The 542,052-nt window shown below is 40.4% G+C and overlaps 3 protein-coding genes, 2 non-coding genes and 1 pseudogene across 24 annotated transcripts; 2 read left to right on the top strand and 4 right to left on the bottom strand.

Moving 5' to 3' along the window:
• Positions 1-30,339: 30,339 nt before the first annotated feature.
• DAPL1 (death associated protein like 1) lies at positions 30,340-53,697 on the bottom strand. The gene is made up of 4 exons (XM_057746201.1): positions 53,593-53,697; positions 44,930-45,017; positions 41,358-41,418; positions 30,340-30,616 (listed from the first exon to the last, which is right to left on the bottom strand). Exons 1-4 carry the CDS (start codon positions 53,648-53,650, stop codon positions 30,500-30,502), a joined length of 324 nt encoding a protein of 107 aa, XP_057602184.1. The 5' UTR covers positions 53,651-53,697; the 3' UTR covers positions 30,340-30,499.
• LOC130858995 (protein lin-28 homolog A-like) lies at positions 35,631-41,346 on the bottom strand (annotated as a pseudogene).
• A 21,044-nt stretch (positions 53,698-74,741) lies between the features above and the next one.
• LOC130859698 (U6 spliceosomal RNA) lies at positions 74,742-74,848 on the bottom strand. The gene has a single exon (XR_009055261.1). It is a non-coding gene; the product is annotated as a U6 spliceosomal RNA (small nuclear RNA).
• An 87,349-nt stretch (positions 74,849-162,197) lies between these two features.
• On the bottom strand, positions 162,198-398,457 carry PKP4 (plakophilin 4). Of its 20 annotated transcripts, XR_009055218.1 has the most exons (25): positions 398,309-398,448; positions 336,017-336,070; positions 323,928-324,064; positions 270,620-270,732; positions 246,207-246,241; positions 220,659-220,790; positions 220,358-220,548; positions 217,091-217,643; positions 211,829-211,846; positions 211,050-211,238; positions 208,721-208,944; positions 202,178-202,306; positions 200,848-201,061; positions 185,550-185,733; positions 182,198-182,315; positions 180,483-180,674; positions 180,110-180,283; positions 177,182-177,332; positions 173,799-173,994; positions 169,685-169,769; positions 169,443-169,560; positions 166,790-166,918; positions 165,376-165,545; positions 164,994-165,067; positions 163,191-163,209 (listed from the first exon to the last, which is right to left on the bottom strand). XR_009055218.1 is itself a non-coding variant. In XM_057747064.1 (24 exons), the coding sequence occupies exons 3-24, from the start codon at positions 324,057-324,059 to the stop codon at positions 162,961-162,963; spliced, it is 3,600 nt and encodes a 1,199-aa protein (XP_057603047.1). In that variant the 5' UTR covers positions 324,060-324,064; positions 336,017-336,070; positions 398,309-398,447; the 3' UTR covers positions 162,207-162,960. The 20 variants fall into 20 exon arrangements, 19 of the variants coding, with proteins under 19 accessions (XP_057603056.1, XP_057603047.1, XP_057603053.1 ...); XM_057747064.1 differs by lacking the exon at positions 165,376-165,545 and having other exon boundaries at positions 162,207-163,209; positions 398,309-398,447; XM_057747070.1 differs by lacking the exon at positions 165,376-165,545 and having other exon boundaries at positions 162,207-163,209; positions 208,721-208,941; positions 398,309-398,447.
• Positions 397,240-490,499, top strand: LOC130859552 (coiled-coil domain-containing protein 148-like). Its single transcript, XM_057747085.1, has 8 exons — positions 397,240-397,652; positions 472,552-472,614; positions 473,532-473,653; positions 481,659-481,762; positions 487,141-487,223; positions 487,432-487,583; positions 490,144-490,239; positions 490,314-490,499. Exons 1-8 carry the CDS (start codon positions 397,256-397,258, stop codon positions 490,497-490,499), a joined length of 1,203 nt encoding a protein of 400 aa, XP_057603068.1. The 5' UTR covers positions 397,240-397,255.
• Positions 490,500-513,663: 23,164 nt separating this feature from the next.
• Positions 513,664-513,812, top strand: LOC130859765 (U12 minor spliceosomal RNA). Its single transcript, XR_009055309.1, has one exon. It is a non-coding gene; the product is annotated as a U12 minor spliceosomal RNA (small nuclear RNA).
• The last annotated feature ends 28,240 nt before the right edge of the window (positions 513,813-542,052 follow it).

The raw sequence follows: 542,052 nt of genomic DNA, 5'->3' as shown, positions 1-542,052 counted from the left end.
TGATTTTGGAGTCTCCTCTTCTTCCATCTCACCTCTGCCCTGAGAAAATGGCAGGCCCTGAAATTTATGGGAATTCTGACCTAAAGGGCCAGGAAGTGCAGGAGACTGGAGAAGGTAGGCAGAAAGGAGACTGGCCCTCAGCGGGGCACATTTCCCAGGAAAGAAAACAATATTACCCACAGCTCTAGATTTTTTTTAACTTGCAGAGATTTGTTACTCCTCTTAAAATATCCGCAGGCATGTGGAAGACACTAGATGTCATTTAATAGATTTCCCTTCCCTTCCAAGTTTGAAGGCTGATAACCTGTCATTTTATCTGGGGGAAAAGAAATCTTGAAGCAATTAGAAAATCCCTAGCCCTAAAATTGTAGACACAAACTGCACATATATAGCCCAAACACAGTTTTAGGGGAAATGATCAATTTTAATTTGAAATTTACTGTGAAAAAAATTTGTTTCAAGAGATCAATGTTTGCCAGTTCTATTACGCTAACAGGGACAAGGCTAAAGGCTGAAAGAAGCCTTAGAGTAAGTCATGAAAGCTCCAGATTAAAAAATATTTTTTAAATGGTCTCATTGAGAAAATTTTCAAATGAGAGTCACACTTGAATGAATGAATGCTGTATCAAATTATCTGGAGACAAAGAAGAGAAGCCATTCTACCAGAACAAATGCAGCCTGCTTTGTCTAGAGGACAAATCATTCTTGCAGGCCGTTTAGAAATGTCACTTTTAAGTCAATGAGAGTTGTGTTCAAATAAGAGGGGGATGCAAGACCCTATTATATTCACTAGGATGTGATGTTTTGCCTCTGAATGGTTTCTACAGTGCATGAAAATTCCTTTTTTTGGGGAGGGGAGGCGTCTATCTTTTTAATGTCTTAAACTGTTTTCAGGTTTTACAAAGTGCTTTGGTTTTTACATTGAAAGGGTAGACATGATCACACTGGAACACCAGTTGTCTGGCTACAGAAGTTCTGACTTTGGGGGCAAGTCTTTTGAACTTTTAACTTGGTGAAAACAGATTCCTTGGCTCGCATGGGGAAGTTGTCTTCTGGAAGTGATCCAGGCCTTAGAGGAATCCAATCAGGCCATTTTTTCTGTCTTTCCCAGATACCACCACTAGCGTGCTGTCCATAACAGGGCTTATTTGAGCAGTGACAGTGTCCAGTGAAATAGGAAGTTCAGAGCTGAGACTGAGCGAAACTGACAGGGAAGTCAATTCACTGCCCCACATTGACCAGATGCTTCAGGATTTATAAGCTGGCCAAAGCAGTTTGGCCTTCTTGGTTTATTATTTTTTTTCTTCTTGGTTTACTTTGACAAAATATAAATCCTCCAATACTATTGGTAAGCTAATGAAATCAATTCATTTTCATTGCCGGTATTAACACTATTTGCTTCTTTTTCTTTCTTCTTTCTTTCTTTTCTTTCTTTCTTCTTTCTTTCTTCTTTCTTTCTTTCTTTCTTTCTTTCTTTCTTTCTTTCTTTCTTTCTTTCTTTCTTTCTTTCTTTCTTCTTTCCTTCCTTCCTTCCTTCCTTCCTTCCTTCCTTCCTTTCTTTCTTCTTTCTTTCTTTTTCTTTCTTTCTTTCTTCTTTCTCCTTCCTTCCTTCTTTCTTTTGATTACTAAAAGAGACTATATGCTAAGCAACAGTTCAACACCATCAAATTCTTCTGGCAGATATAATAAAATGCTTAAAACGACTGATGATGTTTTTGTATCATTGTGAGGTATGATTTTTTAAAAGGCAAGTTTCGCCACGGAGGTAGGATGTGAGCTGGGCTGTCAATGCCGAACCATCCTTGCTCAACGACAAGAAAGATACCGGCAGACACAACCTTGGGGAGAAAGCAGGGGCTCACTTTGATCTGTAAAAGTTTCTCCAGAAATACACAAGAGCTGACACCTTGTGCAGAAACTCCGAGTTTTTGAATGATCCAAAGAAATTATCTCCTTCCAAAAAAGAAAGCAGGTTTTAAAGGGGAACCTACCGTACACATCATCTGTTTGCTTATTATCTATTTATTTATTTATTGGCTGTGTCAGGTCTTAGTTGCAGCATGCAGGCTCTTTGCGGTAGCATGCGGGCTTCTCTCTAGTTGTGGTGTGTGGGCTTCTCGCTAATTGAGGCACACGGGCTCTGTAGTTGTGGCACACGGGCTCTCTAGTTTTGGCGTGTGGGCTCAGTAGTTGCGGTGTGTGAGTTTAGTTGCCCCGCAGCATGTGGGATCTTAGTTCCCTGACCAGGGATGGAACCAGCATCCCCTGCATTGCAAGATGGATTCTTAAACACTGGACCACCAGGGAGGTGCCCACAGAGTCTGTTGACAAAGTTCAAATTCTCCACTTAATTGAGTGACTTTCCATTTGGTTTGCTGGTGGAGGCAAAGGTTGAGAACAGTAGTGTGTAGTCTGTGGTCAGGAGCCTGCCTAACTTCAGCAAGAATCAGAAAATATGCTCCACGTTGCTCTCTCTCAAATATGCACAAAGATGAGTGCCAACATTTTCATCACAAGTCTGATAATAATATTGTTAATAATCATAAAAAGAATATTAAATGTAATACTAACAATAAACATATATTACACTTTACTATATGCCAGGCACTATACCAAGTGCTGATGTACATTTGGTCCTCAAGCAGTTATTCTGGGGTTGAGGTTATTAGCATTATTTTACAGATGAAGACGCTGAGGTTAAGAAAAATAATTTGCCCAAAGTTACCAGGTTATCTGTTTAGCTTGGTTGTTCCAGTATTTGAATCCAGGAAGTGTAACTCCAGAACCTGAGAGCTTAAATCCTGATTAGAACTAAAACTTACAGAGCCTGCTCACTGCACACTAGGCAGGCATGGCTCTAACTAAGTTATTACTGTCATTTTACAGACAAGGAAATAAAGAGGTAAAAAAACTTTCCCAAGGTCACACTGCTATTAAGGGTGGAGGTCAAATTTAAACCCAGTTCCTCTGACCGTAGACTCAGAGCACTTTGTGTCTAAGGTTGTATAACTGGTTAGAATTTACGTATTCCTTATAGGAATTAGCAAAAGTATTTTCACTTTAGACTGTTAAAAAATGGGACCTGAATTGTTTTGTTTAAATTGGTTATTCTAATAAAATGGCTGTTTATTCCTGCTTAGGTAGTCTTCAGGACTATTCTGCAGCAGGCTGGATGGTTGGACTTTTTATTGGTTTATACTACCCTCTAGTGGTTGGTAGAAAATTCTGATGATGTGGCTATTTGATGACAAAGGAATAAAATGTAATGTCGTCCATTAAGAGGACTCCTCTGAAACATAAAAAAGTCGTGAATCTGAATTGATAGTATTTGTGCTTTTAGTATCTTTTGACTGGGGCAGGGAGAATACATAAAGACAAAAAGCTACTATGAATTCAGTACCTCTTTCATGTGGATATATTTTTATTAATGTCAAGTGTATACATACACATTGCAAACAAGATATGTATATATACATGTGTGTATAATCATCTTGTTTCCCAATGTACATATATATACACACACATATGCATTCACGTACATACATATACATGTATGTGCTTTATTTATAATTTATGTGTAAGTCTTAGCTATAGACAATGCTTGGGGTACATCAATGGATTTGAAAGCCTCCTAATAGACTTCCCTTCAATGCTCTTCAGCTATAATTTCAACAAATATCCATACTTACAACAGTCACAGGCAAGAGGAGGGAACCGAATAAACACAAAATCTTAGGTTAATCAGTATATCCTCCTGAATTGGGCATACGGTCCCCTTCCCTGGTGTTCTGTTTAGGAGGAAGAAGTCCTGCTACATGAGTACATCACAGTTTTATTAATTCTCTCTTGTCCCCCAATCTCCATCCCTGGCTAACTTTAGGAGGTGGTGGCCTACAGACAGGAGGGTAGCGAGAACCATCTTTCTCTTGCAGTCATAAGAGGAGCGTTGTCTAAAGGGAATTTAAAAACAATAATAAAACCAACCTAAAAAGGGTCTGCTTTTATTACGGCCATCAGTGGGCAACTCTAAACCAGGACAATGATAACATAATTGTCCCTGAAACATTTTTTTTCTGGCCTAAATTCTAAACAACTATGGTTTCTGTTTAGTTTTAATAACACACATATGTTTCCAATTAGCACATTTGTGTTGCTTATCCTTTCATAAACATCATGTTCTGTATCACAGAAGTTAATGTGGAGAATTTCTGGTTATACAGTTGGCATATGACACATGCAGACCCAGCTTCAAGCATTTTTTTCAGGAGTAAGTTCATCATAAGTTGGAATCCTTAGACCTCAATTTGGGCACAGTTGGACTACATATTCCTGAGTCTAAACTATAGATTTGAAAGAATCAATGATAACATAGTGATTATAAAGACGAACAGAATTTGAGTAATTTTCATTCTCTCATTCCCTGTAACCATACAAACATATTTGAAAACAGCCAGAATCGACCTAGCACGTCATACTGGGAAATGCTAAGCTTTAGAGTTGTTTGTTGAAGACTGGCACGTAGAAATTGTGGAGAATACCATTAACTCAGCAAAAAGAAAACAAGGAAAATGGACATTTCGAAGAAGAATGTCAGGAGAAGCAGCAAAAGGTGTTGGTCTTACGCTATCGGTAGTCGTCAAGAGGACCATGTTTGAATGCGTCAATCATTTTCACCAAGAACAGGACCCTCATTTTAAAGTAAACATCAAATACAGTCAGTGTATACTATCACTCAGCCACTTTCCCTGATTTTTGAAAAAGAAAAATTCAGGACGTTTAAACCAAATATAGTAGAAATTTATGATGAATTTTTTGATGAAGACATTTTAGGGGATTTTTGAAAACTGCTACTATTCATCCTGAGAAAACAAAGACATAAACAATATTGAAGTCTCTGAGATTTGTTGTGAAATAGGATTATTATAATCTCTACCAATCTCATCCTTATGGTTAAGTTTTTTGCTATCTCTTTGGATATGTATTGCTTCATTTGAAAGAGGATTGTCAAAATTAAAATAATTAAAAGTGTTCTTTGTTTAATATAAGTGGAGACAGCTATGCCGTCTATAAACATGTGAAGAAGGTTGATTTTGACAATCATTGACAAATGTGCAGAAGTGAAAGCTCAAAAATAAAAACTAATGTTATTCATTTCTCCAACACACCAAATGTAGGTATAAGTTTTAGCCCCCTTTTCAAAAATCCATTACATGTTTTCTTTTGTATCCTGCAATACTTATTTTGTTCTTTATTAAAATTTTTTTATTGGCTTGATTATATTGATGACTGCTGATGCCCTGAGGAGGTTACTACCTTGACAAAGTCTTGATAGTGTCTTCGAAGAGGGAGGTCAGACATGGAATATTTATAAAGTGTCTCTGGTCTGGTTTCAGGTGGGTCGTTCAATGTTAGTCTTGATTGGGATTGGGCAAAGTTCATGATATAATAATTTAGTATAATTTAGTATCAAGTTAGGATTTTAAAGTGAGTCTTTAAAAACTAAACAATCAATCGCTAAGTACGGCTGTGTAAACTATTGCTTTGAGAAGTAGCTCTGTAGCTATTTACCCAGTGTCATGGATCGAGTGGGTCCTCCCAAGATTCATATGTTGAAGTCCTAATCACCAATGTGATGTTTGGGGGAAGTAATTTGGTTTAAATGAGGTCATGAGAGTGGAGCCCCCATAATGGGATTTGTGTCCTTATAAGAGGAGGAAGAGACACCAGATCTTTCTCTTTCTCATGTGCACGCACCGAGGAAAGGCCACACGTGCACACAGCGAGAAGGTGGCTGTCTGCAGGCCAAGAAGAGCACCCTCACTGAGAACCTAATCTGTCAGCACCTTTATCTTGGACTTCCCATCCTCCAGAACTGGGAGAAAAGAAATGTCTTCTGTTTCAGCCTCCCAGTCTACAGTATTTTTTTTTACAGCAGCCCAAACTAAGACACCCCACTAAAGGCAAATTGATGGTCTGTTGTTTGGATAAATTGATTTTTCAGGAAATTCAACTTGACCTTCCTGATCAAGAATTTTCTGGTAAATTAACAAGAGTAAAGTTGTGTTAATGCAGACAGTAAACTATGCGGCTGTAGACGATTTCAGTTCTCAATATATGCAAAGTTCAATAAAGTAAAATGAATACTGTCTGCATTTCTTTTATGGCTTTCAGTATTATTTATTTTATGTCATAATTATTTCCAAAAAATAATTTTGTTGTTTAGAGGAGGGGTGTTAGAAATGTTCTGTTCTGGTTGCCAGTTAGGCTAGGGAGGCTTGCTAGAGGGCTTATATAAAAAGACCCTGCAGTGGGGACTTCCCTGGTGATGCAGTGGTTGAAAATCCACCTGCCAATGCAGGGGACACCAGTTTGATCCCTGGTCCAGGAGGATCCCACATGCCACGGAGCAACTAAGCCTGTGTGCCACAGCTCGTGAAGCCCATGTACCTAGAGCCTGTGCTCCACAACGAGAGAAGCCACTGCAAAGAGAAGCCTGTGCACCACAACAAAGAGTAGCCTTTGCTCTTTGCAACTAGAGAAAGCCAGAGCAGCAACGAAGACCCAACACAGCCAATTAGTTAATTAATTAATTGGGAAAAAAAGACCCTGCAGTATGTGAGGTGGGAGCAGCAGGTCCTTGGCCTCATACCCACAAAAGGAAATGAGGTTTATATAAGTAATCCTAGAGGCACTCTCAAAGGCCCAAGAGAGTTACTTACCATGCAACACTTTTGGTGTGTTAAAAATGTTAATTTGTATACTTATGTTCACACCAACATTTTTCACAGTAGTCAAAAGGTGGAGGCAACCCAAGTGTCTGCCAACTTATAAATGGATAAACAAAATCTGGTCTACACATACAAGGAAATATTAGTCAACCTTAAAAAGGAAGGAAATCCTGGGTTTCCTTCATGCTACGACATGGAGGAACCTTGAGGACATTATACTAAGTGAAACGGGTCAGTCACAAAAAGACAAATGCTGTATGATTCCACTTATATGAGGTTCCTAGAGTAGTCAGATTCACAGGGACAGGAAGTAGAATGGTGGTTGCCAGAGGCTGGGGGAGGCAGAAGTGGAGATGCTGCTTAATGGGTATAGATAGAGAACTTCAGTTTTGAAAGATGAAGAGAGTTCTGGAGGTTGATTGTACAATAGTGTGAATGCATTTAACACTACTGACCTTAAATGACTACTGAATATAACACTTAAAAATGGTTAGGAAGGTACATTTTATATTTTATATTTTACCACAATTTAAAAAATATTAATTTGTTGCATGGAAACATTGATGATCTATTACAATTTGCACAACCCTATTTTGGCAAAGCTTCCTTTAAAAAAAGAAAAAAGGTAGCAAACCCCCAAAGCACCTTTGTGCAAGTAACAAAAGTCACCTTTCCCTCAGACACCTTGCTGCCATCTGCCAGAAAGTGATTCTCATGCAGGTACAAGTCTGCAAGGATCTTGGCATGAAGGGTGCCCCCCTGGAATTGTACAATGTGCTACCTGCAGAGTCGTTCAAGGAACCCCTGACTGTGAGTTCTGCAAAATGCAAGGGCCCCAATGATGTGAGTGGTGGCTTTTTTAAACGTCGGGGGAGATGGGAAAACACAGAAATGTTTGAAATGGAGACTCTGGACTGTACAGGTTGCAGCAGTTGAAAATGCTGTCACATCAACGTGAATGAGCCAAAAATGAAGACTCCCAAGGGGCCTAGCTGGCAACTCCAGAGGCAGCTTTGAGTCAGAAGCAGTGGCAGCGATGCACCAGGAAAGGAAGGTGCCACCAGACTTGGCCTCATTCAAAGATAAACACATAGATGGATGCTACACGGAACATGGAAAGGCTCTCTGCGCAGAAATAGTCGTCCTATTAGCTGGGAAAGGCTAGAATCCTCATCACTTTCTTTATGACTTATAGATTGTCAGAACTACAGATGACCTTAGGCAGCGCCTGTTCAAACCTCCCATGTCTCAGATGAGGACTTGCTGTCTAGAATATCAAATGACTCACTCATGGCCACACACTAACAGGGTTTGGCTTTGGTCCCTCTGGGCATCTGGAGGAGGAGAGAGTTCTCAAAGGGGGCATTGCGAAAGAGCAGGTAGAAGGTTCCAGAGACGTGGGTTTCCCACTTGACAGTCATCATAATTTCCCTTTTCCTAGAACCCCTAAGCCTCAGGAAGGGTGAATGAGGAGGGAAAATGCGGAGGCACAAGGATACTGATAATATTGAGAAGCCTCTTAAAGCTTGAGAAGAAACTGTAAGTACATAGTGTGAATTAGACTTTTCATAATTTATTCATTAAATATACTGAACATCAACTTATGACAGGGATTCTGTACTTGAGGAAGTTACTGCCTAGTGGGGGAGAGAAAGATGTAAACAGATAAATTATAACAAAACCTGTAACATGGGGTATTAGATGTGTGAACCCAGTGCTAAGGGGACTCTGAAGAGGCAACAATTATCTTCCCACAGAGGCCTTTGGGAAAGCTTTCCAGAGGAAGGGAAATTAGAGAGGGTACTGAGGGTGAATAGGAGTTTGGCAGGTGGGACAAATGTGAGAGAAGGTTCTAGGAATTCTGGGTGGAAGAAATCACCTGTGCCCTGGGGCAGAGTCTAGAGAGTGGCTGCAGGTATTATAATAACTTTAGGAATGTGAGGAGAGCCATGTGACAGGAGCACTCTGTGGTTAGCGGAGAATGGGCCCAGCTAAGACGCTGGCATTCTGTTCTGGCGCCTACAAAATCAGCAAAGGCTGTGGAGCAGCGGGTGACAGGACCCCATGCTGAAGAGAAGAACACTGGCTTCAGTGGAGGATGAGAGGCAGTGCGAGAGGCGGAGGTGGCCGGCGCGATACCCAGGCAGTGCCAGTCAGTGAACTTGCCGGGACCAGCCAGGCCGGGCGTGGGGAGCTGCTGGGCCCCTGCCCCCCTGCAGCCCTCTGTTCCTTCACACACAGGCTGGACCTCCTCCCGCTCCTGAGGCAGCAGAACTTCTGCTGCTGACGTTTGAAACAGTGGGAAAGGGTCCCCCACGCCAACTCCCACCTCGGGGTAGGGTCTGCACGTGCACGCCGTGTGATGTCTGTGGCTTCCACATGCAGTACAGGACTTGAGCAGTAAGTAGGTAAACAAGGAATGTCTCTTTAGCTCTTCCAGGGAAACCAAGAGCCTCTAATCCCGAGAAAAGCAGGAGGGACCAGGCCTTTGGGTGCAAAGCAAAGAAGACTGCCCGAGGAAGAGAACTGTTTTAATCTGGTAGTGGCCAGATACGAGAACACATCAGAGCCGGCCCCAAGGTTGCCGCCAACTGCTGCAGGAACAGGCAGAGGGCCAGGGAGGTGGCTGAACCCAGAGGCCTAGATTACCTATTGGGCCCTCAGCCTTTGGACTCACGTAGCATTAGTTTTACTAGCCGAGGATACTTTCTGGCTGAGCATTTGAGAAGAGTTCCTTATTTGGGAGCCCCCGGCTCAGCATAATACTGGCTCTGGTAAATGATTGCTAAATGGAATTAAACTCAAGTGATTCACTTAATGAGATTCTTTCCTTATAACTGTGTACATCTGAATATAGCCCTATGGCTTGTAACGACATTTTTTGAAAAGCTGCACATTATTAATGTCGGGAGAGGAAGGAGCGAAAGGGTGCGTGGGCTGAACCCAAGAGCAGAGGCAGGAAGCAGAGGGAGAGAGAGCTGGGCTGAGCAGGGTCTGGAGCCCTTTCTGGAAGCCCAGTGAAGGGGTTTACCCTTTGGCTGTTTGACAGAGGAAATTAAGTGTCCCGGGGAGAGGTGGTGGCGGTGGCGGGGGGGACGCAGTAGAGGCTCACGTACGCTTGGATGGAAGTTTCTCAATATTTTAGATAGTTATTATGGCCATCCTGGTGCACCTGGTTACTGAGGGTGAGAGGTGAGGGGCAGGAGACCTGGGGTAGGTGCCAGGTAGAAGGACGTGCCAGGGTATGTTTGTGGCATAACCGATGGCGGCGGGGTATGGCTGGAGAAAAGAGGAGTTTGCGATGATGATAATTTTCAAGCTCTTCACACGTATGTAACTCTTTTTAATTCTCGCAGCAGTTCCATGGGGTAGATATGTGTGTTGTCCCTGTTTTCCAAATGAGAAAATCAAGGAGTGCACTGGATCATAAACTTAATAACAGAAAAGCAATGAATGGAATGTAACAAGCATCCTCCTGTCTCACAGGAGTTTCAGAAACGTTAGCCACCCCATTGCAACCTGCTGTCATGGCCCAGGGTCTGCAGCAGCTACGACTTGTACCAAAACTTTGTTTCGTGATTGACGGATCTGAAGGCAGAAGATTAAAGTAGAATATGTGAGAAAGTGCTTTAAAAGTTTACAAGTCGATCAGTGAGAACTGAAAACGAGAGTTCTCTGTCCCTGGGTTAACCCACGCAGGGATCAGAAACTCGATTGTTCTAGGAAACTCTTTCTCTTAGAAGATAAGAGTATGAACCAACTAGCAGAGATTAACACAACATTGTAAATCAACTACACTTCAATAAAATAAATTTTAAAAAAAAGTATAAACCAACTAGATATCTTCCCAATCAAGAATAACAACTTGGGACTTCTCTCATGGCGCAGTGGTTAAGAATCTGCCTGCCAATGCAGGGGACACGGGTTCAAGACCTGGTCTGGGAAGATCCCACATGCCTTGGAGCAACTAAACCCATGTGCCACAACTACTGAGCCCATGTGCTGCAGTTACTGAAGCCTGTGTGCCTAGAGTCCGTGCTCCGCGACAAGAGAAGCCACCTCACTGAGAAGCCTGCACACCACAACGTAGTCCCTGCTCTCTACAACTAGGGAAAGCCTGCATGCAGCAATAAAGACTCAGTGCAGAAAAAAAACAAAAAACCCCCCAACTTGCTCATAAAGATGCCTCTCAAGACCCTTGCCTCACTGACTCCAAAGCTATTGTGTCATAAACTCTGCCTAATTCTGACAGTTCCTTACTTTGCATGAGTTGTCTAAAAAAATCACTCAGCTCAGGTCCAAAAAACTTAAAAATATCCTGCCCTATAAGGTGATGTTTATCAACAGGTTTTTCTGATGGTCTTTGGGGACTTAACAGTTGACATCAAGCATCTATTTAACTATGTATGGTGGTAAGATGACCAAGTCTTAGAGCAGTCTTATGGGTGTAAAGCACATGCATTTGGATCCTTCTGCTGCAGTGATATGTGCTCCAAGGCTAGAGCCAGAGACTTATAAACTGGAGGGCCCAGTGACACTGCATGTGGTAGAAGGTGGTCATTACAATGATTTGCTCAGGTACCTCCAAGTGCCCACCATCCACAGTCTCTTGAGTTCCTGCCTTCTACCCAAGGTGCCATGAAGTATGTCATAAGACCCTGACAAACTGGTCATACAGATTGGACCAGAAATAAAAAACACTATGTCAAAGAGATACCTTCACTCCCATGTTCACAAAAGTATTATTTACAACAGCTAAGACATGGGAACAGCCTAAGTGGCCATCAACAGATGAATGGATAAAGAAGTTGTGTGTGTGTGTGTGTGGGGGGGGAGTGCATATATATATATATATATATATATATATATATATATATATATATAAAAACAAACAGTGTATGATCTAACTTATATGTGGAATCTAAAAAAAATGATCTTGTAAAATTAGAGAATAGGATGGTGGTTACCAGGGGCTGGGGATGGAGGAATTGAGGAGATGTTGTTTAAGGGTAAAAACATTTATACGTAGAATTAAAACAACAATGACAACAAATTCCACCCAAAACTCATAGAAAAGGAGATCAGATTTGTGGTTACCAGAGGCAGGCGATGGGGAATTGAATGGTGGTCAAAAGGTACAAACTTCCAGTTACAAGCTAGATAAGTACTGGGGATATACTATACAACCTAGTGACTATAGTTAGCGCTGCTGTACGGTATATTTGAAAGTTGTCAAGAGAGTAAATCTAAGATTTCTCATCGCAAGGAAAAACACAAAAACACAATTTTCTTTTTCTTTTCATGTCTATATGAGGTGATGGCTGTGAATTAAACTGATTGTGGTAATCATTCCACAATATATGTAAGTCAAGCCATTGTGCTATATACCTTAACCTTACGCAGCGCTCTACGTCAATTACATCTCAAGAAAAGTGCGAAAAGGAAAGAAAGAGCGTTCTGACAAAGGCAACTCTATGTTTTACATAAGGAAAGCAGAGGCTTCCGAGGTGGCCAAATGTGAGGAATCAGACCGATAGGGGTGCCAAACAGGACGCTAACGCGCTCATCCAATCTTACTCATTCTGGGGGTAAGAGAGGGAAGTGGGAAAAATTAGAAGCCAAGAGAAGCAAAGACAGAGGCAGCAGGAGAAACCGCTGGAGACTTGAGAGAGAGTCCAAGTCATGAGGGTGCAGACTCAGCAGGGAACAGCAGACGCTCAGCTGGGATGGACCACAGAGTGCCGGAGTCGTCGAGCTGCTGGCGCATCCTGGGCAGCTGGGAATCGGGTTCCAGGTCTCCACGAGGCCTGTGGTGTTGCTGGTGAGGTGATTGGTTGTAATAATGAGAAAGTAATAAGTAACATTTATTTATCTTTTGCGGATGCACAATGTAACACCATTTTACCCACAGATCTTAAATGTTCAGTTCCATGAACCTTGAAAACTGTATACACCCATGTCACCACCAACCAAAACTTGATGGGACATTTTCATGACCCCAGGAGGTTCTCTTACGCCCTTTCCAGTCGATTCTTCTTGCACAAGCGTACTATAGACTAATGTGCCTGTTCTTGTGTCCCCCTTTGTGTCCAACTTCCTTCACTCATTTGGAGAGTAAGCCACATGGTTGCAAGTATCAATAGTTGGTTTCACATATATATGGAATCTAAAAAAATGGTCCTGATGAACTCAGTGGCGGAGGAAGAATAAAGACGCAGATGTAGAGAACAGACTTGAGGACACGGGGTGGGGGGAGGGGTGGGAGGAGAAGTCGGGACAAAGTGAAAGAGTAGTATTGGCATTTATACACTACCAAATGTAACATACATAGCTAGTGGGAAGCAACTTCATAACACAGGGAGATCAGCTCGATGATGGGTGATGAGCTAGAGGGGTGGGATAGGGAGGGTGGGAGGGAGGCTCAAGATGAAGAGGATATGGGGACATGTGTATAGATACAGCTGATTCGCTTTGTTGTACAGCGCAAACTGGCACAACAATGTAAAGCTATTATATTCCAATAAAGATCAAAAGAAAAATTACATTTATGACAAACTGCGAGTCTGTTTCCCAAAGTGATGGTACCATTTTACACTGCTAGCAGCCACAGATGAGAATTCTAGTTGCTTTGTATCATTGTCAGCATGTAGTGTCAGCAGCCTTTTTGGTTTTAGTCATTCTGTTGGGTAGAAAGGGTCACTGTAGCTTTAATATGCATTTCTCTGAGGATTAATGGTGTTGAGCGCTTTTTCATGTGTTAATGTCCATTGGTATTTCATCTTTTGTGACGTATCTGTCCAAGTTTTTTGCCCATTAAAAAAACTTATTGGTTCATCTATTTTTGACTTGTGGCGGTTCTTTATATATTCTGGATATGAATGCTTTTTCAGATAAATATGCTCTATGTATTTTTCCAATCTGTAGCTTGCCTATTCATTTTCTTAATGATTTTTTTTGACGCAAGAGCTTACACTGTTTTGAGTATCAGCCACAGTATTAAATGGTTTAACCAGCAGTGTTTTATTTAATTTCAAGCTTTTATAAGTTAGATATTCATCTTCCCATTTTACAGATGACAAAATGAATGCTGAGAAAAGTTAAATAATTTATACACAATTCAGGGATGAGAGAGCCCGTATTTGAATTAGTTAGCGTGACTTCAGAACCTGAGGTTCTAGCTACACACCAGGCTTTGGGTTTTTACGCTTGTGTTTTAATCACAAACCCCCATCATTACAGAGAACAGAGTAGTGGCTCGGGGAAGGAAAGGGATGGGAGGGAGGGCAAAATGGGTAAAAAGGATCAACTGTACGTGATGAATGGAAAATAAATTTTTGGTGGTAAGCATGTTGTAGGGAATACAGAAGTAGAAATATAATGTTGTACACATCAAACTTACCTAATAAAAAATGCAATAAAATAATAAAGTTAAGAAGCAAAATCTAAAATAAGAGGATGCAAAGCAACATTGGACGTTGTGAACATCCAAAGCTTGTAGAATTGACGTGGGTGTAATGATATGGGAAGTAGGTTTAGATCCAAGAGAGTTATCAGTAAAGAGACTGTTATGAGTTCAAAAAAAACCCCAAACCAAAATCCTATCATTGAAGGCAGGACATCTGAGCCTTTTTTCCTGACAATCTGAAAAAACCTCACTTGGGCAGTAGTGAACTCCATTCCCGGACAGCGCAGACCTGCTTCTGTAAACCCACAATCTGCTTTAAACACTTTGATGCTAAATAACCACAGACGAGTTGTTACCTTGATCCCAGGTGCTTTACTCCATCCTCGATTGTTCTAAAGGCAAGCTGTTCATTATGCTCATACTGACCAGTCTCAGAATTATTGGCACCATAAAGTTGCTTTGAAGTGAGGCTATAGAATTCAGAGAAGAGAGGTTTCCTTTTGGGGAGCCATTCAGTTTTGAGGCTTGCCTTATTCTTTTCTTCATTCTCCCCCACTATTTACATATAATAGCCACCTCATCCTCTTAGATAGGGTCCTCTGCACAGTGAGACCAGCCAGACTCTCCCACATAGGGTGCTATTGTATGAGTAGCCACACCACTGCTGCTAAATATTTATGTTCTTTCTTTATTTTTTTTAGAATCTCCTGTGTCCAGGAAAACATCATCATCTGAACTTGCATTACACAGTTCTTTGCCACAGCTCAATCAATGATTTATAAAGGCTCGACTGTAGCAATACTTGAAAGTACATAGCAGCAAGGAATACCACTCGTTAAGAAGTGCTATACTGAGTAGAAGAGTCAGCAAGAGATATAAAACTTCAGGGGACAAAGGGCTCAGGAAAGCCTGAGTACTCAGGGCAGAACAGAACTCTGCAACAGAGGGAGGGGACAGGGCTTTCCCCAAATGACAGGTAAAGAGAGAAATCATGGGTGGAAACCATGCCCAGCAGGAGGTCTAAGAAAGAAGGGGCCCCGTGGGCTGAGGAAGCTGTTTAATGTATAGTTGACAAAGGGCAAAGAAGGTCCTGGAAGTGTTTACAGGGTGCTCCGGAATGTAAACATCTACCACCAGTCCCATGAGCTCTGTGCTCTGGGCTCCTAATGCCAAAGTAGAGACAGGATTGGGTTTGTCTCACTTGAAATGATTCAGTGTTTATCTTGGCTTGATTGGTCTCAAAGTAATCGTTTTCCAAAGTGTGATGCCTTGCGCTGCTATTTCCTCAAATTCATGTTCCTTTTCGTTCACTCTTGAATGCCAAAATTGGGAACCATAAAAGTCTACTCTTTTTGGCCATCTGGCTTTCTGCTGGCGTTAGAATCCAGTAAAACAGACAGACAAAAACACCCCTAGATCTTTGTTTTTTTTTTTTTTTTCTGGTTTAGGGTGAATATCAAGGCATTTTTATGGGTAACTGATCAGGTTCTAGTTCAAGAGAGCAGATTAAATACATGGTACAGCAAAAAAGGCATAGGTACTGGCTGTGTGACTTTGGGTAACTTAATCTTTCTGAGGCTCGGTCCTGGGGGCGATGATAATATCTATCCCCTATGTTCACTAGGGACACTACATGAGCTGATAAATGTTCCAAAAAACCACCTAGTACACAACAGTACTCACTAAACGTTAGTTCCCTTTCCTTTTCTGCTTGGGCTTCACTTATTTCATCTGTAAAATGGGACCTGCCTCATCCTTGCTTCAAAGGGATCAAAGGAGAAAACCTACATAAAGACACTTTTTTAAGCTAGGAAGTGCTACATGCATTAGTTACTATGAAACAAGTCATTCTATTTTCATCATATTTGAGTCAGTCACTCTATGTTCCATATATTCCTTAAAGAAAAACAAACAAACAAAAGACAAACCAAGAAGGAGAAGTTATCTGTGGGTCCCAAACCTCCATTTTGAAGGGACTGGAATATAAAGCAGCAGGAATAGAGCTTTAAGATTTAGTAGAAAAGAAAAAAACAGCATTTTAACGAGATGAAAAAAAAAAAACAAAACAAAACCTTCCTAAACAGTCTTCCAGATAAAGGGCATTTTAAATATCATCTTCAAAATTCCGCCTGAAAAGGTATTGGATTATAAAAATGAATCATATGTACTTTACAATGTTGTAGAAACTCTGAGACCCAGAGGTTCTCTAGTCATTGAAGAATCAGCTCTATTGATTTGTTCTGAAATAATTATCTTCATTCCTTCCCACAATAGGATGTTACAATGTGACTAGGTACCAATATGCCATAGATGTGACCTTCCAAGTGGAGACTCCATCATGATCACCATTTGCAGAATGGAAAAGCAGTTCGCTGACTCACAACCCTCTCCCCCAGAGGGAGGAGAGCCCTGGGGGTGTGGTGGGAGGTGGGGGTGGCGGAGGGTGCCAGGGCAGGGCTGGAGGAGCAATGGCATTGAGAATGGAATGCGTCCTGTACCTCCTTAGAGTTGTACCAGAAATTCCCAGTGATGGGATGCTCCAAAAAACCCACAAAAGGAAAAGTCAGCTGTGATCAAGCCATTAGAGAGAAACTTCTCTCACCCCCCTTTTCCCCATCATTCCCCAATCAAGTTCGCAACCTGGGGCCCTGGGGGGATAAGGGGGAAGGTGCCTCTACAGCAGATTTCTCCAGCAGCAGCCTTAAATCCACCAGAATTTTAATTTTTGTATGGATCAGGCATCCTAATTACTGAATAGAGACTGTGTGTGACCTAAAGGGACCGTAAAACAATTGCTCCCTGAGACCCTGAGAAGGAACAGAGGACTGGCAGGGCCTGAGTTTTCAGCTAACCCCACCTCCCTAGGGATCAGGAGGAACTGCATGGGAGTGTGTTTTGATTGTAGCAATGCTTGGTGGGGAGGGTGCTACAGGCATGTAGAGGGTAAGGACCTGGAATGCTAAATATTCCAAAAATTGTCCTGCTTGAAATGCTAACAGTGCCCTCATTGAGACACACGCACAGAGGCAGGATCAGCCTTCCTCGAACAAATCTTGAAAAGACCGTGGAAGGCAAAAATAAAAGTACATTTTGATTGTATCATCATTCATGCTCGTTCACCGTATCCGTTTCATTTATGTTGACATGCTTTTGTGGGTTTTTTGCGCTGACTGGAGAGCTCTTCTCCATGGCTGTTCGACTACGTCCCAGTTGCTCTCGGATGAATTAGAAAAGGGTTGTGCAGTGGGGGAAGGAGCTACAGAAAGTGCACTGACTGTGGGGTGTGAGCTACAGAGCCCCGGCCCACGTTCAGTCTGCTGTGGTGACTGAAGACCAGGCTCAGTCCCAGGTCTGAGGAGGTGTGGGCCAGCCTGGGGTGGCAGGCTGAACCGTGTCCTCTTCCTAATCCCTGAAATCCGGGAGCACGCTACCTTACAAGGCAAAAGGCATTGTGCTGATACGATTATTTTAAGATTTCAAGATGCGAAGATTAACCTGGATTATCCAGGTGGGCCCAATGTATTGGGTTCTTATAAGAGGGAGGCAAGAGGATCAAAGTCAGAAAAAGGAGATGTGACGACAGAAGCGGAAGGTGGAGTGATACGTTTTGAAGGTAGAGGACGCAAGCGACCTCTAGAAGCTGGAAAAGGTAAGAAAACAGTTTCCTCTATAGCCTCCAAAAGGAACACAGCCCTGTCGACATCTTAATTTGACCCATGAAACTGACTTTGGACATCTGATCTCCAGGACTTAAGATAATGAATCTGTGTTTTTTTTCCAAAGCCACTATGTTTATGGTAATTTGTTATAGCATAACAGGAAAATAATCCACCCAGTTTAAAGTGTAACAGAAACCTTCCTACTCAGGAGACCCTAGCAGTTCTCAGAATTTTTCCTGAAGCGTTTCCATACCACCAAAGACCCCTCTCTACCAGTTCTGAGGATTCTAAGGAGTTAGGAGAGGAAGTCTGGCAATATCTCCCTCCAGACCCTGTGAACAATTTGCAATAATGGCACATTGCTGTCTGATATGTACGGACAAGAGTCCACATTAAATAAAAAGGATTTTTATATCATATAGTATAGTATGTTTTCCTAAATATCCCCTCTCTATCTATATGGATAATTGAGCACTTACTCTATCACATCAAGGATATAAACAGTTTGCTTTCATTTTCAAAGGACTCCCTGCACCCCACAAATTCCTAGATTAGATCTAATGCAGCCTCAGATCTTAGAGAAGTCTTGATTAGCAAAGTAATATAAAAATTAAAGAAAGGTAAGTGAACATTGTTGGGAACACAGAAAGAACCTCTTTTACTTGGCAGACCTGAGCATTTAAAATGGCAGTAATTGTGTCACCATCTTGCACAGTTTCTGAGGGTGTGTACAGAAATGCATTCTACTACGACCAACTAGACTTTTCACTTTTTCTTCAGACCAGAGATAAATATTTAGCTACAAACTTCAAGACAGAATAAAGCCAGACTTTTTGTTTATTTGACAAGAAAGCTTAGTATCAGATACTTAAATCATTAAGGAGAAAAGACAGCCTAATGCTATTGTAAAACTAAAGATTAACTAGGAATCAACAGGTTCTCTTATAGTCTGTTTTCTGCTCATCTCAGTGGGAAAAAATGTTAATTCACTCAAAATTGGATATCATGGCAGTGAGTCTGGATTCCTTGAAAAGGTCTGTTTTCTCTCAGGAATACTAAGTCTGGCACAAGGAAAATGAAAACAAGTTAAAAAAAAATCATTCCTGGGTAGTAATTTTTCTCTGGAGAGTAAAAAAAAAAAAAAAGAAGAAGAAGAAGCATTTATGTTGAGTAAAATACTTTCTCTGCAACCTCATTTTGAATGTCAAGTAAAAATGCACAGAGCAGTCTCTCCTGGCAGCTTGGGTCCAACTTTAACTACTTAAAAACAAAAATTTCAGAAGGTAACATATTTCCTTTTGTCAACTGAAAAATTAGGAAGGAGAAGTTTATATGTGGATTTAATAGGAACAAAGTAAGCGGTATAAAGAGTTAATATTACATATGCAGATCCTGATTTTGCTAAAATCTGACAAATGTGAGAAACATAATCAGTTATTAATCAATGTGTAATTATATCAGTATTCCGTGTAAACCCATTATTCAATGTACCTTGCCTACGCGGCTGAGTTAGATGAAGGGCCAGTTACAGAAATATGTGGCTGACAGGTTATAGTTAGCAAACTGACTGTATCTGGCATCCACTCAGCGTTGGGATGCCCTCTGGCTTTCACTGAGACTGGCCCCTGACTCATGGTCCTCTTCTCCATCTTACAACCCTTTTTATCCTGGTGACTTTTTCAGTAATCTTGTTCCCTTCTCCACCTCCACTTAACCACCTACCTCTAGGGCCACAGACCAGAGCCTGCCCTCAAGGGGCTCTGACCACACCCTTCCTTACAGACTCCCTTCCACCATGCCAGGTCACAGACCCCACGGAGACCCCAACTCTTGAGCCTTTTATTGTCTTCCTGTTGTCAGCACCTTTTGTTCCTTAGCTTATCCAGACAGGATCACAGTTACTCATCTGAAAATCAGGGCCAGATTAGATGCCCTAGGCGCTGAAAAAACTATGGTGCCCTTGTCCTAGCTGTAATTCAAAGAGTATAAAGAAATCCAGTTGCTGGTTTGGTTCTCATGGTGACTAATTTTTTCGTTGTTTCTTTTGCAGAGGCAGTAGGGAGAAAGTGGAGGGAGAATAAAATATTCTTACACTTTTCTTGTTTTCATTTTTGTGCACCCCTGCATAGCTAGTAACTCAAGTATGCATTTGTCTGTTCATTGGGCAATTGAACTCATTCTTTTACAAATACCCTCATCTCCACTGCACACTTGTTCCTCCAGTGACCAGCCAGGTGAAATCCAACATTAGTTCAATTGTGCTCCAACTTCAGTGTGCCTGAGAGTCACAGGAATGTTTGTTCTTAATGTTTGTGACACATGAGGTGGGGTCACAGCCTATCTCAGCTCCCACTGGCCATGCAGACCTCCCTGAGGTCTGCTGTGACTTGGACAGTCCACCATTTCAGCCCTCACCATGGTGACCCCTTGGCTTACAGGCCAGCCCTCTCAGCTCATCTTCTCCATCTCCTCTGAGGCCTGTGGGAAATTCTGGTACCATCCAGCCCTCCTGAGGGTCAGAGAGGCTTGTCAAAGGAAAGGATAACTCAGTCCTTCTTTCTGTCTAAATTCATCCTAGTGAGGCTGCTACTCAAATACAGCTGCCCAGTGCTGGCAAGGGGCTTCGAAGGGGACTCCTCCTCCCAGGTGTTCAGGAGGGAAACTGGTCATAAGTGCCCCTCCCCTCCTCCCAGACCTATCTGGGGGATTTAGGAGTCATCTCCTGCCTAATATTCTTCTCCTTGCCTCCTTTTGCTCCTGCCAACCAAGTAGTCGAACTCTTCCCTTGAGGGAAAATTGCTCCTATATTTTGTACAATTCCTTCTCCTGTGGGCTCTGAGAGAGCCAAGCTCCTGTTCTTGATATTTAAGAAGTTTCTAGAAGATAGAAAGCCCTTTTCACCCTCAGGAACCTGGCTCTTGGCCCTAATATCTTGAATTTTGAAATTATTGTTTCTGCTTTGTTTTGTTTTTAATGTCTGTTTTGAACATCACAACTGAGCAATGATTTTTTTGTTATTGTTCTGAATTGTATCTTACCTTCCCCGAAACAAACTGAGTTAAAAGATGTTCAGCTATAAAAAATAAAGGAACAACAACAACAAAAAAACAACACACACATACAAGCACCCCTGCCACGGGCTGTCAGGTTTTGTTTGCCCTGGATAGCATCTCAAGCAACGTGTAAATAGTTGCCAATATTTCCAGTTGGATAATTTCATCTAAAAAGTTATATTTCTGCCTTCTCTTGGGGTCTCCGTGATACTGGGCTGTGACAGTCACCAGGACCCACCCATTTTGGATAATCTTGACCACCCAGTTGGCTGAAGCCCCCTCCCACATTCTTGGCTCCCCTCCCACATTCACCTCACGGCCCAACTCCTAAGGGCATTTGTAACAGCCTATTTTGGGACCTCATTCTACCATGTATTCCCTCTCCTGCAAAATATTTAGTCTCTCCCATCTCTGGGCTCTTTCTGTTCAGCCCACAAGCATACGCTAGGCTCACATCTTTTTAGCAACAAAGCAGAATAAAACAAAATAACTTCCACTGAGTCTGCATTGCTTTCTAGCTGCCATCACTTTTTTCTTCTCTTTTTGGCCAACTTGTTGAAGGGGGTCCAGCCTTCCTCAACTGCCCATTACTGCTATTCACTGCCATCTGTTTTCTATCCCTGTACTCCACTGATGGAGAAGATGCCCAGGGACCTCCAGATGGTTTATCCAACTTCACCTGCAGCTCTTGACTACTCCCTCCTCCCTGTTACTCTAGGCTCTCCATCTCCCTGACACTAGCTCTTTCCTGGTACTCCCCTTCCTGGTCAGACTTCCTTCTCCATCTCCCTTGGGTTCCTTCTTCCAGTGCCCACTGACTTAACTTTGATGTTCCCAGTGCTCTGTTCTTGATCTAAGTCTCTTCTCTCCATACACAACCATCTCATTGACTGTGCGTACTCTCATTAAGTTAATGCCAAGAATACATATAGTAGGCTGAATAATGGCCCCCAACTATATCCAGGTTCTAACTTTTGGAACCTGTGAATGTTACCTTTTTTGGCAAAAGGTAACATTTTGCAGATGTGATTAAATTAAGGATCTTGCAATGCAAAGATTATCCTGGATTATTTGTGTGGACCCAGTGTAATCACAAGTGTCTGTATAAAATGGAGGCAGAGGGAGACTTGACTATAGCGGAAGAAAGCAATATGATGACAGAATAAAGATGCTACACTGGTGGCTTTGAAGATGGAGGAAGGGCCACCAGCCAAGAAATGTAGGCGGCCTCTAGAAGCAGGAAAAGGCAAGGCAAGGAGTCTCTCCTAGAGCCCCCAGGAGGGACCAGCGCTGCTGACACCTTGACTTTAGCCCCGTTTCATTTAATTGAACCACCATGCCCTGAGTCACAAAAGTCAGAGCCCATGGGTCTTCCTGGCCTCCTCCCACCCACAACCAATAATCATCAAACCCTACAGAGTTCGTTGTCCAAACTGTTTCCAAATATGCGTTCTCCTCTCCATTCCTATGTCTCTCTTCCTGTGGATTGATTCCCTCCTCCAAACCATCCTCCACATCAAAGCCAAGGGGAAGATGAGCCTTCTAAAAGGCAAACATTCCAAAGCTCCTTCCTTTAACAACCACCCAGAGTCAAGTTCCAGCTCCTTGGCAGACTGTGCAAGAATCTCCCCTTTTCAGCCACATCTTCTGCTATTCCCGGCCTTGAACTCTGGTGACACTGAGCTGTTTGCCATTTCCCCACCTATACTAGGTACTCTCATGTCTTCATGGACACAGACCCAGCTTGGTCTTTTTATGAAGGATGGTTGTTAGGTAATTATAATAGCTGTGGCCTGAGGGTCAGGCTTCAAATTAAACTTGCATTTAAGGGCTGGCCATAATCCTCTCCAGAGACCTTAGAGGCAGGTGCTATCTTTGCACTCTCCCTCTGTCATGCTCCAGAGTGCCAGTGTCCCCTAAAGGGGAACTCTGCATGCATCTGGCACCCTAGTTTTTATGCCTGGTACCCCAGGCGTTGTGGCTGTTGCCCAGGGAATTCCCCTTGATTGCCTGGCTCTGATGGTCCAGGGGGCTTGCATTCCTGGGTCCTGTGGGCAATTGGGGTGATGATTCTTGGCAGGCCACCACCCCCATGATACTGTGCAGACAGCAGACTGGGGCATCCCCTACTGTCTTTCTATGAGCAGTGCCTCTTTTCTTGTCCTGGAGCTCTGGCCTGAGGGGCAAGCTTTGTGTTGGGCACACATCTAGTTGTCTACAGGGCTGCTCTCAAGGAATGTAGGCTGTAGATGTGATCTTGGCCTTACTCAAGCTTGCCTGTATCTCCCAGAGAACTTATATACTTGTCTGGAACCCCTATATTTGTGACGGCTGCTCAGAGGACTCCAGATTGCCTGGCTGTGGTGGCCAGCAGGGCTTATGCTTGTGGTCCTATAGGATTGCATATTTTTGCATACATTTAACAGCTGTCACTGAAGGTCTGGCTTTCAATCAGCCTAAATCTAGGCGCTGAGAGCCTCCCCTTTTGAACACTGAAGGCTTGGCACATCCTCAATTACTGGGAGCTATTGAAAGTGTAATAGGCTGCTTAAATAATCACAAAAGTCTGAGAGACAACTATGACCTAGGGCAGGGTTGAATGACAAACTTCATCTCCTACAGGAGGCCATTCCTTCAAGACCGGAAGAGGTGGTTTTTTATCTACTGCATAGAAACCAAAACAGAGAGTCAAGAAAAATGAAGGAACAGAAGAATATTTTCCAAATGAAAGAACAAGTTAAATCCTGAGAAAAAAACCTTAATGAAACAGATTTCATTTACCTGATAAAGGAGTTCAAAATAACGGTCATAAAATTGCTCCCTGAACTGGGGAGAAGAACAGTGCTGGAACAAAGAGATGGAAAATATAGGAAAGTATCAACTGAAGTCACAGAGCTGGAAAAGATAGTGATAGAACTGAAAAATACACTAGAGGGGTTCAAAATCAGATTAGATGAAGAGGAAAGAATCAGTGAACTTGAAGACAAGGCATGGAAATCACCCAATCAGAGTAGCAAATAGAAAAGATAATTTAAAAAATTGAAGATAGCTTAGGGAACTTATGGGACAACATCAAATAGACTAACATTTGCATTATAGGGCTCCCAGGAGAAGAGAGAAAAGGGAATAAAATTTATTTGTAGAAATCATGGCTGAATTTTGTTTGTTTTACTTTGTTGAGCATTCTGCTATGCTATGGAAAATTTCCTACAAAAGTCCCCTATTCTGTCTTTATAAAGATAGTGGTGTCTAGTTCCCAACACCTGCCCTCTTTCCTTTTCAAATGATCAATAGCTCCTTGTTTCACTATACAGGTCACTTAACCTTCCTCTCAAGTGTCCACTGTGGAAAAGTGCAGTTGGCTTGGTTTTTAAAAGCCTGGAGAACTAAGCGGCATGTGGGCCAGACCTGGAAGTGCGTTCTTGCTTCAAAATCTGGCTCCCTTAGAACCACTCGACTCATGATGTCCGCTGTCAGATGGCTTGTTTCTTCATCAGCCCACAGCCAAGCTCATCGCTTGATCCTTCCTTGCACTTGATGCGTTTGATTAAACCCTTCCATTATCTCTAGGCTCTCTTTTGGTGCCTTATTCTGCCCATTTTAATCGTGTAGCAATCCTCTCTCTTCTTTAGCTTTCAGAGGGAGTATTTTTGTTCTTCTGTGACCTTTTTCTGCTCTCATTGTCTTCATTCTGTTTCATCTGTTCTTTGATTTCACTATTTCTGCCCTAGTGTCTTCACCTTGGTCTTATCTGTCTGTGCTCTCCCTTAAATGCTTTTGTGACAATATCTATTTTATTCTTGAAAGCCTTTGGCTCTATTTCTTTGGAGAGCTCCCTTTATGTCATTTAAAAAAGTGTTTCATTTTCCTGAAATCTTTAAAGGGAGCACGACTTTGGTTCTTCACTTCTCTACCCAATTCCCTATGTTTTAAGAAATTAATTTCAACCTCTATCATTGTATGAATAGAAGTGATAAAATCTTTCACTTTACATTTTATGACCTCTAGCATTTTTGCTTGTGATCCTCTCAATTCTACTGTACTCAAATGGCTAGCTAGCGTGGACAGCTAAATAAATCTCTCTCTTTCCAATCTAGTGATTTTTAAACTTGAATAATTGATGGACCCTTTCTTTTAAGAATGGAACAAAAATTCTTCTGGACCCACAGTATTGACCTACATTATTTTATTTGTGATAAATTGCTGTTTTAATAAAGATATGGTTCTGGCTAATAGGGGCAGTTTCCTGACTTTAGCAAACCTATGAAGACTCAATTCTCTCATATTCTTTTCTTTTCAAACTATCCTGAAACTTTTGTTCACAGGAAATGTTTATGTGTTAAGGCTTCCTTTTTTCTTTTCTCATAGGTCTTTGATAATTACAGTAGTGGAATGATTGACCTCAGTGAGACTGGGGTTGAGAACACCAGGGCAAACTTGGGCCTGGAGTCTTGTTTCATACCTGCTGATAAAGTGGGCATACAGGTCATCCAACTATGCTTTTGCAATTATTCAGATTGGTTTGGAAAAGCTCTTGCAGAAAATGTTCACATCTGTGTGTCTGCATCTTACAGGCTGATAACAAATGCTTCACTGAAGTTTATCCACTGCCCCAGCTCCTTTCTCAACATGCACTCGACATCTCCCCCAGCCTCATGCCTTTTCTGTACACAGGAGAGGCATGCTGTACACATTTTCCTTTTTAGCTTTCATTCTTTCTTTTAAGGGTTCAGATCTAAAAATTGTATGTTTCCTCCCAACCTGGTTGACTTCCATGACCTTTCCAGACTTTACAACAAACATCCAGAAATCTGAATTTAGGTGGCTCCTCTTCCATCGAGGAACTTGATTAGTCCCAAAGCAGTCCTTGCATATACTGATTTCTCTCTTCAAAGTCAGCTCTATTTCTTAAGCCCAAGTTGCATTCAGATCCTCTCTTTGGGGAGATATCTAAGCTTTAGCTCCAGCCTGTGCTCTTATGGGATGATGGACACAGCTCTAGATTTGAGATTAAAAGATTCCCAGAGAAGTTCCACCACTTAACAAGCTATAAAACCTTGGGGAATCTCTCAGCTTCTGTGAGACTTATTTTTCTCATCTGTAAAATGGGATGACAGCTAACTGTCTCTCACGATTGTTGTGAGGATTTCATGAAATACTGTATGCAAATCATTTAGTTAAATCTCTGATTACCTTAATTTTATGTGTGTGTGTGTTTCTTTTAGTTTTCTCATGTTTCCTTTCCAAGTTTTCCTCTCTTCCTTTGGCTCTTCATTTCTCTTGGCTCAGGTTCTCTGTCACTTTGCTTTTTCTAATTAACTAATTAATTGATTGATCATTCATCCATTCTATCATATTTGGATGAAAATGCTGACATCCTGAGAGCTGGCGTCTGACTTGCTAGAGTTAGGGAAGCTATTTTGGTGTTAAGGCGACTCCCTAAGGACATGGTTTTTCAGGAGTGGAGACAACTACAGAAATACTAACTGTTGATTTGGAATGGAATAGAAATTAGGAGGGGGAGAGGAGAGAAGTGAGGAAAGGGAGGGTGGGAGAGATGAAAGCACCCAGGAAGATGGTGTGAGGAATCCGGGACTGCCAGGGGCGCAATGCGCAGTGAACAAAATCCAGGCTGCGGGGGACAGCGGGAAGTGAGTAGGGCTATGTAATACTCTATCGGAAGTTGTCTGGTTCCTGTGATGTAAATCTCTTCCAAATCTTTGGTAAACCTTATTACCCTCTAGAGTAGGCTTTGGAAAACTCATGGAAAAGGGCTAAGTCCCAAGCCCAGAGCAGGGTGGTGAGACACAGGGACAGCAAGTAATGAACAAATCCATTGGAAATCAGAGGTGACCATGACAATATAACGCCCTGGAGGCTCACAGATACCATGGGGATGTCTCTGAACATCCAGTACGGGAAGGATGGGCGCCTGAGCTAATCTTATGTACTTGAAGGGAGTAGCAGCTCCTACTGACATCTAGACATTCATTTTAAAACATAATATGTACAAATGCCCTATGCTCTTTGGACTTGGGTTCCATCTAAAGAAAGCCTATTGCACAAGAGGAATTTGATAAATGTTCACTGAATAAATCAATTTTAATTTTTACTGCCATTAATTTACCCTCCTTTATTCCTATCTTACCTTATTTTTTTTAACTTGAGTGACCTCAGAACTAGCTTTTTTTGGCTGTGTTGGGGTCTCTGTGGCTGTGTGCAGGCTTTCTCTAGCTGCTGCGAACAGGGGCTACTCTTTGTTGTGGTGTGCAGGCTTCTCATTGTGGTGGCTTCTCTTGTTGCAGAGCATGGGCTTCAATAGTTGTGGCTCACAGGCTCTAGAGCACAGGCTCAGGAGTTGCAGTGCATGGGTTTAGTTGCTCTGCAGCATGTGGGATCTTCCCAGACCACGGATCGAACCCATGTCCCCTGCATTGGCAGGCGGATTCTTAACCACTATGCCACCAGGGAAGTCCCAGACTAGCTATTTTTAAGTTTTCTCTTTATTTTTTTCTTCAACAAGAACGAATTTCCCTAGTGTTTTCTTCCTGTACCTCTTGTTTACCCCTGACAACTGCATGTTTACCTTTTTCTCTTTCCACCTGAAAGTCATCTTCATTTTCTACTTTCCCTCCAGAAGTTCCACTTACTGTTTTCTCAAATTCCACAGCAGTCATTTTTGCGGCTGTTACTGCCTCAGCACTCTCTCTCTCTCTCTCCTCCCTGTGTTTGTGTGTGTGTGTGTGTGTGTGTGTGTGTGTGTGTGAGTTTTTGGTTTTGTTTTGTTTTTGGTTTCTGGCTCTTGTGGCTAGCCAGTCTCCCTTTTATGGTGAAAGAGTCTTGGATGGTTTATATAAATACTCCCTTTTGCTCTACAGTATTTGTAAAATTCAGTTTAGAGAGAGACAGAGAGAGAGAGACTGTGTGCACACACGCCTACATGAGCACTCATCTCTTGGGATAACATACGGAAGTGTTTCCAGATGAAATTATTTATGGTTTGGGATTTGCTCTAAAATAATCCAGAAAAAGAGAGGGAAGCAGGAGGGAAAGTGGCAGTGAGGGGTGGGTGGTGAGTGTTTTGGATCAAACAAGATTGGCTGCATTGTTGAAGTTCTATGATGGGTACCTGACTGAGTATAATATTCACTCACCGTTTTTGTAAGTTTGGAATTTCTGTAATAAACAGCTCAGTCTGTTTATTAAAGGTCTGCATGCGAGTCATTGATCTGCACAGCCAACACAATTTTTTTTAACTGTACATGACCTCAGCCCCAGTATGTCTCTCGCACCCCACCGAACCGTTTCTAAACTTTCCATGTTGGTTTGTTGGCTTGCCAGTTTCCCTTCGGCCTAAGAGCTCCTGGTGGGCCGGGCTAGTGTCTTACTCATCTTGGTAGTGCCTAGCATAGAGCCTGCTGAACTGAGATGAAATAAACTAGATTATCCATCAGTAACCCCCCAGTCCTGCACCTACTGACACCCCCTCCCCCCTCATCGTGACTTTTGCTGGGCCTGCGACCAAATGTAGGGACTTCTAACTGCATGGGGCCACAGCCCATTGGTGCAGGGTTCATTCTTCAGGAGCAAGAGGGAACAGCCCCTGTGGCTTTCTACATGTGCGGCCCTATCATCACATAGTTCTCTTAACAGCCTGGTTCTTCAAGATATTTCCAGTCATTCCAAGACAGTCTCCAAGATAATTCCAATTTCCTTGCAGATCTGGAGTTCACATCAAGCTCCTTACTTCCCATGATTCGGTGATTCGAGTGACTGCATGTGTGGGGCTGGGTTAAGGCAGGGGGTCCAGCCTCTCTTCCCCTGCAATTCACCTTCTGTCTCGGGACAGAGAGAATGGTGCCCTCTTCTCTTTGCACTTCCTTTGAGTGCTTGGCCCTCAGATCACCCTCAGGAAAGGCAAATGTAGCACTGCTGCCACCTTTGCTTCCCATGAATCTTATCCTCCGCAGTTTCCTCCCTGCTGTCATCTAGCTGAGATCTTCAGCTTTCCTATTCTAGGCTCATCTTACACCACCTCTCATAGTTCTCTCCACCTACTGCAGTTCTGGTGGCTCCTAGAACAATCATCCTGGTGTCACCTTGCTCTCAATCCCCTTTAAATGGCTTCTTACAAATCCCAGGGTGCATTTTGTCTGCTTTCCAGTATGCCACTGGGAAGGGTCAACTGAAGGGTCAGAGGGTCTCACGCTTGTGACAAGGATCAGAAAGGTTGAGTGGCTTGCTTGAGGTTTACAACCTAGTGAGGGTCAGAAGTAGAACCCCGGTCTCCTAACTGCAGTCCAATGCGACACCTAGCATCCACCATCTGGCTTACCCTTTGCTGTTGTCCCCAGGGAAGTGGTGGCTGACCTTGAACGTCCGTGCATTTGCCCTGCAACACTTCCCTTTCTGGAATATTTCTGAAAAGAGTCCCAGAAGACTGGGAACTGAGCTAAACCAGCATGGGGCGGTTAGGACTGTCTTACAGATTCATGCTGGCGCTGACTAGAAGCTTGATACTGTCTCAAGCAGCTCTCTTCATCCTGAAAAAGAGCCAAATAAGGCAGCGAGGAGGTAGGGTGCGTCGTCATGACTGCTGGGCCTTCCACAGGCGCCTTCGGATTTCCAGGAATCAGAGACAGTCTTGGCATCAGGTCATACTCCAAGGGTGGTCAACAGTGATGGACTGCAGTGCTGACCCCTTCCTTGGGTAAAGGGAAGTGCTGATTGTTGGATAGCATTGTTAGTTAGAGGTGCAAAATGGTGGAACTATGAGTGACAGCTAACTTCCATGGGGAAAAAATGTGGTTGTCCCCTACGGTCCCCTGAGGATACCTTTGGCTATTCACCTGTGAGTATATGAAGTGTGTGTGTGTGTGTGTTGGAGGGTAGGAGAGCTAGAGCAGGTTTAGCTACACCAACACTTTCCCTCTCATCTCCACCTCCAGTTAAAACCACCTTCTGTACCCCAACCACAATGTCCTGTAGCATCAGGACCCCCCAGTTCTAGAGCATGAACTTTGTGGGAGGCCCTGAGCAAATCTCTCCTTGAAACTAGAATTCTATCAATACTTTTCGACCTTGATTGCTTTGTAGATGAGAATACGTCGGAAATAAATCTATTACTTTCATTTTCCCTCACCAAACCTTCAAAACAAACTACTTACTTTTGCGGGAAACTAGAAAAGACATTTCACCTCAAGTGAAAACTTGAGCATTTTATACAAACACACTGAGAAGAATCACTCCTTACGTTTGCACAAAATGTTGGCCTTTGCAAAGGTCAGTGTACTGCTCTCTAACCTCTGCCTTCTAGGAGAACTCACCATGGGCGGAATCACTCGGTCTGCATCAAGGAGAAAACAGCCTATTCAGGGAGGTGGAGTGGAATAGTCCGGTATTCTAGATTCTCCCCTTATTCAACAGAATTACACATGTCAATATCAATGGGATGCTGACTAGGACCAAAATGAGGCCCAAGAATGCATTGGATGTCCAGGTTTGGATGCTTTATTATCTAAAGTCAAAAGAGAAGATACAAAAGCTTGGTATTCACCAAGCAAGGGCACTAGACCTATGGACAGTTTGGCCCTTTTGGCTAAGCCCTCAGACCTTCGAGGCAGTTGGCTAGATGGCTGTGTTTTATGTCCCAGCTTAACATTTTCGAGGCTGCTGAATAACGTAGATCCTTTTCAGTGGAGTGACCTTCTCCAGAGCAGGTCTGGGTTTTTGATGTGCCATGTGCACTATTGCTGGAAATTTATGGCTGAGCTAAAGGTGAGAAGGAAAGAAAAAAATCAGCATATTGGATCTTTTTGGTCATAAAGCATTAAAGTCACAGAAAGCAAAACAGCTGGTCAGAGGAATGTCACAGTTTTGTTTACTTCTTTGATAATATCTCATTTTTCCATACCACCGCTAGCTCTGTACCCATAGGTACACGTGTTAACCTGGATTTTCCCTCATTAGTGTGTTTCTATTTTTTTTTAATTATAAAGTATGAAATATGTAATTATGGAAATAACATATATATGCATTTATATATATGTTTTGAAGTGACATTTATAAAGGTAGAAACGGTTAATTATATTTTCATCAGTCCTCCAATAGTAACAATTATTCTGGCACTACTATGCATATACAGAATACTATATGCTAAGAAGGCTACAGGGACATTGAAGAAGGTCCTGGGGTGTGGAGGAGGAACCCCTCAGATGTCAAAAGATGAGAAATAAAGAACCTCTGAAAGAAGTTAGGAAGAGTTAGGTGTTATTTTTTAAGTTGAAGCATGTGAAATTGGCCATTTTATAGGGTTCAACCTAAACAGTCTGGTAAAGAGAAGGCTGAGGAATGATTTATTAGCTTCAGGTAACAAAAGTTTTCACTAGCCATCTCTGCAGAAAACATCTATGAGGAAATGTGCTTAAATAGATTCAAATTAACACAGACTGACACTTTGACAATAAGACGAATTCATATGGAACCAAGAGACCTTATGGAATTCACATTAAGGACAGCTTAAGATGGAAAGGATGCCCAATGTTGCATGTCTTTCAGACATAGTTTTCTTAGGAGGAGAATTTGGACCCCATGGCCTTTTGGGTCCATTCCAGTTCTTGGTTTTCAAGCCCACTGATTCAATATAAAGGTATCTAAGGACATCTTCCTTAGCCAGCAAGGAAGGGATGCCTCAGCTCACTAGGAATTTACCACTATTGAACTTAGATGCCCTTGCCTTGACACTCAAATCAAATAAAAGGGGAGATAAACTGTTCATGACCCCAAACATCACATTGTTTATGGTTTGTTTGGGCTCTTCTAAGCCAGGGAAAACATATGTGTCTTACATCACTTCTCAAATGTCCCTGAGCTCTGAGCACACATCATTCCCTTTCATGTGAAACTTGACTCCAGAAAGTTCTTTCTTCTTGGTCTTAAAAAATTAAACATACTGGAAGAATATACACTCAACTGTTAACAATGATTATCTCTGAGGGATAGAATTATGGGCAATTCCTAGTCTTTTTCTTTACTTTGTGTTTGTTTCTCTAAAAGTTTTCTTTTACAATGAGAAGGTAAAAGTTATATAATAATTAAAACCAAGCATGATCTATGCTGGCACTCTAGTAGAAAGGAAGAAACATAATTGAGGTACTGGTTACAAATATTGCTTTAGAATCTAAAAAAAAAAGAGCTGCTGTTTTTTTTTGTCAGATCAATTACCATTGGGCCACATGAAACGCATTTTATAGTGTGGTAAGGGCAGAGTGTTTTATTTTGTTTTTCTTTTAACATTAGAACCAGAAGAAAACTTAAGAGGTCATTGACTTCAACAGTTTTCTTCCAGACTAGGTGTCTTTAGTGTCAACTAAAACAGATGGATTATTTCAGGTTAGTTCTAAATCACATTCGAGAGATTACAGGTAGGAAGACCTACTTGGCAAGTTACTTAAAGTCAAATGTAAGGCAAAGGGGGTTGAGAAAGGAAACGAACAAGTAATTCATAACAGAACTCTGGGCAATTAGCCAAGGTGAGATGGGGCAAGATGACAAGTTGAGACAGAAGAGAGAAAACCACAACGTTGATTGTTGTTCTTAGTGTGTCAGAGTGATGATGGGTGGAGGTGGGAAAGAAAAGGGGGAGAACAGAGTATGAAAACACACTTAAACACGCTTATTGCTTAATTTGGCACTAACCCATTATTTGATCATTTTCACGGTTATCTCCACAATTCAGGGGCTACATTTTTTGATCACTTAAAAAATTGTGATAAAACACATATAACATAAAATCTACCATTTCAACCATTCTTAAGTACACAGTTTAGCAGCAATACATACACTTTCATTGTTGTATATCCATCACTACTATCCATCTTCAGAACCTTTTCATCATACCAAACTGAAACTCTATACCCATTAAAGAATAATTCCTCATTACTTCCTTGCCCAGCCTCCGGCAACCACCATTCAACCTTCTGTCTCCATGAATTTGACTACTGCAGGCATCTTATGTATGTGGAATCATGCAATACTTGTCCTCTTGTGGCTGGCTTATTTCATTTAGCATAATGTCCTCAAGGCTTATCCATGTTGTAGTATGTGTCAGAATTTCCTTCCCTTGTTGAATAATATTCTGTTGTATGCATATAGACCACATTTTTTTTTTTTTTCAGTACCAATAGGTCTTTATTCATTGTATTTTCCCAAGGAAAAGGAAGGGAGGGGAAAAGGGTCAGCATGTGTGTTACAAAACGACAGCAAATGGGAAAGGAAGTACCTGGCACAACAAAATCAACCATCAAACACTGCCCAGATGGGGTCGCCAAAGCCCAAGGGGGGCTCAGTCTCCTGCAGGTCAGGAATGAGGGGAAGGGATGAGGGAAAGAATAGACAGGTACATGCTTTTCTACCCTCCCTCCCTCCCCATAAATTCAAGATTTCACACAAAGCTTTGGTTTCTAGCAGTAAACATGGAGTTACATTCGTCCGTCTCCTATTAAACAATCTTGTGGCCACTTTGACATAAGTTTCTTGCACCTGCATAAAAGTTCCTGAGTGACTTGGATATACATTCATCTTTCCTTTCATGGTCTCCCATCCCCACTTTCTACATGGAAGGCCCCCTCATTGTTTCTCTCGACCCTAGGACTAGAGATTAAAGTAGGTTTTAATCCATCCAAAGACAGCAGTCTGTTCGGCATGAATCACATCAAGGAATGGTCATGACTCAGGAAACTGGGAACAAGGGATGGAGCTCTTAGCTTCTTCAGGATTTTTGCACAAATCATTTACTCGCAGACACCCCACAAATTAAATGTATAGGTGTATGGGCTATTTTGGGGGTGGAGGTGGGGGGATGGCACAAAGGGGGAAAGAGGAGGGGGTAGGAATCCAGTTTTTAGGACAGAAGATCTTGTTCAAAATAGGAAAGAGGGGAAAGGGAACACAAAAGAAAGTGTGGTTCAAGACCCCCCCACCTCAAGAAGAGGGGCTCCCGAGCTTATGTTTCAGATCTTTTTGCCTGGTGCAGAACCTTTTGTCAAAGATGCTTTGGCTATTTTTCTCAATATAAAGAGAAGTTTGTAAACAATAAAGCCCCAAAAGAACATGGAGAAGACCAACACATTATATTTACACAAACTAGGCCACCTAGCAATCACCAAATCAGCTACTTGTGAAGTCCTACAAAGCCTGGACAAATACAATAACTAGAGGTGGGCAGCAATTGGGGGAGACAAGAACCCAGGATCAGACACACATCACCCAATGCGTTCTATTGCATTTGCCCCGTTACAACACAGTGAGGTAGGTTTGCAGTGATCTCACAGCATGTAAACGAAACCCCCTTTTCTCCTTTAGTTACCATGACACTAATCACTGCTGCAGCAGGGCAGGACACTGGCTCTGGGAACCACAAGGAAGCCATCGCTGATGGTCTCTCTGGAAGCCAAGGAGGAAAAGCCCAGAATTGTTAAAGGTTAAGCATCTTGGCCTTGCTTCATATGTCCATCCCTGGGCAGCTCAAGATGGGTACAGAGGCATCGTTCTTAAAACCAAGCCTTACCGACTCACGTTTTTACAAACACACACACAATACACCCTCTTGTGCATGGTAGGCCTAGCCCAATCTAGTGAACGATGGATCTGGTATGTAAAATGAGTCCTGTGCCCTGTGATCAGAGGTCTGGAACAGGAATCCTTTATCACACATACAGATGACCTTTGCCTAATTCTGGCTTCCCTTCTTGGCATCTTTTACTTGGCCCAGGCTCTCCTAACCTCTCTGCACCACCTTTTCCTGTGCAGACCAATTTCCAATCTTTCAGTAGAAGGAGACCAAGTCATGGGGCAACCCAGTTAAAACCTAGTCTTCCATGAAACATTGAAGATGGAGGGGTTTCAAGAGGACACTATGGCAGAAAAGCCAGCTCTAATTGGCAAAAATGAGGTAGTTCAATAGGCTATAGACTCTAAATAGTTGTTCTCCTTGGTGATACAGCAACAAAAAGTATTCCTGCTGTGCAGACCCGGAGCTGCTGCCGACTTATCCCTGAGATTGCTCACATACCTGAGAACACAGTGCAGGAATGAGGGCCTTAGATTAAAATACACACAAGTACAAAACCAGAATATTTATATTACGAAAAAAAAGTTAAAGTGCACAAGATACGTCATTCGCACACAGCTAGTGCAGTTGGCCTCCTGGAGAAAGTGGGACCCAAGGTACAGTCTTCCAAGGGAGCAAATAAATAAAATTGTATTGGCCCAGAGTGGGGTGGGAGTGAGCTCAGAAGCAGCAGGTCTGCAGCTGTTCCCTTAACCCCTTTTGCCTGTCATCACAACCCACTGCTTGGGACAGTTCTCAGCACTCTCTCCCAAGAAGGGGTTATAAGGAGACAAGACGTGGAAAACCCTGCCTTACCCCTGAGGTATTTCTTCCCACAGAATGCAGTGGCTTGTGGGTTGGGTCCATCAATCTGGTCTCATACTTAATCTTTTCATTCTGGCATGGGAAATATTATTCCATATCCTTCTTTGAGAGTAAAGCAACTTCCCTATTCAGGCCACTTTTAAAAGCTGGAGATTCTCGGGGTGAAGACTCAGATGAAGTAGGCAGGGAGGGGTGCCCCCCAAAGCCCTCACGTGCACTTGGATAGAGCATGATTGGAGTTCCTTAGCCTCACGCCTTCCCCCCACCAAGAGGGAAGAGGGGATGATGCTGTGGACCCCGGCCTGAGATATACGGCAGTGCCAGCTGCCCCCCACCCACCCTGTCCCCACTTTCTCCACTCTGCAGATGGATGCCTGTTCCTCAAAACTTTCCGATCACAAAAGGCCAGCCCCCACCCACTGCAGCTCAATTCTGGGCCTCTGGGAGCACGGCAGGGCTGTGGATCTCTTCCTCCTCCTCCTGAAAGTAGGCTGGCTTTCCCTGGGAGCTGGGAGCTTGCTGGGCCTTCAGTGGACACGAGGCTACCATATGGTTGATGCTCTGGCAGAAGGGGCACTTCTTGGGCTGGGGTGGCCGTTTGCATTCCTTGGCATGATGCTCTAGACCTCCACAGTTGTAGCACCTATCTCCCTTTGATCTGCGTTTCTGCATGTTCTTCCCTTTGGGCCGCCTCTCACTCCCAATAAGAACACCCCACCGGGGCCAGTGACTCGGATAGATTCCAGGCCCTTGGCCGACTTCTTAAAGGTGAACTCCACGGCCTCACCCTCCTTCAGGCTCCGGAAGCCCTCCATGTGCAGCTTACTCTGGTGCACAAAGACATCCACCGGGGGGTCGAGTGCGACCCCGGCACGGGCGGTCATGGACAGGAAGCCGAATCCCATGCGCATGTTGAACTACTTACAGATGCCGGCACCGTGGAGCAGCTGCCGGCACCGTGGAGCAGCTGCGGCTCCTCGGCCGCCCGGGCCGCGTCCTCCTGCGCCTCCTCCGGCGCCTTGGCGCAGCCACCTGCAAACTGCTGGTTTGACACAGAGCCCATGGTAGTCGGCTGAGCCCGCGGCCCCGGGCCTCTGGTCGGGCGGCTGCTGGCCCCAGAGAAGTCCGGAGGCAAAGGGGTGGCTCGGAGAAGAGGCTGCTACATCTCCCCCAGCACAATAGACCACATTTTGTTTAACCATTCCTATGCTGATGGACACAGGTGGCTTCCACCTTTTAACTATCGGGGATAATGCTGCCATGAACACTGTTGCACAAATACCTCTTCAAATCTCTGCTTTCCGTTCTTTTGGGTATATATTCAGAAGTGAAATTGTTAGATCACACGGTAATTCTAGATTTAATTTTTTGAGGAACTGCCATGTTGTTTCCCATAGTGGCCGCACCATTAGACAGTCCCACCAGTAATGCGCAAAGGTTAGGGGTTACCTTTTAACTAAGGCGTTTAACTGAGGTTCTAAAAGCTCTGCTCAACTGCTTCTCAAAAGAGGAATGCTACAGATCAGAATGAATGGAAGACGGCTCCTGGGGGCTGTTGGCCATCTGTGAACTGCTCTGGCAAAGTTTAGGGGGAAGAAATCAACAGGATTGAGAAAAGAGTGGAAATAATTCTGGCAAGGATAACAGCCTTAGATAAACTGCCCATAAGTATTAAAATACGAGTTGTGGACAGCAAGGGCTTTATAGCAACATGTGAAAATACAGCAAGAGAGTCAAGTTCTCTTTCTCATATACCCCACCACCTCAGTCAGGAGCACCCTAATGTAGAAAGACTTGGTGGTTGTGGGTGGACAGTCTATAAAGGGTCTACCTTCAGATGATGAAACTGTAAATAAAATAGTCAGCCCTTAAATGCCCTAATTCTTTGTTGTAGACTTTATATCAGTGGAGATAGGAACATTTTATTTTCAAGTCTGAACTAAAAATAAGTAGGAATAGCTTTCCAACCTACAACCTGTGCTTTAGTCTGGCATCTTAACTTTGGGGACCTTTGGATTTTTCATCATTAGTCTTTGTAAAATGATAGGGTTTGTAGAATGAAAGGTGTTTGTCTGACTCATTAGGGTAAAAGAATCTTGTGTAACACCACAAGAGAAAGAATTCAAGGCCAGTATATGTGTACGGATTCTGCCAGGCTGCAGCTCCATCCCATAAGGGGAAAAATACTGAACTTGAAAAGCAGATCATTAGAAACTTCCACATTGAGAATTTACCTTCATCTTGGGTAGTTGTGACCTCAGAACCTACATTTTTTGTTTCAGAGAAAAAGTCAAAGAAGGATGATAAAAGTTTTTATGATTAGAGCTGTGAAAGAAATTCTAGAAGCAAGAAACTCAGTGGCAGGTTTTGCTTTAGAGCCTGAAGTCAGGTAGGATTAGCAGACTGGTAGCTCTTCCATTCATCTTTCCAGGGTGTTAACTCCCAACTTGTGTGTTGGCACTTAGATTTCCACACCCCGTTAAACAAAGTGCTTAAAACAAAACAGCCAGCTTGAGTCAATGAAATTCAAGGCTCCTCCTAGGGTGATGGTAATCTACAGAACAAGAGAAACCTTTTTAGATTTGCAGATGCCTTTGATAGCTTCCTCTCCCCCCAGGATCCCATTTCTCATACATCTCACTAACTTTGGCCCTGGTAACACAGCTGGTAGCTTGAAAAGTGGCCCCAATTTAAGTAGGCTTCAACATTCCACTGCTGTTCACACTATAACCCAACCCTGTTACTAATGGTTTAACCGGATGCTTTCATGTTGGGAGAAGTTTCACAACTATTGCCAAACTTAACTTCTGTAACTATCCAGAAAATTAATGTATTTGGCAGTGTCATTCTCTCTCACCCCTTGCCTTAAAATAATTAAGTAAATGAGGGATCATAAATCTCAGAGGAGCTACGTGACTTCTAAAAGCTCACACAACCTCTAAGGAGTAGGTGGAATTTGGCCTAAGACCGGGTGTCCCAGATTTTTAGCTTAGAGAGCTTAGGGGTTACGTAACCCTCTTCTGCAGGAATAAACACGTTATGTGGCCCGTCACTGGGCTATGTAAATTCTCTCATTATTTAGGGCTGGAAGAGGCAGGAAGGACTGACTAGAGAGGAAGGGAGGGTCCTACCTACTTAGAAAGGTGGTGGGGAGTGAGGTTTGTGTGGGAATGAGTGGGAGGGAAAATTTTAGGCTTGCTTCCCCTTACAGTTGTACAGTTCCAACCTTTTGGGAATTGTTTTCCAATCTCCCAAATCTTAAACCCTAGGTTGGCTTTAAAGTAGGGTATGCAGACATGAATAACATATGGATGGAAATTTCTTGCCGTGGTTGAATGGTTGATGAGCTCCTATGAAAAGGGCTGTAACTCTCACTGTTTTGGACTCTTAAGTTTTTAAACTGGTATGAGAACTAACATGGGTTCTAGGAACTAGACATAATTCTAGCTGAGGGCATGAATGAATATTAATAAACACAGAGGCTATGACCCTCGTTTCTATATTTCTATATTTCTTCTGGTCGATTGTATATTGTTAGATCTTCACAACAATATATATTGTTGGGGGAATCATTGTACTGCAGATGAAAATTTATCAGCAGGTATCTATATCTCTATATTTTATATGTCTTTTATTTTTTATATTAGGCTGTATAGTTATGCATTTTTTTCATTAAAAAATTAAGGTATAATTTATCTACAGTAAAATATATATCCTCTTTAGTATTCAGTTCTATGCGTTTTCACAAGTGCACACAGTCTGTGACCACCACCACAATCAAGGTATAGAACCGTTCCATCACCTCCCCAAATTCCCTCCTGTCACTTTGTGGTCAACGCCTCCTCCCACCCTCTGGCAACCACCGATCTCAGCAGATCTATTTTTTAAAAGGCATTGGTCTTTCCACCCCAGGTTGACCTTTTTTTATTATGAAGTCCTATTACGCTTCAGGTTGAATTATGGATTCAGGAAAGATTTTTCTTAGCTGTAAGGGAACGCGTGGGTCCCACCAACTTCCATATTTAAGACAGTGACTTATGGTAATCTTGGGACTTGATTTTACTGCGGGTCTCTTCTCCTTTGCCTGGATTCCAAGTGACTCTCTGTAGGATATCTCCCTGGGAATGGAAGCTGACACTTACTGAGGGCTAACTGTGTCTGGCTTTGTGCTCAGTCCTTTGCACCTTATATAATTTCATTTTATTCTTGCAACATCTCCGTGAAGTGGATACTATTAATCACATTCCCATTTACATATGAGGAAACAGAAGCACAGAAAAGTGAAGCAACCTGCCCAAAGACACACAGCTAGTGAGGGACAGAGCCAGCATAGGACCCAGGCACCTGATATCTGATACCAGAACCTGTTCTCACCAGTAATCTATGCAGTCTTGGCCACAGTCCTACACTAGCGCACACTGAGCTAAGCATTAAAAGGTTTTTTAAATATAGTTGCTATTAAAAATATTTGTAACAACACACCATCTCAATGTTTTCTTATGATTTCTAAATACAACTTATTATTGTTGTTGTTATTTGATTCTTCTTTTGTCTTTGAAATACAGAAGTGATATTTTTAACTGAAAAGGAAAGAACCCTTTCTGTCATAGATGTATGCACGTGTCTATAAAAAAACAATAAAGACTCCGGCATCATACCTACAGTACAGCATAATCAACCTTTACTGACCACTCTCTCTAAACATCTTGGGTTAACATATATTCTAGAGGAATTGTATCTATTCCACTTAGTTCTAGTTACTGTGGACATTCTCTTGCCCCTGAGAAAGAGGCGCTTAGTGGACAGGAGCTGGAAAATGTGCGTGGCAGGTCATCATTCGTCCCTGCCCTCCTTCTAAAGTCAGGAAGGCAAAGAGTCACTTGTGACCCCCACCTCCGATCTATGTGATGGGAGAACCAAGCCCCCTATGTGAGAAGGATCTATAGCTATCATCCTATCATCAAGATCTTGCCTGGTAGTACCTGCCTCATGGGCTTCAGATGTACCTTTTCATTTCACTGCCATAAAACCGATGCTACTAATCAGAATAGAGGGTGCAGACAGGTTACTGTATGTCAGGCGCTGTTCTAAGAGCTTCCTGTGTGTGAACCTCATTGATTCCACACAACCATCTGAAGCACCTCCTCTTCCTTATCTTCATTTTACAAACAATGAATCACAGGCACAGGATCAATAACTTGCTCTAGGCCATAGAGGCAGTAAGTGGAGAAGCCAGTGCCAAATAGGGGTCCCAGTAGTCTAGCCGCACAGTTTCTGCTCTAAACTTTTTCATATCCCTAATTTTGGTAATAACAGCAAGTCTTCCTTCAAAAAAGGGCGCCCAGTCCTGTCCCTTCAATACATGTAGGGGAAGCAGAAAGAGTAGTTCTTCAGTGCCTGAATTCAATGCATCCACCCCCTAGAAGTAGAATAAGGACCCTCACCCAGCTCACTTAAAACATTTAAAAACAAACGATTAAATCCAAAACTAAACCATTGTCTATGCTGGAAGAATTTTCTGAGTTTCCTGAGCTACTTAGAAACAATTTAAGATACAGAAATAAAAATAGCAACAGTCAACCACCTGTATAAATAGACTTTACTAGATAAAGCCAGCCAGTGCCCAGACTTCCTCCAGTCCTAAACCGGGCAACCCTCCACCATCCCTCCTGGCCTCAAAGCAAACATTTCCTTTTGGAAATACAGTGGTAGGGAGGCAGGTCAAAAAGGGCTGAATTCCCAATACACAGGCTACCTTTTTTTTTTATAACAGCAGGCCAACGTTTCCAAGAAATATTTGGGATGGCAATGTAAAGTTCTGCCAATGTGGCATCATGGTTCTTGCTTATTTTCTATCTTATTTTTGAAATGATTTATTAAATAGACACTAGGAATTTGGGAGCATCAGCTTTTCTCATCAAAACCATGTCGTGCTCCTTGAACTGAGAGCAGATTCTTTCACAAGGACATCAAACCTCTGAGTTGGAAGAAACCCCAGTGGTCATCAGCTCATTCAGCCGTGCAGCCCGATCAGCCGGGTGACTACTGGCTGGGAGCATCGCCTCATCCACAGCTCACCTTCTCCAGTGTGTCATTCAGGGCATCCATCGTCTGTATTTTGGTAACATTTGCAATGGCACTGTGAAAATGAAAAGGAACTTCATATAGAAACTGAAACTTTCCCACTGAAGAGGCTAAATGATTTGCACAGGCAGTTTTCTACTTGGCCTTTAACCTTTCACTCTGTTCGGCTACTTCTGGAAGACAAAAAAAAAAAAAAATATCCTGCTCTGTGTGCCCGTGTGCTACAACAAGCTTTGTAGGCCAAGTTATTATGATTAATATTTTTAAACTTTTCATCGAAATACACTATACCTATAGAAAGGTGCATATATTATCAACGTATAGGTTGGTGAACATTCACAAACTTGTAACACTAGTCAAACCAGTTGCCCCTAAGGATAATCACTACCCTGATTTATGGCCCCATATATTACGTTTGACTTTATTTGCACACCATAAAATGCACCATACCGCAGGGACCCTTTTGTGTCTGGCTTCTTTTCTCAGGCCAAGTTACTTGGTTAGGAGAGCTGCAATCAGGGCCGAGCCTACAGTGCAGTTTCTTGAAGGAACTCTGCACTTGGCATACCTTTTTCTGGATGGCTTAGGTTGGTTAGTAGAAGTTATCAGGAAATGGAAGCAGATTGATGATGCTTAGAAATTTATTTTCTACGATATGTTTTTTCAAAAGCTATTCTCCTAGAAGATATAAGGAGCGATGTTTGTCCATGAAAAGGAGGCAATCATATCCATGCAAACACTCACGAAGCAGATACAAAGAGAAGAGGTAACCTCATGGGGCAGCTAAGGAAGCTTCAGGGCCTCTCACTGCAGAGTCTCCTTCCAAGGCCCTGGGCGGGGCCCTGGCCATCTCATATTTGCAATTTTGTATTATTTTTCCTTAAAAGGCCCCCCAATTCTATAAGATTCAGGTCCTACATACCCATATCGATCCCAGGTAAATAGGGCAAGAGAACTATTTTTTACTAAGTTCTGTAATAGTTCAATTCCCATCTTTTAATGACTATTGGAAAACAACTGAATTTTTTAACAGGGTTCCAATTGCCACTTTATGACCCTCTAAGCAACTCCTCTTCCCGAAGTGTTCACTTGATGTTAGAATTACCAGTAAGTCCCTTTGCTGAGGTGCAGAGAAATGAATGACTTGTCCACTGGCTGCCAACTAGAAGGTCATTTCCAAGCTATGACTCTAGTTCCTGAGCCCCTGGCCCAGGTATGTTAATTGGTGTCACACTAAACAGGGTTTACACTTGAGTCAGGTTTTAGTAGCAGGATAGGCCTTCAAAGTTAACCAGCTGGCAATTCAATGACAGTGTGATGTCATTTACAGAGTGCTTTCTCTATTCTAGGAACTGTCCTAGATGCCGGGTCAGGAGATAAATAGTCTGTGACTCCCACTCTTGAGGACTTATATCTTTGCTTTAATTATGTGATGATTATTTTCAGATTCAGAAGAAAAAAAGCTTAATGCCAAAGGGGCAATTTTTTAAAAATTAAGGCATAATTGACATATAATATTACATTAGCTTCAGGTTTATGACTTAATGATCTGACATTTGTATATACTGCAAAATGAACACTGTAATAAGTCTAGTTAACATCCCTCACTGTACATAGTCAAACATTTTCTCTTGAGAGAAGTTTCTAAGGAGAAGTTTTAAGATTTATTCTCTTAGCAACTTACAGATATACAATACAGTGTCATTAACTATAGTCATCATGCTGTAATTACATCCCCAAGACTTATTTATTTTAAAACCGGAAGTCTGTACCTCTTGATTCCTTTCACCCATTTTCTATCTGAGCCACCAATCCCCGCCCCCCCCATCAGCTTTGGCAACCACTAATCTGCTCTCTTCATCTATGAGCTTGAATTTTTGTTTTTGTTGTTGTCCTGTTTTTTTTTTTCCCCTTAGATTCTGCATACAAGAGAAATCATATAGTATTTATCTTTCTCTGTCTGACATTTCATTTAGCATAATGTCCTCAAGGTCCATCCATGTAGTTACAAACGGCAGGATTTCCTTCTTTTTTATGGCTGAACAATATTCTTCATGTGTGTGTGTGTGTGTGTAACACATTTTTTTATCCATTCATCCATTGATGAACACTTGGGTACTTGGGTTTCTTCCACATCTTGGCTACTATAATAATGCTGCAATAAATGTCAGGGTGCATATATCTTTTCAAGTTAGTGTTTTCATTTGCTTCAGAAAAATACTCAGAAGTGGAATTGCTGGATCATATGGTAGTTCTAGTTTTAATTTTTTGAGGAGACTCCATACTGCTTTCCATGGTGGCTGAACCAATTTATATTAGAGACTAACAGTACACAAAGTTTCCCTTTTCCTCACATCCTTGCCACAATTTGCCATTTCTTGACTTTTTGTTAATAGCCTTTCTGACAGATGGAAGGTGATGTTTCATTGTAGTTTTGATTTGCATTTTCCTGAGGATTAATTACGTTGAGCATCTTTTCATGTGCCTGTTGGCTATCTGTATGTCTTCTTTGGAAAAATGTCTCTTCAAATCTTCTGCCCCACTTTTAAACTGGCTTGTTTGCCTTTTTGCTACTGAGTTGTATGAGTTCTTTATATATTTTGGATACAGTATTTCATTTTAAAGGAGAAAAATCCTCAAAAAATTTCCTTCCCAGAAATTGAGAAGAGAACTTTTAAAGTGATCTAAAAAGTAATTTTACACGGAAACAAACAAAAAAACCAACTCTGAAAAATTCCATGGCCTATTTCCCTCCACATTTTCTTTCTGAGACTGTTACCATTTTAACTCTTAAAGATGTATCTGAGCATCCTCTAAGTCATTCTTTTTGAGTCACTCGTGAACTCACCTATGAAAACCATCCTGAAATTAATAGTCTCTGAAGCACCCCAACTTGGAGGAGCTAGTTTTGCATATTTACTTCTTTTTAAAGGTGCTATTTTCCTCACCCAAGGCATAGAGGGGCTGGGCCATTTGTACTCATGATCCAGCCCAAGGCTCACTGCTTAGTTCTGGGAAAAGCGCAGTGTGTCAAGGTTACCGCAAAAGGAGCAGGGAGAAAACAACTTCAGTATCCAAATGTCTTCCGGCTGTGCCAAATATAGTGGCCATTATTTTCTAAATAATTGAGTGAGGAATTTAAAACAAACAGGAAAGCATTTATTTTTAATTCAGGAGATTTTCTTCAGCAGACACATATTACAAAAACAGGGCCAGCTTAGGGACAGTACTTTCCAGGCTAAGGTGAAAATAAGATACAGGGACATAAGTCCAGTTTAGATGCAATAAGGACAGTACTTTTTAAGTAGGAGGCAGTTGGGCTGGCTGCAGAGAGAAGGAGGATGGGCAGAGAGAGTCCTCCAGAGGGTAGTTACTTAGCTTCCCCCCCCACAACTGGACTCTCACACCCCACCCCACCCCACTGGCCAGCTGCCTCCCTAATTCCGGTTCGTAAGTGCCTAGAGAGCCTTAGTTTGTCCTAAGATACAGAAAAGCCTCTGCCTTCTGGCAGTAGAGTCACTTAAAACGCGAGATGAAGAAGGAAAAGAAATTAAACATTCCCCTACCTTGTTTTCTCTAATCCTGTTTTCTTGGTGTGTCTCTCCAAGATGCCAATTTCTTGTTTTTTGGAAATTCGCTTTCCTCCAGCTTTTACTAGAAGCAAATAAGCATCAACATGGGAATAGTGGTTAAGGCAGCAAGAGAAAGTTTGCTTTGTGATTCGAGGTAGGAATTTAGATTTGAGGAATTTCAGAACTTTTTGAAGAGCTAAACTTTTATCTAAAACAACATAGTAAAAAGTTACCCTGAGCCACCGTAACAGAAGAAAAAAATATTTGGGGCAAACAAGGTGGGAAAGAGAGAAGGGCTGAGGTTTCTGCTAGTTTGTGTTCGGAGAAGGGAAACTGAGGCTAAAAAAAGCAGAGGTGTTTACACCTTCGATTTGGGGAGGAGATAAAAACGTACTGCCTTAGGCATTTCACTGAAAAATATTTTTTTCTTGTTATCAAAGCAATTACATTCTTCATGATAGCAACCACAATTACCATATGACCTTCTGTTTTCCCACAAGATTAAAGTGCAAGGCTTGCAATTTTTTTTTTTTTTCCAACCAAAGCTTTCAAAAGCTAGATTGGAGAATGAGCCAGAAGTCAGGGCACGCAGTGATAACAGGCATTTAATTCAAGAGAGATGCTTCTGATCCCACCAGATACCCACCTTCCGTCCCAGACCCCAAACTTCTGATGCTGGAGGAGCTCAGATGTTTTAATGAGTAATTAAGCTGTATTAATAATCCTGCCACTCAAGAGATCAATTAGTGTTAATTAGGCTACAGATGACCTAACAGCAATTCAAGTGTTTAACCATGTCAGATGAAATCAACTTTTGAAAAGGAACAACCCATTTCAGATTGCAAGTCAAAGCAAATACTTTTTTCTGTTCCCAGGAAATTTGCACATCTGAAATCTGACAAGCTCAAATGAGAAAAAGCTAAATGGACATTGATTTGTTTGAACTTGTTAACTCTTTTTATGGAAATGTCAGATTGGCAATTTTCTCAAACTGGCTCCAATAAGGTGAAAAATAAGAAAACCTATTCTATTTCTCAATGCCCTCGTGAATTGACTTCATCACTTTGCTTTTAAAATTATTATTTAATTAATTTTTTGAGTATGTAATAGTACATTCATAAAGCACACAATTCAAAAATCATGGACAGGTCTGAAGTCTTCCTTCTACCATTATTTTTAGGCCTCCAGCTCATCTCCCTAGATATACGAATGTTAACAAATTTCCTATGTATTCATCCATAGACATTCTATACGCATACCTCTATATTTTTTTAAATGGCACCATACATTGTTCTACATCTTGTTTGTTTATATTTTTCATTCAGTCATGTACTTTGGAGTAAGTTCCTTATCAGTATATATATACATACATGTATGTATGTAGAGAGAGAGAGAAAATGTCTTTCTAACATCTGCTTTAAAATTTCATTCTATGAACATTCTGTGTTTACTTAACCAATTTCCAAATGTTGGACATTTTAGATGTTTCTTATCCATTGCTATCACAAACAGTGCTGCAATGAATATCTTTTTCATATACATACCTCATAATTTTGCACAAGTGCAAGTACATCCATGGGTTAAATTCCTAGAAGTGATCTTGTTAATTCTTAAGAGTATGTGTATTTGAAATGTTGTTAAATCTTGCCAAAATATCCTTCACAGAGGTTGCACTAGTTTACAATCTCACCAGCTACGACAGTGATTGCTTCCTTGTATCTCAAGCAACAACGCGAACTAGAAAATGTTTGGTTTTGTCAACAAATAAGAAAAAGAGAGGTAATTTGCATTTCTTATATTAAAAGTTGAGCTTATTTCTGTGTTTCAGAAGCCAGTTGTATTTTTTTTTATAAACTGTTCAAATTTTTGGTCTCTTTGTCCTGTTGGACTTCTGTTCCATTAATCTTTCTGTTTATATGCCATTACAACTTTATTTTAATGACTGTATCTTTATAATATATTTAATTTTTTTTTTAAAGGGAAAATTCATATCTTTATATTCCTGGTTGCTCTCTATTCAAGAACATGGTATGCTTTTCCATTTTTTACGTCTTCTTTTGGGTCCCTCAGTAACTTATTCACTTAAATCTTACACATTTATTATTAGGATTATTCCATAAGCATTTTCTCTTTGCAGTTGCTGTTGTAATTATAAAGAGGTCTCTTCTTCCATCATAGCTCTCACAGATTGTTGGTCTTATATTAATATCATTGATTTTATACCCAGATCTTATTGAATTTGCATGTTGTTTATAATATGTTTTTTATTCCCTTAGGTTTTCCAGGTAAAAAAATTATATAATCTGCAAATAATTATAATATTACTTCCTCTATAATAATATTAGATAGTGATGATGATGGACATCTTTGTCATCCTAATTTTTAAGGGATTGTTTTTAGTGTTTTCCCATTTAGTATGATGGGTACTTAGTTGGGTATATGCACACACATATATTTGTAATATATTTATTGTATATATTCAAATATATTTCTTTCATAATATTAAGGAAATATCCCTCTATTACTATTTCATTAGGCTTAAAAATTACAAGCACATCTCGAATTTTAACAAATGCTTTTTTATCATCATATGATCGTATGGTTCTCCTTAATGTGGTTAATTATATGAAGATAAATATTTTATAAGTATATATTAATGAATATTTTACTATCAAACCATTCTTGTGTTCATGGAATAAACTCTACTTGGTCATTTTGAGTCACCAAGTTGATTTTTCATTGGTTATAAAAGCATCTCACTAGAATTTTGTAATACTACAGTCCAGGAAAAAAAAATCCTATTTTCATACATGATCTGTTTAAATTCACACACACACACACACGAAAAAAAGGCATACAAAATAATCAGCAAGAGAAATGCAAATGATGTGGAAACATCTTCTGAAGAGCCAAAGCATACAGAGATGAAATAAACCACGGGGTGGCTTTTTCCAGAAGACTGGCTGAGGAGGGTGTGCCTCTGCGTGGGGGCAGCACCGCTCCTCTCCTAGCGCGAGGAATCAGATCACAATGGCTCTAGACCTAGAGCTTGGGCCCGCGGTGCCCTCCCAACAGTATCTTTCATTCTCCTTATGACGAATGCTTGTAAAATATGGACTACTGTAATTATTGTCTTCTTAGCGTTCCTTTTGTTTTCTCTGATGCTATTGTTCTTACAGGTTTTCTTCAAATGATTATTCTCACCAACTGTAGACGCACACGTGTTATAGTTAAAATAAGCAACAGTTAAAAGTGAGAAGAGCTTTGGAACGTAGAGTTCTGTGCCACTCATTTGAAAGGACACGGACAATCTAGAGAATGTCCAGAGGAGAGCGACCAGAGTGGAGAAGGAGCTGCATCACATGAGGAACTGGGCAAATGGGAAAGATCACTTCTCCGGAGGCAAAGACTCCAGGGAAGCTTATGGTGCCATCCTGAAGGGTTTTAGGGGCTGTCTTGTGGAAGAGGAACGGTTTCCTGGTGAGGAGATGTTATTTAGGGTCAGAGAGCTCTCCCCGCCCCAAGCTCTGTGACCTTGAGCCAGATACTTCAACTCCTCTGAGGCATAGTTTCTGCATCCTTCAGAAGGGAATAACACTGATTGCTCAGGTTGTCCTAGAGAATAGAGGTGACCTAAGCACCTGGTACACAGTAGGCACTTAATAATTAGTAGTTATTTTTATATTTATGTTTTTCCAGAGGAGAGAATGAAAACCAAAGAATGAAAGTTCCAGAAAGGCAGAGTCTGGCTACATATAGCTGTGTTATTCGAAGTGTAGTAGATCGCGTAGTATAACAGTATACCTCTGGCCCCTTAGTGTGTTAAAGCAAAGAAAACAAATGTATCTGCCATGAATATTTTAGAAGGATTTTGGGGAATTTCGTAGAAGTTGAACTAGGTGATTTTTATCATAAGGTCATTACTGTGACTCTAACTCTTCCCATATACCTACAAAAAGAAAATCTATCATGTTCCTCCCTTCTGAAAGAATATAGTTCACTTAGAGAAACAAATGCCACGAGAAATGTAAAGAGAATGTAACCATGGGAGTTCTTCATTCGTAAGAACAATAAAACAGAGATATTTGAGAGGAAATTAAAAACCCTCCCATAAGATTCCTACTTCCATCCGGGAGTCTTTGAATGCATCCAGGGCTGTGGGCTCTAACTGAGTGATTTAGGAAGAAAAGTCAACCACGCTTTGGATTTGCAGAGTACAGTTCTCATACCAGACTTGCTCTGGTAGGTAATCTCGCTTGGTTAGCCATGTACAGTACAAAGCAGCAGAAAAGAATCTCTCCATACTGTAGATGAATACACTGAGATACAGAGTAAGATTCTTACTACATTGGGGTGATTGAACCAGATGGAACCAGTATTAGGGAGGGTCATCTTCAAAGCTCTGACACTGGTCACATTTATCTCCCTGTATCTAGACCAGCCATTTGTTTGTTTGTTTTGTTTCTTTTTGGCTGTGCTGTGTGGCTTGCAGGATCTTAATTCCCCAACCAGGGATTGAACCCACGTCCTTGGCAGTGAAAGCGCAGAGTCCTAACCACTGGACTACCAGGGAATTCCCCAGAGAAGCCATTTTAAATAAACATTTGCAACCCAATGCGATCAGATTCTTGCCCGTTTTGCTTATACTAGATGGTCTGACTCACGGGACCTCAAAGTCTCACTGTAACTAAATTAGTTCAGTTAAATTTGCAATCATTTACATAATTCCATGTTTGGGACTATATTGCCTTTTGAACTATATTGCCTTTTGTAGAAGAACCAACTGGAACTGAGCAAAGTACAAAATGAATTGATATAACGTTTTAACAGGGCTTCAAATACAAATACACAAGGTAAGACTTTAGGTCCTTTCAATAAGGAAGTGAACCAGAGATTGAAAAATGTAAGAGAGAGGGCTTCCTAGGTGGTGCAATGGTTAAGAATCCACCTGCCAATGCAGGGGACACGGATTCGATCCCTGCTCCAGGAAGATGCCACGTGCCACAGAGCAACTAAGCCCGTGCGCCACAACTATTGAGCCCATGTGTCACAACTACTGAAGCCCATGCTCCTAGAGCCTGTGCTCCACAGCAAGAGAAGCCACGGCAATGAGGAGCCCGCTCACCACAATGAAGAGTAAACCCTGCTCGCCGCAGCTAGAGAAAGCCCATGTGCATCAAAGAAGACCCAACACAGCCAATAAATAAATAAGTAAATAAATTTATAAAAAAAAACGTAAGAGAGAGATGCTTTCTTTGGATAGTTTCATTAGAAAACCTACACTGATGTGGAGAAAATGAAACTTTGCTTCCCTACCTCTGAGTAAGAGTTATACTGTTGTGGCCACTTTTTTGTAGTTTATAACTTTTCCGAAGTAAACCCTTGAGTTAAGAATGCTATAGAGTAATTTTCCAGTTAAGATTTTCCAGGCACGTTGCACAGTGTTTGGTAGAGGGTAGTCAGGATAAAGATGAGCCTGCAAGAAAAGCTGAGCTTCTTTCCTTCATGAATCAGTGGAGAATGTGTGTGAAAAAGCTGACCACCACAAAGGTTTGTGCAAACTCTGCCTTGTGACTTTGAACTTCCATTGGAAGATTTTAATTGAAAGGTTAGAGGTCTGCAAAACGCCTACTTGACATTCACAGTTGATTTTTTGGCAAATTCTAAGCTGCCAATCAAGAGAAAAAACCCTCATCAGGAAAAGCTTGTGAAGCAAGGAGAGAGGGCTTGGCGTGCACCCTGTCACATCTCTGCCCCTTCTCACCAGCGATGTGGTGTTGGGCACGTCTCTCAACCTTGCTGACTTTCAGTTTGCTCCTCTGAGAAACAAGGATGATGGTACATCATTGGTCTGCAGGGCTGGGGCCGTGTCTAGAAGGCTCTGTGCAGCGCCAGGCACCCGGGGTTGAGTGCACAGCGGCTGTTCTTGTCATCAAACCCCTGTCCCCGTGACGTGTGGGGACACATGTGGGTCTTGCAACTTCTCTGCCGAACCTCACAGGTCAACTCCCACAAGTTGACAAGAGCAGACTGGAGTTGAGAGAATGAAGCCTTTGGTGTTTGCTTTTTAAGAAAACCACACTGGCCCTTCTGCAGCTGTGGCTTCGTTCCCTTTTTCTGCATTAGTTTCACCCTTGGGGATACACGCCCCAAACGTCCCTCTCTCTTTAATGAGCCAGAAAAATGGATTCTCTCTGGGGGTCCAGTGGTGACCCCTTTGATGCCTCTGACTCATTTGCCTTAAAACAAATTAAAAAGTGTAAGGAGAGTGGAAAAACTCACGCACTGCTGCTCTTTCTAGTGCATCACAAACGTACTTGGCTTCCTTGGATTACCGTCAATGCACACATTTTTGACTGTTCAGGTAATGGAGTTCTCACAAAACTGAGAGCAAGGCAAATCAAAACAGCAGAAAATCCAAAGCTAAGCTCCTTGGAGCCCAGGCCATCTCATGTTTAATGTAGTCTTATTTCACAGCATAAATTTATAACTAGGGCTCACAGAAGTACCATATATTATATTAATATACATGAAAGAAAAACCACTAAGCACTCCCTGCGTAGGTGGGAAAGAGTTACAGCTGGCTGACTTTTGAGTGGTTTCATATTTAACTGCAATGGGGCAGGCACATGTATCTTTCACACTGCAATTTTCTTCTGTTCTGACATCTGCAGTAGTCCTAATGCAGCCTGCAAACATCAGGAGGTCTTGCAATTGAAGAGAATCATTTCTTCTGACAGCAGTGTGTTTCACTGGGCCTGCATTTTACAGGGATTAACATTCATGTGCTGGGTACCTTACACAGGTTATCTCCTTTTAATAGTCGTAACAACCTTACAATGTCCATGTTATTTATTACTGTCTGTTTTAGAGATGAGAAAACTGAGGCTCAGAGACATGGAAGGGAAGCAGGGTTTAAATCTGGGACTGTCTGATCCCAAAGCCCATGTCAGACCTTTCCCACCATATCATGTTTGTGTCCCCCTTCCAGGGACCTCTCTGTCGCCTATAAAAATCGGGTGAAATTTAACGGAATTCTGGCAATGAATTATTTTTGTTCTATAAATAAAATTTTGTACAGTAGCAATCTGGTTCTGACTTAAAATATGTAGCAAGACAAGCGGAAGGATGGGCCTTCTTTGTTCCCTTGTTCTCAGTGGGGAGGCAAAAGTCTGCCTTCATCTGCATTCTAATTATCCCAAACCTCTTATCTGTAGTGTCACAGTTCATAATAATTAATTGTCATGCCAGAGGCATTGTGACATGCTTGGTGGCATCATGGTGTGCTACGTACACAGAGTAATTAGCAATCATTAGTGACGGGGACAGAAAGTTCCTGGTGGTTTCATTCAAAGTTTCATTTGGTTAAGTTTGTCTCTGTGTTCTTTGTGTATAAATGTCATTTAGCAGATCAAATGGCAGCTGAACTGTTTTATGAAGGATTGGGGTGGAAGTGGCGGGAAGAGAATGGTGTTTCTTTTGTCCTTATGTGGAAACTTCTGATAATTTCCATCAATAGTTTTGGATCATTAGTTAGCATCATTAACTTTAAATAGATAACGTTAAATATTCCTGCACCCAATTACAAACATGAAAAGGCAGGAGTCTGCCACAGGAGACCAGGACAGGGTGCTGAGAAGTGGGAACTCAGAATCAGTAGTAAAACTTTTGACTCTTTTCGACAGGCTGCCCACCAGAAAGCCGCTGAAACTTGTGTCAGTGTTTGATGCTTTGTGAAGGTTACACCTGCCATCATCCTTTGCAGCAAAGATGACTGAAATAACCTTGCCTTAGAGGAGCCAAAGAATGATACCAATAAATAAATTTTGTTAATAGAGAAAGGCAAGAACAAAGCGGTCGAGTTTTTGAGAACTTTCTTAAGGAAAAAAGAAGAAAGGCAGTTAAAAGAACATCAAACTGGCTAAAAATAGGCCTGCATGCCTCAGCCCATCCATATGAACATATGGTTAAGTACAGTAAAACTAATTTCCATATTCCAGGGAGTTGATATAAATAGCATACATTTTTTTACAAAAAGAAAGAACTGCGGACGCTTTGCAAAATACCTTGATAGCTACTTTTTCCAGTCAGCCCTGCCATGCTTGTGTCCTTATCAAAAAGTGCTCCTCAGTTTGGGGACAGACAAAAGACAATACTGATCACACGCCCAACCCCAAAGCCTGAGGAGGGAGAGAACCATTGGGTTGGAAGCTGGTTTGGCTGGGTACGAAGTCAGATGATGTACAGGCATCTTGGGGAGACTGAGTCTGAAAGCTGGAACCTCTAGGGAGGAATATTTCCGTGGCAGTAAATCACCTTCCAGGTGAGGATGGGTCGCTGCTCACCTATGGCCAGGGAAGGAAGGCCCCAGCTCACCGCCTGTGCCTTTCCACCAGCGCCCAATCCCTTGTACTCCCATATAGAATGAGGTTTTAATTCAGACAAGGCCTGACAAATCCCCAGGTGGTTTTTACACACGAGCCTGAAAGGATCAAAGACAGAGGAGGAAACCAGGTCGAGGAAGTTAAAGTCACAAGGGGAGGTTGAGAGCCTCTGCTCTGTTGGGGCGCCTCTGTTGAAGGCACTGATGGAAGGAGAGGCGGCAGCAGCCATGGGGCCTTGCTGTCTGCAGGGCAGAGGGCAGGTGGGCAGCCTACCTGCAGGAGGATGCCCCCCTTTCAACGGGGAGAGCTGGGCTTGCACTTCCTTTGCCATAGTGGGTGCCAGGGCCGGTGCTCTAGAGGCGGAGTGCCAGCTGTGGCTGCCTCACTGCACCCTGGCTTTATATGGGCTGGGGGCGGGGCCCCTTCAGGGCTTTGCTGAGCAGCAACAAGTCTTGTCGCCTAGCTTTTCTGGGAACCTACATTTTTGGGGCACGTGTTCTCTTAGAAGAAAACTTTCTTCTTATTCCGTTCATCTAAGAAGTCAAAGTAGACAGCTAAGGGGACTCTTACTTTCTTTCACAGGAGGAAGGGGAAAGGATGAAGCTTGGTGGAATTCTTTTCTCTCCAACTATTTATCCATCAAGTTTGTATGGTGCATCTGCAATGTGACAGGCTCTGTCATATGCTAGCATGACAAGGAGGGCAAGACAAGATCTTTGCTTCAAGACAGCCGTCGTTTTTCTGAAGAAGCAATTCTAAAAGTGTTATGCCTTTGTCTCCGTCTTTGCAGTTGTAAGCATTTATGCTAAGAAAATAATTGGGGGTGTGCACAGAAATGTTCTATCTTGATTGTAGTGGTGATTACATTTATCATACATCATACATACATCACATGAAATTGGTGAATGTTACTCTACGCAAATTATATCTCAGTACATAAAAACATCTATTTGTTAAATAAACGAATGGGACTACTCCAAAATGTTGAGTGGTTGTCTGTAGGTGAAAGTATTACCTGCTGATTTTTATTATCTTTTCTTAGTTTTTCTGTATTGCTTTTGAAGTCAATAAAAACCAATAAAATTACCCGGGGACGGGGAAGCATGCTGTAGTGTTGACCACGGTGGGTACACGCTACGGGAGCAGAGAGCAGGGATCACTCACATCACTGGCAGATATTCTGTGAGTGGCCTTCCCAGCAGCATCCTGGGCGAGGAGCGGGGTTTCAGAGGTAACACAACCCCTTCCTTGTTTTCAGAGAATCTCACAGTCCCATGCGGGATGTAGAAGATGAGGTGAGAAGAAGGCTAAGAGGACTCCTTCCATGACTGACAAAGGTTATCGCAGCAAGGTTCAATAGAAATTTCTATATCTGCTCAGACCAAAATGGCAGTCACAAGCCACATGCGATGTGAGCACGTGAAATGTGGCTGATGCAACTGAGGAACTGAATTTTTAATTTTAATTAAAATAATTGCAATATAACTATAAATATAAATAGCTACATGCGGCTTGCGGCTACTGTTTAGAATGGCACAGGGCTCTAGCGTAAAAGCTGGACATGCGATTGTCGCCCGGATCTCACTGATTACCCTCTGTAGCTACAGGTTGCAGGAGGCAAGGAGGACATCAAAGGGCAACCACCCCTTAGGAGAGTCTATACTGAGGACAGCCCAACTGATGGGGCTAGAACACAATGCATGCCCAAGCGAGGAAGATGTCTTCTGGGCACATGCTGCTTTATTTAACCATGATGTCATATCAAATAACTTTCCCTTTCACTTCATTCACATGCAAAGCCTTTAAGCGTGGATGTATGTAATGTCAATTATATCTCAATAAAAGTTCTTAAAAAAAAAAGGAAAACTAAAAAAAAAAAAGCGTGGATGTATGTAGAGACACAGATGTAGAGAACAAATGTATGGACACCAAGGGGGGAAACGGGGCTGGGGGGGGTTGGGGTGGTGGGATGAACTGGGAGATTGAGATTGACATATATACACTAATATGTATAAAACAGATAACTAATAAGAACCTGCTGTACAGCACAGGGAACTGCCTCTTGCTGTACAGTAGAAACTAAAACATCACTGTAAAACAACTGTACCTAAGTAAGTAAGTAAGTAAGTAAATAAATAAATAAATAAATAAATAAGACAAAAAAGAGTGGATGTAGGCTGTGAACCTCCATAGGGGGAGTTAGTAGGCAAGATTTTCAGAGCTGTTTTCATTATGAAACCTTTGTTCTCACGGCTCTGAATAAAAACACTTAGAGTTTGTGCTCTTGAAACCCAAGTAGGAAAACTCTGATCTGAGGTGATGGGAGTGATGGTGTTCAGGAGGTGATGGTGAAAGAGAAATAACCAAGGAGAGAGGAAGAACTGATTAGAATCCACAGGACATCCTCTATTCTCCTCCCAACCTTGTGCATTGAACGCGAGCCTTGTAGAGTAATAGGTAGTAGGCTAAATTTTGATATTCCTTTTATCCCAACATGGAAAATATGTGTAAGTTAACGACAGAACGGTAAATGAGGATGTATAAAAGAGCAGCATGACCTCAAATGAGACAAACAACCTTTCTGTAGAACCGTCCGTAGAGGAGGGGGAGGTGGAAAAATGAGGCCACCATGGTTTTCCTCCTGGGTGGCCCCTTCTAGCACATTCCTCCCCACTCTGCCACCATCTGCTTCCATAGGAATATTCCAGACTCCCAATTCTGACTCCCTTGGTGCACGTGTACCACCACGGGGCAGCCCTCTCAGGGGGTGGTGGCTTCCCTGCTTTGTCTTATATTAGTCACTAAAAGTCCAGGTCTGTTTTGCACGCAGTGAGGTGAGTCGAGCCTGGATTATTTACTTTAGGCATACAGTAGAGCCTCCATCAGGATGCAAGTCTCATCCAAGGAAAGCAATATGTTATTACCCTTTAAATGGGCTTGTAAGCCTCATTTTAAGAGAGGCATTAGTCTAGTTAACTACAGGGAGAGAGTAGATCATGCTAGGACCAAAGTATTTGGGATTGTGCTTCGTAATGCTAAAAGCCTAGTAAAATGGCTTCTTAGGATGCTGAGGTTGCCAGAGAGCTTTTTGTCTTTTTAAATGAAAGGGCAATATAACTTTAAAGACATTAATAATATTTTAAGATTATGCAACACTTTCGTCGCAGTACTTTCTTCTTTTAATTTGTGTGTGGGCAGCCATTATTACCTTTTTCATGCACTTACAGCTTTGTAGTCTGCATCTCATGTTTGTATTTTACTTTTTTTTTCTTTCAGTATTAGCTATGTGCTGCTTCTGATCCCCAGGCATGATCAGCAAGAAAGCTAACCAGGAGGGTGGTGATTTTCACATGAGAGGGTGTCTTAGAGGGAAGCTGCCTGCAAGGGGCCCTGGCCCCTGTTTTGGAAGATGTCTGTGAGCTTCCAGTGCCTACCTGGGTTCACCGGCTGCCTTTGTCTGTTTTGAAGACATAGTTTGCTTTCTTCTCCTCTCCCTCTCCAAAACACTGGGCTTTTCCTCTCCTCCAGGCATATTTTTAATTCCTCGTATTCTTTAGCAGCAAGCTTGCGCTGTTTTCTCTCTCCACTTGCGGTATCGAAACAAAGAATCCATGAATAATTCAGAGATGTATATAGGGATCTTTCTTCTGAGCTGTCACACAGATATACACCTTTGCAGATGGGGGATTTCCCAGCAACGAAACAAGTCTTGGCTCTGTGTGCAGGATGACAGAGAGGTGTAGTTCTGAAGTGAGTCGACCTCGATCACAAGGTAAACAGTGAAGAGTACACTTTCTCTTGCCTTGGGCCTTGAGGTGTTAGTGGTGGGTGTTACAGCAAAGAGGGGGATAGTCTTCATTAGAAGATAATAATCCTCACTTGTTTACAGAAGCACACTTGAGAAGATAAGTGAAAACACCAATTTCTACAATTCCCAAACTTCCTCAACTCCAAAAAGGTAAAAAAGCAGTCAGCCTATTTTATAGGTGGGAAAAGTCCATAAAAATATATAAAGAGAGGCAAATTAGCCATTAAATATTATTAAATGGCAGAGAAATGATTGGAAGCTGCTATTGATCTGCTGTTGGCCTAATCCTTATTGTCCCAGTGTTTGACAGGACCATCAAGCCTCTGTAAAGTCCTACTGCGAACCTGTATCACACACTGATAAGAAAATAGCCCAAGGGCAGCCGTATTCTCTGAGCAGCAGATGCTAATGAAAGGTTATAGTCACAGGGATGAGTGGCCCTTCCATGTGTTAGAAAGTTCTAGGTACCAAAGGTTCTGAAAGAAGTTCTAACTGTGGCCAGGCTGGCCATGGAAAGAGAGGCCTGGCAGCGTTGCCCGCCACCAGGCTTTTGTGGGCCAGGGTTTGACTGTATCTGCTCTGCTGATGGCTTCCCACCTCATCTGCCCAAAGCCCTCCCTGCCTTTCCTGTTAGAGGGAAAACTAGAGCTGGAAATCCATAGACATCGCTGTCATTGTTTTCCTTCGTCTGGATTAGTTTTAGTGCTTTGCTTTCTCTTTTGATTTCATTTAGTATTTTTGCTGCTATTTCCCCATTAAATGTGCTCTAGGTGGGATGTGGGGTATGGGGGTGACTCTATGGAAAAAAGGTTCCCTTGGTCCTTTGGCTTAAAGGGCTATGACATACTTGCCTGTGGGGTCTTCTCTTGGTGCCACACAGGGTAGGGAGTGGATTTCTGAGCCTGAGGATCCCTTCACATGAATTCTGAGACCCTGCAGTCATGTGATGGCCCCTTCTGCTCTGTAAGTCCCGTCTGACTCTTTGGAAAAAACCCACCCATTCAAGTATTTACTGTGTCTCTTTATTGACAAAGCCCTGTCTTTGATCTCCTACAAATTAGTCATCTGATTTAACATCTCCAAAGACTTTTACATTTTTACTTATTGAACAAATAACACATTCCTACAATTCAAAACTCAAAAGACACAAAAGGGTATATAGTGAATCTATATGCCCTTCTTCCCCTGATCTCTGCCCATCCCCCAACTTCCAGGTCCCCTCTCTGGGGGCAACCAAGGTTATCAATTTTCCTAAGGCATTTTATACATTTAGAAGAAATCATATATATATATTTCTTTTTTATAACACGTGGTAATATGTACATACATTATCTACCTAACATTTTTCACTTACAATATATTTTGAAGGTAGTTTCCTAATTAGACATAAAATCTTTGCTGTTATTTAGTGATTTTATAGTCTTCCACTTTTTGGATGGATCAGAATTTATTTTATTAGTACCTTTCTGACGAAGATTTACATTATTTCTAACCATTATTCCAAATGTTACAGTGAATAATCTTGTACAAGTGTAACTTTGCCTGTGTGTGCCAATTTATCTGTGAGATAAATTTCTAGAAGTAGATTGCTGTATCAAAAGGTATGCGCATTTGTAATATTGATATTGCCAAATTGCCCTCCATAAAAATTGGAGGGTAATTCCCACCAGAAATATATGAGTGCCTTTTCCCCCGCAGTCTTGCCAATACACCAACTTTTGATCTTTGTCAAGCTGAGAGGTGAAATGTAGTGTTTGATTTTATTTTTATCTGCATTTCTCTTAGAATGAGCGAGGATGAACATCTTTTAATATGTAAGATTGATTGGCACTTTTTATGTTGTGCATTGTTTATTCATAAATTATGTTGACTCTTCTGTTGGTTTGTTGATATTTTGGTCATTTTTCTTGTTCCTTTTTAGAAGCTTTTATATGCTGTTATGAGTATAGCAAGCAACACTGATAATTTTCTTGTGTAAATTAGAAAATACACATAGATTATTGATGTATGTGTCAAAAGTCTCCTCTAGAGAAAATTATTTTTTTAGTCATTAAAGGGAAACTTTATCACTGATATTTTCAAACATATACAGAAGAAAAGAAAACAGCACAACAAATGATCATGCATCCATTACCCAGCTTCAGCAATTATCAACACACGGCCAATCTTACTTCAACTGTAACTACCCCCAGCCACCCCGCCCTGTGCTCAACCCCCATCTCCCACAAATTCCCCTGCACCTTGGACTATTTAGATGCAAAATCCCTGGTGTTTTATAATTTCATCATAATGATTTCTATTATTTTAAAATATTACTATTAGGTCTCCCAAACAAAATCAATAGTCATTCTTTAATTTCATCAGCTATTTAGTCAGTATTCAAATTTGCCTGACTCTCATAAATTTTTTTTTTTTTAAATTTCACTTATTTTAATTAGGTTTCTAGGGGTTTTCTTCATTATTCTTTTTTTTTTTTAATTTTATTTATTTATTTATTATTTTTTTGGGGGTACACCAAGTTCAGTCATCTGTTTTTATACACATATCCCCGTATTCCCTTAAATTTTTTTTTTAAAGGTAAACTTTTCAGTCTTTTTTTTTTTAATAAATTTATTTATTTAATTTATTTATTGGCTGTGCTGGGTCTTCGTTGCTGCACACGGGTTTTCTCTAGTTGCTGAGAGCGGAGGCTACTCTTCATTGTGGTGCACAGGCTCCTCATTGTAGTGGCTTCTCTTGTTGTGGAGCACGGGCCCTAGGCATGTGGGCTTCAATAGTTGCGGCACATGGGCTCAGTAGTTGTGGCTCATGGGTTCTAGAGCACAGGCTCAATAGTTGTGGCACATGGGCTTAGTTACTCCGTGGCATGTGGACTCTTCCCAGGGCAGGGCTTGAACCCATGTCCCCTGCATTGGCAGGCGGATTCTTTACTACTGTGCCACCTAGGAAGTCCTCATAAATTTTTTCTTATAGATGATTTGTTCAAACCACTGCACACATTACATTTGGTTGATGTGTTTCTCTTGTCTTTTTTAAATCTACAGGTTCCCCTCCCTTGAATTTTTTCTTGCACTTATTTGTTGAAGAAGTTGGATCTGTAGTCCTGTAGAACTTGCCATGTTCTGGATTTTGTTGTATTTGTCATATTGCTGTTTACCATGTTTTCCTGCTGACTGTATTTCCTACATACTGGTGTTTAGATCTAGAGGCTTGATCTGATTCAGGTTTATTATTATGATTTTTTTGCCAAGTATACTTCACGGGGTTATTGTGCACGTCCTCCTGAATCATGTCAAAATGCACACAAAGTCTGGTTGTTTCTCTTTGTGTGATGTTGAGGTTGGTCTGTCAGTTTTGCTGACATTCTGCTTTTAAAGAATGCTATTAGATCCTGAAAACAAAACTTGTATCTCTCTGGAAAATGAAGTACCAAAGGAGAAAGAAACCCACATCTTCATTTTGAGAGGAGAGAATAGGTGACGTGGGGAGCTTTCATGTTTAACACGGTGAAAGGCTTAGAACGAAACTGTGTTCTTTTGGTTCAAGTTCCCTTTAGTCCTACGTTCAAGTATTTGTGGGACCTATCAGCTGGCTCACTGTGTCGAACGAAATACGTTTGTGTTTCAGGCATTTTTCTATCTTCTTTTCCTTTTCATTTGACCTGAAATAAAAATGTCTTCATCTTGTTTGTTACATCTCACTTTTAAAAATGTTACTGCCAGCTGCCTCTAAAATGTTAGTAAAAGTTTAGGGGGCTTGGAAAATGTCTTCCTAGGAGGACTTGCTGTCCAAGGTCTCAGCTGTGATCACAATGGCTTTCAGTTTCTAAGTGCCTATTGCTCACACTGCCCTGTCTTCCTTGCCTCTGAGCTTTCACTTTCCTTTCTCTTTATAGCCCCCTGTTCTGGTCAACCCCCAGCCTTCCAGTCAGTGAGATGTGCCTGCAATCATCCCATTACCCCCTTTCATAATGCTCTGTGGGGGTCGATGAATGAAATTTCATTGTATCTTGGATTTGAATCAACCTGTAGGTCTTAAAGAAATACTTATTTAAAGGCAATCAAATTTCTCCGTTTTATGCTACTTTTAAAATTGCATTTCTCCAAAGACAATTAGCCTATGTGGTTTCTCAATGGAAAATGACTTTTCCCAAAGCCATTCTACAATATCTGTTTCTAAGTGCTTACATGTTTAGGTGAAGTGAATATTAACTTCTTGTTCATCTTGGGTAAAAGATAATTCTCTATTATTTCAATAAAGTAATAGAGTATGGAGACACAAAAGACCCCAAGTAGCCAAAGCAATCTTGAGAAAGAAAAATGGAGCTGGAGGAATCAGGTTCCCTGACTTTGGACTATACTACAAAGCCACTGTCATCAAAACAGTATGGTACTGGCACAAAAACAGAAATATAGACCAATGGAACAGGATAGAAAGCCCAGAAATAATGCCACACACCTATGGTAGATTAATCTATGAAAAAGGAGGCAAGAATATACAATGGAGGAAAGACAGTCTCTTCAATAAACAGTACGGGGAAACTGGAGAACTACATTTAAAAAAATGAATCTTTAACACCAGACACAAAAACAAACTCAAAATGGATTAAAGATATAAATATAAGACTGGATATTATAAAACTCTTAGAGGAAAACATAGGCAGAACATTCTTTGACATAAATTGCAGTAATATCTTTTCTAAGCCATTTCCCAGGGTAATGGAAATAAAAACAAAAATAAACAAATGGGGCCTAATTAAACTCAAAAGCTTTTGCACTGCAAAGGAAACTTTAAACAAGATGAAAAGACAACCCACAGAATGGGAGAAGATATTTGCAAATGGTGTGACTGACAAGGAATTAGTCTCAAAAATTTACAAGCTCATGTGGCTCAACAGCCAAAAAACAAACAACCCAATCAAAAAAATGGGCAGGAGACCTAAATAGACAGTTCTCCAAAGAAGACATACAGATGGCCAAGAGGCACATGAAAAGATGCTCAACAATGCTAATTATTGGAGAAATGCAAATCAAAACTACAATGAAGTATCACCTCACACCAGTAAGAAGGGCCATCATCAAAAAATCTGCAAACAATAAATGCTGGAGAGGGTATGGAAAAAAGGGAACCCTCTATACTGTTGGTGGGAATGCAAGTTGGTGCAGCCACTATGAGAACAGTATGGAGGTTCTGCATGCACTCCAATGTTCATTGCAGTGCTGTTTATAATAGCCAAGGCATGGAAGGAACCTAAATGTCCATTGATAGATGAATGGATAAAGAAGATGTGGTACATATATACAGTGGAATATTACTCAGCCATTAAAAAGATTGAAATAATGCCATTTGCAGCAACATGGATGGACCTGGAGATCATCATACTAAATGAAGCAAGTCAGACAGAGAAAGACAAATATCATATTGCTTATATGGGGAATCCAAAAAAATGATGCAAATGAATTTATTTACAAGACAGAAACAGACTCACAGAGTTACAGAATGATCTTATGGTTATGGGTGCAGGGAAGGGTGGAGGGGAGGGATAGATTGGGAGTTTGGGATTGATATGTACATACTGTTATATTTAAAATAGATAAGCATACAAATTGTAAAATTTCTTGCTCTAGATCTGTGAAACATGCCATTGGTAATTTGATAGGGATTGCACTGAATCTGTAGATTGCTTTGGGTAGTATAATCATTTTCACAATGTTGATTCTTCCAATACAAGAACATGGTATATCTCTCCATCTGCTTGTATTGTCTTTGATTTCTTTCATCAGTGTCATAGTTTTCTGCATACAGGTCTTTTGCCTCCTTAGGTAGGTTTATTATTCTTAGGTATTTCATTCTTTTTTGTTGCAATGGTAAATGAGTAAATAGCCAGGACATGGAAGCAACCTAAATGTCCATCAACAGATGAATGGATAAAGAAGATGTGGCATATATATACAATGGAATATTACTCAGCCATAAAAAGGAACAAAATTGAGTTATTTTTATTGATGTAGATGGGCCTAGAGGCTGTCATACAGAGTGAAATAAGCCAGAAAGAGAAAAACAAATCTCATATGCTACTGCATATATGTGGAATCTAAAAAAATGGTACTGATGAACCTAGTGGCAGGGCAAGAATAAAGACGCAGACGTAGAGAACAGACTTGAGGACATGGGGGGGAAGGGGAAGCTGGGATGAAGTGAGAGAGTAACACTGACATATATACACCACCAAATGTAAAATAGATGGCTAGTGGGAAGCTGTTGCATAGCACAGGGAAATCAACTCAATTCTTGGTGATGACCTAGAGGGGTGGGATAGGGAGGGTGGGAAGAAGGCTTAAGAGGGAGGGGATATGGGGATATATGTGTAAATACAGCTGATTCACTTTGTTGTATAGCTGAAACTGGCACAGCAATGCAAAGCAATTATACTCCAATAAAGATCTAAAAAATAAATAAATAAAATTTAAAAAATTACTTGGAAATCAAAAAATAAAATAGATAACAAACCAGGACCTACTGTATAGCACAGAAATGCTGCTCAAAATTCTGTAATAACCTAAATGGGAAAAGAATTTGAAAAAGAATAGATACAGGTATATGTATAACAGAATCACTTTCTGTACACCTGAAACTAACACAACACTGTTAATCAACTATTCTCCAACATAAAATAAAAATTAAAAAAAATAAAGTCAGAAACACAACTATGAATAATCTTGTTTTATGAATGGTTTTCACAATTCTCTCAATCCTATTAGTTAATCCCATTTTAACCATAAAAAATGACTTTTCTAAACAGATCTTATGCTAATCCTGTTATGAAACATGATGAACTGATGAAATTACAAGCAAAGTGTCTTCTTTGTAAGGTTTCCCCAGATGCCCTTGTAGGCATGAAAGAAACTGCAATAATCTGCCTTCAGTAAAAGATGTGTGCTTTTGTGTGTTGAGGTGTGGGCAGGCTTGGAAAGGAGGCACATGTGTTCTATTCTCTCTTGGACATTGTGCTGTGGGTGTATGTGGCGACTGACATGCTTTAGAAATTGAAAAATTGATGAAAATCTGAAGACACTGATAGGCCTTATAGAATTTTGATTTCAGCTGTTCCTGAAGAACAGTTGTGAGAGACTACCTACTTTCCAAAAAAATCTGCTCTTTTGATAGCTTTGGCTGGAGGTTAAAAAAATAAGACACGTGTATATACTAAAGTTTTTTTTATAGTATATCATTAATAAATGTAGTGGATTATATCACCCCATAATCTGATTTCTGAATAAAATACCTTTTCAAGGTAGGTAATGATAAAATAATTCCCTTTTTCTCATATGACCACAACAAAACAGAGATTTAAAAAAACAGTCCTTTCAGTTTCTTTGCTTTGCTTGGGTTATATACTATTCAAAATTCCATGTCAGTGTGTGGGTGTGGATAATACAAAGTCATGGATTTTAAGATGCAGAACAATCAGGACAAGAATGACTCTGGATTCTGGGTCTCTTCAGCCCCTGCCTGGCTGGATTTTAAACCAGGCTAAGTTGCAACATCAGCATTTTTATCTTTGCGTGTGTTTGGAAGGCAGTGGGATAGGGATTAGGAGAGTGGAATCTGTTTGTTATTCAGATCTCATGGCATGTGGTTGGCACCAAGTAAAGGCAGGTTATTGATACTGAGAAAACAGTTGTGCCCCCTTGTCTGCAGTTTCACTTTCTATGATTACAGTTACCTGCAGTCAACCGTGGTCAGAAATATTAAATGGAAAATTCCAGAAATAAACAATTCGTAGATGGTGTGATGGAATCTCATGCTGTCTTGCTCTATTCCTCCCAGGACCTCCAACACTGACAGTGTCATGGCTCAGTGATCCAAGATCATCAGAGGCAGATGATCCTCCTCCTGGGGTGTGCTCAGAAGGTCACTAGCAGCCTAACGCTACGTCACAGTGCCTATGTCATTCACCTCACTTCATTTCATCACGTAGGCACTTGATCATCTCACATCGCCATGACAAGCGTGAGCACAGTACAGTAAGATATTTTGAGAGAGACAGAGAGGTCACATTCACATAACATATTACAGTACATTGTTATAATTGTTCTTTTTTATTATTGTTCTTAATCTCTTACCGTGCCCAATTTATAAATTAAACTTTATCGTAGGTACGTGTGTACAGGAAAAAACAGGGCTTCCTTGGTGGTGCAGTGGTTAAGAATCCGCCTGCCAATGCAGGGGACACGGGTTCGATCCCTGGTCCGGGAAGATCCCACAGGCTGTGGAGCAACTAAGCCCGTGAGCCACAACTATTGAGCCTGCTCATTAGAGCCCGCGAGCCTCAACTACTGAAGCCTGCGCATCCAAAGCCTGTGCTCCACAACAAGAGAAGCTACTGCAATAAGAAGTCCGCGCACTTAAATGAAGAGTAGCCCCCACTCTCTGCAACTACAGAAAGACCGCATGCAGCAACAAAGACCCAAGGCAGCCAATAAATAAAAATAATAAATAAATAAAAATTTAAAAAACCAACAAAACCAACATAGTACGTAGAGGGATCAGTACTACCCTCGGTTTCAGGCTTCCACTGGGGGTCCTGAAACACATCCCTCGTGGATAAGGGGGGACAACTGCACCGGGAAGGACAATGGCGAGATGTTTCCATCTTAATTGTGTGGTACTACTAACAGTCAGTAGAAAAGCTGGCTGCTCCAACCTCTAGAATTCCACTTCAGAAGGGGAGGGCCACCAAAGAATCTTACTGATGCACTTGGAAGACAATATGACAAACAATTGTGATAAATGGAAATTCTAAGCGTTCTCCTCTGCAACCAGCGTGTATTCCATGAAAACAGAAATGACAAGAAAGGAGTCTTAATTCTGTGAACGGTGGAAAAGGTCAGAAAATTGGTAGCAGGTAAAGAATGGAAATGCCAAAAATTGGCAGAAGGGAGAGGAGAAAGTAAAAAAGAAGATGCAAAGAATACCTTGTATAAAATGGCAGTTGTGTGGCGAAGTGTTGGAGTCAGGAAGGGGAGGGGAGCTGGTTTTAGGAGCAAAGCCATGTAGGTAACTGGGCCCTACTTAAATGCCAGTATTCGGTGTTTGTAAACCAGCAGGAAATGCTTCAGAAAAGCAGCAATATCCTTTGCTGACCCCCATTCAGATTAACAGTGGCAATATCAATAAGGCCGTGTGCATGTACTTCCCAAGCAGGGATGTCTTCATGCTTGTGTTGGGGAGTAGAAAACAGAGCCCTTAAGTCTCAAAAGAATATTTCTTCTAAAAATAAGTCCACTGAAGAAATCCTAGAAATGATCACACAGTGTATAGACAGCTCTCCTGATAATAAAGCTGTTAATAATTGGGAGGTGGGAAAACATAGTGGCTCAGAGTGCTGTGGGCTCTGGAACCACATTTCCAGCGTTTGACGGCTAGCTCTACCTCTCACTAGCTGTGTGGCTTTGGGAATCTTTCATAACCTCTCTGTTCTCATAGTCCTCATCCGTGAAATGGAAATAACAGTATCTCCTAGTTCTGCTGAGGATTAAATGACTTGACACATGTAAAGTTTAAAAGAGTGCCTTGGCAGTAATTTCTTGCTTCTGAATTTGCACCACTAAAGTCAGGAGTATGAAGCATCATTTAAATGGAAAATAGTATTTTTTCCCTTTAAAAATATTGTACTTTTGTTTCAAGTCATGAGACCATTAAGAAATGTTGGCCAACTATCACTAACATGTATTAGGGTGATATTTTAAGCTATTAACTTAAAATTTGGAAACACTTGGGAATTTTCCTCAACATTTTTTTAAATTACAGTAAACTGTGTGTCAGATAAAACTTACCATTTTTTAAGTTCTGTAGCATTAAGTACATTTATACTATTGGGCAATCATCACCACAATCTACTCCAGAACTTTTTCATCATCCCAAAATGACCCTCTGTATCCACTAAACAGTAACTCCCCACTTCCCCCTCCCTCCAACCTCTAGCAATCACCACTCTACTTTCTGTCTCTAAGAATTTGGCTACTCTAGATACTGCAAATAAATGGAATCCTACAGTAAAAAAAAAAAAAAAAAAAAAAAAAAAAAAAAAAAAGCCTACTGAAAACAAATTTTATTAAATTTCCTTGCACAATCCAAATGCATTCTGGTTTCTTTCCTAGCATGCCAGATTCTGCTTCATTTGGAGAGAAAACCAACCCCATTCCACGCACCACTTTCATTATTTTCTATCTCATGGACTCCGTGTTTTGAAAGATTTCATCAGCCAGATTGCATTTTATAAGCAAGTCCTATTTCTACTTCATCAAATGTATGGACCAAAGTTTTTAATGGGCATTTTCTCACTGCTGCTGAAATTCCAGCAAATTGTGTCTGAGCTAGCCTAGGAGGCAGAGTTGTAATTTGGCCCTCAGACTGCCCAAAATAACTCAGAGTCTATTTGGGAAGTTTTGTTAAAATTGAATTTGAGCATTTTCAGGTGGTACAAGTGCTCTCTAGTCTGCCAAAGGCTACACCATTCCCTAAGGTGTTGCTTCTGCTTCATGCATTTGGATGGATGGACTGGCTCTTGAAAATCCCTGCTGGGAGAGTATATGATTTTCCTTCACTGAATACACCTCTTGATCCTGACTGCTAATCTTTACAGACCCTGAGTAGCCCTGAGGTCCCAGAATGGGGACCATAACTGTTCCTACAAGCGAATCTGTGTGGTTTCTGTGTGGCGTGATCATGTCCTGAGGGTACCTTAATTACCAGCTACCTCTTAGAAGGATGAGTTGTTTCCATCAACTTTTTCATACTTTGTTTAACTTTTCTGCAAACTATCACTCAGGCAATATAGAAACACTCTTATCACAGGTTGTTTGTTCTCTGTTGCTTACTTGTTTCTTTTCATCTTTCTTTGATCTTTAGAGGGCAATAGAGAGAAGAACCAGATCTACCCAGAAAGGAAATCAAAATAACCTTTTAAGACATCCAGTAATATCCTCCCCTGCTAGCACCTTGGGTTAAAAAAAGAAAAAGGAAATTTGATCTGAATATTAGAGAAAAAATATACTTTAAACTCTGTCTGCCTAAAAAAACTCACATCTATTTAATGCTGTGGTTACCATTGTACAATTGAGGAAAACTTGTTTAAAAAATAGTGAGCTCCTATGTTATAATCTTATTTGCTTTTCTTTTTATAATGGAATTTGCTTTTTAATTACTATGGTATCAGAACATACACCCCAGCTTTGTTGCTGAAATTCTGCTTGAATTCAAAATGAGGCAGAAGAATATAATTTCATGTAAAGCATTCATCAAACAAGAGTAAAGAAAATGGCAAGTAGTAGTAATATGGAAGGAGAATCATAGCCTCTCGGGGCAGGAAGAGCCCTTAGAAGTCAAGTAACTTAACCAACTCATTTAATTTTATTTTGGATTACAGTTAGCATTTCTGCAATACCTTCAAACTTCTATTCCATAAGTTCACTCAGGGTGGAAAATACCATGAATTTTTTTTTAATATAACTGAAACCAAGCAGGACCCTGGTCATGGAAGTCTTTCTGTGTCCCCCGGTTCCTGTTTGTAGGAAATAGACTTCAGCCTCCGTGACCTTCCCTGAGTTCCAAAGGGCAAGTTCAAGCAGTTGCTCATCAGGGAAGGGAGGGGATGCAGAGGCAAGGGAGGAGCGGCCAAGAAACAATAGTGCAGCCTCGAGACAGGATCCTGGTTCTGCCTCAAGGGATACACATAAGAATATCTTTGAGCACTTCTGTAGAACTAAAACCCCCAACAGATAGAAGATGTTAACTACTTGATGAAGCTTTCTTCATTTCAGAGAAGGTCATAGTTTGATAACCTTGAGAACCAGAGAAGCTCATCAGGAGACCACTTTTGTGAGGCCAGATTAAAGGAGTGCAGGCCCTGCACACATCCTGATCCTTATCAGCAGCCCTGCCCTTGAACCACTGCTATAAAACTCCTCACCAAATCCTCTGGGTTGGGACACAGTTTTTGAGGGCACAAGCCCACAGTGTCCTCCCTTTGCCTGGCAAAGCAATAAAGCTATTCTTTTCTTCTTCACCCAAAACTCCACCTCCAGGATTGGATTCGGCACTGATACTCAGTGGCTGAGTTTTTGGCATCATAACTAAGAGTTCAAAGCTTCAACTGAAAGAAAAGCTCACCCTCTTTTGACCTTAACTCTGTAGATCTGAGCATAATAATTTTTTAAAATAAATTTATTTATTTATTTATTGGTTGTGTTGGGTCTTCGTTGCTGCACACGGGCTTTCTCTAGTTGCAGCGAGCGGGGGCTACTCTGTTGTGGTGTGCAGGCTTCTCATTGCTGTGGCCTCTCGTTGCGGAGCATGGGCTCTAGGCGCATGGGCTTCAGTAGTTGCGGCACATCGGCTCAATAGTTGTGGCTCATGGGCTTAGTTGCTCCGCAGCATGTGGGATCTTCACGGATCAGGGATCAAACCCATGTCCCCTGCATTGGCAGGCATATTCTTAACCACTGCGCCACCTAGGAAGCCCCTGAGCATAATAATTTAAGGGGCAGGATAGCATGTGGGTTTTGACGGCTGAAGAATCTGGATTTGATTAGCTATAGGAGTTGGGAGATAGTTAGCTATAGGAGTTGGGAGATAGTTCTCTATGAATGTCTTGAATTTCTGCACTTGTTACAGCTTTCGTATCATATAATCTTTTCAAGGATGTTCCTGTAGTGAATAGTCTTAGAAGATACAGTGTCTCCCTCTGGGGCACTAGGCAGCGTTGTCTGCTATCCAAGATAATAAAGATAATGTGACTTGTGGGAGCAAAAGTTGGGCAAGTTTCCTACCAGCTTCCTTATAAGATTGGGGGTTTCCTACACTTGGGGTTCCTTAGCTGAGAGTCATCACAACCAGGCTGCTCCCCAGTCCCTTCCTTGAACCTGGGGGACAAAGGGAACTAGAGTAACCAATGGTCCTGGTTTGCCCAGGACTTTCAATGCTAAACCTGAGAGCGTCCTGGGCAAACTGGGATGGTTGGTCACGCTAGTGAACTAGGACACTGATGTGTATAGGAAGCTGTCTGCTGTGCCAGGAAAATAAAGTCCTTTGTCTCTGACCCAGGAGTTTCGTGTCTTCTGCCCGCATGCGTGAACATGGGCAGGCTAAGTCATTAGCTGGCAGGTAGGATAAAATCTCAAACCCTTTCTAGTTCTTGACAGTGAGACGTTTGGCAAGTACTTCTGACGCCTCAGTTTTCTTTCCTATAAAATGGAGATAATAACATCTGCCTCCAAGAGTTGTGAGGATAAAGGAAATGGTGCACTCCACCCAGGACGTAATGGGTCTCAAGAGAGAGTGACAGCTGCCACTGTATTGCAGTAATTCCCAGTAGATAGAGCGATTCTAGTGTGATCATTTCACTGGTCAGGTTGTGTGTATGGTTTGCATGTGTGTATCCCTCTCAGTGTCTTCACATAGTAGAGCACAGCAGATTAAAAAATGCTCAATTAAGTATTTCTGACCATTTTTATCACTAAGATTAAACTGATTCATGGTTGAGTCTAGTTACTGATTAAAATGTTCCCCAGCTGGATGAATTTAGTGGCCTCATATATAGTTATTGCACTTTTTGTAAAGCTCTTTTTTTTTTGGTGGCCACGCTGTGCAGCTCTCAGGATCTCAGTTCCCCAATCAGGGACTGAACCTGGGCTATAGCACTGAAAGCCCAGAATCTTAACTACCAGGTCGACAGGGAACTACCTGTAAAGCTCTTTTTAATCTGGTGAAACAATATCTAATGGTATTTAACAAATGACTTTTGACTTCCTCCCCTTTTTCAAAAATTATTTTATTTATTGGCTGTGCTGGGTCTTCATTGCTGCACGAGGGCTTTCTCTAGCTGTGGTGAGAGGGGTCTACTCTTCATTGCGGTGCACGGACTTATCGTGGTGGCTTCTCTTGTTGCGGAGCACGGGCTCTAGGTGCACAGGCTTCAGTAGTTGTGGCACGTGGGCTCAGTAGTTGTGGCACATGGGCTTAGCTGCTCCACAGCATGTGGGATCTTCCTGGACCAGGAATCAAACCCATGTCTTCTGCACTGGCAGGTGGATTCTTAACCACTGAACCACCAGGGAAGCTCCTGACCTCCTCCCTTAAAGATCTCCAGGAGGCTGTAAAATTAAGTTCCAGGTAATGCTCTTCAGAGATTATTTGCTTGGTGTCATATGGAAGCATTCCACTGCTATCATATAATATAAAGTAAATGCCACATCCACGTATTGATCTCAGCTGCTATGGCAAACAAGGCTGAAAAAATAGCATTCCCATCATTATTTGTATTTCCAAAGATTTTATAGGTATTTTTGTTGTGAATATGTGATATATTTATGGTCCTTCTTCTAAGAATTGAAGACAGTTTTCTTTAGAAGAAAAAAGACCCCCAGGTTTTCTTAGAATTGGAGGATTCAGAATAACAAACATCTGGGCAGTCTTCTGCTCATTGGGAAAAGCGGTCAATGTTCATATTTTGCGTGGTGGAGGATGTACCATCCCTTTTATGGGTTATGAGGAAAGTGTATTTAAACTGACTGTGGTTATGAGACGATTTGAAACTGTCTAGGAAAATGGATCCGTTTGGGACACTGTGATTATACCTCACTTAGCTAGTTCATTTGTGTGCGGGTAAGACAAGAATGACAAACAGAAAGGAAAATCCAGTGCCTCTGCCTCTGCTCAGATGTGATCAAGGGCGGGTTGAGTTCATGTATTATTCTATTTTTGTTCTGAACCACTGACTTGCCTTTCACTTGCAGGCTCAATTTGGCTCTGGATGTTTTGCAAATGTAACACGAGACTCAGTTAATTCCCTCCCAAGCCATCAAATTTTATTTTTTCTGAACTGGCAACTGCTTTGGTATTTCCCTTGGATCAAATATGCGATATGGCTTGATATTTATCTGTAGGAAACAGAAAACATTCAGCAATGCTGCCTAAAGGAGCCAATTACGGGCTTGGTGTGATGTAATCATTCAGACATAGGGTATCCCTCTCTGGCCAGAGCTGAAAATCCTCCAACAACCTCATGTTCTCTTGGTTTCTGTTCATAGTAAGGAAAACAGACCCACCAGTAATGAATAATAAACATTTTTATTTTGTATCTGGTTTATTTTTATGAAGGTAAAATCAACATATCATAAACACATTTTTATTTTTGGAGAACGGTTTGTTCCTGTTTTCTTTCAGCTCAGTTGCTTTCACTGTGATCAGGAACTTCTTTCTTCATTTCTGCATGGCTCAAGCCTCTTGCGTCTGAATGTGCTTTTTTTTTTTTTTTGAATGTGCTTTTAAACCCCAAAGCTCTGTCTTTAGGCCTCGTCACTTTTATTCTGTAGGACTGGGGTCCGGCACTTTTGTCTTATTCCTGTGCTATAAGGGCGGTATTTGCTGCAAGTTCTCCCCACAGGCCTAGGGCAGCAGCCCTATGACCCTGACCAGACTTTCACGCACCCTGCAACTCTCTCCAGAGATGGTCTCCATCGTCCCCTGTAGGGCTGCAGTTCTACAACGCTTTCTGAGGCTCACTTTTGGCCTCAGCTACATGGTTTCCACGGCCCCGGAGACAATTTTGGGTGAGTTGTGGCCTCTGTTAAATCTGGGCCTCCTGGTCCAGGCCATGCTCAGAGGCTTTGCTTTCTGCTGCAGCCCTACTGTTGGTCCCTGACTGAGTTCCTAGGACTGCGGTAACAAAATGCCACAAACTTTGTGGCTTAAACAATTCTGGTGGGCAGAAGTCCAAAGTCAAGCTGTCAGTAGGGCCAGGCTCTGTCTCTCTGAAGGTCAGAGGGAATGACCTGCTCTGGGCCTCTCTCCTAGCTGCTGGTGGCCTAGGATGTTCTTGGCTTGTAGATGACATTCTTTTCCCTTTGTCTTCACATTGACTTCCCTCTGTGTGTCTCTCTCTGTGTCCATACATCCCCTTTTAATAAGGATACAGTCATATTGAATAAGAGCCCACCCTAATGACCTCATGTTAACTCGATTTTTGGTAAAGACCCTGTTTTCTTTTTGTTGTTATTGTTTTTGTTTTAAGTCTTTATTGAATTTGTTACAACAGTGCTTCTGTTTTATGTTTTGGTTTTTTGGCTGCAAGGCATGTGGGATCTTAGCTCCCTGACCAGGAATCGAACCCACATGCCCTGCACTGGAAGGAGAAGTCTTAACCACTGGACCACCAGGGAAGTCCCAGGCCCTCTTTTCAAATTCATAGGTACTGTGGGTTAGACTGTCTACATCTTTTGGAGGAGACGTAATTCAACGCATTATAGCCGCATTGCCTTATACCTCTACACTGTGCTTGTAGTGAAGACCAGAAGAGCCACTCAAGAAACTGAGCTGAGGCTCAGGCCTTGGGATGACCCTCACCAAGTCCAACCAGGACCCTCACCCTGGCACACACCCTGGGGCGTGTCTTCTTTTGCCTCAATGCACAGACATGTTCCCCAAGGTTTGAGGCCCCCAAAAGGGGCTGCCCTTTTCTAGATTGCACAAGTTGCTCTACAAGCTAGCTGAAGTCCCATGAGGTCGACTTCTGATTTATTCACGGACATTAGCTATACTGAACATAGATTTTTTTTTTTCCATTTCAGTCATTCTGTACTCATATTCATGTATAAACCATGTAGTCAGTTTCGATTTTCTTTTAGCAGAAACAGCCTCACTGTCATCATTTTTTTCCTGCAAAATGTCGAGGTTCAGAGGAAGGAACCTGGCATACCAAGCCTGACAAGGAACCTAGCACGACAAGCCTATGCTACGTCTCAGATGAATTAGGACGCAGATAGGTGACTGCGCCTGGCTTCCTGCCTTCCCTTCCTTGCTGGTTTCACAAGCACCGCAGAGGCTCAGCGTGTGGAAATCTGAAACGATTGCCCTATTTTCTCACAGCATCAGACTGTGGAATGAAAATTGAGATCTGGCCTCGCTTATTATCTGAGAAATTTCAAACATCGTTTACTAGTGGTTTATAATTAAAACAGAAAATCCCATCTACCACAATGGGCACGTCCTCTCCCAAGAGTATGACTGAGTGCTGAACACATTTGAATCACCTTCAAATCTTGTCACCGTCCATTAAATTCATTGGACAACAGTAGCCCAGGCTCAGATCTCTAATTCTGGGCTTTGGCGAGCAGGGACCGTATTTCGGTTGCGCACTGGGGACGGGAACGCCAGCTTTGGAGAGACCAACGTGAACAGCTTCTGCCTCTCCATTTAATGCTGACTCTGTGCTCCGTGTTCCCATAGATTTATCTGCCTGGGCACCTCTGCCAAACCAGTAGGGTAAATCTGAATGGGACTGGAGAATGTTTCCCTGCCCGTGACCTCTCCAAAGAGCTCAAAGGCATAGGACTCGGAGATAACGACCTGCTGATTTAGCAAGGTCAGTGGCGAATGTGTAAGTCCCAGGCTGTGCACTGTCCTGAGGAGCAGGACAGTGTCTGTAAAACATTGCTCAGTGTGAGCCACAAGAAAGCCAAGGTATATCAGAGTCTACTGTGGGGATAGATTTAGAGGTAGATGAATGATTTTTTTGGTCAGTACGTCCCGCCTTTAAAAAACAAACAAACAAACAAACATGTAACGCTTCACGAATCTGTGTGTTGTCCTTGTGCAGGGGCCATACTAATCTCATGCTTCTTGTTCTAATTTTAGTATATGTGCTGCCGAAGTGAGCACATACTGTTTTTCTAAATAAAGTCTGAGCATGTGCCTCTAATATTTCTAGATTAAGCATTACCCTTGTCTTCTTTATCTATCGTGATGCTTTGAGGCTTTACAGAACAGCCTGTTCTGTGCTCATTAACTTAGATGTTCATGCAAATATTGGAACAGAATAATCCCAGGTGGTAAAATGAGAGACTCAGGAGCTCCCATGTAGATGAGACTCCACAGAAGCAAAGTAAAAGTGAATACTCAAGACGTGTGTGCAGATGACCTAAAGAAAGGGTGACCTGGAGCTCCACTGTGTGACTGTCCTGCCACCTGAAGAAGCAGGGCTGTGGGGAGCCCTATCAGGGCAGTGCTGGCTGCAGCCGGGTCACTTCCTGGGGCTTGCAGTGCTGCCAGCTGGAGGCAAGGGGAGGCACCACCGTGCTCGTGGGTGCAGCAGTAGCTTCCACCGCCTGCCCACTTCTGCACTGTGATTTTGGGTCTTGCCCCAGATGCCTAGCTTTGAAGCATGGTTCCCCAGCTTTCCTGAGCCACCCCCAATCCTAATAAATTCATTTTCTGCCTAAATCAGCCAGCGTTGGTTTCTGCACTCTTAGCTAAGAACCCTAACTGATTTGGGCACTCTGGTGGGGAAGCCAGAACTTGATTCTGGCAGTTGGACCCCAGAACCCACATTCTTTTTTTTTTTTTTTAACATTGGATGACAAAATAGCTTTATTTATAATTTCTGAATCAAGAGCTAATTATAGGAATTTTTTAAAAATTCAAAGTGAAACTGCAAACATTTTTTTTCTCTAAGGAAAAGCATCATATATTCTTTTTTTAATTTTATTTTTTTATTGGAATATAATTGCTTTACACTCTTGTACCAGCTTTTGAGGTACACCAAAGTCAATCAGCTGTATTTATACACATATCCCCATATTCCCTCCTTCCCTTGACTCCCCCCCACTTTCCCTGTCCTGGCCCTCTAAGGCAACATCCAGCATCGAGTTGATCTCCCTTTGTTATACAGCAACTTCCCACTGGCTATCTATTTTACAGTTGGTAGTATATATAAGTCTATGCTACTCTCTCACTTCATCCCAGCTTCCCCTTCGCCCCCCACCCCCTACCCCCGTGTCCTCCAGTCCATTCTCTGCATCTGCATCCTTATTCTTTCTTGTCACTGGGTTCATCAGTACCATTTTTTTTTTATATTCTGTATATATGAGTTAGCATACAATATTTGTTTTTCTCTTTCTGGCTTACTTCACTCTGTATGACAGACTCTAGTTCCGTCCATCTCATTACATATAGTTCCAACTCATTCCTTTTTATAGCTGAGTAATATTCCATTGTATATATATGCCACATCTTCTTTATCCATTCACCTGTTGATGGGCATTTAGGTTGCTTCCATGTCCTGGCTATTGTAAATAGGGCTGCAATGAACATTAGGGTACATGTTTCTTTTTGGATTATGGTTTTCTCTGGCTATATGCCCAGGAGTGGGATTGCTGGGTCATATGGTAGTTCCATATTTAGCTTTTGAAGGAAACTCCAAACTGTTTTCCATAGTGGCTCTACCAACTTACATTCCCACCAACAGTGCAGGAGAGTACCTTTTCTCCACATCCTCTCCAACATTTGTTGTTTCTAGATGTTTTGATGATGGCCATTCTGACTGGAGTGAGGTGATATCTCATTGTGGCTTTGACTTGCATTTCTCTGATGATGAGTGATGTTGAGCATCTTTTCATGTGTTTGTTGGCCATCTGTATGTCTTCTTTGGAGAAATGTCTATTTAGGTCTTCTGCCCATTTGTGGATTGGGTTGTTTGCTTTTTTGGTATTAAGCTGCATGAGCTGCTTGTATATTTTGGAGATTAATCCTGTGTCCATTGCTTCGCTGGCAAATATTTTCTCCCATTATGAGGGTTGCCTTCTTGTCTTGTTTATGGTTTCTTTTGCTCTGCAAAAGTTTAAGTTTCATTAGGCCCCATTTGTTTATTCTTAATTTTATTTCCATTATTCTAGGAGGTGGGTTCAAAAGGATCTTGCTTTGATGTATGTCATAGAGTGTTCTGCCTATGTTTTCCTCTAGGAATTTTATAGTGTCTGGCCTTACATTTAGGTCTTTAATCCAGAACCCACATTCTTAAGCCCTACAGGCACCACCTCTACTGCAGGCAGTCACTGAACTGGGCTCCAGACTGTGGGTGCCTCACCCAGGTGGACCACACGGATTATTGTCCAAAAGAGGACCTTTTTGAGAATGAAAAGGGCTTCTATTTATAATTATGCCAGGGCTGTGCTTGGCAAGTGAAATGGGCATATGCCTTACTAAGGAATTGTGCTTTTTCCTTATATTATAGAGGTGAATCCATCTGGCAGAAATTATACATGCAGTTTAAGGCCCAGCGTTAAGGGTCAGACTCACTTGATCCTATTTTGAATTTCCCAAGATAAAGGCAGTATTGTCCATTCTGCTAAATGTCCATTTAGACTCTTTATTCTTTCGCAAATATTAAAACCTAAGAGGAAGTGCCCTTCTAGAAGGATAATGCATTCCTGACTTTAAGTGCATATGCAGAACTGCTGTAGACCGTGCTCGTGAAGAGTAATTTTAAGAAAAAATAAAGCAAAAGGCAAAGAACTGTCTTCTTTGCAATGTGTCCATGAAATTAACAAATTATAAAATGCATTGGTAATTGAGGATATACCAAGGCTAGATTAGTAGTTCCATGGGAATCCATAAGGCAGAAGCATATGGAGATATTTTATTCTCTTAGGTGCTCATAAATGTCCCCTTGAGAAGGGCATTCTACTTCTTTGGAAGAAATACTTGTGATAAGCTTGAGAGAATGGTGAGGTCCCAAGGGGCAAAGTCAGGTGACAAGAGGAAATGGGTCAACTGCCTTCCAAAGAGGGTTTCTGTCAATTCACAGGTATTTGTTTAAGCACCTTGGTGAGTTTGAGTCTGCAGAGACAGGCTATGGAAAATGGGCTCAAATGCTCTTCACAGGAAAAGGAGTAAGGAGTGGGGAGGGAGAATCACAGAGGGAGAAGCCAGAGGGGTGGGAGCTGTATGGGGAAACTTTGAAGAGGAGACTGCTCCGATGACAGTGCTACTGGAGATGAGAAATATCTAATGTGCCGCTTGATTTGACCTTTCTCTGTGACCCACAGAGCTTCAGTAAAGACCAGAAAAACAAAGTAAAAGTGCTTGGAGTATTGGGGTACCTGTGATAATCAGTGAAGGGTCTGTGTTCTATCTCCAAGTTGACATGGTATCAAAGTGTAGTTAATACACCTGGACGAAGGGATGGCCAACCAGTGGATGTTCTTTTCTAATAAAAATGTGCATATTTCACATCTTAGCAGAGAGGCAGGAGAGGTGAGGGTAGAAGGAGACCATAACTCTGGGAGAGTGAAATTGATAACATGAACACAACAGAGGAGAAGATAGAAATGGTTAGAATTCTAGAGAGAATTTGGGCAGGGAGTTCTGTCAAGATTCTAGCTCAAGTGCAGACATGGAGTGACAGAGTATGGTGAGGAAAGGGACGAGTGAAACAGCTATCCCCACATCACTGAAGAACTGTGTAGCTCACACCATGAGTGCTAGACAAACATGGTTAAGAGGCACAGCTAAGCTTGGGCCATCTAGGGACAAATCCCAGCCATATTGTCCATCACCCCACCGAGTTTAGGGAAGCCATAGGCTATTTCTCTCCATCTGTTTCTATGTTTCTTTCTCCAATTACGTCAAGTAGGTTAACCAGGTAGATTTGCAAAGTAGAAAAAGGCAGCTCGTGACTTGTCTCCTACTCCTGCCCCTTCCTCTCTTCATTTCTAACTTCTTCCCAATTTCCAGAGCAAAGCACCCCAATGTTTTTGAGCATAAAGATTTTTTAACGTCAAAAGTCTCTAGAAAAAATGAAATAGCAGTGGCTTCTACTGATTAAAAAATACACACTATCAAAAATATGGGTTTGGGATTGACATGTCCACACAGCTGTATTTAGAATGGGTGGCCCATGGGGACCTGCTGTGTAGTGCAGGGACCTCTACTCGATGGTCTGTGGTGACCTAGATGGGAAAGGAATTTGACAGGGAATGGATGTGTATATGTGTGTGGCTAGTCCCTTTGCTGTGCACCTGAGGCCGGCACGCTGCTGTTAGTCAACTATACTCCAATATAAAATAAAAAGTTAGGGGCTTCCTAGGTGGCGCAGTGGTTAAGAATCCGCCTGACAATGCAGAGGTCACAGGTTCGATCCCAGCTCCAGGAAGATCCCACATGCAATGGAGCAACTAAGCCCGTGTGCCAAAAAATAAAAAATAAATAAATAAAAAATAAAATAAAAAGTTAAAAAAAACATTAAAAAAAAATTGCTGAAGACCGAAATAGACATTTCCCCAAAGAAGACATGCAGGTGGCCAATAGGCACATGAAAGATGCTCAACATCATAATGATCAGAGAAATGCAAAGCAAAACTATAATGAGGTATCACCTCACACCGGTCAGAATGGCCACCATCAAAATGTCTACAAGTAACAAGTGCTGGAGAGGGTGTGGAGGAAAGGGAACCCTCCTACACTGCTGGTGGGAATGTAAGTTGGTGCAGCCGCTGTGGAAAACAGTATGGAGGTTCCTCACAAAACTAAAAACAGAATTACCATATGACCCAGCAATCCCACTTCTGAGCATATATCCAGACAAAACTATCATTCAAAAAGATACATGCACCCCTATGTTCATAGCAGCACCATTCACAATAGCCAAGACATGGAAGCAACCTAACTGCGCATCGACAGATGAATGGATAAAGAAGATGTGGTACATATATACAATGGAATATTAATTCAGCCATAAAAAAGAATGAAATAATGCCATTTGCAGCACCATGGATGGACCTAGAGATGATCACACTAACTAAAGTAAATCAGACAGAGAAAGACAAATACCATATGATATCACTTATATGGGTCTAAAATATGACACAAATGAACCTATCTATGAAGCAGAGGTATAATCACAGACATGGAGAGCAGACTGGTGGTTGCCAGAGGGGAGGAGGTTGCGGGAGGGATGGGGTGGGAGGCTGGGGTTAGCAGATGTAAGCTTTTATACATTTAGAATGGATGGAAAATGGGGTCCCAGTGTATAGCACAGAGAGCTATACTTGGTGTCCTGTGACAAATCCTAATAGAAAAGACTATTTTTAAAAAAGGGACCATATATGTGTGTATAGCTGAGTCACTTTGCTGTACAGCAGAAGTTAACACAACATTGTAAATCAATTATATGTCAATTAAAAAAGATATTGATCAAAAAACATTGCTAATGCAGTAATGGTTCAATTGGACATTTATTAATTTTAACAGCATCTAAATACAATTGAAAAAATAACATATATTTGTTGGGATTAGCTGTAACTGTAACAGAGATTTGAAAAATAGTGGCTTAAACAACATAGAAATTAATTTTTCTATCACATGAAAGTCTGGTGTAGGGGCTCCCCAGTCATTGGCAACCCAGGCTACTTCTCCATTTGGCTTCATTTAGTCACTAGAGTATGTCTCCTGTCATCATGTTCCAAGATAGAATTCTTTCCAACATCTCTACATCCAAAGAAGTAGGGTGGAAGAAGGAGGGCACAAGGTGAAAGCAGGGTGAAAAAGCCAAGGGCACAAGTCTCGGCTTTCTCTTATGTAAATTTCTGGAAACTTCCATGTATGTGTTCCTCTTACATCCCATTGGCCAGAACTTAGTCATTTGGCTACAACTAGCTGCAAAGAAGGCTGGAAAATGGACTCTCTGTTTCTGGCTGTCATGTGCTCAGATAAACCGTGGATATTCTAAAGGGGAAAATTAGTACTTTCTCCCCAACAGATGTGTGTGATTTGCCCACAGCCGCACAGCAAGCCAGCATAGAGTCAGGACTAGGTAGAAGCCAGCTCTCCCAGGTTTCCTGTTTGGCTCCTTAACTTGCCCGCTGAACAGCGTACATATCTCTACCAGGGAGAGTCCTCCCTGGTGACTTACCAGGCTTTCTTAAATTGCCATTTTCCTCTGTGTGTGTGTGACATCCTGGTAACATATGTGATACTGTGTGTGGGTCCTCTCATCATAGTTCATCCCACATGGCAGAATATTCTCAAGTCACAACAGATAAAGGATTGGGGGCTTGGGTGTTCTCTTGGGCACCTAAGAAAGTGCAGAGAAAGCAAGGAGGCAGATGAGAATTGTTTGCAGCTCATGGAGGAGCTCACAAGAAAATCAAGAGAAGTTGCCTTTGGCGGAGACTGAAACGAGACCCTTGGGGGTATGTAAGAGGGTGAAATATCTGAATCAGAAAGGAAGTCTCAGTGCTTGGGCCATCTCTTGTGTAATATACTTTCAGAAGGTGGAAAAATATTTGTGATTACTGTGTTCTTGCTGTACCCAGCTCAAGGCTAAAGATGGGAGGAGCCTTGCCATTTAAACAGCATAAAAACCACGGCTTCCAATTCCCTTTTTGCTTGTGCACTGTTGTGCACTAGCCGGTAAAACTGGGGCCTCGAGATTTGCAGAAAGCTGATGCTTACCCTACTTACACTATCGTTGGAATCCACAAAGGACAATTTAAAACTGCTAACTTCTTAGCTCCCTTAAAGGCCAGGTCTACATTTTAGATCACAGGAAAGAGGATTTACGTAGAATATCACCTAATCTAGTTCATGTTGCTTTCTGCTGAGAATTATCAAGGGATATGGAGGTTGGCTTTGGACACCTTTCTGCAGGATGAGTGTGGAGGCAACTCTTAACTCTGTGCAAAATCTCTTTGGCTGGTTGACTGCCTCCAACATGGTGAGGCAAGGGACTCAGGCAGGGCTTCATCAGGGAAGCAGAATTACTAGGTATATTAGGGAGGAAGGGATTCATTGAAGAACTGTGAGAAATGCTGGGGAAGTGAGGGCCTGAAAGGAAGAGTTGGAGGACCAGAGAAAAGTCATTAATCTGCCCGTCGAAGGGCTAGTATGGTGGGCAGAGTGGAACTTGCAGGGGAATCTATCTGGGACACCAGATACACCCAGTTGCCAGGGTAGGATCAGGAAGGGGACCTGGTGAAATGTGTGATTTCTGCATAACTCTTGCTTCTGAAAGTCTCCAGCCGAGCTTCAGGTCGAGGCAGGGTGCGCTCTTGTGAGTTGTGCTGGCATTTGGGAAGAGCTGGACCCAGAGCAGGAGAGAATGAGGAAAATCTGGAACTAGCCTGCACCTCTGTGTCTGTCACCTTTCGAGAATAATGGCCATGCTTTCCTCCTGCCTTCCAAACCTTACACAAATTCTTCTTTTGGCCAACTCTAGCTCAGAACCGTAAGGGGATTCTGGGGAATGTAGTTCTAGCTAACCCAAGTTCACACAGCACACACCCCCACTATAACAGCCAAAGGGGGGAAATCATGGTTTGTACATTTTAAGAAAATTATTGAAATTCTAATATTAAATTATAACATTAATGAGTCCCCAGTTGACTGGTTCATATATTTACAAGCACAAAGAAAGAGAGAGTCATGGAAAATTAACCAGTTATAAATGATCATGTTATACTTACACTTTAAGTGTGGAACAGCTATGAAATTTTGTCCTTAAAATTCCCGTTATAGATACAGTTTTGGTTTCCAGTAGCTACAGGGGAAGAATGTCCAGGAGAACAGATTGAAACACTGAATGCTTTCTTGGGTTTGATAGAGTATCAAGAGCAGAGGGCTGGGGACTTCCTTGGTGGCGCAGTGGTCAAGAATCCACCTGCCAATGCAGGGGACACCGGTTTGAGCCCTGGTCCAAGAAGATCCCACACACCGTGGAGCAACTAAGCCTGTGCACCGCAACTACTGAACCTGCGCTCTAGAGCCTGAGAGCCACAACTAATGAGCCCACGCACCACAACTACTGAAGCCCACATGCCTAGAGCCCATGCTCCGCAAGGAACGAAGCCACTGCAATAAGCCCACGTACCACAACGAAGAGTAGCTCCCGCTCCCTGCAACTAGAGAGAGCCCGTGTGCAGCAATGAAGACCCAATGCAGCCATAAATAAATAAATAAATAAATAAATAATAAAACATATCTTAAAAAAAAAAAAGAACAGAGGGCTAGACTCTGAGGACTACAGAGTATCCCATGCCATTTAATACAGTGATTTCTCCCAGTAACATTCCCACTAATAGTTTCACACTGAGTGCTTATTAATGCTCATTACAGAATATTGCCCTCAGCTCCACTAAGCTTTAATCTCAGCTGTTTTCTGGCACATCAACAATACGGCAGGTCACCCAAGGGAGACGGGTCACACACTTACTGTTTTGCACAAAATAACTTGGCTAGTGAAATTGACGGATTGGAAAACTAGAGCAGGGCCCCATTCTACTCAGAAGATTCCAAGGGGCTGCGGCATCTCAAAGTCTGACAGCGTTGTCTGCTTGACAGAGTCGCTGCCTCAGAGAAACATTAGGTTGAGAGCCTCCAAAGAAGAGGCCTCTCCAGTCTAGGGAGTCTGCATAGCGTGGGAGAGCACACAGGCATCGCAGCCTCGGCCTGTGCTCTCTGTTCTCTCCCAGGCGGAGGCTAGGTTGGGAGGCACTGAGAGGCAGCGTCCCTTTTTCCACAGGCTTCCATGAGTGAGGCTCAGGGCTGGCCCAGGTCCAAACCATGGAGGAGGCCGCTCCCTCTCTGGTGCCTCTCCTTCCACTCTTTTGCCTTTTAGATACCTCTTTCCCTGATGCTTGGTGTCCTCAGCAAACCTTGGCTGTCCAGGGCCACTCAGGGTTGTTTATTCCCTTCAGCCAGTCTTGATTGGCCAGAGCTTTATGCTTCAGACTTTGTTTTCTCTGAGCCGGTAAAATGCATCATTCCATTGTCCCTCTGAGACCTTCTTTCAGCTCATATCACAATACTGCTAATGGGTCCAGAAAGAATCGTCAAGAGTCCCTTTAGTGGTAGCAACGCGGTGTGCCAGGCTTCCCAGATTTCCCTGCAAGTTCCAAATTCGGCAGTCTGACAGAAAGATAATTTGGGTGAACCTTTGGCAATTTCCACTGGCCACCTACTCCACCCACACGTCCGGTAAATCACAGACATAAATGTTTGGTTAATTATTAATGTGATTGATGGTTACTGATTGCTCAAATTCAAGGTCATAAATGGTTTGCATCTCTTAGGTGCTAAATAGATGCTTGTTGGCCGAAGTAGTCTTTGATTAGACTTTGTCCAAGGATTTTGCTCTCTTAAATTGCAGGGACAGGTAGGGCGCCAATATTCCAGGAGAGACTGGGCAGCGATTCCAGAGGGGGAGGGGCAGTTATGGATGCATGTATGACCTGGAGGGCACATTGACAGCAAGGACATCTGAGGCTCTAGGCTGGGTTTGTCAGCACAACTGAGCTTGTGGCAAGATTTGGAAAAGGAGGTGAGTCACTGTTGGGGGTCTACCATGGAAAAGTGTGGGAAAGGCCCAGGTACAGCCATGCCAGACAAAACAGCTGGATGAGACCAACCTCTGTCAGTGCCTAGAAGGGGTTCAGACCATTCATGGGAGCTCATCCTTTTCTAGAGGGTCTTGGATGTCCCAGCCTCCTTTCACAGGCCCTGCTAGGGTGTCAGAACTATACCATATGTAGATCCTGCCTGCTCATGTGCTAGAAGATGTAGGAGGCCTGGCCTGTTGCATTTACTGCCACAGGGCACATTTGGTGATTGTCACATGCCACTTCTTATTTACTAAATTCTGCCTTTCTCACTGAACTATCCGTTGAGGGCAAGGCCTAAGTTTTGGTACTCTGGGGTCAGCTCCAGATCCCACACGCAGTAGGAAGCCCAAGTGGTGGCTGTAGATGGTGTTTGGCTAATTGCTTTGATGACAAAAGGTAGCAGACTTGGAATGAATCTTGGATTTCTTGATTGGTTACCTCTAACTTTGGGCCACGCACAAGCTCTCTGGGCCTCAGTTTCCTCTTTTATAACACGGAGGCTTGACAATCCTGTCTACCTCCCAGGGCTCTTGGCAAGATCAAATCAGGTCATGCTTATTAAAGTACTTGGCCAACTCCAAAACACCATACAAATGTAAGATGATATATGCATATTTATAACTAGATGTAAATTTTTATTTTTTTTTTTACCAAAATGTATTTAGAGTGAGCACTTGTTTGAAAAGAACTTTCTGATAAGTCTTCTTAGGGAAGAAGTTGAGGTTCCAGAGACTCCAGGATTTCAGAGAAGTTAGTGAAAACTCATATGCTACATGAGATGAGCTGTGTTGTTTGTTTGCACAGGGAGGGAGAAAATAAAGCGAAGAGGAGAGAGAGGATATAAAAACATGAGAAATTAACATCTCTAGGCTAAATGTCTGAATCCATATGGGCCAGAGGCCTTCCACTAAGAATTTTAAAAACACAACACGTGAAAGGATTTCTGCCCTCTTAAGCTCATGGTCATACTTAGGATGCTATCTGCCAGGACGAGGAAATAGGCCTTTCCTTTGCTGTGTATAAACCACGTTGGCAACGTTTGAGGAGTTTTAGATGATGATAAGAGTGAGGCTGGTAAAACCAGAAGTCAGGACGGACCTGTAGGGTTAAAACATGGAAGGATGAGGTCAGCCAAAGATGGCCGTGCCTGGGAGAGCTAAGCAGAGGGTGCTGTGGGTGCTGGGTGTGGCAGAGGGACCAGGGAGGGGCCAGCTCTAAGAGAAGGGGAGCATAAGGCTCAAGATGGAAAGTCATCAGCCAGGTGATCCCATCGGGGAAAGCTTAACGCCTTGTGATATCATAACCAGAAACATGAACCAAGCTCCCGGAGGTGGAGATGGAACTACTTGAACACGGGTCAACATGCCTTGGACTTAATGCTATTCCCTGTGGCCTAAGAACAGTCTTTTCAAAATTATTGTAAATCATAATTATTTTATGATAATTCTTAAAAAATTAAAAATTTGGCATTTTAGCCATTTTACGGTTCATCTGCCTTAAGCACATCTGCGTTGTTTGTGCAACTGTCACCACCATCCACCTCCGGAACTTTTTCATCTTCTCAGACTAAAACTCTGCACCCATTAAACACTAACTCCCCATTCCCTCCCTCCCCCAGGCTCTGGCAACCCCCCTTCTGCTTTCTGCCAGTATAAATTTGACTACATTACTGACCTCATATAAGTGGAATCATACAATATTTATCCTTTTGTGACTGGCGTATTTCACTTAGCATAATGTCCTGAAGGTTCCTGCATGCGGTAGCATGTGTCAGAATTTCCTTTCTTCTTAAGCTGGTTAATACTGCATTGTGTGTACATAACACATTTTAAAAAAATCTAATTGACAACTTGGATTATTTCTGCCTTTTGGTTATTGTGAATAATGCAGCTGTACAAATATCTGTTTGAGTCCTACTTTTACTTCTTTGGGGTATAAACCCAGAAGTGGCATTGTTGGATCACATGATAATTCTATGTTAAGTTTTTTGAGGAATCACCTACCGTTATCCCCAGTGAGTACATCATTTTACATTTGCACCAGCAATGCACAAGGGTTCTAATTTCTCCACATCCTCATAAAAGTCTTTTAATGTACCTTAAGTACAGCATAGGTTAGAATAGCTGCCAAGTTACCAATGGCAGCGATCTCATTTTGGACAGTGCTTGTATCTTACAAAGATTTTGTCAGTTTACCTTTGAGTGCAGGTGATCTGAATTGTGGTCACTGTGCTGTAACATGGTCTATCCCATGGTGGATCGTGGTTTTTGGTGATCTGCTCCCTCTTTTCTTGGTTATACCTTTGAATGGTGGCTTTGTGGCCAGATATAACTCAGCCCTGTTCCCAGAGGAAGAAGCAGCTTAACTCACTGGATTAGAATTTCTAACCTCTCTTTAGAAAGATGTTATTTTCACTTCACTCCAGAGTGTGTTTGCAGCAGAACTTGGGTCTAAACAACATAAACGATTCAGAAAGCCCTTCTGTTACCTAAACTTGGCGTAGAAATCTGCTGATTTTAAGCAAATAGGTACACAAAGATAAAATAGTAAAGAGAGAGAGAGAGAGAAAGCAGACAATGAGGACACTGTAGGTGGCAGTGGTGGGACTAGTCAGGCAAGCCCTTTGATGGGAGCAGTAGAGGGTGGAGGTGATGGGGAGGTGAGTGGGAGAGAAGAATCTTCTCAGGCTTTCTTCCTGTCTCCCCCTGCCTTGGGCAGGTGGGGCTCTTGCAACAGAGCTGCTGGCAATGTGATAGGATATAAAGGAAGCCCGTTTCCTATTTGGGCTGCCTATCACTGATGTTGACATTTTCAATTTCCTAATCGTTAAAGAGCATCAAACATTAAGAGAGTTTAGGCATACTTCAATTTATAGTGCTTTGCAAACAATGCGTTTTTTACAAATGGAAGCTTTGTGGCAAACCCACATCGAGCAAGTCTATATCGGTGCCATTTTTCCAACAGCGATTGCTCACTTTGTGTCTCTGTGTCACATTTTCGTAATTCCTGCAATATCTCAAACTTTCTCATTATTATTCTATCTGTCATAGGGATCTGAGAGCAGTGATTTTTGATGTTACCATAGTAACTATTTTCTTTGTGTTTGTATATTTAAATTAAGGTATGTACATTTTTTTTTGACATAATGCTATTGCACACTTAGTAGACTACATATAGTATAAACATAACTTTTATACACACTGGGAAACCAAAAAAATCGTGTAACTTGCTTTATTGCAACCTTTGCTTTGCTGTGGTGGTCTGGAACCCAACCTACAATACCTCTGAGGTATGCCTGTATATTGTTTTCCAAGTTGATTTTTAAGTTTCTTTAATTTTGCATAATTTCTTAAATTCCCCAAATGAGAATTTTTTTGAAAACCTCTGCCCTTATGAAGTGTTTTCTGAGCTAATTAGTCCTGATTCCTCATGGTCTCTTCGGACTTTTCTGAGGAGGCTCTCAGCATTTATGCTCCAAATGGCCTTTCCCCCGGTCGGTGGGGAGTGTACCTCAACCAGTCAGGAATCTGGCTCTTGCCAAGGGCAAAAAGTCAGCCCGGAACATGCATCCATCTGCCTTCAAGTCAGGGACAAGCCAGTTTTAGACTTGATCATTGACCTGATTATGAATTTCATGTTAGCTTAGATTTGGGATGATAAAGCTGGGTTAGTCTGGACAAAGAGTGTCAAATTCCCCATGAATTTGCACTAGGTCATCCAGCGCCTGGGCTTGTTTCACGGGAGTCCTTGCAGCCAGTGACTCCCACACTTACCATCATGGTAACTCCCTTCTCTTACAAACGTTCTCCAGACAAGTTCTTACCTGACCTGGGTGAGATGAAGGGAGACTGACAGGGAGGGATTCCAGGGACAGGAGGCAGCCTCTCCTTCAGTCAGTCACCTGAAACTTGTACTGACTTGCTAAGAGCATCGCTGTGAAACCACGGTGTTCAGCGATGCATGCTTGCACATGGAAATCTATTAAATGCTGGGCTGTCCTCCTATGATTAAATGTTCAATGCTTTTTGAAAAATGTTTTATTTGAAAATTAACTTTTTTGAAAAAAAGCAAACTACATGGAAGGGTAAAAAAGTAAAAGCTCTGCATTCCCTCTTTCTCATCCTAGCTTCCAGTGTTGGGTGTATATTCCTTCAGGTATATTCTACACACACACACATACACACACAGGCACAGATTTATACATCCTTAAACAACTCCAGGTCATATTATAATACAGCTGTACAATGTGCTTTATAGCAGGGATATCCTTTGAGGTCAATTCATTTTCTTAAAGGAAAAGGGTATAACATGGGACTTCCCTGGTGGTGCAGTGGTTAAAAATCCACCTGCCAATGCAGGGGACATGGGTTTGATCCCTGGTCCGGAAAGATCTCACACGCTGTGGAGCAACTAAGCCTGTGAGGCACAACTACTGAGCCCGCATGCTGCAACTACTGAAGCCCAGTGTACCTAGAGTCCATGTTCTGCAACAAGAGAAGCCACCATGATGAGAAGCCCACACACTGCAACAAAGAGTAGCCCCTGCTCGCTGCAACTAGAGAAAAGCCTGTGCAGAGCAACAAAGACCCAACACAGCCAAAAATAAATAAATAAATAAATCTTAAAAAAAAGGAAAACAGATATAACAATAAGTAATCTACTTTCTGATAGGTTCGTATGCTAATCAGGTTCTGAACCTCAGCTCGACCAGAGTGTTTAGCTAAGAATCACTGGTACAACTGGCCCTGGGCTGTTGGCTCCAGCCACTGCCTGCCCCTGAGCTCCTGCGTGCCCACCACAAGGACCGTGGCATCTTATCAAGTGCCCATGGAGGTGCAGGCAGGGACTCCTGGCGAGGGAGAGTGAGCGTGTGGCCAGTTTGGCAGGAAAATGAGAAGACCAGACGGCCTCCGGGCTCTGTGGTTATCCAAGGGCTGGCGGGAGGACCTCAAATGTTGTCTGGTTCAGTGGCTGCTGGTGCTGTTTCTCATGAATGGTCCAACCTCAGCTGCCAGCCAGAGTCTCCAGAAACTTACAGTTGGTTTGTTTGTGACCCAAACATGCCAAGGGCGTCAAATTTCTGGAGCCTTCCTCATTCTATCCTCTGTGTAGTGCAGAGACACGTGCCACTGTTGTTCAGGGGTATGGAACCTAGGGTACCTTTGCTGTTCTTGAGCATGACACATCCTTTTGGAGGATCAGAATTTGAACACTTTCTGGCATTTCAGAGGCTAATTCTCTCGACTAACACCCTCTCTTCTCAACTGCATCTTTGTGATGATGACTTCTAGGCCCTCCCGTCTTTTGCCCTGACTGCTTTCTTGAGTTGGTCCGTTAGGCCAACTTCCTTCCAAAAAAGTTCACACTGGATTCCCAGGCCCACATCTAATTTGTTCAAAGTGAGGCTAATATCTTCACCTGAAAACCTGTACCTGTTTCTTATTTCCACCCATCTGATCACCCCAGAGAAAAACCACTTAAATCATTCTTTTTTTTTTTTTTTTTTTTAATTTACTTTTTGGTTGCATTGGGCCTTCGTTGCTGCACGTGGGCTTTCTCTAGTTTTGGCAAGCAGGGGCTACTCTGTTGCAGTGTGTGGGCTTCTCATCATGGTGGCTTCTCTTGTTGCAGAGCACAGGCTCTAGGTACATGGGCTTCAGTAGTTTCGGCATGTGGGCTCAGTAGTTGTGTCTCACGGGCTTAGCTGCTCACAGCATGTGGGATCTTCCCAGACGAGGGATCAAACCCGTGTGCCCTGCATTGGCAGGCAGATTCTTAACCACTGTGCCACCAGGGAAGTCCCCTGCTTAAATCATTCTTAATTCTTTCCTTTTTTTCCCCCATAATTGTTGATAAGTCCTATTGATTATGACTCAAAAAATGTCTTTCAGAATTGCTCCCTTTTTTTCTAGTCCCACTGCTACTGCTTCCATGGAGTCTGTCACTGTCTCCTGATTCAATACATATTTATTAACTACTAACATGTACTGGAGACATTTCTGCCATCCAGGGGTTCATAGTTTAATGAACCCATTTAACCTGCAGAGGGATCTTACTGAATTACAAATCGGCTCACAACTCTTCTCTGCTCAAAAACCCATGTTAGCTCCTTGCTGCCTAAGGATTAGATCCGATTCCAGGGCTGGACAAGGTCTTTTCACATCATTGAACCCATCTCCACAGTCTCACCTCTGACCATCCTCCCCAACCACACCCTCTGTGGGCAGTCCCAGGGGACCAGGAGGTGTTTCACAGATCCTTGTTTTTACACATGCTAATTCCTCATTCTCCATATCAAACTCCTGGGACATGCCTACTTTTTGAGACTGTGCTCCAAATGCTAATTCCTTTGTGAAGCCTTAGCTTATTCTTGGTTCTCTTGCAAAGTCTCTCTCTCCCTCCTCTATATTAACCTGAAACTTTGCCCATAGTCCATGACAGCACTTATCACCTCTAGTGCATGACTTTCTCACATCTTTGAATCACCACTAGCCCACATCCCAGACTGTCAGCAACTTGAAGGCGGAGACCATGCCTTCCTTACATTGGTATCCCTTGCCCTCCACTTGATACCTGGCATGTAATATTAGAATGTGTGGGTACTAGATTGGCCAACCTCTGGACTCAATATCGCTTTACAGTAATCAGGGTTTGTGAGGGGACCTGTGCTAATAGCTGAATCTATTGGTTGCCTGTGACAGAAATCCATCTCTACCAAGTGCAAGCACAAATTTGCTTACAGAACTGATAACTCCAACGGTGCAGCTTCACTTGGGAGGGGGGATCCAAACAATGCTGTCAGGGGTCTCTCTGAACCATCTCATCTCTGGTTTTCTTTGCAGGTTGGTCTCTTTTTCCCCCTGAGGTCTGGCAGCTCTAAGCCTATGTCCTTACGGTTTATGATCCCAAAGAGGAAGACCGTCTCTCTCTCAGCATCCACATATCAAATCTCAAGGGAGTTTGCCTGGACCTGTTTGGTCATATGCATTGACAAATCATATGAGGTACCAGGATTGGCCAGCCCTGCATCAGGTGTCCCTACCTGTGGACAGGTGGCTGATGGAACTCTGTGGATGAATAGAACTGTGGGAAACACAGGGGATGGACTAGTTCTCCAACAGAAAAAGGAGTACTGGACAAAAGCATCAGACGTCCACTCCAGTTGTGTGATTTTGTCATAAAAAACATTTCATCCAATTTGTTTGTCTGTTAGCTCTCAGTGTAGCTGAGGTTCTTGAGTGGCCCATTTTATTGTATCAAAAGCAGAATAGAGTTTTGGACAGTAAGTTCTCCAGGGCAGTGCTTCTCAAATTGCAATGTGCTCATGAATGAACCTGTTAAAATGCGGGTTCTCAGAATAGAGAGCCCAGAGGGAAACCCACGCACATATGGGCACCTTATCTTTGACATAGGAGGCGAGAATATACAATGGGAAAAAAAGACAGCCTCTTCAATAAGTGGTGCTGGGAAAATTGGACAGCAACATGTAAAAGAATGAAATTAGAACACTTCCTAACACCATACACAAAAATAAACTCAAAATGGATTAAAGACCTAAATGTAAGGCCAGACACTATAAAACTCCTAGAGGAAAACATAGGCAGAACACTCTATGACATACATCAAAGCAAAATCCTTTGTGACCCACCTCCTAGAATAATGGAAATAAAATCAAGAATAAACAAATGGGACCTAATGAAACTTAAAAGCTTTTGCACAGCAAAAGAAACCATAAATAAGACAAGAAGACAACACTCAGAATGGGAGAAAATATTTGCCAACGAAGTAACTGACAAAGGATTAATCTCCAAAATATACAAGCAGCTCATGCAGCTTAATATCAAAAAAGCAAATAACCCAATCCACAAATGAGCAGGAGACCTAAATAGACATTTCTCCAAAGAAGACATACAGATGGCCAACAAACACATGAAAAGATGCTCAACATCACTCATCATCAGAGAAATGCAAGTCAAAGCCACAATGAGATATCACCTCACTCCAGTCAGAATGGCCATCATCAAAAAATCTAGAAACAATAAATGCTGGAGAGGGTGCAGAGAAAAGGGAACTCTCTCCTGCACTGTTGGTGGGAATGTAAGTTGGTACAGTCACTATGGAAAACAGTATGGAGGTTCCTCAAAAAACTAAAAATAGAACTACCGTATGACCCAACAATCCCACTCCTGGGCATATAGCCAGAGAAAACCATAATCCAAAAAGAAACATGTACCATAATTTTCATTGCAGCAGTATTTACAATAGCCAGGACATGGAAGCAACCTAAATGCCCATCAACAGATGAATGGATAAAGAAGATATGGCACATATATACAATGGAATATTAACCATAAAAAGGAATGAAATTGAGTTATTTGTAGTGAGGTGGGTGGACCTAGAGTCTGCCATACAGTGCAAAGTAAGCCAGAAAGAGAAAAACAAATACCATATGCTAACACACATATATGGAATCTAAGAAAATGGTACTGATGAACTCAGTGACAGGGCAAGAATAAAAATGCAGATGTAGAGAATGGACTTGAGGACATGGGGTGGGGTTGGGGGTGGGGAAACGGGGAAGCTGGGAAGAAGTGAGAGTAGCATTGACATATACACACTACCAAAAGTAAAATAGCTAGTGGGAAGCTGCTGCATAACATAGGGAGATCACCTCAATGATGGGTGATGACTTGGCTGGGATAGGGAGGGTGGGAGGGAGACGTGGGAGGGAGGAGATGTGGGGATATATGTATAAATACAGATGATTCCCTTCGTTGTCCAGCAAAAAACCATCACAACAGTGTAAAGCAATTATATCCCAATAGAGAGTTTTAAAATGTGAAAAAAAAAAATGCATGTTCTCGGTCAGCGGGTCTGGGTTGAGTCCTGTATTCTCCATGTCTTACAAGGTTATGCTAGTCTGTTTGGGCTGCCATAAAAATGCCACAGACTGGGTGACTTAAACTACAGAAATTTATTTTCTCACAGGTCTGGAGGCTGGAAGCCCATGATCAAGTTTTGTTCCTGGTGAAGACGCTCTCCCTAGCTTGCATACGGCTCCTTCTTGCTGTTCCTCTGTGCATGCGTGGAGAGTGAGCGCTGGGGTCTTTTCCTCTTTTTATAAGGACACCTGTGCTATTGGATTAGAGCCCTACCCTCCTGACCTCATTTAACCTTCACGACCTCCTTAAAGGCCCTGTCTCCAAATATAGCCACACTGGGGGTTAGGGCTTCAATGTATGAATGTGAGGGGACACGATTCAGTCCATCACAAAACTTCAAGCTGAATCTGTCTTCTGCGGCATCAGCCCCACCTGCCTGGCCAGCAGTACCAAAGAAGCCAGTCAGAGGAGGGCCTAGAGCTGCAGGGCAGCAAGAACCAGTGGAGGTGAGGAGCCCGCACTCTGGGCATCTGGAAGGACCAAAGGCTGTGCTTGACTCTCCCAAGGGCCTCTGGGGTTTGCTTTCTGAGTAGGTCTCCAGTGAACATGAAGACGGAAAGTATCTCCGGTTTGGGGGTTAGTGCCTCTTTGGTTATTTTCACATTGGTTTGAAAGTTTTATGAGAGCCTTTCTTTGATTTTGAGAAAGTGTGATTGTGGAAGGTTCTCTAAGCACCCTGACAGCTCCAGCCCCACTAGGGAGAAGCCTGCTAAGGACGCCACTGCCCTGGAAAGACAAGGGCTGGGGCTCAAGATTCTGCGTCTCAGTTTTCTGGGCTTTATATTTATGAGGATATTTCGATGGCGGCATAGGGAATGGGGGCAGAAGACGGGTGCAAACCCATTACATTGCCTCAGGGCAACCTACCCTGCTCCACACACTGCTCCCGGCTTGGTACGGGATGAATTATGTCCCCTCCCCCTTCCCCCCAATTCACATATTGAAGCCCCAAGCCTCAGTACTGCAGAAGGTGACTGTATTTGGAGATAGGATCTCTAAAGAGGTAATTCATTTAAAATGAGGTGAGCCCTAATCTCATAGGACTGGTGTCTTTATGAGAAGAGGGAGGGGGATCAGGGAGGTGCACCCCCAGAGAGAAGGCCGGTGAGGACACAGCAAGAGGGTGGCTGTCTGCAAGCCAAGGAGAGAGGCCTCAGGAGAAACCAGACCTGCCCACACCTTGACCTTGGACTTCCAGCCTCCAGAACTGTGAGAAAATAACTTTCTGTGTGTTGAAGCCACTAAATCGGTGGTATTTTCTTATGGCAGCTCAGGCTGACTAATACAAGACCCAAGCAGTTACATTCTGTTATGAAATTTAGTGAGTATTAATTTGTCACTCAAATGTTAATTCACTCAACAAATATGCACCCACTCTCTCCTGGCACTGAGGCTAAATTCATAGAAACGAGACACAGTCCCCGTCCTCACCTGCTGGTGGAGTCAGACCTGTCAGGGGCCAGAGAAGTAGAGAAGGGTCTGGAGGTGAGAGAGCCTGGCGGCCCAGTCCTGCTGGGTGGTCCAGTGAGGGTGGTGGGAATGACTAAGGATGAGGCTGGGGGAGGTCATCGGACCCGGTGCACATCAGGCTTTGCAGGCTAAGTTGAAGAATGATGCCATTTAGGCAGAGCACGGAGGGTCCGAGGGGAGAACAGGGGGCTGGGGTTGCTCTGAGGAGGCAGCTGCAGTGATCCTGGGAGGGACAGAGGGCCAGGATGGAGGGCAAGGCACACATTTAATAGCCATTCGTTCCAGGTGCCCCATGAGGCCACTACAAGGGAACGAGGGTCTTTAAAATAGGGGGCGGGCTTGCATTTTGGTTGTTAGGGTAGGAGAGGCACACCACACTGCGTTGGGTTTCTCCCTCTTCTACCGTTTTCCTGATAAGAGCAATTCCAGGACAATTTTTCCTATATGTGTCCCACCCCTATACACACACACACACACACGAGCACACACACACACACAGCTGCTTGAGCCAAGATGTCATTTCTTCGCCCTGCTCAGTAGGTGGTACACAGACCTTGTGGAGCGGAACTCGCTTGACCCGTTCTACAGGAAGGAAACCGCAGACACCGCCACATTCCCAGCCACAAGAACAGGTGGGAACCCTAAGGGCCCTCGCGCTGACCATGCTCTTTGAAATCTCTCCCTCCCCAGCACCGTCCTCCGCATCCCTCCCGCCTTCAGCTCATCGCATCTCCCCTTGCCTGCTGTCCGACCTTGATGAGAGCAGACCCAAGCCAACCCAGCCATGCACGATGCCTCGATTCTTTTTGTTAGACACCAGTGACAACCAACCAGTTTGGGGGAGGAGAGTTTTAGCTGCTGCCCCACACCCTCCTTTCCGGGTTGTAACGCAGGGTGTCTTAAGCCGGGATCCGTGAAACACACCTTTATTTTTTGTCAGCCTCCCACTGAGATTCAGCATCTACTTCAGTCATGAGTAGAGACAGCAAACCACCACTGTAGTAAACCCTGTGACTTTTTAGCGGGAGAAATCATGGGCAGTTTGGTGTCGCCTTATAGATGTTGTGGCTGTCTCAGAATATCACGGATCCTTGTCACTACAGCGTAATTATTAGAACCGTCACTGGACTATGTTATTGCACAGTTTCTGTTAATGAGGAGGCTCCCGGAGGTCCGTGGCACGGTGAAGCTTAAGAACCCCTGCCCTGGGTTGTAACGTAAAGGTCTGAGAAGGTTCCCCAGCAGAGACGGCTGCAGCCCTGCCCTGTGGGTTCCAAGTCTGGGGCCTTGATCCCCTCATTTGTTCCAGTGGTGGTTTGAGACAGACCTAGAGCTGATAGTTTCTGAGCAAGATCTTGTCCTGGCCTCAGCTGAGGCTTGGTCTGCTCTGCGCAGGGCTGGGGTACCTCCCCACCCCCCGGGCGGGGCCAGCTCCTACCCGCCTCAGTCATTTGTCTAAGCATTTGGAAACGCCTGTGACAAGACACAGAGACTTCATGCAAACACAGCTGTGAGTGATATGCCATCTAACTCTCTACTCCTGGGTAGAACCCTCGCTAAGCCTACCTCCCCTGGGAACCCCCACCCAGCACACAGGACTGCTTCCACCGCCCAGACACACCACCCGTGTCCTGTGTTCTGTGCTGCTCCTCTCTTACACTTGACACTCTGACTCAAGTGCCCTCCTCCCAGCCATCTGTCCAGATCCTCCTGTGCTCCTGTTCCCGGTCGCCTCTTGGCTCAAGCTTTACTTAAAAAACAAAATTAAGGTTGAAATTCATATAACACAAAACGAACCATTCTAGAGTGAACGATTTCACGGCATCCAATACACTCACAATGTTATGCAACCACCATCCCCATCTAGTTCCAAAACATTCCCAGCATTCCAAAGTAAAACTTTATACTCATTAAACGCCCCTTTCCACATCCTCCCAGCCCCTGGCAAGCACCAATCTGCATTCTGTCTTTACGAATTTGCATATCTTGGATATTTCATATGAATGGAATCACAGAAGACGTGACCTTTTGTGTCTGGCTTCTTTCACTCAGCATAATGTTTTCCAGGCTCACCTAAGTTGTAGTACAAAGTACATCAGGCTAATGCACTTCAGTCCTTTTTATGGCTGAGTAACATTTCACCATACAGATGTACCAGAATTTGTTTATCTTTTCATCCATTGATGGACACTTGGGTTTTTCCCACTACGGTGGATGGTGCTATGAACATGCGTATACAGAGATTTGTTTGAGTACTGGTGTTCAGCTCTTTTGCATGTATATCTAAGAGGGGATTTACTGGGTCATGTGGTAATTCTATGTTTAACTTCTTGAGGAACTGCCAAACTGTTTTCCACAACAGCTTAACCATTTTGCATTCAAACCAGCAATGCACAAGGGTTCCAATTTCTCCACACCCTCATTAACACTTGCTATCTGAAGCTTTACTTTTTTTTGCAGGGGAATTTTTTTCTATTTACTTTATGATTATTCAATGAAGCATCGTTTAGTCCTTTCAGCCAAATTTGCCAATCAAGCGTAAAAAACATATAAGGCAATCATTTCGGACAGTGGAGTCTAATTTAATTAATTTAACTAATTAGAAGGAATTGAATACCATCTTTCCAGTTATTTCACTTACTATGATTTATGCTGAAGGTTTACTTTTTAAACTCTTCAATAACTCCTTCCCTTTTATGCCCACTCCTGACTCTCCATAACCACACCTGATCCATTTCTGCAGCACTGCCCTCAGTCACACTATATTGTAATTCTATACTGTAATTCTCTGTTCGCGTGTCTCCCTCCATTATTAGACTTTGCAGGCTGGGGTTACTGGTACCTACAGAGCAGCCCTGGTCACTCATGGACAATAGGTGTCTGTTGCCTGAATGGGTGCCTGAAGGGCTCACGGGCTCCCCCCTGTGGTGAGCAGAAATAAACCTACATACTCTCTCACCTGCCCTGGTCTAAACACTTTATTGATGTCACAAGAAGTCTTCAAATGAAGACAAATGAGGCACCAGATGGGCAAGCGTGCTGAGCTCTTTGGAGAAGAGAGGGTGTGTAAATCCACATCTTTCTTTTATTGGAGAAACAAAGTAAATGACTCCAAATTGTCTTTGCTTTATCGTGCCTGCACAAGTCAGTCTGGAGGATGAAAAGAGCTCTTAGAGGCATCTGAATGAATCATCATGCAATAAATATAAGCCTTCTGGGGAAACTGTGACTCTGGCATACAATGCTCTCGCCTGGTGACGAGGCGAATGCGGGCCCCTGCATGACTTAGCCCTTTCTTTTCACCTGTTGTCTCTCGCTGTAAAATTGGAAGAGCTTTTGCATACTTCCTCCTGTTGCCCACTTCAGAGCATTTGTCCACTCTCCATTCACCAAAAGGTGTCACAAATGTGCTAGGCCCCGAGAAGGCAAAAATACATAAGAGCCATCCTGTTCTCAATGTGTCCATGTGTAAGATGATGCATGTTAAGAAGCCACACACCTGGATTATTTTGGAGGAAAGAAATCTCTGTGGAAAGGAATATAAAATTTGTTTCCGGCCACACATGAAAGATGTGGGCAAGAGCAGTTATAGGTGCTTCATTTTGGTTTTATTTGGTCAGTTGGGTCCCATCCTTCAATGAAGAGCGAAATATTTTTCAGGTATGTTGGCAGGTTTAGGGCTGTTATAACTGATTTTTGTAGTACCAATAGAAAGGCAGTCGATCAGATCAGAGAGAAGGATTTGACTATTGAACTCTTCTTTATGGTGAAGTTATTTCACCATAAAAAATAAAGAAATAAAAATGGGCTTTCTGTATGGGAGAGGCAATGTAGGATAGGAGAAGAATGTGAGATGTGCAATTAAAGATCTGGGTTTGCGTCCTAGATCTGCTACTCATTTGTCATGCTACAATAGACATGTCTCTGGATCTGGGGTACTCATCTGGGTCTATCTTCCCTGTTAGCAGCTCCCCCCCCGCCACACCCACCTTGGGACATTTAAAAAACTAAATCTGAAGGCATTTCCGCAGCTTTTTACGTCATTCTGAGCTCACAGGCTCTGTTCTTGAACCCTAATGTCACATTCTTCATTTCAGAGTTGAGACAGACTGTCATCAAGGTATCTTGCTGTTGCTATTATCATGTGAATTTCAGGCTGGAGTTGCTGTTTAGGTGGATAGCTGTCTCTGGACACCCAAGCCTGAACTTCTGCTTTAACCAGGTTTATGCCTGTGCAACTTTACCTGCTAGGGTTCCGCTCACCCATGACTTAATTATCCAAGTTTAAATCTGGTTAAACTTGGATAATTATGGTCTAGCCCCTTCCCCTGATACCTGTGAGCTCGTGGGGCTTACTCCCTCGTGCTTCTCCAGGCCACCCCACTCCTGGTGCCCACGTGCTATTTTCACTTTTGCACTGACTCCGATGCAGAGCTCAGCTCCCCTTCTGAGATGCCCCAAAGGACCCTCTGACTCATTAGTGGGCCTTAGAGACTAATCTGAAGGCTTGGTGGGGTTGTGGTGGGCCTGGCACTGGGAGGGCTCACATGAGGAGGGGTGGGTGGCCTTCCCTCACCTGGCTTCCCCACTTTGTGATTCACTCTTTTTATCTTACCTTTCTTAGGCTGCAATAAAACCACAAACAAAAAATAGATCCTCCCCCAGGGCCTAGCCAGAACCATTCTGTCCACTCAGGTCTCAGCTTCTTATCAAATATTTTCCCATCAGAAACAGCCTTCCCTCTCCAGGAGGAATTCTGGCACGTGGATTTCCTCCAGCTCAGCACCCTTGCTTTGGGAACCTATCCAAGCCTGAGGGGCTCAGGCTGCGAGGCCAGTGCCAGGGCAACTTCAGTGAAACCTGCTGGGATTTGTGGATGGCTTGAATGTCCCTTTTAACACCCATGACCTGTACTTGGTATTTTAAGTAAAACTCTAAGACAAGTGGCTTTCCACCATTAAAGTCTATTATTAAAGTGTTTTGAAGCATTCTGTGTTTTTGAATCCTACGCTTCCTGCAGATGTTCTGCAGAAATAACCATATGGTGGGACTTCCTCCAGATGACCACTAGAGGGCACATGATTGCCAGCTCATAAGGCCCTCCATACAGCCAATTCCTGGGGCTTTGCTGCAGAAAGGACAGTTTCTGTTTGTTTGTTTGTTTGTTTGTTTGTTTGTTTCCCCTCAGAAACAGGAGGAAAGCACTTGAAATTCCCTGGATGCAGCTAAGGCATTTTCTATGGCATTCATCTGTGAAATGTTGGCTGTGAGAAGCAGACATTCTGGCGGGTGAAGGAAAGACTGTATTCTCTGTTCCTGTTGCTTAGTCCTACCGCAGGGAGAAGAAAAGGGCTGCAGAAAGCTGAGCGAATGAGTTTTGTTGTTTCTAAGATTACGAGTAGAACATACTTGTAGGCTACATGTGTCTACACAGGCCTCATAGTATAGTGCAAATAATGTTTTGGAATTAGATCTATATGGGATTCATTTCCTATCCCCAGGCTTCCTGCCAAGAAGGCAAACTAGTGTGGGCTGCTGGCAGCCCTGGAGAAACTCCAATAGTAACTTGATGTGAGGTAGGAGAGAAGTTAGGATTGTCCTTGGACCGGGTCCCTTGGGCCCTGCTTTCAGAAGAGGGGTGATACACCCTACTCTGGAGGGAAACACAGAGGTAGTGATGGGATGGAGAAGTTAATTGGAGTAAATAAACATGAGTGTGGGTCAAAATTCAGAAGTGACCTGGATAAGATCAAAATCAGACTGCTTAACTTCTAATCTAGCAGGCAAAAATTCAATGGTAAATGGAAATGAAAGAAGAAGAAGAAAAAAAGGAGTAAAAAACATTCCCTGTACTATCAGTGAGAACGCTCAGCTTGGATGTTGAACTAAGTCCTCATAAAACAGTAAGGAAATGTTTCCCAGCTCCAGTTCTTACCAATTCTGTGACCTTGGGTAGGATACACAATTTTCACTGAGCTTCAGTTTCCTCGTCTCTAATATGGGGGAAACTACTGTGGTTATTAGTTTGCTGTAGAGTAAATAACGTGATGTGCGTGAGAGTCCTCTCCTACCTGGCTCTAGACGGTGAACGTTCTAGTTCTCTCCTCTCTTTTCCCTCTTTAGCCTGTTTAGCTTATAAACACTTATTTATTCAAGAATATTTCCTGAGTACCAGTATCAGTTAAGTTGCTTTCAGATGCAAGTGACAGAAAACCTCACCTAAATGGCAGTAAACGGTAAGGCAAAGATATTATTTCATTACGAGAAGTCCAGAGGCAGAGCAGTTCGAGAGCAGGTTACTGCGGAGTCTCAGCAAAATTACCAGGGACTTGAGTCCTTCCCTACTTTGGCTCTGCCATCCTCCGCAAGTTCGCGTCTGTCCCGGTGCCTCTCTCACCAAGGCTGGAGGATGGCCACTGCTCCACTCACCTGGGGGCAGGCCCAGGCTCTTTCCTCTCACACAACTCTTTAGAATTCTCCTGAAACTGTTTTCCAGAAGCTGCCCCAGCAGACCTCCCCTCATGTCTCACGGACCATGTCTCATGTCTCATGTCTTCACACCATCCCTAAATCAGTACCTGGTGAGATGAATGGGTTTCTGTGGTTGGAACAGACGTGTCGTCTTTCACCCTAAGATGTCCCTTAGTCTTCCAGAGTTGTTGATACCAGAACAAAATCGATTAGTAAAGACAGAAGGCAAGAGATGGCCTTTGGTAGGCAACCAAGAGTACTTTCTGGGCACTGTAGTTGGTGTCGAGCATACAGCAGTTTTTAAGAAAGATGCCATTCCTGGGGAGCTTGTAGGGGATGTTACAGGCAAGTAAACTGGCATTAACAGTATAGTGTGCAGGTGCTATGCAGGGAGAACTATAGGGCAGTGACCCTACAGTGTAGGTCACGGAAGACTTCCTGGAAGAGGTGCTCTTTGAGAGATAAAGTAGGAATTTTCCAGATGATTAGGGGTAGGAGTAGAATGAGGGCTTCCATGAAAGCCCTGGGAACAAGAGTGATTATGACATATTTGGGTAACTGAGAGAAGTTCACCCTGGGACAGGAGACTAGGATAGAGGCAGCTGGGTGGTTAGCAGGGGCCCATCCTGAAGATGGGTGGGAGTTGAAATTCTATTCCAACAGCCATGGGTCAGGTACATTTAGAGCAATGATCTTTAACATGTGGGTCTGAAATCAATACAGTGCTTCATAACCAGCATATAAAAATAAAATAATAATGGTGAATTCATAAATAGTAATTACTACGGTCAGTTATGGCACTTTTCTCAGAGTTTTGTGTATTCACTATTAACTCATTGATCCTCAGATGTTGGCACCACTGTTACCTCCATTTTGCAGAAGAGGAAACTGAAGCACGTGCCTAAGCCCTGTTAGGGGTTAAATTGTGTTCCCCTCAAAACAGATTTGCTAACCCTCACTACCTCAGAATGTATCCTTATTTGGAAATAAGGTGTTGCAAATGTCATTAGTTAAGATGAGGTCATACTGGAGTAGGGTGGCCCCTAATCCAACACGGCTGGTATCCTTTTAAGAAGACGGCCATGTGAAGACAGGGATGCAGGGAGAACACCGTGTAAAGATGGAGGCAGAGAGCAGAGTGATGCCCCTATAAGCCAAGGATGCCCAGGAAGCTGGGAGGGAGGCATGAACAGATTCTTCCTCATAGCTCTCAAGAGGAGCCTATCCTTCCAATACCTGGTTTGGGGACTTCTAGCCTCCAGAGGTATAATAGAATAAAATATCTGCTGTTTTAAGCCACCCAGTTGTGGTACTTTGTTAACACGGCTAGTAACTCAGGAACTGAGATGGAAACCTACAACCCGGCTATTCTCAACCACTGTACTTTCCGCAATAGGAAAGAGAACAATGTAAGTAGCTGAAGGGAAGGTTCTAGTTGTATTTTACGCATGCATGTATATGCACGCTAGGTCAAAACGTACGATGCATTTCACTGAAGTTTGAAAGCCACTGACTTAAAGAGGTTTGAATAGAGTAATAAGATCAATTTGCATTTTAGAAGGAACAAGGACAGGTCAAGATTTCAGAACTAGAAGTCAAGTAGGGTAAACTCATCTTTAGGGATGAATTCAAAGGCCTCATCCCTTGGCAGGATTAGGTGATAAGGTTTCTGCATTAGGTAGATGGTGGTGGGCAGGAGTATCACCTAAGGTTGTGCAGGTCAAGGCGGACCTGTTATAATTTAAGTGTATGGTGTCCTATGACATTGTGCAGTGCACAACCTGTACAACTGTTCTTAGAGCTCCTAAGATTGGATTAGAGATGTTCATTGGGGAAGTGGAGAGCAGCTGTACCAGTCCCTCTTCCCAAGCATGTTCCTCATAAACTGGTACGTTTGCAACAGATCCTTAAAGGTAACAGTTGACATTCTATGTAAAAAATCTACAACGAACAGGCATCAAAGCAGCAACACTGCGAGACCCAGGCATAAGAATAGAGGGTCCTCCAGAAGGTTGGCTCCCCCACCAGAATACAATGGCAGGAAGACATGGACTTCATCTATGGTACTCACTGCCCATTCCCAATGCCTAGAATAAATACTCAGCAGGTGCTTAACGAACAGTGGTGAATGAATGTTAAAGGCAATATAGTGAGGCATATGCATGAAAATAAGTCACAGAGTGGTCATTTTTAATGTCCTTGCTTCCCCACCAGCCCCCACGACCCACTGCAGCACTGCCCCCCCGCCCCCACAGGCCCCAGCAACCCATCTCCTCCCATGTCCCTTCCTCCCGGCGACTCTACCTCTCCTACCCATTACATGACCAGAGGAAAAGCATGCTGGTGGCAAGTGGTGTGGCCTCTGCCGAACCACATCCCCTCTGACAACGAGCCCATCACCTAACAGCTGCAGAGACGACGGTGACATTTGCGGACGCCCCGAGCCCTGTTCCACAGCGAGGGATTACAGCAGCAGGCACACATCCTTGTCTGCTAAGACCACAGCGCCGGCCGAGAGTGACTGACAGAATGAAACACGGTCCAGACTGATGGGAAGTCCAAGAGGGATTTATGGCCCAATATAAAGAAATGTAAATCTGGCTCTCCTTCAGACCATTCCTATGCTACCATCGATTCTTTTCCTTCTCTAGGTGTCGGGATTAATTCAGCCTTCTGCATTAGGAAGTTGACTCAATCCCAGGCAGGACCCCCAGCCAGACGACGGGCTGCTAGATCTCCTCCTTACTTGGTGTGCTCTCTGATGTGGGTTTGCGGCTCACGGAGGCATCATAATGTCCCAGCTGTCACCTGAGCTTTGTTCTGGGGAGATTGTCCCTGTGTCCCTCTGATGCAGGGGCCCTTTAGGGTAAGCAACTCTCCCAGGCTGCCTGGGACTTTCCCAGTTTTAGCAGCAAGAGTCCTGTGTGTGAGGACACCTCTCAGACCTGGGCACACGGGGATGGTTGGTCCGGGAGCGTGTCACACCGGGAAGGGAGCGGGAGCTTGGGCCTGCTTGTTGGCACAACCAAACTGGCTCATGCTAGCTGCGCCAACATTAGGGATGTCTTCTCTCTCTGGCAAGACCACATTTTATTTTCATTGCAATGAAATGAAAAGGCAAGACACCCAGAGATAGAGAGTAGCCACAATGATTTTACCCCACCCCCCACAGCTGGTCAAATGGGTGGTAAGGGAAACCCAGACTGCCTGCATTTGGGCTCTGACCCGGGCACGTCCTAACTAGAAGTTACTCAACCACTCAGTGCCTCGGACTCCTCCTCTGTAAGACAGGTATTAAGAAAAAAAGCATGTCATTTGATTTCCAAAAAAAATACAATGAGGTATCACCTCACACAGGTCAGAATGGCCATCACCAAAAAGTCTACACACAAGAAATGTTGGAGACGGTGTGGAGAAAATAGAATCCTCCTACACTGTTGGTGGGAATGTAAACTGGTGCAGCCACTATGGAAAATAGTATGGAGGTTCCTTAAAAAACTAAAAATAGAACTACCACATGATCCAGCAATCCCACTCCCGGGCACATACCCAGAGAAAGACATAATTCGAAACGATATACGCCCCAATGTTCATTGCAGCACTATTCACAATCGCCAAGTCATGGAAGCAACCTAAATGTCCATCGACAGAGGAATGGATAAAGAAGATGTGGTACATAAACACAATGGAATATTACTCAGCCATAAAAAAGAATGAAATAATGCCATTTGCAAAAACATGGATGGACCTAGAGATTACCATACTAAGTGAGGTAAGTCAGAGAGAGACAAATATCATATGCTATCACTTACATACAGAAACTAAAAAAAGAAATGATACAAATGAACTTATTTACAAAATAGAAACAGACTCACAGACTTCGAAAAAAAAAAAACAAACTATGGTCACCAAAGGGGAAATATGGGGTGTAGAGAGGGATAAATTAGGAGTTTAGGGTTAACATATACACACTATTATATATAAAATAGATAATAAACAAGGACCTACTGTATAGCACAGGGAACTCTACTCAATATTCTGTAATAACCTATATGGGAAAAGAATCTGAAAAAGAATAGATATAGGTATATGTATAATGGAATCGCTTTGCCGTACACCTGAAACTAACACAACATTGTAAATCAACTATACTCCAATATAAAATTTAAAAAAAATTTTAAAGTATATCTTATGGGGTCACAGTAGCAATTAGAAGAGAAAAAAATATATACTACTCTTCCAACTGTAACTAGCTGGCCAGTGATCATTGTCACATCTCCCTCTGCAAAAATGGGGTGCTTCCATTTTCTAGAGCCTGCATTGCTTCTTTGGCAATGGGGCGGGGGTTTAAGAATCTTGCTGCTGTTTACAGATGAATGTGACTAGGAGACAGTGCTAATGGGAAAATGTGATCCATCATCTTTCCCCCCCTTTTTTCCATCTTTTATGTTAAATATAATACAGAAGTGGCATAAAACAAATGTATCGCTTCATAAACGACTATAGAGTGAAAACTCTCAGAATGAGTACTTGTGTTAGAAGGTAGAATTTTTTTTTAAATTTTTATTGGAGTATAATTGATTTACAATGTTGTGTTAGTTTCAGGTGTACAGCAAAGTGAATCAGTTATACGTATACATATATCCACTCTTTTTGTTTTTTAAAGGATTCTTTTTCCATATAGGCCATGACAGAGTATTGAGCAGAGTTCCCTATGGTATACAGCAGGTTCTTATTAGTTGTCTGTTTTATACATAGTAGTGTGTATATGTCAATCCCAGTCTCCCAGTTTATCCCTCCTCCCTCCTGCCCCCAGTTCCCTGGTGACCATAGGTTTGTTTTCTACATCTGTGACAGAAGGTAGAATTTTGCCAGCCATCCCAGGAGCCCTCTCCACTGCTCTGTCCAAACTCCACCCTGCTTTTCCCCTGCTAAGAGTATCCTAATATTTATTGTATCAAGAAATGATCCATTTTTTGTTTGTTTTCTTCAGGGTAAAAGAAAGTGGCGCTGTGGTACTGCCCAATCACAACTCTCTTACTTCATCTGCAAAACAGAGGGCTGGGGTCTCCTCTTATTTGGGGGGAATAAAAAAGCAAAGTGGCGTGATTTTTTAAAGGAAAGGGTTTAAGTAGGAACTTGCAAACATTGCCTTCTTTTTTGTGACTACACAACCGATTGCCTGGAAGGGGCACAGGGATCCCGGTATATGTTGCTTAAAGAAAATAGACAATAGTCACAGTCCATTAAAATCCCATCTGCTTCCCATAAAATGGAAAAGTCATTACTGGCTGAGTCAGGGGGTCTCAGGCTCATGTAGAGGAAGCGATCACCTACTGGTTCTCCCCTTACAACCTTATTTTTCTACCAGGTCAGTGCTTTTTACACTAAACCGTGCTTCTCCCCAAACAGTCGTTGTTATAAAACATTCCTAATACTATTTTGAATGGTGTTGAAAAGTATGCAGGGCCAGATGTGTGGGTATGGTATTAATTGCTGAATTTAGAAAGGGAGAGGCTGGGTGGGTGTGGAAAAAGGTCACTGGGACTTCGGACTTGAGTCAGACAGGGAGGGAACGTGCTTCCCTGGAGCATGGGGTGTGGAAGGGAAACAGCTTAATGGAGGAAATTATTCACTAATGGGCAGGCAGTTAGAAATTCAGACCAGGAAGCACAATTTGAAATATGGCTTGGTGTACCTGTGAGGATTTGTTTCATTTCATAGCACTGAAAGAAAATCCAAATAACAGTGGTTTAAACACAATAAAGGCTGATTTATCTCTGGTGGTATGTAGTCCATAGAGGGTGTGTTGATTCCATGATTGGCAGCGACTTCTACCTTCCTGTTTTGTCATCCTTTGCAAAAGGATGTCCATCCTCAAGGACATCTCATGGTCCAAGATGGCTGCTGAAACTCTTGCCACCACCTCCAAGCTTTAGGCAGGTGGAATAAGGAAAAAGTCAACAGGGTGTGTCTTAGCATGTAACCTTCCCAGAAGCTACACCCAGAAGCTACTTCTGCTCATATGGCAGTGAATAAGCTGAAAGGGAAGCCAGGAAATACAGTCTTGGCTTATGGGAAGAAAACAGACCCTTCTGGAAAGTTAGATGGGGAGAAAGAACAGGCAGATGGGGCAACTAGTCATCTTCTCTACATGTGATGAGGAAGCAGAGTCTCATGGTTAAGCATGGGGCCTCCAAGGTTAAGCTCTATCACCTCCTAGCTGCGTGATCAACAATGAGACATGTAACATCTCTAAGACGCAGTTTCCTCATCTGTAAAATGAAGAGAGTAATTAAACCTCTCCCAAAGGTTTGTTGTGAGAGTCGGGAAAAATGCTGACATAGGGACTTTGCCGATGGCACAGTGGTTAAGAATCCACCCATCAATATAGGGGACACGGGTTCAATCCCTGGTCCGGAATGATCCCCCATGCCACGGAGCAACTAAGCCCGTGCGCCACAACTATTGAGCCTGTGCTCTAGAGCCTGTGAGCCACAACGACTGAGCCCCCGTGCCACAACTACTGATGCCCGTGCACCTAGAACCTGTGCGCCACAACAAGAGAAGCCACCACAATGAGAAGCCCATGCACCTCAACGAAAAGTGGCCTTCGCTCGCCGCAACTAGAGAAAGCCCCTGCGCAGCAACCAAGACCCAATGCAGCCAATAAATAAAGTCATTAATTTTTTAAAATGTTGACATGGAACGCTCAGGACAGTGCGTGGCACAGTGAAAACCCTCCAAGGTGGCAGCTATTACAGTGACTCTGATTTAAGAGGCTAGGAAAGCAAAATTTCTCAACTTTTATGCTTACCCACGATAACAATTAAATCCTGTTCAAATGAATGTGTCATCTAAAAAACACGACTGAGGGGTTTCCCAGCCTGCGTTGATGGCTCCCCTTAAGTGTGATCCCCACAGGCTAAATGACTTTAGGTGTCCTTGAATTCCTGTGTGAGAGGGTTTGACCGGTGTGATGGATTCCCCATGACCCTGAGGGGATGTGGGTTCTTCCTGGTCTCACTGCCATCAGCCTGGTAGAGATGGAAGGGCAGATGCTGCACTGACCACACTCGAATGAGCTGGACTGCCGCGGGCGGGTCTGTAGAGAACATTCTGCCCTCACACTTGTTCTATCCTCACCCCAGGAGTGAGCCCCTTGCCATCTGCTCCCCTTCTCTGGGCTTCAGACCATTCTGCTCAGATCTCAACGTCCTTTACCACTCTGCAGAGCTCTCTGGTTCCACTGCTTGGTGGTCCTGGTCTCTCCCTGGGCCAAGGGACCCGCCCTCTTTAGTTGGTACTTCCCCAAAGTGTGTCCTGAGGAACATTAGTCTGTTCCATTATAAAATATGTGTGAGAAACACTGTATACTCTAGCTCCTCTTGGGGCAGTCGCAATGCACGCTAACATGTTAGAGGCTCTGAGAAGTCCTGCAAAGGAATAAGTTACTATTTAACTCAACATTTCCCACTTATTAGCTAAAAGACCTTGGCCTAGAGGTCCAGTTTCCTTGTTCCTGGGGGAACCTCCCACTGAGTCCTTCTTTTCAGTCAAGGAGACACCTCAGGGTTGAGGCCCATGGGCAGATCCAGGGTGATCACCACTTAATTGACACCAATAAAGGACACACCCTTCCTTGGCACCATTTATAAACCCTTCTTACCTCCTTCTGTTCTCTGAGGTGAAAAGTGAGATCATGTCAATGACAAGTGCTTTATAAGCCATTTAAACGCTGTGTAAATGTTGGTTGTTACCAGTACAATGACTCACTCGGTGCTGCAATCCCCTTCTCCCTGGGAAGTGGCATTTTCAGAATTACAGTTCCATAACATAAAAAGAGCTGACACCCACACATAATAATAGCCGTTTCTACCAGAGGGTCCTTTCTGTTAGTGCAATAAGGTGACCTAAAGAACGCAATCAATTCTCTGTAGAATGAGGAAGAAAGAAGCACAGACACCAATCCCCTTGAATCCTCAGGTTATCTCCAGACCCACAAAAGCCAAAACCACTCTACCAGCAAGTGCAGACACTCAGAGTTGCCTCTTGCCTGTCTGGCCCCAAACCTCCAGTATCAGACCCTCTAGTGCCCCACAGACTCTGCAGTGGCAGCCCCTGGCGTCCGATGTCACCGTGTCTGCCTGCTCAGGAGCCCCGTAAACCTGAGCCAGGAAATGCCAGCCTAAGCCCCTAAACAATGGACCCTTCCTTGTTTGTTTAGAGAGATCAGAGCTGTGGCTCCTCCTTTCCTCAACACCACAGCAGTTTTCAGAGGCACGCCCAGCCCGAGAGCACGACCAGGGCTGGCGGGGGCTCAAAGACAAGGTTTAAGTTCATTTTGCTGACTTCTTTCCCATCTCTCCTCCAGAGAAAACAGAAAAGAAAGCCAGATCTCTATAGCCCAAGTATAACAGCCACAGCTAAAAATATTTGACGAAGCTAGACTCAGGATGACGAAAATTATATGATTCCACTTATAAAGGTATCTAGACAAGGCAAATTCATAGAGACAGAAAGTAGAATTGAGGTAATGGGGGGCTGGCAGGAGGGCGCAAGCAGGAGTTTTTTGGTTGGGAATGACAAAAAAGCTCTGCAGTGGTGATGGTTGCACAGCGCTGTGCGTGTACTCAATGCCCCTGAACCGTACACTTAAAAATGGTTAAAATGGTAATTTTTTGGTTATATATATTTTGCCACAATAAAACAAAATAAATAGCAGTGACACCAGTAAAATATTTGATATCGTTTCCCCTCACGTGGTGCCCATCCCTGGGGACAGCTCCTAATCCGGGTTGTGTGGCACTGCTGTGGTCCCAGGAGAGGTGATAAGAGGCCTGGACCTTCAGTCCTGGGTGACTGAGTCCCAGGCAGAGGAACCCAGCCAGAGTGCGGCTCAGATTGTAGCCAGCAATGAGGGAGCTTGTGTGGGTCTGGGACACAAGCAGGAAGGATGCTCTCATCTTTCTTAAGCACCTTAAGACAGCCTGAAAAGTACTTTTGACAGAAGCCGGAAAGTCCTGGGAAGACTTCCAGGTCTCCCTTAGGCCGAGAGCTCCGTGAGAGAAGAGTGTGGGATCACAGAGAGTCAGCATTGAGGAGGCAGAAGCAAAATGGAGTTTACTCAGCAAAGCTAGGTTTTCTGAGGTCTTTTGTTGGACATGGAAAAATAAGACAGAGAACAGGTTGGTGGCTGAACTGTCTGAATTTCAGACAGCGGCCTCTAGGTGGCGCACACGCCGTAAGAAATACCCGGAGGAGAGGCGGTTTCATCCCTAAATTGAGCTTCAAGGCTTATTTCAGAAGAGGGGGAGCGTTGACAAATAAGCTACCCCCCACATCTAAACCCTCCTGGATGCGATGTAAAGATGACATGTGATCCATCCTGATCATCTTGATGACAGTGGGGGAGAAGGCACCGCATCTACCCGAGGACCACGGAACCCTTCGTGGCGGCTTTTTCCTGGAGGAGAGAGAGGTAACGGGCGCCCATGGAGACGTGCAGCTCCCAAGAAAGGGCCCCGCTCACAGGGCTATTGTTACTCCCGAGACAGTGTCAGTGGCAGCGTTTCCAGAACACAATGGTAGAAGGAGTGATTCTCTCAGCTGTCAAGCGAGCATGTATTCAGTCTGCTCAACTCCCGGAGTGGGTTTTTTCCCTCCCCTTTCGAAGCCTGCATCATCTCAGCAAGTGCCCAAATGAGCAGGAGACCAGGACAAAGGCCATCAACTTGGGAGGCAGGACCAGGCGCCAGGAAGAAGAGGAGGGGGCAGCTGCTCTCACCGTCCAGGGCCACTGTTATTTACACCATTAACAGGCACACATGCAAACCCAGCCAGGAACAGACTTGATAATGACCTAGATAATAAAGCAATTCACCGAGGCAGAGAATGGAGCAAGCAGCCCATCACTCTTGCGCCCAAGTTCATTCCATGTTTCTCCACGTTATCACACAGCTGCGTGGGGGGCAGGTCTATTCGTGATTGGGTGCAAAGTGGCATCACTTAGTTGATTGGTCAGTCGCACGGCTGGAGGGCCCTCCGAGGGCGGGACTCAGTTGGGGTGAGAAACGAAGGAAGCAGAAACTTCTGCCTCAGCATTCAGGAAGCTCCAGTCAGGTGCTATGGTAGCCATTAGCCACATCTGGCTATTTATATTAAAATGGAAAGTAAAGAAAATTGAAAATTGAACTCCTAAGTCATACTAGCCACATTTCAAGGGCTCGATCGTCACATGTGGCCAGTGGCTACTATGTTGGACAGCACCAAAACCATTTCCATCATTTCAGAAAGTTCTATTAAACAGTACTGTTTGGGGTGCCTATGGGAACAACGCGAGACCACTTACAACAATGACAGACAACTGACCACTTACAACGATGACAGACAATTAACTAAGAGCAAATTAACGGGAGGAAATGAAGGCTCAGACATGTTGTGTCTTTCAGCCAGGAAATGGTCTTCTGATTTCCTGCTCCAGAATTTAGAAGCATCCTGAGGATGGTTTTAACTCTAACACACTAAATGTTGGTGTTTAAGGGGTGGTGGGTGCTGGGTAGTTACTGGAATAGAATTTCAAGCATGTTTAGAAACATGTTCTCTAACCTGTAGCCTCCAGATATGTAATTCATTTCTGGTTTCACTTCATCTATGATATTCTTCCCCACCTTCTGCCTTGAGAAACTCTGTCACTGAGATTTACTCTGTGCCAGGGGCTGGGCTGAGTACTTTCACACATCTTATTTAATTCTCACAATCTTCTGTGAACTGGGTAACTGATGCCTACCTAAGCATCATCCATCCATCCATCCCTCAGCCTTCCCAGGAAACAGATCCCACTCCCAGCTCCAGCTCTAGCTCTAGAAGTGGGCCTATTTAATCCAAGAGGAATCATTTGCCATGGATAGAGGCTGAGGAACTCTGCTCTCAGCCAATCAGGGTATGGCATCCTTGTTGCCGCAGCAATTAGTTAAGAAAGATCTTGTGACTTCTTTGGGCCAATAGGAAACAAGGGGAAGTTAGCTAAGTGCTTCTGGGAGAGAAATTTGCTTTCTGCTAAGGGAGAGTTGCTGGAGGAGTCTCTTTCTGCTGAACTTGTCTGTGCATATAAGGCCTGCAACTGCTACAGTCGTTTCTCTATTGCTGACATGTGGCAGGGCAGAGAGCCCAGATACAGAGAAAGGGAGCAGGCCCAGAATGAGCTGCTGCTGTCCCTCTGGTCCTCAGTGAGGTCAGCCACTCAGCTCCTCCGCTGTTTGAGCATTAAGAGTTAAACTTTCTGTGGCTTGCTGCCCAGGAACCTCAATTGATAACCCCATTCTGCAGATAATGAAACTTGGGCTAATGGAACTTTACTAATTTGACCAGTCTGCTAGCTAGTAAAAAGGAAAGCCAGGACACAAATATATTATAGATGCTCTTGATGCCAAAACACATGCTCTCTTGTTTTTTATCATACTGTTTCTTCCCTACATGAACTGTGTCTATATTTCAAAGGATCTCAGGGAGAAACTGACAAGATAACCAAGAAATGACATCTTTAAGGGCATAAGAAAAATATTTTACCTTGGATTTTACCTGAGTTTGCTCTGATTGTCTCGGTTCTGTAGGCACATGAAAACCACATGCAGACTTTAAAAACTCACCGGCAGCTACACTTTGTGGTCTTTTCTCTGTATCGATCTTCCTGAGGGCCCTTAGGAAACACTTTGGGATTTTGGCTTTCTTTTTCTAGAATGGGTGGGCAGCTTCTGAACAGAACTGCTGAAGTTTATATCTTTCACATCAGCTAAATTAAATTAAATACCTTAGCTTCTCCCAAGGGCACACCAAAGTGAGCTCTGAGGCAGCCAGACTTCACTTTACCCTTGGCTTTTATTTATCGAGTGAGTATACGGGGAGCTTGCTGGTGAGCCCTTGGAGCTTGACTCAGCAACCTTCGATGTTGGAAAGCTGTAGTCATTGCTCTAGAGACCTTTTTCAATATTTCTGGATTCATTCAACACCCTAGGGAGGGGGGCAGTGGTTCCTTTTTCTGTCTTCTTGTCACGCTCATGGTGTCTCTTGGCTCCCTCCTCCGATGGTGTGCTTGACCTTACCACTTAATGAAGGTCATTCTCCCTGCAAATATCACCTTAAACATATTGGGAACTGATCAACTGAGAGATTTCCTAGCAGAAAGGTCACAGCTGAAAGACATCATTTTTCCCTGATCCCCTTGGCAATAGCGCTGGAAGAGGGGCCTCGGGAAAGGCAGAAGTTACCCACTCATAAAGATGCCTCGTAACATGTGGGATTAGCATCCGAGGTGTGCCTGGTATTGCACTAACCAGGGGCCCTAACTTAAACCATGCTGCCATTGAGAGTTTTTGTCTGTGCCCTGGCAGAGGGCACCGTTCCCATCAAGAGCCAATGACCTGAAAAAATGGCTTCTTTTGATGCTCAGGCCTAATGACCAAGTTGTTAGACATCTCAGGTTGCAAGTTTGCCTTCCTCATCCCTACTCTCCTTGAATTTGCTGTCCCAGAAACATTTACTGATTGTGAAAGAACCACATGGGTTTGATTTTTCTCCAAAAAAAGACCAGGGACTACCAACCATGTCCTGAGTGTGTGACGAGCCACTGGGATGGTTCTGAACAGGAGGAATTGTCCCCAAAAGCATGAGGTGGATTCTTGGTCCTCCTGCTTCCCCTCTTGGCACTTCTTTACGCTCCAGCTTCATGCATCTGGTCCCACCCTTATTCTCAGCAGAGGTCCCTACTTTCAACACGAGCCTTTCCCCTGTGGTTGGAACCCCGTGTTTGGTCCAAGTGGGGGATAAGCCTCATGCCAAAGATACACAAAGAGGGGCTGGCCTGACCCCTGGCCGGTGTGGGTAGAGAGCACCTGCTACGTGGCAGCAGGGCACCTGGCCCCATGGAGACAGGGCACAAGCGAGGTCCCTTGGATGTGTTCAAGTTGAACTGGGGTACCTGGATGGGACAAGAGTAGTGATAGAGCGGAGGAAGTGAGGGGAGTGTCTACAAGCAGGCATACTGGAGTCAGACAGACCTGGGTTTAAAAACTGGCTCAGCCCCTTACTACATGTGGGGCTTGGTCAAGATCTTGAACTTCTCAAAGACTTAGTTTTCTCATCCTTCACAAAGATGTTGTTTAGGATGATCTGAAAGAATGCAAGTATCCATAGAGACAAAGTAGATTAGGAGCTGGGGGCAGGGTGGGGTGCGGGATGCAGAGCGATTGCTAAAGGGCATGGGGTGATGCACGGAGCATTTCTTTTTGGGAAGATGAAAATATTCTGAAGTTAGATTGTGATGATCGTTGCACAACCTTGTGAATATACTAAAACCCACAGAATTATACACTTTTAAAGGTTGAAATTTATGGTATGTGGATTATATCTCAATTTTTGAAAAAGGGAATACATAGAAAACAGCACAGTATCCTGTCCAGAATCCCATGGTCAAGAATGGGTAGTGAAAGTTGTATTACTATTCCAAGTACAGTAGTAACAGATAGAATAGGCCCACTCTTAATACATTAAGTCCTATCGCAAGGAATACAAATAAAAAGCAGGCATTTTCCTAGAGAGTCCATTTAATTTGAAGACTTACGGGGGAAAGTTATAATTTAGCTTGTGAATAACTAAAATATTTTATATTAAACAAATAAACATAGAATAGAATGCAAAATTTGCAAGACATAGGAAAACCTATGTCTTTAAATAACTTCCTAGCTTGAGGAGAACCCCAGTGTCCACATTTACACTTGTCTGCCATTAGCCATACTTCTTTGAACAATTTTGGGTGGAACTTGCACGGTCAGATCTTTCCCGGGGGTTTTGCATTAACTGCTGAGAATCTGAGGCTCTGGAGAAACTTGGCCCCAAGCATTGTGACATCTGTCTGTCTCCTACAGTCTCAACAGGGACTTCCCAGACCATGCACTTTGGTGAGGTTGGTCTGCCCTCCGAAGCTACTGCAGCCCTCTCCTTCCTCACCTCAGGACTCTGAAGATTGAACAGAGGATCTGAATGGAGAGACTGACAAACCTAAGGGCCTCCAAGCTTTGTGCAACACCAACTCAGGGATCCAGAAGTTGGGTGCTCGGGAGGACAAGGTCTGTCATGAGGACTGGGTTCCTCCACCCCCAACAACCACAGACAAAAGGTGAGCAGGGTACAAGATGGAATCGGCTGGCCACAGAGCCCTCCAGTTTTTCATTTCCTCTCCACAAACACCCAAGTGCCTGCCCCCTCCCCGCAGTAGAGATTCCACCCTGCAGATACACCCCTGACAGCCTCATGGTCTCCTACTCTAAAGCAACTGTGATGTGGATAGGGGAGAGAATCTGAAAGAGGAACTGTACTGAATCTAAAATGAAGGGAGTCCGACAAAAAGTGATGCTTTAAGTAATGCTAAATAAATCCTGAGGGGTGGCTTATGAGTCTGGTTCCAAACCATGACACTTGTGCCATGATAATTAGAGATATTCTACCTCAGAAGAATTTATTGACTCTGGCATTGAGATTGAGCCATGTCTCCTTTCCAGAAAGGATTATGAAAAGGCAACTGCGGTTATAGGGGGAGGTGTGGGGGGTGTCCTGTCTGTTCCCTTAGGCCCTGAGTGATCCTCTGAGATATTGTTCGGCTTTGTGGTTCCACTTGTCAGCTGGAAACTCATGGTGCCAGCATTCCCTGGAGAACAGAATTTAGAATAAGACAGTCTCGTTGGACTTCATCCTTGGGGATTTAGTCACCGCCATCCTAAAGTTCCTGTAAGGCTGTGGCACTGTTCCAGAACATGGCCGCAAGGCTGGAGCTCCAAGCTGGGGTCATAGCCTGATGCTCTTGGGGGTGTGTGTGTGCATGGTTGGGTGTGTGAATGGGGGGGGTTGTCGCTGTGGAGCAGGTGTTTGTGGTGGGGTGTGTTTGTGATGGGGTGAGTGTGTTTGCAGTGGGGTGTGTTTGTGGTGGGATGAGTGTGTTTGCGGTGGGGTGTGTTTATGGTGGGGTGAGTGTGTTTGTGGTGAGTGTGTTTATGAGGAGTGAGAGAGAGAAGAGAGAAAATGCTCAGCTGGTTTCAGGTACACTCTCACTGTATAAGTTGTATTGAGACTGGGGGCCTCTCCTTGAAGCCTCCACCTGGGGCTGGGCCTCAGAACTGTTGCCTTCCACTTTCCTCTCCTCCTCCTCCTCCTCCTCCTCAGTACATGCTGGTTCGGGTGTCTGCTTACCTCAGAGGACCCGGCCCCATGCAGATGTGCATGTCCAGCCCCAGAGTGACTGGGACTGAGGCTCTGTCAGCCTAAGACATAGCTCCTCCTGGGAGTTCTGTCCTTGAGTTCTGGATTCCTTATTCACGTGGCCATGTCCACCTGTTTCCAGCTCAGGTCCTTCTTGCCCTGGTTCCCAAGACATCTCCGATTCTCCTACGTCCACTTTGCAGCAGCCACTGGCCAGGAAGCTTCCTTGCCTCCGGCCCCTCCAGCCACACAAGGGAGCAGCTGCTCCCACTCTGTGGACATGCTCAGCTCTGCCTCCTGCCCGGTCTGCTCCACTCACAAGCCTTTGCCCTTTGGCTCCAGCAGAACCCATCAGCGTCTCCCACTCACGCCTGCCCGGTGCAGGAGCAGTGATGCTTCACGGTGCGGTCCGCAGATGCCCCGTCCTACGGTCTGCAGGGGAGGGATCGCCTGGGCAGACACACAGGAAGAGGGCAGGTGGCCTTTCCTTCACACCCGAGCGTGCTTATGAATTACAAAGAGACAATGCCAGCTACAGTCACATGAGGCAGGCACTGTTTGGTTCTATTCTGCGCCTCCAAAGCCCGGCACAGAGAAGGGCCGCCTGCAGGTGGGCGCCTGGCTGAGGGGAGAGGAGGGAGGGAGCCAAGGGCCTTCTAGGACCACGACAGCTGCCTGGGATGGGATCGGAAGCTGGCTCTTTGGAGGTTGGTTCTGGTTTCTCTTTCCTGAAATTGGAACTGGTGTCTGGGGAAGGCAGAAGCTCAAGTTCACCCAGTCCTTTAGGTTTCCATGGCTAGTGTCTGGTGCCACCTGTCTGCCTCACCAGCCACATCTGGCTAGAACAGTCTGATGGTGCTTTTATGTCACCCAATTGCATATATATGACATTAAGCATAAAAACCATGACCCCAAGTGCCCAGACTACATCAGCTGTAGCCATCCTGTTAGGCAGATGGTGCCTTTGCCACCACTTCCCTCTGATCCATCGGGTCCCTGAACATTGACCTGACACAACTGCAGACCCACCTGGTGCCCCGTCCTCATACCCAAGCTATGGAGAACTCTGGAGGCAGAACGCCTGGGTTCTCTTTCCATCTCCTCCACTCACTTGCCATGTGATCTTGGACAGGTGACTCAACCTCTCTGTGCCACAGTTATCTACAAAGTGGCATAAGTTTAGTACCTACCTGATAATGTCGTAATGGGGATTCGTCAGTTAATAACACGATGTGTTTAGAACCGTACTTAGGACGTGCCAGCTCTTTCTGTTGACAGTAGAAACGGCACCGTGGCCACACACATCCCAGTCCAGCTGCGGAGAAAGCCTACCCTACGCAACCTTCTAGAGCAGAGATTATCACTGCTTGCTTGGAGCTGGCTAACCAAGGGTGAAATGGAATCCTCGCCACCAACAAATGCATGACTTGCTTCCTGCTGCCAGGTTTTCCCCAAGGACATCCACCTGCCCCTGTCCCTACTGGGATGAGAGTGGTGTCCCCTTAGGAGGGTGGAGCCTCCCACTGAGGTCCTGGCTCGGCGGGGAGCCAAGCACAAATTGCTGGGTGTGTGTAGACTGTCTCTACGGCCTGGCCATGGGTTGCCCCTGATGGTCACCAGGGGTTGTCTTTGTTCCCCAGGTAGTAAGAGCTTGGCTGTCCTAGAGACAAGTTATGAAGAGATTCCTGCCAGTTCCAGTGAAGCGGGGAATGAAGAAGGTGGGAAAAGTACTGGCCGCTTGCTCCGTTCAGCTCTGCAGCACGTGGCACCTACTGCTCTTTAGCTGCAACCCGCGAGCGGATGGTCTGCTGTCGCATGAGCCTGTCCCCCTGTCAGCTGAGATCACCTCTCAACTCTCCTTGTTTCTGCAGAGCTTTCCTTTCTGTCTATGGAATTCAAGGCTTTGGGGTGTGAGGGTGGGGAAACGTGTGTAGCGATCCTGTCCCAGATCATTGAACTGAAGTGTCTGCAGGCAGAGCCCAGTTTCCCCTGCCTGATCCTGACGCACCTTCCTGCTGGAAGACCACGCATTTGCGGGAATTATCCAACCTTAGGGGTCGGAAACCAGATGGTCATTTAGTACAGGCCTAGTGGGCTCTGTCCAAAGGCACAGAAAATGGGCATTTTTCAAAATTCCTCTCCCATCTTTAGTAGTTGAATTCAGACTCCATGCTGGGTAGTTTCCAGCCCCTCTTCTGTAGGGCCACGTGCCGAGATGGGTGCCCACACCCAGGTGGCATATGGTGGAGGGTCTTTGAGTATCTGGCTTGCGGTATGTCCTCGTCCGAGTGGCAGAGCAGGCTGGCACTAGAAAGAAACCCAACAGGCTGGGAGGCAGAGTGGGAGCCACAGCGGGTGATTACCCCAGACCCAGGGGAGGGTCCTGATGAGCTGCGGCGCATGGCGCCATGCACGGAGAGAGCCAGCTCCCGAGGATGAAGGGGGCCTGCCCCTCACTAAGAGCCTGGGGCTTGGCAGGGGAGCCTGGGCATTGCCTCCAGCGCAGAGCTCACAGGACGCTGTTTGGCAGCCTGGGGCGTATGTGAGAATGTGTGGCTGCGATGCTGCCCTGCAGCCTCCCTCCTGAGAATGGCCCCTGGGCTGTCAGCAGGAAGCTGCTGGAGAGACCTTAAGCCCCAGAGGTGGGCTCAGGATTCACACAGTGTGAGCCTGGCGTCCAGAAATGAAGCTCATCCCGGGGCAGGTGGGCTGGGCCTGTAGGACAGCCCAGCAAAGCCATCCTCAGGGGCTCTGATGGGAAAGGAGCCTGTGAGGGCCGAGGGCCACGGTTTAAAATGTAAGGAATTGCACGTCTCACACTGCGGGCGAGGCTGATGGACAATGAGGGTTGAACGCCTGCGAGGCGCCGCATTGCTTCAGCAGCCAAATCACAGAGGTCTGCATTGTTAATCTGGCCTCTGTCAGCTGGACACTCATTGTTTTCTAAGGCCGGAGAACATCTGTTGCCATCGTTTGACCTGTCCCCTCTAACGTAGCTGTAGAGCATATGTGTAATAGTTATGTGCAGAGGCAGGTGGGGTGCTTTGAAGAAAAGCCCCATATAAATAGAAACACAAACAGCAGGTGGCTCTGCCTTGAGGCGAAGACAACCCCATGGCTATCTTGCTCTGTCGTGTCAGCAAGGCTGCTGCCTTTCCCAGAGCAGGGCCCTTTAAGGCCGTGCAGAGGAGAACACTAAGCATCGCACTGTGGTCAGAAGACCTGAACCTGAGCCCAAATCTGACCGTGGGACCTTGGCTAAGTCACTCAACATTTTTTCCCTCGAATCTTATTCTATCCTCTGGGAGATGTGGGGAAGCAGAGCTCCTTTGCTTAAGAAATGTATTGGCTCATGTTGGTTGAAAAGTTATAGCTTCAGGCATGGCTTCATTCAGGGTCCTAAGGATGATGTCAGGTTTTGCCCCTTGGTCTTGCTTCCCCTGTGTTGCCCATGGTTCTGGATCCATCTGGCAGTTCTGGCCTTAGCCTCACACCATGACAACAAGTAGGGCAGCAAAGGAAAATGTGCACCCGCAGCTCGCCACCCTGGCAAAGTGTGGGGATTCGCTCTGCCTGACCAGGTTAAGTCACAGGCCCACCCTGAACCAAGCAGTGTGGCCAGGACACTGAATGCATGGATCGACCACACTCCCTCACTCACCTAGTGTTTACTGAGCACCAACTATGTGCCAGGCACTTATTGTATATGCTGGGGACCCAGTAGGGACAAGACAGATCCGATCCCTACCGTTTAGGGGCTTACTTACTAGTAGGAAAGAAAACAAGCAAGTATATCATGTAAAATGATACAAAATTAAGAAACGACAAGAGCTATTGAAAACAAAATAAAACAAAACCAAAGCAGATTAAGAAGGTAGAGAGTGATGTGGGGAGGGGGTGGAGTGCTGTTTTAAATAAGATGGTCAGGGAAGGCCCCTCTTAGGAGGTAGCATTTGAGTAGAGGCCTGAATGAAAGGAGAATAGAGGCCACATAAAGACCTGGGCAGAGGTGAGTGCAAAGACTCTGAGGCAGAACAAACCAGGCTTATTAAGGAAGAGCCATGGAGGCCAGTGTGGCCCCAGCAGTGTGAACTGAGCAGAGTGATGGGAGAGGAAGTGCAGGAGGAACCACAAGATGCCGGCCCTGTAAGCCAAGAGAAGGAGACAGAATTTTATTCTGACCATGGTGGAGAGACTAGAGGCTTTTCAAAAGGAAAGAGACATGACATGAGTTATATTTGAAAAAGATCACCACATACAAATGGCCAACATGCACATGAAAAGTTGTTGAACATCTCTAATCATCAGTGAAATGCACATCAAATCCATAATGAGATACTACCTTACTCCTGCTGGGATGGCTTTTATCAAAGACTAGAGATAACAAATGGTGGTGAGGATGTGGAGAAAAGGGAATCCTCATTTATTTATTTATTTTTTTGGCCACACCTTGTGGCTTGCAGGATCTTAGTTCCCCGACTAGGGATCAAACCCGGGCCCTCGGCAGTGAAAGCGAGGAGTCCTAGCCACTGGACCACAAGGGAATATCTGAAAGGGAACCCTTATATGCTATTGGTGAGGATGTAAATTGCTGCAGCCCTTACAGAAAAATTAAAAAACTGAACTAACATATAATGCAGCAATCCCACCCCTGGGTTTATATCTGAAGGCATTGAAATCAGTGTCTAGAAGGGGTATCTGCCCTCCCTTGTTTACTGCAGTATTATTCATAATAGCTAAGATATGGAAACCACCTGTGTCCACCAATGGATGAAAGAATAAAGACAATGCAGTGTACATATACAATGGAATATTATTCGGCCAAGAAAAAGAAGGAAATCTGAACATTTGTGACAACATGGACAGACCTTGAATGCTTTATGCTAAATGAACTAGGTCAGACAGAGAAAGACAAAAACTGTATGATCTCACTTATACATGAAACCTAAAAAATGGAACTTGTAAAAACAGGGAGTAGAATGGTGGTTACTGGGGGCTGGGGGTGGAGAAACTGGGGAGTTGTTGTTTAAGGGTATAAACATCCAACTGGTAGATAAATAAGTTCTGGAGGTTGAATATACAACCTAGTGATTTTGGTCAATAATACTATATTATAAACTTCAAAGTTGCTTAGAGACGAAATCGTAACTATTCTCAACACAAAAAAGAAATGATAAATATGTGACAGGACAAAGTGTTAGTCAGGCTACTGTAGTAATTACAGTACAATATATCAATGTATCAAACCAGCATGGATGCCTTAAAAGTATACAATGTTATATGTCAATTATATCTGAGTTTTAAAAATTAAAAAAAAAAAAAGAAAAAAAAAGACATATATACAGTAGGTAACAACGACAACAAAAGATCCCATTGCTCCTGTGTGGAGAAGGCGGGGGGAAAGCAGGCACAGACAACAGTGGCTGGAACAAGAGGGGCAGAGCTGGGGAGAAGTGGCTAGACTCAGGATGGATTTTAAGTTATGGGTTCCATCCCTGGAAGATGCTCACAGCCTTCCTAAATGGAAATTAGGGGCTGCTGTCAGAAGTGGTGGTGATAGATGCTGGTGGACAAAAAGCCGTAACTTTCCATTACGTCCCCGATTTGTAGTTTCATGCAATGTTTCCTTTGTAGATATATTTTCACCATCAACGTCTTCTGGGTTGGGGACCATATCTCCAATCTCATTTCCTTCCTCCAAGGCCTAGAATCACTGCAAAGGATTTTAGAGATGATGTGGTCCAGCCCCAGTCTATTTACAGATGAGAATCCCAAGTCTGAAAAATTCTGGGGTTGTACAAAGTGTCATGTCCCCCCCTGCCGCCAGCTAATCAGAGCTGGAACTGGGCCGCAGCTCTGAGTCCCAGTGCTGGCTTCATTCATGGAACAAATGCTCCATTTGGGATGCTGCCAAGGACCGGTGGGGGCGATGGGAGAGGGTTTAACCCTCCCACAGTCTCCATCAGCATCCCCCAAATAACCAGGGAGCTCAATAAACAAGGACCCCACCACTGACCACAAAGCTACCCCCGAGGCCCCTCATACCGGAATCCTGAAGCCACTCCTATGCTCAGTCACCAGCTCCTCGCCAGCAACTCTAATGAGAGTCAAAAGTCCAGGCCATAAATGGCAGGCACACAGATGGGAAACACCCGGGTAGTGCCTTATTTTTATTATATTTTTTAGAGGAAACTGTATTTGAAGTACAGGCTTTCTATTCCTGCTGGGAAAGCTGCCAGTGGACAGGTCATTGCTTCTGAGCCAGAGGGACACACGTTAGCTTTTGAGGCAGAGCTGCAGTTCTGCAGTCTATAAGGCAAGATGCACGGGCAGCTTCGTAGAATGAAAGAGCTCGGGAGGAAAGACGGTCTGAAATCCTCCCCCCGATGCTCAGAGTGTGCTGGCCGGTCTCCCTGTGGGAGAGGGAGTCTGGGGACAACTTGCTTTGCACTCAGGACCCAGCACGGCGCCTGACACTCAGGGGGAATCAATATGTGCTCAGTGAGGGCAGGCCCAGAGAGGCTGCACCCCCAAAACATGCACACCTACTGGGCAATCGCCTGCATCCTCTGGGATGTCTGCTGGGTGACCGGGGGAACGCCGGAGGTCATGAGAGTGGAGACGGGCTCAGCAATCTGTGGCTCTCACCAAAAGCACTGCAGTGGAGGGCCCTCTCTCTCTGTGGTTTTAATTTTCTTCTAAGAAAAATAATCCAGCTTCTCTTTAATCAGGAACCACGATGGTCAGGAGAGGCTGTCACAGAGCCAATGGGAGTGGTTCCTGTGTTTAATCATGAGAATGACCGGGCTGTCCTCTCCGAGGAGGGCAGGGAAGTGACGCCTTGGATGGCTTTCTGTCCTCACCCAGCGCCCACCCTCATTTCAGTGGGGAGCCAGCTGGCCATGCAGGGCTGCGGGCTCTGCGTCTGTGCTCTGTGCAGTGCTGAGGGGATGGATACGGGAGCATAAATACTCCACGGGAGTGCAGCGGGTTTTGACCGAACCTCTTCCAAGATGATACAAGCAAGAAGAGCAGTGTCTCTGGCAGAGGCCTGAGGAGGGAGAGGGAGGGGGTGCAGGCCTGATCCAAGGACATTCTTTCCTGTGGGCCAGCTGGTGCCAGCCAGCAAAACAAAACAAATGTAGCACTGGCGCAGGGGTGCTCATGGTCAGGGTGTGGCAGGGGGAGGGGTGAGAAGAGGTAGTTGCAGCGCAATTTTAGGCAGATGGTGAGTGAGGGGTACCTGGGGTCCTGACTCCCTATTCTGACTTCAGCAAAGGGATGGCATCCCCCCACGCACACCTATTTCCTGCTTCTGACCTTAAACGGGGACATGGGGTGCGCCTGCGGGCTGGCACGGTCAGTGGGCTTCAGGATAATGCTCTCCATGGCCCCTGGCAACCAGGAGAGTGCCCTTGCCAACAAGGAGGGGCATGGTGTAGGCAAGTCACTGAGAGAGCCCAGGAAGCTTTAGCCAATGCTTCCTCTGAAGGTGGCCGCCAGAAAGGGGCGCAGTCCTGCTCGAACCTTTCTCCCCTGTCATTGCTCCTCAACCCAGCCCCTCCAAGGTGCACAGCCATCTGCCCAGCCGGTGATGACCGGGCTCCTAGTCCTCCTCCCGGCGTCTCAGCCTCCCTCCAGCAAGGTGTGGAGCCTCTGAGGCTACTGAGGACATCCTCCAGCGCTTCTCGTATGTGTCCCTATGTTCATTGAAAAACGTCCCCTCTTTTTCTCTAGGTGGTAAGTAGGTCCAGGTGAAGGGCTGGCTTACATCTCCTCCGCTTCCACCGCCTTTCCCCTGCACCCAGGGAAATCTCTGGAGCAACATACCTCTGGCTCCCGAGCCCCCTGTGTTCTGGAAGAAGCTGTCCATCTCTCCTCTTACACACACTGCACACACACACGGAAACCAGGCATATTTTTCCAACCATGCTGTATTCAGCATTCTCCTTCCCTCCCAAAATTTCAGCTCCCAGAATATATATGTGTGTGTATGTGTGTGTTGGCCACTTTTTGCCCACCTTAAAACAAATCATCTCTAGTAACTCTGCTCACATCACTGTGAAACCCCACGGGCACTGCAGTGAAGTCTCACCCTAAAAAGATGTTAAGTTGACCAAAGACGTTTTGGGGCGTAGACTGAAATGTCTAGAGCTAAAAGCACCCCAGACCCAGAGCACAAAGGCCATCTCTCCTGAAGGAAGCCAGTTACTATCTTTTTAGTCTCACGTGCACAACATAAAAAACGCTAGCTGTCCTTCTCTGGTAACCACTCACATCAGAGGTATTTCTGTGGCCCTCCCTTCGCAGATCACTTTAATTACAAGCCTGAATGCCCACTGGGGGTGCGGTGCAAACTGGGAACCTTGGATTTCAGTAAAGTCCAAACTGCTTTGAAATCCAAATACAGCCAACCCTCAATTATCCACGCTGAGGAAAGGGAGCGTGGATAATCCTGAACAGCAGATGATTAAAAAACCATTTCTTTTGGCTTTTGGGAGGTGCCATATGCTATTTGCAACAGAGCAGCAAAATTTCCTCTCTAGTTGCGTTTTGCTCAGATAAATATTGCATTGTGCTTGCATTTCTCCTCACGCGCCAAGCTGACAGCAGAGGGGGTGAGACACAGGAGTCTGTGCAGAAGCAGGTTGAGTGGCAGGGGAAGCCAGAGCCGAGGGAGGGGGGCTAAGGCTCGAGGTACTGCTGAAGAACCCAAGGCTCCGGGTGCCCTCTCTCACCTTGAAAAGAGATTATAATGGAAGAGGAGGAAGAAAAAGAAGAAAAGGAAATAAACAAATTAAAAAACTCTAAGTGGAGAGACCAGATACAAGAGAGCAGTCTCTCCTGGGGCATCACTTTACGTCCGGCAAGCTTTCCAGACGCGCACTTTATGATTTTGTGACGTGAACCATCTTCTTAGAACACCTGGTCTGCTCTCTGTCTACGGATCATGGCTAGTGCTCTTGCCTCCTAGGTGCTTATGCTGTACCACCTGCCTGAAAGGCCCTTTTCCTCTCGTGTCCTATCCACATTTCACCCGCCTTTCAAGACCCAGCAAATTCCCCACATCTCCATAAAGCCTCTTCCAATCATATCCATCAGAAGCGACCCTCTCCTTCCTCTCTTCCCACCCCCTTTCTGAATGCCCACGACACAGCCTTCTCGCTCTCAACCTACTTGGAGTGTAAGCTCCGTGAGGATGGGGAGAAATGGTGTGTCAGGTTTTGTGGTGTTCCCTTTAACACCTGGCAGTATTTGGTACATGGTAGGTTCCCCTACCTGGAGACCGACAGACTAAATTCTGCAGAAGGTGTGAAGATACTAAACCAATGGTTCTCGAACTTGAGCTGAGTTAGGCTTTCCTGGGGGACTTGGTGAAAGAGTCTCCCAGGATCCTCTCCCAAAGATGCTGCTTCAGTAGGCTGGAAGAACACAGAGTCAGGCATTTTCTACAAGCACTCAGGTGATTTTGACCACTGAGAAGTCAGTTGTAAAACACAAATCACCCAACGCTCACACACAGCAACATCCTTTTGTATCATTCATGTAGGTGAAGCCAAAAGGTTAAAAAACAGAGACGCTGAGCAACACGCTGGGGCTATTACTGTTCTCTCTCATGCTTCCTAAGGCTGATTTCAGCATTTTCTTAGGCAGAAAAATACTGAAGGGTAAAGGTGAAGATAGCACAGAGGTTTGCAACAGATTCTCCATATTTCCTTGAGCTGAAGCTGCACATTGTTGTACTTTTTAGCATCTTTGAAGTCAGAGTGCAGCTTATGGTCGGCTTTGGAGTGCAGCACTGACGGTCCACACACTAACTTGGTCCTAGCTCTTTACTCCACCATCATGCCAATGAATTATGTGCATTGCTGGTGCTACACAAGTTGAGTTTCACTGCCATTTAAATAATTTCAAGGAGATTATACTATAATTTGGCATTGAAATGAAAAATTGTTGCATACACAGAAGGCCATGAAAACAGAGCCGCAGGGCATACGTTTGATATTAGCAAAACAAATATTTACTGGAGGAATCACCATACTTCCCCATTTTCTTGCAAAGAAGCAACAAACTGAACAAATTGCTTTATAGCTTTGCTTCTCAAACTGTGGTATCAACCACGCTGGCCTCACCCGGGGCCGTGTGAAAACGGCAGAATCTCAGGCCTATCTCAGATCTACTTTATATCTGCTTTTGACAAGATCCCCAGGTGACTTGTCTGAACATGAAAGTTTGAGAAGCATAGCGTTGTAGAACTTAAGGGAAGATATCCACAGATAGATAAAGCTGAGTTATGTTGAGTTACCGAGATTCGCACAGGAAGATTACCTATCACATGCTAGGCAAGAAAGCTTGCAAAAAGATGTTAATGGCTTAGAAGAAGATATGGGATGTTATGAGAGAGCATATCGCCAATTCACTTGAAAGCCCAGAGGACACTGTTGTTTGGAAAAATATGTGCATCGGTGACCAAAAGTGATTCAGAGGAGTTAGGTGAATGTGAACAAGTTTTGCAAAACACCTTCATCAACTTTTCCACTGTTTTCCTTCTTAGAGGTGTGTTAGAGTGATACATGGTAACAACAGATGTTTAAATTAACCTCAAAGGGCTCTTTCGATGCGGAAAAAAATTATATGAGGAAAGAAAGCACTTTTGTCATAGTTTAATAGGGAACATTCCTTTTCCTTCATAATACATAAAATGATGTATCTTACAACCAAAGGCATCTCAGATTTCATGAAATATTAGTGAAAGTCCCACACACTTTACTACAATTGCCTTTTCTCTTAGAGTTTAAATTTCAATAATCATTGTTTCCCTCTGATGCTTCCTAAAGACATTTTTTACATAGAAAATAAAGTTTTGACTTTAATTCTGCTTTTTAAGTTTTACTTTTTTTAGGTCCACCAACTCCACGATTTCAATCTCCTACTAAGAAAAACAGAGCTTGTCTGCTCTAGCCACCATACTTTAGAATTCAGAAAGTTAAATAAGAATGGAGAAAATACCAGGGAAGCGATGGAGATGAGGCAGAAAGGCATGGTCCCAGACTACCTCTAACAGCTATCCTATCTCCTTTCCCATTTCAAACACTGGCTAACATAAAACATTTTTAAAACCTATTAACTGCTTTCACAATATTATTGTATTGAATCCAGAGAAACCTGTCAGACAGGTATTATTATCCTCTTTTTTTCACACGTGAAGAGAGTGAGGTCAGAGAAGTGAAATGACTCACCCAAGATGAACGTGGGATCTTCATTGGTGGGACCAGAATTCAAAAGAGGTGTCCCCGCAACCCCGCCAAGCCGGCGTCTCCGGAAGCGCGGCTCCACCGCCGCCTGCGTGTGTTGCAACACGTAGCGCCGCAGTCATTCCTCAGCGTTCGTGAATAATACATACCCTGCTGTCCGTGGACCTGAAGGCCTTCAGCTGAGTTGCTGTCCTGACATTGCATTTTACTGAACAACCCCTTGGCAGCCCAGAGCCCCTTGCCCTTGACACGGTACCAGCCTCCCCACGTGTTCTTGTCTGCGCCGAGGCTTCCCAAACTACAGAATGTCTTTGCATGTACAATGCCCCCATTTCTTGCAGAGTTTCTTAGAGCTCTTTTTTTTTTTTAATTAGATTGCATTAAGCTCACTTCACTTCTATCATTTAAAAGCATCCTGCGTGACTGGCCCAAGCCCAGCCCAGCGGGTGCCTTCTCCTCGCTGACCTTTGGGCCTGCCTCAAGGCCTCACCACGATCACTTTCTCCTGGAGGTTCTTACTCTTTTCTCATTAACTCAGAATGCTGCTCTCAAGTGAACCCTCTCACTTCTCATTAATTACATGAGTGGTTCTCCATCTTTGCGGACATTAGAATCACCTGGGAGCATTAAAAAAAAAAAAAATCTCCAGGGCTCAGGCCATGCTGCCTGCCAATTCAACCAGAATCTCTGGAGGTGGGATCCAGGACTGGTATTTTTTTAGTTTTGCAGGTTATCCCAATATGAAAGCACGTTCGTGAGGTGGTCAATCACGTTACTTATCTCCTTCAGCTGTCCACTAGCGTGCTTGTTGCTACCCTTTCCAATTCAGCTCTTCACTTTAAGTTAAAAGCCCTTTAATAATCACCCTTCTTTTTAGCCACTTTTCAAAAATAACTTTTGTTTTTCTTACCAAAAAAAAAATTTATTGTACAACATTTAGCTTTGCAAATACAGCCAAGCTAGGAGAAGGAAACACAGATCACCAGTAATCTCACCACTGCCAACCTATTCATGAAGATAGCACCAGTCTTCCCTTTGTATATATTTTGCGTGTGTATTTTATTGTACACATGGTTTTGTAGCCTTCTTTTCTCATCTGAACAGCTCTCCACTTGGACTTGTCAGCCTCTTGCCTTTTCCTCCTCTGTCCTGGCCTCCATAACTTTCATAAGTCAGTCTTTCCTAGGTCTTTCAACCTGGCTTTCTGTTGTGAATCCTGAAGCCTCCTTTTATCTTAATGGGTGATACAGTTCAGAAGCACTACACATGCGCCTTCTGGAGTCACTGCCTTTCCAAATGGCTCTGCCATCTGGCTGCCCACCTGCTCAAGCCAGACGTACCTGAAGTCATCCTTGGACACTTGGACACTTCACACTTCATTTCTAACCAATTATCAAAGCACATCCATTGTGCCCCTTAATATTTTTTGAATCCGTACAAATCTCTCCAACCCAGAAACACACAACTGTTTCCCTCTTTGTTTTGCCTAAAACATGCTTCTCATTCCTTCTGGCCAACGGCTGGTCACCTTGCAGGTCTCAGATGGTTCCTCACTCCTCTGGAGAAGTCTCCGTTGACTCCCTAAATCTGGATTAGATGCCCTCTATGCTCGCCTAATACCCTGTACCTCCTCCATCAAAGCACGTCTCACAGCGCATTGCAGTCATCTCTGCCTGTCTGTACTCTTCCCCAGACTGGAGCAAGGGAACACGTCTGTTTTGCTTGACATTATGTGCCCAGCATCTAGGAACAAATACTTAAACCACTTGTTGAATGAAAAATGAAGGCTCGAGTCCCTTCATAACACAACATGGAATCAATCTTTCAGCACAGAAGAGGGTTTTTGCTGCATGTAATCTCAGTTGCTACTTAGAATATTAGCAGGGCCGGCATGATGTTTCTCTCCGTGCTGTAAGGGGGCCCTGTGCTAAGGGGAAGGCTTTTTCCTGTCCTTAGACCAGTCTCCCAATCTTTCTCTGCTTTGTAGCCTTTCCTGCCTCATTTTTCTCCTCTTCCTCTGGCTTCACAAACTTCGAATTAGCCAAGTTGAATTTTGTATGAACTTAGTTTTATTTTACATAGTGGAAGCTTCTCATCTCCTCATTAATAAGAGACACCATTGTAACCCAGAGCTCTGTGGATTTTCAAATAAAATCATGTTCATGAATGTCTGATGTTAGCTTGCTGTTGATACCAACATTACTGACAGTTTAGTGGTGAAAAAAAAAAAGGAATTGGTGAAAGTCAGAGATAAGATTATATGGTTTCTAGTCTTTCTCTCAAGGAGTTTGGGGTCTTCAAAATGTTGTGAATCTTTAGTGCCTCTGCATTAGCTACAAGACACCATCTGGGGTTAGATGAGGTTATACAGAGTCTTAGGTGCATGTAATTTGGAGGCCTTTTCAAAGAAAAGGAATGCAAATGACATATATACTACTTATAAGCCTTGAAAAGTGCTTGTGCAAGTTGGGGGCTCCTGAAAATCAACCCTCATGAGGTAAATCTGTTCTCCATCTTCTATTTTCATTTTTATAATTGGAGAAACTGAGGTCCAGCGTAACAGGTCCACCTGTGAGCTGCCTTGAGGGCTGATGGCCGACCTACCTGTCCCCACTGTAGGACCTGCTGCTTGTGGTGGCGCTAGATGGATTTTAAAAATTATCTAAAGCCTCAGTTCCTTCTCATTCACACAGGCCAAGTCAGAAGGGTAAACACATAGATAGGTAAGAAGTCAGTGTTCCTTCAACAACTTGCGGCTCTGTTTGAGCCGTGAGCTTCTCGGTCTGGTGGGAAGAGCACTAGGCTGGTTGTCGGGAGGGGCCGTGGTGTAGGATCTTGTTTGTATTATTAAGCACCTACCAAAACTGACCTGCTCATGCTGGTTTTGAAGTTGATTGTGAATTTGGTAGAGCTGACAGTTTAGACAGCCACCCAGTTTATAAGAACAGGGAGGAAGGAGCTGCCACACCACTTAACCATCTGATTCCTGCAGCCCTGCAGGGGCAGAAGGTCAATTTTCTGCCCCACCTCCCGACCTAGGAGCCATCCTGAGGCCGTGTACCTGGATTCCCTTTGTCTGCCTCACTTTTCTGAAGACTCCTTCCAAAAGCTCAGTCTGTGCCTATTTATGACTCGCTTGTGCCCCCGAACCCTCTCCGAGGCTCACACTCGCCCATCCGGTCCCCCGGGGTCCGTCCCACAAGCTCCCTCCTGTCCAGGGCAGAGGCTCAGATCCTCTCCTTACCAGGAGAGTCCTGGTGAGACTCCAGTTTCCAACCTTGTCCTCCAGGTTGTCATCCTGAGAGGAGGAATATTAATGTACCGGGGGTCACAAAATTCACACCTCCGGTCCAGCTGCGTACCTTGGAGGATGTCCTTGCTCCAGGTTCCTCACCTATAAAACGAAGGGCTGGACTTCGTACCCCTGGAGGCCATTTGCAGCGCCATGGTCTGCAGATGCAAAATAAAGTTGTAATAAAAACAAAGGAAATTTGCTCCTGTGTCAGAAGTGCTTTGTTTGTTGCTGTTAGTGACGTCATAGATAAGCACACCAAGGACTTCCCTGGCCATCCAGCCGTTAGGACCCTGTGCTTCCGCTGCAGGGGACACGAGTTTGATCCCCGGTCCAGGAACTAAGATCCTGCCTGCTGCACGGCGTGGCCACCCCCTCGCCCTGCCCCCCCGAAAAAAGCATATATAGATAAGCACACTCGGTCCACATGGGTCACGTTGTTTTGCCTGCAGCACTTTTAATGTTAAAAGAGGGACTCTGAGATGTCAAATTTCGATGCAAAGATAAGGCAGGCTGCATGAGGCCGAGTGCGAGCCCTGGTGCCACTGTCACTGGCTGTTTACACTTGGGCAAAGGCCGTGGCAAACAGGACTGTGCTTGACCGGGAACCAGCATGGCTCAGAGTGAGCTCCCTGGGGGGATGTGTCACACCACCCTCTCTGAGGGGCGGGGGCAGAGGCCACTGTGGGGATTCAGGGCAGGAACCAGAGATACCAGGTCAGAGCAGGTAGGTCTGGAACTGAGGGCACGAGGTTCATTTGGGAAAAACTCACTGAGGCCTTGGGCAGAGCCTGGGCCTTTATATAGAACACCAGCCCCCCTCCTGTGATGGGGAGGACAGGGCTTCGCATACAGTGGTGCTCCATTAAGGGCAGATTCCCTTCTTTCCAAGGGGGTGTGAGGTGTGCCCAGAGCACAGCCCATAGGAGTCGCCTCCCCACCTCCGACCCCACACACACACCAGGCCTTGGGCACCTGGGGCGGCTTAGGCAGGGCCTCTGTGATTTCCCAGTGGGTGCCCCGGGCTTGGTGACCTCCAGAGTCAATGTTAGTCAGGCTATTGTCAGGCCAGTGATGTTTGCTAAAACTCTTTAAAACAACTCGTACAATTGCAGGCCTGTCCCGCAACTGTAATGGCTCTGAAAGGGGTTCCTGTGCAGGCAGAGCCCCCAGAAGGCCCAGGGCAGGGCATGGGGTCACCCCTGCGTTTCCCAGCCTGGCTGCCAGCCCTGTGGTTGCAGCTGGCACCGGCGCTGAGGCTGGGCCTGCTGACGCCCGTGGAGACCCATGTCGCAGCGGTGCGGGAGAGCCCTCGGAAAATTATCTTGACGCTTCCCTGCGCCCTGCCCTGCTGAGGGTTGATGCTGGACTCGCTGGGGAGGCAGATGGGCAGGGACTAGAAGAGTCCAGCTGCTGCACACCCAGGTGCTCCTTGCACAGGAACCCCCTCCTACCCAGGCCAGCTCCGCGGGCGCAAGCCTGCCTCAGGCCCTCCCGCAGGGCAGGGGAGGGAGAAGCCTGGGCCGGGCCGGGCTGGGAATGTTAATACTGGTTATCTGGGCATTTTTGTGCCAAACATCGTGCTCAGCGCTCTGCTTATGTTCACCGCAGTGGACCCCATGAGGTACCTGCTTCCTGCAGCAGCGCCCCGGGGTTAGAGATGAGGGAGCAGGGGCAGACAGGCTGTGTTCAAGGCCCCGTGGCCAGTGTGTACAGGGCCAGGATGTGTCCAACTTGAATTCAAGCCCTTCACCTCGATGGGACTCAGATCTGCTGTGTAACTGGATGCAAATGCTTCACCTCTCTGAGCTGCACATGCTTTATCTGTAGAGTGGGCCTAATACAGCCCCCTCCTAGGGCTAAAGAAGGGATTAGATGAGATTGAGTAGGAAGAGAGCCTGGCTCTAGTCCTGGTACACGGTTGGGCTCTTTGTCCTTCCCTGAGACCTGGGATGCTCTCATTGGGGTCCAAGGTGGGCATGAGGGACGTGTGGTCACTTTTTGCTTCCCTTTCAGCTCCAGAGCACGTGACACTAGGAGCCCCTAGGCACCCAGCAACCATGGAAGATCTGTGAGGCTAGGGAGTAACTTGGCTCCTGGCTGCATCCCGGCCACCCCTTCCCTGACAAGTGCATCCATCTTGAGCTGGCCCTTTCTGCTAGGTTGGGGCAGCATCCCTGACAGTAGGAAGCTACAGAGCGGTGCCCCTGTCTACCCAAGATTCCCATCCTTCCCCTGGACCTGCTCTCCCTGAGATCAAAACCCCCAGCTCTCCTCCTCCCATCCCGGTCCCACTCCCAGGAACCCTGACAGACTGTGTGGCAGGCTGAAAAAGGCCCCCAAAGATACCCACATCCTGATCTGGAAGCTGTGAATGTTATTTTGTGTGGTAAAAAAGGACTTTACAGCTGTGATTAAGTTAAGCACCTGGAGATGGGGAGATTATCTGAGAAGGTCCTAAATATCATCACAAGAGTCTTTATGAGAGAGATGCAGAGGGAGATCTCACAGAGAGGAACTAGAGAAGAAGGCAATGTGAAGATGGAGGCAGACTGAAGTGATGTGGCCACAAGCCGAGAATGCTGGCAACCTCCAGCAGCTGGAAGAATCGATGGACAGATCCTTCCCAGAGACTCTGGAGAGAGTGTGGCCCATTTCAACTTCTGGCCTCCAGATTTTGAAAGTATAAATATCTGGGTTTTGGTTTTTTTGCTTCTTAAAATTCTGTTAAAATACACATAATATTTATTATTTTAACCACTTTTTTTTTTGGCTGCACAGCATGTGGGATCTTAAGTTCCCTGACCAGGGACTGAACCCACAACCCCTGCATTGGAAGCACGAGTCTCAACCACTGGACCACCAGGGAAGTCCCCTATTTTAACCACTTTTAAGTATACATTCTGGCATTAAGTACATTCACTTTGTTGTGCAACCATCACCTCTTTCCATCTCCAGACTTTTATCATTCTAAACTGAAACTCCATACCAGTTAAACAATAATTCTTCCTCTCTCCTTTCCACAACCCCTAGCAAACAACCTCCTACTTTCTGCTTCTATGAATTTACCTCATATAAGTGGAATCACACAATATTTATCCTGTGGGTCTGGCTTCTTTTACTCAGTATAATGTCTTCAAGGTTGATCTATTGTCATAGCATGTATCAGAATTTCCTTCCTTTTTAAGGCTAATATTTCATTGTATGTACATATCACATTTTGTTTACCCATTTATCCATCGATGGACACTGGGCTGTTTTCACCTTTTGACTATTGTGAATAATGCCGCAAATTAATGTGACGGTAACCTGGTGTCATTTGTTACAGCGGCCATGGGAAACGCATACAGATGGCAATTTGATCCTTGATGTTTCCACTTTCCTCTCCATAGGTCAAACAGAAAAGATGTGGTTAGCTGATTCCCCACCTCTGAATCACCTGAGGGAGAGGGAGAGGTGGGACACTTTTAAAAATTCAGATTCCTAGGTTCTACCTCAGCTCTTCAGAATCAGACTCTGACCAGATAGGTCTAGGGAAGCTGTATTTTTAACCTATGCACCAGAAGATTTTCATATACACTAAAGTGTGAGAACTTCTAGCTTAATGAGTTACTTCTTCCAAATACAAAGCTGATTATATGTGTCTTTTGGATATAACCCGTTGACCTGAAGGAATGACCTGTCTGGTGGAGGTTTCAGGCATGGAGGTGAGATACAGCTCTCTGAGCTTTTGAATCACATGGCGGATAGAGTGGATAGATGGCAGAAAGCACCTGTTTTTTCTTTTTTTGCACCTGTTATTTTAGAAGTTGAGAGCTATTTTTCTTTGTTGGTCTGAGAGGAAGAATTGTTCTTAAGTAGGAGAAGTGCACTTTTGTTTGAGCAACAACTATAGGAGCCTCTCAAGTGCTAAGAAAGGAGGTCCATGGGCCTGAGCTGGATGGGGAAGGGTGAAACAGAAGAAGGCTAAACAGCTCTTGGGATCAAGAATTGGTAAAGTTTTGTCGGCATTTAGGAGGAGGAGGAGACGAGAGGCTAGAAGACCAGACCAGCGGGAGACGGCACTGAGGTCTAGAAGGAGCTCTGAGAGAGCACAGAGCACAGGGATTCGGCACAAGGTTGGAGCACGTGGAGGACAGAGCCGGAGGAAAAGCCTCATTGGTGAGCAGAGGCGATCAAAATTAGGAACGGTGATGTCTGCCTGACAGTGAATTTATTTTCTGCTCTGTGCTGTAATTATCCCCCTTTAGCCACAGAACCTTCAGTAAAATCTGTTACATGAGGCTGTGTACAAAGAACTTTGCAGGAAAAGAGACAAGAGCTTAAGATTCCAGGACATCTTAAGAAAGGACAGAGATGGGCACTGCAGGAATTGGGGTGACAGTGAGGAAGTAGCTGGTAGCAAGGAATGACAAGATGAATGTGAGCCCCTGCCCTTGGAAGTCCACAGATATGTTGGGAGATGATAGACTTCCTGCAGTAGGTGGCATGGGGACTTTCCTGATCCATTTTATTTGGTGTTGGTGAGTCTCTCTGATAGAAGTTGTGTGTGTGTGTAAAACAGAAAGTTTATCAAATTATTGAAAGGCTAATAAAAGATGTTCTAGAGTTGGACATTAATAAAAAACACAAACTTCTCTTTTCAATATTTTCCCTTCTTTCTCCTAAGCTAAATGCTCAAGTATTTGGAGTTTAAATAATTGTTTTTAAGTCAAATCAATTTTAGAACAGAGAGAGTTAGTGGTTTATAGACTACCTCGATCGTCCGTGGTTGCAGATTAATGATGCTGGAGTCTGTAATTATACTGCTGTCAGGAGGCTGAGTGTCCTCAATAAATCCAGGCTTGTCTGCCTTTCTAAGACACCAGGAGAGGAGTGTCTTGATTTATCCCCCAATTGGCACATATTCTCTTCACTGTACCTTAGAGAACGCTCAACTACTTCATGGTTTGAGAGGTCAATTTTCATCTTGCTTGTATTGCATAACCTAGAGTTTAAGTGTCCTTGCCCATGACTTAAATTGGACCTTTCTTCTTATTGCCTTTTTGGTTCATTTTTCTCTCCCTAACTAACCTCATTTATTCAAAAAAAACTGGGTGTGGCAAATTACAAAAAGAACTCCCCACTCCTCTCTGAATCCATGCCCTTTAAAATGTGACTTTGCCACTCTTCCCATTAAGAGATGGAATGATGGAGTCTATTTTGCTCTCCTTTGAACCTGAGCTGGTCTTGTGACTTGCCTTGGCCAACAGAATGTGGTGGAAGTGACAATGGAAGTTTCCAGTCTGGTTCTCAAGAGGCTTTTCACTCTTGCACTCTGAGGACCCTGCCAGCTGCCATGCGAACTGGCCCAGGCTCAGCTGCTTCCTGACGAGAGACATGGACACTAGCTTCCCCCACCCTCCTCCACCCTCTGGTCAAAGCCTACATGACCTATAGCTGAGCCCAGCCCATAACAGAAGAACCAGCCAGCTGAGCCTGGCTTAAACAGACGAACTGCTGAACCATGAGTTAAACAACGGTGGTTTTAATTTTGCCTCACTGAGTAGCATTATTGTGGCACTAGATAACCAATACTGTGGGTACCTGCTATATACTACCACTGTTCTGGAGTCTGGAGCCACAGCGAGTGAGAGGTACCAATGACAGTAGCGCCAAGACATCATTCTTACCCTTGAGGAGCTCATAGTCTAGTGGGACAGATAGGCTGACAAACATATAATTGTTATAGGAAGTGACAAATAGATTACTTTTTATTGAACACCATCTATATGCCAGGCATAATGCTAAGCATTTTATCTACATTCTCATCTCACTTAATCTTTGCTGCAAGCCTATGAGGCTGACACTATTATTAGCCCATTTTGGAGAATAGGATACTGAGACCTATGGAAGTTAAGTCCTGAATCCAAAGCCCGTGCTTTTCCTGCTAGCTCCTGATGTCCCTCTGTAACCTGTATAAGTCTTCAAGAATCGGAGGAAGGGGCAGCTGGCACTCAGGGTAGGAGGGAAAGCTTCCGTGGGGCCTGGCTAAGGGCAGGGACTGGGAGCCTGAGGTCATCAGTTCAGGGGTGAGTTGTGGTAATAACAAGCTGGAGTGGCCAGATAACATGCGTTTGGGCTGGGGGCTTGCTGGGGAGCCTGGAAATGTCTTCAACTCATTTTTGGGTGGAGGCTGAAGAAGGCAGGACATCACTTGGGGGAGGCAGGGGTACATGGGGACGGGAGGGATTTTGTTCGTTCTCTGTGTCAAGAAGCATTTCTGCCTTTCTCTGGGGCGGAGTATTCAGTGGCAGACAATGCCTGATTGGGAATTTCTGCATGGAATGGATTTTTAAAAAACATATCACTGTTAATAGGAAATTCAGGTTTTCCCTCTGTTGCTTTCTTGGTAGTGCCATTTTCAGAGGCTTGCTTTAAAATGGATTGCCCAGCTTACTTCTGAGGACTTGAAATTGTGCAACTCAGATTGGGACTCGAACCCATGATCTTTTAACTGAGATCACACACCTGGTCTCAGGACTTAATGAAGCTCAGCTTCTTGATGTCTCATTGCAGAAAGAATTCAGTGAGAGATAAAGTGATAGATAAGAAGGGGATTTATTTAGAAACACACTCCACAGACAGGGCGTGGGCCATCTCCAAAGGCAAGAGCTGCACCAGGGTATGGGGCTGTCCGTTTTCATGTGGGTGGATAATTCCATACGCTAATGAGGGGGAGGAGTATTCCAGCTATTGTGGGGAAGGGGTGGGGATTTCCAGGAACGGGGCCACGCCCACTTTTTGACATTTATGTTTGGCTTTGGAACTGTCATGGCGCCTGCGGGTGTATCATTTAGCGTGCTGATGTGTTACAATCAGCCTATACGGAGGCTCAAGGTCCGGTAGAAGTCAACTCTTCTGCCATCTTGGATCTATTTGATTGTTTATGTCGTGTCCTCGGGCTATGTTATTCTTTTAAAAGTTGTGCCCTGCCCCCTTCCCTCCTGTTTCAGGCTCTTTTGGCTGAAGGGATTGGTTCTGTGATGTCCTGGGGTGTGACGTGCCTGTCCTGGGCAGCTTCTTACCCACTTTCTGCTCTAACCAGCATTTCCGTCTGTCTAGGGTGTCCATACAGAGGGGTATGGAACAGACACAGTGTGGGTCCTCGCTGATGCCTGGGCTGACTTTAGACTGTGAGCTCCTTGCAGGTAGCACCCAGATCTGCTCTATCTATTGTTCCCTTATTATAGGCGAGGTCTACTTCATGGAAAGCAGCTAACAGGCAGGGAACCAGGTACCAGGCCAAGGTACCAAGCATTGTTGTGTTTATACGTGTCAATTCATAGTAACACACACACTCTCATTTCTGAGTTTTACAGAGCAGGACAAAAGCAGGAGAAGACAACTGTGTTCAAGGCCCCAGAGCTGGGAAGGATCAGGGAATGGATTTTAACTAGGCCATGTGGTTCTGAAGCCCACAGTCTTAAACTTTCTGCTTTCATTGCATAGAAATGAAATTCCTTCCCCCCAGGGGCAACCACCTGGGGGGAAGTGGGGCTGGGGAGGTGAGTGGGGTCCTTTGGTCTTTCTGTATAGAGTTTGGCTGAGGTGAATATTAATAAAAATGCAAATCTGGGAAAAGAATAGAAAAATTTTAAATGCCCCATAATATATTTTTTTAATCATGGAATGTTAGTACTGAAAGTGACCTTAGAGATGATCTAGACCAAGGAGAAAATTGTGTTGAAGGTGAAGCAATTGCCCCAGGCCCATAGCAAGGTGGTGATGACAGAACCTGGAGGAGAACCTGGAGGTCCTGACTGTCCTTGTCACTTCCTCTCAGCTCCTCCCACAGGACAGTATTTATGCTCCCCCTGAGAGTGGAGGCATGGCCTGGGGTGGGTTTGCTGGCTCCCTCACCTGACTTTCTACTTTCCTCCCTGAGCATAATAGCCTCGAGGTCCATCTAAGTGTGGCCGATGGCAGGATTTCCTTCTTTCTTACGACTGAATAATATTTCATTGTATATGTACACCTCATCTTCTCTATCCACTTATCCACTGGTGGACCCTTAGGTTGTTTCCCTATCTTGGCTATTGCGAATAAAGCTGCAATGAACACAGGAGTGCAGATCTCTCTTCAAGATCCTGTTTTCATTTCCTTCAAATATATACCCAGATGTGGCATTGCTGGATCACAAGGTAGTTCTATTTTTAACTTTTTGAGGAATCTCCACACTGTTTTACACAGACTGCACCAATTTACATTCCCATCAACAGTGTGTAAGGGTTCCCTTTTCTCCACATCCTCACCAACAATTGTTATCTTGTCTTCTTGATGATAGCCTTTCTAACAGGTGTAAGTCAGACAGACAAATACTCTGTGATATTACTTATATGTTGAATCTAAACAAAGCCAAACTCATAAAAACAGAGTAAAATTGTGGTTACCAGGAGCTGGGGTAGGGGGTGGAAATAGGAGAGATGTCGTTTAAGTGTACAAAGTTGCACCTAATAAACTAAGTCCTGGAGATCTAATGCACAGTATAGCGAATATAGGCAACATTGCATTATAATCTTCCAACTTGCTCAGAGACTAGATCTTAATTACTCCCACCACAGTAAAGAAATGATAATTATGTGATGTGATAGGTCCCGTGGCAATCATATTACAATGTATAAATGTATCAAATCAACATGTTGTACACCTTAAACGTACACATTATATGTCAAACCTATTTCAATAAAAGAAAAATAAATGAAGTACATCTCTCCCATCCTCTCACCATCTCTGGGCCTGCCTCAGGTGCAGAGGTCTCTCATGCCGGCACCAGGCTGATTGTGGTGACTTTTCTGGGTCCCTCTTGGGCCCATCATTTGGACATGCTCCATGTTTTTCTGACCTCCCTCGCAATCAAATCTGCCTTGTGTCCATGTCTGATTCCTTGAACTGATCTGGTCAAGCTGGAGAAACTAGCCCAAGCGAGCAAGTGAACGTGGGACAATATTTTTCCCCTTACAGGTTATAGCTTTTTTTTTTGGCACACGGGCTTAGTTGCTCCGCGGCATGTGGGATCTTCCTGGAGCAGGGATCAAACCCGTGTCCTCTGCATTGGCAGGCAGATTCCCAACCACTGCACCACCTAGGAAGCCCTATAGCTGGATTGTAACAGACATCATCTGTGACTTACAGGACTCCTGTACCCATTGCAGCAGCCAGGCCTGGCCAGTGGGGAGACTCTTTAAGAATTTAATGCCTCAGTTAATGTTCTTTGTGGCAAGAAGAATTGCTAAGCAGGAAGGAAGAACTAATTGCAGGCAACACTAAATTCCCTCCTCTGGCGAGGCCAGTCAGACAAGCGATGTCAACCACAAAACCCCTTGTTCTCGCTCATGTCTCCCCCACGACAGAACTGCTCCCCTCTCTGACCATTTGCTGAGGAAAGGAGGGCTATGACATCCCCAGAAAGGAAGATAAACATCGAGGCCTTCAGACAGGGGCTCTTTTCTGGGACAAATGTTGAGTTTTTACAGCATCACGCAGGGTCTCGTTTTATTCAGTGATTTTTGCCCTCATGCTGGGCCTCCTTAAAATAAGCGTGGCCATTTCCTCCTCCTGATTCCCTGAAGGCGGCATGGCAGACACGTCACTATTGTGTGGTTCTGGGAGCAGGGGCATGCCCCTTGGACGTCATGTTTACTGGGAACGTTTCTTCTCGGTCAGTCTGCTTTCTGCCGTCCCGGGCACTTCCTCTCTCGAGTCGCACAGTGGGCTGTGGTGGCTGAAGAGGAAGTGAGGGCCAGGCAGCAGCTCTGACCCTCATTCTGTATTTAGGATGCTAGCTTCCCCTCACTGCCCCAGAGCTTTTGTTCTGGAAAACAGCACTTGTTTTCCATGGAACAAAGGTTTCTGGAAAGCAGGAAGGCCATCCTGGCAGAGCCCCGTGTGGAGCAGGGAGCAAGGTTCTAGAAGCCCCGAGGGTGTGCTTCTGCTGGGGAGGCCCAACGAAGCCCAGCGAAGATTCAGGGCACAGGATCCTGATGAGCAGGCCCGGGAAGCCGGACCGCACCCGTGTCTGGCAGGACAGGGCCCCAGTCAGGAACTGCAGGGACTCAGGAATTATGCACAATCTTTGTAGTCCAAAGGCTACACACCCACACCTGGATCTTCTAGGCACACACATCTCTTTGGGCCTCTGTTCATCATTTGCAACACGGAAATAGTAATACTTTCCCCTCTTGCCTTGTAGCGGTAGTGTACAGATGATAAATCAGTAACTAAAAGTAAAAGCGCAGGTTGCTAGAGTTGGGAAGATGCAGAAGACGACTAGGCCCCCTCCACCCGTCTACGGTGCACGCGCCACCAAGACAGAACGTGCATTCTCTGCAGACCTGGGAGGACAGCTCACACGGTGAGAGGCTGGTCTCCTCCCTCATGGAGCCGGGGTCCTGAGATGACCCGCTGCATTATGTGTGTGGACACTATCACAGGATATGATCAGATATTCCGGGAAAATATGTTTCATGCTCACGTTAATTTGGGAAACACTGGATTAAAAAACTAAGCACATTCTTTACGGCAGATCTTCTCAGGGCTTTTAATATGCTAATTACATTGAAAATCCCAAAGGGAGGGACATAAAATGCAGCCTTTCTTAGATAGTTTTGATCTCAGAGAAATATTTTTCTCATGGTACAACTGTTAATGTATCTGAGAACAGGATGGTACATGCCAATGTTCATTCTTGTGCCTTGGGCGATACAAAGTATCTATCGTTTTTATTGACTTTAGACTAAACAAGATTATGCTCTTCTTTTTTTTTTTGATTGTTTTCATCGTCTTTTTATTCTGTATTTTTTTAAGCTCTTTACTGGAATATAATTGCTTTACACTGTTGTGCCAGTTTTTGCTGTGCAACAACGTGAATCAGCTGTATTTATACATATATCCCCATATCCCCTCCCTCCCGTGACTCCCTCCCACCCTCCCTATCCCAGCCCTCTAAGGCATCATCCAACATTGAGTTGATCTCCCTATGTTAGGCAGCAGCTTCCCACTAGCTATTCTACTTTTGGTAGTGTATATGTCTATGCTACTCTCACTTCGTCCCCGCTTCCCCTTTGCCCCCCACCCCCACCCTATGTCCTCAAGTCCGTTCTCTACATCTGCCTCTATTCTTGACCTGTCACTGGGTTCATCAGTACCATTTTTTTAGATTCCATATATATGAGTTAGCATACGGTATTTGCTTTTCTCTTTCTGGCTTACTTTGCTCTGTATGACAGTCTCTAGGTCCGTCCACCTCACTACAAATAACTCAATTTTGTTCCTTTTTATGAGTGATTAGTGATGTTGAGCATCTTTTCATGTGTTTGTTAGCTATCTGCATGTCTTCTTTGCAGAAATGTCTATTTAGGTCTTCTGCCCATTTTTGGATTGGGTTATTTGCTTTTTTGGTATTAAGCTGCATGAGCTGCTTGTGTACTTTGTAGATTAATTCTTTGTCCGTTACTTCGTTGGCAAATATTTTCTCCCATTCTGAGGGTTGTCTTCTTGTCTTATTTATGGCTTCTTTTGCTGTGCAAAAGCTTCTGTTTCATTAGGTCCCATTTTTTATTTTTGATTTTATTTCCATTATTCTAGGAGATGGGTCAAAAAGGATCTTGCTTTGATTTATGTCATAGAGTGTTCTGCCTATGTTTTCCTCTAAGAATTTTATGATTATGCTGTTCTTGATGTCAGATTCAAAAAAAGAAATCTACTGCTAAACATCATTCTTTCAGACTTATGCTTCTGGGATGGTAGAGTAGACATAATTTTCCCTATTCCTCCTGCTAATCACCACTGGAAACCATTGGACATTACATATAATTTTCCTCCCAGACTTAAGAGCCCAGGTTTTTTTTTTTTTTTAATTAATTAATTAATTTATTTATTGGCTGCGTTGGGTCTTTGTTGCTGCACACGGGCTTTTTCTAGTTGCTGTGAGCGGGGGCTACTCTCCATTGTGGTGCGCAGGCTCCTCATTGTAGTGGCTTCTCATTGTGGAGCACGGACCCTAGGTGCGTGGGCTTCAATAGTTGCGGCACACGGACTCAACAGTTATGGCGCACGGGCTTAGTTGCCCTGCGGCATGTGGAATCCTCCCGGAGCAGGGCTTGAACCTGTGTCCCCGGCATTGGCAGGCAGATTCTTAACCACTGCGCCACCTAGGAAGTCCCGGACATTACATACAAAACAAACATAGAAGAATGTGAAATGTGGAGAAAAGAAGGCAGCCTGACTAGGGAACTTGACCCCAGGAATGACACAGTGATGAGTTCTCTGGGTTTTCTTCTTGCCTCATATATCAAGATTTGAAGCTAAAGAAGCTGGAAACAGAGAACAGGGAACACTTGTACACTGTTGGTAGGAATGTAAATTGGTGCAGCCACTGTGGAAAACAGTATTGAAGGTTCGCAAAAAACTAAAAATAGAACTACCATATGACCTAGCAATGCCACTCTGAAATAAAACAAAAACACTAATTTGAAAGGATACATGTACCCCAATGTTCATTGCAGCATTATTTACAGTTGCCAAGATATGGAAGCAACCTAAATGCCCATCAACAGATGAATGGATAAAGAAGTGTGGTATAAACATACAATGGAATACTACCCAGACAAAAAAAAAAATAACATTTTGCCATTTGCAACAACATGGATGGACTTAAAGGGTATTATGCTAAGTGAAATAAGTCAGAGAAAGACCAATACTGTATGATATCACTTACATGTGGAATCTAAAAAACACAACAAACTAGTGAACAACAACAACAACAACAAAAGAAACAGATTCGCAGATATAGAAGACAAACTAGTGGTCACCAGTGGGGAGAGGGAAGGGGGAGGGGCAAGATAGGGGCAGGGGATTAAGAGGTACAAACTATTATGTATAAAATGAACTACGCACAGGGCGTACAGCCAACATTTTATAATGACTATCAATGGAGTACAGCCTTTAAAAAGTGTGAATCACTACATTGCACACCTGTAACATATAATATTGTATATCAACTATACTTCAATTTAAAAAATAATTTAAAAAAAAGAAGCTGGAAACAGCAACAAGCACAGACAAAATTAAGTTCCCACAAAAGCCTGTTCTCTCTTGCCAAAGGACCAGGAAAGGGGCCTTCTAACCAGTGAGAACACTTTTAGACAATAACAGCTTCTCTCCAGCCAGACACCACAGGAAATACTGTGGCCTCTGCCTCCCCTTTACTAGCAAAGGCCAAGTAGGGAGGTTGCACTTGTATCCCTGCTGGCTGGTAATGATGCAACCCCTCCCCTGCAGTGTTAGTGGAAACCACCCGGGGAGCCGAAACTTCCACGCCAGCCAAGCACGTCTCACTACCTCTTCCCCCATCCCTGCCGTGTGGTGTCCCAGGAGATCTCATGGAGAGTTAGGATGTTCAGCATTGCCATCTCCACAATGGTGTCAGTGGGGACCACGTTGGGAGCCAGAACTCCAACCCAGCAGTAAAAAGGTGCCCCCTCAGCCCTGTGTGTCAGTGGAGGCTGAATGGGAACAGAATTCCACCTCCACATGGTAATAATGAGGCAGCACAACCCTTCCCCTGGTTGAGCAATGTCAAAGAAAGGCAGCTAAGACAGAATATTATATGAACATGTCCACATTTCAATCAGAAGTCATTCATCATACCAAAAACCAAGAACATCTCAAATAGAACGCAAAGACAGTTGACAGAAGCTAACAATGAAATGACAGAAATGTTGTAATTATCTAATGTGATTTTAATGTAGTCATGGTAAAAATGCTTCAACAAGCCATTATGAACATACTTGAAACCAATGAAAAAATAGAAAGCTTCAGCAAAGAAATAGGAAAATATCAGCAACAGTATAAACGATATAGAGAAGAATCAAATGGAATTTCAGGATTGAAAAACACAATAACCAAAATAAAAAACCCCAGTGGATGGGTTCAGCAGCAGAACAGAGGGGACAAAGGAAAGAATCAGCAAGCTAGAAGACTGAACACTAGCGATTACCCCATCCAAACAACAGAGAGAAAATAGGCTGAAACAAACAGAGCTACAGGTACCTGTGGGACTATAACAAAAGATGCAACATTCATATCGTTGGAGGTCCAGAAAGAAAGAGAAAGAGGGAAGGAATGAAAAAGTATTGGAAGAAATAATCACTGACAGCTTCCAAAATTTAGCAAGAGATATAAAGCTACAGATTCTAGAAACTGGGTAAAATCTAGATAGGATAAACTCCAATAAATCTACATCAAGACACATAATAATTAAATTACTAAAAACCAAAGATATAAAAAATATTGAAAGCAACCAGAGAAAAATAATACCATACTTACTGGGGAAAACTAATTTGAAGGACAGTAGATTTCTCATTAGAAACCATGGGGACAAGAAGGAATCAGCATAATAAAGAGCTAAAAGAAAATGGTCAGCATCCTATAGGCAGTGAAAATATTCTTCAGAAACGAGAGGAAGTCAATATATTCTGAGATGAAGGAAAACTAACAGAATTTGTTACAAGGAGGCCTATCCTAAAAGAATAGCTAAAGGAAATTCTCTAAACAGAAAGGAAATGAAGAAAGAAGGAACTTTCGAATATCAGAAAGGAAGAAAGGACATGGTAAGTAAAAATATGGGTAATTATATATACTTCACTTGTCTTAAATTTTCTAAATTATGTTTGATGGTTGGAGCAAAAATTACAACACTGTCTGATATGGTTATAAATGTACGTAGAGGAAATATTTAAGGCAGTCATAAATAGAGGAGGGTAAAGGGATATAAAGGGAGGTAAGCTTTCTGTATTTCACTGAAACTGATAAAATGATACCACTAGTAAACTGTAGTAAATTATGTATACATAATATAAAGCCTAGAGTAACCACCAAAAAGCTATACAAAGAGATACACTAAAAAATTATAGATAAATCCAAATGGAATTCTGAAAAACGTTGAAGTAACCGAATGGGAGGCAGGAAAAAGAAAAAAAGAGAAATTAAAAACAGAGAAGAAATATAAAACAAAAATTAAATGGCAGACTTGAGCCTTAAGATGTTAATAATTACTTTAACTGTAAATGGTCTAAAAACACCAATTAAAAGGGATTGGCCAAGTGGATCAAAAAACATGACCTAACTATATGCTGTCTATGAGAAACTCACTTCAAGTACAATATAGTGATAGAGGCAAGTTAAAAGTAAAAGGATAAAACCACTTCACACCATTAGTATGGCTATCATTTAAAAAATAAAACAGAAAATAACAAGCATTGGTGAGCATGTAGAAAAAATAACAAGCATTGCTGACAGGACTATAAAATGGTACAGTCACATGGAAAACAGTATGGTGGTTCCTCAAAAAATTTAACATAGAATTACTATTACCACTTCTGGGCATATTCCTAAAGGAAACGAAAGTGGAGATTTGAACAGCTATTTGTACATCCATGTTTACAGCAGCATTATTCACAATAGCCAAAAGGTGGAAGCCACCCAAGTGTTCACCAATGGATGAATGTATAAACAAAATGTAGTATACACAGACAATATTATTTGGCCTTAAAAAATAAGGAAATTCTGACACTTGCTGATTGGGTGAATTGTAAACACATTATGCCAAGTGAAATAAGCCAGTCACAAAAAAACATGTGACTGGCTTATTTTGCAGTCACATAAGGTACCTAAAGTAGTCAAATTCATAGAGGTGGAAAGTAGAATGGTGGTTTCCAGGGGAGAGAAGAATGGGGAGCTGGTTTAATGGGTATGAAATTTTAGTTTGGGAACATGAAAAAGTTCTGGATATGGGTAGTGGTGATGGTTGTACAACATTGCAAATGGTCTTAATGCCACTGAAATGTATACTTAAAAGTGGATAAAAAAAAGGTGGAAGAATAAAAAAGGATATATTATGCAAAGGAAAGCAGGAGTGGCTATATTAATATTAAAGCAGATGTCAGAGCAAAGGAAAATACCAGAGGCATTCTATCATGATAAAAGTGTCAATTCACCAAGAAAACAATTTAGCAATGCTCAAGGTATATCCACCCAACAGAGAGTTGCAAAATATGTGAAGTAAATGAAACCCAACAGAACAGGAAGGAGAAACAGACAAATCCATAATTACAGTTGGAGACCTTAACTCCCCTCTCTCAACACTTGATATAAACAACATTCCTGCCGTATCTGAATCTGGTTCTAATATTGATACTTGCTCTCTCTTCAAATTGTATTTTCTGCCTTGTCATACATCCTTTAAATTTTGTTGAAAGCTAGACACGATACACTGGGTAAAATAAACTGAGGTCAATGGCCTGTAGTGTAGTGGTAAGGCATACAGGGGGAGGAAGTATTCTATGATCCTGTGATTAGGTCTCAGACTTTTACTGAGCTCCTGCTCCCTGCCCCCACCCTTGCCTTAGGTGGGACAGGAAGTTGAAGGGGTGGAGTTGGGTACTCCTCTTCCCCCAGGCTCCAGTTAGGTTCTGTTAAAACCTCAATAGGAAAGGTTCTGGTAAGATAGTTTCTCTTGAGGGCAGGCCTTGTTAAGAAGAACAGAATGTTCCGGCATTATTTCAAAATGATTATCTTTCCCCTCCTGCTGGAAGCATGAGGGGATTTTTCTCCCGTCTTCCTCGTGAGAACCTGGTAGGGCTCTGGAGGTAGAACTGACAAGTGTGCCCTGCCCCCACCCAAGACGGGGGCCCGGTGGAGTTTTTAACTCTCAGAGTTGAGACTGATGAAACTATTGAGCCTCCACCAATTTGTTAATTACAGCTTAGGTTTTCCTACCCTAGCACTTCTTCCCATAGAGTTTTCTGCTCTAAGTTGTGATTCTCTGAATCTACCTCTGTTTCTCCAGCTCTAAGGGGAGTGGTATTCTCTGTGACCTCAATTCTCTGGTGGATCTAAGAAGCGTTGTTGATTTTCAGCATTTTATTTGTTGTTAGAATGGAGTGATGACTTCCAAGCTCTTTACTTGCTAGACCCAAAAACTGAAAGTCTAAAGGGTTGTTTAAAATAAATTAATATAAAGTTGTTTCTTCAACTCTCTACAAGTTACATGGTAAACAAGTTACTTTTATTTTCATTTTGGACAAACTATTCTTAGGGGATATGAGGAGAAAACCCCAGGGCTTATACTTGGAAAACATGACCCCTCCCCTTGCAAAGTCTCTCATTGTCGAGAATATCTGCTGTGAACTTAAAAAGAAAACACCCACACAAAGAAGCCAAATGAACACTGGTTGTGCCATCTTGGGGCAAAACATCCCCAGGGATGTTTTGATTCCATTAATCCTTCCTGAGATGCCGTACCATTTTCAACAGTGCTCTAATTTAGTTTTCTCAAGAACACAAACTTCCAGAAAATTTTATTTGCCTAAAGAGTGTGTAGGTAACCACTCCAGATATGCTGTGATCCAAGGAAGACAGCGTAGAGGCTAGGAGCAAGGGACATAGATTCAGACTGGACTGGCTCCCAGGTCAGGCTTCACTAGCTGTGCCGTTTAACTTTTCGCCCTGCTCTATTGGATGAAGCTGACACAAACTCACCCAGATTCAAGGGAAGGGGACTGCTTCAGACTGAATGTTTGTTTCCCCCCCGAATTCATATGTTGAAACCTTATCCCCAATATGCTGACATTTGGAGATGGGGCCTTTGGGAGGTGATCAGGTTATGAGGGCAGAATTCTCACGAATGGGATTAGTGTCCTTATAAAAGAGACCCCAGAGAACTCCCTTGCCGCTTCTGCCATGTGAGGACACAGCAAAAAGACAGCCATTCATAAACCAGGAAAGGGGCCCTCGTCAGTCACCAAGTCTGCTGGTGCCTGGATCTTGGACTTCTTAGCTAGAACTATAAGAAATATATTTCTTTTAAGTCACCCAGTCTATGCTATTTTGTGATAGCAGCCCGAATGGCCCAAGACAAGGACCTTTCAAAGGGAGGAATGCCGAAGAATTTGTGACCACGCTTGAAAACTGCCACCAAAGCCACGGACTCCATACAGTTCCTATGGACTTCATTTTTTTCTGTGCTATTTTCTGTTCATTTTTATGTAGGGGAAAAAAGCAAGGCTTTGGGCAGGAGGAACACACAGAAGAGGACGGACTTACCTTTTCAATGTCTAAAATTTGTAATAGATGGCTGGGTATTGCCAGATTTGCCTGCTTTATTTTCACTTCTCTGCAGCTGCAGCTTGGATATTTAGGAGGTAAGGATGAGTATCCATGGCTTTCTGTTTTCTAAAACATCAACTGCCGCTACTCTCAGCTAAAAAGTCATTCCTTTTTAGGGTGTATTGGATTGAATAGCATCCCCCCATCTCAAATTCACATCTCAGAATGTGAATTTGTAAATGGGGTTTTTGCAGATGCAATTAGCTGAGGATCTGGAGATAAAAATCATCCTGGATTTAGGGTTTGTCTTAAATCCAGTGACAGGGGTCCTTATAAAAAGTGGACAAAACACAAAGGGACACACTAGGAAGCAGACAATGTGAAGATGGAGATAGAGATTGAGTTCCGTTGCCACAAGGCAAGAAACACCCGGGGCCACGAGAAGCTGGAAGAGACAAGAAAGGACCCTCCCCTAGAGGCTTTGGAGGGAGCACGGCCCTGCCAACATCTTCATTTTGGACTTCTAGCCTCTCGAACGGAGAGAATAAATTTTTGTTGTTTAAAGCTACCCAGTTTGTGGTTATTTTGTTACGGCAGTCCTAGGACGCTAACACATACGGTAAACGAGGAAAACCCACTGACAAGACCTTTGCCAAAGGTGAAGGCAAGAAAGTATTTTGTGAAAAAAACATAATAATGAATTATGTTTGTATTTATTATTCATCCAAATAATACTGGTCCCCAGATATCTGTGTGCAATAATAATTAAACTCAGTCATCTTTGATATGCTGCAAACTTTTAATCATGTAAAAACCATACCTTTAGACATGCTTTAAAAATTTTGTTATGAAGAAACACGAGATAAATATATGAAATATTTTATATAACCATATTAACAGATTTTTATCTTTTAAATCTCTCTCTCTATAAATTTACATATCTACTGTGCTCTGCAGATGTTTAAGGGTGGGCCTGCACTTCCCGTTCCTCTAATCCTGTTAGAAAGTGAGCTAGAATATAAACTAACAGCTAGCATTTACTGAGCACTTTTTGTAGGCCAGATACTGTGCTCAGTGCTTACATGCACTAACTCAGCAAATCCTACAATAACTCATTTTACAGATGATAAAACTGAGACTTGGGCTTTGCTGGAGGTCACCCTGCCAGTGAGTGGGTGAGCTGAGACTATGTTCTATCCACCCAACTCCAAAATCAGAACTTCTAACCTGAGCCTCCTAACCACAGGTTCTTGCTCAGGGAAGAGGGGTGTAGCTATTGCCCTGGTACCAAGCAGGATCCTTAGGATTTCATCTCCTCTCCTTTTGGCCCAAGGCAGAAAAGTGGTTAGCTGTTTCTAAGTATTCACCTGGGGACACTACAGAACAAGGAGGCACCCAGGTCCTCTTCATCTAGAGCCATGTCTCACTCAATCTTAAGGAGCTGGCCCAAGGGAGGGGCTCCACGTGGGCGCAGCATGTGGTCTTTATGCTCAGATCTACCAAAGCTGGGATCTGTCCTTCCCTCTGTTCTCCTTTGTGTCTGGGCTTCCAATCTCCCAGGGCCAAGATGAAACACTGTTTCATGCTCCTCCCATGCGTGAAGAAGAAGAAAAGATAGCTCTTCTTGGCTCACTTACATCACAGACCCACTCAAACCCTGCAGGAGAACAGGGCATGGGTTATAGATAAAGCTTAACTCCATTCTTGCAGGAATTGGGTGGCTTACGAATGAAGGCAGGATCTGTTTGGACAATGGCTACCTTGGGGTCCTTATGGTTTTAATGAAATTCTATACATCAAAACTCTTTAAAAACCTCTGTCAAGAACATGCAAAACGACCCTTCCTCTACTGGGCTCCCCGTGAAAAGCAACCCTGGTGAAAAATAGTGGGAAGGGGAGAGGAAGGAGCATCAGTGAGCCCAGAGCACTGGAGTCCCCTGAGAGGTGGATGCCTTGGCAATGGATGTACTCATCTTAGGAGCAAGGAGATGCGTCCAGCCCCCCACCCGTCTCAGGTATGTGTAGAGAAGGAACTGGGCTGAGCATCTGAAGCAGCAGTTCTCCAAGTGTGGTCCAGGGACCCTGGGGTCCTAAAGACCCTTTCAGGGGGTCCACAAGGTCAAAACAATGACCTACATAGTACTAATATGTCATTTTCCCTTTTCACCCGTATGCTATCACCAGTGTACAGTGGCACATTATGAAGACCACATGATGTGTGACGTCAGAACAGACTGTATGTAGAAGCAGGTAAAACACAGCCGTCTTCTCTTAAGCCAGACATTAAAGAGATTTGCAAAAATGTGTCATTCTTCTTACTGATTTGTTGTTGTTGTTCTGAAGAATGATAGTCATGTTTTCTAAAATGTGTAATTTATGTTAGCATGTCATCGATTTATTTTTTAATGAAATGTTAAAATATTTTAAACACTTCTGAATTTTAGTTTCTAATATCATAAATATTAATAGACACAACCCACATAAATGAAAGTTATCTGGGGTTATCAATATTTTTTAATGATGTAAAGGGGTCTTGAGACCAAAACGTTTGAGAACTACTGATATTATCGAGGAAACAGAAGACCCTCATGTTACTTAGTATCAGTACCTCTGGGCCATGTTATATGCCTACTCCCTATCTCCACATAAATAGGTTCAGATCTTAATTAGGCTATCTTGAATTTAAGGGGAACTTATAGCCTTTGAAGATATATTTTAATTATAAAAGTATAGACTATGTAAGGAAAAAAAAAAAACCCGTCAACTATTGAGGCAGGAGGCAGATGGGCCCCCTGGCTGAGCAGCTGGAGCTTGTCTCCTGCTGGCACTTAAAGGCAGGAGCAGGGAGGACCTGAGCTCTGCTTGAGTAAAAAGATAGATGCCCACACTTTTCATTCTTGAGGTCAAGGAGTCCTTCCCGACTACATATATGCAAAAAGGTTCCTCAGGGGTTAAAAAAGGGAGGGGGCACCAGCCCATAACATGTCCTGCCACCCTCCCAGAGACCCTCATGCTGGAATCCATCCTGGCTAAGAGATGCGTGTGCACATCAGGCAGGGCCCCGAGTCAGACCGAACATGGGCCTGAAGCCAAATGAAGCAAGATGACTGGCCAGAGGGAACCCCAAACCTGCCCCCCAACAAGCAATTTAAGCCACCCCCAAAAGCGCGACTGTCCCTCTGAGCCCACCCATGTGTTTTCTGCACGTAGTTTTCTTCTAATAAATGCTTTACCTGCTTCACTACCTTTTGTTTCTTTGCTGAATTCTTTCTCCAAAGACGATGAGGACCGAGGTCCTGTTTCAAGCCTGCTGGCCCTTGTGCTGTAGCGGCTAGGATTCGGCACTTTCACCACTGAGGCCCGGCTTTGATTCCTAGCCAGGGAACTAACATCCCCCTTCAGGCGACATCACCTTGCAGCCCCTGAGATCACTATGGTTGAAGAAAAATAATTTTATCTATTCTCATATTGCATGAAGTGTGTTCCACTGAACACTGTTTTCTAAAAAAGGGGCCCACTACCCAAAACAAAATGTTCTTGGGTCAAATAAATTTAACTACTGGACTTCTGAATTCAGTATTTACTGCAAGTTTTCTCAGAGCCCCCAAAATGAACATTAACAGTGTTGTGAATCTCTACAGGAGGGATACGATGCTCCATCTTCCAGACTAACCTGAGCATCAACCTCTTCTTAGGCACAGCTTGTGGAACTAATCTCCCAAGGAACATGGGAAACTCCTTTACTCAGCAAAAGGATGAAGTTGTGTCTCGAGTGCTGAGAGCTGCATAGTATCCCACGCGCTTGGTCCCGTGAGGGAGGTTAAGGCTGTCTGCACGCTCACTCCAGGTGAGCAGGTGTGGGTCTGGTTGGGGATGGCGTGGGCTGGAAAACATTTACTGCATTGGGTTGGATAGAGAGGTGCTTGGAAACCCAGGGCAGGCCTAGGGGGAGACGCAGAAAGGGAGGCTTTCTAGAGCTCGTGGGGAATATGGAATACTGGGGATGGGCGAGCAGAAACCCCAGGGGGTACAGTGACACAGTGAGAGATGGGAAGAGAGGGCAGGTCTGACTCGCCTTACCCGCCCAGTCACTGAACAGGAAGGGGGAATGGAGTTTCCACCCAGGCCCACAAAGGATGAGAGAGCCATGGCTGCTGGGAGAGCTCCTGTCCCCTCTTCCTTTCTCTCCCAGCAGAGGGGCAGTCACTCATCTGATAGGTGAGAGCCTGACGTTCCTTTAGGGAGGTGGTTTTGGAGGCAAACAGTCTGCTCCTGTCACTTGGCATGTGTTTCTTAACCTCCTTAGGCAGGGCTTCTTCATCTGTAACATGTGGTCACAGTGGCCCTTTCCTCACAACCTCCCAGCGAGACAATCCAGGCAAAGCGCTTTGCTCAGTGCCTGAGACACAGCACGGCTACGGTGCCTGCGGTGGGACTGGGGGTAGGGGTGCAGGCACCAGACTGAGGGGACGGCCCTCCCTGGTGTTGAGAGGAAGCACAGGGCCTCCACTCCTGTTTCTTTAGCCTCCTTTCGGCCTCTGAAAGAGGAAGCACAGGGCCTCCACTCCTATTTCTTTAGCCTCCTTTCGGCCTCTGACTGGGGTGGGTAGGTCAGCTCAGACCGGCACCATGAACTTGACTGTCTTAAATTCCACGTGGGGACGTGAGGGGAGAGGTGGCAAATCCAGCTTCAACCTCAGCCGTGTTCTCCAAAAGGACAGCCGTGTTCCCAGGGTCAGCAAGGCGGGCTCCCGCCCTCGGCGTATGGTGTCTGTTCCCCAGGCACCCAAGACAAACTCCTTATCTTTTCCCAGGGAGGCGGCCCTGGCTCCCATCTCGAAATTCAGTTTGGTCTCTGTGTGATAAAGCCGCACTCCTCCCCTCTCTGCGGTCAGAACCATGGAGGGACACACACAGGTGTCACGTGTTTTCAAATGGCGGTCAGTGTTCTCATTTGGGAAGTGGATTTAGGACCTATAGCCTGAACCAGAGTGAAAAGCAGGCTTGTACAGCAATCTGGGTGAACGGAACTCATCCAACCAGGACTTTGGGGGGGTTCCTGAGCGCAGAGCTGCCGGGTGGTCCCACCCACAGAGCGGGGAGGCTGGACGCTCTGGCCAAAGTTCATCCCAGGCCGCTGAGCCCCTGAGCTTACCTTGGATTTTCCTAGGCGCATCAGGTGGTCCCTCCACTGCCCTTGAAGAAGGGTGAAGAGTACAGAATGAGAGAAGAGCGAAGAAAGAGAGGAAAGGTTTCTTTCAGCATCTTCCAGAATGGCCATAGTTCCCTTTTTAGACTTGCAGAGCTGTGAGTCAGCCGTCAGGGTGTGGTCTTTCTCCACAAAAGCCAGGGGAGGGGGTAGGGCCCTTCTCAGGCTGAGCGGCCCCAAGCCCCTTTCCCAGGCTGCACAGCAGGGCCCCCTGCCCCCTCCCCCTGCCCAGGCCTCAAACATTCCCAGCTGAGTTGCCCCTGCAGGCTGGGCTGGTGGCAGTAGGCTGGCGGAGCTGGTAAGGTGCCCTCTTGCATTTGTTTTATTTCTTGAGGTCTTTTGCTGCAGATCTGCCAAAACTCAGAGCATAGTTTGTGAACAGGCCACTTTGTAGTTTCCTATAGTTTTCAAAACATCCACTTTGATTTGAGCCAATAAAGTATTTTCCTAGCTATCTTTGCTAAGGCAAACATTAAAACTAGCTTGCATTCTTTGAGCCTAATTGAGCGGATTAGGAAGCTGGAGGGGATTCCTGGCTGGGAGAGGGGCTGCCTCATGGGTTTACTTTAGCATAAACCTAGATTATGTGAAGGCTGGAGGTGACTGCCCTTCTGCTTCCTGGGGCAGACCCAAAAGGACTGGTGAGGGTCTAGAATTCAACAGATCTCTGATTGATGTGACCTCGAGCTACTCATGTTTCTTGTTTGAGCACAGTTTTCTCTTGCACATTATTTTAGGGCTTTTGTAAGATTAACTGGGCTAATGCGGGTGAAGCACTTAGCACAGCCCTTGACACCCAATATCCTAGTAAACACTCAGGGAAGGGTTTATTTGGAGGTTTGTTCTCACCCAAACCAGTGAGAGAAACTCTGTTGCTTCTTTTTGCCTTTTCCACTTGAACTTCTCCCTGTCCCGGGGTTCAGCTGGTCTTCTCCTTAGCCCATGCCATTCTCATCTGTTTTCTGGTGCCTTTGCTTAGAATTAACTTGAAGTTCATTAACCTGGAGTTGAGCTCCTCTTGCTCTATGAGGTTTACCTTGACAGCTGACTTAATGGCCGCTGTCTGTTCTCATGGGCTCAGGGGCTGCAAGTGCTTGGGGTGACGGCAGCCTCCGCAGCTTCTGTGTTTCCCACTGTGCCTAGGACACTGTAGGGGATGCGTGGTGAGTTGAAGTGAGTGGGTGGCTGTGGGAGGCTGCCGCTGCTGTGACTCCACCAGCCTTGCCCGTCAGGAGCACACACAGGTCTTCAGGGAGCTGCTCGCGAGGTCAGATGTTGGCTGTACAATGGCTGGCATTACTTTTGCTTCCAGCTGTAGAAATTTTGCTAAAAAAAAAAAAATCTTACATGGACATGAGATAGAAAACTGCGCATGGTGGGCTGCTTTTGATGCAATGAGGAGAGGGGCCCAGAGTCCCTTCCCTTGACTCCCGAGGCTCTTCTGAGGACTCTTGTGGCTCTGCCCTTCAGAGATTTGAAGTCACCAGAGGGTGGGCTTTCTGACCATAGATTACTGATGGAAACTGGCTTTCTATGGTTAACATCTAAGCTGTGAGATGGGGCAGTAAATTAAAACTGACCTGCTGGGGAGTCTTGCTTCTAGGACAGCCCGAGCTTGAGAAATTTTATCCAGCTTTATCTTTCATGTCTAGGGAGGGATGAGTACTGCGGCTTCTGCTCAAGCACAGAATTAATACAGCATGGATCCCTTGCTTGCAGCCTACATTCATACGAACCCAAGTACTGTAATGGAGGTATACAGATCACCTCATAACATCATCTGTATCTTGGGCAGAGACTTACAGAGCCTTTGCCTTATCCATACCCTCATTTTCCTTTCTAACTGAACCCCTATGTGAGCAGAGGCAGCAATGAGTCCAGGTTAAACTACTCTTCCAATGAGATATATGAGGTGGAGTCTAGAAAAGCTCTTTTAAGAGGCTGACTCAATTGGCAGGTTCTACATTCCCTGACAATTGAGTTGAGGAATGAGGGCCTCTCTTTGTTGAGGAATGAGGATGTGATGACTGGAGCTCCAGCAGCCAGATGGGAAGCCATGAGGATGAGAGCCATAACCAGAGATTAGGATGGAGCCTGTCTGAGGACATTGTAGAACCACCATAGCAGCACTGGTCTGCCTTTCTTCGTTAATTTCAGCATGTGAGGGAGAAAAAAATCCAAGACCTTCTATAACTCATCTTGCTGAAGCCACAACTTTGGAGGATTTTGTTATTATCAGCCAAATATAATTCCTCTGTGATGATATGTCACTACCACAACCTAGTGATATGGCATCAAAGGATAATATTAGTAGTTCCAGGTGGTGTTAGGCCAGCTTTTCTCTAATTAAGATGTTATAAAGTGACAGGCTTGATGATTTTCAGTACCACCTCACCTTTCCTGATAGCTTTTCTCCACAGAAGTGTTAATTATCAAAGAAGCGATTCAAAAGTAGGACACATGCAATAAAAGTGAAAAAAGGCACCTAATTATTTGCAAACTGATTATTGCAAAATAAACACACCGTTATCTTTAGATCACAGTTTAGAGACAAAAAGGAGACTTCTGGTCACCGAGGCCAGCCATGATTGCAGCGATGTCGGTAGATATGTAAATATTTTTGTCATTCAGCTATAGATGGTGCTTTCTGGTTTGTCTTCACAAAACAGTTTGTAAAGGCTTGAAATGCATTCCTCATTGCACAACCATTTCAATAGTGGCCACCAGATCCCCTCCTGTTATGGTCATCTCCAACCTGGAGCCCATCTGGGTTGAATCCTTTCCTCTAGTCCCCCAGGAAGCTGGGCACACCAGTACTTATTCTCACACCTGAAAAGGAAAAGAGAGTTCCTTAGGATTAGGATGGGACGGCAACTGACTCTGCAGAACCTTGAAGAGAGACCCTGGAAGTCATTTAATCAGGTTAGTACTCAGCAGACGGCAGCTCATCAAGGAATTGGAGCCAAACATGTTGTATTTCATCACCAGCAAATAAAGGCAAATTTGAGGGGTGTTGCCTTTTGGGAAGCAAATGAACAGTTACAGGAGCTTTCTGAAGGAAGAACTGGATATTTTCCCACTGATCTCAGAATTACACCTCTGACCCAGGACAAGTTGTGTTTGATTTACTTTACAAGATTATGCAGCTCTGGTCAGCTCTGGGATCACTGGGGCATGAATGGAGGGTGAAATAGCCCCTTGTGTCATGAAGTCTTTATCAAAATTCTCCCAACCATTGGATGGGGCTTTAGTCATGAAAGAGCTAGTGACTGCTCATGCAAACGATTAGGAACGCACAGAATGCTTTTTAGTGATTTCAAGTTAGAATTAGGCAATGGCATTGGGCAAAAACAGCCACTTAGGGGACATGCCAGCTGCTTCCAGTGAAGCTGCTGACATAAAAACAGGGAAAGGCACTAACACAGACACAATTAAAGCCATAATTTGGTTGCTAATAATTTCCTTTTTTGTGTCTGCAGCCTTGAAAGATCGTCCTGAATAAGTGCATTCATTAAGATGGCGAGCCAAGTCAAGCCACCGCACAGATGACTAACAGCGAACTGCTCTCATAAGGGTGAGTAAGGCTGGAGTCAAAGTCGGGATCTCTACAGGCGAGGCAGAACTGACAAGCACTGGCTGAGAAGCTTTTCTGTATGGGTGGCAGCCCGGGGCTGCACACGGTCTCTGAGGCCCAGTCCAGCTCCTGGATAGGTCAGCAGAGGGCAGCTCTCTATCAGGATGGAAGCTCCCTATGGAATCCCCCAACATGCTTTGCATCCTTTGTTCTCCTTCAACTCCCTCCCCAGTTGCACACTAATTAAGACTGTTTGCTTCCTCTCCAGCAAGGATTTCCTTGACCTACAGCAAAGATCCTCTTTGAATTCAGTCCGCCCTACATTTGTAGAGTTAAAAAAAAAAAAATCCCATTAGCGGCTCTACCTCTGATTTCATTGACCTGTTTGTTTTTCTGCTAACACCTCTCTGGTACTTTGCTGAAAGGGCTTCCTTCCCACACTCCTTCCCGGTAGCTCGGGTAGCACCCAGGTGGGTGAGGTGTTTGTTTACACATCTCTTTGGATCATTAGATAAAAGGGGTGACACGCTTCTCTCTCTTGGCAACATGTTTAAACATGAGCCTGAGTTTTACTTTTTAACTTACTTTCTTGTCAACACACACATAAATCTGTCCAGTCATAGCTCATTCAAAAGGACTCTCCCATACAGTGCTTTTCAAATACAAATTTTCTAGAATTCTGTTTAACTTTAGTAAGCTGTCAGCTTTTAAACAGACTGGTGTATATAACGACAAAGAATTTTGTGCTAAAATCTTTTGTGTGAGAACCACTGTTAAGTGGATTTTTTTAAATAAGGTTTGAAATTTATAAACTGGATTTTTCTCAACTTGGGAGACTAGTAATAATAACTTTGATTCCAGGTTATAAAACTAGGTCTCAGACAATGTCAACACTCATTTCTTCAGTGACTTTTGCAGTGCTAATTTTTTTTATTGGAGTAAATTTTACATATGATGAAATGTAAAATCTCATGTCTACATTTTGACAAGTTTTGCTAAAGGTATACACCTGTGTAAGAGCCACCCCCAAGCAAGACATAGAGCCTTTACATCATCTCCTAAAGTTCTCTAGTCAATACCCCTTTAGGTATTGGTACCTCAATAGGCAACAATGGTTCTGATTTCTATCAACATAGATGAGTTTTGCCTGTTCTTAAAACAGAACCATTCAGTATGTATACTCTTTTGTGTCTGGTTCCTTTTGAGCATGTTTTTGAGATTCACCCATGTTATTCTGAGTATCTGTGGCTCATTCTTTCTTATTGCTGACTAGTATTCCATTACATGAGTGTACTCCAATTTGTTTATCTACTTTCCTGTTGGCAATTTGGGTTGTTTCCAGTTTTTGGCTATTATGAATAATGCTGTTATAAAATTTTTTTTTGAAAATCACAGTGAGCAGCAACGACCAAATTTGCAAACATTTTTTTCCTTATAATCTGCTCTGATTATGGAAGTAAAACCACCATGCAGTGGATTTAGACATGTGTTCCTCCAAAGGTATTCCTGAGGCTCCAAAATGAGAGGGTTGCCCAGTGGCAGATTTTAACAGGCCTTTGTTCACAGACGTGGTTTACAAGGTTCTTTTAAGGGGAATTAGCCCAATCTAAATCATCATGTCAGAACAATCAGGACCCACATTTCCAAAACTGAGGTTCATGTAACACCAGTGGTGGTAGACAGTGAATTTTGGTGGTACGCAGATGTTTGTATGTTTAATAGTTAAATGTTCATTTCTATGGTTGCCTTTTATTTATGGCAAGTGATGATAGTTTTTCCTTTATCTTTGGCAGATTTAAGACTGATGAAAAATTTTCAGGAAAACAGTTCAGTTGAAACTTAAATCACTGAATTTTAAAAACACTGGCATTATAGTTAAGGTAGATGTGGTGCTAACTGACCTTGCCTTGGCCACTCACTGTGTCACCTTTAGCAAGTTACTCTCCAAGTTTGCTTCAGGATCTGCTGTTGGGCTATTAGTACAGGTTTCGTACGTTTGCTGTGAGGGTTGAATGATGTCTGTGATACTAGTAGCACATCTTGGGTGCTAGATAAAGTGAACTAGTGGTATTTTGCTGCAAGAATCAGCAATAGTGTGGATAACCAAACACTGGCCAGGGATTGATGACTGGAAGAGTTATGTGAGGTCATCATTTCTGACACCCATGAAACACCCATGGGCTTTCATAACTTTTTAAAAAGTATGTATGGGCAAAAGATATATACTCTGGCAAGAAGAAAAACCGCACTTCTGACATCCTAAGTTTAAGATCTCAATTTTAACACTACAAATCTTTATCACTCTCTTCCAGGCAAACAACTCCACACCCCAAACTCCCATCACTACATTTTCAGGTCACAGGGCAGGAAGGTGGTGAGGGGAAGGAATGGCGTGCAGGCCAAGTGGCCTCTCACCTTGACTGCACGTTGCCATCGGCCAGGGAGCGTCTCAAAAACACTGATGCCTGGACCCCTACCTCCTGGGGTTTCCACTGGTCAGGGTGGGGCCCTCCTAGTTGTGAAAGCTGCCCAGGTGGTTCCGATGTGCGGTCAGGGTGGAGACACACTGGTCTAGCTGACCAACACTGGCTCAGTTCAGCCTTGACTCTCCAGGATGGGATGGAAGTACGATGACCCTGGCTGAGTGGGAGCACAGTCCTCTTCGTGAGGGCTGAATTCTGCAGGCTACTTGGTGACATTTTCGGGTAGCAACAGAAAGTCAACTTTGCTTTAGTAGAGTTTCATTCCTATGCCTTGGAGGGCGAGTGGGCTCAGCTCCTTGATCCATGATGCGGTTTTGTGTCTTTCAGGCCCCATCTGCAGGTTTTCACCAGTTGCAAGGGAGGAGCCTGAGAGGCCATCTGATCTTCTGCCCAGTCCTCACCCACAGGCTTCTTTCTGGCCCCATGACGAGGTCTGCCTGGAGGCCTGAGTTCTTTGCAATCTAAATTTGCATCCGTTTTTGAAATGCTGCCTGTCAGATAGGGTCCTGGGTCCACTAAGTTACCCCAAAAGGCTAATGAGGTCACTAAAAGCAACAGTCACTGTCAACTAGCTCAGGCCATCTGCAGATTCCCTTGTATTCCTGACTCCCCGGGGGGGGCCTTTAACCCAGATGCACAAAAATCAGACTCAGGGAAGTCAGGGATTCAGAACTCAAAGGGGTAACAGACATCTCCAAAGTCCTGATGCCAATTCCTTGGGGGAAATCTGGCAGCCTCTACCATCTAGAGGGCTGTTTCTAGGGCTTGTGAGGCCGGGGCAGCAGGGCAATCTGGTTGTGGGAACTGGCTCAGGTGTCATTTTCGAAAGCCTGCACATCCGAAAGGTTCCCTATTGGCAGACCGCACGGATCGTCCTCTTATACTTGTATTTCCATTTCACTTTGGAGCCTAATCTTGGGCTGCAGTCCATTCAGCAAGGGAAAGCTCTTTTCCCTTGGGACTGTTTCTGTGTACTCACACATGTAAGCACACACATTTTTGTCTAGGGTTTGTATCACATTTGCAGGATATACTGAGCTAAGTGGACACCTCTGGGTTTGACTTGACATATGGGTGGTTTCCCATGTAAGGTCCAGGGTGGAAACCACATGACCTGGGGATACCTGACTTTGGGCCTCCCGGGGCGGGTGGCTCTTCTCTCCAAGGAGGGAGAAAAGCTCAGAAGTGACACAGCTTGGTATTACCAGGACCCCTGCCTGCCATGCACGTTGGGGCTTCCGCAGCCTGTCTCGAAGCCAGGAATTATTCTGTCTCATGGAATTACTCAGCAAGATAACTGTTTAGAATTTGTTTTGGTTTATTCCATTGGTGCCAACCAATAAGTGCCCAATCACTGTTCTTAGGTCGTTATGGAGTCCTTAAAATGGTGCCAAAAGGAGTCTGTCAATTTCGTTAGGGCCAGGCTGCCAGATATAATTTCTCTTCAGTGAAAAGTGGTGTTAAATATATATAGCAGTCTGGAAAAAACACGATAAAATGGTAATGGCCATTAGATTCAAAACAGATTCCAAGAAATAAAAATACTAAGGTAAAGAGGAGGAAAGTTCACAGCTTCATTCTTTGGTATAGTTCATCTCACAAAGTGTATTAACTGTATAGAACTAAGAAAAGTCCAAAATAGTTGGATATATTTAAGCTGTTTCCTACATGCAATGAGATTCGCATTTATTAATCTGCTTTTCTGTGTCATGCACAGAAAAAAAAAAACAAACGCAAAAAAAAACGCAAAAAAACAGGGAACAAATTTCCAAGGATGAAATTTCCACATTTATTTTTCTTTCATGTGCATAGAAAATGGCAGTGAAGTGTCCTATGAAAGAGGCAGGGAATGGGCACGGCGCTGCTATACCAGACTGGACTTTGTGCTTCAAAGGTACACTATTCATTTTGAAAACAAAGGATGTTGTAGTTTGTTTTTAACTGCTAACAATTCCTTGGGTTTCCCATTTGTTTTTTAAGCTGTCAGTTTCTTCAGATCTCTTTTCAAATGACACACTGTGTTACAAATGATGGCACTTAACCAATGTGGCATTTGCATATTTACACCAACAAAAGAAATTTACAAGACATAATAGCATACAATCTTGACATTTAGTAATAGCAATAAAACATGAAGGGCATCCATTTTATTATTTTTTTTCTGTACAAACTATCAGAACATAACTTATTCACATTAAAAAAATCATCTTTAATTTGATTTGACCTACACATCCCCCATCTCATTTCACCCATTTCTCAAACCTCTCATCACATCCACCCACACCTTCACCAGACTATAGAATCTACAAGTAATTAGATCTAACACCTAAGTAGAGCTTAGAAAGTCCTCTCTCCCGAAGGCTGCCTCACTTCCCTGATAATTCCTCAAAAAAGAAAAAAAAAATGCTCTTCACTCGTTCCTTCCATGTCACTTTCACTTTTCATCAGCAAATCAGCAAGATGGACTTCTCATCTCAATCCAAACAAGGTTAGAAAGAAAGAGTTCCTCTCCAGAGCATCACGGTGCTACACCCACGAGTCTGGAGACCCTGGGTACTGTTCTGCTCTGTAAGAAGGTCGTTTGGTGGAATAAAAGTCTACGTAATTCGTGGTTGATTTCAGTCCATACTGTGTTGAATAATCAGTAGAAGCTGGAAAGTGAACTCGGTCATCAAAATAAGGATCTTCATAGCTATGAGGAGACTGCAAATACAATCTGTATGCATCAAAGTTCTTTCTGTTGGAGTCATCTTGACTATAATATAGCTGTTGATGCTGTTGACAAAATGAAAAAGCAAATAAATCAAGGCAATTTTGGGAAGTACATGTTTAGGGAAAATTAACGTGGGCTTCCTGCTTCATATTTTTAAAGCAATATTCAGTGTTTGTGAATTTATGGTTGGAAGTTGCTTCTGGTGCACACTGCACGTTTACTAGTGGACTGTAAGGATTTTATACTGTGTTCACCGGTGGGCTGGCAGTTTGCTCAAGTCCTGTCCTATGGCCTCTAGAAGTCAGCGCCTCGGGAGAATCCAAGATAGCCCCTGGCTACCTCCCTCCTTACCAGAGGCCGAGTTCTGTGCTCTGTTGTGGAGGAGCCTGTGACTTGGGGGAGCCCCATGAAAGGATGGCCTTGATTTTTGCTTTGACACAGGGGAACCCTTAGCACATCATGTACTTAGTTAAAGGTTGGATTTTCGGGCTTGTTGCATAATTGCAGAACCATCTTGTAAAACATTTACCTCAGACATGAAGATTGAGTCCATCCCTTAATTTTAAAAGAAACATGCAGTTTGGTGAACAGCAGTCACACTTTGGAAACTGTGCTGTGCTTTTAAAGGAATACGCAATCTCCAGGCAGGAGAGTAGTAACATTAGAAGAGAGACGTGAGCAAATACAATTCTAAAGGAAAAGACTTCCCCAAGCTGGGACTGCTAATGTCTCCATCTGTAAGGAAGCAAGGTGAGACACAGGTGGGCATCCACACCCTGCCCTCACTTCCTTTTGTGTTGTCTTATACCTGACCTCACATTAATTGCTTCAGATATGTTTGGAGAAAAACTCTAATGGCGCTCACGTCTACCTGTCCTTCTGATCATGCCCAAATCCCCCTCTGAGCAAGATGGAACAAATTTATCACGTAGGTATCAGCACCATGTTCTGGAACTAAATGCGTTCTAATATTATAAGGATTTCAGAGCTAAATTTGCTTTTTAACTTAGCCTCAGAATCATAACTCCTATTTCTCCTAACAGAGATTATGAGTAACTTGGGAGGTTCTTCTTCTTCCATCTACAGAGAAAAGATGATGTGGAGGGAGGTCTAAGAGCATCCTTATCTGCAGGGCAGGATACAGGCATGTGTGGGAAACCCCCCATTGCTCACGTGTTGATGGGAGATAAGAGGAGAGATCAGATGGCCCAGGTGGACATGGCATCAGGAAGGACCAAAATGAATTTTAGGCCCCTCATGAAAGCAGAGATTGTATGTTACAATCACTAGTCCCCATTCTGATGGAGAGTGGAGTTCACCCCTGAGAGTGGAGTTCACCCCTGCAGGGGCCTGAGCTCTGCGGCTAGTAGAGATCTGTCTGTGGACCCAAAGTGTTTTCAAACCATGGAGTCTTGGCGGGGAGGGAGTCATGAAGATGGAGAAGGAGGTGTATGTACAAAAAAAGAGAACAATGAGATGAGAGAATGAAGTGTGCTTAGCAACCTTGCCCCACCCACAGGATGGAAGAGATTTTAGAGATTAACAGGGGAAAAAAAAAAAAGAGTGGGAAAAGGAAATTGTTGGGCAAAGAACAGGAGTTAAAGACTTCTCAGCTGGTTCCCACCCGGGGCATGGTGGTACCAATTCAGATACGCAAAGACATAAGGCTACTGGGGAACTGATTTGCTTAAATCACGGATGTGCTTCCGAGGAGCCGAGGTCCCCAGGGAAAGCTGCACAGCCCCTGCTGTGTGCGCCCAGCCTCAGGGAAGTCAACCGGCGCAGACCCCTTACTGTGTTGATCCCTGCTAATCGGCCTTCTGTAAAAATGATATTGCAAATTCACCTGTAGCCGTCTATTTTGTTCTCTTGCTGGTGAGGAATAGGAACTGATGTAAATTGGTGAAGGTTTGCTGGAGCCTGTAAGAAAATATTGTACGAAATTAAAACGAGTGCTCATCACTCTGGCCCACTAGGTTGTGTGGACTCCCTGCTCTAGGGCTGGTGGCGTCCCCGACAGGCCCTGCCTTCCCCGGTGCCAGTGTAGCCCCGGACAGCCAGCAGCCGGGGTGCCCTGGCTCAAGCCTGCCTGCTGCTTCCCCAGGGCTCTTAGGGCTCGTGAACATGGCAGAAAGAGGCTGTGTTTCACCAAAAAGCAATGCCAATGCACAGCTCATCCAAAGAGGGTTCCTTCTCAACCTCTGGTCACTGCGGGGAGCTCTCCCCACCTGTGACGATCTCCCTGGCTGGCTCTGAACAGCAGACGTGCTCCCTGAGCCGAGGAACATTGGCTTTTCCGGGGCTCTGAGCTAGAGCATTGGGTCCGGTGGTGGGGGAGGGAAACACAGTAGAACAAGCTCCATGCCCTCAGGACCGCTTCGATTCAAAATCCCAGGTCCTGGAAAGAGCAGGCACAGGTGTGTTCTAACAGGCCGGCCCCCTGGAGGCACAGTCTTGTGTCCGCCACAGCTAAGTACGTTTTAAAACAGAAAGAACTGGTAATCAGAGAGCTGTAGACTCCCGATGAGGTCATTGGTTACGCTTCTCGTATTGTTAAGGCTAGCACAGATTTTTATTTTTTTTTAATGAGGAAAATGAAACATATTTGAGGCAAATTAGTTTATTGAAGCAAGCAAAGAAGGTACAGAAGGGCGCGCATGCTAAGGAGGCGATTTTAAAATAAAGCAGGCTGCTGCAAACCTGAAGCAACAATGCACTTCAGCTGGTGTGTGCATTTCCTCTGCAAAGAGCTTGGTGTTTGAAATGTAGCATCTGCAATTTTCTGAGCTATTAATTGCCATAGTAACAATAGTCGATTAGTAAACAGTCCTTTGAAATCACAATTTTAAAGACAACAGCACAACTGAGATTGCTCCCCCAGCAGTTGTTAAATTGCTACCAGCTTTTATTTATTTATTTTTAATGAATAGTTTTTTGGTTTTTTTTTTGAGAAAGGGTTTTTTCCCCCCCGCTTTCTTTGGTAGCTCACACTGCCTTATTTGAAACCTCTAGAGTAGTTCTAATTTGCAAGATAGTTGAGAATGGAGACAATATGAAATCTTGGTAACCCTTCAGGTTGGCACTCTTTAAAGAAATTATATGCACGGCTTTCTGAATAGGACATAAAAATAGTAATACTGTGCAACATCCTTTCTGTTATTCTTAAAAAATAATCACTCTGAGGAGAATCACATTATATATTTTGTTATGCATTCAAACTCTTTTCCCACGAAAATGTAAATGGAATTGATCTGCATCTGCAGGTTTGAATTTATGAGTCAGTCCAGGAGACGTGGCCCTGCCCCAGTGTCGCGGAGCTCAGGGTCCTGGAACCCTGGAACACACAGGGAAGTGGGAAGGAGGCAGGACAAGGGGCCTGCGATGCAGGGCAGCCGGAGATGCTTTCTCTTTTGGATACAGTGCTCTTTTTATTGTGGTCACTAGACCACTACCTTCGCTTGTTTTACTTAAAACAAGTGGAAAAGGCAACAGCCCCTGAAGCAGGAGGAGAGACTGGACCATGGTTTGCTGCTGGGGGACCATCTCAATGCAGGCAGAGGTTACCTCCCAGGCCACTGGCCAAGTGCCTGGGGACACGCGGCTTTTCGAGATACTCTATCACACACCCGACTGGCGTCTTACCAGGGTACAGGCCTCTATGTGTGGCATCCCCTTGGCTACTGTAATACTGCATAGGTGGCTGGGTCCTATCGTATTCAGAGCGAGGGTCTCTGATTCCTAACAGTGCTGGTGAGGAAGAGGTGCTGCCGACTGAAGGGAGAGGCAAGAGGAGGAGGGAGAGAGAGAGGAGAAGAAAGAGAAATCAGACTGTCAGTGTCTCTAGAAAGTTCTCTCTGGAAAAACAAAGGTCAGTAATTAGAAGCAGCACCTGGCTGGCACTGAAGTCAGCTCTCAGAGGTGCTGTGCGTTGTAGGGCAGCCAGCCCTGGGTCCCTGGAAGGTGACCTGCAGGCGGGCCACTGGGAGGACCAGCGCTGTCCACCCCCGAGCTTGCTGGAGAGCCAGTGTGCTGCAGGGATCGTGCAGTTTCTCCACTGAGAGGGTGCATGTCAATGCCCTGCTCGGGCCTTCGAAGCTGAGTGAGTGGTGATAACTTCCCAGTCATCCAAGAGTTACATTCGCTGCTTGATGATTTCAGTTGTTGCTTGTAACACACCCACCTATTATCCTTTATGTATAGCTCTTCAGTAAATAGATGTTTTATGGCATGTTTTGATTTCTGATGATTTCAAAAATATCTGCATCTCTAAATGTGCCTGAGTAAGAGTGCCCAGCCCATAAAATTTGTAATTCTTTTTATGGTGATCAGCTCTCAGGGAAATTTATAAACTCAGTAAGCCCTGTTGATCAAGAAGCTCATGGTGCTGAGAAGCTCAGCTTTACAAAGGCCCGGTTTTTTTTATCCCAGCTGGAGCCAAGCATTCCGTAATGACGTATCTACCCGTGGGTCTCCTATTGGACATTTTTGCACAGAAGGAAAACAGTGCACATCTTTTTCTTATTAAAAAAATCATCTTGCTTGCACTGAAGTATCTTATAATTAAGAGTGGTCACTTATTCATTGGATCCACTTGAAAGCAGCAGCCCCGGCCACCAGTGGTTTTGCATGCATTGATGCTTTCAGAGGAAAACTGACATCAAAATTTTTTCCCTAGAAAGTCACTTCACGGACACACAGTGAGCGTGCATGGGCAGTGTCTGTGTGCTCATCCTGCCTACTCTCTCCTGTCCCTTCTAGAGAGAGGACATCCCCGCCTGCCTCCCATAATTACATCAGCAAGACATGAGATGTGCCCAAAGGCAGATAACCATACTAGCGCCGAGGGATGGATGATCAGCCCTCGGGACAACTGGAGAAACAAGTGTGAATTATATCCTACCTTCAAATGGAATCCAGAGAGGGACCTAGGAACTTGGACAAGGCTCGTCAGCACTGTCCAGTGTGTATATTTAAGAGGCCCTCAAAACAAGTTCACTGCTTAGTGACTATGTCCTAATTTGTCTGAAATTATTCTTTCGCCTGTACATGTGCCTTTTGTTAAGCAGCCAGCTCTCCTGCTTCCCCTGGCACCCCTCTTCCTGAGTTCCCTAAAGAACCTCGAGCATCTTTATAAAACAAGAGGGCCTCAGGCTACACCTGGGAACCCAGCAAGACTGTGTCAAAAACCAAGCAGAGGTCTCTTTGAAGAAAACAACTCATAGTTTAAAAACTAAGATATAAATATATACCATATGCAGTAGGCAGAGATAATTTTAAAAAATTCCTGGTGCAAGTGGAGACATCCAATTATGTGACAAGAACCACCAGTTGTATATTAGCCTTTTGGGTCACATTTGTCTGCATGAGAAATAAGACTGCCAGCAGGAGCACAGTTGAACATAACAGACAATATTTATATGTCAGAATGGGAGATTTAAAGCCAGATTAAAAAAAGATATCTGTTACTTTTCCTGGTTCATTTAGTTAAGAATTAAATTTATAGGACTGAATCAACTTGGTAGTAATATTCTGTTCTTAAAAAAAAAAAAAAAAAAAGCCAAAACTAGCCTGAGTTTCAAAACTCTTTCTACCAAATTAAACACCACCAATAAGTAGGCAGTGTGGCTGCCAACAAGACTCCCAACTTACAAATCAAAGGGAATTCCTGTAAAGCCACCCACAGGGCCTGTTTCCATCAGCCGTGGATGCATCTGGGATGCAGCCAGAGATGGGGGTGTAACTGGTGAGGAGTAAGGTGCACGTGGAGATCATGGCTCTCCCAGGCTGTGAGTTTAAAATTCGTGTCTAAAGGACTCTTTCTAAGCGCTTTCACTAAGGAAACAAAAAAATCAGTTTGAAGAGATTTCAGACTTACGGGCTGCAGGCAGACAAGGGCAGCCATTTTCAGGCACAACCCGGGGTTCTCAAAGTGTGTTCCTCGCTCTCCTGTATCCGCATCACCGGGCTAGCTTATTAAATGCAGGGTTCCAGGGCCCTTTGCAAACCCAGTGAAGCAGAATCTTAGGGGAACAGATGCTATCGAGGACCCTGGGATACTTTTATGCACCGTAGTTGGTGTAAACTTGCAAAACTTTTAAATTGGAAGGAGAGTGGTTCTGCTGTTGAGAATAGCATGTAATTCGCAAAGAAGGCTTTCAGCTTGAAGAGCAAACTCTCCTTTCCTCCGTGTTTGGAGGTGACAGGCTTAATCAGCGTATGCTCCATCTTCTCCGAATGAGAAACAGTGTCCTGTCACACAAATGCTCTCACCAAGGAGGGGAGTGTACCCACTGACCTGACTGAATGACGGGTGACATCTGTTGGTTGGTGGTAGACAAGGAAGGATGTGATTTGAATCGGTCTCGCTCTAACGTTGACACAGGTGTGAGAAAATGATTCTGATTCCACCCATCCTGTGGAGTTAAAAAAGAAAAAGAAACCTCTCAAAATGAATAATGACATTTCATTATAATAAATGATTATGACGGTATGCTCTGAGGAATGCTCATTAGGCCAGAGCTATTCCTGTGAAGTTACCTTTTTATAAATGCTCCGGAGGTCCCGATACTGCCACAATGTATTCAAGACCTGGGCTGCTGCCTTCACCACTTTCAGAGATGATCTAGGGAGAGAGGGGGGTTATTTATAAATGTGGGCGGCACAGCCTCAGGCTCCACTCGAGAGCCGGCAGCCACGCAATGGCCAAGAGGCCGTCTCTCCCAGGACCAGGGGGCAAGGAGGCTGCTGCTAGAAACCGCCGCCAAGGTAGGAGGTGCACCTGGGACTCCATCAAGTTCAGGGCTGGCCAGAGGTGGCAAGGACCAAACAGAGGCTCACAGGTGCTCGGCTCTGCGGTCGGAATTAGCCCGTAACTCCTGACCACGACCACACGTCAAGTGTCTGAGGACCCTCCCAAATTAACCTATGCACCCACCCCCCGTTATCGGGCCTTCATATAAAACACCTTCATTGCCTTCTCATTTATACCTCTTCATCAACAAATGTGCCTGTGTGCACTAGTGTTTGATTTGGAAGATAAGGTTGGTTATTACGTCTCCTCTCTGAAGACATTTTGCTGAATGTCGGCACTCCGTGTGAGCACTGCTGACCACGAGTCCCTGCAGTTCACCTTGGGAGCCGGTCCTCTACACCAGCGGCCTCACCGTGAAGTGAAGAGCGAATGCAGCTTCCTGCCGCAGCAAAGGCCTTTGGATCGCCACGTGACGGTGGATCAGAGCCCTGAGGATAACTGAACACCTCTGTCCTCAGACTTCATTTTGACATTGCAAATTTGACTTTGAATGTATATTACAGGATCTAAGATCTGATTTCCTCTTCTGTTCCTTATCTTCCCAACTAAACTCGCAGGAAGTGCGGAAAGAAGAGAGGTGAGCAGGCTGGAGGCGACTTCTCCGCCCGTAACAACAGAATCTGGGCTGTGATGATTCTGAGGCCTCAGCGAGGGTGGAGCACAGGGCGCGCAGGGGCCTCACAATCTCTGTTCCTGCAGGCGAAGCATTTCTGCATCCCTCCTCCCCACTCCCTTCTCAGTGATCCCGCAAGTCAAGGGCAGAATGGGGTCTGACCAACCCACCCAAAGCCTTTTTAAATTTAAAATTTCCAAAATAGATTACAGAGCAAGGAGATACCCCAAAGAAGAGAACACAGAGGAAATTCCAGGCACCGGTGATGGTCCTACAGGGACTTCACACCTCCCAGCCAGTCATGCTAGCCGGGCTCCCACATTCTTGCTGTTGCTGGTGTTCTGTCTTTAAGAGCTGGGCAGCTGGGACTGAGGCATGAAAGGCAGACCTCAGGCCTGGCTCCAAGGACTACTCTGCATCCCTGACAAAGCAGGGGCGTGCTAGGTATATACCTCGACACCAACAGCTGGGCTACATTTTTTGTTGTTGTTTTTTAGAGCTACATATTTTTAAAGACAAATTCTCTGAGCAGAAACCTGATTCCTGGGAAAGCAAGGAAGTTTCTCTGCTCCCCATCTGCAGCACAACTCCTGGAAGCAGTTACGTATTCTTGCCTCTAATTTCTCTCATCTCATCTTCTCTTAAAACTATGACCTCAATATTGTTCAACTGGACACGTCTCAGTCCTGGTTTTACCTGGCTGAGCCGCATGGGATGTGAGCTCACCTCTGAAACACTTGCTACACGTGGCTTCCAAGGCGCCAGGTGCTGCTGCTTCTCTTCTGAATGCTCTGGCTGCCCTTTCTTGGGCTCACTGCTGCCTCCTCATCTCCTTGACCTTGAAGCACGAGGGATACTAGCTCTCAAGCCTCTTTTCTTCTCTATCTACATCTCTTGCTGATCTCATTCCATTTCACTTCTCTAAATATGCCATTTACACCCTATGACTCCCAAATCGATGCTCCAGCCTGGACCTCTACCTTGAACTTGACTCAAGTATATTCCACTCCTAACCAGACATTCCATGTGGACGTCTAATAGCCATCTCAAGTGTGTCATGTCCCAAAGAGACTCCTGCTCTTCCCTGCAAACCTGCTCCTGCTGCAGGTGCCCCATGTTGGTACGTGGCAATGCCATCCCGTGGAATTGCCAAAGACCTTGGAGTCATCCTTGACATCTTCCTCCTCTCCTGCCACTCATCCAATCCTTTAGCAAATTCTATGCACTGACTCTATCTTCCCAACGTGCCAGAATCAACCACTTCCTCACCACCTCATGCCCTGCCACCGGTAGTCTCATTGGGAGCCGGGGGAGAAGAGTGTGTCAAGTCACTCTGATTCCTTTAAGGGAAGTCATGTCTCTCCTCTGCTCTACGCACTCCAGTAGTTTCCAGTTTTGCTCAGAGTAAAGTCAAAGAGTCCTGTACAGATTCTGGTTACCGTCCCTCCTCCTCCTTCCCCCTCGACTCGCTCTGTTCTGGCCCTGCTGGCTCCCCACTCTTCATCACATACACAAGCACTCTTCCATCTCGGGGCACTTCCGCTCATTGTTCCTTTTCCCCCCAAGATGCTCTTCCCTCCCTCCTCCAGGTCTGTGCTCAAAAGGCACCATCTCCCTGAGGCCTTCCCAACCATCGTGTCTAAAGCTGTGACACCGCCCATCCCCCCATGCCCTATCACTGCCCCCGATTTTACTATTTGCCGGCTCCCCACCCCGCACCATCCGCAGGCTCAGGGTGCTGCTCCCTCCACTGGTACCTCGTCCGCTCCGCCCATGGAACGTAAGCTACCTGCAGGCAGGTGTGACCTGTTCACTGCTATAACCTGGGGCAGGTGGGCAAGAGACAGATGCCTGGTGAGTGAATCAAAAGGAAAGTGAGTGTATGTTCAAAAGACAACTCGATCTGATCCAGGACTTTCTGAATCTCTTGTTTTGAAAAAAGAAAAAAAAAAAAAAAAAAAAAGATTAGACTGGGTAATAATTTTTTTTTTTTAATATACAAAGATTTTGGCACTGGTCCTGCATTTCTCCAGCCTCTCATGCCTTTCATGAAGGAAGGCTACCTCACAAAACTTTAAGAGCACAAAAAGTGATTTCAGTTCCTCTTAGCGGAGAGGGGCGGGGGATGGGAGGGGAAGTTAGTGGAACAGGACATTTATCTGTAATGTTTCATTTCCTTTGAAATAAAAGGGAGTGTGTGTGCACTTATTACTAAGGAGATAAAAAAGATACATAAGAAAAAAAGGATTGAGAGGAAATACGGATAATGTTGGTAGCTGTGGTTTCTGCGGGGTGATGCTTCGCTACATTATTCTTATATTTTAGGAATTTCTTCAAAAGTATACATAGTGCAAGTTCTAGCAGTGACCTCAGCCAACTAATACACGTGAACTGGTGTGGGCCAGGCTTTGCTCTAGACACTGAGGATGCAGCCATGAAAACACAAAGCGCCTGCTCCTGGGGGTGTCTGATGCCAGAGAGGGCCATAAATAACCCTGTGGTAGCCACTGCCGTGCTGGAGGACGAGCGCGGGGAGACAAGGGCAGGCCGTTTTCCTACCGACGGGGAGGCTACTGTCCTGTTGTGTCCCAAAGGTGACAAGCAGCCCTATACGTTCCACTTCCTTGAAGGATTCTCTGATCTGATACGAAGGCAACTTCACAGTCGCCACTGTAGCTCCGTGACATGAAACCTTCTACTTTTGCTACCAGTCTTTGTGCTGCTTTATCACTTGGGTGTCACTGTATAATCCAAGCCCAGGGCACATCCTGAGGCCACACAGGTGCCCTGCTGCACGTGGTGATTTTAGTACTTTCTGGGAGGAAATAACCCCAGATTTAAGGGATTTAAGAAGATGTTCTTGCAGAACAGGTCCTAGAGCCTGGAGCAGAGCCAAAGGTCCAGGGTCGATGGGGTCCCAGGTTTTCCCCCTCATGACACGTCTGATTCTTCCAGGAGTCAGAACGACCAAATGTGACTTTAGGGCCAGGAACGACAGGAGGGGTGAGAGGTGCTCCAAGAAAATACAGAGCAGAAAAGGGGCCACGTGACCACACATACCTCTCCCAGCGAGACAGGTTTTAGCTGCGGGAAACTGCTTAGCTATTGGCACCTAAGTGCAGAAATAAATCCTTCCCAACGGGAAATGTATCCTCGACCAGGGCCCTTGTCATAGGACGATCCCAGGAACGAGGGCTGGGGCTAGCGTATCCTTGTAGCAGACTTGCCTGTCTCCTCTGCCTTTGGTTATGTTCACCAGCTTCTCTATGCCGCCCGAGTCGGCCAGGGCCTTGGCGTTCTCCATGTTCTTGCTGGTGACCTCGTGCAGGGCGCAGCAGATGGCCGCCACGGTCTCATCCGACAGCACGCTGGGGCCGGCGCCGCCCGGGAGCCGGTTGACCAGGTCGCGCATGGCGTATTTACCTGCTCAAGGCAAGAGAGTTCATTCCACTTTCCGAAGGGAACTGGTTTTTGTTATCGTTGTCATTGAAAGACTGTGACTGTGCCGTCTCTTGAAAACAAAACCTCAAAAGAGACAATAACAGGAAAGAAAAAATCCACCATAAAGAAGGAAAGTGAAAACATTTTAACCCTAAGGGGCAGGTTAGCATCTACGGCCCTGCCCCTCGTGGAAATGACTGGTTTATAAAACCTTACTGCAAGTTGCTGAAAGAAAATGTAAATCAGGGTACAAAACTGGGTATACCAACCAAGCGGTTGTAGTTCCACTATTTTCATTAACAGTGAGAATAAAGGAATTATGATGTTACATTTCACTCTCCATTCAATTCCTGTGCATCACATAGGAATTACGACGTCCTCTTAAAGCTTTTAAAAACTTTTCTTTGAATAAGTTTTAAGCCGGATCAAGTAAGGCTGCCAAACAATACTTTTCATGAAATCTTTCTGGATCTCAGCATGTGAACTGGGTACAGTTACCCATTTTTATCAAGTTGAAGGTTTGTATCAGTTGGTCTGACATCAGTAACAATATGTTTATTTCTTTTAAAGAAGACACAAGTACAATTCTGGTATGAAGATTACAGTATGTTATGTCCCGGGAATAATGCAGTCATTAAGTTGCCCACGGGACAAGCCTGGGGAGTCCCCTCGCTACTGAAACATTTCCTTGCAGATCCTCGATTTCACTTACTCTTCTCCAAAAAGAGATTATCTCGAGCTTTTTCCATTTCAATTACCGACTGACAAACTGGAATAATTGCACTGCAGACAAAAGAAATTAACTAAAGCTCAAGTAAATATTTTCTCAGTTTTTTCCCCTAAGCTAATAATTGAGTGGATGCTAAATGGGGTTTTTATTGAAGACCTATTCATATACAATGGTAAGCAGGAGAAGACAGGGCCTGAGTACATGCTGCATAATTTACAGCACATCAAAGGGAAGACCTGGGCTTACTCACAGAGAGCACTGCTACGAAGAGGGAAAAACACTGATGACCTCGTGAGCCAGAAGATAAATGTGGTTTTTAAGCACGGATGATAAGTTAGCACTGGTGATTCTGAATACTCACGAATGACCAAAAGGTCCATGACGTGTAATTTGTCATTTTGCTGCGGCACAATTTTAAATTACACTCCGGAGGCTTGGGAGAAGGCCGCTCACTCGGTCTGTGAGTGACCCTTGTGGTTCCCTCAGAGCCTGCAGCGCAGACAGCTGGCTTGGCTGGACTCGGCTGAGTACGCAGCAACTTTCGTGAACTGACAAAAGTTTGTTCCCTTGTGAAAAACGGCTCTGGAGAGACAGCCCGTTGCTAGTGCTGGTGCTGGACGTGAGGAGAGAGTGAAGGGGTCAGAGAAGGGCGTGGTTCTTAGGAACGGAAGTGCTGGGTACATCAGAGTCAAACACTGATCTGGGAGGGGCTCGGACTGCATAGGAAGGAAGGGGTGTTCATGGGGAAACACGAAAAAGGTTACTTCTGAAAAAGCTCAAGAGTGCTTCAGCTGGGTAAAATAACGCTCATCAGCGGAGAAAGAAAATGCTCATGAAAGTTTCAAAGACGGTGAGGACATTCACAGAAAACACAGGGATGCACTCAGAGCCCCCTGAATCCACATTCGTTCTTCCCAAAGGTCTTGGCACTCACGGAGCTGGCCGTGCACCCTCTCCTCTCCCATCTCTCTCCTCCCATTTGTGGAATGATAGGCCTCAAGGTGTGGGTGGCCGACCCATTAGCATTAAGAACTCCCAAACTATACAGGCTTCTTATAAGACATTCATATAATACAGACGCAACAGAAATAACTTAAAAAATATCTCTTTAGGGACCTAAAAGGATTTCTCCCAAGGAAATGTGGGAACCAAGAGCAATAACACACATATTGGAATCAGTCACGAGCTGGACTATGAGCAGGGCATGGAAGAAGCTCCTTTCCTCTCTGTGGGGTACAATTTGGCCCAAAGGAATGGTGTTTTAAGAGTAGATTAATCCAGGCAACAATGTAAAGCAGCACGTCTGCCAGGTACAGTGTGACCCCTCACAGCCAGTCTCTAAGGTAAACACTGTGGCCCTTGTTCCTTTTCTCTCTCCATCTCTGTCTTGCTCTCTGTCACGGCAGGTGTCTACTTGAATATGAGTTCAATACATATTCACTAGTCCACATAAGATCTTCTCAAATTTCCCCTCCGTCTCTCCCGACCCCTCCTCCTCCCAGTCTCCATCAGCTGTGGGACTGGCGTGGAGCGGGGAGGTTTATAAGGGGCATTTTCACAGCAAGCCCACAGTGAGGAGAGCGGCACAGGCAGCTCCCTTTCAGAGATGGGAACCAAGGAAGAGTTTCCAGTTTAGATGAAGGCACGGAGCCCGCGTGGGCTCCATGCAGGACAGCCCAGGTTACACAACCAGGGAGCAGCAGACCCAGGGTTTCAGCCAAGGTCCACTGGAGGGTCTCTGATCTTTTCTTTACCCCACACTCTGCTGGGGACATGGCCACGCCCTGGAGGCCAGCAAGCTAAGCGGCCGAGGTGGTGCACAACTTTGAAGAGGCTCTCATTCTCGAGTTCATGCACGCGCCAGCCCGACATCTGGATGGACCAAGGTGAACGCCTCCTAAAACTTTCCACCCTATGTGTCTCACTTGCCCTACCCTCGTCCTGACCCTGCCCTGGGCTCAGGCCTTGCATCAGTGACTCTGTTTTAAGGTGAGCATCTACACAGGTCTGAGGGGAAAAGCTATAAAACATTCATGTGATTTCTTTTTTCTTAAGATTCAGAACATGGTAATATTGCAGAATTAGCAGATGTAAGTCTCAAAAATCGAAAAGGGAGAATTAAACCTTTTTTGTTATTCAAGAAATGACTCTCTCGGGAAACAGACACACCAAATCTATCAAGTAGTTCTGAAATGTGTGACTAAAATTGCTAGCTTTTCTGAAAATGTACCTTCCTGATCGTGTTTAATTAATAAGGCTGCCTCCTGCTGAAAAGGAATGGTCAGAAAGGACTGATACACAGGTACCAAATAGGCCAAGAAACCTGGGACTAGCACTCAGCTGCTACTCATTTTAAATGTAATATTTTTATCAATCAAAAGAAAAGTTTTATAAACGTTGTCATTTCTCTTTCTAGCTCATCTGGGCATCAGAACATACCTATGAGCTCCTTGTTGCGAACATCTAGGGCCATATTCCTCAAGGCAGTTGCCACAGAAGAAACCACTCTGTCATTATCCATCCTCAGAAGTTCTACGAGGATGGGAAGCCCTTTTTCTTTGCGGACGGCGGCTCGGATGTACGCTGCAAACTAGGAAACAAAACAAGGTAATAAGCAATAGAAAAGAGTTCAACTCTCAGATGTTACTGTTGCCTCAGAAAGATGTTCTAAAAGATGAATTAATAGATTAAATGTTTTCTTTCCAACTGGAGATTAAATCTGTGATGGCAGTCAAGAGAAAACCAGGTTTGGAGAAAGATAAGCTAGGATGACTGATTTAAAAAGAAATCCCAAAGCCTGAAAGCCTCAAACCACCATCTGGCAGATATTTTTGTGCAGAAAAGAGAGGGCAGCGATTACTTTCTACTTCAGCTACATAAACATGATTAAGGACGGATGCTCTGCAGTTGGCCCCATGCCAGGTCCAGAGGCTATATATAAATAGGAGGGCAGAGATGGTAACTGATCAGTGCACATTAAAGGAGAACCTGTCTCCATCAAGTCATTTTTTTCCCCAGTATTCTCTGCAAGAATATTTACAGTTTAGCAACCTTTCAAAGAAATTGCGTGGAAAAAATCCCTTGCCTCAGAAGAAAAGGAATTCTCCAGGAACACTGAGCATCGTAATTCATACACACTGGTGGAAAAGTAAGTATATTTGTGCACGAAATGCTCTATCATTCAAGATTAGTTAGCTGCTGCTGTGGTTTTTTTTAAATCCACAGTCAAGAACTTCTATCATGATTAACAGTCAAGTCTGTATGGTGAGTCAGTTTGGGCACCATATGAATTGGAAATGATCAGTAACTCATCAAGGAAACAAACAAACAAAGTAACATTTGAAAACAGGTCTTTAGTCTTGTTTTGAGTTGTCACTGACATTTTTACCAATGCAAACTGTCTTTCAAAATTTAGGATAATTGAAACATGTTGCTCATAAAACGTCTAATGCTTTCCTGCTGTGGTCAAGACACGAGGACAAAGATCTGCCGGTGCTTTGTATTATTTTGAATATGAAAATACGTGACTGACTACTCAGTTTCCTTAATATCAACAGAATAGATTATTGTAATAATACAAATCAAAGGAAAAGACATGTCTCAAAGATCCTATTAGCTTTCAGATGAAATCAATGCTCCTATTTTCCAAATCAAATGAAATCTGCAGGAGAAACAGAATACACGACTTGCTATCAGGTAAAGGACTTGGGCAACTTCTCGCTCCGAAACCTTCAAGGACAGAACTAATGCTTGTCTCACTTGCAGACCAAACGGCTCAGCCCAGCCCTGAGCACCTCCCTTCCGGAGCACTGTAGCCATCACCACTCCCAAGATAGCTTCTGACCTGATAACATCTGTGGTCACGATTATCCTGTTTTCTTAATGAGGGTCCAATATTTTGATTTACTATTTTAGATGCTTTTGAAGTCACTTCCATGTAATGTTTATATTTTAAATGACCTTGCCATTTGACGTTTATTCACTAAGTATCCCAGAAAATAAAATTCTACAACTCAAATCATATCTATTTTAATCACGGTCTTTTTTTAATTATTATTATCATCAAATGATTCTCAGGTCATAAGAAGCTGGAGGTAAACACTGAGTCACCAACATAAATATTTATGCTACTAACGTGCTGAGCACTCTCCCAGGTCCTCCACATTTATCTCATTTAATCCTTAAAACCACCGAGTGAGGTAGGTATTATTTCCATTTTGCAGATGATGAAACTGAGCACAGAGAGACCTGAGGCCCCCAGCTATATTGGTGGTGGCGGTGGCGGTGGCGGCGGGCGGCAGGATTCAGAGCCAAGGGGTCTGGCTCCAGAGCCAGCACTTAGATGCTACGCTATTAGCACTTTAATTTTTAAAAAATTTATTTCTTTACTTTTCTTGAAATATAGTTGTTTACAATGTTGTGCCAATCTCTACTGTACAGCAAAGTGAGTCAGTTACAGGCGGCTTAGCACCAGGCCGTAATTATCTGTGTATATGCATCACCCAGGCCTAGCAATGCTTTTCACTCTCATGGAAAAGACAATGGCCAGACAATTTCCATTTTGGGACGTGGTGATGGAGGAAGTAGCCAAGAACAAGCATTATTAATAATTCTACTAAAATATACTTGTTAGGAAATTTCTAGAGGTTAAAATGTTTGAAACAAGGATTGTCTGGGAAGTTGTTAGATGACATTTAAAAAGTTTTGACAACTTGCTTATAGGGGTAGCATTAGGAAATCACTTTCAATTTTCATAAAGAAAATTTCATACACCTATTAGTGGAGGCAGAAACTTTGCCATATGTATGTTCTGCAAGAGTCTGAGAGGAACGGTGGCCTGACCTCAGCTCTAATCCAGGCCCTTGACATCTCTCACCAGGTGCCCCAAAAGAATCCCAGCCTCAACTGCCCTCTACTTCAAATTCACTTTCTGTGCTGCTGCAGACGGGATCCGACAGTGTCCACATCAGCCTGTCTGTCACTTGTCTGCGGCCCCTCTGGTCTGAAGGTCAGGTTCCAGCTCCTGAAGCTTGGCCCTGCAGAAACCCTTCCCTACCTCCTGGCTCTTCTCTTTTCTGCCTTTCCCTCACCTGCCAGGCTGGGTTAGATGTCCTCTTTCAAGACGCCACTGCACACATAGCCTATGGGATCTACACTGTACTGACTCCATCTGTCTGTTTTTCTCGCTAGCTTTCAGTTTCTCATGGGGAAGGGCTATGGCATAATCATCCTTGGATCCCCAGAGCCGAATGCTGTCTCCCTGCTCTTTTCCTCCCACCCTTCACCAAACTCTAAACAACTGTGTCACTCTCCATGATCACTGCTGATCTGACTGCAAAAAGCGTGGATGAGTGGAAGACATCCTACCTTCCAGTTTCCAGCAGAGAGGTTCTGGAGAGATCCGGCAGAACCTTCCAAGGTGGCTGGGTTGGAACTTTCTGCTAGAAGAGTCAGATATGGTTTTACCACTGACGGATGCCACAGCATCTCAACCCCTTTGGGGGACTTCGACAGTCCTGGGATAGGACCAACTCCATCCCACTGAAAGACAAAGAGCGTGCATTAGTGGAAGCAAAGCGAACACAGTATCCGACCCTTGAAAACATTCCTTTCTGCTGGACTCAGCTAGAGCTATGCAGAAAAACTGCATCATGAGAAAAAATTTTTTCTTGCCAAGTGTGTGATTTCTTACTCCCAGAGAAATGAGACTTTAGAGTTTCATGTCAAATAAAATGCTAACTTGATCCTCTTGTGGCGTTCTCTTTTTCTTCTTCTTCTTCTTCCCCCAGCAGCTTGGCTCTGAGTCTTTGCTGGGAGACTCTTTTCCGAGTAAGTCATCCAATTCGTTCAGCCCCAGCAGCCGGGCCTGAGGCACCTCCAGCTCCAGACGATAGGACAGGTTCCTCAGGGTGCACACGCAGTTCTCCACGGTCTGAAACCCAACATGGTGCAGGATTAAAACCATCACAGCACATTGGTGCAAAATGCTTCTGTACTGAGCACGAGTGATATTAAATAAATGTAGAATACGAAAGAACTGCCTTTCACTTATGGGAAGCTGCAATAGTCTAAAGTCAGAACTGTGATTTCGGACTGTTGGTGGGACACCCAACTGACAGAGTGCAAAGCCATCCGCAGGACAGCTGATGATCCGATTTCATGCTGAGTGAAACGCGCCAGGCGCTGGAGGAGAACATGCCCAGTGTTTCCGCTTTAGGGCTGCTGCAGTGGCAGAGATGCACCCAAGGTACCAGACGTCCACCCCTCACCACCGGGAACCCTCATCATGAGGACTGGTCGACCAACCCCTCCCTCGGCACAGCCTCTCCCTCCACGTGCCATCTTCGTCGTCTCCTTCCATCTCCCAACGCTCCCCTCCCTCTGCGGGAAGTTCCATGATCTCTTTCTCTGCTGACATTTTGCCTTCTATACATGGTCTTTTGTTCCTCAGAGTCTATACTATACCTCTGATTGGGAGGCCAACCATCACTTCAGCTAAGTGCGTCTAAAACCAAGTTCAGTTTCACCTAGTGAGCTCCCCTTCTAACGTCTCTCAGTTTCATCTACAGACCTTTCGTTCAACTGAAGCTCAAATAACAACTTGGCTGTCATTTTGAACTGCTCCTCCAGCTCCTCCCAGGTGTACAGCTCAACATTCTCCTCTTCCCTCCCAGGCCCTTACTTACGACCCTAGGTCTACGTATGGCCTCTCTTTATCCAGCCCATCCTGGACAACAAGTGCCTGGCCTGCCCTGGGACTCCTGACACTTTCAGTCCCTCCTTCCTGCCTCCCTCCACCTGCCCCCGCCCCTGATGCCGGGGCAGACCTGGACGGCATGACAGCCGCAACATGATGAGCAGCGTGCCTTGTGTGAGGGCCGGATGGAGGAAAAAGAAGCGGAGGGTAAGGGGGACGTGCTGGGAACAGAGGGAGGGGGTGAAAGGCTGCAACCCGGATGTAGAAAGGGGCAACCAGAGTTGGCACCAAGGCATAAAGGGCAGAGAGGTTGGGGGGATTCCAGCGGCTAGACTAGGAGCTTTTATTCATTAGATACTTAGTTACAGATGGACCTGCTTGGAGCAGCAGGGGATAGGAAATGGAGAAAATAGCAGCAGGGCTATCCCCTTGACAATGAACCCAGGAGAAACCACAGAGAAGGTCTGGACCCTGGTGGGTCCTTCTCCACGTGGAGTCACTCAGTTTTCATGGTTCTAAGGCTGTTTTCTTAAGTTCTCATGTCCCTGTTCACTTGTAATTTTTAGAGACAGTCTCTCTTTATTTTTTTAAAATTTTATTTATTTATTTTTTGAGACCGTCCTCCTTTAATCTGGAGCGTAGATTAACGAGGAGGAGAGGGTCAAGAATTCCAGAAAGAGGCAACGGCACGGGGACAGCTGTGGTCGGCAGCTGCTGTCCTCTGACACTGCGGCGTTCACGGCCGGGCAGGCACTGACCTTGCTGTCGTAATCGGATGTGTTCACACACGTGTGGATCACGTACAACAGCGAGTCCACCAGCCCCTCACAGGATCGCATCTGCTTCCGCGCTTCCTCCCCCGCGGAGCTGAGATTCCTAAACAGGCAGAGACACGGGAGAGCTCGTGAGCCGCGGAGCCTTACCTTGATGACCTGAGGACCAAGGACAGAGCAGCACACAGATCTGGTGCGAGGAGGCGCCTGGAGATACAGAACTCCTGCAAAGTGCCTGTAAAACGCTCTGCATTTTAATATCGTGAGGGCTCACGAGAGTAGCCAGCCCCTCCGCTAGCCATGCAAATTGAAGGGAGCAGGGGCATTTGACCTTTCTATCTCTCTTGTGACAGGCCACCTTCTGACCATCTAAAATAATTATTTTGGGGCTTATCCTCCGTTTTCTCGCATGTAAAAATGGGGGGATACAAGTAACTGCCTCATAAGGTTGCCGTAAGGAAGAGATGAGTCGCTGCACACGAAGCAATGAGAAGGTGCCCATTGTAAACGGATGTTTATCAGCCACGCACAGCTGCTACTTCCACACATCCTTCACCTCCCTTGTTAGGCCATAAGGTCTTTGTCGTCCCTGCACCTATGACAATGTTTTGCATGTCGCAGGTGGTCATACATGCTTCTTGAATGAACAGAGGAAACATTTCTTGTATAAGCATGTCAAGGCAGATAGGAACACTTGCTCATGCTACAATTTCTCTCATCCTTCTAATTCTTAAAAACCCTGAAAAGTGTTTTTAGGTCTCATCCATATTGAAATTTGTGCTATCAATTCAACTTCATGAATTGATAACCAAATGATAAGACTCTATTTCATGTGCCATTAACCAGGGTTCTAGGCTCACTCTGAGATTTTGAAAACTTAGACTAGGTAAGGGGGCTCGGGAATGACTGTTCTTTTCACCTCTGTTTTCCCGAGGCCAGAGAGACACTATCACCCGTGACCCCCCCACTGCTCTTCTCTGGGCTAACCTCTCAGCAGCACCCAACGGCTGCCCTCTTCTGTCCCTCTGGTCTTCCTCTCGTCTTGCTGTCTTCCCTTCTCAGCCTCTTCTGCCTGTGGGTCCCTATGGTGTGCCCAGGGCTACTTTGGTCCCTTCCTGTCTTATCTTTGCACTCTCCTGGGTGGCCTGGCCCCCTTCTGCTACGTGGATTTAATGTAACCTATGGACCCATGACGCCCAAACACCTATCTTTAGTCCAACCCCTCTCTAGAACTCCAGGCTCATTTATCCTGACATTACCATACAGGCAGCTAATCAGACATCTCGAAGGGCACCAGCCCAAACCCTCAGCGGCTCCTCTCTCCACCCCTCCTCCTCCCCTCTGCTGACCTCATCAACAGCACTTCCGTGCTCCCGGCCGATCCAGCCAAAGATCTAGGCACTGTCCTTACTTCCTCCCCTTTCCTCACCCTTCACATTCAGTCCATCAGCAAACCTCGTCAGCCTCTCCCTCCACCACGTACCCCACTCTGCCCGCCTCTCTGTGGCGCCCGGCCTTTGCCACGCTCATCATTTACCTTCCTCCCCCGACTGTCGCCCACATCACAGCCAGAAACCATCCCCACTCCTGTGATTAAACCCCCTGATGGTTTCTCATGCCACTTGGCATGCACTGCACTCTTTCCTCTGATTTAAAAAATCCAACATGACTGGTCTCACTCTGCACCTTGCCCATGAAGCTCCAGCCAAGCCCATTCCTGCCCCAGAGCCTTCACATTCCCTGTTCCCTTTGTCTAGACTGTGCGTCCTCCTCCCCTCTCCCACCGCCACCCTCACAGGAGCAGCTCCTTGGGGTATTTCAGATCTAGCTTAAACTTCACCTCCTGTGAGATCACCTGACCATCAACGTAACCACCTAATAACTCTTACGTCACCTCATTTTTTTAAAATGGCATCTGTTCTTTTCTTGTTTATTTATTTACCTATCTTCATCAATAGAATTTGGTCCTATCAGAGCAGCGACCTCGTCTTTTCGTTCATCACTGAGTTTACACAGAAAGGCATTCACTGACTGTTAACAGGCCTGCAACACAGCGGGGACCCCGAGCATGTGTCCTGTTCCTGGGCCCCCCCCGGAAGCCTGGCAGGCTAGCTGAGCGATCACAGCCTCCCCTGATCCAGGTACGGGGAGAGGATGAGATGCTTCTCCACGAATCGGCAGTAGAGGCCATGGGACCTGCTCTGCGATGCAGGAATCTGAGTCAGGGAACTGGCCTGTCTTCTAGAAGCCCGGGCCCCTTCCTCCCCCTCTCTTGAGCTCTGGAGTAGAGATGCTCAGACACCTTAGCTTAAGTGGTAAACAGCGCTCACCGTGTATTAGACACTACACGAAGCATTTTATACAAGCTGAGTCTTCACAACTCTGAGACAGTAGTATTACCCCTATCCTAAAGATGAGGAAACAGGCTCAGAATGGGACAGCAAACCAGCCTATCTGAAGCCAGAGACCACTCCTGTCACCAGGCCACTCTGCCCCCAAGGTTTCTGTTTCAAGTTCCTAGTAAGCCCGGGAAACTGGGTGGAAATTGGGCTGATGAGTTAATGGCAAATAATGAGCAATCCTATGTACAGTTAAACGGGGCTCTATGGACTTTAAATGCTAAAAATAATGACTGAAAGTAGTATTTGGGCTCACTTTATTTATAAAGCTCAAACCCAATGACTGCTTAAACCACACATTTTTTGCACCCTTTTACAAGCAAAAAAGTTTCAACCACTACATTTAAAAAGACTCATGTCTAATTAACAGACAGCGTTATACTAGCTCCAGGTGTACAGCACAACGATTTGCCATTTGCGTACATTGTGAAATGATCACCACAATACGTCTAGTTACTGTCTGTCACCACAGTTACCAAGCTTTTTTCTTGTGATGAGAACTTTTAAGGTTTATTTTCTTAGCCTCTTTCAACTTTATGACACAGTATCAGTGACAATAGTTACCATGCTGTACGTTACATCACTGTGACTTATTTTATAACTCAAAGTTTGTCCTTCTGCATTTTGAATTTAAACAAAAACCAGGCTGCTGCCACATTAGCAATCAGAATGTGATAGCCAGAAAAATGCTGTTCAAGTGGAAAACACTGGAATCAGACCGAAAGGGCTTTTTTGACTAGTCATTTTCAAGCCACTGCTCTGTGTGCACAATGTCTTCCCCATAGTTTGACAAAGTCCAGCAGTCTAAATTTTAAAACAAGACTTGGAAACTTAGAGAGAGATTACTAAAAATGAAGTATCAAATCCTCCTAAGATCAGCATAGCTACGATTATTATTTAATCACAGACTTAATCAGAAAGAAGAAATAAAAACTTGCCGCAGGCAGCCTGTCGTGTTGCGCAGGACAAGTGAAGTCTGAAATTTAATTTTATGGTCATCATCGAAAGAAGAGCTATTCCATCCAGAATGCGGGACGATCACAGTGCTTGTCAAGGTTGAGAGCGCATCCCGGATGACCGTCATCTTCACGGCATCACACGAGGATAAATTCCAAAGAACCCCTAAAGAAGGAGATTTTAAAAACCAAATCATCAATTAGAAATCCCGCAGTTTTAGTGATGAAATAAACATATTAGCTTCGACTGATGGGAACTCAGTGTGTTCCAAACCTAATCTATGGCCTGAATTTACAACCAGGCTGGGGACGGCCCTCTAATAAACGTTGAGTGAACATACGTTAGCTTCTGGCAGTATGTTACCAAGCTGTCCTTGTCTTAAGTTTCAGAGCGTATGTATCCATCGGGCAAGATGACTGTGGTTTTGCCAAGCAAATTAGAGTTGCTCCGCGAGGGGGAAGGGCGCAATCCGATCCAGGGGCATAAATGTGATGCATCTGTGAAGGCTGTAGAAAGGTGGTTCATCGTACCATCCCTCACATTCAGTGTTCTGTGTGACAAGCCATTTTTAGAATTTAGTACTTGAAAAAGAACTTCTCTTTCTCAAAAGACTGAAACTTTCTCTTCATCACACTTCCTTGTCTTACTTTTGCTACCGGGAAGCTCAAGCTTAAATATTACCCTTGCAGTAACTTACGGGCACAAAGGGTGCTTCCCTTTGCTTTCTCTCCCTTATTTAGATAAGGTGTAAACATTTGCATTTCCATGTGAAGACTTTTAGTAGCATGCGCAAGTCACTACCATTGCTTTTTGGATACAGATGAGACTAACAATAAACTAAACTAGAAGCTCACGGTGTTGATGTTGTAATCCACATCAATACTGCTGGGAAACAGACCCTAAATGCAGCTTATTAGAGTGTTATTTCAATTATAAGTGTATTAAAGGGTCCTCATATCTGTGTCAACAATAAGAGGGTTAAACTACTGTGACAGCATGCATATGTTCTAATACTCACTCTTCTAGAAATTAGACCAAATTCAAGATTATACCTACTCTAATGTCATTTCCACATCAGTGCATTTTCCTAAGTAAGAGGGGATGGGGTGGAGGAGAGACACCTCAGAGCCCTACACCCCTGATGTGTCCTTGGCAAGTTGCTTCAGCCAGTACAGTGCTTTTAGAATTATCAACATGCAGAAACACTTGAGGCCTGTGGAGGGGAAGGAGGTGGTAAAATCTGTCCATGTCCATGGAAGCATGTCAGGCTTGTGAACATGAATGATCCAGAGTGTTGAGCCAGAGACAAGACTGAAAACTGCTGCTCTGGGTCTGGTGACCAAGAAGCCAGCCTGGAAACTGTCTCTGCAGCCTTCTTGGGGCCTGGAGAAATCACAGGGCCCTTTATGAAGGAGGGAGGCAGGAGAGAGCAGACAGGAGTTTTATTTCTTTATGGAGGGAGGAGGGGTACAAGCAAAGGGCTAGAACTGAAGAGAGGAAAACAATACTCTGACTATAAACGGATAGGACCATCCACTCCCCGCACGTCTGCCCTGACCCACCCACACCGTGGAGGGATGCTCCATGAGGAGGGCAGAGCTCGGGCTCTGTCCTGGGAAACACCTTGGGGCCTGACGTCTCTCCTCTGTCACTTGGCTTTAACTTCTGGGCCTCGCTGATTGGGTTTCCCTTGTTCCCCCAGGACGTTCACCCCTTCCCTGCTCCTACCCTTTGGGGTGGGACAACCCCCCACGAGCACAGCTTTTCAGGACACCACCCTCAGCGGTGACCCATCTAGTTAGGTCGGGCTCGAGGGGGATTTGGACAGTTTAGAATCGGGAAAAGGAAAGACCCTGCTTTGTCTCTGAAGGCGTGTTCTGCCCACCACGACAGACCTTCGTTTCCATAATTATCTCGTGGCTGATGGTCCTGGTGGGAGGGCAGTGTGCACTGTAGCTGCTCAAGAAGTGAACTTCAACTCCACACACAGAGCTGTTCTCCGTGGATTCGGATGGAATTGGCTACGTCTGTGTGAATGGGTTTAAACTAGGCTCTCTGGGTTCTGGGGGTTCTGCTGGGCTCTCAGGGGCAGTCACGTGAAGAGGGGGGAGAGCTGGCGGCAGGGCTCCAGACCCCAGCCCGTTCACCCAGAGCAGCTCCATCCCTATCTGCTCTCAGTACTGGGCTTCACTGCGTGTTTCCGTTTGAAAAAAGGGTTTTGTGTCTAAGACGTTTGAAAAGCACTGTGTTGGGGGAAAGCATCCGAGGACGGACGACTGCAGAAGGGACCTTGGGAGCTAAGGATGAAAAACGAGTCTCTGAAAGTTGCTTCTGACTCAAAGGGGAGAAAAGACAGAAGGAGAGCGGGTTGAGGCACAGAAGGGTGGGTGACGGCGGCCGCCATGCATAGGGCTTTAACATTTCTTGCCAACGAGGCTAACCTCACCCCACCCATGGCTCCAAAGGGGCCTGCCCTGGGCTTGAGCCACAGAGGCAGCATGTGGCAGAGGCCAGTGGTGGGGAAGGGTCATTCCCTGACCACCCCTGCTGACAATTTTATAACATGTGATTCCTAAGGCCACTGGAGCAATTTCTCTTTCTGTGAGAGCGTTTCAAAGTTTTCACTCTGCAAAATTCTACACATGGGGGACAGCTGCATTTTCCAATAAGCTATGAGCTACTTCACAGAATAAATGCATTCCAGAAAAGTTAACTTAAGGCAAGGTTTATGGAAAGTAAAGCTTGTCATATTGCAGGCTATAGGTATAAAATTAGACACATCTCTACAGAAAATTAAACAGGGCTGAGTCACAAACTTCAGGTGAAAACATGACTAAGAAGAGGGCTGGTTCTTAGGCACGTTGGATCTTGGAGCTGATGCCTAGAAGTTCTCTGATCGCTGGCAGAAAAGCTTGTTTTTTTTTGGTTCCTGCCTCCACTCCTGGCTACTTCTAAGATCTACTCGGGCGAAAGGATAGTTCCGAGGTTTGTGCATTGGTCGGATTTTCTGTGCTGGAACGACAATTTTTGTCTGGCTCTTTCATTTCCTTGTCAGGCATTTTAGAATGACCAGTGGAGTTACATGTCACTCTACAGTTTACCATTAGCCATTATATCTGCAGGGGATTGGAGAGCAGAAACGTTCATAAATCAACATACGCAATAGTAACTTGGCCTTTACTGTGGTTTTACTCTATGCCAGGCACTGTCTGCTTTACCCATGATACCTTAAAGAGTCAAGATGCACCAAATGAAGTAACTTCCCATTTCATTATTTGGTAGGCTTGACATTCTACATGTTGACTTTTTACAGGATGATGAGCACTTATTTTTCTAAATTTAATATTAATTTAAATTTCATTTGGCAAGACTAATGAGTAAGAAATACTCTATCATCCATTCTTTTGTATGTCTGATTACAGATATGCAGGGCACGTAATAGGTGCTCAGAAATATATGTTGATGGATCCAATTTAATATCCTGTATTTGTTTTTAGATTTTCCTCTTACTTTTTGCCTGTCAGATTTAACTTCTAAGTATTCCCTCCCCTTCACGCCTTTTCTTAAAACGGAGTGTCCTGAGACTGTCCTTTAAGGTCTGTAACTATGGGGAAAGGGTCAGAACAATGGCCTGGATCTTAAAGGGAATTTGCCAACATAGTTTTGCCTGCTTTTCACGCGAAGAGTGAAATGGATGGTTGCTGAAACTATCACCCTGGCTATGGGGTTAGGAGAATCACGTTGCTGCATCATCTCCCAGAACCAGAGGTTAAGTTACAGCAAAATGCCTGAACCCCCATCCCTCAAACTGCACAATATAAAGGACCACTCTTGCTCAATTATCAAACATTAAATTATTTAAAAACATGTAATCCTTCAGTAGACTTATAGACCAGCTGACTAGGCTATCTTTGGTCAACTCAGATGACTTATAAAACCAGTCTGCTACAGACATTAAGGCTTCCTTTTCTGCAACTTCAAAAACTGTTCAAAGTTATTCTTTGTCAGAAAAAAGGAAAGATTCTAATTTTGCTAAATTTGGCATCCACACAAAGGCAGCTTTCTGATCCCGCACTAAGAGTTACATTATCCCTCTAATCCTGCACTTTGCCATGTAACACAAAAAACTACATTTAGTGTGGATTTAACTTGCCATTTTGAACATCAAAGCAAGTTCCAACACACTGATTTTTCTTCCGCACTTTCTATTTCAAAAATAAGGGTTATGGAAAGCCAAAACAACCAGTTAGTGTGAACCAATATTGGATGAAGAAGGTTCAATTAAACTTAAAAGCCTTAGCTACGGAATGATTAATTTGGCTTTTCTACTCACAGGAAAAAGCACCATTCTTAAGACCAACTAATAATACCTGTGCGCACTAGTCTCACTAAAGTAGTAATAAAACAATGTTCTCTCCACTTAGTCTGTCTAGGGCTTCACTTAATGGGTCAGGAAGAATGTTCCTAGCACAGTAAGTAATGAACGGAAAATATACCAACTCTCACACGTAGCGAGACTGATGAGAAAGGGAAATAGACAGCTGCAGGATTAGCATTCTCCATCAACGTGATAAACATGCAGCTCTGACCCCCCAGTGCAAACTCTGCTTCACAAAATATTTAGCGGCACACTCCACTGTCTCTTGGTGCCTTAAAAGAAAGTTAAAAATGAACTACAACTCAGTTTAGGAAACTTGAGATTTTTATTTAAAGCAGTTAGCTATGTGTTGTGAGAACTAAGAATAGAGGTAAACAAACTAATTTAGAAAATATTAGGGTATCTCACGCATACTATTGTAGAAAACACTGCTTACTCTCTACCACAGGAGAAAGTACACATGATTATGAGTAACCAGTAACCACAATGAAATACTGCCGTAAGAGATGAAAGTTTATTTTTCCCACAAAGAATGAATAAAATAATTAAAATACCATTTCACATAAATCCCAGGCTGCAGAATTTTGAAAGAGCTTATGTTCAAAACTAGCTTTATAGCTATTCTAACAGCAAAATGATAATTTTATAGTTAAATTATAAAGTGATTTTACTTGATTAATTAAAATAATAGCACCATTTGAAAAATGCATTTCTTAAAGGGCACTGGAAAACAAACCAAACAACATTCAGAAAATGCTATTTCTCTGGTAACATAAATACATAACAGCCTATGCGATTTTTTTTCCTGATATGAAAGAAATCTAAACCCATTAATTTTTACATAGTATTCAATTTATGCTGTTTCCTAATTATCAAAAACTAAAAAAACCCCAACAAACAACCCCTCCCCCCAAAACTGAACAACGCAAGGGTTCATGGGCATTGCAAAAAAAACCCAGAACAGCCAAAAAAGCACTATGGCACTTCAAAGATCACCACTGGACATGCCCCTGCATTTTCTTTCATGAGACGGCCTCATGCTGTGTCTGCTGCTGACATGCTTGTTTTAGTCACGCTCTTTCACGAGATGTCCACGAGGGACCCAGCCCTTAGGGGTGTGACGGGTATTAAATCTGAGAGATGACGAGGTCTTGGCCCCCCTGTTCCCAGCGCAGAGCAAGCATCACAAGTCACTGCTGTGCTTCAGTCCTCTGGGGGCTCACCCCCTCCCGGCTACGCTGCTTCCACACGCTCCTGGGAACAGGTTGGTGTCGTGTATACCCACCCTGCAAGCATTCTTGAAAAATGCAAGCACTATTAGACTAAAAGTGAAACTATAAAACATCAAGGCTGCAGGTTGCATATGAGGGTCCAAGCGTGTGTGCTTCTCCGAAACCCACAGCCTGTGGATGACAAGGCAGGAACGTGGGCCTCTGAACCCGCGGCCCCTGTCTGCCCCGAGCACACACCTCCATCGTGATTCCTGAGACAGTCTCTGGCTGAAACACTCATGATCTAGCAAGAACACAACTCCATTTCTTCTCTCTGCAGCTGCCCAGAAGCTCTCCCCTAACCGCAGCAGGGTTTTTATAAATCTCTGTGACTGCTGGGCAGAGAGTAATGTCAAGATGCTACAGCTACTATATCCTGTCATCATGTGGCCACCTGCATCCCTGTCCCCCGCTGGCGTTAAAGCTCTATACCTCATGCCTTTTAGACACGTTACATACACCCAAGTACAGCCTAGACATGCACTGTCCAATGTAGCTGTCGCCAGCCGCATGTGGCTATCGAGCACGTGCAGTATGGCTGGTCCAAACTGAAATGTACTGTAAGTGTAAAAGACACACTGGGTTAGGAAGACCTGGTATGAAAGAAATGGAGCGTAAAACACCTCATTAATAGTTTTTATATTGCTTACAAATTGAAGTGATGTTTAGAACTATTGGGTTAAACAAATTATACTATTAAAATAAACACGTGTTTCTTCTTCCTGTTTAATCTGGCTACTAGGCAGTTCAGAATGACATATGCTCTGCGTCTACATGTCTACTGGAAAGCGAGGGTAGGGGTGCTTTCATGCCAGACTCTAAGGGATACAAGTAGGTGAGCGCTCTGCCCCTAGGCCCTGCCACAGACAGTTACAGCACCAGGCAGCTGGGACAAAGCATCCACCAGTAGGAAGAGCAACCAGGCAGCTCGCATGTGGTTTGTGCCAGGCACGCCACAGAAATGCCAAGCGGCAGGTACTGGGGAGCTGGTGCTGGGTGAGGGGATTCGCTGGGGGTCACAGAGCTGGAAGGAAACAAGTGGATCTGACTCCGGAGCCCACACTCACGCCTGACCCCAGGCTGCCTCTCCCTGGGTGTTTTTCTGAGCAGGCGAACCTCTGGCCTTGGTGTGGAACTGGAAACCACTGCAACCGAACTTGAGCATGAAGGGCAGAGACCTGGGAGGAGCAGGAGTCAGGGAACCTTTAGACTGGGGTTGGCCCAGAAGGCGAGGTGAGGCAGGGGCCACAGATGGGGAAGTGTGGACGGCAGGGACAGATGTCATCCCAGGGATGACAGTGAGGCTGATGGACCAGGAGGGGCAGAGCCTGTGATGAGGGATGAGGGAGCACATGATGAGGACCTGAAGCAGTGCCGAGGGGATGGGAGGGCAAAGAGGAAGGGAGAGTGAGTACTTGTGATGAGAATCTGGAGCCTGAGGCAAGCTGCGGTGACATCAAAGACGAGCCAACAGTTCGGCTCCTGTGTGAGAATACGGTGCAGTTAACAGAAAGGAGGAAATCCAGGCGGAGGGGGAAACAGGGGTGTGAGACGTGCCTGCCATTTGTGGCTTCAGGTAAATGACTCAAACTTTCCACCAGGACTGGAAAGCTGTGAATAAATTATGAAACAGAACTGAAATAATGGGAAAGCGATTATTATAAGAGTGGGACCAAAGTCCTGTCTTCAATTATAGAAATGCCTTTCTCTGGATAAACTCCCAGGAAGACAAGTCATGGTGGTGGATAATCATTTCCAGGGTTCCCAAGACGAGGCCATCTCAGCAGAGGTTCCTGAAACGCGTGCAGTGACCCCCCAGAGCAGCTGAATGTGCAGTCCTGGACCTGGCTCACAGGCCCGGCTTTGCTACACTCCTTGCTGGCTGGCACAGGTGGCATCCTAGGTGGTGGGCAGTGCAGCCGCCCCAAGAGCTGGGTCCGCAGGGAGGCCTGGCCCAGCCAGCCTGGTGGGCGTGCCCTGTGCCCCTGGCTGCTCCCTGGGATTTCCTGCACAGAGGGGCATCCTGCATGCAAGGCATGGGAAGGCTAACTCAGGCCCAGCTGCAGGCCCGGTGGTCAGGACCTCGGGTTCCCACCGCGGTGAGTGAGGGAGGGCTCCGGTGGCGTGAGAGAAGGAAGCTGGTCGGGAGGGGGGCTGTGTGGAACTGAAGACCTGAGCCGGCCGCAGACACGGCACACGGTGGGGCCCCAGCCTACATACTCAACTGAAACAGCTCCCACTGTTTAAATTCTTCCCCAGCTCAAGGACCTGCATGATAGATCTTTGTCTTTAGAGTCTTTAAAGAACATAAGGGTTAGCCTTTGTTTCTGTGATTTTTCAGGTACAAAGGTGGATCACAGCATTTCTGAAAAGATCTATCAATTTCTAAAGCCCCTTTTACAGACCCACATTTGCATTTCACCGTATTCTTTCTTACCTAGGTAATTTCCCAACTTCAGGGGTAGGTTGAGAGGATTAATGACATCATAGAGGCACACAGTCCTATGTACCCTGCAAAAGCATTTCCTCTGAAAATAAATCAGCTTACAATTCAGAACTGCTGACTAAGAACTGCCCGTGAGGCACGTTTAAAGGATGATTCTTTCTGTTAGGGGGAGTCTATAAAAGCGAACAGATCACATAAAGGGAAATGCCCCTAAGAGAATTGCTCTGATGCAGAGGTGGCAGTAGGCAGTGACCTGGTCACCCTGGCTGATCTTCAGGTCACTTCACGCTCTGACAGAGAATTAGGTCACTGACACTATCATAGAGATTTCCCTGGGAAAAAGTCCCTGCAGCTGTAGGTTCCACAGCTGACTTTTCTGTGTTCTAGGAATGTGCGTATTCATTTGCAACGGCACTAAGGCTTCCACCTGGTGAACTGGTCCAAGCAGAATAAGCTTAGAGACAAAAGTGCCTCCAGTCCTAAGCCACGGGAAATCAGACAGACTCAGAAGTTGCAAAGTACCTGAGGGACGTGGGCGGGGTCTCTTGGGCATCTTTTTTGGGGGATTTCGGTCATGTGCTCTCATCCTTCTAACACTGACGTGCTGTCTAGCTTACTGAGGGACTGTTATTATGGGGCCTCTCTTGTGCTGAGGGACCCCACCCTGACCAACAGCTGACCACCTGAGTTCTAATGGAATCTGAGTCTCCCCACCAGACCGCTTCATCCAGCTCAGCGTTCAGAAGCCTACACACAAAACAGAATGTCCTATTCCACTTCCAAGGTCAAATCTTTTCATACTGAGACTATAAATCTTGAAATAGTCACAAGACTCAAATCACATTTCACGTGTTTTCTCAGCAACCTGAAGCGTTAGGATTATACCTGATCACTAGTTTGGTGTGGCTGTGCTAGTGACCAAGTTCAAAAATATTTATACATTTGGGTGAAATTCAGAAAGTAAAGGAGGTATTATGGGATTTTTTTTTCCTTTTTCCTTTTTGGTGGTAATTTGAAAGAATAAGGGAAATGACATGTAAAAATGGGCCTTTATACCCCTCCCCCCGTCCCGATTTTGGGGATGGGCCATGGTGGGCAGAGGCAGGGAAGGAAGAGCGCCAGCCTGCGTGTCAGGAGCCCAACCTTGGGACGCACTCTCCCTGCATCCTGGTTTCTCATCTTGTAATGTAGGGGGAAAAGTAGAAGATTTCTTTAGGGCCCTTTCCAGCTCAAAGTTCTGTGACTCTGAATAAGAGTTGTTGCGTTTATTAAACTATTTTTGTTTTGTTACCAATGGAACGTTTGTCACTTTATTTCTCATTACTAACTTTTATGGTTTGAAACGTTCAGTAAATAAGAGTGCACGTTTCTGTTGTTATTATTTTATAAAGTGGGCCAAGTGGTAAGAATCCTACTGACTTGGGCTAGGAATTGGGAGGCGATGTTGGCTGGATTTCTGAAAAGTACCCACGTGGCTCCTGACAGCTCTAGGAGCCCACAAAAAACAGGACAGAAAGTAATAGGCCAACTCCTCTCTGGACCAGAGAATAAACGACTGTTTTGAAGGCACATTAATTAGGCTAAGGGGACATGTTTAGCAATTCTTTTATCCTGTAATAGCATGTAATCATCCAAAAGGCTGAATACATGTCCATTAAGCTCTGGCTCTTTATAGGGCGTCCTGCTGTTTGCTAAACTTGAGCCTGGCCCATCTACCCTTCCTTGGTGCACAACTCTCATTTTCTTATTAATTTACTGTCCAATTAGAAATATGGAGCTAATGATCAGGAAGGGAATATGCCTAATTTCACGTTCTTCACAGCGTCTGCAATCCATTGCTGGCATCCAAAAATTTTAAAATAAACAGTGTGGAAATATTTTACTTAGCCATATGGATGAATAATCACTTGCTAAACTGGAAGGAATGTGAATACAACAGTCATTTAAACAAAGTCCACTATTATTCAAAGGCGACTTTTTGGTGTTTAACACCAGCGTTAATGCAGGAAAGAGAAGCATGATCATTTGGGGACATCTGGTGCATTGAAAGGTAGGCCTCCAGATTCCATGCAATATCTTCAATGTCTATAGTTTTAAAAAATGATGCTTTCAGGATGCTCAATAACTTGAAGCTCATAAATCCCCCTAGCTTAGAAACACTATTTAATTATCTTGAACAAATGAATTCAACATATCTTTTCTAGTGACAAGATGTTCCCACTTTCCATCCATAGTCTGTGGCCTAGCAGACGTTCATTTTATAACCCAACTGGGGAACAACCATACTTCATCCAGCTTTCAGGTTAAAGCACAATAAAGGCAAAGAGTATCTTTGTAATAAAAGCCTCACCATAAGCACCGACACATATCAGCAATTACTGGAAGAAAAGCTTATTGGGTTCCAACCTGGAAAACATTCAACACAATGAAGAAAACACAAGAATCATGTTACACGCTAGAGCACCATTTTAATTAACAACGACAGCCACACTGTCCTGGGAAAATACACTTGGCCAAAAGTATTCTTCCTTTTTGCCCCTGCAAATAAAGATGTGGCCAAAAATGCAGTCCTTGGGCAGTTATCACATTTAAAGCAAAGGCGAGGCATTTGTGAAAACAGCAGCTAAAATTTCTTCATTGAAGTGTGTTAAAAATGCCAAACTGAAACAAAGGTAACTAGAAGGAAAGGTTTGGGATTAATAACTAGGTTGAATTACTTAACATTAAGGACAACAGAATACCTGATTTCAAGGGGATAGTAATTTCTTCAAATAATACAATATCTTGAACACAATAGTTCACTGCACTTTGACATTTCATGATCCTCAGCTGACTATAATTTACACTGAAGAAAACTTAGGCCATACCTACAAAGGCTAAGCATCGTGCAAGGTTGTCCAGGGCCAGAGAATTCCGTGGAGACCCTGGCAGCAGAACATTAAGATCTGGAAGGATATCTTCTAGGAGGCGGGCAGCTGATAGGGAATGCTGGGTGATGTAGTCACATAACACCCTGCTACCTGTGTTTGGAGCAGACATGTTTTGATGACAGTGGTTCAGACTGGGACATGCTTTCCAGGTTGAGGTCTGGAGGGCTGGGTTTGGGGCTAATCAGTCTTCTCTTATAGGGCTACTCCTAGGCAAAATGAGCTCCTGAGGTCTTATCTTCCTTGCCTCTCAAGTCATACTTACTGTCTTCTTGTTGCTTTCTGGACAACTGTGCTGCCCAGTCTTAACCCCATGAATTAACGAGCTCCCTGTCCCTGCGGGCTCAAGCACACGGTGGGCGGCTGCTCTGTGTGGAAGCTGTACAGAGGCGCCACGTGTTGGATGGCTGATTGGGCAAAAAGAATTTTGAGGTCCCCTCCAACCTTGTAATTCTATGATTTAGAGACAGCTTATGAGTATTTGACTTGAGGAATAGCTCAAGTCAAATGAAAGAGCTCAGGAATCTCTTGATGTTGTCATTCTTTAAAACATAGCAGGGATTAGTTGCTCTTAAAGCATCACTGATCATCAGTTCAAGCTGGTACCACTAAATTCTGGAACTGAGAAATGTGAATAAACAGTTTTTCTTGTCTCCATAAATCTTAACCTACAAATGTATGTATACATGTAATACACGCACACACCCAAGCAACGATGCTTGATTTATATTATGACTCGGTAGTTCCATATTAGAGAGATAATGTTTATATACAAATCAAACTCAGGCTGACATTTAGTATTCTGAAACTGGAAACTCACTTCAGAAGTTCTCCGGTCCAACTCCTTTATCCAGCTCCTTTATATATTGCCATTTGAATGAACTGTTTACATACTCACTATTCCCGTTCCAAAGCAAAGACTACTTTTGAAGAAAACATTTCATAAGCAATCCGTCCACATATCAATATAAATTGTTACAGGTAAAAGTACAGAGTTATAAAACAGTTTTTAATATTCCCTAGCCTGTAACTATGGCCAAAAAGTACTTCTAAAAAAAAGCCTAAAAGCTATTGGCAGCTGTTTCCAAAAAAGAAATATCTGTGGTTGTTGCTAGCTTTATACTGGAACTGATACAATCTATTAGGGAAATAGCTTTTTGAATTAGTAAAACTCATATCCTCCTTTCAAGGTCAAGGTCCAAGTCTTAAAACATCTTGTGTTCTCAGCAACTGAGTATTGTTCCTAAACAGAAATGATGAAATATGTAGTAAAGCATCTAAATTAGCACTCACACCCAGAGTAGGCACCAGGTAAATTAGCACATAAAAGCCCTTCGTAGTAAAGTCTGGTTCTACTTCAAATAAATTTGATTTATTCTAAAATGAAAAAGCAATCACCAAACTTTCACGCACTTTACTTCTTGTTTATCACCAACTCATACAAATTCCTTCAGCTCAGTTCATGAAAGACACTGTAACAGTTTCTCCCAAGGATAAAACCTCAGAAACAAAAATGCAGCCAAGACTTCTTCCTCGTGTGAGAAATTATGACAGAAGAAGAGAAAAAAGCTGCACACTAAGGATGTAAGGACCAAGTCATGATAAATCTCCTTAGTTAACCAAAAGAGAGCCAAATCGAGTGGAAGCTGTGCTTCCGAGGTCAGGTTGAGCCTGCATGGCCGCGGCTCGCCCCAGAGCCCACACACATCACTCTGCAGCCCTGCTGGCTGCACTGGTGTGTTACTGGGAGAAAATACTTGAACGTTCACAGAAAAATTCAGTGATGGGAAAGAAACATCAAAGGAGGAAAGAAAGCACTCGTACACTGCAAATAACACAGTCTCCTTAACAGGGAGCTTAGGGCAAATTTTTGGGTGCAATCACAGTGACTGTGCTAATTTCTAGAATGAATATGTCTACATTTTTTTCCCCTTAATTTTATTTAGCTTGCTCTAATTTTCATTTCATACACACACACAGTACACAGTATGTAAATATAAATAATTTATTCTTTGGTGTGAGAGGGTTTGATGCTTCCAAAGCATTTTATAAAGAGGGAGTACCTACTAATAAGTCAATATGTAATTTAGATGTGTTAAAGCATTAATATTCAAACTACCTGAGGGCAGGCAGTCCATTCTGGAATTTAAGATTATACATAAAGTGTATTCTACTTTTAATTCGTAATCTTCATACCTTATTTGAAGTACAGGGTACTTATTTTGAACATTAATATATTACGAGAAAGTTGATTGCCCTTAATTAAATACTAGATTCAAGATGGTTTGCTGCATTCCTAAGTGTTACTGAATAATGGCTGAGAGAACCTAAAGCTCTGATTTCATAGTGGAAGCCAGTGGAGAATGGGATTAATTTTGAAAAATGTTGTTAAAAAATTTTAAAGTAACTACTTCAAGCATGAAAAATAGCATAGCAAATATAAAACAAACACCCAGATGTCCACCACCCCTGGCTTTGTTAAATACAGTTGACTTTTTGAACAATATGGGTTTGAACTGCACGGGTCTACTTATATGCAGATTTTTTTCAATAGTAAAGACTACAGTATTGCACAATTGGTGGCTGGTTAAATCCACGGATGTGGAACCGTGGATACTGAGGAACTATGTGTACCAGGGCCAACTATAAATTACTTGCAGATTTTGGACTGCACAGAGGGTCAGCGCCCCCAACTCCCATGTTGTTCAAGGATCAACTGTGTTAACATTTTGTCTTGTTTCAGATTTCTCTTTCCTTTTAAAGAGACAGAGCTAGATTATGCTCCCCAATCCCTTTTTCTCCACCTGCATCCTGTAGAGGTAACTGCTATCCTGAATCTGACTTTCATATTCCAATGAAAACTTTTACCTTTATTGCATGTACCTATATCACAAAATAAATTAGAGCCTCAACCTGCATATTTTAGAACTTATAGTATCATGCTGTGCTTATCATTCTGCAAGTGTTTCTAGAGATGTATCTATGTTGCTGGAGACAGCGCTGAGAACTTATTTTAACCCTTCTACGTGGTTTCGCTGTGTGAACGTACTGCCATTTATTTAATCATTTTCCTACCAATGAATACTCAGTATTTCCCCCAATACTCTATTATAAATAGTAGTGTCATTAATTCTCCCTCCTGCAGGATTGTTCTTTCAGCTCCACCTCAAGACTAAGCATCACTCAGTTCCTCTGGGCCTCTCACTCCCCACACTGGACCATCATGCCCCGGCCAGGAAAGATTTCTCTCACTGTGCCTTCTTCTCCACTGCCCACCCCTTCTTTCTATCGTTCACACAGTTCAAGCTATTGATTCTAGATGACTGACCTCCTCGTATTCCTCCAAGGTGCCAGGCTTGTCTACTTCAAATCAATCCCCCACTCTGCTGCCTGCTGGAAGAACGCATTTAAAAGCCCAAACTAGCCATGCCATGCCCTGCAATCACTCCCACCGCATGTGGGACACAAGCTCCCCAAACCAGGCCTGTGTTTCTCTCTGGCCTTCTCTCCTTTCTGCATCCCCCTCCAGCTGGCAGTTCCACCCCTATAACCCATGCTGTCTCTGAGCCTCTGCCTGTGACTGGAAATATTTCCCCTGTATACCCAGGCAATGCCTCCTCCACCTTTAGGACAGCTTTGGTCTCACATTGACCAGGGGACCTCCCTACCCATCTGCTGTGCCTCCAATGCAGCTTTTACTGAGTCCGGCACTTGCACTTTTCACTGGCATTCACAGAACATCACTTGTGTTCCTCTGGACTCGAAGTGCTACCTGAGGTCAGGGGCTGTGTTTTTTTCATCTTTACATCTCCAGTACCTAGAGGATCGTGTGAGCCACTAACAGGCATTCAGACACTGGCTGAACTGAAGTGGAAGGTAGCCAATCCATTACGCACAGTTTACTTTCATAATGAAGGAGAGCCAGTCTATGTAAAACAAGTAATTACGATGGAATACCTAATGAAAAATGACGTACTCAGCTCTCTGTGAACAGGACATCTGTTAGCTGATACTTATGCACTAACAAGTACAATAAATGATGTACAATAAATGATACTAGTAGGGACGACTCTGTAGCACTGCAAGTGCCTTCTGAATCATCAGATTAACTTACACGCAGCCTTTGTCACAGTTGTGAGCACTGTATTGTCACCTCCTACCTAGAACCTCCAAGTCCTTCACAATGTCACCACACACGGGCAGAGTCTAGATGGTTTTCAACGTCTCCTCTAAGACAAGATCACTTTCTTTACCCACCTGTGACCAGCTCCCTTACTTCTGCATCAACAGATTTTCTCAACAGTCGCAACAAGGCAGGTATTCCACCAACATTCTTCATCGCTATTTTATTTTCATCTGTAGACTTGCCAAAAACAAGGTTTCGGAGGGCACCACAAGCATTCTTCTGAACTTCCACAACTCTGTGGTCCAAAAGGTCAACCAGATGCTTGATTCCCCCTAACCTACACACCTAGAATGAAAAATATGAGGTACCAGGCCTAAGTGACATGTGGTCAATCAAAGATCAAACAAAAGTCTGTTATGGAAAGATCAAGGAAACCAGACAACTCCAGATCACTTCAAAATGTTACTTTTTATCCTAAAAAATACATGTTTTATAAACTTTAAGGACACTCTTTAGGATGAAGCTCTTTCCATGGGTTCATGGTTTAAAGAAGGGAAGGGAGACACGGGTGGACTAACAGCCACGTGCAGGTAGCGTGGTCATTTGCCAACCCTCTGAATGTACACAGGGACTGTGCTATCGCTTCCGCATGACACGCACAAATACACAAGCGCAGCCAAGCTGCGTGCAGGGTCGAAGACAACACAGGAAGGGATTTTTGACTGAAGTCATTTGGTTTCTAGACTTGTTTCTCTAGGCAATGCTCTCTCAATTTTCTTCAATTTGTCACTTCATTAATATATTAGGTGCATATTTTTGGGCTTTATTTACTGCACCCACCTTTAGGTCTGTAACTGTGTGTTGTTCTAAATTTTAAGGGGTGAAAGACACTTAAGCTCTGTATGACATTTCAGGAGGAAAAAAGGCCTAAAATGTTAAATCTAGCCAACACCAATGACTCACTCTGTTTCTATAAAAGCCCCAAAAGCTTAAAATCTGAAATAAAATATTCATATATGTTCAGTATTAGTAATGGTTATAAATCCTTTACTTAATTGTGTGTTGGCACCAATTTTGACCGGAATCTCTAAAATACATGAGCTCACAAGTACATACTGTAATTTGTATCTAATAGATTTATGGAAAATACTTTTAAACTGCAGGTTAAATTGATTTTGGTTCATGTTTTATAAATAAGCTGATGAGCGAACACATGATTTGAAAATGCTAAGAGTACTCCAAGAAATGTACTCATCCCAGTTATTCCCGAGAAATACTGAAATGCATAGTCGAGAAGTAAAAGAGGAACTGGTACCAAAACACCCCTTTAAAAGGGCCTCTAGATTGTATCTGGTCATTTCTTACACACGCAAGCGTGCAGCTGCTAAACAGAAAGGCACTGCTCTGCCTTCCCCATCCCCCGCCCCACCAACTCTGGCACCCCAGGCACTGGTCCTGTACCTCCATCTTCACTTTGTTGTCACCAAAGCACAGGTGCTGCAGGTAGGCTGCTGCGTTTGCCTGAACTGACGGGAACTGGTGCTGCAGCATGTGAATGACTTCAGGCAACTCAGGATCACGCCAGGCAAACTCCCTGCATGAGAAAAACACGGCTTCAGAAAGGAAGGCCCGTGTTCTACCAAAACACTGAATGAAACATTTGTCAGAAGAAGAGAGCTCAGCTGAGACCACAATTGGAAGTTACAAAAGTCCTAAAAATATACACCCATCTTTATATATATATTTTTAAGGATGTTCTTCATATGGGTAGCTTTCCCATTCTCGCCTTCCTCCTCCTGATTCTAATTTTATGCCTTTCTACCCATGTAAGAAATTTGCAGGCATGAGGCTCAGGTAAACAAGCGCACCTCAGCTAGGGGAGAGATCACGCCTGAGGAGGAAGAGGTGCTAGTGGAAATACTCTGTGCCCGATGATTTTTAAGCAATTTAATATATATGGTTGCTCTTGATTATAGGAAACATAAAACATGATAAAAAAATATTTTTTTCAGGAATCCCATCTCCAGAGAAAACCACTGTAGACATGGATCTTGCTGGTCTTTTTTCAACATATGCAGGCACGTGTGCGCATGTGCATGTACAGAATTGTTTTTTTCAAATTACTGGATTACTATGAAATAGCACGTACTATTTCCTGAGCACCTATTCTGCGCCAGGCACTATTCTAGGCATTTTATGTATATTAATTCATGTATTGTCAAAGCAACCGTACAGATTTGGAGATTGAGGCAGAAGGGCTAAGCGACGTGCCTAAAAAGCCTCCCAGCTGGTCAACAGCAGGGCAACGTCTGAACCCAGGCAACTGCTTTCAGAGTCTGTGCCCCACCCCCTGTGCTATCCCACTTCTTGTATAATGAGTATACAGCCATACTAAATATACATACATACTTTTATACTGTGTTTTTTTTGTAAGGTAACATCACATTGTCAGAATTTTCTGATGTCATTTAATTAGCTCACTGTTTGGGATTCTTGTTAAATGTGATTTTACGCTTATGTTGCACAAAGATCAGCTTCTTACAAATGGTTCACAGCACAACAAATTTGCAGACTTTGATAACAGAATGAAGTAAACTGTTAATCAAAAGTGAATGAATCCTCGATAAACTTAAAAAAAAAAAAATCTTTAAATTAATGACCTAGTGATACTTCTATTGCTCCGTTTTTAAAGGCCCAGAGTCCCTCTGGGAAGGCTCTGGGGCAGGTCACTTCATACCTGCAAACACACACATTCATATCATCCACTAGTGAATTCTCACGACGCTATAGGTGCCACAGCAGGGGCTGGACATACAAACATAGAATAAGACATGATTTTATGTACAGGGTCATATATGCCAAACTAAAAAAGTTTAGTCCTAATACCAATAACATGAACTATTATTTGCTGAGTTTATCTGTGTCAGGTATCATGTCAAGAGCTTTACAGACATTATCTCACTCACCTTGACTATTGCCCCATAAGGTAGGCACTATAAAGAACATTAGATACAGATAGACAAGGAACCCGGGATTAACAATTAAGAGGTGGAGGTTAACGGTCTATATGTTGTTCCCGCACACCAGGAACAGAAAGCTGGTGGAGGTTTCAAAGCAGAAGAGTGAGAGAATGCAACGTGGTCACATTTATAAGGAAGATAACTCTGGTGGCCAAGTAGAGAATATACTAGAATCAGAAAAGACTGATGACAAGGAGACTATCCACTATTCCCACACCTGCTCAAAATAAAATAGGACCATCCTTGATTTATCCCCTTCCCTTATCCTTCTCATCCAATCCATCAGCATATTTTGTTGACCACCTCCATAATATTTAATATAAACTAAATCCATCCACTCTTTCTATCTTGGCTGGACCCTCTCACACCTCTTACATGTTCTCTCTGCTTCAAATATCACCTGCTCCCCCACCTATTCTTTGCATGGCAGCCAGATGATCTACTAAAAACTGAAGTCAAGATGAGATGGAGATTTCCGGCTTGGGGGACAGACTGGATGATGAAGTCATTAACAGGCGTTAAGAAAACCACAAATGCCAAGAGAGGCAGGATAACACAGCAGAAAAAGCACAGAATTTGGAGTTAGATTGCCTATGTTTAAGTCCCAGGTCCTTCCATTGCGATGTAATTTTAAAAACCATTTATTTAGAGCTTCAGTTTTCCCATCTATAAAATAGGAACAATGAAACTATCATTTCTAACTTCTTAAGCTGGCTGTGATGATTAAATTGTGGTGACGTACATTAAAGTATTTTACATACTTTGAATTATGAAAGATGTTTTACTAATATTCACCATCCCTGAAAAATGAAATATACGAAGTACAGGCATTCTCTTTAATAAACAGATTCCCCTTTATGCACTGAAACTACATTAACTATTTCTGATGAAAATCTGTCTAAAGTCTATTATGTAAATCTATAAGGTAATTAACAGAGTGCAAGCAGTGTGATTTAATCTTTCTTTCGTGATTCAATCATTACAAGTACACATTTCTGTCCTCTTTAAATGGCACAGGGATGGTCAAGATTTCCTAGCATCCTTGGGTACCACCTGAGCCAGACAACACAAAGGGTGGGCTCCAGCTGGAGATGGGCAGTTGGGCTCAGCTGGCATCTACTCCAACCTTGACTTTCAGCAGAAATTTACCCTGGAAAGACTGCTATCCATTCATGGGCTGGCTGGGTGGCATCAATGCTTGCCAAGATTTGCTTCATTAAAACTTAAGCCCAGACTTCTGTTTTTAGCCATGATAGAATAACCAGTACTCGACTTTGCCTTCCCACCATAAACAATCATTAAACTGGACTAAATGTGTGGGGAAGCTCTTTCCAGGCCCTAGACAACAAGTAACACAAGAATGTAGTCCTTGAAAGGCTGGGGTGGGGGTGGGGGGTTCACCCCATAATCACATGCCTGGCTTTCTGCCTGAGGGCGCTTTTAGGATCACGGCAAAGGAAGTGAGTCCAAATGGGCATGATGGACTTGGGGGAAAGATTGGACTTTGGAGATGCTAAAGAGGTTAAAGTTTGCAGGGTAGGACATGGAGAGGACAGAGCTATGCAGAGGAGATTCTGCAAGTCTGTGTAGGGATTATGCACAAGTCATTAGCTGAGCACTGGGCTGCACATGTACAGGTCTGGTGGAGAGCAGCTGCTGCTGGAATGAGAATTGAACCAGGTGATGTTGCACTTCCAGCCCAGTCACAGTGCAGACCTTACTGACCACTTCAGCATTTGGTCTCCACAAAGGCCATGTTTAGGAGTAAGAAGAATGCCACAGAGTAAGGGTCATGTGCTAGGAGTAAAATAAATCTAAAATAGACCTGTCCTAACAAAGAAGAGAACCAATTGTGACAGGATCAAAAGCACTTGTCAGTAATTTAGTCAAAGCTTAGAACCCTAGGAGGAGACGACATAATACAGAGCCTCTACAACGTTTTATCATCCACAACAATCTGCATATAATTTAAAACTGCTGGTCATAAGAAGAAAAAGAAAAATGTGACTCTCAAAGATATAAACAAACAAATAGTAGAAACAGAGCCAGAGAAAACACAGATGTTGGAATGATCAGAGGACTTTAAAATGGTTTTTAATAAATGTGCTCAAAGACTTAAAGCAAAAGATGTATGTAAGGAGTGAAGAGATGGGAGATAGGAAACGTCATCAGAGATGTGAAAACTATAAAAAAGCCACATTAAAGTGTCTGGAGAAAAAAAATTCACTGGATGGGCTTAACAACAGCCTGGAGACCACAGAAGAAAAAAACAGCAAATGTAAAGGCAGGTTAATAAAAAAAATCCTATATGAAGAATACAGAGAAAAAAGATTTTCTAAAAAATGAACAGAACTTCAGTAACCTGTGAGACGATAATGTCAAGTTATCCTAGGACAGGAGAGTGAATTTTGGGCCAGAAAAAGTATTTACAGAAATAATGACTGAATATGTTCCAATTTTGGTAAAATCATCAACCAACATTTAAAGAATCTCAGTGAATCCCAAGCAGGTCAATTGTAAAGAAAAGTATACCTAGGCTTATTAGAGTAAAACTGCTGAAGGTCAACAATAAAGAAAAATATCCGAAAGGCAACCAGAGAGAAGATACATTATATAATGAGAAGAATAATGCAAATGTTGGCTGATTTCTCATCAGAAACAATGGAGACAATAATGAACAACACCCTTTAAAGCACTGAAAAAAACTGCTGTTAATCCTGAATTTTATATCTAGCAAAGATATCCTTTAGAAAGAGTAAATAAAAACCCTTTCAGATAAATTAAAGCTGAGAGCATGTGTTGCCAGCAGACATGAAACATAAGGAAGGGTAAAGAAAGTTCTTCAAGGCTAAAGGGACATGAGTTGAGACGGAAACTAGTATTTATAGGAAGATGTGACGAGAACTATAAATAAGTATCTAGGTGAATATAAAGACAGTCTTTTTAACTCAGCTTAATTTCTTTAAAAGACAACTGACTATTTACAGTATAAATAACATATGGGTTTTATAATGGATTTTATAATGTATGTAGAAGTAAAATATTTGACAACAACATAAAGGCCAAGGAGATGGTAAATGCGATTATTCTGTTGAATGTCACAGCTGAAGCCCTCCTCACAAAGAACACCATAAATGAGGTCATTCTTTCAGTCACTGTCACTTTCCATAACAAGTACTATTATTCTTGCAGATGAGCTATTTGTACCATTAATAAATTTTGCTTCCAACGTAGACAACTATTTAAAGAAACTCATACATTTCCTTTTATGTAGAAAACACCAATAAATTCTCTAGTCTTATAGGGAAAATTTCAGGCTAACTTTAATGTAGCATTAATGACAAAGAAAGTAGGTTTACAAGTGAATAAAAATATTAAAGATGCTATTTTTAAAACTAAAAATTAATAATTGTCATGAGTTTTTATTTTGGTTTGAATATTCAAACTTTAAACTCACTTGGATTCCAGTTTCAACTAGAATAAATGCACCTATTATTATAAGATACTCATTTATTCATCTTACAAAAGGCATGATCAGTAAAGTTTCACATAATCAAAGCTAGCCATAACAGTTTTATGCATTAGACTATGAAATTACCATACCATGAATATCAGACATGAAATTCTTGTTTATAATGAATCAGCTCATAACAGAGGTCAAAATTGAAGTCTTCAGGAATGCATATTAAACTCAAAGCTCTAATCATACTTCACTGCTTTGCTGGGTAGCTATTCTTTTCTCTGCAGGTTCAGCTGAGGTATGGTCTAAATTACCTACTATTCAAAACCCCTTTGAGAATTTCTGTGTCTATTAGGGTGCCCTAGTCTGTTCTTGTGAGAACTTCAAAAAACAAAATCATGTAAAATTTCTTTGATTTAATTATATTGGATGTGCTATTAGACAAATTATTTTTAAAAATTCTTAAAATGACAGAAAGGTGGCAAACAGGACTAGCAGAACCAAATATATGTATACACTGTAAAAAATTTTAGGCAAAAGAGTGAACGGGTGGAGTGGTTTTAGTGAAGCAGTTGGCTTCCCGCTCAACTCAAAGGTACCTTAGGTTATTTTGTTTTAATAACCAAACCTCACTCATGCTTTTAATTCACATTCATTAGAATAAGCTGGTAGGCTGCTATAAATGAATTCAGAATTATAACAATCTTTCAGTGAAACAACTATTTGTGGGTGAAGAATGAATAAAATCTTGCCTATATATGCCTTAAAATAACACTCAAGCGGCTTAAAATTTAGAAACAATTTCGCTCTTTCAGAAGTTAAAATTCTCTTTTAGTTAATATTTTAAGTAACTTGCATTAAAGAGATGGGGCTAGTTTTTCAAAATCAATCAAGCACTAAATGAATCATACTTATCTTAATAAAACACGTTTTCTACATGGCCAAATAAAATTAAAAGCAGGAAACATTTATTATTTGCCAAATATTTTTTTTGCTTATGAGATATGAGAATTTCTTGTAAATTATTTTCCCCTAAATGAGAAAGCTTTTCAAAGGACGTAGTTAATAAAAGCACAGTGCAGCTCTGACCAATATGAGTCAAATGTACATGACACTGGTCTTTCCCAGTTTAAAACAACCATTTGCATTTTCTGAAGCCATCATTTAAGAAGTTAGCGAAGATAAAGGAAAGGGCAGAAAATGATCCTTTAAAATCTTTTGTGTAATTCAGACTAAGAGGGTTTCCCAGGTAGTTGCCTTGATGAAGTATTTCAATGATGGGTGCTGCAGATACTCACACAGACCTGTGCATTCTCTAACTTATTAGTAAAGCACTGAAAGAAGGAATCTATCTTTAAAATGAAATCAACCTCAATGACCTACAGCGCTGGAAAACAACTGGAGATATTAGAGGTAAGGAGTTACGGATATTATAATACACATGGCAACTCTGAAAAAAGTCAGAATGAAGGAACTTGCTGACTGCTGAGATATGGCGGCATTCTGGAGATCCACAACTAGTACTTGCCTGGGGTCTTTCTGAATGCTGTCTATTGATGGGGATCTCGTGGTGCCATCGTCAGCCGGGGCTACGTGCTGAAGCCTGCTGTAATTGCACTCTTGCATTCGGTATTGTATTGGCCTGTACGGCTCCGCATAGGTAGCTGTTGTGTTCAGAGCATAATTATTTCTTTGGTATGTAAGGGTACTTCGTTGGCTGGATGTTCTTTGCAAATTCCCAACACCTACTAGAAAGTCAACATTTTAAAAAAGATTAGTATGTTCTCCACAAAGTGATACTTTTCAAAGTCAAAATATTTTTAATTTTAAAAAGGGTTAAGTTTTTAACAATTACATAAATTGCTGACTTTTAGATTTTACCAATCTAGCTCATTAGTGCTAACAAAGGCATTGAAGTTTTTAAAATAATACCAACAATATTTATGTCAATTTTACTAGCAGGAAAGAGCAAAAATGAAACCATAAATCTGTTTACATAGTAGGTCTTAATATGTTTAAGTTTCAGTAACAAAACTGCAAGTGAAATAAAAGAAAATAAATTAATCTTAGAAATAAATAGCAGGGACTTCCCTGGTGGCGCAGTGGTTAAGAATCTGCCTGCCAATGGAGGGGACACGGGTTTGATCCCTGGGCTGGGAAGATCCCACATGCCGCAGAGCAACTAAGCCTGTGCGCCACAACTACTGAGCCTGTGCTCTAGAGCCTGTGAGCCACAACTACCGAAGCCCCTGTGCCTAGAGCCCTTGCTCTGCAACAGGAGACGCCACCGCAGCGAGAAGCCGGTGCACCACAATGAAGAGTAGCCTCTGCGCTCATCACAATTAGAGAAAGCCTGCACGCAGCAACCAAGACCCAACACAGCAGCCCCCCCCAAAAGCTAAATTTCATAGCTTCATTTTAGCAATAAAAGACAAGTAAGATACTCAAACTTATAATTAAAACCATCAAACTTTGGACATTTAGTGCATACAGGTTACTTCTTTTAATATCTATTTTATTTGTAGACCTATGGATTTTGATAACATTGGAAAATATACTTCACAGGAAAGACATATCAAATTTTTCTAAAGCTACGCCCTAAAATTATTGCATGACGCTATGTATAAAGTACTATACACTGTATTTAACATTTCTTTTCATGCTATTGCAGTAGGTATCTCTCCCATAATTGTGTTCATATTCTTCCTGCAATGAACATATTTAAACATTATTTTTTCTTAATCCTAGTAAAGAAATTAAATTTATAGAACATAATGAGCGAACAAATTCTCCACTAACATCTATTAAAAATTGGGTACATTCTATTAGAAGAAAAATTCCACAGTGGACCAAAGTGTCAGTTTTTGGCAAAGAACCATTTCAGATACAGTCTTCTCCCTCGTGCTGTTCTGTGAGGTATGGCTCCCAGAGCCGTGCCTTTAGGGCATTATCATTGCTACCTGAAAATCATTTCCGGGCATGTTAATAAATCTGTACTCTTCTTTTTTTTTTTTTTTTTTTTTTTCAGGGGTCTTTTGAGGCTCTGTAAGTCAGATCCATAGCACAACCTGGCAGCTCCTGTGGCCACAGGCTGTAGCTCCTGCTCTATCAGCTGCTATGGTGCGGCACAGATGGGAGGCTGGGGGTGCAAGGGTGTGATGCACTAGCTGCTGCTGCTGCTGCTTCTGCTTTTTTGGCCACGCCATGTGGCGTGTGGGATCTTAGTTCCCCAACCAGCGATTGAATCCGGGCCCCTGCAGTGGAAGCTCAGAGTCCTAACCACTGGACCGCCAGGGAATTCCCACTCCCTATTTTTATAACCATCATCACTGCATTCTATTCCAGATTGAGTCTATCATAAGGAATCTTTATGTGACTCCTATCATGTAAGCATTCAAAAGAGATTCAGAATCTAAAAAAGTCATATCAAATACACTTGGGCTATGTATATGCTAAACCAAAGATAAGCCAACAGCTAGCGCAGGGATTATTTTCTCTAAATATGTGTTCCAGGCAACAAAAATTACAAAGAAATATCCCCCCAAAGGCTTTTCTTTCTATATCTGATAGGCTTCCAACCTGAGGAGTCAGATTTATAGCTCTACAAACTTATTTGTGAATTAAAGTACAATCACTATGTTCATTGATTAGATTGAATTAAGGTAAAAATATATCACCTGTAAATAGGTACTAAATGAACTTCTGTTTTACTGTTTATTGATCAACTTTCACAACTTATCTGATAACCAAACAGGCAATATGAATTCATTCTAACAGGAAACCCATCTCAATAAAATCCTCTACTCTTGGGCCTGTGAAATTGGGACAGTAGCTGAACAGAGCTGATGCCCACCTGAGCCGGTGCGGTACAGTGCTGTCTGTGATCCTTGGAGCTCCACGGTTCCGTGGTTTGGGCTGCGGTACACTGGGCTGTAATAGGTCCTCCCCTCATATATAGGAGTGATGTGCAAGTCGGGAGACACAGCTGAACGAAGGTCTTGTCCAAGCTGGCTGTGTTGACTAGCATAGGAACTCCGTAAGCCTACAGGCAGGAAAATTACACCATTAAGAAACGTGGAAAACTATGGTGATGTTAAAAGTTAACTACTCATCTATAGGACCAGATACTGAGTCTAAACACCAAATCTAGTGAGTTTTATAAAAGACGGATGCCAGATATAAACGGGATACCATATACATCCTAAAAATAAAACTTTCTCTTGGCAGCAGGATAAAAAATAAATTTTCTAAAAAAAAAAAAAAAAAAAAGAGAGAGAGAGAGAGAAATTATTAAATGCTTTGATATTCTGAAATTCATCCCCCAACTCTAAGTTATTTTATGATGGTGACCAAAAAGAAAGCACCACCATGTCCCACCTCTTTAAATCCCAACAGTTATAACACCTACATAATAGTACTTAGAAAGGCTGATGTTCAAGAACTGTTCCGAACCGTCTCGATTCATTCACCCATGGTTTTTACAGAAAAATGTGAAACTTTATCTTACAAAATTTAAAATACCATCAGTGAACTAATAAGATTTATAAAGCATTATGAAATATCTGTTATCACAATTAAAAAACAAAAAACCCCAAAAATCCAAAACAGGTGTTTTTCCAGGAACACACATACCAGATTCTTGTTTACCTTCTTTCTAGTATAAAGGAAAAGTACAGAGTTAGTGTATTAAGTCATTTCAAATACGCTTTCATTCCAACTGTTAATAATTAATGCAGATTTCAAACCCAAACATTTTATTTTCTTTATAAAATTGAATTAGTATATTCTACATTATGATGCTCAGAAATTTGTTATTTGCCATCATTGTGAGTAAAATGTTGTCACTTGGTAAGAATATCAACTAAGGTTACATTCCAAATATGAGCAAGAAAAACCACAAACATATCTAAGTCAGCATATATTTGCTTTTAAAAAGATTACAAATAATCAACACAGTAACTAATTACAAAAAGGTATGGTCATTCACATCTTGTTAGCTCAGTTAATCATATCACAACTAAAAGCAAATGGGCCTGAATGTGAGTGATAATTACATGTTGCTTAGTGAGGAGTGGCAAGAAAGTTAATGCACAAAGCTTCCAAAATGAGTGATTATTACCTACCCTGGACAGCAATGTGACATGGGGAGAAATTAAAAGAACAAATGTGGTTCTGGCTACTGGCTCCCCACTTGCTAAAAGGAAGATCACAGGTTTATACTGGGAGATTATTCAGCCAAATCTTCCCACTTCAAAATTGAGGAAACAGAGCCGAAAAGGAAATGTAATTCACCCAATTCAGAGAGCGACTTCCTGGTACGGCTGAGAGAAAGCCCCCTCCGTGCTCTGTCACTGTGCACCTAACACCGGACAAAGCTATTTCCCAAGGATCAATAAGACATGGTGTGAGAAACCTTGAACTGGACAGAGCCCTCCACAAACATAAGGTTAAAGAGGGAGGTTAGCTCACCGGGGGTCCATGGAAACCCCAGTAACTCTAAAGATGATATTATGACTGCTATTGTAAAGTTCTCATCTGAGGATTTCAGCTTCTTATTCGCTGGCAGAATTCTCATTCTTAGCATAGTATAAACTCCATTTCTTTATAGAGCCCATGAGTATCTTGAACAAAAGTGCAGGCATTGTTTTTGTTAATGGTGACATAAAGCAGGCAGGAAAATGTACCTAGTCCTTGGAAATCTTATCAGTTTGAGGTGTTATTTTAATATTCAGTAAAGCACCTGATTTACTGTGAGACTCTAAAGATCACTTGGGCAGAGGCAAGCTGAGCCCTGGGTACTCTTGAAGTCCTTGGCCCATCCCTACTGTGGTGTGAAATGAGACCAAGGCATTATGTTCTATTCAGAATGTGACAGTCTCACTGTGCAAGGATCTGGCTGGAGTCTTCACTGGAATCCATGTAATATGAAAATTTTTGTAAATACTCACTTTGATTTCACAAGAAAGGTAACCAAATGAGCTTGTTACCACTTAGAATTATAAAAAGTATCCAGTAAACATTCCCTTGTTATAGGATTATTAGAGAGATGAAATTACTATACATGATAGACTCTAACGGGAAATACAAAACTTAAGAATTACAGTGTGATGTAGCAATTTCTTGATATTAGAAATCTTTGTGAATAATATTATAATGGTTAATATTTTTGTTTACCCACTTATGCATTAAAATAAAAACACAGTCCTACAGATTAACATTTAAAAAATTACAAAATTATACAGCCCCAACAAATTAAGTAAAGTGATTGTGTAGAAAGGCTACAATAACTTAGTATCTTTGAAACTGGAAGACAGGTAATTTGTTGCAATTCCACAAATACATATTAGTTTACCTACTCCAATGATATATTCCTTGTGATTTAAAACCTTTATATTTTAAGTCAGTGAAAACAAACGTAAACTTATCTTTCAAATACGAATTCTTTTTATTTTCAAAACTTGTCTTGATATGCTATGATTATATTGAAATGAATATTTTAGGACAGACATATTTTTTGTTGTTGTTGTAGGAAGTAATTTATACATATCATTTAAATTATGATCACCAAATATCCAAGTGTCTGAATCTATTACAAAATATTGCTTTAGGCTTATCAATTAGTAGGTTATTAAGCTTTTGAAATCAAGAACCATCGTAAATAAAATGACAAGCACATCACTTTCTGAAATAAGAAAAAAAGAAAGGAATTTGGGATCTACATTCAGAATAACGGGGCAGGTAGATATATGATGGGAACCAAAACGTCCCTAAGACATTTTAAGAAATCCTTTGCTTCTTTTGAAAACTGTCATATTCTAGGGGAAAAAAAATCCATAATAGGCTACGTATAATTTTTTTCCCCTGAAACATAAAGTCTAACTTCACCTGCATTGTCAGAGAAGCAGGTATTTTAAACCAAAGGAGATCAGCCCTCAGGGTTAAACATGGAGACATTTCTTTAAGTGCTCATTTTCTTTATTGGGCTTACTCTTCACTCTACTGCAATCATAGATTTCTGCACAGCTGTTGTTCACATACATGGGGGTGGGGAAGTGGTGGGGGACAGAAATCCTCAGGACTATTTATCTCTTAAGGTTTCCTTCAGAGACAGAATGTCATAAATGATTCCTACCTCACTCTGCTGCATACTTTTCAGAGGCATGCCAGAAAACATCTAAGCCTAGGACACTCCTCTGATAGCTGAATGAAAAAGAATGAATTTCTCCACTAGGAATTTCCTTGAGCTCAAAATCAAGTTCAATATTAATTCTTTGTGCAAGATTATTCAATTAGAAAATCTCAAAGATGAGAGAGTAGCACTGACACACATACACTACCAAATGTAAAACAGATGGCTAGTGAGAAGTTGCTTCATAACACAGGGAGATCACCTCGATGATCAGTGAAGACCTAAAGAGGTGGGATAGAGAGGGTGGGCGGGAGGCTCAGAAGGGAGGGGATATGGGGATATATGTATAAATACAGCTGATTCACTCTGTTGTACAGCAGAAACTGGCACAACAGTGTAAAGCAATTACACTCCAATAAAGATCTAAAAATAATAATAATAATAATAAAATAAAAATAAAAATTAAAAAAGTAAAAGTAACATGTACATAATGGTAAAAAATTTCAAACTATGTAGGAAAATATGAATTGAGAAGTGAAAGTCTCAGCCTCTTCTTTACCCTCACCCAGTCCCACTCACCAGTTTATGTATTTTCCAGAATGTTTGATCACACATACGAATATATACATTACATACAAATGTGCACACATCGCATTTCTTTTTTCTTTTTTAATGCTGTTGGAATTCTATTATGTATATCTTCTATACCTTGTTCTGTTTCTTAATATGTCTGAGAGTTCTGCTTCATTCTCTCAAGGGATGCCTAGGACCCTATTTTATAGATGTATTATACTTTGTTTAATCACTTCTATTAATGGACATTTAGGTTTTCTCATTTTTAGCTGTTAGAGACTGATGCAATATATATTACTCTTCCTGAATATTTGCACACAGGTACTAAGATAACTATGGGATCTGTTTCTTGAAATAGAATTGTGGGATCATGTGTGTATATTTTCTTAATGAAATACTGTCAAATTGCCCCCAGGAAGTTTTACAGATTTCTATTTACACCAGTAGTTTGAGCTCCTGTTCCCTACACCTTCACCAGCACTGCATATTGTCAAAGCTTTTCATTTTTGCCAGTCTGGCAGTTACAAAGCTGTACCTCATTGTTTTAAGTGGCCTGTGTTGAGTAATGACTGAGATTGATGAATTAATATGTTTATCAGCTGTTTGACCGCTTTTCTGCAGGCCACAAGTTCAGATCTTTTGCCTGTTTTTTTAATTTGTAAATGCTTTATATACTTGAAATAAATTGGCCCTCAGTAATATACTTCTTAAGTATTTTTCTCATTTTGTAATTTGTCTTTTTACTTTGTGTTTGGTATTTCTTATTTACAGAACTTTTTAATGTTTTCTGTAGTAAAATTAATATCCTTTCTTTATGGCTTCTGGGAAAGGTAAAGCCTTTTTGAGAAAAGGAATAAACCTAGGAATAAACCTACCTAAGGAGGCAAAAGATCTGTATACAGAAAATTATAAGACACTGATGAAAGAAATCAAAGACGATACAAACAGATGGAGAGATATACCATGGTCTTATATTGGAAGAATCAATATGGTAAAAATGACTATACTACCCAAAACAATCTACAGATTCAATGCAATCCCTATCAAATTATCAATGGCATTTTTCACAGAACTAGAACAAGAAACCTTACGATATGTATGGAAATGCAAAAGACCCTGAATGGACAAAGCAATCTTGAGAAGGAGAAGTGGAGCTGGAGGAATCAGGCTCCCTGACTTCAGACTATACTACAAAGCTACAGTAATCAAGACAGTATGGCACCGGCACAAAAACAGAAATATAGATCAATGCAACAGGATAGAAAGCCCAGAGATAAACCCACGTACATATGTTCGCCTTATCGTTGACAAAGGAGGCAAGAATATACAATGGAGAAAAGACAGCCACTTCAATAAGTGGTGCTGGGAAAACTGGACAGCTACACGTAAAAGAACGAAACTGGAACACTCCCTAACACCATACACAAAAATAAAATCAAAATGGATTAAAGACCTAAAGGTAAGGCCAGATACTATAAAACGCTTAGAGGAAAACATAGGCAGAACATTCTAAGACATGTTACTTTTAAAATATAATTTAAAACACTAAAGTTGAATTTCATTTTAATCAAAAGAACAAAGTCTATACATCATGCGGGAAACCTGCTACGAAAAAACCCTGAAGGAAACAGCTGTACTATCAGTGACCTGGTCAGTGTCTTTCTGATGTAATGCAAATGGCATTTGAAGGTAATTCATAGGAACTTTGTGCATTTCCCATCAGGATGCTAAAAATCAAGGCAGTGAGGAAATCCATATTCTAGTCTATACTATTAAGGCATTTCTTTAAACAAATTTTTAAATATTTGAACAGATATTCTGATACCACCTTTTAACATAACTTAGGGTTTTGAGTATGGGTAGGCCTAGCTGACGAAAAATATTTCACCGTGAAAAACCTCAGCAAACAGTTTAAAATTCCAATCAATTCCTCTAAAATGCAAAAAAGTACGTTTTATAACCTAATATTGTGAGGGATGGGGGAAATACATTCATTGCAAAAGTGATAAAAATGTATCTAATTTGATGCATTAAAAATTATAGAGCCTGAATGACAAGTCAGCCTGAAGTGTGCAGTATAAATTTTAAGATAAAAACATAAGCTTTTCCAACATTACATGCTCTGTTTCAGCGATGGTTGCATGGAAGACTTCCCCTCGGGGCTTTGTGTAGGGCTGTCACCTTGTACTCACCTGTCAGGCTGTCTGGCCGAGGTGGAACCATCCTCTCGTAAATGTCATACTGCTGCTGTCCGAATTGTTCCATGTCGTGAACAGTCCTTTGCAGTGAAGGTCCCAGATGCTGTGGTACGGCAGTCATCCCTGAGCGTTTGGGGGATGATGACCCCACCTGGCCTTGGGATGGAGAAGCTACTCGAGTCTGTGCATCCGTCAGGGTCAGTGGGGACCCCACTCTGGTGGTGGTTTGGTACTGAGGGGTTGGTCCGTTGGGATTGGAGGTCTGCCGGGAGGTGACTGACCCAATCCGACGTACAGCTGATGGGGAGGCGGGTCTCTGTGCAGAGTATGGCGAGGCTGCTCGCTGAGCAGGTAATGTGGTGGAGGAGTATGCACTGGGGTGCAGTGGTCGGGAGTCAGTCACTGATGGAGAGCCAAATCCACTACCCAGAGAAGTTCTCAGTGACCCCCTTGAAGGAGACACGCCTGTGCTGATAACATAAGAAGGAGACTGTGCTCTAGATGGAACTGAACTAACTCTTCTCATGGCCCGATTGGCTACTGATGGCTGATGAAAGGGGGAGAAAAGAGAATGGTTTATCCAGGGTTGTGTGTCCACTGTCATTACAGAAAATAAATCACTACAGAATGTGAATTCACTATTTATTTTAGGCATCTAAGTTTGTTTTCCTTTTTTTGCTGTAGAGCTGGATCTTAATTTTTCCTTATTCTGTTTTTCTTTTTCTACTTTTTTTTTTTTGGTGGTGGTTTAATCTCCACCTTTCCCTTTAAAATAGTAAAACAAACCAGTAAGGAGATATAGAAAGACATTTAATGTTCCTTTTTGTTTTGCTTTACATTATTTTACCTCTGCCTACACATTTTCCACAACACAGAATATGTTGTGTTGCAAGTGTGAAGGATCACTGGAGCAGTGTATTTATTTTGTACCCTGTGAGTCAGTTTGGCGAAGGTAACCCATTTGTGTAAAACAAAAAAAAACCTTTTTCAATATATTAATCTAGATAAAGTTGAAGCAGTATCTGTAACTGTCTTTATGGGTTGGTCCCATTAGAAAAAGGAAGGTATTCTTTCAAAGTGGAGTAACTGAACGTCTGGATAGGGCCTGGGGTCTAACGCTGTCCTTTGTGAGTGCTGCACAAGTGCTCTATCTAGCCAGATCTGTCTTTTCCTTTAGCTTAAGTGTGGCTGCTAGTGATTTCAGCCATTTCTTTCTACCCCCTTTGACTTATAAGCTCTTGTCTTTAGCTGGTGGATTGAAAGAGATGCAAATAAAGGTACCCTCAAATCTGTTCCAGCAGGATGAATGCTCAAAATCTCTGCTGGGCTCTGGCCAGCTTGAAAAGACCAGACTGGGAAATGAAGAACATTTCTGCCATGGCCAGTCCTTCTATGAATCCAAAGACTGCTGCAAACATTGAGTCTCATGTCCCTTTCTTGATGCAGGACGACAAGAAAGAAGAATGGTGGCTGGACTGGGGCACTGCATACCCAAGCTCAGGACCAAGCTTTCCTGCATCTCCTTAGTGACTACTGGAGTCCAGTTGTCATCATCTCCCTTTCACTTTTAGTGGGGGCAATGAAGGAAGAAAAAGGGATGATTCGAGGACTTTGTATACTCTTAGATGCCATAAGAGGAGACATGCTTTGTCTCCGTGTGTCATAAGCAACTGGCCGGCTGAAACACCTGCTCTGAGACCACTCAGGTGCTCCAACTCAACAATTCTGGAAGGCAACAGCCGTGGAAAGGAGAAGATCAGGGGAGGGAAGGGGACTGCAAATAACCAACATGGCAAGAAAGAGGGAGTTTAAAGATTAGTAGGCAGTTGGAAAATTAAAATCTGTGCTTGGGGTTTAAAAAATCCCATATATAAGCTGTTCATTATCAAAACGGGATGACACTTGGCCCAGATATCGAGAAACTGTGTTCCCCAGGATGCACGCAAGTTTTAAAGGCCCTCTTGCAACCTCCAGGAACAAAATCAACTTACCATAAGTTAAAAAAAACAAATTAAACAAAAAGGTAACATGATCACTCTTAGAGGCAAAACAATCTCTGTAATTAATTGTTATTCATAAGTATGACTTTAGACTTGCCAACTTAGAAATTCACCTAAGCAGGTGAACTCCTGTAAGCATTTAGTTCAAAGCTTCCCAAACTGTTCCATCAGACCATCCCTGACAGCAGAGGAGTACATGTATCATCTGAGGAATGCGGCGGGGGTAGGGGCGGGTGTGCAGCTGGAAGTAGCTTGCTACGGGCACAAGACTTCCTGTCTTAGCTTAAAAATTCATGCACCATCTTTGTGTTTGTTTTAATACAGAAATGTTTCTTAATTCTTAAAAGTTTCCCTTAACTTGTTGAGCCAAAGTCATACTGTGTTTCTTCTTTGGCATAGGGAACGTTGGCCCACTGCTTTGTGCACCTTCAGGGCTTCCCGTGTTGCATTAAGAGAAGCTGAGTGTTTCCCTAACTTCTTTGATCCTCTTGCCATTTTTCGGCTCCGGAGAAATCACTGTGGTACTTGGACAGATAGTCATCCTCACTGGTTACTGCCACTGGGGCCTCCTATTACTTCCATTAATTCTGGCATATGCTGGTGGACTGCTGTGAGTAAAGTGGCAATGACCGAGAAGCTAAGGAGTTTTTGTAGATACATACGCATTATTATTATTATTATTTTTGACTAGCAAGTAAGAAAACCCCAACCACAGAACAGTTATGCTTCTACACAGTAGCTTTCTATAGGCAGGAATATCTATATTCTAGCAAAGGAAAAAAACATGTTTTCAGAGAACAACTTCAATGATGAGGGTAACAGCTCTGGTTAGAGTGGCCAGTCCCATTTTGTGCAGGTGTGGGAACAGTGCTTTGCCCTCTAGAACTCTCTACAACATATTTTAGCTCTAGTATTTTTAGGAACTCATAACCCCGTAGGGACTGGAACATTCCACCCAGTTCTCTCACACTCTCCCTGGACTACTCCCCACATGCCAAACTTGCTGCTTACAGAAAAATTACTCTCCTGTGTCTAGAATTTATCAGAATTCAATAGGAACTAATACTTTTAGTTTTCAAGCCTAAAATTTCATTAACATCACGGACTCATAGTGTAAAATGATTTTGCTATTTCATCCATTCTATAACTTCAAAATTGTATGTATTGGTTTTACTGTTAAGAAAGAATACTTATAGCAGATATTCACTTGGGAGGGCAGTTTTTTTTTTTTAACACAAGGGTCTTGATGTATTCGGCTTACCTGAACCAGCGTTTGTCCTTCAGCTCTTGAATTCCTCACCAGGTGGTTATTAGTCGATCCTATGAATGAATGTTGCGGTCTATTATCTGCCTTACTCAAGTTCTGGCTGTTGTGGAAACTCCCTGCTTCCTGGTATCCACTGTCGGAATAAGAATTCATTTGTGTTGAACTTCTTGAGTTACCCAGTGACCCTGCAGGAATGAAGCCAGCAGAAAACATCTTTATTTTACACTTCTGATGCTCATTTTCAAAACGGAAATATTGAAAGCAAACCTAATACTTAGAAGATAGTACAACAGACCCTCACTTTCATGGAGGGACGTCTGCTCCGGTGAGTAGAGGGTCCCTTGTTCCGGCTCTGTCCTGATGAGATAGTTGTTGGCATGGACAGCGTCAGAAACTCTAGCTTTGTTTCCACCAGTATTTGGCACATCTGAAAGGAGATAAGTTTAATCAGCCCCATTCAATACTACATAAAAACCTGCTAAAAAAGGGGTTCAGGTATTTGTCAGTAATGTCTTATACTCTTAATAAAGACTATTAACTCAAGACTTCACGCAAGTTAACACATGACTATTTTCACCTTAAACTGCACAGTCATTTTGACTGTGTTCCATATTCTCAGTTTATTATTATATTTTGCTAAATTTCATGAATGTTTTTCATCCTGATTACCAGCCACAAATTAACTTACACGCGACATTAAATTAAAATCTGAAAACTGACCTTGCTTCCCTTGGAAAACTCACCTCTCAGGTGACCTCCTCCAGAGGATTAACAGACTGAGTGAGAATGGTGACTATTTAAAAAAAGATCCTCCATATCTCAAACTTCTGAAATGAAAACCTGCATGATGTTCGTTTTACTGAGCTTGGTAATGAAACCCCTGAAGGGAAGGCTAGCTTTTTATGTCATATTTCATATCATCTAAAATCAACGGAACTCTGCACAGAGTTTTCAGAACTGCCAATAATGGAAGTTTTAATTTCTCATGCATTTGCTTATTTTATTCCTTTTGTTTGTTTCCAAATGAATACAGACAAATCTAACCTCATGATTGTTTTCTCTAGTCGAATGTCTCACCCATTATCTTTTTTTATTTTCAACTGTATCACTTTGCCATCTTGAACTTAAAAAGCAAAACAAAACAAAGCAATTTATCTTCTTCTTCCCAATTCCAACTTCTTTTTCATGCTGTAAATTTGGGTGCTGTAGCTTATAGTGCCTTTTCCCAGTTCCACTCAAATATGTTCTCTTTTCTCTAGTGTCTTCAAAATATATTTGCCCATGTTCAAATTATCTTCATGACAAGTCTTTCTTTCCTCAAATTTAACCCCCATGTTGCTAACAAACATTTTTCCAGGAATGCCACGGCACCCTCACTTTATAGGTTGAAATTGAGTCTATATCACGTTCTGAGTTTAACACACAACCCTAAGGATTAAAATCTGTCTTTCCTTTCTGACTCTCTTTCTTTAATTATTTATTAGGGCCCTACTCTATGCCAGGTTCTAAGAATGAAGCTGAGAAAACATACAGAGTCTGCATGTGTGCGTGTGTCCATGTTTGTGTTACTGTCTGGGGGAAAGGAGCTTAGGAAAAGTTTCCTAAAGGAAGTAATATCTAAGCAGTATCCACTTACCACAAGCAGCCAGCTTGTCCTTTCTTTATAGCACTTAGCACCATCTCTCTCCACTAGAACATAAGCTCAAAGCAGGCAGGGACTTTTGTCTGGTTTGCTTACTGTTGTATCCTCAGTGCCTAGGATAGGTGCATAGCACTCGGTCGGTGCTCAGTAAATATTTAATGAACAAACAAATTCCCAGTAAAAATAGCAGCTTCTCTTTACTGAGTGCTGATTCATGCCTGGCATTGTGCTGTGGCTTTACTTTATTGTGTTCAATAAGGGTTGTCTATGTAAAGCAAAGTAAAACTTTTAGGCATTGCTGATCAAGCTAGTTTGGAAAGTGAATACAGGGTTTACAGGAGAACTGGGAATGCCACATTCTAAACCTTTAACTTGATGTCAGATTCAATCCAAGGTTTTGCCTCCTAGCCTCCAGAAAGATTTGCTGACATTCTTAATATAGGTTTTTGATACATCTGCCTCCAGATTTATCATTTGACATTACACTTCTAGGTAGCAGAACTCTGTGACAGTTCTGAATTCTTAAGTTTGGAATTTCAATACAGATTTCAGATTGTATGTGGTTTCCCTGGTACACATTGAAACATGATCTAAGTCTCTATCAGGCTGATAATACTGGAGAGTGATCTGCTTCATTTGGAAGTCTTCTGTCTTTCCACAGTTCTAAACATTCTTACACAGCAACTCTTTAAGGACTTTTATTAGGGACTAAGTAAACTACATAGTTTGCTAGGTTATAAGAGTTTTACAGGGAATAGAATGCCTGGGAGAAGCTAAACAACAGATGATCTGAAATCAGAGCTAGGAAGCAGTCCACCTTTATTGCATCCAGGAATGGAACACTGGAAAATCACATATGAAATGGCAACAAATTATAGAATGGAAGTACCACTGTGTTAGCTTTAAGACTTTGCATACACGGAAAAATGTTCCATTTTAAAAAAGAAAAAGATGTTTGGATAGTTCCTAGCTTCAGCTTTAGTACAAGATAAAACCTGGGATACCAGTACATCAAAGCTTTTGGCTTGGAAACACTAGGTGGCATGCAGTGTCAGAATCTGAAAAATCATCACCATGGAAACCAAAACCATTAGAGTTCTGTGTATGTCTCTCTCTCTCTTTTTAACCATTAGGATATATTATTTAAATAAGAAAAGAGAAAGAGACTCGAAATTCTGTATTTCAGCAATCTTGTCTCTTTATCCAATGGAACATTTTCTCACAAACCAGGTGAGAAGCAATCGTGCTCATTTACACTCTTTTCTAAAAGAAGCTATTTAGTATAATCTTGGGGGGACCAAGATGGCAGAATAGGAAGATTCTGAGCTCATTTCCTCCTAAGGATACACAAAACTGCAACTACGGATAGAATAACCATGTCTGAGAATGACCTGAGGGCTAGCAGAACAGATTTTCTACAACTGAGGATATAAAAAAAGGCCATATTGAGATGAGCACGAAGGGAAGAGACGTGATCTAGTCAGAACACACACCCTCAGTGCAGCAACCCACAAATGGGAAAGATGTTATAACCGTGGAGGATCCCGAGGAGCAAGGGACCCAAATCCCACATCAGGCTCCCCAGCCCAGAGGACCTGCACCAGGAAGACAAGCCCCCATAACATCTGACTGTGAAAATCAGCGAGGCTTAAGTCTGGGAGAGCCAGAGGGCTGTGGGAAACCAAGGAGCTGCCCATAAAGAGCTCACACACAAACTCACTTGCTACAAGTCGCTTGAAGCAATCGCTTGAAAAGCATTGAGGTCATATGAGAAGGAGATTCACTGACTAACTTGCGGGCATGTGTGAGAGGGCAGGGATCTGGTGGAACCTTCTCTGAGAATGGAAACACTGGCAGGTGGCATTTTTTTTCTTTTCACTTTCCTTGCCCCTGGCTGACCTGTCGTTGGCAGGTGCCGTTTCTGTTACTCTTTAACCTAACTAACAGCGTGCACCTTCCCCAAGTGCTCCTGAGGTCCAGCCCTGCCCAACCCACCTGCCCCAGCTGGCCCCTTTAGAGCGGTTCTCTCTCTGCTCCACCCAGTGGGTAGCTTCAGCCAGCACTGGAACCCCTCCAACATGGCTCCCACTCCAGGGAGCTAGCCCAGCATATCAGCGTGTCTGCAACAGCTCTGGCTGGGCCTTGCAGCCAGTTGAACTGGGGACCAGCCCCACATATCAGTGTGCTTGCAGCAGCTGAGGAAAAACCTATCAGCTACCTGCACCAAGGGGTCAGCCCAGCCTTCCAGAGTGCCTGTAGCAGTAGCGGTTGAACCACAACAAGAGGGCACATGCAGCCCACATGGGGTAGCCCTGGGAATCCTGGCTCTTGTGACCTGGGGAAATTGGGCCACTGGACCTCACAGGAGACTTTCTATATAAGACCACTTTTTTAGGACCAAGAGAAATAGCTGATATGCCTAATGCATAGAAACAAACACAGAGAGTTAGACAAAGTAAGGAGACAAAAGAAATAGCTTTGAAATGTAAAAACAACACAAAAACTCAGAAAAAGAACTAAACAAAATGGAGATAAACCATTTACCAGATAGGGTTCAAAATAATGGTCATAAAGATGTTCACCAAACTAGGATGAAGAGTGGATGAACTCAGGGAGAACTTTAAAAAAGAAGTTATAAAAAAGAGAAATTATAAAAGAGAGTTATAAAAGAGAAATTATAAAAAAGAACCAATCAGAACTGAAGAATAAAATAACTGAAGTAAAAAACACACTAGAGGAAATCAACAACAGATTAGAGCATGGGTCCCTAACCCCCAGGGTGTGGACTGGTACTGGTCTGTGGCCTGTTAGGAACTGGGCTGCACAGCAGGAGGTCAGCAGCTGGCGAGCGAGTGAAGCTTCATCTGCTGCTCCCCATCCCTTGCTCGCACTACTGCCTGAACCATACCCTGCTCCCCTGTCTGCAGAAAACTCGTCTTTCACTAAACCAGTCCCTGGTGCCAAAAAGGTTGGGACCACTACATTAGAGGATGCAGAAGAACATATTACTGATCTGGAAGACAGGATGGTGAAAATCACTGAATAAGAAGGGCAAAAAGAAAAAAGAATTAAAAAAATGAGGATAGTTTAAGGGACCTCTGCAACAACATCAAATATACCAACATTCACATTACAGGGGCTGTAGAAGGAGAAGAGAGAGAGAAAAGGACAGAAAAACTATCTGAAGAAATAATGAATGAAACTTCCCTAACCTAGGGAAGGAAACAGATATCCAAGTGCAGAAAGCACATAGTTCCAAATAAGATAAACTTAAAGATTCACACCAAGACATATCATAATTAAATGGCAAAAGTCAAAGAGAGAAAAACAAAAAGTCACATAGAAGGGTTAATAAGCCATAAAGTTATTAGCTGATTTTTCAGCAGAAGCTTTACAGGCCATAAAGGAGTGTCATGATATAGCCAAAGTACTGAAAGGAAAAACTTACAACCAAGAACACTCTACCTGGCAAGATTATTATTCAGAATTGAGAGAGAAAGCTTCCCAAATAAGCAAAAGCTAAAGAAGTTCATCATCATTAAACTGGCATTAAAAATGTTAAAAGGACTTTTTTTAAATGGAAAAGAAAAGGCTATAACTAGAAACAAAAAATTAATGAAAGAAAAAAATTGTACTGGTAAAGGTAGCAGATCAACCACCTAAAAAAATTGGTATGTAGGTTAAAGGACAAAAGTAGTAAAATCATTTATATCTAAAATAATGAGTTAACTGATACATAAAATAAAAATAAAATATACCTTCAAAAATATTAAATGTTCAGGGAGAGGGGAAAAAAATAGTGCTTTTAGAATGTACATGAACTTAAGTGACCATCAATTTAAAATAGACTGCTATATTCACAGGTTGTTATATATAAAACTCATGGGAACCACAAACCAAAAACCTGTAACAGATACATAAAAAATAAAGAGAAAGAAACATAAACATTACACTAATGAAAGCCATCAAATCATAAGGGAAGAGAACAAGAGAAGGAAGGAACAGAGAAGAACTACAAAAACAACCAGAAAACAATTAACAAAATGGCCATAAGTATGTACCTATCAATAATTTCTTTTAATGGGAATGGACAGGATGCTCCAATCAAAAGATACAGGATGGCAGAATGGATAAAAAAATAAGACCAATATATATACTGCCTACAAGAGACTTACTTCAGATCCAAAGACACATAAGTGAAGGAATGGAAAAAGATATTCCATGCAAAGAGAAATGAAAGGAAAGCTGGGGTAGCAATACTTATATCAGGCAAAGTAAACTTTAAAATACAGACTGTAACAAGAGACAAAGAAAGGCATTACATAATGATAAAGGGATCAATCCAACTAGAGGATGTAACACTTGTTAGTGTCTGTGCACCCAACACAGGGGCACCTAAATACATAAAGGGAGAGATTGACAGCAATACAATAATTAGGGGACTTTAACACCTACTTACATCAATGGACAAATCAATTATACTGAAAATCACTTTAAACAATACATTAGACCAGACAGATGTTAGATTCTCTCTCTCTCTCTCTCTCTCTCTCTCTCTCTCTCTCTCTCTCTCTAACACTCACCACTCCTAAATAGCAGAACACACACTCTTTTCTAAGGCACATGGAACATTCTTCAGGATGGATCACAAGTCAGGCCACAAAGCAAGTATCAGTAAATTTAAGAAGACTGAAATCACATCAAGCATCTTTTCTGACCGTAATAGTATGAACCTAGAAATCAACTACAGGAAGAAAACTGGCAAAACACAAAACACCTCAAGTTTAAACAACATGCAACTAAACAACCAATGTGTCAATGAAGAAATCAAAGAAAAACAAAAAAATACTTTGAGACAAATCAAAGTGGAAACACAATATTCCAAAATCTATGGGCTTAGGTAAAATCAGTTCTAAGGAAGTTTATAGTGATACAGGACTATCTCAGGAAACAAGCAAATTCTTACATAAACAATCTGACCTTACACCTAAAGGAACTGGAAAAAGAACAAAGTCCAAAGTTAGCAGAAGGATGGAAATAAGAAAGATTAGAGCAGAAATTAATGAAATAGAGATAAAAAAACAACAACAACACACCAATAGAAAAGATCAATGAAACTAAGAGCTGGTTCTTTGAAAAGATAAACAAAACTGATAAACTTCTGTCTAGACTCATCAAGAAAAATACAGAGATGACTTAAAATCAGAAATGAAAAAACAGAAGTTACAACTGACACCACAGAAATGCAGAGGATTTAAGAGATTACTACAATTACACACCAACAAATCAGACAACCTAGAAGAAATGGATAAATTCCTAGAAACACAAATCTTCCAAGACTGAATCAGGAAGAAACAGAAAATCTGGACAGATCACTAGTAATGAAATTAAATCAGTAAGCAGAAAACTCCCAGCAAACAAAAGCCCAGGTCCAGACTGGCTTCCCAGGTAAATTCTACCAAACAGACCTATCCTACTCAAACTAGTCCATAAGCCCCATGCTTATATGGTCAATTAATCTACTACAAAGGAACCAAGAATATGCAGTGGAGAAAAGGCAGTCACTTCAATAAAGGGTGTTAGGAAAACTGGACAACTACATGCAAAAGAATGAAACTGAGTCACTTTTTTTTTTTTTTTTTTACAAAACATACAAAAATAAAATCAAAATGGATTAGACTTAAATGTAAGATCTAAAACCATAAAGCCCTAGAAGAAGACACAGGCAGTATGCTCTTTGACACCAGTCTCGGCAATATTTTTTTGGATCTGTCTCCCCAGGCAAGGACAACAAAAGCAAAAATAAACAAATGAGACTACATCAAACTAAACTAAAAAGCTTTTGTATATCAACAAAACAAAAAGGCAGCCTACTGAATGGGAGAGGATATCTGCAAATGATATATCTGTTAAGGGGTCAATATTCAAAATACATAAAGAACTCACACAAATGAACATCAAAAAAACCAAAACCAAAACCAAAATCAAAATAATTCAATTTAAAAATGGGCAGAGGACCTGAATAGACATTTTTATAAGGCCCATACAGATGCCCAACAGACACATGAAAAGATGCTCAACATCACTAATCATATGGAAATATAAATCAAAAACATGAGATATCACCTCACACCTGTCAGAAAGATGAAATCAAGTGTTGGCGATGATGTGGAGAAAAGGAAACCCTCGTGTGCTGTTGGTGGGATTGTAAATTGGTGCCGCCATAATGGAAAACAGTATGGAGTTTCCTCAAGATACTAAAAATAGAACTACCACATGATGCAGAAATTCCACTTCTGGATATTTCTCTGAAGAAAATGAAAACATTAATTTGAAAAGATATATGCACTGCACTATTATTTACAATAGCCAAGATATGGAAGCAGCCTAAGTGTCCATCAGTGGATGAATGGCTAGAGATGTGGTATTCTATTGTGTGAATATTACTCATCCACGAAAAAAAAATGAAATTTTGCCATGTGCCACAACATGGATAGACCTAGAGGGTATCATGCTAAGTGAAATAAGTTAGAGAACAACAAATACCATATGATTTCACTTATATGTAGAATCTAAAAGTCAAAACAGAAACTGACTCACAGATATAGAGAAAAACCTTGTTGTCAAGGATTGGGGGTGGGGGGATGATTGGCAAAACTGGTAAAGGGGCTGAAGAGGTACAAACTTTCAGTTATAAAACAAATAAGTCATGGGGATGTAATGCACAGCATGGATAATATAATCAACAACATTCCAATAACTCTCTACAGTGACAGTTGGTTACTAGACTTATTATGATCAATTTGTAATGTATATAAATTTTGAATCACTGTCATATACCCAAAACTAATATAATACTGTATATCAACTAAGCTTTAATTTAAAAAAGAAAAGAAAAGAAAATAATCTTACACAGATTAAATACAAACTGTAAGATACATTATTCCATACTGGTCACCCTAACAATAAAACTTAACAGAATTAGTATCTCCAAAAAAAAAAAAAATCAACAAAATCAACAAAATTACCTCTAAGTAATATAATCATCTACCCTCTAAATGTTAGTGTCTGTTTCTTATATTTTTATTTATTTATATTTTTGGCTGTGCTGTGAGCCATATGGGATCTTAGTGCCCTGCCTAAGGATCAAACCCATGCTCCCTGCAGTGGAAGCACAGGGTCTTAACCACCGGACTGCCAGGCAAGTCCATGTTTCTTATATTTTTAAATGCAATGCCTCAGAAAATAGAATATAGAAAAGGACACTGAAATGTTAATTAGAACACTAAAATATTAAATTTCCATGTGCCCCCAAATCTAATTTGAATATCTAAATAACTGGTTTAGAGTACAGGGTACATATTCTATGCTTTACATTTTGGAGACTATAAAAGTTTTACAAAGTTAGTAAAAGAAATTTATTTAATATGAACTGTAAAATAAAAAACAAATTCTATACTATGAATAAGGTCTTCAGTCATTTTTCTACTTCTATAATGAAGTCCAATGATAATGTGTATCTGCAAAGACAAAAAGATACTGAAATCTCTTTTGAATCGTTAAAAGGAAATTGTTTTCAAAAGTTTTGCTATTATTTACTGTTCCTTTGAAAACTTGTAATTCACAAATTACATACACACACATAAATGTATACACACACAGCCACTATACCCCTGATAAACAAAAGGGTCATTTCCTAATTGCTGAAAAAAGCACACCTTATTGTAGTATAGTATGTCACAATTACTCATTATGCATTATTTATGCAATCTTTCAAATGAATGTCTTTTAAAAACATCTGCTATGTGGAATGGAAGCACATACTAGTCAAATTTACCAGAGAAATCCACAGAGACTTACAGGATGGGGCTAATCATTTCATGATCAATGCTATAAACTATAATTAAATAGTTGGCATGTTGTGATTTAGCACAATCAGAACACGAAATTTTTATGAGTAAAAATGGCAAACAGAATATATATGCTACTTCTTTAATCTGTGTGCTGAACAACATGTGTTATCTTTTTAAAAAAATCACAAACATGTTTTCTGGGACCCCAGAAATATAACTATGGGACATTTTCAAACATCAAATTAGTATCTTCCAAGAAAATGAATATCTACAAATATAGAACTTGAACAGGCTTCAAGGTAGAATGAAATAATCTCCATCTGTGATTAAGACTGGGAGATTTGTGGAAGCATGGTCCTTCTTGCTTGTTACATTTCATCTGAGTGCCTGAACATTACCAGAAAAAAAAGGGCAATTAATTAGAAAAAGTAGAAGGTTGTAGCTAAGAAAAATATTAGTGTGTAAGGGACAATAATGTTGTAGGGCTATGAAAATCTGTTATATTATCCATCCCATTAAGCTCATAGTAAAAGATGAAATACAAAGTGAATTATTTTGTCTTTTCTGTGATTAACCTCCCAAAACACACACCAAGTATACATAAGTACGCTCAGTAAAAAGTCTAAGGCTTCTTTAAAGAACTTGAAATTCTTAAAATGCCTCTGCTTTGTTCATCTATGTCTGTTTGTTAATATGAAGTGATGAGGTCTATACTGTCTGTAAAATCACCATGGAAACAGGAACTTAGAGATCAGTAAGGAGAGTTTTAGTATGTACAACCCTGTAACTAGTCTTTCACAGACGAGCATGCTGTAACCTTATGCTAGATTCTCCATGTCAGGAGTTGCTGTAGTGCTTAGCCCTCACGTGAAAGGTAGTGTAGTGTGAGTTTTGGCAGGACTCTTGGTGCTTAGCCCTTACGTGAAAGGTAGTGTAGTGTGAGTTTTGGCAGGACTCTTGGTATGTTAAGGCAGTTGATACTTTCTTTGACAGTTAAGGGAATTGGGTGTGTAAGACACACCCCAAATGTAAGACATTTCTTCCAACTCTGGCCTATGAGTTGAGGTTAGGCTATCACACTTAGGGGCAACACTGAAAAATATGAGTAGAGAGTTTAGTCTTACGAGGACTCACTTCCTATAGGACTGTAGGCTCAGGAGGGAGTCTACTTTCCATAAAGCTGCTGTAGAAATATTCCAGTGCTTTCAATGGCTAAGAAGTAAAGCTCTCAGCCAAATTCTGGAAGGGGAAAATGGTCCCGAAGACTTCCCCTCTTCTTGTAGCTTCTCTGATGTACAAGACTCATTTCTACAGCAGGTAACCTTATTATTGGAGGCAACGAGAACATTGGGAAATCCTGTTTTAGAGTGAAAATGTGAATAGGGTGATGGAAGCATGAGGCATAAGAACATTCTTTAATTCACATAAGATACAGATGGATATTGACTGATACCTTAAGAATATTATAGATACTTAAGAGTTTGTTGCCTCAACTACAAACTACTACATACATATGATATTCTTTCAAAGTTGGATTTTAATGGAAGTAAAGGCTTAGAAGAAAGAGCAGAAGGCCATGTTTCTTGAAACTATCTCTAGTCTGGTTCTCTTGAGTACATCTAGATTCTTGAGTCTTATGCATGCTTACACTATCTTTTAAATATTAATAAGAAGATGGCTCTAAAATTTTTACTCATCCAGAAAACACTGTGTGAAAAGCCCTGGAAGATAGAAACCATTATTAATGAAGTATCTTCTAGCTAACTTGAAACCTTGCTCTAAAAACCAACTAGTCTGCCTTGAAATCCACTGTAAAAGCTCATCTACCTGAATTCAATCTCATAGTTTAAGCAACTTCATATCTGTATAAACTGATATAAAGTGCTTTATTTGATTTCTACAATGACAAATCTGAAAAATATTTTAGGTTTGTACATCACCAGAGATCTCCCGTTCAAAAACATTTTAAAATTCCTGAATTCTGTTCAGGGATTCAAAAGGATTAAAACTAATTTTTAGGGAAAAAATAGGAATTTCCACAAGTAATCATATTAAGATGAGTGTTTATTAAGTATTTTTAGCCTAGGTACTAATTAAAATACAGGTGTTTTGGGGGTACCTGTGAGCTTAGTATGACTTTAGGTACTCTGTGTGCTGATGGGTGGGTTTGTGTTCCTATCTTATCTGTAGCTTGGTGTGAGGCATCCAGCATTGGCAGTTGCAGGCAGTTGGGCAGAGCTGGGTCTTAGACTGATAGAGGCCTCTGTGAGAGCTCTCTGCAATTAATATTCCCTGTGCCTAGGGATTCTCTAGTGGGTCCAAAGCTCCCACCCCAGAGCCTCAGGCCTGCCTTCTGGTCAAGGAATCAAGGCCCTGCAAGTCCCGGCAATAAAGGGGGTTAAAAAAGACTAACCAAGCCCCAGACTAATGGTAAAAAGTTAAATCAAGCAAATACTGAAACAAGGAAACACGTACACACGCAAGAAAAACAAAAACAGAACCCAATAAAATATAAAGCACTAGAAAAACCAGAGAAAATAACCCCAGAATGAAATCAATTAAAAAGAAAACCAACAAAACCTCAAAACCAAAAAAACAAAGCCAAAGCAGAGTGCCAACTAAAGACCAATGCAAACAAACAAAACAAACCAAGAGTGACTAAAACAAAACAAAACAAAACAAAACAAACAAAAAAAATGACAGAAAGGGGAAAGAAGACAGAACAACAGAAGGGCGAGGTAGAAATAGAAATATATTTTAAAAAATTTAAAAAGGAATAGAAAAGAAAAAGAAAAAACAAAGAAAATAATAATAATAAAAAAAAGACAAGCAAAACCCTAGAGAAATGGTGAGAACAAGGACCAAATATAACAAGGACCAAACAGAAACAAAGAGCAAGAGAACAAGAACTTTTACAATTTGTATGGACATGCAAAAGACCCCAAATAGCCAAAGCAAACTTGAGAAGGAAAAAATGCAGCTGGAGGAGTCAGGCTCACTGACTTCGGACTATACTACAAGGCTACAGTGATCAAGACAGTATGGTACTGGCACAAAAACAAATATAGATCAATGGAACAGGATAGAGCCCAGAGATAAACCCATGCACATATGGGCACCTTATCTTTGACAAAAGAGGCAAGAATATACAATGGAGAAAACACAGCCTCTTCAATAAGTGGTGTTGGGAAAATTGGACAGCTACATGTAAAAGAATGAAATTAGAACACTTCCTAACACCATACACAAAAATAAACTCAAAATGGATTAAAGATTGGGACTTTCCTGGTGGTACAGTGGTTAAGAATCTGCCTGCCAATGCAGGGGACACAGGTTTGAGCCAGGGTCCAGAAAGATCCCACATGCCACAGAGCAACTAAGCTTGTGTGCCACAACTACTGAGCCTGAGATCCAGTGTCCATGAGTCACAACTACTGAGCCTGTGTGCCATAGCTACTGAAACCTGTGCTCTGCAACAAGAGAAGGTACTGCACCACAACAAAGAGTAGCACTGGCTCTCTGCAACTAGAGAAAGCCTGTGTGCAGCAATGAAGACCCAATGCAGCCAAAAAAAGAGAAAGGATTAAAGATCTAAATGGAAGGCCAGACACTATAAAATTCTTAGAGGAAAACATAGGCAGAACACTCTGTGACATAAATCGAAGCAAGATCCTTTTTGGCCCATCTCCTAGAATAATGGAAATAAAATTAAAAATAAACAAATGGGACCTAAGGAAAGAAAAGCTTTTGTACAGCAAAAGAAACCATAAACAAGACAAGAAGACAACCCTCAGAATGGGAGAAAATATTCGCCAACAAAGTGACTGACAAAGGATTAATCTCCAAAATATACAAGGAGCTCATGCAGCTCAATATCAAAAAAAACAAACAACCCAATCCAAAAATGGGTGGAAGACCTAAATAGACATTTCTCCAAAGAAGACATACAGATGGGTAACAAACACATAAAAGAGATGCTCAACATCACTAATCATTAGAAAAATGCAAATCAAAGCCAAAATGAGGTATCACCTCACACTGGTCAGAATGGCCATCATCAAAAAATCTAGAAACGATAAATGCTGGAGAGGGTGTGGAGAAAAGGGAACCCTCCTGCACTGTTGGTGGGAATGCAAATTGGTACAGCCACTATGTAAAACAGTATGGAAGTTGCTTTAAAAACAAAAAATGGAACTACCATAAGACCCAACAATCCCTCTCCTGGGCATATACCCTGAAAAACCATAATTCAAAAAGATACATGTACTACAATGTTCATTGCAGTCCTATCTACAATAGCCAGGACATGGAAGCAACATAGATGCTCATCAACAGATGACTGGATAAAGATGTGGCACATATATACAATGGAATATTACTCAGCCATGAAAAGGAGTGAAATTGAGCTATTTGTAGTCAGGTGGATGGACCCAGAATCTGTCATAGAGAGTGAAGTCAAGTCAGAAAGAGAAAAACAAATACTGTATGCTAATGCATATATATGAAATCTAAAAAAATGGTTGTGATGAACCCTTTGGCAGGGCAAGAATAAAGATGCAGATGTAGAGAATGAACTGGAGGACACGGGGCATGGGGGGAGGGGAGGGAAAGCTGGAATGAAGTGAGAGAGTAGCACTGACATACATACACTACCAAATGTAAAACAGATAGCTAGTGGGAAGCTGTTGCATAACACAGGGAGATCAACTCGATGATGGGTGATGACCTAGAGGGGTGGGACAGGGAGGGTGGAGGGAGGCTCAAGAAGGAGGGGATATGGGGAGATATGTATACATATAGCTGATTCACTTTGTTGCAGAGCAGAAGCTGGCACAACAGCGTAAGGCAATTATATTCCAATAAAGATCTTAAAAAAAAAAAACCCAAACCCCCTAGATTTTAATGAAAAAACAGATGTTACACCTATCGTAAAAAATGTATAGTCTATTCTATCGTTAAAAGGAAAACTATAAAAACAAAAAGTTTAGAAATATAAAGATGAAAAGAAATGGATTACATCTGTAAAGTGTCCGAGTTTAACAGGTGGTGTTCATAAAAGGCCAAGGGGTTCTCACTTCCTAACGAGTAAAGCTGAGCAATGAATAAGGGATTTGCTGTGATGTAAGAAGTGTGGTCTATGGAAAATAAGTGCTCAAAAATCACTCAAATATTTTCAAAGACAAATTTCATTCCTTCTGGGGAAAAGATGTTAACAAATATATAAATGGAAGCATTTGACCGCGGGAGACACAAGACAGATTTCTTCCGTTAAAAAACAAACAGAAAACTCTTTTTAAAAAAATCCATACATACCAACGGGGAAAGGGGTGGGGAGGGAGGAATTAGGAGGCTGGATTGACACATACACATTATTGACACTATGTATACAATAGACAACTGATGGGAACATACTGTATAGCACAGGGGACTCTACCTAATGCACTGTGGTCACCTACAGGGGAGGGAAGCCCAAAAGCGAGGGGATATCTCCATGTGTGTGGCTGATTCATTCTGTTGTGCAGTGGAGGCTAACACAACATAGTAAAGCAACCATACTCCAATAAAAAATAAAAAAAACCCATACATATTCACCATTAAAAGAAATGAATGGGTCTTGTGAAACTAGGCTTCTCTGTCCTTTTCTGCTGGACTATCTATTTTGGTAAAGGTTATCAAGATAAAGCAAAAAATGAAATGTGGAGTTATAGATGGTAGCCTTTTTAATGCTTCGCCAAGTAACCATTGTACACTGACAAAGTGAGGCTCTGTGTGTTGAGGAGGTAGTAATGGAAAAAAAGAAAAGGAGCTTTCTGACTTGACAATTTCTATTTTATTTTAGCTAGTTAATAGATTATTTCTTCACATATCACTAAAAGCATGAGAAAATTTAAATATTTGACATGTTTGAATTAAACATAAAATGTTAACGGCTAAAACTGGATATTTGACTTTTACACCAAGTGCTCACTCACAGTATTTAACCTTCTGGGGGATGTGCTCACACTTCATGGGTAACTGGCTCAGCAGTATTCAGATGCACATGGGTGAAAGCAAAACGCTAATACTCTTATCCGGTGGCACAAACAGAGTGATACATGTGGAGCTCGAAGCTGATGCCCAGCACCTACAGGTGATTTTGCTTAATAAGAATTTTAACAAAATCCCATCTATGTGGAAACAAAGTGAGTACTACCGTTGGGTGGGAAGTGCATGTCACTGTCTCATAGTTGGTTTCATTTATGTTTGGACCAGGCTTCAGAGTATGGGCAACAGCTTGCTGGCTTTAACACGTCGCTCTGATGTACAATTTAAACCCCAATGTTCTGAACCTTTTGTTTAAAGAATGTGTATTTAAATTTTTTAAATTAAACTTTTCAAACATATATAAAAATAGAGAAAAGTATAATTAACCACCCCCCAGATTTAATAATTACAACATTATGCCACACTTTTCACACTCCATTTATCTTTTTCCTTTCTTCTGTTAGAGAATTTTAAACAGATCTCTCGCATCAGACCATTAGGACTCTAAATACTTCCATGTGTAGCTCTATAAAATAAGGACATCACAAAACTGCAGTTATTCCACAATGCTGTATAATGAGTTCATGTTCAAAATTTTCCTGAAGTCTCAGAAATGTCTTTCTTCAGCAGCTTGTACTAGTCAGGCTGAAATAAGTTTCACTGACTGTGTTTGTGATTGTTACTTAAGTTCTTTAAATCTAAAACGGATTTCCCATCCCTTCACTTTCATTTTCTTGGTTCCCTGCTAGAACCATAGCAATAAACTCACAGCATGAACCACGTTCTGAATTTGTTTGATGGGTTTCTCACGGTGGCTTTTCAATGTTTCTTGTAAGCAGAAATTTAGAGTAGCTTTCAGGTCAAGCTTTCGTGGTTAGAATGCTTGATGAACAGTGCCGTGTGCTTCACATCACGCCGCATCATGCCTTTTACATTTGCTCAGATCAACCAGCCAGTTCAAGGGGTGGCAGCCTGATCTTCGTATTTTCCAGTTCACCATCTTTCTGTCTACTAATGCAAGGATTCTCAACCTTGGTTGCACACTGCACAACTTGGAGGCCTGAGGTAGAAATGAAGGGCGTAGAATTTAGAAACTACTGCTAACTGAATCCCATGCCCAATGATTCTAATTCAATCAGCCTAAGTTGTGGTTTGAATATTGAAAAAAAGAACCCCAGGTGATTCTAATGTGCAGAATATAGAGAATATAGAGGTTCTTGCATACATTGACAATCTTTGCTTGAATCAATGATTTCATTAGGGGCTGTAAATTGGTGACTTCTAATTTTATTGTTTTTTTCTACATTTATCAGCATATTTTAGAAATCTTTAGATAGCTAATAATGACTAGCGTTATTTGGTGATCCTGAAATAAAATCTGTACAGGACAAGCAGGATAAAATTTTAAGTTCTTCAATGACTAATAACTAAATTGATTTAATTATGAGTAAGGCAGTGGTACTCAAACTGCAGAGTGGAATCACTTGGGGATTGTTAAAGACTACTGATTTCTGGTTTGGGCCCCAGACTTTTGGATTCAATTGTGTGTGGGCAGGCCTGGAAATAATATTTTAACAGCTCCACAGACAACTTTAATATGCAGCAAAGTCTGGGAATCTCTGGAGTGAGGTGTTGGTACCCAAATTACCTCCAATAGCGATAGTGGGTTTTTCTGCTTGTTTTGGAAGTGGCTGTTGCATTTTTGTTGACAGAAAAATGTATCATCATTTTGAGCCAGATATGAAAAGAGGAGAAACCAAAGCTGATAGGTAACGTGACAAATTTATTAAATTCCAAGATCAGGCTCATCTCCAATTTCCATAAGAATTAATCAAATAATAGAATGGTCAGTAGTATGCTGAAGTCTCCTTGCAATATTCTAATTTAATGAATATTTAATGATTATTTCTTTAAATGATTTTACTCTTTTTAATCTGTAGATAAAGCTTACAATATAGGGAAATTTGAAACAATCTTTTTTTAAAGCCTAATAACTTACTAAAATTTAAAATACTCATGAGGATTTACACTTCATATGTTACTATCCTCTGGTAACATGGGAAGCACAGCTAGGCATAGCAGTTGGTATAGGTAGGAATATATGCTTGTGGGGACCAACTTGGACCCCGAGAGTTGGCATGAAGATTATTCTAAACTAAAGATATTTGAGATTCAATCGATGCAGAAAGAAGCCTTTTTGGAGTTTCCCTTACTTCACTAAAAGCAGTTCTGGGAGTGAGGCTGCCATGAATCCCTTCTGGGGCAGTTTTATGGAATAAAAAGAAAAAGATCCGAACGACCACTTGCACCTGTGTAAATAAACATCACCACAAACTGTCTTATCTCCTGTTTGTTCCCTTAAACATCTATTTGTTCTTCCCATAGAAGCCTCTTCTGCCGGCTTCCTCTCCCCTAAGTGAGGTACACAAGCCCCCAACCCTAGCCATTTAGGGAGCTACTTCTTTGCTGAGCTCCCATATGTACATGAATACTTAGGGTTTTAAAAAAATTATCATTAATCTGTCTATTGTCAGTTAAATTCACAGGCCCCCAGTTACTGAACCTAAGAGGGTAGAGGAAAAGTCTCCCCACCTCCCACAAATTGCTAAGCATTTTCGGTGGGCAATTTGACACTATTGGCCAAAATAAAAATGTATACACCCTTGCCCAGGCAGTTCCCCTAAAAATGTAATTGAGACATTCAGATGTGCAGTGAAAATTTTTACCTTTGTTTGTCAAAGTGCAAAATTGGAAAAAACAAATGTTCACTAATAAGGGACTGGTTACATAAATTTTCTAAACAATTGATAGTCATTAAAAAGGAGGCAGATCTTTATATACTGACATAGAAACACATGCATGGTTTTACTATGTTGTTAAAGAAAAAAAAAACTAAGTTATAGAACAATGTATAATATATACTCATTGTACGAAAAACAAAACAAAACAAATGTAAATGCGTGGATATTTACACACACACAAACATACCAACACACACACCAGATTTTGTGTGTGGGGGGCAATGGCCACAGTATGGGTAGATGTGGGAATGAAGGAAATTTTTAAGTTTTACTCCAAATTCTTCCAGACAATTTATTTTAAATAACAAGCATGCCTTAGACAAACAAACAAAAAACACTAAAAAAAAAAAAAAAGAAAAGAAAAGAAAAGCATGCATTACTTTTGTAACAAAACATGAAAAGGTTAAGTGAACCTTTATAGTGATGATTAGGAAGCTATAGCACTGCAATTGTGGTAAGGAGACCATAATGACTATGTTACTAAAAAAGCCCTGAAAAAACAAGGGAGGAAAAACTTGGGACTCTAAGGCTGATATGAACAGAAATTCATACTCCTCTTGGTATTTGGAAGAGAAGCAGAAATAAAATTTTGTCATTTATACAATTTATAGTCATAATAAATCATAACATTCAAAATCTGCAGTAAAGTAATAGTCCTTTATACATGATTGCTAATCTAATATTCTATTTATGAATATGTATAACATAACTTCCTACTGTATCCCCCTTATAAATTCAGTACATTTCTACTGAGGCATAAAGTGTTCCCATTTAACTTTCCGTCTTGTCTCATGATGTGCTGATGCTTTTTTTGTATTATAAATTACTTGCTCCATCCAGATGGAGGAAAAAAGAAAAATAAATTGGCACAGGGCTAGTCTCTAAATTATCTTTTATCTTCAGTATTTATGTTTTTTTAAACCAATCCCAGTGAGAGAGAAACTTGTGTCCATTTTAGAAACAAAATTTAAATATATAAAGAAAACGCAAAACCTAACTTTCATAAAGCCTTAAATTTATTAGTATATATCAACTACCACTGTCAGTATATACCACACAATAATGATTTAAATGGATAATGTTAAAATTATGGCACTTCAATACACATTTCATAATAAATAAATGTGGCACTGCTAAGTTAAATAATCTGATCAGCTTAAAATTTCTATCACCATCTTTTCCCTTCACTCTCATATTTATTGTCAAACATCAAATACCTGAATTGCATGGAATCATTAATATTTTCTTTTCTTATTGTGAAAGACCCATCCAAGTCTATTAATTCCTCAATGTCTTCCGGGTCAACCAAAAATTTCCCCTACTTTTATGTTCCTGTGTTTTTTCTCCCCCACTTCATACTTCAGCAAATTTAAAAAAAAAATTTTATTGAAGTATAGTTGACTTTCAATGTTAATATCTGCTGTACAGCAAAATGACTCAGATATACATACATATATATATGTATATATATTCTTTTTCATATTCTTTTCCATTCTAGTTTATCACAGGAAATTGAATATAGTTCCCTGTGCTACACAGTAGGACCTTGTTTATCCATCCTATATATACAGTAAAACCTTGGACTGTAACTTGTTCTGCGAGTGTTCCACAAGACGAGCAAACATCTCTAATAGATTTTAACTTGATAAACGAGCAATGTCTTGCAATACGACTAGTACGTGATGCCAAATGTCACATAATCACAACTGAGCCAACGGAGCTGACCACCGACAAACTGATGGATCTGCATTGTGAGCAACAGCAAGAGGTAATGGAGGAGATCCTGTCTGCAGGAGGAGAAGAAAAAGGCAAAGGAATCCCTCACTTCAAATGAGATTAGGGAGATGTGTAAAATGTGGGAAACTGCAAAATTTTGTAGAAAAGCACCACCCGAATAAGGCTGTAGCAGTGCGAGCGATGAATCTGTTTAACGACAATGCAATGTCACATTTCCGCGAAATCCTCAAAAGGAGGCAAAAGTAAGTGTCATTGGGTAGGTTCCTTGTTAAAGTTGCACGAACAGAAAAAGATTCCATTGAGCCAATAGATAGCAGTGATTCCATTAGTGATAGTGAAAGTCGTCCTACACAATAACCCTCCTCTCTCTTGTCTCCCTCACACCAGCCACGAAGGTTTTAAAAGGTAAGTGCAGGTTAATTTTTCTTTATATTTTGTATTTTCTTTATTATTTTGTATTATATTACTGTATTGTAATCATTTTTATATGAATATTTTTGGGTTGTGGAACGAATTATCTGAGTTTCCATTATTTCTTATGGGGAAATTTGCTTTGATATACAGGTGCTTTGGATTACAAGCATGTTTTCGGAATGAATTATGCTCGCAAACCAAGGTTTTACTGTACTAGTTTGCATCTGCTAACCCGAAACTCCCAATCCTTTGGCAACAGTCTGTTGTCTATGTCTACAAGTCTGTTTCTGTTTTGTATATATGTTCATTTGTGTTGATTTTAGATTCCACATATGAGTGATATCATATGGTACTGTTGGTCTCTTTCTGATTTACTTCGCTTAGTATGATAATCTCTAGGTCCATCCATGTTGCTTTAAATGGCACTATTTCATTTTTTTTATGACTAAGTAATAGTCCATTGTTTATATGTACCACATCTTTATCCATCCCTCTGTCAATGGACATTTAGGTTGTTTCCATGTCTTGTATGCTCCTATGTCTTTTGTTAACTTGTTCGTTACTAGAGACTCCAACCTTTTGGCCTCTTAATTTCTTATCCATGAGTAGTAATTCCCAATCACCTACTTAATATACATTAACATCTGCTCCTGCATCTATTTATTGAACAGTTCTTCAAGTGCAAATGAGCCTGCTTCCCTGGCCTGGTGGGGACAGACAGCACACTCCAGCTCTGCAGGCTGCTCCTAGTCCTAATTTGCAGGGAAGAGGAGAGGAGGGATAGATTCTCAGGCTGATGCCACGCCCCCCCTTCATTTTACACACAAGTGCTAAAATTGGCAACTGCCTAGACTCTAGTAATTCCCCCCCGGAACAGAAAAATTGTGAAATTGTGATTTGTGGTAAAATTCACTTTTCAGGATGTGGCTGGGGGATTTAAGCAACAACCCATGATCACTTTGACAAAAGGACTCAATTTATGGCTTCAATTGCTTCTTTCTGGTAGGGAAGATACACGGTGTACGGTTATTTTTATGACTGCATTGGTGTGCTTTTTCTTAAAAGAGAGATAAGTCCAAGGTTTTTTTCTTTAAAAGATATCTTCCAAAATATAATAATTTCCATCATGAGGAAGTATAATTACTTGTGCATAAATTTGTATTCTCACTTTCTTCAGCTCTTTACCTATTATTCTAATATATAGTTTTTGTGATTCTGGAGTTTTTCTATTTTATTATATGAGTTCTTAAAAGCTACCTCAAATTTTGGTGGAACATAAGAGACTGTACAAATACATATATTGGTAAGAGATATGAAGACATAAATAGTGAAAAAATGGCACACTAACAAAAGAGGAAATGAGAACACTAAGACAACATTCCCTCTTCACTCCTTTTCAGCAGAATATACATGAACACACCCACAAAATCCAAGGTCATAAGAAATGTAAGGCTAAGGAAAAGACAAAGCCAAAACAGAAAATGATAAACTCTCCTCTTCATAAAAGACAAGAGGAGGTCCGTTTATGTTTTTAGAGAGAAGATATGTAATGCTGGTAAGCTAGAAAATACAGAATAATGAAGAGAGAAAGGAACAGAAAGGTGAGAAAACAATAAAGCATACATGCTTAAAACAACTTCATTATGTCCAGGGGAGCTTCTCCTTAAGACTCCTTCCCAATCAGCCTAGAAAAATAAAAATGTTTTGTAGAACGGATAATTCTTCCCCACACCTTGGGAAGTTATCTCGTTGAGCATCCAAGGCCTTGGCTTTTTGCTTTTCAACAGCCTTAGGCCTTAGTACAAGTTAAAAATCAACCAACCAATCAACCAGAAAAAAACAAGTAAGCTGATTCTACTGAACTGAATCATAAATGGAAATCTTTTCTGCTTAGGGCATCTCGAGCTTTTCCTTAGAAAATGATTCTGCAGTAAGTTAGCTATTTAAAGACAAATTCAGCAGTTGGCCTCAATTTCTGGCATTTCAACGGACTATTACTGAAAACACCTGAGTAGGCAGGGATCTCTCCCAGGTAGTGATCAAACTATTGCCTTGCTAACAATTCACCTTACTGCTGAAAACCTTTTCAAATCAAATTTGTAATAAACACACACACACACGTAGAGAAATTGTCTTCAAATAAATGTTCAAAATATTAAAGAAAAATGAGGAACAATAACATTCCTAAATCCTTTCTTATTTAGGAAACCAAGATAATTGAATAAAGATGTTTCTTTTGTCAAGACCTAGCCAAAGACAAAATAGACCAAAGACCTTTGAGATATTTTTTATTTTAAGCCACCCCTACCTCATTTTGGGGTGGGACTGCCAAGTTCTAGAAACAAGATTATTTTCATATTACATTCAGTATCTCTGCATGCAAACTGGCAAAGAGAAGATAACAGTTAAACTTTACAGGAAAAGTAGCAGGAAAACTGTCATTTCATCCCATTTACTTACAATCAAACTTCTAAAGAGCATTTATAACTGCTTAGAAAAAGGAATAAGAAACAAATCACATTTTTCTTTTATTCACACAATCAAATTTCAAATTTCTACCCTTAGATTATAGCTTATTGCCATGGTTACAACTTAAATGCCTTAAGTATGGCTGAAAAGTAGGCAAATTTAAAGAAAACACACAAGTAACATTAATGTAGTTAAAATAACAGAGAGTGGAGTAAATATCAGTTGTGTTTGCTTTGTTTGAAGGTTAATATACTTCCCCCTCCCTGCAAAAGGGGAAGCAAATGTAGTATCTCCCAGGTTGGAATATGTGTTTGGGCAGGAGTGTACTCTGACCAAAGTAAGGGATGAAGTATAGTTATCAGGTATGAATTATGAATGTAGTTGTGGTGAGGACAGATGAATGACGGGAGTTATATTTCCCTAACACTAAAGTATTTGGGGAGCTGTTTGGCATATATAAAAAATACAAATATATAATATTTATATATTAAATGAAATATACTAGTTTGTTTATAATATTTTATCTATCTATATTTTATGCATTAGTAAATCATGAAGATGGTGGTCAAATGTGTGAAGCTGAGTAAATGCACTGGAGGGGAGGAGAGGCAGAAAGGGTGCCAAGGGCTCAGATACTCACTCTCTATCATGTGTCTTCATAATCGAAGCTCATACTCTCCATGTGTAAATCAATGGAATTACACACTGTGCCTGCCTGGCTTTCGGTAGTTAAGAAATCTACAACTGCCCCCTCCAGCTCAGTTCAGCCAGGATGTTTCTCCAGCTCTACTTCAGGCAGCACTGCCCGCATGGCTGTATCTCCTTTGTGGTTCCAGCTAATGCTGGAACCCCCCCCGCCCCCCACTACTGCTCCAGTTTGGTGGCAAAACCACCCAGCCCTTCGTCCCTGCAGATCTAGACACAGCAGCAGCTTCCAGGAATGACTGCACCTTTGGGTGACTGGACCCTGACTGATACGGCTATTCTCCTTGGGCTACAAAGAACTCTCCCCTATCAAACACTAGCCCTCCAAGAGAAAAGGGCAATGACAGGATATTGAAATGTTTTGTAGATAGAAATATCAACAATGACCCCGATGAGGGCGTATGAGAGGACCGGCCTCATATACCTAAAGGGGAGGAGAATGAGTACAGTCTTTTTGGGAAGGCAGCTTGGTTATGCACATAAAGAGAAGCCTTACAAATGCCCATATACTTTGAATAATTTTATTCCTAAAAAAACCTAGCCTAAGGTAACAATCAAAGCTGCAAATATAATTGTATACACAAGGATGTTTACCATAATGTTACGTAAAATAGTGAAAAATCAGAAACCACCTGAACGTCGAAAAATAGAGCCACGGGTAAACATGGTATACACTAGTAGTTTTCCTTTCCAGAATCCCAACCCCCCTCCAATTTTAAGTGTATAGAGTTATACACCTCTACTAGACCTGAAACACTTACTGAGGGCAAAGATATTTGTTTTACACATTGACAACTACGGGCTAGCCAACTAGGCTCTCAAGAAATATTTTTGGAATAAATTAATAAGGATGCAGTATTAAACATGAACTTACAGGACAATTTTATATTAAATGGTACATTTTTGCCATAGCCAAGCAGCAAATACACTGTGTATTTTTCTTTAAACTGAATTTTTCAAATCCCTTTTTAACAGTTCATAGCACTGCTCTTTCTCCTGAGGAATGTTTAAATCAGGTGACTTTTTGCTCAAAGGATTTCCAGTGGCTCTCCATGACCTGCAGGAAGTTCAAAGTCCCTGGTGTTTACAGATCTCTATAATTTGGCCCAGTGTGATTGTCTAACCTTTGCGCATCTTATCATCTCCCAAACCAGTTTTAAATGTTCCCAGGAGACATTTCTGTCGTCTCTTCTGCTGCCCAATGACAATACCCTCTCTCGGCTAGGCTGCTGGTCAAGCCCCAGGGCTCCAGGCTCATCTTCTCTGCAAAGCCCTCTCGAAAGTGGTCTGTCCATTTAATGACAGTGTTTCCCACTTAATACTCACTTGGGAGTTAACCACATATTATTTCATGCCAGTATTAAACTGCTGTTTCTAAGTTTTCTTGCTTAGTAGCTTTTCACGTCTCTTCCTAATCTATGGTTTCAGTAAAACACTACATTTCTTGCTTCTTTATAAAATAGCAAAGCACCTTGTATACACTATAAATAACACCAGAATTCTGGTGCCAGGTTCAGGTAAATGCAGATACCAGGCATTTGGTGATCTGAATTTTACTCAATTCAAAGCTTGTTTAAACACCACCGAAGTCTTTAAATATCAAGGCCTATTCTAGCATTCACAAGTTGCTGGCGTTGTCCTCTACGTCATAAGCTTCCTGGGAGCTGAGGGGCGTGTGTGCGGAGCCCACCACTGTCTGCCCAGCAGTGTGTATAGCACTTGCTTCATGATGTGAATGCTCAGGAAACATTAATGAGTGAAGATTGAGGATGAAGACATCAAACATCTGTGAAAGTGGCAGACACTCTCCTCAATGTAATTCATCCTTTATATGAGGTGAATTTAGGGTAAAAATGAGAGATAAAGAGACTACACTAGAATCTTCCAGACTATTTTAGAAGCTGTCAGGTAGTCTACATCTGGATACCTAAAGAAAATGCACATTTCAGGCGACTCTTCCTTTGAGTATGAGAAACACTGTGAAAGGAAAGACCCTGACATATATAAATCTACTTTAATCAAGTATGTTAAAAAAAATTAAGTACATTAATATGTACTTCTTCAAAGCAAAGTAGCTCAGTATCGTCACTATTAAAGGCCTTGCTGGCTGATTTCACCATAAGGTAGTAAATTAAGAGAGCAGGCTTTGTCTGTGCAAAACAGAAGGAAGATTTTTTAATATGATTAAAAACTCATACCTGTTGATCTCCAAGGAAATGACTTCTCAGTTGAGCTGGAGAAAAAGAAGGAAAAAAATGAAACATTTATTTCCTCTGTTACAAAATTTAACTGCCTATCTGTTTTGCATACAAACATTTAATTTTCACATTTAATTACATAAAAGTATAAAAACCTCAAATGAAATTTAAAATGATGGTTCTAAGTTAATTTTTAGACAGTATTTAACCCTCCACAACAATTTGGGACAAAACTGTATTTCTTGGGAATTAAGGCAAGTTATAAAACGACTTATGAAGTTATAAAACGACTTATAAAATGACATAAAAAGTATGATTCTCCTTGGATAAGACAAATCAATAGCACAACTAACTGTGAACTTCATAGTACTTATATGAATTACTATACTGCTTTATGTGGAATAATTAATATGAAAACTACATACAAATTAAAACAACATATATATTACACTGCCCAACATATACATTAAAAAGAACCAAAATGGCTGTTGAGAAGTTCATTCAATTTACTTACTTTCAAAAGAAGCCCCAGTGCTATAATAGACACATTAATGGGGTCAGTTTGAACTGAATGTTGCCTTATAAAATTTAAATATCCTAAACCTTTATATCAAAACATAAGGTTTTTTACAAGCTAGGAGAAAATTTTAACTATATATTTTTCTTGGTTTACAAAGTACCAGTTTAAAAAAATTGTGCATAAAAACACATCTGCACCTCCCTGGTCCACCTACCCCCCTTAAAATAATCAATATAGGAAAGCATGGTGCTCAGGGGACAGTGCGGTAGAACAAAGGAACAAGAGGCTGGATTATTAGGCTAGAGTAAGTATCTCACATATGTTATCTCCTTTATATTATTCACAACAACCTAATGAATAGGTACATTATTATGTTTATTTTACAGATAAACTGGCCAAAGTCTTATGCTAGTAACTGGAGGAGCTGGGCTTCAAACCCAGGATGGTTTGATTTTAAAGTCAGGGCTTCTCAGCACTATGCTATATAGTAGATAGCTTGTGATTCCATTTTTGCATTAAGCACACACACACACACACACACACACACAATATGCCTAGGAAAAAGTCTAGAAAAATAAAAACCACAGTGCTAGAAGTTATTTGTGTGGGGTACAACTAAAATGATTTCTTTTTAAACACATGCTTTTTTTTTTTTTTTTAAATCAGAAACAAACACATAGTGTAGTATTTTGGGAATGTTTATTAAGTCTGTGGAAAAGGTATGTGACTTTGGGCTTAAGGAAACTCTGTAAGTTTAAGAAAGGGACATCCTTTCAGTGCTGTAGTTGTTAGATTTTAAGTCCTTGTTGGTCCCTTGATTTTTCCCCCAAGTCATTAAGTGGCTAATGAAACTCCTGCTGGTTAAAAACTCTAGATTCAGTAAGAACTCCCTGAACTTCAATTTTGTCTGTGATTTGCCTTTTCATCTCCACGGACAGAGTAGCTCACATTCCAGGACCCTGAACTAGCTACAAGCAGGGGGGCATGCTCTCAATGAATGGAGTCAATCAGTTAATGCTAATCTTCAGCACTCTGGTCATGTTCCTGTACCTGACGCACTCCTAACTGATTTCAAAAGGGACTGACGGGGCAGAAAAAAAAGATGAAAATTTGTCAGATATCAAGAAGGGCACATTTGTCTTGCTCCTGAAGATAGGTTATCACATCCTTGTGACTTCAAAAGTGGTTCCCTAGGCTGAATTTCAATTTCTCTTGAATATGTTTTTATCGTTTAATTCTACTATCTAAATTAGTTTTCTAATCACCGAGGTTGCGATTACCCAACTGTGTTCCTATCAACATGCTCATATTTTTTTGTCAATATTGAAATACATGGTAAATCAATTGTTTAATACACCTCCCGTTTCTGGGGAGTGTTAAAATCTATTATCTTCTGGTTGAAATTTACATAAACTTCAGTGAAATATCTTTACAAGATTTTTTATTCTTGAAATTACAGATCATAGAATTCTTCTTAACGGCTCAAATTCGGCAAGGATTGCGGTTGCTTTGTTCACCTCTTCAGGTCAACTGCCCAGCGTACTGCCTGGTATATAGAAGATACTTAACATTTACTGTTGTTGTAGTACAAACTGTAAACAAGTAATACCAGGTTCTTCATTGTTCTGAAAGATCAGGTATATGTAAATTAATACTTACTACTTTGTTCAAATAGGTCAAATTAGTCTCCCCCACTCTAGGTAGGAAATTCCAGTAGCCTCATTGTATAACAATCAGGCAAACAGCATTTCTGCTGCTGAAAAGGCCTTTGGTCATCAAAATACAATAAGGCATCCCTAGGTGAAGGCACGGGGAAGTCTCAGTTAAAACTATTTTTCCCTACTCTATTCTAGGCAAATGATAAAAATCACTAAGAAAATAAGTTAAGATTGACGATTAAAAATAATCAAAAAGTTCCATGGTATATCTTGAAGGCTGTATATTCAGCTCAATTATCTTCACACTAATTCCACAATTCTGTGTAATAGCTGGTCATTACATGTTATTCAGAGCAGTCTATTTCTTTCTGAACCACTTAATGTATATGATTCTCAAACTGTTCACCACTCTGGGATTCAGGGATCAGGTAGTAAATATGTGCAGTTTTGAAATGCTGTTTTATGTCACTGTATGTTTTAAGTCACTTTTATTGGAACAATAAAATGAGAGGCAGCTCCACATTAGACATGGGTGTGTTTCTTCTTCCGTCTCTTCCTCCAGCCACCTATTCCTAGAAACACTTCCCCAACTTTTACTGAATGTCTACAATGTGTCCACAGGCACTGTGGCCATGAATGACTCCTTCCCATTCCCTTTCACTTCTCATCTGAAGATGCCAAGCAGTTTATGTTCTAGGAGCTTCCAGTGGAATGTGAAACATTTTAAAATACAAAAATGGGATCATCTGTGATAACTGTTTCAGTGGGAAGACGCATTCACAATTTCCAATAACATAATTATCAACAGCCTTCTAGAACGAAATCGATTCATAAGTTTGGGACTGTTTGGTTAGACTGAACAACAGTTAAAAGCAAGTTCATCAGCAAATGAATAAATCAAGGCAATTCATTTTAAGATGAAAAAAAAAGGTTTGTTTTAAGGAAGACACCATGTCTTCATCACGGTATTACATGAGAAAATACAATAAATCACTATAAAATTCTATACACTTAAGAAATTATACACATTTTTATTCACAGACGTAAACGGAGGCAAAAATACCTTTGTTGAATATTTATGGCTGGCTTTGAACCCCCCCCTTATTTTGGTACTTCCCCATGTTATGAGTGAGAAAACTACCCTGCTCACATCCCTCTGCCGTCAGAGAGCCGGCCAGTGATGGGGCTCTAGAGGCGGCGCCCCCACCGTGAGGAGCAGGAGCCGGGGGACCAGCAATGGCGGTGGGCACTGTTCCTGGATCCCCCGACTCAACGTCTGGCTCTCTGGGCTTCCTGGAGATTCTTAAAGTTGACACCTAACAGCTTCTGATACGTTCCTTTCCTGCTTCCACAAGCCAGAGAGGATTCTGCTGTTTGTAGCTGAAAGTTCTGACTCATGTTTTATGACTGAAAAGAAACATAAACGGGCCCTCTGAAAAGAGCTTAAAACCGCACTCCTTAACGGTTGACCTGTGTTTATTTCCAAGTGCACACTGGATACGGTACATTTTGTACTCAACACACTGAAACCTGTTTCCACCAAACAAATTCCCGTTTAATCACTACCACCTAGTCACTCACACTGAAGAATATAGAGTCATTTGATTCACACCCCCAGCGTGTGAGCTCCATGAGGGCGGGCAGGTCGGCCTTGCTCACAGATATACCTCCAGAACCTACGACAGTATCTGGCATATGGCAGTCACTCGAAACATACACCTTCTGAAACCATCCCTACTACCAAGGACATGGTCCAGGCCTTCATCCTCATCGTCTTTTGGCTGGATCATTCTTTCAGTCTCTCTCCTAACCTGTCTGTTTGGCTTTCATTTCCCATCCTTTCAGGCTCTCTTCCAGGCTGCTGCTACAGGGATTTTTCAAACACTCAAATCTGAAATTCTCCCGATGCTAACACACAACAGATCCTTACAGGATGAATCTCAAACCTCTTAGTCAGTATGGCAGAGAGTCAAACATCTTCGTACCGCACAGAAGGCCCTCCACCACCTGGTTCCTTCTCGTTTGCCCTTTCCCACACAAACCTACATTCTAGGCACTTCTAATTACTTGCAGTTTCCTCACATACCAGGCTGCTTCACACTTCCAATGCTATTTTGGAGGTAGAATGTGTAGGAACACAGTCTGGAAACTCAGAATTACACACATTCCAGAATGGTATATGTGGTACAATGTAGCAATATGTGTCATACACCCATGAAATGGGACACTCTAAGTTTACCTTCACTTTGTAAACTTACAAAGCGAGTTTAATGATAGCTGACCTTAACTTTTTGGGTTGTTCTTTATTAAGGCTAATCCTATGTTATTTTAGAAATTGTTTCAATCATTCTCTGAAGGAGTTTTTGGCTCTTTCTACATCTTACAGAAAAGATGTCTATTGTAAATATTACAGGAATCCATTCAACAAATATTTGTTGGTCATCTACTGAGTGCCAGACATTATTAGCTGGGATATAATGGTGAAAACAGGCATAGTCTTTGCCTTCTGTATGCTCACAACTGTCTTGTGATTTTACAGCGTGTGTGTGACTCCTCCATTGGATCATGTGCCCCTCAAAGGCAAGGTGTCAAGAGACTTTTGAAAGGCTGATCTTATAGGCAAAAACCTGTAAGAGAGAACTCTGATGAGTCCAGCAGTGTTGTGATTGGAGAAACAGTCACTTATTCATAACAACACAAAGTGTGAAACATTTGTCTTTTAAAACAAGACCTAGCTCTCCTCCCACTTATCTATGAAAATAAGGTAAATTACTATTAGGATTACCCAGGTAGGAATTTGAACATGAAGCCTCCAAGGGAAGAGGTATGCAGCAAATGTGAAATGTATTGTTATATTTGAGAATTTGCTTCAGTTCCCACAGCTCAAAAATCATAAAGTGCTAGATATTAGCCAATTTGGGAGACCATCAATATAAACCTGACATATCACGTTCCCCTCTGTATTATGACAGCCTCTCCAAATGACTGTTTAAACCACCCCAATTTAGTAGCATGACATCATCTATGTATTTCACTATTACAAGATATTCTTTCACAATATAGTTTTTAAATGATTCTTAGGTGATCTTCCTTTAATTACAGATGAATTCTCATTGATCATATGTTTACTAATCTTACTATAAATATTTTCAAAAATGTGTGCACATTGCTGGCCTGGCTTTTTACTCTTGACTTTCCTGTTAGTTTTACTACTTTGAGGTGTGACCGTAAGTGTTGAGTTCCACACAAATGGTCTGTATTTCTGGACATTCAGATTGCCGACAGGCACGTGAAAAGATGCACAACATCATTAATCATCAGAGAAATGCAAATTAAAACCTCAATAAGATATCACCTCACACCTGTCAGAATGGCTATTATCCAAAAGAACACAAATAACAAATGTTGGCGAGGATGTGGAGAAAAAGGAATGCTGTACCCTGTTGGTGCGAATGTAAATTGGTGCAGTCACTATGGAAAACAGTGTGAAGGTTTCTCAAAAAAACTAAAAACAGAACTACCATATGAGCCAGCAATTTACTCCTGGGTATATATCCCAAAAAACCCAAAAAACACTAATTCGAAAAGAAACATGCATCCCCCAATGTTCGTAGCAGCGTTCTTTACTATTGCCGAGATATGGAAGCAACCCAAGTGTCCATCAACAGATCAACGGATAAAGATGTGGTGTATACATACACCACTCAGCCATAAAGGGGAACGAAAATTTGCCATTTTCAGTAACATGGATGGACTTGGAGAGTATTATGGTAAGTGAAATGAGTCAGACAGAGAAAGCAAACACTGTATGATAGCATTTATATGTGGAACCTAAAAAATACAACAAACTGGTGAATATAACAAAACAGAAACAGACACAACAGATATAGACAACAAACTAGTGGCTATCAGTGGGGAAAGGGATTATGGGAGGGCCAAAATGTGGCTGGGGGATAAAGAGGTACAAGCTACCATGTATAAAATAAATAAGCTAAGACGATATACTGTACAACACAGGGAATACAGCCAATATTTTATAATGACCATAAACGGAGTATAACCTCTAAAACTTGCGAATCACTACATCGTACACTCATAACTAACATAATATTGTACACCAACTACACTTCAGCTGAAAAAAAGGTCTACATTTCTTCTGCACATGTTAACTCTTGAATTCAAGAGCTACCACATGTTTACAGATGAAATCTCAGTAGCTGGAATAAATTCTAAAATGCATTTTTCTCCTTCTCTACCAATTCATTACTAACTGAAGTTATCCCATTAGCAAATGTGTAGGTGTCCTGGATTCTAAATCCATTATGAGAAAAATTCTGGCAACTCATTACTGGTTTGTCATAATTGCCTTTGTAATCCATCACTCTAATATTTATAAGTCTACCCTTTACTTGATTCCATGGTCCATTTCTCAGTTAAAAAAGAAAAAGTTGGTTTGTTTGGGCTTTTATTTTGGGCAATTAATTCATATTGAAATTACTTAATACCTTGCTATCCTCTAGGCATTACAAATTGCTTTTTAATGAAGTGCTTAGCTATGAAAGAATCTTCTCAGCTATGAAAGCTGGGCTCCATAGTTCTCAGGTCACTCCTATTTTCTCAGCCTATTTTCTCAGCCAGAATCTGGCAAAATAACTAGCACTGATTCTCAATTTGGAGTGTCACCAGGTAAAATTTAAAATAAATTCCCTTAACTGAGTAACCCATTCTATCCAGCACTTAAATTTCTATATCTTCATTAATTATAATTAAATCTTTAATTATGATACGGCAATAATATCATACCATACTTTGTCTTTTAAAATTTCTATCTAGTATTGCTTTGACTCGTCTTTTAATTAATACATTTAAAACTTTGTTCAGTTTCTGTTAATGTATTTGTAAACTATTCCCTTAGTTTTTTGTGAGTTCTTAGCTGGGTAAAGCTCATTCTGTGCTTTAGCTTTCTTGAGCGCTCTTGAATTTATGCTTGAGAACGCCACTTTTTGAAGACAATGCTTGTGGAAGTCCCAGGTTTTAAAGCATTCATCATGTAAACAGGTCAAATTTTTTCTCACCTTGACCTCAACAAGAATGTCCTTGAATTCATTTTAGACTCATAATTAGCATGGTGAGAAGCGGGGTCTAAAAGCCTAAGATGGAATCAAGGCTCTGTCATGCCATGAACCATCTTCTGACGTTCTAAGAACTCACACCACCTACCAATAGGTAACTGATAGGTTTACTAGCTTTGTTTCTCTTATGTTTGTGAAACGAGGACCTCATTTCTCACTTTGAGTTAGATAAGAATGAACTAGGAAATAAATGCTTTATGTTAAACAGAGACCTACTCTCTATGTCTTACTGCCAGAACCAGAGCAATTAGGCAAAATTAAATAATACATCACGATTATTCTTCCCAAGGCAGGTGTGCATAGCTATTCTTCCACTAGGCTATTTCAGTAAGTCAAAGACGGAAAGGCCAATATGTAGAACAGATGATGAAGGTGAACTGCTTTGCCTGGCCGAAGCAGTGAAAGGGAGCTGCGAGGCAGACAGCTATCCTTACCCATCACATTACTGTCCATAAGAGGCTCTGAGGATCCTAGTGTGACAAACCACTAGCCCATAGATAATAAGGATATTCTAGCAGCAATATTTAGAAAGCAATCCTTTGTAGTATTTTACTACATTTTGGGGAGCCTCTTCCAAATTTACTCATTGTCTATTTATAATCAATCTCAACAAAAACAAAACCAAAAACTCTTTGTCCAAATTCATGATTTCTCAGGGCCGAGGCTCCTTTCTGTCTTTTCTTTATTGTGCTATCAGACCCTAGAAAATTTTCTATTGGATGGAGACAGATTTCCTTCTTTCTACCAAAGGATCCCTTGATACCAGCAGTCAGAAAAAGTGAAACCATGACAACAGGCTCACAATTGTAGTTTATTATTATTTTTGTGTGTTATGGTTTTAAATTGCCCCTGAAAATGGCATATGCTTATAATTTGAATTTATCAAGGCACAGAAAATGAGACAGGTCAGAGGCTCTCTTTTCATTATTATTTATATGTCTGAGGGTGACACTGAGGTTAAAGAAAAGAAAAGGCACTTGAATTAAAAATGATGTCCTTCAAGTAGGATACAGCTGCTCCTGACCCATCAGCAACAGGACTTGAGCCCTGAGTTCCCTTCCATGCATGGTGATGGGTTTGTGCCCATTCACCTGCACTCACTGGTCACAATCACCTGGGTGACCAACAGAAGCAGCAAGCAAGACAGCTGCAGGAAGGCAGGCCTGATGCTTCATGGAACTCGGGAAAGGTCAAAGGCTTACAGTTTGACCCACGTACTCCCAACTCAGTGACACTTCATCTGAAAAAACTGGCTACGCTCTCAGAATGTGCTTTTACAATTTCAGTCTTTAACAAATCATGAGGAACAGCAAAGCCTGATATAAAGGTGCAGTCTTGGTTTCCACTGGCTGCTAGCAAGTTTAGAGTAAAATGTGTAACTGAATACTGTGGTGAACATTTTTGGTCTCATTACTGGCTCTATTTTGTTCTCACTCTTGTTTACTCAATTCTTCATTCCACTCCTCCCTCATGCCACTTTACCATATTTTTGGACCCTTATAGACATCTGTCTAAAATGGATTCCAGGAAAAGATAAGATAAAAATAAATAATATTACAGCCAGCCTCTGAAAGAGAAAGTTATGTACTCGATGTACAGCAAAAATATTAAAGGAACAGGAAATATCTGATTAGCCCTTTAAACAATTCAAGTGACTTTCACAGGGACCAGAGGTGAACATACATTTTAGAAGATGTTAAATATTCTTTGACAAAAGCATTTTGTGTTGGTGCTTTGACTCTATGAATAAAAGATCCAGAGGACCACATGGGAAGGGGAAGATCAAAAAGAATGTAGTACTAGACAAAAATGAGACAAACAGTTCCCTCTGGTATCTCCATAAATTATACAGGAAGCATGACTTCTGTTTAAGCCCATCCCACAACAGGTGTTCCAACCAGTAAAAGTAGAAATCAGAATAGAAGCATTTTCTAAAATTTCAGTTGACATTTGAAACAGTGAAAGCAACTGAGATGAAAATAGTAAAATGACTAAATACAACATTAAACTCTCTTTCCTAAGTATTCTGCCATCACTAAAGATGCTATTTAGGCAAAGGGTCAAGCCTCAGAATAGATGGGCTACTGTGAATTATTTGTATTGAGGTCTACAAAATGCTACTGTCTCCCCCATTTCTGTTCTTTCAAATTCCTCCAAAGGCAAAGACACAGAAAGAGAAAACACTTACTAAAATTTTTAAAAAAGAAAGAGCACACACAAATATACTCCTTTTTGAAATATGTAAAACAATTCAGATCTTACATTTTTAAATAAATCTGACTCTGGTAAGGAGCAGGGCAAGGGTCCTGTTTTTCTATCTGCTCTACAGGAGATGGAGCAGAGTTAACATGAGACTAAGCTGTAGAGATGGGTAGTAAGAGATATATTGGCTGGCTTCCCAAACCCTTAAAATTCCTCATTAAAAACAGTTCTGTTTATGATGCATACAATTTCATTTTGAATATTATTTAAAATATATATAAAATGCTTTGAAAAGACTATATAAAAATTCACTTCAAAGCAACTTTAAGGTATCATAAACCTAAATGTTTTGTTAAACATGTACCACCCTGAGTATTTGTCCTGTTTAGGCATTTAAAAGCAAATGATATAGTCACATACAAGTCTTTGATGCTCATGTATAAAGACATTATCAAATTTGCTGTGTGCCTAAAGAATGATATTCACCTTCTGTCTACTGATTACCCAGAAGATTTTATTGAAAATTTTTTATAGAGAATAAAGTTTCTTTAATTTCTGAGGAAACTTTTATTTTCATTACGAGTGTAAAAAGGAAGAACATGATAGATTTCTTAAATCTCTGCTTGGCTTTTTGGAAAAAATAATGCTTCTCACTGTCACAGCATTTTCAGTTCTCGATTCACGTGCAAGCACCATAAATAGCTGTTTTAGTGCTGAAGGAGGAACGAATTCACATGTGGGGCAGAGTACGGACCCCACATCATCGATAACTGTCCAGGAAGAAGAATGGACACATAAGGACACAGCCAACATTTGGCAGAGCATATGCTAGGCTTCTAGGTAGTAAGACATACGAACCTAGCAAAGCGGTTCTAAAATGCTTTAAATCCTCCCCTGAAAGCTCTCATGGATCCCTAATTTGTCCCACATCCCCGTACCGACCCTGTTTCCTTATCTGCTCTACTATCCCCACACATACGTGTGCAGGGTTTCCAAACGACTGAAGAGGCGGAGCAAACAGGAAAAGGCCTGTTAGAATGAATGAGAAGGAATGACAGCAATGACAATGGAAAGTCAAGTCTCTTCCAACAGAATTCCTGATGTGTAACGGGTGCGCCATCAACACGGGTCAGGCACCCTCCACAGCAAATGGACAAGTGGCCGGACAAGGCTGTTACGTTCCTAGCTCTAACACCCAGCATTCTTCTTTTACGAAATATGAATGGAAAGGGGAACAATGGTTCACAACGTGACAGAAGGAGTCGTTGGTCAGCTTTATCTTTCTTTCCCCTTTCTGCTCCCTCTCTCACTCATCGCCACAGTGAGCCGACATCACTGATGGAAAAGGCATTACCAAGTACATGGAGCACACTGCGTGGAGTCATAATCTAATTTAAATAAATACTCTTCATTTAAACTGCTGAAGAAAACATCCATCACTCAGATTTTAAGAAACATGACCTTCCTAACTTTACAAAAATGAAAAGAATAAGTTTTAACCATAATTTCATTCAGAAAATTAACAGCTGGATCACTTAACATTTAAACTTTTTGTTACGCAACATTTAAAACACACACACTCAGGTGTATACAAAACACTGTAACGAACCCCCTATGGAGTCATCATCCAGCTTCAACAAGTAAAAGGGAACATGTGGTCAACAATTATTTCATCTGTACCTTTACCCACTATTGTCTGTGCATCACTAGATTATTTTGAACCAAGTCTCAGACATCTTATTACTTTAGATGTATCTCTAAATATAGAGCCTTTTAAAAGACCATAACCACAATAACATTATCACACCTAAAAATATTACCAGTGAAATTCTTCAGATCAACAAACATCTAGTCAGTATTCAAAGTCCCTGTTTGAATTCTTAAAAACAGTTGTTTGAATCAAGAACCAAAACAAGGTCCACACATTGTATTTGGTTGCTATGTCTCTAAAAATTTCTTTTCATGCAAAGTTTCACCCTCTCTCTTACTTTTTTTTTTTTCCTGTTTGAAATGATTTCAATTGCCCTGCAACATTTCCTACAGACTGGGTCTAGCTAATGCATCAGCACCATGTCATTTAGCCTGTTACTCTGTCTCAGATTTCTTATGAATTGGTGCTTATATCTATTTGGGGGAAAGAATACATCATAGGCGATGGCATGCACTTCCCATTGCATCACTTCAGAAGGTCAAAATTTATGCCTGTCTTCTGTTTTGTGGAACAGAAGACAGCTCAGTGAGCTCAGGTGCCGTCAGCCTGACCCATTTATTGTGAAGTTTCTCATCAATTTTTTGGCTGATGATTTTAGCAGCCACTGAGGATCCGTGATGAAGATACACTATTTTGTTAGTGGTTGCAAAAAAAGACAAAAAAAAAAAAAACCTCATCCAAGATTTTAACTTGTAAATTTATTCTTAATGTATCAATACTACTCTAGTCAATAGTAGTTTCTACCTTTGCATTTATGTTTATAAGGAATACTATACTGCTTCACTTACTATTTACAAATAATTCTTTACTGAAAAGTATTTTGCTAGTGCTGCTCTGGAAATAGATATAAACCTGTATTTCGTATTTCCTAAGCACTAGTTCTTAGGTGATGGTTGATAATTTTGCTTGAATTTTCTTTGTGGCTCAAATAGCCTCATTACTGATAATGTAACTAAAGGTGGGGGTAGATCAACCATTAATTGACATGTTCTGAAGCAGAAACAACAGATCTTAGGACTCTAGAATAATTGGCTGTTATTTGTTCTTTTCCAATTAAAAAAAAAAGGCTAGAAGAAATAAACACACACTTATACCCTAAAGACGTTCCTCTTTGGCTTATAAGCAGTCCAATAATGCAAACTAAATGTTGTATCTAAACTGACAGTGGTTAAAATGTATAATTGTTTAATATAAGATGTTTTAGCTATGAAAATCCGTAGCCTATAGGCTTTCTTCCTCTTCAGTTTTAGAGTGGTTTTCTCCCTATTTAATTGGGGAGTAACACAATAGCAAAGCAGAAAAATCTATGCAAAAAAACAGATTAGAGTGATTTGTTATTAAATAGATAGTGAAGCCTCAGGGAGGACAGCTATAATAACAATTTAGTCACTACAAAGTCTGGCAAACTTGTCAGCTGTTTTTCCCCGCCCCTGGCAGACATGCCGTGTTCGGCAAGCTGATTAACTGCTGAAAACGCACTAATGGACGACTCTCACTTTTAGATGGATAATCACATTTCCAATTTCCTTCTCTATACATCAGTGGCTTACAGTGTATACAGTAGTAGGTCTCTGAAGGGCTGAGGAAACATTTCATCACACACATCAGTCCTTCCCCTCTGCGTCCTTAACCTTCCAAATGGTAATGAGAATGTGAGCTTAACACCAGTCTTCCTTTATTTCATCATGGAGAGTAAAGGGATGAGATGAAGGAAAGGCAAACTGTCCCCCGCCCCCCGCCCCAAATAATGAACTACAGAGAACACATCAGTGGCAGTGTTTTTTCAGATTGTTTTCTAGAATCTTTGAATTAATATCTACATGACTTCTTACAACATGTCTATGATCAACCAAGAACAGAAACAGCAGCCACTCCAAAGTTTCTATTGATACGAAGGAGAGATGAAACAGTGGTAGTGGAAACGGGGCTGGGGGCTAAGGGTTTTGTATTTATCTTTGTATAGCAAGCAGTTTTTATATAGACTGTGCCTATTCGGGGTGGTGGAGTGGAGGTAAGGGGGGTGCCTAAACCTTCTCAAACTAATGCTCGACACCCCAGTGGAAAACCAATAAAATAACCCTATCTTTAGGAGACAATATCATCTTAATGTTAAAATCAGATGTATGATAATATTAAAAACTAAAGCAAACTAAACCACAAAAACAAGCCAAAAAGGAAACCCTGGAACAATAAGCAGATAATGGGTACAAAACACCAACTAGCACAAATGTTTATTATATGATAGGTGCTCAATGGCTGTTGTTCTCTTTCCTCTAATATAATTACAAAGAAGTATTTTCACCTAAGGATATGAGAATCAGACACCAAAGTAAGGCCTCCCTGGATAGAGCCAGGACAGTGTAATCTGATCAACACAGCGCTCTTCAAAAATTAAAAATAATAAAATATGGGCATATATCTTATGCTGCAACTAAGGTGCTTTGTCATGTGGCTAATTACACACAATGGTCCCTCCTACTAGACTGGAAATTCTAGGCTTCTGTATCTTTGTATCTCTACAATAAAGCAAAGGCATAACTATTTATTGAGTGAATTTAGAGAAGACATCATAAACATTTGCAGAAGAAAATAAATGCAGTCACTAAAGGAAATGTGGAAATAGAAAGAGAAAGAAATATTAGTATTATCTGTTTGGGTAGATTTGGAGAATTTGGGATCCATTATTATACATCACATATAGAGTGTTTTCTCACCTACATACTTTGTCATAATAGTAAAGGTTTATATTCTAAAAACAAATTAATATGGTATACTTTGTGTTGTGATGTATCAAGGCCTATACTATTTTAGATGTATATCCCAGAGTTATTTCAGCTCAATAAAACTAATGATAGAACCAAAAAGAATAAACCAAAATTACTTGTTAGAAAAATGGGCAAAGGATATGAATAAAAGAGGAAATGCAAATGGATCATAAGGATATGAAAAGAAACTTAACCCTACCAGTCATCGAGAAAATGCAAAGTAAAATGAGAAAACATTAGAGTGGTAAAATTTAAAGAGCCTGCCTAATATTAAATGCTGGCCGAAAAAAGAAAAAAAGAGAGAGAAGAGAGAGGAACTGGAACTTTTTCACGCACTGCTTGAGAGGGTACAATTGTGGAGGTACCTCAGAAAGCAATTTGGCAAGATCTAGAAAAACTGAAAACATGCATTCATTATGCCCCAAGTATCCCACTTCTAATGATACCTCTTCTAGAACCTCACACATGTAAATCAGGAGATATGTCTCCAAATGTTCACTACTGCATTACTTCAAATATTTAAAAGTGGAACTGAAATGTTCTTCAATAGGGGAATGGACAAAAAGTTTAATACTCTACGACATAAATATATAACAGCAGTTAAAAAATAAACTAGATCTACACATATCAATATGAACAGATCTCAAACACTGAGTAGAGACATCAAGATGCATAATGACACAGATTATACCATTTGCGTATGTTTAAAAAAAAGCACACAAAACATAGGCCATGGATGTATATGATGTATCTATATTATATAAAAGTACGCAAAGTAAGACTATATGCTAGTTAATACTGATTGGGAAGGGAGAATGCGGCAAAGAGGTCTTGAATTTTACGTTTAATATATTTTTTATATAAAAAAGCCAAAATGATAAATTATCAATGCTTTTCAATTCTGCAATGTACTTAAATTTTTGCTGTATCATTCTCTGTACTTTTTAGTATTGTTTACATTTCTCAAGGTAAAGATGAAAAAAATACAAAATAAGTAATAAAATATAGGATTAAAGTAATTATTAATTCCTATAAAGCAGTAAAGGTAAATTTTTCCAAAAAGCATCTTGATATATACTATATGGCCTATTTAAATTACTTTACAATTTATCAATATATACACATGGTTAAAAAAAAAAACCTAATGACTAAGAGTGGGGACTAGTAATATAATTCTTGTATTGATTCAATAATTCATCACTTACATATTTTAGGAATATTAATTATAGAATATGAACTATGAAAAATTACAGAAAATGAAATGTTACTTTAATTAAAACAGTTCTTTAGTAGACAATTAAGTAATGGCATGGTACATTTATTTTAGATGCATTGGCTTCTGAATTTTAAAAAGTATTTTCCTCTTCATTAATTAGGAAAATTAATACAGCCGGGTTGCCTCCATATTTAACCAAACGTATTAAAAGAGTCTTAACCTGGAACTTGGAGGCTAACTATCAACTTGATCTCTTCTTGTGGTTCCTCCTAATCATATTTCCAACTTGACATTTTAAAATGCCCAGTTTAAGAAGCAGGTAATTCATTTTGAAATATTTCCTCACTGTGATTAAAACATTTTATTGTAAATGTTCTAGGTCCGTAAGACACCTTATGAACCCTAGTTGGCTTACAATCCAAAATTCTACATGGTCACATTCTTAGGTTAAAATAAGTTAGCTTAATGGAGTGCTGGTTGAATTACCTTGGGCTCATGCCCTACAGAAGACTTAGTTTGTGCAAGTTTAATTCAAATGTGTAGAGGCAGTTGCCACTTGGATTTGTATGTCCCAGATGAAACTGGCTTGTGGCTGCAACGGCAATGAGAAGTAGCAATTAAAATGCCTTCTGGAAGAACTGTGCTTGAGCAAACTGCTCCAGAAAATGACTTCTGCAGAGCCGCAGGTCAGCCGCAGGCACATTTCTATCTTTCGGATGTGTTACTCTTCACCCTGTTAACACAGGAGAGCTGCATCATAAACATTCGGTGTTCCTAAATTTGCTCAGAAGAGCATCCATGTAATAAATATTCACTGTAGAGATCTCACAGAGGCTTCCTGATAATTACATCCCAATATCAAACACTTTATCCTTCACTTAGCTTGAATTCCAAATGGACATAGAGAACTTTTAGCTGTTTGACCATGAAGAGTCATCAGTGACTAAAACACCACACTAAGAAAGGAAATCTGCTGAACTATATTCTGATGAACCTCAGAGGACTCCCAAATAGCTTATCTACTATGCACTTAAAACTAACTCAGCTAGCTCAGCAATATACAGGCAGTTATCACAACAGAGAGCAAAGGGGAAGCAAAGGAAGGTAAGCCCTTGTGAGGGAGGAGGAAGATGGACAGAGAGGCTGAGGGGAATCCCGACTACTCTCAGTGCCTCTCCCCAGCCCCAAACTAAGGCTGCCTGGGGCAGAACCCTTGGGATTTTCCCCTCTTAAAACCTGAGACAGCATTATTCTCAATTGCCAAAAAGTGGAAACAATCCAAACATCCATTAGGTGATACAAGAATAAATGAAACGTGGTATATGCCACACACTGGAATATTATTTGGAAATAAAAAGGGATGAAGAACTGATACATAACATGGACGAACCTTGAAATTATGCTAAGTGAAAGAAGCCAATGACAAAAGGCTACATATTGTATGATGCCACATATAGGAAATGTCCAGAATAGTCAAGCCCATAGAGACAGAAAACAGATTACTGGTTCCTGGGGGCTGAGGGGAAGGAAGAATGGGGAAGGAAGAATTGGGAAGGAGTGGAGGGTTTTTTCTTGGGATGGTGAAAATCTGAAATTAGATGGTGGTGACGATTACCAGCTCTATGAATATATTAAAATATTTTGAATTACATCCTTTAAAAGCATGAATTTTATGGTAGATGAAATATATCTCGATAAAACTATTATTTAAAAAACTCAGGTTTTGGCCAGTGAGAGCACTGAGGTCAAAGGGACAGAACTTTATCAAGCACCTTCCTGAAGTGGTATATTAAATAAGTAATAATCTGTCAAAGCACAAACATTCAATCTTTTCAAAGACTCTTCATTTTTAAAGAATGTTTCATTTGAGGAAATTTATTTTATAACGACTTAAAAATATTTGCTGAAGACTTGACCCATGAAAAAGCTTTTTCTGCCACTGTCAGCCCTAAGGCATTTTTAGAATGTTTAATAGTATCAATGGAAGCCTGATGGGCACTAGCAGACGATCCTATAAACTGTTAAAAAAAAATGTCTGAACAGCAGTGGGGAATCAAATCTTTTCACTAAAAAATAACAGAGTTCTTTTCTTAAATGGTGATAAGAAGACTACTTGTCAAGACTGATTGTATGACTTTTTGAAACCATAAAGAATTCTGTTTTAGCAGAGCTTTAACTGAAAAGGGAGAGAGACTCTTAGGAAGAGTGTGAAGTTATTTAATTTCAAGACTGCCACCCATTTCCCCCCATGGACAGGAGTTTTCTCAGGGTGTAGAGTAACTTCCTAACACCAATGGCAGCCAGCTAAAGGACACACAACACAAAGGGATCAACTGCTTCCAAACGGCATAAACAAATTTTAAAACAGTGTGCAAAAAAATCAAAACAAAAATTTAAAACTATGCTTTAACTCCAAAAGTTGTCTTTAGTGTTTTCTACAATTAATAAAAAGGTCCATTTTTTAAGTATCTCTTTTTGACTTCAATATAAATGAAAATTTAGTGCTTCATCTTAAGGAGCAGACAAGCTATGATTTACTTATAAGAGAAAATATGTGGAACCAATTTATGTGTCCCAAAGAAATAAACTTTCTCCTTTACCATCTATAACTTATCTAGAAGTAAATGAGAAGTGAAGTTTCTGTTTCTGGGCAATGGTAAGATTCTAAGCCTACTATCAGAAACAGTTTTGAAATTGTGTACTCTAAAATTTCAGAGATAATTCCTTGAATTCTGAGATGATCATATTTATATTTAATGACTTTACAATTTGAACGATATTTTCTTCTCCTTCTACGGTTTTGTTACCCAACAAGCTGAACCACTAGTGTAATTTCTCTGCTTGGATGAAATACACAACACAGGCCACACCTTGTACCCTCGAAAGACTGAATGTGCCTTGCAGAAGTTCCCCTGGCCAAGTCCTCCACCCACCGAGTGCAGCTTGCCACGGGAAGGCTGTAGTGATCTCTAACCATGGCTAAATTAGCAGCCCTTGGGTTCGGCTCCAAGCTACCTGTCTCCCCGAGAATTCCTCAAGCAGGTGGGAGCCATTAAAACAGAACTGGCATATCAGAGTGAGACTTTAGGAACAAGATAAAAAATTGGCTGGAGGGAATTATCTCAAACTTAATTTTTTTTTTGGCGGGGGGTGGGGGGAAAGAGAATGAAATGTAGCAAACTTTAAAAAGTGGTTGCCTCTTTTTGGGGTTACTGGAAATATTCTATATGTCAATCAGGATGGTGGTTATACAACTACCTGCCAAACTGCCAGAAATCACAAAACTGTATGCTACAAAGGGTGAATTTTACTGTAAGTAAATTACATTTCAATAAATCTGACCTAAAAATAAAGTGGTTATCTCTGAATGGTAGAATTATGGAATTTTCTCTTTATACTTTCTTGAACTTTACAAACTGGCTAATGAGCATTATATAACTCCACAGTCCATTAAAAAGTTAGAATACTGCTTTGGCCACCCTTGTCCCCTTCTGTGCCCTTGGGAGTGTAGGAAGGCAGGGCAAGTCCCCTTGCTGTCACCCCATCCAGCGAAATCTAAAGCAGGCTAAGGTGAGAGCAACAGCCCATCGATGCTACTGCAAAGAGAAAAAGCATAAATCCTACATTCATCAAAATCTGGATTTTGAAGGTTATTGCTTAGTCCAGGGGAGGCAAGAAGTTTTAAAGGCATTATTTTCCTTTGAGGTGCCTGTGCTATGAGATTCTCCTGAGGTGAGCTGTACATATCTCAGCATTCCCTGAGGACCATCTCTGTTGCTAAGGCATGCACCGTGCACCTGCACAGTGACCTGTGACACAGGAGCTCTCACATCTCGGTACCCACTGCCACCCATGACTCTAAAAGGCTCTGTAGGCAGAAGTCATCATGGCTTGCTGCTTGCTTGGAGGACCTGAAATTGACCCGTCCATCTACATATGCTAAATACCATCCTCCAGCCAAACTGCAGCAACAGAACTGGCCTCCTGGAGAATTACTTTTAGCTAAGCTGCTTTTCCATCCATTTATATTGTATTTAGCAACCAAAGAAAGAACCCTATGAGCCTGATTCTGTAATTTAGAGAGAAACTACTGAGGACGCTGTTTGCCTCACTGTACAGTGCTCTCAACAGCAACTCACAAGAGACCACTCAAGTTTCAGGCCCAGGAATGGTAAATCCTCCTGAGCACCCTGGTTTGTTTTTATCTTCCGGACACTTTGAATTATGTAATTCATTTGTGTTTCTTTCTTTAGCCTGGCTACCAGGACACTCAGAGCCAAAGTGGCTTTCTACTTTTAGCCAATGCATGGACTATTAACAACATATATTTTGTGTATTATTTGAACCTTGGCTTCATCCTATTTTTCTAGTCTTTATCTTAACTTTGCCCTAATTTTCTCACTCTATTGTTGGTTTTTGTACTCTCTAAAGATGTTTCAAATACATGTGGAGAGGTAAAATGTTAAATGGTAGATAGATAACTATAGTGTACTCAGTACAAGTGCAGAAATGCTGTAACTTTTCAATAAACTGATTCCACACCCTACTTTCTATGAGGTGAAATACTAAATATGTAAGTAACTATAGTATACTCAAAACAAATGCAGAAATTTGGTATTTTCTTTATTAATGGATCCCAAGGCCCACTTTAAATGAGGTAAAAAATTAAATATATAAATATCTATACTCAGTATAAATGCAGAAAAGATATAATTTTTTGACTATATAGCCTGTCTTTAATCAGGTGAAATATTACAATAGATGACTATTAAATGCACAGGTAACTATAGTGTACTTGGTACAGAGGCAGAAAGTCTGTAGCTTTTCTATTAACTAATCCCATAGCTCCCCTTCAGGGTTTCTCAATCCTCAGTGATTATTTTTGGTCTGATATATCACCTTTGGATACAAGAACCATCAATTCCAGATTAAGGATCATTATATATTGATACTGCTGGTGTTTTTACTCGTAATATTAATGCTTTTTTGCAATAAATAAAACAAATGAAAAATCATATTAGAAATGGGGTTTTTATTACTACCTTGTTTAGAAGACTACTATTTCCAAAGAGTCATTAATAGAAAACCTAGCAATCATTTTAATCATTAAGATTTTTTAACGTTCTCAGCAAGACATATTGCAAGTGAACTGCCAAAGGCAGCTGTGCAGCTCACTTTTTAGGACACTTCCTAAATAAAAACATGCCAGTGCCCAGTTTCCCTACTATAAAATAGGAACATCTCATGGCAGGGTTAAAAATTCATCTTTGGTACTGCAAGTGTGAGGAAACTGAATTGCTGGGCTTTAGAGCCTGCTGGGAGACAGCTCAACAGTATATTATTTAGTACAATATTAGAGTCATTAACTAAATAGGACCTCATGCCACTGTCTCCTCCCTCCTCACAGGTTGAGGCCGATACGGCAAGAACTTTGGACAACTGAAAAAGTAAATCGAGGTATGTTTTTCATTACCCTTTGAGATCATATCTGGACTAGGAAAAAGAAAATCTTACAGATCACCTTACCAACTCTGACACAGGATCTAAATCAAACAATACGAAAGATAACCAGTTCTCAAATCCCCCATCTTGCTGACTAAACTTACTTCCATGTAGGAAGGACCTGAACCCAAAGGGAACTTCTGGGCCGGAAGCAGTGACGGTACTTTTAATTTTCTTTCAGCAAATCAGAAATGGCTGACGGGAAAGAGGGCTTGGGCCTGAGAGCTACTTTCTGTATCTTTAGATTCTGGTTCAGAGACTGATGGTGGGGACTGACAGGCACAAGGAGGATCTCTGAAGTGACACAATAAAAATGTACGCTCCCTTCACGAATGCTGTTTCCTAATGGGCTCGTGCCAGTGTGACTGTGTCAACAGTCTTCTTAAAGTCCAGCGAAAAGCACACTGAAGGGTGTCAAGAAGGCAGATATGAGAAAGGGTAAATGCCAAGTAGCTGATCTAATGGTAAAGCATCCTTACCTGAGGAACTTAAATCACACTGGGCTTCGTTACGTTTCACTATTCTATTCGTTCAATGAACACTTAGCAGGGTGCCTGCCAGCTGAGCACCAAGGCTGTGCCAGGGCTGTGGTGGGCCTTACCACCTCATAGGTGGCTAATACAGGTACAGAGGAACACTTATGAGAGTCTGGATGAAGAGAGGTGACTTTCCTGGAGAAATCTGGGAAAGGCTGTAGGAACGGGTTAGCGCTTAGTTCGGGGGCATCAAGAACACATGAAAACCTAACATGAGATGGGAGTAGGGCAATCAAAGTGCATCAATTATCATTCCAACCAGAGTTCACTGAATAAAGAAACCGCCTTACTCATAACCCTTAAGACTCCATAACAGACTCTTGTCCTGCTGCCTGACCTCTCTTCATTCTGACTTACACCCTATGCTATCAGGGCAACCACCTCCAACTACAACGTGTTTCAAGCTGTCTCCTTTACAGACGTAATGAAAGTGACACTCATCATCACCTGGTTCTCAGTTCTCCACAGTCGACCTCCACCCTTCCAACCTCATAAGCCATTAGGTCCTTTGAGGATACACCCTAGATACTATCAAGTTTCTTGGGTTTCCAGTGCTGCAGTGTGAGATCACACGCATTTCTGCACATACTTTCCCTCTTTCTCAGGTCAGCCTGGCTCCTATTTCTGCAGGATCACCCAACATTCTCTGCCTCAGTCCCAGTGTCATGCCAGGCACCAAGCTGGGCACTGAGATCCAGACACAAAGCCCCAAATCACTGAAACTAAGTATTACTCACAATATGTATTTTGCTAACAGATTTTTAACAAACCTATGGAATTAGCTAATTCAAACCATATAATCCTAAAATTATTTAATATTTTAAAACTTTTAGTAGAGAAAAATCTAATAGCCATGCCTATATCAACAACCCCCTCATTTAACAGTTATTAATGTTTTTTGTTATGTTTGCTCCAGATGACAAGCTTAAATAAAATATAGGTGTGGCTAAAGCCGAATTCCTGATAGCTTCCTCTTCCCCTTCTTCCCTAGAGGTACCACTGTCTTAAATTGGTGTCATCCCGAAATATCTGTTATACTTCTACTAGAGATGTACTGATTCATAAACAATAGCAAACATTATTTAAATTCAGTATTATGTATATTTTAAAATATTCATAAGGATAAACTCCTTTATCTACTCCTTTGCAATTTGTAGTTTTCCCTCAAAAGTCTGTTTTGCAAAGATGTCCATGTTGATACATGTAGTTATTTCATTTTAATGGCTCTTGAGTTTACTTATCCACAGTTTATTTCTCATTTCTAATCTGATTCTAGTTTTTTACTTCTGCAAATAATGTTACAGTACGTATCCTTGTACCTGTCTTCCTGTGCATACCTGTCAGGCTTTCTCCAATGGTATCCAGTTCTTAAAGTTTTAAATCCTGCTCTCCTGCCTGCTGATTCTTACTTGTTGAGTTTTTCTGACTTGAGTTTTTTATTATTTGATTGTGAGCTCATCTTTGGTGATGTCAGTTCCTCAGCTGGGGATTCCTGAACAGTGCATGCAGTTACATTTGGGCTCCAAACTCACATGTGGTACAAACCTGGGGCTGTCCAGGGGTGCAGCCTTTGCGGGTCATGGCTCAATGCAGTGCTCCCAAATCCAAGCGCACCACCATGGGCACACCAGGCCTCACTCTTTGGTCCCTGCAGGGCTATTAACCTACGACTCTAGTGCTTTGTGGGGGTTTCACTGTGCCCAGGCCTCCTGCACTGGCAGCTCCAATGCTCACGGCTCTGGCTTGTGGGTCTCTGTTTCTACTATCTGAGGATTTTCCTTTCTTCTTTGCCATTTCCTCTAGGTACTGACTTGTATTATTCACATATCAAGTATTTCTAGTTTATCGAAAAAAGTTTTAGGTTTGTTTAATTGGCTACATTGTCAGACTAAACGTCTTACCTGAATTCTTTAAATACTGATTTATTTTTTCTAATAGTGTAAAATTTGAAAAAATCTGTTGGTTCATATTTTTTGGAAATATGTAACACTACATTACTTAGCTTATGAACTGCTCTTTTCAGTGCTCAAGATGTAGATAACGTTTTAAAAAGACTGGGTGAGATTAAAAGCAATTTTTGTTTTGACAATTTTAACTTTCTTGATAAATTATCTAATTGAGTAGTACAAAGCTAGAGTTAGGTATTTTTGATTTATAATTTTACAGCTTGCTTATAATTTCTCTTCCTACAAAAAAAAACTGCCTGGATGTTTTAAAAATGACAAATTTGATACCTGTGTTTTAAAAATTTTCCTGATCTTATTTCCATGCTTTATGCTGTACTTAACATACTAATGTAAATAACTGTTAAGAGTCAAAGATGAAAAAACTGATAAGAATACAATTTATCTGCCTAATAATTTTAAATTCATAGCACTCATCTGGGAAAGACTATAGACAGCATTCTAATCACCAAGAAGGATTTTTTGGCTACGAATAATGGAAGACACTGAGAAGTACAATTATAATGTTAGAAATAACTGAGAGAGAAGTTACTATGGGCACACACCTACCTAGGAGTAAACAAACTACGCTCAGAAATGCAAGCAACAGAAGTATTTTATGGTAGGCTTTACTGGAATATGTAAATACTAAGAAAGAAACCCACAGATTGGATAAGCTGTGATTTCACCATTTGGAGTTGTGGCAGTAACTTTTACTCTAATGATGTTTTTAAATAGCATAGGAGGCTATTTAAATTATTTTATATAATACTTTTATAGAGTTCTAGAAAACTCAAGGTAAATTGAAGGCATTTTTCAAAGCTAGGTAAATGGTATCACTTAGAAATATTTCTTAGTTAAAAAAAAAAATCATTGTCAGGTTTTCAAAGCCAATTAACTTTACCAAGTAATTAGTGATTAATTGTTGAAAACATTCATTCACTTTGTCTACATATAAGAAATCAAATTTCTAAAGGTAGCATGCATAGTAGCTTTTGCTAGAGAAGCATACCAGTGCTGTATAAAACACTTCAAGCACAGGACTGAAGGGTAATCAATATTGCAAAAGGTTTCTCAAAATTAGAATAAATTGACATTTTTGGTGTCAATTTCAGGAAGGCAAGTTAACAGCGACAACACTGAAAGCATCATTTGCTGCATGTAGGACAACTTAATAAGGCCTGTGACTTGAACGCGTGTTAAGAAGATAGAGCCATCGGCCCTGTACCTGGTGCTGGCGATGCTTGGTGACTCTGCTCCAAGCCTACATCTTTCTAGCTGACTGGCAACAATCTGCCTTTCCACCTCCAGTTCTCGGGTGAGTCGCTGAAACTGAAGCTCCTGTGATTCAAGGAAATAAAAGGCATATAAGGGACCAGGTTTGCTCAGGCAGATACCAGATTTCATGTACGTCACAGGAAACACAGGAACATGCCCATAACATAACACTATAGTGTGGCCTTATGAGATCAGGGTTTTGGATGGAACTGTGGGCCTAAATAATCTACTGATTTGTAGCTTTCACAAACTTAAAGGCACTAGAATAACAGTCTTCGCTTTAAACTTAAAAGATATGGATCTTTATTTGGCCTTTTTTTGGGTTCTAATTGGGGTCTTCAAACAGTATTTCTGCTACAGTGATGTATTACATGTAAGGTCCGCAGAGTCCTTACTCGATGTGTCTATATTAGAGACACACCAACCAATATAAGTTCTTCATCCTCAACAGCTAATTTTTCCATCCCTCATACTGTATGTTAGCATAGCATTAAAAAAGAAAAAGGTAAATTCCTGTGATGAGAATCACTTGACCATATTTGATACAAAGCCTTTCAGTTGTTAAGAAAAAAATCATTACAATCCCACAGAAAAGTCTTGCTATATTTAAGAGAAAAAAATAACGAAAAAGTCTGAGCCATAATACAGAATTTAAAATTTTGTATGAAAAAGCTGGAAAGATTGTCTCAAGAAATTATATTCTTCATTCTATGATGCATCGTGAAGGTTAAGTATTCTATTCTAGGAGAAATGTTTTAGCATTATTTGTACTTATCTCATTGTTATCTTGACAGGATTTTAATAAATGGAAAGCATGCCATGCTATAAAATATCTATAAATCAAATCAAGTATACCCTAAAGGCTCAAAGCCACAAATAACATCTCCAATAATACCTCGAGCTCCCTTGTGCCGTATTAATTCCTTCTAGGAACTAATTAGAAATAAAACTACCTTAGTTTTGTTTATAATAATAAAATTATTATGGACAACATATTGTTTATGACAATGTGTATTTGTTTGCCATGCAAACAATTTAACATGCAAACAATTTAACTGAAAAGTGTTTTAACTCCCTGTGGAATTGGGCAGATGTGCAATTACTTGACAGCACTGGCTGTACAAATTCTATAAACTATTCTTACAATAATTCTTAAGAAGCAGTCCGAGAACGCCTTATTGCTTTCTGATAGTGAGTCCTTTTTTAATGAGCCCAGTTGGTGTGGGTGTGTAGAGCAGTGCCTGAATGAATAGCTGGCCCAATAACGTTGCGCAACAGGATCACAATGGGTAAGTGGGGCGCTGCCTACCTCTGCTCAGCAATTCCTAGACCACAGGCTTTTGATAAATGTTTGGCAACAAAAGACTAGATAGATAATAATTGCACAACATTCAGTACCAGGCTAAGATCATTGATTTTAAGGACAAACAGTATTATGTTTACTTTACACTTAGTCTTCCTTTGTCCTTGAACAGCACCATAGTTTTTGGGATACACTTCCATTCTTTCCATTCTTTTGCTCAATTGTCTTGTCATGCACCTCTTTTCCTGGAAGACTGGCTGCTTGGATCAAGCAGGGCCAGGAAAGGACCATCTGTGAATCTCAAAATATTCCCCAAGCCATCACGTAGCTTTTGTGTTCTCAGTTCAGCGGCTACTAGGGATTGAGGGCTGGAGGATTTTCTTCATTTTGGGATGGCCAAAAGTTACCAGGGTAGGATTAAGACATGTTTCAAATCAGAACATTAAAAAAATTTCCATTCATAGAAAAAAAATCCATTTAAGTGGAATTTTTTATCATGTCTGTAGCTGCCTATGGCCTTTTGAGCATCCTTTCAAGGAAATGGCTGGGAAATTTCCTGCTTGAAGGTAGAAGTTGGAACTTAATGTCCCGTAATTCCTTCCCTCAGAAGCAGTGACAGGTGACTCTTGGCTCTGCCGAGAAGATGCCAGACTTGGATGCTGAAACCAAGATGCTGACATCAGGAAACATGAAGCTCGTTTTTTCTTTTTTTCACTTTCTTGCTGTACTCCCTGCGGTAGGACTCAAGGTCAAGTTTCTAACATGGAAATGACCTCCACACAAACTATGTTTACACTTGGTGGCAGTGGCAGTGTTTACTTGATTTGGACACTGTTCCTTTGAGCTTAGTCTCAAAGTCTGTTCTCCAGTCCTGGCAACAAATGTGGTTAATTCACTAATAACCACCTAATAAGCACCTTTTTTCCTGCATAATTAGCTATGTCAGTCTCTTTTTCTTGCAACTAGAAACTCTGACTGATGCAGCTCTAGAAACCACTTACAGTTGTCAAGTTGCCAGAACAGCCTCTGTACCCACAATGCAGCTACATTTCTTTTAGAGGTTGGGTGATTCCTTTAACACTCATATGAAGTGAGTAAAGTCCACACCGTATCCCTCCTGGCTGTGGAGCCCATAGTATTGAACACCACCGGCTACTTTTATTAAAACCATTTTACCCATTATTTGCCCACACTTCTCACAAGTAGGACATCATTAAAGCCCAAAGCAGACTCTCAGAAAGCCGTAAAGCGTGGAATATGTAAAGGTTACCTAATACCTCTGGATATTTACAAGTAAAATATATGCATGCTGTGTTATAAAATTATTAATACTACTTCTACAGAATATAAACTGAACTCCCACATGTGACTGGCACCAAGATGAACGAGCAGGATGTAAATATTTGACAATTCTGTTTCTACTGGCTTCTTAGATTGACTGATGAGGAAGACAGTATTACACAGTCATATAAAAACACATCTAATGATTTCCAAAATAACACTCATTAAGATGGTTATGCTGTGATACCATCTATAAATTTTATATTTTAATATTTTATCCTCTAAACATTGCATGTGAAGGTTGAACCTTATAGTAACATCCAAAACTGGGCATCTAAATTATAGGGGGATCCTTTGAGAAGAACAAGGAAATAATGTTAAAAGCATTTGCCAGTGATTTAGTACATGATAATTTCCTCTTAAATTCTGTCAAACAAGACTATAATCAAGCTTAGAAAGAAAGTCAAGGCTACTAACATGCTATAAAGACGGAGTCAGTTCACATGTGTTTGGAAGCTTTTGTTTATATTTACCTCATCTCTTTCAGGTAGGTATATTGATAAATATTCTCTGAGAGTCAAGGGAATAGAAGAAAACAAAGATTCACTTTCGTGATCTTGTATGGCAGACAGAAATGCATGGCCTGAGGAGGCCAGAGGAAGGACTTGCTGCCCCAGTGGTCAGTGCCTTCCGGGGGGCCTCAGCTGCAGAGAACCTCCTTGACCAAGGAAGTTGAACCCTTCTGGGCAGACTGCATGCAGCCACTGACTGAAATGAGAATATAAAAGCCGGGCCCGGATTTGCTTCAGAGCTTTCCGTGGGCTTGACTGCCGGGTATAGTATTTGGACCTCTTCCCTGCCCAAGCTTGCTTCTCCCTGCCCTCTCCACAAGCGCTGATCTATAATAAATACTCGGCATGCAAAACTCCACTTCAGTGAGAACCCAACACACGGCAGTATTGTTTTTGGATTCCTTTTATATAATGACAGACGTTTTCTCTACTAAATTTTCAATACTGTGAGATTCTTTAAATGTACTCAAAAAGTATACACAATAACACCATGAGCTTTGGCAAACCTGACCCAGCTCTAGCAGATCTTACAATTTCGCTACATTTGCTTCCGGGTTTTTGAGAAATAAAATATTACAGATACAATGAAATCTCCTGGTTTCTCTCTCCTGGATCTCATTTTTCTCTCTCCCTCCCTCTCCAAAAGAAACCATTATCTTGAATTTGGTGTTTAATAGTCACATGAATATTTTATATGATTCCTGCTCCATGTACCCAGGTCCATACCTAATATATAGTACTGCTTTGCATATTCATACAATTTATATCAATGGTATACTACACCCAGTACTCTGCAGATTGCTTTTACTATAATATGATTTTGAGATTTATCAGTATCAGTACACATAGATCTAGTTCATTTATTTCCACTGATGAACAGTATTCTATTGTATGACTACAGCACAATATATTCACATGTTCTCATAATGATGAACCCTTGGGCTGTTTCCAGTTTTGTGCAATTATAAGCATGCTGCAAAATAAGCATCCCTGTATAAATCATCTTGTGCACATGTGCCAGACCTCTCCAGTAGAGACTTGGATGTGGAATTGCTGGGTTGAAGGCTATGCACATCTTCAAGTTTACTTAATAATGATTACCAAATTACCTTCTAAAGTAGTTATACCAATTTACATTCCAGTCAGCAGTGTCTGAGAGTTCCAGTTTCCGTACATTTTCACTGATACCGATTTGCATTTTGGGGCTTATATTTCTTTCTTTTCTTCTTCCTTTTTTTTTGTAATCTGAGAGGCATCGGATGCTATCTTGCATTTATTTTGCTCTGTATTTCCCTGCTAATGACATCTTTTCATATGCTTATTGGCCATTTAGATACCTTCATCTCACAGGTATCATAAACTCTCGGTGGGGGTGGGGGAGAGACTTTTCCCCTACTTCTGGGGGACAGGTTTCTCAACACCCTTGCACTAATGCTGTAGCTTTGTAAAGTTTTATGTTTGGGCAAGGGGTATCTCATTAGACTGCCCACCTTGGACAGCCCTCAAAGGGCACATGGCATGTAACATTGAATGGCATGCTCAAGGTCACCTTAGTTTGACACATACCTTCAGGTGGAAGCCAGGTTTACTACTTACTTAGCTTAGGAATCCTACTTACATTTTGTTTCTTGTTTCTGTGAGTTCTTCACTTTCTTGGCAGCTTAGCCTTGCTTTTAAAAAGAATTTAAATATTTTATTCAGTGTACATATTTAGGCTCTTTTGGGGGAAGACTGGTTAGGGTTTTGAATATGCCGGAAATGGGAGTCTCCATAGCTTTTTCATATTTTCTCTTAATTTCTCTGAGCTATATTCAGGAGGAATTTTTCAGTATTTCTTTCAATTCGCTATTTCTCTGTTTGCCTTGTTAAGGGTTTATCTCATCTTTTATACTTTTTTCCAACGACAATATTTTCCATTTCTGAGATTGGGTCTTTTTCATACCCACCTGTTCCTGCTGCTCACTTGGAGTGAAACTTCTGTCTTCTCCGTTCCTATTTAGGTTTATCTTTACCTAAACTCCAAGTACCTGGACCCTAAAAGAGACCTTAAATTGGTGATTCAGTGTTTCTTTCAGACAGAAATAATACTGCATACCTAGTTATGTCTCCTGCTACTGGTTTCCAGAAGCCCAGGAAGCTTTCAGCATCAGGTCCTTCCACTGCCATCTCTTTCAACAAGAGGGAAAAGCTCCATCCCAGACTGCAACTTCAAGCACTCTGGCACTGGCACTGAAAACAGGGCAAACTTCACCCTCCTGTGGCCTCCTAGCCCCTCTCACCCTCATTGAATCCTCACTGATGGCCAGTAGGGACACATCTCCTGACCTTTTCCAACTGTGCCCTATGGAAGCCTCATTCCAGTTTGCAAATTCTGTTTATAAACTCTTCATCTGTTACTCAGAATATTCTCCATCTCAGGGTTACTAAGAAGACTCTCCGCCTACAGGCTTTAACTGAAATGTAGCTCTTCCCTGAAAACACTGCTTCTGACCTCTCTCTGGTGAGGACTACGCATTCCTCACACAGCACAGCTGCGGTGCCCACAGCAGGGAGCTGGCCTTCCCCTGGCTCCTCACGACCTCTACCTACAGCACGAAGTTGTATGTCATGCTCCTGCCTGTCCTCCTGCCAGTAGAACCTGTAATCGTACTCCCTCTTACAGTCTTACATGAGTACGCTGTGTTCTCTTTTTCCTTAATTGCTACAGACCATTATTCTTCCAAATGCGTGCAAAAGCTCCCTGGGGGTCATGCCGTCCAACTACAGTTGCCCATTTGTATCACTAGCATCTATTTACTTCAGGTTGTTCTAACCCATTCACTAATTCAGGAGTGGCCGCAATAGTCACCACCACTATGATGATAATTAAGAAACAGCAGTAGGCTCTCCTATCAGGCATTAGTGATGATACCTTCATCTTCCTTCCCCATGTTTACACTAAGCCTCAGCCCTCTTCCAGGCCTGGTGGGGGCGTGTCCCCTTCATGCATAAGGCCAGCCGCTCCACGCCCTCTTGCCTCTTCCGGGATCTTGCTTCTCTGTCCTGAATCGTTCCTCTTAGTTTAATGCTTAAATCCTTCTCATCAGAAAACATCTTGATCTCAGGACTCCTCAATCTCTCTTTGACCTATACTACCTTTTATTAAATATTTCTCTTTAAATTGACTCCTTTTTAAGACAGTATCATCTCAATATTAAAATCACTGAAATCCTTGTTTCTAAAGCTTTTATGTAATTTTCTTAATATAAGTTAAAATGCATAACTTTTAAAAAATAAATTTATTTACTTATTCATTTATTTATTCATTGGCTGAGTTGGGTCTTTGTTGCTGCACGTGAGTTTTCTCTAGTTGCGGCAAGCGGGGACCACTCTTCGTTGTGGTGTGCAGGTTTCTCATTGCTGTGGTTTCTCTTGTTGTGGAGCACGGGCTCCAGGTGTGCAGGCTTCAGTAGTTGCAGCACATGGGCTCAACAGTTGTGGCTCGAGGGCTCTAGAGTGCAGGCTCGGTAGTTGTGGTGCACGGGCTTAGTTGCTCTGCAGCATTAAAATGCATAACTTTTTAAGGTGTTCATCTGTGTATTAAAAACCCACTCACATCAGCAGTACATGTACAGCACACCAGGCAGACAACATACCTTTCCATGCCTATACATCTCAGCAGGAAAGTACTGAGTACTGGTTAGAATGAAAGAAGTAAACTGACATGGTCATTATTTGATGCAATTGGTGCTTAAGTCAAGAAAGTATTTTTTATTTCAATCACTGTTGCTTAAAAATCTTCCAATAATAAATAATTTACTTTTAAAAAGTTTTATATCACTTAAAGATCAATTACCACTGAATACTAATATGTTAGATTTTTAAGGACCAGGGGATTTCACAGGATATGTCCTATCTCAGGACCTACTATTCCATTTTTTTCTCTCTTTTACATGTTAAAAAATGAGTAACTTATGGTCATGATCATATCTTTGAGGCTCTTGAGTCAGGCCTAGGGAACTACTTTAAAAATGAATATTTTAAGAGCTAGTAAGAGGGGCTGCCTTGGTAGCACAGTGGTTAAGAATCCGCCTGACAATGCAGGGGACACAGGTTCGATCCCCGGTCCAGGAAGATCCCACATGCCATGGAGCAAATAAGCCTGTGTGCCACAACTAATGAGCCCATGTGCCACAACTACTGAAGCCCGCGTGCTTAGAGCCTATGCTCTGCAACAAGAGAAGCCACTGCAATGAGAAGCCTGCTTACCACACTGGAAAGTAGCCCCCGCTAGCTGCAACTAGAGAAAGCCCACATGCTGTAATGAAGACCCAACACAGCCAATAAATATAAATAAAAAATTTTATTTATTTAAAAAATAAATAAAAGAGCTAGTAAGAAGTCCTCAAAACATCCCAGAGACCATTCCCTAATCTAGGCTGATACCAAAACCAAAGCAGTCATATTTTCACAGGGTCCCTGAACTTCTCAACCTTGAAATAACCATCTAGTAGCACAGAGGTGATCATATGTCCTGACCTTCTATCATAGTTTACTTAATAATTGACAAGTTATTATTAATTCTACTTGGTAGTTCCTAAAAATCATACATAATCAATTATAAAAATGCTAAGTATATGATGTTTAACCCCTTTGTATTGACCAGATCCTTTTGTTAAATAGAAACCCTGCCTTTCTCAAACTGTGTACTCAGAAACCAGTGTCCCACTGTCCCACAGGTTTGTCATTAAAGAAAGTGGTTTAAACCTTTAAGTAGGTTTAAAAAAAGCTGCCCAGAAGATTTCAGATCTTGGACGTTCACATGACAATAGCATATTAAAAGTTCTCAGACATCTACCAGTAGGAAATCGGCTTACCTTTGTAAACCTGACGATTCTTTGATTTACTGAAACTAACCATACTTTTTCTTTTTCAAGGAATAACTATTAACATCTCAAGAAACAATATTGCCTTGCAGAACACAATTTAGGCAACAAGAAAACTTCAGCTCATTTTTATTGTATTTCAGGATGGTTGAACTAAGGGGTAGTATCCTGTATTCTACGTTAAAAAATAACTGACACACTGAAAAACAAAATTTTAATTACTTTGGTCCAAGCTGAATATTTACAAAGGGCAGATCACCACAAAGGGTTAAGCTTCAGATGGAAACTCCTGACCTCACACCACTCTGAAGACAAGAAAGGAACACATTATTAGGATGCTTCTGCGGGATTAGCTATCCTCATCTATGCCCACTGCTTCTTACATTGAGATCTTTACGATAACAGAAAAATACGAGATACAACCACCAATCTAGATAATATTCTAATAGGAGATGATCAACATTCAGATCTTTATTGTTTTATCCTACTATCAAACCACAGAGGATTACACCAGGTTTTAACTTTGATATCTATCAGTTTTAATGAAGAAGAGAGAAAATAGCAAAGCTTACCACATGCTCTAAATTTATATTCTAAAGCACAAGCTCTTATCTGTAACTGTGTCACCAAAGCTCCTTTATTCGGAAATTAAAATAAAGAAAGAGAGGTTTACATTAAAACACACTAATGAAAGCTTTGCTTAGAGTCATGTGTGGATGAGAAGGTTGAGGCAAACAGGTAAAAGCTCAAGTTTTTCCTACAGCATCACTGACGGCTTTATAAAAACTTGTCTATCCACCAGTAGCTCACTGCCACTGGCTCTTTAATCTCTTACCTTGTGATCTCTGACCTTGAACGGGCCTGTGTACAACAGTGATGTCCAAATCCACTGTCTCTAATCAAATTCAAACCAGTGTTTTACCTGAAGGATGAGCCAGGGCCCACACCTAGCCATACCACCCCCTGCCTCTTGGGTTGCCTATTTCTCTGCTGCAGTGGTCCTCCACATACAGGCCCCGAACCAGCAGCTTCAGCATCACCTGGAAACGTCTTTGTATCACAAGGAGTCAGGTCCAGCCACCGGTGCTTGAACAGGTCCTCCAGGAGATTCTCATGCACACAAAAGTTCCAGAACCACTGACTTGATAGACCCACCATTCCTCTTTTACTCAGGCTCAAAATGCAAGTGTTTTCATCTTTTCATCATTTTCCCCCTTCTCTTATTCCCCACTCCTCACACATAAAATGCTTTCCCAAATCATGCCACTCAACCTCTCTACCACTATTGAGTCCACTCCCTTCCTTGCCATTCCTGCCATTACTACCCTAATTCGGGCTCACATTAACTTTTGAGCCTTCTCCCCACCATGGTGGTAAGTGGCCTCGCCTCTGCTTTTCACATTTCTTCCAGATAAATCTGTTGAGGGCACAATACTACTCATCAATAATCTCTGTTCTTTTCTGAGTGTTTCCTGGACTCCAGGTTCTCTGCTGAGCTTTAATATGCATTACTTTGTTAACTGCCTACTCAGCCTCCAAGGTAGTGAAGGTCACCCTCGTTCACAGAGGGCTGACTTGCCTGAAGTCATTCAAATCCAAGATCTGAATCACATCAGTCTGACTTCTAACCCCATGGTGTTAACCACTGTGCACCATGGCCTTCACATCCAACCTCTAGTACAACAGATAAACAGTCAACTCAGCCTTATTTTAAGAACCTGTGCAGTCTACCTCCAATTTTTTTTGGGGGGGCAGGGGTCTCCTGGCACTCCCTCCCCTTCATGCACCTGGGCAGAACTATTCATAATTTCCTGTACATTACCACTCAGAGCTTTTTCTCACATTGCTCCATCCACCTGAAATATCACCCTCCTGTGTGTCTGGAGTCCTTTACCCAGCCCTTGGGTAAAGCACTTGGCCATTAATGTGCTCGATTTACTAAGCTGAATTCTCCTTAAAGAACAAGGAAATCTATATTTCATCCATCTAGCTCACTGCAAACCCAGACAAGAAAACCCTGCTAATTCATTCAGGGTGAATTTCACATAGTATAGTTTATTTAGCATGTTATAATTGATCACATAAATTTTTAAATTGATTGATTCTTGAGTATTTTTATATAAAGACAGGCATAATATATTATGGTTGATCCTTTATGAGGCTCTTAAGGCATTTCAAATGTAATAATAATCATATGCTTACAACGTAGGTAAGGGAAATTAGAAAAATCAGTGATAAAAAAGGATTTTCTACTTTTATTTAAAGTCACAGAGATATGAAGGCAGAACTGGAACTAGAACCTGGGTTTTCCCACATTCTGTTGACTGCTCTTTCAATAAATCAGCTCTATCAGAGATTTCGTATTATTCATGGTGGCATGGACAAATAGGTTTTTAAAAAAAAATAATAATAACATGCATAGTTTCCATGGCATAGTAGCTTAATGTTGTTACTATGACTTACTCCATGCTACTGCTTCTCCTCCCCTCACTTGCTTATACCTGTTTCCATCTGCCAAGTTCCCTGATCTCTCAGGTATCATATCCTGCCTCTCAGAAAATCAGGAGTTTCCCAGCCTTGGCATGTCATTTTTGAAAACCTGTCCACCAGTCCACTGACACTTTAAATTTTTAAACTAGAAATGCCTTCCTTTATTTCCATTTACCTTCTCTCCTAAAAGTGGAATGTGTGTTTGTATGAATATACATGTACATAAATATAAATGCTGGATAAGTCTTCTACTAGTTGAGGTTTTACTAACGTATGTTTACTAGTCGTCAAACAAATGTTCAGTAAAAGAGCTACAACGTGAAAAATGGATGCCTGGAGTCAGTGTCAGTGGCAGTTGTCAGCGACAACTCCTGTGGTCATTTTCCAACAAGGTAGGTATTTGGAAGAATTAACGTCAAAAACACAAAGGAGATTTTCTTTAAAATGTAATGCCTTGAATATCTGATTAGACGTTACTTTAAAATTCATTAAGAAATTATGAAAAACAATAAATGACAACATTAACAATTTATCTGGTTTTCTAGTACATTAATATTTCAAAATTAGTAAGACCAGTGATGCATATCACCTAATGTTTGATGCTTGTTTGAGAGCTAATTGACTTCTCAGATGATCATAATGGATATAAATCATTATTTGCTGAAACGGAAAAGTGAGAGGAATGAATGACCAACCTCCCACTTCTTCTGTGCGGACTAGTTGTTGCAAACACAGCAAAGAATATGAAAATGATAAGAGAAACACAAACAAGGCTAAATTTAATCTTCTTTTCTTCAGTAGGTCTAATAAATAGCACTAGGGAATAAGAGGCTAATTTTCAAAATGATTAATTTAAGGTTTGGTTAGTAACTTAATGAAATGTAATGGGGAAAGAAAACAAATACCGTCTAGTGCAGGTAGCTCCTGTCTTATGGTTATATTTTTAAAATTACTAGGCTACTTCTACAGTTGTTCCTTCTGCTTTGCAGATATTTAAAGACCAAAGTGTGGGGGAGTGGGGAGGTAACTGGAATAAGAATATACATGTATTAGCTGTGCTCTAGTCAAAGGGTTCCCTGAGAAGTCTTGTTACCCAGCTCAAGAGATACAAGAGGTATTCAATTGTTTTGTCTTTTTCACTTTTTGATTTTACATTTGATTTGTACGGTTTCACTAACATCATTTGTTTCTAAACCTCCAGAAATCGTCCTGGGGTTCTTGAGAAACAAGGTTAAGAAAAATCAATGTATTATTGATAGCCACAGGACATCTCTCAACTCCAGAAAACATTAAAGCCTTGAGACAGAACTGGGGCATGGCAACGCGTCTGCATCCAGACTCATGCCCATCCTTATTTTCAGGTCCACAAGTGTTTTCATACTCAGTGTCCCTGTTTTTCTCTTTGACTCTCCTGCTTTCTCCCCTAACATCCAGCTCCTTCACAGCTTAGCTAAATAGAAAAGCAATTAAAATTTGTTTTATTTTTAAAATTTGTCATCAGTAGCTGTATTTTCCTTACTTAGCTGAAAAAGCAGACAAGTTAAATAAGGTTACTTTTTACTTGTGTTAGGTCTGTACGGCTTTAAGTAGAAAACTAGGAAAAAGAAAGAAGAAAAACTTCTAAGAAAAAAGTGCCACATTTCACTATATTCCTTTTATTGTTCATACTAATTTACTTCCCTGAAAGAATCTTTAAATTACCATATTTAGAATTTTTTCTCTTGCACACGATATATGCTCATGAAATATCACAATCTGCTTATGTTTAGAACAGATACAACTTGATATCAAATGTCTTACTTTCTTATTTTTTGGTAAGTCCTAACACTAGGTACCACTGAATGAAGGCCAGCTATGAGCCAGGCACTCTACATATTTTTTTCTCTAATCCTTACAAAAGTGCAGGCCACTATTGAGTTGAGCAATCACAGGGTGGAAGAGGCAAAATAAATGACTCGCTCAAGGTCACATAATTAGTAAGTGAAGAACTGGGAACTGAATTCTAAGTGTTTGCTCTTTCTGTTAACAGGAAGCTGAAAAAACTGAGGTTGTCTCATTTTCTATTCCTGAAGGTTATATTTAGAACTATAATTGACTTCATTGCTTCAAAACTTTTTTTCCCAAATCAAATAAAGCCCTGGAATGTAATAAGAATTAAAGAACCAGATGCTAGTATATATGGGAAGTTACTAATTATGACAAAGGTTGAATTTCATTCAATGGGAAAAGAACTGCTGGTATAAGCAGAGAAAACAAAGCTAGATTACCACCTCAGACCACACATACATACATTCTATAATAAATGTAGAGGAAAAAACCCAGTATATAAAAAGATGACCTAGGAGAATTTTTTTTTTAATTAATTTTTTTTTTGGGGGGGGTACACCAGGTTCAATCATCTAGGAGAATATTTTTTTTCAGTTATCTTTTTTAAAAAATTGAAGTATAGTTGATTTACAATGTTAATTTCTGTTGTATATAGCAAAGTGATTTAGTTATACATACATATATATATATATATATATACACATTCTTTTTTAAAATACTCTTTTTCCATTATGGTTTATCATAGGATTTTGAATATAGTTTTCTGTGCTATACAGTAGGGCCTTGTTGTTTATGCACCTTAAATGTAATAGTTTGCATCTACTAACCCCAGATTCCCAGTTCATCCCTCTCCCTCTCCCCTCTCCCTTGGCAACCACAAGTCTGTTCTCTATGTCTGTGAGTCTGTTTCTGTTTCATAGGTAGGTTCATTTCTGTCACATTTTAGATTCCACATATAAGTGGTATCATATGGTATTTGTCTTTCTCTGTCTGACTTACTTCGCTTAGTATGATCATCTCTAGCTGCACACATGTTGCTGCAAATGGCATTCTTTCACTCTTTTTTATGGCTGACAGTATTCCACGTGTATATATGTACCACATCTTCTTTATCCATTCATCTCTCGATGGACATTTAACTTGTTTCCAAGTTTGGCTACTGTGAACAGTGCTGATATGAACACAGGAGTGCATGTATCTTTTTGAATTAGAGTTTTGTCTGGGTATATGCCCAGGAGTGGGACTGATGGATCATGTGGCAACTCTATTTTTAGTTTTGTAAGGAACCGCCATACAGTTTTCCATAGTGGCTGTACCAACTTACATTCCCACCAACAGTGTAGAAGGGTTAGGAGAATATTTTCATATACTTGGGATGATAGAAATCTCCTTAAAGGAGACAACAAATCCCAAAATCATAAGGGATAAAATAAGCATATTTAACTACATAAAAATAAAACTTCGTGCTCCAAAAGATCATGCAAAGTCAAATGTGAGAGAGAGGAATATTTATAACATCTAACACATAACAGACATTTAAATTCTCATATAAACAAATTTACACAAACAGTAAAAACAGGAAAAGAGTTATCAATAAGCAGTCCATCTAAGATGAAATGTAAATGCTAATTAAAATATCAGGAAAAAAAAGTTCACTTTCATTCATGAGGAGAAAGAAAATCAAATAACAAGATGCCGGTTTTCAACATATTGGCAAATAATTGAAGAGCGTCCCATCCAGGGCTGGGGAGGAACACTTGGAGAAAAGGGCACAGACACATATTGTTCATGCTACTGTGATTTCTTATTCTAATCTGGTAACCTCTTTTAAAATTACAAATATATATACCCCATGACCTTGCAATTCCACTTTTGGATATCTACTCTGCAGAAATAAAAGCAACCATATACATAAAATATTAATTGCAGCGTTGTTGAAACAATTTGAAAATCTATCTATATGGCCATATTTTAACAAACTATGGAATCTTCACACTACAGGTAATAACTACTATATATATGGTTGTTAAAAAGAATGAGCTGGACCTTTACCTGTTGCCTCAGAAGGACCATTACACGCAATTAAGTGAAAAAGCCAGTGGAAAAGCTGAGTGAAACACAACGAAATAATAAAATGAAAAACCTCTATATGGGTTAGTTTGAGCACGGAGAAAACTAAGATAGGAATATAGCAGATCAGGAAGACTGGTTACTTCAGGAGGGTGGGAATGAAAAAGGGATCAAGATATTATTTATATTTATCTTCTTTATTTATTTAATCTTCTTTATATTGTTTCACTTTTTGCAGCTAGCAAATGACTTCTTTAAGTAAAATCTAACCCCAAGAACTAAGAAGAAAGAAAAAAATAAGAGGGCTAAAAAAATACAGTTTAACTAGTCCCAGGACAGATCCTGCTTAGGACACAATCCAGTTCCTGGAAATGGTATTCTAATTGAGAGAAGAATAGATGTTTTTACCTTTTTGAAGTTATAAAAGTACTTTAAAGGGGTTCAATAATATTCTAATGATCTATTCAAATAAAGAGCAACAGCACTTAGATTTTCAAGTTCTTGGCATTGGTAAGGGGGTAGAGAAAAGGTGCTACAGGGATGTAAATTGGTGCAAACTCTTGGGAGGGCAATTTAATAACACCTAAAAAAAAAAAAGTGTACCAACCTATTGGCCCATCAGTTCTAATGCTAAGACTTTGAATATACTTGGAAAGGTACACAAAACCAGCCAATCAAATAAAACTGGAAACAACCTAATACCCATCAACGAGGGACTGGTAAAATATATTACATACATCTATACGATGGGACTCCATGCAATTGCTAGGAAGGGTTGAAGTAAATACACATGTGCTGGTGTGGAATAACCTATAAGAAAGATTATCCAGGAAAATAAAGTTATGCAGTTGTTTTTGTTAAAAAAAGACACATGCTGGAGTAAGCAGAAAAATTTTTTCTTGATGTATACTCAAGAAACTTAACCAGGTAAAGTTTTAACCATTGGGAAAAAGGACTGGACATCTGTAGAGCAGATTTCTTTTTATTTTATACTTTTTAGGTGAATATTTAATTTCTTTTAACATGTGTATTTATTTGTTACTAACTTTTACAAACACAATAGTATAAGAATTGTTTTTTCATTTAAAATCACACTAAGAACCTAATTTTTGCTATTAGCTAAGAGCTGCAATTCTGACCTATTAAAAAAGAAAATGTTTTAAGAATTAGTTTTCATAAAGGGCATGAAATACATAACAGCCGTAATAAATACTTTACTTGAAAATAAATGCTATATAATGAACTGATTAATAATGAATTCTACTGCATATATTTCTCTTAAAACTCTGCAGGACCCTTTATTAAAGAATTGGTATCTTTAGAAAGGTGCTTATCAGCTAGTTCTATAGTTTTAATGATTTTTCTTCCATAAACTGCTAACAAGTAGGGAAGGAAAGAACAACTTCTGCTCAGTGTAATCATAAAAATCAAATCCATATAATCTTTCTTACCAATTCTATATCTCAACATATCTTTTGGAAATAAATTATGGAAGAGGACCCTAACACTTAACTTTAAATTTTAAATCATGTTAGGGTAAAATATACATAACACAAAATTTACCATTTTAACAATTTTTAAGTGTATAATTCAGTGGCATTAAGTACATTCACACCGTCGTGCAACCATCAGCACTATGCATCTCTGGAACTTTTTCAGCTTCCTAAATTGCAACACCATACTCAATAACTCCCAATTCCTCCTTCCATCCAGCCGATGGCAACCACCATTTTATTTTCCGTCTCTATGAATTTAACTATTCTAAATAGCGCATATAAGTGGAATCATACGATGTTTGTCACTGGTGACTAGCGTTTGTCACTTAGCATAATGTTAGCTTCATCAATGCTGTAGCTTGTGTCTGAATTTCCTTCATTTTTAAAGCTGAATAATATTCCATTGTTTGTATACACCACACTTTTTTATACAGTCATCCATCAGTGGATACCTGGGTTGCTTCTGTATTTTTTTAAAAAATCCAAATTTTGTATCAAATTTAAGCAAACATAAGATTGTGTTTATAAATGCTGAAATTTGAACTTCACCTAATTTTCAGGTGTCATGAAATCTTCTAATTATTTTTAAACCATTAAAAAAGGTAAAAAAAAAAAATTTAGCTTGCAGGCTACAACAAAAACAGGTGGGAGCCAGATTTAGACCGTGAGCCAGAGTTTTGCTCACCCAGTCCTCGTGTTTAAAAACTTCTAAGTCTCTTTAGGAGCATGTGGTTTGAGGCATATTACAACGAAGATGGAAGGATTTTAAAACTTGCACTTCCACCTGAACCAGGCCAAGTTGTCACTTACTAGCTAAATAATACTGAAAAGTCACTTTAACATCTATAACCTCCAGTTTAACTGCCTGTAAAATGGGGATAACACCCACATCACAGAGGAATTGGTTTGAGTATATGAACAAGATGCTAAATGTTACATAAACCATAAAGCTATTTTTAGAGAGTTGGGCATTATAAGGCAACAAATACACATTTAAAAAAAGCACCATGTTCATCCCTAAGAGGTTCATTTGCCAAAAATTTGGGGATATACTGTATTTTCAATTTCTAAGTGGAGAAAAAAACCCGAGGTAATTTGGACTATAAGGAGATGCCTTGAATTCCATTTTTATTAAGCTTTTAGTACTGGACAATACTATTATATCATTCAGTTAATAATTTGCTTCTTTCGCCTTCTGATCATATTCTGTTCTCAACATCTCCTTTGTCATTTTTTGTTTTCTTTTCTGAATCCTCAAGAAGAGGATCCAATTTTATATATCAAATCACAAGAAAGTGGTGGCTGAAGCACCACTTGTGACAAATGACTAAGAAAAGAGCAGTTGCTTCTTGCTAGTATCATATGCTCTATTTTCTATTCATTAAATTTTAAAGCAAGTAATTTCAGCAAATTTAGGGATCCTCACAAAATTAAAGTGTATGATTTCTATAGTCAGTGTGACAATATCAAAATCTGAATGCCAATGAACAATGTGGGGATGCTGGATAAATATGTTAAGTTGTCCTTTAATACGCAGATACTGATTCAGTGAAACCCAAAATCTTTATTCAATATTTCCCATCATCTTACTCTATTACGAAATTTCTTAACTAGACCTATTGTGGTGATCATTCCACAATATATACATATATTGAATCATTATGTTGTACATATGAAACTAATATAATATTATAAGTCAATCACGTCTCAATTAAAAAGAAATTCCTTCCTGGAAATTCCCTGACAGTCCAGTGGCTGGACTCTGCGCTTTCACTTCCACAGCCGCAGGTTCAGTCCCTGGTTGGGAAACTGGGATCCCACAAGCTGTGAGGTGCAGCCAAAAAAAAAAAAAAAACTCTCCTTGTATCTATTTTATGAAAATAACTGAAAAACAGGTTTCTCCTCTTGTTTTTTGAAGATATTCTGATCAGTAATTTTCACGCCAACAACTCATACACCTCCACTTAACAGCCATGAAAAAGACAGAGCTGAATTCTGCAACTGTCTTCTCTTCTAAAAGCAGGAAGTTGATGTGGCGAGAGGATGCTACCTGAGCCAAATGCTTGGTGCAGACGGTCAGCAGAGCATCAGGTTCTGTCTGCGTGCCTGTCCGGGCCCGAGGCTCAAGTAAGCAGAGGCCAGTCCACTGGTCTACACCTGTCTCAGAAGTACACCAGCCTTAGTGCCTGCCTGCACACATAAGAATGAGAAGGCTGGTCCCTTTAGGAAGGATGACACAGTCTCAGTGGAGACCTTCTGAGTCCATTAGCAGAGTGAAGGGAATGGCGTGGAAAGACCACCATGTGGCAGGCTGGGGCTCTCTCTCACTCTCCTTGAAACTAAACCAAAATGATCACTACAAATCTAGGACACTTATCTTTCAAAATAAACTACAGTAAAACATTTTAACAGTATTGTGTCACAATAGTCAAGAATACTAAATGGTAAGTAAAAATACCTAATTTGGCAAATCTTAGCATTTTCTCACAGCACACAGTAAGTTGGTTTGAACAGCACAGAGTTTTAGAACAGCACATACTTCGCTGGGCTTAATTTAAGAACGATCACATGCTCATTGTAAAAGCTGCTGGGCCGATGACTCTAGCCTGGCACCTTGCACTCTAGGACACTATATGAGAATGGCTTGGATGGTTTCTGGCTCTCCACCCCATTTCATTCATGACTACAATTTTTTTTTATGATTGAATACATCAAATTTTAAGCATTGTCTTATACTTCCTCCTATGTTTAATAAGACTAGCATAGATTCACTTAAGGAATTATAATGATACTAGCATTACTATTATTTATTAGGTGCTTACTATGAGTGAACGTTTTCCATGCATATCGTGCATGGAGAGTACAACCAATAACCAATGAATGACTTCTACGTGTTAAGCACCTCTTATTTAATTTTTATAAGCACCCATGATTTATGTGTCATTACTCTCATTTTTGAGATGTAGATCGTGGGTGCCTAAGGGCACACACCTGGTAGATGGCAGAGCAGGGAGATGAGGCTACGAGGTGTGACTCCAGAGCTGGTGTTCTCTATCACTGTGTCTCAGCCTCATGCTGTGACCTACAGAGGGTAGCGATGCAATTGATTTCCAGGTGAAGAGAGGAAGACAATAGCCTCTTAAAAACAATACCAGCCTAAGGAATCCATCAAAGGTCTCCCTGCCTGGCTTGTTATTGTACTCTGATGTGATCATCTCCTTCAGTTTAATACCTGTGACTCCTCAGTCCCTCTCTGGCATCATCTAAATAAGATAGCACTGTGAAGTGGAACCATGATGGTCTCAAGTCCCAGAGAAGCAGCCGTGAATGAAGAAAATCTAGTTTGCAGCTTTTTAGAGGGGATCTTCTCCACGGTTTCCCATCTGATAAACAGGGCCTTCTGTGACGTCCAGCTCATCTTACAGAGAGAGAGAGCAATGCCTTCGGTGGACCTTAAAACTCTGGGGATCACAAATAAGAGCTCCTAAGTGCAAGCAGAAAAAGAAGTGCCACACTGCTTCACTTATCTATCTGGACTTCTCCATTCTGGATTTTCCATGTGGAGTTCTGTTTTTCAGCTCATTATTGTCAATATATCGGATTGAGAAAGAAGCTAAGCAAGTCCCAGGTGAGACTGCACCATAGCAACAGGCCTGCCACGAGTTCTCTGGGGAGCAGAATGTCACAGAAGTATTTGATTGCCTATTCACACCCTTGATTATAACACTCCGAGCTGTTAAACTAAATTGTATGCCATTAGTACATCGAAGAACTTTAAAAAATAAACTACCCCATGTGAAGATATTTTTCACACTTACGTTTGCACTGTGTGACGTGTTTAATTGTATGTAGCTCATTTCTCTTTTATTTAGAAAACAAGAGAAGCATTTCTAAACTATTTCAGCACTTGCCAATGTCACAGTGTGGTAATGTGATAAACAGGGCATCACTACCTTTAATCACAGGTAAATACTGAATCCTTATTCTGGTTCATAAATATTTGTTTCATTCTCCATTGTGATTATGACAGAATATAAATGTACTGCCCTTAGAATCTGATCAGGAGTATTAAAGTATCGTACCTTGAGCTAAATAAGCAGTGGCCAGGATAACTACAGGAAAAAAATCTGAGGTTAAAGCCACCTTGGTTTCATAGTAGATTATACCTAGACTTGGTCTATTGCTCAGTTGGGACAGCATATTAATAACAAAAAACAGGTTACTGAGAAATAAAGTAATTTATGCCTGTGGATTATCACAAAATGGCAGCCATCCTACAAGTTATGCCACGACCGAAAGTAAAGTCAGGTGAGAATGCAGACGGCATGTGTAAAATCCATCCCAGCCATCAGAAAATCAACTCAAAGCAAATCCAAATTATTACCATCTATCCTCATGTTCAAATACAACACATTTCACCAGCCCTTCCCACATTTTGGCTGTAAAGGGTGCTAGAGACAGAGTAAATACACTTCACAAATATTCAAAGCAAAGGACAGAGGAATGTTCACGAAGACTTATTTTTGCACAACCAATTCTGTTGTTTGTGCTATTAGAAACACCCAGTGATGTGGCTCTAATCCAAATTATTTACATTCGGTTTTGTAATGCAAGGTATGGTGTTTCTGTAGCAGATCTGCCTTTCTAATTACGTTCTGCTCTATTATTAAAATCAGTTTCCGTGCCCTTAACATCTACCTGCTGTAAAGGAAAGGTGGTGTCCCAGAAGCCTGCTGGCCAGGACAGATGGCTCACAATTACAAACACACCAATAGGCTCCGGAGAAGAAAGGACCGGCTGAACAATCTCAAACCGTAATTACTCTAGAAGCACTGAAAGTTTATATAAGGTTGGTAAAAGTCCCCTGTTTCCTTTCATTTTTGATGATGTTGCATTTGGCCTTCCTCATAAAAGACTGGGGAACTCCTTGAACTACCTAAAGCACAATTAGAAATTATCCTTTCACTAAATAAGCACATGCTTCTATTTAATTGACTAAGCAATGACTTTTAAGAGACGAATTCCTTAGAATCCATTCATACAGTTAGGATATTCAAGACTATTTCAAGCAAGCAAATAGAAAATAATCATAATACAATGGAAATACTCAATGTTGCAAGTATTATGTAATGAACACCTGTCGCTTGTGCCAGATAGCATCTTGTTACCTTTCTTTCAGATATGGCATTCTGAGTTTTCCGTGGGGAATCCTACCTGCCCTATTCTCGGACCATGTGAATTTAGTATATCAACAGTAGGGTTGCTCAAGGTATAGAGAAAATCGCAAGACCAACAAACAGATTTGATAAAGATGAAGAATTATTTTGGAGTCAGTACAAAGGAAGTGAGCTAAAGGACAGGGTTTTTCGGTCTAAGGATACAATGTTTAAAGGAAAAGGTCACTCCAGATGACTGCATGGGCTATCCAGGTGGGTACTGAGGTCATCTAGAGACTCGCGGTGGAGGAGCTGCAGGAGTGGCCATGAACTGGGAGTGGAGTCTTCAGTGAATGAGGCTGAGTAACCAGAAGGTGGTCAAATGATAGCCCCCAGGAGAAGGAGGGGGTGGTGTAGCCAGGCCTGGGAGTCTCAAAGGAGCAGGACTAGTGCAGGCAGTGCACATGTAAATGACTGGGGAGCAAGGAGAATAAAGACTCTTCCCTGAGCTCAAGAAACCCACAGCAACCAGATACTCCTAGAGTGAGTTTCACTGGATGCGAGGTCCCCTCAGGGGACGACCAGACTGCTATTAAGGAGAGAAGCAGGGAAGGAACCATACAGGAAGGCTGAGGATGTGGGGTTAGTGGCTGACCACAGAGCAGCAGTCCCAGAGGACATGGGAGAAGAGTTTGGGAGGCAGCATGGGGTGAATGGGGTTGGACTGGACAAGAGGCTAAAGAGAAGGATGGGGATGAGAGACTGGCAGCTAACAGGATACCCACCCAGGCATGCACTTCTTGTGATGAAATGAAGACAGCGTGAGGTGTGAGAGATTGAGTACTTAGGTCTCAGGAAGTAGGACAAAAACTTGTGATTGTCAGAGGGAAAGGGATGTGGACAGCTGAGCACCGCTATCCTGTTGGGCTTCAGGCGCGGGTATGGTGGGTCCTTTAGCTTGTGGAGAGTCTTAGGCCTCAGGGGGTGAGTTGTCAGTCACCTGTCCCTTGGGGTGACAGATCTTATGCCCAGTGTGCAGACGGTCACAACCTGGCAGGTAGTGGGGGCCTGACCCACAGCGTGATCAGGTAATGTCTGCAAATTACTGGCCTCTACAGCCAAAAGAAAACCCTACTCTTAATATTCCTATATGGCAGTACTTTGCTTGGAAATCTTTTCAATTCATCTAAGTTTTCTCCCACTAAATGACAAGGATCAATTTTCCTCTAGTTTCCAGTGACGTACTCTTCATTTCCTCTGAGCTCTCACTGGGAGCACCTTTAACGTCCATATTTCCACCAATGGTCAGCTTAAGGCAACCTAGGCCTTTTCTAACATATGCCTCAAAATTCTTCCAGTCTTCACCTGTTACCCAATTCCAAAGATACTTCCACATTCTAGGCATTTGTTACATCAGCACCTCACCTCCTGATATCAAAACCTGTATTAGTGTCCTATACCTGCTGTAACAAATCACCACAAACCTAGTGGTTCTTAGAACAACAGAAATTTATACTCTCATAGTTCTGGAGTCCAGAAATTTGAAATTAGTTTCACTTGACTAAAATCAAGGTTGTAAGCTGGGATATATTCATCCCAGAGGTTGAAGGGAAGAATCTGTTCTTTGCCTCTTATGGCTTCTGGTGGTTGCTGGCATACTTAGGCTTGTGGCCACAACACTGCTACTTCTGCTTCCACCTTCACCCTGCCTTCTCTTCTGAACATGTGTCAAATCTCCCTCTGCCTCTCTTCTATGGACATTTGTGAAGGCATTTAAAGCTGACCTAGATAAACCAGGAGAATCTCCCACACTCAAAGCCCTTAATTTAATTACACCCATAAAGATCTTTTTCAAATAAAGTAACATTTACAAGCTTCAGGTATCAAGAGCTCATATCTTTGGAGAGAGGAGCATTATTCTGTCTACTACAATCACAATAAAGAAGCACAGCATATTAATTTACTACAAGTCTATTACATCTATTAAAAGAAAAAGGCACTGAAATTGAATTTGGCTCTTTCAAAGTGACCATTTGTTACTTAATATGGCAATAAAAGGCTGCAAAATTACTTTTCTCAAGCTATTATGCTAATATGAAATACTTATTCTGATTTTTCCATTTACAGATAAGTGTAATTAACTTTGCAAACATATTTTAAAAATGCGGTTGATAGTGCAGCTAAGTAGAGTAAGCACTGGCAAATTAGCAAATATAAATAGTTGCAAAGACTTAAAAAAATTTTCTGCAGCAAGTCAAAAGATTTTAGGAACAGATATGCCTATATTTTAGGAAACTACTCTTTAGGAAAATACTTTTTTCCCTTAGGAGCTAGGGTAAATAAGTGGCTGACATCTCTCTTTTAAAACTTAGTTGTATTCAGTTTTCACTTGTACTCTTTGGGATAAAGAAGGGCCAAGGGTGATCAAATACCAGATGGGAGAATCCTGGCTGAGATGGTTTTAGTAGAGGAGCAGGCAAGCTAAGTCCCTGCCAATTTGATCCATTACCCTGGGAGAGGCTTCACAGCCAAGAAATTGGCCTGCCCACTTGCATTTGCTGTTATAGCAAAGGGAAGATTTAGAGGAGCACTAGTAGTGCTAAACAAATTAATGCATTTTCTCTAACCTAGAAGCAAACAGTTTGGGGTTCTCTATCTATAGCTGTAATGGCCAAATAAAAACTGTGTCCTTGTTAATAGCTTTAATTGCTTTGGTAAAGTTAACCCAAAGACCACAGGCCTGGTGGGAATTTTAACACTAAGAAAGGAAATTGTTCTTTTCCTTTTAAGCCTAGCAGGCAAACCAGAGTTATGCTAGAGAATGATCATTAATACTTAATAGTGAAAAGAATAAATAATGGCAACTAACTGTATTTGCAGAATGTTATTCTAAAAAAAAAAAGTGATTCATGCAAGTCACTAAACAGAAATAAGCAGCAAAGCAACCTAATCTGTTTTCCCTGTTATTGACATCTTTAAAAGCCCAGGCTGCCTAGACTGTGAATTCCTGGTAGGGCACCTCATTAGTTTTCCAAAAGTCTTCAAGTTTTCTCTTAAAGTACTAATTTTGCAAACCTAAACTAGCAAAGTAACGATAAATGTTGAATACTTAAAACGTAAATGTCCACTCCTGCATAAACTTAAAAATCCACAGCTATAGAATTTTTGCGATGAGAGCAATTGTGAACACTGTTTTTCACTAGAACACAGAACACCAGGGATTCTCCATTGGGACGGAGAAGCAGACAGACTCTATGCATCTGTCAAAGTGGAAAGCTCTTATATTGGAGAGACATGGACCCCATTACGGAGTCACAGCCTCAGTGGCCAAGTGCTTGCTGTGTCACATGGTATTTGTCCAAAGACTCACAGCCACCTTTTAGAAAACCTTTTACAGAACACTTTCTGGGATGATGTAAATGTTCTAAATCTTGACTTTATTCATTTGTCAAAACTCACAGAACTACTCACTAAAAGGGTACATTTTATTGTAGGTAAATTATGCCTCAATAAACTTGCCTTAAAAAACTTTAACACACATCGCCACATTTTCTTTTTATTAAGTTATGATAATTTCACTCACAGGTGCCTTTCTTATAATTCTGGCAATAATGCTATAGGTTCACTCACTAATCCACCTTGATGGACATTAAAAATAGACTTCTATGTTTCAGACAACATTTCTTCATATTAACAGATTGTCCGATTTAACTTCTCATTGGCAGTAGAATACATTTTTTTTCCCTGAGAGATCTATAAATGTAACTTTGTTTGGAGCAGAGCCACAGAAAGGCCCTCAGGGGAGTATGTGCCTGACCCTATGGGTGTTTTCTCCTTTCAGACTCTGGGACAATGCTATTACCATTAGCCACATTGCTCTGAGGTAAAACGCCATTTACATTAGGTTGAATCATTTTAGAACCCTTTTTAAAACCACAACTATACATATTAGGCATAATTATAAATATTTTACACAACTTAGATGTTTTTATTTCTACAAGTCCATGCAATTTTTAAAGCAATGATTGAAAGAAAATAATATTTATCAAAGTAAGCTACTATATCATCATTAAAATCAATGTAATAAAAATTCTTAATTTAAAATTTTGTTAATAAATGCAAAATACAGGCATCAGAATATTAATGACCCTTTCCAAACTAGTCAACATGGAAGATTAAAATTCTGGGCTCTGAAGTTAAATCAATCTCTGCCTTCTCCTTCTGCTTATTAATAAATTATAAATGAGGGGAAAAGTTGCCTGTTTTCAACTCCAAATTTGTCTATTTAAAATGAACTTTAATGGGAGGATAAAACATGCTCTCTACTCATAGAACGGTAAAAGGTGTTTGAGAGAGTCTCTGGTGATTTGTCAACATCTTACACACAGGGCAACCCATGGAGGGGAGCCTTCACTCTTCTAGGAGCAGTGAGCTTACAAACAGTGACTGCAGAATTACGAGTACCAGATCATTGAAAGCACTGATGTCTGCAGAGCAAGTTCATCATGGAAATGGATCAACTGTTCGTGGTGACCAATATATCCCAAGAGACATCGAGGTCATACAGCCATACATGGGTAGATGCCAATTAGCCCTAACAAATCCTATGTAGGTCTGTATAAATGTTTTTGGAGATTCTGTGTTCTTTCCAAGAACCTTATCTAAGAACCAAAAAAGTCATAATGTTCAGAACTTTAAAACATATTTATACAGAGAGGCCAATGGCTAGGCAAATGACCTAGCTAGGTTAGATCAAAGGTATCTGTATATGGTCAAGGTACAGAAATATACCTTTCAAAAAGTGTTGATCTATTATGGCATATAGTATAGTCTGAAAGGCAACCAAAGCTTTTGCTCCATTTGGAAACAATGGGCCAGAGATACTGGTTAGGATATTTTATGCACAGAAAGGACCACAGGTGATTTGTCCCATTATTGTTTTTTTTCTCTTTTCTTAAAATTAATTAATTAATTAATTAGGCTGTGCTGCGAGGTATGTGGGATCTTAGTTCCCCGACCAGGAATCAAACTTGTGCCCCTTGCAGTGGAAGCGGGGAGTCTTAACCATTGGGCTGCCAGGGAAGTCCCCCATTATTGTTAATTTTAACATAGAATATTTGACTTAGGTGGTATGTATCAGGTTTTCCCAGTGTAAAGCCATTTGTTTTCCTTTTGTAATTAATAACATCTTGTATGTAAATAGATTAAATATCCTGTTTCTCACCATTTTTATCCACTACTTTTAGCAGCCACTGGTGATTCATGTCCCAAACAATTATTACTATGGTGATTGCCAAATGTGGATTTTTTCTCTCCTAACTCTATTTTAGGATCAATTTTTCACAAGCAGACAATGGATGAGTCTGTGGAAGGCAGTCTACTCAACTACGCTTCTATAAATCCTGTTCTGTTTTGTTTTTCAGGGTTTTTTTGTGTTTTTACTACATGAGAGTAAGGCTGCCGGAGGAAGGCTGAACTTACCCCCTAAGACTCTCTACCACTAGGAAGTAGTCCCATCTGCCAAAATACCAGGTCTGGTGTGTATCAATTAAGCACCAACTAAATGCAAACATTCCATAGGTGGGGGTCAATTTTCTTCTCTCTTCAAGGACACACCTACGTCCAGTTACAAGAACATAACGTAACGAAGAATACGATGGTGCATCCCCTGGATTAAACGCATCTCTTGATCCAAACAAAACCACAAAACCAAATGCTTCACGATAAGGCAAAGATAAGCCAATGAGTTACTAGGGTTAAAAGAAACAGGGATGCAATGTGGATGGACTGCACCTAACTACGTGTAAGCCCAGCAGTTACCAGAGTGCTGAAGAGCAAAGGGTGGGGGAAGAAGTCAAAATCTGGGGGTGGGATGGGGGATTGATATCAACCAAATCACTCATCCCTTACAGGGATGGAGCCGCCAGGCCACTAAGAACTTTCCCCTGAACTCTGAAACATACTGCAATAAAATTTTAAGGGATTAAAAAGCAGAACACACGGACTCAAATTTATTTTGCAGACGTGAAATAAAACATGATCCTCCACTGTAAAAGTGCCCTCTGGTAATACTGGAAACTTAACATTTAGGGAGTTGTAGAACCTAAAGCAATTGCTTCACTGTTAACATAGAGAAGCCAGATACAAACACTAAATTTTTCCACGGGGTTAAAGTTTTACTTATCTGCCCAATTCTGTTTCTTCATAAGTAAATATGAATATAAGTGTTTCGATCTTAAATACTCCTGAAGTATAAGATGTTATTTCCATAATCTTGGTCCTCAAATAGATGAGTCAGGTTTGATTTTATTAAAACTACCAACACAGGCTCCTTACGTTATTTCAATAAAATCGTTTCCTATACTGTATAAAGGACTCCACAGACAGTTAATCATCTGAATCCCTGTCTGCCATCCAAATACTTTAACCGTAACTCCAGCCATGGCGGCTTATATTGAACACATTCCTCTCCAACAGGAAAATAAATGTTAGGATGAACAAATCTAAAACAAAAATTTTATATACAACAGCTTCACCCAGCCTCAGCACAGACCTGCACTCTGGCCCTTGAGCCTCGCTGGCTGAACTCCAGGGAGCTTCATTCTTCTACTCCCAGCCTATTAGGTCACCTCGTTTCTATCTTCTACTCAAGGTATTTGCTCAAAAATATTTACTGGGTGCCTAGTACCGAGCTAAATGAAGGAGATAAAAAAAAAAGTCGCTACCAAAGAGCCTGTGCTCTGCTGAAGCTCACGACCTAGTTTAAGCCAAGTCACACTAAGATGTTTAAAAACACATAATATTTTTTAAAGTCATCTTTGAGATATAACTTACATACAATAAAACCCATTTTAAAGATGCAGAGTTTGTTGGGTTTTACTAATGATACACAATAATGAACTACAACTCCAATCAGATTTAGGATATTTGCCACCCTTCAAAAACTGCCTTAACTCTTTTTCAGTACTGCCCCTCTCTCCCCACTCCTTGGCAACCATGGGTTTGCTTTCTGTTGTTGTAGGTGAATTTTGCCTATTCTAAAATTTTATGTAAATAGGATAGTGTAGTATGGACTCTTCTGTGTGCGACTTCTTTAACTTAGTATATTTTTGAAATTTATCCATATTGTTGCATGTATCAGTGGTTTCTTTTCTCGTTTAGCGGTATGAATATAATTTGTTTATTCACCTACCTACCGACAGGCAATTAAGTTGTTTTTAATTTGGGGGTACTGTAAATACCCCCAAATGGTGCTATAAACATTTGTATACAAGTTTTTGTGTGGATGTACTTATTTCATTCATTTCTGGGTTATACCCAGGAGAACTGTTGGATCATGAGGTAAGTGTATCATTAACTTTATAAGAAATTCTTTTCTAACATGGTTTTATCCACCTTACACTTGAACAGGCAAAAAAAATGTAAAAACAGTCACAGTCCCAGTTCATATAAAACAGGTGATAGACCAAATTGGGCTGTAGTTTGCTCACTCTGCTCCAGAGTTTTCTACATATAAAATTATGTCCTCTGTGTAAAAGGATAGTTTTAATTTCCTTTCCAAATTTTGTGCCCTTTGTTTCTTTTTCTTGCCTTACTGTACTGGTTAAAATCTTAGAGGGAGTGTATTGAGTCTTCCATCATTAAATACAGTATTAGCTTCAGGTTTTTCACAAATGCCTTTTATCCATGTTTGCTGAGAGACCTCATCGCGAACGGGCACTGAATTTTTATCGAATGCTTTTTCTTCATCCACTGAGATGATGACATGGGTTTTCTCCTTTTTCTATTAATATGGTGAATTACATTGCTAAGCCAACCTTGCATTCTTGGGATAAACCACACTTGGTCATGATAAGTTAAATTTTTATATATTGTTGGTTTGCTCTTGGTAAATTTTGTAAAATATTTTTCTATTTATATTCATGAGAGATAGTGGTTTATAGTTTTCTTATCTTGTAATGTCTCTGCTGGTTTTGGTATAAGTGTAATGTTATATGGTTATATGTACTATTTAAAATTTAGATGTATTTCAGGTTCTTCTTGACTCTATTAATCTGCTTCTCCTCTTTAAAATATGCAAAAGAATATGAATTTGCATTTCAGAAGTAGTTCTCTTGATAAAATTCTTGAAACATACTGCCATAAATAAGTTACTACCCCGATTTAACTCTTACATTAAAAATGAGTTCAAGGGTCAAGACAGATTGGTCAGACCCTAAAGACCATTCTCTGAATGGCTGCCATACCATCCCTGGCTACTCTGTCGGCAGGGAAGTTGAAATGCTAAGAAGTCAAGCATCTTTTCTAAAATCACCCAGCTTCCAGTGACAGAATGAACAATAAGCAAACAAATAAATAAAGGCTTTGACTTACTCTAGCCTTGTGCTGTGTGATTCCAACTCACCTCATACCTTTTATCACCTGAACTTTGATATTTCAGCCATTTGTGTATATGCTCCAGGCCTATTTTTCTCTCAATCCATAAATCATATATCACTGCTTTTTATTCATAATCTGTGCCTCAATGTTCCCCTGGCTGGTTGTTTTTTTGTTTGTTTTTTGTTTTTTTAAATGCTTATCTTCTATCCACCAAGCTGAACTGCCTGAGAGAGAACCGTTTTCTCAAAAGTGAAATTAGGTTGAATTTGACACCTTACTTGGGCTGCCGAGTGCTTACATTTTTGGGCTCATGCCATATGCTGCTAAATTCCCAACAAAAATTTCACTTTTGTTTCCTTTATACTGAGGTCTACTGAACTCCCAAATATCTTGTGACTTCTTAGAAAAGGAACATTCCAAAAAGCATCAGGTTTTAAATAGGCAGTGCTTTTTGTTTTTACCATCTAACCATCTTCACTTAAGCATTTTGTATTTGCAGATTTCTCTGAATGCAGTAATAGAGATGGTTTTGATGATCTTTTAAGGAAAATGAAACAAAAATTTGAAGAAAAATGATGTTTGAACAACAACAAAAAAACCCAAAACTACATGAAGAAATAAACTGGGGAAAGAACTTCACTAAGGTCTTTGGGCAAAGGAATCTAAAAAGATTGACTTTTGTAATCTTTTTCTTATTCATTTTAATTAATATTATTCCAAGTATATCACATAGAATTCTCTACTTAGAACTCAGTTCAAGTAAATCCCAGAATTGTTCCACAAATTCAGGATACATTTAAAAAATAATCTGACAGCCTAATGCAGAGTCTGATGGGTTGAATCCAAATGTCAAAGGTATTCTAGGTATAAACGATAGAAGAGATATCAATTTTATCTGAGTTTACAGTTCATTTTTTTTAAGATTAAAACCAGCAAGAATAATCCAGTATCTACCTTAACCAAAAAAAAAAAAAAAAGAAAAAACCCCAAAACCTTCTAATTTTGAAATATTCTCAAAGGTATTGCATATAAACCGTTCTTGACTGATCATGAGAGAAACTATATGCAGGAGAAACTGAGTTGGGAATTACATGAAGAAAGCAATCAATTCTTGACTTAAACGCCAAATGTAGAGATCTTACCGTCAAAGAATTTTTAAAAACATTAAACTAATTAAATCATACAATGCACTTGTGAAATTTTATCAACAGTTTACAGATAGGAAATACTATGGTACCAGGTTTGAAACAAGCATGATACTAGGTGGTCAATATGCAGATACATACACACACACACACACACACACATACACACAAATGAATAGCTATAATTGTTCATGGATATAATGAATAACTACTGGAAGCAAGTTTAAATAAGTGTGAAGATTATGAACTGAATGCAGCTATTATTAGGAAAATCCTAACTTCTGCATCTGCTTAAGTTCCATTATGGTTGTGCTTTGTTACTATAAAAAGCATTAAGCTCACGAGATTTTACTAGTGCTCTGCAATGTATAACAATGGCACTTGCCCTCCAGCAGTTTACCATTTAAAAGAACAGACTTACCCATACTTCAAAATTTTAAAACTCTTCTCCAGCTCCCTTTCTTTGAACAAAAAACAACAGGAGACAGTGCTGCTGGTAGGGTTGTAGGAAGAGCAAAAAGGACAAAGCTGAGGAATCAGGAAAAGGAAACAGCTGTTAAAGTGAGAGTATACAGAGAAAGAAGATGGAGAGACATACCACGCTCTTGGATTGGAAGAATCAACACTGTGAAAATGACTATACTACCCAAAGAATTTACAGATTCAATGTAATCCCTATTAAATTACCAGTTTTCACAGAACTGGAACAAGAAATCTTATGATTTGTATGGAAATGCAAAAGATCGCGAATAGCTAAAGCAATCTTGAGAAAGAAAGATGGAGTTGGTGGAATTAGGCTTCCTGACTTCAAACTATACTATAAGGCCACAGTGATCAAGACAGTATGGTACTGGCACAAAAACAGAAAGGAAGATCAATGGAACAGAATAGAGAACTCAGAGGTAAACCCAAGCACATATGAACACCTTATCTTTGACAAAGGAGCCAAGAATATACAATGGTAAAAAGACAGCCTTTTCAATAAGTGGTGCCGGGAAAATTGGATGGCAACATGTAAAAGAATGAAATTAGAACACTTCCTAACACCACACACAAAAATAAACTCAGAATGGATTAAAGACCTAAATGGAAGGCCAGACACTATAAAACTCCTAGAGGAAAACATAGGCAGAACACTCTATGACATACATCAAAGCAAGATCCTTTTGGATCCATCTCTTGGAATAACGGAAATAAAATGAAGAATAAACAAACGGGACCTAATGAAACTTAAAAGCTTTTGCACAGTGAAAGAAACCATAAACAAGAAGACAACCCTTAGAATGGGAGAAAACACTTGCCAACGAAGCAACAGACAAAGGATTAATCTCCAAAATATACAAGCAGCTCATGCAGCTTAATACCAAAAAAGCAAATAGTCCGATCCACAAATGTGTGAAAGAGCTAAATAGACATTTCTCCAAAGAAGACATACAGATGGCCAGGAAACACATGAAAAGATGCTCACCATCACTCATCATTAGAGAAATGCAAGTCAAAGCCACAAAGAGGTATCACCTCACACCGGTCAGAATGGCCATCATCACAAAATCTGGAAACAACAAATGTTGGAGAGGGTGTGGAGAAAAGGGAACTCTCTTGAACTGTTGGTGGGAATGTAAGTTGGTACAGCCACTATGGAAAACAGTTTGGAGGTTCCTTAAAAAACTAAAAATAGAACCACCATATGATCCAGCAATCCCACTACTGGGAATGTACCCAGAGAAAACCATAAGCCAAAAAGAAACATGTACCCTAATGTTCATTGCAGCCCTATTTACAATAGCCAGGCCATGGAAGCAACCTAAATGCTCATCAACAGATGAATAGATAAAGAAGATGTGGTATATATATATACAATGGAATATTACTCAGCTATAAAAAGGAATGAAATGGAGCTATATGTAATGACGTGGATAGACCTGGAGTCTGTCATACAGAGTGAAGTAAGCCAGAAAGAGAAAAACAAATATTGTATGCTAACTCATATATACAGAATCTAAAAAAAAAAAAAGATACTGATGAACCCAGTGACAGGGCAAGAATAAGGATGCAGATGCAGAGAACGGACTGGAGGACACAGGGTTGGGGGGGGGCAGGAGGCGAAGGGGAAGCTGAGGCGAAGGGGAAGCTGGGACGAAGTGAGAGAGTAGCATAGACATATATACACTACCAACTATAAAATAGATAGCTAGTGGGAAGTTGCTGTATAACAAAGGGAGATCACCTCGATGATGGGTGATGCCTTAAAGGGCCAGGACAGGAAGGGTGGGAGGGAGTCGCGGGAAGGAGGGGATATGGGGATATATGTATAAATACAGCTGATTCACTTTGGTGTACCTCAAAAGCTGGTACGAGTGTAAGGCAATTATATTCCAATAGAGAGCTTAAAAAAATCTTATCTTTCAATAAAAAATAATAACCCCCCCCACAGACAAAAAAGTGAGAGGATACAGAGAAAGAGGGGAGGCCCAGGCACCTGGTGAGGAAGCCACACCCCCAAAAGAGGAAGCAAAGAGAGGCTTCCTTCTGAGGGAACTAAGCTAATCAGAAGTAATGCTCACCTGTCTTGTGCCCAGAAGCTCCCAACTAATTGGAAGTTAGGCCTGCTCTCTGCCATGCTTTGGACCCAATACTACAAGTGCTGGGTCTCTGAGTGCCCAAAAGCACGGTGCATGTGGAGAGGATGGAACCAGTTTCGTAGAAGGTGGTATCTGGTAGAAGGCAATCTGGCAGAAGGCAGGGGGTGGGGGATTAGGGGGTGGAGGCTGGAAGAGGTTCACTCATTGAGCTCCAGCTTCCTTAAACGTCACTCCATGGTTACTACCCCCTGTTTGCACCTGCAGGTGAAGAGGGCTCTCTCCTGACCTGGCTTTGTGCTGTCCTAAAGTCCAGACAGATCATGCATGTGAAGTTATCCAACAGCCAGTTCCATATGGATCACAAATGTGTGTAGACAGAGTTGGATGGATGAGTGAATGAGAAAAGGGGACCTTCTGGCTTCTGGTGGCATGTTCCATGCAGACTACATTCAATCCTCAGTGCAGAAGGAGTCACCAGAGTCCTCATTATTACCACTGTCCCCTTTATGTAGTTTACATTCCAATGGACTGAAAGGAACACACACATGAGGGGTGGGGGGGGGTGAGGTGGGGTGTGGAGTAAGATATTTATGGCAGGAAGAACAAAAATATAGATTTCTTAACTTGAAAATACCTGAAGTCTAAATTACCTTAATCTTTATTTCTCAGTGCACAATGCTATATAATAATACTTCCTAAATGGAAATAAATTTATCCTTATTTTGCTGATTATTAAGAATACTGTAACAATGTCTTATAACAATTTTCACAAAGTAGAGGGTTTCTAAGTGCTTTTGTTCTCATGAGTCTCATGTCTTTATGTGATAGGGAGTCAACTAATTACTTTTACTCCCATCATCCAGCAGACAGACTGAGGCTTGGAAACACCATGTCACATGGCTGGCTTGGGGCCACACAACGAGGAAGTGGTTTTGCTTCAACTAAGCGTGGCTCTCCTGAAGCCTGGCAAGGGCACAAGCTCTACCACTGGTGGCAGAATGGGGGTGCGCGGGGGGTGGGGGTGGTGAAGATTCCTGCTAATTGTTTATGAATTATGTGACCCACAAGCAGCAACTTAACCCATTTACACCTCAGTTACCTCGCATTTCAAATGAGATGATCTGCACAATTCCTCACAGAGTCATGTGGAATTTAATCAGTACACACACGGCCATCACCTGCAAAGTGCCTGGACCAAGTGCTCAGTCACCACTAATTATTATCCTGTCAACAGAATTCCACCTGGTCTCTCTGGTAAGGATAACTAGGATGGGTAGAACTAGTCTAGTCCCTCAGTGCTATTCTCCTTAGTTATGACCTTTTAATGCATTCCTTTCTAAAACTGGTTACATAGATCCTTTACACTATTTAATAATTTTTCTCTGCCATCTTTGAGTAAAGAGCTGTTTCATAGGATTAAAATTTCTGGATACCCAAAGATGATCTTTCAAGTGCCAATTTATTTTCTGATTTCAAACACTCCTAAGGTATTATGCTTTCTCCTGACTTGTGAAATAGACTATATGGAACACACATACTTTTCTAAATAATTGATAATAATAATCTCACTAATGAAACATGCACAACCACAACCATAAGGAAGTGTCACTCATCCCTGGGGTCTGCCCTTCAGTTGTTCTGTCTCCTTCCCTGACAAAGGAATGTCACCTGGTGCTGTCACAGTTCCTCTTCTGTGATCTCCATCCCTTCTCTTTCCTGCCTTCTGGTCCCTCTCCCCACCTCCCCACCCCACAACTCCTTGGCTAATTTTGCACATCCAAAACACATTCTAGAAAAATATAATGATGATCAAATTACATGCTGTAAACTAGAGGGAATAAGGCTGAGGGTGAGGGCCTAAAGCCATTTTCATGGTAATTTTCAGTATGTTACAAAGGGCTGAAGTTGCCAGTGGCCTGACCTCCAAACAGATGCACCGTGTACCTGCACACAAGTGTGCACACCTGTGTTAGTATGCATGTGCTGTATGTGAATACACGGGGCATTTGGGGGGCAGCTGCTGTAGTCAAAACACTTTACGTAATTTTGCAGTATTTTAATCTAAGCATACAGATTAAAATGGGGAATTTTTTAAATTTAAAAAGTTAAATACGATTTCATCAACAAATATTTGAGTACTGTGCTCACATGCTGAGCATTGTTCTAGGTACTGGGAATAAAAAGTCGAAAAAGGATAGATAATTTCCCTACTCTTATAGATGAAAATGTTTGAATTAGAAAACTTCTTTTGTTTTCCTAAAGGAGGAACATTTTAGTGGAGATTATACTTTGAAATTTACTCATTTCCAATTATAAACTGTAGAGGAAAAGTTTTCAGGTAATATGGGGAAAATGCTGACAAACGTAACTCTGGAGAAAAACCTGATGACATTATAAATATACATTTAAATTTAACACCCTGGGGTAGTATAATTTTTCCAAATGCAGAAACAAGAAATAGAAATGAAACATTCAGGATCTCATAACAACATTAATTACTCATACTAGGAATATTTAGCAATTTCCATTACTATTTTACAAGATGGCAACAGCATGAAAAGTTCAAAGAGGATTTTAAAAAAAAACTTAAACAATAATAACAGGATTTAAAAAATTGGCATATTTAGGCTTAAAGGGGAAACAAACTTAAAAAGGCATTTAAAAATAGAAATTTACTGAGAACGCATGGAAGTCAAACTCACCAACAACAAAACAACTCAATCGAAAAATGGGCAGAAGACCTAAAGACATTTCTCCAAAGAAGACATACAGATGGCCAATAGGCACATGAAAAGATGTTCATCGTTCCTAATTATTAGAGAAAAGCAAATCAAAACTACAGTGAGGTATCACCTCACACAGGTCAGAATGGCCATCATTAAAAGAATCTACAAGTAACAAATGCTGGAGAGGGCATGGAGAAAAGAGAACCCTCCTACACTGTCGGTGGGAATGTAAATTGGTGCAGCCACTACGGAGAACAGTATGGAGGTTCCTCACAAAACTCTACAGAGTTGCCACATGATCCAGCAATCCCACCCCTGGACATATATCTGAACAAAACTATATTTCAGAAAGACACATGCACCCCTCTGTTCACAGCAGCACTATTCACAATAGTCAAGACACGGAAACAACGTAAATGTCCAATGACAGCCAAAAGGATACAAGATGTGGTACATATATACAATGGAGTATTAGCCATAAAAAAGAATGAAATAATGCCATTTGCAGCAACATGGATGGACCTAGAGATTATCACACTAAATGAAGTACGTCAGAAAGAGAAAGACAAATACCATGTGATATCGCTTATATGTGGAATGCAAAAAATGACATAAATGAACTTATTTACGAACCAGAAACAGACTCACAGACATAAGAGAACAGGCTTGTGGTTGCCAATGCGGGGCGGGGGGGGGGAGTGTGGGGGAGGGGTGGATTGGGAGTTTGGGATTAGCAGATGTAAACTAGTATTGATATACACAGCACAGGGAACCACACATAATATTCGATGATAAACCATAACGGAAAAGAATACAAAAAAGAATGCATCTATATGTATGTGAATCACTTTTCCGTACAGCCGAAATTAACACATTGTAAATCAACTATTCTCCAATAAAATAAATTACATTTAAAAAAAAAAAGAATGCAAGGAAACAAAATTTCAGTCTATCCTCCACAGCACTTCTTATTTACAAATGTTAAACAGAGAATATAAAAATCAGTGTACTGATTCGGATTCTGCTCCTTTCGGGACCACCATGAACATCCAGGGCAGCTCAGCCCAGCCTAGCACTAATCAAACGGAGGGTAGAGTAAGGCAGGTAGGAAAGAGGTCGGAGGAGTAACGAGGCGCAGGTGCCAGGGCACCCGCTCCTCCCAGCAGACTGTGGCAGACACTGCTGGCTGCTGATAGTCACGGCTGCTGGACTCGCGGCTGCTCGGCTGGAGCCTGCATTTCCAGCTTTTGCGGCAGCTTGCTGTGGCCACGTGACCCCCAGTTCACAAAGTTCCATGCTTGAGAGGAACAAGTCTCTTTAGACCACGCCCTCCACAAGGAATGTGTCCATTCCCTTGGTTCCCCTGGTGCCTTATCCCGACCTCCTGGCAGGACCTAATGAGAACGGGGAGCTGCCTCAGACCCAGAGACAGCAGCACGCAGCAACGCTGCCCTGGCCCACTACTGTCTGGAATGTCTCGTGAGAGGGAGATATACTTCCACCCTGTTTAAGCCATGATATTTTGATGTCTCGTTGTTTACAGCAGCTAAACCTGAGGCCCAGTGAACACACATTTATGGCAGAGCTGACTGTTTCAGTGCCTCGTTGCCTCAACTCCAGCGCTGAGCTTGGCTCCTGCACCTCGCTCCTGGGTTGTGAGCCTCTTCACTGGACTACGCATCTAGAGGGCGAGGAGCATGTCCTCTCTTTCTCTGAAACGGTCTAATACAGGGCAAACGGAGGGAGGGGAGGAACAGGAAAATGACGTAAGGTTACGCTCGAGGCTTTGGGGTCCGAGAGTCCTCTGGAAGGGAACCCTTTGTCAATCCCTGAATTCTGACCAGATGTGTGAACTTGAGGACGTTCAGCCAACCCGACAAATATCACTTGAGTGTCTATTATGCATCAGGCCCCGTTCTAGGAACAAGGGCTTCTGCTGTCGATGACGGTGTCTGCATTCTGATAGACTTAAGTTTCACAAACGCTAAGCCTCAGCTGCTTCATCTGTAAAATGGGGATAATAATAGACAGACTTTTTGGACTGCTATAAGGATTACATGAGGTGATACACACAGAGTGCTTAAGTGAGTCAGTGTCATGCACACTGGCACTCAGTAAATGTTAATGATAACGAAGAAGTGTAAACAGCTTGTGCTTGGTGTACAGATACTCACTAACTGCCGCAGCATCAGAGCACTGTTTCTTAGCGTTCAGTAAAAAAAGCAAGTCAGGGATTGCTATTTCCTATCAGAGTCTCATCTCTGCCGCCTGTTTGATAGGAATTCTAGACATGTCTTACAGATAAGTAAGGGCTTACTAAATACAATATACAATATATTACAGAGCACTTGGGGCCTAATATTTAAAATTTAAAATAGAAATAATTCTTTTTCGTAAACTTAAAGAAATGAGTGGATTCTTCGCAATGTGATGGTTTGGAAATCTCCTTTAAGGGGCTGGGGTTCAAAACCGAGCCCTGCCCACCTCCTTGTGACGGCTGCAGCGCCTGGAGCACACCAGACTGCTTCAGCGCACCATCCTGCACTGAGTCAGAATCTGCTGCTTCCACCAGCCACGGCTCATATTTTCAAGACAATTAATGGCTTCTCGGATCCAGCAGAGAGCTCTTTCAGGATAATCATACTACATTATTTTGGACTGCAGAATGTTCAAATGCATTTCAGGTAAGGAAGAGTCCTAAGGCAGGCCTGCACAAGCAAAAGGGGGTGGCTGTGGGAGGGTCTCAACTCACCGAACAAAACTGAAAGATTGGGAGTTAAAGATTTCTGGCAGATGAAGATGAAAAATAAGCTTAATGCTCTGCAGGAAACAAAGAGCAAAAGAGTAAATAACCCTCCACACAGATGGGTGGCTTCATTTTGCTATAGCAGTTTGCAGGGGCAATTAGACCTGAATGCCAGTTTTATCACTAAAACCCCAAAGACAGAAAACGTCAATACTCATGAAACACCTGAGACAGCTCTGCTTCTAAACAGGGGCTTGACCACCCATTAAGCACCAAGCACTTTATTAGCATTTTAAATATATGATCTATAACCTACAAACTGGGTACTGTTGTAATTTTACAGAGGACACAGGCTATGAGAGGTTAAGGGGCTTGCCCAGTAGCACAAAGCTGTCTGTGGGAGTCTTGATGTGAATCCAGGTCAGCTTGACATCAACGTCTGCATTCTTCCCATTCTACCAAGAAACGACTGAATTCTTTACAAGAGTAGAGGGAAACCCTGTTAAATGTTCACTGATGAGTCAGGATTATCAGATTATCACTATAAATAATAACAAGGCTAACATTAAAAAATATTCACTACAGTACAGTGATGTCCTCAGGACTGAAGCCCCCCGAGGGCTCTGTGTGCCCCTTCTAGAGGGTCCCGGGGCAGGCTGGCTGGTGGGCTGATCATGACTGGCCTGCCCAGAAGCACCCTCCAGAGCATCCAGCTGAAGGGAAAGGGAGAGAGCTGTGTTTTTTTGACTCAGTTCCCCTGGTTCATAACTCGCCCTCCCACCCGACTCTCAGGTGGCCATTTGACATTTTTCTGAGCTGTCAAGGCGCTTGACCTTCCAACTTGCCAGTTCTAATCTGCTATGGGAATCAAAACCTGTACTTGGAAACGTGGTTTTCTCAAGATGTTTAAAAACCTATTTCGCGCAGTCAAACTGCTAGCTAAAACAGCCACAGCATACAAACCGCATCTTGTGCTTTGCAATATTTTGTGGCCAGTCTACTCTATTTTGTTGTGCATTTGTAGTCTGCCTGGGATAAAGGATTTTAAAGCTGGGGTGTTATTTTCCAGATACAAAAATTGTACTGGAAATGGTTCCATATTTTTTGCATAGTTCTTGTCATAAAAGAAGATAGTCCTAATTACTACATTTACTTTCTTCTGTGTAGGAATATATCATAAGGGAACATTTAGAGTCTACCGATGTGAGCTCTGCCAGTTCAAATAAATCAGTCAGAGTGGATATAGTTGGGTTTGGATTGCATCCAAGTTATGGAAGGCAAGAATAGATTAGAGGTATACAGCATCACAGCAGTGACAAACTCTCATCTTCTTTGTAAAAGCACCAGTGTTTCTTCAGGCTTAGACATGACTCACTAAGGCTACATTTTCAATGAAATATGAAATATTGCTGGAAGCACTTAAAAGCTGGAAAATATAATCATGTCAGCACAGACGCCTCGCTCCCCACCCCTGAAAGAGTGACATCATTCTGAGAAGTATTCAGTCTGCTGTCACTAGGCCATGGGGCCGGAGAGGCGGATGTCTCTCCAGAGTAAGCCCAAGTGTGGTGTGGTCCTGGTCGAGATGTGAGGACCACCATTTCACTTTAGAAACAAATCTCCATTTTTGAACAAATCTCATGACTATCACTTTCGGGCAGAACTGACTTTTCTAACGGAAGGCAAAAAATGATCATGTGTAAACTTTCATATGCATGTCATGAGGAAATTTTATTGTTCTTACTTTGGATATATATCCCCCTCCTACTCTGTTTTTGGGGGGTGGGGCTTTTTAATTCCTCCCTCACCATTCCTAGGTAATTAATGTGAGTTTGATGTGCGATAGTACGTTTGTGTTTTGTTCCCTACCTATTTTCCATGAAAACACAAATATTTTCAATAACTACATATTCAACAAGTACTGAGAGCCGATTAGTACCAGATACTATTCTAAGCTCTGGAATACAGTGGAAAGCATCCTTGGAGTTTATATCCTGGAGTGGGAACCCCCAAAATGGGTATTTGGTATACTTCTCTGAAACTTCCTTTTCTTACCTAATGATACTGTGTAGAAAAGCCCTCCAAGGCAATTGGTAAAGATATATCTGAGGAATCTCTTAATGAGGTTTCTGAATATACTGTGTAAAGATATCTGCAAAGAGTTGGATTTGGAGAATTACTTTTAAGATGATACAACCCATATCTCCATGGGTCCAGACAGATGTTGACTCCTCCCATCAGCTTCATCAGCATGATGCCATAAGTGCCCTAAAGCATATAACCTCTGCCTGGTCTTCTGGATGGAACGCCTTCAATGGGTCAAGTCTCAACCTGGGCCCTTGCCTTTGAGTATTCTTTGGTTTGGAGGCAGGTCCCTCCCAAGTGGCCCTGGGCTAGAACATGCTGCTTCCACAACCTTTCTATCATATCAGTACATATCATCTCAAGGATAACAACTGTAGTGAATGCTTACTGAGTACTCACTATTTTAGTAAGACTGGAACCATTATCCTCATTTTTACAAATAAGGACACCGGAGCAAGCCTCCATCTGCAGTAACCCGCACACAGTCAGGGGTAGTCATGGGAGCTCCTGCTCTTAACCCCTGTGCCATGATACCCTCTGGATCTGAAGACTGCCAACACAGTCATGCTAAATTTTCCATTTCAACCATGATTCATCCGACTCACTTTACACATCTTGCAACCTTTATACACTTCTTTTCTTTCCTTCTCTGTCAAACTTAGTCTATGGTAATATTTTATTAGTACCTTTTTGAAAACTTCAAAAACTTCAGTCGTATTATTTTATGGCTTTAGAATTTTTATTAAGCATTACATGATTTTTGTAAGGAAATTTGGAAAATACAAGGGAAAAAGCCTGAAGATACTTACTCAACATTTAGGAGTATCTCTTGTTTTATTAATGAGTGCACATACGTGGGTGTGTGTGTGTGTCTGTGTATAAACACACACATACATATAAATATATATACTTCTATAGCAAGTTTTTACATATATGGTTAGATGCCTTATCTCTTCACTTGTATTGTAAATTTTTCCTGTCATTAAAAATTCTTTAGAAAAGTGATTTTTAAACGCTGTGTAAAGCTCATCATATTCATGTACTACTATGTAATCACTCTACTCATACTGGACAATCAAGTTGCTGCTAATTTTTAGATATTATATCACTATGATTAATATTTTTGTGTTAACATTTAATATTTCCTTAGACTGGACACCTAGAATTGGAATTATTGGACCAAAGATATAACCATTTTTAAGGCCTTTATTATACACATCATTAAAGTGCTTTCCAAAATGGCTGTGCCAATTTACTCTCACCAATACTGCATGAAATTGTTAATATCACTATACTTACACGGTTCTAATCTTTGATTTAACTGTTGCCAACATGTCAGGCAGATATATTCTCGTTATTTTAATATGTATTTCTGTAATTACTAGTGAGGTAAAAATATTATTTCATATGCACATTAGTTACTTGCATCCCTTCTTTTGTCAGCTGTCTGTTAACGTCAAATACTTCCCTTTCACTAGGCAGTTACTGTTTTTTTCCTTTCTCATCTGTAATTAGTCTCCACAGACTGCATTCATTTTATTTACTCATTTGATAGGTACCTGCTAAACTCCTGTTGCTTACCTTGTCCTGTGCTAAGGACATAGTTCTATTCTTCACAGTCCAAAATACCTTTGGGAACTTCCTTATAAGACTTCTTCTAAGTGACTATATATCTTAACAGTCATAACTAAGATGACATTACCAACACCTATGTTTTAAACACAATTAAAGTACTCACAGATCCAAGAAAGATAAAAAACAGGTAGAGGAATTTGTTCCCAGCTCAAACTGAAGATTTCCTTTTTTTTTCTTTTTTGTCTTTGCAAATTCAATAAGCCAACAAACCATGACTCAAAACATTCAATATAAATTTACAGGCTGCAAAACATCTTAAATGCTGGGGCAATGAAAAACACCACTAAATGTCTAAATGATACCCTACACTGACTGGGCATTCTCCCTGGAGTATCTAAAAATATATAAGCAGTTTACCTACTGTTTTCAAGAGTAAATGAGAATAGTACCAATGGCTAATAGGGACAGTTACCAAACAGAGTAACATATCCATCTGAATTACTTGAAGGAATGTATAGCTTGGGGACCAGAAGAAGCAGGAAAGCACTGAAGAACTGCAAAATCTAATTGATAGCACATTATAATCCTTGATTCCTGGTTTGGATTCTTAATCAAGTAAGAGATGATGCACTAGTTATCTTATACCATAAATCTCTCATTCTTGAGTCTTAAATTTGATTACTCACTGAAGGGAACACATCTTCAACTATTAAAGGGTACCAGGGTACAAGAGTGAACACATTTCATGAGTCCTTGAATGTCTGAGAGTATCTTTTTCATTCTTCACACACTGAAGACAATTTAGCTGGGTATAAAACTCTTGGACTACAAGCCTTTTTTCCCCCCTCTCAATACTCTAAACACAATGCTCTATACCAAGCTATATGTCAGTCTGATTTTACCTTCTGCAGATAAACTATTTGTTTCATCTGAATTCTTGTAGACTCTTTTCCCCCTTTATCTTTGTAAATATAAAGTTGTGTCAAAGTTCTTCCTAGACAGGTCTCTTTTCCATAAGTGATGCCTGCAATGTGCTGACCCCTTCAAATCTGTATACTCAGGGCTTATTTTCTGCTTAGAAAAACTATCTTTAAATTATATTTAAGTACTGCTTCTGCTCCAGTCATTCTAAAATATTTCATAAGAACATCCACGATGCTTATGTTAGATTTATTCTCTATAGGCTCCATGTCTAGTGACATCTATCATATTCTTTTTATCCTTTTCCTCCATATTCCAAGATAACTTCTCAAATAGTCTCATCAACATCAGTGATTTGATTTTCTTCTGTATCCATTTTTCTCTTTATTGACTCCACTGTAGATTTTAATTGTTTAGTATGCATCTCTAGAGTATAACTGCCTGGATATGAGTACCAGATGCCCTATTTATTAACTGTGCAAGTTTGGGCAAGTTACTCAAATTTTCCTGAATTTCAATTTTCCCACCTGTAAATAGGTGCAATAATAATAATTATCTGCATAATTCAAGGTTTTTAAGTACAAGCAACTGAAAACATCCTGGCTAATTTGAGGATTAAAAAGAATTTACTGGAATAATTTGCCTGTATAGCTCAAGACTATATAGTTTCCCACTTAGTCTATTAAGGTGCGAATCTGAAGGGAACAAAGAAATTTGGATCACATGTTCAGTGGCCAAAAAAACTGACTGATTTTCACATTAATTCATAAAGTTGTGATAAATAATAGAGGAGATCCTTCATGTAAAGCACTTAGCACAATGCCTGGCACGTAGTAAGTAATAATAAATGTTAGCTATTAGTCTCTTAATGGATTTCTATTCCATAGTTTATTGAGTCTTATATCTCATGGACAATGATAAAATCTTTTCTAAAATTTTGCACTTGCTTCCAGTAGTAGTATTGGTGGGGGCAGTAGTAGAGAGAGAAGAGACAGCAATCTGGTTGTATCAAAAAGCTGGGAACACCCAATAAAGCAATGTAGGGTCTTTGTCCCTACAATGTCAGACCTAACACAGATGATCCACTGACCATTCTTCTCAATCCTGTTCTTATAGTAGAACTCCTCTCCAACTCTGACAATAGGGTGAGTGTCTTCAGGATTTTTAATGGGAAGTTAAAAAAGTTTTATTAAGGGTTATGAAATTTAAAAAAGAAATTCAATGGAATAAAAGTTTCACATGAATAAATTATGTTTCCCCTAGTCTATAGTGCAGATCAAATAAACTAAGTGAAATAGCATTCTGTTCAGTATCCAAAGCTATACAAATACAAATTTCATATTCTTACCTACAGATCATCAAATCTTCTAATCAATCAACTGAGAATACTGCCAACGGCAGCAATTACTAAGATATATTTTTCCAGAAAATAATTTAATAACAATTCACTTTTTCATTATACCTTGCTAACTAAAATAAAAGAAAAATCAAGATCCTGCTGTTCACTGCCTACATTATAGAAAAAAGCAATATTCACCTTAGTAAGAAACAAATGAGAATATAGGTGCAACAGGAAAGCTCCAGTAAGCTTGCCCCCCTTTCAATAACTGTTGCTTTTAAGCAAGAAACATATGATGTAGCTAAGGTCATGAGTGAAAAAGGGAGGTGCCAATTTATTCTACACTTGGGCAAGACAGGCTTACTCTTTCGTTAATAAAACCATTTATGACAATATTTTGCAAAGGGGAAAAATGATGGTTTATGTCAATTTCTGATGGAAAGAAATTTCTAAAGGAATAACAGAATGTGACATGCTAAATATAGAGGAAATAGTTAAGAATTGATTCCCCCAGAATAACTTCTTAGAAGGCCATATGCAGTGGCTGAGGACTTTTATCTTGATTTAGGTTGTAGGAATGATTTTAGGAAAACTTATTTATCAGATACATGCCTATTAGAGTAGATGACACCACATGAGGAATACTTTTCTAATGTCATGCTGCTTTTTAGGAATTTTCATATGTAAAGTTCTACAAATTAAAATACAAATTTGAAATGCCTAGAACTCCAGTGTTTAAAGGCAAATTAAATGTTCTTTCAAGAGCCAAATTTCAATTTCAATTCTAAGAAAACAATCTGCCAATTTATGATAGCCATTTTCATATCTGAAATATGACTTATATAGAATTTAATAACATACATTTATCTTCATATTTCAATAACGTGTTCTTTCAGTTTGCTTGCAGAATGTTTCTATTATTTTCAACCCCTAGATTATGAAAGTTTCAGCACACAAAAACCCTTAAGATCCTATAAGCTAAGACACAGATTTGTCTTTTCGTTACTTGAAAAGAACTTTACATTTTAAATGATTTTTCTTAGGAATGCCTAAAACAAAATAATCAAAACCAAATTACTTTCAGGTTCAAGTAGATCCAATCACTTTGAAAAGAATACACACATAAAATAAAAACAGATGCCATAAGACCGTAAGGAACCCTTTCTGCAAAAGTAACAAAAATGGCAATTTAGAAATTGAGAACACAAACATGAAGACAGGATGTTTTGCTATAGCTATGGAGTAACTTTAGGGTTATACCTGAGGGGAAAAGTATGTTTCTGAAGTATTTTTCTCTCCAGAAGTGATTCTAAAAAGAAGAACAATCATGCAGTGCAGAGAATTCAATGCTGAATGATGCTGTCAGCCATTTAACCTTACCAACTCAGCAGTCACTCATTTCACATTTAATACCATATATTTAGTTTGCATGTACAGGGGAAAAATTATTCCATATATTCATAATTTAACTCTGAACAGGAATTGTGAACTGAGTTACTCAAGTGAAAAGGAAATTATCATTTTAAATGCGCAAAGTCAGGGTTGACTTTAAGTGTTAATAAAGGAAAAATATTCTATTACTTTCAAATGTAAACCAAAGGTAAAGCTAATTCAATGGTAAAAATTAAAGTTAATAATGCCTAAGTTAACAAATTTACATAAAACTGACATAATACAATACATATCTATAGCCTGCTTAACTAAAAGAGGGGACAAAAGTACATATATTCCTGGACTTTGTGCTTCCAATTAATGAATATTCATTATGTGCCAATTACCACATATAAAAATATATAATACAGTTTTGACTCTGCTTTCTTCTGAAGGTAGAAATTGTATGAAACAGACCATTTTTATAGATCTCCTTATCATCCCTCCCGACTCTTTCTTGGACAGTCTTGGCTCATAGTAGGCTTTCAATCAATATTTTTTATCTAGTTAAAAGCAAGTGTAGGGGCTTCCTAGGTGGCGCAGTGGTTAAGAATCCACCTGCCAATGCAGGGGACATAGGTTCGATCCCCGCTCCTGGAAGATCCCACATGCCATGGAGCAACTAAGCCCATGCACCACAACTATTGAGCCTGCGCTCTAGAGCCCGCGAGCCACAACTATTGAGCCCATGTGTCACAACTACTGAAGCCCACGCGTCTAGAGCCCGTGCTCCACAAGAGAAGCCACGGCAATGAGGAGCCCGTGCACCACAACGAAGAGCAGCCCCTGCTCACCGCAACTAAAGAAAGCCTGCTCACAGCAAAAAAGACCGAACATAGCCAAATAAATAAATAAATAAATAAATAAATAAATAAATAAATAAATAAACAAATAAATAGCAAGCAAGCGTAAACCAACTACAGTGGGATAGTGAGCATTTTTACATTCTTAGTTCATTTAGCCAATAAATACTGTGGCGGCATCTACTATGTATTCCATGTCTGCAAGTGTAATTCAGTTATATGTGAAGAGCCAGATAGAATCTGTTCAAATTCCTAGAATTTAAGAGCTCTTCAAGCAAAACAAAACAAAACAAAACAAAACAAAACAAAACAAAACAAAACAAACCACCTACAGTGTCATCTAAAAAGATGTCTCCAATGGAATCAAATAGAACAAAAACTCAGTTATTCAAAAGGTATGCCTGGGACATGCCAGACTGGGGAACTGTGCTCACAGGTCCAGTTGATCATTCATCAGACTACTGGAAAACACAGGCAGGCGTAAAAGTACATATGCTTGTTGTTAGCTGACCTGGCAATCTAAGAACAAATTTTTTTTTCCTATACTCAAATACTGAATAAACCTGTTGGCTATACTCTTTTGTATTGTTTAACCACAGAGATACGTGAAGTGGGGGATACCCTATATCATTAACACATGGAAGAGAAATGTTAAATTTTGACCATGTCACATGCAACTTAAGAAGACTGATCGCCTGAGAACCAAGGATCAGTGTTCAGAATTCTTGAATCCAGGCCAAAGAGTGTCGCAAGACCTCTACCACTTGACCTCATTTTAAACCTATTTCCATAAATATTAAAGAGGTAAAACTGTAAAAAATTGATGATTCTACAGAAGTCACTAAAAAAAGATCGAATCTTACCTTGTGTTTGATGATGCAGTTCAGGCACAGAAGACTTCCCTATACATTACACAATAATTACAATTGCCAGGATAATTCAGTTACCAAAAGGAAAATTTACAAAGTTACTAAAAGGAAAAACCTGAAGTTTTAGGAATTGTACTTACAGTATAGTGCTTTTAGCTAAGCTACAAACTACGCTTGTTTACAGCTAAAGTAAAAATTCTGTCTTCTGCATGTGGTTGAGGTGTGTCAGGGAGAACTATTTCATTGTAAATAAACTTAGGGGCCAAATAAAAGGAAGCTGCAAAGGCAGGTGTACAACAGTTGAGTTGTTTCAGTTTCAGAGAAATAAAGTAAATAATTGTACTGGAATTTGTTCAGTTCTGGGCATTCTGCCATACAGGAAAGGGTGTGTAATTACTGAGGCTAACATATCCATGTAAAAATGAAGTAATATCAATAGGACACAGTTGGGCTCCAAATTTCCTTTTTATCTTCAAAAATTAAGGGTCTCTAATGACTCTCATTTCATTCTTTGACATTTAAATATCACTTAAATTAATATGGGCACACTGAAGGTAGAACTGTAATTTTCACAAAGTCAGAAAACATTATCTTGAAAGGTGGTATTCTCTTTGAAAGCCTCACAAATGAAGAACACTGCAATTTTCACTCATCAACGATAACGAAGTACACACAGTACCTGATTTAGGACTTCGCCAGAGTAAGAGGAGTACACATAAAATTAGCATGTTTTACCAAATCTATTCTTTGCTTCCCATTTCACGCTATCTGGACTGGCCTCAAACTTAAATCTGGATTCCAAACTTCTTAAATCATTAACCAAAATTAAGAGGGTGTGGTTTGTGGGAGAATAATGGAAGTTAGAGCACCTAGGGAGTAAGGCCAAGTTCAAAGAGAGATCTCAATTATTCAAGAAACTTTATGACAGAAGATGAAAGAGTGTAATAAATATTACATGTGTGATTTTACAAGATGCAAATCCACTTGCACCTTACACAGAGCTATGAAAAATATTTAACCCTACCCAGGATTGTCCATATGGTCTTTTAAAGACTGTTTCTACAATCCACGATGACATTCTATCAGTTATAAAGCCACAATATACTCTCCCAATTAACAGCCTGCTCGTGGCCCTTGATGCACTGCTTCCTTGAGCCTGTGAGGTGAGCACGCTGACACATCTAAATTGCAGGGGTTGGCAGTGAATTTCTGGATGAGTCAATGCCTTATCAAATTCCTATTCCTCGGCATCCAAAGATGTGCTGTCCATTTCAAGGATGAATCAATCATTTAGTCTAAGGCTTTCATAGGAGGAGGCAGGGCTCTCTGAGGGCACCGCATTTGGCCATATTTCTTTACCTTACTGCATATAAGATGGTAAGCTAGGCACTAGATCATTCTCGAGTTACCCTGAAAACTATCAGGATACAAAAACATTTGTTTCCAACATCTATATTCATCTTGGACTCCTAGATTCTCATTAGGAGTTGAGTTGAACAGGAGAAACTGCCAAATGATGATCCTGATTACAGCCAACAGCCAACTGGTGGCTTAGGTTCAACTGATACTTCCTGTAATTTTAGATTTGAGTCCAAGGATCACATTACTTTGTTATTCCCATGGACTGACTTTTTATTTCTCTCAAAGCACGATGCTTAACTGAAAGGCATTTCTTTTGCGATCACCTGGTATACATGATGCTGGCAGATGTTTTGTGACATCACCAAGATAAACCAAACCACATCCTTTCATTCCCTACACTTCATTTTCAACTACGTCTGAAAGATGTAAGATGAAATATAAATTTATTTCATATTTACAAAACACCTATGCCATTATTTGACCATCCATATGAAATAAAATTTTAGTATGCTCCATGCAGAGATCAGATTTAATTTCTAGATCAATATGGATATAGTGCAATTCAAATTGTCTTAAAGACAAGAATTACAGCTGGGTAGCTAGTTTTCTTGGTGTTGTCTGTGAGATTCTCTTGCTTAGTAATGTTTCTAGGAATGTGGCAACAGATTGCATTATCCTCACAAAATAGCCAGTTGGTGACAAAGTGACCCAATAGCATTATTTATCTACTCCCTCCTTGAACAATCATTTATTGCAGCTCTAATATATTCAAGGGCCCAGGCGAGGAGTGGCCTGTAACATGCGTGTGAAGCAACATATAAAACACACTCTCTCCTTAGGTAGCTTTTTATTGTATCATCCAAAGGAGCATATGATAAGACTCAGAGCAGTGGTATAAAGCGCTAAAGAGGATCAGGAGAGAGTTGACTTCAGGCTGAGGTGAACATGGCTTCACAAAAGAGGTAGCACTTGAACAGAAGCAGGTTCCTTCTTTCTATCTGCAAAAGAGCAAGGACTTTTTCTATAACTGCACACATAGGCATCTATGTGACTGACATCAACGTGAAAGGTCATCACTTCATAAAAGAGAGAGAATATAAATCTCAGCATTTTGTCAAGATACAAGGAAGAGCTTCTGGCACGGCAGGATCCCAGGGAAAGAGCGGCCCCGTAGAGGAAGATTTCATTGTTCCTATGACATCCTGAATCCAATTTCAGATATTAACAGACTAATGATTTGTTAACAAGACTGCTACTGGTCACTTGTCATTCCCTTCCTTACTACTTACCAGGAATCGCCCGGGGGATTTCATGTGAGGTATTTTAGTGGCTTGGATATAACTGACAGGAACAACTCTTCCTCTCAAAATTCAGCTGCATGTTGAAAGGTATTACTTTCTACTTCTTAAACCAAGTGCCTTAACGTTATGTTTTGGATTGCACTACATCAACATGTTAATAACATTTATTTTCACATGCTCTTCTTCTTATAATAACTACATAAAGCTGTTTTAATTGGTGAGACCAGTATGGTGAAGTTTGGAAAGTTTGATGCCATGCGGAAGTAAATATTGTCACAGCATAAGCACGGCTCAATATTCAGAAAGTCTTTTTGTCTTCATATCAGTGTCCTGAAAGAAGTGTCACTCAATCCCTATAGATATATATTTTGACAAGCAGAGCCACCAACTCCTCTTAAGGAGGCCATTTTCTTCTTATTAGAGATGATGGTGATGACGGTGATATCAGCCTTTGCTATGGGCGTTTACTAAGTGCCAGGCTGTATAAAACCTTTACATAGGTTAATTTAATGTTTTCAATAACTATTATTATCCTCATTCTACAGATGAGAAACCAAGGCACAGAGAGGTTAACACTCTTCCCAAGATCGCACAGTAAGTAGTGGAGCCACGATGGGAACCCAGTCATTTCTCCTCTTGCACTGAAGGGGTCCCTGCACCCCAATGAAGCATCCTTCCTGAGAGATGGCTACCATCAAACAAGGGGTGTTCTCTGAGATCAGCAGAGCTGATCCCACCACCTCATGGCTATGAAAATGAGGCACCTTTTTTCCCCCTATGATTATATATCCCACCTAAGAATACTGCTCCTTTGATACAAAACATGACCAAGGACATAATCTAAAATTAACTATTCCATTTGAGTCTAACACTACCTAAGAATGTGACATTTTGACTAGTATTTTAAAATCAAATATGTAAGGTAAATAGTAATTAACTTTATGATTCCTAGCTAACTTTTCTGTGCTCTGTCTCATTTGGCAGACAAAAGCAAGTGACATATTTCAGGAAAGTCTAAGAAATTTTTACTCCAACTATGGAGAAATTAGAGTATCTTGCCTGGTATCACAAAAATCCTATGGGAACTAGAGTTAGCTATTTAAAATCAGGCAAACATCTTGGAATAAGAGATAGATATGGTGTCTTGGGTTAAATGATTAAAGCGCTGAGTAAGGAGCACAGACAATCTTAAAAGAAATTAAGAATGAAAACTGTAACTGTGTATTAATGGACTTCAATTCTTTGAACAAGAAGAGAAGCAGAGAGTATCTCCTCCCACTAATTAAATAAAGTGGGAGACATAGGATAATTCTAATAAATAACAAATATCTGTATTTTTTTTTTTGGTTACCTCAAGAAACCGGAACCCCTTTTGCTTTCTCCCACAAAATATCCATTCAGAATACTATTTTTTGCCAAAAGATAAAATTTTGAAGTCGTCTGAGGCCATCAAGGAATTACAGGGCAAAAATCATGATAGGTTTCCAATTTTCTTTAACATGCAGGGTTATCTGGTTTCAAGGTACAAACAGAAAAGTGTCTGTTGATATGGTTACTGAACACAGCTTCTGGTTTTAAGTCAGTTCTGAGCATTTTGATGAATTTACCGTCATATTTCACCAAAACGCAGTATACGCTTAGAGCCACAAATAAATCAGAGCCTTCTCATTTTAGAGCTCCTTGGGTCAAATCTCAACAGCTATGAAGAACTATCCTCCCTAAAGGTGAGCTTAGAGAATCTATAATTTAGTGGAAAATGGAAACCGTACTGACTCTAATTTTCTTGTGTCTTCTCAGATCCTTAGTTTGTGACATGTTTAAAACTTCAAGTTTCTGTGAGGAATGCAAACATATTTTGACGTCTTACTACTCAGGAAAGTTGTGAAAACATTTTTTCTCGAAAATACAGCTCTGATGGCAGACACATCTCCTAGTTCTAGAGTACTATTTCAGACACACGTCCGGCTTTAAGTCACAGCAAACAGTAAAATAATGACGTTTTCAACACCTCTTCATTCTTCGTCCCCAGTAGGCATTTGAGCTGCTGACACTGATTTTTCAAAGAATAATTCCAGCCTATATTCAACATCTAAGTTTGTATCTCTTGAGAAAAAAAGGCCAGTGAGTTAAGATTTAAAAACAGAATTTTACTATTGGATTATCTCCAACAAAATAACCCTCCCAGAGGGCACACCGTTTTTGTTTGCTTGCTTGTTTTTGGAGGGAAGGGGCAGAAATGTCTCCCTGGAGCTTTACATTTACATTCACCTTATTAAACTTTTACATCTTAAAGCAATTAAAACCAGGAATCCCACTTTCTCTAAGCCCACCAGATAAAAGTCTAATTTAGAAGGGTATTAGGGTTTGAAGGGTAAATAGTATTAAGTGCCTTTAAAAAAATCAACATAAACATGACATTTAAGCGAACTGGCACAGCGTGACAAGTTGTAGACCATTAGCTCACAAAATGAGTATACTCGGATTCAGACAAACACAACAAACAGAGCCTTTTATCCAAAACTCACAGAGACAATCCTCTGTAATACCTATGTTAAAACGTTCAACAGATCTAAGGATATCACAGGCCTCAAGTCGCCAGCGTCCTGACAGAAAAGTCAGTGATGTGAAACACGCTTTATGAAGCTTGGCGTGCATGCACACACTCTGCAAGGTGAGCGAGACAGACACACCGATCACCACCGATATTGTCCTTACTTGCAGACGCACAAGTATCCTGCATGTTCCGATTCTGACTGGCACCTGGAGCGGCTCTACCTGCCAGTCATCCCAATGTACTCAGGGATGTAAACACCTTATAATTAGAAAACGTGAAGGCGTCAAGGACGTTAGACAAATTGAAAACACATCCAAAGATTAATTTTTAAAGGCATTGAAGAAATAATTAATTGCAAAGTCTAAAATCAGAGGATGTACCTGCTCCTTCACGGAAGCTAGAATAGTGGTGGCTGTGGTCTCGGGTTCCATGCCTGGGCCAGTGGAGGCAGCTTCCTGGTGGGTCTGTGGTTGCCCCTCCTCCACCAATGAGGCCTGCTCAGGAGCTGGCATTCCTCCTGCAATCAAGCAGGCAAAGGGTTAACATTTTCTCATCAGCTCCTGTGCAGGAATAGGCAGGGGCTGAGCGTTTGCAGATGGTTCCTAGGAACTACTACAGACTTCTACACACCATGATCACAATGTCACATGGCTATCTGATTTCTAAAAGGCAACATCCAGGGCCAAAGTATAGCTAGTGCTACCAAATACTAAAAATTAACAATAAAATAATAATAGTAATAATAAACACGGAGAAAATATTTAAACAACATCATAGTAAAAAAATGATGTGAAAAGAGTTAGGGAAGAGGACTCAAAAATATACTGAGGACACTAAAGCTTTTAGATGCTATAAAATCGCTGAACTTTCTAAACAGTTAACCATTAGGTAAATATGATTTTCTTATCATGAACTACATAATAATAAACACTCTAGATTGCTACAAGGGTCAGTTTTCAAAGAAGTACACGCACAAGAAGACATCTATGAATGTGCAAATGCTTTATGATTATAGAAGAGGCTTACGCAACAGAAGAAAAAGAGGTTTAAAACTTATGACAGGCTTGAAAATAAGCAAGGTTCCACTGTATTTAAAAGAAATGCAAGGCATTGATAACCAGCAATACAGGTATCTTTGCTGGAGTATTACAGCTAGCTTGGTTTCCTTAGAGGAATCTGATAATGCACAGATGACAATGGCAATGGAGATGGTGATGAAAGAGAATTTGTTTTTCAGGACCATAGCCTGTGACAGAAGAACGGGTTCTTGGCAGGAGATGAGGTGCGTCTCCTGAGATAACACAACTGAGAGTGGTATGTTTGCTGGGAAACTTACTGATCTGATATGGACTTTGTACAAATGTGAAAAAGATCTGGAAAAGGTGCCCACCTAAAATGTTGTAAATATTTTAACAACTTGTTTACCTGTCGGCCTCTGCCTATTTCCTTGGGAGTAGAGTCTATCATACCATGAGACTAGCCTAGTGCCTGTCATATACAATAGATATTCAATTACTGTTTGCCGAATAATTGAACACATGGATGAAGAACTGACCGTCTCTTCCGTGTGTCATTACAGTCATCAGGCAAATCTGACCAAGTGCTATGATGCTCATGAGACCTTATTTGTTCAACGTGTTACCCTGTGTACTTGTATATGGACGTTTGAGACCATAAATGCTGTTTTCGACATTCTTCTTTTAGCTTTCTCCTAAAAATGACCCTACTGCTGTATTTTGATTTCTTATCAATTCCACAATGTTCATTTCTGTAGGATGATCCGGGGATTTTTCCCCCATTCCCTTAAATGTCAATATCAGCTTGCTGTTTACTTCCAAACTCATAATCTGTAAGAGAGGAAGATGAACATATCACCTGAGCCTCCATCTCATCCCTTACTCCCCTGACTTCCACATTAGTGAAGATGGGGTTAGTTTCCAGGTTGCTGCCAGTGGTTGCTTTATTCCTGCCATATTAACAGGCAGAGACAGACAATGGGTCCGATGAGTTGGTGCATTTTTCCCCCAATGGGACTCTCCATGAGGAGTCCTCATGCCGGCTCTTGCGGGTAGATTCTTTACTGCCCATTTCTGTGAGGCTCAAGGCTGGGGTGCAGCCTCATCTGCAAGGAGTCTTCTTAAGTATGAGTGGGAGGAGGACCTTCAGATCTGGAGTAAGTGGCTCCAAGATCAAAACCTTGAATGAGCCACCCTTTCCTCACTTACAAAAATGGCTAATTCTTCATACAACACCATGGAATGATTTTTATAGCAATCTTTACTTTTTAGTATGTATGTTGTGTTGAGACATAAAATAGTACACTTAAATAATCATCAACTGGATAAAATAACGCATTTCTGTATTTACCCAGTGCTCATTACAGACAAAATTTAAGGTCTATGAAGAAAAAAAATGCCACACATAAAGATCCTAACTATGCATTTCAGGCTAGTAAAGATATGAAAGTATTCTATGCCACTGGAAAACTACACACCTTAAAATAAGCAGATGGTTGCAAAGAACAAAAATGTTACTACGCAACAGTGAAACAAACAATGCCAAGAAACAAAAATTTTAAATGTCAAGAGTATAATACCATGAAATAACCAATGTGTAAGAAAAAGAGAAGCAAAATTTCAGTGAACAAAGAGAAACTGAAAATGGGAGAAACAGAAACATTACTGGGGAAGTAATTATTCTTTACTAAAAATAGGAGGATCCTTACTGTTTAAAGAAAGATACTGAACTATACTGTTGTAATTATCTTACATCACTGTGAGTGTACCACGCTTAATTTCATAATATTTATTTTTTGATGATTTATTTTTCCAGATCTATGACATCAGTTGAGCATTTTCTGTATACCACTTTGCCCGTGTAATACGCACGGTGATGAGGGAACACAGGCGTGAAGCCAGGTTGCTGACCATTAGTGGCTCATCATCTAGCTGGGACAGCAAAGTATGAATCAGATCAAGGCAAAGTACAGCAAGACACAAGTGATGGGATAACAATGCTGAAGTCGATAGGAAGAGGTGGTGAAGAGGTTATAAATTCGTGTAAGAAACTACCATTCGGCAAGAGAGGAGACTTTCATAGGTAGGTATGATGTCTTTATTGTCAGATTCCTCAAAGACCAGGAGACACTGCAGGCAATCACACCCACGGGACGGAGAATGATGGCCAAGGTACCCAGGAATAACTGAGGACGAGACACTTCTCTACACCTCATCTCTGGAACAGTCCCCAAATACCATCACCAACATGAGGCAGAGGAGGGATTCCCTAATACTGACAAGCTGTATACCTATTAAAGTATTCTGTTCATGTATTTGTAGTTCTCATAACAATTGGAGGAGTTGGAAGGAATCAAGCTAAGAAGAAAGTCACATAATATGATTACTCTTCTCCATTAGCGAATAAAACAAGCAACGAGTACTTAACATAGCAAAGAGACTGTGAGAAATTAGGTCCTGTGCTTCCCTTGATGACCTCAATTTGGCCGATTTGGGCAATCACATTTTAGGGACCTGAGAACACTTACAAAATAAGTTGCTGAACCATCTTGGCTCTTTGAAGAATCACAGGGAATGGAACAGGTGCCAGAAAACTAGAAGCAGGAAAATGCCATTGCTGTTTTTGGAAAGAAGAAAGTAGACTTTCTTCACGTTACAAACTAGAGAGCTAGACACAGATCTTGGGTGAGATTCTTACAAGGATTTTATCCAAGAGATGATCTGTGAGAACCAAAAAGGGGCACGCCAAAGAAAAGTCATGTTGAGCTGGTCTAATTTCTCCTTGGCACTGTAACCATGGAAATGCAGTGTGTCTAGACTCCGGTGAGGCATGTATGATGTTAGAAGTCCCCTATGGTATTATAATCAGCACAGAAATGGGGCTGGCACAAGGGCAACTGCTGACTGACAATCTGTAAATAGCTGAACAAAACATATCAACCTACAGAAGTTTCTAACCTTGGCCCAGCCCTAACCAAAAACTTTAGCCATAATGTAAATAATAACATACCAGGCATGCTCAAATTCTTCAATGAGTAAGAACAGCGAACTTACCAGGTGAAGAAATTCAAATACAAAAACCACTGCTATGCTGCAGCAACGAGCTGCCTCTAATGAGATAAGAACACCAGGGATAAACGTGGGGTCTTGTATTTACGTTAGGTCAGCAGCACACTAGCTCCACACCACACTAGGGAAAAGATTTAGGCACTTTAGGTTCAAGAGCAGAATGAGTGAACCATGAATGAAGTGAGGCTGCCCCAAAGCTAAAGTGATGCTGTGCTGTATTGATATCAGCATTTAAGGTGACAGGAAGAAGGGGACAAGTGAGTGTACACCTCTTCTTCAGGTGCCCTGGGACATGTCCACTTCCAGTGACGGGTGGCCCATTAACAGGAATGGACACAAGTTGTATCCATTCGAGAGGTCGAATAGGATGAAGAAGGGATTCGGCCATTATTTCCAGGCACAAGAACAAGGACAAAATGAATGACCGTTCCTGCACCTTATGAGTTCAAAGCTTGGCCGAGGACACAGGAAGAACAGCTGACGGAACCGGAAGAGAAAATCTGACCGAAGAAGAGACGGACCATGCAGACAAGTCCCCTTCAAGACTGCCAAGCACAAGCAAGGTTAGACTTCTTAGGTTGAGACTTTTTGGTCCCAAGAGCTAGACCAAAACTAATGGTTTTGTAATAAACTTGTATTAACCTAAATTACTACTGTCTTTATACTCTGAATCAAATTTGGCTAATAGTTATATTTAATTATATTAATATTATATTATAAAACTAAGGATTGGAGCCATGAGGGTGAGCTCAGGAAGGTCTTTCCTTTTGGAGTGAAGAGTCAAATGTCCAAAATTTCAAAAACTGATTACCCCAAAGGTGGTACATTCCCCATCACAAGAGGTCTTTAATCACAGTTCAGATGGTCAAGTAGCAGGGATGGTACAGTAGCTTGTCCGCATGGTCCTTCTCTTCTTTGGGTAAGATTTTCTCTTCCGGTTCCGTCAACTGTTCTTCCTGTGTTCTCGGCCAAGCTTTGAGCTCAAAAGGAGCAGGAACGGTCATTCATTTTGTCCTTGTTCTTGTGCCTGGAAATAATGGCCGAATCCCTTCTTCATCCTATTCGACCTCTCGAATGGATACAACTTGTGTCCATTCCTGTTAATGGGCCACCCGTCACTGGAAGTGGACATGTCCCAGGGCACCTGAAGAAGAGGTGTACACTCACTTGTCCCCTTCTTCCTGTCACCTTAAATGCTGATATCAATACAGCACAGCATCACTTTAGCTTTGGGGCAGCCTCACTTCATTCATGGTTCACTCATTCTGCACTGGGTGTGTGTTAGAAATAGGAAACAACGTTCTCTGAATCTTGAGGCTGACACGAAGATGTGACGACGTCTACATTCTGAATTGATGTGAATGTTCCTCAGGGGTTTGCAGAGTGTTGTCTATCATATCACACCTCTCTGTAAAAAGGCACCTGGAGGCCAGGACGCTGTGCTTTTCCGGAAGGAATGATGTGCACTGGAAGCCTCAGTGCTGACTGTTTCTATTTGGCTACACAAAAACCTCAGAGGAGAGTCTGGGGCCGACTCTTACAACTGTTCTCATTTTACCCCAGGCTTTCATTACTGACTTTCCTCTTTGCCCAGGTCTCCATTTTTATCATTCTATTGGACGCTATTCTTTTGAGCCTTGTGAAACACTTTTTGGAAAGCTGACTATGAACTGTTATGTGTTTTCACTACTACTTTTATTGAAGACAAATATGCTTTTAAGTGAAACAGTCAGTATAATGTGTGTGTGTCTTTACTGAACTCTCACAAATTAACAAGAAATTTTTCTGCTCAAGGATGCAGGCCACATACATTCTTGTGTCATTAGCAAAGGCTGTGGATGTAACATATAGGTATAATCTAAGGCTCAATAACTACAATCCCTTTTACCATAGATGACACTCAACCACAGAATCACCTGCACTAAACTTCTGAACTAGAAGATCAACTGCATTGGATTTTCCTCTATTTACTCATTTCTATTCTCCTTACTGATAATTTTTGGTCAAAGTATATAATAAGTATACTGAATTTCATCTTATCCAGTGAAATAAATTGGCCTCTGTAGTTCTCCCTCTGCTCTTTTGCATTAGCAATCCAGAGTATAACAAACATCTCATGACTTCATTGTGAACACTCACAATGTGAGTATCACAATGCGATAAGTTTCTTTGCTTTACTTATAATGAGACTGGAACGGATACTACGGAAGAAAAGAATAAAGCACTGGGAATTAGGAATATGCCTCAAAAGTAAAACACCTTCAGTACCATATAGAGTCTATTCTAGAATTCTAAAAGGAATACTAGATACTTTTCACAGTTATAGTTTAAAAATATCTTGGAAATAAGATGCATTACCAAAATCTGCAACTGTTTAGGAACCCTAGAGACAGTTACATACTGAACTTCTAATCAAACAGTTCATCCAAAAAATTAACATTTCTTGGCAAGAATTTATTTAGAAGGGAACTATATGTCAAACAGCATAGTAATTCTAGAGAATGGATTACATATAGCAGTTAATTATTTTGACTTATGGATTTATTATTATAATCTAAAGATCAATGCATGACAACCTAATACAAAAATAAGCAAAATGGATGAATAGGTCTTTCAGAAAATCTAGTGAGTTGCTCAACCTCTTTAGTAATCAGAAAAATGCAAATTCATACTACAATGAGATATCAATACAGAACCACCAAAATGGCAAAACATTTTATTAATATCTAATTTTGGCAAAGATGTGGAACAACAGTAAAAAAAAAAAAAAAAAAAATCACAGGCTGCTGATGAGTGTGTAAATGGGAACCATCACCTTGGAACGCATTTTGGCATTTATCTAGTTGAGCTGCTGCTAACATATATTACACAGCCCGGTGATTCCTTTCCTGATTATGCAGAGATACTCTTGCACACAAACCCGTGGAAAGACATATAAGTATGATCATGGCAGCACTCTTTGTGAAAGCCATGAACTGCAAATAACGCAAACGACAACAGTGGAAAGAATAAATACATTGTGGTATATCCATGCGATGTATTCACCTATAGCAATAAAAGAAATGAACGACAGCTCTGTACAACAAGAGTGACTCTCACAAACATAATGTTGAATAAGAGAAGCAAGTCACAAAAGAAACAAACGTAAGAATTCCACTTATGTAAAGTTTAAAAAATAGGCAAGATAAAACTGTGTTTATTAGGGATGCCTGCATAGGTACCAAGGAAATGGTTATCACCAAAGTCAGAGGAATGGTAAGCTCTTTGGGGAAAGAAGAGGCTGTGATCTCAGAGGGATACATGAAGAACTTTTGGGGTGCTGGCCTGGCACAGGCAGTAATTAACAGCTGTGCATCTTTTTAACTTTTAAAATTACGCATATATTTTTTATTCACTCTCCTAGGTATTTTTTTGTGAAAAAGGAAAAATATTAATACAGTGGAACAAGCATATGATAAATTCTTATTAGATATAAACAGAATAATTTAGAGTATTTATAAATAGAATACAATAGTGTTTCATAGTTTAAATACTAACGATTATCCATTTTTAAGAGAACTGAACTACTTCGGGTTATAAAGCTACACTAAATATAATTTTATGGTTCATAAATGCCTGGAATTCATTTCAATAAAAGGGGGGCTCACATTACAAAATAGAATGCCCTCCACCCTGTATACTACTCAATAATACTTTCTGAAAATGAAACGCATGGTTAATAATAGCACGGCTCACACCTTGAGGTGGCCATTCGTGTGCTCTGTGAACGGTGCTCCCTGCAGTCAAGCGGAGTGCTGACGTGATCCCTGTCATGACAGGCAAACCCTGCAAAACTGTTCATAAAAACTAAAAATTCTATGTTGGATAAACACAGACTGCACTTTGGTATTTTCAACCTTTTCAAAAAATATTTCTTATGGAGAACAAAAGAGGACATCTTTTTGGAAACTACTACAGGTTCAGTTTTTGTAGGATTGGGGACCCTTCGTGGCATACAGATATCTGGCTGGCATGTTAGAGTGTGTGAGAGATAGGATGGGGATAACCAACGGGATAAGAATGTCATTAGCTCTGAGTGGGGATGACTGGATTGAGAGGCAGGATGAGTACACATTTCCGCTCTTTTCCAACTCACAACGCCATGAAATAGTGAAAAAGACATTTTCTCTTTTTTTAAGATAAGAAAATTCGCCAGTCTAGGAATTCAAAAAATGCCATCAGTGTGCCAAAATATTAGAAAAATGGCTGCAGACCCATGGCAAAATAACCAGAAGAAACCAAAACACAAAAGAAAAAAAAAAAAGCCTGCCGAGAGGCTGGTGAGGGAGCTCAGAGTCAGTGGATCCCAGAACTTGAGGCTCTTGGGCCTGGGCCATGATCAGATGAACAACGGGCGAGACACCGCGGCTAGGTGGTCGCTCGGCCCCTACACTGGACATGCTCAAGCGGTGGCCACAGGCAAAGAAGGAGGGATCCAGACAGAGCAGGGCCTCAGTGAGCACTGATGCCCAGAAGGGACAGAATTCCCCAGACAGAAAAATGTACAGTGGAATAGGTAGACTAACATCCCTAGTGTTTAAACTGAAAACTGTGTGCATGAAAGAGAAACAGCCAGAGACCTTGAAAAGAAGTTACAGGATAAAAACAAAAATCTCAATCAATGAAGTGAATAGGAGAATGAATTTTTGTAAAAAGAGTACTTCATAGGAGTGACGCAAATAATTCTATCTGAGCACCCCACCCAAAAAAGAGAGAGAGAGAGAGATGAAAAAGATAAAACAACAGTTTGGAGACTAGAGACTAGATCCAGGAGTTATGTTTATTTACCAAGAATACTAGGAAGAGAGAAAAAAGGAGAATAAATACTAAAAGAAATAAGAAATGAAAATTTCTTGAAGCTGAAAATTAATATTTAAAATGGGCCAATAAGTGAATAAAAGGAATGAAACAGACTACATCTAGACCCAATCCACTGACATTTCTAGGTTCTGAGGATGAAGAAAAGATTGTAAATGTTACCGTGGAGGAAAAATAAACTGCTTACAAAGGAATGAGAATCAGTTTGGCATGAGACCTTTTACCAACTACAGTGGGTACAGTAATAACTTCTAAGTACCGACCAAAAATTATTATTCAAATACGAAGAAAAATAAAGGCATTTTAGGACATACCAGGACCCAAGGAAATGTGGCTTCAATACTCTGTAAAGTAAGTTCTGCAACCAAATAACAAATGTGATCAAGGAAGGGTCAGTGCACAGGAAACAGTGCTAAGCAAATACTTCAGGAAACTTAAGATTAAGTCTAAAGAAACGCCACACGATATCACCAGGGGAGGCGTGCGGAGGTGAGGAAAGTACAGTCGTACTAATGTTCTTACTTAACGTAGTGGGATGAAGGGCATACAGCGGAACTCCAGGGGACTGTGCCTCTGCTGCTCCTCTCAGGAAGAGGACGAGTCCACTGCCCACCCCTTGAATGTGGGGATGGCCTCTTGGGACTCAGAATGTAGCTCAAGTGATTTTGTACAGCATCTGAGGCTAAATCTTAAAAAGGCTTTGCAGCTTCTTTGGGAACCTTGAGATCACTATGCCATGAAAAAGCCTGGGATTAAAAGATGCTACGGAGACACAGGCCCAGTGATTCCAGCCACTACAGCCAAGACACTGGAATATGTAAGACAGGCCATGCCACCAGCTGACTGTAGCCACCTGAGTGAACCCAGGCAAGACCAGCAAAACCTCATCAACCTAGAATTGTGAGAAACTTAAAAATTATTTTGAGCCACTGAGATTATGGATGACTTGTTATATGATGAATAAGTGATACTCACTGATACAACCATCAAGACGAGAAACGAGGACGAAGGGGAAAAAAACTAACACGTTATTTTTAAGTATTATAAGATTAAAAAATTAAATCTTACATGCTGAATTATCTTCTAAGGATATAATTTATTTAATGCATTGTTGATCTTCCACTTACTAAGTACCACACTATAAACTAGGTATAACTGAAAATATAAAGATTAATAAGACCCTGACCTCCAATCCAATTTACAGCCTAAAAGGAAAGACAAGATAAATAAATAACTACAATAAAATATATCCTGAGATAAACAGGGCACTAAGAACTCAAATACAGGAAGCAGGTGCTCAAAGAAGAGTTCAATATGCATGTATAAATGAGGACAGTATACCAGGTGCAGCAAAAGGACACAGATTGGGGAAAAGCCCACCTATAATGTATTAATTAATTTCATCGAGCTTCTGTATGTAAAAATTTGCTTTAGGTTTAATAGATTTCTCAAAAGCCTCCCTAGACTCTTGTTTTATATCATATGCAATTAAGGGTATGGCAAGCCATATCAAATCTCAAGCTGTTTAAATAAAAGATTTGTTTTTATCATTAGTTTTTCATATCAAATGCTAGTGTTAAAGATTAAAGACTAATGAAACCACTAGTATAGCACATACGGGGATTTAGAAACATGGTAATTTATAAGTGAGTTACTAGAGGCAATAAAAACAAAGTAAAATTGTTTAATTAAGGACTTGGGCATTTAATAACATTTGTAAGGTCTATTTAAAAAAAAAAGTATACAGTCTAGTAACAACCTGTTATGCAGTGTTTGTCTTTTTAGTTCATGATAGTGATTTTTCTTTTTATATGGACTAGCTAAATGATTTCTCAGTGTCTTGGGATTTACACTAGGCTGTCCAGCTGATAGTAACCTACAAGTTCTGTATCAGATGTCTCAGAAACGTTGCATTAGACTTTAACTTACGAATTCATTTGTAATTTGAAAGATTCAATTTAAAATTTAAAATTCTCAAAATATGCTCCGTGGACTACTTCTAATATGTCAAAAACAATGTTTCTATGGTTAGTTAAGCGTGGGAAATGCTACAGAGCATGCTTCCTCTTGAAGATTCGGAAAACCCTTACTTAAAGAGAGACCTGTGGACCAGCTACACTGGCAACAGTTTAGAGCTTTTAAGAAATGAAGAATTTCAGGCCCCACCCAGACCTCCTGAATAAATTTTCATGTGAATAAGATCACCAGTGTTCTGTATACACCTTCAAGATTGAGAAGCAGTGGCACAGAGTATTTAAAGACTGAGAAATCTTAAAGTAGATGAACCCATTTAATCTCATCTAACAGTATCTCACGCTTATCTGACCCGCAATCGTTCTGAGGGCCACCTATTAACATTACGAGGAACATGCTATGGGAAATCCCACAATATAATAATTATTATTAATGAGCAAATAAAGCTAGAAAGAGTTACTGTTCTATCCTTCACAATTACAATTTGGCTCCCTCAGCTTTTCCAATGTCAGTCTATTAAAAGAAAAACATTAATTAAGCACTTTTAAGAAAATGGTACAGAAAAATTAAAGCTCTCCAATAAAAATTCCTGCCAACAAAATTAAGCACGGAATTGTGTTTTGGCTGTAAGCTGGGTACCAATTTCTTGGAAAACTTCATTTCTAAATGAAGGAATAAATGGTTTTCCAGAAGAAGAACCCAGCCTGCTCAGGCCAGGCGCGAGTTTTAATTCCATTTTTCATGCCTGTCTCATGAACATTCATGTGGAAATAGACCTGGTGTGTAGTACACACTGGTACTTTGGTTGGGAAGATCAACTCCCCATCTGGGACACATAACAATTTGCCTAAATCATGTCCAGTTTAAGACAGATGTTAATTTAGAAGTTGCTTTACTGAAAGCACAGGTGAAAAAGGAAAGCAGACAGTCGTGAATTGGAGTACCATCAAAAACCCTGATCTTATACATGCTTACAGTCACTTTTAATAATACTGATTTAAGCAATAACGCATGTAATGATTCTAATTTTTTAAGCAGCTCTTTAGAGTAAAAGGGAAAATTCTAGATTTAGAAAGCCATCAAAACTACAACTGTAGTAATCCTTTCTTTCTGTCCCTGTCTTCAGCAAGTTAAAGTCAGAGAAATGATGGTTATCTCTCAGTTTCCTTTAATCAGTTTAGATTCTGCAGGCTTAATACCGAAATTTGTTTTCAAGAAGACAAACACAATTTCACACTTAACATTTCCGAACAGCTTTTTGAAGAAAGCACAAGAAAAAATTACAAAGCTTGTAGCATTTTGTTGATCACAGATGGAGCATACAGTGAACTATACTGAATTTCCTATGCACTGTTCTGCATCCCTCAACCCCATACACTCTAGATTCAGTAAGAGCAGGGACTGTTTTCATCTGAGCCACCACTGTATCCTCAGCACCAATATAAATGCCTGAAACATGGTAGGTGTTTAGTAGAGTCTGTGCCGTGAAAGGATGAAATGAACTGAGGGAAAGAACGATAATATATCTGCACTTCTATCAAAAAAACACTTACGTGCCAAGCAGTGTTAGGCTTCAGAACCATCAAGATGCGGAAGGAGCTCACAGCCTAACAGGAAAGAAAGGAATAAAAACAGTGTGATAAATGCAACAGTAAAGATCATAAAACATGCCACAGTAGGAGGGATGTCAGGGAAGATGAGAGTTACTACCAAGACAGACAGGTATAAAACATCACAATGTGTTGTGTTCAGAGAATGCCAACAGACTAAAATCAGGGTGGCGAGGAGGAGGACGAGAAAAGGAGAGAGAAAACTCCAGAGATGAGAAGATGAAGGAACCATGAAGGCAGGGAAAGCATGGGTTGTCTACCAGGCCTTTAAAATTGCCTAAGATGATGGTGAAAGTTGAGGCAGAGTCCAACTCAATCAGGTACCACCGCCCCAGCGAAGGTGGTAATGTGACCTGGAGTTAGACAACATGGCTAAGGAAGAGCAGGAGAGGGTAAAAGCTAGATGCTGTCTGCTTAGAGAAGCAGGAAAACATCTGGAAAGCCCAGTGAGGAGCCAGAAAGCAACTGTGGGGTTTAAGAAGACTTTAAAAAGAACACACCATGCAAAACCTGTAAGAGGAAACAATTCTTCTTCTGTCCTTCCCGTGCCAAGTTCCTGGGGATACAAGGATGAATACAACCCTAGGAAACCTGTCCTTCATTGTTTGGGTGGTCTGTTTAAGGAGATTACAAAAAAGTCCCCAATCATCACGACCCTCTTTGCTTCAACATCCTCACAGGGAGCATCCAAATACAATAAAGAAAAGAGGGCTGCTCCCAGGAGACAAAATTTAGACAAATGAATAAAATAAGAATAAGACTGGCTACAAGTGGAAATAAACTAAGAACCATTAAATGCATTCCCCTCAAGAACTTTATTAAAAAACTACAATCAGGAAAAGACTGTAACATCCAGACCAGAATGAAAATGTGATTTCTGCCCTATCATGTGTTATTACCATCAGAATCAGAGAAGGGGACAGTTGTGAGTGTGAAGCACAGGAGAGGAAAACCTAGATTCTGGCCCTGTCTGGGGAGGTCAAATAAGTGAGATTACTAGAAGGATCTTTCACTATAAGAGACAGAGGTGGTCCTGAAATGAAATCTCTCTTAAAACTCTCCTCACCTTTGACTAGGATTCTGGTTCACAACTGCAGCAGTTACCTGGATGTCAGAAGGAAGAAGTCTGTTTGGCGACTGTAGACATTTTGGCAATTATGAATTCATAAATTAATGAGTGCTCTGGTTTATAGATTAGTCCGGGTTCCTAGAAGTGCAGAACTGAGGACAGGCTCAGGACTGCGGTGACTTCAAAGCTCAGGATGCGGTTTGGGAAGCCTGGCCTCTACCCCTAGTTGTTCTCCCCAGAAAACAATCTAGCTGAGGAGTGGCTCACTCCAAGTCAGAAATGTAAGAAAGGGTTAACACAAAAGCCACCCAAATGAAAAGGTTAGTCACTGTGAGTAACATATGCCCATTAGTCACTCTAGAACATGATGAAAACGGCTACATACTCAAGGAGCTGCCTGTGAAGGTTCACCGTGCCCCATCCACAGTCTCTACCCCTGCCGTGCATCTGCTGTGCTCCTGCATGTGTGGCCACCATATGCATGGCAACAGAACTCGATTCTTTCAACTCTCACTGATTTAAATCAATGTCTGCAGAACCATGACTTAATTTTGGGTTATCATTTACCTTTAAAATCTGTTTTTAAATTTTGCTTTCACAACCCAGTGACAGGGCAAGAATAAGGATGCAGATGCAGAGAATGGACTGGAGGACACGGGATTGGGGGGGTGGGGGGCAAAGGGGAAGCTGAGACAAAGTGAGAGAGTAGCATAGACATATATACACTACCAACTGTAAAATAGATAGCTAGTGGGAAGTTGTTGTATAACAAAGGGAGATCAACTCGATGATGGGTGATGCCTTAGAAGGCCAGGATAGGGAGGGTGGGAGGAAGTTGCGGAAGGGAGGGGATATGGGGATATATGCATAAATACAGCTGATTCACTTTGGTGTACCTCAAAAGCTGGTACAAGAGTGTAAAGCAATTATATTCCAATAAAGAGCTTAAAAAAAAATTAAAAAAACCCCAGTGCATTTACAGGGAACCACATTCAATATTCTGTGATAAACCATAATGGAAAAGAATACGAAAAAAGAATTGTATGTATGTGTATAACTGAGTCACTTTGCTGTACAGCAGAGATTGGCACAACACTGTAAATCAACTATAGTCCAATTAAAAAAAAAAACCAGCGCATTTAATCATCTAAAGTGCAAACAATTTCAAAATGAAGAACCAGGACAGCATTCCACATGTGACATCCAGAAAGCACCTAGGTGATTTTTCTCTATTTAGTACATTTTAAAATAAAAGCCTGTCCTCATTAAAATTCACAGTATTTGTGTATTTCTAGTCTGGTCACCTGGGAGCACAAATGCATAAGGATGAATATATAATAATACAGAACTGTCTTCAAATTTGCAATAAAGAACCAAAAAAAGCCTAAATGTTTAAAATGTTATCATAACATTAAAAAAAATTAAGACAATTCATACCATACCATTTCTACTGGCTTTACTACTACCCATTTTTATGACTAAATATGTTTTAGTTGAAATTTTTTATTAAACACCCAATGGGACGGATTCAGAGTGGGTATCTACAATGACTAGCTTGTGTTTACATATGCTCTTATTTCACCTGTAAAATTTAAATGGCATGTCAAAGTCAGAGGATAGGTAAATAAATGTTTTCTTTATGAAAGCTTGAACAAAAATAAAACTGGGAAACAGAAATGTTTCACTCTGAAAAGGTCTTCCTAACTGGTCTCAGTGTGTCTGTCTCTGTCTCCCTCTCTCTCTCAAATAAAATTCGTTACTGCTTTCCAGAAGGAAATTCAGTCAGGTAATAACAGTTAACCAAGCAACTGTTATTCATCAGATAAATAATACATTACATTTTTCTAAGTCACAGCAAATTCTCCTCCTCCAAAGGGCAGAACGTGTGTTTGTTTTGAAGTACTGGTATGTTTCGGCATTCAAATAAAATTTGTATGTCTCAAATTAAGCAAAAAACTCACTTTTGATCAACGTAATACAGTATGTATAGAAAATAAAAACCGTCGACCTCAGGATTTGAGAAAAGATTCTGTGAAGACTGCTATCACGGTAGAGGACTAGCCTGGGCTTTACAGACTTCTGCATGTTCCCTCTCCCTGGTGCCCCTCTCCTCCCTCAACTCACTTGGGCTCACAGAGCTCTTCCCTGACCACTGTGGTCTTCAGGAACAAGAGGAGTTGAGCAGGCCTTTGAGGGATGGAGACTAGTGGACAGTGAAGATACAGCAGTGTAGATCCCCACAGAAATCAAAGGCAAAAGTTAGGTGGAAATCTGGAAGGGGCCTCACCGCATCTGCTTGCCCCCAAACCATGGGCATCCTTGCAAGCAAGCAGTGGTTCCCTCCACATAGCCTCTCCCTAGGTGCTACTTCCAGGCCTGCGACCTGCTGCCTGAGGCTGGGTGAGTGGAGTCAGCCTCTCCTTCTGCCTTCCAGAGCTCCAGCCCCGGACTTTCTGCTGCTCCCTCAGCGTAGCCACTCCACCATCAGCAAGCGTAACACCAAGCTCACTGCCTTCTGCTTCACCAAACCGTTTCTTCCTTCTACACACACAGGCTTTGTACGTGCCTCCTCCTTATGAGGGCATTTCTCAGTGTGCTCTGGAAATGCTTTTTTCCCCTTTTCTCTTCTAATGACTCACCCCTTTAGTCCAACTAATCTAGTTAAAGTCCTAACCACCAGCACACCATGCTCATTTTCACCCCCTTCGATCTGCTCTATAAATGTTCCCTCATCTATTCAGAGTTAAGTTTATTGAAACCAGGACCCTTGTCTTAGACGTCTGTCTTTTCTTTGGTGTCCAACACATGTGCTGGGGCATTTCATACAATGCCTGCTGACAGAACAGGTTTTACTATGTGAGGAGTTGAAAACAGAAACTGGCACTCTACTGCTGCACTTACTGAAAAATGTTTAATATATTAGATGGCTCATACTCAAAGAACCACTAAATAAACTGCTTCCCTAAAGGAGTCTTTTGTTCAGTAGTTGGCACTAAAAATGTCAGAAAGAGTCAGATTTCATTTTCAATCTTCCTACTTAGGTAACTTGTTTTTTTTTTTAGGTGAGAGTTTTGACTTTCTTAAAAGAAGAATTTAGGAAAATAACCACAAGTCAGGGAAGATACATTCCATTAGCAGGAGATAACACAACCTATGTCACAATGTGGTCACTCTAGTACTTCTAAATTCTCAGCTGCAGATCTAGTGTATAATTAAAGTGTACTATTCATGAGACCCTATAAATCTGAGCTATGATTCCTAAAATAATCTAGAAAGCTGTTATCGAAGTCATGATTATGTTTCAATATATTCAATATATTGAAACATCACCTGTTCCAATTAAATGCACAGGAAAATAAAGGGACTGAATTATTCCATACTTTAAAGACATGTTTTTTATTGCTGCTAATAAAAATATAGATATCTGTGCTGTGATTTAATGAACAGATCAAAAGCAGCATTTCGTGATTCTAAACAGTGTGGTAAAATACCTCAGAGATTAACTATGTTTATATACATCTCAAACATTTTTTACTTTTCTTTTTGCTTAATACTTCATTTTTCAGAGTGCAAAGATAACTTCAGTCTATCAAAATGAATTGATTGCAAATTCATAACCTATCAGAATCTAAATTAGTGTGACACAACTAAAGAGGAGACTTGCCTTTATTAACCTGAAGACCATAAACTGTAATTCGAAGTTCACTAATAAGTTGATAGGGAAATGCTCATATGTCTCTTAAATACTACAGTAAACCTACCTAATGCCCTCTGAAAGGTGGAACATTCACCAATAAAGTATGGCATTACAGAGTATAAATAAGTAATGATTGATAAATATTTAGAACCCTGGCAGTGCAAAGAAAGAGAACACGTCAGGTGACTTTCCACAGCCACCCCAGAATCTCTCTACAATTAAGATAATAGTGTGAATATAAAATTTTGATGCCCAATCAGCCTACCAGGATTATAAAGGCTGTGTCAAAAGTACCATCTGTCCACATGGACGTAGGTATCCTCAAAACTCATAAGAATTACAGCAACATATATAATTTTGAACATCAGAGGCACTGTGATAAATAAGACATTTAATTTAAAACGTTTAGGGAAGACGGAGCAAACCGGCCCTTTGATGGTATGGAAAAAGATACTGAAACGGCAATCTGCTCCTTTTATAGCTCAACAATTCTCTCCTCTTTCTGAGTCACTACACTCCTACTCTGAGAGCAGCTGGATCTCTCAGTATCAATTTCCTACCCATATATCAATTATAAACTATTACAAAACACATGGAAGAAATGTCAGTGGAAATGAAGAATTGCCTAGGACACAAAGTGGTTCCTACCCTTCCCTCACTGGTATCTTCCTATTTTCAATGTCTTATACGACAGTGGTCCCCAACCTTTTTTGGCACCAGGGATCGGTTTCGTGAAAGACAATTTTTCCACAGACTGGCTGGGGGGGATAAGGAGGGTTCAGGCGGTCCTGTGAGCGATGGGGAGTGGCATATGAAGCTTCCGCTTGCTCACTCGCTGCTCACCTCCTGCTGTGCAGCCCAGTTCCTAACAGGCCATGGACCAGTACCAGTCCGCAGACCGGGTGTTGGGGACCCCTGTTATACAGAATGTCTGAAGGGTGGGAAATGTTCTCTGGGTGGGAAAAATTGGATGTACCTATTAAAAGAGAAAGGCGACAGCTACTCCGTGGTAGACCCACAATGAGCAGAAATGGAGGAAGTCTACTCCTGGGGATAGATTAAGCTCACCACGGGGGGCACTGGGTTCACATTACCCACATTCAATGCCAACAAAGGTTGAGAGAGCTCTTCCTGGTAGCAGTCTACATTCAAGACATTCTATGGACACCCAGGTCCCAAACATCACTTGCTTACCAATTGCTTAATAGAATGTATTTTCTCTGCTCTTTGGCTATCTGTGAGAGAGACAATTAAGTTTGAGCATGACATCACTGTTAACTTCATCTATCTGATGATCCAAGAGAAATGAAAAATACTAAACTAACCAAGAAGCCAAAAGTCTGTTCCCGTATCAAGACCAGCAATTTATTCCCCCGAGGAAGTAAAGTTTTCGAGTGGCGCCAGTCCAGCAGGATAAAGAGCTGGGGACGCACTGGATGGAACACATCTGAGAGTTAGTTGGGACAGTCTCATGTTGCCATAACCGAGTCCCAGTTTCACAGTACTCTGTTGATCTTCAGCACCGTGACACCTAAACCAGCTGGCATTCAATTTACTTTCGATTCACAGCTGCTGTGAGCAGCTCCTGAAATTACATCACAACCAAGCCACTGTATTAACAGCATACACTCATCCTCATACATCACAGTGGTCAGTCACACAGAAACACTGAGAAGCACACAGGTCTCTCTCTAGACTTGAATTCCTGTATTCCGATTCAGTGTGATATCAATCATGTACGGATCAATACATCTGCACCACTGCAAAATATATATTTCATGATAAATGTACAGAATATGAAAACATCCAAGGGATGGGCATGCCACCTTGGCTTTCAAAGCAAAGAAAGAACAAAACAGTCTATGGCTGGATGGAATAGGCTTTATTTAGGCTGACCAGAGGAATCACTCGGCCGTTCCCCACCCCTGACTTTCTATAATTCCTCACTGTTTTTCATAAGAGACAAAGTAGTGGCAGCACACCACAAAACTATGTCCTCTACAAGTGGGTGCAGTCATGAGGTACGATCATAAACTAAATACGGTACTTTTAGAAGACACTTAGCAGTTCTCTTATTAACCTAACCATCTCTGATTTATCTTCCCTTCCCACACAAGGTGAAATTACATCTATTGGAACTTCTTGGCAACATTTCACATAAGCATTTTAGTCAGAGGGCAAAGGGAAAAGTTCCACTCTAACCCTTTCCTATTCTCTTCAGAGTTTTGGTATATTTTAATTCATATAGCTTTACTAAAAGGTTAAAAACAAATAGGCATAAGTATAAATTTTGAAGAGATAATTGTGTCAATTCTTGAGTAGATTTCAAAAATAATCACAAAAGAGTATTAAACACAGTAAAAACTCTTATCACTAGGGATGCTCTTGTACCAAATACATGATTAGTCAAGAAGCACTTCTGTCAGAAATGTCTGAGGTCAACAACACAAATCTAAACATTTTTGTGGCCAAATTATGTGGTAGCAACAAATACTCGAGGACTAATAAACTAGTATCTTCATAGAACTCTGGAAACGGGAAGAGCCTTGACAATCATCTAGTTGAGTGGTTTTCCAAATTCCTATTCTTAACTTTCTTTCCTAAATAAACTCAGGAGTAATACCAACACTTAATAAAGAAAGAAAAAAAGAAAAGCAGGAGCTACCCCTCTGGGACCTTCCTCCTTCCTCAACCACAACCAGCTGGGAAGCTCCCTAAAGAAGTTCATGTAACACCAAGGCTTGGACTTCAGAGAGATGCCTGGAGGCTCAGAGCAGGGACACACTTGCCCAGTCTTGCTAATGGGTTTGCTGGTTCCCAAGGCAGGTTCTTTTGACTGCAGCGAGCAACCAAAGCAATACAGTCGTAGAAGAAACTCAAGCCTTTTACCGTTCAACTCAAAAGTACTTCCTTCATACGACACAACCTTTTTAAAATTCAAATTTCACAATATAGCTTTGATGGAAAAAGTTCAGAGGTACTATTTTCCAAATGTTTCAGTGTTTCAGAATGCGGACTGCTCAAACTCACAGGTGAAGCACATGCCCCCTGAGTGGTGTGGAGCTCTTCCCCACCAGAGTCGAGGCTGGCAGAGGTGGGCCACAGCCCATTCTAGGGCCCCTGGTCCCACACCTGCACTTCAGGAACTGCGGCACCCTGCCCCTGCACCTACTGGTCCAGGCCCTGGCATGCTCCTGTTCCAGTTCTTGGTCCCTTATGTCATACTGCTGAGTCACTTCATCTGAGACTTTCTTGACCTTGAACCTGACCTCACCTACCCCCTCCCAGTCATCCCACGGCCCTCTCTCCTTTCCCCTCACCCACCCTGCTATTTTTCATCTTAACACTCATCACCACCTGATCTCATCCTCTCCTCATCTCAAATACAAGCTGCATGAGTAGAGACCTTGTTCACTAGTTTATAAGAAGCAGCAGCAGGCAGCAGCGGGCGGGAGGAAGAACCTCGGCCTCGGTGAAACCCTGCTCATATGACTAGAATTCAATTTTCTGATTCCTGCTAAGCTCCAGCAAATCCTAAGGTGTTTGGTTTTCCCAACAAAATCTATTTGGGAAGAAGGGGAGCTGAGGGAGGTAAAATCTTAAGGTTTTGGTGAGAGGACTCAAGACGGTGGAGTAGGAGGACGTGCGCTCACTCTCTCTTGCAAGAGCACCGGAATTACAACTAACTGATGAACAATCATCGACAGAAAGACACTGGAACTCACCAATAAAACCACCCCACATCCGGAGACAAAGGAGAACCTGCAATGAGATGGTAGGAGGGGCACAATTGCGTAAAAATCAAATCCCCTAGATGCTGGGTGGGTGACTCACAAGCTGGAGAACAGTTATACTGCAGAAGTCCTGAGGGTTCTGAGCCCCACGTCAGGCTTCCTAACCTGGGGGTCCAGCAACGGGGGGAGGAATCCCCAGAGAATCAGACTCTGAAAGCCAGCAGGATTTGATTGCAGGACCTCCACAGGACTGGGGGAAATGGAAACGCCACTCTTGGAGGGCACACAAAAAAGTGTGCTCACCAGGACCCAGGGGGAAGGAGCACTGAACCCATAGGAGACTGAACCAGACCTACCTGCTGGTGTTGGAGGGTTGCCTGCAGAGGTGGGGGGCAGCTGTGGCTCACCGAGGAGACAAGGGCACTGGCAGCAGGGATTCTGAGAAGTGCTCATTGGCGTGAGCCCTTCCAGAGCCCACCATTAGCCCCACCAAAGAGCCTGTAAGCTCCAGTGTTGGGTCGCCTCAGGCCAAATGACCACCAGGGTGGGAACACAGCCCCATCCATTGGCTGACAAGCAGATTAAAGTGTCACTGAGCTCCACCCACCAAATCAGATTAAAGCTTTACTGAGCTCCGCCCACCCAGCCCAACCTACCATCAGTTCCTCCCATCAGGAAGCACCCACGAGCCTCCTAGACAGCTTCCTCCACATGAGGGCAGACAGCAGAATCAAGCAGTATCAGCAGTATTTCGTCTTGTGGAACTGAAAATTACAGCCACAGAAAGACAGAGAAAATGAAAATGCAAAAGACTTTGTACCAGATGAAGGGACAGGATAAAACCCCAGAAAAACAACTAAATGAAGAGGAGATAGGCACCCTTACAGAAAAAGAATTCAGAATAACGATGGTGAAGATGATCCAGGACTTTGAAAAAAGACTGGATGCAAAGATCAAAAAGTTGCAAGAAAAGTTTATCAAAGACCTAGAAGAATGAAAGAACAAACAAACAGAGATATGCAACACAATAACTGAAATGAACAATACATTAGAAGGAACCAACAGCAGATTAACTGAGGCAGAAGGGCGAATAAGTGACCTGCAAGACAGAATGGTGATAATCACTGAGGCAGAAAAGAATAAAGAAAAAAGAATGAAAAGAACTGAAGACAGCCTAAGAGACCTCTGGGACAATGTTAAATGCACCAACATTTGCATTATAGGGGTCCTAGAAGGAGAAGAGAGAAAGGACCTGAGAAAATACTGGAAGAGATTCTAGTTGAAAACTTCCCTACCATGGGAAAGGAAATAGCTACCCAAGGGCAGGAAGCTCAGAGAGTCCCAGGCAGGATAAACCCAAGGAGAAAAACACCAAGACATACAGTAGTCAAACTGACAAAAATTAAAGACAGAGAAAAGTTATTAAAAGCAACAAGGGAAAAACGACAAATAACATACAAGGGAACTCCCATCAGGTTAACAGCTGATTTCTCAGCAGAAACTCTACAAGCCAGAAGGAAGTGGCATGATATATTTCAAGTGATGAAAGGGAAGAAACTACAACCAAGAATACTCTACCCAGCAAGGATCTCATTCAGATGCAATGGAGAAATCAAAAGCTTTCCAGACAAGCAACAGCTAAGGGAATTCAGCACCACCAAACCAGCCCTACAACAAATGCTAAAGGAACTTCTCTAAGCGGGAAACATAAGAGAAGAAAAGGACCTACAGAAATAAAAACAAAACAATTAAGAAAATGGTAATAGGAACATACATATTGATGTTTACCATTTTTTTTGCATTTTATGTTACTTTTTATTTCCTTGTTTTAAACTGTTATTAAAAGTATATATTACAACATAAGACAAAAATTAAAATGAGTATCTGATAGTCTAGTAAGTATGATTAATACGTAAATTAGAATTTATTTTTAAGTATGTTACCTGAAACTGGCAAAAATCTAAATCTGAGCCACTAACTGTAGCTAGACAGAGAGCTAGACTGATTTAGATACAGCATAATTTTAAAACATTAAACACATCCTGTATTTATTACTATATTCATACTAGTCAGATAAAAGTATAGAGAGCACTTTTTACACAATGAGTTTAATGATCAGTACAGAAGTATGCTGGCTATCTCAGAGCAAATTAGGGCTTAAAGAGGAGAGATTGGCTTGGTTTACTTGCATTTTTGTAAACAATTTCTAGAAAAAATCAAGTGACTTGTTTCTCGCTTTAATGGTTAATTCATCTATGTGAGAAGCTTGCCCTATAACTGCAGCAGATGTATCTATACAATTGTATTCGTCTAGTAACAGTGAATTAATCATTCCCATGTGTCATGCATTGCACTAAACTACCTTCACAGATGGAGTAAGTTCATCCTCTTGCTCTTAGACCCCCTTTCTTAATCTTATCTAAGTTGGGATACAAGGATTTGACAACACCCTTTGTGAAGCAGTCACTTGAGCCAGGGTACATCCCCTTTTATCCCAGGACTCAGTATTGAACCACTAGGTCTTTTCTAGCAACCCCATCATCTTTTTCCTGGTGTCAGTCTACTACCTGAACAGTTCTACTCAGCTGTCGTTCCTTATGCCAGTGGATGTTCCTCTTTGAATGACTCAGAGGTTTTCTCATCATTAAAGTTTTTTTTTTTTTTGGAACCTTTATTGAGATACAGTTAACATACAATAAACTGCATATATTTAGCGCATACAATCTGGTAATTGTAATTTGATAATTACCTTGAATGTAAATGGACTAAATGCACCAACCAAAAGACACAGACTGGCTGAATGGATACAAAAACAAGACCCATATATATGCTGTCTACAAGAGACCCACTTCAGACCTAGGGACACATACAGACTGAAAGGGAGGGGATGAAAAACGATATTCCATGCAAATGGAAATCAAAAGAAAGCTGGAGTAGCGATACTCATATCAGATAAAATAGACTTTAAAATAAAAAATGTTACAAGAGACAAGAAAGGACACTACATAAAGACTGAGGGATCAATCCAAGAAGAGGAGATAACAGTTTTAAATATATATGCACCCAATATAGGAGCACCTCAATACATAAGGCAAATGCTAACAACTATGAAAGAGGAAATTGACAGTAACACAATCATAGTGGGGGACTTTAACACCCCACTCACACCAATGGACAGATCATCCACACAGAAAAGTAATCAGGAAACACAAGCTTTGAATGACACAATAAATCAGCTTGACTTAATAGATATCTATAGGACATTACATCCAAAAACAGCAGATTACATGTTCTTCTCAAGTGCACATGGAACATTCTCCAGTATAGGTCACATTTTGGGTCATAAATCAAGCCTTGGGAAATTCAAGAAAATTGAAATCGTATCAAGCATCTTTTCTGACCACAACGCTATGAGATTAGAAATCAATTACAGGAAAAAAAATGTAAAAAACACAAACACACGAGGCTAAACAATGCAGTACTAAATAACCAACAGGTCACCAAAGAAATCAAAGAGGAAATCCAAAAATACCTAGAGACAAATGACAATGAAAACACAAAGATCCAAAACCTATGGGATGCAGCAAAGGCAGTTCTAAGAGGGAAGTTTATAGCAATACAATTCTACCTCAAGAAACAAGAAAAATCCCAAATAAACAATCTAACCTTACACATAAAGAAATTAGAGAAAGAAGAGCAAACAAAACCCAAAGTGAGTAGACGGAGAGAAATCATAAAGATCAGAGCAGAAATAAATGAAATAGAGACAAAGAAAACAATAGCAAAAATCAATAAAACTAAAAGCTGGTTCTTTGAGAAGATAAATCGATAAACCTCTAGCAAGACTCATCAAGAAAAAGAGGGAGAGGACTCAAATCAATAAAATTACAAATGAAACAGAAGTTACAACGGATACCACAGAAAGAAAAAGCACTATAAGAGATTACTACAAGCAACTTTATGCCAATAAAATGGACAACCTGGATGAAATGGACAGATTCTTAGAAAGGTATCACCTTCCAAGACTGAATCAGGAAGACATAGAAAATATGAACAGACCAATCACAAGTAATGAAATTGAAACTGTGATTAAAAATCTCCCAACAAACAAAAGTCCAGGACCAGATGGATTCACAGGTGAATTTTATCAAACATTTAGAGAAGAGCTAACACCCATCCTTTACAAACTCTTCCAAAACATTGCAGAGGAAGGAACACTCCCAAACTCATTTTATGAAGCCACCATTACCCTGATACCAAAACCAGACAAAGATACTACAAAAAAAGAAAACTACAGACCAATATCACTGATGAATTTAGATGCAAAAACCCTCAACAAAATACTAGCCAACAGAATCCAACAACACATTAAAAGGATCATCCAGCATGATCAAGTGGGGTTTATCCCTGGAATGCAAGGATTCTTAAGGCTTTGGTGATCACTTCCAGGCTAACCACCAAATATCTGATCTGGAGCCCTGAGCTCAGTTTCACTTTTCACGTTTCCTGGCCATCAAGTGGGTGTCCTTCCAGACACTCAAAAACTCTGCATGCCCACAGCTGAGCCCATCATCTTCCCAAACCTGTAGCATTCACGGAGTACCTTTCTTATCAGGATCGTAACAGTTATCCAATTCACTCCTATGATATCCTCATGAAGCAAGCAGGAGCAGTGCAGAAATGTTTCATAAGCTAGAGTCCGTGAAACGATGGCATCAGAACCAGGACAGGAAGGGAAATTTCTCTTACTTTCCATCTGAAGACACTATTAAGCTCTTCCATCCATTTTCTCACATGGAAGAAGCACCTTGGCCAACACTGATATGAGGAGGTAGTCTGGAATCTGCAGTGACTCCATCTGTCACAACCAACAGGAGAGCCATGGAAAACAAAGCTAAAATGCTACTGAAATTGCACTGAAGTAACTAAAAGTGTAACATTACATACACATTCAATGTTTGCAACATTTTGGGAACTATAATAATAAACTTGGTTCTAGTGTAATCACATAGAATTGGAAATTCCCATGGATTTGGAAGAAGCCTATAAAAATAATATCTAACTTGCTATACACTTACATTCCAGATTTGCTAACAAAGTTTTTTGAAAATATATAATTAGAAGATCGTAAAACCAGCTTGAATAATGAACCCAAAACATCCCCAAAGGAACTTTTTAAAAAAGTTAATACTACCTAATCCAATAATTATTACTAACAAGTAAGAGAAAAGTGAAGGCTTAATTTTCTGTTTAACTTGCTTCCCACTTTTGACAGTAGAAGGTCTAGATTATCAGTGAGATAACCATCTCTTAGGAACACAAGTATGAGAAGCAAAGGTGGTAAAAATGGCAAAGCTGATAAACCAGATAACTCTCAGATATTCAAAAATACTGGATCCGCTCTTTTCAAGGAGTAACTCCATGATGTCAGGGGAAGATGAACTGCTATACATTCATTTGCTCATTTCATCATTTACTGGATGTCCCCTTTATAAAAACCTGGCACTGGGCATGTGCTTTATAGAAACCTATTTATATTGAGTTCCTAGTACTGATGCGAAGCTAATAGTATAGAAGTCATTGCGATGCTGCATTCACCATCTCTCAAATTATTAATGAAAACTAGCAAATGTACATTTGGTCATTTCCCAAGAAATACTAGTCACACTGTCAGCACTGTATACATTTAAATCTAAATAAGTAAAATGCAATATCCTGAGAACCACAAGAAAGGGAATATGGCTAAAAAGCAACTTAAATACAACTTTGGGAACCGTAAAAACTCTGGGAAACTGTTCTTACCTTTTCTTTGTTATCTTGTACCTCAAACTCGTATTTAAAAATCACAATAGATCACTACTTACTAGATTTCCTAACCAGTAGTGCTGAAAATATGGCCCAGCAGGACCAGCAACACCCCAAACCTGCTGAATGAGACTCTGGGAGTAGGGCACAGCAATCTGTTCTTTATAAGCCCTCTGGGTGGTCCCGTTACAACTAAAGGCTAAGAACCCTCAAAACAACAAATCAGAAGTGACAGAATGAAACAGTACATTCATAATTGTGTACACAAAAAAGAAGATATAGCTTGGGTTTATACTTTGAGAAGAGTTTATAATAAAAATGTTAAAGATCATGATTTCTTCTTAACTATGGGAATAATGCTGCACTTTTAGCATGTCAATAATTAACTCAAAAATATTTCATTTACTGGGCTTGGAATTAAGAATAGTTCTAAGTAAATGAAGGTTATTAACTTTGCCCAGCTGCTAAAATTTCTGACTTTAAAAAAAAAAAGTGTGTAAAATATTTGGAATGTTCAAAATTCCAACATAAAATTTCAGTGAGCTATGTAAGACCTTAATTTTCCAAGGTATAATCTAAAAAATTACAAGCATATCCCCACTAAGAAAACATGATTTGATAAAATATTAATTTTCATGAGAATATCGTTTCACTTCACAAAAGTACTCTTTCCTTTATAAAATTACTTAATGGGATTTTGTTTTAATAGCAAGTTCCCTCAGTCAGCCAATGAAATATCTGTTTATAAGTTATCACGACATTTTTGAATCCTTGGAGGAGGAGGAAATTAGAGATAAAAGGAGAATCAAGAGAATCTATGCTAAAGTGTTAGCTACCAATTAAACTAAATATGAAACAAATTAAAGATAAAGCATCAGTGAAATTCCTGGTGACATATCTTCTACATGAGTAGACATGCATCTAAGAAATATCAGAAACATAGCAAGTACAGCTGACAACTTGGATACTGCTTATATCATCTGACAAATGCTGCTTCCAGGAGCTCTTCCAACTCCTTCACATGTGTTATGGCTCAAAGCTTTAATCAGGCTGGAGAATTCCTATGAGGGGAGGTTCTAACTGGATTTATGCAAAACAGATGTGGATGGCAATGCTAAGAGAGGTGTAAGATAGGCCTCAAGCCTTCAGCACTTCTTACCAAGAATCCCCGCTGCATTCTTAAATGTATAAATAGAAGACCACAGAGCAGAAAGGCTCAAGGATTTGTGCCAAAAGTTTCTTTTAAAGCAGGGAGAGCTTACTATTCTTTGCTTTTATGAATATCTAACTTTTATTCCTATAAAACCCATCTCTAACACACTGCTAAGGCTGTACCACACGTAAACAAGCATTCTGTATCACTAGCGGCATGTGAGTTAAACTTCGTGAACTACCTTTGTTTCCCACTGCACCAAGTGCATTTGGATAGTTCTCTAAAGGGTAGCAGTGCCTTGAAAACCTTTTATGTTTGACACGGGACTAGCTGGGCTGAGGGACCACAAAGAAATCTAGTGGTGGCAGGAGTTCAGCTGGAAGCGACAGTGGTGATCCACATGGAAGGAGGGGGTGATAGGAAGACACTTCAACCAGATGGGACTCAGAGACAAGCAAGAAGTCAGAGAAAGAGCAGCGGCAGGAACTGAAGGTGAGGCATTGGGTCATGGAATTTTAAAGCTCAAAGGGACTTGAGAGATGATTGAAACTTTCCAGCCTAGGGGCACTCGTTTGGGAATGAGGAATCTAGCTTCTGTGAAAGACTTTTTGGGAGCCCTACAATAGAAATAGGAAGATATCAATCTCAGAAGAGACTAGAACCAGAGTTCCCATGGACCCGATGCTACAAAGGCAGGAATCTGGGTTCTAATGAACTTCAAGATCACTCAGGTATGCATCCAGTACCTTATTTCCAGGAACTATCATCAAAATACCTGCTAAGTTTACAACACCAGGCAACCTGGGTTATCCCAGTTCCTAAAATACGAGCGCTCTTACGCGCTCACTACAATCCTGAGGCTTCACAAGCACAGTATTTTAAACCCACACAGACGGTCATTAATACAGTAAAGCAAAGCCATATGATGGCTTCCATCTTGCTCTACTGTCCATCGCCAAGTGCTTTCAGCCCTCAGAAAACCTGAGTGAGCCTGTAAGCACGATCCAACGTACACACTGCTGTCCACAAGCTGCCCAGCACCAGCAACCGTGCTCCGGGAGTAGATATTTGGGAAAGCCTCTGAGTGACCACAAGTGCTCCTGTAGTCGTAAAGATACTGCGGACTAAGAAGTACATGTGGAGATCAAGGTCACAGCCTGCTTTAGGCAAGAAAACTTTACCTAGTAAACAATGCATGATGATACTGCTCATGCGCTGAGAACACAGTACGAAAATGAATCCAAACCAACACACTTTAAAGAGACTGAAATGATAATCGTGCACCTTTTACAGATCTATGAAACTGGGTTCTGCCCTCACTGGAGTGTTTAAATCTGCCTTTTCAACAAAACACTTAACATCAGATGGAAAGACGGGAGCGGCGAAGTCCTGGAGCGTACCCAGTTCACCGGCACTGAAGCTGTGCTCACTCCAATTTAGCTTTGTTGGCTGGACATGTGCTGTGGATGGATGTCGGCAGGGGGTGCAAGCAGCAGCTACACGAGAACGTCAAGCAGGGAGGCTGTGCAGGGCGGGGAAGGAGAAATCTGTGAAGACGCTCTAAAGCACAGCTTTGAGTAATGGGGCATCTGTGGAATGCTGAGAAACAGAAGCACATAAAACAACCTGGCATGTGGCAATTAGAAATAAAACGGTTCCTTTAGGCAACATCAGTAGATACCCAGAAAGGCCAAAAAGGCAGAGTTGCAACGCAACAATAAATGCTGGGATTTTTGTTGCGGCTGCTTATTTTATTTAGTGAGAGGTTATCATTGGTAATGACAGCCTTTTTGGTAACACATCTCAGAAGTCAAACAGCCTACTCCCGGCCACAGCCCAGGAGGCAGCAGAGTAGGGAAGCCTGCCCCAGGGAGCACAGCGTTCACAGAGCACTGCTGAGTCACGGCCCTTGCTGTCCCTGTGAAGTTCAATCTAAAACCCCTCTGTGTCCAGGTCTAGCAGCCATGCTAAATTTTCCTAGGTTTCTGAGTTCTCAGACAAAGCAAAAGCCCTACAAGATGGCTCCTAGCTAAGGACAGCCTCAAGCAGCAGAGTAAAAAGCCAGGAGGCTGGGCATTCAGATTTGGGGTCTGTCACAACCCTCTGGTATTCGTTCTGCCTAGAACACAGCTGTTGACCAGAACAACTAGGACTGGCCCTAAAGGCACAACTGTCATTGCAGCTCAAACCATATATCCCTTTTCACTAGTCCACGTCCTCTCCCAGATATCTACATCTCTCGGAACTTCTTTCTCTCTAATATTAGTCTACAATGCTCTCTCTTATAGGAAACCTTTTCTAATTAACAGAAAAATGGAAATCATTTCTTATGGTAGTCAACTCTTACGACTTTTTCAACACACAAACTCCCATGGCCCGTCAGAAATATAAAAAAAGCATTTAACATCTTATCAGATTGATTTATACTGCAAAGCACAAAAAGATAGGTGTGTCTCCATTCTGTTTCTACAATAAGGCTATCTTTCCCTGCTTATAAATAGAATATAATTAAATGTTACCACAAAATCCTCATAAATTGGTTAACACAGATACAAAGGAATGTTACCTTTTATTATAACTGGCCAAGGGTTAGTTTTCTTGACATTACTTTCTACACAATTTTATAAATATTACCAAATATCAAAGGCATCTTGCAGACAATGAAACACAGATAAGTGGGAATCTTAGAGGTCAAGATCTCTGGATCCATGGACTGATTTAGGTGTAAGGCACCATGCCTGGTACCAAGGAGAACAGAACGGGGAATTAGAAACTAAGATTAGTATCTGAGGTAATAAAAATCAAAGAGGGAAACATAAAGTGGAAAATGGTGTGTATGTGTGCATGCGTGCCGCGGGAAGGAGAGTGCTAGAGTCAGGAACATCTTTGTGGAAGAAATACTTGAGCGGGGCCTTGCTCAAGCAGAAGCCCTTGGACAGTGAGTAAAAAGTGGAAAGGAGAAGAATGGGGGCAACATCCTGCAGGCTGGACACAGAGCTGATGACCATTCTGGTTCGGCTGAATGACAACATGCCTGAAGGTGACAGTGGTGAATCCTAGGAAATGCAAAGATGGTTGGTCTTGCAGATGTGGCCTCACGTGCATGATGGGCATGAGGGCTCCAATGGAGAGGGATGCCATCACCTTCATGTTTCAGGAAGACCACTTTAGTACCACACAAGGTTGACTGGAAAGACGAGGGGACAGGAGGCCTTGTTGGGAGCTATCCCAACAGTTCAGGTAGGAGGAAAAACGGAAGTGGGCCTCGAGCTGAGACTACAGGTTTGAGAGATATTAACAGAAATAATTCATCAAACAATTACATCAATAAGACTGGATAACTAACTGGACATGGGGGCAGAGGAAGGAGGGACATCAAAGATGGGCTATGGTTTGATATCTGGTACCATGAATGAAACTAGGGAACATGAGAGGAAGAGCCCAGGACAGCAGGTCCGTTTGGACATATAGGGTTTGCAGGCCTGGTGGGTGGCTCTCACGGAGAAGACCAGCAGAAAACAGCAAGGATCTCATCTGGAACTGCAACCTCATCAGCTACCAGCTGCTTTTGCTCAGTCCAGGCTCAAGCCCCAAAGTGGGCAACTCTAAGAGAACAGTTCTACAGTCCAGAGGGCCCTGGGCCAACGACGCAGGAGAGCTGGCTCAATCGCATACACGCTGCCACAGACCCCAGGTTGAAGCAAGCTGAGACTGTGACTTGGAGGTATCTCTGGGGGAAAAATGGAGGCCATTACCATCTGCAGGCTTGTATTTTCCCAAAGCATTGCCACTAAGTCAAAAAAGGACTGCATTTTCTGTTGCTCAGGGAAATAAAATCTATGAACGGTGTTCTGCCTTTTCTTTACAGAACTCAGGTTTTAATAAGGATGGGTTATCTTTACTTTTTGCTATTATGCATGTTTACCAAAGAACAAAAACGTATTTGTAAGGCAAAACCAAAAATTTCTACATGCTTAATAATAGACCTTGACTGGTATAATCAACAAGGTCGTCATTACTGGCAGCTATTGAGATGATTGCTTTCTCTACAGAAGCAGCTGAGCTGACTGGGGCCTTCACATTTGCCACGGTACCATGAGTGCATGCACTCCACTGCGTTCGGGGGTGCTCCAGTAGAAAGAGAAATGATGGGAGTGCTAAAAATAGAGCAATTAGGAAACAAACATGCAAGATTAGTTTGCCCTGATTATCCACGAATGTAAAACACACTAAATTACCTTATATACGGTCCATAAAAGCGCCAACAACTTACTACTGAAGATGACTTTCTTGACTGCTTTCTCTAGCATCAGTACAATAATCAGAACTTTCTAACACATCTGGGAGAATACCATTACCATCCACTTCCTGATACCTGTTACTGTGCATAATAATAGAATCAGAAATTGCAAATTCAAGTCTGGGGAGGTGAGACTTCGGTCAATGCATGCATCCTACTCCCTAAGCCCCGAATCTCTATACTCTCTGTGCTCCAACATCCTTCGTTTTAGTCAAGAAATCTGAGACTAATCTATGGGCAACAGCATTTTTTTTTAACTTGTTGTGTTACCCATTTTGGATGAAGAATAAGTACTAAGACGATGGCATGATTTAGAGCACACTGTCATGAAGTCAGGCCACCTAGCTTTCAAACTGTAGTAGGGGTCGCCAGGGCTCTGCTCAGCGCCCACACACATACAAATTTTCCTCCAGGCCAGTGGACACATGGCCAATCATCCTTTAGGATTATCAGAACACTGACCTCTACTATTCTAACTTAAATGCAGACACGTGTTAAACATTATTCGGCCAAAGCTCAGTGGTGGTTCAGTTTCTCTAGGGCTAGAGACACAATGGGGTCACAAGGAACTAATTTCTCCTAAGAACAAGCCAGGAAACTGAGCAAAGTGGGTGACTGGCATGCTTCACAGACAGAGGGGTCCAGGTGGGGCTGTGGGGCCTGCTCCAGGTGCAGGGTGGGGGCCCCACTTTAACACTGCCTACAGGGGTTGGTGGTAGCGCACCCTTAGGCAATGTTCACATCTACAGTGCTCATGTCAAAGGGGTCCATCTTTTAATTAAATAAGAACCCAATGGGTCACTTAGTCTTATGCATTTAAAATTAAGTTTCACAAGCTGTCCTCCTTAGCCACCATCATAAACAGCTTAAATAGGCAGGGAATCTAAAGTAATTGCTATTTTGGACCCCTAAAGGCAAATCTACGGCAGCCTCTTGCATGTGGGGTGTTTTACTGCTCTTACTGCACAAGCTTCCACACTTATTCTGGATTCGGGAGCACTGAACTGATGCACTAGCCCCAGGGGCTCGATCCCTGGGTGAGGCGGGGAGCTCTGCTCTCTTCTGTGGCCACAGGCTGTGATGTCACTGTCATCAGCTGTGCCAAAGAAAGCAATGCCTGTTCAGGAGAGGCAGAGAATCTGGATATTTCCCAAATCTCCCACCTTTGTAGAAAAAAAAAAAAAAACTTATAACCTTCCCTCTGCTGATACAGGGCAACAGTACTGTCTGAACAAAAGATCAGGAGTGTATATAAGAGCAAAGCAGAGTGGAACAAGTTCTGCAAGGGCCTCAGGTCTACCTTACCAACTTACCTCCAAGGTTCAACGTTGCAGAATCTCCACGTATTAGAAGAAGCATCCTGGGGAAGATAGCTATACTGCCAGTATCAGCATAATAAACTAGATTCCCAATGATCTGTACCACTGAAGAAATGCCATAAAGAAAAACGAAGCCCAAAAACAAAATTACTTTTCACAACACAATTAACATTTTGCGAATCCTATATAAGACTAATACAATGATAACGTTCTGAGATAAAGTACCAAAATAGAGTTTATCATGAGAATGTAGTGATAAAGACTGTAAAAATGTTTTTGTATCTGGATAGGTTTTTGGTCCATTTCAAATCACCTTTATAATCACAGTCATTTAAAAATGTGTGAAAAGCTGTACCGTTTAGCATCCCCTCCCCGCCCTTGCCCATCCTCACCTGGCTCAGGGCAGTCATCCGTTCATCATTTATCTTTTTATTTATTTGGGAGCTGAGACTTGTTCCCCCCACCCCCTTCCCCCAAATGCTTTCCTCATTCTCTTTCTGCCACACCCCATACTGAAGTTTACAATCCTTCTAAAACATCAGATGAAACTTTGAGTTCTACTCCACACTTCTGTCTTGTTGGTTGGTTTGGTTTGCTTTTTGATGATACACTGAGTAGGCAACGTTTACTGGGACTTCAAGTGGTGACACAGTATTTGAAATAAGATGTCTGGCCTCCATTTCATCTTTGAACACTTAATGCAATCATCTATTGAATACATCTTATGAGTCAGCTCTGAGCACTTTACAAACATTATATCATTTAATCTTCAGGGCAAAATTGAGTTACACATTATCCCTGTTTCACTACTAAGAATACAGAAGTCAAAGAAGTTAAATAACTTGCATAAGGTCACACACTGAACAGGTGACACAGTCTGGATTCAAGCCAAGGTCTACTCGACTCCTCAACTCTGAACCACCATCCTATATGTTTCAGAAAAAATAGTAAACCATCTTCTACAGCCACACCTGAAAGAATTGGGAGATGATTTTCTTTTTAAAGAGAAGATAACTTCTCAATCAGTATTAATTTTCTTCACCTGATTTACATCTAGCACTGGGCAAGCAAAAGCAAAGGAACTAAAGAGCAGTAGGAAAAGCAGGCAGAAGGGAAGGGAACTTGGAGCAAAGAACTAAGGAGGAAGGAAGGGCACCCAAAAATGTATAAACACAAACGCAGCCCAACACAGAACAGAAAAAGTGAGCATATCACGGTAGTCATTTTAAAAAGATACGTGTAAACTGATATCCATTTACCGAAACAAAAGTTAAAAATAAGTACATACAGCTCTCCTTTTAAAAAAAAAAATGGGTATCTTTATTGGCTACACAGAAGTCTACTGCATGATGTATTTGCTTAATTTTTTTATTACTTTGTTTTTTATTGAAGTATAGTTGATTTATAAGGTTGTATTAATTTCTGCTGTACAGCAAAGTGATTCAGTTATACAAATATATACATTTTAAAATATTCTTTTCCATTATGTTTTATCCCAAGATACTGAATTTAGTCCCTGTGCTATCAGTAGGACCTTGTTCATCCATCCTATATATAATAGTTTACATCTGCTAACCCCAAACTCCCCCTCCATCCCTCCCTCTCCTCCTCTCCCCCTTAGCTTAATATTTAGATGTATAATTTTTAATACTCTAAACACTCAGCAGAAAACAGTCTTTGCCTACTTGAGTGATTACTGCCTTACAGTACATTAGAAGTTGTGAACCAAACGCACCTTTTGGATTTCCGAAGGCCGTTGATACCTAGTGCCAACTTCCTCTCTAGGAGAGTTGTGGCAATGTGAGCTAGTGTCACAGACCGTCACTGGTACAAAGTTCTATCATTCTCTCCAGTCACTGTCAGTCTCAAAAAATGGTACCATATCGTTTCAACAGTTTTCTTTTATTATTAAAAAGGCATAACTTAAAAAAAATAGAATAACCATGTATTTCATCTCACTGAATTAAAAGAAAAAACAACCCTAGAGGTAGGAATTATCTTGACTTCATCGATAAGGAAATAGATTCAAGGCAGTTAAAATATTTGCTCAAATTTAAAGGACAAGCAAATAGCAAAACTAAAACTTTTAGTTGGTTTTAAACAATCATAACTGTTTACTTACAAATGAAACATATTAAATGTTATTTTATCTACAATGAGAGTATTTTGTACCTCAAAAAAGTCCTCGCAGTTCATTTACAAATGTTCAAATCTAAGTAAAAAAAACTGAATAATGAAAGCAATCTACCATACTTTACAGTGTTTTCACTATCTGTGATTGCCCCGTTCAAATATTTTCTTCCAAAATAAATCATCCTTCATGTCATTAATCATCACTTCAGACACATCAGGTGCATAATTTTGCTCACCTACCTTCAAATAACTACGGTATGTTGTAAGTTACTTATTCACACTATTGCAAATAACTTCCTAGTTCACAGTATATTTCTGGCACGGGTGTTATTTCAAATGAACTTCAGGTAAGACTGTATAAAGGTCACATTTTTTTGCTACTAAGAAGTCTTTTTTGTTTTAAACAGAACTCATTTCCCACTCCGCAATTTAAAACAAGCGATTTTAGTGCTGCAGTGAAATGATTTTCACAATGCACATAATGAAAACATATAACCTCTTGTCCTAGAGGGCTGAAAACAGAGCAAAATGCCTAAAGTCGTGTCATAGATGAGGATCTTGAGTTGTATAATGAGAAATATGCTAAGTGCAAACAGCTTTTCCCTCTTCATCAGTGAAACATTTGAAGTTCCTAAATTTTAAAAAGCAAATGATCCAATTTTTATAATAGTAAGAGTCTGCCTACTTCCTGAAGTCTGAAAATGTCCACCTCATTTTAAATGAATCTTGCACCCCTGGATACCAATCCATTCTTCCCAAAAGACCCCCCAAAATGTTAGCAGTGCAATCAATTACCACATAGGAGAATGAAAGAAGATTGAGAGAAGGGATCTACACAAAGCAGGGAAGGGGGAAAGAGAGGAAACCAAGGGGCAGACCTAGACTAGCATTCCGGAGACATCAAGAAGTATGTCGACAAGTGAGCAGGTTTCACGCACAGATCAGAAGGCTCGCTGTCCGCAGCAAGTGCTGGACCCCTACAGGGACTAGAGGCTTTCTGAGACCTTCTCAAATGCCCAAATTTGCTAACATCATTGTATCAGTGAATTTATCTCCCACATGCCAGGGTGTCAGGGATTCCTTCAGTCCCTTGATGAGGGTTACTCAGGTGCCATGACGCTGTGAAGCAGCCCTGGAGAGCAACCAGCCCAGGATGGAGGAGGAAGACAGAAGGGCTGGCCCCAAGAGGGAAGGTCAAAAGAAAACAATGAAACACAATTATTATCTGCTAGACTGACCACACGTGGAAATGGCACTAAGAGGCTGAAGGAGAGTATGGGAAGATTCGGCCATAGATCAAAATAAAATTAAGGAAATGGAAAAATGAGGCAAGTATTTCCCCTGGAGGATAAATGCAAAAAGAAAGACAGACTACTTGGCTCATTGGTGAATCAAAATAATGGTGAGTCAAAATAATGCAAACAATTAATAGTGGTTTAATTTTTCATACCAATGCTCTCAAGGCAATAGAAATAAAAGCAAAAATAAATGGGACCTTATCAAACTTACAAGCTTTTGCATAGCAAAGGAAACCCTAAACAAAATGAAAAGACAACTTATGGAATGGGAGAAAATATCTGCAAACAATGTGACCCACAAGGGCTTAATTTCCAAAATATACAAACAGCTCATAAGTCTCAGCAACAAAAAAACAACCCAATCAAAAAATGGGCAGAAGACCTACAGACATTTCTCCAACGAAGGCATACTGACGGCCATTAGGCACATGAAAAGATGCTCAACATCTCTAATTATCAGAGAAATGAAAATCAAAACTACAACGAGGTATCACCTCACACCGGTCAGAACGCCCATCATTAAAAAGTCTACAAATAACAAGTGCTGAAGAGGGTGTGGAGAAAAGGGAACACTCCTACACTGCTGGTGAGAATGTAAACTGGTGCAGCCACTATGGAAAAGAGTATGGAGGTTCCTCAAAAAACTAAAAATAGAGTTGCCATATGATCCAGCAATCCTGCTCCTGGGCATATATCCAGAGAAAACTATAATTAGAAAAGACACATGCACCTCTATGTTCTAGTAGCACTATTCACAATAGCCAAGACATGGAAACAACCAAAATGTCCACTGACAGATGAATGGATAAAGAAGATTTGGTGTATATATATATATACACACACACACATATACATACACACACACACACAAAATTGAATACTATACAGCCATAAAAAAAAAAAAGAATGAAATTATGCCATTTGCAGCAAGATGCATGGACCTAGAGATTATCACACTAAGTCAGTCAGAAAGAGAAGAATACCATATAATATCACTTACATGTGGAATCTAAAATATGACACACCTGAACCTATCTATGAAACAGAAACAGACTCAAGGACATAGAGAACAGACTTGTGGTTGCCAAGGGCGAAGGGGGGGTGGGGGGAAGGAGTGGGAGTTTGAGGTTAGCAGATGCAAGGTAGTATACATAGAATGGATAAACAATAAGGTCCTACTGTATAGCACAGGGAACTACATTTAATTTCCTGAGATAAATCCTAATGGAAAAGAATATAGAAAACAATGTGTGTGTATGTGTTTGTGTGTGTGCGTATATATAACTGAAGCACTCTGCTGTACAGCAGAAATTAACACATTATAAATTAACGAGACTTCAATTTAAAAAAAAGAAAAAAGTGATTTAATTTTTAAAGACTGAAAGTCAGTATTAGGAAAATGGAAAGAGGTGTAAGGTAGAAATATTCACCTACAAAATAACAAGTAAATAATGTTTAATACTGATGCTTCAAGAAACATTACAACCATATTATTTAGATATAAAGAGATAAATATCAGAAAAAAATAGCTAACATAATTAAAAGTGTATGCCTCTGGGAAAAAGAATGAGGCAAGGGGACTACTGTAATTTATTATGTGCCTTTCGGTATTATTTGACTTTAACTGTATGCATATTAAAAGAATTTTTAAAAGCTGAAAGAGTAACCAAAAACGAAACAAACAGTTTGGTAAATATACACGATCAGGGAGAGAGGAAATAAAGGCTATGGATAAACACGGCACATGCAGCAGGATCCCATTTTTCAGAAAGAATCAAAAAATCCAAAATGCTGTTTCTAAGTGGTGAGATTTTGGATAGCCTACCTTTTTTTATTATTTCATATTTTCGACTGTAAACATGTGTAACACTTTTATAAGAAGGAAAAAAGGTAACTTAAAAAAGGAGGACAGTGGTCAGTAAAGAAACAGAGTCAGAAAGAAAAAGGAGACAGGAAAAAGAGGTAAGAAAGAAAAGAAATTTCACTAAAGAGTGGGTAGTCAATGGACTACATGCTGCTGGGAAGACGAGGTGTGCAAAACCTCTGTTAGGACATCAAGAGTATCTTGCCCAGCAGAGTATAAGCAGGGCAGAGGGAGGACAAGCAGAGCTGGGGGCGGGAGGATGGGGACTGAGAAAGAGAAGACAGCATCACAGCATTTCGTGCTGGACTGAAAGGCAGCAGGGAGCACAGGCCAGCTCTCAGGAGGTGAAGCAAGTTTCTGGCTGTTATTAACATCTAGGAAGAGAGATATTTAAGGAAAGTAAGCCAGAGGAGAGGAAGCAACTGAGGATGAGATAAGATGATTTCCCAGTTCTTAAAAAAAAAAAAAAGACAACGTAACTTTGAGTAAATTGATTTTTTTTTTTTTCCTTTTTGGCTTTTACAAACCTTAGTTCCTACCACTGAGTACCTGACTATACAGTATTATGCCATTTGGCACAATGGAAACAAGAGTACCCACGAGGACTCTGGCCATTCATCAGGAATTCTGAATCCTAATGTTAAAAAGGGAAGAATTTTATACTACTACTAACAAGTCAAAAGTTACCATTATTCCCAAGAATATTTAACCACTTTAAAATAATTATTTTATAATGCTAATCAAGTTAACAGGACTGGCATGCTTAACATTGTCAAAATAAATGGAGTTGTTCATTACAGTTAAATTCTAAACCAAAGACTTTTTAAAAAATTTTATTGACGTATAGTTGATTTACAATGTTGTGTTAATTTCTGCTGTACAGCCAAGTGTTTTTTAAATCTCACAAAGCAAGTACTTAGGAATAAAAGCAAGATGCTTAACAATACATTCGGTATGACCCATTTTCATTTTTTAAAGTATTGTAAAAGTTAGTATTTCCAACGTTGGCTGCATATTAGAAACACCTAAGGAGCTTTCAAAACTACCAATGCCTGGTCCCCCTCTCAGCAATTCCAGTTTATTTGGTCTGGCACATGGCCTGGGCACTGGGATTTTTGACATCCCTCCCCAACTCTCTACTCAAATAATTCCTTATGTAATAAAGAGGAAAAAAAGAGTATTCTGAAAGGGTTGGGGTTTAAAATTTTTCATTGCCTGCTTTGCATATTTCTGCATTGTTTGACTTCTGAAGTAATGAGAAGGTACCATTTAAACAGAAGTTTTTCTATTAAAAAAAAATCAACAAAAGGAATGTCTCTTTCTAGGCTTTAAAATGATTTAAGTAGGAAAAAATACGTTTTCAATTACGTCACAATGCTCACTTTCCTGTTGCGGGGTGTTTTTAGACAACATCAAATTCTGTATACCTGGAGTACAAAGGTGAGTAACGTGTGCAGTGCGGACACATCCCAATGGGAGGAAACCTGTGAGACAGACCTTGGGAGGCATCATAGGCCCTCTGGATGCTCTGGCTTCATTCTGTAGGTAACTTGGGCCACTTGACGACTTTTAATCAGGGTAGTGGGACACGATGTGAACTCCAGATGTGAGAAAGCTGAACTGTGAAAGGTGAAACTATAAAGTTAAAAAGAAGAAAATGTTGGAGAACATCTTTGAAACTTAGCAGAGAAGGACTTAAACCTATAAGCCACAGTAAGAAAAAAAATTTTTTGAAAGCACATTTAGGAGTGTCTTTTCCCTGGATAAAATTTACAAGCAGATGAGAGATCAGAAGATTTTTGCAATGCCCTGATAACGGACTAACATCCAGAATAAGAGATTCTTCTTCAAATCAACAAAAGATGGGAACTCCATCAAAAAATGGGCAAAAGTTATACACAAAAAATTTACAGAAGAGCACACCGCACCCCAAATAACAAGATGAAGGGATGATGACGTTCACACATAGTCAGAGAAATGCAAACTAAGAATGAGATAGTTTATACCTGATATGCTGGCAAAAATTATGAGGGCGAGTTAAAAATTATCTGCGCTCTGGCTGTAGAATTTATTTTAATTAACTTTTAGGAAAAAACATCATTTTTCGATATAATCTCCTTGCTTGTCAATACACTGTCCCTGTCAACAAGCTATTTCCTCATTTAAAAAATGTTTTAGTCTGAGCTGCAAGCCATGAATGGACCCCTGTCCTCAGTTCTTCATCAGAAGTGAATCTTCGGGACTTCCTTAGTGGCACAGTGGTTAAGAATCCGCCTGCCAATGCAGGGGACATGGGTTTGATTCCTGGCCTGGGAAGATCCCATATGCCAAGGAGCAACTAAGCCCATGCACCACATCTACTGAGCCTGCGCTCTAGAGCCCAGAAGCCACAACTACTGGGCCCACGTGCCACAACTATAGAAGCCTATGCATCTAGAGCCTGTGCTCCGCAACAAGAGAAGCCACCGAATGAGAAGCCTGCACACGGCAATGGAGAGTAGCCCCCGCGCAATGCAACTAAAGAAAGCCCATGTGCAGCAACAAAGACCCAACACAGCCAATAAATAAATAAATAAAATACATCGCTGCCATTAAAACACACTCTCACACACACACACACAAGAAGTGAATCTTCGTCCTTGTAGGGCTGCTTTCAGGGGACCAAACAGATAAAAGTCTGGTGGAGCAAGATCAGGACTATAGGGAGGATGCTTTAACACCTCAAAACAGGTTTTTGCAGACTGTCGACAGTGTGGGCAGAAGTGTACGAATGTGCACACCCTCAGATCACAAAAAACGAATCACTGCACGCTGCTCTTCTTTCGTGGAAATCACAAGTGGGGCATCCATTTTTGCTCTCACTGCAGTTACAAATGAACGATGTAACTCATTCACAGCAGTGACTGGGGAGACAGTAGCCTTGAACGGAAAGTGCTGATAAGACAGTGCGGCCAACAGAAGTTTTAATACAACCAGAGTGCGGATAATTTCTGACTCACCCTCGTAGAAAGCTGTACCACACCAAGTGTTGGTGGGGCGTGGGAATATACAGATGGATGCAGCCCTTGTAGAGACCATCGAGTATGACTTACGCAAATTAAATGCACTCATCAGTCTAAGACCCAACAATCATAGTCCTAAACATAGTTCCCAAAGAAACTGTCACACCGGTCCCAAGGGACATGCAGCCCACTCTGTGATGATGGGGAGGTAGACGCAATCTGGACCCCCGTCACAGGAGCAGAGAAGTAAAACTGGATGAAAGTACATCATAAACGTACTCAACTGCAGTCAGAGTCAACAAGCTAATATTCACACAGGGCCAGAGACAGATCTTTACAATAAACTGCTGAGTGAAAACATTAACTGAAGGAGAATAGTACCACTTATGTAACAGCTGACATAACATAACATATACATTATACAAACAAAAAGAAACACACTAACCACATCAGACCAGCGCCCATGGCAATGGGGGTGGGGGGTGGGGGTGTATATGTAGGGGATGGTGGTAACAAAGAATCAGTAAAGAAACCACTGGCTTGGCCCAGACCCATGATGACAAAGTGCCACCAACCGAGATGTATGGACAACTCGACCCTCACTAAAGTCCAAGTAGAAACTTTCTACAAAATAAAGCCTAGCAATGCGAGCGAAGTGGGGAGAACAGAAGCCAGGAGAACAAATGAAGGCAGTTTCATCAGTCTTCTAGAGTGTTCACTACGGACAAGCTAGACACTCATGCCCTCCTCAAGACAGATCAGATGGAGGTTGAAAACCATCCCCTGCACGGACTCCCCTGAGGAGCACTGCTATTTGCACTTCTTTCTCCAGAAAAACACCTCCTTATTCCAACGTACTATCTCCCACTTCCAAACTTCAACTCCCTACTGACAGATCAGCTATTATCACCAGTAAGAGCCCAACAGCAATTTTTAAAAACAGCCATTAAAAGTGGAACTTTGTTATAAGCTTTTCGAAAATACACAAAAATACATATACTTTACTTACGTATGTTTTAACCCCCTCAAAACATTCTAGTAAATGTACTTGCCTGCAGATACCATATTTGCTTTCCCTCCAAAGTGTTTTTCTGTTTTGTTTTGTGTTTGATTTGGTAACCAGGTCTGTTACACAGAGGTACCAGAAGCCTAGCAGGAAAGAAAGGTGGACAACTAATGCCCTAAATCCCCTTGCATCGCTATGTGCACAGTGGCATCAACCAATCTGCTGGCACAATAACTGTTCATAAGCTACAGTCACACATTCTGGCTACAAGTATCCCAGGTGCACCCTTCAAAAGTCCTAGGTAGATGCCATCTGGTACTAATGATCTGCACATCCTTAAATTGACAGAAAATATTTTAAGTAAATCCAACTGTTTGATCTAGTATTTCTAATGCATCTATTTAAAAACACAATTTGAGATGTCTCCTAATTGTTAATCCTTAATAATGACTGACAGCTGAAGAAAAATGACTCCCATTGTTAGGTGTTTTCTCACAGAAGGTGGGGCTGGGGGTTGGTAGAGAGCCATGGCCAGGGATTCAGAGCTCATCAGCACACGAGCCAAACCTGAGGAATTTGGACTCCCCTCTTTTACCATTTCTACTTTTGTCTTATTTGATAAACATAGCTTTAAAAATCATTTCCACTGATTCCCAATGGCAAGAAAACTCTGTAAACCACACGGGCTTAAATGCTGTGAGTAGAATTTGCTTTCTGATAGTGTGACGCTGAAAAGAAAGAGTTAATAAACCTTGGAGACCTGAGTGGGAAGGGGCTCAGAAAAGAGAGCTCGTGGCAAAAAACCCTCTGCATGCATCCAGCTAAGGCAGGTGGCCAAAGGGTCAGGGGAATCCCCAGCAGTATTTCAAGTGCCATTATTAGATACAGGGAACATTTTAGAGCACAGAAGATGGTTTCAGGCATGACACGCCAACTCCACGGGAGGAATAAAATAAAATACATGTAGTGTGGGGAAAGGGACACAGATTATTTTCCCCTAGTAATTTTTAGCTTCAGAAACCTTTTGGTCAGGAACACAAACTCAAAAAGATTAAGATAGTGTGACCACGTTAAAACTGCCTTCCTCTAAAAAGTATAACTCTAGGAAGTTAAACAGTAACTCAAAAAAAAAAAAAAAAAAAAAAAGACACCCAGATATGCTAATATCCAGTGAAATAATATCAAAAGATTTAAGATGGTATATAAATTTCATACCTACAACATCAGGTATGAATTCAACTTCACTCTACCTGGATGAGATTTTTTTTGTTTTTGTTGTAAATTAAACACCCTTATCAAAAAGCAAAATATTAGACATCTGGATGTAGAGAATGTGAACTGAAGAGATTTAGCAAAATCCTAAAGTTTGACTCCAGCCACTGTAGAGATGAGAAAACAATGGCTCAGAGAGATGTAATGCCTTCTCCAACACCACTGAGGTAGTCAACTGAAGTGGAGACAAGTCTTCTTTTGAAGGACAGTGCCTGGCTCTCCTGTTCCTATCTGTTTCCAGATACCTTTTGGACAGCTCCTCTTAAACAGGCCTCATCCCTTTCCCGACTCTGAAGCAAATTCTTTTAGCACAAAGCTGTCAAGGATCATGATATTGATAACACTGCTCTTCCTGGAAGTGAAGTTCCATCATCTTAAGGAATATTCTATTTATTAGAAGTGAATAATAAACTTAGACCCTGCTCAAGGGAAAGGTATGGATTCCAGGAAGGAGGGATAACAGGAGGCTATCTTAAAGCTGTCTACCATATCCTACCATATAATGGATACCTGGATATCAGTGAGACAGGGGCATCAAACAGGGTCAAGACAGGGTCAGGGGTGATCCCTTCTTCTTCGCAGATGCTTCCTCACATTGGTGGGACAATGTAAGTGGTACAGGGGGGGAAAAGGTGCACATGGTATATATGTGAATTCAGCAAGACACTACCTCTGGAGAAGCCTCAGTTGTCAGAGGAAGACCAAGTGAAGAGTCATCTCTGAAGAAGATGAAGGAAGTGCTGAGGAGAAGGTGAAGGAATTCTAGAAAGGATAACGTGTGCTAGTGACTGCTAAAGAAGAGGATGTCCCAAGCACATCGTACACTCAACAAATATTTATTAACTTAAGCTTTTATACATTTTTTAAGTTCATACCCTATCTGCATCTTACATCTCTCCCTCAAAAATATTTTTATAATCTGGTTTCATGAGAATGTGAAATTTGATTTGTAGTGCATGTGTGCAGAATTCTACTGTAAGCAGACAATGGTTAGGAAGGATTTAGTGGGCAGCAGTGATAAATTTGTGGCTATAGAGGGAAGACATTGAAAAATGTGGAGGGTCTCCCAGAAGATGATATGATTCTGTGGAGTAAATTCAGAAGTGATAATTCCTTAACTGAAGGAATCAGTTTATGATTTTGGCACATCTCAGGAGTTTTCTACCTAATTTATCATACACGTGTATATTTCATCACCATATTTACAAGACACAAGCATTGGCCAAATCTTCGTTTTTCATTCATTCATTTGACATCATTGAGTCCTTATGAGCCAGGACTGTGCCTGGCAGTGGGATAATGCAATGTCCTTACTCAGCAATCAAAACGTATAAAGAAAAAAAAAGTGTGGAACAGTATCTGCAGAAACTAATCCAACACTCAAGTTCTTTTAGCACAAGTCTACCAAAATTTAACTTGAACAATTATATACAAACATTATACCTGAACAAAACAAAGCTAAACCCACAGGTGCTTTCTGCATAGGACATCACTCACATTACCTCACAACAGCAGCATGGTCAAACAGAGCCTTTTCTTTTTACATCAGAAAACTAAGGTTTGGATTCCCATTCTACTGCCTACCAGTTGCAAGACCCTAGGCAAGTCACAGATTTCTTTCAGTCCATTTCCTGGTGTCTAAAACACAATGATAATATTGTACACTTACAAAGATGATGGTGAAGACAACTGGTAAATGAGAAAATATACAGAACCATTGTATGGTTTACACAAATGCACTTTTAAAAAGGCTTTGTGCCCGTTTAAAATGTCCCATTTATGGCCTAAAGGCTCTACTATGTCACTTGCAATTGTTTTTAACTATTACACAAAGCTCACAGACTCGTGCTATAATCACTACTACAAGTTGAACCACTGTGTGATAAACTCCATGTTCTGGCCACTTCTGTGTTCTCTGTCCCACCCAGTTTACAGTTATACCACATATAAGGATGTTGATGTAACATTTCCTAAGGCATGTATCACAGGGCTGGAAACAGGTGCATGACTATGAAGTTATATACAAGTACATGGACGATAACTTTCTTTGTGTTTAAAATGTTGCTGTAATTCTGACAAGAACCATTCTTTGCATGCACAGCTATGACTGAATGCCCAATGCCCAAATAGCCTTACCTACAAGGACTGTCACTGGACTCGCACACTGTCTATGATCCAGCCTCGAGCTTTCCACATTCAGGACGGACCATCCCAAGCAAAGAGAATGGCTTTCAATCACCGTTATTCTATACTTCATGACAATGGCATGTTGCTGGTGACACAAAAGATATATCGTTCAAGTATCTTTCTAGATTGCTTCCCAAATTCAGTTTGCCATGCAGCAGGTACTAATTTCTCATGCTTTATTTAATCAATTCTCTGCCTTATGGTTTAGTGGAGAAGAGCTGGATTTGGAATATGGGCCACTTTGTTCTAAACCCAACCCTTTATTTGACACCCCCGCAGCTCTGAGTAAGCTGCAACACTGCTCAAAAAGCTGGATGAGATCTGTAGGTCTTCGGGATCGTGTAGTCATTCAAAACTCTGTGCTTTAAGTCTTTAGTCTCGTTTAAAACTCAGTTCTACACTGCCACTAAACTATTAGCTCTCAAAAAAAAACCCATGTTCAGTCATATTTTGTTTAAATTTCTTGACTTCATCATAATTTATGACTTTAATAACCTCAAAGGAAAAAACATTCTACTTTTTTATGACACAATTGATACTGTCTCCACACTTCATACAATTTAATATAATAAAATGTTCTTTTTATATCATATCAAACATATATTCAAATAGGAAGAAACTAGTTTAATTATAACCTATCACAAAAGTAAAAATTTAGAAACTGAGCTGCCAAGTATCTTCAACTTAATTTTACTATTATAAATTAAATGCCAAAAATACAATTCTCCTCATCGAATTCCATTTTTGTAATGCTTTTAGTTTGCACTTCATTCTTAATGATTACACAGATTTAATTAGAAATAAAAAATTCAATGTGGCCCAAATTAGAATATGTATTCTCTTTTGGTGACAAAATATGAATGCTGTTTAAAAGTCTTAAATTAACAAGTTACTATAAACATAACCTTAATTAGATTACATATGCCAGTGTATTTCAATTACTGACATAATAGATGGGTGTGACTGAACATAAGCTAATTAATACCTATTCTCATACTCGTGATCAAAACAAAACTACAAAAACAACTCTCCAGACATTAGGAAGTTACACATTTTTAGACTCCAACTTGCTTTACAGAAATTTCAATATCATTCCCTGATTTTACAAATGATAATGAATTAAAGGATTAAATATTTTTGCTTCCAAAGGGTGCTGGTCTCATGTTCAAGCTCAGTGATGAGTCACGTCAAACCACTTTCATTTATTCCTGGAACAAATATACACCAACCACCTAGTCCATGTCAAATGCTTATAATGACCTCTAAAAACACAACGGTAAAGGGGGAAGGGACACAGTTCCTCCTTCAGAGGACTTACAGTTCCTTCATGGAACTTACAACTTGCTTATGGGGAAGAGAGACTTCAATCAAACAATCCTACAAATGAATGTGAAATTCTGAGCAACGGTGTCATGGGCTGAGAGCCTGTCTCAGGCAGCACAGCGAGTGGTTATGAGCATGGGGTCTAGATTGACTGCCCTGGACTCAAATTCCAGCTCTGTCACTTCCTAGCTGTGTATCTCTGGATGACATACTTCACTGTTTCGTGTTTCTCTCTTCTCTTCTGTAAAACAGAGCTAAAAATACCTGGCCCGTTGGGTTGCTGTGAGAATTAAATGAATTAATTCACATAAAATGCCTAGAATAGTTCCTTCCATATAATATGTACTCAATAAACAATGACTGTTACTTTAAGAGAAGCTGGAAATTTGGAACTTCTGCTTAGAGAGGACGGCGGGTCACACAAGGCCTCGTAGATCACAGTCAGTTACTTCCAGCCTTTAGCTCAGAGCAATGATAAGTCATCTAAGTACAGAAGCAACCTAATCAAATGGCACTTTATTTTTTCTTTTTACAGATCCGGCACTTGAAGAAAACTGAATAAAATAATTCTAGACCAGCACCACCCAATCGAACTTCCGGTGGTGATGGAAATGTACATTTGTGCTGTCCTGTGCGGCTGCCAAGCACCTGAAATGTGGCAAGTGTGACTGACTGAGGAACTTGAGGTTTTAATTTTAATTAACTTAAACACAGCACATGGCTCATGGACATGTATTAGACAGCACAGACAAAGGCATGGCAGACCCCAGTTAACGAATCTATGAACTTCATTGATATCGCTCTAAGTAGAATATAGTAAAATATCACTAACATTCACAACAATGTTTTAAACTCTGACACTAAAGCTATAAACTAATTTGGCACCATTTCAATAATACATATGGGTGAGTAATGTTAATTAGTATAACCAGTTTTGCTGTTTTTATCTGTTATGTGATAGTCAATTCTCCATGTATTTTCATTATACATTATCCCATACATTATCATTCATTCCTATAAAATTTCCTTTCCCCAAAAGTAATCACAATACTTATAATAAAAGCACTTGAAATAAGCCAATCAAAAATAGGCAAGGAAGTGAATAGATATTTTTCCGAAGACATACAAATAGCCAATAAGCACGTGAAAATATGCTCCAATGTCTTTAGTCATTAGGGAAAGATAAATCAAAACTACAATAAGGTATCACTTTATACCCATTAGGAAAGCCTATAATTAAAGACAGATAATACCAAGTGTTGGTAAGAATGTAGAGGACTGGAACCCTCACATACTGCTGGTAGGAAAGTAAAACAGTGCAGTTGTTTTAGACACAGCCTGGCAGTTATTCAAAAAGTTAAACACAGAGTCATACACACCAGCAATTCCGCTCCTAGGTATATACCCAGAAGAAATGAAAACATATGTTTACATAAAAACACACATGAATGTTCATAGCAGCATTTTCTTAATAGCCAAAAAATGAAAACCCAAATGTCCATCATCTGATGAATGGATAAACAAAAGGTGGTCTGTCCAACAATAGATTACCCAGCCATAAAAATGAATGAAATGCTGATTTGTGCTACAATATGGATGAATCTTGAAAACACTATGCTAAGAAAAAGAGGTTTGACACAAAAGCTCACATATTATATGATTGTATTTATATGAAATGTCCAGAATCGGCAAATCCATAGGGGAAGTAAAGAAATGGTTCCCAGGGACTGGGGTGGGGAGTGGGGGGGGGGGGGGAGGGGAGAGGAATGGGGAATGACTAATTAACAGGTACAGGGTTTATCTGGGGGGGGTGATGAAAATGTTCTAGAATTAAATGGTGAAGATGATTGCCCAACTCTGTAAATGTACTAAAAACCACTGAATTGGTATGTGAATTATATCTCAATTTTTAAAAGCACTTCAATTTTTGGTTTTAAAATTTTGTTAATCCTTCTGTTCATATAATTTTTCTTTAAATATCTTGGGGGTGTTTTTTTTTCTCTCTCTCTCTCTAAAGAAACATAAGCTGTTGTGTAAGAATAGGTATTTGCAAACAAAAATTCCATATGGGAGGCAAATTTTAAAAGTTGCTCGCTACTTAAAATTAAGAAGAAAGGAAATATTCAACAGAAATCAGTAAAACCTCTGTGTTGGCAACTGACTTCTGAGTAGAAAAGGACACAGAGATAGGGAAGTCTGTATTTGGCTCTCTCTGTAAGGCAATAACAGTTCTGAGCTAAAGTTTGAGAGGACTGGGTTCCTCTCTTTCTGGCATCCTCCTGAGCTGACAAAGGAAGGGTCTGAGAGAAGAAGATCTAAGCTACGTGGGCAGCCTTGGTTGATGCTTACACCTGGAACAGAACTGAAGAGCCAAGTTACTGGCAGGTCCTAGATATCAACATTAAGTCAAGTAAACATGAGACATGAGCTGACATTTCTCTCCCTGAAGATATAAAGAGAAATTGGGATAATGAATAAGGCAAGTAAGGAAGCAACCCAAGTGTCCATCAACTGATGAACACATAAAGAAGATGCAGCATGTGTATGTACGTGTGTGCACACACACACACACACACACACACACACAGAGGAATATTACTCAACCATAAAAAGAATGAAGTTTTGCCATTTGCAACAATGTGGATGGACCTAGAGGGTGTTATGCTGAGTGAAATAAGGCAGACCAAGACAAATACTCTATGTTATCATTTCCATGTGGAATATAAAAAGTAAAACGAATGTATATAACAAAACAAATGCACATATACAGAAAACAAACTAGTGATCACCAGTGAGGAGAGGAAGGGGGACGGTGCAAGACAGAGGTGTGGGATTAAGAGATACAAGCTATTATGTATAAAATAAATAAGCAACAAGGATATATTATACAGCACAGGAAAACACAGCCATTATTTTCTAATAACGTTAAATGGAATATAATCTGTAAAATACTAACTCACTGTGTACACCTGAAACTAATATTGTAAATCAACTATGCTTCAACTGAAAAAAAAAAAGTGAGAGAGAGAGACAAGGAGAGGGAAGTACAAAATTTGCATAAATCCGAAAGAGAAATCGTAAATGCTTCAGAAATAAATTTCCATTTCATGAGTCAGAAAAGAACAGCTTGTCTGGGTCATACAGTAAGTCAGAGATTAAATAATAAACCAAAGAGTAATTAATACTATAAACCTAGTCATCAATGACAGAGTAGGATTACCACATGTTGTAGGTTAATGAAATTTTTTTCCTTTAATACAGTTGCTATTAGTTGAATTCTTTTCATGATTGATAAATATACCAAAATTCTCATTTTAAGGACAAAAATGTCAAACTGCCTATGGAAACTTAAACAAGAATATATCAGGAAAAAGAAAATCCTAAATTTGTGCTGCTTTTAAAAGTTAGCTACTATTTAACACCTAAATTGTTGGAGAGCTGAAAGGTTGAAAAACATAATAATGTCTCTTAAGTAACTCCTACTAACAGGAAAAGAAAACTAAGAAAAACCTCCTGGAGGATGCTGGCTTGGCAGGCCTGCCTAGAAAAGAAATGTGAACAAGTCCCTTCCATCGAAGTACTTCGGGGGTGGAATTTACTAACTCTAATACACACAGGGAAAAAGTGACAAGAAATCATGTACCCATAACAAAGATTTCCAGCATCTAAAACCCTATATATACATATATATAAATTTATAAAAACATAATGAAAAGGATAAACACCAACTTCAGAAACCTTAAGCAATTCTGGCAAAACAAGATTTCTCACATTTGAACGCGTTTCATGGGTGTTCATCACACTACTCTCTGTACTCTTCTGTATTTGAAATATTCCATAAAAACCCTAAACAAAGTCTCATTAGCGATCACCAGTTTCTATTTACCCCAAAAGTTCAAATTATGTTTTTCCTTTTATTGAGGTATAATTTACATATAGCATTATATTACTTTCAGGTGTACAACACAATGATTCAATATTTGTACATATTGCGAATTGGTCACCACAATGAGTCTAGTTCACATCCACCACCACACAGTTATAGAACTTTTTTTCTTGTGATGAGAATTTTTCAGTTCTACTCTTGTAACAACTTTCAAATATGCAATATGGTATTATTAACTATAGTTACCATGCTTTACATTACATCCTCATGAGTTATTTATTTTATAACTGGAAATTTGTATCCTTTGACCCCCTTCACCCATCACACTTCAAATTCTGTTTCTGAACAACTACCAGAATACTAGGTAGCTAATTAAAATTCTGTGTGTACTTCGCCATGTTGATTCTGGTTTAAGCCATTACTAATAACTTAGGTTACTCAGTCGAAAATACTTATCAAGCCATTTAATAGAAAAAATGAGATGCTGTCGAGGTTGACAGACGACAGATGACACATGCTTGCTAATGATTCCATTTATCTCAGTAAGTACTAGGACAACACTTCTAAAACGTGTATCTTTCAGTACAAAGAATTTAAAGACCACACATATTGTCGGCAGAGTCCAAGAGGTTTATAGCAAGTCACCTGCTTGTGAGCATCTCCTCTTACATTACTCTAACTCACTGAACAGGAGAAACAAAGCACGCAACATGATATGATTACTTTTAAGGCACAGAAGTTTATTGAATGCTTCCCTAATTAAAAAAAAAAATAACCTAAGTAATGATTATGTCTTTATCATCTGGGATAAAGCTAAAATTCCTTCTTATTCAACTGCATCACATCTTGTAGCTTCCACGAGGTTAAACTTCAAACCACACCCTTTCAAAAACAAAACTGAAAATTTAAGATCTCTAACCTTTGCCTGTCTGTTTTAGAACACTGAAAATGTTTTGAACCGGAACCAGAAGTTTCTCTCCAGAACACAAGCGCTGAGACTATAAACTTTGTCCCTGGCTTATCAGTCCTGTGTATGACGCATTATAATTGTTATCAACTTATTATTTGCATATCTCAGAAGTCGGTCCCTACGGCTTAGCTGGCATGGGACTTTAGCCATTTTTTTAATCAGGAAATTCTTACCAGGAAATTGAGCCTCAGCCTAATTCCAGTTGGTCAATATAACAGATTGCAGGGAACCCTGCTGTAACATGGATATTTCACTTCTCTTCACAGGGTCTGTCCCTTGCTGCTTGGCTTTCAGAGAAATCAGGCCATAATTAATATTTCAATGGCACAGGAGCTGATACTTCTGCTGCAGTGAAGCAGTTCATTCACTTTGGCAAGGTTTTCTTCCAATTCCTTATTTGTAAAAAGCACAGCTCCAGGTTAGTTGGCCTAGATCATTTTCTGTTTTTAAATTTTTTTGTGGGGGAGGGAGAGGATTAAAATCCTGAATTCTCATCTAAATAAGCTAATGGGAAACATGGTACTTTGCCCAAGATGCTGCGATGCAATCCTAATGGACTTGCAGTTTTGAGAAAGTTTCCTGTGGCCTTGAAACAGTTGGGCCACCATCATCTGCTGTCAACAAGTTTTCTTCCTCCCCTTGGCACACATAACGGAGGCAGATGTAGCTTAAAGGCTTACAGCTCCCGTGTGTGTCTTCCCTAGCAGGCATGGCACGGCGCGTGTAGACGTCTAAGGGTTTGAAGCAGTTTCTGGCCAAAGAAAGAGGTCACATTCAGACGCCAAGATCTAAAGATTTGGCCACTTTCAGTGTTCCTAAGTCAGAGGTACCTAACCAGCATTTAAGATTTCTGTAATTACTGATGATGGTTTTACTGCTTTACTTTGATACAGTGACGAATAGATACGAACTGGTTCCTAGCCTCAATTTGTTTCTGGTTACAAATTGAGGGGAGGAACAAGTCTGGTACCTAGGAAGGAAAGGCTTTATGTACTGAACAAATTACAGCAAAAAGTGCCTCACAACTACACAAACTTGGATAATGTGAATTCATACACAAAAATTTATATGTTACCAAACACAGCAGCAGCCAAACTCCTGGAATTTGTGGCTGGCTAGCTTTGTACGCAGACCTACTTCGGTGACTTCATTTAACCTTGCCATGATTTGCCTCCACATTTCACAGAACTCAATTTTTTGTATCCCACTAATACTATCCATCGCAGGGCTTGACTGTGACCCTTAAGAGATTATTTTCAAATAGCGAGGTAGCATGGATAGGCCTTCCCTGCCCCCTCTGTGTTTCTCAGATTACACAAAATGACTGTTAAGACATGATATTTGAAGCAACAAGAAAACTGAACTACATCAATAGAAGACAAATCCTGATACAAATTTCTTTCGCATGTCACTCACTGCCACCTCACCAATTTTTTTTAGGGCCTAAGATTTTGTTCAATATTACCATTAGTTTAGCTTCTCATATTTACTTGTCAACATCACAGTGCACCACTAGACCAAAGCTTCAAGTACTAAGGCCAGCTATTTAATATGAAGCAGAAAGATTTTCCTGGGTTAGGCCACTTCATCAAGATAATTTCCAAGAATAGAGAGGGGGCTATTTGAATGTCTTGGTCACACAGTGAGAATGAATGATTCAGGAACCAACAACTTGATTCATCTCACACTGAACATTTGAGTCATTCAGGAAAAGTGTGTATCTTCTATTTACTTTTGAGAAAAAGGTACATTTTGAATATGCAGAACAGTTTGATTCCATTTTTTTGAAAACATTTGAATGTCAAATCTGGGGCTATATCTGGATTCCATAACATGTGTGTGGTGAGGTTTTTTTTTTAGCACTTCCTAAAATTTTAAAGCATAAAGCAGCAATTACTATACAAAGACAAAAAAAGAACTCATACAACCTAACACCTAAAATCAAACACAAAATTAATCCATGAGGTGACAGAAAAAGATGTTAGCTCTCAGAAAAATCAACATATCTTTTATGACCCGGCTAATAACTTGGGGATATTAACATGGTTTTTGGTTTAGGTTTCAGGTCATGATTTAGGTCTCACGGTTTTTCAGCTGTAAGACTTAGACCTGCCTTGGATGACCAAAATGATATCGGTAACACAAATTCCAAAGATGCTGCACACAGGCCATTTTTTTCCTGCTACCTAATCTGAAGTCAAGTCTCCTAAGTAACTCTTCCAGAGTAACCCAAGTAGAGGTAACCACTGGAGAACAATCTGGCATCCATCAGGGGAAGGACTCAATGGGATTCTGGGAAGCCCAGACGGCAAAGACCATCCCCACAAAGGATGATGAGGCTGCAGATACACACAGACACAACCACTGAGGAAGCACCTTCACCTCCTGATCCAAGACAAGGACTGGAGTGCCGGTAATTGACTTGCGAGGTGGACAAGATAGGCCAGAGAAGGAAGTGAATACATTACTGAGTAGGTCACTCTTCCGAGCAAACTGAGCTCCTGTCTGCTGGGGACCTCAGGGAGCCTGCAGAGGACAGGCCTCAGGGATGTCTCAACTAAGGGGCCAAGAAGCTGGGCTAGTGGTCCAGCTCCCATTAGTTGATGGTTGGGGGCTACTCCTAGGGATGATAACCTCCTGGCATTTCTGACCTGACCCAACATTGGTGGCAGAGCCTTCAGGCTAAAAGTCCCAGGCTCTTGCAGCAGGAAGCTGTCGGGTCTGAAGCCAATGACCTGATGGTGGGCGCCCTGGCGTGTTGGTAGGGTGCGGACAGAATACGTTGCCACCATTAAGCATAAGAAGAAAAGTGCCTTTATTTAGATTAAAATGCATACTACAGTGTCTACACTTACTGAGTACCCGCTCTGTGCCAGGCACAGTTTTATGACTGTTAGTCCACAATCTAGTGGCAAGACAGCACACAGACAGGTTATTGAAGAGAAAAAAAAAAAAAAAACTCTAATAAAAAGATTTTAAAAGTGAGGCCAGCAGTTCTTGACACTGGAAGTGGAAAGATGAGCTTCTTTAAAGTGGCTGTAATGCGTATAACATTTCTTCCAGGAGAAAGGAAGAAAGAGCAGAGATCTCACCCTGATAACAGCCACAAAAACACTACACAGTCTGTCAACTCCCAAGTTTCTTCAACTCATCAGAGGGGTCAGACCTTAGTATAACCAACTAATCTGGAAATTAAGGAAATAGAGGCACCTCCAAGGAGATGGGTCTGCTCACCTGGGGTAATGCTCTGAATGCTGGCAAGAAGAAACGAGCTAGAGTGTTCAGCAAATGCGTAAGGGCTGAACGTGGGCAAGCAAGCGAATACAGAACTCTGCAGGACCACAGAAAGGAGGTGAACCCACATGGAGGTTCTTCAACATGGACCTCCCCAGATGCCAACATAAAATCCTGGCCAGAGTCCGGAGCCCGCCTCCCACTAGTTGCAGGCCTGGGGAGGGGAACAGCAGCTACCATGGGAGAGACACAAAATCCCACCTGGATCCTTCTCTCCTATCTCTGCTAGAGAACAAAAGCCCTAAACTGCTGAGGGAAGGGCAAAAACCCCTGTGTTCCTTAGGACACTAGTGAAAGCCCACTCTAGCTGGGAATTTGTCAGTATAGCGTAGTCACCCTATTCTATGAACAGTCAACTCAAAATCAGCATGCTTGTTACAAACACAGCCTCAAGACCCTGGTCCTACCTTCAGCCAGGCCACCAACCTAAGCCCCTTCTCAACAAACACTATGGACCACCCAGGGCACAGGAATCTCTCAGGGCCTTGGAGGTGAAGGAAAGAAAATCATGGCCTAAGAGGGGGCTTTGGTGGGAGAAAACTTTTTTTTTTTAGCTATTTATTGGAATATAATTGCTTTACACTCTTGTACCGGCTTATTAGGTACACCAAAGTGAATCAGCTGTATTTATACACATATCCCCATATCCCCTCCCTCCCGCAACCCCCCCCCACCCCACCCCCGCCTTCCCTGTCCTGGCCCTCTAAGGCATCACCCATCATCGAGTTGATCTCCCTTTGTTATACAGCGACTTCTCACTAGCTATCTATTTTACAGTTGGTAGTGTATATATGTCTATGCTACTGTCTCACTTCGTCCCAGCTTCCTCTCCCAAGCCCCCCTCCCTGGCCTCCCCAACCCTGTGTCCTCCAGTCCATTCTCTGCATCTGCATCCTTATTCTTGCCCTGTCACTGGGTTCATCAGTACCATTTTTTTTTTTTTTTTTTTTTTAGATTCCATATATATGAGTTAGCATATAGTATTTGTTTTTCTCTTTCTGGCTTACTTCACTCTGTATGACAGACTCCAGGTCTATCCACGTCATTACATATAGCTCCATTTCATTCCCTTTTATAGCTGAGTAATATTCCATTGTATATATATACTACATCTTCTTTATCCATTCACCTGTTGATGGGCATTTAGGTTGCGTCCATGTCCTGGCTATTGTAAATAGTGCTGCAATGAACATTACGGTACGTTTCTTTTTGGATTATGGTTTTCTCTGGGTATGTGCCCAGGAGTGGGATTATTGGATCATATGGTAGTTTCATTTTTAGTTTTTTAAAGAACCTCCAAACTGTTTTCCATAGTGGCTGTACCAACTTACATTCGGTAGGAGAAAACTTTTAAAGATGAAGACGTGAGCCTGGTTACAGGTGCGGCCAGGAAAGTCAAAGCATGGGATTAATAACAATCTGGGAGTAAGGAGGATGGGTTATACGTCACTTAGCATGAATTTTCTTCTGAATGTTACATGAATGTAGCTGCTTAGACAATCAAGTTTAATTTTTGTTTGAAATAAGGGAGAAAATCCTACATGAATAGATTCTGGATTAAATTTAGTATCAGATTTAATTTTTACAGTCAAGAACAATTAAATTGTCTGCTCGAATTTTCTGGATCACGAGAGCTATTCTCACTGAAATGTCTGACGTTTTGCTCGTTGTCGAAAAAAAAAAAGCCTTCAAGTGCTGACACGAAAAACTGTGCTTTATTTCAAACTGTGCACATTGCTACAATAACAGCTGCTCATCACACATATGAGAGAAGACACACTGGAAGCAAGATCCATCTCTTCTCCTAACTGATTTGACATAAGCAGTAGCTTCCAACCTAAATATCAGTGAATGCCTGTTTTAATATTTCTCCAATCTTATTCAGTGTTACAAAATCAGGATAATTTCCTTCTTTTACTAACTGCCATTTATTGAACCAAGCATTATTTCAAAGAAACAAAGCACTAGTCACTGAAAAGTAATTTCATTTCAGATACCACATTAAACAAAGGCATTTAAACATTTCTGATTATTGAGACACTAAACATGCTTAAGTTACTCAGTCTCATTCTACAGCTAGCCCAAACTTAAATAAATCTGATCATATAGTTTCTAAAAGATATAGAGTAAAAATGTATTCTTCCCCAGTTCTTTCTCTCCTCCAAGAAGCTTTAAGCTCATCACAGAACTGAAAATTAAAATGAATCCAAAAAAAGTGAATGAAAAATTATCTTCAGACCGACTCTGTCAGTTCTAATGTCTACAAGCAAACTGAGTCAGAGACCGAGAAGGGGCCTGCACGCTAGTTACAGCCTATGCTTTCCCTATGCGGAGGGTCAATCACCTGAGCTTCTCAAAAGCAGTAAAAAATGAGACCATAGGATACAGCATAGATTTGTTATATCTTAAATATTAAAAACATGAAATGTCAAGATATAGTTATTTAAAGTAACTCGAATTGTATGTCAGGATTTTTGTTGCTGTTCTGAAGCAAGTTTATGGAAATTTAAAAACCAGATGAAATTTCTGTGTCAGATTGGCATTAAAAGAAAAAGTAAGGGAAGGAGGAGGGCTCTGCTTTGGCTTTCCTGTGATTATGAAGCAAGGTGATACTCTACATACTAAATTAACTCAATTTCGCATGTTAACTTACTTTGTATACTCACACCTCTATGTGTTCCAGGCAGTTTTTAAATTTAATTTTAAAGCAAAACTACAGATCAAAGATGTTCAGAACAACTAATTCCTTTTTTTTAATCTCCAGAATCACGGACAAGTTTTAACATAAGCTTCTTGAGGACAATCACTCTGTTTTATATCTTTGCTCCCCTGAAAGGTCTCAGCCTGCAGGCGGCATGCAGGAGAGGAAAAGGCTCTGGCCACTTGAAGCTGCCACACAGATGAAGATGGTCAAGTCTTTCTGCAGTCAGTAAGGACATTTCTGGCATCTCTGAGGCTCACCTGCTGCTGTTAACATCACTTCTTAAGAGTGAATGTCCTGGGCTTCCCTGGTGGCGCAGTGGTTAAGAATCCGCCTGCCAATGCAGGAGACATGGGTTCAATCCCTGGTCCCTGGTTGGGGAGGATCCCACATGCCGAGAAGCAACCAAACCTGTGTGCCACAACTACTGAGCCTGTGCTCTAGAGCCCGCGAGCCACAACTAATGAGCCCATGCTCTGCAACTACTGAAGCCCACACGCCTAAGGCCTGTGCTCCACAACAAGAGAAGCCACCGCAATGAGAAGCCTGTGCACCGCAACAAAGAGTAGCCCCTGTGCTCCGCAACTAGAGAAAGCCAGCACGCAGCAATGAAGACCCAACAGGGCCAATAAATAAAAATAAATAAATAATTTATTTTTTAAAAAAAAGAGTGAATGTCCTGAACGTAGGCCATCAGCAAAGGGACTAGGCTTTTGCTGTATCATTTCCACACTCCTTCCCATACCAAGCACTGGGCCTCTGTAATAAATGGTTCTTGACTAGAACTCCCTGAATTCTACCGAAAATTTCAAAAGATAAGCCCAATAGAATTTCTTTTTAATTTGATGAGACTTTAAACAAAGAAAAAAATAAGATGACTCCTTCTTGTACATCAAAAGCTTTCCGTAATTCAGTAATCAAATATTAACTATTAAATAGCAACTATCTTATTTCAATATGAAGAACTAAACCACAAACTGAACTTATAATTTATTTTGATACTCTTTTTATTCCTGTGACTCTCTTATACTTTCCTTGCTAGTGCAATGAAGGTAGCATATCACCTATTTTTACAGAGTTATTAGAAGGATTAAATAGATATTCATAGAAATACTTTGGAGACTGTAAAGCTATGTCATATTGCTTTGTTAACTGAAAAGCATCTACAATTTTATCATTTTATTTGTAACTGGCCCCAGCTACTCTCTACAGTAGCTCCAACAGAATTTTCTACAATGATAAAAATATTCTGTATCTGCCTATTATTATAGCCACTTGTCCAATGTGGCTAGTCAGCACTTAAAATGTGGCTAGTGAGGATAAGAAACTGAATTTTTAATTTAAAAATTTAAATAGTCCATGTGGTCAGCGGCTACCAGATTAGATATCACAACTCTGTAGTTTCAGATACATATAACCTTTTCTTTGTTAAAAAAAAAAAAGAAAAAAGTTTAACAGATAAAACTTTGTTTTCTCAGCCAGTGTTCACTCTTTTCAACATGGGACAGTACTATAAAAATTAGAGCCAACAACTTAGAGAAGCAAAACCCCACTTAACACAGCTTGTTTGGCAAAGGGGTCTTTAAAAACAAACCATCAAAACTTCATTTTGATGTAGTTTATTAGACAACTGAGGTCTCCAAAATATCTAAATGGCATATACCTAAAACTGGCACGTACTAGGTGCTTTGCAAATAACTGTTAATGACAGAAGGACAAGAGAGACTGTTTTCTGTATACCTCTCAGTATTCCTGCATTAGAGGTTGAGCCCGCCCGCCAACGTCACCAGCAGGCATAACCTCTACTTCCCGAGTGAGCTCTACTTTGAAATGTGTCACTTGGTACCTGGCAAACGTACAAGACAAGGGCCCTTCCTTCAGAGCTACGATCAACTTGGAGGAGAGAGACAAGAGAAAAGTTAATCAGCAGACATTAACTGTCCAACAACAGAAAAACCACCGTGGGGAGTTTATCATCAAAAGCCAGAGAAAAGAGACATTTGGAGGAGAGACGGCCATCAGCCAGAGAGGTCTGAGGTCACACACAGGAGGAAGGATTTGAGCTGGCTCTTGGAGGACTGTGAGGATCGAAACAGAGAGCACAGGGAGGCAGGGAACAGTGAGTAGAAACTGGTTTTGCTGATGCAGAAGGCTCAAGAAGCAGAGTAATTAAGGTTAGACTGTGAAGGGCCTTTACTGGTAGGCAGGCTGGAGTCCGAAGTGATCCCGCAGGGTAGACCATGGGGAATCACTAAAGGTTAGAGGGGAGAGAGACTAAGTATTTATAAACTAAGTATTTCATTATTCATTTACCCAAAGCAGGCATCTGATGCTTAACATGTATGTCAGGCACATTGCTAGGGGAGGGATACAATGACAGCTGTGACACAGGTCTAACCTGGACAGCGCTCACAACACAGCCAGGAACACAGAGAGACAGCTTGAACACCATGTGACACATATTTGTAGCAGAGTTACATGCAAAGCGCTAAGAAGCACAGGCGGGAAGGTTTAAATCTGCAGAGAAGGGCAAGGGAAGCTTCACCAAGGAGGGGTCATTAAGTTAGACCTCGAAGGAAAAAAACCATGGGCTCACCAGGCAGAGAAGGGCATTCTGGTTACCTACAGAAAGCCTTTAAGAAATCTACAATTTGTTGGGAAGACCATACTTCTTCCCAGCAAATTGAAGGGTGCTGTGGTTATATCATTCAAATGTAGAGAAAGGATCAAATCCTTTAAAGCACTATGTTGAAGAAGAATGTTACTGTATAAACTACCTTTTAAGACTAATTGTAGTTATCACGTGTCTCCTCAGCTATGATTCAGAAGACTGTGAATGCTAAAAGCATTGATAAAAATCTTTGACTAAATATAAACAATACAGAACAAGACATAAAGCTAATTAAATGATCTGGTGGTATTTTAACTATGGAAAGAAACATATTTGACATTCAGGGAAGAAAGGATATAAAAACAAATCAAATGATCAATTGTGATCATTTTAGTTAGACCAGACACAATTTCAACATTTTTCTCTGGCAGAAACTGTATGCAATAATCATGCAAAAAAGCAAGAGGAAAATGGGGGGTGGGGGGAGATGAGAAAGTGTGCTTTAGAAAACGTCTTCTCTTCTAGGAAACAAAGCAGCCTCCTTGCCTTTAAAAGTTTCAGGTATGCTTGATGGCTTCCACCTGACAACTAGAAGGATTCCAATCACATACAAGGATACTGTCTTCCCTAGTTTGCCTGTTAGCATGATACACAATAAACTTTTGCTTTGCAAGAATATTACCTACAATTGTTTACATCATATATAGGTGAAATTCTGAAAGAACTAACGTTAATAATCACATTTTAAAACACAGTGTTTTTATTGGAAATTAAATATACCTGCTGTCTAAAACAAAACAAAATATAACAGAAAAAACCACAAAGAAACCCTGAAGTCAAGCTACAAAGTAACTTCATGAATCCCATTTAAAATCAATGATAATGACTTCCCTGGTGGTTCAGTGGTTAAGAATCCACCTGCCAATGCAGGGGACATGGGTTCAATCCCTGGTCTGGGAAGATCCCACATGCCCTGGAGCAACCAAGCCTGTGCATCACAACTACTGAGCCTGTGCTCTAGAGCCTGCAAGACACAACTACTGAGCCTACATGCTATAGCTACCGAAGCCTGCATGCCTAGAGCAACAAAAGAAGCCCGGGCACCACAACTAGAGAAAGCCCGTGGGCAGCAACAAAGACCTAATGCAGCCAGAAAAAAAAAAAGAGAGAGAGAGAGAGATAAAATTAATAATGAGGCTAACGTTCATAGCATTATTTACAACTGTCAAAATATGGACGCAACCTAAGTGCCCATCAATAGATAAATGGATAAAGAAGATGTGGATATAGATCTAGAATGGAATATAGCCATAAGAAAGAAGGAAATTTTGCCATTTGCACCAGCACGGATGAACTTAGAGGGCATTATGCTAAGTGAAATAAGTCAGAGAAAGACAAATTATGGTATGATATCACCTAAAGGTGGAATCTAAAAACTACAACAAACTAGTGAACATAACAAAAAAGAAGCAGACTCCCAGATATAGAGAGCCACCTAGTTCTCTATACCCAACAGGGAGAGGGAAGGTGGGAGGGGCAATATACGGCTAGGGGATTAAGAGATACAAACTATTAGGTATAAAATAAGCTACAAAGATGTACTGTATAACATGGGGAATGTAGCCAATATTTTGTAATAACTGTAAATGGAGTATAATCTTTAAAACTTATGAATCATCATATTGCACACCTATAAATTCCATACCATTGTCCATCAACCACACATCAATAAAAACAATAAGACAAAATAAAATCAATGATGGGATTTTGCTAAAAATAAGGTAAACTCATAGGAGGCAGTATTTGTAAAACACTTGGTAATAAAAGATAAAAGACTTGGTTTTACAGACAAGTTTTTTGTAATTTACCAAAGCTATAAATCTAACTTTTAAATTACTGAGGTCACATGTAATTCAGTGTATAATTATACAAAGGAAGCTTTTAAAATTATAATTTAACCCAGGAATTGCATTCCTGGACATTTCCCTTAGAGAAATATAAACTTACGATAACATAAAAACCTGTACACAGATATTTCTGTATACAGAAATATCTAGTAGCTCTGTAAATTGAAAAAAAATACAGATGTCCTTCAAAGTGTGAGTGGTTAAACAAATGGTGGTACATTCTTATTACAGAATACTACTCAGCATTAAAACAGGAGAGAACACTGAAACAGGTAACAATCTGCATGAATTTCTAAAAACTTATGCTGAGTAGATAGATATAAAAAACTCAAGTTACATACCGTATGATTTCATTCATGTAACATACCTGAAATGATGAAATGACAGAAATTATCTAAGTAAATTATATTTCTATAATATACAGATAGAGGACAATTAGTGGTTGCCAGAGATTAAGGAGGGGGTGAGGATGGAAGAGAAGTGGAAGTGTGACTGCAAAAGCGCCCCACAAGGGACCCTTGGAGTAATGGAAATGTTCTGTATCTTGATGGCATCAATGTCAATATCCAGTCTGCCATACTGCACTATAGTTCTGCAAGATGTCACCATTGGGGGAAAATGGGTAATGGGTACACAGGATGTGCATATTATTTCTTTTAATTGCGTGTGAGTTCATAATCATCTCACAAAAGTTCCATTTTTTAAAACTATAATTTATTCAAATTTTATCACAGTGATTACCTGAGGTTGGGGGAGGAACCACCAAAATGTTTAGGAGTGTTTCTAACTGCACTGTTAAAACCAAACAAAGGTTTGCTGCACCCACTGGATCAAAACAAGCTGTGAAATTTCCTGTTTTATGACCATTAATGTTTATATAATTTTTAAGTGCTAATTATACTTGTATTATTTTAGTAAATTTTTCCTTTGAAAGACTTCATGTGCTTAAGAATGCATCTACTTTTTACCTCAATTCGTCAGCCAAATATACCAAAGATATTACTAACTCACAAAAGGCAAGGACACAGAAAGTTTGTTCAATGTCATACTGCCAAAGCCTCGCCAAGCTGGTCTTCATGCTTCATAGCTACATATTAATACTCTGAGAAAGAGCACACTATATAAACTCAAGTCACTATAGTTATAATGCAGGAAATAATGAATATGAATCAGTCTAAGATTTTCTAATTAATGTTTGTCAGCAAGGAATTTAATGTAAAAAATTATTTATCTACCAAGTTGTATTACAAAGGTAATTGCTTAAATGAGGCAGAATGCAGTTTTTCCATTGAAACATGTACAATAAATAGTTCTAAGCACCTAAAACCAAACAGTTTACAAAAGTAGTTTACAAAAGGGCTGGTATTAGGCAGAGAGAGGTTTATCCAGGAGTAGTAGATGAAGCTATGCCAAGATTGGAATTAAAAACCCATTCATTCAATTAATGTATCCAGAAAGACTGAAGGTCAAGATTAAGTCAGGCAAAAAGACAAAGTCCCTGCTCTCAAGTAGCTCAGGGAAGCAGAAGGACCATAGGAACTTGTCAGTGATACACTCCAGTTACATCTTAGGATGATGGATTTATGTTTCTTCTATGGAAAATTGCATTCAAAGTTCTGATCAAGTAACCGTGAAACAATATTTTGGAAGATTGACAGCTGCCAATACATTGTTCAAAGATTTCGGACAGACACATTTTTCATATGTGGACGGTCTGAGTTAGACATTCAACAGCTGAGTTTCTTACTGCAGGTCTCAAAATAATAGTTCTTATGAAAGTCCAATTGGGTTTTCTGATTCCTTTTTTGGTGCTTTTTAAAAACTGACTTTGCTGCTTATTCAGTCATTGATGAATTGCCAATAAGTGGAAAATTCCCATCAGTGCATCAATCTGAGATTCAAGGTAAGATTCAATGAGACCATTTATTCTAGCAGATGTCAGAAGAGATTTTCAACATTCTTCGGTTTATTCATAACAACAAAAGGGAGTATTTTCAATAATAGATAATAAGTTTGGACCTATAAAGGCACACAAATTGCATAAGGAATAAAGAAAAGCACAAAACACAATAAAAACCAAAGTCATGCTATATGAAAATGAAAATAAGAACTTACTTAAAATGGCAGGTCTTAAGGCATAAATTATGGTTCTTCATGAATAATGCATTTTCATTCTGATCAATTATTTCACATAGGCTATGAGGTAAAGTACTTCAAGAAATATAAACAAAATAAAGTTCATGATTAAAACCTTTTCTGAAATCACTATCGTATTATTGGCAGCGAGCACTTTTTCAAATGCAGGCTTTTTCCAAAGAAAGCCACTGACAGTGGTTAATGTAGCTGTCTGTCTAGATTCTGGTCATACATCACATAACACACCTAAAAAGTAGGTTTAGCTAAAACCTAGTTAATACAAAGTCAATTTACAGCTCATCTTTAACACTTACAGAACAATTTTGCATGTTTATTTATATACCAAAGTTTTCTAGGACAATTCTTTCCAGTTCATGTGTCTTATCTTTCCCAACTAAATTGTAAAATTAATTACAGCTTCCTCAAAGATGGAGGCTCTGAGTACTGAATCCAACACAGACGCTAAAACTCTCTGGGGAAAATCATATTTTGTCCATGAGGCCTAGCACTGAGTCTGACACAGAGCAGGGGACAAATGAATGCTGACTGAATGAATCATGTATCTTTTTAAATAAGAGGTACATAAAACAGAACACAATACTTCACACACAATAGGACTCCAGCAAATATCTGAAGTGCTAATTGTGTTTGGTCCCCTCACTCGGACCCCTAGTGGTACTTAAGACTAAGAAGTTGCTTCTAACTAGATCAGCCCTTGTTTTCCATTCAATCGGGGTTTTGGGTGTCAGACAATATGATGAACTTCACTGCAAAATGGTTATTACTGGTTTCTACTTTGAGTGTTCACAATTTTCTTGAAGGTATAGAAACTTAAGAGCCTGTTCAAGTGTTTACTTGGTCATAGTGAGAATTCAATCAATATTGTATATATTAGCAGTATAACTGATTCTTCTTTTTGAAAATAATGTACTTACTGTATTAGAAAAGGGAAACAGTCAATCTCAATATTTTTAAACTATTATATATGGATGTATACATATGTAAGTTCTGTAGGAATCTTTTCCCCTTTGTTGGGGAGAGCAGGATCTAGGAGAAAATCTCTTCACTGGATTTTTTAATTGCTTAAAAGACACACACACACACACACAGATACAAGAACACAAATCTAAGTAAAATATCATCCTGTTGATATACACCAGAACTTCTGAACACTGGTTGGCTGGCCATGCACTAAAAAGTTAGAATTAAATGAAAGTACCTATATTCTATAATGAGATATAGATCAATGAGTTCCGTTCATGCAAAAGCAACAGTTTTTCCAGAGGAAAAACTCTGTCTCAGTTGTTCACTTTCTTTGAGGGAAAAAAATCAAACCTTTTAGGACAAATCAAATGAAAGCAAACAGTAAGTGGGTCTTTCTCATTTTAATAGGACCAGTCCCATCTAACCACCATCTAAATTAACCTCCCTTCTGTTTCTATCCAGCTTCTGGAAAATTTAGTCTTATCAAGGGGTTAAGCCTCAAATGTGCACAGCAGACAAATGAGTTCAAGAAGGTAGCCACTAACTCAGCCATTATGGGGACAAATGTTTGTCTGGCTGCAACATTTATATTTTTAGAAGCTGAGCATTTCAGATGTATAACTTCAATTTTCTCCCTTTACCCCAGAGGGTAAATTGTAATAAATTCTTGAGAAGACAGTACATTCTTGCTGAGGAAAAAATGCAACAGAATGAGAATACTTGCTGTGCTAAGAGAAGTGAAATATAAGTACTAGAAGGACTCTAGAGAGCATCTGGTCCAATACCTTCATTTCATAAGATGAGAAAACCAGAGCCCAGAGGAGTTAAATGATTTGCTCATGGGAGACACACCAGCTTAGTAACATGGCCAGGTCTAGGACTCTTTGTATCTATTAAACCACTGCCTGTTGGTTTACATCAAGTATCTTCCAAACTTTTTCTTCTAGGCTTTCTTGCTTTGGTAGTTTCCTGCCAATTTCAAGTGTGAATTTCAGACAGAAAAGGCAGCTTAAAGACTTTATTTACAAGGTGCATTTTAGTCCATAATTGGCTAACACTTTCTTCATATACTGACGAACAGACATTGTATAAAATGACTACCACTTAGAATTACAAATGCAATAGTTGCATACACATTTAAAAGGTATGTTTTACATTTCGTAAGTGTATAATACTATCAGTCTTTACCTTTTAAACATAACAGTTTATTAAGATGTGTTTACCCAAACCTCCTACAAATGTTGGTTACTCGTGTTTACATGCCTCTAGGTACTACCGGCCCAAGGAAGGTCTAACTTCCCCATTTTATAAAAGCCCTTAGTTGGTTTATTTTACTGGATTCACTTCTTTAAGAGCAATCTCGGGGACTTCCCTGGTGGCACAGTGGCTAAGAATCCACCTGCCAATGCAGGGGATGTGGGTTCGATCCCTGGTCCAGGAAGATCCCACATACTGCAGAGCGACTAAGCCCATGTGCCACAACTATTGAGCCCATGTGCCACAACTCCTGAGCCCACATGCCTCAAGCCTGTGCTCCACAAGAGAAGCCACTGCAATGAGAAGCCTGCACACTGCAATGAAGAATAGCCCCTGCTCACCACAACTAGAGAAAGCCCACACACAGCAACGAAGACCCAATGCAGCAAATAAATAAATAAATAAAAACTTTAAAAAAAGATAACCTTTAAAAATAAATCAATAATAAGCAAGACGAAAAGACAACCTTCAGAATGGGAGAAAATACTTGCAAACGAATCAATAAAGGATTAATCTCTGAAATATATAAACAGTTCATCCAGCTCAATATCAAAAAAACAAACAACCCAATCACTATATGGGCAGAAGGCCTAAATAGGCATTTCTCCAAAGAAGACATACGGATGGCCAAGAGGCACATGAAAAGCTGCTCAGCATCACTCACTATTAGAGAAATGCAAATCAAAACTACAATGAGGTATCCCCTCACACTGGTTAGAATGGGAATCATCAGAAAATCTACAAACAGTAAATGCTGGAGAGGATGTGGAGAAAAGGGAATGCTCTTGCACTGCTGGTGGGAATGTATATTGATACAGCCACTATGGAGAACAGTATGCAGGTTCCTTGCAAAACTAAAAATAGAACTACCATATGACCCAGCAATCCCACTGCTGGGCATATACTCAGAGAACACCATAATTCAAAAAGACACATGCACTCCAATTCTTTGCAGCACTATTTACAATAGCCAGGACATGGAAGCAACCTAAATGTCCATCAACAGATGAATGGATAAAGAAGATGTGGTACATATATACAATGGAATATTACTCAGCTGTAAAAAGCAGTGAAACTGGGACATTTTCAGAGACATGGATGGACCTAGAGACTGTCATACAGAGTGAAGTGAGTCAGAAAGAGAAAAACAAATATCGCATATTAACACACATATGCGGACTATAGAAAAATGGTACAAATCAACCAGTTTGCAAGGCAGAAATAGAGACATGGATGTAGAGAACAAACATAGGAACACCAAGTGGGGAAAGTGGGGAGGGCTGGGGGGCGGGATGAATTGGGAGACTGGGATACCAAATTGTACACTCTAAATACCTGCAGTTTATTGTATGTTAACTGTATCTCAATAAAAGTTCTTAAAAATAACTAAATAAATAAAATAAAAGCAATCTCTTGCAAACTATCAAGCTCATAATAATTTTACTTTAGTAGTTTATTTCTTCCCTGAAATACCTTGCTTAGGTTTATAATCATACTGACCAAGATCACAGAAAACAAGACAATAATTTGCCTGGCATATAGCAGATGCTACAGAAAGCATCATTAAGTACCACAATGTAAGAATAAAAATGACAAGAGTTAGCGCTTAGCTAGGCCCTGTTCTAAGTGCTTTACAATCAACTCCTTTAGTCCTCACAACAATAAGAGGTGGATGGTTCTGTCATTCTGTTTGACAGATGAGCAAAAGGAGATTCAGAGAGATCAGATATTTTACCAGGTTGCACACCCATCAAACAGAAGAGCCAGAACTGAACTATGACACTCTGGCTGCTAACTACAACGCCTCACTGCCTCATAATGACACTTCTCAAGGGCTTCACTCAGTGTGAAGGTGAAATCTTTCCCTGGCCTAAAGGACCTTCGTTCACCTTGAACTGGGATGGGGGTAGATAGAGACCTTAAAAACATTACATGGTTTATTCCCTTCCCCTCTCTTCCCAAAATTATACTGTTAAAGAGAAAAAAAAAAAGCTATTTAAGATGAACATGAAGGAGATTCAACAGTCTCAAAAGAGAACTCCAACTTCCTGTTGTTATGATTTGGGGTAGAAGGGAAAATAGGAGTGATTATATACAGGAATGCTTATGAAACCTTTCTTCTTAAAACAAAAAAACCCCTGAGAACTTGGAGAACCTTGAGTTGAAATATACCTTAGATCAATGCAATCCAAACCCTGCACCTTCAAAAGCAGGAAGCTGGAACACAAATATTAAAGATCATAAGGTTTAATGGCAGATCTCCTAATTTCTGGCCTGGTGTGCTTTTCACCTCCTTCTCATGTTTGCAATTAAAGAGAGAGCTAACAGTGGACCAGCATTTCAGATACCACCTACCCAGTGTTCTATAAAAGTCTATGTGTAAATGGGCTGTGGGTGTCCATGAAAAATTGTATTCCAAGTTTCAGGCCAGGCCCGCCAAGCCTGCACAGTGTTCTGACAGCCCCTCTTCAATCTCACATTTTACCTAACTTTCATACAAATACAATATCATTTTTATAACAAAACCCCACATCTGCTCTAAATTCAATCTGGAACACTAGGCACCGAATTCTATATTCTACACAGGTAGCCCACGAAAGGGGGCTTTTTCTGCCTCTCCAAGCAGACAGATGCATTGGTGGTGGTGGTGGTGGTGGTGGTGGTGAGTGTGTGTTGGCTGGGGCAGGGGGTGGAGGGGTGGGGGTGGGATAGAGATCCAGATTAGGGAAGAGCAGAGTAAACACCCTTGGATATTTGTAACTCGCTAAACTCATACTGAATAAGACAATAACTATAGAAGTTAAACATGCCTTGACTGTTGATGAAAAGAGGGTTCCTGGTTCCCCTGACTCCCTCCCTCCCCACCCTTTATTTTCGAGTTCTGGACTTTGTGAGGGCTATATTATATATCAGCCTACAGGCTAACCACTCATTAGGCAACATTCAGTTCGTAAAAATGCTTCACAATGACATGACAAAATAATTCAGACACTTCCATATTTTAATTTATATATTTTATAGTATTAAAATTTACAGTCCAATCTCTAATGACATTTTGTCACCTGCAATGAATCACTATATATGACTCATAATAAACTATATTATCAAGACTATGAATAATGAAATGATCAACAGTGTAGCCAACATTTATTGGTATATCAAAGTAAATCTAAATTATAAAAAGGAAAAACTCAGACCAATGACAAGTGGAATGTCTGTAGTATTCTAAGTTTAACTGAAGAGCAGCATCAGGTAATGTCCCCGGTTTAGTTAGCCTCAAAAGATGAAGAGAATTCCGCTGAACTCCTAAAGTGACAGTGGGAGCACCTTTTGAATGTTGCACAACGTCTCAACCGAAACCAGCAAGTACATGAATTATTGCTGTATGTGACTTAGGGCCTGATCCCCTTACCCTAAAAAGATGCCTGTTATTTTTTACTGCTGGGGATCAAACTGACTTGCTAACTTATCACTTACTGGCAGTATGCAAAGCTGTAAAGTATCCAGGTATACTTAAAGTTTTACTTTGTCTCTCTCTCTGTTTGCAGCTATTTGTAGTTACAGTTTGGGCATGAAATAGTTACTTAATGTTCCTAACATATCCATATCCAGTCCATTGGTGTTATGAATTCGATTCTTCTTCCCCCTTCAGTGCAGGAAAGGCACTACAAAACCATTTAACGCGTTGAGGAAGTAATTATCTCCCAGTACACTGAAGGCGTGAAGGCAGTTCCCCAAAGTGACATACAATTCCATGAATGTTTAAGCCTTATAAGAACCCTAGGATAACGTCTACTTCATCTTCCCGTCAAAGATGAAGGAATAACGTCCGCTTTGGAATGAAGCAAGTTAGGAACATACCTCTTGGTTGAAATAGAAAAAAAAAAAATTAGCTATGGAGCATTCTCAAAATATCTTAATATTTCAAAGCAGTAAGGCAAGGCACTGGACTTAAATGGTCAACATCACTCAGGTTATGAAACTTCTCTACCTAAATCAACCCCGATCAACAGCAAGGAAATAACTCAGTCTGAAAACTGGCAATAATTGGATTTTCAAAAATTAAGTAAATGTAAACGTTTTAAATTGAGTTTACTTTCCCAATTTGTATAGAAAAGTAAGAAAATTGCAATTCTGATTTAATATACACAGTCAAAATACTCAAGGTCATACAATTGCTAAAGTTTTTATTGAACTGAGTTTGGTAGCAGTTTCCCTAACTTCAAATTATGTCAGAATTACTCACAGAATTAGATTTGGCTTATTCAACTTCTAAATGCAGCAATAGCCTTTTTTTTCCCCCCTGGATGAATGCCAGCTGCTCCTACTTTCTGCTTACCTTCTCTCATGCTTTTCATCACTACCCTGCTCCTCTATCTCCCTCCAAAAACAGTATTTCGTCCCCCAGGTTAGAATCTTCTATATAACATACAAGGCATGAAATGCAGCACCTTCTCTTATATAACAGTGGGGGTTGGGGAGAGCATGTACTTTGATTGAAACAGTTTATGTTACTTTATTGTGAATGATCACCACTTTTAAAACGTCCTCTCTTCAAATATGTATAAAAAATAGCATATATTTCTAACTGAAAGCCTATCTTTACTTGAAGCATGTAACACTATTCATAGAGCCAATCACAGACATAGACACATAGACAGACACACACACACACACACACACACACACACACAGACTTTCTCTATATACTTGAATGGGCTATATCAATTTCTCATGTAGCAGTGAAATTAAATGTTCTTTTACTTTCTAATCTTCACATCAAATCAAACATGCACATGTTAAACTCTGCTGTGAGGTCTGTGTTACATAATAAGTTTCCTGTTGGCATTTCCAAACACTTCCCAATATCCAACACAGTGTTACTAACTCTAATTTAGAGCTAAATCTCTAAACTAGAAGGTCCACTTATTATAAACACACCTGAAAAACAATGTAGCAGACAAAAGACACAATCTTACCCAGCACAAGTTTTTTTCTTTTCTATTTTCCCTTTCCATTGGGTTCTTAACTAAATAAAGGGATCTCGTCTTATACTTTTCAATGTCCATGATCCCTACACAGTAGGTGTTAGAAGACAGTTGGACAATCAACTTACTATTTTCCTGAATCTGATACAAAATAGCCAAGTGCAGAGAGGGTTACAGTAAATTCAACCTCCAAAGCAAACTGTGTCAAATAAAAGCAAACAGTATGCTTTTCCAAATCCAGAAACACTTATTTTGAACATCAATTGTTCTCATTTTCATGTTACCATTTTCCATAATTCTTTCACAGGTACCAGAAATGAAGATATTTTCTACAGCAATACACTACATTCAAAAAGAGAAACAGTCTTCTACTTTCCCTTTAAAATAAGAGAATCTAAGCCCAAGTCTAGAAAAGCACCTTCTGTCAAAAATTTGCTTTTCTGCATTAAGGAAAATAAAATATGACCAAAACTGTATACCAATCATTTTGGACTTTACACATAAATAATTACCGTTCTTTAAAAGTTGTAGAGCTGTATTTTTATTTTTCGGTCAAACTCAGTAACAAATAAAGAAAGAACTGCGACCTCAACTAATAAATCACATCTTGAAATATACATGATCTTGTAGTACCCGTGTTACTTTCAATGGTAACTGACACGCCCCGAATTTAACTGTACCAGACAGCCCTATCTGTCCCATCGCTGACCAAACACTGCTTCTCTGTTTCCATTCATCATGTATTATAAGAGGTCTAAACAGCCCAGTATGCGAGAAAAAAAATTACAATTTTTATGACAGCAAAGTGATGCATTCAAGTTCTCTCTTGAAGTACATCCCCGTCCATGAGCATTAACAGATATTTTTTGATAGAGCTAAAATACGTTGCCTGCAAGCTCATTACTCTGAGAACCTTCGCACCCTCTCTCCTGCAGGTTTAAAAAAAAAAAAAACCGTCGTAAAAATCAGGCACTATTCAAACCTTGCAAACCAAACTTACTGAGAACCTTGTGCAATTATCAATAACCTTGGCTACACCGCCATCAGCCCGGAATTCACGGTCCTGGAGACCAATGCAGCAAAATCCAAGACGAAAGGCTAGCTGAAGCCCGACAGAACTGCCGCGCTTCCCCTCCGCCGCCCTCTCTGCCGCATGGAGAAAAGCAAGGGGAGGAAAGGAGTGGAGCGAGGCTCACCAGCTCCGAAGATGCTCCGGTGACCTCTGGCTGCTCGGCGAGAGCTGGGCCGGGAAGGCGCTAGTTCTGCCGCGGCGGGCCGTGCGGACTATGCCCCTGGTGCATTCCTCGCATTCCTGCACAATCTGTCGCCGGCCGAGGAGCCCGCGGTGCGCGTCCCCCCCGAACACACACACCTGCTTATTGCTACGCCCCGCGCGGCCACGGCCGCCGCGGCGCCTCTGCTGCCCGCGCTCGCTGTTTGTCGCACTCAGCCAACACGCAGCCAAATCTCGGCCCAGCCGCGCACCCCCTCGCTTCCCGGGTAGGGGGAAAAGGAGAGAGGACTGGGCTGCCCCGGCGGCGGGCAAGGACACGCGATCCACCAGCGGGGTGCCGCAGCTCCTCTTCAACTCCTGGCAGGGAGAGAGGGAAGCGGCGGCGCAAGAGGGCAGCCGGGGAAGCTTGGGGCTGGAGAACCAGGAGGGGTGGAGCGTGAGGATACGCGGTGAGGAGAGAGGGGCGCACTGGACCCGGGTGTGTGTGTATGGGGGGGGGGGGGCGGGCAGGACCCGCGAGAAGCGCGGGACTCAAAGGGCAAACGCACGACAGTACAGGCAGAAGGAACGTGGGAGGAAGGGGAGGGGGCCAAGATGCAGGAGTTGGGGCTGGAGGGAGGGACGGACTGCCCCGGGGGCTGGGGAGGGCGGGCGCCCAGGGGTGCTGGGGGCGCGGGGCGGCGTGCCAGGCGGGCAGGAGCGGGGAAGCCACCGGGGCAGACGTCCAGGCGGCCCGGCGTGGTGCTCAAGTTTGGGGCTGGGGGCCCGAGATCCAAAAGGGCCGACGTGCGGGGGGAGTCGCGCGCGGCACGTAGGGGAGACCGAGGGAGAGTAAGCGCCGGGAAAAGCAAATGGAGGGTGAAACTTGCGCGCCTGCCGGGGGGAGGGGAGCAGGCAGGCGAGTGCGGGCAGGAACACGAGGCGGGGCAGGAAAGCCGAGGCGGCCGCGAGGCGGTGCGGACGGAGTAACGGGAGGGAGGCGCCTGGCCCCGGACCCCCGCCCCTCCGCCCCGCGCCCCCCGCAGGCAGGTCTCGGCTCGGGCGCGGGGGCCGGGGGGCTCGTGGGCAGGAGTGTCCGCGCCCTCCCGCGAGCCCGCACACTTACTTTCCAGGTCAGGCAGCAGCCGTCGTCGCTCCGGGGATCAGGAACATCGGCGCCCAGGGGTCGCCGCTGCGGCACCCGAAAAAATTAAAAAAGTGCGGCGGCCGAGCGGCTGCCCGCCCCTCCCTCCCCCACCCGCCCCCTACCCCGAAGCGGCTCTCCCACCACCCCCGGCGGCGGCGGCGGCCCCCTCGCCCCCTACCCCTTGCCCATGGTGCCGCCTCCGCGGCCGGCGTCGAAGCGGACTCAGCCCCGGAGCCCCCCCTACTGCCCAGAGGCCGCCGCCGCCCGCCTAGCCGCCAGCCCGCCGGCCCAGCCAGCCCCAGGCTCCCGGGAACGTCAGCACGCCGCCGTCTCCGGACCTGCTCCCTGCCAACCCCATTGGTAGGAAGGAGAAGGCTGGCCCTCCCCATTGGCCCGGCCCTCATATTGAACTGGCCAATGGGAACTGAGGTTTCAGGTTGCCATAGAGACCGATGCTGTTAAGAGAGAGAGGGCCTGAAGAAGGTGGGGAGTGAGGATGAAGGTGTCTCTGGCTGTGGGCGCGGAAGGGGGTGGCGGAAAGAACTACCGGGGGGTTCCCGAGTGCTGACTCTGAAATTGGGGCAGCCTTCGCTTTCCCTTCCTGTCAACCCCAGCTGTGAATGGTAGGGTTTGTGCGTCGTGTCAAAGGCAGGGACAGCTGAGCTCCTATGTGAATCCTTGAGAGCCTGGGAGTGGGCGTTTCACTTTTCCTGCGACTGGGGAGTCCCTCAGCCTCTGCCCTTTGACCTTTGACATGTGTGCAGCTTCTGCTTCTCCAGGTGAGTTTGCACCCCATCCCTTAAATCATTGCTTCTTGCTGACGTCACTGATCCACATGAATTCTACTTGTTCTTCCCAACCACTCCCCCTTCTCTGGAGTGGATCTTGCCTCAAAATTTGGGATTTAAGGACTTGCAGGAGGCTCAAAGATGATTTCCTTTGGATGATATTTTGAAGAAGAAACAGGCTGTCGTATTGTATGATGGATGTCATCTAGTCAATGCATGGGATAATGTGTTTTCTGCTTCCCAAAGCAAACCTCTAGTCTCTCCACTGAAAGATATTTTCTGCATTATGAGCTTGACAGGTGCATGCTCTTTCCCCTAAGAGTTTACAGGGTTGGGGAAAGACACAGGTGATAGAGTTGATCCTTCATGCCTTCTGATGATTTCACAAGAGAGTAAAGGAAATAGATTACAGCTAATGGATTTTGTTTTCTGGGTATTTTCCAGTTTATCTTTAAATTTGATAAGGAAATGAACAGAGGCATGGAATCACACAAAAAATTTTGAGCTTTAATTACAAGTGCTTTGCTTTCATTTAAAGTCACATTGTTCTAGTTTGTCAATATCAAATTTTTTGTAAATAACTTTCATATTTGGGTACTAGCTATTAAAGTAGAACTTCCTGAACATATTAGACTTTTAAGCATTGTATTGCTCTATTATATTGAGTACTGATAGTCTTCTGTTCCTTCCTTTTGGTGATTTTGCCATTTTAATACTAATTTCTTTGGTAAGAAGACTCTTTATGTTAATGCTCTTCAGGTTGGAGGGACCATATTGTATGAAAAGGCTGATAGGATTTTGGAAATTACAAATATTTTGTTGAGAGAAGCAGACTAATGTGGGTGCAAGCTACATATATCTAACTACTATCCCAAATTTTAAGTTGGATAATATGCTTTGCTATTGGTTTTTATCTTACCATAACTGAGAATTACAAAAATAGATAAGAATTGTGAATATGGTACCTTGATTAGAAAAACATCTTTCACAATTTATAGTAAAATTTGAACTTCATCAGTAATCCTGTGCAGAGTTGGACTGTGGAACAAAGCAGCTGAACATATGAGTGTTGCCTCTAAATACTTCCAGAACTGGGAAGAAATCAGCAGGGGCCTCAGAGTGCTGTCTCCTGCCTTGACATCATGGAAATTAGCTCATTATGCTTTCAATTTCTGCCTTTTGTTTTCTTTTTGGTGTTTGTTTATAGGAGAATAGAAAATGCAAAATGCAAATTTTTATAAATAATATTCATTTTTAATATACTATCAAGATACCAATGACTTGCTCTTTTTTTAAAAATAATAATTGATGGAAGATGTGTCGAATGGAAAGAAAAACGTTGATATTTCTTTTTCCTTACCTTAGGCTAGCATAGAAAGAAGAAAACAAGAACTAATTGATTTTTTTTTTTACTCCAGTAATCTTTTTTTGCATTTTTCTCAGATCACATATTTGATGAGTATTTTGATATTACGTATTTCGTGTTTGTAATGATTAAAATGTTACTAAAATCTACCATGAATAATGTCCCTTAAAATGCTGTCATTCATCATTATTATTATTATCATTATTATTATTAGTCATTCTTATGCTTCAGTGAAAAGTTTCTTTTTAACTTGCTCCTGCACAACCGAGCATTGCTGAATAAGAACACACTTACAGAAAGAAATCACTTATTCCACTAAAAGTTGATGCTATCCAGACTTGGCTGGGTCTTCACTGATTCTTTAAATTCCTTTCCTCATCAGGAGGGTGATTATTCCAGGAGACTGATCCAAGGACATTACTCAGGGCACTTCTCCCAAATCTGTCCTATTTCTGCTCTCTTCAGGCCTCCACTGCACTTGGTCTTCTTCCATTTCTGCAAATGATCTTACCTCCTACTTGACTGAGGCATCCACCATGAGATTTCTCAACTTAACTTTCCTAAACCTCAGTCTCAGTTTTCACACTTCATCACTTCCTTTAGTCCTGGCTGAGAAGGGTGCCAGTGTTCTGTTCTGAGCCCACACTCCACTGTGCTCCTAAACATTGGCCATCTTCCCACCCTAGAATTTCCCTCAATTGATTATAATTGCTCTCTTAGATCACGTGTTACATCCTCTCCTCCGAAATTTTTTTCCTACACCTTACAAATCTCTGACCTTTGGTAACACCACCTTCCTTCTATCCTACCTCCATACCCATCTCTTGGCTTTTCTTTTCACCAAGAAACGGTTGGAAGGGAATTTCTTGTGGCTCTGTTTTTTCGCTTCCAATGTTCTGCCCTTGAATACAACTGAAATAATTCTGAATATTGTGCTCTTTGCCCTCAAAACCCTAACTCTTTTTGCCAATAAAGTTCTCCTCTACAAAAGTGCCATTTGCTTGCAAATTGCAATGCCTTAATTCCAGATTTCCAGTGAAGGGCAGAAACTGTTGTCTCCCACCCTGAGGGTCCATAGAAATGCAGATTATTTACTTGTGAAGAGGAAGCATTTCACCTGCTGGCCACACCACCTTGGTGGGTCTAACTGCTGGGAAATTGAGGTCGACAGTGGCGCCTCTGCTTCAGCTGACGGTGGGGCATCCTCAAGAACAAAAGTAAACACCAGAAATCCAAGAGAACTTTTAAATTACCATCTCAGAAAGAAGTCAACCTGAATCTTTCATGATTATGAAAACTTTGTAACTTTTCAATGTTTGTTATTTTCATATTAACCCATAATGACTGGTAGTGAATTCCTGACAAAAGAATAGCAAAGGGAGCAAGGAAAAGAGAAAAAGCAGGAACCCTGTCTCTTTTCTCATTCTTGGATGCCTATGGAGAAGGTGGGAGCAGTGAAGATAAAAACTCCACAAAGCACACTGATTGGGCAGTTGGGGGTGGGGGGGAGTGGTGGTGGTGGTGGTGTTTGTTTTCAAAAAGAATGTTACAACAGAGGCAAGTGACAAATGAGGGAAAGAGAGCAATGGAATAAACTTGTCCTGGGAGAGGATGCTAGAGCTTAATAATAATTCTATTCAGGATTGCAGAATTGGCTGTATCCCACCTCCAGCCCATTTTCTGAATATGCAAATCCTCCTCTGCCTTTAGAGGCCCAGCCAAATAGTTACCTATAAAGCCTTTTCTGAAAATTTCCTGATCTTATCCCCTCTGGAGAGGATTATTTCTGCTTTAGTGTATTACTGTGGCACGTGAAACTCTCTACCCCATGGTATAGTTATATAGTGTGTGAACCTTCTCTCTTAAAGGATCTGATACATGTCATGGTCATGACTGTAGTCTTGGACTACTAAAGTGCCTCCCACACTAAGAAAAGCCAACAGTCATGAATCCTTCTTTGTCTTTGGAAGAATTTGACTTCCAGCACTGAAAGATTAGAATCAGTAATGTTGGGAGGTAATTAGAAAAAGATGGGACTAGAGGTTCAATGTGGAAAAGTGAGGTAATGGAATAGAGGTTTCTGCCATGTAACCTCCTAAGAGACAAAGGCCTCAGATCTCACCTCTATCAGGACCTGTCTCTACTCCTCTATGAGGGAGGGGACCTGTGTGAAAAGAACTGGCTGTATGTGCTTTGGCATGAAGTTATCATATTCAGAGCTAAGGCTATAAAATTCTGCATATTGGGGAAAGCAGTTGAAACTCAGCTTTGTCACAGTTTATGTAAGGGTTGCCTACATTTTTTCCATCTGAAGTATCCAGGTTGCTCTGTCATTTGGAAAACCGTAGAATCGTGCAAATTTTAACAACTTCATGAAATCAGAAAGGCATCGAACATCTGGTAAGTGTAATAGACATGTTTTCAAGTACCTATATGCATAGCCCTTGAAGTAAGCAGTCCTGCATGCCTCATGACCTTGCACCTGGCCATGGAATCAGCCCTGGTGGGGACCTGATACAAATGTAGCCAATCCATTGGCTGACCGTTGACCCATAACCTATAATAATCCCAATCAGATTCTTTTTTCCCCCTGGAAATTTGGAATGGAGAAAACAGGTGAGCCAGAGAGAATAGCTGCCTTGGTCGTAATGTCTCCCCATGAAGATAGACTATACTTCATTTATCGTTCCTTGATATTTTTTAAAAATTAAATATATTTGACATATAACATCATGTTAATTTAAGGTATACAATGTGTTGCTTTGATACATTTATATATTGTAATATGATTGTCAACGTAGCTGTATTTATCACATTACAGAATTATAATACACTATTATTGTCTATATCCATTATGTCTATATCCAGTTAGCCGTATTGGATCTCTATGGCTAATTTGCCACTCATTGCAAGTTTGTAGCCTTAAATATCAATCATATTTCTCTACCCCCATCCCCTTGTAACTAGCATTTTACCCTGATTTTTAGAAGTTTGACTTTTTGTTTTTTACTATATTTGTTTATTTATTTATTTACTTTTTGGTTGTACTGCATAGCATGTGGGAAATTAGTTACTCAACCAGGAATTGAACCCACGTCCCCTGCATTGGAAGCATGGAGTCTTAACCACTAGACCACCAAGGAAGTCCTGGAGTTTGACTTTTTAATTTTTTAATTTTTAATTATTAGTTTATTTATTTATTGGCTGTGTTGGGTATGCATTGCTGTGCACGGGCTTTCTCTAGTTGTTCTTCGTTGCGGTGTGCGGGCTTCTCATTGCATTGGCTTCTCTTGTTGTGGAGCATGGACTCTAGGTGCGCAGGCTTCAATTCTTGTGGCATATGGGCTCAGTAGTTGTGGCACATGCGCTTAGTTGCTCCGTGGCATGTGGGATCTTCCTGGACCAGGGATCGAACCCATGTGCCCTGGCAGACGGATTCTTAACCACTGCGCCACCAGGGAAGTCCCAAGTTTGACTTTTTTCGATCCCACATATAAGTAATATCATGCAGTACTTGTCTTTCTCTGTCTGACTTATCTCACTTAGCATAGTGTGCTCAAGGTCCATCCATGTTATTGCAAATCACAGGCTATCCTCCTTTCTCATGGTTGAATAATGTTCCATGTGTATATATACAACATCTTTTTTATCCATTCATCTGCTTGATGGACATTTAGGATGTTTCCATATCTTGGGTATTGAGAACAATGATGCAGTAAACACAGGAGTGCAGATCATTGCTTCGAGAGATTTGTTACTTATAATCACCCCAACCCATTTTTTCCCTTTTTGCCTTTAATGAGTCTTTGTTCCTTACAATCAAAAGATTTCACTAAAATATCATGCAAATATTTACAACAAAACAAAACGTATTATGGTCATCATATTGGACTATGCAGAGCGACAGCCTAAAAATTCCTAAATAGCAAAGAATAGAAATTGAATGATCTGTCTAGTGCCAAATATTGCCAACCTAATGTGGGTAAAAGAGCTTAACTTAGTGTGGTATTTATTCCTCCCCACTTCCCACAAAGCTTCATATTCCTCAACTCTCAGTTTTTCTCCTTTGAAGTTGGGAGCAAGAGAAGAACTTTGAGATGATGAGCCACATGATTTCTTTTTCAGAGTAGAGTCATCTTACCACACCACTGGTGTGGGAAGAAAATATTAGAATTTATACTTGTTTTATACATTTATACTATTTTTTAGGAACATTTATACAATTTTTTAGGAACCAGGCTAAATGAAAATAAAAATAAGAAAATTTATTAGAGATATTAGCAGCCCCACAACTCAGGGAAAACAGATTCCAAAGTTTAAGTTCCAGTAATTATTGTTTTAATAAAACATCTCAAGAGGAAAACCAGACTCCATCCAAAATTGTTAGTGTTTTATGTAAACTATCCAGTTTTCAACAAAAAATTGTGAAACATCTAAAAACACAGAAAAGTATGATCCAAATTCAGGGAAATAATTAGCCAGTAGACATGCTGAGTGAGCCTACTTGTTGAATTTAGTAGACAACTAATCAAAAACATCTACTATAAATGTGTTTAAAAACTTAGAGGAAAATTGACTTAACAAGTGAGGACTTTCAATAGAGAAATAGAGATTTTTTTTTTAAAGGAACTAAATGGAAATTCTAGACCAACAGAAACTATCCTGTATGAAAAACTAATTTTAAAATATTGAGAAAAAAATAAACTGAGCCTCAGAAACTCGTGGGACTGCTGTGAGTAAAAGAAAGAAAGGAAGGCTAGAAGGACATATAAAAAATACTTGAAGAAGTGATGGTCTAAAACTTCCCAAATTTTACAAAAATTTTAAATTGCAAATCCAAGAAACAGTAAATCCTGAGTAAACATAGGGAGAGCCACACTAGATACATCACAGACTGCTGAAAGACAAAGGATGAGAAAGTTTTGAAGCAACAATAGGATAACATCATATATCAGGGAACCACAATAAAATTAACAGCTGACTTCTTATCAGAAGCAAGGGAAATCAGAGGGTTGTAGAAAGACATGTTCAAGGTGCTGAGAGAAAAAAGCATGTCAATTAAGTTTTCTTTATCTAGCAAAACTGTCAAAAATAAAGGTGGCAGTCCTTATAGATGAACCTATATTGGAAATATGCTAATCACTGACAGAACCATATGGCCACCACATTTGAGTGAAGCCCAGAGCAAAAGAAGGCAGTCAGACAGATGCAAGGGCACCTGGCAAGTCAACAATCTCCATTTGAAGACCAGTTCTTGACTCAGTGCCAACCCTGGAACTTCACGTGATCACCACACTGCAATACTGTTTATTTATTATTTTTTTTTGGGGGGGGGGTACACCAAGTTCAATCATCTGTTTTTATACACATATCCCCGTATTCCCTCCCTTCCTTGACTCCCCCCGCCTCGAGTCCCCCCCCACTGCAATACTGTTTAAAGTATTAGATTTGAAGTTCTCCTAAAATAAGTTCAGGGAAAATATGACCTCATTATTTTTCTTAACTAAAGAGCTCTTTGTCTGCCTTGTAGAGGTGACAATAAGCTGACCAGAGCAGTAGGGGAGAGAAAATAAGAGCAAGAGCTCCCTCCTATCATGTTTTCTGACTGTGGCAGCCAGCCCTTTCCATCTCTGGGCCACTGTTTTCTTTACACACTAGGTCAGCTAACTGTCATCACAGTTAGTTACAGCTTCTGTGCATCTCTGGGGCTGAGCTGGGGGAGCAAGTCAACAGGACCTGCTAGTATACCCTCTCGTGAGGAAACAGAAGTCAAGAAGTCAAAACACAAGTCATGAACTCTGTAGTTTAATAGATTTTTTAAAATAAGGGAAAAAATAAAGATGAAAATAGATGGAGAAAAAGCAATTGACAAGATCTAATACCCATTCATGATGAAAGTGCTAAAAAACTAGCAATAGAAGGGAACTTCAATGTGGTAAAATCCCTTTATGAAAAGCCTACAGCTAACATCAAATTTATGGTAAAGGCTGAATGCTTTCCCCCTAATATTGAGAATAAAATGATGTCCACTCTCATCTCCTCTGTTTAACATTTCAATGGAGGTTTTAGCCATTGTAATAAGGAAAGAAAAATAAAAGCATATAGATTGGAAAGGAAAAATTAAAAACTGTCTTTATTCACAGATGACATGATTTTACATGTGAAAATCTTAAAGAATATATTTTTAAAAAGTAATATTAGAAGTGATAAATATATTTAGCAAGGTCACAAGATATAAGACCAATATACAAAAATCAGTTGAATTTTTATATGCTAAGAACTAGCAATTTGAAAATGAACTTAATTCCATTTATGATAACATGAAAAAGAGTATGATACTTGGGAATAAATTTCAGAAAAGAAGTATAAGACCTCTGACTATTGATTCAATACAATCCCTATTAAAATTCCAGCAAACATTTTTGTAGAAATTACAAGTCAGTCTTAAAATGGACAAACATAGAAGAACATCAAAACAATAACAAAGTAGGAGGAATAATAACATCCAATTTCAAAAGTTACTATAAAGTTACAATAATAGAATATTATATTGGCATAATAATAGCCATTCAGATCAATGAAATAGAATAGAAGGTACAGAAATAAGTCCTTACATTAATGGTCAATTAATTTTCAACAAAGATGCCAAGGTAGTTCAATGGGGAAAGGGATGTCTTTTCAAGAAATGCTGCTAGGATAACTCAACATTTATGTGGAAAATAATGAACTTATACTCTTAATTCATACCATACAGAAAAAATAACTAAATATGCATCATAGACCTAAGAACTAAAATTATAAGACTCCTGGAAGAAGACATAGTACAAAATCTCTGTGACCCTGCTTTAGGCAAGGATTTCTTAGATATGACACTATATCATGATCCAAGGAGAAATTGATAAATTGGGCTTTATAGAAAATTGTTTTGTTCGTCAAGAGAAATCAGTAAGAAAATGAAAAGACAACCCACAGACTGGGAAAAAAATATTTGTAAAGCAGAATCTGATAAAGGGTTTATATCAGAATATATAAAGAACTTCTAAACATCAAAAATAAGGCAAACAAGTTTTTAAAATGGGCAAAATATTTGAATAGATATTTCACCAGAAAGTTATACAAATGGTTAAAAATCAAATGAAAATATGCTCAACATCATTAATCATTAGGGAAATGCACATTAAAACCACAATACTATGCAACTACTAGAATAAGTATAAGGCAAAAGATTGACAATGCCAAGTGAATAAAGATATGGAAAACTAACTCTCAGAAATTGCTGGTTGCTATACCCACGTTGGAAAACTGTTTGACAGTTTCTTTAAAATATAAATATAGGACTTCCCTGGTGGCACAGTGGTTAAGAATCCGCCTGCCAATGTAGGGGACATGGGTTTGATCCCTGGTCCAGGAAGTTTCCACATGCCACAGAGCAACTAAGCGCAGGCGCCACAACTACTGAGCCTGTGCTCTAGAGCCAGCGAGCTACAAGAGAAGCCACTGCAATGAGAAGCCCGTGCACCACAATGAAGAGTAGCCTCTACTCGCCGCACTGGAGAAAGCCCGCACGCAGCAGCAAAGACCTAGCCAATAAATACATAAATAAATTTTAAAAAAATAAAATAAAATATAAATATGAACTTACCATATGATCCAGCAATTCCACTTCTAGAAATCTCCTCGAAAGAAATAAAAACATATGTCCAAAAAAGACTTTTTTCATGAATTATTACAGTAGTATTTATAGTAGGGAAGAACTGAAATAATCCAGTTGTCCATCAAATAATGATTAGATAAAATGCTGCACAGTGGAATACTATTTACAGTAAAAATAATGAACTACTGATACGTGTTACAGCATGGGTAAACCTCCAATATATTATGCTAAGAGGAAAAAAGCCAGGCACAAGAGACCACTTCCAAAGTGGAAAATAGAGACAGAAAGCAGATCAGTGATTACCTTGGGCTGGAATGGGAAGATTGAATGCAAGTGGTTATAACAGAACATTTTCAGATGTTTGAAATGTTCTAGAACTAAATGGTGATGATGGCTGCACAACTATACATTTACCAAAAATAATTGCTTCGCACACTTATAATGGATGTATCTTTATGGAATGTCAATTAGATCTCAATAAAGCTACTACAAATAAAAATGTTTAAAAATGGCATAAGCACATCATCTTAAAATTCTTATATGTGAACACTTAGTAAATTTGGAAACAATTTTCTAACATGATTGAAAATCTTCCAAATGTATTTCAGTGGATTTAGACCCCATTTGCTAAACATTAAAGGAAAAAAAAAACTTTGCAAGAAAACTGATTGATATCAGGGAAGTCAGAAAATTGCTAGAGAAAAATACTAAGCTACAACCTTTGTATAATTAGTGGATGAAATTGAAAGTTGGGTATCATAATTGAGTACATGAAGCCAATTTTGCACTTTTTCCATATCTCACTGTGGTATCTATTTTAACTATTACAGTCCTTATAGCTAAGCATGGGAATAAACTGAACTTAGACTTTGAACCCTCTATGATCAGGTATTAAACCAGGCTTTTCAAGGTAATACATTTTCTATCACATAACTCTCACTAAAATTTACTAAAAGTATCAATACTGTATACCTTTTTTGTATTTATGGATTTCTCTGTATTTGTGTTTTACAATGTACGTAATGTTAGTACAACATACTTAAAGAATTTATAACAATAATTATATATATATTTGCAAAAGAATGCTTATTAATAGAGACTATGTGTTGGAGAATGTTTGGAGACCTTAGTTTTAGTAGAATATCTTTAAAGTGTACATTCTTTCCTTGTTTTGGTTTGTTTGGTTTTTTTTTAGTTTTTCTCTTCTGTCTACCTCAGGTAATAGAAATAAGTCTTTGAAAGACTACATTCAAGTCTCAACTTTTGATAATGTGTCTTGAAGATCACCTAGATCTCTTGTCTCCAGTAAGTCACATTTAAACCTCTCACATCATCAGAGGTGCTTATCATTATTGTGATCCAACCTGGGAGAGGCCAGTGAAGTCTTGAGTTGTATTGAGACAAGTATTATTCTCTTGAAACATCCAAATGATGTGAAAGAGAGGCATAAATAACAACACAATGGGAAGAAAGCAAAGTGCTGTAGCGAATTTGAGAAAAGAAAAAAATTCCACCCGCACGGAATTAATGCATTTTTATGATCAATAGAAAACCTGATTTCAAAATCCTGGGCTTTTCAAAATCCTGATCTGCTATTTGGCATTGGAAATGTCACTTTTCCACTGCCTCTACCCCACATCTATGAAAGTGAGACTTAATACATTTCTCCAATCTCACAAATGTTAATTATTAACTTTTAAACTTAAAAAAATATAAACTATGTAAACTTCTGAATTTTTAGTATGCGTATGCTACTGTACCTATAGCAGACCATGAACACAAGGGTCTTTGACATCTGAGAATTTACCTCAGAAAAAGCCTCTTTATTTCTACTTTATAGCAATTTTTCTTTTTGCATCCTTCCTTCTGTCTGTTAATATTAGGTAAAAATTTCTTTATTAACTAATGTAGTCTGAAATACCATAGATAGCATTATCAATAGCATTTATGAACTTCTTATAAATCTCTGTTTTTTGAAGCCACTATAAACAGTTTTCTTATAGGCTTATGTTAGGTGGCATATCATACTTTCATTGGTTAAATAAACTTAAATTTAATATTTTAATCTACTGTTTATTTCCATTGTCAGTTTTCTAACTTACAGAATTTTAGAGATGAAAGAACCTTAGCGATTACAAACCAGCATTAAAACTAGCTGTACAACTAGCCTAAGACTCCAGAATTCAGTCTCTCTAATAAAGAAGAAATTAATTTAATTTAGATATTTTACTGTGTTTGCTATATACTATTTGTGTGTGATGAACTTTCCAAAACTAAAATAAAGTCAATTTTAAAATGTTTATAGGGAAAGAATATTAGGGGAAAAGTATGCATTTATATCGAGTTCTCTTTCTTGCATTTATCAATGACTGTCTATACTTTTCTCCCGCAATATTATTTGACTATTGAGAAGATAACTTCAGGGACTTTGTATTTAATCTCCAATATGTATACACTGTAATTATTTTTTATGTTCTTGAAATTGAGTCAAAACCTACTGACCACCACATCTATGTTTTGAAAGCTGACAAATCGTGTTTGATATAGTTGGTGGAAGGGCGCTGAGCTCAGAGTTAGGAGATCTGGTTGCAGTCTAGCCTTTCCTATGCTACCTGCTTCTTCAAGTCTTGGACAAAGCATTTAATCTCTCTGTCCCTGTGTTTACTGATCTGTAAAATGTATCAGACTAAAATCTTTTCCAGGCTCACATTAATCCATGTGTAAAAGGACATAATGCATGATCTCATGCTAAATCTTGGCTTTGTTTTCTTTTGAAAGAAATTTACCACAAATGTTTCTAACTTTACTGTAGCCCTTAAGTCTATTTCCACCACCCTCTTTGGTTTTGTTTTTCCATAAACTAATATTTTGAATAGACTTCTTCCTTTTTCCTTGTTCAAGATCTGTCTCTTCCCTTAACTCCCGCTTCTATCTTGTCTTCCTTTCTTTGCCTCTAGGACCTTACTCTTACCCTGATAAGGGAACAGCTGTTTACTTAAAAGAAGAAAAACAAAAAGCACGACAAATGTCCCCATCTCTGTGTGTTGAGGAACACCAGCCCTGTGTGTTGTCTCCGTTCCTGAGAGGGAGCAGAATACAGAAGTTAGGTCCACAGGCTCCGGAGCCCAGCTGCCTGGGTGTGCATCTGGTCTCTGCCACACAGCAGCTGCATGATCTTCGACCTTAGTTTCCTACTTTGCAACGTAGGAATAACAGTGTCACCAAAACATTATTGGGACGATTAAATGAATCAAAATAGATAAAGCTCCCAGGATAGAGCCTGACTAGGTGAAATTGCTACATAAATGTTGGTGATTGCACCCCGCTACATAGACCCTCATAAAATGGTAATCACTTCAGCACAGGGCGGAAGAGGAAAGGGTAAAACTGAGGCAGGGGAGTATCCCTGGGAGAGTGGAATGGTGTGTTCTTACAGTTCTGGGCCTTTTGCAACAACTCTTTATTCCCTACTTCTATCCTCCTGGAATGTAAATGTTAGGCAAAAGCATGATGAAGAGGAAGACAGACATGATTTGTGAGTGATGTACCTTTAATTTGCAAGGAAGGGCTACCTATGGCAGCTTTTTCTTCAAGTAAATTATCTGTTTGAAATGTGATTTTTTTTTTATTTTCTGCCATAATTCAGAACTGGCATGCCATAATTATTATACTCTAAGACATCAAAGAAAAAAGCCCAGGAATTGTCTTTTGGGCAGGCCTATTTATATAATACTCCATTTGAGAAAAAGCACTGGAAAAAACTGTTCCTAGCAAAGAATGTTAATTGATGAGAACATTTCTTTGCTAACAATCTAAGAGAAGCAATCTGTTCTTAGCTCTTTCAAATCACAAAACAGATTTAGCCATTCATGAACAAAAGCCAATTATTTATTTTCAATACTACCTTTAGCAAGTCTTTGTTTTTGATAATGCCTTTTTTCCCCTATTTTTCATCAAAGCAGGTTTTTAATGCATAACAGCTCTTTTTAATAAGGAAAAGGCAGCCACATCTAACAATAAGATTCTAATTTGGGTGCAAAGTATACTTTCCACCTCAATATTTAACCCTGTGGTTATTTTTAAAGGGGGTGCTTATTCATTTTGATTAAGGAGTCACATTATATCTAATATTCTGTAGAACAAGCATAACAAGTATGTCACATAAAAAACTACTGGTAAGAAGCCAAAATTCTATAGTATTTAGAAAATTATATTGCACATAACTGGTGAACATGGGAGAGATTGGATCTGGATAAATCAATGAATATTTTACTCTTCCTCACCTTCTTCTAAGATGGAGAGAAAACATGATACTAAACAGTATTGACAAAAAGTTACTTAGAACATATACTTTTTCAGATCATAGATATTGTGTTTGAAGCTCAAAAAGAAATATATCAACCAAAGAAGGAACTAAAATTCTCAAGCCGTAGGATGTCACATAGCAAAGGATTTGCTTTTTAAAACATCTTCAGCATATTTTTATTTCAAATACTAACATGAGAGAAAAAGTCACATTTTGCATGTATATGTAAGAAATTGATACACAACCAATAACAACAACCCCCCCTCCAAAAAAAGTGATCTGATTAAAAAATGGGCAGAGGAACTGAATAGACAGTTTTGCAAAGAAGATATGCAAATGGCCAAAAGGTACATGAAATGATGCTCAACATCACTAGTCATCAGAAATATGCAAATCAAAACTACAACAAACTACCTCCTCACACCTATTAGAATGGCCATCATCAAAAAGACAAGAGATAACAAGTGCTGGCAGGATATGGGGGAAAGAAGAGAACATTTGTACACTATTGGTGAGAATGTAAATTGGTGCAGCCACTGTGAAAAACAGTATGGAGGTTCCTCAAGAAACAGAACTACCATATGATCCAGCAATTCCACTTCTTGGTATTTATCTGGAGGAAAAGAAATCCCTATCTTGAAAAAATATCTACACTTGCCAATTTCATTGCAGCATAACTTACAATAGACAAGACATGAAAACATGGATGGATGGATAAAGAAGATATGGTATATGTATACAACATGAAATTTTATCGACACATAAAAAAGAAGGAAATTTTGCCATTCATGATTTTGCTACGTGAAATAAGTCAGACAGAGAAAAACAAAAACTGTATGATATTACTTATATGTGGACTCTAAAAAAACCCCCAAACTCATAGAGTACAGATTGGTCATTGGCAGAAGAAGGGGTAAGTGGGAGTGATCAAAATGGGTGAAGGTGGTCAAAAGGCACAGACTTTCAGCTATAAGGTAAGTAAGTACTGGGGATGTAATGTTCAGCATGGGGACTAAAGTTTAAAATAACGTATATTTGAAAGTTGCTTAGAGGTTAGATCTTGAAAGTTAGCACACATGCACACACAGAATTTGTAACTGTATGAGGTGATAGATGTTAACTTATATTGTGGTAGTCATTTCACAATGTATACCTATACGAGATCATCATGTTGTATACCTGAAACGAATACAATGTTATATGTCAAGTATATATCAACAAACCTGGGAAAATGGTAAATTTTATGTTATATAGATTTTACCACAATAAAAAAGTCATTTCACTCCTACTAATAAAAAGAAGCTACAATTACATTGAGAAAAAGAAAGAAATCAATAAACCTCTCAGTATATATAAAGCAACTAAATCTAAGCTTATTTTGCAACCTTTTAATTAGATATTTCTGATTTATTTTAGATTTTTTTGGTGTGATACTTTAGAAATGTTATGGTTAATGTAATTGGTTCTGAGAATCTCTTAATTTTGCTACTTATGTATTGTGCATTTAGATGTTCATAGTTCAGTTTGGTAAATTGACAGCTCTAGAAATGAAAATCTCATTTTTACAAAGACCCACAGGAGAGATGTTGAAAATCGCCCTAGTTTGTCCAAACTTGGAACTCTATGCTAATCCACTCACCTCTTGATTATAAAAATACTTCAGATTCTGTTTCAGGCTCTTTTTCCATGAAATCATTGGTCTCTCTGCCTATATAGCATGCAGGGGTGATTTTCATTGTAAAGTGTATTGGATTTACATTTTAATAGACTATTGAACAGCCGTCAGATAAAAGCAACTCAGATATGAGCAACCTGGAACAAGGGTGCGGTTGTTTAGATTTGCGCAGTAATAGCCAACACTTACATAGCAATTACTGTGTACCTGACACAGTTGTGAGCACTTCATATATATTGTTTCATTTAGTCTCTATAAGAATGATAAGAGGTAGGTAAACTATTATTATCCTCACTTTATAGTAAATTGTGGCACAGATAATTTACTTAACTTGTCCAGAATTACTCAGTTACTAAGTGTCAGAGCTGGGATTTGAACCCTGGTCTTCTGCTTCTAGAGTCTGCCCAATATATTCGTGAAAGACTTAGAATTGAGTTTCTAATTTCCAGATTATCCAGTTTCCTGATGAATCTTTATCTTTTATCCTGTTTCACATTTTCTCTATCTTTTAATATTGAACATTAGGACGGAAATGAGATGTATTATATTAAAATAAACTTTATTGAAGTATAATTTACATAAAACAAAATGTACCTATTTCAAGTATAGTTTGATGAGTATTGACAAATCAGTCACCCATCTAAGCACCAACAGAATCATTTCCATCACTTCAAAAATAGCCCTGACTGCCCCTTCCCAGGCAAGTATTGATCTGCTTTTGGTCATTTTAGGTTAGGTTTATTTCACATAAATGGAATCATACAACAGGTAGTCTTTTGTGTCTGACTTCTTTCATCAGCAGAGTGCTTTCAGACTAAGCTGTACTGTATGTATCATTAGTTCATTCCTTTTTATTGCTGAGTATTATTTCATTATATGTATATACTACAAATTATCTATTCATCTACCTGTTGATGAACATTTGAGTTGTTTCAGTTTGTGGTTATTATGGGTAAAGTGCAATGAACATTTGTGTACAAGTTTTTGTGGAGGCGTGCTTTGTTTCTCTTGGACTTGCTGGCCCTATGGTAGTTTTATGTTTAGCTGCTTAAGAAACTGCTGGTTTTCCAAACTAGCAATACCATTTTATACACCCAACAGCAATATATGAAGTTCCAGTTGCTCCACGATCTTGTCAACACTTGGTATTGTTAATACATTTCACAATGAACAGCAAGGGTTTGAACTGCAAGGACCCACTTATACGTGGATTTTTTTCGACTGTATATACTACAGTACTGTACTATCTGCCGTTGGTTGAATCCACAGATGGGATACCTGGAGGGTCAACTGTAAGTTACACACACGTTTTCAACTGCATAGAGGGTTGGTGCCCTTACCCTCTGTGTTGTTCAAGGGTCAACTGTATGTTGAATTTTAGCCATTCTAATGTGTGTGTAGTGGTTTAAATTTGCATTTCCCTCATAACTAAAGATGCTGAACATTTTTTTATGTGCTTATTGGGCATGTGTATATTTTTTGTGAAGCATCTGTTAAAATAATTTGCTTTTTTAAATTGGGTTTTTAAAGGTTACTTTCCATTTACAGTTATTACAAAATATCAGCTATATTCCCCATGTTGTACAGTACATCCTTGAGCCTATCTTACACCAATAGTTTGTACCTCCCACTCCTCCACTTCTATATTGCCTCTCTCCCCTCCCCACAGTTAACCACTAGTTTGTTCTCCGTATATGAGTGCTTCTTTTTTGTTATATTCACTAGTTTGTTGTATTTTTTAGATTCCACATATAAGTGGTATCATACAGTATTTGTCTTTCTCTGCCTGACTTATTTTACTTAGCATAATGCCCCCCAAGCCCATCCATATGGCTGCAAATGACAAAATTTCATTCTTTTTTATGGCTGAGTAGTCTTGCATTGTGTGTGTGTGTGTGTATATATATATATATATATCACATCTGTTTTATCCATTTATCTGTTGATGGACATCTAGGTTTCTTCCATATCTTGGCAATTGTAAATAATGCTGCTGTGAGCATTGGGGTGCATGTATCTTTTTGAATTAGTGTTTTTGTTCTTTTCAGATGTATACCTAGGAATGGAATTGCTGGGTTGTATGGTAGCTCTATTTTTAGTTTTTTGAGAAACCTCCTGTTTTCCACAGTGACTGCACCAGTTTACACTCCCACCAACAGTGTACAAGAGTTCCCTTTTCTCCATATCCTTGTCAACATTTGTTATTTGTGTTATTTTTGATGATAGCCATTCTGATATCTCATTTTGGTTTTGATTTACATTTCCTGACAATTAGTGATGTTGAGCATCTTTTCATGTGCCTATTGGCCATCTGTATTTCCTCTTTGGAAGAATGTCTGTTCAGTTTTTCTGCCCGTTTTTAAATTGAGTTCTTGGGTTTTTTTATTTTATTTTTTTTAATTTTTATTTTAGATTGGAGCATAGTTGATTAACATTGTTGTGTTAGTTTCAGGTGTACAGCAAAGTGGTTCAGTTATACATATACATGTACCTATTCTTTTTCAAATTCTTTTCCCATTTAGGTTATTATAGAATATTGAGCAGAGTTCCCTGTGCAATACAGTAGGTCCTTGTTGGGGGTTCGTTGTTTTTTTGAGGTTCAGTTGTATGTGCTGTTTATATATCTTGGATACTAATCTCTTATCAGTCATATCATTTGCAAATATTTTCTCCCCTTTAGTGGATTGTCTTTTCTTTTTGTTGATGGTTTCCTTTGCTGTGCAAAAACTTTTAAGTTTAGTTAGGTCCCATTTGTTTATTTTTGCTTTTATTTCCATTACTCTAGGAGAAAGATCCAAAAAGATATTGCTGTGATTTATGTCAAAGACTGTTCTGCCTGTGTTTTCCTCTAGGAGTTTTATCGAATCCAGTCTTACATTAGGTCTTTAATCCATTTTTAGTTTATTTTTGTATATGCTGTTAGAGAATGTTTTAATTTCATTCTTTTACATGTAGCTGTCAGTCCAGTTTTCCCAGCATCACTTATTGAAAAGACTTTTTCTCCAGGGTATGTTTTTGCTTTCTTTGTCATAGCTTAATCGACCATAAGTACATAAGTTTATTTCTGGGCTTTCTATCCTGTTCAGTTGATCTTTGTGGCTGTTTTTGTGCCAGTACCATACTGTATTGATTATTATAGCTTTGTAGTATAGTCTGAAGTCAGGGAGCCAGATTCCTCCAGCTCTGTTCTTTGTCCTCAGATTGTTTTGGCTATTTGGGGTCTTTTGTGTTTCCATGCCAATTTTAAAATTATTCATTCTAGTTCTGTGAAAAATGGCATTGGTATTTTGATAGGGATTTCATTCAATCTGTAATTTTACTTGTCATGTTAATTTTTGTATATTGTATGAGGCAAGGTTTGACTTTCATTTTTTTTTCAATAGATATCCTGCACAGTTTATTAGAAAGATCAGCCTTTCCTCATTGAATTATCAGCATACATTTGTCAAAGTCAACTGAACATAAAACTACAATGAGATATCCCTTCACATCCAAGAGGATGGCTATTATTGAAAACAAAACAAAGCAAAAAACAAGCACACTAGAAAATAGCAAGTTTTAATAAGGATGTGGAGAAATTGGAATCCTTGTGCATGATAGGTGGGAATATAAAATAATGCAGCTGCCGTAGAAAACACTACATCAATTTCTCAAAAAATTAAATATAGAATTACCATATGATCCAGTAATTCCACTACTGGATATATGCCACAAAGAATTGAAAGCAGGGAGTTAAACATATTGTATACCCATGTTCATAGAAGCATTATTCACCATAGCCAAAGATGGAAGCAACCTATGTTCATTGATGAGTGAATAAGCAAAATATATACACACAATGGTATATTATTTAAAAGGAAATGCTGATGCATACTACAGTATGAATGAAGCTTAAAGACATGATGAGTGAAATAAGCCAGTCACAAAAAGATAAATTCCACTTATATCAGGAACCTAGAGTTGTCAAATTTATAGAGACAGGAAGTAGAATGGTGATTTATAAAGGCTGGAGACAGAGGACAATGGGGAATTAGTGTTTAATGGGGACTGTTACATTTTGGGAAGATGAAAATTTGGTGATGGATGGTGGTGATAGTTGCACAACAATGTGAATGTACTTAATACCACTGAACGGTACACTTAAAAGTGGATGAAATGGTAATTTAATGTTGTGTATATTTATCCACACACAAAAAATTAAATTGACCGTACTTGTGGGTTCTATTTCTGGACTGTCTTCTGTTTCATTCCTTATATATCTATCCTTATACCAATACTACATTGTCTTGATAATTACAGATACCTTTTATAGTAAGTCCAGAGATATGATAGTGTAAGTTCTTCAACCTTGTTTTTCTTTTTTCAAAAGTATTTTGGCCATTCTAAGTCTTTTGCCTTTTTGGATAAATTTTAAAGTCAGCTTGTCAATTTCTATTAAAAAAAACAACAACTAGGAGTTGATTGGGATGGCATTGACTCTTTATATTACTATGGGGAGAACTGACAACAACATCAATTTTTTCTCATGAACATGGTATATCTCTCCTTTTACCTAGATCTGTAATGTCTCTTGGGAATATTTTGCCATTTTTAATGTAGAGATCTTGAATGTATATTGCTGATTCCTAAGGACTTCATAGTTTTGATGCTATTGTAAATGGTATTTCTTATTTCTTTTTCCAGATGTTCATTGCCAACGTGTAGAAATACAATTGAATAGGATATATTGTCCTTATATCCTGTGACCTTGCTAAACTCTTGTATTAGTTTCAGTAACTTTAAAAGTCTTTTTAGCGATCCCTTAGTATTTTCCATGGGCACAGTGTACTGTCTTTGAATAAAGACAGTGTTAGTTTGTCTTTCCAAACTCTGTGTTTTATTTTATTTTTCTTTCCTTATCTGTACTTGCTAAGATACCAGAACAATGTCGATTAGGAATTGTCAAAGTTGAGTAGCTGCAATAGAGGCCCTATGGTCTGCAAACCTTAAAATATTTACTCTCTGGCCTTTTATAGAATATTATTTGCTACTCCTGTTCTATTTACTTGTTTCTTCATTTATTTATTTATTATCGGCTGCATCGGGTCTTTGTTGCTGCACGCAGTCTTTCTCTAGTTGATGCAAGTGGGTGCTGCTCTTCGTTGCAGTGCTCAGGCGTCTCATTGCGGTGGCTTCTCTTGTTGCAGAGCACAGGCTCTAGGCATGCAGGCTTCAATAGTTGCAGCACGTGGGCTCAGTAGTTGTGACTCATGGGCTTAGTTGCTCCGTGGCATGTGGGATCTTCCTGGACCAGGGATTGAACCCGTGTCCCCTACACTGGCAGGCGGATTCTTAACCACTGAGCCACCAGGGAAGTCCTTCTTCTTTTATTTTTTTCTCCCTATTCTTGCTTCAGGTTTTTCTTTTCTTTTTCTTTTTTTTCTCCCTAGCTTCTTAAAGTAAAAGTTTATATAGTTGATTTTGAACCTGTCTCCTTTTATTTTCTTTCCCCTAATATGAGAATTTCAAGCTATCACTTTTCCTCTGAGCACTTTTTAAACAGTATTCCACAAATTTTGATATATTGTATTTTCACTTTTATTCAATTCAAAATATTTCCTAATTTCTCTTGTGATTTTTATTTTGACCCGTGGGTTATCTAAAAGTGTCTTGTTTAACAACCCAAATATTCATCAACAGTTGAATATACAAACACATTTAGGTATATAGATGCAATGGAATGCTACTTAGTAAAACAAGGAAAGAATTTACTGATATAAATATCTACAAGGATCAGAATCAGTGTAATTATCCTGAATGAAAGAGATATGAGCAAAAAAGCACATACTGTATGATTGTCTTTATATAAATCTGTAGGAAAATGCAAACTAATTTATAGTGACAGAAAGCAGATCAGTAGTTTCTTGGGGACAGGAGTGCAGAGAGAGACAGAAGGGAGTGATGACAGAGTGCATGAGAAAGTTTTGGGGATCATGGATATATTCAGTGTTTTGATTGTGTGTGGTGGGTTTCATGAATATTTACATATGTCAAAACTAATTAAATTCTATACTTTAAATATGTGGAGTTTATTGCATATCAACTATACATTAATAAAGCTGTTTTTTAAAGTTTGCTAATTTCCAAATATTGAGGGATTTTTTAGTTTTTACCTGTTATGGATTTCTAATTTAATTCTGTTCAAAATTGATTCTGGTCAGAGAACATCCTCTGTATAATTTTAAATCTTATAAACTTTGAGACTTGTTTTGAGACCCAGAATATGGTCTACCTTGGTTAATATCCCATTTGCACTTGCAATAAATATTGCTGTTGCAAGTTGGAATGTTCTATGAATGTCAGTTAGGTCAAGTTGGTTGATAGTGTTGTATAGATATTTTATAGTCTTACTGATTTTCTGTCTACTGTCTGTCAATTATTTGGAAAGGAGTTTTGAACTCTCCCAACTATAACTGAGAATTTATTTATTTATTCTTTCAATTATTCCTGCTTTTGTTTCATGTACTATGAAATTCTGTTACTGGGTGCAAACATTTTTAGAATTACTATCTCCTCTTCATGAATCAACCCCTTTATCATTATGAAAAGTCCCCCTAATCTCTGGTAATATATCTTGTTCCAACATCTTCCTTATCTGATATTAATATAGTCACTCCAGATTTCTTATATTTACTTTTACATGGATATATATTTTGCCATCTTTATACTCTTATCCTACATTTGTCTTTATATTTAAAATGTATTTTTTGGATAGCATATAGTCTATTTTAATCCAATTTGATAATCTTTGCCTTTTAATTGCAGTGTTTAGATCATTTACTTAAAAACAATTTTGGTTTGTTTGGATGTGCCACAGGGCATGTGGGATCTTAGTTCCCTGAACAGGGGTTGAACCCATGCCCCCTGAAGTGGAAGCACAGAGTCTTAACCACTGGACCACCAGGAAAGTCCCCTAGATCGTTTACTTTTAACATACTTATTAATATGGTTTGAATTTAAGCCTACCATCTTGCTATTTTTTTTTCCATTTGTAACATCTGTTCTTCATTTTCTCTGCCTTTTTTCCTATTCCTTTGGATTGAGTAGCTTTTAGTATTCTATTTTTATCTCTACCAAGAGATTATTAGTTACTATTTTTTTAGTAATACCTCTAGGATTTATACTTTAACTCATCACAGCCTATCTTTAATAATATTTTAGCAATTTATCCATTATATGTGACCCTTATCACACAATATTTTCATTTCCCTCCTCCTATCATTTGTCATTGTTATAATTTCTTTTTCTATCCAGTTATGATGTAAAAACACCACTAAATATATTTTTCATCTGGTATCATTTTTTTTTCCCACCTGGAAAACTTTATTTAACATTTCTTGAGGGGCAGGTCTCCTGGCAACAAAATTTTTTAGCTTTTCTTTGTCTGAAAAATTTTTTGTTTTGCCTTCATTCTTGAAAGCTATTTTCACTGAGTTTGTAGAATTCTACATTGACAGTTTTTGTTTTTTTTTCATTCAACAGTGTACAGATCTTGTGTCATTTTCTCCTGACTTGTAGTTTCTGACAAAAAGTCTGTGATCATTTTTATCTGTGTTCCCCTGTATATTATATATCTTTAAAAAAAATCTCCCTGGCTGCTTTTAAGATTTTCTTTTTATGACTAGTTTTCAGCAATTTGATTATTACATGCCATTGTGTGGTTTTATTAAAGCTTGTCATGCTAGTCTTGGGGTTCATTGGAATTCTTGAATCCGTGGTTTTATCATTTTCTTCAAATTTGGAACATTTTGACCCTTATGTCTTAAAATACTTCTTTCTGTTCCTCACCTTCTTCTATAATATACACACTTACATGTATATTAGTCTTCTTGGTATCCCACAAACCAGTGAGGTGCTGTTGATTTTTTTGTTTTGGTCTTTATTTTCTCCTCTGTGCTTCATTTGGATAATTTCTCTTGTTATATCTTCAAGTTCACTGATTTTTTTCCTGAAGTTTCTAATCTGCTTTTAATTTCATCCAGTGAAAGTCTCATTTCACATATTGTATTTTTTCATCTCTAGGAATTCCATTTGATTCTTTTTTTTTTTTTTTTTTTGGCTGTGTCAGGTCTTCATTGCTGCACGTGGGCTTTCTCTAGTTGTGGTGAGTGGGGTCTACTCTTCGTTGCGGTGTGCGGCCTTCTCAGTGAAGTGGCTTCTCTTGTTGTGGAGCATGGACTCTCTTGTTGCAGCACATGGGCTCAGTAGTTGTGGCATGTGGGCCATAGAGTGCACAGGCTTCAGTAGTTGTGGCATATGGATCAATAGTTGTGGCATGTGGGCTTCAGTAGTTGTGGTTTGCGGGCTCTAGAGCACAGGCTCAGTAGTTATAGTGCATGGGCTTAGTTGCTCCACGGCATGTGGGATCTTCCTGGACCAGGGATCGAATCTGTGTCTCCAGCATTGGCAGGCAGATTCTAAACCACTGTGCCACCAGGGAAGTCCCTCCTTTTCATTCTTTATCTCTTTCTCTCCTCTTATGTTTGTATTTTCTTATAAACTCTTGAGTGTATTTATAGCATTTATTAGAGGTTTTTTGAGGTTCTTTAATACTAATCCTATCATCTCTGTCACTTCTTTATCTGTTTCTATTGATTGATTTTTATCCTGTTTGTCAGTCAGTGTTTTTCTGCTTCTTGGTATTTCTAGTGCTTTTTGAGCAGATAATGGACATTGTAAATGTTATGTTGTTGAGTGTCTTGATTTTTCTGTCTTACTTTAAATTAGCATTGGGTCTTATTTGGCAGGCAGTTAAGACTCCTGGATCAGGTCAAGGCTCGTCTTAAGCTTTGGTAGGATGCGTGCTGAGCAGCCATTACTATAAACAAAAATTTAGCCTTACTACTAAGGTATAACCTCTTGGGGCCTTTACTGAATGCCTAGGGTGATTAACAAGGACTTTTTACTCTAGCAGGCCAGAGCTGAACATCTCCCATCCCTCTGTGAACTCTAGTAACTTACTCATCTTACATCTTCCCATTCATTGTTTGCTTAGACTTGGACTCCTCGGCACTAACCTCTTAGAATTTAGCAAAGACTCAAGAAGAACCATATGCAGAGTCATGGAGCTGATTTTCTGCACAGCTCCCTTCTTTTTTGGAACTCTACTTCACAACTTCAAGATGCATTAGCTTCCCTGATGGCTGATCTCTGACTCCTCAAATTTACTAATGCTTGAGAAGCCCCTCCTTATTTCATGGTCTAGAATATACCTCCAGGCTGAAAGCCAGAGAAATTGTGAGTCCCACTGAACTTGTTTCTCTTTTCTCAGTGATTATGGACACTGTTCTCTAATGTGTGAAAACATTGGTTTTATACATTTTTGTTTAGTTTTCCAGTTGTTTACAGTGGAAGGGTAAGCTTGGTCCTTGGTACTCCATAATGGCCAGAAGCAGAGGTCTAATTTGTTATTCTTAATATTGTTATTACCATCTTTATCCCTCAGAACAACTTTTCGACAGTTTATATTTTCGTATGTGTATGTGCTTATGTATTGGATATTCTTGGCTCCTTCTTTCTTAGAAGTTTCTCTTCCACTGGTTTCTGGAATACATAGTAATCTGATTTTCCGCCTTCCTCTTTTACCATTTCTTTTAATACTCATTTTCAGTGTCATCATCCTCTACCTTATATCTTGGAATTTTTCAAGGCTTAGTTCAGATCCCTTTTTCTTTTTATTTCCTCTCTCTGGGAAATCTTACCTATAGCATTAAAGTTTACCAAGGACATTCAACCCTCTATCCCCAGCCTAGACCTCTCTTACATACTCTAGACCCTCTTGCCTTCTTGCATGTCTTTAAGGCAACTCACAGTCAAGTTAATAAAATTGTGATCTTCTCACCTGCCTGGACACCAGCCTCCAAACCTGGCCCTCTTCTAGTGTTTCATACTTCAGTGAATTATACCTTCACCCTATCCGGTTGTGCTGGTCAAAAACCAAAGAGCGTCTTGGACAGTTTCCTGTCCCTTATTCCTCTGCCATCCCTAAATATGCCCCTCTATGTATTCTCTCCATGAGCAAGTCCTGTCAGTTTTACCTCTTAAAATTTTTGGACTCTATCCATTTATCACTATTGCCACCGAAATAGCCCAAGCTAAATATCACCTTTCATCTGACCACCTAAAACAGCCTCTTAATTGGCCTCTATATATCCCCTCTAATTATCCACCCCAATCTGTTCTCCATACCTCAGGCTAAAGTGATCTTCCAAAATGCAGATCAAAGCATGTCACCTGCTTTCTTAAATCTCCTCAGTGGATTCTCATTGATTTTAAGATAGAGACCCTAATCCTAAACAGAGTCTAAAAGGCTCTGCAAGTTTTGGTCCGTGCCTACCTCTCTTTTTCTGTCACCACAACGCCCCTCACTATGTTCTCCAGCCACACTGGCTTTCTTTCAGCTCTTGGAAGATGTCACCTTCCTTCCTGCCATAGGATCTCAGCGTATGCAATTACCTCTGTTTGGAACATCCTTTCCCACCTTCAAATCATACCCTTCTCAGGGTTTATTCTTATTTATAGATTTCCGCTCATGTCACCTCCTCAGAAAAGCCTCTCTTTCCCTTTAAACATGAACTTTGTGTATAATTATATAAAACTAATTATGTCACAGCCACTTTGTTCCTAGGGGAAATAAGCTTCATGTCTTCAGCACTAGGTACTACATAAATATTTGTTGAGTGAATGAATGAATGAGTTAGTGTTTGCCTTTTTATTTGCATAGAATCATGAGCATGAGAGATCCTAAATGAAAATTTATTGACCACTTTATGAATTATTGCCTAATTTGTATCATTTCATGTATTCTGAATGATAGTTTATTTATAGCCTTTTAAAAATTAGTTCATATTTCGTTAAAAATAATAGCATAGGGAGTTCCCTGGTGGCCTAGTGATTAGGATTCCAGGCTTTCACTGCCGTGGCCTGGATTCAGTCCCTAGTTGGGGAACTGAGATCCCGCAAACTGCTTGGCATGGCCAAAAAAAAAAAAAAAAATAGCATAGAAGAATTTACTTTCATATTATCTTTCATCATCAAGGCAAATTCTTTTTTTTTTCTTTCTTTTTTTTTTTTTATTATACTGAAAAGATTTACCTCCTAGATGCTATTTACCATTTTCTTTCTAGGGGAAAAATGGCATACTTTCAAAATATTTCAGTCACTTTTCAACTGTATAAGTAGCATATTTTACAAAGACGGTGATCATATCCAGTTTCTAGAGAGGGAAATGGGCCTGTGGAGGTCGTTCTGACCTCTTTCCCCCTCTCACACACATACTCCTGAGCACCATAGCCTTACATTGCCAATGCATCTTCATTTTCCAACTTAGCTGCTGTTTATTATCTCATATGTGCTGAATCCCATGTTTAGCGCTTTAGCGTACCATGAATTTTCAAAATAAGTATTAGCAATAATGCAAAACATGTATTACTAATCCTGTTTTGTAATTAAAAATTGAGGCCCAGAGAAATTAAGTGAACTGCTCAAAGCCATAGTTAGTAGTGCCAGGTCCAGGATTTATGACGTTCCAAACACTTTACCCTCTCTGCTACAATTTCTGAGTCTTCCATGGAAAATTGAGAGTTGGATTTCAAATTAGTCTGTTCCTGGGACCTTATGGCATCAAGTTCAGTTAAGTGGTTTCTTTAAACTTCTATGACTCTTTCTTAATGTGATCTTTCTACAGTAATTAAATTTTCATTGAGCTATTTCATGACTTTATTAGGGTTTGTGATTTTCAGTTCTATGGAAATCAATGGAATCATTCTGATACTTGCTTGTTTCCAGATATGAAAAAGCTATGCAATTTAAGCCTTTTTGCTCAGTTAGAACATGGTCTTGGTATTGATCTGTATACAATTCTATTGACCTTGCACAGAAAAACCCAGCCCAAAGCTAAAACTAATGCCACTTCTGGCTTACATTTGGGTTATTATCTTCTCAAACTGTGAAAAACAACATACAGAACCAAGTATATGTTCTGCTTCTATGTAACCCTGAAAAAAATTGAATAAGAAATAATATTTGTAACCTACTCTTCTAAAAGTTAAAATGTTTTCTCTTAGGGTGCATCTATTCACTTGCTAACTCATGTGTTCATGTAAAAAGCATGTACTGAGTACTTCCTCCATGCCAGGCATCATTCCAGGGGATAAAATTATACACAAGACAGACGAAATGCTTGCCCCATAGAGATTCGATTCTAGTGGGGAGAAATGGACAACCAAATAATGAAATAGCAATAGCTGCTGGTGAGCAAATATACACGATATTCTGATAAAGAGGGTTGGAGATGATGGGGGCAGGAGCTTTAATTTGGACAGGATGAATACATAAGGTCTTTTGGTGGAGGTGATGTTTGAATCAAGACGTCAACTATAAGGAGCCAGCCACTTGAAAAGCTGTAAGAACTGCTTTCCAAACCAGACCTAGAGGCAGGAATGAATTTGGGAGGTACCAGGAAGGTGTTGCTGGAACTAGTGTGTAAATCTGGAAAAGGAGGCAGGGTCAGATCTTAAGGATTTCAAATAAACTTAAAGTTACCATCAGTTTCTTCTGAAATAATGTTATTGATATTATTACATTTGCTTTAGAATTAACTTTATCACCCTGGCACTATTTATTACTTATGCCACAGAGAGAAGCATATATTATCATAAAATTTTAAGAATTTAAAGTTTCCTTAAAAATTACCTAGTCCGACCCCTTCATCTTAGAGATAAGCTAATTTTAAGCCCAGAAAAGTTAAGTGACTTGTAGCAGGTAACTCAGCAAGCCTGGGCAGGCTAGGATTTGAGCTCAAGCTTCAGTATTGCAGAGTCCAGTGTTCTTTCCAGAAAACAGTTTTTTTTTAAAAAACATTAAAACAATTATTTAAATTTATGGCATTTCTGTGGCCCTCCTGTTTTCTATTAGGTTTTTTAAAAAATAATAAATTATTATAACTTATTATTACCAGCATTTAGGTATATTTAATTTATTTAGATTTAGATTGTACATTTAAAAAAGATCATTGGCCAAACTCTTATAACTATAAAAGCAGAATAATACAGATATTGACTTAGCATCTTTCATTTCACTTTCACCATACCATCTGCATAGGTTCTTAACCTGGTGTTCTTATATTCCAAGGGCTCCACAAATGGACTTTCAGGTTCTCTCTGCTAACCCTCTGAAAGGTTCACAACATTTTACAGGCTTGTGAATATCATTTCGGATCCTCCAAGAACCAGACATCAAGACAGGATTAGACAAGCTCAAATATGGGGAAATCTCTGTGAAAGATAAAGGAGAGGGAGCAGGAATAGGTAGCAATGAGACCACAATGCAGGTCTGACATCTGTGAAGGGAAAAAGGGAAGGAGGGAAGGATTGGGTAGAATGTCTTAAACTGCGGTTCCTAGAAAGGTCAGCCAGGCTGATGGGGATTCCCAAGGACAAGTTGCTTCTTGGAAGCATTCTGTGTCAAGCAGAAAGGCACTGGCACTAATATCCCTGCCATGCTCAATTATTGGTTCCAAGCAACCCCAGGGGAAGTGCAGTTTTGCTGTGAACACTGTCTTAGATTCAAGGGTGCAGAACCTGGGGCTGTCGATCAACTCTGCTGCTGGCAGAAGTTCCCTGGAAGGAACTATGAGCACTTACAGGGCCATCACACTAGACTGATGTGCATTCCTTTGGGGAAAGTATCTGTGGCTTTTGTCATATTTGCAACATGTTTGGTTCTGACACGTAAGTGGCTAAGTTGTAGCCCTCAGGGACCAAAGTATTAATTCCAATTTATTGCCCAAAGTCAATAAACAGGGCTCATTCACCAAACCATTGAAAACTGTGGTGTTGTTTCCATGATTTCTTCATGAATGGCAGAGACATTCATATTTTTCATATTTATATGTATCACAATGAAAACAAGTAGTGTCAGAATGCTGATGGCAGGGTTACATGATAGGGTGTGTATGTACTTATTTTTCCTTAGGGGAAGCACTAAAGATTCAGAGCATGGAAGATGGAGACAGAATTCCTGGGTTCATACTGTGATTCTGCCACTGATTAGCTGCTTGACCATAGGTAAATTACTTCACCTCTCTGTGCATCAGATTCCTCATTTCTAACATGGGCAGAAAAATAATAGTGCCTGCATCCTTGGATTGTGGGGAGGATTCAGTGGGATGACCTCCAGAAGGCTCCTCCCACTGTGCCTGGCACGTAGTATCCCCGTGGTGACTGGCTCTTCCTCGCTGAGCACTGCATTCATCAAAAACGTGAACGTAGGGCTAGTAACTGGATGAAGCTCTGACCTTCAAGCTGCAGGAGGAGCCTTTGAAGGGTCAGCTCTTCTAACACTTGAAAAATCATGAAGTGAAAAAGCAGTGTCTCTGGGTTGGTAGTATTTGAGAAGATATTAATTTTTTTCTCCATACCTTTTGTTTTTTTAATTGAAAAAATGTTTTTGCATTACATTTTCAATTTTATGCCCAATTCTTTAACACATCTGCTTTTTAAAAAAAAATTATTATTGACATGTAGGTGAACGCATCTGCTTTTTAAAGCAAGTTAGAGCTATGAAGGTGATTTAGAATGGAAGTGGATTATTCTATAGTATAATACTATTATTGCTGTTATTACACAAATGTTTTCAAAGTTTTCACACTTGCTCGGTAGAGCTTGACTACTCTTGAATCAATTTGTTTGGATGATGCTGCCTTTCCTTCTTTAACAACTTCCTTAATTTCTCTCAGCCTGTTTTTTTCCTTAATTTCTCTCAGCCTGTATTTTTTCTGTAATTCTTTAATTCCCTATCTCCTTAGTATACCCACTTTTCATTATTCCTGGTCTAAACATTTTTAGTAAAGTAGATACGATAAAAGGTTAAATGAGCATTTGAGCAGTTAAATAAGCATTCACAAATTATTTAGTCCAGTGGTTGGCAAACTAGCCTGAGGACCAAATCTGGCCAGCAGTCTGTTTGTATAAATAAAGCTTTATCATAACCATGCTTTTTAGATTAAATATTGTCTATTACTGTTTTCATGCTACACAATGGAATTGAATAGTTACAACAGAAACTGTATGGTGTGCAAAGCATAAAGTACTATCTGATTTCTTACAGGAACATTTGCCAACCCTTGATTTAGTTACCCCAAATTTTAAAAATCAGGAGACAAATTTTTTAAAAATCTGAAACAGGATGGCTTCTTGAGGGTAGGAATTGTGCCTTACTCATCATTTTATCCTTAGTTGCTAGTCTAGAGCCAGACTTATGGTAGATGCTAAACAAATATTTGTGGAATTGAATTGATTACACTTAATTTTAAAAATTACTTAAAATTAAAAAGAAAATTTCTCCTAATATGTTCCTATTAAAGTTGGCACTGTAAACTAGCTGGGCTAGCTCATTAGAGTGACCATTATAAATAATCTCCCTGGGGTGAGTTGTAATACATTAGGAAAACATTCCTTTTGTGAAAAAAAATTATTAGTTTAATGGAATCATATGTTTGAGAGAGAATACTTGACCCCCTGCTGCTTCTTTTAATGTTTTGCTTTTTATGCTAAGATTCCTTGAATAATTTCTTAATCCTTTAGGCATGATCACTCACCAGATTCCTAGACTCACATGCATGAAGCTCGCCAGATATTTTCAGTGGGCTTGTTGTCACACACCTGGTGTGGAAGAATGGTTTGGCAGAAAAACCTTCGTACCTATCTGGTTACAGATATGTTACAAAGTTAATTTTAATACTTGTTGCATGGCTATAAAGATCAAAATGTTCTAAACTATTATACTTTTTTAATCATTTGTATTCAATATTTTGCCAAGAAAGGAATCTAATTTTAAGAGATGATGCTTTTTAAAAATTAGGTCATGGGTTTCTTAGTCCATTCATTTTTCTGTGATGAACAAGGATATTAATAACAATTTTGGAAAATTTTCATAATAACTTCTTATCGATAAGAATCACCTGTGACACTTGTTTAAAAAAACTTCCAGGGGGAAGGAATGAATAGGCGGAGCACGGAGGATTTGAGGGGCAGTGAAACTACTCTGTTTGATACTGTAATGCTGGATGTGTGTTGCTACACGCTTGTCCCCAGCCATGGAAGGTGCACCACCAAGAGTGAACCTTAATGTCATTGTGCACTCTGGCTGCTCATGGTGAATCCAATGTAGGTTCATCAATGGTAATGAATGTACCACTCTGGTGGGGATGTTGATAACAGGTATGCCTGTTTGGGGCAGGGGGTACATGGGAAATCTTGGCGCTTTTCTCTAAAGCTTGCTGTGAACCTAATACTGCTCTGAAAAGAATGAAATCTTAAGCAAAAAGTAATAAAAAAAAAATTCCTAGGCCTCCCTGTATTCCCATTCAGTATTTGTAGGGTGGGGCCCAGGACTTTTTTTTTTTTTTTTAATATAAATACCCAAAATGATTCACATCATCAGAAAAGTTTCAGGAAATGTTACTTTGAAGGATACCTTCACGTTTTCTTGAAGCTTGAAAAACTTAACTGGTCCTATAATATACTCCCAATGATGAGAACATTTTAACATTTATACATAGAATTTAATATTTGCACTTAAAAAGGCTAAAAATTAGATAATTTTGTCAATTACTTATAGTGAGGTTCTTTCGATATTTCAGTCACCGACTCTCCTTCAATATTTTAAGCTTATGTGGGTCAGAGATTCCCCCTGAGAAGCTGATGAAATCTGTGTAATCTCTCCCAAGGAAAGTTAACACAAAAAATTTTTGCATGTAATTACAAGGTTTCTACTTACCCTGACATATAATAATGGACTCCAACTATGGACCAGTTTAAGAAATATTCTTCAGTTGGAGCCTCTGTTTTTAATTTTGCTCTATATGTAGGTGTCTTTACCCTTCTTTTTCTTTTCTACCTGATGCTATACAACCAAAAATTTAATAACTGTGTCAGTATCCTGACTGTATGTATCTTTCTTCACAGTTAAATAGGACATATATTGTCACTGTACTTCTTTTGCTTAATATGTCCTTTAAAAAAAAGAAAAAGGAAAACATGTATTTTGATACATCTGTGGATTTGGGGGATGCTATTTATGGAAAGAGCAGGAAGTTGACAGTTTGTTGGTGGAATAATAGAGGGACAGTTACCTTGAGGCTGCGTGACTCCTGATAGAAGTGAGATGGAAGGAACAAGGTGCTTGGTGAAGGAGCTGAGAGGACAGAAGCCAGTAATGAAAAACAGAGGGCAGACCGGAGTCAAAGGGGTGAATTCAGAGGACTCTGGCAGCACAGGCCCTTGATTCCTCCCTGGTTTTTAGAAAAGGGAATTCAGTGAAGGATGCAAACAGCTTGGGTGGCAGATGGCTTCGGAGAGAACTGTTTCAACCCAAATTTGAGCATTGTATCACAAATTCAGGCATAAAGAATCTTGTTTTCTTCAAGCTTTCAGGGATGAGGTCACGGGGGACAATGAGAGAGAAATATTGAGTGGGGAAGAGAGGGAAGAAAAAGGGAGAGAGAGGGAAGTGAGACAGAGAGGAAACCAGAGACAGAGAGAGAAGTTCAGGAAAGAAACCACACTTGACAAGACAAAACTGGGCTCATTGATTACACTGGAAATGTAATGTGCCTACCTGGCTGTCATGTCAGGAGTGTGTACTTCAAAATGATTTCCTGAATGTGTATATTGTAGTGTTTTATGCCTCACTGTGAGGGGAAGAATATCAGAGAATATAAGAGGGCTGGTCTCTTACCTGTATACCAAAGTGTGACTTGGGACTCACACTAGCCCGCAGGACACTTGTGTGAATTAGAAAGGCAGATGTGGCCCCACACCAGGGCATGTGGCTTAGCAAGCAGAGCACAGCTGAGATTTCAGCTCCAGTTCTCTCCATTGCCAGACCTGCTTGTGCACTGAACTCCCTGCCGAACCCTATGTGTACGCCCTGTTACAGAGAATTGAATTTCTGCTTAGGCTTCCAGCAGTCAAGAGGATGAGAGACCACAGATCTGTGTAAAGACTATGTAGGTCTCTCACAAGCCAGAGCTTCTACAATATTGTAATTTTTTTTTTTTAGGATTCAAACTAGCCAAGTAAATATGAATCTGGGCAGCAAGGTCACAGAGCAGGCAGGTTTGGGGGAGATGTACATTGAGATCAAGGAGGAAGGAGGTGCGGGTCCAGCCAGCCACATCACGGAGAACCACCCGGCAATCGATGCAGAGGCAGATGTTTCAGCCAGATTGTTCTCACATGCAAAGCTAGTTACAATTTTCTTGTTTTCACAAATAATCACAGAAATAGTTTCAGAAGTCACTATATTCATATATGTTACCATTTGGGGTAATTTCTTGCTCATCTTTTCTATGTTTCTTAATGAAAATACCAGAAAACATAAATATGCATTTTTGTTTTTCTCCCTTCCTTTCAAAAACAGGAAACCTGTTTAAATTTTCCCCTTAATGCTCTTTTAATCTTGCTACTGACTCATTTGTCAGTTGGTAACTTACCTCTTCTTTGCAAAGAGGATTAATGAAATCATCTACATACACATTCACAAGGTCTCTATAAAGTTATCAAAATTAATAAGAAGTACACACTACTGTATATAAACTAGATAACCAACAAGGACCTATTGTATAGCACAGGGAATTTACTCAATACTTTGTGATAACCTAAAAGGGAAGAGAATCTGATAAAGAATATGTGTATATATAACTGAGTCACTTTGCTGTACACCTGAAACTAACACAACATTGTAAATCAGCTATACTTTAATTGAAAACAATTAACAAGATGATTTTAAATAAACATTCATTGATTGTACTCTTACAAGTGTCAGGATGGACTGGCTAATTTTCTGGAATCACAATGCTTGAGTTAAGGATGTGGGAGAGGAAGGCTGATCCCCTCTAGTGACTGGAATATTCTGGCACACTGTCCAGTTTACTGCCTTCCTGGTTTGGTGATTTAGATAACTGCTATGCTACTTCTATAATTTTAAAATTAGTTTAATTTCTTACATAAAACCTATGCCGAAAACACCACATGTAAAGGTGTATACAGATCTAAGAAATGCTTAAGGATGTTGTATGATAAATGCAAATTTTTTTCCCCCACAAACTCGATTTTATTTTTTTGGTCAGCTCTTTATTGGAGTATAATTGCTTTACACTGTTCTGCCAGTTTCTGCTTTACAACAAAGTGATTCAGTTGCATTTGTACATATATCCCCTCCCTCTTGAGCCTCCCTCCCACCCTCCCTACCCCACCCCTCTAGGTCATCACCCATCATCAAGTTGATCTCGCTGTGTTGTGCAGCAGCTCCCCACTAGCCATTTATTTTACATTTGGTAGTGTACATATGTCAATGCTACTCTCTCATTTTGTCCCAGCTTCTCCTTCCCCGCCCCACGTCCTCAAGTCCGTTCTCTACATCTGCATCTTTATTCTTGCCCTGCCACTGGGCTCCTCGATACCATTTTTTTAGATCCCATATATATACGTTAGTGTATGGTATTTGTTTTCCTCTTTCTGGCTTACTTCGCTCTGTGTGACAGCCTCCACCTCACTACAAATAACTCAATTTCATTCATTTTTATGGCTGAGTAATATTCCATTGCATATATGTGCCACATCTTCTTTACCCATTCATCTGTTGGTGGGCATTTAGGTTGCTTCCATGTCCTGGCTATTGTAAATAGTGTTGCAATGAATATTGTGGTACGTGTATCTTTTTGAATTATGGTTTTCTCAGGGTATATGCCCAGTAGTAGGATTGTTGGGTCATATGGTAGTTCTATTTTTAGTTTTTTAAGGAAACTCCATACTGTTTTCCATAGTGGCTGTACCAATTTACGTTCCCACCAACAGTGTGGGAGGGTTCCCTTTCTCCACACCCTCTCCAGTATTTATCGTTTCTAGATTTTTTTTTTTTTTTAATTCTAGTATGCGGTGTTGTATCAGTTTTCTTTTGCTTCAACAATGCTACAAAACCTCAATGGCCTACAGCAATACATATTTCTTTCTTTCTTAGATTTTTTGATGATGGCCATTCCGACCGGTGTGAGGTGATACCTCATTGTGGCTTTGATTTGCAGATAATTACAAATTTTAAAAACTCTTAACCTCAAAGTCTTGCATAAAGTGATGTTGAAAAAGAGTGTAACCTGTTTAGAATGCTGAAACAATTTTAATACTAACAATTGTTTCTGGTATGATCAACTAATTGATTTCAAAACTAGAAATTTTCAATTAACTTGAGTTCTTCCTCACTGCTAATATTTCTGTTCAGGGGTAGCTTGGCATCTTATTTGCTAATACAGTTGTATTTCACATTGCTTATGACTAAAACCTCGCTCCTTGTCCCCAGTATTCCATGCTACTAGACTGTCCTTCTGTCCCTGCCACCACATTGCTAATAGAGCTCCCTTTCAACCTCAAAAGTATCTTGGATTGTATAAGAAATCATGTGGTCCCTCAAACTATGAGATTTCTCAACGATAATAATGGCTAACTTTTGGGGATATTTGCTCTATGCCAGGCACTGTGCTAAACTCTTTACATATGTGATGTCATTTACAAGTGCATATAACCTAACTTCCATTAGGCAACTAGTGTTATAATATTAATACTTATGTTATGGGACTTCCTAGGTGGCTCAGTGGTTAAGAATCCGCCTGCCAATGCAGGGGACACAGGTTCAATCCCTGCTCCAGGAAGATCCCACATGCCGTGGAGCAACTAAGCCCACGTGCTACAACTATTGAGCCTGCGCTCTAGAGCCCATAAGTCACAAGTGTTGAGGCCATGTGCCACAACTACTGAAGCCAGCGCACCTAGAGCCTGTGCTCTGCAATAGAAGAACCCACCACAATGAAACGCCCACACACCACAATGAAGAGTAGCTCCCGCTCGCTGCAACTAGAGAAAGCCCATTTGTAGCAATGAAGACCCAATGCAGCCAATAAATAAATAAATAAATTTATTTTTAAAACCCCAAACTTATATTACAAAAGGCAATGGAAGCTAAGAGGTTAAGTAGTTTACCCACGGTCATACAACTAGTAACTGAGGGACTAAGACTTGAATTCAGGCCTGTTGGATCTACACAATGACTGTTTGTTACTAAGACTGTGTGTTATTAGGACCAGTTTGTGGCCACTGGCACCCAAGTTAGTTTGGCAGCATCTTGAGGAACTGGGGACCACTGAGTTTCTTTTGATTGCCTTAAATTTATTCAGTCCATTCATCTGATAAATAAATAAGTTAGTTCTTTTTATTTTTTTTAAATAAATGACAAAGCAGAGCAATGAATTTTTTAATTGAGATGGGACCAATAATCTTGACAGTGTTATGTTACAATGGCATTTTAAATTTTGTACTAGATGCCATTTTAATTGTTTAGTTTGATGCGTGCATTAGGGACAGTGGTTCACTGTTTCACTTTGGAAAAGCTGCTCTCTGTCATGTTTGTGAACAGCTTTATTGTTTAGTTCGCATAAAGGTCAGTAGCTCTAAAAATACACACTTTAATGGGTGATATAATAGATATTTTATGTGTGTCGCAGGTGCGTTCCCCCGCTGGTTGAGATGAGTGTCTTTATGCCTCCTGGAGAGAAGGTGTATGTTTGTGTGGTGTGTGCATTCGTGTGTGTGTCTGCGTGTCTGTGTGTCTGTGCAATGCACATCTTGCTTGAAAGCCCAGTCTTACAAACTTACACACTAGATTCTTAAAGATCTTTGTTAAGAAATATCAACGTCTCTTGTGAATCTATTACATATCATAGGATTTGACAGGCATTTTTGTCTGTGTAACTTTGAAACAGAATCTCAGTCGAAAAAAGAAAGAAAAAAAGATGTGCAGTGGGTTTTGATTTAAAAAACTGAATCAATTGATTCAGTTTAGTTTGGCAACCTTACAGGTAACTTCAGCTTCTGCATCTTCAAACCTATCTCAGCTTTTTCCTGGCCAAAGAGACTATTTCTTTCCTTTTGTTTCTTTTCTTAGCTTGATGAAGTGTTAAGATTTGTTCATTTCAAAACAGACCATTTAAAAATGAAGAAGCCACATTGTTTAGTTTGCTGGACTGGGAGCCTAGAGACATATTCTATTCTCAGTTCTGGAAAGAGCTCTTAAAGCAGAATCACATGACCTGAAAAAAAGATATTACTCTCGTTTGAGATAGTACATTTTACTTTCTAATCAGTGTTGAAAGCATAGTATGAGCTGGAAAGTTCTTGGCAAAGTCACACTATCTAAACAGGCAAGTTCCAGATCGTGGCGGAGGATATCCTTTGAGTTACATTTTTCTACAACTTTTTTTTTTTTTTTGGTAATTAGTATTATTTTTTTTAAGGAAACTGTCTTTTTTTTAAAAAAGGTTTATTATTTTATTTATTTTTGGCTGCGTTGGGTCTTTGTTGCTGCATGTGGGGCTTTCTCTAGTTGTGGCGAGCAGGGGCTATTCCTCGTTGCGGTGCATGGGGCTCTCACCGTGGTGGCTTCTCTTGCTGTGGAGCACGGGCTCTACGCGTGTGGACTCAGTAGTTGTGGCTTGTGGGCTCTAGAGCACAGGCTCAGTAGTTGTGGCACACAGACTTAGCCGCTCTGCGGCATGTGGGATCTTCCTGGAGCAGGGATTGAACCTGTGTCTCCTGCATTGGCAGGCAGATTCTTAACCACTGCACCACCAGGGAAGTCCCTCTATAACTTTTAAAAGTCTGTTCTTGACTGCAGTCCTTCATCCCCACTAGAATAATAGAAGATTAATCTATCCTTTTGGATGATGAAGGTATTTTGGATGAAGTTACTATAAATCCTCCATGAAAATGTTACCACATCATAATCCCTGACTTTATTGGTCTGGGGTTTGGGGTGGTGGTAAGAAAATTGGGTTACTCTAGTCTGTACCTGGGACTATTGGTGACCCCATGCCTGACACCCCAAGGAAATTAATTTCTTTAGCTATGCTGTTCCAGACTTTGATATATCTTTTCCTTGACCTTTTTCTTCTATATTCAACCAGGGCATATCTGCATTAAAAAATACAAAACAAACAATAAAAAACTTCCTTAAAGCAAGACAATTTTAAAGGGAAAAACAAACCTGGAAGCCACATGGTGAAGAAAAGGCAGTTTCTGAAGATGGTGCAAAAGTGAGCAGTGCAAAGTAATGGGTTTCAGAAGAATCAAGCTCCAGCAAGCTTCACCATTTACTAGATTTGTGCCTTTAAGCAACGGTTTAATCTCTTCATCTCTATTCATGTGTAAAATAGGAGAATTCCACTTGTACAGCTAGTTTGGGATCAAATGATAAATAGGAAAGTACTTTGTGAAAGCTGGATGTTGGTCACTGCGTGGATGATAAACCTTCTGCCTTGGGGCTGTTGAGTATACCCAGTGCAAAACCCAGTTATTTTCCTCCACTTGGTGGGAGCCTTAGGGAAAAGCACTTTCAGATTGTGAGTCCTCATGTGATGTCCCTTCCCTTCTGATCTTGTCTTGGGTTCTCTAGTGGTGGTCGGGGCTTGTCTGCTCTGGCCACAGTTTGTACTCCATTTCCTCTTGATGGCCACCTGCCCGAATCCCCACCCTTGACCCCCTTGCTCTGCCCAATACCTCTTTCCCAGAGAAAGGCTTGTCTTTCCTGGGTCAGTACTAACTGGTGGGTGTCTCCCTTGCCCCAGCGAAGTTTTCTAGGTTCAAGTCTTTAGAGATACTCTCTTTTTCCCACTCTGGTTCTGTCGGCCGTGTTGGCTTATCTGAAACATATTTCCTACTGGAATTTTGGGGCAGAATCTTGCTTTCTTTCCCTGGGCTGGAGTGGGAGTCTGGCTTACAGTGGTCTCGCTGCCTTTGAGATTGGAAGTTCTTTTGCTTCATCCTGCAGCCGACGTCATTGTGCTCCTGGGCAGCCGCAGGTAGAAACTGCTCTTTCCCACCTTTGTAAGTCTCCACGTTCCTTAGGGCTTTCCAAATGAATTTCAATTTCCAGCTTGAGAAAGCAGAAGTGGGAATGAAGAAAGCCCATAACTGTTTTAACCTTCTCAACTACTTAACAGTAGTAGGTTATTGTGGCGACAGGACTTAGAGTAGTCATGGTGATAGTGGCACCATCATCCTCGTCATCTCCTTCTTTGTAGTAGTTAACGTTTATTGCCCCTAACCAGGTATGATGAAAAGTTCTTTATATGCATTACAACGTTTAAACCTGACAACAACCCTGGGAGATGAATCAGTTACTATTTTTCTTGTGGGGTTGAAGAAACTGAGAATCTGAGAGGTTAAGTAACTTGCCTGAGGTCACAATACGAGTAATCTGGAGAATCAGTACTCAAACCCAAGTTATCTGATTTCAAAACCTGAATATACTGCTATGTATTGTGAAATATATTAATTTGCTCTCGTGGCAGAGGTCACTGACTCAAATGCCCATAGGAGCCAGGCCAGAAATGAAAAGTAGTAGAGAGAGCCCAGAGTTAGCAAGGCAAGAGTGCGAGCTGGATGGTAAATGGCAACTGATGTTGTTCCTCAGTGTTGAGGAACTCTAAGGCATGGTGAGGACAGTGGCTTCCTGGAGAACATGTCCTACCTAAAAAAGCTAGCTGTGACTTACTCCAGCAATTGTTCTCGTGAGGGAGTACACTTTTGAAATATGAATTTGTTTTTTAATTGAATTGTAGTGGATTTACACTATTGTGTTAGTTTCGGGTGTATAGCAAAATGATTTGGTTACACATATATACCTATATTCTTTTTTTTTCCGATTCTTTTCCATTATAGTTTATTACAATATATTGAATGTAGTTCTCTATGCTATACAGTAAGTCCTTGTTGATTATCTGTTTTAGGTATGGTAGTGTGCATCTGTTAATCCCAAACTCCCAATTTATCCCTCCCCCCACCTTTGGAAACCATAAGTTTTCTATGACTGTGAGTTTGTTTCTGTTTTGTAAATAAGTTCATGTGTACTATTTTTTATGTTTGACATATAAGTGATGTCATATAATATTTGTCTTTCTCTTTCTTCACTTAGTAGGATAACCTGTAAGTCCATTGATGTTGCTGCAAATGACATATTTCATTCTTTTTTGTGACTAAGTAACATTCCATTGTTTATATATACCACATCTTCTTTATCTGTCGATGGACACTTAGGCTGAAATGTAAATTCTTTAAAGGATGATGGAAATAGGGATTTTATGTCATATTTCTGATTATTAAATGCTGACAACTAATTCAAATTTAAAAAATAAACTTAACACTGTGAAGATTAAAGTGTTTATGTCTCGGGACCAAATTTCACCTGGTTTGTAACCTGTCTTGGGAAAAATGTACAATATTCTAACTATTTTGCTGAGTAATGATGCAGTGCGAAAGGAGGTGTGTTGGTCCCCATTGGCTAGTAGTAGGACCATCCTTTCACTCCATCAACTGTTGCTGAACAGAAGACTGGGAAAATCCCAGTTCATTAAATGTTGTATAAAGCCTGAAAGAAAGAGGCAATAACTTCTATTTTTGATTACCTACTGTGTGTCCTGCTCTTTGTATATGCTATTGTATTGATTTAAATTTTCATAGCAACCCTGCTTAGTGGGTGAGGAAAGCCCTCTGAGAGTTGAATGACAACAACACAACAACATCTGGCCAAAGACATTCCTCTAGTGAGGTGCAGGGTGGGTTAGAATCCACGGATACGTTACTCCTCCTGGCTCTCCTGCCTTTACAGTGTAGTAGTGCAACGAGATTAGCATTATGCTAGAACTCACGTAGGCAAGGACAGGCTTTCCGTGTTGTGATTTTGGTTTCAGCGAGGGATAGTTCCTCGAGTCAAAATGATCTCTGCACACTTGTGGAAATTCTTCCATTTCACTTTATCACACAGCCTGAAATTCTAGCCTTTGGAATTGCTTTTGCATTAACAAGCATACTCCTGGGAAGGTCCCTGCTTAAGCAATCTTTTCTTCATTCACATGTTAACCTAAAGTGAGTCAGATTACATCCTTCCAGTAACTAGCTGAGATCATGGGAATTTTTCTAGGCGAGCAAGGAAGAAGGGGCCATTCTGAAGCATGGGCCACCATTCAGATGGAGTGACTAGATTGTGGAACCTGGACCGTCATTTGGTCCCTCAGGTCACGGGCCGGCTTCTGGCTGCCTCAGAAGCAGAACAGTGGACACACGAGTTTGTGAGCTACTTTACTTTTCACCAAGAGCTATCCCTTCAAACTGACAAGGCTATGTTATCGCTTGGTGCTTTATATCCTGTTACATTCATATTACAACAGTGCAGCATTTTTGCTTTGAAGAGATGTTTGGATTTTGAACATCTTTTATACTTCTAGAATACAAATATAATCTTTAAAAAAATTAATGATTTTTTTTTTGGTTCAGATTAAGGAACAGACCCAATGAATAATGAAAGAGAAAACAAAGCTAAAGAAATAATCACAAAAAGGCTGTTTCCAAGGGATAGGATTATGATGGACTTTTTATGTATTGTTTGAATTTTTTATAATAAGATAACTCACTTTAGAAGAAGAACAAATAACAGAGTCCTGTTATTGGAGCAGAATGAATGAGAAAATTGTTGGTTGTGGGGGTTTGGTAAGAACAAGGTGGGCAAGTTTTACTGCTTTTGAGAGGTAAAATCTGGAATCCCCTCAGGAGACAGGCCCTACTGCGGGCATCGGCTGCATGAAAGGGAGTGGCCACGGGGTGACTCTCAAGGTCCTCTTTGGCCTTTCTCTCCCTGTCCCCACTCCTGAAGCCCCAAGAGTGTGGGGTTCTCCCAGATTTCTTTTTCCCTTCTGCAAGTGAGAGTGAGAAGAGTTGGAAGAATGCAGGGAGATTCCATGTGAAGAGTTCCCTGACATCTGCTAAGCCTTAGTACTGACTGTTATTTATTAGACGACTTTGCCCTAAACATCCCCTTCATGTTTAGCGTGCCAACCCTCGCAGAATTTGCTCAGGCTTCCTTGCAACGTGAATCCTTCTTACAATTTCTTAGCAATCCCAGAATACTTCTACTTTCTTCCCCTTTTCTTTCATTTTGGAAACCAGTTATGAAATAATTTTATTCTTACATTATGGTTCAGATGGGACTTGCGATCCTCAACTCAGTTCCCTAATGATTTGTCAATGGTAATTGTTGCTTTGCCTTAACCATAGTGTATTGTCTTTCTGCAAAAGTTTGGATTTTTCCAGAAATAGAAGAGTAGCAAGTTTTTCTAGCTTTATTGAGGCATCATTAAAAATAAAAATGTAAGATATTTAAGGTGTACAGCATGATGATTTGATATAAGAAGAGTCCTGTTTGAATGGATGCATATATAAATGTAAAATAGCTAAGCTTTACTTTTTGCAAATAAACTCAAAACTAGTGGACAGTGATTGTAAGTAGGAGAAGGTTCAATGATATGGACTCAGCTATTTGAACCTACATGTCTCTCACTGGTCAGTCTCCAGAGTTTCTTAGAGGTATTGAAGAGTAAGAAGGTTACAAAGAGGAATATCAGAAGCTAGGACTTCAGAAAGATCTTTGGCCATTAAAGGCAAAATGGTCATCGGATCCTTTAAAATCAAATTTGCTGTGAAATTATTCCATTCGTCTAACCCACAGATATCTTGTTCTAGGAAAGGCTTTTATGGGTAACCGCTCTACTCTCTGTGATATTCTTAGCATTGAGAACCATTTAGTTAGTTCCCAAGGAGCTGCGCTTCAGCAGTGTCTTTTAATATGACATGTTTCTCAATGATTTCTTTTTAAAAATCTATCCACCTCTGTGATCTGCTCTTTCCTCAGCTCATCTATTTAATTTCGGCTGCCCTTTTCTAAATTGAAGCCATCAGTGTTCTTGGCACCAGCAGATTTCTGTCAATCCTCTTTTCATCTATTATGTCTCTGTAGCTAAGGCTGCCCACTTGCCCCCCTAACCTGTAACCACCCTGAATTCCTTACTTGTGCTCCTCCAAACATATTCTGCTTTTGTGCCCACTGACTTAAATAGCTGTGTCTTCCAAGGCCTTCTGTCTCCCTGTACGTAATGAAACCACCCTACTATAAGGCTCACTTGGCACAACACTGCCGTCCTTCCTCCTCCTCAAGCAAGATGAGGCCGTCTGCCCTCTGTGCTCTAATACCTTGGACGGCAGGATCTTTGTCTCACTCTGCCCCAGTGTTCTTCTAAATGGAGCACAGGTCAATCCTATACAGGAAGGTACAGGAAGGCAGTGTTAGATAGTCTACTTCTATTTGTTTTAAATCTAAGGAAAGAAAGTGTCTCTAATCTTTGATGCACGGGACTATCCTGGGACCTTCATTCAGTCCCCCATTGTACCAACTGTGCTCTCATGCATTTGTTCATATTCAGCATATTATGAAATCTTGTAATTACTTTTTTCTGGTTTTAAGAGGATTTACAGATTATGTTAACTTTTTTCCTAACCAAAACTAACCTGCATGAAATGCACAGGTGCCTTAAATGTATTTCTACAAGGGTCCCTGGATTCTAGACAATTCTTTTCTTTTTTAATTTAATTTAATTTTTTAAAAAGTTTACTGGCTGCATTGGGTCTTCATTGCTGTGCATGGGCTTTCTGTGTTTGCGAGGCAGGGGCTACTCTTCATTGCAGTGTGAGGGCCTCTTTTTGCAGTGGCTTCTCTTGTTTTGGAGCATGGGCTCTAGGTGTGCGGGCTTCCGTAGTTGCAGCACATGGGCCCAATAGTTGTGGTTTGTGGGCTCTAGGGCGCAGGCTCAGTAGTTGTGGCACAAGGGCTTAATTGCTCCGTGGCATGTGGGATCTTCCCGGACCAGGGCTTGAACCTGTGTCCCCTGCATTGGCAGGTGGATTCTTAACCACTGCGCCACCAGGGAAGCCCCTAGATGATTCATGTAATGCAGGCACAATCAGCTACAAGCTGACTTCTCTGTACCTCTGTGAGGACTTCCTCAGCAGCAGGGGGGCACGTGCTTCTGTGTAATAACATGCGACGGCCCTGCCATCAGACCCACTGTAGGTAAAAACAATCACAGTAGCAAACTGATTGTATCTTACGGAAGATTTAAAATTATTAAGATCATGTAAAATGTAGATTTACATCAATGATTGCTACCTAGGAACATTATCCTAAGGGTTTGTCTTGCCCTGAGATATGAGGTGAAGGGAACACAGTAATGGAAATCTATAAAAATTATAATAAGTTACAAATGGTAAATATCTATGATTGACAGAACATACTAAAACATTTATTAGGATTATGCAATACAGAAGTTTAGAAACCACTGCCGTGAGTTTAGACACTGAATGCTTAATGCTGTTGGAGGATAGAGACTGTGTTATCTTCATCTTTGTAGCTCCAGTATTTCCAGCACCAAGCAGAGTGACTGGAATATAGTATATGCTCAGTAAATACTAAGTGAGTGGATAAATCAGTGGAACAACCAGGACAGGAAATAAATGCTCTGCAGAGAAACCCAAGTCATTTTTTGTTTGTTTGTTTTAAGCTGGTACCCAGTGCAACCTCAAACTAGAGGGGAGGAACCAAAATGAAAGAATCATCTTGATTTAGATGCCGGAAGTGGGTGTATGTCTGAGTACATGTGGTGAAACGATGATCCTGCCACGTGAATATGTTTGGTGAGGTCATCACTTCCCGTCTGATGGAGAAAGAGACACTGCCAGTTCAAGGGAAGAACTGGGGCTCATTCTCCTGGTGATTTCACCCTAAAACTGCATCCCCTCGCTCGGATCCTCATCCAGGTCTTGTCCTTTCACACCTTCCACTTGTGCCTTTGTTACTGTGGAAACTGTGGAACCTGGAAACGCTCACCTGGATTCCTGACCTCTGTTGTGGTCACAGCCCTACAAGTATTTTCTCATCAATGATTACAGCTTTACTTACGTAACCCTGCAAGCCCAGGCCTTGTCCTTCAACGGAGTGGCAGAAGCCTTTCAGATTCATGTCATGATACTGCAGCAACAAATCTCACTTGTGGACTCAGCTGTTTTACTATTTAAGGATTGGTTATCCTCGGAAGTTCTGGATTCCTAATAGAGGGATCCTTGAATCACTTACATTCATAAATAATAATATTAAGTGCTAAGGAAAGCAATATGGGCTAGCAATTAACTTTTGTTTTCAGAAGTAAAGAAAGATATCATTTCTGCAGTATTTTAAAGGAGCAAAACAATTTCAATAACTAGCAGCACAAAATAAAAGCCTCATTACTTCGGTAGCAAATGTTTAATTTATCTATGCCATCTTGATTAAATGCTCTCTCAGATTTTCTGGTGGATATAAGCTGACCTAGTATGTCTTAGGACTAGCGATGTAGGCATTTCGCAAATGATGTTGCTGTGTAATTAAATGTTCATGATAAATATAGAGTATTTATTTTAAGTACTAATATTTTTCATTGCATTTTTATGAAAGAGTAGCAACCATCAAGAACGGAGAGAGACGGCCTTTTGTAATTCACAGCCCGTGAGCACACCAGGGCTTTGGGTAGTGAGCGCCATGAAGGCAGGGAACATGGCTCTTTCATCTACCTTTATAGCCCCTGTGTCTAGTACAGGGCCTAGCACATAACAGGAGTCCAATAAATACATGTCAAGTGAATGAATGAAGTATGTGTGAGTTCATCTCTGACTCTGGTGACATATTATACCTCTGTCAGCTCATAAAGGCAAGTCTCAACAGCTATTACTTAGGGCAGTGGCTTTCAGTTTCTGATCTGGGGAACCATGGTGCTTGTGGAGATGCTGAGGGTTCTGCAAACATTAAATGACTTTCTACCAAACATTTTTTTGCCTGAGTGTATTTTTCAGAATTCTTAGCTATAATGCAATCTAGCTTATGTCAAATTAAAAATTACTGTTTCAGGAATACCAACAAAGGTGGAACAAATGAAGCTGGGGAAAGGGCAGGACTCAGCCTGGGCTACAGAAAAATTCACCACCTCCATCTCTCCACAGGTGGGCTTCATGTACGCTCACTGCAGGCCAGTTTCTTTTATTGGGACACATGGTTTATGACAGCCATTAAGCTTTATATCTTGGAACTTTAGTCACTGGATAAAGACTGACTTCAAGCTTTCTTTGGTCTTGAATTTGGAGAAGGAATTTTGTTTATAAAAGAATTTGGCTATTGAAAAGGGTTTGAACATTTTTTTTGCTCTAAGCAATTAATTTGCAATCCCACTCCTGTTTTCTGAAACTCCTGGTTTTAGTCTCATCTGCTTTTCTTCGGCATCATTTCCCTCATTGTGAGCTCAGGTCTCCCTGCCCAGTCTTTCCCCCCTTGTAACTCTCCTCCAGGTGTATTTGGTCCTTAAATTTCCTGTTCCTTGTGCTTGATATACCTTAGTCTTTCTATCCTCTTGTCTTGAGTGAAGACTCTGCCCAGGGAATGCCCTTCCAAATTCTGTCTGGAAGGAATTGAGGCATGTAATGGATGTTTCAAGATGACATAAAGCATAGCTGTATTAAATCTTTCTGGTGCTTTTAGAAGGTTTTCACTTAAGGACAAAAGGCAGTTATTTTATATCTACTGTAGTCCCAAGCAGCATGTAAATAGGGTAGAAGTTCTTAAAATAACTTTTTTTTTTTTTAATAAAGTGGGACACCTTCAATCATCACACAACTAGAATTTTCTCTGAAACAAGTGCTAAGCAATGACCTTGATTAATAAAAAGGTACATACATATGAAAGCATGAAATGATAAATGCAGTCTTCCCTTTCTGTTTCTGAACAGTCAGTTAAGGCTCCGTCTCCACCAGCCACAGCAAAACCTTCACCTGAGTCAGGTTTGACAATGACATCATTTCACTACAACCAAAGGAGATACCAGGCCATTTTTAGAGCGGGACATTTCATCTTCCCTAGTTTACTTAAATTTTTGTGCTGAATTTAGAAAATGTGAGAAATTTATCCTGTAAATACATGTTAAACCTTGAGAAAATAATTACTAATTAAGTCAGAGAGCAGAACGGATCTAAACAGGTAAGGTAGTGGCCCTACAGAGCATTCTTCTCTTAGCTCTATGGTGAAATTATGTAAAAATGAAGAAAACTGAAGTTTTACCTTAATTAGTTTATGAAAATGTGGGTAAGGGCTTTTGAAAGAGTAGTGATGTAGCCCTTAAGAGAAAGTAGGTTGAAAATGGGATGATCTAGGATCCACTCAATCAACTTTATCATAACCTCATGATGTGCAGTTGGTGAGCATGCATTGTATCCGTGTAAACTTTCTTTTCTTTCTTTTTTATTTTAGGTTATTCTTATTTAGAATAATTGAAAACAGGCTGGCTTATTTAAACTAAAATCAACTAAAAACAAAGACTACTTAGTCTTTGTTTACATCACCCCAAGTTGTAGAGAGAATGAAAATATGTTACAGGGAGTGATTCTTACACTGGAGACCACCAGCATATGCTAGGAAGTCTGTAAGTTCTCTATGAGAATGTAAATATTTTAAGGTTTTATTTCAAACACAATCTTTAAGGAAGGATACAAACATACAGCCTTTTTTAATTTATTTCTTTTGAAATCTTTACTGGAGTGTAATTGCTTCACAGTACTGTGCTTGTTTCTGCTGTGCAACAAAGTGACCCAGCCACGTGTACAAACATATCTCCATGTCTCCTCCCTCCTGAGCTCCGCTCCAACCGCCCCATCCCACCCCTCACAAAGCATCCCATTCCACCCCTCACAAAGCATCAAGCCGATCTCCCTGTGCTCTGCAGCAGCGTACACTCCTACAATTTTGTTTTCATGGCTTTATGATGACATTAGCGCCAAATGGGTCACCTAAGTGACAGAGTCTACATTTTAAGATATTGTTTCTCAACTCAGCGTCTAAGAATCACGGTCTATGGACACAATTTCAGGCATCTGGGAGTACCCTGTAATAATATTAATGACATATTTTTGATGATATTTTTGATGTTAGATGCTCTTCTAAGAAACTTTTGCACATTATCTGCCATAGTCTTCATGACTCTAAGAAGTACCACTATTATCCTCATTTTACAGATGAGAAAACTGAGGCACAAAGACACTAAGGAACCTACCAAAGGCCCCAGAGCTGGGTTTTGAACCTAATATTCTAGCTCCAGAGCTCATACTCTTGGGCGGTTTGATATTTTTCTTCCCTGATAGAGGTAACAGGTACTGTTCCCTTCCTTTATCATCGGTTACCCACATTTATGATCATTAAAAAGTAATCACTTTCATTAATTTCATGGACATAGATTTCAATTTCTTAGAATAAAAAGACTTGAGGAAATGTTGGCTGGTGCCCATTTCAAGAGTATGATTACTTACAGAAGAAATTAATTTATATGTCAAATATTTTGAAAGTTGTCAATGGAAAACTGTTCAATCATAATAGCAGTACAGTGGAGAATTTCCGTTGAGGTACATTATCTATTTAGGAAGAAGACAATGTAGTCTCTACCCAATTTTCTCTTCTTTCTCTTCCCTTCCTGAACAATCAGTCCTAAAGCCATTAGATGGGGCAGAACAAGGCTACTCTTTCCACAGGAAGGGAGAGGGAATTGTGGTGGTCCAGAACATAGTACTGGAGTCCAAGAAAGACAAGAGGGAGTTCATTTGGGAGAGCTGACCTGCACTTATGTCAGAGACCAACCAGGGTAACAGCTGCATTCATGTGGAGGGGCAGCATGATGTGGGTGTCAGAAGTCAAAGGCAGTGCTGGAGGGGAGCACCTATGATTGGGGATGACCCAGTACAGTGTGCCAGAGCCCAAGCAGGGTGAGGCGAGAGTGAACATATGCGGAGGGACAGCCTGACGTGAGATTTAGAAACTCAACTGGAGAGGGAGGCATGTCCATGCAGTAGGACAGAGGGCAGCATGGGGAGTCAGAGTGAGGAAGGAGTCCGTTTGGGAGGGTATAGTCTGCCATGGAACTTTGGAACTTACATAGTGGGAGGGGGGACACCTTCTGTGGGTTGTTGGAACCCAAGTGGGCTAAAGACGGCATTTGGGTAGAGGAGGGGTGTCATCAGAGATGGGGGATTGGGGTTGGTTGTGTACAGGGAGTTGATCAAATAAAAGGTATAAAGGGTCATGGGAGCTGGGTTTCGCACTGTTTGAATAGAGTTACAAATAGAGAAAGGGAAAAAATGAGAATGAACTTTATACTGTTGTATTATAGTTGGAGATATCAGTGTGCAGGGTGCTTTTCTTTATCTAATTTTAAAAGAGAAATAGAGCTAGAAATAAATATAGGGGTGTGTGTATGTGTGTGTGTGTATTTCCTAGCTTTGCCCATAAAGAGAGTCACAAAGCAGTGACATCTCAATAGCCACTGAGCACATCTAGTGTCCAGATCTGGACTTCTAAAGACCATTCTCCAAGGAATCAGAGCTCCTTAGGAAAACAGCTGATTCCAGGAGTATGACAAGCAAAGCACAAGATGAGATTGGCAAAATATGTTATTTCAGAAGACAAGGACGTGCTCAAAGAATGATTTCAAAAGGACACAGAACTCTTCAACTATGTGTGTATCTTTATATCCTTTTTGTTACCTGAAAGGGCACTTGTATCCTGATATAATAATGGACTCAAGTTGATTGGCCAGAGACAGATTGGCCAAAACTAGAACGGGAGGGGGCAGATTGTTAGAGCTTGAGATGGGTGCAAATTGAAGGTGATGAAGGTGAATTGAAGAGTCCTGAGAATGTAAGGGAAAGTACGAGTAGAATATGTGGGAAGAAGTCTGGGAAGGATGGGGGCAAAGTACTTGAAGAAGAAATGAACAGTTGGTGACTTTTATCAAGAGTTGTGTCAGAGAATAGCAAGAGATACAAGAAACTATCCTAGGTTTTTGGATCTGGGGAAAGATGCTCCTTCCAAAGACTATGGAGTTTGGAGTGTCTCTCTTTGGGTTGAGAGAGCAATGGGAAATATTGTTTCAACCTGAACTTGCAGTGATATGTATTAATTTGAAAGTTAAAGTCTGAGGGGCTGGAACTGAAAAAAAGCTTAAAAGAAAAAACATTAATCTGCTCTGTAATCACATAGCTTATAGCTAATTTGCCTTCACGTATAGGGAGGCAGTCATGTGCACTGCAGTAGGCCTTAAGTTAGGCTAATCACTGAGATTTCTTGGGGCATTTAAAAAATATGTATAGTCTCAGAAATCACCAGGAGTCACTGGTGTGGTGGAAAGGGTGAAGCCAGTTGCTTCAAAACCTATTTTTAGCGATTCCTAAATGTGTATCCTTGCACAAGTTATTTAATCCCTCTGAACATCAGTTTCCTCACCTATAAAATAGTAGCTATTTTATAGTGCTGTAAAGTGCATTATAGGTGCTCTCTCAATAACTGTTAACTTCTGTCACCTCCCTCCTCAATTAATACATATTTTTTACCCAGAGATGCCTCTCATTATAGCTAAAACCAAACAAAAATCATAGTCTAAAATCTTAGGTAAGAGTATAATTTAACCAATTTAGTATGGGGGTGGGGCGACTGTGAAAGGCCAGGCTACATCTTTTTGCACTTTACGGATGGCCTTGGGTAAGACAGCAGCACAGAACATCAAGGGAGATGATGCAGAACCTCTCTTTTCAGGATGCCCTTGTTTTGGTGAATGGCACGGTGAGACAGATGGTGTCAGGGAATGTTTTCTCCCTTTTCACATGACCCTCTCTTGCCAAAAGGCCATCTCACACTCTAAGAAGGATGCTGGGGAGTTGCCAGAAACCTTTTTTGACTAACAGCAACGTAAGGAGGCTAAGATCTTGCCATAGAAGCTTAACTATAATGCAGTTCAAGAGAGAGAAAGAAAAGCAGGAATCCATTTGGTGTTTGTATGAAAACTGAATACGGCTACATAGGCAAGTTTGTAGCCTGTAACCCTTTCACTTGTAACATGAGTGTGTCCCCTTCTCATTAATGTTTTTTATACCATGTATTTTTATTTGTTTGTTTATTGTTTTTGTTTTTGTCCCCTTCTCATTAATGTTTTTTATACCATGTATTTTTGTTTGTTTATTGTTTTTGTTTTTGTCCCCTTCTCATTAATGTTTTTTATACCATGTATTTTTGTTTGTTTATTGTTTTTGTTTTTGTCCCCTTCTCATTAATGTTTTTTATACCATGTATTTTTGTTTGTTTATTGTTTTTGTTTTTGTCCCCTTCTCATTAATGTTTTTTATACCATGTATTTTTATTTGTTTGTTTATTGTTTTTGTTTTTAGGGATACATAGAATTCCATTGAATAGCTATGCCTTATCATTTAACCAAACTCCTCAAAGGAGATTTTGTTTTTTTTTAAATATTTATTATTATAAACATACTATAATTTTGTATATCTCTGTGTATACCTCTGATTATGTCCTTAGGATGAATTCCTAGAAGTGGAAATACTAGGCTTTCAATGCACATTGCCAAATTGATCTCTAGAAGCTTTTAGAAATTTTTATTTCTTTGATGGTACTTTGAAGTATCATTTCACTACACGCTCATTATTACTGTGTCTTGCTATTTTTAAAATATCTGTAAATTTTTCAGGTGATCAATAATAATAATAGCTAATGCATGTACAGTATAGTGTTTATAATATACCAGGCACTGTTCTAGCACTTTACATACGTACAGGAAGACGTCTAAGATGGCCCATAAGACTCCCTGCCCCTAGTGTAAGTACCTTGTGTAATATTTGGGAGTGTGACTATCAGGAGAAATTACTCCTGTGACTGTTATTTTACAGGCAAGAGGGATTTTGCAGAGGTAATTGAGGTCTCAGGTTAGTTGACCTTACAACAGGGAGATTATCTCGTGCCCCTGATCCTACCATGTGAGCCCTTTAAATCTGAGTTGACAGGTCAGAGACAGAGGAAGTCAAAGAGCTTCAAAGCATGAGAGGGATTTAACATGAGAATGATTATTCCTGGTGGTCTTGAGAATGGAGGGAGTCCCATGGCAGGGAATGCAAGCAACGTTTAGCTTCTGAGAGTGGCCCCTGGCTGACAACAGGAAATGGAGACCAGTCCTATAGCTGCACATATATGAATTCAGCCAACAATAAGAATGACCATCCTTGCAAGCGGATTTTCTCCAAGTCCTCTTTAGAAAAATTTAGCCTGGTTGATGTGTTGATTTCAGCATTGTCATTCCTTGAGGAGAGAACCCAGCCACGGTGTGACATGCAGACTTCTGACCTCAGAACTGTGAGCTAATAAATTGCGTGTGGGGGGCGGGGGGGGGGAGGGTTGTTTTTGTTTTGTTTTGCTTTTTTTTTTGTTTTTGTTTTTAATAAGTATGAGAGAGCGTAGAGGCTTATTAGCTCAACAGCTTCAGAACAGGGCTCTTTATTTTATTATTTATTTATTTAATTACTTTTAGTTTTGGCTGCATTGGGTCTTCGTTGCTGCGTGTGGGCTTTCTCTAGTTGTGGCGAGCAGGGGCTACTCTTCACTGCAGTGCTTGGGCTTCTTGTTGCAGTGGCTTCTCTTGTTGCAGAGCGTGGGCTCTAGGCATGCGGGCTTCAGTAATTGTGGCACATGGGCTCAGTAGCTGTGGCGCACGGGCTTAGTTGCTCTGCAGCATGTGGGATCTTCCCAGACCAGGGACCGAACCGGTGTCCCCTGCACTGGCAGGCAAATTCTTAACCACTGCGCCATCAGGGAAGTCCCTTTTGTTTTGTTTTTAAAAGGGGACACAGAAGCTTGCTTAAAGAGGTTTCCACTGACCAAAGTGGGGATAATTTGAGTATCAAAATAAAGAAATACAGTAACAGATGGTAACCCATTGAATAAAGTGAATCTAAATAGTATAGACAAATTAACAGATACATAAATTAAATGTTTAATGAGGAGTAGGGTATTTATAGCATTTCAAAGTAACTCTCCACAACATACTTATTAGTTGCAATCAGGGGAGAAAAAAAGTAACTCTGTAGGGGAGAAACTTGGCAGATGCTACCTTCATTAAGTGTTCAAAGTGAACATCATCAGTAGTGGACACATGGACCTCAGGTGATGGAATGCCATGAGAAGAACACAGATCTCTTCCGTGATGTTCCTGCCAAACATGCATAACCTGGGTCTGATCATGAAGGTAATCAGACAAGCCGAAATTGAGGGGCATTTGACAAAATAACTGGCCTGCAATCTTCTAAAGTGTCAAGGTCATGAAAACCAAGGAAAGACTGTTGCAGACAGAAGGACCGCAATTTATTTATTCAACCACTAATAGCCATTTAGGCAGTTTCTAATTTGGGGCTACGAGGAATAGTGCTGTTGTGATTCTTACCTATTCCCATGAAAATATGTGCACATTTCTGGTGGGTATGTGTAGGAGTAGATTGGCTGGGTCATATAACTGAACTGTTTTCTAAAGCACTCCTACCAGCAGTGTACTACTGTTCTGGTAGCTCCATTTTCATACCAACATTTGATATTTTCTGTCTTTTTCATTTTAGCCACTCCAAAGTGTTTATAGAGGTACAGCAATTGGTTTTAAATTGGATTTTCCTAATGAATAAAGTTGAGCCCTTTGAAAATATTCATTGGCCTTTCGGTTATCTATCTATATCTATCTGTCTGTCTGTCTGTCTGTCTGTCTATCTATCGATCGATCTATTTGGTGGAGTGTCTATTCAGGTCTTCTGCCTCAGTTTCTATTGTGTCGTCTGCCTTTTGCTTATTATTTTCTATGTGTTTTAAAAATATATTCTGAAAAAAACATTCTGGATACAAATCTTTGTTGAATATATGTATTGCAAATATATTTTCTTACTCTTTGGGTTGTCTTTTAACTCCCCGAGTGGTGTGTTTGGATGAACAGAAGTTCTTAATCTTACCATTTCCCAACCTAATACGTTTTCCATCTGTGATTAGCATTTTTCGGTGAACTGTTTAAGAAATCTTTGCCAACTCCAGGCTCATGAGTATGTTCTCCTAAAAGCCTCATGTTTTATCTCTTGCGTTTAGATCTTTAACGCACCTGGAACTGATTTCTGGTGAATGTTGGGAGGAAGGGGGTCAAGATTCATTCTTTCCACGTGGACAACAAATTGACCCAGGACCCTTTATCGAAGACTCTTTTTCACACACTGCACAGCAGTGTGACTCACCTCTGGCAGAGAACAGGTGCCCACATATGTGAGGATCTGCTTTGTGACTCTCTGCACTGTTCATTGTCCTATGTGTCCATCCTTACTCCAATAATACACTGTCTTAATGACTACAGCTTCATAATGGATCTCATCATATGGTCCTGTAAGTCCTCCAGCTTTGTCTAGCTTTGTTCTCTTCTTCAGCATCCCCTTGGCTATTCTTTTTTTTGTTTTTGCATTTCTATACACATGATTAAATTAGCTTGCCCGTTTCACACACACACACACACACACACGCGCGCGCACACACACACACACACACACACAAAATCTAGGATGTCAGTTGGGATTGTGCAAATCAGTTTGGAGAAGTTGACATCTTTACAATATTATGTCTTTTCTACCATTTAAATTATGTGCTGAGAGTCCCACAGTATGGAAGTGGTAGGGGTGAAATTTAGTCTTCTGTAGCCTTACTTCAAAGCCCAACACTACTCTGGAGTTAAGGTATGCCTTAATTTTGAAGACACGCAGTTTGATTTCAATTATGTTTTAAACAAAACTATTTTGTTGGTCTAATTTCTTTAGGCCTCTTTTTTTTTTAAATTTCCTGTTGCATGGATATCTTGTGTCTCATGTCCTTGATCGCCACCGAGAGATAGTAGTCATATGTTAGTGACTGTTTCATGTATTATTGATCAGTATATTTTGAACCAACATATTTTGATAGTACTTTTAAAGCCAAGGGGAAAATCCTGTACAGCCAAATTCTTACTGTTTGTCCTTGTGTCACACAATCATTTGCTCCTCTCACCACCTCCCACCTCTGACCCCACAGGTTCTCTGAAGGAAAGAAACTTTATTTATTTATTTATTTATTTATTTATTACCTCCCCAGCTTTCATGAGATATTTTTGAGATTTTTCATGTAAGAATTTGCACATAATTGTTCAGAGAGTGTGGACCCCTGGGGAAAGAGAGCATGAAATAAAGGGTGGTAGAGAATTTCCCTTTCCTTTTCTGTGTGGAGGACTAAGTTGAAAGAAAAATTGAAACTGGAAAAGACTATTTTGACATCTTTCACTACACCCTCCCCATTCAGCCCCTCTTCCCACATCGGAAGTTCCCTCCCTCTTCTTCAGGGCAGGCTGCTCAGCTTGAGTTAGGTGCCTCCCCTCACTGGAAATACCACCCAGACCTGCCTTAGGGCCCACCTTTGATGTTTCCAAAATTACCTCCTCTGTGGTAAAACTTGTAACCACTTCAGTGCAGCTGATCTAAACTGTGAGTTTGCCTTTCCAGGGAGGGAGGATTTGTTTTGTTTTGTTTTGCTTTTTTGACCCAAATTTGAGAGAACCACCGGAAAGAGGAAATAGGGAGTAAACACAATTTTCTTCCCTCAGGTTTTCTTTTTCCTCACTCTCTCTAAACTTTATCTTAACTCCTTTACTCTCTCCCTTTGTTTCTTCACATCTTAGCTTAGAGATCTTTTCTTTAACTGGCCATAACAGAAAAAGGAATGAATATTTCTTACCTATTATTATTTCATTCATTCGAAATGTATGAGTGCCACCACGTTCCAGGCACTGGCATGTAACAGAATTTTAGAGTCTTTGTTGTTCAAGAGTGGTAGGTTGCTATTTTTCTTTAAAAGCTAAAACAACAACAACAACAACAACAACAAAAACCCCAACACTTTTGTGTAGCATTTAAAAGGAAAATTCCTCACATAATTGATTCTTTGTGCAAAAACGATTTATTCTGGAGTATTGAAAACCCACAGATGCATTCCCCAGTTTTACTTTTTGATAGTGGAATTAAGGTTCTGAGGATTTTTATCTTTCCCCTTCCAGAACCACCTACACATCTTTTTACCTATAGTCTTGTTCAGCTATGTTGAAACTACAAATGAAACTTCTTTTGCAGTTTTAAAACAGGAAATTTTGTGAGCTGTAATCTTCTCATGCTACATTGAAGAGCAACGGCAGCAATATTATTTAGTATTTTATCCTGTGCCTGTATTGATGGGTCCTTTTCTAGAAGAATTTTTATACTGCTTTATATGAAGAGGCATCAAAGTCACCTGGGTGCTTCATTTCATCCCTGCCTGTATCGTCTGGGAATTTTATTTGGCTGAAAGTTATAGAAACCTCATGTCAGAAGCTTGGGATTTATTCTTCTCATAGCAAGAAGTCGAGAGAGAAGTAGTCCTCAGCTGGTACAGCAGATACTTGATATCTTCAGGGTCCCAGGCTCCCTGTGGCTTTATTCGCTGCAATAGTGAATCTCTTTCATCCTAATACTCACTGTGTAGTCAGAAATGGCCTCCTCATACCTAGTTTCACATCCACATTCCAGGCAGGAATAAAGGAGGAAGGACAGGGTAGAAGGGGTAGTGCCTATATAAAAAGGCAAATCTTGTCCCCAAATTCCCAGCAGACCTCGGCTTATATCTCATTGACCGGAACTGTGTCACGTGGTCACGTGGATCCTCAGGGGTATCAAGGAAGGCCAATGTTTCAATCTTGAACAAAATTGGGTTCTATTAGGAAGGAAAACGGAGAATGGATACAGGCAATCAGCTGTATCTGCCACAGTTTTAAACATCAGATGATAACATTTCCTCAGCAGTAAGAGTGAAAAGCACATCAAAATTCCCATTTAATTGTTGAACTCTGTAACCTTGCTTGTGGCCTTGACGTTGGCACTTTTAATGAGCAAGCTTGTAATCAGAGGAAAGAGCAATGCATCTGTGGCCATTAATCAAAAGTACTGTTTCATTTTGTTAAAGAAGATGTCAGAAGAAACTTCTTGTGCAAGGCGCAGCAGATTTGTATAAAAATTGTTTAATTATATTCAGAATTAAAGTTAACTGGATGTTTCTGACTGGGCTTCACAGGGTTGTTGCAACTTGGTAGGGTGTAGGTGCTCCAGAATCAGTCCAAGTTTGGCAGGCTTAAAGATGGGTATGGGGCTTCCTAGGTGGTACAGTGGTTAAGAATCCACCTGCCAATGCAGGGGACACGGGTTTGATCCTGGTTCCAGGAAGATCCCACATGCCACAGAGCAACTAAGCCCGTGTGCCACAGCTATTGAGCCTGCACTTTAGAGCCCGTGAGCCACAACTATTGAGCCCATGTGCTGCAACTACTGAAGCCCACGTGCCTAGAGCCTGTGCTCCGCAACAAGAGAAGCCACAGCAATGAGGAGCCCGCGCATCACAACGAAGAGTAGCCCCCACTCACTGCAACTAAAAAAAGAAAGCCCGTGCACAGCAAAAAAGACCCAACACAGCCAATAAAATAAACAAATAAATAAATTTATTAAAAAAGATGGGTATGACTGGTGATAAGGCTATGGGGTTCCCGCTAGCAGAACCCACTGGATAATCATGTATAAACTCAAATATGATTGCATTAATTCTACAATAGGTAACATAATTATTTAGGGATAAGACCTTTTGGGGTAATGTTTGTTACACTTAATTGTACAAATATACATATATACATTCTCTGTAAAAAAGCCAAGCTTTCATTACAGATAAAGCTAAAGTCCACTCTGAAACTAACCCCCAGTTGCAGTATCCTCTTTAGTTTCATCTATTTGTATAACCTATCGACTTTTTTCCTTTGGAAAGAGAGAGAAAGAGAGAGATGCGTAGCATTCTTTTGGGTCTGTGCATGTTTATGTAATGATATTATATGCTATGTATCATAGTGCAACTTGCTTTCTTCACTCAGTACACATCGGAGGTAAGAAAGACCAGATAATCTGTGTCTACTTGCAAAGAATGTTCTTCTTACCCTCAAGGTCTTAGATAAGTAAAATGGCATAGACATCCCTCAATTACTAACAAATAGAGACACTGCATAGGTTTCTGCATGTGGGGTGTTGTGCGCTGTGACTGGCAGCTAAATAACTGGTCAAGGGGCACATTCAACTCTAGTTAACATGAATTTACAGTCAGTGCTGAAACTCACTGGGGTAACGGAGTGTTTCTCCTTCCTTACTTCTTGACATACACCTCCACTGCCCATTTTCATCTGGAGTTTGTCCTTTATAATAATTTTCATCTCATACAGGTGAGCTTAGATTTTAAAAGTTGGAGAGGAGGTGATGAAAACTATGTGTTTGCCTCTAATACTACCAAGCTTTAGAGACTTAACCATGATCTGTAATACAATCACTTGATGCTTTTCCAGCAATGTATATTGAGTGTCTAATATGTCAGGCACTATGTCAGGCACTTTGAAGAAACTGAGAAGATCAGCCAAAGGCCTTGCTTTTATGGAGTACACGTCCTAGTTGCACAAGTGAGCAATAAGTAAATAAACTAATAAATACGTAGTATACTGCCGTATAGTGAGAAGAGCTATGAAGGAAAAGAATTAAGTTGAGAGGATAAACAGTGATGGAGGGTGGCAGGGGCTACTTCAGATAAGATGGCCAGGGCAGGTCTCTCTGCAGAGCCTCAATAAATCTATATCCCTTAGTGTAGTATATGATAGATGTTCAATAAACATTGAAGAAAGGAATAAATGCATCACTAGGGATGTACACAAAGTACAATAGTAGCACAGGAGAGGAACATCATCATCATCTGGGTTAGGAGAAGCTCCAGTGGGATGCTTAAAATGAGACTGAAAAATAAGTAGGCATTGGCCTGAAAAGCAAGGGTTGGGAAAGGCATTCCAAGCATAGGCAGGGAGGGGTGAAAGAGCACTGTCAGTTTACCACTACTAAATAACAAATCACAAATCACAAATTAGTGGCTTTAACAGCAAATATTTATTGTCTTACAATTCCAGAGGTCAGATGCCTATAACATCTCATTGGGTTGAAATCAAGGTTTCAGCAGGGCTGTGTGCCTTCTGGAAGCTCTATGGAGGAATATATTTCCTTGCCTTTTCCAGCTTCTAGAGATGCCTGCATTCCTTGGGTCATGGCCCCATTCCTCCTACTTCAAAGCCAGGAGGGCAGTGTCTTCCAATCTTCTCCCTGACCTCTGCTTCTGTCATCACATCTCCTTCTCTATGACTCTCCCGCCTTCCTCTTGTAAGGAAGCCTCAAGGAAGCCTTGTGATTATCCTGGGCCCACCTGGGTAATTCCAGGTACTCTCCGTGGATAAAATCAGCTGATTAGCCGCAACCTTAATTCTCCTTTGCCAAATAACAACGTATTCATAGGTTTTGTGGATAAGGATGTGAAAATCTTTGGGGAGCCATTGTTCTACCTACCACAAGTACTGTGTGTTCAGGGATCTGCAAATGGTTTGGGAGCGCTAGAGTGCAGAGTGCATATGCAGTGATGGTTAAGGAAGGGGCTAAACAGGCAAGAGCTGGATTTAAAAGGTCCTTGTCAACCATGCAGAGTTGGAACCTTTTTCTGGAAAGCAATGGGAAACCATTTGGTAGATCAGAAATACTTGGGTTTTTGAGACATCACTCATTCAGGCACTTCTGTGATGGTAGTGGAGCTAGGCGAACAGATAAAAGGATGCTGCAAAAATCTATACAAATGATTTTCAGGGGGTGAATTATATGATACCCCTCTACTGATGAAGAGGTTAGGAGTGAAAGGGGTCAGGAGGAAGCAGACAAGCCTCTTACTTCAAGTCCAGGTATGCAAGATGAGCAAGTGGATTCCCAAATTGTGTCAGCAGAAAGGTAACAAAGTCTTCAGTTTAAGCAGGTCCAAAATGGCAGGTCAAGAAAGCAGGACAGGTGGTGAGTCTTTTCATAACAGAGGATCCGTTTTATCTTTGATGGGGAGAAAATTAGGGACAAAATAGTATTTCTTCATATGTACTTAATTTCCTCAGTTGTTTTGCCAAAATTTGAAATTTCCAGTCATGGCTTCTGGTCAGATTTCTGAGACTATCAATGTGAGTTGTGTGAGTTCATTCACCCCCACCCCTCCATCTCAATATCTGGAAATTGACCCCCCCCCCCCTTTAAAACTATGTACTACTTTAAACTAGGTACGTAAGCATTTTCTTCCAGCTTTTAAAATGATTGAAATACTTTAAGGATGTAGCAGGAGTAAGGGCATGAGTGACTCCACGGAAGTTACCTCCACTCTCTGTGAAATTCTGAAGTCCCTCAGAAACGTCTAGGTTTCTTGCCTTGATTAATTCTTTGCTTTCTACTAGACTCTGCTCCCCAGACTTTTACTGGAAAAGCATATGGGATAAGTAGATTTGTATTTGAATCCTTTTCATTAATGAAGTTGATTTAAGCTCTCCTTTTTGAGCTGTTATAGACATAAAAATAGCAAAATTCATAAAGGTTGACTGTATGTAGAATTTGCTTCATAAGCAAATTTATAAGAATTATGAAAAGGGTAGGGACTTTATAGATTTTGTTTGATTATGGATTTTGTTTTGCAGTAAAAGGGCAGAATTTTTTTGGAATTATGTTTCTTGGATTCTTGTAATGGTTAAATAATATATATATATTAATAATGATGAGGATAACATATATATCATATACATATATGTCCTTTAACAGCCATTAAAGATAAGTATAGATAAACATGGACACACAAATAATGTGATCTAGAAAGATAATCAGATTATTAAATGAAAAGCAACTTGTAGGAATTCTCTGCCAGTCCACGGGTTAGGATTCTGTGCTCTCACTGCTGACAGCCCGGGTTCAGTCCCTGGTCAGGGAACTAAGATCCCAGAAGCCACGTGGCGTGGCCAAAAAAAGAAATTACAAAATAAAAAAGAAAAAGAAAAAAAAAGAAAAGCGACTTGTAAAACTACATATGTCGTGATTGCATTTGTATAAAAATTGGATATGCACTTTTATATGTATAAAAAATCTTTCAAAGAATATAAAAGAAAACATTAAAAAGGACTACCAGGGCTACATACAGGTGCTGGAAATTTTATTTTTTTATTTTTACTTATAGTTTTCTATACTGTTTGATATTACTTAAACAGTACTTCTGTAATTGAAAAAAGTATTTTAATATATTTATTTATTCCCCATAAAGAATTAAAAAATGACCTCTGAGTTTTTTGATGCTTTTTCAAGTTCTATCAAATTCTACAAATGTACTTAATATAGCCTGTCTTTTAATTTAAAAAATATTAGTAAGAAATAATTCAATTCAGAGTGGAAAAGTATACTCCTATATACAAGTTCACATTTTAAAGGATTCTTGGTGTCATGAAATTGTTTATTTTTTAACTGGTAAAATATGAAAATTTCAGTAGCATTTTCCCCAATATATCATAAAATAACTACTTGCTCCTCCTTAGTATTTTTTAAAAATATGTTTTTCTTCTCCTGTTAAAAAAAGAAACATTTCAAAACTGTGCTCAAGCAAAAAGAAGAAATCAAAATCAAATATAATCCTACTACCCCAAAATTGCCACTATTAAATATTTGGTACACAGAATTAGAATTTTTTCTGTCTATTCAAGCCTCATTTCCTGTACTACATTGTTGTGGGTTTTTTGGAGTATGAGTCCTACAAACTTCTTGTATAGTTTATGCCTAGATACTTTGTTTTGTTTGGTTGCTCTTTTGAATGAGTTCTTTTCCCATTATGTTTGAATTGATTGTGAGATATTTATTATGTAACTGGGCGCTTTGTGTAACCATTTTTATTAGCTTTCATAGCTTATCTTTTGGTTCCATTAATTTTTCCAGGGCAATAATTTTACCTTATACTAACTATTGATACAATGCATAATGTTTCATCATGGAAGTAATACGTACCATTCTGCTTAGAATTTAAAAGAGAATGTGGCAGGTTGGAAAAATACTGCTTAAGATAGTTATTGGCCATAGCATTTTAACTAGTGCTTAAAATGTCATGAGATCCTTCATTTGAAAAAGGTTATAATTTGATGCTACATCCAAGATGTTTCTTCAGATTGATATTGTCTACATTGTTTGGCCTCACAGAATCCTTACCATCTTTGAAAACTTATCATCATGGGGTAATTGGCTAATCTACACATCCATACAATTAAGCAGTTTAGAATTAACACACTATCCATATGTCAAACAATTTTAAGCCTAAGTACAACTGACATTTTCTTCCTTGGTGTATAAAAAGAGATTTTCTTAGGAAAGAGAAGAATACAAATTTTAACACTGTAAAAAGATTGCCTTGTTATACAAATGATCTCTTTGCTATTTTTTTTCTCATCGCTAGAGAAGTCCTAATTGTTCACCTACCCTGTAGAGACTAGTTGAGGTTGTGGAGTTTCTTAAGTTTAGATTCTCTATCATATCTGCTAAAATTAACTTTATATTAAAATATTTTTTCAGCCCTCTAGCTACTGCAAAGCTATCATTATATTATATATCAAAATGTTCTTCCTACAATGTGGAAATTTCTCATAAAAAATATTATTTTAAAATATTTTCAGTAACAGGGTAGATCTAAGAGGCTTAGCATTTTGATAACACTCATAAGCAATTTCTAAAATGTCACATGATGTGAACATGGAATACTTTGTAAAACTAAGTGCTCTTATATTATTTAACATGGAAAATTCTGTTCAAGTAGCCACTAGTCAACGAAAAAGCATTTTAACTATGGGCTGACGTTTCCACTTTGAATTTCTCGCAAGTAAGCGTAAAATGGAAATGGCTGAGTTACACAAACTATATTCAAAATTGCCAATAGGAGTAACAATGTTATTAGTAACAGTTTAAGCCAAGATCCTCCTAAACCAAACCATTTTCCTAGTATTTCCCCTAAACTGGGAAGAGGATCTTTCAGGGCACAAATCTGATTCTTCCTATGTGTCATATGATGAGTTTCATGAGAAGACACGTCATGTATAAAACCCCAACATTCTGTATGTATCATAGTGCAAGGTTCCCCCTGGGAAGCAGCTAGACTCTTGAGGGCTGTGCACTGAATTTTGAAGGACCACTTTTCTCATCATGGAGACTTCCAAATTGAGCAAGCTATTGGCTTGATTACTATTATTTGAAGCTACTGCATAAATTTTGTTAAAGCCTCTATATGATTAATGATATCTTCTATTCCAAGTGAAAGAATGAATATAGCAGCCAAATGGTCATACCATTAAAAAACTGTAATGTGAACACCCAGTGTGCTCACTTTAAAGGTAGATTGGCAGGGGCTATTTCCAAGGCTACTTGTAGGTGACCTCGATTGTACATCTTCCTAACTAACCTGGGGAGTGTCAAAGGCCATAAGCTTGTTCCCTAAATCCACTGAGTGCCACAGGAGCTACCCAGTATTTAACATCTAGTGAAAAGGAATATTTAGGGCCAGGTTCAGAACAGGTGTCATTAATGGGCCAGGTAAGAGGGTCCTATTTAGTGATATTGGCTTGCCCAGTACTAGAGTTTCTTTCTTCTAAAATAAAATTTCTAAGGACCATCCAATTAAAGCCTTTGAGAGGAGGAATCCACCAAGGTAAATGAAGAGTACTGGGTGTAGGTGACTGGCTACAAACCCAGGAACTGGATTGGTTTTGAAACTTGCAAATGATTGAGCCCAAGGAATAAATACGTTTGGTTCATAAGCAAAAATAAGAGCAATTGTCAAAGCAATTACTATGTAGGGCTGGTCTGGCATCTTGGGTCAGATGTCTACTTCAGATGTTGTCTTCTTCTCACCCTGGCCTGGTAGTGCTGGTCTTAATTAGTCAAAGTCATTTGTCAGAAACAGAAGTTGCAGTTCAATCAGGAGAGGAAGCCTGATACCATCCCTTCCAAAGTGGCTGTAAAGAGACATTAATTTGATGTCTTTTCCAGGATGAGTAATCTTCTGGTTACAGGTCATGGGACATCTGCTTTTCATCCAAAGATAGATTAGTATGATAAGCTTCAGAAACAAACTTTACAGTAATGTAACATAGCAACAAGGAGCCATCTGAAAAGTGAGTCTTAGGCAGTAAATAAAAACAACAACAAAAACAAAACAAACCCCCAAAGACAACAACACTAGAATTTAATGTCCACTGAAACATTTTTTTTCTCTATAAAATTACCCTCCTTTCTACCAAATATAGCCAAATTTATTTGTGAAATGTCTGGCTTCAATAAACTTGGCCTGATTACTTATGTAAGTGTAATTGATCATACAGTCTCTTTTAAGTTGGCTGTGCTGGAACTTTTTATAAAGAATCTCAAATTGAACTTTTAAAAGGCTATTCAAGGCCAGGAAAGCCACACCTAGGGCATGCCATCAGATTCTGCCTGTGGTGTCTATAGATTTGGGTGAATTCCTCTCTTCTCGAGGTCCCCAGAATATCTTGAGATTCTTGCTCTGCCAGGAGGCAGCCTTCCATATTCACCTGATAAGGCTCTGGGAACATAAAGTTTCCAATTTCTGGAAGGAACAGGTAGAGAAAAAAAATAAATGTTTCAGTTCTACTACTAAGTTTAATATTTCTCTCTCCAAGATGCTTCAGGGGCCCTTTAGAAAACCTCAAAGTTAACTGGCAGTCAAACACAATTCAATTAGAATTTGATCTTTGGGAAGTTTGTCAAAAATATCAAAAAGATTTTAAAACAGTCAAATAGGATCATACGTCACTGTGGAACAATATGTATTCACTTAACCAAAGTGACAATAAAAGACTTGAAAAGCAAGTACAGAAAGTTATAACAAATTACTTAAAAGGTAAAGAAACTTTACAATTGGTTATCAAAAGCAGATTAATATTCTAAGAAAACTTTATCCCCTTAATAGAAAGAAAACCAAATTCAGATTTTGCACCACTTTACCTTTATTTTTAAATTTTATTTTTTTTAAATAAACAAATTTATTTATTTATTTATTTATTTATTTATTTATTTATTTATGACTGTGTTGGGTTTTCATTGCTGCACATGAACTTTTTCTAGTTCCAGTGAGTGGGGGCTACTCTTCGTCACAGTGCGCGGGCTTCTCATTGTGGTGGCTTCTCTTGTTGTAGAACATAGGCTCTAGGCATGTGGGCTTCAGTAGTTGTGGCACATGGGCTCAGTACTTGTGGCACACAGGCTTAGTTGCTCCACAGCATGTGGGATCTTCCCAGTCCAGGAACTGAACCTGTGTCCCCTGCATTGGCAGGCAGATTCTTAACCACTGTACTGTTAGGGAAGTCCCCCACTTTACCTTTAATATTAAGATTCATTTACTCAGTTAAATTTATTCTAATCTCAGTCAGCACTGATCACACATAGAATTCCTTTCATTTTTTTTCTCTCACAAATCTTCTATAACTTTCTATAACCATATAAATTTGTCACTTATTTTCTTTCCCGTTTAGAAATAACCAACTTTAGGACAAAATGCTTTCTTTTACCTTAACAAAACACATTTCCACTCATACTTTCTTTTCCCTTGCATATAAAAATGTTTTCCTTATCTTTAGTAGTTTTAATTATATATTTTAATTAGAATTCTTAAACTTAAGGCCTTAGTTTCTAGTGAAAACTAAGATGAAAGTAATTATGAACCGTTTGTCATACCAGCATTTCCTGATTGGCAAACTTATGAACATATTCTATAACCCAATTTCTTCCCTTAGTGGAGTACAAAATGTGTCCAATGAACCTAAGCATTTTTAGTTTTTCTCTAAGAAGACAAACACAGGTAAATTTAGATTTCTTTAGTAATTAATGTTCGAGTATCTTATTTGGAAATGATCTGAGTATTCAATGATCACATCGTTTAACTTAATTTAGCAGTTTCAAGTCATCAAAAATCTGGAGAAACTATTTTAAGTAGACAGTCCTAAAACATAATTATTCCTAAAGAGTTCACCTAAAACCCCTTGTCTCATTTACATTTAATTTACTTAAAAGTTTCATCATATCAAGTTATTTTTCTTGTTGACAAATTTGGTAACAGAAGTCAGGTCTTACTTGATTTCTAGTAAAGCTAGGCACAATAAAAGTATTATATTTAATATTGATGACTGTAAAGATATGTCTGTATTAATTAAGCCAACAAACTTAAAGTTGTTTTCCTATATTAAAATGTAATCCTAGATCATGTGATCCTGAAATTCATTTGGGTTAATTTCTTTTTTATTTCTAAGTATTTATATACATACTTAATTCCTTTTATGCCAATTAAATAGAACTCTTTTACAAATTAATTTTGGAAATACCACACATCTATACCACATATATATAGATACATACAAACACACAAAGAGACACAGTGACCCCATAGCTTCCATTCCAAAATTTCAGCCACGAATCAGGTACAACAATACAAAAACAGTTACAAAAGAAGTTAGGTTCAAATTGAGTTTCTGGCAGATGCAGCAAATCAAGGTCACCTGTTTAAATGGCTAAACCCATTTTACTAATATTTATAGAGAAGACGCTTAAGATTTGTATTTGTCCTTAACAATTCAATTTCCAAATTACCTACTGCCCTCTTGTTTTTAATAAAATAAGTTACCTTCCTGAAATTTGCATTTTTAAAAGATGCCCTAGATAAGAGTTCCTGGAGAAGACCATGTAGAACATTTACATCTCAAAGGCATAAGAGAATTAATGCAAGTTCCTTCCAGAAAGACTTTGTTCTCTTAAGGCCAGAATTTTTTTACTTAAAAGCCTCTTAAGATAAATAGGGAAGGTTTTGGGAGTGGTAAAACGATTGGTGGGCTTTGAATTGTCTCTGGAGCCACAGCTCTTTAGATTTGTAAAACCAGGACAGGTATTTTTAATTCCTCAAAGAATTGGGTGGCCACATCAATGATATCAAAGGACTGATATACACACTCACTTAGGTTGGAATGTTTTTCTCTTTTATTTAGCATAGGGATGAAGGCCAAAATTTTTTTTTTTTCTAACAAGATCTTAATATCAGCTATGGTCAATTTAGTCAGGCTAGTGGCCTCTCATCTCAGTAATCCATTTTCAAAACATTTTGAGGACCCTCCCTGGGTTTAAGAAATTCTTTAGCTATGGCCCTCAGCTTGGTCTCTGATCTGAAGAAGCTCATCTATAGTCTCAAGTGGTCCCATTCCTAAAGCTAAGCTTTTAATAGTCTCTTTGGAGAGGAATGGCAATTCAGACAGAGGCTTATTAGAATGAATACTCAAATAAAGGAGAATGGAGGGGAGCAGTAGTTATATCAGTCTTAACTTTTGTTTTTGGTACCTTTTATATCTTTAATCTTTCATTAGCCTTCTACAACAAATCTTTCAATGAGGCTATTTTGACATTTTGAAGCCTTTGGGGACTTCTGCATACCAATTTAAATAGGTACAATATTTTAAGATGATAGTGAAACAGGAGGAAGGGGGGCAGGGCACAACCTTTAAAAGAATGACATAGCCATAGGGCATGACAAAAATTTGTTAGAACCAACTAGATCCAAGATGGTGGAAGATTCAACTTCCAGTGGACCTTGAGCCTCATTATATGCTCACAGTGATAAATTAGCATAAGCTACGTGACACACCCACCAGCGCCACAGTTCTGAGGCTAACCATCAAAGATCGAAAAGTGGGAGGTGGCCCAATTCCTGCAAATCTTCAGCCCTTCCCCAAAATAGTTGGAATAATCCTCCCTCTCATTAGCCTATGAAATTACGCAGCCCATAAAAAACTAACCAAGCCATATTTTGGGGCCTCTAACCTTCTGGGATGGCCCATACTCTGTGGAATGTGTATCTCTCTAAATAAATCCACTTTGTACCTATCACTTTGTCTCTCACTGAATTCTGTCTGTGATGATTCATCAAGAACCTGAGCTTTACTATGTCCTGAGACCAGGTGCGTGATCGCAATTAAAAGACCATGGGTTCGAGTCCCAATCTGAGTTGAATGGTTTCAATAGCTAGCTACAATTTAAACAATTTAGAAGTGTTTCCAATTCAGAATATCCAAGCATCTAGCCCTACAAATATTTCCTCCTGACAATCTAGTTTTAGAAAAGAAGAAAACTCTTACCTCGCTTGTTTATAGTAGACCCTGCAGGCAGAGATCCAGGAGATTGCCATGGTAAGAACTTACCTTCTGCTGGGTTGCTCTGTGTATGCAAAAATCAGTTTTGGAGTGCCAAAAAACCGCATCTTGGCCATTTCAGGGAGGGGCTTCCTTTTGTTACTGAACTCAGGTCTGGCTGCTCGCCACTTGAAGCCAATACGTGAGAGGCAAATATTGGTAAAAAAGGAAAGTTTGCAGGAGGCCGGCAACTGGGAGAGAAGGCAGACTCATGTCCAAAGACCAACTCCCCACTGTTGATCAGTGCGCAAGAGCTTTTAAAGAGGAGTTTCAGAAGTGTATAGGCAGAGGGAAGGGGCTACATGCAGAACAGCACAGTCAGCTCCGACAGTCATCTTGAAATTAGTCATGTGGCGGTCTGATCAGCATTGTCTTGACTGTCGTAAGTACAGTTAGTCTTCAGTTGCAGGATCAGGTTGTTCCCATTTCCTTGAGGCCAGTTATCACAACTGTGGCAACTTATGTAATGGCTTATGTCTGGTCGTCATATAGTTAACTTCTTCCACCTGGTGGGGGTTTCCGTATCTACAGAACAGCTCACAGGATATGGCTCAGAATATTATCTATAGCCCTTGATGAGGACCTAAATGTCCTTGACTTTGTTTAATGACTAAACTATTACTAGTTTGTCCTGTTTCATTCATTGCTTTACTTTGCTTCTACATTTTCTCATTTCTCTGATTAAATATATTCTTTGGCTAAAGTTTTTCTGCAGACAAGAGGCAAGCAGAGGATGGGGTGGGATTGGGGACCTCTATCCTGGGAAGGTCCCATAGAGTCTTGCTCCATTTCACTTTAATTCCCAGCTAAGTAAGTACTTAGAAACATACATAAACCCAGATGTTATCCCCATAGGTGGCTGTCTGCATGGGCGCTACTTCACCTTTGAGGCACAATCTCCTGTGATCGATTTGGGAGCCTAATTTAGATATGAGATATCATCTGAACAACTTTCTGAGGACTGTGTGGTGGATAGATGTGTGCCGCTTCTGAGTCTACCTCCTCCAGGAGTTCCCCTTGGGTCGGTTCTTTTTATGTGTCTTGGTTTCTACCTCCAGCAGTCTAAAACTGCTGTAGGTGCTCAGAGCACTGGATGAGCGTTCTTCATCTCCTATGTCCCTGGAAGAGCAGTATTTACTTAGTGGTTGTAGTGGGGTTCCCCTGTAAGACCACTGTCCATCATGAGGATTAATCTTCAGACACTTTCGCTAGATTCTCCGTCACCTGAGAACACCTTGTGGCTTGAAGGAGCAAATGTGCCTTGTTCTTTGGAGACGGATAATTGTCTCTCATTTCACTAGCAAAAGTTTCTTCACACCAAATGTCAACTTTTTTTTTTTTCTTTTCTATTTAAGCCAAATGTAACAAACCCAGCCACCCAGGCTTTCCTGGGCTTCCTACCCAGATCCCCCAGGTTCCTGCCTAGGTAATGCAACAGTACCCCCTAATACTCTAAGTCTTTAGTAAAAAGAGTTCAAATACAATTTTTGTAATCATCATTTAAAAGCAATGAGATCTGGATATCAGGAGTACTCACGGGAACACCTGAGGAGTACGGAGAACCTGGTGGGGCTCAGTGGATCCATGCTGGTACCAAGTCCTGATTCAGGGTAGACTCCAAGTGTCCTCTGGCACGTATCTCTGATATGCTGCCAACTACACCATGCATATGTCGATGAAAACAATTAATAGTGAATCTAAGGAAGAAATGGAAAATTTTATTTGAGCCATCCTGAAGATTATAACTGGGAGACAGTCTTTCAGAAAGCTCCGAGGGCTATTCCACTGGTTAGAGGTCAAAGCACAGTTATATAAGTTTTTGAGACAAAGGGTCATAAGTCAAATGACAGATTACACAATCCAAATCTGTGCTTACAAGGCTACTAGTGTTGCAGAGCTCGATCCCACGAGAAACCAAGCACCACACTGAGAGAGTCGGATAACTCAGGTTTATTGAGCCGGAGGCACCAGTGGAGCTAATGCTCCAAAAATTCTGGGCCCCGTTTCGGGCCAGTTTTCTCCTTTTATAGATTAAGACATATAGCTACAGGTGGTACTAACTGATTGGTTACACAGTTTCTATAAATTACAGGTGGTTACAGAACACGGGGGGGGGGGGGGGGGGGGGAAGGGGCGCGGGGTGGGGTTGCTAAGGGTTACAGGATGTGGGAGTTGCTAGGAGTTACAGGACAGGGGAGTTCAGACAAAGGCGAGCAGAGGTAGGAACAGTACATTTAATACTTATATCAATCATTCCTATACAATTATTAACAGGCAGGGTTCACATAGCAGGCCTCAAACTATAGATTTCAAATCTTCCTCATCACTAGTGGGTCATCATAACCCCTTAGAAGCTTAAGGAGAAAGGTGATCTCCTGAGGAGGTCTGGTTAATGCAGATGCACAATATACCCCAAAGGCGAAGGAAGAGACCCAAGCAGGCAGACAAAAATTTCACATTTTTTTTGTCTTGCCACCAAATATAAATTTTATTTCATCATGGTCATAATTAAATTTGAACCATATAGTGTTGGGGAGGAAGAAATTTTCCTCTACCCTTCTAGGTTCTTCTGGTTGGTCTAAGAATTAAATTGACATGAGACACGTTAACGGGAAAATCACACAAAAGTTTAATAACCTATATACATGGGAGAGAAAACTGAGTAACTCACCAGAATGACCAAAGCCTTTACCTTAAATACCATCCTCAGCTAAAGACAAAAGAAGATACTGAACATGGGAGAGTCAATTGTGGAAGGTTACCAGGAAATCACAGTAAACAAGGGAAAGATTGTTATGCAGATTTAAGTCACTGACTTCTTCATTGAGAAGAGAAAGGAAGAGGGAGGGAGAAAGGGAGAGAGAGAGGACCATCATGGGTGACTGAGACAAGATTTCCCTTCCAAATGTAAATATTTTTTACAAAAGGGTAATTCCCTTTGGTTTTCAGAGTGTTCCCCATGTCTGGTATTTCCTAGAAAATAACCAGTTTAAAAATAATATTTCAAAGAGACACATTTCGGGATGACAAATTCTGCTCCTCTACAGTAGAAATGCTGAGAAACGTGGTGTGGCTTTCACGATATTCCTCTGAAAACCAAGAGGAACAAATTAAATAGGGTTAGACCAAGTAACAGAAACAAAATCTGAAGAATCACATCTTATTTCAGAGGCTCAATCTTGCAATCTAAATCCCAAGGAAAATCAATTCTAAATCTAAAAGGGCTGGGCTCTCCAGGGAGGAAAGACTAAACACAATCAATTAGAGAGCTGCTGAGGTCTTTCCTGGATGGAGATGCAAACTTAGACTGTTGGGTTATTCGTGGAAGAATGAAATGAAAATTAGAGGTGAGATGAAGTAGGCCAGAGCTCAGGAACTGGCTGTGTATGCAGCATTAATTTGTTTCAGAGCTTGCTTTATTTGTCTAGTACCTGTGTTTAAAAAAGGAAGAAAAAAATGTATTTGATTATCTTTGGACATGGAATGCTTTTTAATTTTCCATGTTTTCTGCACTCCCTTTATATCTTGCCACTTTCTCATGGCCCCTGAGGGTATTTTCACTTGCCATTCCTGTCTGTTGGCTATGCTGTCAAAGCAGATTTTTTAAAAATTGAAAGGTTATTGTTGGGAGAGTGAGGTTATAATATGAATTTAGGAATTATTGCAGTTCTTCTGAGGAGTTAGAAGACATCTAGCTACCACCAGCTACCTCTTATTCATATCCTCAAATAATATTTATTGAGCATTTACTACTCTGTGCTAGGCACTGGGGATGCAATCAGAAATAAGACAAACATGGAAGGAGATAAACATCAAATCAGTAAACATGCAAATATGAAGACCGATACAAATTATCATGGAAAGGAAAAGAATCAGATAAAAAAGAAACAAGGGTTCCTCCCTTATTTAGATGGAGAAGGCTGGGCTACTCTTCGTTGTGGTGCGTGGGCTTCTCATTGCTGTGGCTTCTCTTGTTGCAGAGCACAGGCTCTAGGCATGCAGGCTTCAACAGTTGCAGCATGAGGGCTCAATAGTTGTGGCTCGCGGACTCTAGAGCGCAGGCTCCGTAGTTGTGGTACACGGGCTTAGTTGTTCCATGGCATGTGGGATCTTCCCAAACCAGGGCTCGAAACTGTGTCCCCTGCATTGGCAGGTGGATTCTTAACCACCGTGCCAAAAAGGAAGTCCGAAAAAGAATCTTAATGGATAGGATATGTGTGTGAGTAGAAACCAGGTGGTAAGAGGATTGTCAATATTATTAAAGGCTTAAAGCAAGAATTCCTTGACAGAGACCCTATAGAAATTACACCGTGAGGTTTATCCCTATATTCCTAAAGCTGGTGAGCAATCACCAGGGTTCTTGGTAACTTGGCAGAGTTTCTGAAAATCATGGACTTGTGCTACTTTTTCTTCCATTTAAGAAGATTTAGGTTACTGCAAAGACTGCTAGGCATGAGTAGTTCAACCAGCAGATATGAAACAAAAATGTATGAAAAACATGTACTGTTATTTAAGGAACTGCTTGACTAGTCTCTTGCCCTGGGGGTGCCATAGAAAGATGTCAGTCCAGTTTGGTGCTACTGCAGGTTGGGTTCTTAGGAAGGCGGTGCTGAGGCAGAGTTTGGGGTGCTATATATTTATCAGGAATCCATACCTGTGAAAGGAAGAAAGGGGAAGCAAGACTGGGCAAATGAAAAAGTCAATTTCAATGCAGGTGCAACAAAGTGTGGGTCAACCCGGAAGGGAGCTCTGGAGAAAATATTACCCATCAGACTGACCTGCGTTAAGCCCAAACTGCTGGGTCTTTACATCCTTGCCTCCTTCTGTCATTGGGTATAGGCTACCCCAGGGATGGTGTGCCTTTGGGCGAGGCCATTATCTGCAGCTGAGTCTAACCCTGAAGGAGATGACAGGTAAGCATCAAGTGCGTTCTAGAAATAGGTGGCACATCCCCATGTCCACCACAAGTATTGCACTGCTGAAGAGGAGTAAGTAATTCAGCTAGCTGCTTTGTTCTTTAATTTATGTAGTTTCTTTCCTCTCGAGAACCGAAGATAAAGCAGACAAAATTTTTTAATCAGAAAATATTTACCAGTTACTGGGACAATCCTAGTGAGGGTAATCCAAGAGAGGTAAGAGATTGGGAGGAGAAACCAATACCAGGAAAAGCACAGAGAAAAAACTAACAGAAGGAGGCTTCTAGGAGCGAAGAGAAACAAATTTTAATGAAATACAAGGAGTTATGGCATCCAGTGCTGGACCTTATTTCAAAAATCACTACAATGAACATATCTTCAAAACAGTTTTAAAAATAACGTTATAAAATGTGATTAGCTCTCTTTTGTTTCCTTGACAGATATGGAAAACATGGATAGAAGAGACCGACCATTCTTGACAATTCAGAAGAACGATAGCTCAGGTATTTTTTCTGCTTCTAAGCCTGTTTTATGATTTATGGTGGATTATGGGCGATGTGAAATTGAAATGTTGATTTTCAGAATTTTAATAATGAAAGGTGCATTTTTTTGGCCACACTGAAGGTTTCTGCAGTTCCCTTAAAACAGTCCGGACAACCATTCTTTCCTTCACTGTGCTTGTCCTTTAGTTGTTTTGAGCCTTCTTAAAGTCATGTGATCCTTGATAGATGTAACAAAACAATTTCCTTACATCGCGCAGGTGAATTTTTCACATCATTGAGGCCATGATGCTTGAATTACCTAAATTTTTATGCTTCATGCTATTTGGCCTTAGAGTATCCCTCTACCTATGTTTTAATTTATCAAAATAATTGATATCAAACTAAACTGGGATGTTTTATAAACTTGGATGGAGAATGCATGCCCAAACATTTTATATCATTTTAATCTTATCTAGTCTATTAAATTTTTTAGCTGTCAGTTTCAACCTTTTTAGTATTGAATTGAAATCAATTTTTCTAAGTTTAAAATGCAGCTATAACTTTAAAAATTCTATTTACTTAATATGATACTTAAATATTCACAGCTGATGACTAACACTTTAAATAAAAAGAATGGTCACACTTTGTATCTTGACAATGTAATTTTCTAAAATTCTCAATGTACTGACTTAAATGGAAGTACTCCTTTTTTGCCCTTCTAGAAGTAAGTTTATGTGAGGAATATAGTGATAATATTTTTTAAATTTCCAGAGATAGAGGTTCAAATATACTATGAATATTGTAATATATTACGTCTCATATTTGCTTAAAAATCTTGAAAAATAAGACCTGCAGTCTACATGTTGCCACAACTCTATTCTTACTTCTAATAACATAATACTGTTTCTTTGTCGTTTTCTGTTTTTGATGAAATACAGATAATCTGATATTTCGTATGAAAAATGAAATGAGAAGCACCAAGTATAAACCAGTAGACTATCAACAATTGCATGCATTAGCTGAAGTAAAAAAATTAGCTTCTGCCTCTACAGAGCTAAAGGTTAGAAGGCGTGTGTGTGTGTGTGTGTGTGTGTGTGTGTGTTCTAGTTTTGGAAAATTGAATTGCTGGGAAGTAAAATGATATTTACAATGAAATGTGAAAATAAATAACATTCTAGATAGTTTTTAGAGTCTTCCAACTATTGGTAATAGTGAATAGCAACATTTATTGAATGTTCTCAGACACTGTGCTGTGTACTTTACATGCATTACTCATTTAATTTGTAACAACCCCGTGAGGCCTGAATTCAAATTTATTGTTAGAAAGATAGCTATTTCATTAGCTTTCAACAATTTTTAACATAATCTAAAAAAATAAAAATTGCTGGTAAGTGCTAGCCATGGATTATCATCTAATTTATAGCTCCTTCTGCAAAATATGCCCCTGGGTGCCTCTCTTTTCTCAGATTCCCTTTTTGCCCTGATCTAGAAGAGATGAACCTGGACTAGATTTGAAAGAGGTTCATGTGCAAGTGATTGTGCACAGTATTTTAGGACCATGGATGGGTTTAGGATTACTCGACAATATGTTTCCCTCTTATACAAATAATAGAGTACATTATAAACAGCATTTTCATTGCTTGGTTGCATTAAAAAATCTGGTTTAGCAAAGCAACATATTAAGCAATTTATAAACTTTCATGTGTATTTAATATTTTTGCATTATATTAGTTTTACATTGCTTTTTATTGTTGATATGTTTTTTAAAAGATAACTGTCATGATTTCAAGGCACATTTGATACCCTCATCTGGAGAAATTACCATATAACCATGACCTATGTCCCCTCAAACTATGGGGACCACTTAAAAAAGTAGGGCATTATTTGTTTGTTTCAGATATGTTTAAAATAATTTAATATTATTCAAAGGAATTTTATGGCAAAGTCACTTATGTAACTACCATCCTAATAAAACTATTTTCATATTTCTGACTTCCGTGCTGACCTATTGTATATACACTATCTATACACATATGTATTGATACATATCATAAATACTTATTATGTGCCTTGACTATACAAAGGTGAACAAAATGTAACACATACTCTCATGGGGTGTGCTATTTGCAGGAGAGAGGGAGGAGAGAAGCCAGTGTTTATCAACTAAGTCCTGAAATAAAATTATATTAAGTATAAACTCCAATAAAAAAGGCTGTCTGGTGTACAATAACAGGACTTGGTCCTAACTGGGTGGGAAGGTTTTTCTAAGGAAGTGACATTGGAATTGGGAACTCAAGGACAATAAGAATTAGCCTAACAAAAACAGGAGTGATGAGCACCGCAAATAGAAAAAGATGCATACCTTATCACATCCCAATTTTTGGATATTTAGGTTGTATCCAATTTTGTGATATTGGACATCATGCTCTCATAAATATCTTCATGCACAGATACCTTATGTGGATAAATTCCCATGATTGGGATGTCTGGGCCAAAAGGTATGAATGTTTTTTAGATCTCTCCCAAAGTACTGTTGTAATAAAGATGCCACTACAAACGTTCTGTCTACACCCTTTTCAGTATTGGAATATGTACACTTGACTCTTGAGCAATGCGCAGGTTAGGGACGCTGACTGTCTACTGGAAGAAAATCTGTGTATAACTTATAGTTAGCCCTCCTAGTCAGCCCTCTGAATCCGAGGTTGCTCTACATCTATGGTGCTGCATCCTCAGATTTAACCAACTGCAGATTGTGTGGTACTGAAGTATTTAGTGAAAAAAATGCACGTGTAAGTGGACCCATGCAGTTTGAACCTGTGTTGTTCAAGGTCAACTGTACATATATATTCATACATATATTCATAATATTATCTATATATCTGTTCATCCGTCTGTCTGTCCGTCTATCCATCTATTCCTCTCTCCAGATATACATTTTGGATGAATGGGGAATCGTTACATGTTAAAATCAATATTTGGTCATAGTGAATTTCTCTTTGAAGATAGAATTGCTTTCAAAGAATAAACATTTAAAAATTTAAATTATTAATGTGGTTTTTAAAGTTTAACATTAAGTATAGGGACAATAATTCTTAGCACTGTCAGCTAACTAGATTGCCTCTCTGGTCAATTGTGTTATATTGTACATTTGTGAGGTTATACAGATGACCACTTCAACCAACATTTTAAATAACATCAATAATCTTTTTGTTCACAGAATATAATTCACGAAGAAGCTTTTTAGTTATATATTTTCTAGAAATAACTTGGTACCTGGGATTCATAGCTTGGCAAATCTCAAAAAATCTCTTGCCATCAGCTACTAAAAATGGTTCAGTCTGTAGCAATCATTTTGACAAGCCTTTTGCTTCCATTTTCAGTCTCCATAGATTCATAATAATAAAGAATTGTCCTTTTAAAGCATTTTTGTAATATCTATTGTTTTGAATTTTGGTCAGTGAGAACATTTTCTAACACTCTTCTTTCCTATATACGATTTTCATTTTTTATTATATCTAGTTTAAGGAAGATGTTTTGGGAATGTTGTTTTCATGACTTTTGGAGTCTTCCCTTCCCATTTAATTTAGAGATATCAACTTGACTTTTTTTTAAGCTCTTTATTGGAATATAATTGCTTTACACTCTTGTACCAGCTTTTGAGGAACCCAAAGTGAATCAGCTGTATTTATACATATATCCCCATATCCCCTCCCTCCCGCGACTCCCTCCCACCCTCCATGTCCTGGCCCTCTAAGGCACCACCCATCATCGAGTTGATCTCCCTTTGTTATACAGCAACTTCCCACTAGCTATCTATTTTACATCAACTTGACATTTTGCTTTTAATTTATTCTTGTAAGATGTGATTAATTCCAAAATAGGACTTTTTCACGAAAGACTCATGGCTTAAATGGACTTAGATAAGTGAAAATTAAATACATTTCTTAAAATTTATTTTGTTTAATGTTATGAATGCTAATATATCAAGCAGACTATACCAACTGGAATTATAATAATGTCTCTGTTATCCTTTCTTATGTTTATTTAACTTTTTATAAAATATGTGTTGGCTGAAGAATAATATTTTTTTCTTTTTAATATTACATAGTTAACACATTCTCTCTTAATATTTGTATTAATTATCAGTAAATTCCCAATTTATTTTACTAATTAAATGTGCTCATTTTTTGCACATGAAATTAACAGATTTAACAATCATTGTTAATTATTATAGCACTTTACTGTGGCAATATTAAACATAAACATACTTAAGCTAAATGATAGAATGTTAACATTTAAAGCACATAAGAAGATTTTTATGATGTCTGAGATTTGCTTCAAGTTACATCTAGAATGCTTAGCTATATTCGAAAAGAAATTAATAAGTATTTTTAATTAACAATAAATTCAGGAGACTTGCGTGATTTGTTTTGCTGATACTGTTATACTGATTAGATGTGATAGTGACCTATATGATTGCTGTGTTATTGATCATACACAAGTTCCAGGATGCCAGATAAGACACTAATGTGCACATTGAGTAATCTAGTCTTTCAAAGGTTGAGACTGAACCTGAAGCCAAATAGTAGATGTGGGCTGAAAATTGAGACCAATTTTTTATAGATAATATGTTAACTGTTCATTCCCAATTTAAGTACAAAATTACAATTATTTTTATTTGAATTTCTTTGCTTAGCAAGAATGAATATTTCTTCTTGTCCAGCTCAAGTAATCCATATACTAATTCTTTTTTTTTAAACACTGTATTACATAAAATGGCAAGAATATGCAAAATTCGAGTGAATGGTGTCATTAATCTCCACGTAACATTATCCAGCTTCAACTATGAACAACTCTGGGCCATTGTTTCCTCTGCATTCCCACCTACAACTTCCCTCTGCACCATATTATTTTGAAGCAAATCTCAGACATCATAATATTTACCATAAATATTTCAGCGTGTATGTCTAAAAGATCAGGTCTATGAAACCCCAAACCCTACACCATTACTATTAAAATGTTAATGATTTCTCAATAATTTCAAATAATCAGTGTTAAATTTCCCTGAAGGGCTCCAATTTTTTTCTCAAAATTTATTCAAATTAATATCTAAATAATATCTATATATTACAATTGATTTTTATTTTTTTAGGTTTCCTCCCCCATCCTCTTGTATTCTTACAATTTAATTTTTTTGAAGAAATTGTAGTGTTTATCCTTTATAGTTTTTTTTAAGTTAATTAATTAATTTATTGGCTGCACTGGGTCTTTGTTGCTGCTCATGGGCTTTCTCTAGTTGTGGTGAGCACGGACTACTCTTCATGGCGGTATGCAGGCTTCTAAATGCAGTGGCTTCTCTTTTTGCTGCAGAGCATGGGCTCTAGGTGCGTGGGCGTCAGTAGTTGTGGCACGTGAGCTCAATTGTTGTGGCTCGCAGGCTTTAGAGTACAAGCTCAGTAGTTGTGGCACCCAGGCTTAGTTGCTCTGCGGCATGTGGGATCCTCCTGGCCCAGGGATTGAACCCGCGTCCCCTGCATTGGCAGGCAGATTCTTAACCACTGTGCCACCAGGGAAGCCCCCTTTTATAGTTTCTTACAGTCTGAATTTTCCTGATTACATCTTGTTGATGTCATTAAATATGTTTTCCTATATCTTGTATTTCCAGTAGTTGGTAGTTATATCCAGAGACTTATCAGGTTCAAGTTGAATTTATTTTGATAAGAACAGTTATTGACAAAATCTCTGTGCTTGTCTTTTTCTATTACAAATAGTGCTGCAGTGAAAGGCTTTGTTCATTTATCTTTTTATGCTTTGGCCAATGTAGTTTTCAGATAGATTTCTGTAGGTGAGATGGCTAGGCCAAAGGATAAATCCATATGAAACTCCAAATTCCCTTCTATGGGGGGGTTGTATCATTTTGAATTCCCACTAGCAGTTTAAGAGAGAATACGTTTTCCCTTAGCCTCTTGTTAAACATTTGAGTTTTTACCAACCTGATAGATGAGGAATTACTTCTTAGTGTAGTTGTTTAAAAATTTTTATTTTGACAGTTCTTTATTGAGTTGTAACTCACATATAGTGAAGTCCACAAATCTAAAGTGTACATCTCAGGACTTCCCTGGTGGCACAGTGGTTAAGAATACTCCTGCCAAGGCAGGGGACACGGGTTCGATCCCTGGTCTGGGAAGATCCCACATACCATGGAGCAACTAAGCCCGAGCACCACAACTACTGAGCCTGTGCTCTAGAGCCTGCGAGCCACAACTACTGAGCCCGTGTGCTGCAACTACTGAAGCCTGTGTGCCTAGAGCCCCTGCTCCACAACAAGAGAAGCCACCACAATGAGAAGCCTGTGCACAGCAACAAAGAGTAGCCCCCGCTCATGGCAACTAGAAAAAGCCCACGCGCAGCAATGAAGACCCAGCATAGCCAATAAATCAATTAAAAAAAATAAAGTACATCTCGAATTTTGATATAGGTACACGTAACCAACACTTAAACTGCCCACTAATTACTGTTGTTTAAATCTAAAGATGGATCATCTGGGCCCAAAGGGCTTTCACGGTATTTCAAGGGGACTGTTTAGGATTTTATTATCCTGGCTCTTCATAATAAACCACTTTTTTTTTTTTTTGGCACACGGGCTTAGTTGTTCCACGGCATGTGGGATCTTCCTGGAGGTGGGATCTAACCCGTGACCTCTGCATTGGCAGGCGGATTCTTAACCACTGCGCCACCTAGGAAGCCCAATAAACTACTTTTGAATGTGCTACTTTTGTAATTTTTAATTCATCAGCATTCTGCATGTCATCCTCCACCTTAAATATTGATTTCAAATGGCTTATTGCTCAGCAAAACAAATTGGAATCACCTGGAAATTACTCTATTGATAAAGATACGATTTTAAATCTTTTTGTGTTTTTAAAAACTTTATTTTTTTGTAATTTTTAGCTTGAGGATAGAAGTAGAGTCAATGAGTGAATTTACAAAAAAATCAGGATGTTCTGCAAAATATTGGAAATGTCTAGTGAAAAATTGTACCTTTATTTTCACTTTTATAGTCTACTTAATTGGTCTTTCTCTGGGCCCAAAGGCAGCAGCATTGATTTTTTTTTTAAGCTATAAAAATGTCTACATCTTTCACCAATGTGTTTTAATTTTTTTGTACAATATGGACCAAATATGTCAAAGAAATCTAATTTTAAAAGTTGCTCCTGCTGCAGTAAACTTCAGAGACTATAGATGGCAAATAGTTGGAATGGGTTTTAGGCATTCTTCAAGCAAACACAAGAGTGATTTTAGAAACACTACGTATGTATTTTATTTTTTCAGTGAAATAGAGATGGCTGTATGTCCTATTCTGATTTAAATGTACTTTTCTCCTAAATTTCATAATTGTAGCACTGTTGAGGAAAGATTTGACTTTCTGTTTTTTAAAGTGATGTTTGGCTTATTTTGTTTTCTTATACCCCTAATTTTGAATCAGTAACCAGAACAGCGGAAAGATAAACTCAAGGTTACAGTAATCAGTGAATGACAGCTAGAAATAGCATGCATTATAGAGAGTTTTTTTCGAACTTCTCTTCTGTTTTTATATCTTCAGTATTGATCTGTTAAAGCTTCCAGAGTACTAAGTATTTCTAGTAGCAGAGAGAATATAAACTATGCATATTTCATCAAGTTTCTGATTCCAGGTTAACACTTTTATAGATGTTTAAAAGTATTAATATGAAATACACAAGTTCAGCATATACATGTCAGTCAGAGTCTAACCAGGAGACAGACACTACTTAAGGATTTAGAATAGAGGGGTCTTTAATGCAGGAAATGGTTACACAGGTGATGGAGCTGAGAAGCCAGAGGACTGTGAACCAACAAAGGGATTACAACAGAAGTAAGACCAAAAGTTTCACTAGACACTTCCAAGGATTACCTTGCCTGGGTTGGAGGGACATTTAGAAAAAGCAAGGTTGTAGCACATCCCATAGGCTGAGGTTACCGAGAAATAGTTGGAACCGTAGTAGGACTGTCAGAAATGCTGGAGCAATGGAGAAGATGCAGATACTTCTGAAGACCCTTCTGAAGATAGCAGGGCAGGAGAAGTGAGTAATCCTTTGGCTTCTCCTTTCCGCCCTCCCTCCAATCTACCACTACCAATGTCTCTCTTTGGCTGAACCCAGCTGGAAGGCAGTTGCTAGAGGTGTCAGAGAAACACGGGCTGCTCTCTGATGTGGAGAAGAGGAGGGAGATGGCCAAGAAAGGATCTTAAGGCAAACAGACTCAGCCTGACATAGCTTATCAGCAGAAACCCAAAAGCATGAATTATGTACTACATTTTTTAAAAGTCATAAAATTTGGGAAAAATTTAAATGTAGTTGAAAATTTAGGTTTCAGTGCTGCCTGATTTTTCACTGTTTCCTTGTTTAGTACCTTCAAATAAAGATTTGCCTGAGATTTAACATTTAAAATTTTAATTTTAATTTTAAATTTTATTTGTAAGGTCATGGAGTCGAAAGATTGAAATTGTATATACAGTTCAAGGTCACATTTCTGTGAATTTATCTTCAGTAAATACTGAAGCTGAGACTAAAGCCAGACCTCCTAATAACTTATCCAATGACTTTTTCCCATCCTGTGCTGAAGGATCACATAAAACCAATCTGAACACTGAAGTTCTATGTGATTCTGATGTTTAGAAGTTTGATGGTCTTGACCAAGTCTTTTAACCTCTCTGAACTTCAGTGTCCTCATCTGTAACATGGGAATAATGATGCCTATGATGCCTGGCAGGAAAGTTGTGTAAAAAGGCAAGAAAATATATGGAATAATCTTGCAAATTTTTTCTGGGGCTAGATGAATTAAGGTGTTCTTTATTTTATGTATGGAAAAAAAGTAATTAAAATTACTTCACCTTTCTTCAGAAAGGTGCTAGTGTTAGAAAATGCACGACTAGGATTGAAAAACAATAAGTATTTAACTTATAAAATACAGATTAAACATTTTTATTGTGGGAAATATTTTTATAAAACATTGAAATTCCTCCTCTTTTGTTCCTTTAAATCTAGATCAGAAAAGCAGTGCTGACTTCAAAGATAACTAAAGAACAAACACTAATAAAGCAACACAAGCAAGTGTGGTGGCAAGAACACCAAAGGCTAAATGAAGTCAGGTAAGAACTGAGGGAAACCTCAATTTAACAACACGTAGGAATTACTGAATTACACTTATCTAGGTGGATGTTCTGTAACTTATCATGTTAATTAAACCATTATTATCAAAATTTAAAGTTACAGTTGAGTGTGAGTCAAATTAAAATCCTTTCATTTCCTCAGTTTAATTTGGAATCCAGTGAATATATTAATATGGCTTTTCCTTTCCTTAGGAAAAAAGAGATAATCTTTTATATCTGCTACACACTTACTCTTCTGCACTCCCATTCATACATGTATTTATATAATTCTTAGTACATTGGACTATAATGTTTTGTTTACATATTTGCCTTCTTATGAAGTGGTAAACTTCTCAAGGACAAGCATCCCATCACATTCACCTTTACCTAGGATACACAGAAAGAGATAAATGCTTTCAGTAAATGAATGAACTAAGTAAGGGATTCAAGTTGAGTGATTTCCAAATGTAGCTACATCGTGATTAACTTATTCACTTTGGATTTTTGACTTTTGCTATTATTTCCAGCAGTCACTTCAAGATGAATTAAAACAAAGTAATGATTTTATACTTGTTCTTAAATGTAATCCTTGAGAAATAAATTTTTTTCAAAGGTCAAGGCAGAAAGAGAAGGCAGATGTGTTTCCCCTCCTTTTGAGGCATATATATTAGTTTTAATGATGATATTTGTAAAGTATACTTTTTAAAGTATATGCTTGTAAGCATATATTATGTAAAAATAGATAATTTTGTGGTCTCATTCTAAGCCAAATTTCCAAATACCAAAGTTTACTTTTGACATGGGTGCTTTTCGTATTGATAGAAGTTTCCTATTCTGGCAAGTGATTCCTACAGGTGACATACAAGACTCATGGCTGGAAATAGTCTTACATCATTATACAACTTAAAGAAAAACAAAATTACATAGACTTTGTCATTCATACTTCCACTTATCAGGCCCATCTTATCCCTCAAAATGTCACCTTTCATGGATAGAACGTTTGAGCCCATTGGAAAATCTTCTTTTTAGATTTGCATAATAGAAATATGATAAAAACGAAAGCTATTAGGTAGTTTTAATTATTGTGCTCACTGACGCAGGCTTAGATGTAAAGACGCTGGAGAAAGTCTTTTATCTTGGCTATTCCATACCCTTCTTACCGTGTGTATACGTTGTTCTTGAGCTAAATAGAAGAGGCATATACATATCATTATGGAAAATAATTCTTTTGGCTGAACTAGAATGACACAAAGATGATGAAAATGAGGAATATTCAAGTAATAACATTATGTCTTGAAACTTGTAAGGGTTGAAAATTGGAGAAAAAAGAAGAATTCCAAGGTAATTTTCTGTGTTATTTTAGAATGTAGGCTAATTGCAATATGTATTCAGTGAAATTAAAAACTATTAGTGGGACTTCCCTGGTGGTGCAGTAGCTAAGAATCCGCCTGCCAATGCAGGGGACATGGGTTTGAGCCCTGGTCCAGGAAGATCCCACATGCCATGGAGCAGCTAAGCCCATGCGCCACAACTATTGAGCCTGTGCTCTAGAGCCCATGAGCCACAACTGTTGAGCCCGTGTGCCACAACTACTGAAGCCCGTGCTCCTAGAGCCTGTGCACTGAAACAAGAGAAGCCACCACAATGAGAAGCCTGCATACCACAACAAAGAGTAGCCCCCACTCGCTGCAAGCAGAGAAAGCCCTTGTGCAGCAACAAAGACCCAATGCAGCCAATAAATAAAGAAAAAAAAACAAAAAACTTATTAGTTATAGGAGGAAAGTTTGAGAAATGGCTATAAAGTTCGAGAATTTAGGGACTACCAGAAAATCAGGAGTTTAAATTCTATCAGTGTCTCTCAATCTTTAAAATCTACATTCCCTTTTAACAAAAGATGGAAAGTAAAATATTCTTAAGCATCACCATAAGAGACCGCATTTGAGACTCTCAGGTCCCCAGAAGGTAAGGGCCTCCAATGACATCTGACTTTTGCTGGATAATTTACTATATACCAGATAGTATGTTAAGTACTTTATATACTTTGTTTCATTTAATCCTTACAGTGACCCTACAGAGTAGGTATCATTGTTATCCTCATTTTACAGATGAGAACCTTGAGGTTGAGAGGATTAAAATTATTTGCATAAAGTAAATCAGCTCATTTATGTGGAGGTGGTATTGAATCACTTGCCTTTAACTCCTGTGTTTGTTGACCTTAGAGCTGAGCAGCTTTTTCTTTTTTCCATAGGGTTCCATTCACATCACCTGAGATCTAATTGGTCTAGCCTTGCTAGAAGAGAAAAGAGATTTGCCAAACCTTAATTCTTTAAAATCTGTTGTAAGAAAACTAGATAATTAAAATTTCAAAATATAAAGTTACATTTCACATTTAAATGTATAGAATTTAATATGTAAATTTATAAAATTATATTTACTATTTACTCTGCTTTCCAAACTATACCCCTTGAAGACCCTGATACACTTTGCCAGGAGTGCTTTCTTCCTTGTTTCAGAGTGACTGGTTTAGAGATTAAAGAAGTTATTTATATTGGCCATGTGGTAAAGAATTGCAATTATTATTTTACTAAGAACTTTTGAATAATAAAGTTTGAGGGATTTATTTGTAAGCCTCACTAGTTTACTGTAGTTTCTGTTAGAAATATATATGGTCTCTTGCTCACGATTTTAGTTTTAAAGCATTACTTTAAAAGTATCACCTTTATACAGAATATATCATGGAGTTTTACCAACAACAATTAAATATTGTCTGGGAAAGCGTTTAAAGATGAAATTGAGGCCAGTATTCACACTGTGTGACTCAGGCCATCTGAGAATTCGCCCTGAGTTCATTCCTTAGCTAACAGATTTCCCTCTCTGCCCTCTGAGGTACACAGCTTGGAACAGACTCTTAAAAGAAAGAGAAGCAGATCAAATAGCTAGTCTGCGGTACCAAGCTGTCTGAACTGCCGAGTTCCTTCCTTGTTGGAGGGATAGAGTTCTGGCCTTCAGCCTGCTCTGCTGCCCTAATTTTCTGCTGATCTCCTGGCTGTTAGTTCTCCTGAAGGGACTTTAACATCCTCTCTTACCCCTCCTTTCACAATCCATGCCCCTTTGCTTATTGTTTGCATAAATGGCTCCTAATTCTACCCTTCTCCAGTACCCCATGTTTTACTTGTTCTGCCAAAATTGGTAACTACGTGTACCCTAGAAATCCCAGGAAGCTCTGGGTAATTTCTGCTGTTCTGAGGAAACTAATTGTGCTACACCTAGAACTTTGGCAGCATCCTGAGAGGATGAGAACCTGTATGAAAGAAGACTCCTGAGAGCTCAAAAATGTCCTCGCCAGACTGGTTTATCTTGTAGGTGGTTGCATTGCAACTGGGCATATCTAGGAAGTAGATTAATATATCCTCTAGGCAAACAGTCACACAAAAACAGGAGAAGTTTTGTAGTATCATCAGGTTCAGTGGTACCAGAGGACAGGCCAGGTAGCAGCAGGAGATACGTAAACTGGCAGATCTAGATATGAAATGTTGCCTTCCATTTGTCCGCTCTTCAGATGTGCAGGCATTTGTCTGTGCTGCAGAGTTCCGACTTGGTGAACATCTGGGACAGAGTCTACACGTCAGCAGCGAAAAGGCAGAGTTCTCCTCCCCAGAGTTACCACTTTTTAATGCTCTTGAGTCCATCACAGTTTTTATCGATATTTCCTAAATCGTATTCTACAAAACAGAAATATTCTTCAAAATAACCTATGGAGAATAATGAATTTCATGGTCCTAAAAATTAGGAAAATACTTCCTATTTCATCCCCTTTTTGGAGAACCTCAACTCAGTTTAGCATAATCAAGTTTCTGAGAAATCCTGCAGTATGGAAACTTGTCTGATTTGTTTAGTTCACCACTTCCCAGTTTTTCCCTAGCATCTTATTGATGTTTCTGTTTCATAGGACACAATTTGGGAAACACTAGCCTCCATTCACGAACTAGTCGCAGAGTCTTGTAGTGATTGCTTCTGGATTTTGTTAGGCAGTTAGGACAATTAGAGAAATAGGCTGGTCTTGTCTGATGTTTCAGGAAGCCAGGATAGAGCTTACTAGAATTACTATATGCACAGTAGCAGGTTGATCTCCTGTATGAACAAAGCCACTTCTCCTGTTGTTTTTTATGTTCTACTATGGCTTTCCGGATGCTGAAAATATAAGGGGGCTGAGCTAAATGGTTTAAAGTGCTATATTTTTGTTTAAAAAATCCCTTATGAAACAACTGCTGGGTTTACTCCACTAATATGCACCTATGCTCCATGTAACAGTGTCAAATGTAATCTTAAAAATACCTTTGACTAAGACTACGTGCTAGAAAAATAGTGTCACCTACAATAGTACCCCTCCTTTATATATATAAACAAAACCCTGTCCCACATTTGTGAACCGGCTTAGAAGATGATGACATATATATAAAATAAAATACTATGCAGCCATTAAAGTAAATGATAATTATGAAAATTATTTAGTAATATCTTAAAGTTAATATTCAAAAAAACCCTAATATAAAATGGTAAATATGTCATAATTACAACTGTTTAAAATATTCATGCATGTAGATAAGAGCCAGAAACATATGCAAAAATAAAAATAATCATCATATTAAAGTGTTGTAATTGTTGCTATTTTCTTATTTTATACCATTTAAAATATTGTATCTTAACAATCATAATAAATCAAAACTCTTTATGATTTTATTAAACCTGCCATAAATAAGGGATATACTACAATATTTTTAGATGTCCACTTAGAACCGGTTATATTTTTATTCTAAAATGACTATATTTAAGCAAAGTAATAAAAGATTGTTGAGCTTTATTATATTTTTGGTATATAAAAATACTTTTACTCCCATTTCCCCAGGTCAGGACCTCCTCATCTCTGAACTTTGTAAATAACGTCCTTGTTGATCCAGGTGTGCCGGATCGCCTTCTCGTCATCTTCCATTTTTATTTATCTCCCTCCTTCTAGCCCATCCTCCATCTTGCCGCCTTGGAAATCTTTCCAAAACACAGATCTGAGCTGGCATGGTCAGCTGCATATCCCTCAGCTGCTTCCCAATGCCCGGAGCTCTCTCCACCTGAAATAGTGCGAGGGTACACCCCGTCCTGGCCTTGCTCACGCTGTTACTTCTCCTGGAGTACTCACCCATGCTTCTGTCTATCTCAGTGTCCTGGCAAGTACCGAATCCACGTTAGGAATTCAGTATGCGCTCTGAATTAGTGAACAGGTGAATAAAACCACATTAGATGGAATATTTCTACTGCTAGCTAGTTTTTAAACCTATATATGTTTATGATTGTAAGAGAATTGATTGAGATAATGTCTGTTTCAGATGTAAAATGGAATCTGAAGTAAAATCCTTACTCAATGAAGAGAACATTGGAAATGAATGTCTTTCTGACCTTATGAATTTCGGTAGGTTTTTTTTTTTTTTTTGGTCCCACATTTAAAGGGGAGTTTTGTTTTGAAGATGAAAGTGGGCCACACAGTTCATGTTTTTTCAGTATTAACTGCTGTTTGTTATTTTTTAAAGGAATCCAAAAATAAATCTTCATCCTAATGACCTGTTCTTGAAGAAACTTAAAATAATGTGTTGCTTTGATTTAATTTTGTTTCACCATAGAACAAGAGTTATCAGAACAATGGTGCACATATCTTAAAAATGTAATACATCCTATTCAACAATTGAGAGCAGATCTAAAATACAGACAGCATCACATTTCACAGCATTCACACTCGCACAGTGAATCTAACTCTGTGAAAGTACTGGAAGAGGTCAGTATATTTCCTTTACTTTTAATAATGTAACATTTTATTTTTATCCCAACTGGAAGAGTTTGAGATAAGAAACTTGAATGTCTTGTGTATATAAATAGAAGGTATAGCAAATTCTATCTACTTGTTATTTTAAACATATCCGTGAATCTGTCCAAACACACTCATTTCTCGCCTAGAATGTTAAGATGACCTTGTAACTGGTCTCCCTGCTTTCATTCTTGCCCCTCCTTCCAGTGTATTCTGAAATCCTATCACAGGGGAGGGGGATCAAGTCATCCGCCTCGTAGATCCCTTCAGGGCTCCTACTGGCCCATAATTCCTCCTGTAATAGGGGCTGCAGGTGTGCTGTCCTTAGCACTTGACTGTTAGGTCGAGACTGTTATCATGAAATGGAGACTGTTATCAAGAGATCGTGAGCGCAAAACCGTTAGCACGTGACTGTTAGCAAGTGACCCTTAGCGAGTGTGGCCCTTAGCACTGTGGTTAGACAGTCAGCCTTGTGGTGATGCTCGTGGCAGAGAATGCGGTAAGAGGCGAATCGCAGCCTTCTCCCCCGGGGCCCTCCAGGTCCTCTGGCCTCGGGCCAGTGGGTGAGCTGGGGGCCCAGGGACAGGCTGAGGGCTGTCATCTGCAGAGCTCTAGAACGCCAGCCACAGCTCGGACTGGCCGCACCCAGGCCTTGAAGCAACTGCAAACGTCTCCTCCGTTCCCACCTCTGAAACCTAATGGCAATGGTGGCCTCCATGGTCACAGTCCACAGGACCCAGCCCTCATTTGGGCGGCCTGAGGAGCCTGAGGTCCTGGGCGTGTTGCTCCCTCAGTTATGATGGTTGGGCAGGGTCAGGAGACCTGGCCCTGAGGGCACTGCCAGCTGTTCTCCCTCCTCAGCGGGGCCTGGGCACTGGCTGGAGGACCCAGACTGGAGGACCCAGATTGGGTGCTGGACCAACGTTCCTTGGGATAACTGGCCCGCGCAGGGGCCCTGTCCTCTTAGCCAAGGCCAGGGACTGTCTCCTCTTAGCCAAGGCCTGGACTTTCAGAGGGTGAAAGTTGAACCTTGGGACCTTGCCTTTTCTTGTAGAACAGAGAATAACATTTGTTTTGGTGGAGGTTTACAGGGACATCATTAGCTGACCTCAAGAACGAAGGATCTGACACCTAGAAGTTTGCAACAACTAACCACTCCTCTCCCTCATCTTTCCTATAAAAGGGCTTTGCTGAAAGCTTTTGGGGGAATTTGGGGTTTTTTAAGGCATGAGCCACCCATCTCCTTGGATGGCTTTGCAATCAACATTTCTCTGTTCCAAACTCTGATGTTTTTGGTATTGTTTGGCCTCACTGTGTGTCAGGCACATGGTAACACTCCCTGTACATCCAGCCCCCTCTCTGTCTCTTTAGTCTCACCTCCAACCTGACACCCTCCTTTTCCTTACTAGACCTTGTCCCACTGATGCTGACCTTCTTTCTATGCCTCACATAAGTCAGACTCCTTCCTATCTCCAGGCCTTTGCACTGGCTGTTTCTTCTGTCCCACTGATGGTTCTTTTGTCTTTTAGGATCTTAGCTTAAATATCCTATCCTCTGAGAGGCCTGTCCTGACCACCTGCATGAGAGAAGCCCTAGTCACTCCCTATTACCTCAACCAGTTTTTACCTCACTTATCTCCTCCTGATATTTTCTTACTTGCTTTTTATAAAATTTATTTATTTATTTATTTATTGGCTGCATTGTATCTTCGTTACTGCACACAGGCATTCTCTAGTTGTGGTGAGCGGGGGCTATTCTTCATTGCAGTGCATGGGCTCCTCATTGCCGTGGCTTCTCTTGTTGCAGAGCACAGGCGCTAGGCATGCGGGCTTCAGTAGTTGAGGCACACGGGCTCTATAATTGTGGCTCACAGGCTCTAGAGCACAGGCTCAATAGTTGTGGTGCACGGGCTTTGTTGCTCCACGGCATGTGGGGTCTTCCTGGGGCAGGGATCGAATCTGTGTCCCATGCATTGGTAGGCGGATTCTTAACAACTGCGCCACCTTACTTACTTTGTTATGAGTTTATTGACTGCCTCGCCTGAGTAGAGCATAAGCTCCATTATCATAGTTGCACTAGATGTAGGCTTTTTTTCTTACTCTACTTTTCAGTTATTCTGTAGTGTTGTCACATTGCTTTCATAAATAATAATTTAAAATAAACATTAAAAATCCATGCCCAACTGGGGATTAGAGGCTAGGATGCAAGGAAAGGAGGCGGTGATTGAAGCAGAGGCAATCTGGAAAGCTTTCTGTCTTATCACAAACAAAATCCAAATGTGAATGCAGAGTGGCTATGATTGAGCCTATTTTTGGGTTCTGTGTCTAGAAGCCCCTTTAAGGCTCCTCTGTCTGATGGGCACTGCCTGCCTATGGCATCTCTTGAAATCTTTTCCATGGGCCCTCAAAGGGACTTTCCCTTGTCTAATTTGTCATCATTTATTGGCTTTTGAGAAAAATTCCTGTGACTTTAAGTATAAACATTAGATAAATTAATAATTTGCATACCACTTGTTCTAAATGTCCTATAGGTTGACTTCGTGAAGAAACAATTGAAAGCTGTCTATGAAAGACTTAGGCTAGAGCAACAGAAAATAGAAAATTATCTTTCAGACTGGAGTGTGAAAGTAAGTGTGATACAGATAGTAGTTTATCAATTTGTCATTTACATTAAATATAATAATCATATAATGTTTTTCAGATACTAGATCATTCTTCAGAAGAAAGAAGTAACCTGCTTAGTCAACTGCCCGTGGAATTAGAAACTTTGGAATGTCCATACCCTGACTTGAAGTCGTCAATCCTTAATGAGTTCTATAACTTTACAGAGAAATATCAAAAGAAACTTCAAGATTTTGATCTGCAGTTAGAAGACATATACAGGTAATAAGATAAAACTACTTGAATTATATAGATTTTTGCTGCCAAATTTTTATTTTTGTTAGGAGTCACTATATTTCCTCTTTACTGTTTTCATAGATACTTTGTGATTGAAATATAGTCTATCAATAAATGTTTAGATTATTTGTTGAATAGTTTTTTTTTTCTCCTCCAAAGTAATTTCTCTGAAATAATGGTTTTAAAGATTTTTATGAGGTTGATACTTGATGAAAATATCCCTCTTATTTATCTCTTTACTACACAGGGAAGAAACTGTTTTCAAACATGAATTTTTGATAACTTTGAACTTTTATTTCAAGATGTGAAGCTCATCTTCAGTGGAAATTTACAAATCAGTAGTAAAAATTGATTACAATGGAACATACCCATGGAATTATGTTACTTGTAACCTACTGTGATTTTGTGCTATAGTGAACACAAAGTATGTTTTATAAATTTTTTTTTTTTAAAAAGCACTTTTTAAAATTGAAGTCTAGTTGATTTACAATATTATGTTATTTTCAGGTGTACAGCAAAGTGATTCAGTTATATTTTTTCATATTATTTTCCATTATAGGTTATTACAAGATATTGAATATAATTCCCTGTGCTATGCTATAAAACCTTGTTGCTTATCTATTTTATGTGTAGTAGTTTGTTCTGTTAATCCCAAACTCCTAATTTTTCCCTCCCCACCCCTCCCTTTCCCCTTTGGTAACCGTAAGTTTGTTTTCTATGTCTGTGAGCCTGTTTCTTTTTTGTATAGATTCATTCATATTTTTTAGATTCCACGTATAAGTGAAATCATATAATATTTGTCTTTCTCTGTCTGACTTAATGCACTTAGTATGACATTTCTAGGTCTATCCATGTTGCTGGAAATAGCAAAAAGAAAATGCACTTTTGGTTGTATCCTGAGAATGACAGTGGTCTCCTGAATGACCACTATAATGTTAAGTGATGTAAAATTCAGTTTTGGCAGGATCATCTTCTCTAGTGTAAATTCTATATTAAAATTCATTCCATGTACAAACCCAGACATGCCACCCTGGGTCAGATGAATAGCCTACTTCATGTAGTGTTCTCTATGTGACGTTTCTGGGGAACATTTTGTAGGAAAACATGCTTTTTACTCTATTATATTGACCTCAAAAATTTCCCTAAAGAATATATATTTAAAAAGAAAGAAAAATGATCGAAGGGACACATTTATAATAGTAAATTAGAGGTAAAAACTCTCCCTTTGAAATAAAAGAAGAGGAATGTGACAAGTATTAGTATTTCTTATATTTCTTAATGAATTGCTTGTGAGTGAATCTCCTGTATGTGAAATGACTAGTATTGAGAAGTGAGTAACAAGGAAAATCTTAACTCCTACCAAGTAGAGTACTTTGCTTTGGTAGCTTCTTGATCCAAACTCTTCAGTGACAGCTTCTTCGTGTCTCAGCACTGGGAAAGGCAATCCTAGGTGAAGTCTGCGTCTTTCCTGACCTGAGCTGCTTTCTTACTTCTCTGTGGCAACCATCACATCTTCCTCCTGGGCAGACATGTTTTTGGTCTCCTAAGAGCCTCCTCCCTCCTGCCTCTCTGTCTTCCTTTCTTCCCACCATGTAATAAAGCTGAGAAAAAATTAATAATATATCATTTATAGTTGTTTGATTAATTAATTATACTTTAATTGAAAGTCACAGTGACATATTAACCATGCACTGAGTTTGTCTCTAATTATAAAATAAATATCCTCTTTCCCCTCCCAATCCCAACCTTGTTAAAGAAATTTTAGAACGCATCCAGCAAGAAGGAGAGGGGTTTTTGCGTTTGTTTTTTTAGTAGACTGATTGTGACTGTGAGGGAGGTAAGTCGACTCTCTGAAAGCAAGTTGGCTGCCCCATGACCTTTCCTCCCAGATGGCATCTTGTACCCCTAGGAAAGCTGGCTGAGATTGTGGTGTTTCTAGGTTAACGGCTCCTAAACATCGAGGAGTTTGCTTTAGCAGCCTGTAGTGGCTCCCTTCCACTAGGATCTATTCTTTACAGCCTGTTTTCTTACCTTTGCTTTAATCTAAACTCAATTCCAACTCTTCTTTGTGCAACACTGTGCCACTCAGAAAAGGTTGAGATTCACAGCCTCGTTGCCATCATTCAAGATTAAATAGAGAATAAGATGAATATGCATCACATGCTAAGACTTCTTTTTTTTTTTTTGAGATCCAAGTTCATTGAGCATTTACTTTGTACCAGTACTGTGCTGAGTATCTGTTGCCTCTATCTTAGAGGAGTGTTATTGCCATTTTACAGATGGGAAGACTGAGGCTAAAGGAAATGCAGTCACTTGCCTAAGGTCACACAGTTTGGGTGTAGGGGAGTCAAGATTCAAACATATGTAGTCGGAGTCCAGAACGTGTGTCTGACCGCATTGTTCTGTGTACTACCTCCAGGTTATGAGGTCAGTGTCAGGGAGCTGTTAGTTCTGGTTGCTTTTGTGTCTGTAGCTAAGTTCAGGGGGAACCTCTGTACATACTTAAGAGTGGGGGTTCAGAGAGGAACTTTGCACATTTCATCAAGGGATTTACATGCTAAGACTTCTGCAGAAAGAAGAAGCACTGAGGAAAAAATACCTCAGAAAGGCTTAATGGAGGAAGTAAGATTCACTATGGAGTTTGAGGAATGGGTAGGGTTAGAATAAGGCAGAAAGGTGATGGGTGAGGACATTCCCAGAAGGTATATTAAATGACTAGGCTGTAAACCCCTTGAAGACAAAGTAATTTATTAGCAATATTTGTATCCTCAGCACCTAGCACATCCTGGCACACAGCAGCTTCTAAATAAATGGTTGTGCAATTCAGTTGAATTAAAGCTGAAAACAATGAAGGTGAGAGTGGCAAGGCATGTTATGGGAGTGACAGGAAACTACTTTGGAGGAATATAGGGTCATAAATTCTAGTTTAATAGTCTGCTTGCCACATATAATTATCCAGACTAAGTTTTATATACTTAATAATATATTTTACTTGATGAATATTTATTGGGTAATCCTTAATATACAGCGGTCTCTGCTAAGCTCCTTGGTAGGTGGTGCAACAGATAGACTGGACTAGAATGTGCCCTCGCCTTTGAGAAGGCTTGTTGCTATTGAGGGGAAGCAATGTATACGCAGGTACCCTCACCAAAAGAAAATTAATGCAAATATCAACTGAAGAGACTCTTTTATAAATATGCCGGCAGTGAATGATGATGCTTTGATGAAATTAAATGAGAGTTCAGAAGTAGTTTTATTGAAGAGAAAGAAAGTAAAGGGGGTGTTTCGAATAAATATGGAGGCGGTGGGCATCAGAAATCTGTGGCTGTTGGGGACTAAGACATGTAAATGCACTCTTCTAACTGGAACAGTGAATTATATGTTTAATTGTAATATTTACTGCACTTCTGCTTGCCAGTGTCTGCCATTATTTTGATAAGGCCATTTGGTTAGTTTGGTTCTAGTTATTAGGCCTTGTGAGAATTCACATAGATTGTATACACGTATGTGCACACCTGCACAAGTGAGTGTGTGCATATTTTGAATGGATACCTACTGCTATGACATAGGAAGGCTAAAAGATCTGGGGGACATTTTTAAATTTTAAGTAATTTTCATTGGGCTAAAGGCAGTGGACATCATGGTTAATCCCAATATTTATTTTAATTCCTCCTATTCTGTAGCAGCTTGCCAGTTTGGGTCGGAATGACTCCAACCCCAGATCCAAAGGTAGGCCCTGGTGGGGAGTGTGCACCAATTCATAACTTCATTCGGAGACAGCGATTAGCTCAGGGTGGTCCAAATCAAGGCAAAGCACTGAACTTTTGTTAGGTAACTTGTGGGTAGTGGTGCATATTCTCCGTGCATCTACCAGGAAAGCACATGGCTGAGGCTGCTGAGGGCAGCCATCTTGTGAATGAAGGAAAACAAGGAGGGGAGAGGGCCCAGATAATCTCGGCGAAACTGGGCTGGAACTCTGAACTGCGCGGGAAGCCAACCTCACTGCTGCATTTTCAAGGGTGGTTAGTCCATATTATGTCTTCAACCAGTCTGAGTATAAAATTCCTAATTTTATACAAGTTGATTTGATTTCAAAATAGCCATGACTCATGAAGTTATTCTGTCAATTTAATATAATTGCAATTGAAGAATTGTTAAACATTATTCCAAAATTTATTAGGAGGAAAAGCTTGTAAAATCACTCAAAGTTTCAAAATGAAGAATAACTAGAGAGGGGGGAGTAGTAAAACTTGTACAGCCAAATATAAACATATATTTTAATATCAAAATAAATTAGAAAGTTCATATGTCTGTAGCAGATCAGTGGAATAAAATAGAAATACAGAAAACAGAAAATATCTATAATAATTTAATTTCTTGTAAAGGTAAAATATTTATACTGTGAGGGAAAGATTGGATTATTTATATGATAGCATTAAATAACAGGGAATTAGAATTAGGTTAGAGCTTTTATTCCATATGACTCAATAAACTCTAGGTGCATTAAAATATGAAGAAAAAAAATCATAAAAGAATTAAATAAAAATAAAAACAAGTATTAAATAATCTTGGAGTGGAGAAGGTCTTTTAAAACATTACCTGCAGTGAAAATCATAAAGAAAAAATTTAAATAAATGCAATGACATAAACACTTAATTAAATCTAACAGTATGTTTCCTCAGGCAGGTATTAAATCTTTAAAGAATCAATGGGGCTTCCAGTTTTCTGTCCAGCAAGTAAGGAGCTTAGAATTTGCCACTCTGCTCTAATGATGAGTAGAAAGTTGAACAAACTAGAAAATCCACAACTCTTCTTAAGTATGTCAGAGAAGTAAGGTCACAGGGCAAACCACTGCCCCCAAAACTGGAGACACAGGTGACACAGAGAATCACAGATAACCTAAGAGACACACTCACAGGAAGCAGTATTGGGGTAGGAAAACCTGAACAATAATTGGTGAATTGCTGGAGGCTGAATTGTGGACAACTCTGAGAGGTAAAAACTCCAGGGTGCCTTAGTCAGGGGAGGTCCCCACACTTCTGTGAGTTTTACTCAGTGAGTTCTACCAGGTACCCACCGTGAATATCTGAGAAAAATCCCCTCATGCCTTTGACAGGGGGGAGGGGAAAGTGAACCATTTGGAAATACTCCAGAGCTTTCTGTTCTTCTTCACAAAGGCTGCCCTCAGGATAAACTATTTTGTTAGAGCCTAAACTGCTACAATCTTATCAGAGCCTAACCTACCTGGGGGCAGGAAAACGCCGGAGTCCAGCAACGCTAGCCTTCCACGTGAGGGAAGGAAAATACCCAACTCCAGCCATCCTGTCTCACCAAAGGGAGGGAAAACTGAGAAGGGTTGGTTAAGTTCAGAGTCCCCAGATTTTCAACTGTGCTGAGGGTCAGTGCCCCAACCCGACCCTCCCTACCCTTCTTCCATGTCGTCAAAAGGTTAACTGTATACAGTGATTTATTTTTAGTTATTCATTGCAGTAGCTGAAGATTGAGGAAACAATATCAATAGGAACTAGTTTTATAGATTATTGTACAACCACACAATGTATTATTTTCCAGATTAAAAAAAAAAATGTAAGGACTTCCCTGGCGGTCCAGTGGTTAGGGCTCCACACTTTCACTGCCGGGGACCTGGTTCAATCCTGGTCAGGGAACTAAGATCCTGCAAGCTGCGTGGTGTGGCCAAAAAGAAAAAGTAAATACTTAGCATTCACTGATACGGAACACTCTCCAAGGGTCAGGGTTGGGGTGTGATATAAGGTTAAGCAAACCTTGTACCCAATGTACAGTACACATTGTGTATAACAGAAGAATGTAAATGTGTACTTTCTCTCATACACATATATACATACAGAAATATATTTGCTTTCATATGTCTGAAAAAATATGCAAAAAATGATAACATTTGTTGCCTTTGGGGGGGCAAATGTGAGGGAGAATTTTCATTGTAAAGCCCCCCCTTTTATTATACCTTTTGAATTTTGAAGCCTGTAAATATAGTATCTATTCTAAAAACAAGGAATTTTTTAAGGAATAAAATAAGGGTAAAAGTTAAATTGTTGCAGAAATTGATCCCATGAGAAACCAAGCACCACACTCAGAGGGTTGGAGTACTCAGGTTTACTGAGCCGGCAGACTCAGACGAGCTAACGCTCCAAAATTCTGGGCCCCGTTCCTGGTGAATTCTCTCCTTATATAGGTTAAGACACATAGCTACAGTTGGCATTAATTGATTGGCTACTCAGTTTCCACAGATTTCAGGTGATTACGGAGCTTGGGAGTTGCTAGGGGTTACATGCAAAGGGTTTTCAAACAAAGGCGAGAACATCTGATCATCTTTTAGGTTCCAGTTGATTGTTAAAGTATTTTATCCTCACTCTAGCGCAGCAAGCATATTTTACAGAAGCAGAGCAGGCATAAAGCTATGAACTCCAAATCTTCCTCATCAAAATGACAAATAGGAAATATTGGCAAATAGCAGGCATGAAAAATTAAAAGCTCTAACATATAAAAACTTTGCAAATTAATGGATTGAACAGCCAGAAGAGAAAAGGGACAAAAGAGATGACGTGATTTCTCATTCATATTTTCAACAAATATTTGTTGAACAGTTGTTGGCATAAAATAGACAAAACCCCCTGTACTCGTGACACAACAAACTGTAAACACCATACATAAGTAGATTATACACAGTAGTGTATTAGAAGGTGATAAGTGCTATGAAAAAAATAGAGATTAGAGTAAAAGAGAAGTTGCTGAGGTTGTGGGGGAGGGGGCAGATTGCAGTTTTGAATGGAAGTTTGGGGATAGTCCCGGCTGAGAAAGTGACATTGAAGGAAAGTCATGAAGGGGGTGAGAGGGCTAGCCACGCAGAAGTTTGAGGTGTGAGTGTTCTAGCTAGTGTTTACTGAGGTGGGCATGTTTCTGGCAAGAGGCGTGTGTGGAAGGAACAGGGCGATAGGGAGAGGAGTAGAAGGTATGGTCAAAGCAGTAAGGGTGAGGGTGGGACATTTAGAGGCTGGTAGCCATTTTTAAAACTTGGACTTTACTCTGAGTGATATGGGAAGCTATTGGAAGCAGAAGTGTGAGGAAGTGTGCAGAGTAACCAGACCTAACTTATGTATTAGCAGAATCACTCTGGCAGTAGTTGTGCTTAAGATGGAGGAAAGGAGGGGCAAGAAAAGATTGAATCCTTAGGACGTTATTAAACCCAGGTGGGTTGTAATGGTGGGCTGCCTCAGGAGGTGGAGGTGGTATGAAATAGTCAGCTTTTGGACACATTTTAAACAGCTGCTGACAGAGTTAATAAGGTTTGTGGGAAAAAGAGAGCAACAAAAGAGTAGTCCAAAATTTTGTGGTTGAGCAAGGATGAAGTTACCATCAGCCGAGTTGGGGAAGATTGTAAGCAAAGCAGAGGGGAAATCAGGCGTGCAGGTTTAGACATGTTGAATTTGATGCGATCAGGCATCCGGGGACAGACTTTGGAAAGGCAGTCAGTTACATGAGTTTGGATTTCAGGAGAGAAGTCTGAGCTGGAGAGACAAGTTTGTGAGTCACCAGCGTGAAATTGGATGTGGTCACCAAAATAGTGCGTGAAGAGACAAACGAGGGGGTCAAAGACTAGTTCCTTGTGAAACCGCACTCATTGAACCCAGCCAAAACTCAGCTTGGGACTTGATTCCGCGGGCTGGGACTCAAACCCAATTGAGATTGCACACCTGGTCTCAGGACTTAATGAAGCTCGGGCTCTTTACTTCTCAGCGCATAAGGAATTCAGGGAGAGGCAAAATGATAGGTAAGAAGTGAATTTATTTAGAGAGATACACATTCCATAGACAGAATGCCGTCAGTCTCAAAAGGTGACAGCAGCCCCAAAATATGGGGTGGTTAGTCTTTATGGGCTGGGTAATTTAATAGGCTAATGAGTGGGAGAATTATTCCAGCTATTTTGGAAAAGGAGCGGGGGTTTCCAGGAATTGGGGCACTGCCCACTTTTTGGCCTTTTGAGGTTGGCCTCAGATCTGTCATGATGCCTGTGGGTGTGTCATTTAGCATATGCTAATCTATTACAATGAGCGTATAATGAGGCCCAAGGTCCACTGGAAGTCGAATTGTCCGCCATTGTGGACCTAGTTGGTTTTAACTAGTTTATGTCATATCCTCAAAGGCTGTCATTTTTTAAAGGTTGTGCCCTGCCCTCTTCCCTCCTATTTCACTTGGGTCTGCTGGCATTGCAGTGACAAGAAGAGGGGAAACCAACAAAGGACACTGAGGAAAGTTCTGTGAGATACAAAGGAAACCAAAAGAGTGTGCTACCCCAGAAGGCAAGGGAAGAGGGAGTGGGCAGCACTGTGAGGAGGAGGGGTGGTCCACTGAGTAAGTGTAGCTGGGTCAAATAAATTAGGATTGATGGTTGACCAGTGGCTCTACGTGAAGGTCATTGGTGACCATTTTCATTAAAGAAGTGGGAACAAATGCCTGACAAGGTTTGATTCGAGTGAATGGGAGGAAAAAACTGAAGGCAATAGACAGAGATTTTGAGAAGTTCTTTTGCAAAGGAGAGCAAGAAAGTAGGGTCAGACTTTTATGTTATTGTTGTTTTGTCTTTTGTTTTGCTCAAAATGGGACAAATATCAGTATGTTTAATGCTGTGGAGAATAATCCAGTAACGAGATTTAGCACACAAGTGGAGGAATAAGCACGGACAGTTCATATATGCAGTAATGGGTGGGGGTGTAAGTATATGGTCAGATGCTGGGAGACGAATTGATGTCCTGGTGGCAGTCCATGGAACTCTGGATGGTAATTCCAAATACAAATGACAGAGAAATTTATGAAAACCTCTACTCATCAAAGCAATGAAAAATTTTAAAATACTCAGATTTTTACCTATAAAAGCGTAAAACACAAAGGGAATTTATCCAAGGTTAAAAATATGGGAGAAATGGGCATTTTTATACACAATTAGTGTATAAATTCTTTTGGAAGACAATCTGGCAATATGTCAGCAAATATCTTTATAAGTATAAATAATCTTTGTCTTAGAAATAATCTTAAAGGAGATAATCATAGAAATGAAATAGTTGGGTTCAAGGGCGTTCAATATTGTTTTTCTTTCTTTAGTGATAGTAAAATCTTCAAAATGACTAAATAGCCAACAAAAGGGGGATTAGCTTCATCAATTATGATATATCCACAAAATGGAATATCACACTGTCATTAATAATTATATTAAAGAACTTTTAATGACACAGGTAGTTGCAATAATTTGCTATGCTATTAAAAATCAGGCCACAAAATAGCTTGCATAACATGGATTCTCTTTTATTTTCCTTTCCCCCTGAAAGTGTTATATCCATTTAGCCACAGGAAAAAAAGACTGAGAGGTTATCCACCCAAATAAACAATAACAACAGTTGTCCACAGGTAGTAACATTATAAATAATTTTGGCATACATACCGTTTCTATTTTATAAAGCAAGAATACAGATTTTTTAAAATTTAAGATAAAAAGGGAAGAGGAGACCATTGATATTTATTGCGTACCTATTACATGATATGACAAGTACATGTAATTTTAATCAATACACCCCATTTAAAAAGCTCTATTTTACAGATTTATTTTACAGTTGCTGCTGTAGTTGAGCAATTTCCCTAAAGTTTCTGAACTAGTAGATAGCTGAGCAGGAATGAATTTCTTCTGCTCATCTGAATAGAAAGCTTCTCCCTCACACCACACTACTTCAAGCATGTATATGCACCAGGATGTTGATAAATTAGGTTGACTACTAGAGCAGTGCTACTTAATAGAAGTACAATGTGAGCCACATTCATAATTTAAAATTTTTACGTAGCCATGTTAAAATATTTTAAAAGATAATATGTATTAAATAGTATATTTTAACTTAATCATGTCAAAATAGTATAATTTCAAAGTATAATCAATATTTTAAAATTATTTATGAGATATATTACATTCTTTTTTCATACAAAGTCTTTGAAATCTGGTTTGCACTTTATACCGCAGCACACCTGAACTGGGACTGGCCACATTTCTAGTGCGAAATAGCCACTGTGGCTAGTGGCTTCTATCTTGGACAATAAAGCTTTAAAGGATATTGTCTTTTACTAAAATATTTTTTTAAGAATTGGTTGCAGTTGAACCTATTTATTTACTCAGTATGTTTGTGAAGCTATTTAGATTCTATTTGGACTGTATTTAATTAGTAACATGAAGACAAGTTTAATTGCTTGTTTTAGACTCAGATGAGATTATGGCTTTAATTTCCTAACATTTGGATGCATTAATCATATGGATGAGACATAATTGTCTGATGCTCCATTCAGCTATGTCAGATCTGAAGCCAATATGTGGCAAAAGCTATAGAGTGATAACAAGTAATTTCTACTTTATTGTTTGATAGGTATATTAAATTTTATAGTGTTGATTCATAATTATTATTCTAATTATAATTATATAATTATTCTAATATTATGAGATCTAATTATGAGATCTCATAATAATTATGAGATCTAAATCTTGAATGCTATTTAAAATTCACAATGATTTTAACAGTTTTGTCCCTCTGGGTATATATTGCCAAGTTTTATCTTTTTTCAACTAAATTATTTCAATTTACCTAATTATTAGTAACTTGCAAAAGAACTAGTCAGTAGCCCATGGACTTTTCCTTATATATATATATTTCTCTTAATACAGAAATAATTACATTTATTAGAAAAAATTTTTTTAAAGTTGAGATAAGCAAAGAAAAGAAACTAAAAGTTCATCTAAGCTTCTAACACCAGAGATATCCTCTGGTAACGTCTTGTATATTTCAGATATATGTATGTTGTTCGTAAAAACAAAAAAATACTCTGCACTATCCATTGTTTTTCCAGTTTGTGAACCAGATCCAATATTATTCATTTTTTCAATAAATGTTTCCTAACCTTTTTCTATTGTTTTAGGTCACTGTATTAAATATTCTTTACAATATATTTTTTATTATATGCATGGTATTATGATATATTGTTGTAATTCACACAAACTTAACCCATTTCTTGGTTTTGGACAATTATGTACTTATTATGTATTTTGATTTTTTTTTAAATCTTCGAATAAAAAACTTTGTCACCATACTTTGAGTAATCCCATGATTAGTCCTTTAAGACGAATTCTTAGAAATGGAATTGCTGGTCAAAGGACATGAAAAATTCTAAGGCTTTTGAGAGTACTGCCATATTACCTTCGAGGAAAGTAGAAACAATTTATACTTTCACCAGCAGGCTATTATTTGGTTCATCTTTTGGACTTCCTGATCAGGGTATTGGCTGTGGCTATCACGTGTGAATTTCGCCAGTTTATCTTGCTCATATTCTTTCTCTCTCTTTTTCAATATTTATCTACATAGCATAGCTCTAACAGTGTACTTATGTCAGTTTTGCCAACAGAATTGGCAAAAAGATAAAAGATGAAATAGTTAAAAACCAGCATCAGAAGCCAGCATTCAAGAAAGAGTGAGTGGCCTCACATCATTTTCTGTCTTTTATCTTTTTTAAATTGAAGTACAATTGATGTACAATATTGTGTTTCAGGTATACAGCAACATGATTCAGTTATACATGTATATGTATATATCTATATTCTTTTTTCGATTCTTTTCCATTATAAGTTATTACAAGATATCAAATATAGTTCCCTGTGCTATACAGGAAATCCTTGTTGGTTGTCTATTTTATATATAGTAGTGTGTATCTGTTAATCCCATACTCCTCATTTATCCCTCCTCCCCTCCCCCTTTGTTTTCTATATCTCTCACACGATTTTCTTTAAAAAATATTTGCCTAAATATATGCTTACATGTGTGACTGTTGCTTGATGAATACAAAATAGAAGGAGAGGGAAAGGAGCATAATAAACCACTGACATTTGCTCACTTGATGAAGTTACAAGAAGTTAAAATGTTGGAGCTTTAATTAGCAGGTGGCATTTTTCTCTGAGAATGTATTCTCAGAACTTTTGGAAAGATTCAGTGCCTGGGCATGTCCAGTCTCAGGTTCTACATTTCTGGTCTGGGCTGGTTGTATGTCAAGGGCGGTTAATAAGGGGAGAAGTGCTCGGAAACAGGAACATAATTATTTGAACACTGATGTGTTCACTAAGTCACATTGGGTACACGATCCCCTCAAGCAACATCCTTGGTCACTGCACCTCCCATTTTCTCTTGGCATATTTCAACATGGATTGTCCAACCTTACCTGGGAATTCATAGTTCTTCTGGGGAGGTAATAATTGCAGACTGTGGTTTTATTTTTTGTCATGTGTAATTCATAGCTTTCTCTTAAAATAAATACATTGTTGAAAATAATTATGTTACGATCTTGAATAAAAACCACATTTGGTGATTGTTCAACCTACTCTGGGTTTGTCGTGGGAATAAAGTATATTTTAAATTCTCTTGACTCTGGTGAAATACACTTTATCAAGGGAAAAAAAACGGGTCCAATTTCTGCAGGATATCCCAAAAATTAGTCTTAGATGTTTGCTTTTGCTTAATTAATAACTCAGTCTGTATATTTACTTATGTGTTATGTTTGTTTAAATGTCTTTGTGAAAAGTATATCTAAGGATAGTATCCATGAATATCTAGTTCAGTAGTCTTTATTGTTAGTATCTCTGCAGCCCACAACTGCCTTCTTGATATAATTGCTTCAGATAGAAACTACGCAGTGTAATGGTGCATAAGGATACATTTTTAATACTTCAGGAGACTGAAAAATAAGGGTTTTACAGGATGGAGTGAGAGTCATTTATGAGAAGTTTTTATTTTTTGCTGGGTATGAAATCAAGTTAATCTTGAATAAATCAGATTGGAGAAAATGAAAACATAGCAGCTTGACAGATTTGTGTCCAGCACAATTGATATATGTTATTTTCTAACCAGGATGATACAGATAGAATTTGTTATTTAAATAATAAAATCTGTGTAAGCGAAGACAAGATTAAAATTTCTATGGACAGGATTATCAAATTTTGACATGAGAGAAATTATAATGCCTACTTTATGTATCAAATCAATTGTTAATAACAGATTTTTCCTACTCCTTATACCTTGAAGTCCAACTGTGGGTAAATATAATCCTTTGAGGAAACCATATCATTATAACTGAGACTATGAAGAACCAGTAAGGTAAGAAATTATAATCACACACTCACAGGCTTGTGTTTATTTCCAACACCAGTTCCTATAAAAGAACATAAAGTTGAACATTGTTAATGTCTAAAAAAATAACAAACTGAGAAAAATAACCATCATTCCTCTATTCCAGTCTTACAGTTTCTTAATAATTACTGGCAGTTGGTTTGAGGTGATATTGTAAGTGGCATATTTTTATGTGGCAGTTAAAATTTCAGAAGCCCTCATAATCGTTAATTATATTTTTCCTCCTCCCATCCCAAAGAAGTAGGCCAGTCTGTTATTCTTGCTTTTGAACCTGGAAAATTGAGTAATAACATCCATATAAAACTTTATTGCACCTAAAAATATTCTTGTTCCCCAAAAGTGAAGAATAGCATAGTAACATGGAAGCAGATTTTGGCCCAATAGGATATATATATATTTTTAATTAGAACAAATAATGTGTTTGTGGATGATCTTGTCTTTCCAAATTCTGTTTATGTGAGTTTGAGCTGGTTTTGTTTGGTTTTGTTTTTTTGTCTTAGAAATGGCCTTTGGTGTTGAACATGTGTCTGTTCCCAATCAGCTGAGGAGTGTCACTGTAGATGTTGGTCACTGGCCACATTGGCTCTGCACCTCTTAAATCTTTACATCCTTCATAGTACTTTCCTTCCAAAGCAATATTAGGATGCTACATTTTAAAAAGTCATTTTTCTTTCATTCAGTGAGCTATCAAATAGGATATCTTTGGCTGAAACTAAGAGAATACCCAACCTACGTCAAAGTAACATAAATAATAAGGTGATTTCTTATTTCACTTGAAGCACAGAGATAGAGAAGTCCTAGTACAGTGAGACCTAGTTTTCTGCATTCTTTTGCCCTGCCTTCCTTGCAGGGTAAATAGATGACTTTCTGCCAGACAACTATAGCAGTTCTACCCTGCCCCACTCAGAAGCAGAAAGGGACCTTTTCTTCCTTGTGACTTGTTTTAGGAGTTAGGAAACTTTGCCCCAGAGGACTTTCCTTCCCATTTCAGTGGCCAGAACTGGGTCTTTTGTCCATGATTGTATCAAACACTGACAAGAGGAACAGAAAGCTTGAGAATGGATGCTTGTGAATGGCTTAAGATCGGTCAGGATTCACTCCCGGGGCTGGAATGGGGCTCACTTTCCCTGAAGTGGGGGGGGGGGGGGGGAGGACTGGGGGGGGCGCTATGCAAGAAGGAAAATCTTGAGTAAAATCAGGATTATGGTAAGCAGGAGCAAGAGGCAATGTCTGCTACAACCACCTTCTCCTTACAGTTCTTATGATGATATATAATTATTTAAAACCTAGCACACGGGATGGCTGAGCCATTACGTTTTACTTTGACCACGCTGTTTTATCTTGATCATATTATTTCTAAACTTCCTCTAGGAATTATACTGCCTTTTAAAACTAGTGGTGGATGGATGTAGGGACAAAAGATGGTTTAGGTGTATTGCCACCGTTCCAGCTATTCCACAAAAAATGCACATTCTAAGTAAAAAAATTAGCTTTCCATGCAAACTACTTTTAAACAGTATCTAAGTGAAAACAGATACAGAAAACAGATACAGAGTGCTTGTTATGAAAATAGCAATTGCAACTTCCAAACAAATCACTTGGCCTCCCCTTCTGACCAGATTCTACCCCTAAACCCTCCTATAAGAAATTCTGGGGTCATCCCTTTCAGAAGCCTGTCATATTTTCACTTTCCTGTCACCCCTCAGAAGAAGGTGGCTTTGGTTGCTGGTGCAAGTTCTGGCTTTACCTTATGGGCCGCTTTTGTTGTTGTTGTTGTTGATCCTTTAGTTTGGTGGATTTTCACCATACTCCTGAGAGCCCACTTTATTCTGGCTGTCAGCTCCCACCTGAGTATGTAAACTGGGCAGAGCCTCAGGAGCCTGGAGGGCGAGGACTGCTAAATGGGAACGGATCTCCTGGAAGACAATGTACATACCCAAACAACATCTAAGGAGCAGATTCTGTTGGTCAGAAATGAGTCTGCCTCCAGAGAGCCCTCGGTAAACCAGGCTGAAAATCAAATATTCGTGTTTGGATAGTGGGCCTGGGGTGGGGTGGTGAATAGCTGCGGAGACAGTTTTCAGGAACCAGGCTGATTAGATTCCAGTGTTTGGATGGGTCTGATTTGGAAAGACAACTTTGGAAAGTGGTGTCAAGTTGGATTTTCTAGAGGGTCAGACCCAGTATAGCCAAACAAGCAGATTGTATCAGAGATATCTATCATCCGCTTTTCCACCAGTGGCTCACTCCCCTGACGATGTTACACTCGAAAAGATAAAGAGTTTTTCTTTAGGCCAGATTCACTATGGCCGTTTGCCAATCAAAGCAGTCATCAGATGCTGGTAACTGTATCAGCTAGCTTCAGGAGGCACTAATTACCATTTTGCTGGAAAGCCCCCTTCACTCTGAGAAAACATGACACCTTTCAGCCAGTTAGAATACACGATATTTAGTTTCATAGACTTGTTTCTGCTGCTGAAATACCTGTTGTCCTACGTGTCTTATTTGCTATCGTTGGCTATGCCCACCTCTCTAAATGTATTTTGATGTCGTGGAACCAGAACCCTGGGGAAGTAGTTTAAGCAAGATTATGAAGAAAACCAATAGTTAATCATGAGTCAGGTTAGGATTTTTGTAATGATCCAAACAGGTAGAATTAGGGAGACAGTTGACCTTGGTGGAATTGACCTGGTGGAATTCTCACAGCCCTCTTGTCCTCCTTTTCTGAGTTACCTGTTTTTTCTCATATCCTAGGATATCATGATGAAACAGTATTGGTGGACCTCAATATTTGGCAGTGGGGGTGGAGGGTAAGAATTGAGTAGTAGATATCTCACACTCCTGGAGGCTGAAATTTCCTGAAACATTTTAAATTAGAAAATTTGGATGGACCAAAAAAAAAAAAAAAAAAAAAAAGGGAAATTGCAAAGATCTGCTAAAGATATTTTTAAAAGTACAAAATTTTAGGATAATTTTAAAGTTGTCTTTAAAATTTTCTTTAAAATTATAGTCATTTTTCAAATTTAGAAAGCGGATAAGTGATCAGAATATTTTTCAATATCTGTATAATTTAGCTAGTTCTATCATCACAATCACCAGCAAAGCAGGTAAAGTAGATAAGAACTTTGGAAGGTAAAGGCTAACCTTAGTTATTTCATATAATTAAGCTATTTTATATAGATTTTTTTCTATAATGAAAAGATGAAGATTTGACGAGGAAAGATAAATGTCCAGATGTGAATTTAGAAATTCAGATTTGTTAAATTTGATTTTATTTTAGATGCTAAGTAGGAAGTGGCTACTTTGTTATTGTGAAAAGGCTATCATGTTTGAATATTCCTCTTAGAATTTCACTATCCAGAAGACTCAGTATATATATAGTGGTGGGATTTTTCTCCCTCACAAACAGCATCCTAATGGAATGTATGACAGTGCCATTAGTATCGCTGATGTGAATATTTGCTTCAGAATTTAAGCCAGCAGCTCTGGAAACTGCTATAAATACTCTAAAATAATAATATTGTATTTATATTTAATTTCTTATAATCATGTTTTTCATGTTTATCCTACATATGCTAGAAAAATGACTTACAATTTGTGTAATTGTGGTAATTGGAAAAAGCTGTTGAGATGTGAGGTTTCTAAAATCAATAGGCGCAAAATGGATGCGATCATTGTTCATAGTGTACTTGGTTTGAAATATATAGTTTTAATGTTATATTATCATTTCATATGTTTAAGTGGTTTTAATGTTTTCACTAAAATGGCACCTAATTAATACATTCATGCAATGTATAAAAATGCACCGAGTGCCACAAATTCTCCTGCTGCTATATTTATTTATAGCTATGTACACTGCTTAATGTGTGCTTTTATTAAAAAAAACATTTTTGTAAATGTTTGCTATTTGCACTTTCTCTTTGAGCATAGCCACAATCTTATGGCACAATTCAATATGAGAGATCATCAAAGCAATTAGCTTAGAAGTACTTCTCCATTTGCGAAGGGATTTAAATTATTTTTGAAAATTATGGGTAAGATTGCTCATAGATTATCTTAGGTCAGGTTCTGTAAAAGCAAATCTGAGACAGGGATTGTAAGAACAAGTGGTTTGTTGGGCAGTGCTCTCAGGAGAAGAATGGTAAGGGGAGCAGGACGGGGGAGGGGAAGATGTCTGTGCAGAAGAGCTCATTGGAAACAGGTTACAGTTTGCTCCCACAGTGAAACACTGGAGCACGAATGGCATCACAGAGTTGGTCTCATCTTGAGGCAAGTGGGCTGGGCTTCTGGACCCCCATGGCAGCCAGTCATTGGTTGGGGTTGGCTCTCAAAGGTGGGTGGGGGAGTAGCCTCATGGGTGAGGCAGTTCCCATTTGCCCCAGGTCAATTCTCCGGAGGAGGAAGGTACATCTGTGAATTATCAGCATCTTGATGATGGGAATTCTAGCTCATCAAGGTGATCTAGCCTGGTACCAACAGCGTCCTGTATATAGATAAATGACAATTTAAAACAACAGGGAACTTACTGGACCTAGATTCTGTTGCTTCCTCCTCCCCAGCATATACACCCCCACACATCTACATTTGTAATGAAATAAAGATGGAACTTCAAACTGTATTCAAGTCCCCTTGATTGCAGAGTTTAAACGTATTAATAAAGACAGGGACTTTGGATCTTTTCCATTTTTTGGTTGCTTGCCATGTAGACATAGAGAATTTCAGTGGCTAATTCTGCTATTAAAATGCATTTATGTTATCATGAAGGAAATGAGTTCCTTGAGAGAGGACCTGAGATATTGTCCATGAAGACTTGATGGTGTTTTCAGTGCCAAAAACACTCAGGCAAACCTTTCTCCAGGCTTAATACTCCTATTTGAGATGGTTTATTTGCAGGAAACTCTGGATGTCTATACATGCATAACTGATTCAGACAGAACTCAAACACTCAATGTGTTCAGTGAATGAAATCTCAAATTCTTTCTCTGCAATAGGTGATTATGTCATACGGAAGAACTGTAGAGTTTGCCTCTTCCTAATGGAACACTTCCAACCCACTTTTTCTTCCTATTATAGAGCTGTTAGAGAAGGTTATCTTCTTTGAAAAATAATTTTGTTTCTTTCTTGCTACTTATCATAATAATGAAATACTTTACAGAAGCTTGGTAACTTGGATGAGGATGCTAGAATTCTCATTAGTATTACTGATTTAAAGAGGTTTTTATTGTTTTAAATTGTCAAATATTTTTCAAGGGCACAGAGGACATATTATAAAAATTATTTAAATTACACAATTAACTTTAAAGTAGAAGACCACTGATATGGTAGAAATAAACAATAGCAAGTCTGCATCTTGGATCAAAGAAATATTTGTTGCTAATAATATTCCCTCTGATTGCATCTGTATTTGATTATTCCAACTTATTAAACAGGAAGGATGATATGCAAATAAACTCAGAATAATAAAGAGACATTAATTCAGTCTAGAGTTCAAGCTGATATTGTAACTTTTTCACTCTGCATAGGGCTTTGCTAACAATTTCTATGGAACACAAATCAGGCCAGTGCCGAGGAATGTTCTAAACTAAAAAAGGTATTTTGGAGCATGGTGGACATGTTATTGGGAAGGTGACTTGAAGGGATCCTGTTGCAAATGATTTCTTTAGTGCTCTGAAATTTAACACCATTGGGTATCTTTTTATTACCAACATCTAGTCTTAGTCCCACAATGCAAGTCATTGAGAGGGTAAAGTAAAAGATAATATTAGACTTACTTTTAAAATCAAACCTTAATAAGTGCCTTCCTCAGGCCTTAGTTTCCTTTATCTGTTTGACTGTCTACATTTGTATTTCCCTCCAGTCTAGAAATAGGAACTTTGTTGAATTAGCAAAATTCCTTTTTAGTCTGTATCCTTAGTAATTTATTTCCCAATGTTTGTTTATTTCATTCATTGGTCATGACTTTTATTTTTATTATTTTAAGAACTTTTACTGAGACATAATTGACGTACAATAAACTGCATGTTTTTAAACTGTACAATTTGATTTTTTTCTTATTAGTAATGTATATATGGCAATCCCAATCTCCCAATTCAGCCCACCCTAACCCCCACCCCTGCTTTCCCCACTTGGTGTCCATATGATGTTCTCTACATCTGTGTCTCTATTTCTGCCTTGCAAACCAGTTGGTCATGATTTTTAAAGTATTGTTATAGGCCAGATAGAATAAATATTTTAAAGATATCATGTCTCAGGAGTCTGGGGGAGAATGGATACATGTATATGTATGGCTGAGTCGCTCTGCTGTGCACCTGACACTATCACAACATTGTTAATTGGCTATACTCCAGTATAAAATAAAAAGTTAAGAACATGTCTCATTGTCAAACTTCTTCAAATTATGCCTGGAACTCATGGCAAGACAAAATAAAGGACTGAAAGAACCCATTGTGTTAGAATTTAGAGCCTTTTCTATAGCAGACATTTTATTTGGCTAATGTATTTTTTATTAAAGACTTCGTCTTATGTCATCCTTATGGTTTGCAAACAACTTAAACGGTTTAGGTCTCTCAAACTCCAAGATTGCTTACCAATACGTTGTGATATTTTTGTTGCTTCTAGAAACTTCCAATTCAGCAACGAAGACCACTGGCTTTACCAGGCTGTTTTGGATCAGTATCCTGGGGATCTCTGTGGCAGAAGGACTCTGTATCTGGACATGTTACAAAGACATTTTCCTCACAAATCGAGGTGTGATTTGGTGAGTGCTGGACCCAATATACTGGCAAGTGAAATTGTTTTAGTGCTCGATAATTACTAAGCAAAATGTATATAACTTCAAATGGTGCTCTAAAGTTTTTTCTTTCCTATGCTCTAGAAAATAATAGGGTTATAGTTTGAAAGTCTGCCATTTTTCAGGAGGATGTAGTGCGCAAATAGGTAGGAGACCCCTCTGGCAACATTTACTTTTCTGTGGCTTACTTGCCCCAAAAAGCTTCCCCATGGTTACCTGGGTTGCTCTGCTAGTGTTTGACCTCCAGGTGTCTGTAAATTCACCTGCCCGTCTCAGAGGTTCTGCCTTCTCTGAGTCTTGCCTGAAAGTGGGGTGCCTGCTCCTCCATTCACATGGCCTGCCACACCTCATTCCTTCTCTTCACGGGGAAGCCAACACTTGCCTTGGGAGCCGGTGCCTACCTACACCATCCCCACCACAACTCCTCTTTGTCCCTCTAGATGGGTCTGAACACAAATGCCCCAAATTCATAACTCAAGAATCCTTGCTGAAATTTCCCTGAGAAGGGCCTGGGAATTATGGTGATATTCTTTAGTGGACAAGACCACAAAGACAAGGATACAGAAGTTACCATGTCACCAATGAATTTCACAGTAACTTACTTTAAAACATATACGTAAACAAACATGCACAGACTCTTACCTTTTAAATGGGCCATGCTATAAAACATTATTACATACTCTGCATTTCTGTAATTGTTTTAAATCAAGCAAGTAACAGTGCTAACGTGTGTATAGAATTTACCCTGTGTCAGTCACGTGTAAACTCCTGTAATGCATGTAACAGTGGATGAGAGAAGCGCTATAGTTATCCTTACTTTTCAGGTGAAGGAACTGAAGCAAAGGCCACATACAACTAGCGTGACCAACCTCTCCTATCCTTTCCCATCCACCACCCCCAACCCAATTATTTGTTTTAATTCTGACCTTTATTTTATAGCAAATTCTTATGTACAAAGCATGTTATATAAGTCATTCTAGATTTTATAAAACTCTTAATTTATTAAATTAGATCTTTCTTTTTATTCCCTGTTGATTCTATTTGCTTCTGTGATCAGCTGTCATTTTTAAACTGTGTAGATTTTTGTATTCCCCTGCTATTAATATGATAAAGATTTTTGCATTTACTTCTTACATTGGGATAATTAGTATGCATTTCTGCATGGTGTAGACTCCCTTTCTTAATGTTTGACAAGTTTTAAGCATATTCTTGGCTTTGGGGAATAAAGCTAAGAAGTTTCAGAACAGATTTTAGTAGCTGATATTTGGTTTAAGTGAAGCCGTAGCCTGTTTCATTAGGTACTTGATTAACGATACCTAAATTATTTTTTTAGGTAGGGTCAACCTTATCCTGCTTGCTGACTTCTTTTCTCATATCACTTAGGGGTTAAATGATGTATCAGATTCAGAGATGTGGTCTATACTAGCAAAATAAAGAATTATTTGGGCCACTGACTCTCAATTTCAGGAGACACACCTTTATATAAAGAGTATTTCAGAATCACCTACAGAGAGTTTTCAGACTACTCAGGCTATCTCCCATCCTGCTCTTTCCCTCAAGACTCAGATCTCCCAGTGCTGGGATTCACTGGCAGCAGGAACTATTGGTACCTATGTTATGCCCCTCAGGAGTATGGGATGGGAAGGGCTACTGTCATTGCTATAATTACCTCAAGTTTAGATGTCCTAACATCTGATTGGTTCAGTAATCAAGAGCAAACTGAGTTTTTAGGATTATTGTAGCAATTTTTAATGTTTATTAGCATATGTCTAACCAAAGCACTTAAAGTCGTTAATATACCAAAACTGATTTAAAGAGGGAGTATTTTTGAAGTTATATGTAGGGGAAATTATATTTTCTGCTCATAGATTTAGTGCCATATAAAGGTAGAAGTTGATTTTAGGGTCACCTGGCCTGACTCCATCCTGTATAAGAACTTAAAAACGTTAAATGACTGGTCCTCAGACCAGACATGGGCTCAGAACTCTGGGACTGGTACCTGGTCCTGGTTGCTGCATCTACTATCAAGATGTTTGTCCCTCATTTTTCAAAATGATTGGTTATAATTCATTTTATTCACTTTTATAACAATGCCATAAAGCATAGGCTCAGTTTCATAATAACTGTTTACCATCTGTTATCTTTTCAGGTTGAACATGAGAAATATTGTGACCAATATCGCTTTGCTAAGGAGCAGCGAAGGATCCTGATATCAAATTGGAATAAGAATAGGAGAGACTTTCTGCAGAAGGCTGTGCTGACACTGGCGGAGGCCTGTGCAACTCACGAAATGGAAAGCACGTTGGCTAAGGACAGGAAAAAGCAACAGGAAGTGTGCGCCGATCTGAAAGCCAAGGTGAGACCCTTTGCAGAAGGTGCTTCCGTATTTGTCTGGGTATTCACTTAAGAATTTACTTTTCCCTTTTGTTCAGTTCCGACCTAAACTCCCATTTCTCTAAAAAGCTTATTTTGAGTAAAATTGTTAGTTTGAACCATATGAAATTGCAGTTCTTTAAGTCAAAAATTGTGAACAATGAACAATTTCATATGGTTCAACCTGAAGTTACTATAACAGGTGGCGAGTATTGAAGCTTTGACTGAGGATGTCCAATACTAAGCACAGATGCTGTACGTCAGCCTGAGGTGCTGGATGAAAATGCAGAGGGTAATTATAATGTCAAGGTCTGATGCTGGTTCAGGCTCCTGGGCCTCTCATTCACATTAAGGATATTTTTTTTCAAAGGTGTCAAGCTGTGAAGAGGAGGGAGGATTTGTGAAGAGATACATTGGGAAGAGCTTGATGGGATGTGTGTGTGAGCTCTCAACAAAGTGAGAGTGGGGGAGCAAATGGGGTTTTCCTCCTGTTCAGACCCAGCCAAAGGCCTCTGGGATGGCTTGGAGAGTTGAGTGAGTAACCCCTGCAGCTGGAGGCTTGAGCACTGGTGTCTGATGCTCGCAGGGAAATACAGAGGAACGGCCTCAATGGCAGAACTGAAAACGAGAGTGGCTGCTGTGTAGGGAGTAACTGCATTCCCCAGACTGGTCACGGGTGTGTGAGTCCCAGAAGGCCCCGTGTAGATATGGCCCCCCAGGAGTGTTGGAAGGGGTGTCAAACGAATTGTATCATACCTTAAACTTCTGAGTTAAGGAAGTAACAATTCCGGGTGACACTAAATCCTTACTGCTAATGTGAGAGGAATTTTTGAGCAGGTAAAAGTTACCCCTCAGGTGACTTGCCTATTTTGTGGGATGCCTGGGAGTTGTGATCTGACTCTTCCCCTTATACTTAAAGTGTAGAATGGTCTCACTGTTACCAACTGGAGGAGCTGAGACAGGACGGTGAAGTTAACCAATCACTGCTGTAGAATTCCCCAAGCAGGGGAGTGGTCGAAGCTCACAAAATTGCCCACAATGTTATTATCCATGAAACTGTTGAACCTGGAGTTGGCGACCTTCACCAGTTTTCTGGAACTTAGTAGTTCTGTAACTGCAGTAACAACTGGTTGAGAAATGAAGATACATGCAGCACACACACAAAACTGTATCAAGGTACAGCATACATAAAGTGCACAAATCTTGATTTATTGATAAATAACACAGTAGGAGGATAATGGTGCAACATGAAATTTTATTCTCTTGATAGAAAAAATAAGCTGGTAGACATTACACTATAGCAATTAATAGCATATAAAAACAAATATTTCTGTTTTAAAACATTAGAGGAAAAATGCCTGCTCTGCATTTTTTAAAACAAAATGATGTTTCTTTTGACATTGCATCAGTCTGGGACCTAAAAGCAATAGAAGCTGCGTCAAGCCTGATCTACCATGCGCTACAGAGCTAATGCATGTTTCTTCTCCATCTATGGCTGATAAGAAAAAGTGACTCTAAAAAGGGGGAGGGGCGGGGTGTGGTGGTCAGGGGCCAAGACAAGTCCTTTTATACTCCTGGTCTGTGTATACCCATTTTGTACACATTGTCATTAGGCCTTGAACTATGCTGTAAGTGATATTTTCTTTTTATTGTATTCCATTGAGGTAAACATACATGCAGTAGAGTGCACAGAACGTAAGTGTACTGTTGAGTAAAGTTTTACAAATGTATGCTGCCCATAAAAATACCACCAAGGTTTTTAGAAGATATAGAACGGCTCAGAAGGCTCCCTCATGCCTCTTCTTAACATACGCTAGCCCCACTCATAACCACTATTCTGAATTCCTCACCGTAGATTAGTTTTGTTTAATCGTGGATTTCATATGAAGCAAATCATACAGAATATACTCTTTTGTACTTCTTTCACGCATATCTGTGAGTTTCATCCTTGTCGCATGTTGCAATTATTTGTTCTTCTTTATAGCTGGGTAGTATTTCGTATACACACATGTATACATATATCACAATGTATTTGTGTGTTCTCCTGTTGATGGAAATTTGAGTGGCTTCCAGGTTGTTGCTATTATGATAATGGTGCTATGAACATTCTTGAACATGTCTTATGATGGACATAGGCCCTCGTATCTCTTGGATAAATACCTAGGAGTGGAATTGCTGGATCATAAGGCTCGTGTGTGTTTCACTTTAGTTAAATACTGCCAAATAGTTTTCCAAAGTGGTTATACAAATTTGCCAGCAGTTTCAGTTGCTCCACATCCTCCCCAACATTGGTGTTGCCAGTCTTTAATTTCCGCTAATCTGATGAATGTGAAGTTCATTATGATTTGCATTTGCATTTAGGATGAAGATGTTGAGCAGCTTTTCTTATGCCTATTGGCCGTTTGAATAGCCTCTTTTGTGAAATGGCCGCTTAGGTCCTTTGCCCATTTTTCTATTCCATTGTCTGCTCTTTTTCTTACCCATTTGTATGTTCTTTATATATTCTGTATGCAAGTTCTGTTTTTTTTTCTCCCAATTTGTAACTTTTCACACTCTTAATGTTGTTTTTGGATGAACAAAACTTCTTAATTTTAATGAAATTCTGTTTTTTTAATTTTAAATGTCTTTGAGATATGTTGTATGCCATAAAAATCACCCTTTTTAGTGTGCAGTTCTATGAGTTTTGACAAATGCTTGGCATGTAACCACCCCACACTCAGGATATGGAACTGTTCCATCACTTTCAGCAGTCCTTCATGCCTCTTTGTAGTCAACACCTCACCCATCTTCAGCCTTGGAAACTACTGATCTCTGTCCCTATAGTTTGCCTATTCTAGAATGTCATATAAATGTAACCACATAGTGTGTGCTCTTTTGAGTCTAGCTTTTTTCACTTAGGGTAATGCCTCTGAGATCCAGCCATGTTATTGTATATATCAATAGTTTGGTCCTTTTTACGACTGTGTAGTATTCCATGATGTGGGTTTATCTCAGTTTATCCATTCACTAGTTGTCTTCAGTTTTTGGCAATTAGTGTTACTTTGCTTATGGTAGGAGTAAGCTTTGGGCTTTCCCTGTGAGCCTGAGCCCAAGAGAGAGAGAGTTGCTACTCTTGCAACTTCCCTGGCAGCAGGTTCTTACTAACCACTGGCTAGCCTAGCTGGGGAAGAGGCATTCTGCTTCTTGGTTCAGCCTCAGTCTCAGGCAGGACCTATGTCCCTGGGTCTTGGTGCCAGAACCTACTCAGTGACTGTGCCCTCCTCCCCAGGGCACATGAACTCCAAACTCGCCTCAGGTCTTGCTTGTTCTTTTGAGGGAGAGAGCTTCCTGCTTCTTCCCCAGGAGAGGAGAATTTCTTTGTTCCCTTTCCCCAGCTGTAAAAGGTCTACACTTGCACCCTGGTGGGTTTGCTGCTCTGCATCCCTCCCCACTCACAGTACCTTTTGTTTGGTAGGGTTTTGTTGCTCTCTCGCTGATTTGCACAAGAGGAAAAGCCATAGGGGGCTTCCTCTGCTCACCCACCCTGACCTAGATCTTTCTTAGGAGCATTCTGTGAGGCTTATAGAGAAAAGCCTGTGAAGGGGTGTAAATTCCCCTTGAGTCTGTAGCTTCTGTGGGTTCTAGACAGAAGCTAACACTGCCACAGTAGCAAATTGTTAAAATGTAACTGTGGAATCATCACAGAGTTTTACCTGCAATCTTCTTATCCCTTCTAGAATGGCCTTGTCAGTTCTCACCTTGCCTCTCTTCCTGAAGGCATCTACCTTTCTTTAAATCTCAGGCAAGTTTATTGCCCCTTGACCTCTTTTCTCTAGTGGGTTCAAGAAAAGTTTTGATGTTGTAGGCTATTAAGCTTTTTCTAGTGGTTAAATTGGGAGCAACATTCTTTCCTGCTTTCTGGAAGGTCCTAATGAAATACTATTTATCAATCTTTTATGTGCTCTATTTAAGAAATCATAGACTAGTGGCATGAGGTCATTTATAAAGGACTGAGATTTTTCTGTCCAACAAGGCTCCTGCCAGAGGTTTGGGCTCCACCCAAAGCAGTGAGGTGGAACAGCAATAAGTGGGAACCTGAAGGTGGAAGAGAACTAGCTAAAGGAAAATGTGTATGGGGAATTTTTCCAGGAACAGTCCAAACAACAAAACTGATAGAAGGGCAAGAGTCAGCATTAAGCACCTGCCGTGTTTACTGAGGACAGCATCGGTCACCAGTCCAATGAGAACTCTGCTTCTCCCCTTTACCTCTCCTCCCCTTTACCCTGCCACTCCTGGACTCTGATGGTCTAAGCATGTAGGGAATGAAAGGAAATGTCATCTTCTGAATAAAGAGGGAAGAGTTGCTTCATCTCTTAGAACTGGACAATTTAATTTTGAATCAAGACTGCATTTTGTGACTTAAAGTGACTGTGGGACCCTCTGTAACCCAAGAGTGAGCCACAGGTTCTGCTCAGTTTTCACCTAGTGACAGGAGGAACATATGAATGGGGGACGGAGGCGATGCTGTGCTTTGATTATTTCCTACACATCAAGCTGCCCAATGTATCAGGCATACTCTGCGGAGTGCCCCCAACATCTCAAGCATTCAAATAGATGCCTTATAGGCATTTTCCGATATTACCCTCAACGACAAATCCTGGTTACGATATGCAAGGGGTACTGTAGAGCACCCACCCATGAAATCAGGGGCTGGGGTCAGTGGAGGCAACACAGTATGGAGTCTCCTGAGACACACGGTCATAAGATGGTGAACACCTATTTCTGAACTTTTGGAGATGCAGCCTCCAAACAGTGCATATGGACAGGGAGTGAAGAAATTGGAACATAAAGTAAATCGTGGTACAATGGATTCTATTTTCCATAGAGACAGTGTTATCGTTGGAGTTTGTGTTCCTGACTAAGGACTGAGGCTCAGTAAATTATAGCTCGGACCAAAAATATATCAGAAAAGAAAAGGGGTAACTCTACCAATTCTGTAGTCATTAAAAACATTAAATTATGCTCATATTTTTTTTTTTTTCTTAACCTGGAAAGAAACCTGGAGATTTATCCCTAGTCTTCATTTTACAAGTCTGAAAGCTGAAGTCCTGAAAGATAAAGCGACCTGCCTTAAAGTTCACGCCAGCTCATTGGGTTTGAAATTCAATATTATCTCTGCCCTACACAGCTTTGCATACCAGAATTTTTTCAAAATAATAGAAGGTATTTATTATACTGCAGGCCCCAATGTGCTATAAAATAGACTCACAGAATGTGAAAAATATTACTTCATTGTATCATAAATTTGACCTTTCTAAAACCAACATGCTAGCTATAATAAACATTAGTTAAACATTTAACCATAATTTTGTTCTTAGTCTTGGAATTTTAAAAGGGCTTTTGGGGGATGATTTACATGATTTGTGTCTTTAAGAAAAGAGTTAAAGGAATTTTGAAGTAATGAGTTCTCTCTCTCTGTTTTATTTTGGTTTTCCATCAGTAACGGCTGCTGTAGCAAGTAGCGGATTGTAGGCCTCTCACAAGGTGGGTGAGAAGAAAGGCGGAAAGTAGAGCTCTTATTCTCCTGATCCCACAAAACCTGCTCTACAGTCCCCTAAATTCTTCTAGACTACCAGCCCCAGACAATCCTGGCGCTAGCCTAGCTCACTCTGTTAGCTGTGCACCTGATTTCTTAACATCCTCTTCTGTCTGTGGATTGGCTGGGAAGCCTCATTCCCAGATCTGTCTCACAGTTGACTTTCTCTGTGTCCATGCTGGGTGGCCAAGTACTGCTAAGGAGAAGTCGTTTTATCTGGACTCGCAATGAAATGTCCACATGAGAATCCTTAGTCTTGTTCTTGGTTCACCAGTTCTCTCTATTCCTCTTATCGCTGTTTCAAAGGATCACCGGTCCTTACAAGACTCTTACCTAACACCATATACCCTCCACGCCAAAATCCCAGGAGACAACCCACTTCCTACTTTTATCAAGAAAATGAAGTCACGGAGGTATGAAATCGCCCTTTAATTCCTGCCTCGCCCGCGCTGTGTCTGTCTCCTGCTGAGTCCTCCACGTTCCTTCTGATGCAGGATGTGATGTCTCCTACACGTTCATGTCTGGTCCTTCCCTCTGCTGTTTGGGACTCTGACCCGTCTAACCACTTTAGAAATTGGGTTCTGTTGATTATCCGCTTTCCTTATTTTTTCTTTATTTTTACTCTATAGGGTGTTCCTCTCAGTCATCCTCTAGCTCCTGGGCAGTCCCTATTCCCTACCCTTTCATTTGAAATCCACCTTTTGAAAGAATAATCTAGATTATTTTTTTCTCCAGGACCTCTCTCCTCCACCAAAGTCCTCTCCTCTCTCCAAGGGGACCAGTGACCTCCATATCACCTAATCCAGTCAACGCTCTTCTATCCTGATTCTAGCGGACCCCTCCATTTCCTTCCTCACTGTTGTCTACTCAGTCTCATTCTTGACTCCTTCAGCTTCTAAAACATCATTCACTTCGTCATGTCTGAAAGTGATTCTCAGCCTGTCTGTGTATTTGTTACTCTGCCCCTCCTACAGCCCTGGCGTCCTCCAGGTTTCTGTCCTTGCTCTCTGCTCTTCTCTCTCTACTTCATTGGCTCCCCATCCCTCTCATGAGTTTCCCTACCCGAAAGGCGAATTACTCTCATTTTTTTCCTCCACCTCTGAACAGCTCTCTTTTGAACCTCATTTCTCCAGCTACATACTGGTTATACCAACTTAGACGGCTACAGATGCCTCAAACTCAGTGTCCAAAATAGAAATCTTGTTTTCCTCTAATTAATTTGCACTTCTTTCTTGAAACGTATCTTAGCTTCCTCTTTTTCCTCACCCTCATAGCGACTTACCAACTTTGGAAAAATGTTCTCCCTTGCCTATCTACCCCTTTCTTTCCGTCATGGGGCCCTGGCCACTGTTCCTGAACTACTGCAGCAGCCTTCTAATCCCACATCCTGTAAGGGGATGCTTCACATCCCACACTTCTGTAGGTTTTCCCCTAAACTGCAGGCAGGGTGCTCTATCTAAAAGCATTCCAGTTATTCGAGTTATTCCATCCCTTGATGACAACTGCTCAGCGGCACCGCTTTGTTTACAATAATGGCCAGAGTTCCTAGCGCGGTTTCCCAGGTCGTCAGTTACATGGACGCCAGCTCCCTTCCCAGCCTCCTTTCTTGACACGCTCCGCTTCATACTTTACAGTTTAAACATACCAGACTCTTTGTAACCCATTCTTCATCTCCCTCTGCTACTGCATTGCATAACGTTTTGTTCCCGGACCCTGTGCCTTTGCTCCTGCCATTGTTGGCTTTGTCTGGAATACCATTCCTGCCTGCCTGCCTTTGTCCGGTTAAGTCTCACTCATCTTCAAGATTCAGCTCAAACGTCTGCTACAGGAAGACTTCTCCAGGTCTCCGGCTAGGTTCAATCCACTCTTGGTTTTCCCTAACCCCTTATGGATAATCCTGACTTGCCAGTGATTCTGGCACACTGAAAAATCTATGTCCCCTATACAACGGCAAGCGGGAACCCTCCAACTTATTCATCTTGGTATAACATACACCTCCTCCAACCCCTCTACCCCTCCAACACCTCCCTCACAACAGATTTTTTAGTGAGTGGGACACATTTGCTGCTAACTTGAAGTATGTGATAAGCCTTAGGCATTTTTTTTTCTTCTTAATACCTCTTGATATAGTACTATTTTCACTACCTTCTTTCTACCTTATTTATGAGGGAATCTTGCTGTAGAAACAAGTATGTGGATGTGCAAAGTCATTAAGAAGTGAAGTAGAAGTCTTAATTGTCAACATTGAATACGCTGTGTAGTCACGTGTGGCTTTAAAAAGAAAACCTGATAATCTATAGAACTGAGGTATATTTTGGGCATGAACCATGTTACCAGGCACTTAGTTTTTTTTCTCCACTTCGTCTGGTTTTTGTGTCCTTTTCCCCCATCTCTAGCTAATGAATGATCTCACCAAGAAGCCACAGTAGTTAGGGAAATCAGATAATGATGGGTAGAAGATACCTTTTTGAATAAATAACATTTGAACACCCTCTCCACACTTTGATCATTTCTCATGGCATCAACTCCTCCCATAATCTCCCTTCTCCACAGATTTCAGCCTCCTTTGCTGTTGGAGAACAAACTTAAACTTCGGTTTTACAAATTGGATGGTGTATGGTACTTTAATTCAAAATTTAATTTAGTTTTTAAGTTCCAATTCCAGTGATAATGAATAACTGATACCACCATAAGCAACTATAAAACATGAACAAAATATTATTTTAAAAAATGTTTGCAGGCATTGGTCAGCCAGTGCCTGGATAAGATCCTTGAAATAAGAAAAACTTTGAAGGTGAGCCCTATATTCACTCTGGATTTCTTCCTGACATCATGGTTTTTTTCTTTTTTCTTTTTTTTTTTGCCATGCTGCATGGCTTTCAGGATCTCAGTTCTCGGTTGCCTGATCAGGGATTGAACCTTTGCCCTCGGCAGTGAAAGCGAGGAGTCCTAACTACTGGACTGCCAGGAAATTCCCCTGACATCATGTTTTAATATAAGATGGAGAGAGAAATAACCCAAGCAGAAAATTATAATCTTGATAGGTGAAGGAAGCAGATATTGGAGTTTGGGCTGCAAAGGCACCTGAGATTTGGAGGATAGGGAAGCAGAGATGAAGGAACAGCAGATAAAGAGCCTCCAAAAGGCCTATAAAAATATCTCATGGGTCCTTTGCCAACTTATAAGCTCTGAATGCAGAGGATGAGATGCCAAAAGGCCAAGAGAGAACAACTACTGGAAGGCTGAGAACTTAATAGGGATTTCAGAGGTCACACAGTTTGGGGAGGTGTAGGTATTGGAATCTTAGCCCAGCTCATGTGGAGAAATCTTGGTGAACATTCTAGACATTCAGGTGAAACTCCAGAAAGGTCATGCCTTCAGTGTATGGGGTGCACTCGAGGATTATGGACAAAACTGAAACAGACCTATCCTAAAAAAAGTAAAAAGAAAGCATCAGCACAATCTACCTTCCAGACTAAAGACTCAACACTGTTTAGAGAAAAATAATATAACTTATAGCCTCTGCAATAGATCCCTCACAGTGTTCAGCCCAAAATAAAAATTACCATACATTCAAAGAAACAGGAAAAAGTGACTGACAATAAAGGAATAGAAGTCTCATAAATGAACTAGATATTGCAGTTAAAAGGTAAGAACTGCAAAATAATTATGACTAATGTGTTAAAGAAAATGTTATTAGTTATGCACAAGAGAATATTAGTTGTGCACCAGAGAATCTTTTTGGGTCTTGCTGTGCTATTCTAACTTGCCTGTGTGCTGGCAGGTTAAGATGAGCTGGAGTCAGAACTAGTAATGACCTGTTATTTACCTGGTCAAGCTGGAATTGATGCTATAGGCACATGGGACCCTATATAGAATCACCTCAAAGGGAGAGGTGACCACAAAAAACTTACCCAGCAGTCACATGGCCTGAAGGACTAGATGCAGGGGAAAGGATGCTTTTACCACATGATAACAGTCTTTCAGCGTCCATAGTGTTATTTACTTCTGTTCATATTTCTGGCATCATCTCAGGAGTGTTTTCTCTGGTAACGAGAGATATTGCAGGTTTCTTCTTAAGAATTAATGATCCTCACATGATATGCTTCCTTGATCAAAAAAGAAAAAAAAATGTAATTAGAAAAACTTGGATGTTTAGTTTACCACAGGAAATGGCAAGGATTCAGTAGTTTTTGCCAATTAGAGCATTTCTTCTTAAATATCTTGGTGTGGTTAACTGTGCCACGCACAATCAGTGTTATCGATGAATATCGTGCAGTGTAGGTTGGGCCCAGGGGCCCTATAGTCTCTGCAGTTGGAGACATTCACAGAGAAGTTCTCTGTGTTAACCTTGGCTATAATATCAACAGAATCAAGAAAGCTTTGAGGAATCATAGGCATCGATACTAGAGTGATTTTTGGTCACAGAGGCAGATGGCATTTCCTCTATACAGCTATATTATGCTCTCTGTGGATCTTGGCAGGTAGCTAATTGAAATTGCACAGGGCTTGGGGACTTGATGACTCTATGTATTTGTTCCAAGTAATATATTCAAAGTAGCCCTACTCTTAAAATGTCTTAGTTTTAAAAAACATATTTGTCAGCATTGGGGTCTATTTATAAAATCTAAAAGAGACTGTACTTTTTAATGTTCTTTACAATAGGAACCTTATATTTCGGTGGCAAGTCATAACAACATTTCACAAAATGTTTTGCAAATGAGGATACTTCATGTGACATATATTGTGCCGGATATTTGTATTTTACAGTGACTTTTTTCAGTATAACTTCAGGAAACCATAATTTCAAGGACTGGGTAATTTAAGAGAGGAAGCCACAACTTGGAGTTGGAAAGCCAATATTTTTAAAAATTCTTATTAAAAGTAAATACATATCTTAAAAAAAATGTGTCTCAATTAACAGAAGAGAATCCAGAAATAGGCCCACACATCTATGGTCAATTGATTTTCAACAAAGATACAAATTCAGTTTCGTGGAGAAAGGGTAGTTTTATGAACAAATGGTGTGGGAACCATTGAATATTCAGATGCAAAAATAAATGAACCTCAATACACACCTTGTGACCTATACAAAAATTAACTCAAAATGGATCATTGATCTAAATGTAGAACGGAAAATTACAAAACACAGGGAAAGAACATAGGAGAAAATATTTCTGACCTTGGGCTGGGCAAATATTTCTTAAACATGGCACCAAAAGCACTACCCCTAAAAGAAAAATAAATGACACGTTTGGACTTTCTCAAGATTAAGAATTTCTGCTCATTGAAAGATACTGTGAAGACAATAAAAAGGCAGGCCTCCCACTAGGAGAAAATATTTGCAAATCACATATCTGATGAAGGACTTGTATTTGAATTTGTAAAGAATTGTCAGGATTTAGAAAGTATTTTGTTTACTTAATGATAAGTAAACAACTCAATTAAAAAGGAGTAAAATATTTGAACAGTCACAAAAGAAGTTATATGGCAAATAAGACATGAAAAGATGCTCAATATTACTAGTCATTAGAGAAATGCAAATTAAAACCATAATGGGATATAAGTATACACCTATTAGAAAGTCTAAAATAAAAAATCTGACCATGCCAAATATTGCCAAAGATGTGGAACAACTTGACTTCTCTTACATTGCTGGTGGGACTGCAAAATGATAGTCACTTTGTAAAACATTATTGCAGTTTCATATGCTAATAAACGTACGATTACCACATGATGCAGCAATCCTACCTCTAGATGTTTACTCATTAAGATGAACACTTATGTTCACACAAAAACCTATAAGTGAACATGTATAGCAACTTTATTTGTAATTGCTAAAACTGGAAGCAACCCAAATGCCCTCAACTGGGGAAGGAGTGAACAAACTATGATACTTCCATAGGGTGAATTATTACTTGGCAAAAAAAGTAACAAACTACTGATACATGCAACAACACGAACAAGTCTCAAAGGTATTATCCTAAGTGAAAAATGCCAGATGCAAAAGGCTACACACTATATGATCCATTCATAGGGTCTTCTTGCAAAGACAAAACTATGGGAACTAGGAGGGAGGACTCCGCCAGGAAGAAGGGAATAAGAAGGCTTCATGACCACCCTTCAAGTTTATTTTCCAGAAATTTCACAGTCGGGTCCACTTGGCCTCCCATGAGCTAGCACTTACTCACACCTGCCATACCTGGCAGCAAGCTGACCAGTGTAGTCTATTTTAGGTGGTTGATGTCCAGCCAAAATTACAAGGTCATTGCTATGAAAGAAGGGGAAAATAAATAAGAGGGACAATTAGCTGACTGTGGCTGTGAGTTACCAACATGGGATCTGGGGGGCTCTGTCTCCCTAAGGCTCTCCCTCTGCTTCAGGCATTCTCACAGGTGGTCTCTATGGCCTGTTTTCTGTAAGAGCAAACACAAGGCCCTTCAAGCTGCACAGCTCTCTTAGAGGGCTGAGTCCATGGCACTCTTTAGGGGAAATTTCAGGGACAAAACGATTTGGTTAAGTGGTAACGGTAGTCTTTAGTTTCCCTTAGTCCCCGTTGGTGCTATCTACTCTTCCTCCAGTCTGTTCCTCTTCTACCGCCACTTGCTACGTGATGACCAAATACACGTGGAATAAATAAATGAAACTTTGCTTTGAAATTCGTAGGTCAAACCATGTCAAATTACTGTTTCTGTGTGTCAGAAATGGCTAAATATCAGCACTTTCATGTGGTACAACCTGGTCTGTAGAGAAGTATAAGGTGTATTGGCTCCTTTATGTTATGTATGACATTTTATTCACAGCGCGTCTTTCTCTAGAGATCTGATGCTTACACATAACGCAGTAGGTAAGCGTGCTCTTTCCCCCTCCCCGCATTGTTCCCCCTGTGCTTTCCTCCCATATTACAGCTGAGCTAAATGCTTGTTTATATGTCTATTGCCAGACTCTAAACATATAAAGAGATGGGTCCATTTTTATTTATTTATCTATTTATTTATTAAGCTCTTTATTGGAGTATAATTGCTTTACACGGTTGTGCCAGTTTCTGCTGTACAGCAAGGTGAATCAGCTGTATTTATACATATATCCCCATATCCCCTTCTTCCCATCCTCCCTATCCCACCCCTCTAGGTCATCACCCATCATCGAGTTGATCTCTGTGCGCTATGCAGCCGCTTCGAGATGGGTCCGTTGTTATTCATCTTTGTATCATAATGCCTAACACCAGTTACAATCCATAGTAGGTAATCAATAAACACCAGTATTAGCTTCATACACCATTGAACAAGTTGTATTTGTATGAAATTTATTTCATTTTTTAAAAAGTGCTATAGGAAGAATCTTGTGTATCCATTTACGTTCTCTGATAACCTACTTGTGTTTCAGATTGTTCACATCTGGCTTTGATGTTCCTCGTGGTTTAAGAAAGTTTGCCTTTTAAAATCAATTCATGGTGTTAACTCATCTATAAGTCTGTTTGAGGCCATCCCCATAGTTTTCATCACACCAGAGCTCATTCTGGTTTCTATATATACTTTTCTCCAACTACAAACTCAGAGGGCAGATCTGCTTTTTGTAGTTTGCCCTTTCACCTTGGCTTTGTTTGATTGGGGGAAACCTTAGGCAGTGAATGAGAGGATAATTGGGTGGAAAAACTCTAGCCCTGATTCCTTGCTCTTAGCTCCAGATAACCCAGGAAATCTTTTATCAAAAGAATTTCAAGTTTAGGATTGACAGGTTACAAATGGACAGATGAGGTCATCTCTTTGATGTGCCGGGTATTTTCACAGGACTCTCTGGGCAATAATGGAGAAATTAAATATATTAATTATCGATATCTATGGCATTTAAGTACATTTCTACCTAGTGAAGCGTTAGTGCTCTGAATGCAATAACCGCTTAGCACTTGTTGCCAGGCTGATTCTAACCCAGTGAATTCCCATTAGAGTATTTTCACTGCAGACTACCTGAGAAAATTCCCATTTTATAAATGTCTAAAATAAGGTGTATTGCATTTCTCCTAGATTGTCTCGTTATAACGAATGTTACATTTGATAATGGTGGCTTGCTGGAAGTTCTTTATTGTGGGCGAGAGAGGCTGACTAGTGAAGGGATGAAGTTGAACAAAAACTGAGAAAAATGATCTGTTAGTGCCTGAGGCATATATAATAAAGAGAATCAAATTTCTGGGCATGAAAGGACCATAAGAGACATGTTAAAAGTGATTCTTCTGGGCTCTGTGCCTATTTTTTTCTTTTTTTTTTTACTTTCACAAAAGATGGAATTTGTAAAAGACATATGTTGAATGCCTGAGTATTTGAAAGTGACGCAAGTTGCATGTTACTAATTTAATGATTATTATAAAAATTATTTTTCTTTGTACGTAGCATAACTCATTTTTTTACCCAGTCACCAAGTATTTTTTGAGCACCTGTCTTGTGCCAGGCACTGTGATAGACACTAGGCATACAGAGATGAATAAGATGTCCCCAAGGACCTCAGATTCCAGTAGAAGAGACATATAGTTATTACGGAGTGTGGCAAGTGCCACAGGAGAGATGTATGTGAAAATTATGGGAGCACAGAGGAGGGTACCTAGCCTGCAGGAGGAGGCAGCAGTAATGAGCCCTGGGAGAGACAACCATTTGAATTAAATCTTAAAGGATGGTATTTGTCAGCTTGGTCAAATGAGAAGCGGAAAAACATTCCAGACCTAGGGTGTATCAGCCAGTCTCCCACAGATCAGAAACAACACGTCAGGGTGCAAAAGCAGTCTGGTGTTTCCTCTTCATGCATTGTGGGTCAGGGAATAATGAGAGGAGGCGAGAGAGGAAGGTGTGAGCTAGATCTTGTTAGATCATGGCCTTGCGTGGCATGTCAAGGAGCTGGAGTTTTAGTCAATGTGTGTGATGAGGAGCCACTGAAGAGTTTTAGTAGGTGACTGACAAGTTTTAAGAAGATCAGTCTGTTAGTGGGGGGAAGATGGATTTTATGGGGACAGGGCTAGAGGAGGGGAGAGAAGTCAGACATCTATTGCCATAGTCTGTGTGACAGTAATAGAGATGGAGAGGGAAGGGTAGAGGGATATTTAGGAAGTTAAATGGACAGAACTGGGTGAGGGAGAAGAAGGAGCCAAAGGCACCCAGGTTTCTAGCTTTCATTATTGCATGGATGGGTTCATTCACTCACTCTTACGTTCACTCATCCATTTGGTAAATATTGAGTGAATGCTGAGTATTTACTGACATTCTAAGTACTAGGGACTCAAGACCCTTTATAGTGTTTTTATTCTAATGAAAATTAGGATGACTAACAAGATAAATAAGTGAGGTATATAGTGCAAGAGAGTGATAGGTAATAGTGAGAAAAATATTAAGGAAAGAAAAAGATAAAAAGCAAGGAGTGGGGGATGTAGTTAAAAATTTAGATAGACTATCTCCGGAAGGGCTTCAGGAGAAGGTGAGAATTGAGTAAAAACTTGAATGAGATTGTTACCAAGTCCAAACTTGTACTGCTTGCCACATGACAAGCTGATATAATAGAGAGATGAGTTGTTGGGGCAAGGAATAGCGACTTTATTTGGAAAGCCAGCAGACCCAGGAGATGGTGGACTCGTGTTCCAAAGAACCATCTTGCTTGAGTTAAAATTCAGGCTTCTTTTATACAAAAAGGGGGTGGGGGGAGGGAGTAAAGTCAAACATTTTCTGGTTCTGGTTAGCCTCAGGTGGTGGTGGTGGGGGGGATGTGTTAATTTCTTCCTTCTTGCAGTCATTCACAGGTGGGCCTGGTCAGGATGTTTCCTGTGAGCTAAACAAAGGTATTTTAGCTTAATGCTCATTAGCTGGGAGGCAGGGTTCCCAGAGATGGGCCCTTATGTACAATTTAAGCTTATAGGCAACCTCCCTTTAGTGATTAACTTGTAATAAGATACAAAGTTTCTTCTCCATTTCCAGATGAGAGAGCAAGTTGTGTATTGATATCTAGGGGAAAGGTAACAGATAAATCTAGGCGAAGGAACAGCAAGTGCAAAGGCCCTGCCTATTGCACTTGAGAAAAGGAATTAGAATAATGTGGTTGGAGTGAGTAAGGAATGACATGATCTGACTTAAACAGTTTAACAGAATCCCTCTGACTGTGGGTTCGAGAATAGACTAAAGGGGCAAGGGAAGAAGCTGGCAGACCCGTTTGGAGGTTTTTGCAGTTAGCCAGGCTAGAGATGATGTACTAAATGCTAACATATAATGACAGCCTGCACTTCCTGCCAGAGTGTGCCCTGTCCCCGGTTCTTCCCACCTGTCAGCCTCCTTTCTTTCCCAGGTTGTTTAGGTGCCACCAGCTCATCCCCTCCTCAGCTGCTGCCAGGCCTCAGCTCCCTTTCTCCAGTGACTCACCTCAACCTTCACACCTGTATCTCACACATCCCCTCCCGTCCACCCCCTGCCATGTAATCCTTCTTTGCCCCCTCCTCCCCTAGACTGTGACCTCACCCCAGTCCCTACCCATGTACTTCGCTCAGCTCCTTTCTTTCAGTTTCTCCCCTCAGGCTCTATCTGCTTAGCCCCAACCCCTCATCTTCAGAATTGTATAACCAAATTTTTGCCATAATCATTTCCATGGTTTTGCTATTGGATATGCATCCCTGAACAATACAAGTTAGTTTTGCCTGTGTTTGAACTTTTGTGAATGGAATCAAATAGTATATTATTGTCTTGTGTGTGACTGTAGTGTATCACAATTTTGGTTTTTTGTTGTGTTGGGTTTTCACTGCTGCACGTGGGCTTTTCTCTCTAGTTGCAAGGAGCAGGGGCTACTCTTCATTGCAGTGCCTGGGCTTTTTGTTACAATGGTTTCTCTTCTTGCCAAGCACAGGCTCTAGGCATGTGGGCTCAGTAGTTGTGGCTCTCAGGCTCTAGAATATAGGCTCAGTAGATGTGGTGCATGGGCTTAGCTGCTCCTTAGCATGTGAGAGCTTCCCGGACCAGGGATCGAATTGGCAGGTGGATTCTTAACCACTGCCCCACCAGGGAAGTCCCAGTACAGTATCTCATAATTTATTGATCTATTTTGCTATTGATGAACATTTGGGCTATCCACATATTAGAGTTTTTAGGAACAATGTTGCTATGACCATTCACACAAATGTTCCCTTGTACCACATTTCTGTAGGATCTACAACTAAGAGTGGGTTGCTGGGTCATAGAGTATGTGTATTTACAACTTTGCAAAGTACAACCACACTTCTTCCCAAAGGGGTTGTACCAATTTACAGTTACACCAACTATGTATATAAATTCCCATTATTCCACATCCTCACTAATGCTTGTATTCTCAAATGTTTTCATTTCAGCCAATCTGGTGGATATGAAGTGGTATTTTGTGGTGGTTTTCATTTGCAGTTTTTTGACTTCTAATGAGGCTGAGGGCCTTTTAACATGTTTAATGGCTATTGGATTTCTTCTTTGTGAAATTGCCTGTTCAGATTATTTGTCCATTTTTTTTCCCTATTGGGTTATCTTTCTTTTTCTTATCAATTTGTACTTGTGCATTAAATATTTGGGATATAAGTTCACTGTGGGTTATATGAGTTTCAGGTATGTTTTCCCACTTTTTATGTATCATTTTTACTCTCTTAGTAGTACCTTTCCATTAATAAAAGTTTTTAAATAACGAATTTTTCAGTCTTTCCTTTTATGGTTAGTGTGTTTGTATTTTGTGTAAGAAATCCTTTCCTACTAAAGTCATAAATACAATATATTTTCCTTTTAACCCTTCTAAAACCTTTATTATTTTGCCTCTGATACTTAGGTCTATGCTCCACCTGAAATTTTTTTTTTTTTAATAGCATGAGGTAAAGGCTCAAATTTATTTTTTACCATAAGGATATTCAGTTATTCTGGTACCTTTTATTATAAGGTCTGTTCTTTCCCGCTGCTTTTCAGTTCCATCTGCATCATAAGCCAAGTGTCTTTAAATGTATGGATCTGTTTCTATACCCTCTATTCTGTTTCATGTCTGTGTGAAATGCATGGGCCAATAATATGCTGCCTTATTTACTATTGCTTCATAAATAAGTGTTGAATCATGATAGAGTAATTCTTCCTACTTTGTTCTTCTTTATAGCTGTCTTAGTAATTCTTGGATCTTTGCACTGTCATATACATTTAAAAATAGTTTGCCATAGTCTAAAAAAAATTCTGTTGAGGGTTGTTTAAGATAGGAATGAATATATAGATAAATTTGGCATTGATGGAGATCTTTACAAAATAAGGAACATGGTGAGTGTTTTAAATTACTTAGGTCTTCTTTAATTTTTATTTCTTTTGTAAAGTTTTATAGTTCCTTTGCAGAGAGACAATACATATTTTGCTAGATTTATTTCTAGGTACTTGGTGTTTTTGATGCTGTTGAAAATGGTATCTTTAAAAATATTATATCTAATATTTATTGCTAGAACATAACAGTATAATTTATATTAACTATAAATAACTATAGTATTCTAATATTAACATATTGTGTTATTAAGTATAATAATTTATCTCTATGTTACATTAGGTTGTCTATGTATAAAAGTGCTATTTATGAATTTTAATATTGCTTCTTTTTCATTGCTTATACCTTGCATTTATTTTTCCTGCCTTATTGCATCAGCTAGGATCTATAATACACCTATTGAATAGAAGTGTTGACTAGGGCCATCCTTTGTCTTGTTCCTGATCTCATAGAGAAAGCTTTCAGATTAAGGAAGTTCTCCACTATTCCTAGTTTACTAGAAGTGTAGTATGTATGTGTGTGTATGTATATGCACATATATGTACATAGAAATATATATTATTATTAAATGCTTTTTCTGTTTCTATGCTTACCTTCTTGCCTATATATCCCCTCTCTTTTGTATTCTATATTTTATTCTGGATAGTTTCTTCTGACCTCTCTTCTGGGTTATCAATTTTTTTTCACTATTACTAATCTGCAATTACACCCACTACTGAATTCTTGTTTGGCTATTCTGGTTTTCAGTTCTAGAATTTCTATTGGCTCCTTTTTCAAAATCCTGAAATGTCTGTGTTCATAGCTCATAGATGTTCCTAGGTAAATTCAACTTAAAATTTTAAGCTCGGCTTTTATCCTCATAAACATAGTAAGTTAGAGTCTGTCTCTGATGATTTTTGCAGAATTTCAGATGCCATTTGATTTTGCTAGTCCTTGCTCTAGCAGGCTCCCACTGGTGTAGCCCCTCAAAACCCGTCTTCTCTATGATCATTCCAAAGCACTGCTCTTCCTCCCTCAGCTGGCTATTTACTAGGTATTAAATTTAAAATACTGATAGAAATAATTTGATGCCTAAGTGATTCGCTTTTAGAAAACATGCTGCTGTTGATTGAAAAGCCTATAGTGTAATTTGAAGTAAATATTTGCTTTTCTTAGTAAAAAAAAAAAAAAAAGAAAGAAAGAAAAGAAAACATGCTGCATCCTTCTGCCGTATACCTGAAAGCATTAAAAGCCCAGGACTGAGGCGTGAAGATTTTTGAGTCACTCAGCTCATCTAGGATCCCAGCCTTAGCAGAGGCTGTTCCACTCAGATCTCTACTCTTGCTGAATGCTAGGCTCCGTTCTCTGTTCCTCCAGCCATAAGAATCTATAGGTGCTTCTAGTCAAGGGCCCCCAGGGCAAAAGCAGTCTTCCACTGGTACAGCACCTCAAAATCCATGTTTCCTCCATTATCTTTTCAAAGTACTGCTCTTCCCCCCATCCCCCCATTGGTGAATGCCCCCAAAATGCTTACCTCTCAGTTTTTCAAAAAAGAATTGATTTTGAGTAGCTTTCCAAATTCCCCAAAGGAAATCCTCACTTGATCCACTAATTTCTTTCAATCTTTAAGAAGTTCTCTTAGCTCTTTAGGAAGTTATTAACATTTCTTAGCACTTTAAGAAGTTATTGTCATTATTTAAATTTTTTAACTAGTTATTTTTTTAGTTGTTCAGTAGAAAGTTTAATCTGAAATACCTAACCTATCATTTTTTATTTTCAAATAAATTTAATATTTTTTAAAATGAGTCAATTTAAAGAAAAATATTAATATCCACAGATTATCTGCAGATCAGGTGATTGAGGGGACACTTTACTGACTGAAGTTTGTCAAACACTGGTGTAGTAGGTGACACTAGAGGGACTTAGATTGTCATGGTTTATGTCTTACCTAGATTGCTTATGAGCTTGTTAACCTTGAACAAGTTGCTTAATCCCTCCAAGCCTGGTTCCTTATTTATAAAACAAAGAAAATAAAAGACCTAACTCATTGTGTTGTAATGATTATTAAATGAGGCCACATGTGTAAATCATATGGCATAGTCCCTGGCATTTAACGATGTTTCATAAATGTTAGTTACCATCTTCCTTATTTGTTAGGCAGAGAGAAGAATGGTAATGATATATTTAGGTCAATCAGTAGTTTCCTTGATTATGGCAAATCGTTAGCCTAATTTGGAATATTTATCAATAGGTGTGAACTGTTAAGTATCAAGAAGTTTCATCATTATCTCAAAGAAATGTAGGCTGCCTTAGAGTAGCTCCCCGAATTCTCTAAAGGACCTTTTGAATGAAATAAACAGTCAATCCTGCTGTGAATAGTTGTTTAGGTTATGTACTACCCAACTGTAATCTCTGAAATGGTACCACATGCTTGAGATGTGTTCTGCATTCACCCTGCACAACCGCATGCAGTAGCCCTACGAATATCCTTCAATAATGATATATTCTTAACACGTTTGCAGTATTAACTTTCAAACCATAATCTGTAGTAATTACTCCAATTTTTATTTTTTAAGAGAATTTCTTGAATTCTAGTTTCTGCTCTGGCACTATCTGTGTGCACTTGGACAACTCACTTAATATCCCCAGGCCTCAGTTTCTTTGTCAAAAACGAGAGTTGGACTAAATTATCTCCAGCTCTAAAATTCTAATATTCGCATGTAAAATGCAATTCTAGTATCTCTGTAGTGAATTTGCATCTCTAGTGAATTTCTAGTATTAGCTGGACAGCTTGGAATTTGTATTTATAGGCTGATAATTAGCATGAAGCATCATCCTTTTTCCATTTGTCATATTAACAAAGCATACATATTCTAGGAAAAATGTGTGACACTTCAAATAATAGGGCTTGGTCTGACCTAAGGGGCCTTTTCAAAGTCTGTTCCAGCACCATGATTATCTGTGTATAAATGACCGTATTGGATGCCTACACATATTCACAATATTTCATACAGCTGACAGAAGTCCTCTCGAGTGATCATGGAAATACCATTTTGTGTGTGTGAATGGGGTTTCGGCTCACCTAATATAAAACTTTATGTTCAGCTTTAAAGTTGGCTCAATGGCAGAATGAGGCAGTTTTGAACACAAACTCAGTAAATTTCTAGCGCCTCATCCTGGACTCATAAGACTCTTGGAGAGATGCAAGTCAGATAAATAATTTATAGCTAAATATCACCATTTTACCTGTTAATCCTTTTATTTAACTAAGTCAGTTTACTTTTTTTAAAAGAGAAATTAGCCATTTATTTCTACGAAAAGAGAGCCCGTCAGGGAATCTATATGTATAATGGTAATTCTTTGATTTTGATGTGAATAGATGCCCAGGCTATAAACTTTTTTTGGGTACTGGCAAGTACTGCTGATGGTACTGTAGGTAGGTGATTCTGTCTGGAACGTCCATCGCCAGCAAAATGCTCACCATAAAATGCGTCTTTTCAGAGTCGTCACGACTACTTACACTTTTCTAAAGTAATAATCGTTACTCCAGAGATTTTTTTCAATTTAAAATTTCCCCATCAAGAATCTTTTACAAAATACTTTGAATAAATATAACCAACTGTAACTCTGACTTCCAGCTGTCACCAAAGGTCTACAAAGAATATACTTTGATTATAAAGCTAGATTGACAGGGATCTGAGAAAAAAAGAGACTTCAGAAGTCAAAGAATTATTAGGCCTCTTTGTTCACATAAATTCCCTAGTGTGAAGCCATGGAGAAGTGTTAATATCAGAAAGTTCTTTCTTTTTTTTTGAGAGAGGAAAAACCTAATTACTGCCTAGAAGGGAATAGTGTGGCTCCCACCTGTGCATACAGATGCTCTGAATGGAAACCTATTATACTGTCTAAATCTAAACAGCACAACAATCACAATTTAGTTATCTTCCTTAATTTTCAAAATATTTTGACATATATTTTTCTGTCACCAAAGCTATCTTATGAGTGAGGACAAATTATTATCCCTAAGCCACGGGTAAGAACATTGAGTCACAGAAAATTGGCCTGCCAAAAGTGATGTATTTGGCTTTTGATTTAGGACTAGAATTCATTCTGCAGTTTCTTAGCAATGCCATTTCCTAAAGACTATAGGATCATTTGCAGGGACATAAGAATAAAAGGGAGAATGCTGCTCAGAAAAAAAAACCGGTAGAACATTTCTTGCTCTTTCTTCTTTTCCATGTTCATTTCCCAGCAATACCTGTGCCAAGGCAAAGTGAATTGGCTTTGTTTGTTCCCAGCTGTGCATACATTTTTATAGCTACGTAGCTATTCATTTTACATAATTCCTATAAGTCCATTTGACTCTTTTGACTTGCCCCTTTCTTCTTTTTTTTATGAGAAAGTTAAACTTTATTTTTTTCTTTTTTCTTCTTTTTTTTAAGAAATTTTATTGAGATATAATTGACATACAATGACCTGCATATATTTAAAGTGTACAATTTGATATTTTTTTCCTTATTAGTAATGTATATATGGCAATCCCAATCTCCCAAGCCTCTTTCTTCATGAAATCCTCTCCTTCTAGCTTTTGAGACTCCTCTCTTCCAGTTTTTCTTCTAGTCTGTGGCAACTTCTGACACCTGGACTGCAGTCACAGGGTCCCACGTTGATTCCCCCAACACTAGCCACGTGACCCTAATATCTGTTTTCCAGACAGCCTCCAGAATAATCTACCTGCAGCAAAACATCTGACCATGTTACTCCTCTGCTTACAATCCGTGAATGGCTTCCCGTGACCCTTGGCAGTGGTTGTCATGGGAAGCCATGCCTCCTATTTGCCAAAAATATTCTCTGATATCTCATTTACTCTCCTACAATGAAATCCATAGAAAATACAATCCACCTGCACATATACCTTGAAAATAAAGTCAATATAGTACCCTAACAAGAATGTAAAAGGGAAGCAAAATAAAATAATTTGGTATGAAATAATACTTCCGTGTGTGCGTGTTTGGGTGTGACGCTACCGGGAGGCACATGATCAGATGCTGGCATCCGCGTGCAGGATCACAGTGACTGTGACGGCTGCAGGTGCAGATCATACAGATGTGTGTATCACAGCTCAAATCCATTAACACATTGCTGTCAGTGATGGAATTTTCTAAAATGGCAAAGTTTGGTGATACCATTTATAATATTTTTTTACACTTTATTATAGACGTGAATCGCTTGGAGATCTTAAACTGCTCATTCTGGGGCAGAGTCTGAGCCTGTGCTTTTCTAATGAGCTCCCAGGTGATGCCTGTGCTTCCGGTCCGTGGATCTGAGTAGTCAGAGCCTAGACTTCATGTATATCCAGAGGCTAGTGACTTCCAGGGATATTCCACTAAAATCTTGACCTTCCACATAAGACCTCATAAGGTCTAGCATGGGGTCATCTGTATGTTGGAGTAACTGCTCTCCTGGAACTTAGCCATGGAAGCCAGCAACCTTAGGCTCTGAGCCCAGAGCAAGGTCCAGGGAGCTGCAGAGAAAACACTATTTTCTTCTCTGAGAAAGAGTCAGTGACTAAGGTTGGAATCCCCTCCAAGGGACTTGTAGTATTTTTCAGGAGGTACAGTGGAGCAAGGTAGATCCTGCTGAACCTAAATTCATCCTCTTATTTTATGCTGTGTATCTATTCAGGTGTTCAGGAGCCTAAGACGAATGCATGAGAGGTAGTGATGGAGGGATGATATTGCATCTGAGTCCTTTGAAATAGGTAATGATGAGCATGGCTCATTCCTGGAAGGAACCCAGAATCACTGTGGCACTAAAGACGAGAGGGAATACTGGGCTGGTTAGCACCTCTAGAATTTGGTAGCTTTGCAAGCACCAGTGATGACAATTAAGAAGAGCCCCCTGTAAGAGCTGCAGACTTAGTGGATGCAAAGTAGAGATGGCAGACCTTCCCCCGAGGTCTACGAGAGAAGCAAATGTCCATCAAACATGTAGGTGTTGGTACACCCTCTGTTAATCCCTAGAGACACTTGGGGACACTTTATAATGGGCTGAGTCAGTCATGAATGCTAATGTGACTTCATTTGTAGTCACAGATTGAAGAGATATGGGGACATTGGGGCTATATTGTTAATTATTACTGGTAATCATCAAACACCTCCTTCATTGTTGCTCTCTTTGTACCATGCCTGTTGTCACCATCATGTACGCTTTTTTTTTTTTTAACCTAACTTCATCTGCTTTTAGGTTGACATCTTCTAGGTCAGATCTGTATGACTCCTGCCAAAATTTTCTTCCTGATCTTTATAGAATGCTCGTCTAGGAGTTTGCCAATCTAGAATAATTTACAGTGCAGAAACCAAATCTTCTCAATACATTTTTTTTGGAGCCAGCTATTTATTTCTCGCATTCTTCAGCCTCTTCCATAGTCATGACCTTTAATTAGAAGAAAAAATTTATCTACCTTTTATGTCTCCCAAGCTTCAATTTCTGAGACAAGTTTTTAACGTCCAAGAGATACATTCTGGGTCTATCCACCTCATGACATATAGTTCAATTCCATTCCTTTTTATGGCTGAGTAATATTCCATCGTATATATGTGCCACATCTTCTTTATCCATTCATCTGTTGATGGGCATCTAGGTTGCTTCCATGTCCTGGCTATTGTAAATAGTGCTGCAATGAACATTATGCTGCTTGTTTCTTTTTGGATCATGGTTTTCTCTGGGTATATGCCCAGGAGTGGGATTACTGGGTCATATTGTAGTTCTATTTTTAGTTCTTTAAGGAACCTCCAAACTGTTTTCCATAGTGGCTGTACCAGCTTACAATCCCACCAACGGTGCAGGAGAGTTCCCTTTTCTCCACACCCTCTCCAACATTTATTGTCTCTAGATTTTTTGATGATGGCCATTCTAACCGGTATGAGGTGATACCTCATTGTGGCTTTGACCTGCATATCTCTAGTAATTAGTGATGTTGAGCATCTTTTCATGTGTTTGTTGGCCTTCTGTATGTCTTCTTTGGAGAAATGTCTCTTTAGGTCTTCTGCCCATTTGTGGATTGGGTTAATTGCTTATTTGATATTAAGCTGCATGAGCTGCTTGTATATTTTGGAGATTAATCCTCTGTCCATTGCTTCATTGGGAAGTATTTTCTCCCATTTTGAGGGTTGCCTTCTTGTCTTGTTTATGGATTCTTTTGCTGTGCAAAAGCTTTTAAGTTTCATGAGGTCCCATTTGTTTATTCTTGATTTTATTTCCATTATTCTAGGAGGTGGGTCCAAAAGGATCTTGCTTTGATGTATGTCATAGAGTGTTGTGCCTATGTTTTCCTCTAGGAGTTTTATAGTGTCTGGCCTTCCATGTAGGTCTTTAATCCATTTGGAGTTTATTTTTGTGTATGGTGTTAGCAAGTGTTCTAATTTCATTCTTTTACATGTAGCCGTTCAATTTTCCCAGCAAGAGTGAAGTAAGCCAGAAAGAGAAAAAGAAATACTGTATGCTAACACAAATACATGGAATCTGAAGAAATGGTACTGATAAAACCAGTGACAGGCAAGAGTGGAGATACAGAAGTAGAGAATGGACTTGAGGACACGGGGTTGGAGTGAGGGGCAAAGGGGAAGTTGGGACGAGGTGAGAGAGTAGCATAGACATGTTTACACTACCAGCTGTAAAACAGATAGCTAATGGGAAGTTGCTGTATAACAAAAGGAGATCAACTTCATGGGAGATGCCTTGGAGGGCCAGGACGGGGAGGGTGGGGGGGAGTCACGGGAGGGAGGGGATATGGGGATATGTGTGTAGATGCAGCTGATTCACTTTGGTGTACCTCAGAGACGGGTACAAGAGTGTAAAGCAAATATATTCCAATAAAGAGTTAAAAAAAAAAAAAAGATACACATTCTGGATTTTATTGTTTCATTCTTTTCCATTGCAGCTTCACCAGAAGGTGTGAGCCACCCTGCCTGGGGCGAGTTTCATGCCTGATGTATAGTTAAGGCATTACAGAGTTTCCCTTTTTTCTTTTCTGTGTCAAAAATAAGGATTGCCAGAGAATGAGCAGTAGTTGTGCTCTTTTTCTTTTTGACTTCAGTTTAAGGATACTTTATTCCATTCATCCAAAAACTATACTTCACCTTCTGTAAACCAGAGGTGTAGAAAGGGATGCCAAAAGCCTTCTCCATCAAGGAGACCAACCTGCATTAGGACCCATATATTTTTCTCTTCCTCTTGCACATACTCTGTGCTTGTCTTTGTGATTGCTCCGAGATCATTTGTAAGTCTCAAGTGGAGCTATAGCTCTTTGTACTTTCCCCAGAAATTCCTCCTATAAATCTTAAGAAAACCTCTCTGAATGCTGTATTTAAGCTTGTCAAGTAATGTTCATGTCTGCTCCAAGCTAACTGTTAATTGACGCTGCTATTAACCAGCTGAGCATCAGCCTAGCCTTTCGAACTTGGATGGGAGGAGAGGGAATGGAGGAGAAGAATCAAATAAAACAAAGGATGAATTAATAGAACTTAATTTACTATAGGGAGGCAAAGAGGACGTAAGATGCCTGAGCTTTCCAACGTGGCGTGTTAAGGGGAACAGAGAAATGAGAAGAGCAATTTACTTCTGTAACAAAATCAATGTGTTTGGTTTTAAGGCATGTTGTTTAAATGATAGTTATACCCCCAAATGAAAATAGTCAGCAGAAGACATTTTAACTGATTCCAGTATAGGAAAATAGTTGTATTGCAAGCTACCCATATACTGGTGAATTATTATCTAAGAGATTAGATGAATACACATAAAACCCTCAGAATAGTTTATTAACTTAAAAAATCTTCATCATTAATTGTATTAGTTGGTGAAAGTGAAGGTGATGGTGATTATGCTGAAACAGGACAGATCCATTTCACAAAGACAGGATGTTGTAAATGTTTACAATGCTTGATTATTGTAAATACTAAGCCATTATTTTTATAATTTTCTCTTAAACATTTTAATCTGAAATCACATCCAACCTGAATTGCTCCTTTTTCCCAGGAGCTTTTTCTCTACCATTCATCTATGAAGCCTATAAACTGTGAATGAAATCCAGGATCATCCTCTAAGAGTACATACGTGTGGCTTCTGTATACCAACATGTCAGCTTTTACCTTTTATGAAAATGCTAAGGATGCTTCCACAATAGAAAAAAACCCCCACACAAAGAGCACCCATAGATATAATCAACCCATATATGTAATATATACGTGCCAGAATAATCTGTGCCAGAGAGTTGAGTTATACTTGTATTGTCATCAAGAAAATTGAGAAATCTATCCTTCTGAATAGACTAGCTTTTTTTCTGCTTGCTAACAAAAGCTATTTTTGTATGCACAGCCAGAAAAGTGATATCTGTTGTCAAGCATGATGATAATAATACAAACCTTTACAATATCCCAGGTTTACCTCTATGGACATTTCTTAGAGGTAAGCCTTATTGGAGCCACTTGAGTATAGCTTTAGCAGCCAGACTTATCAGGATCAAGGACTCTGTTCCTCGTATAGAATAAAGTAACCCTTTTCTTTGTTATTTGCTTCTGTTCTAAATAACAAAAACAGTCACTGTCACTCATGTCCTCTCTCCAGACCTGGTGTGAGTCTTGTACAGAGTAACACTCCCTTGAATAAGAGACTACACCTAGGCAAGCCACCTCAATAGGTTTCCATATTACTCCATGAGGCTCTGTCGCAAAATGTGCAAGTAAAATAAGACAGTGCAAATTTACAAATTACTTTAGTGAAGAATAAAAGTTAAATATTAATGTTTAACAAGTTGATATTAATATCTTATTGTTTTCAATAAATCTAAAATACTATCTTCCTGTATATCCTTAAGATTCTAATTGAAGAGACATATTTAAGTATCAAAAATCCAACAGTTTAGTCATATAACTTTGCAGTCATATCTCATGCTAGAAGACATGCCTAAGGATAGTCCTCACCAAACAGGAAAAAAAAAATGTGTTGTGTAGCAACATAGGTTCTGCTTTGTTCTGTTATTTACTTCCCCTTTGATCTGAGATACTTCCCAAAGGTGATTTAGCCTGGATACCACCTAAAGCAGCAACCAAGGTAAGGGCTTGTGACGAAGTAATTTACTTTGGAAAGTGACTTCAAGGAAGAATAGTAGGGGCTTTGGAAGAGTCAAACGAGAAAGGAGGGAAAGCCATGCCCAGGATATATTATTTTGCTGATCACCACTGTGGGCAACATAATGTTAGTCTATATTCATTCCTACTGGGGAATCCTTGAGGGACCATAGAGAACATGTCTTAGGACTATCCTTCCAAGGAGAGGAGTATGTATTCACAGCTTCGATTCACCATTGGTCAAGAGTTGCCCATTGGAGTGTAAACTTTCTTGCATTTCTAGGTTTACACATGCATCAGAATGAGAAGGTTTTCACAAATATTTCACATCTAGGGCAGGGACAGAGAAGCCATGAGGCAGAAAGTGTGAGATACATGGTAGAAGTGGGGTGAGGTTGAGTTGCTTTCAGGTCCTACCTGTGAGCAGCTGGTTGCCACAGCAACAGCTGCGGTCAAAAGGTTGGCCAAGAGCATATGAGGTGAGGCGCAGAGATGTCTGATATATCAGCTAATAAAGAAGAGTGAAGAAGAAATGATTTAGAAGAGGTCAGGCAAAATGAAACCACAATGACATACTGCTACACTTCTGTTAGAATGGCTTCAACCACTCCTACCCCCTCCTTCCCACCCTCCCCCCCACCCCACCGCCCCAAACTATCCAGAAATCTGACAAAATCAAGTTCTGGTGAGAATGTGAAGCAGCTGGAACTCTCATACATTATTGATGGAAGTACAGGATGGTACAGCCACTTTGGAAAAACAGTTTGGAAATTTCTTATAAAGTTAAACTTACACTTAACCGTATGACTCACCAATCCTACTGGGTATGTATCCAAGTGAAATGAAAACATGTTTATTCAAAAACCTGCAGCAAATGTTTATAAACAGCTTAATTGTAATCGCCAAAAACTGGAAACAACCCAAATGTCCTACAATTAGTGGGTGGATAAACAATCTGTGCTGCATCCACACAACAGAATACTTCTCAACAACACGAAGGAATCAACTTCTATATGTGCAACAACATGGGTGAATCTTAGGTGCATCATGCTAAGTGAAAGAAGCCAAGCCCAAAGACTACGTACTGTATAATCCCTTTTATATAAAACTGTGGAAAAGGCAAAACTTACAGGGTCAAGAGACAGTAAACAGGGCTGAAGCCACTGCGTAATGAGCGAAGGACTGACCAG

The sequence above is a fragment of the Hippopotamus amphibius genome, chromosome 8, assembly GCF_030028045.1.
Source record: "Hippopotamus amphibius kiboko isolate mHipAmp2 chromosome 8, mHipAmp2.hap2, whole genome shotgun sequence".
NCBI lineage: Eukaryota > Metazoa > Chordata > Mammalia > Artiodactyla > Hippopotamidae > Hippopotamus > Hippopotamus amphibius.
Note: the sequence above shows the minus strand (reverse complement) of the source record. Positions and strands in the feature narration are given on the sequence as shown.

What these genes read in the sequence shown, in the direction of transcription:
- PKP4 (XM_057747065.1), bottom strand. Translation starts at nt 324,059, where the DNA reads ATGCCAGCTCCTGAGCAGGCCTCATTGGTGGAGGAGGGGCAACCACAG. An exon ending in TAGCTTCCGTGAAGGAGCAG is followed by an intron (nt 270,733 to 323,927) that starts GTACATCCTCTG and finishes CTTGAATCACAG; the next exon opens with GAGCTTCAGTTTCAGCGACT. An exon ending in ACAACAAAGTGAAGATGGAG is followed by an intron (nt 201,062 to 202,177) that starts GTACAGGACCAG and finishes TTTTCATTCTAG; the next exon opens with GTGTGTAGGTTAGGGGGAAT.
- DAPL1 (XM_057746201.1), bottom strand. Translation starts at nt 53,650, where the DNA reads ATGGCAAAGGAAGTGCAAGCCCAGCTCTCCCCGTTGAAAGGGGGGCAT. An exon ending in ACAGGATTAGAGAAAACAAG is followed by an intron (nt 41,419 to 44,929) that starts GTAGGGGAATGT and finishes TCATTTTCACAG; the next exon opens with TGCCATTGCAAATGTTACCA. An exon ending in TGAATGACACACTGGAGAAG is followed by an intron (nt 30,617 to 41,357) that starts GTGAGCTGTGGA and finishes TCTCACCTTTAG; the next exon opens with CTCAGCCATAAATTTCCAGC.
- LOC130859552 (XM_057747085.1), top strand. Translation starts at nt 397,256, where the DNA reads ATGCCCCTGGTGCATTCCTCGCATTCCTGCACAATCTGTCGCCGGCCG. An exon ending in GTGGAGCGTGAGGATACGCG is followed by an intron (nt 397,653 to 472,551) that starts GTGAGGAGAGAG and finishes TTTCCTTGACAG; the next exon opens with ATATGGAAAACATGGATAGA. An exon ending in CTGCCTCTACAGAGCTAAAG is followed by an intron (nt 473,654 to 481,658) that starts GTTAGAAGGCGT and finishes CTTTAAATCTAG; the next exon opens with ATCAGAAAAGCAGTGCTGAC.